Here is a 576,716-nt window from a genome sequence, read left to right as displayed (position 1 = left end):
TGCCCATACTAGCATGTGAATTACAGGGCATTTCTCAAATAGACGTCTTTTTTACACACTGTCTTATATTTGGAAGGAAAAAATGTAGAGAAAGACAACGGTCAAAAACACTTGTTTTTCTATTCTATGTTCCTCCAAGTCTCTCGATAAAAATGGTACCTCACTTGTGTGGGTAGGCCTAGCGCCTGCGACATGAAGTGCCCCAAAACACAACGTGGACACATCACATTTTCCCAAAGAGAACAGAGGTGTTTTTTACAAAGTGCCTACCTGTGGATTTTGGCCTCTAGCTCAGCCGCAACCTAGGGAAACCTACCAAACCTGTGCATGTTTGAAAACTAGAGACCTAGGGGAATCCAAGATGGGGTGACTTGTGGAGTTCTCACCAGGTTCTGTTACCCAGAATCCTTTGCAAACCTCAAAATGTGGCTAAACAAAACACTTTTTCCTCACATTTCGGTGACAGAAAGTTCTGGAATCTGAGAGAAGCCACAAATTTCCTTCCAGCCAGCATTCCCCCAAGTTTCCCGATACAAATGGTTCCTCACTTGTGAGGGTAGGCCTAGTGCCTGCAACAGGAAATGCCCCAAAACACAAAGTGGACACGTCACATTTTCTCAAAGAAAACAGAGGTGTTTTTTGCAAAGTGCCTACCTGTGGATTTTGGCCTCTAGCTCAACCGCCACTTAGGGAAGCCTGCCAAACCTGTGCATTTTTGCAAACTAGAGACCTAGGGGAATCCAAGATGGGGTGACTTCTGGGGCTCTCACCAGGTTCCATTACCCAGAATCCTTTGCAAACCTCAAAAAAGTGGGTAAAAAAACACTTTTTCCTCACATTTTGGTGACCGAAAGTTCTGGAATCTGAGAGGAGCCACAAATTTCCTTCCACCCAGCGTTCCCCCAAGTCACCCAATAAAAATTATACCTCAGTTGTGTGGGTAGGCCTAGTGCCCGCGACAGGAATTGCCCCAAAACACAAAAATGCTCCATCTTAGTTTTGGAGGATTCCCTCAATAGAATTAGGAATGTGCCCCCCTCTCCTCAGGGAGGAGGCACAAAGAGGGTGTAGCCACCCTCCAGGACAGTAGCCATTGGCTACTGCCCCCAGACCTAAAAACACCCCTAAATTTAGTATTTAGGGGCACCCCAGAACCAAGGAAATCAGAATTCTGCAAACTGAACCAAGAAGAAGGACTGCTGACCTGAAAGCCCTGCAGAGACAACGGAGACGACACCTGCTTTGGTCCCAGCCCTACCGTCCTGTCTCCTGACTCGAAAAACTGCAACAGCAACGCATCCAACAGGGACCAGAGACCTCTGAAGCCTCAGGACCAAGAAACTCCAGTGAGCAGCGGCTCTGCTCAACAAACAGCAACAATATTGCAACTTTTCTGCAACTTTCAAAGACCTCACTCTTCCCACTGTTAGCTTGAGACTTCACCCTCTGCACCCAACGCTCCCGGCTTAAGATCCAGACAACCAACACCATAGGGTGGACTCCCAGATGACTGCGACCTCGTGAGTAACCCGAGATGACCCCCCTCGACCCCCATAACAACGCATACAGAGAGAATCCAGAGGCTCCCCCTGACTGCGACTGCCTGTAACAAGGAACGTGATGCCTGGACCAAGCACCTGCAGCCCCCAGGACCAGAAGGCACAGAACCTTAGTGCAGGAGTCACCCCCAGGTGACCCTCTGCCTAGCCCAGTCGGTGGCTGGCCCGAGAAGCCCCCTTGTGCCCTGTCTGCATCGCTAGAGTGACCCCCCGCGTCCCTCCATTGTTTCCTATACAAAACCTGACGCCTGCTTTGCACACTGCACCCAGCCGCCCCCGTGCCGCTGAGGGTGTGTTTTGTGTGCCTACTTGTGTCCTCCCCGGTGCTCTACAAAACCCCCCTGGTCTGCCCCCGAGGACGCGGGTACGTACCTGCTGGCAGACTGGAACCGGAGCAGCCCTGTTCTCCATAGGCACCTATGTGTTTTGGACACCTCTTTGACCTCTGTATCTGACCGGCCGTGAGCTGCTGGTGTCGTAACTTTGGGGTTGCCTTGAACCCCCAACAGTGGGCTGCTTATGCCCAGGAACTGAGGCTTGTAAGTGTCTTACTTACCTGTCAAACTAACCATTACTTACCTCCCCCTGGAACAGTTGATTTTTGCAGTGTCCACTTTTAAAATAGCTTATTGACATTTTAACAAAAACTGTACATGTTATTGCTCTAATTCAAAGTTCCTAACTAACCTGTGTGGAGTACCTTGCATTTTATATATTTACTTCAAATCGTGAACTTGTGGTTCTAAAAAATAAATTAAGAAAATATATTTTTCTATATAAAAACTATTGGCCTGGAGTTAAGTCTTTGAAAGTGTGTTCCTCGTTTATTGCCTGTGTGTGTACAACAAATGCTTAACACTACCTTCTGATTAGCCTACTGCTCGACCACATAACCACAAAATAGAGCATTACAATTATCTAATTTTGCCACTATCTTACCTCTAAGGGGAACCCTTGGACTCTTTGCACACTATCTCTCACTTTGAGATAGTATGTACAGAGCCAACTTCCTACAATATGCTCAATATTTCTTTTACAGAGTTGCGCCGGCACTTGGTAGATAGTAAGCTGACTGATCCCAGGAAGCTTGCTGAGGAGGCGGACCTCTGGGTTAGCACCAGAGTGTCCAAAAAGGCATTCTGGGGGGGACACCCACAAAGGTGGTCTGGGTTCCCAACAGACGAAAGAGGGGGAAAAAACTTAAAGATAAGGAACTCTCAAAAGGCCCCGAAAACAATTCCCAAGGGGGGTGGTAACCATTCCTCTTCTAGATTTGGGAAGAACCCAGGGTTCTTCAACAGGAAGTTAGGGAAGTTCCACCCCAAATGCTTAACCCCCTCGGTGTCTTGGACAAGGTGGTCTCGTCCCAGCACACGGTTCCTGTGTGTCTGGGACGAGACCACCTCGTCCTGCACCGGGCCCACGAGGGAAGCACTAACGTTCCCCCTGTGGGCCTCCCACCCACACCCCCATCAGGGATAAAAGGGAAATCGGTTCCCCTTTCACCCCGACCCCCCCACCAATCCATCCTGGAAGCTTGCTTCCAGGGTGATGCGAAGAGAAATGCTTAGCATTTCTCTTCTGCTCGGGAGGACGGGGCGGGAGAGACATCGGAAGAAAGGAAAGGCTTTTCCTTTCTTCCAATGTCATTCTGAGCATTTCTGCTGAAATGCCCACTAGACACCAGAGATTTTTTTTTCTTTCTTTAATGTGCAGGGAGCGACCCCTTAGGCTAATATAATTAGGCCAATCTGCCCCCGGGGGGGGCAAAAATGCCCACTAAACACCAGGGATTTTTTTTTCTTTTTCTTTTTTCTTTTATGTGCATGGAGCGACCCCTTAGCAAGGGCCGCTCCCTGGTGGGCCAAATTGTGCTTATGTCATTTCTGCCCCCAGGGAGGGCAGAAATGCCCTCTAGACACCAGGGATTTTCTTTCTTTGTGTTTTTTAATAAAGGGAGCGGCCCCTTGGGCAAGGGTCGCTCCCTAGGGGGCCATATTATTTTAGGCCATTTCTGCACCCCCTGGAGGCAGATCGGCCTAATATAATTAGTCCGATCTGCCTTCAGGGGGGGCAGAAACCTCTAGTCACCAGGGATATATTTATATTTTTATTTATTTTATGTTTTTATGTATGGGGAGCGACCCCTTAGGCAAGGGTTGCCCCCCTGGGGAAAATTGTATTTAGGCCATTTCTACCCCCTTGGGGGCAGATCGGCCTATTTTTGTTAGGCCAATAGGCCCCCAAGGGGGGCAGAAACCAATAGACACCACTTTAAAGTGATTTTAAGTGTCTTAAGTCTTTGAAAAGCAAAGTGTCTTTCAAGCACAAAGTACCTGGTTTACCTGCAAAGTCTCCGCAAAGAACCGCAGAGGAGGGGATGTGTGGAAACAAAGGGGTGTGCATCAATTTCTTGGGCCGCACACAGCAATGCGTCGTTTAGTTTTCACGCAGGGACAGCTGTGCGTCGATTTCCGGCGCTAGGTCGTGGATCCTCTTCGGGTTGCGGTGTTTTCGGATTCCCCAGGGGCGCGGCGTCGATCTCTTGCACTGAGTTGGTGGACATTGCGATGAATGTTCTACCGCACGGCAGGCGATGCGTCGATTCCTCTCTGGAAGTCGGGCTGCCTCCTTCCAGCTCGGCTGTGCGTCGATCCGGTGGGCCGTGCGCCAAATTTCCGGTTGCTACGCTGGCGCTGCATCGATCTTCTCGATGCGAAGTTGGACTGCATCATTCCGGTTCAGCATGTGGTGACATTTTCACCACCTTGCAGGGTGTGCGTTGTTTGTGGTAGGCTGCGCATTGAATTTCACCGCACACGGAGGTCTTCTTGTGGAGATGAAGTCTTTTTGGTCCTGAGACTTCAGGGAACAGGAGACAAGCTCTATCCAAGCCTTTGGAGAGCACTTCTTCACCATAGCCAGAGAGCAGCAAAGCAGCAGGTCAACAGCAAGGCAGCAGTCCTTCACAGAAAGCAGACAGGTGAGTCCTTTGGGCAGCCAGGCAGTTCTTCTTGGCAGGATGCAGGTTGTGGTTCAAGTCTTTTCTCCAGGAAGTGTGTGCGTTGGTAGGGGCAGAGGCCCTGTTTAAATACCCAAATGTGCCTTTGAAGTGGGGGAGACTTCAAAGAGTGGCATAGAAGTGCACGAGGTCCCCTTTGTTCAATCCTGTCTGCCAGTGTCCCAGTAGGGGTGTGGCAGTCCTTTGTGTGAGGGCAGGCCACTGTCCTTTGACATGCAAGTGTGAGGCCCTCACCCTCCCAGCCCAGAAGACCCATTCAAAATGCAGATGTACGCAAGTGAGGCTGAGTATCCTGTGTTTGGGGTGTGTCTGAGTGAATGCACAAGGGAGCTCTCAACTAAACCCAGTCAGATGTGGATTGTAAGGCACAGAAAGATTTAAGTGCTGAGAAAAGCTCACTTTCTAAAAGTAGCATTTCTAAAATAGTAATATTAAATGTAACAGGATTTTATATCACCATTCTGGCCATACTTAATATGACCTTCCTACTCCTTTCAGATCAGCAGCTACCACTCAAACAATGTATGAGGGCAGCCCCAATTTAGCATATGAAGGGAGCAGGCCTCACAATAGTATAAAAATGAATTTTGGAGTTTTACACTACCAGGACATGTAAACTACATAGGTAAATGTCCTGCCTTTTGCCTACACAGCACCCTGCCCTATGAGTTACCTAGGGCATACCTTAGGGGTGTCTTATATGTAGAAAAAATGTGAGGTTTAGGCTTGGCAAGTACTTTTAAATGCCAAGTTGAATTGACAGTGAAACTGCACACACAGGCCTTGCAATGGCAGGCCTGAGACAAGGTAAAGGGGCTACTTAAGTGAATGGCACAATCAGTGCAGCAGGCCCACTAGTAGCATTTAATCTACAGGCCCTGGGCACATATAGTGCACTCTACTAGGGACTTATAAGTAAATTGGTTAGAAGTGGTTAGCAGTGGTAAAGTGTGCAGGGTCTTCAAACCAGCAAAAACAGTATCTAAAAAGTGGAGGGAGACAGGCAAAAAGTTAGGGGTGACCACCCTAAGGCTGTCAGGTCTATCAAAAGGGATTTTGAAAGAAGTGCTGAGCGGTGCATGTAATTCACCAGTAATATGTCTGCGTATGCCTTGTGGGAAAATTTGAAAAATAAATGACAGTATGGTTAAATGTTGCCCAGTGGTGCCAAATCCAGCTGTGATTAGGTTTAAAATCCCATGCGATGCTGACTGGTTCACTGTAGTGGATCTGTAACAGGCATACTTTTCTGTGCCCCTTCAGAAGGATAGCAGATTTTTTTCTGTTTCAAATTCTTAAATAGAGTTTACTGTTGGTGTAGGATTCCACAAGGGTTTTCAGAGTCACCATCCATTTTCAAACAGATCTTGAAAAAGAATTAGGGATGCCTTACCAGTTGACATTGGTGCAGTACATTGACGGTCTACTGATCACATCCAAAATGAGAGAAGGGTGCAAATATGATACAATTGCATTACGGAATTACTTGGGAGACAATGGTCATAAGGTTTCTCTGGTCAAATTGCAGCACTGGCAGAAAGAAGCAAGATATTTGGGTAATTTGGTTGAGAAGGGAATCAGGAAAATCTCCAGAGAGAGGGTTGCAACCATATTGCAGATGCCAGCCCCATCTACCCAGAAAGATGTGAGGATGTTTTTGGGAATGGTGAGCTATTGCCGCCAATGGATCTCAAATGTTTCAGTCATTTCAAAGCCCTTGCAGAAACTAGCTCACAAGGATGTTACTGATCCTCTAGTGTTAGATCAAGCATGTGTGAAAGCGTTTACAGATTTTGAAAGAGAGCTTGTGTCAAGCCCTAGTTTTGGGTATGTCTGATAACACAAAACCCTTTTTGTTGTTTTGTCATGACCGTGATGCATGTTCTTTGTCTGTTTTGACTGAAACTCATAGCAGTGTGAATCACCCAGTGGCATATTTTTCAGCCACTTTAGATCCAGTCGCAGCAGCTTTACCAGGCTGTTTGTGGGATGTTGCAGCAGTTGAGCAGACCCTCGCACAGAGTGAGAGACCTTTCCATAATGGTCCACCATTCTATTGAAGTCTTGCTCACAAGATCCAAGATGCACTATCTGACCAGCTCAAGGCTGATCAGATATGAAACAGCCATCCTAGCATCTCCTTATGTGACAATTAAGAGATGTACAGTGCTTAGCTCAACAACTTTGTTTCCAAATGAGAATATTAACATTGATAAAACGGATGATACTGAACATGACTATTTAGAAATAACGTGCACAAAACCTATCTTTGTTGATGGTTCCTGCCTGAGAGATAATATGAGCACATTGAGAGCAGGATATGCAGTGCGCACCATCTCGGGCATACTGGAAGCTTCATGGCTTCAAGGACTGATGACAATGAGAAGCACGCCTGACAAGAAAATAGGATTGTCGCCTCATGAGATCCTCATGGGAAGAGCCATGAGATTGCTAGCTGTCCCTGCAAATGTTCTTGTGAACATTACAGAAGATATGGTATTGGACTACTGCAAAAGGCCTTGCGCATGTGGCTCACTCCTTCTCTCATCAGGTGGAGGCCACCACACTGCAGCCATCTCAAGACCAAAGACTCAACCTGAGAGCAGGTGACTGGGTTGTGTTCCAAAAGCATGTGAGAAAGCTGTGTTTGGAGCCTCGTAGGAAAGGCCCCTACCAGGTGGTATTAGTCACTATCACAGCTGTGAAGTGTGCTGGACTTCCGAACTGGATTCACAACAGCCACACTTGAAAGAAACCCAATCCAACTGAGCAGAAAGAAGAGTTGTTGAGATTACAATCAACATCGGAACGCATTCCAAGATAAGAGAGAAGAGGAGGTGAACTGGAAATGGTGCTGGAGCACCCACCAACCGACTTACCCACACCTGTGATAGATGAAGTGGAAGGAGCACAGGAGGATGAGAATGAACCAACCTCAAGTGGAACAGTAGGAGAACCTGACCAGAGGAGGGTTTTCCCACAAGTAGACAGTCTTGAACAACAGACTGAAGAAATGACTGACCCCAGCGGGAAAGGAGTTGAGTTAGATCAAAGCCAAAGGGATTTTACTCTTCCTGAACCTGTTGCGGAAACATCAAAAGAAGATAACTCATGTCCAATACTGAAAAGAGCATTGACAGGAAAACCATTGAAAGGTGACAAGTGGCCAGAGTCAAGACCAAAGACAAAGAAGGTAATCTCAGTAACACCAATCCGGGAAGAAGTCGATAATACCAGAAAAGAAAATCTGAGTGATAGTGAATGAAATGGAGATCGAAAGCTGAAAAGAAAAAGAATTGCAAATCGAAGGTACTCAGGTCCTGATTGGGCATATGTAATTACCAATGAATTGCAAGAAAAATGTTGCATTTTTATTTTGATCAAGACATTCCAGATAAAAATTTTGGCACATGAAGAAAGTCGATAAACTGAACTGTTGAAAACTGTAATCTGAAAAAGTCTAAAGAAAAAGAGACTGTTGAAAATTAACAGGAAAAGACTTTGAAAACCTGATTTGACAAGCTGCAACCTGATTTGACAAGCTGCGACCTGATATTTGACAAGCTGCTAAACTGATTTCTTGACAACTTTACCGATTTTGACAATAGGATCCTGAAAGTAAGACTGAATGCTGTAAATAATTGCTGAAGAAGATTGAAGACTGTTTTTTGTTCATTTCTGCTGCATAGCTATAAATATTTTATTATTTCTACTTTCTGATTCTTTACAGACCATGGGTAACAATAGCCAACAGGGCAATATAAATAGATGCTGTAAATACATGGGTACAATACCACAGCTGTGGAGACAACTACTACACTCTCAGAAATACATAGGTTTAGGTTAGATGAGAAACATTTGCAAGTAGATGATACACAGGGAGAACTTTCTTTGAATGTTTTCTATCGCTTATTGCTTGAGCATGTTGACGCAATGGACATGAGAGAGTGTTATGTTTGTACACACATTCCAGCCTCTGTCAGGGAAAGAATAATCTATCATAGTCTGCCATTAATGTATGGCATAAGTTGTCTTTTACTAACAAGATTTTAGAACCAGAAGTGCACTTAATATTTCTACTCAAATTCTGATGTACTGTTCTTGTTTGTTCCTATAATTAGAGATCTTAATAAAATAGCTAAAGATAATAACATAGTATTAATGAAAGATTTATTTGAGCCTACATTAACATTTGGAATGGCCTATGTGCACAGGAATAACCTGACAGGCTTATTCACACCTGTAGAAAGGAGCTTCATAGCTCACACAGGAGATAGGAGAAGGGCAATAAAGACAAAGATAGAGAAGGGATTCATTCTGCAAAAACCTGGAAATGACTATGCATTTACTGACATAACTGAGCAAGGGGAAATAGTTTTAGATGCATTACATGTAGGAAAGCTTTGTATATATAGGCCACAATCTAGAGTTGATTAGATATTTGTGGGAACAAGTGAATGCAAACATGTGTTTTTGTTTCATTATAAATGGATATTTATGTTGAACGGTCAGAATCAAGCAGTGCCTGGAGTCTATTACTTCTGTGGGAAAAATGCATATTACTGTCTTCCTAGAGGATGGTATGGCACATGTTACTTAGGGATAGTCTTCCTGAAAATGCACCAACTTGAAGACATTAATAAATTACCTAAAATGGCTAAATTACATCATTAGAGACAAAATCAAGAATCAGTTTCTAGCATTGTTGGAGACATATTTGGTGCAATAATTCCCTCATTGGGAGTTGTTTTGAATTCTATTAAAATTCAAAAGTTGTCTTCTATTGTGGATAAAATGTTGACAGGTTATTAATGCGCCATTGTCTTAATAATGTCTGAGATGGCTGCGGTAAGAGCTATAACTCTTCAGAACCACCTTGCGTTAGACATCCTTTTAGCAAAGGAGGGCGGAGTTTGAAAATTGTTTAGTCTGCAACTTTGCTGTTCATATATACCAGACAACAGCAAAGCAATTAAAGGCTTTATCAACAATCTAACCAAAGATAAAGTTGATTTGAAAGAACTAACTGAACCTATTGTTTGGGAAAAAGCTGGCAAAGGAATTGATTCTGTGGGAAATTGCCTTGGCAACTGTGGAAAAGGAATCTTAATGAAGTTAATACAAGGGATTTGGATTATTATAATTTGTTTAATTGGCGTATGGGGAATACATAAATTGTATAATGTGATTCAAACAAAAAGACTGAAAAGAAACAAAGGAGAGTAGACATCAGAATGGAAATTTATTTAGGGAAAAGTCAAAGAAAAAAGAATAAACAAAAATGTTCAAGAGACAAAAGTTTGGGAAAATTGTGTAATAAAATAAATACATTTATTTGAAATGAAGGTGTGATGACATACATAGTCATCAGAGGAGGGATTGTGAGCGCTGAAATTAACATTAATAATTATTTCATGTAATTAAATATTTGATTTAACATATAAAATGTATCAACGTGAAACTTAATGGGTAACTCATAATGTACCTACTTGACTGGCCACCATCATTTACGAAGATATTCATTAATAATGTATTAACGTGTTAAGAGCTTATGTATTTTTGAAAATGCACTACTCTGTTATACTTACAGTTAAAAGTTATGAATTTCACTTGTTTAAACTAGAAGGCCTCAAGTTAGCAAGGCCTTCGCTAAAACTGAATGTCTGCCAAATACTGAAAATGCAACGTTAATAAAATGATCTCAAGTCCGCTATATAACTACTTCATTGTTTGAATCTTAAAACTTGTCCAAACTTGAACTAATAAAATGTATTTCTTTTGAGGAAATGTGTCTAACCTGAAACTTTTTCTACATCATTGTAACTATTGACTCAAAGCGTATGGGAAAGCAATGCTCTCATGGACTAACAAGGGGCCTACTGATATCGGACGGAAGAATTCTACAAATTGATTCCTACTGTATTGACAGAATGCACGCAAATGGAGAAGAACCTATTATTGACACGTGAGTGCCTATCTAGTATCTCTCTGATATGTAGTAAAATTGCAATTGAACAATCTTTCCTCACAAGATGCATCTGACCAAAGACAACGTGGGACAACTTTAACATAACCACATTTCTTGGAGTTCTCAGCTATTATCCCATTGTCTCTCTATGACAACCAGTCACTTTGACACTCTGTCACTTTGACACTTGCCAGCCTGTCTACTGATGCTGTGGTACTTTATTATTTCTGAGTTTATTTCTTACGATCCATGCAATATTGCTGCTGCTTACTTTATTGCTCAATGCATAGAGCCTGTAGCGCTTTGCTGCCTGCCTTAGATAATTAACCTGATGGTTCGGAGAACTTAGAGCCCTGATTCTGAACCGTTCCCCTTTCCCAAACACCCTTTGTCCTGATGCTGGTGCCCCCCGATGAAGGTAGCGCTGCTTGCTTATCCTTAAGGACAGGTATATAATATATCAAAAATGTATTGTTGGCTTGTCTTTTGTTTTCTAGGTAACAACTGCTGCCTTTTGATAGAACCATAGCTAGATGTTTTCCAAATTTGTGTTACTAAAACGTTTGCGTGAAGCCCAACATGCTAATGCTAATCTTGAGTTAGTGAGGTGTTTTCTCTATTTATCTGTCTTTGACAACGAATTGACAACATTAAATTGCTGATCAAATGTATGTTATTACCATTGCACAATTACTCTTGCTATTGATCTGTACTGTTGCTAGCTAAAGTCTTGTCATCACTGTTTTGATAAAATTGAGATTCTTTAGGCGTTTTGGTCAACCCGTGTTGTTTCTGTATCTTTATTATGAGGTTTTGAGACTAATTTACATGATCTTAGCATTGTTAATATAGGGAAATAAACATTTTAACTGATACTAAAAGGTGTGGTTATTCGTGGCCAAATGGGTCATGATGTATACAGTTACTGTCTCTAATGAATTTAATTGTTTATTTGGTGATATTCAAGTGATGTACAGGGGTGATGGTGTGATCGTCCTAAAGGAGTCAAAAGGTCAATCCGCCTAAGGACGCATCCCCTTACTAGTTATCATAACTAAACAGATAAGGCCAGACGCGCTCCCACCACCACAAGGAGTGTTAAATCAATTATTTAATTTGGCTTTGACCCTGGACGGTGTGCATTAGATGCCAAGTGGCACCATTTCAGAAACTGATTGTGTAATTCTCTTGTCAGTACAAATATCTTGTTCTGTTGATATAATAATATATGCTTTGTTATCTTATTCCTCTTGTGTTCTAGAGTGTCTTGGGAGTGTTGTGGTTGCAAATGTCATCTTAACAATGGTAAATGACTGTGAGTGAAGGTGTGCTTCCAAGCAAGTCTATGTGAAGTGTCAAGGTATAAAACTAGGCATGCACCAAATGGCTAGATGTACCAATTGGCTTCTCAAAGTCCTGAGCTGACTTTGCTTTGAGCTGCGAGATGGTCAATTTTTTGCCCTGCTGGCAGGTATGATACACACAGTGAAGTCTGTCCACCCAGGACAGCTTGCACACTGTACATGTTTATCACCTGCCTACTCTTTACTACTTCATGAGTGGGCGCAAAGCAATGTTAGTACTCCAAGGAGTGACACAGAGAAGGGAATGCCATTTTCCCACCTCTTTCCCTGACAGATTTTAGCATTCACAAAGACAGTTGCCTTAAAGTTCGTTGTCTACTTCTTGATAAATGTGGTGTGACAACAGCGTTAAGTTTTCTGCTTATATAAAAATCAATCAGAGACAACACTTGCCTAATTAGCATAAATGTCTGGAAGAAATTATTGTACTCTTCTTAAAAGTAGCGATATCTGGTTAAGGCAATGATAACATGCAGGAAAATAAGAATGAGTTTGATAGGGTAACATAAAAAGTAAATATCATCGGCATCATCCATACTATCTGTATTACTCAGTAAACAAAGACGCACAATGACAGACCTATAGTAGCGCTTCCAATATTAAATCCACAGTTTCTTATTCTCCCTCATTAATCCATGCTGATTACCATAACAACAACCTCCCTTTGGTATTCATTAATTCTATGCACCGTAATTATTCTTGCACATTTCTCCCTGGTCTGCCCTAAACAACATTATTTATCTAAACGGACAGGCACAAAACAGAACCCTCTACCAAATTAATTACAATTTGTTTTTTGCTTCCAAGCAATAATTGATCTTATTTTCGCAGTCTTGAATATCTAGATACACGAGCAGGCGCTATTAGAAGCTTGGTGTAAAACCAGTGGTGACTGGTGAATGTTAAAACTGATAAAATCACTGTCCCGAATTACACCGAAAGCACAATACACGCGATAGCAACTTCCCACCCCTACGGAAGTTTGGAGGGAGTTATCCCCAAGAGAATTTAATGACAGAAAATATGACAAACCATCAGAACAGGTGCAGACTGCCAATCAAAACTGAGCAACCTTCCTTTACACAGGGTAGGTGATCTGGTAACAAAACACCCCAAGCTATCGTTACAGATCGATACAGCTGGGCAAGATCTCACTGCAAGCTTCCCACACAAAAACAGGTAAATACCAGGCAGTGTCAGAGTCAGCTTCCCTCACACAAAAGATGGAAGCTAGGGTCGGACTGGCGTAAAGGGCAATCAGGCAGTGCCAGAAGGACTGGTGTGACAGGTCAGTGCATGGGCTGATTTCTTCGCTGTCTGTGGGCCTGTTTTATGGCCAGGTAGGCCGGTGTTTACTGTTGATTTCCCTCATAATAAAACAAACATGCAGCTCATACAAATGTATGCAGTATCTCATACCTTGCAAAATACCGACATATCATGTCTATACGAGTTCAAAAGTGCCTGATTTACAAATGAGGGCCTCTTTTGTAGATATCTGGTTCGCTAATGTGGCCATTTTTAGTTTGGTGCCCAGGCCTATGTTTGTGCCCCAGTCCGACCCTGGTAGAGTCAAGTCAAAAGCAGTGCAAGCTTTCCTCACAAAAACAGTTGAAGAATAAGTAGCGGCAGTGCAAGCTTTCCCTTAGATAGAACCCTCAGGGTCTGTAATAGCACAATATATGTAGTATTCACAAATAACCTGCATGATGGGGGAATAGTAGTACAACTTTCCCACTCAGTACAAAGACATAATAGCCACATGTAGAGTTATTGTCCTTTCCACAGAACAAGTGCCCCCCCTCTTAGGCAGTAGATGTGCCCTATTTCCTAGCAACAGGTAATCAATGGCAATAATTCAGTGCAAGAACTTTATTAAAAAGGTAGGCCAATCAAACTGCAAACTTCCTTCACAAAGAACAGGTAGAGCACTAGTCACAAAAATACAACTTTAATTATAAAAGCCCTGGCAGGAGCAATGAAAACTTTTCGTGCACAGGTAATACATGCTTTTCAAGAGATCCAATCAAGCAGCAGGCAGTCTCCCCCTCCACCAGACAACAACAGTACTCCGACTTGGTATAAGTACTTTCGGCTATTTTTTTTTTAATTACCTGTGTGTCACAGTTCATCATGACAACGAATCTTTAAAGAAGTGAATGCTGAGCATGGCGGAACAGAGACATGAATATAGTGGGCACTTCAACGTCTAAGGCTGATATTGAAGAAGCATGTGAATGCCCATGCTCAGTCTATTCTATGTTGCTAGCACCTGGCGCCAAAACAGGCCAGTCCTGCTCTGAGATTGGGACCTACCACTAGTACTGGAATATGTCAGGCAGCACACTAAACAGAGACATGCTGCACTTTGTTCACTTTAACTGTATTAGGTTCAACAGTGTATCTGTTTACAGTTTGTGAGCTGGTGTCCCTGATGATGTTCAGTCCCATGATCACAGGTCTGCAAGCCTGTTTCTGATCCCTAAGTGAAAGTGGCAACTTATCACGTGGTGAGGTGAGGCCAAGCTTGCTGCTCCCAACCCATCCTGAGACGCATGCATGTAGAGAGGACTCTTGGACAATCAGGTAAGTTATGTATTTAATGAGTGCAAGCTAGCAGTGTCCTCACACACCCCCAGGATCCCTCTAAATGACATTCCCCACTCCCTTCCATCACCACATTCCAGAACCTGTGGCAATCTGTTACCTAGACACAGGTATCCAGAACACCACATCTCTCCTTCATAACAACAACTACATTAACTTTGATAAATAAGCAAGTTGCTACACAGCAAAACTGTTACATATAACGTGGGAACCAAATCAGTAATGGTAGTGGTCATAATGTAACCAGCAAGGTTGTTACATGTATAATGTTAGAAGCTCATGTTAGAACCTTCATATGCCTTCTTTAATGTACAACAAATTAGAAGGAAAAGAAATAATATCAACTTATAGCTTATAGTGTTCCCACTGAATTCAGTAGTGTTGGTAACTGGTACATGGATATTGTCTCTACTACTCCCTTCACACACAGTAGGTGCACTCACATCCTGCCATGCACTTGCTATGTCATCTCACATCTATTCCATAGAATGTGGAGGGTCTCCTTGTCCCTTTTTAGCAAATTGTCAATCAAAAGCCTTACTGCATCTTGACATTCTACTAAAATGCCACATCTTTTTGCCACTCAACAAAGCAGATTTATTATAAACTTCTACCATTTGCAATGGTTCCGGAAACTTGCCACATCCTTTTCCTTGTTTTGTGGGCTAACTTTACTCTTATCCAATCACCAGGTGTTAAATACACCTCTTCGCATCATGCCTCTTGTATTAGTATGTTTTGCACAATTTCTGCATTTTCATTATGCTACTTTTCACCACTGAAGGAGACAACTTACTACAAATGTTCATGTTCTTGTAGTGCACATTATCTTTCGTAAACTTCTCTCTTCCTCTTAGAATTCTGAATGGGCTATATCAGGTTTATGTGGGTGTTATACTATATGCCCAGACTGTGCTACTCAACTCCTTCACCCAATCCTGACCAGTATAGGTGGCCGCTTGTACACTGCCTATTACCATTTGGTTAATGAAATCCACCACCCTAATCCCAGCAGGGTGGTAGAGTGGAGTTTTCTTCCCTATAATCCCATTTTTGCTCACTAATTTTTCATATTTTTCAGAGGTAAATTGCAGCCCATTATCGCTTAAAATGGACTTGGGAATATCTGCTCTTAAAAATACCTTTTCTAGAAAGGAAACTATAGCCCTCATTGCAACCCTGGTGGTCCAAAGATCATCAGGGCCGTGGTGGCGGTCTCATCGCCGACGGGCAGGTGGTGAAGACCGAAGGCCAAACCGCCACATCTCTGCTGGTATATGTACTCTACTAATGTTTATATCACACTTGGGTTTATTCTTGGAGCTTATGTTCACATCTAAAACTGTGTCTTCAATACTAAGGACACCAGTGTCACTCATGGAATCATTCTCTCCTTCCACATTATTCTCATTATCCATCACGCACTTAACAGTATTACTGTCTCCTTTGATATTCTTCTTCCTGAAAAATTTGGGGAAATGGCCAATGATGACACAATATGCACACTTAGGCCCTCATTCCAACATTGGCGGTAAAAGCCGCTTACCGCCGTGCAGAAGACCGACAACACACCGCTGCGCCATGGAATTCCGCCACAGCTATTATGACCCACATCTCGGAATCCGACAAAATTCTGACACCCACACAAGTCCGCCACACCAAAGGTCAGTGATAAACTGGCGATAACAAAACCTCCACCGTCACGCGAACAGAAATACGCCAACACTATCACGACCTACGAATCCACGCAGCGGTCTTTCAACCGCGTTATTCCATTGGCGGTACACACCACCGTGCTCAAAATACACACACTCTTACAAAACATCCCCACATTGGACAATTCAAAATACACACACCTGATACACATACACACACCACTCCCACACACCAAATACAATATAAAACACACACCCACATCACCCACAAACCCCTACGACCACAATTACAGAGAGAAGGCCAGAGAGAGACACCACCATCAACAAACTAGCATCCACAGGCACACAACACCATCACCCACATAACTTCCACGCACCTCACACTACACACCACTACATATCACCACACTTATCACCACACACACCACCCCACACATCACCTACACCACCCCATGGCACGGCAAAGACACCCCAGGTTCTCGGAGGAGGAGCTCAGGGTCATGGTGGAGGAAATCGTCCGGGTAGAGCCACAGCTATTTAGATCACAGGTGCATCACACCTCAATTGCAAGGAAGATGGAGCTATGGCGAAGAATAGTGAACAGGGTCAACGCAGTGGGACAACACCCAAGAAATCGGGAGGACATCAGGAAGAGGTGGAACGACCTACGGGGAAGGGGCGTTCCGTGGTCTCAAGACACCACCTGGCGGTTCAGCGGACTGGCGGCTGACCCTCACCTCCTCCCCCACAACTAACAACATGGGAGGAGCAGGTCTTGGCGATTCTGCATCCTGGGGACCTCGCAGTCGGTGGAGGAATGGACTCTGGTAAGTCAAATCTTAACTATTACATCCCCCACCCTACCTGCATGCTATCACATACCCCCACCCTCGCCCCCACCCCTATCACTCCAACTCCTCACAAATGTACCAATATCACAAACCACACATCCCAACACCAAGCCCTGCATGCAACAACAACGCATGGACATCCATCACCAAAGCAGGCCCACTGCACATACCCATGCACCCCCCTAAACCATCATCACACAAGCTCCCACACAGGAATGCCAGCACTGGGGTACACGGTCACCCACCCATTGCACACCATGACACACACAGATGCAATAATAATGCCTTTCCACCCCTGCAGGACCACTACCCAACGTCACCAGACAGGAGGGTCCAGACATGTCCACTCCACCCACAGAAGAGGCCCACAGTGATGACAGCACCTCTGTCCGCCTGGATCTAGATGACCAGCCCAGACCATCGTGGGCCTCAGGACAGTCGGTTCCCCTCACACAGGCACAGGCCACCACAGACCATCCCCCCTCTGGAAACACCAGCACAGCACCCACCCAGCGGGCCCATACCTCTGTCCCCAGGACACTTCAATCAGCTGTGTGTCCACCACTACAGGGAACCCAGGATAACCCACCACCCCAACAACAACAGGGACCTGGGGGCAGTGGCAGTGGGCACACAGTCCAGGGGACGGAGGCCCAGGAACACAGGGGAACTGGGAGTGCTGCTCTGCGAAAGGGGGCGGACAGGCCAAGGGAACCCACTCTCCACGAGGCCCTCTCCTCCATCATGGGAGCATACCACCACTCCCAGGAGACGATGGCAACGGTACTGGCCAAGTTTCAGGAGACCCAGCGCATGCAGGAGGAACAGTATTTGGGGTTCAGGGAGGAACTCAGAACCATCAGCTCCTGGGCACCATCGTAGGGGTGCTGAAGGAAGTACTCAACCCCAGGAGGGACACTGTGGTACTCCAAGGGGCCCCTGACACTAGCATGGACGATGAACTGCCCACCACCTCCGCCGGCGCTAGTGGACAGGACGCCCCGCCACAGAACCACCACACCAGCACCCCACCCCCTGCAGACGGAGAACCACCTTGCAAACGGTCCCTGAGATCCAGGAACAAGACAGAGCACGATGCCAAGACCCCTGCCAAGAAATGAGACCACCCTGATTGTCATCCCACTGTCCCACTTTGTCACCCTGTCCATGTTGAAACTGCCCCAGCTCCACTTCCTATGCCCATATGGGCAATGCACCTGTGAGACTAATAGACTGGACTCTGCCATGGACATTCCTCCACCTTCACCCCTGACCATTTTACTACCCCCTCCAATATTGAGCACTTAAATAAACACACTTAAAGCACAAAACAACCTGGAGTCTGTCTGTGATTTAGAAATAGTGTACCAGCAATTACAGTGACAAAATGCTCTTTCAAATGTTATGTCAACATACCTATGTCACACAGCTCTAGTCCATGAGGAAACAAAGCAGATGTCACACAGTGGGACCCACATCTGTGAAATCGTAAGGGAAAGTGAAAACTCAGTGACCATGCACTGGGTGAAATCGACAGACAGGATAGAGGTAGAAGTGTAAAGGTACATGTAGTAGGCATGAATGTATTCTCACCTGTGCTTCACTGGAAATATTGCTGGATGACTGAGTCCCTGTTCTGCATGTCCTCTTCCTCTGCTTCCTCCTCATCACTGTCCACAGGCTCCACAGCTGCCACAACACCGCCATCTGGACCATCCTCCTGCAGAAAAGGCACCTGTCATCACAAAGCCAAGTTGTGAAGCATACAGCAGGCCACGATGATCTGGCACACCTTCTTTGGTGAGTAGAATAGGGATCCACCTGTCATATGCAGACACCCGAACCTGGCCTTCAGGAGGCCGAAGGTCCGCTCGATCACCCTCCTAGTTCGCCCATGGGCCTCATTGTAGCGTTCCTCTGCCCTTGTCCTGGGATTCCTCACTGGGGTCAGTAGCCATGACAGGTTGGGGTAACCAGAGTCACCTAATAGCCACACATGGTGCCTCTGGAGTTGACCCATCACATAAGGGATGCTGCTATTCCGCAGGATGTAGGCGTCATGCACTGAGCCAGGGAACATGGCATTCACATGGGAGATGTACTGGTCTGCCAAACATACCATCTGTACATTCATGGAATGATAACTCTTCCGGTTCCTGTACACCTGTTCACTCCTGTGAGGGGGACCAAAGCCACATGTGTCCCATCAATGGCACCTATGATGTTGGGGATATGTCCAAGGGCATAGAAGTCACCTTTCACTGTAGGCAAATCCTCCACCTGAGGGAAAACGATGTAGCTCCGTATGTGTTTCAGCAGGGCAGACAACACTCTGGAAAATACGTTGGAAAACATAGGCTGGGACATCCCTGATGCCATGGCCACAGTTGTTTGAAATGACCCACTAGCAAGGAAATGTAGCACTGATAGCACCTGCACTTGAGGGGGGATTCCTGTGGGATGGCGGATTGCTGACATCAGGTCTGGCTCCAACTGGGTACACAGTTCCTGGATTGTGGCACGGTCAAACCTGTAGGTGATAATCAAATTTCTTTCCTCCATTGTCGACAGGTCCACCAGCAGTCGGTACACCGTAGGATTCTGCCATCTCCTCACATGTCCCAGCGGACGGTGCCTATGAAGGACAACAGCGAGCACAGAGTCAAACAACTCAGAGGTATGTACCCACAGTCTACATAGAACACCATTCATACACAAAATGTGGCCTGTATGTGTGTTGAGACTAGGCCTAGGTATGTGTGACGCAGTTGGTAACTAGGCCATGTGGGCCCCTGAAATGGCGGCTGCCTGACCTGTAAAGTGGGACAATGGGATGTGAGGTAACTGTGCTGGCGTTGTACACCATCGTGGTAGGCGGTCGAAGACCGCGGCGCCATGCTGCATTGGTTAACATTGGACCCTATGGGTCCAAGGAGCCAATGACGATGTACGCCGGCGGTGATGGTACGCACCGCCGCGGACGTGACCGCCGCGGACGTGACCGCCATTTTCTATCACTTCAATCACTTGATACCTGATCTTCGACAGGAGAGGACCTACACTGCAGGTGCTGCTGTGACCTCGGTCTGGAAGAGACAATGGCTCGTGTGTCTGGGGAAAGGGCACCTGCCTTCACATCGGAGGAGTTGGAGAAGCTCGTTGATGGGGTCCTCCCCCAGTACACGCTACTCTACGGACCTCCAGACCAACAGGTAAGTTCACAGGGAGCATGTTGTATGGGCTATGCCTGTTTGGAGAGGGCTTGTTGTAAGAAGGAAGGGGCAGAGTTATGCGTGTTTGAAAGACAGTGGGTGCATGTGCCACATGGCAAGGGTAGGGATGGGGGCCACTCACTTCGACGGCGCAGTTGGTAATTACTTCTCTTCATGCCCTGTACATTTCATGTAGGTCAGTGCCCACCAGAAGAAGGATATTTGGCGTGCCATCGCCAAGGACGTCCGGACCCTGGGGGTCCACCACAGACGGAGCCCCCACTGCCGGAAGAGATGGGAGGACATTCGCCACTGGAGCAAGAAGACGGCGGAGGCTCAGCTGGGGATGGCCTCCCAACGTGGGAGGGGTGCCCGTCGAACCATGACCCCCCTGATGTTCAGGATCCTGGCGGTGGCCTACCCAGAGTTGGATGGGCACTTGAGAGCATCACAGCAGACACAAGGCGGTGAGTACACTCTCATTCAGCTGACTTTGCGCGCAGTGGAGGTGTCTGGGTGGTGGAGGAGGGCTGTGGGTTTCCCTAGGCCAGGGCGAGATCCGTAGGCTAGGCCTCTCCGTAAGGCATGGCCCTGTGGCTCCCCACCCCACCTCTGTAGAGTGCCAAGTACAGCTATTGATGCACCTGTGTCATCTATGTGTGCAGATGTTGTCCATATCCTTGTAGGCCATTTCCCAGGAATTGCACTGTAGAGCCCAACAGCGCGACGTAGTGCAGGGGGCTTCTGTGTCTGTCTTGTCCGCCAACGGTAGCGGTAATCCATGCACTCAACATGTCTTTCTTCTGTTCCCTACCCCTTTTTTGTGGTCTCCCTGTTCTTGTGTGCATTAGCATCATCAGGCGGAGGAGCAGTGGCACCAGAGCACGAGGGAGCTACATCCCACATGGCCATGGAGGGCCACACTACGGACTCAGAATACACCAGTGGGACGGAGGGCGAGGGGAGCACCACGGCGGGGACAGGAGCTGAAACCAGCGACACAAACTCGTCCTCCGATGGGAGCTCCCTTGTGGTGGCGGCAACATCTGTGCCCCCCACTTCTAAAGGTACAGCCGCCACCCCCCTACCAGCACCACCCTCCCAGCAGCCCCTCAGCCTTCACCCGTGCCCGCTCACCCAGGAGGGTGGGCATCACCTTCGCCCCAGGCACCTCAGGCCCTGCCCCAGTCACCCCTGCTGCCGTCAGTGAGGAGGCCATTGACCTCCTCAGGTCACTCACTGTGGGGCAGTCTACCATTTTGAATGCCATCCAGGGTGTAGAAAGGCAGTTACAACAAGCTAATGCATTCCTGGAGGGCATTCATTCTGGTCAGGTGGCCCTTCACCGATCCTTTCAAACTCTGGCCTCAGCACTGATGGCAGCCATTGTCCCTGTGTCTAGTCTCCCCCCTCCAACTTCCTCCACCCAGACCCAATCCCCTGTTCCTCTGCCTATTCCAAGCACACCATCAGACCAGCCTGCACACACCTCACCACACAAGGGAAGCTCAGGCAAACATAAGCACCACACATCCCACAGGCACTCACGCAAGCATCACACACATACAGACACACCAACATCCACTGCCTCCACTATGTCCCCCTCCTCGTCGTCTCCCTCCTCCCTCCCAGTCTCGTCTACACTCACACCTGCATGCACTACCTCTACAGCCACTACGTCCCGCACCAGCACACCCACCACCACACCCCACTCACGTGCAGTCACCACCCCCACTACCATTTACACATCCCCTGTGTCCTCTCCCAGTGTGTCTGTGACGCCCCCTCCGAAGATACACAAACGCAGGCACACACCCACCCAACATACATCCACCTCACCACAGCCTCTAGCGCATGCACCTGCACCCAAAGCCACAAAACGTACACCTCCTACAACCACCACCTCTTCCTCCACTCCCAAACCCCCTCCAGCTACCCATCCCAGTGTGTCCAAACAACTTTTCCTGTCCACCCTTAACCTATTTCCAACCCCCCCGCCAACTCATAGGGCCTGAACTAGCACCTCAGCCACAAAGTCTCCGGGACCAGTGGTGCCTGTTGTCACAGGTATGTGGAGTGCACCAGCCACCAGGACAGCCAGCGTGTCACGGAGCCACAGCACAGCAAGTCCCCGCCTGTGAAGCACCAGAAGTTGGCCAGTGCCCGGCGGGAGAGGGGGAAGACTCCAGCCACCCAAGCCGCTCCCAGGGGTCCCGGTGGGAGTGTGGACTCAGCTGTGACTCCTCCCACGGTGGGGAAGGGCCACAAGAAACCCGGCAAGTCTGGGAGGAGCAGCATGGCGGAGAAGCTCGCCATCATACCCACTGCCCAGGAGGGCCCCTACAGCCCCATCGTCACTGCCCAGGAGGCCACCGCCAGCCCCATCGTCGCTGCCCAGGACGCCACCGCCAGCCCCATCGTCGCTGCCCAGGAGGCCACCGCCAGCCCCATCGTCGCTGCCCAGGAGGCCACCGCCAGCCCAATCGTCGCTGCCCAGGAGGGCCCCGCCAGCCACAGCCCAGATGCCCAGGAGGGCCCCACCAGCCACAGCCCAGATGTCCAGGAGGGCCCCACCAGCCACAGCCCACCTGCCCATGAGAGCCCCGCCAGCCACAGCCCACCTGCCCAGGAGAGCCCCGCCAGCCACAGCCCAGCTGACCAATGAAGGACCGCCAACCCCAGCCCAGCTGGGCAATGAAGGACCGCCAACTCAAGCACCGCTGCACAGGGCAAGCACCTCTGAACAGGTCAAGGACCGCCAACTCAAGCACTGTTGCACAGGGCAAGCACCGCTGAACAGGGCAAGGACCGCCAACTCAAGCACCGCTGCACAGGGCAAGCACCGCTGAACAGGGCAAGGACCCCCAACTCAAACACCGCTGAACAGGGCAAGCACCGCTGAACAGGGCAAGGACCGCCAACTCAAGCACCGCTAGCCCATGAGCAGCAGGGGCACTGATGCAACAGGGACCGTCACCGGGTGAGTGATGCACTTTGGGCACCAGTCCCCCTCCAGAACCAGTGGAGAGATACATCCACTAACTCAGTCCTTGGCAGGATGAAGCACTCAGGGTACCAGTCCCCCTCCAGAACCAGTGGAGAAAGACATCCACTACATCAATCCTTGTCAGGATGAAGCACTCTGAGCACCAGTCCCCCTCCAGAACCAGTGGAGAAAGACATCCACTACATCAGTACTTGGTAGGATGAAGCACTCTGGGCACCAGTCCCCCTCCAGAACCAGTGGAGAAAGACATCCACTACATCAGTACTTGGCAGGGTGAAGCACTCTGGGCACCAGTCCCCCTCCAGAACCAGTGGAGAAAGACATCCACTACCTCAGTCCTTGGCAGGGTGAAGCACTCTGGGTACCAGTCCCCCTCCAGAACCAGTGGAGAAAGACATCCACTACCTCAGTCCTTGTCAGGATGAAGCACTCTGGGCACCAGTCCCCCTCCAGAACCAGTGGAGAAAGACATCCACTACATCGGTCCTTGGCAGGATGAAGCACTCTGGGCACAAAGCCCCCTCCAGAAACCAGTGGAGAATGTTATCCACTTGAGAGACTGTGGCTTTGCTCTCCCCAGGATTGAACAGTGGTCAACCCACCCACTGTAGAGACTTGAGAGACTGTGGCTTTGCACTCCCCAGGATTGAACAGTGGGCAACCCACCCACTGTAGAGACTTGAGAGACTGTGGCTTTGCACTCCCCAGGATTGAACAGTGGGCAAACCACCCACTGTAGAGACTTGAGAGACTGTGGCTTTGCACTCCCCAGGATTGAACAGTGGGCAACCCACCCACTGTAGAGACTTGAGAGACTGTGGCTTTGCACTCCCCAGGATGCATCAATGGGCATGGAGGCCCCTCGTGGATCTGACGTCATGCACTCATCCGGCTGAGGTGCCCCCCCTTCCCTTCCCCCTGAGGTGCCTGTTGTATTACTATCTGATGCCCCTGCAGTGTTCTCTCTGTTTTGATCTGGTATCGTGTGTGGGCCTCGCCCATGCATTTTGGGCCCAGTGGTCCACGGACTATGAATGGTGCAATACCTGGACTAATAATCTTGGTGTATATTTTGTTAATAGTGTATATATGTATATTTTTGCTTACTGAATTTTGATATATTACAAAGGTTACACTCATTTCCTTTTGTCTTTGCATTCTTCCAGGCGGGGTTGGGGGTGTAACTATAATGTATAAATATGTATTAGTGTGTGTGTTGTAGTGGGTGAGGGTGGGGGTGGGGGTGTTGCGTGTGTGTGTGTGTCCATGTTTTTTGCCTCCTCCTCCCCTGTGTCGTAGGTGCAGTACTCACCGTGGTCTTCGCAGCCGGCGTTGGTGCTCCTGGTACAGGAGCAGGAAGACTATCGCAGGGAGAATTTGGAGTTCCGGGTCCATGGTGTCTTCCTTCCTCGTGGAGTGTGTAGAGGTGAGCGTTTTCCCTTCGAAATTCCTGTTTCCGCCGTGTTTTTATCCGCGGTGAATCCGCCCCGGAAAAGGTGGCGTATTGGCCTGTCATAATAGTGTGGGCAGTACATTGTCCTCCGCCTGTCTGTTGGCGGTGACAGCCGAGATGTTTGTTTGTACCGCCGTGGCGGTCTGAGTGTTAAAGTGGCTGTCTTAGTTGGCGGTTTCCGCCACGGTCGTAATTCCCAAAAATTTTCTGCTGGCCTGTTGGCAGTCTTACTGCCGCTTTAACACCGTCCACCAGGGTTGTAATGACCCCCTTAGTTTTTACCGCAGTAACATTCTTGTCCCTGCTATATGGCCTCTGTTTTCGCATCTAAAACACACAAGCCTCTTGTCATCCAACTCAGTCTTATTTTTAACTGACTTTTTCCACTGAGGACCTTTTCTTCTCATACATTCTAATTTCTTCTCTTCTTCCTTGGGATTAAACACCTTGCATACTGCTTCCCTTTCACTACCATTTTTCAAAGCAGCTTCAGCACACTTTTTAATTTCAGCTTTCTTCACAATATCAACTATTTCATTCAATGGTGAATTTCCACATACTCATAGTATTTCTTGCATACTTGCATTATTAGAGTGCATCACTAAGTGGTCTCTAATGAGATCATCATGCAGGGCCCTGACTTTACAAGTAATTACCAGTTTCTTGGGCGCAGCTACATAGTCCTGAACTGACTCAGTCTTAGCTTATTTTCTTTGAAAAATTGTGTATCTGTCAATAGCCACACAAAAAGTTGGTTTGTAATAAACATCTACATTTTCTAGGGCATCTTTAAATGCATCTGCGCTGTTCGCCTGTCTTGTTTTATTTTCATCTGACTGTAAATAGGCAAACCTTCAGGGCCAAGACTGTGTAGTAGATTTTTTTTCTTCCTAGAAGAAATAAATTAATTATAATTTTCTTCTTTTAGAGCTGAGATGTAATTAATAAAGTATTCTTTCCGGTCTGGTCATTTTAAGAAGCAATCACCAGGTCATGGAAGAAATGGCAAAATCAGAGTGAGACCACAATTTTGGGAACTCATCTCTAAATATTTGAAAGTCACTGTAGTGATGAATTGATTAGAACGGTATGACATCAGGGGCAGTGTAATGTCTGGGTAGGCTGTGACGGGGGAGTTAGAAGATTGGAATGTTAGGCATTTGAGAGGTCGGAGTTGTGTTGGTTGGGCGAGTTCATGTTTCTTTTTCTTTTACAATATAACTGGAAATAAACTATGAAAATATAATGTGAAGAAAGGTTTGATTACTTCACATGGCGACGAGCGGGATAGTTGACCGGCTGACGATCTGAAAGTGGAAGAAATCTTAAGGCGACATTCTGAAGACAACACGCTTTGGGTTGGTTGAGATTGGAAGGCAGTCGGCATTGGATTGTCCGATATTTTGCCTCCTGCTGTTTCAAAGGCAACTTTGTGTGAGCCAGCTTTTCGCACATTTACTGTTGCCGTTTGTTTATTTTGTTTGAGGGTGTGCACGTGTTGTCAAATGCTTCATTTTTTTATATGCGTTTGCTCTCGCGCTTACCCCTCATTACAGGTTGCCTGGACAACAACGACGCCGTGTGAACGCAGTGCTTCCCGCGCGTGATTTTATTTTAATAGAACACACATGCGCTAGCTCACGCGTGTCACAGGTTTCCAGGACATCATCTATGCTTTGTGAACGCACTGCTTCTTGCGTTTGATTTTTATTGGAACATTCACGCGCTGGGCCATGCGCATTTCCTGTTATTTGTGGCTTCAGTTCTAAGGGCCTGATTACAACTTTGGAGGAGGGTGTTAATCCGTCCCAAATGTGACAGATATACCACCCGCCGTATTACGAGTCCATGATATCCTATGGAACTCGTAATATGGTGGGCAGGATATCCGTCACATTTGGGACGGATTAACACCCTCCTCCAAAGTTGTAATCAGGACCTAATTCTTTAGGACATCACGTTTCAAGCTTCTGGATGAAATTATTACTCTGCATTGTCTTAAGTTTCTGGCTACATTATTAAGATTAAAAAAATAAATATATGTAAAAACTTATTCTATCTTTTACCGACACACTAAGAATATTTTTGCTTCACAGAAATACATGGCTTGCTCAGAAGTAAGTTAAGGGATTAAAGTTGCAATTATAATTTCCTCTACAGTCTGTCATCAATTGGAGATTCTTCTGGTACAGGGGCGTTACTTTCTTTGCAGTTGAACACTCCCAACCGTCCCCTGGTGAACCACTTGTACAATGGAAAGAGTGGAAGGAATATTTTTTCAATTACATTGCAAATTTAGAAGATTGCAACAGTTTACTTTCTGCTGAAAGAAATAAAAGGATTTTAATGCACTGTTTACGTCCGGAAGGACTTCATATTTACAATCAACTTCAAAAACACGACAGAGGCAATGAAGATGTAGTTCACTGTGCTATTTTGGATTTGAACGATCATTTTTCTCCTGCTGTTTGTATTGCGGTTACTCATCACACATTTTTCCAGAGGAAGCAAGATAAACATGAGGCCATAGAGACCTACGTTTCTGCTTTAAAACACTTAGCTAGCTCGTGTAGATTTGCTGGATTACACGATGAACTAGTGTGGGACCAGATTGTAATGTATACTAAAAATAAATCTATTCAACGGAGGTTGTGGATTGAGGGTGAATCCAGTTTAAAGGATATAATTGCTTTAGTGAAGAAAGCATAGTTATCTGAAAAATGTGTGAAAATTACTCTGGCACAGGATAAGAAGTCCGAAGAGATTGTTGCCAAAGTTAATGATCGGAAGCACAAGAAAGTATCCATGGATAAGTGGGATAACGACTTTACAAAAGAGAAAAATGACATTGTTGCAAAGAATCAAAAGTCTAACATGCCTGATCATTCCAGAAATGGATGTTTCTGTTGCAGAAGTGTCTATCATTCTGCAAAACTTTATGGGTGTCCAGCTAAAAATGCTAAATGTTTGGAATGTGCTATTGCAGGCCATTTTGCTAGGGTTTGCAGAAAGAAACAAATAAAAAAGGTGAACAGTAAAATGGCTTGTCTTAGGGAGGTGGAGGACGATTGTTCTGATGATAGTGATGAAGAAGTGAATGATAAGTTGAGGAGTCATAAAACTGTTGTTTTGAACTTTTCAGGACAAAATTCAACCAAAGCTTTGTGTTGGGTATCATTTGGGGGAGTTATGTTGCAGGTGGCAGCAGATTCTGGTTCCCCATACACTATTGTGTCAGAGAGCACTTGGCATAAACATTTTGTACATAGTATTGGTGGGCATTTAGAAAATCCTGATATTTCTCCGGAAAGTTACACTGGGGATAGTATATATATAATCGGTTTTAGATAACTGGTTTTCAAATTTAAGCAAAGGCAAGTAGTATGCAAATTATATGTGGCTAAGGATGATCCGTCGGACTTAGGCTGGAAAGATCAAAAGAAACTTCATATTGTACTAGATCCTAACAGTGTAGAGCAAGTCTTAGTAATGTGTGATGAAGAGGATACAAGAAAATGGGTTGTACAAGAGTTTCCTGGAGTTTTCCATGGGCGTGTAGGTCAACTGAAGGGCTTTACACATGACTCAAAGAAGGTGCCAAACCCAAAATTCATAAGGTACGGAATATTCCGTTCATCGTTAGAGATGAGGTAAAGAAAGATTTGGAAAGATTCCAAACTTCACGGATTATAGAACCAGTTGAAGCTTCTGAGTGGGTTTCACCTTTGGTTGTCGCACGTAAAGCCAATGACAAAGTGCATTTGTGTGTAGATTTGAGAGGTTTAAATGAAAATATAATTGTAGACCAGTTTCCTTTGCCTCGTATTGATGAGATGTTGTCTGCCACGAGAGATGCCAAATGGTTTTCCACTTTGGACTTGTTTTCTGCTTACCACCAGGTTAAATTGGATTATGATAGTAGACATCTAACTACGTTCTGCACACCATGGGGTTGTTTGTGTTTCAAACGTATGCCTTTTGGTTTGGTGTCTGCGGCTGCGTCTTTCAAAGGTTGAAGGTGCAGTTGTTTGGGCATTTGCCTAATGTCACATTCTTTCAGGCCGATATTTTAGTGATGGGAAGCAGTAAGAAACATCATGATAATGAATTAAGGAATGTTTTGAACATCTTACAAGAAACAGGTTTGACTGCAGAGAGCAGCAAATGCAGATTTGCACCAAGGAAGGTGACATATCTAGGACATGAAATAGATCAGGATGGCATCAGACCTAAGAAAAAGTTGGTAGAAGCTATTAAGAATGCCCCTTCTCCAACGTCTTGAGATCCTTTTTAGGATTAGCCTAGTTTTATTCAAAATGTATAGAAACATTTTCGGGTAAAACCTACCAAATTAGAATGTTACTGAAAAACAAAGTGAAATTTGAATGGTCTTTAAGCTGTCAGAAGGCTTTTCAAGAAATTAAGAATGCATTTTTAAATGCTCCAATGTTGTACGGGTACGATCCGAAAGCCTGTTATATTATCACCACGGATGCAAGTGGCAAGGGTCTTGGAAGTGTATTAACACAGGTTGACAATATGGGTAAGGAATATGTTGTTGCATTTGCATTCCATTCTTTATCTCCCATAGAGGAAAAATACTCTGTGATAGAGAGAGAATCTTTGGCATGTGTGTGGGCATTAGAACACTTTCAGAAATTTATTTGGGGGCAAAAATGCATCATACGGACTGACCATAAGCCTCTTATGAAATTGTTACCTACGGAGGGTTTATGTAGAGCATCTTCGAGAATTGCTAGACTATCTATGAGATTACAAGATTTCTTATATGAAGTGCAGTATGTTCCTGGGGTAAAAAATGTTACTGCAGACTTTCTAAGTAGAATGTCCCTACCTCATCAGGATCCGTGGAATGATTGGTGTGTAGCTGGTGTGTTTGATGAGAATACTTTAAGCTCATTGCAAGAAGAAGAATGGATCAGGGAGTATGAGAAGGATGAAGTGTTGAAAGAGGTGAAAAACAAAGTGATGTTTGGCTGGGATAAAGACAAAAAGGATAAAAGCAATGATATTTTAAGGGCATTTTGGGAAGTGAGAGATTAATTGAGTATTGAAGGAGAATGTGTGTGTAAAGGTGGGAAGATTATTCCTCCCTGTGGTATGAGAAACAAACTTATTGCTATAGGACATGAACGTCATTCAGGAATTTCTCACACAAAAAAGGGGAATTAAAGTACTTTATTGGTGGCCGACAATTGATATTGAAATTGAAAGATTTGTACGTGACTGTGTGGAGTGTGAGAATAATGACAAAGCTCAAAAGACACTTAACCCACTGATCTCTTCTTCAAGTTGTCCTAATTTACCATAGGAAGAGGTTGTTTTAGACATTATGGCCCTCATTCTGACCCTGGCGGTCGGCGGAGAGACGGCGGTCGGACCGCGAACAGACCGGCAGTATTAAAAATGGCATTCTGACCGCGGCGGTCCCCGCCGCGACCGACCGCCACTTCTCCACTCCGACCGCCACGGCGGTCATGACCGCGGGGCTGGAGTTTGCGCACTCCGGCCCGGCGGTCGTCCCAAGACCGCCAAGGGTATTATGACCCTGCCTACCGCCGCGGTTTCTTGCGGGCGGGAACCGCCGTGCGAACCATGGCGGTAAGCACTATCGGGGCCAGGGAATTCCTTCCCTGGCACTGATAGGGGTCTCCCCCACCCCCCACTACCCACCCGAGTCCTCCCCCCACACCCTCCACCCCCCTGCCACCCCCCAGAGGTGGTACGAACCCCCTCCCCACCCCCACCCCGACATGCACATACATGCACCCCGACATGCACACACCCCCAACATGCACATATACACACCCCCTACACACACATACACAACGGGGACACATACCCGCACACATACATGCAGACATGCGCACCTGCCGAACAGCACACATTACCCATAGACACAGCAGCACCCCCGCCCGCATACACGCACTCACACACCCCCTCTACACACTCACACGCACACCCCCATGCACGCCCACATCACACAACACCCCCCCACCCCCTCCCCTCACGGACGGTCAACTTACCTTGTGCGTTGGTCCTCCGGGAGGCGACGGGAGCCATGGGGAGGTGACCGCCAACAGAAGACCGCCAACAGAAGACCGCCACACAGAAATGTGGGTCGTAATTCTGTGGGCGGTGTTCTGCTGGCTTGGCGGTGGAGGTTGACCAGTCTCCACTTTCCCGCCGACCGCCAGTGTGGCTGCTGGCGGTTTTCCGGCGGAACGCTCCCAGCGGTCAGAATGCGCACAGCGGCATACCGCCGCGGTCGGCGGTCTTCACCGCGGCGGTAACTCGGCGGTCTTGCGAAAAGACCGCCAAGGTCAGAATGAGGGCCTATGGGTCCTATTACTTGGCATGATGGTACTTTAAAGTTTATTGTGATTTTAGTGGATTTGTTTTCCAGGTGGATTTAATTTTCTGTTTTACAAAAAATTGATACTAAGGCAGTAATTCAATTTTTGGAAGAAATATTTTTGAGGGAAAGATTTCCTAGGATTTTATTGATGGACAATGGTGTTCAATTTAAGTCTGAGGAAATGAAAACTTTTGCTAAAATGACTGGTATAGAACAAAGGTTACACCTTTGTATTATCCCAGGGGTAATGCTGTAGTGGAAAGAATAAATAGAATTTTCCAGGGCATCATTCAAATTGCAAAGCATTGGAATAAAGGTAATGTAGATTTTGAGATAAAGAAAATGTTATGGGCTTACAGAGTAACACCTCATGAGACAATAGGTCAAAGTCCGTTTGATATATTGCGAGGTAGAATTCCATTTTCAAAGATTAATCCTGGTTGGATGCAAAGAGGCAGACAAGTATTTTGGAGTAAGAAACATGTAAGAAAGTGTGTAAAGGGTTCACAAGAAAGGAATAAGTGGTATTTTGATGATAAATATGATACTAAGGAAGTGTGTTTGAATGTGGGAGATGGGGTAAGAGTGAAATCTGTATGGAAAGTGGTGAAAGGTGAGAGCACGTTTAGTGAACCTATAAGAATTAAGAGAGGGATGATAAATACTGTTTTATTGGATGATGGCAATGTATGTCACATGAGTCGCGTTGCTATTGCCAAGTACTGCAAACAAAATATTGTGCAGGATGATGTGCTGAAAGGTGATAATAGCAAATATTGGTGGTTAGAGTGTAATGATGATGGTAACAAAGGTTCTACAGTTGTTGAGGATTTTGATGCGATTGGTTGTCAGGAAAGCCCTCAGTCTCTTACAAATAAGGGGGATTGTGGATGTGATGTGAATGAGTATGAACAGAATAATGAGTGTGAACAGAATAAAAATGTAGCTTGTGGTCACGTGAAGAAGAGTTGTTTCGGCAGGATTGTGAGAAAACCTAAAGCATTAGAAAACTTTGTGTGTGATTAAAAAAATATATATAATAATATATTCAATATCTTGTAGCTTGTAGTAAATATATTCAATATTTCGTGAGAAAACTTAAAGCATTAGAAAACTTTGTGTGTGATTGAAAAACCCCAATATATTTAATATCTTGTAGCAAGTATATTTAATGTTTTTTTTTTTCTTTTTTCTTTTGTTTGTTTTTGTTTGTTTGTGTTTAAAAAAAAGGGAAAGGGATGTGTAGTGATGTGTTTGTTAGAACGGTATGACATCAGGGGCAGTGGAATGTCTGGGTAGGCTGTGACGGGGGAGTTAGAAGATTGGAATGTTAGGCATTTGAGAGGTCGGAGTTGTGTCGGTTGGGCGAGTACATGTATCTCTTTCTTTTACAACATAACTGGAAATAAACTACGAAAATATAATATGAAGAATGGTTTGATTACTTCAGTCACCTAGTATATATTATCACCTTAAGGTTAACACTAATGTTACTATCAATATATGTATCACACAAATAATCCTAATTATGTTGTTGCAGAATATAGGTGTGTGAATCACCATGGAACCGCACTGTGTTACATCATATGCTACAAGATAATTGTATCACTTCAATTTTAAGTATAAACGTTAGTCGCACAGCTGTCTTAATAAGGTGTGTGTATCACTATGATGTGCATCAACATCTCTGATGCTTGATTACACCTCCTGCTCATCCACTTCACTGTAACTCACCCTTGTGAAGCTGATATTTTAATTTAAGTTGTGACACACAATTACACATCCTACTCATCCACTTCACTGTAACTCATGCTTGTGAAGCCAGTATCCTAATTTATGCAGATCACAGTGACAAGCACAAGTCTTGATAACATGAGGTGCTCACTTCAGTATGTGGATATGTGTGCAGCTGCAAAGTATTCCCGTTCCAAACCGGTGTTGACGTAAGCGTGAGTCTGTAACATGCAGATGCCTGCTGTAATATGCAGATGCCTGCATGTCTTGTCTCACTTTCAGTGACATCACTGCATAGTCACAGAGTTGGTACACCCTGCCCTTGTGTTCCCCTGCAACTGCTGAGCACAAGATTGAGCACAAGCAAAATTACATAAAATGCTCATGCACACTGCTGATCCTGCATCCAACTTGTGATTCCAAGCTGGACACAGGAAACACTCAAAGTGCTCCTCCACACCACATCAGCAGCTTTGCCTGCACTCAGCACCCTGACAGCCAGCGCCTGTGAAGGCAGCTGCACAAAGAACAAACAAGTAGATATAAAATATGAAAGAAACAGTAACTAAACCAATGATACAGATATAAATAGTAACAAATACAAATATAAATAGAAACAATACAACACTACAGCCTGCAATATCACCAATCGTCACCTCGTTCTCTTCCCGTAGGCACTTCAGTTCTATAATGCATACCTAAAATAGAAGGCCTCCAGCTCATCGTCAATTTGTAGAAAGGACTCGTAGACAATCAGGTAAAGTATGTATTTATTGAGACCAAGTCAGCAGTGTCCTCACACACCACCAGGATCCTTCCAACTGACACTTCCCCCTCCCTTCCATTACCAAATTCCAGAATATGTGACATCCTGTTACATTGGCAGAGGTAACCAGGATACTCCAAGACACACTCGCACAAGTGCCTGTAAAACTGACTCACCTTTGGAGTGACCACCATGATATGCAGGGTCACAATTATTTCATTAAAAAGTGGAGGTGGAAATAAGGAAAGGCAAAGCCCTGGAACCCCATTAACCAACTGCCATTTAAAAAAAAAACAATGAAAAAACATATTTGCATTATTTAAATGAAAAAAAAAACATTAATTTCAGTGTAGAAGAAACATAATGCATAGAAAGAGCAAGACAATATCTAAATGGTAAGGGAAATCACCTGGCCCTTTCAGCTTAATTTTAGTGTTTATTAGTACTGCATATGTGACTTTGGCTCATTTTTTTAGTAAAATTTAATGTAAGCTCTGTAAACACAATCTTGATTCCCAACTCAGGCTGCTAGCCAAACCCTTGCAAGCTTAAAGTGCTGCATAAGTTATGCAAACCATCATGTCAGAACTCTGGGTAAGTTCATGTCTTTAAGCTGATCCTTAGCCCTGCTCCTTTTGATGGAGTGCAGTACAAAAACCAACAACATTCTATACCTGCCCACCACACATGTTTTTTTTTACTAGAAACTCACAATCTGAAGATCAATTTACAAAGAGTGTCTGTAACAACTGCAGATGTTCCAACAACTATGCAACATTTGTTTCAGTTGAGAGCAACAGTGACGGGCAAAGAGGTGGATGTTACTAAGGGAGTGTTAGCTGGGTGATAAATGAAAAGTACGTGAGCACCCACTGAAATGTTGGAACTCATATATTTGATGTGTCTTTCCCTCATATGTCATTTTAAGGTTGGTAGATTCAATCTTAAGTGGTGCTAAAGAAGTGTAACAGGGTGCTGGGTTATAGTAAATCTTCACATGCAAAGTAATGTTCTGCTGAAGGGCTTCTGAGAATAGTGTGAACATTTTAAAATTACCTATCCGAATTACAACTTTTTTTACAACTTGGGCACATTTTGAATGCTTGCATAGGATGATATGTACATTAGTTCTGAACTCACCTCAGATCTGAACTCACATTAGACATCAGACAGTTTAATTTACCTTGATGAATTCTCAAGCTTAGCAGATGTGTGAGGTTTTTGTCTTATAAATAAGTTTACTTTCAGACTTAGTGCCTCATTATGAGTTTGGTGGTCCATGGGCAGCCATGGCAGTGCTGGCAGTCTTACCACCGTCAGGTTGGCGGTCGGACCTCTGTATTTTGAGTCATGCAGGCCTATGGAGCAAAGACCACCGCGGTCCTGAGGCAGCATAAACAGGCCGGCAGAGCTTGTGTTGCTGCCGGACACATTATGAGGTTCCACACCGCCAAGGTGACTGTGGCTGACCAACCACCATCTCTCAGCAGGTGTAAATGGTAAGTATAAAGGGAGACACTCAACTGCAGGCAGCTTTACAAGTCCAGTGCCGCCTAGGAGCCCATCACACATCCTTCTGCTGCTGCTGATTATCGATGAAGCACAAAATCTACACAGCCAAGGTTGTGAGTGACCATAAGTACTCACACCTACCTGTATCATTATCCCCAACAATAGATCGTCGCGCCGTCAGCCATATTATATGGGGGTCACGCAACTGGCACCAAGTATACTTGTCATTGTGTCCCATGTTTGAATCAGACACAAAGAAGGGCACGTTCACAGTCACAATACACCCACTTTGGGCAGGTCACTCACACTGCAATGCAAAACTACCCAAAAACATGTCTGCTCATCTCAGGCACAGAGATAGTGAAGTGTATACAATATTGTCTCATACTACACCAACAACACACCAACATCACATCTACAAACACAACTCACACACTCACATTCCTCACATGCCATTGACTACCATCACATTCAACACACATATCTATGGATGTTGCATGGAACACAAACACCACTCCCAGTAAACGGCCTTGCAATGGACACACACATCACCCACATTGCAGCACAATAGAAGGACAATGGGATGCACAACAGACAGAGAGACAAATATACTATGCAAACAATACCTACACAATAGAGATGGGGCCATCAAGAGTACTCAGGGAAGGAGGCTGCACTGGGACACATATCACTTTACACATGCCCCAATGCCCACAACATTTGCAGAGGAACTGGCCCTACATGTATCTCAGGGACAGACAATACTAGACCCAAATTACATGCCTATCTGCAAAAAGTAGAAGTGCAAGTCAACAAAGCGCATTCAACTCCAGCAGCATAGGCCAGACATCTACATGAAGTAGCCGCAAGGTACACACAGCTAAGTGGACACATACACAGTCCAATGCAAACAAAGGTAGCACAATTTAACGCACTCCATGCCTGCACAACCACAATTTAAGCTGCCACACATTAGATTAATCCATATTCCATATCAGGAGGACAAGTCTAACATCATACATTCTCATATTGGACAACAAAAGATGAAATACTTACCATACCAAACATACACAACGCCATGACACCACCATTGCAGTGCATTGAAAAGGGTCATCACATGTCCATGATCACACTTGAACAACAGCTCTGTTTAGAAAACATTACCATGATTTCAAATGAGCCCCAACAACAAACTCCACCTATGTGACCCATACAATATCCATACAGTCAACATATAACCTTGTCTCAAGGGACACCAGCACAACAACAAACTCCACCTATGTGGCCCATACATGTGACATACCATATGCATGGATGCCATCTGAACTGTCAACAGTTGCCCACAGGAAATTCAGGGATCTCAGACAACTACAATTGGATGGCTGAAGTTGTGCAATCATAGTAACCATTTAACAAGTGGGAAACCTCATCACCCTCAAAGCTTTGGCGCATGGAGCAGACCTCATTTACCTGTTGTCATACAATAGTAGGCCAATGACAACTTCATTCCCACAGATCCCACACAAGGTCATGCACCCATGTTGGTGGCAAAAGGCCCATAGTCTCGAGAAGGTGACATGGAAATACTCATGTCACACTGGAAGCAGTTCTACAATACACACTTCACAAAGTGATATTTGTCCCATTTGAGTCATGGAGGTAGTACCAATGTTCCTCTGACAGGACAAACATGTAACATAGAAATGTACATTGTAGAAATCACATGCATTATGTCAGGGAGGGATGTCTCAAAAATCCACAACACACTGAATCAGCAAGCCACAGGGAAATCACCAATAATGTATGGCACCCCTTACAATGACATACTCTGATTGCATCAGTAGACACCATTAGTCCTTTGGATGTTGGAGAAGCCCAGAGATTTGCAAGTACTTGTTGCAGACCCTCAACATGTTGCCCAATTGGAAGCTACATCATTCTCTCCATTATGGCCATACAGACCCAGATGTCTGAGGACAGATGTGATTTCAACATAACTGCAAGTCACTCCATGATGCATGCCAACAGTCAGTTTACAAACCTTACCCATTTCACATGTGCATTGCACTTTGCTACATGATGCCACATCAATGGCATAGAAATGTCCCTCATTGCTACTGCAGTTGTACATGCCAAATGACAAATGTATGACGCATGAGGGTATGTGTCAATCAAAAAACAATGGTGACAAACTCCTGTATGTGGCACAACATGAAATGTACCGCCATTGTAAATTTCTTATTCCACACACATGCTGCCGTGCACATATATGTGGGGGAATACAGACATAATTCCATCAACACAGTTTGACCAAGCATGAAACAGCAGCTTACAAATGTTTTGCTAGTGAGAAAGGGGCACATGCTGACATGTAGGCACAAGGAATGTTGGCAAGAGTGATGGCACATAAGTGATGTCAATGGATATTCCCCACTTACCAAGATAAAGTATTGATTGGTAGCGGCACCCAAAATACAATGTATGCTATGTCACATGTATGATGGCCTTCTTCACATTACAGACTGTAGTGAGGCACCAGCACCCATCATATGCTGAAGACAAGTATCCTCTAGATGGCAGATGCCAAAACAGTGATCCATTATTTCCTTACCTTTGTTCTGTGACATTGAGGAGAAGTGAACTGTTGGATAGAATTTGGACTGACTACAACAACAATAAGTTCTTGATTGATCTCGGTACACAGCGATATGTCGTCCCTGCAAAGCAAGCTGTTTGTGGATTGTCCACAGTTGAATCCGAGGTACCTGGGCCAATAGGCAAGGCACACCAGTATACAACACATGACATGTCTAGACAAACAATCACTCATCTACAGTGTTACACATGGCTCATCCCTAATCGTTAGAGGGAGATGTCAGAACCTAACACATTCACTTGCCAATGTGTCAGGCAGGAATATGCCATGTACTCACCCTCATATGACTACTGTGCTGTCCTCAAACACCCATCAAGGTCTGGGTAGGCCAACGCCAGAATGTGGGCCATTAGTGGGGTCATAGTCCTACAGGCACCACCCCACATAGAGAGGACATCCCCAGCTGGACCTCTGCACTATTTTGAGCCCAGTGTCCTCATCTTCCTGGCGATGGCTCTCATAGTTCCTTTTTTTGATAGACGTTGATCTGCATGAATGCAAAAGAGAACTCAAAAGATTAAGATCACAAGTTTCATCACAAATGGTTGAGTCACACACATGTTAGTAACACCAAGCTACAACCTTTCTAATTGTCAACACTCCGCAAGTGTGCAACACACAAGCCAAAAAGTACAGGAACATGAATACAGATGTATGCATTTGCATCTGCAGACTAGCCCACTACCCTTTTGATGGCCTACAATGACTAAAAAAGCTTACTAACATCAGGTAGCACATGTTCTAGCAACCTGTACTGTGATGTGTGCCACTATCAAACACTATGTGGCTTCTTAAGGGTAAACTCGTTAGGCATGAATGGACCAAAACATTCGCCCTCTGTGAAAATGAGTCACTGCATGCAGTCCCTACAGGCAACTGCTAGAGTACACACTTCAACATTACATGAGTAACAATCAAGGGGCTGGCATGGAGGGTACAGAAAGTGTTTTCCTTGTGTATGTGTTAACATGTGGCCTACCAAATGCAGACTCATGCCATTTCAGGGGGGGTTCTGTGTTATCTACGTGTACCACAGAACACTCCTTTGAACATACGTGTCTATTCTACAGAGCTGGCATCCAGCAAACAAAGGCATGCATTATGTAGTTTCACCTATGTGACCAAGCTACTGAGTCACATATCATGGCCTCCCAGGAATCAACTCACTGTCTACACTCTTATTTTTGCAATACGTCTGTACAGGACAAACATAACTTGCGTGAAGGTGACAACAGAGCTGTGGGAGTAGGGGACATGTCATGAGTCTAAGACAACATTGACAGTGATGTTAAATGCACATATGGACTAGATTAATGATGTACCTCTGTATTGAACCCTAATCTAGTCAAAGGAATGAGACATTCAGGGCAGGTTTTGCCACCAAGACTCATATTGGCCACATGAGATAATCTGCTGGGGTACAGGGAGGGGACACAGTGCTACAGTTGTGTAGCCACAGTGAATCTACCACAGCCTAGACTAGGACCCATACTGGGAGATACATTTGACAGGCCCTGGTCTCTGCAGGTTAAGCTGGCTGACAGAACCCACATGACACTCCATTCACATGACTTCCATGCATGGCAGTACATAATATAGCCAACAACAATTTGTCATGTGTTTTGTGTGACAACCAGAAGAGCAGAGTGGCTCATGATATTTCTTCCACACAACAGTTTAGCAAGGGCAGATGTGGTTTGAAAGATCTGTGGCACTATACACATTGCTCACATGACTCTCAACTAACTCATACAACATGCGCACATACCTCATTCTGTCATACACATACATGCTGTCTGACACACAATCATGAAGAAAGAGATGGCAGTGGATGGCAATAATGCATCCTTATCTAGTTATGTGCCTCCAGCACAAAGAGGATCTAGGACCCCAAAAACCTCACACAACACTCAATGTGACTGAACTTAATATATGGCACTGGCCACCAATACCTGCACATTATCCATCCCATTGATGCCACACAGACTGCAACAACAGGCACACAAGAAGTCCAACTAGCACAACGTGGCACATTGTAGCCTGTGAAGAGGGAAAGGATGGTGAGGTACAGAGAAAACTGTGTAGATGAGGTACTTACCTGCTCCTCTGGTGAACCATATAGCTGTTCATACAGGGGTAGGACCTCAATCACCAGGCTCTCCAGCTGGTGAGAAGGCAGGGACTCTATCACCTGTTGGGCATGGCATGATTGCTCACAGAGGTGGCACACAGCAGCTCAGGTCATGGAGGTGTTGTTGACAGCAGTGTCAGGAGTCAAGTGAGTGAATCTGCAAAACATGGCGGTCACGTCCTCCACATACTCAGTAGTCACTAACGGCAGACAGAGCCATTGGCTCACAGCCAGCCCAGGCAACAACGTTAGCCTATGGCTGTATCCGCCACGGTTGCAACCGCCATGATGACTTCCGCCAGGGGTCGCAGGTGGTTCCTAATGTCCAAGGGAGTAGGTCAGACAGCCACCATTTCGGTGGCCTGAAATCCTGTTTTGGGCTTTAGAAACCACGCCACACCTGTAGAAAAGGATTTTTGACCTCACAAACATGCTTGCCATGTCTTTTCATATAGGTCCTACTATTCAAACACCATTGTAGCATGTTGCAGGGCACAGATGGCATTTAACAGTGGGGCACAGTACACCACCGCCAATAGTCATTTTGGCAGTCAGGATATCCAGTCTCATTTCAAGGGTAAATCTTTGAGTTTGGTCAGTATACATGTTGTGGTCACATATGCAGAAGTAAATAGGGGCCACATGTGACCCTTGTGTTATTTGCAGCTGTGATGTGTGCTGGTTGCCATGCCTATCTAATAAAAAATTCCTTGTCACATGATATCATTGACACGCATCTTTGTTGCTGTGGACACTCTGACTAATGTTACAAATCTTGTCTTGTCCGACATAGGTACCAGTGAGAGGGAGGATGTGACAACCTCCTGTCTACCATCCCCTGCCAGACCTTCAGACCATGGAGCAACACCACATAATAACATATTAGCACCTGGATAGGCAAACAATAGTAGACTTATGTCATCAGTTGGAGCCAGATCTGATGCCAGCTATTAGTTATCCAACCAGCATACCACCCATTGTGCAAGTCATGTCAGTATTGCACTTCCCAGCCACAGGGTCCTCCCAACATACATCTATCTGCTGGTATGTCCAAACCTATGTTCAGTCTGGTGTTGAAGGATGTCCTCTCAGCAATGTTGAAACACCTTGACAGCTAAATCAGGTTTCCCCGACATGAGGATTTAGCCCATGTGAAGGCTGACTTTTATGATTTTGTACCCATCCCAAATGTGTTAGGGGTCATTGATGGCACACACGTTGGCTTAGTCCCAAAGCAGGTCCAAGAATAAGTATATCACAACAGAAAGAACTTCCATTTCATCAACGTGCAAGTTGTCTGTTTGGCATATCTTTACATTTCACATGCCTGTGCCTGTTATCTGGGTTCAGTCCATGATTTGTTCACAATGCTGAAAAGCACCATACCCCTGCTGACATCACAACTGTACCCAGAGACAGCCTGGCTGATTGGCAAGTCACATCTGTCTTGTTTGTGTGTGTGCAATGTCTCGTGCTACAATCATGAAGTGAGTAACTCATTATTCTGATGAGACAACTGGATTTGAGCGGCAGAATCGCCTGCGGTGTGGGAGACTGAGTCTAACTCACCACAGGTGACACCTGTTGCCCCAATCCAGGTATTGCTCCAGCTAACTAGCTTGCCTCATCTCTACCAACTGAGCTAGGATGGTTGGGCAGCCGTGCGCATGACACAAATGATTCCTCAGGGAAATCGTGGTCACTCAGATCTCATCTGTTTCTCTCAGTTACTTTGGTCTCACATATACAATGACAACCAGAGACAGTGTATGTTTCAATAAAGTTTTAATAAAGCAACTGCATCTTAGATAATAAAGCATGTACTGCAATAACCAGGACGATAAAGCATGACAGGATTACAATTGTGACAAGGAGATTGAAGCATAGAAATAACGCTACCATATTGTCACTAGAGTCAATAGACTAATCCCAACCTAGGCTATATTAGAGCACAACATGTTAAGCTCTAGTGCTACCCTTCGGGTTTCCCTGGGGAGACATCATCCCCCATACCTGATCAAAGGTCAATATAGTCAACCAGGAAACAAAGGAATCCGAATAAATACATTCCGTATCTGTTAATAATATGTTTACATTTTACATCAATGACAATTTAAAATAATATGACTCAGCATTTTTAACATTGTGCCCAGAAAAATATGCAAACTTTTCATAATATGTTTTAGAACTCCCTTGTGGTGGAGTTGGACAATGTTCCCATTGTGTGTAATTAAAGATAGTCTTTGGGGTACTTACTCTGTGAATGAAATGGTGCCCATAATAATTATAGCAAAATATATCATCATAATCCTCTTTAGATTGGTAAACATCTTCTTTTCAAATACAGTATAAATACTGCAATTCAGTCATGATGGAATCAACTGTTTTCACATCCCAGTCATCAGAAACAACTGTGGGTATTATTACATCGTTCATTGAAAGATTAAACACATATGGTATTTGAATGACCTCTGTCGGGCCATATATATCAAATGTTACTTTAGCCCAAACAATCCCATAAGGAATTGGTGTAGCAGACAAGTTCATAAAAGACAAGTCTCTGTGGACTTGTTAGAAGAAAATTTGGGTTTTAAGACCTCATCCACCAGTTAAACTGTTGGTCTTTCAGGAAGAAAATGACCAGTTATTAATAAAAAAAGAATGTTATGACAAACCCAATCCAAAGGAGGAAAGCTAGTACAGCTAAAGAACGCCACATACAGTTCCATGGAAGAATAAAGTAATGTGTTTTAAGTCAGTTTATGTGGTCTTAACCGTTCAGATGTAGAAGAGGCAAATGAGTCCAAAAAGGTGCTGTTGACGTCGGCAAAGTATCCAGAAGCAGTTTGTGGAGAAGCTGGAGCCAGGTCTGTAGGTGGAGAACCGATGGGTGTTTCCTATGGTGGTTCAGAATAAATGACGCCATCTGTCTGTGTTGAATTTATGTTGAATTGATCTGGTATTTCTGCATTGTTTGTTGAAACAGATGTTAGTGGAACTAATGCAAGATCATTTTCCACCCTCCCCATGCTCTGAGAGGTGTCAGTGTTGCTGCTCACAACTTGTAGAGGGACTTCATGACCAGTAGTGAGAGGGATTCAGAAACTACTGGCTGTTCCTCTTGGCCTGCTGTGCAGGATCGGCCACATGGTTAACTTGACATTTTCAATAGATTAAAAGAGATTTTCTTTAGCACCAGCCAATGGTGGTAGAATGACAGTTCTGGGTCCGTGTATTCCCAAAATTGGGACTGGTGCACGAAAGGAAAGACCAAACTACGTTTTCACAGCAACATTTTCATGAACTAGATCCCCAACTTTAGGAATCCAGCCTTTGGGTGTTATTGGTGCATCCTTAATTCCTGTGGAGGCTGCACTGGCAGAAGCATTGTCGTCACAGAACTGTTGTAATTCCTGCAAGACAGTGACACGTTCATTTATGTCAAAATGTGTTTCTGCCGCCTCCACGCTAGGGCCATCAAGATCTGGAACATACATTCTAGTTCCAAACAGGCACTCGTATGAAGTATGACCCCACAGGGCCCTCCTAGGCAGATTGTTAAGTGTGCTCTGGACTCCTTACAGGTGGTTAAGCCAACTACAACCCATACCTAAGACTCTGGCTGTTAAGGACTGCTTTAAATCACGTTTCATCACTGTACGACACTATTTCCCTTGGGATGAAATGGAAATGAGTAATGGAGTTGGACCCCTAATGAAGCCATGGCATCCCTGAATGCCCTTGAGGAGAAATCAGGGCCCTGGTCTGAGTGGAAAGCTCAACCGCATATGTACCGATAGAGACTCTTAATAACAGTCAGAGCGTCAGCCGAGCATTGTGGCCACACCCGTAGAAATCTGGAGTCAACAGCGACTAAAATGGATTTGTATGCTGTATGCGGTGGTAGGGGACCACAATGGTCCAAGTACACACATTGCAATGGTTTTCTGGAAATTAGGAAGGGTGTCTGCGGTGGGCGTTTGGCGGTGGAAACCTTAATTTGTTGGCAGATGTCACAACAAACGACATACTGCTTCGCCTGTTTGTATAGACCTGGCTACCAATAACATGCTTGCATCAATAATATTGTAGCTGCCACACTAGCATGGTCAGATGCAACCCACTCATGTGCTGCTTTAATCAGCTCTGATCTTATGTCTTAGTTGGGAATTACTCGAACCCCTATTCCTGGTATTTTTACTTCAGCTTCTAGGCAGCTTCCCATTCGGTAGGAATATTTAGCAGGAAATACTTTTGGATAGGTGTGCACCTTCAGCAGTAGCTTTCAGGCAGCCCATAGGTCATTGTCCGGTTTTGCTCCTGAGCAGGTTACTGCAGCAACAGTGGGTGTAGCTACTGCTGACTTTGCGGCTTCATCAGCCAGTGTATTTCCAGCAACGTGTACTCCAACGCGCTGGTGTCCAAGTGTATGTATAACATGGACATTTAGTAGTGTTTCCTTCAGATTCGCTACTTCCCCCACAGAAGTCTGTGTTTACTGGTGTTGTCTTTAGAATCTCTGAACCCCTTCTGGCGCCAGTAATGCAGGTATTCATTGAAGGACTGGACACAGTATTACAAATCACAAACAATCAGTGTTAACTATGCAGGATCCGTATGTTCCAGTGCCATCACCAGAGCCTTTAGCTCTGCTAGTTGTGCTGTGCAATCCCCTACGGTTTGCGTGAATGTATGCTGGGGACAAAATTTATTATCCTCCATGTAGTCACTTACGACTGCGCAAGCAGCAGAGTATTGATGTTTTGTGCCTACTGCAGGTTGTGCCGAGCCATCGATGTACATGACCCTTTGATATTGATCAATGGGCTGTGTGTTTGCTGAAACTGGGTATTCTAGTTCATATTGCAAAAATTCTTGAGTTTGCAATTTTGGGTCAAAAATATAGTCCACATCAGTGGCCGTCAAAGACGTTGCCCGTTGAATCCAACGTGGATGTATTGCTTCAGCATTTGGAAAGCTGGCTTTGGTAACAGCCTCAAGGGATAGAATTGGAGAAATGACAATAATGTGTTTGCCTTGGGCTAGAGGTCTTTATTTAATGACAGCCATCTGAACAGCAGTGAAAATTTTCTCTGTGGGAGCAAAGCGTTGCTCTGCTGCTGAGTACAAATATGATTTCTATGCTATCAGGACAGTCTCACCCCCATTGAAAGTTACATAGGTGAAACCAATGGCACCAGCAATTAATCTGATGACCAGATGTTTTTTGATGTTCCTTGTGTGTAAGTGTTGTGCTGCAAGCATGTCTGTTTGCAAAGCTCTGAGAATGCGTGTCTGTTCGACTGTCCAAAATGTACTTGAAAAGTCAGGACGTATCAAGTCATATAATGGTTTTATGCGTGTTGCATAATCAGGAATGTAGGTTCTGTCAAAATTTAGGAAACCCAATAGGGAATGGAATTTTTTAATTGTATTTGAAGATTGCAACTGTGTGCATTTTTCCAAGAATTGTGGCACTAGGCTCTTTCCTTCACTTGATAGCTCATATCCCAGAAACAGGGCGCTATGGAAGGCAATTTTTGTTTTTTTGAAATTGAGTTTGTAGCCGAACTCGGCAGATCCCACAACAATGCAGGCTACCAGTCTTAAATTTTGCAGTAATTCATCATCCGTGAGATACCTATCATCTACAGACGACAATGCTTCAGGGTCAATGTCGTGCAATATTGAAGTCACACGAGTCGCAAACAGTCCTGGACTGTTCTTGTACCCCTTGGGTAAACAACAGAATTTTTTCTGGGAGCCTAGTACGCTGAAACTTGTTAAGTCTCTACTCTCAGGCGCTATATTTTGGCAGAAGAAACCATTGGAAATGTCCAGTGTTCTTTTGTATTTGTTGCGCAATATGTTGTTCATGACTGCTGTGCTATGTGAGTTTTGTATAGCATATGTGCATGTATGACTGTTTAAATGTCTGTAGTCTAAGGCTATTTTGTACGAATTTTCCAGTTTAGCTACTGAGAATAATGGATTATTCATTGGTGAGACACAGGGTTCTATTACACCCTGCTACTCTAGTTGTATGAGGATTTCCCTCATGGGTGTTTTAGCATCATGTTTTATTGGATATTGGGGTTGAGGTTGGGGTTGATTTTTAATGGGGATTACATGGTAAGGGGAATCTTTGTCCCATGCTACATGGCTGTGATATAACGTGGGTGCCTGCAACAATGCCCAATCGATGGCGTAGGATTCTGCAAGCTCCTCGGGAACAAGGGGTGAGAAAGAAGGTTTAATAACATCTTCCCTATATGGACAAGTACAGACAAATTCAGGTGGCCAATCCTGTTCGGCCAGCAAAATATCATATATGTTTACGACGCAGTCCCAAAAGATTGTGTCTAATGTGTGCTCTATGTCTCCTTCTAACTGTAGCGTTACTTTATACACCCTATCAGGCGTGGAGACCCGCATGTCTGCCATTTCTACTTGTAAGAAGTCATCAGTTGCTCTTCAAGAGAGCACTCTTCTTGAGTGGCATGTCGAACTGCAACCGCTGCCACTTTTTTCTTTAAAATTGGGGTTTTTGTTCAGGAAAGTTTCTCTTCTTTTTTATCAGAAACTTCTGTTGAGCGTTGTGATTCCTGTCTTGGTTTCACATACTCAGTTCTTCGCTCTGACCGCCCCCTCTCTCACTGTGTTTTTCCAATGAGTACTGAAAGGAATGAGATTAGCGTGTATCAGTATATTGATATCTGTCAGGCGTTTTGATATTATCTCTATTTCTGAGATTGTATCTATTCTGTGGGTTCTCCGTATGCGGAGTATCTCCCCTCCCTTTTTTCAGGAGTTTGTTATGTTTTTTATCCCAGCTTTTCTTAGAACCCTCATGTGCTTGTTTGGTAGAATCTTTATTCAATTTTCCTTGAAATTGTGGTTTTGTTGGTCTGGCCCCCAGACTATCTCGACCAATACTAGAATAGGTCTCCACGATAATCTTTGGCAGCTCACATTCTTGATCCTGCGGAGGAAGGTCCCGGTGCCGCATGCGCACTGCTAATGCGACCGCTTCCCCTTTAAGGTTACTTAATATAATTGAGGACATTGTGGCAAAGTTGCCCATTAGTTGTACCCCCAAGTCCAGGGCCTGGACAGCCCCGTATTCATCTTGAATTTGTTTCAACACTTCCGGCAAATTGGCAAGTGTCGGTGTACCGTGTGCAGTACTACAGAGCGTGGCAAATACCGTGCCCCATGTATTACAGCTGTCTATGGTGGAAACCATCCCAAATGGCAGGCACATAATTAATATTCTGTGTTTATCCTTAGGTCCCGTATGGGGAAATACTGCTTCCAGTGCGTTTATTTTTTGAGCTAGCCAAAACGCAATTTCTTCTCATTTGGCGGGTACTTTAGCCATGATCGAATGTACAGTTGCAGGGTTAATGCCTGGCGTAACTGCATGTGGTTGTGCCAGAGCAACACAAGCTGGGTTTGTGTTTAATGATTGCATTACAAACTGTAATAATCGTGTTTATATTGTAGTCTGATCAGCATATAAGTGACGGACTTCAGCTACCGTTAGGTTCGCTGCAGCAGGGTGAGGTGTATAAGTGGCCAATAAAGGCTTCATTACTTAGAGGACCTAACCTAACATGTAAAATTGTTTGGGGTGGGGTGCCATCAAGCCAATTATTATGTTCTTCATAAGATGGAGGTATTTCTAGATATGCATATGGTCTGTATTGTGCAGGTACGTTTGCAGGTGTATAATGATGAAATGTATTTGTGTTCCCATCAACTGTTGGAAATGTGACCCAAGAATAAAAAAGTTCTGTTCTATAGGCTGCATGAGCGTCAACAACAAATGTGACTGTACTCCCCTGGGCTGTTAGGCCATGTTCCAGTAGTAAGGGTGGTCTCATATTGACTGCTATTGCTGCCTGTTGCGGATTTGCCACGATAAATGATTAATTTTGTTCAGAGGCACACCAAATGGGGATTATCCTTTCAGAGTTCAAGCTGGAACAACCTACAGCTTTAGTTAGGTATTCCCTATTTAGCTGTGGAGGAAATCCTCAATACCACAAACGTCTCGGTATATAGTACTGAGGTGTCTTTGTATATAGTGACACAGAGATACTCAGGAGGACCCGAAAATTAGAGCCTGACTAAACGTTGGCGGTGCCATGTCGCGCAGGCTCACATTATTCTAATGAGACTACTGGATGTGAGTGGCAGAATCGCCTGCAGTGTCGGAGACTAAGGCCCTCTGTTAGACCTGACAGCCTTAGGGTGGTCACCCCTAACTTTTTGCCTGCCTCCCTCCACTTTTTGGACACTGTTTTTGCTGGTTTTAAGACTCTGTGCACTTTACCACTGCTAACCAGTGCTAAAGTCCATATGCTCTCTCCCTTTAAACATGGTTACTTTGGATCACACCAAATTAGACTATTTGATTTACTTATAAGCCCCTAGTAGAGTGCACTATATGTGCCCAGGGCCTGTAGATTAAATGCTACTAGTGGGCCTGCAGCACTGGTTGTGCCACCCACTTAAGTAGCCCTTCAACCTTGTCTCAGGCCTGCCATTGCAAGGCCTGTGTGTGCAGTTTCACTGTCACTTCGACTTGGCATTTAAAAGTACTTGCCAAGCCTAAGACTCCCCCTTTTTCTACATATAAGTCACCCCTAATGTGTGCCCTAGGTAACCCATAGAGCAGGGTGCTGTGTGGGTAAAAGGCAGGACATATGCCTGTGTAGTTTACATGTCCTGGTAGTGTAACACTCCTAAATTCATTTTTACACTACTGTGAGGCCTGCTCCCCTCATAGGCTAGCATTGGGGCTGCCCTCATACATTGTTGAAGTGGAAGCTGCTGATCTGAAAGGAGTAGGAAGGTCATATTTAGTATGGCCAGAATGGTAATACAAAATCCTGCTGACTGGTGAAGTTGGATATAATATTACTATTTTATAAATGCCACTTTTAGAAAGTGAGCATTTCTCTGCACTTAAACATTTCTATGCCTAACAATTCACGTCTGGCTGGGTTTAGTTGACAGCTCCTGGTGCATTCACTCAGACACACCCCAAACACAGTGTACTCAGCCTCACTTGCATACATCTGCATTTTGAATGGGTCTTCCTGGGCTGGGAGGGTGGAGGGCCTGCTCTCACACAAAGAAATTCCACACCCCCTACTGGGACCCTGGCAGACAGGATTGGACTGAAAGGGGACCTGGTGCACTTCTAAGCCACTCTTCGAAGTCTCCCCCACTTCAAAGGCACATTTGGGTATAAAACAGGGCCTCTGCCCTACCACATTAGACACTTCCTGGAGAAGAAACCTGAACCAGAACCTGCACCCTGACAAGAAGAACTGCCTGGCTGCCTAAAGGACTCACCTGATTGCTTTCTACAGAAGACTGCTGCCTTGCTGTTGCCCTGCTGTCTTGCTGCTCTCTTGCTTTGCTGCAGAAGTGCTCTCCAAGGGCTTGGATAGAGCTTGCCTCCTGTTCCCTGAAGTCTCAGTACCAAAAAGACTTCTCTCTTGCAACTGGACTCCTTGTGCGGTGAAAAATTTGACGCACAGCTTGTGCCGCAGTGAAAAATTCACCGCTCGCCGAACCGGGACGACGACGCTCGACCTCGCAAGGAAAAGAATGACTCGGCGCCTGCGGTGCGACCGGAACTTCGACGCATGGCCCACCTGGGACAACGCCGCCCGACTTCCAGAGGGGAAATCGATGCAGCACCAGCCGTGAGGGAGAAATTTCCCCGCATCACCCACCGGAATGACGCAGAGCTGGTCAACAAGCCCAGGAATCCACGCACAGACCCCGGGGCATCTGAAACCCCTGCGACCCGAAGAGTAGACCCGTCCGTGTGCCGGAAATCGGCACAACGTCTTCCCCACATGGAAAATAACGACGCAAGTCCGTGTGTGAAGGGGCGAAACCGACGCACACAACATTTTCCACGCACCTCCTCCTCTGCGGCCCTTTGCGGAGATGTTTCACTCAAACCAGGTACTTTGTGCTTGAAAGAGACTTTGTTTGCTTTTCAAAGACTTAAGACAGTTTATATCACTTTCCAGTGATATCTTTACATTTTCTTATTGCATCTTTTATCGTTTTTGACCTGCAAATATCCATATAAATATTATATATTTTTCTAAACACTGTGTGGTGTATTTTTGTGGTGCTATATTGTGTTATTGTATAATTTATTGCACAAATACTTTACACATTGCCTTCTAAGTTAAGCCTGACTGCTCAGTGCCAAGCTACCAAAGGGTGGGCACAGGATAATTTGGATTGTGTGTGACTTAACCTGACTAGAGTGAGGGTCCTTGCTTGGACAGGGGGTAACCTGACTGCCAACCAAAGACCCCATTTCTAACACCCTCATTATGAACACGACAGTGAAAACCGCTGTGTTCATGCTGGCGGTCTTCTCCATGAACATTGTTTCCACCCACCGGCCCAGAGGAATGCCTTGCCGGGACATTGACAGCGGCTCCACATGGAGCCGCCGCCAATGCTTCTGTGCGGCGGGTGCAGCTGCACCCGTCGCACAGATCACTGCCTGTAAATCGGGCAGTGACCTGCGTGATGGGGCACTGCACAGGGGCCCCTGCACTGCCCATGCCAAGTGCATGGGCAGTGCAGGGGCCCCCAGGGGTGCCCCGGTGCACCCCATCCGCCAGAGAAAGGCTGGAGGCTAAAGGATCATTATCCAAGGGGCAGCACTGCTACCCTGTCGGATAATGATGCCGTCCACGGCCAGGCTGCCTTACGGAGGTTCATTATGTGGCGGTGTGGGCCACCATGCCGGTTGGTGGGATTTCCCACCATCACCGGCATGGCGGCCCACACCGCCATGTTCATAATGACCGCCTAAGTCTGACCCACTACAGGTAACACCTGTCTCCCCAATCCAGGTTTTGCTCCAGCTAACTGGCAGTGCCTCATCTCTACCGACTGAGCTAGGATGAATGGGAATCCAAGCGCATGACACAATTGATTCCTCAGGGAAATCGTGGTGACTCAGATCTTTTCCATTTCTCTCAGTTACATTGGTCTAACATATACAATGGAAAACAGAGGCAGTGTATGTTTCAATAAGGTTTTAAAGGAGCAACTGCATCTGCATGTACTGCAATAAACAGGACGATAAAGCATGACAGGATTAAAATTGTGACAAGAAGAGTAAAGCATAGAAATAACGCTACCATATTGTCACTAGAGTCAAAAGACTAATTCCTACCTAGGCTATATTAGAGACAAGCATGTTAAGCTCAAGTTCTGCCCTTCAGGTTTCCTTGGGAACACATCATCCCCCATACCTGAGCAAAGGCCTGAAGTCTGCATAGGCAGCTGTAGCACAGCATTCAGCAATCAGCATACAGTTGTGGTCATCCGGCTGGAATCTCCCTCTAACATGTATGGGACAGGGAACTGTTTTTAAAATAAAACAGCTGATGTTCTGAGAAGCTGTCCCAACGTAACGATGTGTATATTTCTATGAATACCAGAGACAAAGTGTTACCATGTTTTACCGGCAACCTATCTCACTGTAGCTTTGAGAGAAGCACAGAGTGAACAAGAATGTCTTGTTTAAGAACGTAGTGCTGGACTAAGCAAAGATAGAGAGAAATAAAACAAGACCGCAAATGTAGATATTGTTAAAATAATTTTACAAAGCTAAATAAAATATGTCTGGGTTAAAGTGCACAGTGGCAGGCCTAGTGTGCTAAAATTACGTGCCTGGAGCTATAACTAAAATGGCTACACACCAGTTGCACACATGTCCCATTACTTAACTGGAGACTCCACAGATCCAAACTGTCCTTGGTTGTTGAAGTCACTCAGGAATCCATCTATGCAAGGAGAAGTCGACTTCAATGAGGCTCATGGAAGAACAAGGTGGGTAATGGAGCTGGTGTGTGAGCTCCTGAAGGCCAGATTTAGGTGTCTTGAACAAACTGGTGGAGTCCTCCTCTACTCACCTTGAAACATGTGTCAGATCACTGTGGCATGCTTCATGCTCCACAACATCACACTGCAGAGGAATATCCTGTACATCCCAGAGGATGGGGAGCCTGCAGTGCCACCAGGTGACAATCCTGAAATGCCAAATGAGGATTACAGTGGTAAAGAGGAAGGAGCTGACTTGTGGGAAGATCTTATCAACAGCTACTTTTTATGAGTATAATTATATCATGTGATGTAATGATTGTGACTACAATAAACTGTAGTTGTGAGAATGTGTGAAGTTGAGTGTTTTAGCAACAACTAGGGAGCTGATACTCTGGAATATTCAGTCAAAGGCTGCTGGAAGAGTTAGTCTTTGACATAACGCCACCTTGATGATGTTGCTTTGTTGTGTCAGTTTCCTTGCAATGTAATTACATTACCAGTAGCTTGTTATGTGATTTGTGTAATGTGTATGTTTTCAAGCCTATACTCCTTGTTTTGTCCTTGTACAGGTACCTCCACCATGACATCCTCATGTGGGCATTTCAGAGTTGTGAGATTGGCAGTTATCTGATGCTGTTCTGACATGCAAGGTGGGCATGGATTGTTCCAGGAAATGTAGGTTACAGATTTGGGGTGTATGAGGCCTGTGCCAAGGCAGATTGCTAGTGTTTGGGTGGAAGGTCAGAAGTGCACATTGGACTTTGTATTGTGCCCTCTGGTGGGCCGATTGCATCATGTGGGCATTAAATATGTAGTCATAAATTGCGAGTGCCTAAGCAGATGTCTTAATTTGAAATTATTAATGAATGTCTATGTATTTTGAATAATGATTTATGTAGAAAAATGAATAATGTAGAAAAATAATGTGCACGTTTGAAATTGTGACCTCGAAGAATGGCCACCAGTGTTTACAAAATGGACTAAAATATAATTAATATGTTTGAAATATTGAAAATATATTAGATTGATGTAGTAATATGTCATATTAAGGGTTACGAATTATGGTCTTGTTTATTAACTGTAGGCCTTAACTTAGCGAGTGTCTTGGCCTAGTCTTGCCAGGCCTCATGCAGAAGCTGTATTTCTTAGTGTTTAATAAAAAATGCTGACAGAGTGAACCAACTGTGAAATGCTCATTGTTTTAATAAAATGCTTAGCAGAAGCTTTTCCTGGGAACCAACAGACAGGAGATGAGGTCTCTCATTAAGTAACAAATTGTGTGTAAAATGTGTGAGATGTACTTTCCCAGGATGTGAACAATGAAGATACTGACTGGAGAAGAAGATGCAACAAATTTGATACCTGACAAACCAGATGATGAGAACATAATAAGGCGAACCAATCATCGACATGTGAACTGTGAAATATTAGAATTCATAAATTTGGTAAATGGACATCATTGGGCAGAGTAATAACATACGATTAATTGACCAATTGGAAATTGGGGGTTAGTTTGGAGAACTTTGATATAACAATGTGACAGAGAAGACTAGATTCAGATTTGAGGAGATCTTAGGCAGACTTATTCGATAAATTTGGAGAAGAGATTTGAGATTCTGACGTTGGGCTCATACTCTGTGACTGAGAGCCTGATTCTGTGCTGTTCAACAGATGACCTGAGGACTAAGCCTGACTCTGCTTGCTAAACTACACCGTGGATAGGTAGACATGACAATCCAAATTTGTGCTCTAAATTGTTTTTGCATGAAGCCCCACGTGCTGATGCTACTCTGTCTTATTTGAGGTTATTCACATGACGACAGACAATTTGCAGAGACTAATGATTGACAGACAATTTTGCTGAACTTGATGGACGTCATACCTATGCAGAATTGGGATTTACTAATGTCCTGTGTTGATGCATTTGAATATCTTTTGATTTAAGCTTTAGTTAGATCACATCTTCTGCGACTTGCTGATTAACAAGTGTTTCCAGGATTGTTTTGATTGAGTTGATGATTAAGATTCATGACTTCGTATTGTTAATATAAGGGAAATAAACTTAATAAACTTTTACTAAAAGTGTGGTTATTCATGGCTGAAATGTCATGGTGTGTGAACTTTACTGACTCCATTGATTGTTGAATTGACCAATGGTTATTGATTATTATGTGTTGATTATTGATTCTGTGCCGAAACTATGGTAAGAACACCCTATACAAATCAAAAGGTTTATCGACCTATACGTGTCCACTTGTAAGTTTACTTATTAAGGACGGACGCGCTAACAGTTATGGTAGCAGACTGATGGTTAGTTTCCATAGGGGCTTGCCATAGGTGTTCGATACAGAGTAACTGGTGTTGACAGTTGTGCTAGGAGACTGATGGACAGGTGTCCCTGGTTATGCTAATAGTTTGAAGATTGATCCGTTCGAGAATTCAGTATTATTGAGATTTGGATTTTGTTTTTGTTTTTTTCAAAATGGCATTTGTAGAGAGAATGATGTCCCCTTAAGCCCAGAAATGGTTTTCCCAGATCCTGCTAGTAGTGTTGGGTATGATCCCGGCATTCCAGTGATAGAGTGAGAGGGATAGGCTGCGCTTCCACAGCTTATGCAAATCGCAGGTGAATTGTGAAGTATGTGAGGGAATTTAGGGAGTCTGCGCACTCCAGATGAAGTTTTAGTAGGAGTCTGCGTACTCCGCAGTATGAGAGTAGGGAAGTCATCGAACTTCATATGTGTCTGGTGCTCAAAAATTGTCCACATGGTTGTTGATGTGCGGACCAAGCGTGGTCTAGGACTCCGTAGTTTATTGGAAAAGTGTATGAGACACTTGGTTATATGTTGTAATTTATCTGGTTTAGTAGGTTGATCGGATGTGGTCAACGAGTCAGTATGGGAGTTAAGGTGGGTCAGTGAAAATTTTGACTGAGATTTGATGAGTCCTATGTGCACCAGGACAGACCCATTGATCAGTTAAGAGTAAAATACGCGGGTCGAATTTTACTTGCGAATCTGGGAAACTAAGAAAGAGGAATAGCTGAATGAGCGAAAGGGCCATCAGTGAAAATCCATAAGGTTTCTGAAGAGATTGTGTTACCTTCCTGTAGTAAACCAGCAAATTATTTTTTGGTTATTGGATTTTTGATTAGTGCTTGCAATATTTGCATTAGTTTTGTGTGAATTGGAGTTTAGGAGGATGAGCCGCAAGACTTTGTCAGCTGCAGTGTGTGGGAATGTGACATCATTGGAGCAGCGCTGGGATAGATCAGTTAGTGAGAAGGGTCGCACACAGATTGGCAGCTGTCCTTGAGAGGCAATTGGTTGAGAACATGGGTGAAAAGAATGTTGAGAGTAAAAGTAATTTCCTGAATTTAATTTGAACAAACAAAAAGTAGAAAACATGAAATTTTTCAAGGCATTGAAGAGTGCCCTAAAGGGAGATACGTCTATTAGGGCAAATTTACGCCGCCAGAGAATACACCGGCTTACATTGTAATGGAGGAATGAGATGTCGTGCCATGTCTGTGTTTAAAACAGTGGTGCAGGTTGACAGAGAAAAATGGAAGTTTAGCGTTTCCTGAGAATGGGACATTCAATTTGAGAATTTTGGAGGAATTGCGGATGGCGCTAGATGAATCGAAGCCCCTTCTGAGACCAGCACAGTTTGAGCCATTAGCAGTTTCGGAGCTGGTAGCTAGACGGCAAAGGCAGATGGAATTTGAGAGGACAGTAAGGAAAGTGGAGAAGTCTTTAGCGGAGGCTAAATGGGATTGGGAGCAGAAAAAGTGGAGAACAGAGACATTGCAGGGAATTAAGATGTTTCCAGCAATTACACAGGAAGATGAGATGGGAGGAAAGAAAGTGACTAGAAAGTCTAATAAAAGTCAGTCTGAGAAGAAGGAAACAAGAAAGTCTTCTATAGTGGAGGAGGACTCAGATGATGAGGATCTTGTAACACAGATATTGAGAGACAGACCAGCACTCTATGCAGTGCACAATGGTGGTCCAAGTACTAGTGCTGATCCGACAGCCCCGGCATAGGCAATGGGGACAGTGAGTCCGGTACAGGTTACTAGCTAGACACAGGGTGTGGTGCAAGGACCTAATTTGTTGACTACTCCGGTAGTTCAGGCACAGATGGATCCTCCACCCATACAGAGAATCTATCCTGATGTGCCTGTCTTAGAGACGACTTCGAACTTAGTGGTGCCTACGGAACAGGTGGTTCCAAGACCACTGCTGGTTTCAGACTGAGTCAACTCCGATTTTGTTGCCCCAGGTACCGCCGCAGGGGATGCTGAGACTTACGCCAATGAGAGGGATACAGTCAGACTTGACACCAATTGTGAATCAGAGTATGGGATTTACTCTCCCACAGAGTATGGCTGCCAGAGCAGCCCCAGATGCAATATTGTTGCCGATCACTGTTGGTCAAGCGGTACCATTATTTGCGCAGAAGAAACCAAATATGAATGAGCAGAGAGCAATGTCTCAGAGTCTAATAAAGAGAGGATGAGATGAACAAGTTCAGGTAATCTCTTCTATGGGACAGACTTTTGGTGGAACGAGATCCTTGTTGGATCTTAGTCCACTCGTCGCACTTCCAGATGGACCTAGTGCAGGTCAGAGCCTGAAAATATTGACACCCCAGAAACCGAATGCAGTGGTACAACAGGTGCCACCGGTGAACACGAGCAACATTTCATTACAAGGACTGACAGCTCAGCAGTTGACTGAATGGTTAGATAAGCTGAATCCCCCACAGAATACTTCCAAGGGAGAAGAGCAGATCAATTGTGTCAGAGCATGGAAGTAGGTGAACTAGTTGAGGAAACAATGGGGGTGAATAGATTAGAATCCTACACAGAAGCAGAGTTGAGATACTTATGAGGGAAAATTTGTTCATGTCCCTTGGAGTAGGCGTGATATTTTATCCTTTACGAATGATTACCCAAAACTGAGGGAGAAGCCAGTAGAATGGTATCAGCAGATAGACAGGTTCATGAAGCTTGCGAAATGTTTGTGGGAAGATTTGAACACCTTAATGGAGATAGTGGTTCCAGCTGATTTGTGTGTTGAGTGCAAGAGAGCTGTAGATTGTCCAACAAGGGAACCAGAGAGGGATAAAAGTACAGGTGCACCATCTCCTGAGGTAATACATTATTACTATAAGGTAATTGAGTTCCTGAAGATGAGGATTTTGCCCAAAAACATAGACTGGCAGAGGATTGACAAGACAGGTCAGGAGGTGAAGGAGTTGATACATGCGTACTATGAGAGATTGTTGAAGACGTTCAAGGAGTGCAGTGGCAAAGAAGTGATTGAACCAAAAGACATGCTGCATTTTGTGTTCAGGTTTGTGGAAGGACTGAGACCTGAGATAGGTCAGATGATTAAGAGCCATTTGATTTGCTTCCAAGCCAAGCCGATTGATGAGATTTTGCAGTACGTGAAATACTTTAGTGACGCAATTGAGTTGAAGCAGAAAAAGTTGAAAGAGAAGGCAACGGTGATGCAGATTAAGGCAGTTAAAATAGGAGTGAAAGGAAATTGTGTGCAGCAGATATCACAGCAGCAGGGAAATGTCATGTTTCAGCCTCAGATGAGAGGTAGAGGTCATGGAAGCAATATGAATCGTGGTTCAGATTTGAATACTGCAGTGGTTCAGAATGATGTGCAGGGGATAAAGAAGCTATTGCTGTGTCCCATTTGCGGAGCCGTGGGACACTGGAAGCGGGAGTGTTCGACGATGGTGCAAGAGGCTGTTGTTCAGCAAGGTAATGACGTCAATACATTTCAAAACGTAAGGTGACCGTGATTAAGGGGTCCTAATCCAAATTTTCAGAGTAATGTGAATCAAGTAAAAAATTTCCAGCCCATGCAACAGATGCAATTGCCCCGTGCACAAGTGTCACAGTTGCAGCCGATGCAGCAGCAGGTTCCCATGGTACCTAGACAACAAATGCAGATGCCTCAAGCCCGATGGAGCAGCAACAGATGATGCTTTCTCAACAGGTCACAGGTCAGAGTCAAGGCAGAAGTAGTAACGCAGTGCACCAATTCCCATTACACAGAGAGAATTAAATGAATGGTGACTGGATGAGCGATAGTTCTGATGAGGAACCTTGTGTGCTTGCGACTTCTCTAGAAGTAGATCAGAGAGGACCCTATGTGGGAGGAAAGGTAATGGGTAATGGTTTTGGTTGACACAGGAGCTACACGCTCTACAGTAAGAAGTGTAGAAGTCCCGAATTTGCCCCTATCAGGAAGGACAGTTCAGGTTGTGGAAGTAGCAAATCAGTATTTGACAAATCCAATTACAGATCCAGTACAAGTTGAGATTGGCAATTTCCAGGGACTGCATAAGTTTGTAGTCTATGATTTGAGTCCAGTATCCCTACTGGGAATGGACTTGTTGTGTAAGACGAAGGCCCTCATTATGAACACGGCGGTAAACACCGCACCGGTGGCGGTGGCGATAACAACCGCCAACAGTTGTGCGATCTGGACTGCCAAATTATGAACCACCTGAAACACAGCCAGCCTGAAAACCACTCACAGCCAGCAGACGAGTGCCGACAATGATGGCAGAGCCCACCCACAGCCCGATGCTCATCAAATAACGAAGCACCGGACCGCCATCAGTTCAGGGGCGGGAAGCACTGCCACGCAGAGCCAAGCGGAAACTAACCAAATAAAAGTAAATACTCACCGGAGGCACGCACATTACGCCGTAGCAGAAAGGGATAGAGAGTTGTAGATCATGCCAGCCCTGCTCCTTGCCATATACCTCCACGACCGACTCCACCGGTGAAGACAATGACGGTAAGTAACGTAACCTACTAAACAAGGGAAGAAAGGGCACAGTTACACCCCCACCCACTCCACCCACCCCGCAACGCACCCACAACCCCTCACAACAGCACAAGCCATATACCCCACAGCAAGAGGCACTTACCCGACACAAGGCAAATCCCACCTGCCCAAAGTACACACATGTGCCCAACACCCCAAACAAAGAAACAATGAACCATGGATCCTGAGTGTGCCATAAACAACACTGGCCACACATGATTTTTAATTCAGCTCAATGAGCAACATAAGTGCAACATAAGGCCAATGGCCAGTCCAGAGTATTTAGTCCGATGGGCCAAATTGTCCCCAACTTGACTCCCACAAGGGCAAAGGTACTCCACCTCATAGGGGCAACAATGGAGCATCCAGGCCCCTTTAGGAATAGGGGCAGGTAGTGGTGGGGGTGGGGACTTACGACTGGGAGGGGGGGCTTGTCCTTACGTTTGGAAGGTGGAGGGGCTTGGATCTGGGCTGTGAGGCAGGTGGAGCTGACTTCGCCTGGGGTGCGGCAGATGTTCCAGGGCCAGCATGGGGTCTCTTGCTCACAGGGGAGGTAGCACAGGAATGGGAAGGGCGGACAGGGGCATGCTGTGATGTGGGAGGAGTGGACAGGGCAAGGAGGTGGGCACGTTTAGGGACGAAACAGGGTGGGCCAGTGGGTTTGAATGGGTCAAAACAGGATAGGAAAAGTTTTTTAGGGGCAATTGGGGTGACCTGGAGGAAGGCGTGGGAGTAGAGGTAGTGGTTGTGAGAATGGGTGGGCCCACTAGGGTCCGCCACTGCCATGGAGCTCCCAACGGAGAAGGTATCAGAGTCACTACCTCCAGTGGTAGTTGCCTCCCCCGTGGTACTCCCCTCGCCCTCTAACCCACTAGTCCCTTTGGCGTCGGACGACTCTGCCTCCGTGGAACCGTGGGCCGCTGCATCCCCACTCGCCGGTGCCTCAGCTCCCTCGCCAGATGATACTGATGTACATTGACAACACAAGAGAACAGGGATGGGGAAACAAAACAGGAGAGGCAATTGTAAATAGCTGAATGGAGGTACAGAAGAGGTTCACACATACACCCACCCTGCAACTTTTAGACCATGCAGCACCTGCCGCTATACATATGGCTATGCCCCTGACTAGTGGCCACCACCCTGCTCTACATCCATCCCCCACAACACTGAAGGGCCTGAAATTCTGCAGACCTGACCCTGACAACCCTACACCATATGGGGGCTATTATGGACATCAGTCAGAGTCCCTGCCACTAGACAGCATACATACCACTGCACACTCACACATCCATCAAGGAGCCATAATATGGTTTCTATACTCACCCCCTTGTGACTGCTGTGCAGCCTTCAAGAGCCCATCCAGGTCCAGGTACACCACCACAAGAATACATTGCATAAGGGGCGTCAGTGCCCGATGGGCACACCTTTCTCGTTGGGAGGACTTCCCCAGCTGGGCCTTGAAGAGCTTCCTCGCCCAGCGCCGCAGGTCCTCCCACCGCTTCCTGCAACGGTTGCTCTGCTGGTTGTAAACCCCCAGGGTCCGCAGCTCCCTGGCGATGGCCTGCCATAGTCCCCTCTTCTGATGGGCGCTGACCTATATGGGACACACAGAAGTCAGACAATGGCCATTACATTCAGCTGGCTATATATTCACTATGGGACAGGCATTTATAACAGCATAACAGCAAACACACACGCAGCATGGCAGGAACCCTGGACTATACAGTGTCAAACGTGCACACATGTTTAGAGCCATTTACCACCATTACACTCATTCATGCCCCCCAATCCTCCTACTCACCTGTACCTCTGGTTGACCGTAGATCTTGGCGTACAGGGTCAGGACCCCGTCCACGAGCTTCTCCAATTCTTCATTGGTGAAGGCTGGGGCCCTTTCCCCTGCCACACGTGACATTTCAATGACCAGAGACAGGACACAGCAGCACACTCAGTGGAGTACCTGCATGCACGAGATCCGGGAGTCAAGTGAAGTTGGGGTGACGAGTTAGCGTACGCACCACGTCGGTGTGCACCGTCACCACCAGCAGCGATTATGATATGCTAATAATCCCCATTGACAACCATGTTAACCAATGAATTGGCGCATGACGGTAAACACCGCCTTATGCTATTACGTCAACCACTATAGGTATGAGGTCACTTCCACTACAACATTTCTAGATTACAGGGGGCAGACATTTTGGCCTTAACTACGCAGTTGTTAAATACTCATCTGCCCCATGCAGGCCCTATTGTCCCCAAACAGCCATAGGCATGAACAAATATACATTTACTCACCTGAATAGTCCTGATGTATCATTGAGGACATGTTACTACAGTGTCACACCTACTATGCATTTGTGTCGTCGACAAGCATGCCAGCTGTGCTGAATAGGAAACATTGTGGGCAGATGTATGTGTGTTCCTCACATGTGTTCTATACTCCTTCTAGGTACAGACCCTTGTGGCAAGAAAGGGCCCCATCGGTGTACAGACCACTTGTTGATTTGCGGACCTTGGTGGATCATCACATCATTATCAATTACAGACTCACTTGTGCTACTATTCATGAACTATGGGCATTACTGGATCCAGCACTGAGACCGGCTAATCGAAATCAGCATGCCATCCCTACTAAAGAGTAGGTGTTCTCTGCACTCCATTTCCTGCCCACGGGTTCATTTCAAGTGACAGTTGGCATGGGTGCAGGTTTTTCACAGCCAAAGTTTAGCATTGTACTGTCCAGATTCCTCAATGCATTTGTATGACACCTGCCGTCCTGTGAGGTTTCCCCAAATTGCTGACCTCCCTGCCATAAAGTCAGACTTCTATGCCTCTGCCAACATACCCCATGTGATAGGTGCCATCGATGGAACCCACATTGCTCTCATCCCACCAAGAGTCAGTGAACAGGTGTACAGAAACAGGAAAAACTTTCACTCCATGAACATTCAATTGGTGTGTACTGCAGACCAGTACATCTCACATATGAATGCCATGTTCCCTGGATCAGTCTATGATTCTTATGAGTGGAGGAACAGTAGTGTGCCACACAACATGGAACAACTACAAGGGGACAGAGGATGGATCATAGGTAGGTGGGTCTGACACTTTTTGGCACATAGCAAACAGCCAGGCTGTCTGCCACTGAGGGTTGTCATTGACAGTCCTGTTTTGCCCCCTTTCTCAGGTGATTCTGGCTACCCCAACATGCGTTGGCTCCTGACACCAGAGAGGAATCCTAGGACAGATGCAGAGAGGAATTACAATGAGGCCCATGGACGGACTAGGAGGGTGATAGAGTGCACAATAGGCCTCCTGAAGGCTAGATTCCGTTGCCTACACATCTCTGGCGGATCCCTGGCCTAGGAGCCTGAAAAGGTGTGTAGAATAGTGGTGACCTGCTGCATGCTGCACAACGTGGCTGTGAGGAATTCTATCCCCCTCTTGAAGGAAGAGGGTGCTGTATATGCAGACCAGTTTCCTCAGAGAGGGTATGAGAGTGATGGTGATGATGAGGAGGGGGAAGATGTACATTCCAGGAACCAACTGATACAACTCTCCTTCCAGTAACTATGTGGGACTAGTCGATTAGATTGCTGTCTGTGGAGCATACTGTCAGTGTGCCTTTTCATCTACAGGGGTGTTGGATCTATAGACATTGTCACTGTGACCAGGGTTGCATAGGACATGTAACATTATGGTCGATTTATTTGACAAATCTGTTGGCACAACCACATGTTATGCATGGTGTGCAATTCCTGCTACTCAGATAAGAATAAATGATTTATAAGACAATTACATCCATACTTACATTAGTTTGCACATAGTGACAGGCAACATTGTAATTGGTGAACTGGTGTTTCATTTGGTGCAGGGATTACATCGTGCAGTTTGCAGTGATGGGAGTGGGCTACTGGTGGTTGTCCAATATGGCTACATGGTTGCAGTATTTGTTGGCAGTAGTGGTATGTCCATTTATCATTTCCAGTTTTTGGGGTTGTTTTTACACGGTGTGGATGTTGGTTCAGTGGCACATTTGGAGGGCAGTTCTTGCCAGAGTCACTTCTTTGAGGGGTCCTTGGTCTTGGATGGCATTCCTGTCCCATATCTGGGCCTGAGGGACCATTTGGGTGCCTGGTGTTGGCCTGTACGGGTTGAGATGCAGATCTCCTGCGTGTCCTGAGATGGTGGCACAAGTCCAGTTGCTGCTGCTGATGTTGTTGCCCGGCCCTGTATCTTGGCCTGTAGCTAGGGCTTCCTGGTCTGTGGGAACCTCAGGCTGTGTTGGGCCAAGGTGCAGCAGTGCACCTGCTATGGTGGCCATGGTGGCATTGTGCAGTTTCTAATGCTCCATGGCCTCTTGGTGGTGTGCTACCTGCCTCCTGTGACTCTGCTCTAGGGTGGAAACTATCTGGGCGACTCTGTCCTGGGTATGGTGGTATGCTCCCAGGACCTCAGAGATCAAGTCCTGGGCTGCAGCATCCATCCTGTGGCCTCCTCCCTGGGCCACTGATGCCCTCCCTCTGGACCTAGCCCCCTGTGCCTGTGTCCCCTGCACAGGTCTGGCGGTAGTACTTGTACTGGGGCCATCGTCTTCCTGCTTGTTGGTAGGGGGTGACCGTGGCCTCTGTCCATGTGTTCCATCAGTCTGTGGCCTGGATGCACAGGTGTGGGGATGGTTGCCTTGGGCTGATGTTGTTTGCAGGGTGGTAGGGGTGTCAGTGGTGTCCTGGGTGGGGCTGCTGGATGGTGACAGTCCAGGACTGTGTAAGGGGCCAGGGTGTTTGTCAATGTCCAGGGTTCCCTCACCAGTGTCCTGGGTGGTGCCTCTGTCTCCCTGTGAGGCACTGCCACTCCTTGTCCTGTCCGTCAGGGTGGCATGAGTGGTGGTGCCTGTTGGGGGGAATGGACATGTCTGTTACAATTGCATGTTCGGATGGGTGCACAGGTCTGGGCTGTTTTGTACAGGTTTTTCCACTTTTTGGCCATACAGGGTGCCTTTGTGAGGTTGCCATTGCATTTTGCTTAGTATGTGGAGGTGCATTGTGGGTGGTATAGTGCCTTTGTGATTCCTTGCAGGGGTAGGTGGCTGCGCACAGGGGGAGGGATGGGGGCCTGTTAGTGGGTTTGTGGGCATGCAGGGTGACTGGATGTTGTGAATGTGGGTTGGGTGGGGTAGTGGTCCTGGTGGCTGTTGGAGGGGTGGGGTGGTGCATGCATTACAGGTGTGATGGATATGGGGTAATTGTAGACGACTTACCCGAGTCCATTCCTCCAGTGAGTCCAGTGAGCCCCTTAGGGTGCAGGATAGCCACTACCTTTTCCTCCCAGTCAGTGTAGTCGGGTGATGTTGGTGGAGGTCCTCCCCCAGTCTTCTGGACTGCAATGTTGTGCTGGAATGCCATGGGCCTCACCTTCCCACTCAGGTCGTTCCATCTCTTGTGGATGTCGTCCCTTGTGCGTGAATGGTGTCCTACTGCATTGACCTTGTTCACTATTGTCTGCCATAGCTCCATCTTCCTGGCGATGGGTGTGTGCTGGACCTGTGCCCCGAATATTTGTGACTCGACTTTTAGTATCTCATCCACCATGGTCCTTAGCTCCCTTTCTGTGAAGCATGGGTGTTTGGGGTGTGCCATGGTGTGTTTTGTGTGTGGTGTGTTGTGTGGATCTAGGTGAGGGTGCTTTTGTGTGGTTGGGTATATGTATCGTGTATTGTGGCATTCAGTGTCTGCTTCTGGGGTTCTCTGTATCAGTTGTCCTAATGCAGTTGCAAAGGATTGTGGGGTATGTCTGTGAGTGTCTTAGAGTGTTGTGGATGTGTGTTAGGTGTGTGGGTTTCAGACTTGCCAATGTGTGCATTTCTTACTGTTGGGTTCACTTGCTGGCCATGGCGGTCTGTACCACCAATGGTCGTTCAGCTTCCACTGACCGCCACTGTGATTTGTGCATCATTATTTGGAGGGCGGGGTGTTTGTATATTCAGCGGTGGTGGGTGGTAGGTCCTCCATTTCTGCTGACAAGGTACTGGCGGTGACTGGTAGTTGGGATTTTTTTGGAGGGTTCAGATTTTTGCATCTTTACATGGTGGGTTTCTGTTCACCGCCAATGGAGGTCTTCTGTCCACCGTCGCCACAGCGGTCGACGGTGTTTCCCGCTGTGTTCATAATGACCCCCAAAGTATCTGATTACTTGCTCGAATGATGGAATTGAGATCCAGACAAACAGTGATGATGAGGAGAACCCAGCTCCAGAAACTGAATGTGGTACTACAAATGAGGAATACCCTTTGATTGAGTTTTTCCCGATGTTCACAGTGAGGGAGCTTCATTCTGATTTGCAGGGAACAGTGCAAGAAAATGTGTGGGATCTAGCAGGGAAAGAAGTGGGTCTGTTCAAAGGAGTGGAGCCAATTACAGTGAAGCAGAATGGAGTGTTTCTGCAGCTTCCCCAGTATAATATGGCACAGGATGTCCTGATGAAAGTGGCTCCTATAATTGCCGATTTTGTGGAGCAGAGAGTTTTGAAGGAGGTGTTGAGCAGTCCATGTAATTCCCCGATAATGGGTTTGAAGAAACCATGTGGGAAGGTTCCAATTGTTCAGGATTTGAGAAAAATAAATGACATTGTGGTAAAATGTTGTCATTGTGGTGCCCAAACCAGCAGTAATAATGTTGCAGATCCCATGTGATGCAGAATGGTTCACAGTGGTTGATATGTCAAAAGCATTATTTTCTGTGCCTCTTCATGAGGATAGTCAATTTCTCTTCAGTTTCAAATTCCTAGATCGAGTCTACTGCTAGTGTAGGCTTCCTCAAGGGTACATGGAATCACCCTCCTTGTTTAACGAGATCTTGAAAAAGAATTTGGAGTCACTGGAGTTACCTTTTCAGTTGACTCTGGTATAGTACATTGATGTTTTGTTGATTGCATCCAAGAGAAGGGAAGAGTGTAAGTATGACTCGATTGCCCTGCTGAATCACTTCAATCAATCAGTCAATCAAAAAAATGTATATAGCGCGCTACTCACCTGTGAGGGTCTCAAGGCGCTTGGTGAGTGGGGGCAGGAGGGCCACTGTTCGAACAGCCATGTTTTGAGGTTTTTTCTGAAGAGCACGAGGTCTTTGGTTTTGCAGAGGTGGGTGGGGAGGGAGTTCCAGGTTTTGGAGGCGAGGTAGGAGAAAGACCTGCCTCATGTGGTGGTGCGTTAGATGCGAGGTTGGCTGATCGGAGGTTGCGGGTGGTAATGTGAAAGTTCACTCTTTCGTTGAGGTATGTTGGGCCGGTGTTTTGGAGGGCCGACATACCTCAAAAATATTCCCAATACCTTGGGAAAATATGGTCATAAAGTGTCACCACTGAAATTGCAGTACTGTCAGAAGGTACTCAAGTACTTGGGACACCAAATTGAGAAAGGATTGAGGAAACTATCCAGAGAAAATATCCAGAGAGAGGATCTCAATGATACTGCAGATAAGCCCCCGAACCACACAGAAAGATGATAGAATGTTGCTGGGAATTGTGGGCTGTTGTCGTAAATGGATTCTGAATTTACCAGAACTTTCAAAGCCATTACAGAAGTTGACCCATAAGGATGTCACAGACGCCATAGTGCTAGATGAGGATGAGATGAAAGCATTCACTGAGCTGAGAGAGAGTTTGTGCAGAGCTCTAGCGCTGGGTATGCCTGACTACACAAAACCTTTCACATAATTTTGTCATGAGCGTGATGCATGTTCATTGTCTGTCTTGACTCAGGTCCATGGAGGTGCTCATCTCACAGTAGCATATTTTTCAGCTACTTTAGACCCAGTTGCAGCAGCCTTACCAGGTTGTTTGCGTGCAGTTGCCGCACTTGGTCAGTAGGTCTGTAAGTAGATATGAGAATGTCTGAATGGGTCTGTCAGTGGGTGTGTGAGTGTCTGAATAGGTCTGTGAGTAGGTGCATGTGCCTCTGAGTGGGTCTGTGAGTGGGTATGCGAGTGTCTGAGTGAGTCTGTGAGTGAGTGTGTGAGCCTTAGTGGGTCCGTGAGTAGGTGCATGAATGTGTGAGAGGGTGCATGAATGTCTGTGTGAACGTCTGTGAGTTAGTGAATAAGTGTCTAAGTGGGTCTGTGAGTGAGTGCATGTGTCTATCAGTGGGTCTGTGAGTGGGTACATGAGTCTCTGAGTGGGTCTGTGAGTGAATGTGTGAGTCTCTGAGTGGGTCTGTGAGTGGATGTGTGAGTCTCCAAGTGGGTCTTTGAGTTTGTGCAGGAGCCTCTGAGTGGGTCTGTGACTGGGTGTGTGAGTTTATAAGTGGGTCTGTGAATGGGTGCATAAGTGTATGAGTCTTTCACAGTATGAAGGAGTATTGATGGGATACTCCCTGACTGTAATGGTCCCTCACTCAATTGAGATTTTACTGACAAGGACAAAAACTCAATATTTGACTGGTGCTAGACTAACTACGTATGAGACCAGCATTTTGGGTGCTCCAAATGTAACACTGAAAAGATGTACAGTGCTGAACCCGGCAACTTTACTTCTAAGTGATAATACTGAAATTGAGAAAGAGGAAGATGTTGAACATGATTGTCACAAAGTAACTGAGTTGTGCACAAAACCGAGACCTGACATTAGAGATACCCGATTGGAAGAAAATGATCAAATTATTTTTATTGATGGTTCTTGTCTGAGAGACAATACAGGGACACTGAGAGCAGGTTACGCAGTGTGCACAATTACAGGTACCTTAGAAGCTTCCTGGCTTCGAGGAGTGTACTCTGCTCATATAGCGGAATAGGGTGCTCTTACTAGGGCGTGCCATGTTTCTGCTTGATTGAGAGTTACCATTTACACAGATAGTCATTATGGATTTGGAATAGTTCGGGATTTTGGTCAATTGTGGTCGCAGAGAGGTTTTCTGACCTCTACTGGATCACCTGTAAGAAATGGTGAAAGGATAAGGGAGTTGTTATATGCAATCCAACTACCTGAAGAAATTGCCGTGGTGAAAAGTAGTGCACATCTAAAGACATAGGACTAGGTGTCCTTGGAAAAAGGATATGCGGATCAAGTCATAAGGTTTTGCGCATTGAACTGTATATTGTTCAAAGACAAGTGGGAATTGTTACCTCAAGAAGACACAACATGTACAAGTTTTGCATTAAAATTAGTATATACTTTAGAAGAGTTAAAATCTTTGCAGAGTAACGTTGACAAAGAGGAGAAACGTTCCTGGAGTAAAATGAAGTGTGTAGAAAGACAAGATGAATGGTGGGTATCTGAGAAAGGTCAGTTGGTTTTACCAAATAGTCTGTTGTCTCAGATGGCGAGGTATTATCATGGTCAGGCACACATTGGAAGGGATGCCATGGTACATTTGTTCAAAATTGATTGGTTTAACCCCAAATTTAGACAAGCAGCTGAAGCAGTATACCATCGATGTGTCATTTGTCAACAATTAAATACAGGAAAAGAGACAGTGGTAAATTTGAGCCATATTGGAAGAGCAGGAGGTCCATTCAACAGAATGCAATTGGATTTCATTAAAATGCCTGTGTGTGGAGGTTTGAGATATGTGTTGGTGATTGTGTGTATCTTGGATTGAAGCTTACCCTACACCGAGAAATGACAGAGTCAAAGTGGCAAAACTGTTGCTTAGGGAACTAATACCACGTTTCGGATTTCTGATCTCTTTAGAATCAGATAGGGGAACACACTTCAATAATGAGGTGATTAAACTATTGTGTGCAGCGTTGAACACCGAGCAGAAGTTACATTGTAGTTATCACCCCAAAGCATCAGGACTAGTGGAGCAGATGAATGGTACCTTGAAGATGAGAATTGCAAAAATGTGTGCAGCTACGAATTTGAAATGGCATGATGCATTGCCTTTAGTGAAGACAGGATTGTCGCCTCATAAGATTCTCATGGGCAGAGCAATGAGGTTGCCAGCAGTTCCTGCAAATGCACTTTTCAACATTACAGATGATGGATATGGATTACTGCAAGGGTCTGGCTGATGTAGTCCGCTCTTTGTCTCAGCAGGTGGAGACCACAACACCGCCACTGATCCATGACCCAGGGCACAACTTGAGAGCTAGCGACTGGGTTGTTGTCCGAAAACATCTGTGTAAGATGTGTTTGGAGCCACGTTGGAAGGGTCCATATCAAGTGGTCCTAACAACTACAACAGCTGCGAAGTGGGCAAGGATCCTGAACAGGATTCACGTGAGTCACCCAAAGAAAGTGGCCTGTCCACTGGATCATAAAGAAGCGCTGTTGAGAGTACCAGCAACTGTGAGACAAATTACAGCACCAGAACAAGAAAGGGAGCAAGGAAGAACTGAAGCTGAACCTGAGCTTGTTGAAGATGGTTCCATCACTTCTGTGAGAGATGATAATGAAAACCTTCAGGAAGGCGTTGGGGAACCTATCTCATTTGAACCAGCAGGAGAGCCTAGTACAGAAGGAGTTCTCCCAGAAGAAGACAATTCCAAGAGACATACGGAGCAAGTGCCAGACCAAGAAGGGGAAGGAGTTGAGCTGGATCAGAGTCGAACTGATCTGACTCCTCCTGAATCTGTTGCAGGTCGTTCAAGGGAAAACACCACAGAGAAAGAAAAGGTATCAAGATCAGTCCTGAAGAAAATATCGACAGAAGGTTCACGAAAAGGAGACAAGTGGCTGAATTGGCAAGTGGAGAAAAGGTAAGAGGTGATTGTCGATCAAACAATTGAAGAAGAAGTGGATTCTACCAGAAAGGAAGAATTAAGCGAAGGAGAGTTAAAAGATCAGTCCTGAAGAAAATATCAACAGAAGGTTCACGAAAAGGAGACAAGTGGCCGAATTGGCAAGTGGAGAAAAGGGAAGAGGTGATTGTCGATCAAGCAATTATGTGTGAGATATTGTTTATAGTGTTGATTGTGGGAATGTCTGTTCTTGATGCTAAAGGAGCCAATAATACTTCTGCTTTTGAGACTACTACACTAACAGCTTTAGAGAGGTTTAAGTTAGATGAGAAATATTTGCATGATTTTACTAATGTGCAAGGAGAACTTTCTTCTAATGTTTTCTATCGCTTGCTGAGTGAGTATGTGGAGACAATGAATGCAAAGGATTGTCTTGTGTGTACGCAAATTCCTTTATCAGTCGAGGAAGGAGTTACTTACCATAGTCATCCATTAAGATACGGGATAAGTTGTAGTCTGCAACTAACAAGATTCTATGACCAGGTGTATATTCAGTATTTTTACTCCAGTCATGATGTAGTGTTTTCATTTGTTCCTATTATTAGATATTTGAGAAGAGTAGCTAAGGATAATGACATAGAATTAGTTAGAGGATTCTTTGAACCTCCACTAACGTTTGGGACTGCTGATGCTCATAAGAATAACCTCACCTGCTTGCTTATACCTTTAGAGAAGAGCTTCTTAGAACATACTGATGACAGGAGAAAGGCGCTGAAGGAGAAATTAGAAAAAGGATTTAAAAAAAAGACTTACAAGAATGATTATGCTTACACTGCAATTAGAACACAAGGGAAATTAGCTTTAGATGCATTACACGTAGGGAAGCTTTGTGTATATAGGCCGAAATCGCCCACTGATACTTTATTTGTGGGTACGAGTGAATGTAGGCATGTGTTTTTGTTTGCAGAGTAACTGGACATTTATGTTGAATGGACAGGACCCTGCTATTCTAGGATCTACTATATTTGTGGACTTAATGCTTATTACCGTCTTCCAAGAAGATGGTATGGGACATGTTATTTGGGAATAGTATTCCCAAAGATTTACCAGATGGAGGAATTGGAAAAGTTTCTGAAATTGACAGAATTACATCATAAGAGACAGAGGAGGGAGTCCTCTTCTGCGATAGGAGGAGATATATTTGGTGCAGTTATTTCTTCAGTGGGAGTCATACTGAATTCGATCAAGATTCGAAAGTTGTCTACTATTGTGGATAACATGCTGACAAATTTTTCAGGGGCAATACTCCTGATAGATACTGAATTGGCTGCGGATAGAGCTATGACTCTTCAAAATCGTCTTGCTTTAGACAGTCTTTTAGCGAAGGATGGCGGAGTCTGTAAAATGATTAACTCTAGGCATTGCTGCTCTTACATTCCTAACAATAATAAGGAGGTAAGGGATTTACTTACTAACCTGACTAATGCAAATAGTGATTTGAAGGAGCAGAAAGAACAAGATGCTTGGGAAAAGGTTGGTAAGGGGTTTGCTTCAGTAGGAAATTGGCTTAGTAGTATTTGGAATGGGGTACTATTGAAAATTATACAGGGAATATTAATTGTTATACAATGTTTATTAGGGATATGGGGATTATGTAAATTAAATTGAAGAGGTCTAAAAAGAATCAGAGGAGGGAAGAAAAGAAAAGGGAAAGAATTTATAGGGAAAATTCAAGAAGACAGAACGTTGAAGAGATGTAATTGTAAAAATTGTGGGTGGTAAATTTGGTATGATGACATATTTAGTCATTGGAGGAGGGATTGCTGAAGCAGATGTCTTAGTTTGAAATTATTAATGAATGTCTATGTAATTTGAACAATGATTTATGTAGAAAAATGAATAACGTAGAAAAATAATGTGCACGTTTGAAATTGTGACCTCGAAGAATGGCCACCATTGTGCACGAAATGTACTAAAATATAATTAATATGTTAGAAATATTGATGTAGTAATATGTCATATTAAGGGTTACGAATTATGGTCTTGCTTATTAACTGTAGGCCTTCACTTAGCGAGCGTCTTGGCCTAGTCTTGCCAGGCCTCATGCAGAAGCTGTATTTCTTAGCGTTCAATATAAAATGCTGACAGGGTGAACTAACAGTGAAATGCTCATTGTTTTAAATAAAATGCTTAGCAGAAGCTTTTCCTGGGAACCGACGGACAGGAGATGAGGTCTCTCATGAAGTAACAAATTGTGGGTTAAATGTGTGAGATGTACTTTCCCAGGACGCAAACAATGAATACACTGACTGGAGACGATGATGCAACAATTCGATATCTGACGAGCCGGATAATTAAAACATTGTAAGGCGAACCAAACATTGGCATGTGAACTGTGAAATATTAGAATTCATAGATTTGGTAAATGAACACCATTAGGAGAGTAATATCATACGACTAATTGACTAATTGGAAATTGTGGGTTAGTTTGGGGAACTTTGATATAAAAACGTGGCAGAGACCAGATTCAGATTTGAGAAGATTTTAGGCAGACTTATTTGATAAATTTGGAGAAGAAGAGATTTGAGATTCTGACATTGGGCTCATACTCTCTGACTGAGAGCCTGATGCTGCGCTGATTGACCGATGACCTGAGGACAAAGCCTGACGCTGCTTGATAACCTACACCATGGATAGGTAGATATGACAATGTGACTGAATTGTATTTTTATGCTTTCCTTTCTAGGTACCAACTGCGCTGTCTTAAATAGTTTTCTTTAGGTAGACGTTTTTCCAAATTTGTGATCTAAATTGTTTTTTGCATGAAGCCCCTCATGCTGATGCTAATCTGGGTTAATTGAGGTTATTCACATGATGACTGACAATTTGCAGAGACAAATGATTGACGGACTATTTTGCTGAACTTGATGGACATCATACCTATGCAGAATTGGGTTTTACTAATGTTCTGTGTTGATACATTTCAATGTCTTTTGATTCAAGCTTTGACTAGATCACGTCTTCTGTGACTTGCTGATTAACAAATGTTTTCAGGATTGTTTTGATTGAGTTGATGATTAAGATTCATGACTTAGTATTGTAATATAAGGGAAATAAACTTACTAAACTTTTACTAAAGGTGTGGTTATTCATGGCTGAAGAGTAATGGTGTGTGAACTTTACTGACTCCATTGATTGTTGAATTGACAAATGCTTATTGATTATTATGTGTTGATTATTGATTCTGTGCCGAAACTATGGTAAGAACACCCTATCCGAATCAAAAGGTTCATCGACCTATACGCGTCCCCTTGTAAGTTTACTTATTAAGGACGGACGAGTGAACACGGGCAAGTCATTAACCCTTAACATTGGCTAAATGCTATTCTTGTAAGACCTGCATGTTGCTGTAGATGTGTTTCATGATTGCAAGCCACAGGGCCTGTGCCACAACACTAACATATGTTTGTGTCATAACACTAGATGCATGGTCATTGGATTATGATGAGCATGTGATCAGGAACTGTTGTACTGCCATTTGTCTGTATATTAGATGACCTTGGTGTGGTATGTGATAATGCTCAAGCTGCTGACATCATCCACTTTCATATTTACCTACTCTACAGGACAATGTCTGACAAATGCCTCCCTTCTGTGGCCTAGGGGGCTGTACCCTGGAATATGTACTTTGACTCTGTATGAGCCGCAAAATCTTATGTCACAGAGGTCCAGACATGTGGACAGCCTATGTGCTTTATACTAGAATAATATGTTTGGTGTCACCAGACACTTACATGTATGTGTTTGTGTGTAATGATTGTATTCTCGAGCACAGGACATTGTGTACCTGTGACATATCTCTCCTTGCACACGTAAGTTATGCTTACTACACACACTTCACAAATGTCATCTCCCCAAGTGAGTACACTTCAAATGTGAGTTTCCAAATAGAGGTCTTTGACTGGTGGCTACTAGGCTGATGAGTAGAGTGACAGTAAAAGTGGCAAAAGCTGAGCTGTGAGCCTGCATAACAGCATTTTAGTGATTTGTTGTGACTTACCAGACTCCACTCCCCTAGGTATTCCTGTCAAGCCCTCAGGATGCAGGATGGCCAAGACCTTCTCCTCCCAGATCAAGAGATGTAATGGGGCACTGGAAGAGCCACCGCCAGTCTTCTGGGGTGTGTTTTATAGTGTCCTTTGCAGGTTTGTCCAGTGTGGCAATGTGTGTCAGCAGTGTTGTTTTCAAATTCATCCAATGTGCAGTTGTGTATTACTTTGGTGACAGTGCAGCCATTGGCTGACCACCATAGGTGTCCGTCATGGCGACTGTGTGCTTGTAATGTGGTCAGTGGTTGGTCGCAGTGCTGTCGGCGCTTGAGATCGGACCGCCTATATCCAGGCCTCCGCCCTGTTGCCAGTCTGCCTTTTTTGGTTGGTCGGTGGTCCTGCATGTGTGACTTGTAAGAGGGCAGTCTAAAAGACCGCCCACATGGCGGTCTTTTTAGGACCTCCAACATGGCAGTCTGGTGGTCCGACCGCCAAACTCGAAATAAGGGCTCTTAATCCAAATATTTAGTATCGGTCTGTGAGTTTCATTTGGTCGAAATACCTACATATCAATATACAGCATTGTTTGCACAGGTGTTTACAATCACATCGCAGGAAGAAAAAGCTCCAAAATACAAATATAAAACACAAGAGAAGAATGTCAGAAAAAAAGTAGAGAGACACTCGAGGTATGTCAGAAAACAAGAAGAGGTGTAATAAATGCAAAATACAACTCTGTCTTTTAAGAAATGTAGCCCTACAAATACAAAAATACAAACATCCCACATGAATCGTACCACTTACAAGGTTCTACCTGGTCGGGGTTCTCAGAGCCCTGTGTGTCTCCTTCATGAACAATTGAAGAGGTGAACAACAGATGAAGCCACACTGATCTCATACAAATGAAGATTTTTGAAACTACAGGAATGCACCTTCCTTTCTGAGTCATCAAAGAAAGCAATGAACGGAAGGAAGTCTTAATGTTCAAATTTGGCTTGCTTCATTTCTTGAAATGGAAACAATCCGCACTTCAGGGCTATAACTCCCACACCACGCAACGATACTACTTGGTATGTAATAAAGCTAGTTCATTACAATTAATCAGTATTTTGTGGCACATCACAATCTGTTGCTTTGGATGAATATTTTAGTTATGTGCGCAGCCTTTCCTTAGCCATCTTGTGTTTAGGTTACAGAAGGCCAACCTTATTTGAATCACTCCTGTGAAAAAACTTTCTCTCTTTTTCTGCTTTTAAAGCCTCGGTGGATTTCTAGAATTCCAATGAACTGACAGCTTAAAATAATTATGTTCTATATTTGTCATTCTGACAACATGTAAACTGTGCTTTGTTTTTAATCAGCAGACATTTTAAATTTTTTTCCAACCCCGACTCTATTGCTTCTATAATGTAATTAGACAGCATCTGTTCCAAGTCCTGCAGTTTACCATCTGCCTTTAAACTAATGCTTTCATTGTCAGGGATTTCTCTACCACCTTCACGCATGTCTTGATTTTCATTTGTTTCCTTCTGTAACATTTCCATTGATTTCTAGTATGCATTCTTAGAATGTTTTGCACATTAAAATCCTTCGTGAGTAGTAGGAAGGGATACCTTTAATCACCATATTAAAAGTGACAGTTGTCCCGCCCCGGAAATGACGTCATATCCGGTGGCTGGGACTTCCGGTGTCCCAGAAAGCCCTCCCCGGAAGTGACGTGCATGGGGGTGTCACATGGTTTGTGAACACGTGTTGTTGGCTGGTAGAGCCACCCTTTTTTTTTTTTTTTTTTTGAAATGCTGCATATAAGGAGCTGGTTAGAACCGGCTGTCAAACCGCAAACCAGGGCTGAATCAGTTTGCCAAGGCACTATGAAGAGATACAATCCGATCGCCAGAAAAGCCGTCTCCTCAGGGGCCCTGAACACTATTGGTAGATATTACCGGACCCTCGCCCCTCGTACGATGGATGAGAATGCACAACAGGGTGTCCCAGACACCCGGGATACCGATGTTACAGGTTTTCAAGAGGAACTTTGCCATCGGCTTGAAAAGCTTGACCTCAAGGATGTGTCGCCCTTGATATCCCCTATTAAGGGGTCCGGCAGTGACAGCGATGTCTCGAAAGATGGATTAAGCGGGGCATCTAACGTCGTAGACATTGAAGTTGAAGAATGTGTACCACCCCCGAATTCGCCCGTCTATGAAGACATGGGCTTCCAGGAGGACCCCGAGGCAGAGGCCTTTATTTTACAACCATCAGGTGTGAGTTCAGGCGCTGTTTCTGTCCCAATGGACCTCTGCGACTCCCAAGATTTCAGAGGAGCCGCTGAGTGTGAAGCGAATGCTGAGGTTAGTAAAGACATTTTTTATTTTATTTTTTTATGCCTGTATACTCTAATGTCATACTTTTAACTAATAATGTGTCTTGTGCTTTCTGTTTGAACCCTAGAACATAACAGAAGAAAGAGAGCCTCTAGAAGGGTCAGCTCCAAAGGTTAACACCGTAAATTTTTTCTGCTTATGCTGTTCCAGACAGTCTGAAAGTATTACAAGCCAGAACAAAGAGCCTCGTAAGAAATGTGTTTGCACCTACACTAGCCACGATCTTGAAAAGGAAGCTCCGGGCGTCCCCTGTGACACCATATGGCCGGTTAAAGGCTTTGCAGCTGCCGTTGTGAACGCGTGTGTTAAAAGGGATTATTATGACCTTTGCTACGGGCATAAAATTAATAACCCTCAACAGGAGGCTCACGAATGTCTATACGATGCATACACTGCAAGAACAATTCGTCACGTTTGTAACCGGATAGACACTTATCGGGTATATAAGCTGTTAAGGGTTGTGTATGGGCTGTCTGCTGTGAAGAAAAGTGTCCACTGTGACATGATGAAGGTCTTGGCTGCGGCTGTCCTTGAGATCCGATACGCTGCAGAGCCATGCTCAAAACTCGACCGCATGCACGGGTTGTGTCCCCCCTTTGACAAACGTATGGTAGAACGGGTTATAGAAAGACGAATGTGTGACATTTATTATAAAAACAGAAGAATGTTGTCTTTAGCCCCTCGAAAACTGTTTTAAATAAATAAAGAAAGAAATAAATAAAAAATAAATTAAAAAAAAAAAAAAAAAAAAAAAAAAAAAAAAAAAGTAGACCATAAATATGTTACTTAACGCTCCATACTTACTCACTTTTAGGAGGGGATTCCGGGTATCGAGGTGCAAGATGTCTATGAGTTACAACCGGGCTACATCTGTATCGGGAGATTGATTTTTGTGCTGGTTAAAGAAAGAATAGCTGAAATACAGCCTGTGACTCTGCGATGTCTGAACATTTCGGAACCTTCTGCCTTGTTGCAATGTAACTGCCATGAGTGTATCGCCAAGTGGTGTATCAATGGCCGGCTAAACGCATCTGTTAAATGCTGGGCCTTGGACAAAGACCACAAGCGCAAGTTAAGACTTTCACCTGAGACGGGGGTGCATGAGGCTTTGGAGAACATGACTGTAGATTATCTCACAAATAAAGGTTCTGCATTGTCCTATCTAGAACTGTATGAACTGTTGAATTATATCAGTATCCTGAGCGTTCAGAGTTATAGACGTGGGGAACGGGAAGTCATGTCTAGAGCTATTGAGAGTATAGCTATAAAAATATCAATGTTTGTGTCGCTTAGGGTTTGTAAAGGAACATGCTCTGAGTAACATGTGTATTGGATGTTGTACTATGTATACGTTTGTAAAAAAAAAAAGCCACATTGGATCCGGGTTTTGACATTTATAAGCTATGTAGCACAAAATGTCAAATACACGCTGGTTGTATACCCCAGCCGCACATGTATGTTTTTTATGTTTAATAAAATGACCTTACACAAAACAGGTGTCTTTCATTTCGGGGTGTTGATGTGAGACAGCATGACGGATGCTGATTTAAGGAAGCTTTATTACGATAAACAGGGGGTTGGAAGTTTCGGAGGCTCCGAAGCTCTATTTAGAAGGGCTCGAGCTGAAAATGAATCTGTAAAACGTGCCAGTGTGAAGACTTGGGTAGCTGGGGAAGAGGCTTATTCGCTGCACAAACCTGCCAGGAGGCGCTTTAAGAGGCGGGCCACCGTTGTTAACGCACAGCTCGATTATCAGTGGCAGGCCGACATAATCAGTCTTCAAGATCTAGCAAAACATAACGATGGCGCCATGTATATATTAACCGTCATAGACGTCTTGTCCAAATACGCATATGCAGAGGCGTTAAACGATAAAAGTGGTACCAGCGTTACAGCTGCTTTTAAAGACATCTTCGCTAGCGGACGTGTGCCCCAGAAACTACAAACAGACGCCGGAAAGGAATTTTTAAACAAACATTTCCAAAAATTATTAGACCTGCACGCTGTTCAACATTTTGTAACGCACACAGAGGTAAAGGCTGCTGTTGTAGAGCGTTTTAACCGTACTTTAAAGTCGAAGATGTGGCGATATTTCACCGCCAACAACACCTACAGATACGTGGATGTTCTAAAGGCTTTTATAGATGTTTATAACGCCACCTACCACAGGACAATCAAAATGGCCCCTGTTAAGGTAACAAGGGATAATTCGTTAATGGTGTGGAGAACGGTGTACGGTAGGCGTCTCACACAGAAGGTCAATAAACCGGATTTAAAAGAAGGGGCTCATGTCAGGGTTTCAAAGTTGAAGGGGGTCTTCACCAAAGGCTACCAACAAACATTCAGCGATGAGATATTCATAGTGGAAAGTGTGCAGCTTAAAGAAGGGGTATATATTTACAGGTTAAAGGACTACGCTGGGGAAGAGGTATCGGGTGTCTTTTACACAGAAGAGTTACAAGAGGTGCCCTACGACCCGAACAGGGTGTACAGGGTTGAAAAGGTTCTGAAAAGAAAAGGGAGCGGAGCCCGGCGACAGGCGTTGGTCAAATGGCGCGGGTGGCCCGAGAAATTTAACAGTTGGGTTCTGGCCAGCTCGTTGCACGGTGTGTGAGGTATAGCTGTAAACGCTATGATGGAGAACTCCCCTTTTTATATCACGCTGCCATCCAACGCTTCGAAGGACATGTTCCCAGACAATCAGATTTCGAGTTATACGGTGAAACTTGCAAAGCCAGTGGATTTGAAAGGCCCGTGGGAGGTGGCACTAACGGAAATACAGTACCCTAGAACTTGGAATACCTTTACAAAGGCCGATGTTAAATTTCATATAAAGCGACCTCAGGATGCACTGACCTATAACTTGTCTTTCCCGCACGGCTATTACCCTACCGTCGCAACGGTGGTCGATGCCATCAACAAGTCTATAGCCAGCACTGAAGCGTATGCTAATATATATCTGGTATTGGATCACGTTAGAAGAAAGGTGGTTCTTAAAGCCCCAGAGTTCAGTACAGTGTTTAAATGTAGTGGTAAATTACAAAGGGTTTTAGGGACCGTACAGCATCACCAAAGGCAGATGGATCCAGACCCTACATGCCCCGATATTAACGGCGGTTTTTATACACTCTACGTTTATAGCGACATTGTAGAGCCGCAGAGGGTCGGGGATAGTTATTCCCCTTTGTTGAGGTGGGTCCCGGTGCAGGGTGAAAATAACGCAATGGTTAATATACAACATCACAAACTCGACTATGTTGCAATTTCTAAAAACCATTTTGACACTATAACCATCATGGTGTACAACGATCAGTCGGAGCCGGTCGCCTTTAAATACGGGAAAGTTATTGTTAAGCTTCATTTAAGGCCACGGCGCGAAGGTGACTATTAGACAGCTGCAATGGTCACCATGAAAACCTACGGGGATCCCTCGATGTACAGGGACTATTATAGAGTTCAGGCCGGGTATGGCGGTCCCCAACCCTACTTTCAAGGGGCTCCGGTTATGTATGGGGCGGGATTGGGGGGTTTCTTCCGAAGCATGTTTAGACGTGCCATGCCCTTTTTGAGAAGAGGGTTCGAAATTGCAAAACCTCATGTTAAAGCGGCAGCTACAAACATAGCCCAGGACGTTGTGGGCAGTGTAACGTCTGCGGTAGCAGAGCGCATGAATAGACAGCCCCAAGAAGGAGCGGGGTTGCTGTATAAAGCGCATGGTTTTGTTAAAAGGAAGCGAAGGGCATCGCTGCGTAGGGGGCCGCCAAGGCCCTATAAGAAGCGCCGGACTACTTCAAAAGGCCCTCACAAAAGAAGAGTCATAAGACGGAAGAGATCAACCATGAAGAAGAGAACTCGTTCTAGTGCGAATATTTTTTAAAACATCGATCATGGCCTTCGTACACTGTGCATCGGGTGAATGCGCCAAATCTGAGTTAGATCTGTTTTCTCTCAAACCCACACAGACAAGCATTGAAAACAGTTTTTTCATGGAAGTGTCACCGATGGCCGCTCTGACACCCCTTGCACCGATAGAGTTTTATGTGTCGGGATCCACGGATATGTACCTTGATCTCAACAATACTCTCCTGCACCTCGTCTGTAAAATAACCAAAGCGAACGGTGACAACATCGAGGATGATGCTAGAGTGGCCCCTATAGCCTATCCCATCGCAACAATGTTTAATCAAGTGGACATTAACCTAGGCGATCGCCTCGTCACACAGAGTGATAACATGTATGCCTACAGGGCCTACATAGAGAGTATTCTAAATTATAGTCGTGATGCGCTGGACACACATCTTTCAGCGGGGCTCTTCTACCGAGATACCGAAGCGCATTTGGAGAACACAGCTTTGGACGGAGACAACGAGGGTTTTAAAAAAAGAGCCAGCTTCGTCGCCGGCAGTAGGCAGTTTGACCTCCTGGGGCGCGTACATTCAGACCTTTTCTTCCAAGACAAACTGTTAGTCAACGGTATTGATCTTAAGATCAAACTCAATCGTAACAAGGACTCTTTCTGTCTCATCAGCGGTGATGCAGAGCAGTATAAACTGGTTATATTGTCAGCGAGCCTGTTTGTAAAGAGAGTGAAAGTGTCCCCAAGTGTCAGACTAGCCCATGCTGAAGCTTTACAATTATCGAACGCCAAGTATGCCATTGAAAGAGTTGCTCTGAAGATATTCAGCATCCCCGCCGGAACCCGATTAACGCAGCAGCAGAATCTATTTCTGGGGCAGTTACCGAAACTCATCATCATAGGGTTTGTGGACAATACCGCTTTTAGTGGCGCCTACAACTCAAACCCTTTCAACTTCAAACACTATGATATCAACTATGCCGCTCTGGTTCACGAGGGTGCTGTGATCCCCGCAAAACCTTTCACGCCGAATTTTGGAACATCAAATTTTGTCCGGGAATATCTAGGGCTGGTCTCGATAACGGGGAAACAGCTGCGGGACTCAGGAGCAGTTGTTTCAAGGGAAGGGTATGCTGCAGGCTACACGCTGTTTGCGTTCGACCTGACGCCGGACATGGAAGATGGCGACCATTACAACCTGATCAAAAACGGAAATCTAAAAGCGGAAATACGTTTTACACAGGCACTGGCGGCCAATGTGAACATGGTTGTGTTCTCTGTATTCGACAGTGTTATTCAGATCAACCACGCCCGTCAGCTCATGTTTGACTACCATTGAAAAAGTGTAAAATAAAAATTAAATTTTTTTTTTTATTTTTTAAAAAAATATATAAAATGGACACTACTGAGATACGTGACTTCTTAAGTAGACATAAATATGCTAAGAAATACTTTCTAGGGGTATACCCTAGCGATGGACTACCTGAAAAGATAGGACCGGAAAGGCCCCGTACCCTCGTCTTTAACACCGATCCCCATTACAAGGGTGGGGCACATTGGGCGGCACTGTTTCTGGATGTGGACAAGGTTATAGTGTTTGATAGTTTAGCTGAATTCCCTAAGCATAGTATTTATACAAAGCCGATATTCAAATATGTAAAAAAAGCATCACCCACTGTTGTGTATAATAAACTGCGGGTACAGGATCCTATGGCCATCACATGTGGGGAACATTGTATATACTTTATTAGTAAAATGTCTGAAGGTATAACGTTTAGAAATGTTTTAAATCTATACTCAGATGATTTAGTAAACAACGATGATGTTGTTATGAAATATGTGAATGAAAACTACAGGACAATGTCACACGTTGTTAAAACAGACTCGGGTCTCTGTCAAAAGTGTAAGGTCTTGTAAAGCTGTTATTTGTACTTGTGAGTGTCTAAAATAAAAAACATCTTAAACAAGCTTTCATCCTAGGCATTTTTTTTTTTTTAATCCGTACTGTGTACATTTTCAAACCATTCATAAATAAAAAGATGGCATACTCCGGCTGAAAATTTAAAAGTGTTTATTACAAGCATGTTTCAACACGAACATTTACATGGTTAAACATATAAAATGAAGCACATTTTTTCGAACCGTAAAAACTTTTAACAAAAAAAAACTATACATGTGTGCAAAATTAGATCGGTAGCCATGTGTTCATTTTGAATAGTCTCTTTTTAGGCCCCATAGGAAGATCAGCACGGTCCCGAGCGGGTGTTAGTTGTGGAAAGAAAGGCGATGTCGATATAGGGGGCTCCTTGTAAAAATAGCGGGGGCAGGGTCTTTTAAACTTTCAAGCTTACGGCGATTCTCGGCATTTCCGATGATCGTGGAGGGAATGTTGAGTTCCGCAGCTGCATTTAGGAACTGTTCCCAGCCTCTAGGAGCTTCGCGTGTTGTTAGGGTTTTACCGTGTGTGAGACCCCGGACCAGATCATACATATGGGAACCAGCAACCGGCTGCCCTTTGTAAACGAATTCACCCCGGGCGTTCCAAGTGGTCAAATCTTTAGTAGTACTCATTTTACTGAGTAACATTTGCGCAGCCCCTCTATATTTCTGACTGATATTTTTTAAAAGGTCTAAGACAAAGGCATCAGTTGTGGGTGTGGGACCTATGTCATGAGCCTGCGTAGAGGGTCCAGGCGGCTGTTCAGCATCTGGGGTGTACAGCGTCAGTTTGGTTTTTTCAGAGGTGAGTTGCTTGTAGTATTGTAGAAAGTTTTGAAGGGCTCCTGAGTAAAGCCCTGCCTTGTCGTGGGGTTTTAAATCAGTCCGGTTCAAAATGGCTTTGATTTCCGCATCGAGACGATGTGTTTCGTTTTTGCGTATGTCCCAGACGTCCGTGTTAGAAGGGGACAGATGATCCACCTGTTGCCGGGGCACGAGGTACATTTTGTGGGCGTGCTCCATCAGGATCTCGACAGTAGCCCTGTGATTAGGGGTATAGCTATACCTAACAACGACCCTATAAAGCCTCCTGACTGTTTGAACAGTTTTCTTTTGGAAAGGAGTGAAGCCCTCTTATTGCTGAGCTTCTTAATAATGTGGCGTTTCTTCTTCAGAACCCGGAACTGGCGCGTTGATATAGGGACATTACCTTTTAGGGTGTTTAGGGCTATTTCTGAAATGGCGGCCACTAAATCATCCGTGGCAGCGCAGAGGATGGCTTTTCTTCTCGCGGGGCTGGCCGTGATCAACATTTTTAGAAGTCCTAAATTACGTCGTAACCGTGCCGACATTGTGGGGACCTTATATTACAAGGTTTAGAGTGTAAATGTTATAAGCAGCTTTTTACTTGTTCTTTTTATAGTTTTTGGACACTGTTTTAGGCGTGTAGGCGACTGGGAAGTCCGGGGGTATTATGCCGGATCGTAGTCTGTAGTCTTCAAAAGTGTTGGGTTTCAAATCCACCAGTAAGTAGCCGTGGGGTTTTGCTGTAGCATCGTTAAAGGCATCCATGAAAAACTGGGTGTTGCCGGGGTACATTTGTTTAGCTATAATTGAGATTTGAAGTTTGTCTCTAGGGTTTTTAAATAAGACCAGGTATGAGGCGTTGAGAGTTATGGACCGGCTGCTCTTGCCCTTGTAAAACAGGTTCTGCACTATATAGCATATGCTCAGATTGCGGTGGTGTGAATATTGCGTAAAAGCCCGCTCAAGCTCGGGGTGGTCCCCTCCTTCACGCATGAGGTCATCCACCACGACCATGTTTACAAGGTGTTTGGTAGCAAGTCATCGTCGTTGAGATTATCGGGGATACCCTCTATAAATCGAATGTGGGGAAATTTTAGGGTGAGCTCAGTGTAAAGATCCTGCCAGCATGAATAAAGCCACACGATGTTGTTAGGGGTCTGAGATAAAACACCGGGAGCGTTTTCTAACAGTTTCTTTATAAAAAAACTTTTACCGCTATTGGAGGGCCCCGCTAAAACGCAGGAGAATGGGTGCTGCAGTCTGGTGTCCATATCTGGGCGATGTTCAAACCTCTAATGGCTTTTAGTAACCGTAAGGCAGTGTTTTGTAGTCCGTTGTGAGGACCCGTTTGTCAAACACTACTCTTAAGGTTTTAAACATAGGCTGTGTTGTAATTTCCCATTTTTTCTTGGACCTGACTATGCTCGGATGGTTTACAACAATGGCTTTGCTATTTTTGTGATCGCTCGATGCAGAGTATTCGTGCACCAGGCCCTTCAGACTGTCAAAGTTTATTTTAATCGTATTGTTGACGTTTAAAGTGATACCTTTGACTTTCATGCAAACCTTGTTGCTTGAGGTCTTATAACTGTACGTCTTAGGGCCTGATGAGGTAAATTCCTGTATATACTCCCCCTTTTCGAGCTCGCTGGTCAAATCCCCTAGATAATCACCCAGCGGAGGATCTTCATCACCCTCTTTACTCACAAAGATAACAGAGTCTGTGTCATGGTACAAACACCGTTCCTGAAGCTGGTCCAACAACCTGTAAAGCTCTAACCTGGCGTGAGCGGTTGTGAAGCATGCTATAAAGATGTTTATATTGTTACACGTTGTGGGGTACTCTTTGGTGTATTTCCAGCATAGAACGGCCGTCTCGTCGTCAATAAATTCACAACTGGATACGTCATAAACAGGTGTGAATATGTACTTAAAAAGCTCATCCGGATCTGTGACGATGGATGTGTTTGACAAATTGGTCCGCTGTGCGAACTTTCCCCACAAGGAGTTGAGACAGAGCTTAGCTAACTGCCGGCGGGCGGGGTTAACCTTAATGAACGCAGGTCTCAGTTTAATACCCTCGCGCGCTTTGTAATCAGCGATATACTTTTTCTTTGAGGGCTCATCGACACACCATTCTGGATACCCCGAGGCCTCCTGCTTGTCTCTAAGAAACAAGTTTATGTACTCAGAAAAGAGCTGTGTTGTTGTATTTGGAAAGTGCCAGACTTCCAGGATTTTACCAAGCCGATACCCTTTCTCTAGGGCCGTCTGCACCTCAATGGTACACCACGTCCCTTCCAGCAGCCTCTGCTCATCACTATGCCGACATTCGCTAAGCTGTTTACTTTCAGCGCAGGTACGGCATAGGGGGAACATTAGCTTACCGTCGACTCTATAAGGGAGCACCGGAAAGTAAAGTTTCCGCGGAGGGTGAATCTGACACTTAATGATTCCAAAGTACTCTTTGAGAGGTTTAAAGTTCCTGTATACAATTGTAGGGTGGCCCACAGGGTACAACTTCACCTTGTTCACAAATGGATACAGACTAGTGAAATCGTAGTAATGTATTTTCTCACCAGGGCCAGCTACACGGTACAATTGAATGGCGTTTGTACGGCCGCCGAATAAGGCGTCACGGGGCTCCAGCGGTGAAGGTAGCTGCTGGCTCTTAATAAAAGTGCTCAGTGCGCCATCTTTCGATAGCTCAGTTACCCAATCATGTTCCCAGAGAGTTCTCAGAACAAACCCACAACTCTCAATATACTGCGCCTTTGCCAGAGTCCGGCGGTACAGATGTTCAAACGTGGTGCCCTGCAGTCTATTAAATTCATGGGGTTTGTAACACTGAGGGCAACCATGGTAAAAACACCCGTTGAACTCAAAGGCCGTTGGAACACCGTTAATTAATGCATACCCGTCTAGATAGTAGCGGCCTAGACGGTATTCGCCGCCCTGCAAAGCGTGCTGAATGAAGATGCTCTCATTCACAGAGACGTACATGAGCCACTGAATAGAAGGTGTGGAGTAACGTTTCTGCTTGCCGTTATAGAGGTCGGGTGGTATTAAGGCGATAGTTTCAGACCTTAAAAACATGTGTTTATAAATAGACATGCACATTGAAGCCAGAGTAATGTTTTGAAATGGGTCCAGGTATACAGTTATTTTTTTTTCACGCTCGCACGGATCTGTTTCAATAAACACGACCCGCTTCGTCATAGCCACCACAACATCTCTGAATAGGTTGCATGCTTTTCGCAATATCATAACGTCCGCCTGACAGTATGCTCTCAATTCAGTTTGGAAATGAAACCGTTTTTCACGGTTTTCATCGAACCACTGTAGAAAACTCTCTTTTTCAGAGGGCATCATATAATCGCAACCATAACTGTCGGGCGGAGGCATAGGCCCGAAGTAATTCTGATTAGCCCATGTGTTAAAAAAGTGTGGGAAATAACCTTTACAGCCTTCAAACCCAAAGGCTTTTGGCAGTTTGCTCAACTTCATGGGCAGAAAATTCAAGGTGTCTATGAACCTAATGTCAAAAGGCACAACCTTAAGCAGCATTAGTTTGGAACCTTGGGTTATGAGACTAACGGGAAGCTTTTCATGTATCAGGTCCCTGATAATGAAAAAAGAATCATATGCTTTGGAGTTGTGAGCCAGAAATGTATAATCCTGGTATCGGGGTTGCATAAATGTGAGGAGGAAATCATTCACGCAAGCCCGCCCTTCAAACTCCCAGCTCCCATCACCGGTTAGATGGTGGGCGTAAATATAGTTTGGTTGGTGCACCCCCGTCTCTTGCGTACACTCTATGTCAAATACGATATAGTCTTCTGTTTTTTTCTGGTAGTGACTTCTGAGCATGTAACACTCATGGGTTGTTCCGGCTATAAAAGGAGCTGTACACCTAGGGCACTGCATACCTTCACATTTGTGATCGACAGGTTTATAACGGCCGCAAGTCCCACAGTCGGCTTTAAGAACACATTGGGCGAGGCCTATGTGCGTGTTTAAGCAGTCTTGCGACCGACAAAACAGCTTGCACGTTGGACAGTTCACTTTCAGAGCATTGTCATTGACACAACCGTCCCTCTGACACATTTTACAGTGTAATTCACACTGGTGTTTGGTCCGGTTGTTGTATATGTGATCGCAATGCTCACACACATACTTGGCGCCTAGAAAACCCTTCAGGTTCAAGACACCGTAAAAGTGGTTTTCATGGTGTAGCACATACACGGTCTTGTTTTTCACACCTTCATTGGTAGTGAAGTACTTCCAAGAACCTGCATGGTATAGAACTTTAACCGTCACGGCGAAGTGATTCTCAAAAAGTCCCAGATCCCCAAAACCGACCATTTTGTCAGTCGGTATCTGAAGCGCCTCATGTGCTGCTACAGCCATCGCCATAATGACGGCGTCTGGGGTAGAGCGGTCCATCAATAAGCCTGCAATGCTTGCGGCCAGACACATGTTGGTAGCTCCGGTATTAAAATCGAGCAACCATCGTGATTTCTTGTCAATGATTTTACTGTACATAACGCTCTTTAAGGCTCTGGAAGCACCCCCCTCGCGCCCCCTAACAACGAGGGAGATGATTCTAAAGGACCCGTACGCCAGTAATTCAGCCTTGCTCTGTAAAAGTTTAGATAGGTTTTCTAAAAACGTTACAGCGTCAAACACATCCCGAGATGACCGTCGGGTGAACAGGGGACTATTGAGACCCTGTCCCTGAAAACGCATCTGAAAGAAATCATTAGGACCCACATCGTGTAACAATCGTTCGATCAGCGTTTGCACCGCCTGATGTATAGCTATGATGCCATGATCTGAGGAGTGTAGGCGATCTAGGTTAACGAACCTAAACTCCTCATAGTGTTCTGTAGCGTTAAACCGCTCTACAACACGACTATACCGTCTCACACTTTCCATAAAAACTGGTTCTGAAGCCTCAGTTTGAGAATTACTGGTTGTTGGAGAGCTCCCAGGGGTGTGGTTAGATGTAGGTGTGTTTTTAGACCTTCTGGTAACGCAGAGTCTGGCTTTCTTTAACTTTTTTATTACCAGCTTGCGTTTTCTAGAGCTACCAAGCCACTCTGGCTTCTTATGGGCCCATCTGGTTTTTGGTAAACGACCCCCGCCGATCTGAACAATGTCTGGCTTGTTTACAAATGGTGACACTGACACTACACCGACTTCGGACGGGGCTCCTCCAGACTGCTTAAGGCTGAGACGGCTCGGACCGCCACCCCCAGACGGCCTGTAAAGACCAGCAGCACCTCCTAACTCTATATTTTGAGGTCTTATGGGTGCAGGGCTTGGGGGTTGACATGACCTCTGACTATTGAGTGCTCGTAAAACTCTTAGAGCTCTACTAAGCAGGTGCTGGGGCTTCTTTTCATATTTAGACCTATGGCCCCCTGTACTGGTAAATGTAGTTCTAACATTCCCCGGGTATGTACGCTCACCTAGTCATGACGGGATGTTACCCATGGCCACAATTGTTGAAGCGCAAGTTTGGGCCATTGTGTTTCTACACCGAGCCATCAGCTGTTTTAAAGCCTTTATGCTAGCTCTGGATGCCCCTCTATTACCGTCGTTCTTACATAGTTTTAAAGTTTTTAGATGGAGTTGGCATTTTAACTGTCTGAACGAATGATGGATTTCTTTAACGTAGTTGTCTAGAACTCTAGCCCGGCTTGAAAGGTTTGTTTCAAGGCCAGTACTTGTCACACTAGAGGGGTGATTGCCAACTCCCTGAGCATCCCCAGTTATAGGACAGCGGCCGTTGTTATCACCCCCAATCACGGCTGAGGGATCAGAGCGGGACGTAAAAACAGGATTCCAGTGTGAACATCCAGGAGTTTGAGAGCCCTGATCATCGCTCGAGGGTGTTCCAAAACTCTGATTTTGCGTTCCGCTACACCCTATACTGCTGTCGGGGTATATTGATGATGATGGTGAAGACCATTGCGCACGGGCACTTGGCGCAGGACTGGTGGGGTCGTATGCCCCCGGGGGTGTATCGGGGGACATCAGACATGGGGATGCCGGGGCTTCAGAACTTTGGGTAGTACCAGCTAGAGCCTTAAGAAGCTCTATACAGTGGGAGCAGGGATCCTCTGCAGGGTGATCATTTTCCATGGAGGGGTCACATAACACAGCGGGGATAGTTGTACACCCTGGAGAGGTTAGGTCGAGGCCAGACACGCCGGTATTAGAACTCTGGACCCTAGGGGGAGCCGGTTGTACCTCAACAAAATTTTTAAAAGACAGGTCTAGAGGCCCAGATTGTTGCTCAGGGTTCTGGAACTTCTTCCTACGATTCTTTAAGGACAGCCGATTTATTTTAGGGTTGCTGCACTGTTTTGGGGACCCTCCAGAGGCTTCACAAGGTGCAATCAGTTGGGCGCTTGGCGTTGTAAGAACGATAATGTCCGGATGGTCACACCCCAAACCCTTGATAGTTGTTGCAGAAGTGCCCGCTGTACTAGGTATTCCCTTTATGATGGATGATGTGGTGTCGTTATGAGTTGTACCTGGTCCAGGAGCGACGGATGTGGAGATGTTGCAGGGCGGTTCTCGGTGCTCGGGTTGGCTCACGAGTACCGATGACTTTGTGGGGTTTTGAACAGTCCCAGTGTAGACCTTTAAAGATGACATCCGCGGCTTAGGCTGAGGGCAGGCGTCTCCGGAGCTCTGGTGTGATGATTCTAGGACGTAAAGATAGCAAAATATAGATTAGGGCTAGTTAGAGCGGCTATACCTATGGGTCGGAAAGACGTTTAGACACACGCTGCACTGTATACACCAAACTCTACATTTTCTTAAACTCACCATGGTTTTTCCGGCTTGAGGGTCCCTTCTTAATGGGCGGGCCGTCCTTAGAACCAGGGGACTTCCTTTTGCGGGGCTGCTTTTTAAGCTTTCCATCCAAATTCCGGATCGCTTCATCCACAGGGACCCCTCGGGATAAAAAACATAAAAAATAATGTTACACATACAAGATAATACATAGACTATACGAACTCACTGAGATGACCAAATATAGGTCTGATTGTAGGGCTTGTTAGGTTTTCAGAGAGGGTTACAAAAAGAACCCTAATATTTACCTGCAGTAACGTTAGCCTGTGACAAGGTGTTAGACCCCTCTTGAACATGAAGGATTTGTTGGAGAGAGGCAATCGCGCACCTGAGTTCTGCATCATAACCTATGCAAACACATGGGTGCCCATTAGAAGTAAAATAAAAAAATAACATTCCTGACAACGTCGTTCAGAACGACCAAGGTCCTGTAACTCACCTTGCTGCACGGTCTCCATTTGCACAGGGGGTTCCCCAGACTCTTGACAGTCCTGTGTACAAGAGAGACAGATTTACCTTTAAACATACCACAATTCATCTTCTACGTCCGAACCCTTCATAAAAGCACAACAAGGGTAGACCAAAAAGAAAAAAAAAAAAATTTTAAATTTTTTTTCAAAAAAATAAAAAAATAATAATAAATAAAAAAAAAAAATTATAAATAAAAAAAAAAAATTTTTTTTAAAAAAAAACATGTATCTATCAAGATTCAAATTGTTGAATCCCTATGTTCTGTAAGTATAAATACATATTGACAACTGTAAAACTTTTCTCAAAAACTATACACGGTTTAATAAACAAATTCCACATGGTGGCGCTCTTGCATAATACTACCTCTAGGACTGTCTCTATAAGACATAGACTGGAAAGTGGATCCTAGGATCCAGGCCTGGTTTTCACCTTAGCTGAACAAGGCTGTGAACCATGTGTGGGGGCGGAGCTCAGTCTAAACTCCTAGCTGAGCCAATTCCAACACCACACAGTCTTTGTTTTAAAAGAAAAAGAAAATGGCCGGATGTGGATGCAACATGTGTGAGGTCCTGGGTTTTTTCAAGGCAACAAAATCAGATCCAAAGCCATCCTGAACTACGGTGAGTGGTGTGGGGTACTTGAGGGGTCTGAAAAGCTTTTAGCAGGGATAGTTATTTTTTAATCATTATTATGTTAATTTATTTCAATATTTTTTTTTATTTATATGCTTTTAAAAAAAAAACGACCTTGTAGGCCCCTAAACCCCTGTCCACACTTGCCACACAAACACACACAGATATATATATATATATATATATAAATAAATAAATATATATATATATATATATATATATATATTTTTTTTTTTAAAAGGCTGCCACATGGCGGCCTGGGGGTCTCTGAGCCCTGTGCTCAGGGACCTCATATTTGTATTTGTATTTTTTTTTTAAATGCTGCCCTAAGGGGCCTTGGGGGCCCCAATCCCAAGGCCCCCAAAACGCTATTCATTTTTATTTCTTTTTTTTATATTTGTATGGGCCCTAGGGCCCTAGCGCGCGAGGTCAGGGCCCCACAGACCCGGGCCTCGCGCCATTACTATATTTTATTTTTATTTTTTTAAACAAGCAAATGCCGCACTCTGGCGGCAAGCGATCGGATCCCCGAGACCATGGGAACCCCACGAGGTCTTGGGGATCCGATCGGATGGTTTAATTAGAGAGAATACCGCGCTGAAACACGCCCGGCATTCTCTCTAATTAAACTTTCAACGCGGCTCTCAGAAGCCGCTGGGGTGTTCCCCAGCGGCTTCTGAGAGCCGCGTTGTTAATAAGCCCTTTTTTTAAAAAAAACTGCCGGCAGAGGTCTCCGAGGCTGTAAACGCTCGGAGACCTCGTTATCAAGTTAGGAGATCTCTTCACGGAGGCATCGCGACCTCCGAGAAGAGATCTCCTAACTTGATAACGCTGTCTCCGGGCTTTTACAGCCTCTGGAGACACGCGCTATTAACTTAACAAAGCGGCTCCCAGAGACCTGCAGGTCTCTGGGAGCCGTTTTGTTAAGTTAATAACGCCGGTCCCCAGAGCCCAGGACGGCTTTGGGGACCCGCGTTATTAACTTAACAAAGCGGCTCTCAGAGACCTGCAGGTCTCTGGGAGCCGTTTTGTTAAGTTAATAACGCCGGTCCCCAGAGCCCAGGACGGCTTTGGGGACCCGCGTTATTAACTTAACAAAGCGGCTCTCAGAGACCTGCAGGTCTCTGAGAGCCGTTTTGTTAAGTTAATAACGCCGGTCCCCAGAGCCCAGGACGGCTTTGGGGACCCGCGTTATTAACTTAACAAAGCGGCTCTCAGAGACCTGCAGGTCTCCGGGACCTGTTTTGCTAAGTTAATAACGCCGGTCCCCAGAGCCCAGGACGGGTTTGGGGACCTGCGTTATTAGCCTAGCACAGCTGCTTTCAGAGACCAGCAGGTCTCTGAAAGCAGTTGTGCTAGGTTAATAACACCGGTCCCCAGAGCACAGACCGGCTCTGGGGACCACGAGTTATTAACCTAGCAAAGCTGCTTTCAGAGACCTGCAGAGACCTGCAGGTCTCTGGGAGCAGTTTTGCTGTGTTAATTACTCGAGCCCCAGAACGCAGTATGGCTCTGGGAACCTAGTGATTAACTTAACAAAACAGCTTTCAGAGACCTAGTGGCCTCTGAGACCAGTTTTGCTAAGTTAATCACAAGGGCCCCAGAGCTCAGGCCGGCTCTGGGGGGCCCTTGCTATGAACATTTTGGCGCTGCTCTCAAAAGGCCATGCGGTCTCTTGAGAGCCACGCCGCAAAAGTTCATAACCTGGGCACCCCAGAGCTATGGTTGAACCCTTGGAGCGTAGTTATTAATTTTAGAGCTCTGCACCCCGGAACTCATTGCGCTGAGCTCTAAAATTAACAACTAGGCCACCCCCAAAAGCTCACCACTTAAACACACTATTGCGGCCATATAATACTGGCCCATACCATAAAATACACATAAAAAAATACATAAAGAGCCCCATAACATTTCCTGTACAAATTAAATACAGCCCCACCACTAATACCCTTAGCTACACAACCCCCTGAACCATGACGTACACAATAAGCCCACCAAACTGCCATCAAAATAAGTGCAACCCCCCAAAAATACAGACCCCTACATAGTCCCAGAACCAATATGTACATATTAAGCAGTCCAAATACACCCCACATCGTAAGTGCACTCGCCCTGAAATACATGCCTATACATTGCACATTAACCCACAAGTACCAATTAAACAACCCCTAGCCCCACAAAACAAGTGCAGACTTTAAAAAATACAGACAGATACACAGCCCCAGAATCAGCAAGTACACATTAAAAGAACACCATCCCACAAAATGAGTGCAGATTTTCAAAAATACTTGTCCATACACAGGTCCAGAACCAGCAGGTACAAGTTAAGCAGTACCAATACAATCCCCAAAATAATTGCACCCCCATAAAAATACAGACAAATACATAGCACAAGACCCTACTAGTACCATTTAAACAAAATCACCCCACAAAGTAATTACAGTATCTCAAAAATACACTAATAGCAGCTTTTACATTTTTTATTTTTTATTTATTTTTTAAAAGCAGGCATTTTACATCTCTATGTATAGTTAAACAGATTGGTGCTAATGTCATTGTTAAACTTTAGTAAAACACATACACACATCACACTGTTACAGACCTTAAGTAGAAGATGTTCAGCATCACCAGTCTGAGCTCTGCCCTTCATGTTTCCAGCCATTATGTCCTGATGCGTCCCTGCTTGCCACAAATGTCAGTATGTAGTTCAGAAAAAAAAGAGGCCTGTGAAGTTGGGGGGTTCTTATACTAGGATCACAGTGGTAATTATGCCTGGGCTCTGTGATTGGTGGGACCTGGAAATAGGCATCTGTTATAGGTTAGCAAAATTTGGCCTTTGTTGTGTTTCAACTTTTAATTACTGTGTCTGTTTTCTAATTTAACCCCACCTCTGTCACCCCTGGAAAGAATGTAAGCCCATCTCTGTTTTAGATTAGCCATGCCACAACAACCTCTGTTGTGTTTCAATCTTTTAATTACAGGGGCAGTTCTGGGAACCCCTGAAAGAATGTAGGCCCATCTCTGTTTTAGATTAGCCATGCCACAACAACCTCTGTTGTGTTTCAAACTTTTAATTACAGGGTCAGTTCTGGGAACCCCTGAAAGAATGTAGGCCCATCTCTGTTTTAAATCAGCCATGCCCCTCAACCTCTGTTGTGTTTCAAACTTTTAATTACCGTGTCAGTTCTGGGAACCCCTGAAAGAATGTAGGCCCATCTCTGTTTTAAATCAGCCATGCCCCTCAACCTCTGTTGTGTTTCAAACTTTTAATTACCGTGTCAGTTTCTAATTTAACCCCGCCTCTGTCACCCCTGGAAAGAATGTAGGCCCATCTCTGTTTTAAATCAGCCATGCCCCTCAACCTCTGTGGTGTTTCAAACTTTTAATTACTGGGCCAGTTCTGGGAACCCCTGAAAGAATGCAGACATGTCTCTGTTTTAGATTAGCCATGCCACAACAACCTCTGGGGTGTTTCAAACTTTTAATTACAGGGTCAGTTTTCTAATTTAAACCATCTGGGAACCCATGAAAGAATGCAGGCCCACCTCTGTTTTAGATTTACCTCTCTACATTGATAGGCTGGCTCTAACATAAGCAGCATTTGACCATTCCCACTTTATTTATTTTTTGGATTAGCCAACAGTGTGGAGGTTTGACCAGACCGCCCACTTTGCAGCCCTGTGCAGAGGCCCCCTAACTGGCACTTGGGCATGAATGTCTGACATGTCCAGACCTGTCCCTCTCAGGCTCTGAAACCACTTGCACAGCACTAAGTCATACTTTTTTTTTTTTACACAACTCATAGGCCAAAACCCAGGGGCTAGGACCCAGACACAGGGCTAACACGTGACACCACGTGTTCACAAACCACGTGACACCCCCATGCACGTCACTTCCGGGGAGGGCTTTCTGGGACACCGGAAGTCCCAGCCACCGGATATGACGTCATTTCCGGGGCGGGACAACTGTCACTTTTAATATGGTGATTAAAGGTATCCCTTCCTACTACTTTCGTGTATACTTTTTTTTACCTTTTTGCGTGGAAAGAAACAGCACACAAAGAAAAGCCATAGAAATGATAAAGCTAGTATGCTGTAACAGAGCTTTAAAGAATTGGACACTTGGTTGATTGACAAGAGTGTTTTAGATACCTGCTTTCCTTTTTGGGGCATTCCTCATTAGATTTCCCTTCCCCGTAGAAATGTGTACATAGCCTTTCCTAATTGGAGAAAGGGAAATTATGGGCTATAATCATTGAGAGGAAATGCATTTAGAGGACAAAAGAGAAATCACAGGGAATATGAGTGGGTTACCCCATTTCAGACCCCTAAATCTACCCAATAGGTAATTATGTTTAAGGTGTTTTTACTATGTCATAACCTATTTTTGAATATATGGATTAGAATATACATGTTAAGAATGCATACACTAGCAAAGGTAATAACGTTGCGGTAAAAAAAAAAAGATATTGATTGTTATAATGTAGGAGTGAGAATCGTAGCCTACACTTGTTCTTAGATCTTCTAAGAAATGTAAAACCACCTGCAGACTTTGTGACATCCCATGTGATAAGGCCACTGGCTTATTTGTGATAATGTCCTTGACAAGGGCACAAATTCTAGGTGTTTAGCTGGTCCTCCTCCTTTTATTAAGAGAGGTGCCTTAGTGTGTGTGCCTAGATACAATGGTTGCCAGGTGAGGATGATAAGGCATTCAATAGCTGGACAAAGGTGCTTGGTACCCCTGTGCTAGGTGAGAGTTGTTATTAACCTATTACTTGGCGTTGTTCCTTGGCGACGTGTTGCTAGACAAGATGACATTGCAAGGAATATATCAAAGAAAGCTTGTATGGCAACCCAGCATAAAGCCATTAGTGAATTGTTCACATTATTGTGGACAGAGGACAATTTAGATATACTGTTCCTTCTAAGAAAACACTCTGGTCCTGATTTTGAGTTTGGATAATGGATTTAGTATTGTTGCCATGTCAGAGTACTTTACTACCTCCATGGTGAGTGTAATCCCCCTACCAAATTTAGAGATGTCCGCCAGCCCAGTGGACATCACTTGCATTTACAGGAATGGCGGTTCCTGTAAATGAATTGATAGTTTGATCATCAGGCTCTGTCAATAACCAAAGTCCAAATTAGAAATGTATTTTTGAAAATGTAAACAAAACAATGACTCACCTCACTATGGGAGATTTCTCCCATGGTGTGGGTGTCAGTTTGATGTTTTCACTACCCAGTACTTCCAGATTATTTCTTGCGGCGACAGACATTGAAAACTGGCCATGTTTTCACCCACACCCAAAAGGGTGGGCAGACACATGGCCAAACCTCCGGTAGCCCTTACTCAGTCAGGCTGTTCGAGGTGTATATAGGCAGTGAAGAGGGAGTAGTGTCTTCCATCACCATGCTGAAGTTCCACACATTGCTAAACGAGGTACTCTGTTGCTGTAGCAACGGAGTACCCTCTCCGCCAAAGTGTAAATCAGTCCATCTCTTAACACCATCATATCATTATAAAATTCTGCACACAACCAAAAATAAACTTTATACTCTTACACCCTAAGAGATAGTATGGGTAACGAGTAAGGGTTGACATATACCGTTTAACATGAGTTGTGATGCACATTAAAGCTATAACATAGTAAAGTGGTTCACAAGGGCATCAATTCCTCCATAGGTGGATGATGGAACTTGTTTGTCGCATGCAACCAGACAGCATATAGTAGAGGAGCTTCAAACATTTATTACCTATCAAGATATTTATTTATTTTTCATATGTTTGGTTGACACATTAACTGTAAAAGCTGCAAAAATGCATTAGCAATCAATTGATATTTAAGGTCAAATGGGCAGCACCAACTATTTTCCTCCCACACTTTTGGACATTTCTCACATTATCGATGTTAGCTAATGATTCCTTCCTTTATTTATGTCGTTTTTCCTTGAAAGCACACCTTTTGAAAAATATTTGATTATCTCCTTTAGCTTGTTAAATATGAAAAACCGTGTCCTTTACACCCAAAAATAAATAATACAGTAATTATCTCTTTTGGCTTTTACATGTCAGTTAGGACTATACAGCTCTTTATCGCAGAGTTATTCATCAGTAAGTCTCACACAGGCATTTGGTACCCTCGGCTCTGTAAGATCGCTTCTGGGAGGCATATACTAAGCTACCTGCATGCCTTCGAAGGGGGTCAGGCTAAACTGCTTAGAAGAAACCAGAGTTAGTAAGAAAGAAATATTTCCGTATGAAAAGTGGGGTCTTTGCAAACAAATGTGGCACTCGAGTAGCGATGCTCACCAAAGGAAAATTAAATAGTCCCTTTGAAGGCATGTTTGACCTGCAGACTAAGGGCCTTATTTAGAGTTTTCCAGATCACACATGTTAGAAATGGGGTCTTTGGTTGACAGTCAGGTTACCCCCTGTTCAAGCAAGGACCCTCACTCTAGTCAGGGTAAAAGAGAATCACCCTCAGCTAACCCCTGCTTACCCCCTTGGTAGCTTGGCATAGCAGTAGGCTTAACCTCAGAGTGCTAGGTGTAAAGTATTTGTACCAACACACACAGTAACTTAATGAAAACACTACAAAATGACACAACACTGGTTTAGAAAAATAGGAAATATTTATCTAAACAAAACAGGACCAAACTGACAAAAATCCGACATACACAAGTCAAGTTATGAATTTTTAAAGATTAAACTCAAAAATAGCGCTTAGAAACAAAAATGCTTCAATGAGATGTTAACACGGCGTCGTGACGGAGTCATTCCCAACAAGCCGACACCAGCGGCGCCAGACACGGAGTCGGGTAGACCCCCAAGTACAGTAACTTTGGTGAAGAGTGAAAACAAGCCGATGCGCGAAGTCGGGGATCGCGGCGTCTGTGCGAAACGTTGAATCCGCGCACTTCGAGCGGCGTTGGTCACAACGTAGTGCAGTGACTTCCACAGAGTCACAGACTTCAGCGGGGCTGCGGCGGTCGTCGGGCCTGCGAAGAGCGTCGCGTTCCAGCGAAGTTCACGCCGTCAGGTGCAGGCGGCGTTACCAGATTCAGCAGCGGCGTCGGTCCGAAGTCGTCCGAAGTCGATTTCCTTGGATTCCACTAGCTTTCCTTTCAAGGGCCCAGGGACTGGATAGGGCACCACTTGTCGGGGCAGGAGTCTCTCCAGAGACTCCAGGTGCTGGTAGAGACAAGTCTTTGCTGTCCCTGAGACTTCAAACAACAGGAGGCAAGCTCTAAATCAAGCCCTTGGAGATTTCTTCACAAGATGGAAAGCACACAAAGTCCAGTCTTTGCCCTCTTACTCTGGCAGAAGCAGCACTGCAGGAAAGCTCCACAAAGCACAGTCACAGGCAGGGCAGCACTTCTTCCTCAACTATCAGCTCTTCTCCAGGCAGAGGTTCCTCTTGGTTCCAGAAGTGTTTCTGAAGTCTGTAGATTTGGGTGCCCTTCTTATACCCATTTTAGTCTTTGAAGTCACCTTTCTTCAAAGGGGACTCACACCTACTTGTGAAATCCTGCCTTGCCCAGGCAAGGCATCAGACACACAGCAGGGGGTTGGAGCCGGCATTGTCAGAGGCAGGCACAGTCCTTTCAGATGAGAGTGACCACTCCACCCCTCCCTCCTAGCAGAGATGGCTAATCAGGAAATGCAGGTTACACCCCAGCTCCCTTTGTGTCACTGTCTGGTGGGAGGTGAAAAACAACCCAACTGTCAAACTGACCCAGACAGGGAATCCACAAACACGGCAGAGTCACAGAATGGTTTAAGCAAGAAAATGCCCACTTTCTAAAAGTGGCATTTTCAAACGCACAATCTCAAAATCAACTTTACTAAAAGATGTATTTTTAAATTGTGAGTTCACGGACCCCAAACTCCACATGTCCATCTACTCTCTAGGGAATCTACACTTTAATCATATTTAAAGGTAGCCCCCATGTTCTCCTATGAGAGAGACAGGCCTTGCAACAGTGAAAAATGAAATTGGCAGTATTTCACTGTCAGGACATATAAACCACATTTCTATATGTCCCACCTTATCCATACACTGCTCCCTGCCCTTGGGGCTACCTAGGGCCTACCTTAGGGGTGCCTTACATGTAAGAAAAGGGAAGGTTGAGGCCTGGTAATTGGGTACACTTGCCAAGTCGAATTTACGGTGTAAAAATACACTTACAGACACTGCAGTGGCAGGTCTGAGACATGATTACAGATCTACTTATGTGGGTGGCACAACCAGTGCTGCAGGCCCACTAGTAGCATTTGATTTACAGGCCCTGGCACCTCTAGTGCACCTTACTAGGGACTTACTAGTAAATCAAATAGGCCAATCACGGATAAACCAATTACATACAATTTACACAGAGAGCATATGCACTTTAGCACTGGTTAGCAGTGGTAAAGTGCTCAGAGTTGAAAAGCCAACAGCAACAGGTCAGAAAAAAATAGGAGGCAGGAGGCAAAAAGACTGGGGATGACCCTGCATAAGCAAAAGTCCAACACGACCCCCTACCAGCCTAAAGCCTGGGGAGAACAATCAATACCTTGATGTACTTCCCTGATTGGGGCGATAGAACAAGGACCCAGGCCCACAACAGCAGGGGCATGTTCCAGTTCTACGCCTTCCTGACTCCAGTTGGATCCCTCTGTCCATACTCTCAGGGCCCACTAAGCTAACCCATGGGGAACCCTTCCCCACATCTACAGACACCATTTGTGCAGCACCTAACTTTACTTTGCTCACTGATGTATTGCAATGGGCTGATAGTACCACCAGGGCCAACACAGTGGTGTTGCCCACTCCACCTCTGGGGTGTGACTCTCGTCCCCCCCCAGGGGCAACTCTGTCCACCAGGACAGCAAGCCACAGTGGCCCCAGACTACTGTCAGGGACGAGAGCCCGACCTCAGGCCTCTCCAAGCACTGTGACTGCGGAGAGTGGGGGGCAGTAGCCCCAGGGGCCTGACACCCTTTGACCACTCTCCCTTCCACCAGGTTAGAGAAGATAACCTGACCCTGGTCCTCCCCTCTGGGGCTCTGTACCCTCCCTCCAGGAGCGGCACCCCCAGAGTAAAAAATTGTCAGGGTGCTTGTAGAAGCAGTCATGCACAATCCTTCCACCAGTGCAGGGATGTTAACCTGCAACTGATCCTCCAACCTGGGGTCTGTACCTTCAGGTTGGACCAGGGCCAGGGGTGAGGCTTCCCTCCCACTGCCCTCTCTTCTGGGGTCCTAACTACCCAACTAGGAGTGCCCCCCCCAGAAGAAAACATGGTAGGGGCACTGTTAGCAGTAGCCCCTTCCTCCATGTCAGGGGGGACACCCTGAACCTGGCTTTCCAATCCAGGGTCTGTACCCTTATATTGCTCTGGGGTCAGGGGTGAGTCTTTCTCTCACCTTCCCCTACTCTCAGGGTGCTGCACCCACCCCTCAGGGAGAGTACCCCTTGAAATCACACCAGGGGGGTTGATTGGGCAAACTGCCCCCCTCTTCAGGTCAGGGTTTATCCCCTGCACCTGATCATCCTGTCCAGGGTCTGTACCCACAGACTGGACCACTGCCTGGCAACCCAGGAATTCCTGGGGGGCATACCTACCCCCCACCAGGTCAGAGTTTACCCTCTGAACCTGGTCATCCAACCCAGGGTCACCACCCTGCGGTTGAACCACTGCCTGGCGCACCAGGACTTCCTTGGGAGCACACTTACCCCTCACCAGGTCAGAGTTTACCTCCTGAACCTGATTATTCAACCCAGAGTCACCACCCTGCGGTTGAACCACTGCCTGGCACACCAGGACTTCCAGGGGGACACACTTACCCCCCTCAAGGGACACACTGTCCCCAAGGGCCACACAAGAGTCTGGCTGGCGCAGGTCTCCTGACCTCTGCCCATCTGACAGAGTCTGGATTCCCCCCAACCCAGAAATGGTCTCACCAAGGTCATTCCTGGGGGGCTCTGCTCTCAGAGCTGACCCCTGACCCTCCAAGTTCTCCACTGGGGTCCGCAACCCCCTCTCAACCCTCTGTCTGGACTTCTGCACCCCCTCACTAGGAGTGGTACTGCCAGACACCAGAACTGGTGGGATGCTGGCTACAGCCGCCCCCCCAAGTTTTCCTGACACTGTGGGATCTCCCTCAACAGATGGCCCTATGGTACAGGCTAGGCTCCCCCCCTGGTGTTCCCTCATGGAACCCTCCAGGACCTGGGACCGGATCTCGGGCACCTTGGACCTCAGCCCATCCCCATTCCCTCTCCTCAGAGACTGGACATGGGGTCCCTCACCCATCCCACTACACTGGGACCTACCTGGGACACTACAATCCTTCCCTACCTCACCTGGTTGGGAAATACCTAGACCACTCCTCTCAGGAGCCCCCCCAAATGCCTCTTCAGACTCTCTGGTACTCACCAAGAGGTCTGCCTCCATTGTAAGCTCCCTGGGGTCAGAGAACTCACACTCCACCTGGTGTAGCTCTCGAAAATAAGGAAAAGACATATGCTCTCCAGCAATTACATCACTCAGACCCTTACATGAATTAACCAAAGTACCCTTCACCCAACCATCCAGTGACTCTGCTTTGGAAAAGCACCCAACATCACCCTCCTGAGACTGGTGAGACAGTACCTGACTGTCCCTGACACTCAACCCACACTCTTCTGGAATGTCTTCACACTCCATAACCAGGCCTTCTACCTTGGGGGAACCCCTCTCCCTGTCACTCTCACCTAGAGTCAGTAGAGTGTCCCCCCCACCAGTAGGAATATGACTCCCCATGCCAGTTCCCCAATCCACCTCAGGGAACCTGTGCATCACTGGAGCTACCTCATACCCCTGAACCTCCTGGCGTGTGTTCACTCCCTCCTTCAAGTAGGGCACCACATCTCTGGGCATGTGCACTTCTTCAGCAGTACTGGATACAAGATTTTTGCTGCCACCATCTGAACTGGACTCAGCCCTCATGGCCTCCAGCTTCAGCTCTTCACAGCTCAGCTCTTGAGCTGTAATCCTTTCTTTTTCCAGGACTAAAGCTCTCTTCTCCTCAGCCCTCTCAAGCTCTGCATCTAGCTCTTCCAGACTCCGGATTCGAGCTAGGAGCCAATCATCTCTTTCTGTTCCCTCCTCAGGGCCACTGCCCTCCTCCTCAGAGTAGTCCTCCTCCTCAGAGTAGTTATCCTCCTCAGACTCATTTGGTTGTGTTGCCTAACAACGTTTCAATTCATACTGAAACAGGGCTGACTCAAGATCCTCCCTTCTGGATTTCTTGTTCACAGCCAGTCCCCTTTCCATGCAGAATGCTTTAAGCTGCCACTTTTTATACATAAATAGGTGCCAGAAATTGACTTCCATTCTGCAAAGGCTTCACAACCAAAAACCAAAGTCCAAAAATATTAGCAATACTTCCAGGAGGACATCAGAGAACAAAAAGCAGAATCACAGGACAAGTAGTATGTGGTCACGTAGTGTGTCTGAACTCAAAACAGTAGTGTACACTTAATCACTGTATGTCAAGTACAAATACAAGTCCAAATCCCAACCGCTGATCACCAATGTTAGAAATGGGGTCTTTGGTTGACAGTCAGGTTACCCCCTGTTCAAGCAAGGACCCTCACTCTAGTCAGGGTAAAAGAGAATCACCCTCAGCTAATCCCTGCTTACCCCCTTGGTAGCTTGGCAGAGCAGTAGGCTTAACCTCAGAGTGCTAGGTGTAAAGTATTTGTACCAACACACACAGTAACTTAATGAAAACACTACAAAATGACACAACACTGGTTTAGAAGAATAGGAAATATTTATCTAAACAAAACAAGACCAAAATGACAAAAATCCGACATACACAAGTCAAGTTATGAATTTTTAAAGATTAAACAAAAAAATAGCGCTTAGAAACAAAAATGCTGCAATGAGATGTTAACACGGCGTTGTGACGGAGTCATTCCCAACAAGCCACAACCAGCGGCGCCAGACACGGAGTCGGGTAGACCCCCAAGTACAGTACCTTTGGTGAAGAGTGAAAACAAGCCGATGCGCGAAGTCGGGGATCGCGGCGTCTGTGCGAAACGTTGAATCCGCGCACTTGGAGCGGCGTTGGTCACCACGTAGTGCGGTGACTTCCACAGAGTCACGGACTTCAGCGGGGCTGCGGCGGCGTCGGGCCTGCGAAGAGCGTCGCGTTCCAGCGAAGGTCACGGCGTCGGGTGCAGGCGGCGTTACCAGATTCAGCAGCGGCGTCGGTCCGAAGTCGTCCGAAGTCGATTTCCTTGGATTCCACTACCTTTCCTTTCAAGGGCCCAGGGACTGGATAGGGCACCACTTGTCGGGGCAGGAGTCTCTCCAGAGACTCCAGGTGCTGGTAGAGACAAGTCTTTGCTGTCCCTGAGACTTCAAACAACAGGAGGCAAGCTCTAAATCAAGCCCTTGGAGATTTCTTCACAAGATGGAAGGCACACAAAGTCCAGTCTTTGCCCTCTTACTCTGGCAGAAGCAGCACTGCAGGAAAGCTCCACAAAGGACAGTCACAGGCAGGGCAGCACTTCTTCCTCAACTATCAGCTCTTCTCCAGGCAGAGGTTCCTCTTGGTTCCAGAAGTGTTTCTGAAGTCTGTAGATTTGGGTGCCCTTCTTATACCCATTTTAGTCTTTGAAGTCACCTTTCTTCAAAGGGGACTCACACCTACTTGTGAAATCCTGCCTTGCCCAGGCAAGGCATCAGACACACAGCAGGGGGTTGGAGCCGACATTGTCAGAGGCAGGCACAGTCCTTTCAGATGAGAGTGACCACTCCACCCCTCCCTCCTAGCAGAGATGGCTAATCAGGAAATGCAGGTTACACCCCAGCTCCCTTTGTGTCACTGTCTGGTGTGAGGTGAAAAACAACCCAACTGTCAAACTGACCCAGACAGGGAATCCACAAACACGGCAGAGTCACAGAATGGTTTAAGCAAGAAAATGCCCACTTTCTAAAAGTGGCATTTTCAAACGCACAATCTCAAAATCATCAACTTTACTAAAAGAGGTATTTTTAAATTGTGAGTTCACGGACCCCAAACTCCACATGGCCATCTACTCCCTAGGGGAATCTACACTTTAGTCATATTTAAAGGTAGCCCCCATGTTATCCTATGAGAGAGACAGGCCTTGCAACAGTGAAAAACGAAATTGGCAGTATTTCACTGTCAGGACATATAAACCACATTACTATATGTCCCACCTTATCCATACACTGCTCCCTGCCCTTGGGGCTACCTAGGGCCTACCTTAGGGGTGCCTTACATGTAAGAAAAGGGAAGGTTTAGGCCTGGCAAGTGGGTACACTTGCCAAGTCGAATTTACGGTGTAAAAATACACTTACAGACACTGCAGTGGCAGGTCTGAGACATGATTACAGATCTACTTATGTGGGTGGCACAACCAGTGCTGCAGGCCCACTAGTAGCATTTGATTTACAGGCCCTGGTACCTCTAGTGCACCTTACTAGGGGCTTACTAGTAAATCAAATAGGCCAATCATGGATAAACCAATTACATACAATTTACACGGAGAGCATATGCACTTTAGCACTGGTTAGCAGTGGTAAAGTGCTCAGAGTTGAAAAGCCAACAGCAACAGGTCAGAAAAAAATAGGAGGCAGGAGGCAAAAAGACTGGGGATGACCCTGCATAAGCAAAAGTCCAACAACACACATGATGGACATCCCATCCGCTATTATATCCTACGGGCGTTGTACTACAGCCGACTGGATATCCGTTACTTTGAGATGGAGTAAACTGTCCACCAAACTCTAAATCAAGCCCTATGTCTGCAACCTCCTAGTAAAGAAGAATTTCTTGCAGCCATACTGGAAAGGCTTTCAACATGTGGAAAGCATGTTGGAGAAGTTTATCCTGCCCCTTTGTTACATTCCTGTCACTTGGGACTTTCTCCAAAGAAGTGGTAGAGTCATTTCCTTGTTAAGAAATATTAAAATCATAGTTGCTGGGAAGAGCTCCTGCCTGCTGAGGAGCAGTCCAGCAGAATATCTGAAGAGCCAAATTCTAGAATGGTCCCATGCTTGGGGTGCTTGCTGAACCATTCACAGAATAAGTGGTTGGAAGATGCAGTAACAGAAAGACTGTGTCGCCCTGCTGTTGTTTGTGTGAGAACCCTAAAATTATCTACAATAGCACTTAAGTCATTAATATTTCTCTATGCGGTTCAACAATTAAATGTGCTTAAACAGGCCATTTTGCCTGAAACGTTTTTTTTTGCAGAACCGTTTGCAGTTTGCCTAAAAAGGTTAAATATTTCCAGGGTTCCATAAACCCTGGGTGAACCAAGACCATTCGTTCTTTTACAAGGTGTCTTGTTAGATGCTGACATTTCTTGTCTTGCTGGGAGATTTCCAAATCCTGCAAAAGGGGTTCATGAACACCACCCATAAAATATTCCAACGTCATCAAACCAACCCTCGCAGGATATTTTATGACATAATTTCACTTAAAATGCCAAAAATATATATCTAAAACAAAATGTAGTGTTTTAACCTGGAGCAGCCCACACATCATATCCAGCCAAGTGTTTGCTGGAACCCTCACTAGGTCACTTAAATAATAATGAACTACAGTTCTTTAACTTTCAAATGTTTCATAGATTAACAGGGTTGAATCCCTTCCAGCTTGGTGTCCTCTGTATTCTAACATACCGGGTATCAAAATGGCATTAATGAACACTCAAATATTTTTAGTAGCTGTGAGAAATTGGATTATCATTTGGCATGGGCGACTGCACAATCAAGGAATAATCACAACTCTTGTCATGGTGAAACCTCAAAGTCACTAAACTAACCCACGCTCAATTCTCTGGTAGCAACGCCACAAAGCACACAGGTTTAATTACAGCAATGTCCAAACTATTCATGCAATACCAAACAGTAACAAAGTAAAAACACCAAGCAATACAAATCGCAAACCAAATTAGAATAATAGAGCACAATGTAAATCTAGGCAACACTAAAATGACAAAAAAACAACCAGGGGGACCAGCGATATGAATGAAATAGGGTCCAGAAAAAGACAAAAAATCTGGGGTAATCCGGCAGAAAAGACAGATTTCAACAGAAGCACATTCTTGAATGCTGATCACTCCATCTATTAGTGGCCACGATAGTTCAGATTTCATATCGTGAAAGAAGTAGAGAGGAAAGCGAGCCTTTGACCAGAGATGAGGGAGGATCACATGTGAATCTTCACAGGTACCAAGATGCTGGAAATTGATTCCTTCTCCACAATGGGAGATTTCAAACTTACATGCTTGAATCAAAGTAGCAGAAGTAAGCACAATATTAGATAGAAAGCAGGTATCAGGTGCACTATCAGTGAAACAGATTATACAGCACTGCCAAAGAATCAACCACTGCATTTAGGGCTAAGAAATAGTGCTTGCTGAACGTATGTTGGGTCTTCAAGGTGAATGCCCACCTGACATTATGGAGCAGCACCCTTGTATACACTACCCCCGCAGATATTTGTTTTGTGGTGTGAGCAATCACTTTCCCTGTGAACAAACAGTTCATCTCTCGGTAGCAAATGGTGATTGAGAAAGTGATCGCTATTTCTATGCCTTGTTTTGTGTGTCAATTTCTTCTTACAAAGTGTATGAAAGAGATAAAGTGTTTCTTGAGGATCTGTTGTTTTTGATGCAATCAGTTTTTTCAAATACAAGCATCTGCAGACATCTAGAGAGTGGAGTATTAGGTCTTTTTACAAAGAGAGATTAGCAAACCACTGGTGGAACACCACCACCTTATTTAGGTGAAAAATAGATGGTACTCTTGGCAGAAATTTGGGATTTGTTTGTAATATAATTTTACTTTTTTCAAAGTGCCAGAAAGGTTCTTTGATTGTGAATATCTCAATCTCACTCACTTGCCTTGCTGACATTAAGGCTACAAGATGACTTGTTTTCCAAAATAAGAACTTTATTAAAGGTCTATGCATAGGTTGAAAGAGGTGGGGGATGACATGAATCAGCTCAGTAGAATTATTTGACCCCAAGGCACAGCTGGACAACATACTGGAGGAAATGCCCTAAAACGAAGCTTTATAAAGTTCTGAAAATTTACAAGGAGTTTGAGAAGGCAATCTATATCTGAACATGGTAGCAATGTTAATTCTAATGGATGCAATTTTGGCACCTACTTTGTCCAGGTGTACCAGGAACAGAAGTATATCAGCTTCTAGGTCTGAAGAAGCAAGCTGTCTAGCAGAAACACATATTGCTAAATTAAGCTTTCATGTGTACACCAAGCCCAGAAGCATTTCATTCTTGCTCCATAAGACATGTTAGAGAAGACAACAGTGTGTGCTAAAATGAGCCTGTGTTCTGATGAACTATCCAGATGGTTGAACTCCTTGTGATCAAAGCCAAGCTATGAGGTTCAGAGAAGGTTGCTCCTGGTAATTGGTAGGGGTGTAGCTATCTTAGTGTGGCCGGTGCAGTGGCAATGGGTTCCAATACCCGAGGGGTATTGGGCCCCTACAGCAGTCAAAGGTGCGATTTTATTTGCTTGCACCAGAGCCCATGAAAACCCTTCCTTTGTTACTAGTGCCTGACTTGGCCTTGTTGCTTCTATAATAGGGCTAAATCAATAGCAAGGGTAGTCGTAAGCAGTTAGACATTTGCAGCAGCTCTATTAACCAATGTTATGTCCACTGCACTAATCCTATTAGCATTAGAATGCAAGGTTCCCCATCCCTGACAAATAACCAGTATTTCATCTATATACTGTGGTCACCATAGTATGAAGATCATCCTCTGAAGGGATATTTGGATCTGCTCTTAATGTTTTGAAAAGTAGTTTGTAACCTGTATTAGTGAACGCCTAGTGAGAAGGGTGTATCTGCATCTGTTCTGATCTCTTGCAGGGCATCAATAACATGCTATGGTCTCTTGATCAAATGGAATTTCTGGCATCTTGGTCAGGACAGAGTATAATGCTCTATGCTTAATCCTGGCAAAGTAATAATGTGATATCCACCAATTGACAGAAGCCTGCATTGAAAAGATTAATGGTCATGTAAATTATTATAGCTTATGCATTCACTCCCTCAAGGAGGATTGCTTGACACATCATCATTCTATCCTCTTGTATCGCGTCAGAGGATGGTGAGAGTTGTCTGTCCACATTTAGTGATTGTACTGTCTTAGAATAGCCTGAGAATTCGTGCCTTTATCATGGTAGCAGTCATGGAACTCCCTCCGTTTTTCTTCAGTATCTCAATGTGTCTGCTTTTTCTTTCTGATAGTACCTGAACTAGGAGTAATAGGATTTAATGAACAGCACCGAGCTTCTACAGGGATAAAAAAATAAGACTTTTTGTTAGACCCTACATCCTTAGAGCAGTCTTCCCCCCAACTTTTGCCCACTCCCTCCACTTTTCTGACCTTGCTTTTGCTGGCTTTAGAACTCTGTGCACCTTACCACTGCTAACCAATTCTAGAGTGATTGTGCTCTCTCCCTTAAAATATAGTAACAGTGGCTTAACCCCAATTTGTATACCTAATTTACTTATAAGTCCCTAGGAAATTGCACTATGTGTGCCAAGGGGCCTGTAAATTAAATGGCCTACCTGTGGCAACCCAATATTCCCTTATTTGCTGGGTGAATTGTAATAAACAACGACAGTGCCAAGGGATTAGTTTAGAAACAGTTAATCTGAATAATCGTGTGTTAATTTGATGATGTTCAACGAATAAATCACACAGAAAGGTGTATATGTTTAGTACAGATTTGAACTTAGAAAATCAAATCGAAAGGGGTTTCAGCAAACATAAAGAAACTTCCTGCATTGACAATGTATTACCTACAGTACAGTGGAACTCGTAGTTTTATAAGACATATGCCAATATACTTAAAGCCTACTTGCTAACCGAAACACATCAATGTCCTTTGCTGTAAGAAGACAACAAGCAAGGTGGACTGTGCATCGACATATCGGTCTCAAACGGAAAAAATCCAAGAGAACACCTTGAGGACTGCACGACTTGTGTGTCAATAAAAACAAGCACCCCATTCTAGACAATAAAAAGGTTCACGAATATTGCAAATCGAATAAATTGGTACTAATGACACATATTGCACCTGAAGTTATCTGTAGTTGCTGGCACTGAATTTCTTGCTAATTATTCGTTTTGTAGTCTTATGATGGGGTGAAGGCAGTAATTGCGTTCTTGATGCAGATAATCAGCAAACTGTTTCTTTTGATACAAGTAGAACAGTCTTCATGCTGAATTTCTTCTTCTGCGAAATGCCAGACATGGTAAAATAGAAGGATGAGTGGAGACATTGAAGAAGTTCTCTATGATTGAGGCCTTCCTGAAGAACCAACTGGAGCCTTTTTCCAGCTTACCTCCGTCGAGAAGGATGTCCTCTCCATCATGCACATCCACCTGCTTTATGGGATGCCTCTTCTACACAACACTAATGTTAAGCCAGGTAAAATTCTCACCCCAGCCCTTATACTTTCCTTAACTTCAATCTTTCTCTGTTTCAGGTGAGCCTAGTTACGCTGGTCCATTTTTCATATTTTGCATAATGTGAACTGTAGTACTGATTTTAAATATGTTTCAATAGCATTACAAGTCCCGGAATTCTAAGTAAAAAACTAGGAATGACCTATCTAGTCATGCATACATCGTGATTGTTGGAAAATGGGTTATTGGTAGGGCAGGTAGGTACCTACACCTAGCAACAAGCCACAAACCTCCACAAAAGTACAGTTAGGTCTCAGTAAATTAATCCCAGCTCTACCCTTGGTAGCTTGGCATCGAGCGTCAAGGCTTAACTTAGGAGACAAAGTGTAAAGCATTCAAATATCACACAACAGTAATTAAATAAAACACAGGAAACAGTTTAAAAATCCAAAACCAATTTATAAAAATAGCTTATATTTTTATCTTTAAAATGACACAAAAACGATTAAAATCGGTTCAGGGGAACCGGAGATATGAATTTTTAAAGTATTATTATTTTCTAGCGCATAGAAACAAAAAGCGCCAATCGGGTCATCTGGTTGCACCAGGACCGGGACAAAGTCAAACTTTCAGGCCGACCGCGATGGAGCCCTGCTCGGCTACAGGTCGCGGGAGGCCTCGGTTAAAAAGTTACCTTCTGACTTAGTCTTTATTTTGAAGTTTTTCTTCACCGGGACGAACCTGCCAGTTGGATCCGACCTCCTGGAGCCCTTGTCCGGATACGCGAAGTCGGTTTCCTCGGTGGTGATTTCTACCTTCGGACTTAGTCGTTTTTTCGAGATGAAAATCCTTCGACCGGGGTAAACCTGGATCTTGATCCGACGTCCGTGGAGCCCTTCTCGGATACGATGGCTGGAAGGTCCCGGTCAACTTTTTACGTTCGGACTTAGTCTCTTTTTCGGATGTTTTTCTTGACCGGGACGAACCACGAAGTCAGGCCGGGTCGCGGTTGAGGCAAGCCGGCTAGAATTTCCGCGTCGAGTCGGTCACTTTATGGAGCTTTTTTCTAAAATTTCTCCAATCTTTTCCAAACTTCTGGGGCTTCACCCAGATGTTCTTTTAAGGTTCTTTTGGGGTCCACAGCTCACCCCAAGGGTCCAGAAGTTCTGTGATGGTCCTTGGGAAGTGCGGACTTCAACTCCCAGAGTGCACCTGGCGCAAACTCCTTTTTGGCCACTGGGCAGTGGTCAGCTGGTCACTTTTTCAGGAGTTGGTGCAGGGGACTCTGGTTAGCAATTTTTCACCTGTAGCAAACAGGGAGTCCCTCCTTGAACCAGTGGAAGCCAGGCAAAGTCCTTCTTGTGGTGAAGCCCAAGTGTGCAGCTGGTGCAGTCTTTCTGAGTGCAGGGTCCAGGTGCAGGCCAGGGGTCCAGCAGGGCAGTCCTTCTTCTCCTTTAGTTCCTTTCTTGTTGAATTCTGGAGGGGATCTGAGGCGTGGGTGCAGGTCTGCCAGTTTTATCCTTGCTCCTGGGTGAAAAGCAGGGGGGCCCTGGTCCTCCAATCAGGGACAGGGTCGTCCCCCTGTGATGACCACTTCCTGGGAAGTGTGGCAAAAATCCATCCCAGAAGGCAACAGTCTCTAAAAATCCAAAATGGATGAATCTGATTTTTAGAGGAGAGATCTGGCTGAGCCCACCCACTGGTGTGGCTAAAAATCATAAACACACCCCTCTCCTGCCCTCTCCTAATCTAATCAAGGGGGCACCTAGCTGTCTGGGGTTGCAGGATGTGGGGGTGTTGCTGGGTGCTCCAGATGTCCTTCTCTGCCTTTGAAGACCAGTTTGGCAGCCCTCCCCCTTCCTGCTTCCCCATCTGCTGAGGGGAGATTCTCTCCCCCAAGCACATTCCTTTGTGTGAAGTCAGGCCACTTCACACCTCATTAAAGTAGCCTGGCAGAAGCTGCTGCAGGCTGGCCAATCAGAGCACAGCAGCAAAAACAATGCAGAGCTGAAATTGGCAACTTTTTAGGTAAAGTCTAAACTTTTTACCTGCACTAGTTATATTAAATCCAACAACTGGAAGTTGTGGGATTTATTATAACAATCAATTTGATACCAAATTCTTGGTATGTAACATTTAAGGAGACTTTAAAATTTTAAATAAAGTCTGCCCATTCTAGCCTATGAAGGCCATTTACTTCAGTGAGGGAAAAACGAATTTGGCTGTTTTTACCTCACCAGGGCTTATAAATCTATTTTTATAAAGTCCCTGCTTATAGTTACATGGCACCCAGCCCTAGGGGCACATAGGGCACACCTTAGGGGTGACTTATATGTAAAAATAAGGTAGTTTAAGACTTTGGAAGTACCTTTAATTCCAAAGTCGAATTTGCATATAACTTTAATTTAAAAGCAGCCAGCAAGGCAGGCTTGCTTTTAAAATGACACTGGGCACCTCAGCAATGCACCTAGGTGTGCACCACCTATGCTGTGGTCCCTAAACCTACATGCCCTACCATATACTAGGGACTTATAGGTAGGTCTACTTAGCCAATTATAATTAGCCTAATTTGCATATCCATTTTACACAGAGCACAGGCCCTGGGACTGGTTAGCAGTACCCAGGGCACCATCAGAGTCAGGAAAACACCAGCATAAAGTGGAAAATGGGGGCAAAAAGTTAGGGGGCCTCTGCAATCAGCCCCAGTTTCTCACACAACCCCCCCCCAGCCCACACGCCCAGGAGACTCAGCCCAACCCTGGGAGAGTCTTCCTGGCTTGTTAGGCGAGGAAGACAGTGAAGAAAACTGGCTGTCCCTTTGCAGGGCCTACTCTGCCTTATATCCTCCTGTCAGGGTCACTCCCTCTGGGTAGTGAAGCCATCCCAACAGTAAAAGGACCCAACTCAAACTGAAACTTCCCTCTAGGGGGGTCTTCCTCCTCTCTCTCTGCCAACTTGGGTAGTGAGGTGCCCACCTCCCCTACTCCAAACTTTGCTAGGGCAACACCTAGCTTACCCAAAGAGGCCACCCAACACTTGAGCAACCCCACCATGACCAATAGGGTCAGGGGGCCTACTTTGCTATTGGCCCTGGGGTCTGCCTCCCAGGCCAAGTACAGTGCTGCCAGGAAGGCTAGCACCCAGCAGAGGCTACTGACAGCTGTCAGTACCCAGAACCACACCCTAAGCTCTCCACTGACAGGTGGCTGAGCTGCTTTAGGGGCATCTTTGGGGTCCTGGCACCCCTCTTGCTGTCTAGAGTGGGGGGCTACCACCTCCTGTGGCAGACACCCTCCTTCCACTCTCCCTTCTGTCAGTGCAGGGGCAACACCCTGCATCTGGACAGCTGCCTGACTACTCAGGACTTCCTTGGGGTCAGGGGAGGCCTCACCAGTGCCAACTCTGGGCTCCCCCCCTACTGGGGCAGAAGGCCTTTGGCTCCCTGGAACTCTCTTTAAGAGTGGCCTACCCTTCCTTTTCTTCTTTCCTTTTCTTGGGGACCCCTGTCTCCTAACTGTAGGGACTGACTCCCCAGGACTTTGGGTTGGGGGGGCGCCCTGGGCGACCACCCCATCTGTGACCAGACTCACCTCTGGGAGGTCATTGCCCAGGATACAATCTAGGGGAAGGTCAGCACTGACTACCACCCTAATCCAGTCAAGGATACCCTCCCTCTCTAGGGGCACTATGGCTACAGGTTTGGAGGTGACCTCCCCTGTGGCTATCCTGACTTTCTTTGTCTTTCTTGGGACATACATGTCTGGGGTCACTAACCGGTCACTCACTACAGTGTGACTGGCACAGGTGTCTCTCAGGCCAGTGGTAGGGATCCCATTCACTTGAATGTGGTGGAAGTGCCTACTCCCACCCTCAGGGATCACCAGCTTACCATCTGGTCCTGTCTCCCAGCACAATGCTAGGAGGACTTCATCATCTGAGGAACCCTCCTCTATGGCTACACTGGACAGCCCAGTGCTAACCACCTTCTTTGGACAGGCTGCATCTCCTCTGAAGTGACCAGTCTGCTGACAGTCAAAGCAAGCCCTACTGTCCAAGAGCTTTTTTAACCCTGGGTCTCCCTGTCTCTGCATGTCAGAGTGGGAGTGGGATTTACTCTCCTCCTTCTTAGGGTTCTGGGGTACAGAGGGAGTCTCTGTGGTGGGCTTACCACCTCCCTCCTTAGGTTTTTGGGGACCTGTCCCCCCCTTCTTGGAGTCTCCCCCCTGGGACTTGACAACCACCCTGGTTCTCAACCACTCATCAGCTGCCTCCCCTAGCTCTCTAGGGTTGGTCAGCTTAGAGTCCACTAGATGCTGGCGTAACCTTTCTTGGATACAATTGGTCAAGATGTGCTCTCTCATGATCAGATTGTATAACCCCTCATAAGTATTTACTTTGTTGCCAATAATCCAGCCCTCTAGTGCCTTTAGTGAGGTGTCCACAAAGTCAACCCAAGACTGGGTACTGACCTTCTGGGTGTCCCTGAACTTCATTCTATATTGCTCTGGGGTCAGACCAAACTTCTTGGCTAAGCACCTTTTCATACTAGGGTATGAATCTGCCTCCTCCCCCCTTAAGGTCAGAAGCCTATCCCTCCCTGAGTTGGGGACCAACTCCCACAAAAGGGAACCCCAGTATTGAGGCTTAACCCTTCTCATTTGGAGTGCCCTCTCAAAGGCCCCTAGCCACTTATCTATGTCATCCCCCTCTACATAAGCAGGAACCACCCCCTTGGGTAATCTGGGGCAAACTCCCCCACCCATGGACACCTCAGCTTCTTTATCGCTGCTTCCATCTCTTTTTTCTTTGTATGCCCACTTTTTCTTCTCTAGGGCCAGCTTCTCTGCTTCCAAAGCTATGTAGGCTAGCTGGGCTTCCAGCTCTCTTTCCCTGATGGATGGGTTCTCTCCTCCTGAAAGGACCCTCTTCCTACCACTAGCTTTGGGTCTGCCCCTAGTGACTGTATCCAGTGAGGACCGTTCCTCTTCTTCCTCACTTGGGGTCTGATGCCTTTCCTCCCCTGAGTGGTTAGAGTTAGCATCATCCTCTTTTGGTTCCTCCTCTGGAGCTTCCTCTGTCTCTACCTCTTGGGCCTCAGCCCATGCTGTCAGGGATTTAATCAGGATTTCCTTCCTGAGATTAGTGGTTGCAGGCAACCCCCTCTCAATACACAACCCCCTAAGCTGGACTACTGTCAGTGTGGGTAGGCTAGCCAGATCAAGCTCCATGGTTCCCTAGTTTTGTGTCAACAAAAACTTTTTGCAAAAATTGGAAACAAGAATTTAGAAAAATTACAAAAATTCAATAATTGAAATTAATCCAAATTAATTACAAAAAAAAAATTAAAATTAAAAACAATTTTTGCACTAGGACAATTTAAAGGATTTTCAATTTGTTTTATCTAAAACTGTAACGTGATATTGAACACAAGTACAGGATCCCGTCGCTGCTTCCAATTATGTTGGAAAATGGGTTATTGGTAGGGCAGATAGGTACCTACACCTAGCAACAAGCCACAAACCTCCACAAAAGTACAGTTAGGTCTCAGTAAATTAATCCCAGCTCTACCCTTGGTAGCTTGGCATCGAGCGTCAAGGCTTAACTTAGGAGACAAAGTGTAAAGCATTCAAATATCACACAACAGTAATTAAATAAAACACAGGAAACAGTTTAAAAATCCAAAACCAATTTATAAAAATAGCTTATATTTTTATCTTTAAAATGACACAAAAACGATTAAAATCGGTTCAGGGGAACCGGAGATATGAATTTTTAAAGTATTATTATTTTCTAGCGCATAGAAACAAAAAGCGCCAATCGGGTCATCTGGTTGCACCAGGACCGGGACAAAGTCAAACTTTCAGGCCGACCGCGATGGAGCCCTGCTCGGCTACAGGTCGCGGGAGGCCTCGGTTAAAAAGTTACCTTCTGACTTAGTCTTTATTTTGAAGTTTTTCTTCACCGGGACGAACCTGCCAGTTGGATCCGACCTCCTGGAGCCCTTGTCCGGATACGCGAAGTCGGTTTCCTCGGTGGTGATTTCTACCTTCGGACTTAGTCGTTTTTTCGAGATGAAAATCCTTCGACCGGGGTAAACCTGGATCTTGATCCGACGTCCGTGGAGCCCTTCTCGGATACGATGGCTGGAAGGTCCCGGTCAACTTTTTACGTTCGGACTTAGTCTCTTTTTCGGATGTTTTTCTTGACCGGGACGAACCACGAAGTCAGGCCGGGTCGCGGTTGAGGCAAGCCGGCTAGAATTTCCGCGTCGAGTCGGTCACTTTATGGAGCTTTTTTCTAAAATTTCTCCAATCTTTTCCAAACTTCTGGGGCTTCACCCAGATGTTCTTTTAAGGTTCTTTTGGGGTCCACAGCTCACCCCAAGGGTCCAGAAGTTCTGTGATGGTCCTTGGGAAGTGCGGACTTCAACTCCCAGAGTGCACCTGGCGCAAACTCCTTTTTGGCCACTGGGCAGTGGTCAGCTGGTCACTTTTTCAGGAGTTGGTGCAGGGGACTCTGGTTAGCAATTTTTCACCTGTAGCAAACAGGGAGTCCCTCCTTGAACCAGTGGAAGCCAGGCAAAGTCCTTCTTGTGGTGAAGCCCAAGTGTGCAGCTGGTGCAGTCTTTCTGAGTGCAGGGTCCAGGTGCAGGCCAGGGGTCCAGCAGGGCAGTCCTTCTTCTCCTTTAGTTCCTTTCTTGTTGAATTCTGGAGGGGATCTGAGGCGTGGGTGCAGGTCTGCCAGTTTTATCCTTGCTCCTGGGTGAAAAGCAGGGGGGCCCTGGTCCTCCAATCAGGGACAGGGTCGTCCCCCTGTGATGACCACTTCCTGGGAAGTGTGGCAAAAATCCATCCCAGAAGGCAACAGTCTCTAAAAATCCAAAATGGATGAATCTGATTTTTAGAGGAGAGATCTGGCTGAGCCCACCCACTGGTGTGGCTAAAAATCATAAACACACCCCTCTCCTGCCCTCTCCTAATCTAATCAAGGGGGCACCTAGCTGTCTGGGGTTGCAGGATGTGGGGGTGTTGCTGGGTGCTCCAGATGTCCTTCTCTGCCTTTGAAGACCAGTTTGGCAGCCCTCCCCCTTCCTGCTTCCCCATCTGCTGAGGGGAGATTCTCTCCCCCAAGCACATTCCTTTGTGTGAAGTCAGGCCACTTCACACCTCATTAAAGTAGCCTGGCAGAAGCTGCTGCAGGCTGGCCAATCAGAGCACAGCAGCAAAAACAATGCAGAGCTGAAATTGGCAACTTTTTAGGTAAAGTCTAAACTTTTTACCTGCACTAGTTATATTAAATCCAACAACTGGAAGTTGTGGGATTTATTATAACAATCAATTTGATACCAAATTCTTGGTATGTAACATTTAAGGAGACTTTAAAATTTTAAATAAAGTCTGCCCATTCTAGCCTATGAAGGCCATTTACTTCAGTGAGGGAAAAACGAATTTGGCTGTTTTTACCTCACCAGGGCTTATAAATCTATTTTTATAAAGTCCCTGCTTATAGTTACATGGCACCCAGCCCTAGGGGCACATAGGGCACACCTTAGGGGTGACTTGTATGTAAAAATAAGGTAGTTTAAGACTTTGGAAGTACCTTTAATTCCAAAGTCGAATTTGCATATAACTTTAATTTAAAAGCAGCCAGCAAGGCAGGCTTGCTTTTAAAATGACACTGGGCACCTCAGCAATGCACCTAGGTGTGCACCACCTATGCTGTGGTCCCTAAACCTACATGCCCTACCATATACTAGGGACTTATAGGTAGGTCTACTTAGCCAATTATAATTAGCCTAATTTGCATATCCATTTTACACAGAGCACAGGCCCTGGGACTGGTTAGCAGTACCCAGGGCACCATCAGAGTCAGGAAAACACCAGCATAAAGTGGAAAATGGGGGCAAAAAGTTAGGGGGCCTCTGCAATCAGCCCCAGTTTCTCACAGTGATAGTGTGCCAGAAATGACTCAATGTCTCTATAGCCATACCTACAAGCACTCATCTATTTCTGTAATTCACTCATGCCTGCATTGTGTGTTGCACTGCACAGTATATATACCCTTCATGAATGCCTTCTAAAACAATTGTATTAAAGCTTTAAATGCTGTTTTAATGTTACCTTTACTATTTCCCATACTGCCAAAGGGAATGTTTCAACTGGAGCAGTGGAGCGGGTTGGGACGGCAGACACAGTCTAATAGCTGCAGTTAAGGAAGTGATAGTGCTATCTAAAGTTTGTAGCTGCCCAGAGACATTCTCTCAGAGTCACCAAACCTCTCCTATAAATTCCCAGATGTCCTGAGAGCACACTCCCGGAGCATCTAAAGTTGACATAATTACCTCCTTGAATGCAGTCCCTGGCCCAGACTCAGTTGGAATGAAAGGGCATAAAAAAAGTGGTATGGTAGGTCAAGGGCAGGAATGTCCCTCAACTCTCCTTGCTTTTCCAGGCAGGCACTAGGAGGAGAGATAGATGCAGGGGGTGCAGCAGGGAGGCCTGATGGAATGGGGGCCTCAGAAAGTAAGGAAGGTCTCAGGGCAGGCCCAGATGGTGTTGGCAACTGTATCTAGGGACCCCACTTGTTGTTTTTCAATGCCAGTAGAAGAATATGGTGGTCATTACAACATTGACGGTAAAAGCCGCTTACCGCCGTGCAGAAAACCGCCAATACACCGCCGCGGCCGAGGAATTCCGCCACAGCTATTATGACACACATTTCGGAATCCGCCGAAATTCAGACACCCACACAACTCCGCCACAACAAAGGTCAGTGTTAAACTGGCGAAAACAAATCCTCCAAATCCACGCCAACAGAAACACGCCCATGTTATTACGACCCACACATCCACACAGCGGTCTTTCAACCGTGGTATTCCATTGGCGGTACACACCGCTGCGCTCAAAATACACACACATCTCCAAAACACCGCCACATTGGACAATTTAAAATACACACACCTGATACACATACAAACACCACTCCCACACACCCAACACAATATAAAACACACACCCACATCACCCACAAACCCCTATGACAAAAAATTAGAGACAAAGGCCAGAGAGACAGCACAGCATAGACAACCCCACCACACAGAGGCAAACAACACCATCACCCATTCAACATCCGCACACAAAACACCACACACCACTACACATCACCACACACATCAGCACACACACCGCCCCACACATCACACACACCACACCATGTCACACCAAAGACACCCCCGCTTTTCCGAGGAGGAGCTCAGGGTCATGGTGGAGGAAATCCTACGGGTAGAGCCACAGCTATTTGGCTCACAGGTCCAGCACACCTCCATATCCAGGAAAATGGAGCTATGGCGCAGAATCGTGGACAGGGTCAACGCTGTGGGACAGCACCCAAGAAATCGGGAGGACATCAGGAAGAGGTGGAACGACCTACGGGGGAAGGTGCGTTCAACGGTCTCCAGGGACAACATGGCGGTTCAGCGGACTGGCGGCGGACCCCCACCTCCTCCCCCACAACTAACAACATGGGAGGAGCAAGTCTTGACCATCATGCATCCAGAGGGCCTCGGAGGAGTCGGTGGAGGAATGGACACCGGTAAGTCAAATCTTAACTATCATATCCCCCACCCTACCTGCATGATATCACACACCCCCACCCTCACCCCCTCCCCTATCACTCCAACTCCTCACTAATGTACTAATAACACAAACCACACATCCCAACACCAAGCCCTGCATGACACAACTAAGCATGGACACCCAGCACTAAAGCATGCTCACTGCACATACCCAGAACACCCCCCCCAACCATCATCACACAAGCCCCCCCACAGGAATGCTTTCCCTGGTGTACACGCACACCCACCCAGTGCACACCATGACACACACACATGCAATAAACATGCTCTTATGCCCCTGCAGGATCACGAAGGACCGTCACCACACCGGAGGGTCCAGACATCTCCACTCCACCCACAGAAGAGGCCCACAGTGATGATAGCAGCTCTGCCCTACTGGATCCTGATGACCAGCCCAGACCATCCTGGGCCTCGGGACAGTCGGTTCCCCTTGCACAGGCACAGCCCAACACTGACCTTCCACCCTCTGGTAACACCAGTACAGCACCCACCCAGCGGGCCCAAACCTCCGTATCCAGGACAGGTCAATCAGCTGTGTGTCCACCACTACAGGCAGGAGAACCCACCACCCCAACAACAACAGGGACCTGGGGGCAGTGGTAGTGGGCACACGGTCCAGGGGACGGAGGCACAGGAACACAGGGGAACTGGGAGGGCTGCTGTGTGACAGGGGGCGGACAGGCCAAGGGAACCCACTCTCCACGAGGCCCTCTTCTCCATCATGGGAGCATACCACCACTCCCAGGAGACGATGGCAACGGTACTGGCCAAGTTTCAGGAGACCTAGCGCCTGCAGGAGGACCAGTATTTGGGGTTCAGTGGGGAGCTCAGGACCATGAGCTCCGCCTTGGGCACCATCGTAGGGGTGCTGAAGGACATACAGCAGACCTTGAGGGACACCGTGGCACTCCAAGGGGCCCCTGACACTAGCATGGACGATGAACTGCCCACCACCTCTGCCGGCGCTAGTGGACAGGACACCCTGCCACAGGACCACCACACCAGCACCCCACCCCCTGCAGACGGACAACCACCACGCAAGCGGTCCCTGAGATCGAGGAACAGGACAGAGCAAGATGGCAAGACCCCCGCCAGGAAATGAGACCACCCTTATTGTCCTCCCACTGTCCCACTTTGTTACCCTGTCCATACTTAAACTGCCCCAGTTCCACTTCCTATGCCCATATGGGCAGTGCACCTGTGTGACCAATAGACTGGAATCTGCCATGGACATTCCTCCACCGTCCCCCATCACCATTTTACACCCCCCCTCCATTTGTGAGCACTGAAAAATAAACTCCCTTGAACCACAAAACAATCTGGAGTCAGTCTGTGATTTGGTTAATTTGTATTATCAATGACAGTGTCAAAATGCGTTTCTAGTTGTAAAGGCAACATACCAATGTCACACATCACAAGTCCTTGAAGGATGCATGCAGATGACACACGTTGGTAACCACACCTGTGAAACCGTAATGGAAAGAAACAACTCAGTTACCAATTAATCCCATGAAATTACACACAGGATAGAGGAAGACGTGTGACAGTGAATGTAATGGTAAAAATGAAAATGTTCTCACCTGTGTGTCACTGGAAATATTGCTGTATGACTGACTCCCTGTTGTCGTTGTCTTCTTCCTCAGCTTCCTTCTCATCACTGTCCACAGGCTCTACAGTCTCCACAGCTGCCACAACACCGTCATCTGGACCATCCTCCTGCAGAAAAGGCACCTGGCGTCGCAAAGCAAGATTGTGAAGCATCGAGCAGATGATGATGATCTGACACACCTTCTTAGGTGAGTAGAATAGGGAACCACCTGTCATATGGAGGCACCTGAACCTGGCCTTCAGGTGTCCGAAGGTGCGTTTGATCACCCTCCTAGTCCGCCCATGGGCCTCATTGTAGCGTTCCTCTGCCCTGGTCCTGGGATTCCTCACTGGGGTCATTAGCCAGGACAGGTTGGGGTAACCAGAGTCCCCTAATAGCCAAACACGGTGCCTCTGGAGTTGACCCATCATATCAGGGATGCTGCTATTCCGCAGGATGTAGGTGTCATGCACTGAGCCAGGGAACATAGCATTAACCTGGGAGATGTACTGGTCGGCCAAACATACCATCTGTACATTCATAGAATGATAACTCTTCCTGTTCCTGTACACCTGTTCACTCCTGTGGGGGGGACCAGAGCTACATGGGTCCCATCAATAGCACCTATGATGTTGGGGATATGTCTAAGGGCATAGAAGTCACCTTTCACTGTTGCCAAATCTTCCACCTCAGGGAAAATGATGTATCTCCTTACGTGTTTCAACAGGGCAGACAACACTCTTGACAGCACGTTTGAAAACATAGGCTGGGACATCCCTGATGCCATGGCCACTGTTGTCTAAAATGACCCACTTGCAAGGAAATGGAGCACTGACAGCACCTGCACGTCAGGGGGGATTCCAGTGGGATGGCGAATTGGTGACATCAGGTCTGGCTCCAACTGGGTACATAGTTTCTGGATAGTGGCACGGTCAAACCTGTAGGTGACGATTAAATGTCGCTCCTCAATTGTCAATAGGTCCACCAGCAGTCGATACACCAGAGGATTCCGCCATATCCTCACATGTCCCAGCTGACGGTGTCTAGGAAGGACAACAGCGACGATCGAGTCCATTTTTTTCCAGGTATGTACCCACAGTTACACAGCAGATGACACCAAACACAAAACCCTTCCTGTATGTGTGTGCCTAGCTATGTGTGACGCAGTAGTAAAAGAAGCCATGTGGGCCCCTGAAATGGCGGCTGCCTGACCTCTAAACTGGGACAATGGGATTGTGGGGTAACTGCGTTGCCATTGCCCACCTTCGCGGTAGGTGGTCGTAGACCGCGGCGCAATGCTGCATTGGTTAACATTGGACCCTATGGGTCCCAGGAGCTAATGAACAAGTGCGCCGGCGGTGATGATACGCACCGCCGCGGACGTCACTGCTGCGGACGTCACCGCCATTTTCTATCTGTTCAATAACTAGATACCTGATCTTCGACAGGAGAGGACCTACACTGCAAGTGCTGCTGTGACCTCGGTCTGGAAACGACGATGGCTGCTGCGTCTGGGGAAAGGGCCACTGCCTTCACTGCTCAGGAGTTGGAGAAACTGGTAGACGGGGTCCTCCCCCAGTACACGCTACTCTACGGTCCTCCAGACCAACAGGTTAGTACACTGTTAGCACGTTGTATGGGTGAGGCCTGGGTGGAGAGGGCTGGTTGTAAGAGGGAAGGGGGCAGAGTTCAGGGAACATTAATGCATGTGAATGAATGTGCCACTTGGCTAGGGTAGGGAGGGGGGCCACTCACATTGACGGGGCAGTTGGTAATGACTTGGCTTCTTCCCTTGTGCATGTCATGTAGGTCAGCGCCCACCAGAGACAGGACATTTGGTGTGCCATCGCCAAGGACGTCCGGACCCTGGGGGTCCACCAGAGACGGGGCACCCACTGCCGGAAAAGTTGGGAGGACATTCGCCGCTGGAGCAAGAAGACGGCGGAGGCTCAGCTGGGGATGGCCTCCCAACGTGGGAGGGGTGCCCGTCGCCCCATGACCCCCCTGATGTTCAGGATCCTGGCGGTGGCCTACCCCGAGTTGGATGGGCGCTTGAGGGCATCACAGCAGACACAAGGGGGTGAGTACTCTCTCATTCTGCAGACTTTGCGCGCAGTGGAGGGGTCTGGGTGGGGGAGGAGGCCTGTGGGTGTACCTAGGCTAGGGCGAGTTCCGTAGGCTAGGCCCCTCCGTAATGCAGGCCATTTGGCACTCTACCCCACTGCAGTAGAGTGCCAAGTACAGGTATAGATGCCCCTGTGGCATCCATGTGTGCAGGTGTCCACCATAGCCATGTAGGCCAGATCCCCGAAATTGCATCTGCAGAGGCCAGGAGCACGGCGTAGTGCAGGGGGCTGCTGTGTCTGTATTGTCCGCCAACGGTAGCGGTATGCCATTCACTCAACCTGTCATTCTTCTGTTTCCCCCCCCCCTTTTTGTGCTCTCCCTGTTCTTTTGTGCATCAGCATCATCAGGCGGAGGTACAGAGGCACCGGGGCACGAGGGAGCTGCATCCCACAGGCCATGGAGGGCCACACCACGGACTCAGAACGCACCAGTGGGACGGAGGGCGAGGGGAGCTTCACGTCGGCCACCGGATCACCAAGCAGCAACACAGACTCGTCCACCGATGGGAGCTCCCTTATGGTGGCGGCACCATCTGTGCGCCCCACTTCAACAGGTACAGCCGCCACCTCCCCTACCAGCACCGCCCTCCCAGCAGCCCCTCAGCGTTCGCCCCGTGCCCGCTCACCCAGGAGGGTGGGCATCACCTTCGCCCCAGGCACCTCAGGCCCTGCCCCAGTCACCCCTGCTGCCCTCAGTGAGGAGGCCATTGACCTCCTCAGGTCACTCACTGTTGGGCAGTCTACCATTGTGAATCCCATCCAGGGTGTAGAGAGGGAGTTGCAACACGGTAATACACTCCTGGAGGGCATTCATTCTGGTCAGGCTGTCCTTCAGCAAACCCTGCAATCTCTGGCCTCAGCACTGATGGCAGCCATTGTCCCTGTGTCTAGCCTCCCCCCTCCAACCTCCTCCACCCAGACCCAATCCCCTGTACCCCAACCCATCCCAAACAAACCTACAGACCAGCATGCACACACATCAACACACAAGGGAAGCTCAGGCAAACATAGGCACCACACAACCCACAGGCACTCACGCAAGCATCACCCACATACAGACACAGTAACATCCACTGCCTCCACTGTGTCCCCCTCCTCATCGTCTCCCTCCTCCCTCCCAGTGTTGTCTACACTCTCACCTGCATGCACTACATCTACAGGCACTAGGACTCGCACCACAACACCCAGCACCACACCCCGCTCACCTGCAATCACCACCTCCACTCCCATTTACTCGTCCCCTGTGTCGTCTCCCAGTGTGTCTGTGACGCCCCCTCCCAAAGTGCACAAACGTGGGCACCCACACACCCAACATCCATCCACCTCACGACAGCCTCCAGTCCCTGCACCTGCACCCAAAACACCTAAAGTTACACCTCCTACAACCACCTCCTCTTCCTCCACTCCCAGACCCCCTCCAACTACCCATCCTAATGTTCGTCAGAAACTGTCCCTCTGTAAAGTTGACCTTTTTACCCCCACCCCTCCCCCCTCCAATTCATCAGTCCAGTCGTAGCGCCTCAGCCGAAAAGCCTCCAGTACCAGTGGTGCCTGTTCAAGGTGTGTGGAGTGCACCAGCCACCAGGGCAGGCAGTGTGACCCGGAGCCAAGGCACTGGCAGCCCACCCCCTGTAAAGGCTCTGAAATTGGAAAGTGGCCGACGGGACCCTGTGAAGACTCCTGGAAGCAAAACAACTCACAGGGGTCCCAGGGGGATTGCAGAGTCAGCTGTGACTCCTCCAAAGGTGGGGAAGGGCCAGAGGAAGTCTGCACAGCCTGGTGTGAGCATCACGGCGGAGAAGGGCGGCATCCTACCCGGCAGTCGGGACGCCACCGCCAGCACCGTCGTCACTGGTCCGGAGACCACCGCCAGAGTCATTGCCCAGGAGGGCCCAAGTATTGTCACTGGTCCAGAGACCACCGCCAGAGTCAGTGCCCAGGAGGGCCCAAGTATCGTCACTGGTCAGGAGACCACCGCCAGTGCCCAGGAGGGCCCAAGTATCGTCACTGGTCCGGAGACCACCGCCACCGCCAGAGTCATTGCCCAGGAGGGCCCAAGTATCGTCACTGGTCAGGAGACCACCGCCAGAGTCATTGCCCAGGAGGGCCCAAGTATCGTCACTGGTCAGGAGACCATCGCCACCGCCAGTGCCCAGGAGGGCCCAAGTATCGTCACTGGTCAGGAGACCACCGCCACAGTCAGTGCCCAGGAGGGCCCCGGCTGCCACAGCCCCACTGGGCAATGGGGGAACGTCATGCCACACACCAATGCCCAGTCCAGAGAACGTCATGCCACACACCAATGCCCAGTCCATTGAACGTCATGCCACACACCAATGCCCAGTCCAGAGAACGTCATGCCACACACCAATGCCCAGTCCAGAACCGCCATGGCAAAGCACTGCTGAACAGTCCAGAGACCGCCATGGCAAAACACCGCTGAACAGTCCAGAGACCGCCATGGCAAAGCACTGCTGAACAGTCCAGAGACCGCCATGGCAAAGCACCGCTGAACAGTCCAGAGACCGCCATGGCAAAGCACCGCTGAACAGTCCAGAACCGCCATGGCAAAGCACCGCTGAACAGGGCATGCACCGGGGACGAATGAAAAGGCCGCCACATCAAGCATCGTTATCCCATGTGCAGCTGGGACAGGGACAGGAACTGTCACGGGGAGACTAATCCAGTCTGGGCACCAGTCCCCCTCCAGAACCAGTGGAGAGATCCATCCACTCTGTCTGTCCTTCACAGGATGAAGCACTCTGGGCACCAGTCGCCCTCCAGAACCAATGGAGGCTGTTATCTACTTGAGAGACTGTGGCTTTGCACTCCCCAGGATGGTACAGTGGGCAATCCACCCACTGAAAAGACTTGTGAGACTGTGGCTTTGCACTCCCCAGGATGGTACAGTGGGCAACCAACCCACTGCCGAGACTTAGGAGACTGTGGCTTTGCACTCCCCAGGATGGTACAGTGGGCAAGCCACCCACTGTAGAGACTTGAGAGACTGTGGCTTTGCACTCCCCAGGATGGTACAGTGGGCATGGAGCCCCGTCGTGGATCTGGCTTTGCACTCATCCGGCTGAGGTGCCCCCCTTTCCCTTCCCCCTGAGGTGCCTGTAGTATTTCGATCTGATGCCCCGGCAGTGTTCTCTCCGTCTGTGGACAGGTATCTTTTGTGGGCCTCGCCCATGCATTTTTGGACTAGTGGTGCACGGACATTGATATGTGCATATCTGCACTACTTCTCGTACTGTATATACTTTTGAATGATTTTATAAGATATCTGTATATTTTCGAGACATGTATATTGATACATTACAATGTTTGAACTGATTTCATTTAGTCTTTGCATTCTTCCGGGGGGGTTGTAGGTTGTTACTGTGATTTTTGTGAATGCATTGGTGTGTGTGTTGTAATTTGCGAGGGCTTCTTGGAGGTGAGGATGGCTCAGAATTAAACGAATAGCTGACTTCCTCTTCCTATATGATATCTCCTGTTTATTGGTAGTAGGCCAGGATCTCTGCCCCAAGTGATGAGTCTCTGCCCTGACTGTGGAGTCTCCATACAACATGCAGATAAGAAAGCCTACACAATGGGCAGAGGCTCCACATGTGTCCTAAAGTTTTACAATGACAAATTGATAACAGAGAAGGGTCAGGTACCAATTATATTTGTGTAAGGTTACCCTATTTGTATGTTGTCCAATAAAAATGAGTGCCGTGTGTGAAATGAAGTGGTTGTGTGTTGACCAAAATTATTATAACAATAGAGGAGCACAAGAATGTCAAAATTGTTATCCTTGAGGAAAGAAAATGAGAGATGATGACACTATGCAAATTAAACATATGTGTATCAGAATGGTATTAATGGACAGGTTGATAGCAGTCCAACATTTTTTCACTGACAACAGAAAGCCCAACTACATAAATGCAATAACCAAACTAGCATCTCAAGCATAACAAAGATTTGATCAGTTGATAGAGTACCTGCAGGACGTCACCTTTCTTTTGTACCCCATCACAGTGACCTGGATATGGATCTTGATCAGGGTCAACATCTATATGTAAGCCCCATTGTATGGCTCTTCCACAGATGTCTGCCCTATTGTACCCTCACTGAGTTACTGTTGTTGCACATCTGTAGGGTGTAAGGAGATGTGGAGAAATAGCATACCTAGCATCACCTGAAAAAATATTATTTCGAAGGGTCATGAATTCTAATTGTAATACATTATTATGTCTACCTACATGCAGTGTATGCCAGGGTCATATTTGTCTACTGTGTTGTAGTGAATCCGGGCTCACTTGCCTGAGAGATGTCAAATTGTCATAGGAGAGCCTCTGGAAAGATCTAGTGGTCATACAATACAGTGCAACTAGTGTTTTCACATATGCTGTGATAGCCTGGGAGCAGCCTGTAGGAGAATCCAGTTCCTGCTCTCAGTTAGCAACCCTGCCCAGGATCACATCAGGTGGGTAGCGGTATCTGGAAATAACAGTTTCCCTGGACATACCGAAGATGTTAATCCTTTGCCTGTAAAACCTCTCTCCATCTCCCAAATAATTTATCCGCAAAACAAGAGGTTAACCCACATATCCTTTCAATGATATAGGGAAAGCAGGTACAGAGTTTTGCTGTGTGGGCTCCTTTTTCATGTGATCAACCTGACTGTGATCGGTTATTATTGTATGTGGCTTCTGCGGGAGGTTAGTGGTGGAGTTGAGAATAAGCATTCCTCTCATTACCATTTGTTTTGCAAATATATACATATATATATATATATATATATATATATATATATATATATATAGATATAGATATATACACTCATAATCCATTATGTATTTTATCAGTTCACCTCCTGCTGTATTTGTTGAGACTTTTGATTTTGCTTCCAGCAGATCTTCTCCCTCTCCCCCTTGCTCTCTTGTGCACTATATATTTATATATATATATATACACACACACACACACATATACATATGTGTATATATATGTGTGTATGTATGTGTGTATATATGTGTATGTGTGTGTGTATATATACACACACACACACATATCTATATAAACATATGTATACATGTGTGTGTGTGTATATATATATATATATATATATATATATATATATATATATATATAGGTTATCAGGAATTGTGGACGAGAATGCGCTCTTCTGCACTAGTTTTTACTCTCATGTGCTTCTTTGCACTTAATATGTAGCACTTTAAATGAACATTTGACACTCCTTCAGGGCACGCACTCTTGTGATAGCTGGCACTTCTACATGCTGTGGTACACTCTCATGTGCTGTTTACACCTAACATGAATCCTCAGCACATCATATGATACCTTGTTAGGGACATGTACTCTTAGATGTTTTTCTGAATGAGGACCATTTACGTCTGATATGGGACATTCGGAGGATTACTGGAGTGAGATTATTGATTTCCACTTGTATACTGTGACACAGAATTATTGGCAGTTCACTGGAAATCAGATGATCTGACACTGTGTGCTAAACAGTAGCAGAGTGGGACAGAATGATAGTCCTCAGTGTGGTGTTTAGATAAGTGTGCATCCCGCATGGGATATCAGGCAGTTAAGGGGATAGATATGACATTGGGAGTTTCACGAGATAAGAATTTGAACCATTAAGCTTATGTGAGTAATGTGATAGCGGGCATGGAAATGTGAAAACATGCAATATCTTTTATGTGAATGTGAGGGTGCTGCTCATTGTGAACTTGAAGTTACTGAAATGCAGACATTATGCATATGCCTTGAATTAGATTGTGTTCCAAGCACAAATATTTGGAAAGTGTAGCATTGGTGGACGAGGTGCCCTTGGTAATAATCGTGAGGGTTACTGCCCAGTTGTTTTTAAATTGCACTGTAGTGGGGATGGGGTGGTTCTTTTTAACCGACACTCTACATGCACAAACTCTATGGCCATATTGAAGACTACGGCCAAAACACATTTGTCTCTTCCTTTCCTGCATTTTTATATATTGTTTAAACAAAGGATCATCAAACTGAAGCTGTGCTGTTGTTACCTTCCTGTGCTTGATTCCAAGGACGTTTGCAGTGGACAAGACCTCTTCAATTTTACCTTAAATATCCAACATCCCATTTAACCATAATGATGCATTGTGGGAGTTGAAGTTTCTTTTTGCATCAAATGCATTAAAAACAACAAGTTTTACAGTTTGCTGGGATTCTTTTCCAACATGGAATTTCTGCAACATGTTTTGTTTTCTCCGACTTCTTTTACCCTTTTGATTTAGTTTTTATATTTCAAGTTGATCTTTTCAGTTTGCATGGCATTTGATTACTCTGTACTCTTTTCTCCTCAAGAGTCATGAGGGGGTTATTCTAACTTTGGAGGAGGTGTTAATCCGTCCCAAAAGTGACGGAAAAGTGACGGATTTACCACCAGCCGTATTACGAGTCCATTATATCCTATGGAACTCGTAATACGGCTGGTGGTATATCCGTCACTTTACCGTCACTTTTGGGACGGATTAACACTCCTCCAAAGTTAGAATAACCCCCATGAGTCTTGTTCTAAAGCATTTTGGCAATTATTTTTAAGCTCGTAGTGGCTTCCTGTGGCAGTTATTTATCTTGTTCTGTATTATAAGATACTACAAAAAAGTTTCTTAATCTTTAATTGAATAATTTTTTCCTTGAAAAGTTTTTTACTCCTCAAGAGTCCTGAGTCTTGTTCTAAAGCATTTCAGCAATTATTTGTTATGCTCTTAGTGGCTTCCTGTAATAGTTATTTGTCTTGTTCCTGATAGTGAGATACTACTGCAAAGTTTCTTAACTTTTTTTTGAAAATTTGTTTCTTGAAAGGTTTTTTCCTTCTCAGGTTGGGTGGGTTTAATTCCTGTTTTCTTTGATTGTTTTGGTTCAATTTTTTCCTGTATTTGTCCAGTCATTGTTTTTGAATTCTTACTCCTGGTTGTTTCTCCTGCCCTGATTATAGATGTACATGGAGTTCTTCATCTGTGTTGAGCCCAAACAGTAGTCTTGTTCGTAATTCTATCATGTATCGTGAATCCCATCTGTGGAGTATTTGTTCTCTGTTTCCCCCTCTTTCATTTTTCTTTCTTTATGTGGATGTAAACACTACCGTACTTAAGGTGCTTCATGAAATATGCAAGATGGGACATACTTTAAAGTGCAAGTGCTTGTTAAGGTCACTGCTGAAGAGCTGTCCATTAAGGGTTTCATGTCTGGTACAACTGTCTCTACTCCCACTCCCCTACTCTAGTCATTTCCATCTCAAAACTGTTTGATCGTATGCTATTACACGGAGAGTACATTGGCACCTTTCAAATTCAGAGACAGAAAAGAATGTAAGAAGCTGAAAGACAAAAGACAGAGAAATACACATACTGTAGAGAGACAAAAAACAGAGAGTTCAAAGACATTTCCCCATTGTTCTTAAGCATCTCTTCTGGCTGACATCATAAGTGCACGTAAGTACCATGTTGATTTGCATCTAAATTCAGCCCTCCTGGATGTTCAGTCCCCATTAGAATGATCCACCTGGATTCCTGCTCTTATTTGGACATTTACCAGGGAGGTGGCAGTCCAGGGGGCTTATCAAAGCCCAAGGAGGGGGCCCAATGCTCCCCCTCCTCTATGATGGCCCGGGACCTGGCCCACCCCAGGACACATTTGTAAAAAGCAGGGACAGCATTTCATTTTTTTATAAATCTCTGAAAAATCTGGGGACCCATCTATGGATTTTTCCAAAGTTTTAAAACAAAAAAATCCTTTTTAGCCCTGGCGGTGTCCCTCGGGGACCCCAGCACCAGTGCTAAGGGGTCAGGGTGGCTCTACCCTGGCCCCTTTTTGTCTTTTTTTCTGGGCTTCAGCCAATTCCAAAGATGGCTGACAACACTTCATTGCTGAAGTGTGGGCAGCCAAACAGATATCAGCATGGGGACAGTTGGATCCACAGAGGATCTGCGTCCCTATATATCTATATTTTGGTGTAATTCTGTTCAGTGGTTCGGGCTATAGGCGTGTCTAAAGGTCCTAGGGAAAAATGAATGGGGAAACTTTGTTTTGGGACCCCCCCTTTTTCCTAGCACCTGTTTGACAGATCACCCCAAAACTTTCAAGATAGAAGCTGAACTTAGCAAAGTATACTTTTGGAAAGTTTTGTGAAGATTCATCAAACAGTGTCAAAGTTATTAACAAAACAAAAAACACTTTTTCTACTGAAACTAGGTCCTAACTATAACAACCTAGTGGAGACTACCACTAGGTAATATATATATATATACAGATTGATAGAATGTCTGTGTTTTTTAATGCAAGGTAATTTAAATTATTATACATTAATCCAACCAGCACCACGCACAACCTTTGGCCATACATGATGGGGTTTAGATGTATGGCCTGTGGCCAGTCCCTGTGGCCAACTGCCTATTACTACCCCACCCTGTGCCACGCATGGCCTTCAGCGTTGCGCAGCGAGGTTTGTCAGCAGGGCCTGCAGCCAAACTGCTATAACTACTCAACTCCGTGGGCAGCCTTTGGGCATGCGTGGTGGGGGTGTGCCACAGGGCCTAGCCTGTGGCCCGGCCCTGCGGCCAAACCTCTATAACCATCTAATCTCTGTTATGCACGACTGAAGGGTCTGTCTCTCTGGGAGTATAAATAGGTGCAAGAGGGTGTCCCTGGGTGTGAGATTGTCTGTCTGTCTGTGAGAGTGGGTGTGTGAGGGTCTGAGTGGTTCTGTAAGTGGATCTGTGACAGTCTGAGTGAGTCTGTGAGTGGGTGCACATCAGTGTCTGAGTAGGTCTGTGAGTGGGTGCGTTGGTGTCAGAGTGGGGCTATGAGTGAAAAAGTGAGGGTCTGAGTGGGTCTGTGAGTAGGTATGTGAGAGTCTGAGTGGGTCTGTGAGTGGGTGTATGGGTGTATGAGTGAGTCTGTGAGTGGGTGTGTGAGGGTCTGAGTGGATCTATAACTGGATGTGTGACAGTCTGAATGGGTCTGTGAGTGGGTGCATCAGTGTCTGAGTGGATCTGTGAGTCAGTGCATAAGAGTCTGAGTGGATCTGTGAGTGTGTGTGTCAGTGTTTGAGTGGTTCTGTGAGAGGGTGCATAAGAGTCTGAGTGGCTGTGTGAGTCCCTGTGTGGGCATGTTAATGGTTGTGTGAGTATCTGAGTGGCTCTGTGAGTAGTTGCATGAGTGTCTGAGTACTACTATGAGTGAATTAATTTGTGTATAAATGAGTCTGTGAGTTTTTTTCATCACAACGTATTCACGAAGATCACACAGCTAACAAAAAAAGTTTTTAAACGCATATTATGACCCTCAAAGACCCCTATATCACACCCCTGGTGTGAGGGTACCCCCACTCTGACCCCTTATGCCCCTTGTCAATTTATTTTCAGCCCCAGGGACCATCTCCCATAACATAAAATGATGGCTACATCTTTCTGATCAGGTCACGGCCAGACAATCACAGCATTCCTGGTGGTGCGTGCATTCACAAATGCACCGCAATCACCGTGAAAATGTCACAATGAATCACTATGGAAATTAAAATGGGAAATGCATGTTCCCCACTCCCCCCTTATTTTCTCAGCCCTGGCTTGACAGATCACCCCAAAAGTTACCATGCACAACAAAAATCAACAGCACACTTTTTGGGGTAAATTTCGTGAAGATTCATAAAACTGTGTTAAAGGTATAGGCAAGTCAAAAAACACTTTTTCTATGGAAACATGATCCTAACTATAACTAGCTACTGGTAACTACCAGTAGTATATATAAATATTTCACTAGACATCAATTCTGGTATGTCAGGCCACATCTACCATAACGGGTTCAGTGCGGGTTGCAGATGCTGAATACCACCACAAGTATACAGAGAAGGTGCCAGGCCATGGATTACAGACACCATAGAACTCGCACTCCAAAGCTTATTATTTGCAGAAATAAATGTAATGGCTAATGGAAATGTGTTTCGATCTCGCAGAGACCTTCTTCTTAGCCAGCACCACCAACTACAGGAACAGCGATGGGGAGTTGCTTTGCTCTAAGTTTTGCATGTATTTTTATGGGTTGGTGGGAGCAGCAACATATCTGGTCAGAGGATAATGAATTTTGAATGGGACATATAGCACTCTGGACAAGATATATTGATGACATCTTTGTCATAAGGGATGGTCTCAGAAGCCTCTTACAAGATTTTTTGTTACACATCTCACACGATGATCTACATTTATCCTTCACACTTCAGGTACATGATAGATAGATGGATTTTCTAGATGTACATGTTGAAATCATAAAGGTAGGGTTCAGACTTCTCTCCATCATAAGGAAACAGCAGGCAGCAAAGTATTGTATGCATATAGCCATCACCTTGTTAAGCTGAAGTGGAGTATTCCCTATGGGCAACTACTCAGGGCTTGATGAATTTGCAGCAATATTGAGGCTTACAAGAAAGAGGAAGCCACAATGTTACGTAGATTCCAAGCTAGGGGCTATCCTTGTAAAGTTCTTTTGGCAGCCAATGAGAGAGTGAATACTGTTTCCAGAAAGGATCTTTTTGCCAAGAAATCTAGGGCCATGAGTGATCAAGGGAAGGTGAGACTTATTACTACCTACAATGCAGAGTCAGATAAAATCAAGAGAATAATTTCTAAGCATTGGCATCTGGTAAAATCTGATTCTGTAATTAGACATAAAGGCGGTCATTACAACATTGGCGGTAAAAGCAGCTTACCGCTGTGCAGAAGACCGCCAACACACCGCCGCAGTTGCGGTATTCCGCCACAGCTATTATGACCCACATCTCGGAACCCGCCAAAATTCAGACACCCACACAAGTCCGCCACACCAAAGGTTAGTGATAAACTGGTGAAAACAAAACCTCCACCGTCACAGCAACAGAAATACGCCTACACTATCACGACACACAAATCCATGCGGCGGTCTTTCAACCACGGTATTCCATTGGCTGTACACACCGCCGCACTCAAAATACACACACATTTACAAAACACAACCACATTGGACAATTTCAAATACACACACCTGATAAACATACACACACCACTCCCACACACCCAATACAATATAAAACACACACCCACATGACCCACAAACCCCTACGACCACAATTGAGAATGAAGTACAGAGAGAGATACCCCCAGCAAGTACAACAGCATCCTCAGGCACATAACACCATCACCCACACAACTTCCACGCACCTCACACAACACACCACTACATATCACCACACTTATCACCACACACACCACCCCACACATCACCTACACCACCCCATGGCACGGCAAAGAAACCCCAAGTTCTCGGAGGAGGAGCTCAGGGTCATGGTGGAGGAAATCGTCCGGGTAGAGCCACAGCTATTTGGATCACAGGTGCAGCCCACCTCAATTGCAAGGAAGATGGATCTATGGCAAAGAATAGTGGACAGGGTCAACGCAGTGGGACAGCCCCCAAGAAATCGGGAGGACATCAGGAAAAGGTGGAACGACCTACGGGGGAAGGTGCGTTCCGTGGTCTCAAGACACCACCTGGCGGTTCCGCGGACTGGCGGCGTACCCCCGCCTCCTCCCCCACAACTAACAACATGGGAGGAGCAGGTCCTGGCGATTCTGCATCCTGAGGGCCTCGCAGGAGTAGCTGGAGGAATGGACTCTGGTAAGTCAAATCTTAACTATTACATCCCCCACCATACCTGCATGCTATCACATACCCCCACCCTCGCCCCCACCCCTATCACTCCAACTCCTCACAAATGTACTAATATCACAAACCACACATCCCAACACCAAGCCCTGCATGCAACAACAAAGCATGGACACCCATCACCAAAGCATGCACACTGCACATAGCCATACACCCCCCTAAACCATCATCACACAAGCTCCCACACAGGAATGCCAGCACTGGGGTACACGGTCACCCACCCATTGCACACCATGACACACACAGTTGCAATAATCATGCCTTTCCAACCCTGCAGGACCCCTACCCAACGTCACCAGACAGGAGGGTCCAGACATGTCCACAGAAGAGGCGCACAGTGATGACAGCACCTCTGTCCAACTGGATCTAGATGACCAGCCCGGACCATCGGGGGCCTCGGGACAGTCGGTTCCCCTCACACAGGCACAGGCCACCACAGACCTTCCCCCCTCTGGAAACACCAGCACAGCACCCACCCAGCGGGCCCATACCTCTGTCCCCAGGACACGTCAATCAGCTGTGTGTCCACCACTACAGGGAACCCAGGATAACCCACCACCCCAACAACAACAGGGACCTGGGGGCAGTGGCAGTGGGCACACAGTCTAGGGGACGGAGGCCCAGGAACACAGGGGAACTGGGAGGGCTGCTGTGTGACAGGGGGCGGACAGGCCAAGGAAACCCACTGTCCACAAGGCCCTCTCCTCCATCATGGGAGCATACCACCACTCTCAGGAGACAATGGCAACGGTACTGGCCAAGTTTCAGGAGACCCAGCGCATGCAGGAGGAACATTATATGGGCTTCAGGGAGGAACTCAGAACCATCAGCTCCACCCTGGGCACCATCGTAGGGGTGCTGAAGGAACTATTTAACACCAGGAGGGACACTGTGGCACTCCAAGGGACCCCTGACACTAGCATGGACGATGAACTGCCCACCACCTCTGCCGGCGCTAGTGGACAGGATGCCCCGCCACAGGACCACCACACCAGCACCCCACCCCCTCTCTCAGAGGGAGAACCACCCCGCAAACGGTCCCTGAGATCCAGGAACAAGACAGAGAACGATGCCAAGACCCCACCAAGAAATGAGACCACCCTGATTGTCAGCCCACTGTCCCACTTTGTCACCCTGTCCATAATTAAACTGGCCCAGCTCCACTTCCTATGCCCATATGGGCAATGCACCTGTGAGACTAATAGACTGGACTCTGCCATGGACACTCCTCCGCCATCACCCCTCACCATTTTGCTACCCCCTCCAATATTGAGCACTAAAATAAACACACCTAAAGCACAAAATGATCTGGAGTCTGTCTGTGATTTGGAAATAGTGTATTTGCAATTACAGTGACAAAATGTTCTTGAAATAGTAATGTCAACATACCTATGTCACACAGCTCTAGTCCATGAGGAATCTAAGCAGATGACACACGTTGGGACCCACATCTGTGAAACCGTAAGGGAAAGTGACAACTCAGTGACAATACACTGGGTGAAAAAGACAGGCAGTAGAAAGGTAGTAGTGTAAAAGTACATGTAGTAGGCAGGAATGTATTCTCACCTGTGTTTCACATAAATATTGCTGGATCACTGAGTCCCTGTTCTGCATGTCTTCTTCCTCTGCTTCATCCTCATCACTGTCCACAGGCTCCACAGCTGCCACAACACCGCCATCTGGACCATCCTCCTGCAGAAAAGGCACCTGTCGTCGCAAAGCCAAGTTGTGAAGCATACAGCAGGTCTCGATGATCTGGCACACCTTCTTTGGTGAGTAGAATAGGGATCCACCTTTCATGTGGAGGCACCTGAACCTGGCCTTCAGGAGGCCGAAGGTCCGCTCGATCACCCTCCTAGTTCGCCCATGGGCCTCATTGTAGCGTTCCTCTGCCCTGGTCCTGGGATTCCTCACTGGGGTCAGTAGCCATGACAGATTGGGGTACCCAGAGTCACCTGCAAATGGCGAGGGACAACTGTTAGACACACACTAACCTGTAGGGATAACCTCAGACAACCATTCCCACTGTCTTGCTTCCAGGGGCTCACCTAATAGCCACAAACGGTGCCTCTGGAGTTGACCCATCACATAAGGGATGCTGCTATTCCGCATGATGTAGGCGTCATGCACTGAGCCAGGGAACATGGCATTCACATGGGAGATGTACTGGTCTGCCAAACATACCATCTGTACATTCATTGAATTATAACTCTTCCGGTTTCTGTACACCTGTTCACTCCTGTGGGGGGGACCAAAGCCACATGGGTCCCATCAATGGCACCTATGATGTTGGGGATATGTCCAAGGGCATAGAAGTCACCTTTTACTGTAGGCAAATCCTCCACCTGAGGGAAAACGATGTAGTTCTGCATGTGTTTCAGCAGGGCAGACAACACTACACACTACAACAATACATTGGAAAACATAGCCTGGGACATCCCTGATGCCATGGCCACAGTTGTTTGAAAAGACCCACTTGCAAGGAAATAGAGCACTGATAGCACCTGCCCTTGAGGGGGGAATCCTGTGGGATGGCAGATTGCTGACATCAGGTCTGGCTCCAACTGGGTACACAGTTCCTGGATTGTGGCACGGTCAAACTTGTAGGTGATTATCAAAAGTGTTTCCTCCATTGTCGACAGGTCCACCAGCGGTCGGTACACCGGAGGATGCCGCCATCTCCTCACATATCCCAGCGGACGGTGCCTATGAAGGACAACAGCGACCACAGAGTCAAACAACTCAGAGGTACATACCCACAGTTTACCCAGAACACCAATTATACACAAAAGGTGGCCTGTATGTGTGTTGAGACTAGGCCTAGGTATGTGTGGTGCAGTTGGAAATTAGGCCATGTGGGCCCCTGAAATGGCGGCTGCCTGACCTCTAAAGTGGGACAATGGGATGTGAGGTAACTGCGCTGGCATTGTACACCGTCACGGTAGGCGGTCGGAGACCGCGGCACAATGCTGCATTGCTTAACATTGGACCTTATGTGTCCCAGGAGCCAATGACGATGTACGCCAGCGGTGATGGTATGCACCGCCGCGGACGTGACCGCCACTGATGTGACCGCCATTTTCTATCTGTTGAATCACTCGATACCTGATCTTCGACAGGAGAGGACCTACACTTCAAGTGCTGCTGTGACCTCAGTCTGGAAGAGACAATGGCTCGTGCGTCTGGGGAAAGGGCCCCTGCCTTCACATCAGAGGAGTTGGAGAAGCTCGTTGATGGGGTCCTCCCCCAGTACACGCTACTCTACGGTCCTCCAGACAAACAGGTAAATACACAGGGAGCATGTTGTATGGGCTATGCCTGTGTGGAGAGGGCTGGATGTAAGAAGGAAGGGGGCAGAGTTCTGCATGCATGAAAGACAGTGGGTGCATGTGCCACATGGCAAGGGTAGGGATGGGGGCCACTCACTTTGACGGTGCAGTTGGTAATGACTTCTCTTCTTCCCCTGTACATTTCATGTAGGTCAGCACCCACCAGAAGAAAGATATTTGGCGTGCCATCGCCAAGGACGTCCGGACCCTGGGGGTCTACCACAGACGGAGCACCCACTGTCGGAAAAGATTGGAGGACATTCGCGGCTGGAGCAAGAAGACGGCGGAGGCTCAGCTGGGGATGGCCTCCCAACGTGGGAGGGGTGCCCGTCGAACCATGACCCCCCTGATTTTCAGGATCCTGGCGGTGGCCTACCCGGAATTGGATGGGCACTTGAGGGCATCACAGCAGACACCAGGGGGTGAGTACACTCTCATTCAGCTGACTTTGCGCGCAGTGGAGGTGTCTGGGTGGGGGAGGAGGGCTGTGGGTTTCCCTAGGCCAGGGCGAGTTCCGTAGGCTAGGCCCCTCCATAAGGCATGGCCCTGTGGCCCCCCACCCCACTTCTGTAGAGTGCCAAGTACAGCTATTCATGCCTCTGTGCCATCTATGTGTGCAGATGTCGTCCATAGCCTTGTTGGCCATTTCCCAGGAATTGCACTGTAGAGTCCAAGAGCGCGGCGTAGTGCAGGGGGCTTCTGTGTCTGTCTTGTCCGTCAACGGTAGCGGTAATCCATGCACTCAACATGTCTTTATTCTGTTCCCCCCCTTTTTGTGGTTTCCCTGTTCTTGTGTGCATTAGCATCATCAGGCGGAGGAGCAGTGGCACCGGAGCACAAGGGAGCTGCATCCCACATGGCCATGGAGGGCCACACTACGGACTCTGAATTCACCAGTGGGACGGAGGTCGAGGGGAGCTCCACGGCGGGGACAGGAGCTGACACCAGAGACACGGACTCGTCCTCTGATGGGGGCTCCCTTGTGGTGGCGGCAACATCTGTGCCCCCCGCATCTACAGGTCCAGCCACCACCCCCCTACCAGCACTGCCCTCCCAGCAGCCCCTCAGCCTTCGCCCCGTTCCCGCTCACCCAGGAGGGTGGGCATCACTTTCACCCCAGGCACCTCAGGCCCTGCCCCAGTCAGCCCTGCTGCCCTCAGTGAGGAGGCCATTGACCTCCTCAGGTCCCTCACTGTTGGGCAGTCTACCATTTTGAATGCCATCCAGGGTGTAGAAAGGCAGTTGCAACAAACAAATGGATTCCTGGAGGGCATTCATTCTGGTCAGGCAGCCCTTCACCGAGCCTTTCAAACTCTGGCCTCAGCACTGATGGCAGCCATCGTCCCTGTGTCTAGCCTCCCCCCTCCAACTTCCTCCACCCAGACCCAATCCCCTGTACCTCTGCCTATCCCAAGCACACCATCAGACCAGCCTGCACACACCTCATCACACAAGGGAAGCTCAGGCAAACATAAGCACCACACATCCCACAGGCACTCACGCAAGCATCAAACACATGCAGACACACCAACATCCCCTGCCTCCACTGTGTCCCCTCCTCCTCGTCTCCCTCCTCCCTCCCAGTGTCGTCTACACACACACCTGCATGCACTACCTCTACAGCCACTACGTCCCTCACCAGCACACCCACCAGCACACCCCGCTCACATGCAGTCACCACCCCCACTACCATTCATACGTCCCCTGTGTCCTCTCCCAGTGTGTATGTGATGCCCCCTCCCAAGATACGCAAACGCAGGCAAACACCCACCCAACAGCCATCCACCTCACAACAGGCTCCAGCACATGCATCTGCACCCAAAGTCACCAAACGTACACCGCCTACTTCCGCCACCTCTTTCTCCACTCCCAAACCCCCTCCAGCTACCCGTCCCAGTGTGTCCAAAAAACTTTTCCTGTCCAGCCTTGACCTTTTTCCCCACACCTCCCCCACCCCATCCATCTCAGAGGTCCCGAACTAGCACCTCAGCCACAACATCTCCAGGACCAGTGGTGCCTGTAGTCACAGGTATGTGGAGTGCACCGGCCACCAGGACAGCCTGTGTGGCACGGAACCACAGCGCAGCCAGTCCCCCTGTGAAGCATCAGAAGTTGGCCAGTGCCCGGCAGGAGAGGGGGAAAACTCCAGCCACCAAAGCCGCTCTCAGGGGTCCGGTGGGAGTGTGGAGTCTGCTGTGACACCTCCCAAGGTGGGGAAGGGCCACAAGAAACCCGGCAAGTCTGGGAAGAGCAGCACGGCGGAGAAGACTGCCATCATCCCAGCTGCGCAGGAGGGCCCCGCCAGCCCCAGCTCAGCTGCCCAGGAGGCCACGGCCAGCCCCAGCCCATCTGCCCAGGAGGCCACCGGCAGCCCCAGCCCAGCTGCCCAGGAGGCCACGGCCAGCCCCAGCCCATCTGCCCAGGATGACACCGCCAGCCCCAGCCCAGCTGCCCAGGAGGGCCAGCCAGCCCAGCTGCCCAGGAGGGCCCCGCCAGCCCCAGCCCAGCTGCCCAGGAGGGCCCCGCCAGCGCCAGCCCAGCTGGGCCATGAAGGACCGCCAGCACAAGACCCGCTGGGCCATGAAGGACCGCCAGCACAAGACCCGCTGGGCCATGAAGGACCGCCAGCACAGGCCCACTGGGCCATGAAGGACCGCCAGCACAAGACCCGCTGGGCCATGAAGGACCGCCAACTCAAGCACTGCTGAACAGGGCACCGCCAAATCAAGCACCGCTGAACAGGGCACCGCCAATTCAAGCACCGCTGAACAGGGCACCGCCAACTCAAGAACAGCTGAACAGGGCACCGCCAACTCAAGCACCGCTGAACAGGGCACTGACAAATCATGCACGGCTAGCCCATGAGCGGCAGGGGCACTGACGCAACTGGGACCGTCACCGGGTGAGTGATGCACTCTGGGCACCAGTCCCCCTCCGGAACCAGTGGAGACTGTCATCAACTTGAGAGACTGTGGCTTTGCACTCCCCAGGATTGAACAGTGGGCAACCTACCCACTGTAGAGACTTGAGAGACTGTGGCTTTGCACTCCCCAGGATTGAACAGTGGGCAAACCACCCACTGTAGAGACTTGAGAGACTGTGGCTTTGCACTCCCCAGGATTGAACAGTGGGCAAACCACCCACTGTAGAGACTTGAGAGACTGTGGCTTTGCACTCCCCAGGATTGAACAGTGGGCATTGAGCCCCCTCGTGGATCTGACGTCGTGCACTCATCCGGCTGAGGTGCTCCCCCTTCCCTTCCCCCTGAGGTGCCTGTTGTATTTCTATCTGATAACCCTGCAGTGTTCTCTCTGTTTTGATCTGGTATCGAGTGTGGGCCTCGCCCATGCATTTTGGGCCCAGTGGTCCACGGACTATAAATGGTGCAATACCTGGACTTGTATTATTGGGGTATATATTTGTTTATAGTGTATATATATTTTATAGTACTGTATTTTAATAGATTAAATAGATTACAATGGTTACAATCATTTCCTTTGGTCTTTTCATTCTTCCGGGGGGTTTGGTGGGTGTAACTATAATGTATAGATATGTATTAGTGTGTGTGTTGTAGGGGTGTTGCGTGTGTTGCGTGTGTGTATCCCTGTATTTTGCCTCCCCTTCCCCTGTGTCGTAGGTGCAGTACTCACCGTGGTCTTCGCCGCCGGCTTTCGTGCTCCTGGTACAGAAGCAGGAAGACTATCGCAGGTAGAATTTGGAGTTCCGGGTCCGTGGTGTCCTCGTTCCTCGTGGAGTGTGTAGAGGTGAGTGTTTTCCCTTCGGAATTCCTATTTCCCCCGTGTTTTTATCCACGGTGAATCCGCCCCGGAAAAGGTGGCGGATTGGCCTGTCATAATAGTGTGGGCGGTACATTGTCTTACGCCTGTCTGTTGGCGGTGACCGCCACGCTGTTTGTTTGTACCGCTGTGGCGGTCGGAGTGTTAAAGTGGCTGTCTTTGTTGGCGGTTTCCGCCACGGTCGTAATTGAAAATTTTTTACCGCCGGCCTGTTGGCGGTCTTACCGCCGCTTTAACACCGTCCGCCAGGGTTGTAATGACCACCAAAGTCTTGTCGTATCCTTTGATCACCTACCGCAAATCGAGGTCAGTGAGAGACCGTGAACATCCACAGTCATTTAGTCAGGCAGGAAACACCTTCTTTCAAGGCTCTGTACCAATAAACAGTAGTGGCCACATAGTATTGTGATTGTGAAGCTTTTATTCAGTTATGGCAAGCAAAAAGCCCAAAGCGTTTTGGGGACCAAATCTCCTTGGTCACGAATTAATCCAACAATCATTATTGCATACGGTACATACCCTATAGGGCTCATTGTGTTGAAACTAAACATAAACAACGGGCTTGGGTTTGAGTGTGGTTACTTCTCTCATACTACTATGTCGGCCATTTTGAAATACATCCAACTTTCATTTGTTTATTCTCTGACTCCAAAAATGTAATTGAATGTGGTGATAAACCTGCATACTCTCCCTTGACTGCTTCCTAGCTCTTTACACTGAAACAATAATGTATCTCTTTTCTGATAAGCGACTTTGGTTTTTGCTGCCTTAAGTAAGTTCTTGGTGTAGCCCCTGACCCTCAGTCTATTTACCATGTCCATCAGTGTGCACTTGAAAGCTTAATCAGTGCTGCATGTGCGCTTGGCCCTCAGGAGCACACCATACAGTATACTGTGTTTCAAGGGTAAAGAGTATGCACTACTTGCATGTAGAGTGGTCTTGCCTCTCTTGCTTTTCCTGTACAGTGGCGATTGTTTTTGAATCAATGACTTATAGCCTCATATCCAAGAAGTTTATGGTGATACTGCTGATACGACCTGTGAATGTTAGGTTAAAATTGTGAGTTTTGATCTGCCTGACAAACTAATTTGCGGAGTGCATATTTCCCTCCCACAATATGAACAAGTCATCAATATATCTCACCCACATTATTATGTGTGAAGACCATTTTTGCAAATCTGTACCATAGAGTACCTGTTTCTCCAACCAGCCTATGTGCATATAGAGGTAGCTAGGGGTGAAGAAGAGACCCATCGCTGTTCCCTTTATCTGTTGAAATAGTTCATTGTTGAACAGAAATGTGTAACAAGTAAGGCACCACTGTATCATTTTAAAGGCATCTCAGTGTGCTTGCAAAGTCTAATGGGTCTGGATCTTATGGAATGTTTATCACATTCATACTATCTGTCTGTCATATGCTGGTGTATAGTGAGCTCACATCAAGGCACATCATCAAGAAATGATCTTCCCACTGTACATCAAATACTCACCTCAAAAAGTCTGAAGTGTCCTTAATGTATGAGGGCAAGCTCCTTACCAGTGGTTGCAGAAAATAATTTACATTTTTGGACACATTCTCAAACAAACTCCCCAAGGCAGATATGAATGGAATTTCTGGCAGTCTGTCTTTGTTCATGTGTATTTTGGGAATTAAACAGAAAATGGGCAATCTGGGGTGAGTTATCGTGTTAAAAATTATATTCATCCTCATAGTGTCATGCTTCATTCTTGGCTCCTACTCCCAACCCTGGTAGGATCAATACCAGCAGGGCGGACTCAACCGTCTGTCTCCTCTGAGCAGATGGGAGTTCTTGATAAGTATTTACTGGATAAGAAGACCGGGAACATAGGTATTGTTAAAACATGTGGTGAGAACACGATAGTGATGATTCTTGTCACCTATTTAAACCAACATGTTTCTGCCCATTCTTGCAAGCCTTCTAAGGGTCTCAGACATTCATCAGGGCCAAGGATCCCTATTCACCATTTTTTTTTAAAATCTCTTGTGCACCCTACAAGGCATTGTGTAGAGAGTCAGCGAAGAGCCCTACCTTCCATAAGGTTACAGCTTCATAGGGCACCCTGAATTAGATGGCCTCTCATTTCATGTTCAATGACTGGGGAGACGCCCTTTGTTATCACACCTTCATCAAAAGGAGCACCTGCTTGACACACCTATCTCATCCCCGCATCAGGCCAGACTAGTTCCCTACTAATAAAGGAATTACCAGGGGTGAACACAAGATAGACGGTTGAGTCCGCCCGGTGGTATTGATCCTACCAGGGTGGAGAGTAGGAGCCAAGGATGAAGCATGACACTCTTAGGTGTGTGAGGTTTCTACTTCCATAAATGGGAGTGACCCTAGTGAGGCCATGTGAGCTCAGGAATTGACCTTAAGAGATGTTCAGGTATGAAGGAATTGGGAAGGTGACTTCCCTGGAGCAGTCATGTTTCTGTGTTTTAGATTGAAAATAGGGGTGTTATGACTACTCGTTTGTCGTGTTTTGAGTAAAATGTCTATATCATCTTGTGTTAAGAGTACCTTTGATAAAGTAATTACCATATTTGCTTGACTCATTCTTTCACATAACCATGTGTCATTATCACTGAGGGGTTGCCTCCTTCTCTTCCCTTACCCACCGTATCTTTGTTTCCTCCTCCTCTCTTTGCTCTCTCAGTTTGTGATTAGTTAACCGTCCAACCTGTAAAAAACAGAACTCATCTTGGACTGTTGTTCTCCATCCTCCAGTGTCATGCTACCTTTGCGGTCCAATTCAGAACCTGTGTCTGAGCTGGGATCACTCAATGGCATGTCTTGTCTTACTTTATTCACCTATCCTAAGCGTTCCCTTTTGATGGTATCAAAGCGTTTGGCAAATGTATAAATGTGACCATTTTCATAATCCCTCCTGTCCCTTTGGAATTTCTGTGCTTTCTTCATTTTACGGCCTCCTCATATTTTATCATTTGAGCTTTCTTGTACCCTTGTCTCCTACTATCTTTAATTCTTCACTCACTTGCTGAATTTTTGACATAAGGTTGCATACTTGATTAGGAGAATTTGCATTCTCCTCGAGCTCTCTGCATACAGCTCTGCCCATTCCTTTATTAAATCGGGGTGAGGGTTCTCATTGGTTGATGAAATCATTATTCTTTATCCTCTTGGGATCCTTTCCACTTCCACATATTTTTCCAATCATTGGACCTCCTGCCATTCAGGTCATTTAGGCCACGTTTTTGGTCAGTTTCTCTAGTTTGTATAATAGGCTCTGCATGGTACTGGCATCTTGTCTCATGTTACCACTTGTGGCCATTATGCCTTTCTCAGTTTCCCTGGTCTCCTTGGTGAATATATCCTCAACTGCTGTTAATCTAAACCTCTATTTCATCATCTCCCATGGTTAGTGCTAGTGATAATATGCAAACGCACTGCTCTTTGCCCTTGAGAGAAAGTTGCTACTCCTTCACCACTTTGACTCTTTCTCACTGCTGGCCCCTGCTGAGCTTTCTTTGTGCTACGCTCTAGGAAACTAAACCAGTAACATGTGAGCCCTCTGGTTCTCTGTTACCATGCTTACCGTTAGTTCTTCTCACGTTGGGCACTCCGACCTTCAAATCTTCCAGACGAACTTGCATAACCGTCAGGCTGCCAGAACACCGGGGTGCATGTTGAACACTCACACCCAAGCGTGTATATCTTCCAACTTCCACATTATGTTTAAACAAAGAAACATATGGGAAGCCGTTCATGTCAAAATTACAGCTCCCCATATAGGACACCTCCAGACATTCATAGCGTGTTGCAAAATGAATATGACGCACACTAGAATTAATGTACTATGGGGCAGATTTATGGCAAGTGGTGCTGCCATTTCCCTTCTCCCCAAAGCACCCCACTACCGCCACCATGTGTGTGCGGTATTTAAAATACAGCGCGTCATGGTGCAGGGTAGGGTGCAATAGCGTCATTTTTCCTAACGCTATCGATGTCCTCTTCAGGAGTAATGCCAAAATATTGGTGCTACTCCTGCAGAGTTCATAGGCCCCCTTCTAAAGAATGGAAGCCCCCTTTTAACACCTGCTCTTGAGCAGGCATTGAAAGTGCCGTAGAAAATGGCATAAGGAAATCTCATAGATTTCCTTTCGCCATTTTTACGGCATCCCTAACAGAATGCCCCCTTTGCATACATTAAGCCTGGTGCAGGCATAATGTAGCGCAAAGGGTTACAGGGTGACGCAATGCATGCTATGCGCCACCCTGTAAATAAGGCGCAGGGATTTCGGCCTCATTGGGCCACAATAACGTTAAAATCAATTATGTTAATGTGGCGCAAGGTTGTGCTAGGGCACTATAAATATGCCCCTATGTGTCAAAATAATTATGATACCTTGCAAAGTGAATCTGAATTAAACCAAAACAAATATGAAATCTGGCAGAGTGAACATTCTACTTAGTGATTAATATGAATACCACACACACCACATTTGATAGGAAATATACTGAAATATATATCAATCATGCTGAAATTAATATGGCCCTCAATGTAAACCATAAAGCCATCTTTGAAACAAATATAATATTTATCAAAAAGAATGGGACATTTCTTGAAATGACTGACATATGAAAAGAGGAATATGACATACATTGAAATGAACATGGCAGTTTGAAATGAATATAAGGTACTGAAATTAATATATTATATTCTGAAAAGAAAATAATGCACATTGAGAACAATATAATGTACACGGAAATGAACATTAAACTACATTGAACTGAAGATGGCATGCCTTCGAATGAGTATGACTAAAGCTGAAATTCTAATGACATTTGTTAAAATGAATATGGGACAACCTGAAATTTATATGGCACATATTCAAATGAATATGATATATGTTAAAATGGATAAGTTGCATCTTAAAATTAATATGGCAAGTGTTAATATGAATATGACATCCATTCAAATAAATATAATATTGATTGAAATGAAGATAACACATTTTAAAATGAGTAGGAATGAGCTGAAATGAATATGGCCTTCATTGAAATGATTTTGACATGTTTCAAAATGAATATGAATAATGTTAAAACAAACATAACATTTATCACAATGAATACAGCTTCCATTAAAAGTAATATGATATACATTGACATGATTATAATATGTGTTGCAATGGGTATGATTCATGTTAAAATTAAGTTGTGTTTACATGAATGAGGCATCCATTTATAGAAAGATGACACAAGCAAAGATGAATATGACATGTATTGAAACAAATATGAGTTCCACTGAAATTAATTCAACATGTCTTAAACTGAATATGACTAATGCTGAAACTAAAATGAAACTTGTCAAAATGAATGTTATGCTTTGAAATTCATATGATACATAGTAAAATAAATATTGCATATATTGAAATGAATAGGACCTATGTTGAAATGGATATGACCTATGTTAAAAATGTCATGACAATTGTTGAGTAAATATGACATCCATTGAAAAGAATGACATTCATTGCAAGGAATATGGCACATGTTAAGATGAATATGAGCCACTTTGAAATGATTATGACACTTGATGAAATTAATATGGCCCACAACAAAATTAATATGACATTCTGTAACATGAATATGACACTTTTTGAAATGAATATGAAATTGTGAGAAAAATGTAACCTTGAAATGAATTAAGCACATATTGAAATGAACACAAGCCATGTTTAAATTAATATGACCCCAGTTTAAATGAATATGGCTTGTACTGAACTTATGTTGATTTCCTTTAAAATTAATATTACACATTGAAATTAATATTACATATTCTGAGAGGGTATGATATGAACTAAAATGAATTAGCTAAAATTATTATACCATACTTTTAACAGAATATAAAACAAGAAAACAGCTTTCACCACGCATCTATTACATGCATCCATTTACAAAGCAGGTTAAGTATTTCTACATTTGTCACACAGTACTTTACCATGTAGATAAGTATTTTTGTAAATAACATGATTTGTTATGTGTGCCTAGAGGCAAAGGGAAGGTTTAGAAATGGGGTCTCTAGTTGGCAGTGGTTTACACCCTGTCCAAGTAGGGACCCTCACTCTAGTCAGGGTAAGGGAGTCACACCGCTAAGATAACCCCGCTTACCCCCTTTGTAGCTTGGCACAAGCAGTCAGGCTTATCTCAGAGGCAATTTGTAAAGGATTTGTTCACGCACACAGTAACACAGTGAAAACACCACAAAAGTACTCCACACGAGATTAGAAAATAGCTAATATTTATATGAGTAAACCAAAACCAAACTCACAAAAAATCCAAAATACACAAGCAAAGATACGGATTTGCAAAGATTAAGTGCTTCATTACGAGTTTAGCAGTCTGTGCACCACCATGGTGGTGGTGGCGGTCCGACCATCATCGGCTGGCGGTCAGACCACACTATTACACGGCATCACCAGGCAGCGTAGACCGCCACGGTGGCGAAGCAGGCCAAACAGGCCGAGGGACCCAGTGTTTCTGCCAGAAACATTATGATGTTGCCTTCAGCCGTTGTGACCAGGGTGCTCCAACCACCACATCCCAGCAGGTGGAAATGGAGAGCATAAAGAAAGCAACTCACCTGCAGGCAGCGTTACACATCCTGTGCTGCCATGGAGCCTACCACACACGTCCTGACGCAGGTGCTGCTCACCGATAGATCCTCACAGCACCCACATTGCAACACAATGGAAGGTCAATAGTATGCACGATAGTTTGTGAAACAAATGTCCAAAACTCACAATTCAAACAATACCTGACCAATAGGGATGGCGGTATCAGGAGCATTCATGGAAGGACGCTGCCCTGGGACACATTTCACTTTGTACATGCCCCTAAAACAGCAGGTGCACAGGAACTGGCCCATCAGGTATCTTCGGGACAAAAAATATTTGAACCAAATGACATGCCTATCTGCCAAATGTGTAAGTGCAAGTCAAGAAAGCACATACAACAGGAACAGCATGGGCCATACTTTTAGTTGAAGTAGTTGTAAGGTACACATATCAAAATGGACACATGGTCAGTCAAATGCAAAGAAAGCTAGCACAATTGATCACCCTCCATGTGTGGACAAACCAAACTCTGGCTCCCCCATATGAGACACATGTACAATCCTTATCAGGGGGCCAAAACTCACACCATATATGCTGACCACCCAAAACACCATGAAATACTTACCCTAGCAAATATAATCCAATGCAATAGCACCCCAATGGAATCGACGCCCACCTATCCATACAGTGAACGTCTACCCTTGTCTTGGCCCACAAAGTCAAATATTGCAAACAACAGCAAATGGATCAGCAATCAGGGTGAACACACACAACTGTAGGCATACAACACAAGATACTCAGGAACAACATAAAGGTAGAAAAATAATGGTGGAACAAGTGTGTACCAAACAAATCAACAACTTGGGTTTATTCAATTCAAATGCTGATGAGCAAAGGGCATTGGCCAGTCCATATGAGTCCATGCACATTACTGTCCCCAACCTTGACTCCAGTCACTTCCAGAGACCCTCCACAGGATGGGTATCAAGTGGGCAGGCAGGCACCACATGGTTCATCCTTGTGTGTGGTGTGGTCAAATTTAGGATGGGTTGGTTTGGTTTTAGGGGGTGATTTTTCTTTGGAGGGATGGGCCTCCTCTTGGGGGGAGGGGTGTGGGTGCTTGCAGGGGGCAGGTGTGATTGAGAGGCCTTGGATGTGGAAGGGATAGGTTGGGATGTGGGTGGGGCCTTTTGGGGTTAAGAGGGGGTTTGGAGGTAACAGGGAAAGGGGCAAGCTTGAAAAGGAAATTCTCCTTGGGAAAATGGGTAGAGTCATCAGAAGGGGTTGGGGGTTTGCAGGTCAAGGGAGTGGTGGAATTGTCTGTGGGTGTAGGTGCCTTGGGTGTTTGTGTGAGGTGTGCTTGTGCTTGGGTGGTGTCTGTTGTGTGTGTGAGTGTAGGCATTCCCATGTCTTGGAGAGCTGGGAGGTGGAGGTGCTATTGTTTTTGGTAGTGGTGGGTGTGTGTGTCTGTTGGGATGGTGTCTGTGGGTTTGGTGGATGTTGTGGATGTATCTGTGTGTTGGAGTGCTGCCTGTGGGTATCATGAATGTGGTGGATGTTTCTGTGGGTGCTGGGGTGGTGTTAGGACTCACATTCACACACACACGCTTCTTGCTGCTCCCTCACAAAATAAATCAGCATGTATGAAAAAAGATGAAACGTCATGAATGTGTTTACAACACAGCACTTCCCTGTAACTTGTGAGGAAAAAGGTCTTCCATCTGAAAGACCGAATATTACATTGCATGTTTGTTTATATTGATAAAAGCAAGTGTTGTCTCATTTGTGAGCTGTGTGTCAAGTGGTTTATGGAGACATTGAATTCCTTCATATGAATCATCAGAAGTGTTTGATGACTCATCACCAGCATGTGCCTGATGACCCATTACCAGCACAGCATCCACACCCCTCATGATTGATGACTCATCACCAGCATGTGACTGATGACTCATCACCAGCACACCAGTCTATAAACAGAACTGCCAAGGTGTTTGCTGTGCTTGGCTTCGAGTCTTCCTTCGCTTGCAGGTGTTCCCGGATCAGCTGGGGTACCGTAATTCTTTCAGGAGTCATCTTTTCAGTGCGAGGCTTCATCGGAGGTCCCCTCTCTGGAGCGGATTACTTTTGCAGTGGCTGGAGAATTTATGAGTAGTATTCCATCATCCTCAAATACTCAAAACATTCCAGGAGAAGTCAGTTTGTAAGTAATTTCCTCTCGTCTCCCTGTTTTCAGACTTCTTGAGGTTAGTGACCTTTTGCTGCATTATCAAAGACATTTCTCGATGCGGAGAAACCTGTGATACAAGACTGGTTTCCAAAGACAGCTTGAGAAGTATTTTTAAAAGCAGCATTGAAGTTAAGTGTTGTGAACTCCTGAAAGCATCGCTTGATATCTATGTGAACGTAAACGTTTCTTCTGATTGGTTTGTAGCGAGTCTATTGTGTAAAAATGAATAACAAAAGACAAATTCATAAGTTGTGAGTTTAATAGTTGAGCAATCGAGCGCTAATAATTATTGGGACTTTGCTGAAAGACTCAGTGATTGCCCCATCGAATGATAATAATTATTGTTATTTTGCTGAAAGACTCTGTGATATTTGTAGTTCTTTTGTTTTTTATATGTTTTTGGTCTTAGAATTCCTCCACCAAGCCCTGAGGCAACTTTCTTAGAAAAACAGTTACGCTCCTTCGTGAACCAGTGTTTTGTTTCTATTCCCTTCCCAAATCCCTGTTCCCTATCCCTTTTCCCCAGAGGCTATTCGCCTGTTCCCTGTTCATTTCGGATATGAGAGAATAGTGTTAAGGGGTAAGAGTTTTATTCTCTTCGCTCCAGCGGAACCTGGAATTCAGGTTAGTGGACATGGTCTTGTCAGGTGGTGTCTGCGGGTATTGTTGATGTGGGGGATGTAACTGTGGGAGTTGTGGTGGTATCTAGTGGTATGGTGTCTGAGGTGTGTGGGTCCATGGGTTGTGAGCTGTTGTCTGGGTGTAGGGTGGGTGCGGTAGATGTGTCACTGGGTGTTGTGGTGGTGTCATTGGGTATGGTGGATGTTGTGTGTGAGTCGGTGGTGGGGGTGTCTGTTGGAAAGGTGGCTGATATGGTGTCTGGGGGTGATTTTTGAGTGCCTGCATGCCGGTGAGTCATGTGGTGTTTGTGTTGATGTGTGCTGCTTGTGTGTGTTAAGGTTGGTGCATGCACACTTTGTCTGTGTGCTTGGAACAGGTATGGGAATAAGGAATTTGGATTGGGAAGAGGAAGGTGGTGGAAGGGAGGGAGGGTTAGGGGGTGGATTGCTGACATCCATCAGTGAGGAGGCCAGAACCTGAATAGATCTCTGTAGGCTAGATATGTCACTATGAATGCCTTCCAGTAAAGCATTTGTCTGCTGAAGGTGGCTTGCTAACCCCTGTATGGCATTCACAATGGCAGCCTGCCCCACATGGATACTCCTCCTCAAGAGGCCAATAGCCTTCTCACTCAGGGCAGCAGGGGTTACAGGGGATGTAGCTGAGGTGACTGGAGCAAAGAAGATGGCCATCCTCTGGGGTGAGTGGGTATGGCCAACTGGGTGGAGCGCAACAGAGAGGGTGGCAATCGAACTGGGGGTGGCGGACAAGGATAGTACAGGAGCAGGTCCTGATAAGTCCGCCACCACTAGGGAGTGGCCTCTGGAGGAAGAATCTGAAGATGATGAGGTTGATCCTGTGTCCTCTGTGGCACTCCTGTCAACCTCAATGTCACTGGGTCCCTCCGTGTCAGTGGTGTCATGACTGGAAGTACCATGGCCAGATGCTTCTCCATTTGGTTGTGCCTGACTCCTTCACCTGCCTGAATGATGCTACAAATACAAAGGGAAAAAGGGTCACCACATGTTCCTGTTCACAATTGAACAACAGCTGTGATTAGCAAACATTACCATGACATCAAGTAGGCCCCAGAAACAAACTACATCAAAGTGGCTCCTCCATGTACCATACCATATACATGCATGCCAAATGAACTGTCAGCAGCTGCCCACAGGAAAATGAGGATCTCACACAACTCCAAATGCATGGGTGAAGTTGTTCAATCACAGTAACCATTGAAGAAGTAACCATCACTTTCAATGCTTTGCTTCATGGAGCATACCTCATTTACCTGTTGTCATACACGAGAAGACCAATGACAAGCTCATTCCCACAGATACCACACAAAGTCAGGCAGACATCTATCTGTCACATACACATTAACACAACAATAAGAAATGATGCTCCAAAATTCTGGCATTTTGCTGACAGCAGTACAGTATCCTGAAGAAGATGACATGGAAACATAACAACGATGCACACTTCACCATGTGTAAATTGCCCTAATGGAGTCATGGAGGTAGTACTAATGTGCTCAGATATACTACACATATGGCATGGAAATATACACTGTAGACAAAATGTTCAAATTGTCTGGGAGATATGTCTCTAAAGTCCATAACACAATGAATCAACTAGCTCTAGGACAATCATCACTAATGTATGGCACCCCTTATAATGTTGTACTCTGATTGCATCAGTAGCAGCCATTAGTCCTTTGTATGTTGGAGAGGCCCAGGGATTTGCAAGTACTTGTAGAAGGATCTCAACATGTTGCCCGGTGGGAAGCTACATCACTGTCTCCATGCTGGTCCTGCAAACCCAGATGTCTATGGATAAATGGTTGTACCCAAACACATGTGATTCTAACATAACTGCAAGTCACGCCATGATGCATGCCAGCAGTCAGGTTACAAATCCTCCCCATTTCACATGTGCAGTGCACTTTGCCCAATGATGCCACATCAGTGGCATGGAAATGCACATTATGTGTAAAAACTCTAGTCCTACCTGTCATGTCCCTCATTTCTTCTGCAGTTGTGCATGCCAAATGACATGCAATGATGGGTGAGGGTATGTGTGAGCCAACAGTCAATGGAGACACACTCCAGTCTGTGGCACCACATTAAAATGTAGCCCCAATTCATATGTCCAATTCCGAAGACAGGCTGGCATGCAAATATCTGTGAGGGAATACAGAAATCATCCCATGAACAGAGGTCGACGATGCATGAAACAGCTGTGTACAAATTTTGTCAAAAGAGAACGTGACACATGCAAACATGTCGACACAAGGAATGTCGGCAACAGTGATGGGCAAAAAATCATGTCAATGGGCATTCCCCACTTCCCAAGGGAAAGTTTTAATCTGTAGCTGCACCCACAGAACAATGTATGCTCTGTCACATGTATGATGGCCACCTTCACATGACAGGCAGTAGTGAGTCACCAGCACTCGTCACACACTGAAGACAAGTGGCCTCTGAGGAGCAGATGCCAATTTACTACCTTGACCAGACAGATGGCTGAAGACAGTGACCCATCACTTCTTTTGGTGCTTTAACGCTGAGGAATAGTGGTCTGTTGCATTGAATTTAGACCTACTACAACAACAAACATTACTTGATTGATCACTCTACACAGCCATGTGATGTCCCTCGAGAGCAACGTTTTGGGGATTGTACTTAGTTGTGTCCAGGCCCCTGTGCTAATAGGCAAGGTACATCAGCTTGCACGAAATGACATATCTACACAAACAATTACTCATCTTGTGTGTCATCTCCAGTCGTCAGGAGGAAATGTCAGAACCTAACACATCAGCTTGGCTATGTGACAGGCCTGTACTCACCCCCTTGTGGCTACTGTGCTCCCTCAAATGCCCATCAAAGTCTGGGTATGCCACTGCCAGAATGCGGGCTATTAGGTGGGGGTCATGCTCCAACATGTGCCCCACCCATGTTGGGAGGACAGCCCCAGCTGGACTTCTGCGATCTTCCGGTAGTCTCAGGCCCTCCCACCTCTTGTGACAGTGGGCACTCTGCCGGCTTTGGACCTCCAGGGTCTGCACCTTCCGGGCAATGGCTCTCCAAAGCTACTTCATCTGATGGGCATTTACCTGTATTGATGCAAGAGACAAATCAAGCAATTACAAATACACGTTTTTGCCCAAATGGTTGGGTCACACACATGTCAGAAACACGAAGCACAAAATGAGCAATTTGTCAACATACCATAAGTGTGAAGCACACATGCCACTAAGTACAGGGACATGACTACACATTTTTGGATTTATCTGCAGACTAACCCACTTCCCTGCTCAAGACCTACAATAGCTAAGCAAGCCTACTGACATCAGGTAGCCCAAGCTCTAGCAACATGTACTGTGCGCCACAATGAAACACCACACTCCAATATGGTTTCTGAAGGATAAACTCCTTATGTCTGACTGGACAAACACACTTACACTCTGCCAACATTGACTCAATGCATACAGTCCCGACAAGCAACTACCATAGAACAGACTTCACCCTTACACTTGAGTGATAATGAAAGGGCTGGCATGGTGGGTACGGATCACTCTACACTACACACACTTGAAAATGGTATCCTCCCAGGTAAGTACACTTCAACTGAGAGTTCACAAACAAGGATATTTGGACAAGTGACCAATAGGCTGGTGTTTGGAGTTACTAAGACATGGCCTATTGTTCTTTGCAGTCAGATAACTCTCTACACTACACACACACACTATACAAATTGTATCCCCTCAGGTGGGTACACTTCAATTGAGAGTCCATAAACAGGAGTATTTGGGCAAGTGACCACTGGGCTTGTGTTTGGAGTTACTGAAACAGGGTCTATTGTGCTTTGCAGTCAGATCACTCTCTGCACTACACACACTATACAAATAGCATCCCCTAGGCGAGTACACTTCAATTGAGAACTCACAAACAAGGGCATTTGGACAAGTGACCTCTCGGCTTGCGTTTGGAGTTACTGAAACAGTGACTCCTGGCAGTTGCAGCCCGGTCACTCCATCTACTACACACACTTGACAAATTGTTTACTCCCTGGTGAGTACACTTCAACTGAGAGTTTACAAACAAGGGAATGTGGACAAGTGACCACTGGGTTGGTGTTTAGAGTTACTGAAATAGTGCCTCTTAGGAGTTGCAGTCAGGTCACTCTCTCTACTCCCCAACACCTGACAAATGTTTGGAATTACATATCTATATGCAGGCTGCATTTAGGTTTGAGCATAGGTTTACATTTTAGGACATACAATGAATCCTGGAACATGTTTATATTATTGTGAGATTTCCAGGCACCATTCAGACATATGGCATGTGGTGGGCATTGGTAGCTGTGATGTTGGATCCAACTCTACAGATTGTCAGTGTTACAACTCAGATAATTTGGGTATTGAATTTTGTTGAGGTATGTAAACAAGGCAGTGGCAACAGCTACGCTATGAGCATGCATGACATTGCAGTTTTGTGACATTATTCGCATTGTGACTTACCAGACTCCACTCCCCCAGGTATTCCTGTCAGGTCCTTTGGATGCAGAATGGCCAATACCTTCTCCTCCCAGGGAAAGAGTCTTAATGAGGCACTGGGAGAACCACTGCCAGTCTTCTTGGCCTCCAGCTGCTGCCTGGAGACCAGGGAACGGACCTTGCACCTGAAGTTGTTCCACCTCTTCCTAATGTCCTCCTTTGTGTGAAGGGTGGCGTCTATAGCATTCACTCTGTCGACTAACCTGTACCACATTTCTATTTTCCTACTGAGAGGAGTGTGCCTGACTTGGGCTCCAAATAATTGTGGCTCTACTCAAATAATTTAATCCACCATGACTCTCTACTCGTCCTCTGAAAATTTTGGTTTTTGGCCAGTGAATTGCCTGGAAATTAAAGGGGGTGACAGTGACTAACTAAGCAAGACAAGTGAATATGGAGAAAAAAAAATCTGATAGAGACAACTTTCTGCAGATTCCTTATCTTAGAATTCTCCTCCAGACGTCATACTGGATATGGAAATGTTTCCTCAGCAGTACCTCTGCACATCGGTAGAGGGCATCGAGTGACTCCGCAGCGATGTTGTCCCTGGACATGATGTCAGCGGAGTTTATGTATTTCCTCCTCTGACGCGCGGACGTCAGTTTCTTCTTTTACGCACCGCAACGCGTGTCCGGTGTAGCGAGTTCCTCAGGCCCATTTGGCCTTTCTCCTGATTTTCAGGTATTTTTTTCTTCAAACGTTACCATAAATAGTGTATATGCCTTCCGGGTTTAAACCCTGTGGATCCTGTTCCTGGCAAATGTCAGTCACATCTCCATTCGGTCTCCTTGTGGTGCCTAGGGTCTCATCACGACGCCGGTGACTGCTACGCCTGTCATCGTCTGAAGCCAAAGTCTTTAAGGGAGTGTCGTATGAAGCTCCTTGTGGCGGGGGCAGACAAGACATTTTCCCACCGGCCTCTGAGTCCGTCTTCATCTTCTTGGTCCTGGGAGCAATTCAAGAGTCATTCTCGTATGGTTCTGTTGACCTCAGAAGGTCCATCAGTGTCTCCAGTTAGGCCCTTCAGCATCACCGCCCCCATGTCCTCCTCGTGTGGAGTCTGCACCAGAGTCAACCCCTTCCCTTCTGCTGTATCTCAGCACTGGGGTGACTATGGTCCAAATGCGAGATCACTATTCATCCCTACATTCCATCTTTGGATCCTCCCCTCCCTCTGCAGTGCCTTCGGGCCCTAAGGAGGTGGTGAGTGCTTTGACAGGGTCTTCGCTGGCGGTTTCATCCTCGTGCCCGTTCAGACTCACAACTCCAACTCCGGAGTCGGATCGGTGCCGGTGCACGGCCTCGTACAACTTCCGTCTCCTCCACCTGATCCTGTTGCCCGACACCTCTTGCAGAATCGTTGGGCCAGTCGACACCACTGGATGCTCCTGTTCAGAAGTCAGATGACGCCGCTTCCGAGGAGTCTTTCCCCAGTCGAATCCGATGCCGGGAGCAGCGTCATTTGATATGAATGATGTTCCTTTGCTCGATCCACTTTCTGAGCCTCCAAGACATGCTCCAACTCCTTTTACGGGGCCCGTTCCAGGTTCTTCCTCTGATTGCTTGATTTAGCTACTGCCAGTGGCCTAGACTCCACGCCAGTGTCCAGCCTACTCTCATCGCCTGGATTGGCAACAGAGGCCAGCACTGCTTTCGCGGACGCCTTGAGATGGGTGGCTGATGTTTTGTACTTGCAACTTCCCATGGTGCAGTTTTCTAGTGATCCATCGTTAACTTTTCATTCCGATCCGTTTACCACTGAACCCAGTCTGCCTTATTGCGAGGCTCTTTCCGACATCCTTCTCGGTGTCTGGAATCATCCTGTCTCTGGTCCTTCTGCGGACCGCTCAATTTCACGCAGACATTGGCCGGCACAAAAGGATCCCTTGTGCCTTCGCTGCCACCCTACTCCTTGGGGGTTTGCCATACAAAGTACTTTGGGCATTCCTGATGTGGCGCAGATTCCTCCCACTCTGCCCCACAGGGATTCTAGTCAGCTGGATGCTGCCAGCAGGCATCTTTTAACCTCTTCTGGTGCCACTCTATGTTCCACCAACACTTCCTGTCTGTTGGCTCACTTTTCCCATACTCTCTGGGACTCAGTGAAACGTTTCTTGCTATTGTTACCTGAGGATGTTCGCACTGCCCTGACATATTTGATCAGAGATGGTCAACAGTGTGCTCAGCTTATGGTCCGCATAGTTATGGACTCTGCTGATTTGTTGGGTGGATCATGGCTGCCTCTGTTGTCATACGTCACAGGGCTTGGTTATCAGCTTCTAATTCTTCAGTTCCAGTATGGGATGCTTTCCGTGATATGACATTTGATGGCATATCTCTTTTTGGAGCGCATGCTGATTCTTCCTTGCGCCGTTTTCGAGATTCCCACTTTGGGGACTGATTTACGTCCTCTTCTCATCCCCTTGCACTACTCCATTACAACTCTCTTGGAACTGCCCAGTTCCTACAAGGTGTGGGTCCTCTTACATGCTCACCTTTTTCTGTTGCATGTTATTGCATTTCCTGCAGTTCTTACCTTCTGAGTCGCATCAGAGTCACCTCCTGTCTTCACAATTATTTTTTTATCCACATTGCACTTCCTATTGTGGTGCTTTGCATTCTTTCAATGATGCTGCTCCTATCAGCTAAGCTGTATTTCCGTGGCTTTGTCTAATGCCTCTGCTGGAGCAGGCTCCTCTGTATGGGGGTTTGATTAACACATCTGTTACAGTACATTTCGGAACCTATATAGTCAGTATATTTTCTATGTGTTCCTACTCTCAGTTTCATTTACATTCCACAGATTATCATCAGGTTAAGTAGTGGCTCTACTTCTGAGGCAGAGCCGGGTGCCCTCTTATCATCTGACAATCTCTACTGGCCAATCTTCCACCTACTCTTGGTCTTTGCATACCACTGTTAGTGGTTGTCTTTTTGTTGTGCTTTCTGTCTACTTTCGCCTCTCCTTTAGTTTACCCTAGGCAACTTGCCTGTCGTATCTTTTGGTACAGAGATTGGGGTTGACATTTGCTCTTTTGAGCTTTTGGTTGCTACTTGCTGCATGTGTCTCGTTTTTCTTACCATGGAAGACTATGTTGTTGTATTCCTCCGGGGCCATTTCTCTGGTCTTCTTCTCATTCTTTCCTCCATGGACGGGTTATTTTTCCATTTTTTCAGTGGGTTCTACTTTGTCCTTGTTTTCCTGTACTTGCAGGCTCATAATAGGCCTTGTTGCAGTTCCCCACCCTGTCTTTAATGGTGTTGTTGGTCAATTGTATCGTGCCACCCGATATTCACAATTCTTCCAGGACCACGATACTCTAGCTAAGTGGTAGTTTCTCTTGCCTCTGTTGGCACCTGCTCCCCCATGACATGGGTTCCTGGCTAGCCAATGCAGCAATATTTACAATACTCTCCACTGGAGGGTCTCTTCCTCTCTTTCCGTTTAGTGTCTTACCCACCCCTTTCAGGTCATTCCTGTGCTTGTGCTCTCACCATGCTATTGTTCACAGGTTTTCTTTCCAACAGGACGTTGTGGGTCCTTTTGCTCTTCCTCATTCTGGTCTACCCTTGCTCTTTGGTTCCTACTCCTGGCGCTCCCATTCTACCATTTGCCCCCACTTCATCAGGTTGGGTATGGTACTATTTCCAACCCTGGCTGCAGGCTTTTTAGGACTTGCTTGGTGGCCTTTTCCCTCACCTTCCTTGTTCATGGTGCTGGCGTGGGAAGTGTGCTATCTTTTGCTTCCTGTATTCCTTCTATTGCTCTTGGTTGGTTTGCTGGCGACAGGTCACTTGGTCCCCTTATGTGCATGCCTGAGGGGATTGTTTCCTTCACAGGTGTCTCTTATCTGCCTGTTCATTGCTCATGAGCACTGATTCCTTCAGTTCCTTACCATACATTCCATCCTTTAGGCTCATGGCTGGTTCTGTGTTTTTCCTCTAAATCTGGTATTTTGACACCTTTCATCCTATCTTTCTTTCTTGGCCACGGCCAACTGTTGTCCTGCATGCTTCCAGGTCCTCTTGGACATGATCTTTATCCCTCGCTCCTTCATGGAGTGGGTCTTTTCAGGTTCTTGTCTCTTACCATGTCTGCAGATTCATGTTACTTTCCTGACCTTGTCCTTCTTGAGGGTGCCATGATTGGTTTTATTTTTGGTCATGTTCCTTACAAAATGTTCTGTGGTTTTCTGCTGCACAGTTCTGTGAGTTCCTTTGGGGGCACTTGTTTTTAGCCTCTGGTTCCAATGTCAGGCTGCTTTCTTGTTTTTTATACCGGTTTTCATTGTCAGGGGCTCTTTTGTTCCCCTCCACTTCTTTTCTCACATTCATTTTTTGCACAGGAATGTCAGTTTCCTTTATCCTGTTGTTCCAATTCTGCTTTAAAGTACCTTTCTGTCATACACTGCCTTGTTTATGTCTGTACAACTTGCACTTTTACACAGGGCCCTGTTGGTCTTTTCCACTTCGTTGTCCCATTTGGGCCTGAAGCTGTTTTTCAAGCTTCTTCTGAGGCAACCATTGCCAATCTGTCTGTCCTCTTTCAATTTTCATTCTTTCTTTTCCTGATTCACTGTGTTCGATCTTCGCTTGTGTGTGTTTTTTCACATGTCGCCTCTGCTGGGCTTCTATCTCATTCTGACTAGGAGATTGTTTGTATGGCACACTTACGCTCATTATTCTACTTTGACCCTTTCACATGTTTTATATCACATGTTTATAGTTCTATCTCTGGTGGCCTTAGCCATGTTTCCCTTTCATCATCCTGCTGTTTTTTATTTGTAGTTTCCACTCCCTATGGGTGTGGTCGCTGCCTAGTGTCTAGTGGATACGTTCCCTTCCCAGTCCTGACTTTGCATATCCTCTGTGGACTTGCTGGTCGTTTTTTCATATCAGTATCTTATGTTATTCTCTCGGCCTCTCTGTCTCGAGCCTGGTTATTCCCCTGTGTTGCTGGGTTATTCTTTGCGAGACGGGTGTGATTCGTTCGCACCACTCCTCAGAGGGGGGGATTAATTGGGTATCTAATTCTAAGATAAGGAATCTGTGGCTAGTTGTCTTCGGTAACGCCTCATCTGGTAAAGACACAGACTAGCCACAGATTCTTTATCGACCCACTCATTCTCCCTGCTTGCGAACTGTGTGCTCTTCAGTCTCGCTTAGGGTGATTTGGGTGTTTTCTGGTTATTGTCCATCTCACGACTTGTCCTTTCTTTTCTGGTTGGCATATACACTATTACACTGTTTCAGTGGTTCACTGCCAGTTTCTCTGTGGCTCCGCGTTGTTCTGGGGCTTCAAGTCACCAAAGAAACTGATGTCGGCGCATCAGAGGAAGGAATATATGGACTCCGCTGACATCATGACAGGTGATGACATTGCTGAGGAGTCGCTCGATTCCCTCTACAGACACGCAGAGGTACTGCTGAGGAAAACTTTCCAGATCCAGTCTGACGCCTGGAGAAGAATTCTAAGATAAGGAATCTTCAGCTAGTCTGTGTCTATGCCAGATAAGGTGTTACCAAAGGTAATTAACTTGTTTGATGATGTGTGTCAAAGGTGTAAAATGGGATGGGGGACAAAAGGGCTGCCTTATGACAAAAAATGGATGAAATGACGTGTGGTCTGTCTTGCTGTGCTGCAGTGGACATTCAAAGGATTGTGGTCTGTGAAGCGATGTGTTTTATAGTGCCCTTTTCAGGTGTGTCCACTTGGCCAATGTGTGTCAGCTGTGTTGTTTTTTTATTCATCCAGTGTGTACTTGTCTGTTACTTTACGGAACGTGGACCGTGGTGGTTGACCGTCATTGGCTGACCGCCACGCGGGAACTGCCATGGCAACTGTGTGTCTGTAATTGGCTTAGTATTTGGCCACGTTTCTGATGGCTCTGGTGGTCAGACCACCTAAATTCAAGCCGCCACACTGCCGGCGGTCTCCTTTTTTTTCCTGATGGACAGGTTTGGGGACCACCAGCATCGCTGTCTTTTTGACCGATTGCCAAACTCATAATCAGGTCCTAAATCTTAGTATAGCGCCAAGAAACACAATAGCTCCTACTCAGGCTATCACAACGTCTTTTTGGAGTCATTCCCAACTGTCCGACTCATGAGGGAGTGTGGGCTGGTCACGGAGCGGGTACTCATCATGGAGTCGAACGGACACCAGGTACAGTACCTTGGAAAATGAGGAAATAAAGACTTTGCATTGAGTTGGGTAGGCGAGGCATCACTGGAGCCGGTGCTGCATTGGTTCCTTACTGCTACTGGGGAAGGGAGGAATTGGTTCCTTACTGCTAGGCAGGGGAGGTGAGGCATCAGCTCCTTACGGTTGCAGTGGGGGGGTGATACAACATTAGTGGCAAGCCATTGGTTCCTTTCAACAAGGTGGGGTCGATGAATCCAGCAGGTCAAGACACAAGGCGTCGACTTTACAGTGTGACGATCATACCATGGGGCCACAGGTGCTGCAGTGGAGTCAGAGTACTGTATTATGGGCGTCAGTGGCACTGCCCTTGGGACTCACACTGTAGTGGGACTTCACAGACCCTACGGTGGCATCGGGCCTGCAGCATCGGTCTCAGTTGTTGTACTCAGTGGGCACCATAGCTCAGGTCCAGGCAGCTGTGTAGAGTCGGACAGCGGAGCCAGTTCCGAAGCTGCTCTGGAGTCGATGTACATGCTTTCTTTTCGGTTGCACCAGAACTCATTCCCAGGTGCCCAGGAACTAGATTTGGCACCACTTGGCAAGTCAGGACTCTCAGCCTCTGACAAGAGAGTCCAGGAGAGACCAGGAGCTGGCAGAGGAAGTCTTTAATGTCAATAAGACTTCTTAACAGGAGGCAAGCTCAGTCCAAGCCCTTAGAATACTTTTCGAAGCAGGCTGTAGAAAGCAAAGTCCAGTTCTTTCAATCCCAAGACAGAGGCAGCAAGTAGTAGGCCAGCATAGCAAACAACAGGCAGAGTGGCAGTCCCTCCTACAGCATCCAGCTCTTCCTCTTGGTAGAATGTCCTCAGTCCAGAAGGATTCTAACTTTGTGGGGTCAGAGGTCTAGTACTTATACCAATTTCTGCCTTTGAAGTAGGCAAACTTCAAAGAGAAGTCTTTGTAGTGCACAAGACCTTGCCTTTCCTGTCTTGGCCCTGGCACACTCCAGGGAGTTGGAGACTGCTTTCTCTAAGGACAGGCATAGCCCTCTTCAGGTGCAAGTGTCAGCTCCTCCCACCACTGTAGCTCAGGAAGACCCATCAGGATATACAGGGCACACCTCAGAATCCTTTATGTGGCTGTGTAGAATGAATTCACAAACAGCCCAACTGTCTTACTGACTCAGACGTGTATTCAACAGACAGGCTGAGTCATTTCTAAAAGTGGCATTTTCAAACTTACAATTTACACTGAAAAGATATTTCAGGCAATCCACACGTTACCCTACGGGAGAGATAGGACTTGCAATAGTGAAAAACAAATTTGGCAGTATTTCATTATCAGGACATGTAAAACACAACAGTACATGTCCTATCTTTTAAATACATTGCACCCTGCCCAGGAGGCTTCCTTGGGCCTACCTTAGGGGTGACCAGTAAAAGGGATGGTTTGGGCTTGGCAAATGGGTGCACTTGCCAGGTCGAAACGGCAGTTTAAAACTGCCCACACAGACACTGCAGTGACAGGTCTAAGAAATGTTTACCGGGCCACTCATGTGGGTGGTACAATCAGTGCTGCAGGCCCACCAGTAGCATCCCATTTACAGGCCACGGGCACACATACTAGGGACTTACGGGTAAATCAAATATGACAATCATTGATAAACAAATCATCAATACAGTTTAGACAGAGAACACTTACACTTGGTCAGCAGTGGTAAAGTGCCCAGAGTCCTAAAGCCAGAAAAAACAAAATGCAGCACATAGTCAAAAACATATATTAATTTTAGTTAATTTTTTTTCATATCATATCCTTTCAGAATATGTAATATTAATTTCTGTATGTAATATTAATTTTAAAGCAAATCAACATCAGTTCAATGCAAGTCATATTCATTTAAACAGGGGTCATATTCATTTCAACATAGCTTGTGTTCATTTTGATATGTGCAGTATTCATTTCAAAGCATGCTACATTTATCTCACATTGTTTCATAGTCATTTCACAAAGTGTCATATTCATTTTAATGAATGGCATATTATTTTTGATGTGGGTCAAATTAACTGCATCAGATGTCATATTCATTTCAAAGTTGTTCATATTCATCTTAACATGTGTCATATTGCTTTTAATGAATGTCAAATTAATTTCATTGGATGTCATATTCACCTTAACACCTGACATAGGCCCTCATTACGATTTCGGTGGTCTTGAAAAAAGACCACTGAAGCCGCGGGAGCCACAATACCGCCAGTGCTGGCCTGAGGATTATGACGCAGAAGCCTTGCTGTATAGTGGAGGGGCTGGCGGTATAGCCGTGGCAAATGTGCCACCGTCAAAATACACTGCCAGTCAGTTGGCGGTGTTACCGCCAGTGTTCCGCCGGCCACCAGAGTCGTTATGTCCCACATAATCATTTTAACATGGATCACATCCATTTCAACGTAGGTTATATTCAGATAAATCTATGCAATATTTTTTTTAATGTGTATCATATTAGTTTAAAAGCATAACATACTCATTTTGACAAGTTTCATTTTAAATTCAGCATTGGTCATATTCAGGTTAAGGCATATTGAATTAATTTTAAAGGGGCTCATATTCATTTCAGTGCATTTTGTATTCATCTTAGCATGTGTCATATTCCTTTCAATGGATGTCTCATTCATATTAGCACATCATATTCATTTTAACATAAATCATACCCATTGCAGCACATACCATGATAATATCACTGTGTATCATATTAATTTAAATGCAAACTGTACTCATTTTGATAAATGTAATGTTCTTTGCACATTATATTCTATTCAGTATAGTACATTTATATTTCAATACCTTATATTAATTTCAATCCGTCATATTAATGCCAATGTATATCATATTCCTCTTGGCATATGTCACTCATTTCAAGAAATGTACCATTCTTTTTGACGAATATTGTATTTGTTTCAATGATTGCTTTATTGTTTACAGTGAGGGCCATAATTATTTCAGTATGATTGATATATATTTCAGTATATCTCTTATTCAATTCGGGGTGTGAGTTATTCGTATTAATCATGTTCACCCTGCCAGGTTTCATATTTGTTTTGATTCAAGTCAAATTCACTCTGCCAGGTATCATATTTATTTGGGCACATAGTACATTAATTCGGGTGTGTGTCATATTCATTTGCAACACGCTACGCATTTCAGGAGGTGCCCTATACAGGGAGCTGTGATTTTGAAATGAACAGCTTCCCATAGAAATGGCGCTCCAGACAGTATTGAATTCTTTAGTTGATGTTAGTACTAAGCAGAAATTTATGTTAGGCACATTTCGGCTCACTTAGCCTGTTTCACGATGCCTGTGCAATCCAAACACTCCATATTTCAATGTTCTTTTCTCCAAAACAAAACAAACAATGAACTCACTGCTTATGATAAAATGTACCACCATCTTCGTGTCTTGTTACAAACAATTTACTCAAATTTCAAAAACATGATTCACAATTGTTTTTCTATGTAGTGACAGTATACTATAGTTGCATTTTATATGAAGAACATGCACATATTTGTAAATTGGTGTAAATAATTTAGTTCCCGGCCTTTGCCTCTTTCATTCAAGACATTTGAAAGCTATTTAAATAGACCATCACGCGTTAACACCTCTTTCTTCCACTCCACCTTTTTTATGCATGTTTGTGTTTTAAGTCACAGTCCACATAGAAGCAGTCAGTGGCGATGTATGAAAACAAGAGTGATCAAGAGACAGCAGCATTTCACTTGACACTCAAATTGATCAGGAAAGTGTATTGCAATCGTCATAATCTGTACATAGAATCCAACTTAATCAAGTAATGAGTTAGCCCACTGGGGCTCAATGGTGATATAATAAATGAGGACATGAGGATTCGAGGTACAGGAGGAATAACTACTTTTAATTCTGTAATGGATTAGGGTGATGTATTGCAAACACCAGTGTCTGTAGTAAAAATCCAAATCTGTTGAGCCATGAGTTAGCACACTGGGACTTTATTTTGTGTATTTGTTCACCTGAAAATGAATAAGTAATGAAAAACACTTTTTTAAATTAATATTTTTTTTTCAATTTACTGATATTGCATACAGAACCTAATATCAGTGATCAATGAGTTATCTCACTTGGGCTCGATGTATGTATGACACACTTATTACTTGGATCCCATGAAATCTGAAAACTGCATACTAAATTATTCCTTGAGTTATTTTATACGGTATTTGGCATGATGATTTACAGCCACATTTGAATATGCTGAACGCAAGACAGTTCATTTGTAAAACAGAAGCACTAAGTTTTCAGACTGAGTGTTATAAGTAACTCATACCTGTTTCAAGATGACCGTGACTGTACAGTACTGAACACTGAATCACGTGAACGCACAAGAAATAATGTATATGTGTATATATATATATATATAAATATATGTATATATGTATATATATATATATATATATGTGTGTGTGTGTATATGTCCTCCGAAAAACACTGTCACTGCCAAACTCTTTCTCTCGATTAGTGCCCCTCTTGTGTCCGTAGCATGCACGAATCTTAATCCAAACAACTGGCTCTGCAAAAGACCTAAAGGAACACTCACAGGCTGTATCTCAAGTTGTTTCAATGTTCTTCCAGCATAATGTGGTTCGGCTACGACCTTTTTAAAATGCTGACAACATTTTACACACTTGTTTAAGATCTTTAAATAATCAGCCTTTTTAGTCAAACAGTTCACGAGGAAGACAAACTCCAATCTCCTAGATTTCCCTCTCCTTTGAGTGCCACCATCTCAGTGTTCCCCTCGTACACATCACTAACTATTGTGACTTAAGTTCTTTCTTAAATATATGTATATATATATATATATATATATATATATATATATACATATATATATCAAATTATAAAATATATATACATATATAAAAATACATATATATATTTATATGTATAAATGTATATATATGGTTCAATACTTTTAATAAAGTTAGATTTAGAAACCAATGGAAATGTTCTGAATAAAATATAGTTTAGTTATGCATTAATCAGTTTTGGACATGATGTACACATTTTATAGACGATATTGATTCATTTTTTAAGTTAGATTAGATTTTTAACTATATTTAGCTTAGTGATATTAGTATAGAAAACATATTTCCCAATCAACATTGTATGAATTTAAAAGTCATTAGATTTCAAATTATTTCATTTTAAGTTTATTTAACATAATTTCCCATGTGTATTTGTCTAATTCCCGGCCCCCACTATTTGTATGGAATTATGTTGCAGTGCAAATTTTTGGCCATGTGTGGTGCTTGACTTACTACTGTTTTTATTTTTCACGCAGCGCTAACTTTAAAAGTGCAATGGAGTTACTCTTTTGAGGGGGGTTGACATTCCTTTTTAAACCTCTCCCTGACCCTCCCTAAACACCTCCTTACGCCTCTCTATTCCCCTCCACTTTAGTAGTAAGTAGGCCTCTTTTCCCACCCACTCCTGTGTCCCTCCCACATTTACTACTCAATCTTACATTTTAGACTTGGCAGCTTTCTCGTGGTATCCCCTCAAACCTCTTTCCTTTAACCTCCACTTTTTGCTGAAATTTGTTTTTGTTGGCTCTGGGACTCTGTGCACCATATACCTAGCACCTGCAAGTTAAATGCTATTAGTAGGCCAGCAGCATTTATTGTGCCACCAACTTAAGTAGCCCCTTAAAACATGTCCCACGTCTGCCACTGCAGCCATTGCAGACTGAATGCGGTTGTAAATTGCTGATTTGATTTGGCAATATAGTCTGCTGACCTTAAACTGCCATTTTTTGCAAATATATCAACTCTAAGGCAAGCAGCCCCAGGTAGCCTGGGGCATGGTGTATTGTAATTAAAAGGCTAGACATATATTTTTACATTGTATATGTCTAGGTGCAAAAAAAACCTACATTTGTTTTTCATTAATGTAAGGCCTACCTCTTCCATAGGATAACATTGGGTTGCCTCACTACATTTAAAAAGTGCAAATTTTTGATTGGGAACAGATTTAGATTTCATGTTTGCTGTCTGAGAAGTTGTAATTTAAAAACTATTTGATGCCTGCAGCCTGTTTCTGGGTCTCATGACTGGGTATGGTTAGCAGTTGGTCTTTGTTTATTATACCCTGATAGCCACACAATACAGGGTTTAGGTGTATCTAGATGGACCACCAACTGGCAGGATGGGGAGGAGGAGCTGGGAATCGCTTCCATTGCAATTGAATAGGTTTTACCCTGCCTTCACACAAAGGACTTATCTCCTCTGCATTGTTCATGCAGCAAGCTTGCAGCCAGGGCAGGGGAGGCAGAATATTTCAAGCAGATCACAGGGAATTTTCTAAAAACTTCTACATCAAACAAGGACCCTTAGTCCCACTCTTTAGTTCACTTTTTGGACCTGCATATGAACTCTCAGTGTACTAACTGCTGCTGAGGCCTGATATGTACCTTAGAAGTCTGCTTTGCTGCACTTGGAAGGACTGCTTGCTGCCTGGCACCAGCCTTGAACCCTCAGAGGCCAGCACTACTGCTTAAGCTCTGTTTCATCACTTGAACGCAGAACTACCAGAATTATTCAAAGGGCTTGATGGCTGGCTTACTGGTCAGAGCCTCAGGGAAAGAAAAGGCTCCAACCAACCTGAACCTGCACCTGGGCCCAGTCTGAGTGAACCTTATCCCTCCAAATGGTGCCCCCACCCCAGTTCTGAACCCTTAGTGGCGGTGCTAAAGATGCAGAGATAGCCAAAATACAAAACTTGGGACTTTAAAAACTGCTCTGAGAAGCGAGCGAAGACAGGGACCAACCTGCTTGTCTATCGGCCCAAAGTGCATCGCCTGACAGGGTTACTGGCCTTGTGGACTGACTCGACTACAGCCTCCTGGCTCATCCCACTGATTTTCAACTTCCAAAAAAGTGACTATATCCAAAGAAATTTCCACCATGACTTTGTCCAGCAGCTCCCCTATGATGATGCTTCCCTCCTCAGATATTGCCTGCATCCTTGCTCCACTGAACTTTACCTTCTCAGAACATTTTTCTTCAAAATTCCTTCTAATTGCGAAGGTAAACACCAACTGGGCCCAATCTACTTTTTGTATCCGACTCACACTCCATTGCATTCGGCCATATTTTTCAACTTTGATATGGTCTGGTGTGACTAGGGGCCAGATGTACCAAAGGATTTTCCCCATTTTGAGTCTATGGGAAAATGCTTTAGTACATATGGCTCTAGATGTCTGCAGTTGATGCTTTGATCTTTAAGATGCTATATTTTACCTTAAACTTAAAAAATTCCTAACTTTGATTCTACCAATTGGACCTTTGTCATTATGATGTCAAATAATTTACTGTATTTATCTAAGTTAGTTTGGGATTTGTCTTGTTTTGTGTTTTAACTTTATTTCTGTTTGTGTGCTCCATAAATACTTTACACATTGCCTCTAAGTTAAGCCTGACTGTTTTGTGCAAAGTCACCAGATGGTCAAGCATAGGTCAATGTAGTGACTTTTGTGATTCACCCTGACAGGGATTGAGGCTCTTACTTGAAAAGGGGTGGCCCTCCATTCAAACAACAACCCAGTTTCTCACAATATACTTAAATATGTAAAGACTCTGCAGTCGGGCGGAGATCTCCACTGTGGAAAAAGGTCCCTTTGTTTTTTAGGTCACCCTATATTGTGCTAGATTTTTCTGCTCTTTTTTTTTACTCTGTGCCCTGGGACTCTGCTAACCAGGCCCCAGTGGATGTATTTTGACCCCCTAAAACATTTCAAATTTGGTTATACTCCTAATTTGCCTGCCTAATTTTCCCATAGGTCCCTAGAATATATTGTCCCAAGTGTACCCAGGGACGCGAAATGTCACTAGTTAACTGCAGCACATATTGTGCCACTACTAAAGTGACAATGTTAATTGTGACTACAGGGCCGCCATTAGAAGTCTGACTGAGGGGGCTTATACTGCAAATTTGACCTGTCAAAATAACCCTTTTTGGCAGTCCTAACCACTTCTTTTAAATATTAATTTTAGCGTTACGTAGGCCTTAAATCCTCATAAGGCAGAGTTCATGATATTTAAAAGTGAGATATGTAAAAGCTTGATGTTTAAAATGTCCTAGACAATAGTATATAAAGAAAATTCACTGTAGCAGGGGTAGCTGTTCCTTATGGAAGCAATGAGATACTCTCTTAAAGTTATTAGTAATCTCAGCCTAGAAACCAGATAAAAAGTCAAATCTTGGAAATTTTTTAAATATTTATTTCAAATTCAATTCATTGATAAAGTTGGATTTGTTACAAATATTTTACACAATGTACTTTTAAAAAGTTATCTTCAGCCTGCCTAAAGCCTACAAAAGCCCATTTGCCAGAGTTTCCAACTTTCACACATGAGCAAAATAGCTCCTTGGTTAAGTTGGAATTGGTTCCCAGAGCTTAGACAAAGACCATGGACGTGAGGAGAAGTTGACTTTCCCCTGGCAGGGTGTCCCTTTCATATGTTCAAAGGAAGCCTACGCTTTCACTTGATGATGTAGCTCACACCTGGGCCTGCATCCCTTTTGCTTGACAAGCTAGCCAGGCATCATTCCTAGTGGAAGAGGAGCTTCCCCAGAACCAGTTCTGAGTAACCACAGGGGAGCGGTTGGTCATTTCCCTGACTACTCCTCTGGGATAAGCTCTGGAACACTGCAGAAGGGAAGAAAGATTCTGTTGTGTTATATTTAGGTAGAGTGGAGCATTGTGGGATTGTTTGCAGTAGGGCATACAGATACCGCTGCAAAAGTGGGTAGGGTTACCTCTGAGAACTATTTCCCTAACGATTAGGGAGAGACCATGAGTCGTCCTCACCCACAATCTAGTGCCTGGAATAAATGTGGGACCCCTGAGTACCTTCTTCAGAACACTACAGGACCCATGGAAGACAGAAGAACGACTGCACCTGCTATTGCCTTTTCTTGGTTGACTATTTGAATTCTGCTATTGCCTTTGTAAACTACCTTCATCTTAGAAGAGTAGTGTTATTGTTCTATTGTACAAAAAGGAACCTAAATCTTCTTCCGCAAGCTTTAGACAGATATCACTATTGGATGAAATGGACAAGCTTTTTGCCAAAAGTTTGCTCTCACATTTACACCAATGGGTGGAAGAAAATAACATAATTCCCTTGAAACATGCAGGCTTTGGGAGAAATCATATAACCATTGATAATATGGTATAGTGGTCCTCCAAGAGATAACTGAGAAATATTCCCTTTCCTGAGGCATGCCTCTGTACACATCTTTCATTGATTTCTCCACAACGCTTGATAAAGTTGACCATTAAGCACTGTGAAGAAAGCTTTTACATTTGAGAGACCTGCACCACCTGTCAAAGCTTATCCTTGAACTAGACTCCAATACTTGATGTCAAATTCTTATGGGAGAGATGCAAGGATTATCTCAAAAGGTTAAGACGAAAAATGGACTAAAGCAGGGCTTCTTGTTGCCCCCCCTGTTGTTTACCCTCTAAATTTACAATCTTCCCGGTATCCTAAACAAGGCCCAGGGGGAGCCTCCTAAGGTTGGAACACTGTCTATTTGTTCCCTGCTGTATGCCAATGATGTGGCTATAATTAATTTTACCCCTGTTGGCTGGTACATCAACGCTCCGCCTTGACGAATTATGCAGCAGTCCACTTCTTGAAAATAAACATCTCCAAAAGTAAAATCTTGATTTGTTGTAAGAAGGATATGAGGACTAAGGAGAAGTACAACTGTTTTTTAGAGGAAGAGAAGTTAGAAAAGGTGGATTAGTACCTTTATATGGGTAAACATGTTTCTAGTGTGGCAGGGATGGCACCCATTAAATCTCTGTGTGAGTAAGGTCCTTTACCAGGCAAACGCCTTCAATAGATTCAATAAATCATGTGGGATGCACCATCTTGCTGACGTTCTATTGATCTTTAGGGTTAAACCCCCCTCTTTATGTTATGCGAGTGGTTTTGGATATGAGATGCTGGAGCTTTCTCAAGGGAATTGAGGGAGATAATTTCCACCAGATATGCACCTGGAATGCATTTGTAGCCATCCATACTTTTCACCTGGGGACTGAATTATGCTCTTCTTACATCTTTGCTCTGGCAGTGATGTTGAAGTGGGGAAAGTCACTCTTGGGTGGAGTGGCCGGAACCCTTTGTGCAGCTTTGAAGTCTGAATTGTTTTGTCTTCTGAATGAAGAGTATTTTCTTCAGGTCTTTCGAGGTGCCAAAAGAAAATTTTGGGCTTGATCTGAATGTAGGCTCTGTTATGTCAAAGCCTCTGCTAAAGAGTTATATAAAGACTTTTCTTTATAAAATAAGTGTGGCTAGAGACAGTGCTTTGTGGCAGTCTACCATGGGAAACCTGGTGATCCAGGATAGCACTTTGGAAAACAAACCTCAGCCTTATCTAGCTTGGACTCTTCCCCTTGGGGTCACGAAACTAAGGCATTCATTACGAGTCTGGGGGTTGCATGACTGCCAGACTCGCGGTGGTGGTTCCACCACCAACAGGCTGGTGGTGGGACCACCACATTATGTCCGTGGCGGAGCCACCACAGTCGGACCACCTTGCGGCACTCTGGCGGTGCCGGTGGGTTTTCAACCTCCAGGGCAACACTGCTTGCATCGTCACCCTGGCGATTAGGAGTCCCCATCTGCCAGCCTTTCCATGGCAGTTCACACATCCATGGAAAGGCTGGCGGAATGGGGGACTCGGGGGCTCCTGGGGGCCTCTGGACTGCCCATGCACGTGCCCAAAATCCAAATCCCATAGGAAATAAAAGGATTTAGATTTAGGCAGGCAGGATATCTGCCATTGTTGTGACAGAGTAACTCCTCCACTGAAATCTAAATCAGGCTCTACTTCTTTTAATAAGAATGTATTTGCTCTCCTGCTGCATGAGTACTGGCATTTGGGATAAAGTCCCAAAAAAGGAGAGACTATGTGAGTTCTGCCATCTTTATATTCAACATCTAAACCATATATAATTTGTATGCCCTGTGTTGCACAATGCACAATGCCACTTTTAAGGCTTTTGTTTCTCAAACATAAGAAATGCTCTGTTCTAGAGGCTTGCACATTCCTTGAGGAATGTGCAAGCCCCCATTGAAATGGCTTGTAACAAGATTTTTTTCACACATGTACTAATGAATTTGTTTGTACCATAAGTCTGGGCATGTGATGTATAAAATATGGTGTCACTTTTTGTATGGTCACTATCCTCCATGTAGTTAGTGATCTGCTATGCTTGCAATGTACGTATTTAACCTTGTAATTCTTGTATATTCTACATTGCACAATACATAACATTACCCTCTAAGGCTATTAAGGTTGAATATTTGTAAAGTACTGCATCTATTTATGGTTTTAACAATTTTATCTTTCTGTGTTTTGAAATGTGCTTTCATATTGTTGTTTCATGTGGACATCCATAGGAGTTCCAAATCATAATAATAAAGTAAATTTACAAATTAAATTTACCTGCTATTGTGACCTCTAAGGAGACCTGAGAAGCTGGACCTCCTCAAACTTGTATCCAAGACAAATAAGAGAACTACAATGGTCAGTTGTCTGACCTCTTTTTATAGTACAAGGACGCAAATGCTGCAAGAACACTTTCCTGAAAAAGGCCAAATGACCAGCCGCAATAGGACCTGCTCTGGGCCCTGTTGTTGACTTCTCTTTAAGTGAGTCCTGACCACTAAATGCTGTTCCTGAGGTGGAATTCTTGACTATTTTGAACTCTTCTTGCCCAAATTGCAAAAGCTGGGACATGGAAACTTTTAGCCAACTTTCTGTGTGAAGAACCAAAAGAGCCTGAGGTCACAACTACAGACTCAGTCATCGACGTTGAATTACAGGTCTGCCTCAACTTACTGGTTTGTCCCCCTATACAAAGACTGACTTCCAGAAATGTTTTTAGGTCTGAATGTAGAGGTTGTTGCCAGGGCTGATGCTGAGTGATGCCAAGAAACTTCTGATCGATGTTTAGGCGTTCCTGGACACATACTTCCGACTTGCAAACTTTAATCTTTTCTACCTTTGCCGACAACTGCAATAGGACCCTGCCCTTCAGTAATCCACTGTTGCTGAGCCCCACTTTGGATCCAGCTTGACGTTTACCCTGCTGATGACTCATCAATGACCACTTTTTCTCTATAAAAGATTCTAAGACTGAAAGTAACTCCTTGATCGGGACTCACCTGGTCCTTATATACAACCCGTGCTCCATCGCGGTCAGCCTTAAAACTTACATTTGTTCCGTCCCTAATCCAACCAGTTGCCTGCTGTGGTGCTTTGCACTTTTCAGTGCTATTCTCACTTTAAGCTTTACAAATGTATAACTCCGGCTCCCCCTATCAGAATTTTGCAATTTCAGTTTCATTTTGTTCATTAAAATATTCTCTATGTTTATAATTTGGACTGGGTTTTTTATTGTGTTGTGTTTCAAACTGTTTTTACTGTTGTGTTTCTTCTAACTCTGCAACACATTTTATTAAGTTGAGCCTGTCTGCTCTGTGCCATCGCTACCAGGGAATGAGCGCAGGTTTAAATTACTGAAACCTTTACTTGACCTAACAATAATATTGCTATTATTACTTGTGGTGGACTACCAACCACTTCAAATAATAACCCACTTTCTCACATCTGCACATAAAAAAACTGGAGGGGCAGAGGTGTAATTTCCACACTTATGTTTGTGAATAACATTTTGTAGTGCATTTTGTATTAATAAGCTTGTGAATCCTGACATAATATTTGAAAGAAACTGATGTCTTTTTTTCTCATCAGAAGAGACATCCTGTGTATCCTATGAAAAATTGAAACAAAACGATCGATTGAAAAGCTAATGTAAAAACATTCTCACCTCCAGCCATACAGGACATCTCATAATATGATCTTTTTCAACCAATGAAATGCCTCACACAAACAAAAAGCAGTATATTTGAGAATGTGCCTCTTTATGCATGGTCACCCCTTTTTTGTGGACTGATGATGCTGTTTTCTTAAGTCTTCCCGCTGTGTACTGCTGTCCAATTTCTAGCCATAAAACATGACAACACTGGCTAATCAGAAGTAAGGTGTACTGTTCCACTGAAGAAACGCAGGTCAAAAGGGCACTATTAAAAGTAGAAGACAGAGCCCTCACAGACTTAATGGGTTTCATGCTTCATCATAGGGTTAACTTCTCGTCAGGCTGGTGCTGTAATGTCCAACGGGCCCCTCAAGGAGGCTCATTGCCAGAAATCTTTTGTGAAAAGGTGCCATTGTTGAATGTAGGGTTGGATTCAAACCTACGAGGAGAAGTGAGAAGCTGGAGACAAAAGATTAAAATTGGCTCTAAACCCTAACACCAATTCATTAATTCCTTAGAAAAGGTCTAGGTCAAGGTTAAGAACACAGGCAGTGATCAGGGAGATAATGTTCCTGCACTCTACCAGAAAGGATAGGTAAAAGGAAGATTGATGCTACAACCCTAACTCATGGTTGGCATGTTTCACGCCTATGAAGTTCCCAACAGATTTAGCGACGTTTCTTCAGAAACTAAAATAAAGAAACTCCTTAGTTTCACTAATCAACTCATATTAAGTCAGAAATAGGTGAAAAAAACCTCACATAATGAACTTGAAACAAACACTAGTTAATGGCCTGTGGAAACAAGGGAAAATAGAAGAAATACACAAATAATATTGTTTTGTGCTACAACATACATATAATGGAATAATGCAATCATCTAAAGCAAAGTACAGTAATGATGATTGCCATACATAAAAAATTAACCGCTCCAAGGACAACATGGTTATAATACATGTCAATAAGCCTAAATGATCAAGTCCGGCCAACGGGATGGTCATAATTGGATTAAATATGAAATGTATACTGTCTGAGTACGCAACGCTACCCACAGAGGAAAGTACACCGGAAGCGCTGCTGTCATAACACAAGTACACTGTTAGCGGGTCAGTGCAGTGAGAAAGAGCGTGGTTATAGAGGTCCCGTAAGTGGGATCATCTAAGTAAAGACAGAAGCATGTAAGCGTGAACTGTCTAAGTCGGCAGCGCTGGCCCTGGGGAAAAGTTTACCGAAAGTGCCGCCAACACATCAAAAGTGCGCTGCTTGCAGGTGAACATAGGCATTATTAAAGATATCCCATAAATGGGATCAAAGGGATAATAAACAGGACAGTGTACTCACATAAGCCAATGGAGTCCAAACTCTCGGGACTGGTGACGCGGAAATGAAGGTTTTACATTTATTAGCGCTTAAACGTAGTGCTGCAATAATCGAGTGTGACTTTAATCGAACTAATAAAGATTGTACGGGGACAAAATGTGCCCTCAGAGTAGTTTGCCATCATTTATAAGTGTGCTTTATATAACGTGATGTATTAGAATTGTACTAATCTGACATAACCGTAAACGTGTGCCATGATTTGCTTGTGTGAAATGTTTTAGCTTAGCATTACTTTAGTGGAGGCTTCGGCCTAGTTGCCTTGTCTCACGGTTTAGATGCTCGTATTTTTCCACTGTGCTAATAAACGTGTATTCTTGCTTGAAGCTGTACTTTTCCAGTGAGATCGGTTCACATGCTTATCTTTAAGGTTTCGTGCCAGCATGGCATCTTTTTCTTCGCTTCAAGGTCAATCTGCAGGTGCGGACAATGGAAGCTCTGAAAGTGAGTTAATTGGTATAATATGTTGCAACTTACGTTCCCGACTCCAAGGATAATGTATGCTTAAGTAGAAGCTTGTAAACTGTTGTTTTTGATTGGACAATTTGAAGCTAACCTATGAACCCTCCAATGGAAGACCCTACTGGATTTGAACTGTTGTCTATAAAAACCAGGTGCACGAGGAGAAAGTAAGCCATTGCCGCCATTGCAGCCATTTTGTGGCTATTGCACCCATTGAGCCAATTGATGAGCGACGCCATTTTGACTGAGACCCTGATGCTTTCTCTAATCGAGAGAAAGAGACTTTGATTAATTCTTGCCCTAGAGACTTTAACTTTGATTCGTCCCTGGCATGAAGTAGTTTTGTCCTTATATCTTGCCGCTGTGAGGCAATTGCCCCGTCCACCCTATCCCTTTGCCCCGTCCCATGCTGACCGAATCTGGTACCTGCGAGACGAAGACTTCCTTGAATGCTCATTGAATTTGGTAAATATGAAAGGAAAATGTACAATTGCATTGTGTTTTCTTTTTAGGTAACCAACTGCTGATTTTTGATAAGTGCCCTAGTTAGGAGTTTTCCAAATTAATGTTGCCAAATTGTTTTGCATGAAGTCCCACATGCTGATGCTAATTCGAGGTTAGGTGAGGATTCATTTGTTGCACAATGCAATTTGAGACCTTGTTATGCTGATCAATGTTTGCAATTAGTTCATTACAGATTATTGTTTTAGTAGTTTGTGTTGCCATTATAGAAGGTATTATTATTCAAATGCTGCATAGATTGCATCTTTTCCGCAGATATGGACAGCTATTAATGTCCATCTACATTTATCATTTGGTGTTGAGACACATATATATTGTGCTAGCTTTGTTAATATAGGGAAATAAATTCACTAACTTTGCATAAACTGGTGTGGTTATTCATGGCCGAAAGGTCATGGTTCGCCGAAATGATGTCGGGATTATTTGTGAAGTGTTATGTTGTTCGTGGTATTGCTTATGTTCGATATTGATTATTTGATTTGATTCAATCGATTTCTCTCGGGTAAGGAGAGCCCCACTTGGTCAAAAGATTCGTCGACCCAAGAGCGTCCAAAATACAGGTAAATTAGTAGGTCGGAACGCTCTATCAGTAGATGGTAGCAGAGGACGGTTTAGCCCTTTGGGACCCCTACTCGAGAGGTACATGGTGTTAGATTAACTGTTACGTCCTTTGGGACCCTACTCGAGAGGTACATGGTGTTAGATTAGCGGTTTCGTCTTTGGGACCCCGCTCGAGAGGTTGAATTAGATTTTCTTGGGTAAAACAGATTGAGAGAATGATGATGCCCTAAGTCCCCCGCGACTTTCCCGGGATCTCGGAGCTTGCGAATGGAGAGAATGGAGGTGTGAAATCGGCGCTGGCGGTACTAGTGATGGTATGAGTGAAGTTAGGGTTTTGCGCTTGCACAGCTTATTGCCGCAGATTGTGTGAAAAAGGTTGCGAGGATTTTAGAGAATAGCGGAGGTGCGACTCCGAGTGTAGAAGTAGGGAAGTCGTCGAACTTCATAGAGGATAGCGGAGGTGCGACTCCGAGTGTGAGAGTAGGGAAGTCGTCGAACTTCATGTGCGTGTGGCACTTTGTGCAGGAAAAAGGTCCACGTGGTTGTTGTTGTTGAGACGGGCCCTGCGAGGTCAAGAGACTCCGGAGTATGTTGAAAAGTGTATGAGACACTTGTTTTATGTTGTGGTCTGGTCGGTTTAATAGGTTGATCGGGCGTGGTCAACGAGTCGGTACGTGTGTTAAGGGAGTGAAAGAAAACTTCGACTTCGGGCTTTGACAAATTCTAAGTGCACTAGAATAGATCATTGACAAGTTGAGAGCAGAGTCTGCGGGTCAGATTTGCTTGCGAAAGTGGGGACCGAGAAAGATGGAATAACTGCCGAGGCTAGCGAAAAATCCCTAAGGTCCTAAAGCGATTGTGTTACCCTTCCTGTAGTAAACCGACAGATCTGTTTTATTATTATTTGGTTGCTCGCGATACATGCCAAGTTGTTACGAGAGGAGCTGAGTGAAGGAGGACAAGCCGCGAGGCTTTGTCAGCCGCAGTGTGTGTGAGTGTGACGTCACTAGGAGCCGCGCTGGGATAGGTTGGTTGTAGAGACGGGTCGCGCACGGATTGGACGCAGTCCGTGGGGCTCGATTGGAAGGGGAAAGGCAAGCGAAGAGTATTCCGGGAATTAAAGTCACTTATTGATTACAAATTTTGTGAAATAAAGACGAGAAAATGAAATTTTTGAAAGCATTTAGGAGTGCGATGAAGGGAGAGTCTTACATTAAAGCGAGCGTAGGAGAGGAAACGCCACCCGAAGGTACACCAGCTTACATTGTAATGGAGGAAAGGGGGGTAGCTCCGTGCCTTTGGCTAAAGCAGTGGCACAAGCTGACAGAGAAACATGTGAGCGTAGCGTTCCCGATCCATGGGACATTCAATATAAGGATTCTAGAGAATTTGAGATTTGCGATGTACGACATGAAGGTACCTCCAAGGCCAGCACAGTTTGAGGCTCTAGCGATTTGGGAACTAATGGCTAGACAGCAACAGCAAAAGAAGTTCGAGACCAGGATAAGGAAAGTAGAAAAGACACTAGCGGACGCTAGGTGGGACAATGCACAGAAGGTGTGGAGGTCAGATGTATTGCAGGGGATAAAATTGTTTCCCGCAATTGCTAAGGAAGAAGAGGCGACAGGCAAGAAAGCTACCTGTAAGACAAACAGGAGGTGTTCAAAAGATAGAGAAGATGAGTCAGAGGATGAGGAGTTCATCACGCAATTGCTGAACGACCGTCCACCACCTTATGCAGAGAAAGAACAAGGTCCATGTACCAGTTCTGCCCCTCCGGCACCGGTACAGATTAATGAAACCCCGAATTCAGAAACGCCATCGGGATCTAAGGACCCGAGCTTACTGTTCACCCCGCAGATACCGCAGATTAGGAGAATATATCCAGATGTGCCTGTGTTGAAAGCAGCAGAAAGTTATCAGCCGCAGATCCCAAGATACTACAGCAGTGACAACGGTGCGGGAATGGTTCTAGACCCAACCGTAATGGGAGTACAGAATGGTCGCAACCCAACATTGGCACAAGCTGAATCAACCCAGCTTTTGATACCTCAAAAGCAGATGCAGGGGGGAACCGCACATGCTCAGATGACGGGGAGTCAGATGGGCATGCCGGCACTGATGACCCATAGGTGGTCATTCTGACCCTGGCGGTCTTTGACCGCCAGGGCGGAGGACCGCGGGAGCACCGCCGACAGGCCGGCGGTGCTCCAATGGGGATTCCGACCGCGGCGGTAAAGCCGCGGTCGGACCGGCACCACTGGCGGGGTCCCGCCAGTGTACCGCGGCCCCATTGAATCCTCCGCGGCGGCGCAGCTTGCTGCACCGCCGCGGGGATTCCGACCCCCCCTACCGCCATCCAGATCCCGGCGGTCGGACCGCCGAGATCCGGATGGCGGTAGGGGGGGTCGCGGGGCCCCTGGGGGCCCCTGCAGTGCCCATGCCACTGGCATGGGCATTGCAGGGGCCCCCGTAAGAGGGCCCCTACATGTATTTCACTGTCTGCAGCGCAGACAGTGAAATACGCGACGGGTGCAACTGCACCCGTCGCACAGCTTCCACTCCGCCGGCTCGATTCCGAGCCGGCTTCATCGTGGAAGCCTCTTTCCCGCTGGGCTGGCTGGCGGTCTGAAGGCGACCGCCCGCCAGCCCAGCGGGAAAGTCAGAATTACCGCCGCGGTCTTTCGACCGCGGAACGGTAACCTGACGGCGGGACTTTGGCGGGCGGCCTCCGCCGCCCGCCAAGGTCAGAATGAGGGCCATAGTGTGGGAATGAACATGCCTCAGAACTTGGGGAGTGGACAGAACCCAGATGCGATATCCCTACCCATTACTGTAGGTCCACCGGTACCTTTGTACGTTCAGCCTAACTCAGGTATGAGCGGTCAGGGATCAGTGATGCAGAGTGGGACGGAAAGGAGGTGCATAGAGAACACTCCAGAGACAACTCCAATAGTGGTTCAGCCAACTGGACCTGGATCCTTGATGGAGTTTAGCCCCATATGTGCTCAGTCAACAGTGGTGAGGTCGAGTCCCCCGCTGGTGATACCGCTATCATCACACACTGAGAAGTTGCCGCAACCATCAATGGCAGTCGATGTGAATGCTACACTGATGGGGTTGAATGCGCAACAGCTGACGCAGTGGTACAACAGCCTGAATTCCACACAAAGCCCAGCCAGTGGGAAGGGAGAAGACTACCTGAATAGGGTCAGGTTGAACATGGAAGCAGGAGAATTGGTGGAAGGGACTATGGGTGTGAATAGGTTAGAGTCCTACTCGGAAGAAGAGCTAAGGTACCTATGTCCCAGGATTACAAGGGAAGTGAATAAGGTACATAGAAGGTTGCAGGAAATAGCTGACAAGAACGGGGTTGAGATAGACAAGACAAAACATTTGAGCAGGAGCTATAGATTGGATTTTGGGACCACAGACTTTGAACACATGAGGTCGGCAGGCATGAAAACGCACCTTAGAGAGTTGCTGCAGAGTGCGCAAGTGTGGAGGTGTCTAGACAAATGGGAGAGCAGATGGGTAAAGAAAAAGGAAAAGAAGAAAGACAGTGTCCCAGAGAACAATGAGAAAAGACCACAGAGTAGTGATGCAATAGCCATGTTACCAATGAGGGAGACAGCAGGGGGAAAATTAATACATGTACCGTGACACAGAAGCGACATTCAGTCTTTTACGGATGATTTTCCCAAACTGAGAGAGAAACCGATTGAATGGTATCAGCAGACTGATAGGTTTGGGAAGCTTGCAAAATGCCTTTGGGAGGACCTTGTAGTGCTTTCCTCTTATTTAGTTTCTAAGCACTAACATAACACAACAGAAATGCACTTCTGAGGTCAAAGAAGACTTTTATTGTTATTTTATTCTTCCCCAACCACAATGTTTATGAATGAATGACGAATTAGTAGCTTTCAAGTCCGCGTTAATCAAACAAAATATATCAGTTTGCAATATACACAGCAGGTTATATTTATAAAATATTGAATGCAAAGCAAAACAAATACTTCACCGTGTAGGAACTATTCACAGCTTCATCTTTCTAAGGTCTGCAAGCTGAGGACCCCTGTCAGCCGCGAGAAAGAGAGATTCATCTACCCACACGGGATTGCTGGCAGCCTGCGCCAAGCTCCAGCACGAGGTCCGGCAGATTCAAATCTGACCCTCTGCAGCCTGTTACATTCGTTACAAAGGTGTGCCCCCTCCTCTCAGACCTGGGAAACTGAGCAAGCCTTTTGGAGACTGGCCAGGTCTCCAAGACTACTCCTGTTCCCAAGCTCAAGGGAAGAGAAACAACGCCCATGTACTCTCTCTTATCAGGTCTAGTCTACTGTGAGAGCAAAACATCTTGGTTCTCTGGTGCAAAAACACAGCTTGGAAAAATACAGCCTGGACTCCCAACTGCAATGTCCAACTCCACGTCAAAGGCAATGGGCAGCTAACCCAAATATCAAATGCAATGTCATGCCAAAGGCAATAGGCAGCCAACCCAAATATCAAATGCAATGTCTAGTGTCATGTCAAAGCCAATAGGCATCTAAGCTGAATACAAAATGCAATGTCTTATATCATGTCAAAGCCCATAGGCAGCTGAGCTGAATATAAAATGCAATGTATAATATCATGTCAAAGCCAATAGGCAGCTGAGCTGAATACAAAATGCAATGTCTAATATCATGTCAAAGTCAATAGGCAGTTAAGCTGAATATCATGTCAAAGCCAATAGGCAGTTAAGCTGAATACAAAATGCAATATATAATATCATGTCAAAGCCCATAGGCAGAATATCTAATAGCATGTCAAAGTCAATAGGCAGAATACAGAATGTAATGGCTAATGCAATGTCAAAGCCCATAGGCGGCTAAACTGAATACAGAAAGTAATGGCTAATGCCATGTCAAAGCCAATAGGCACAATACAGAATGTAATGACTAATGCAATGTCAAAGCCCATAGGCGGCTCAACTGAATACAGAAAGTAATGGCTAATGCCATGTCAAAGCCAATAGGCACAATACAGAATGTAATGACTAATGCAATGTCAAAGCCCATAGGCGGCTAAACTGAATACAGAAAGTAATGGCTAATGCCATGTCAAAGCCAATAGGCGGCTCAACTGAACAAAACATACCATGTGCTACGGGTGAACATTGAGCAACTAATATGCGCAGTGGTGAAACACAAAGTCATTGGTCAAAACAAAACTTATCAAATGGCAGGACATTCCGCCCTTTGACCAATGAATTTTTGTTTCACATATCTCATATTTCAAACAAACAAAAAAAAACATCAGCACAAACAAAAAAACATTATGATCAAAGCAATCCCTGTAAAGGAATAGAAGTGGATTAACACATTGATCTCATAACCTTTCACATCAGCTACATCTACATAGAAAAGACTGGGCAATTTATTTATTTTTTTTTTTTTTTTCTGAATGAGTCTCTAATTCAACAGTGTTAGCAATTTGATGTGGCATGAGTTCTGCTCATGTAAAGGTGCACGGTCCACCTGAAAGGTTTTCTGGAAGGTAAGCAAAACTCAGAGTTCCATACGAGAGGAAAAAAAAAAAAAAAACACAGAACTTGAACTGAAGGCGCAGTTTGCGCAAAATGGATCCATGGTGCTGGCACTTTACTCAGCCAGGTTCAGGTTGGGGGTTCGGTCCCTTCCCCGACCCCACACGCACACACCGGAAGGGGGACCACACAGCGCACTCAGGGACAGTGGCGAAACGTGGTAGGATCTGCAAAAGAAACAAGTATGACTTTTCTTGCAAATAACATTTTTCATTTAAACTGCACCCTTCCTCTTTCTTTCCCTGTTTTATAATCAGCAGGACGTTTTTGAGGCCCTTTGTTATATTCTCTGCAGGTTCTGGAGGGTCACTTAGGGCTTCAGCCCACACATCAGCACTGAGGTTTTTATCTGCTGCACCACAGCTTCCCTTTTCTTGCACTGTCAGAAGGGCTGGGGCTGACTCCTTCTTTACCAAACCTCCATTCACTGCATTTTTGCCAAGTTGGGCCATTCTGTCTCCAATTTGTATGAATAAATCAGATTCTTTTCTAGGTATCAGCATAATTTCGATTTTTCCTTGGTAATTTGCAACAATCACTTTCCCTAAAACCTGATCAATTTGCCATTTCTGATCTGGTAACGTTCCTCTCCCCAACTGCTCTGTGACTGCTTGCATGACAGATTGCTTTTGTGCATGCTGCACAGTTTTTATCAAATCTAGGGGAATGTGCATCTCTCTCATCTCTGCCCACCTGTAAGTGGCTTTTTCTCTCAGCTGCTGGGGCACCCACTTAGCCATCCCCATTAAGGCAGAATTCTGGGTGTACACTTCTCTCTCTGAATTTTTCTCATTAACATCTGCAAGGTAATTGAACCAGTTAGGTACAAGCCATGTGGCTAAAACATTATCAAAGAACCAAAAATCAGCATAAAAATGAAACATCTCACGTAGCTCTTGCTTTAAAATCTGACACACATTATACAACGCTGTTCCTTCTCCTGTGCCAGAAAACAACATTTCAGTCAATGAATCATTAGTAAAACAAACATGCTTTTTATCTTCAGTAGGCACGAATTCAAATGGTGCACACAACTTCATTGATAATTCTTTTACCTGTGGTACTCTAGCCCTGTCTTGCAAGTACCAGATCCATTGTATGATTCTAGCTAGGGGCACTATTTTCTTTCCTTGTTCTTGATTTAAATGTACATAAGTATTTCCTTCTTGCACTGCGCAGAAACCTAAATCTGCATTATTTCATTTGCCAAATCACAAGCGCGCAGCTGCATATTATTTTTCACAGTGACCATATACAAAAGTGTTAGGATTTCTCTCAAATGAGGGCTATTCTTTTTCCAAAAATCAAACAAGCTAATGAAACTCAGGGTGTCTTGCTCTAAAATCCTTCCTTTTTGCAACGGTAACTCATAAATCACATTCTGAGCTCTCTCCTCCATGTTATCAGTTAAGGAATGCACTTTGGCTGCCAAAAACCCTGGCTCACACGGAAACTCAGTGCAGCTCGGAGCTGTCTTAACCCCCTCATTACTGGAATGGGACAAGAAAGATTCTTCATTTTTATAACTTTCAGCATTATTTTGAATTATCGTATCCTGGCTAATTTGCTCACATAAATTCCTATTTTCATGTTCCAACTTCCTACATTTCTCCTGCATTTCTCTGTAAGCAGACAAAGGTATCCAGACCTTTCTGTCATCATTACTTCCAAAACACACGTTTTCTACATATATACAACGGGAATTATTTCTCAAAACAACATCAGGCATTTTAGCTACACATGCATTTTCTTCTGTAATTCCCCAAACAGAAAACAATTCACAGTTTTTCTTAGCACCATCAGGCAGTTCATCAACACATGTATTCTCAGACATGGTCTGCCGTGCTACTGTGATTCTCCAAACAGAACAATTTCTGTAATTCTCCAAACAACAAAAAACAATTACACTTTTAAAGTGTGCACTTAGAAATCTACTAACTCGTCAAACCCCTTCTTAATCACCTCTTAATGACCGACACCCCACGACCTCTGGTACCAATTGTAGTGCTTTCCTCTTATTTAGTTTCTAAGCACTAACATAACACAACAGAAATGCACTTCTGAGGTCAAAGAAGACTTTTATTGTTATTTTATTCTTCCCCAACCACAATGTTTATGAATGAATGACGAATTAGTAGCTTTCAAGTCCGCGTTAATCAAACAAAATATATCAGTTTGCAATATACACAGCAGGTTATATTTATAAAATATTGAATGCAAAGCAAAACAAATACTTCACCGTGTAGGAACTATTCACAGCTTCATCTTTCTAAGGTCTGCAAGCTGAGGACCCCTGTCAGCCGCGAGAAAGAGAGATTCATCTACCCACACGGGATTGCTGGCAGCCTGCGCCAAGCTCCAGCACGAGGTCCGGCAGATTCAAATCTGACCCTCTGCAGCCTGTTACATTCGTTACAAAGGTGTGCCCCCTCCTCTCAGACCTGGGAAACTGAGCAAGCCTTTTGGAGACTGGCCAGGTCTCCAAGACTACTCCTGTTCCCAAGCTCAAGGGAAGAGAAACAACGCCCATGTACTCTCTCTTATCAGGTCTAGTCTACTGTGAGAGCAAAACATCTTGGTTCTCTGGTGCAAAAACACAGCTTGGAAAAATACAGCCCGGACTCCCAACTGCAATGTCCAACTCCACGTCAAAGGCAATGGGCAGCTAACCCAAATATCAAATGCAATGTCATGCCAAAGGCAATAGGCAGCCAACCCAAATATCAAATGCAATGTCTAGTGTCATGTCAAAGCCAATAGGCATCTAAGCTGAATACAAAATGCAATGTCTTATATCATGTCAAAGCCCATAGGCAGCTGAGCTGAATATAAAATGCAATGTATAATATCATGTCAAAGCCAATAGGCAGCTGAGCTGAATACAAAATGCAATGTCTAATATCATGTCAAAGCCAATAGGCAGTTAAGCTGAATATCATGTCAAAGCCAATAGGCAGTTAAGCTGAATACAAAATGCAATATATAATATCATGTCAAAGCCCATAGGCAGAATATCTAATAGCATGTCAAAGTCAATAGGCAGAATACAGAATGTAATGGCTAATGCAATGTCAAAGCCCATAGGCGGCTAAACTGAATACAGAAAGTAATGGCTAATGCCATGTCAAAGCCAATAGGCACAATACAGAATGTAATGACTAATGCAATGTCAAAGCCCATAGGCGGCTCAACTGAATACAGAAAGTAATGGCTAATGCCATGTCAAAGCCAATAGGCACAATACAGAATGTAATGACTAATGCAATGTCAAAGCCCATAGGCGGCTAAACTGAATACAGAAAGTAATGGCTAATGCCATGTCAAAGCCAATAGGCGGCTCAACTGAACAAAACATACCATGTGCTACGGGTGAACATTGAGCAACTAATATGCGCAGTGGTGAAACACAAAGTCATTGGTCAAAACAAAACTTATCAAATGGCAGGACAGACCTGAACACCCTCTTTGAGATTGTGGTTCCGGCAGATTTGTGGGAAGACTGCAAAAGAGCTGTAGGTTGGCCGACAAGTGAACCAGAGAGAGACAGGGATACAGGTGCATCATCACCTATGGTAATGAGTTTGTACTATAAGGTGATTGAGCACTTGAAGACGAAGGTTGCCGCGAAGAATGTGGATTGGCAGAAGATTGATCGGACAGCCCAAGAGGCTAAAGAGTCGATTCACAGTTACTATGAGAGGTTGTTGAAGGCATTCAAGAACTACAGTGGCACGGAAACAATAGAGGCGAAGGACATGCTTCATTTTGTGTTCAGATTTGTGGAAGGGCTGAGACCAGAGATAAGTCAGATGATAAAGTCGCATTTGATTTGTTGGCAGTCGAAACCGATTGATGAGGTGTTGACGTATGCGAAATACTGTAGCGACGAAATTGAAGTGAAACAGAAAAAGTTGAAAGAGAAAGTGATGGTGAAGCAACTTAAGGCAGCTCAGACAGGTTTGCAAGGGTTGCAAGGGTTCTCACAGCAGATACCGCAGCCGCAGCCGCAGGGAAATATGGTGTTTCAGCCACAGGCGAGAGGCAGAGGAGGTTTTGGGAGTAATGGTCCGGATTTGAGCACTGTTGTGACTCCGAATGGTGTACAGGCACTGAAAAAGGTGATGCCGTGTCACGTGTGCGCGATCGTCGGACACTGGAAACGCGAGTGCCCGATGTTGGTGCAGGAAGGTGCAGGTGTTGGTCAGCAAAACAATGATGTCAATGCATTCCAGACAATGAGGGGACCGAAAATGAGAGGTCCAAACCCAAATTTTCAGACCGTAAATCAGCTGCAAGGATTACAGCCCATGCAGCCGCAGCAGATGCAGATGCCCCGTATGCAGATGACGCAAATGCAGCCAATGCAACAGCAGTTTCCCATGGTACCTAATCAGCCAATGCAAATACCCTTGGCACCAATGAATCAGCAGCAAGTGATGGTTCCTCCGCAGGTCTCGGGTCATGTGATGAGTACAAATGACACAGTGCAACAGTTCCCGTTACACAGTGAGAATGGAATAAACGATGCATGGGAAAGTGAGAGTTCAGATGAGGAGGGAAATTGTGTGCTTGCAGCATCCTTGGAAGTTGATCAGAAGGGTCCGTATGTGGAGGGAAGAGTTATGGGTCATCGTGTTTCATTCTTGGTTGACACAGGAGCCACACGTTCAACTGTTAGGAGCATTGAAGTACCAAACTTGCCCCTCTCAGGGAGAACAGTTCAGGTAGTGGGAGTAGCAAACAGACACCTGACGAACCCAATCACAGATCCAGTACCAGTTAGAATTGGTAACTATCAAGTGTCACATAATTTTGTGGTCTGTGACACAAGCCCGATCGCACTATTAGGGAGAGACCTATTGTGCAAATTGGGATGTTCGATTATGTGTTCGAACGACGGAATTAAAATTCAGACGAACAGTGATGGGGAAGAGGAGGACAGTGAAGAAGGGGGCGGGATGGAAACTGTCGATGAAGAATATCCTCTGATTAGCCTTTTCCCGATGATAACTGAAGAGGATATTCCAGCTGAGTTACGGGAAACAGTGGGAAAAGAAGTGTGGGATATGACAGGAAAGGAGGTGGGATTGGTGAAAGGAGTGGAACCAGTGAAAGTGACCGTAAAACCTAATGCAACCTTTCCCCCGACCCCACAATACCACATGGCGCAAGACACCCTCATGAAAGTCGCCCAACTAATTGACGAGTTTATGAAACAGGGAGTACTGAAAGAAGTGTTGAGCAGTCCATGTAACTCACCAGTCATGGGACTAATAAAGCCGAGTGGAAAGGTCCGACTTGTGCAGGACTTGAGAAAAATAAATGACATCGTAGTTAAATGCTGCCCTGTAGTACCGAATCCAGCTGTGATAATGTTTCAAATTCCTTGCGAGGCCGAGTGGTTCTCAGTCATCGACCTGTCACAAGCATTCTTTTCGGTGCCTCTTCATGAGGACAGCCAATTTCTCTTCTGTTTCAAATTCTTAGACAGGGTTTACAGTTGGTGTCGAATTCCTCAAGGGTTTTCTGAGTCACCGTCAATTTTCAATCAGATTCTAAAGAAAGACTTGGAAGCGTTAGAGTTGCCGTTCGGGTCAACCCTAGTACAGTACATTGATGACTTACTGATTGCATGTAAGACAGAAAGTGACTGCACAGCTGACACCATTGCCCTACTGAACCATTTGGGAAGGAATGGACACAAGGTGTCTCCTTCAAAATTGCAGTTCTGTCAGAAGAAAGTGAAATACTTGGGTCATCAAATAGAGAAAGGGTCACGGAGAATAATGAAGGAGAGAATAACAAGTGTACTTCAAATGAGTCCACCAAAGACGAGAAGGGAGGTGAGGAAGTTTTTGGGGATGGTGAGCTATTGTCGCCAGTGGATTCCCAACTTCTCGGCTCTAGCAAAGCCTTTACTGAAACTGACCCAGAAGGATGCATTGGATGCAATTGAGCTGAAAGGAGATGAGATGGATGCTTTTATTGAATTGAAGGAATGCATGTGCAGGGCTCCAGCTTTAGGTATGCCTGACTACACAAAGCCTTTCACATTGTTTTGCCATGAACGTGATGCATGTTCTTTGTCTGTCTTGACACAAGCCCATGGTGGCATAAACAGACCAGTAGCATATTTTTCAGCTACTTTGGATCCGGTCACAGCAGCACTGCCAGGATGCTTGCGCGCCGTAGCAGCAGTTGGTATCAGCCTCACTCAGAGTGAAGGAATAGTGATGGGACATCCAGTAACAGTTATGGTCCCTCACTCAGTCGAGATTCTTTTGACCCGCTCCCGAACGCAACACATGACTGGAGCAAGGCTTACCAGGTATGAAACGATAATTCTGGGCTCACCGAATGTGCAGCTGAAAAGGTGCACTACGTTGAATCCAGCAACCTTGCTTCCTGGTGAAAATGCTGAAATTGAGAACGCTGAAGACGTCGAGCACGACTGTCTTCAGGTGACTGAATTTTGCACAAAACCACGACCTGACATTAAAGATACTAAGCTTGATGAAAATGACCAAATTGTTTTTGTTGATGGGTCATGTTTAAGAGATGCATTGGGAGTATTGAAAGCAGGATATGCTGTATGTACTGTAGCAGGTGTCTTGGAAGTGTCCTGGCTTCAAGGAGTCTATTCTGCACAAGTAGCAGAGCTTGTAGCCCTTACAAGAGCATGCCAATTGTCAACATTGATGAAGGTTACCATTTACACTGATAGTCAGTACGGGTTTGGAATTGTACATGACTTTGGGCAACTATGGTCACAGAGAGGTTTCCTGACTTCTTCAGGATCCCCAGTGAAAAACGGGGAGAGAATAAGGGAATTGTTACATGCCATTCAGATGCCAGCCGAAATTGCAGTGGTAAAGTGTAGTGCTCATACAAAAGGACAGGACTATGTTTCCCTGGGAAACGCATATGCGGATCAAGTCGCAAGATTTTGTGCCTTGAACTGTATATTGCTCAAGGATGAATGGAACTCGATCAGTGAGCCAGAGCTTGAACCAGCCGAAGCATTTGCCTTGAAGGTCGTAGATACAATGGATGAACTAAAAGCATTACAGAATAGCGTCAGGGAGGATGAAAAAGTTTCCTGGATTAAGTCACAATGTGTAAAGAGACCAGATGAACTATGGGTTTCAAATGAGGGAAAATTTGTCTTACCAAATAGTCTCTTGTCGCAGCTAGCGCGGTTCTATCATGGGCAAGCTCACCTAGGGAGAGATGCCATGATAAGATTGTTCAAAACTGATTGGTTTAACTCCAGATTTCGTCAAGTTGCAGAAGCAGTCTGCCACCGTTGTGTCACTTGTCAGCAGATGAACCCAGGAAAGGAAACAGTTGTGAACATGGGCCACATTGGCAGAGCAGCAGGCCCGTTCAGTCGAATGCAAATGGACTTCATTGAGATGCCTGTGCATGGAGGTCTGAAGTATGTGTTGGTGATTGTGTGCATTTTTAGTCACTGGATTGAAGCATACCCCACACGTAGAAGTGACAGCCTCACAGTTGCTAAACTATTGTTGAGGGAGTTGATACCACGTTTCGGATTCCCGATCTCTTTAGAATCAAATAGGGGAAGTCACTTCAATAACGAGGTGATAAAGTTACTTTGCGCAGCGCTGAACATTGAGCAGAAACTGCATTGCAGCTATCGCCCCGAAGCATCAGGACTGGTGGAACAAATGAATGGTACCCTGAAATCAAGAATGGCGAAAATATGTGCATCGACAAATTTGAAATGGCCTGACGCATTGCCTTTAGTGTTAATGTCGATGAGAAACACCCCTGACAGAAAGACTGGATTGTCCCCGCACGAAATTCTCATGGGCAGGGCTATGAGACTTCCTGCAGTTCCCGCAAACGCGCTTTTGAATATTACAGATGATATGGTGTTAGACTACTGCAAAGGTCTGGCTGATGTGGTTCGCTCTTTCTCTCACCAGGTGGAAGCAACCACCTTGCCACCGATCCAAGGTCCAGGACACACACTGAAAGCAGGTGACTGGGTCGTGATAAAGAAGCATATGAGGAAGTCGTGTCTGGAACCTCGTTGGAAATGCCCTTTCCAAGTGATCCTGACAACAACTACTGCTGTGAAGTGTGCGGGAGTTCCCAACTGGATTCACGCCAGTCACACAAAGAAAGTGTTGTGTCCCACAGAAGAGGAAGTTGAAGCGCTGAAACTGCCAGTACCTGATAAAGTGCCGAGCGCTGAGGCAGAGCAAAACGGAACTAGAAGTGAACAGACAGAATTAGGAGAGAGAGAAATATTCTCTGAGGACGAAGCAACCGATTCACTTGGGGAAGACCAAGGAGAAACCTCAGACAGCGACAAAGAAGCTGAAGGTAGCAAAGAGCCTGAAGCAGCTGAAAGTGACAAAGAGCCTGACGAGAGTAGCGGTGACAACGGGCTCGAAAGAGGTGAAAAAGAAGGAGAGCCTGATCAGAGGAGGGCTTTCCCAGAAGCAGACAATACAGAAAGAGGTGGAAAGGCAGGAGAGCCTGATCAGAGGAAGGCTTTCCCAGAAGTAGACGGTACAGAAAAAGAAAAGGAAAACGTGACTGATTCCCCGGAAGAAGGGGACAAGGAAAAACACAACAAAACTGTTCAATCTTCTTCAGAAGAGAGCGCAGGTCCATCAAATGGACACAGTGCAAAGAAAAGACCGAGCATATCACCAGCAAAACTGAGAACTAGAGAAAAGTTGAATGACAGTGAAGGGCCGAAAGTGAAAGAGAAAAGAAAGGAAGTGTCTGTCGTGGTACCAACATCAAGTGAAGAAAAGGACTTGACCAAAGAGGAAAGTACCAGCGAGGCAGAATCGAAGAGAGAGGCAAAGGTAAAAAGGAAAAGAATACCAAACAGGAGGTATTCCGGTCCAGAATGGGCATATGCAGTCAATGACGATTGGGCTGACGAATTTGTCTCTCTTAGCCTCGAGAACGAAGAAGAAGAGATACCGATAGAAAAGAAAAGTTTTATAGACACTGTTGATTGAAAAGCTGGTAAATGACATTGCTTGCTATAGTCTAACGTGATACAACCAGCTGAGACATTGCTAAAGAGACATTGCTAAAACCGGATGAGACATTTGTTAACCGGATAAGACTTTGATAACCTGATTGACTCTTAAACCCGAATTGAGACTTTGCTGCTAATCGATAAGTGACTGGCCTCCTGAAGAAAACTGTGTGAACATTGCGCTTGTTCCGCTTTGTAACAAACTGCTAAATAGTTTCTTTTATAAGTGTTTTCAGCTCTCTGATTCTAAACAGATCATGACTACACAGAACGGTAGAATGAAATATTGTAAATATGTGTGTATAGGCTTGGTAGTTGCATGTGTAATAATAATAATGGCAATAGTGCTTGGAATGCGTGGAAAGGGTGAGAATGAGAAAATTGATGCTTCTACTCTTGCTCCTGTTCCTGTCACTGAACTAACTGCATTGAAAAGACTAGAATTAGATGAGAGACACTTGCATGAGAAGAAGGAGCTTTCGTATAATGTTTTCTATCGCTTACTAACAGAGTATGTTGAGACTATGGATGCGAAAGATTGTTACGTGTGTACACAGATACCGACATCGGTAACGGAAGGGGTGACTTATCACCACATGCCCCTTACATATGGGATTACATGTAGTATAGTAACTTCTAGATTTTATGATCAGACTAACATACAGTATTTTTATTCAAATTATGATGTTACTTTTGCATATGTTCCTGTAATCACGCAGCTAAGCCAGACTGCTAAAGATTGGGATGCTAAACTAATGAGGGAATTTTTCGAGCCAATGCTACCCTTTGAAACGGCTCACGCTCATAGGGAAAACCTTACCTGCTCGCTCACCGCAGTAGAAATAAGCTTTTTAGATCGCACAGATGATAGAAGGGCACAAATGAATGCGAAATTAGAAAAGGAGCTACATAAGAGAACTTCAGTAGATAATTATGCTTTTGCTGCAATAAGGACACAAGGGAAAATAGCTTTAGATGCTTGGCATGTAGGGAAATTTTTTATATATTGTGGTGAGTCTTACTATGATAATATTTTTGTGGGTGCGAGTGAATGTAAACACACGTTTATCTTTAAGGCCAAATGGACATTCATGCTGAACGGACTTGACCCTGTCATACCTGGTGTATATTACATTTGTGGGCATAATGCCTATTATCGTCTTCCAAAGGGATGGTGGGGGAGATGTTATTTGGGTATATGTTCCCAAAGGTTTATCAACTGGATGACCTATCGGTGATTCCAAAGACGCCTGGATCCCATCGTATCCAGAAAAGAGAGACCGCAGCTGCTGTGGTAGGAGATATATTTGGAGCCATGATTCCTTCATTGGGAGTTGTGTTGAATTCCATCAAAATAAGAAAGTTGTCTACTATAGTGGATAACATGTTGACAAAGTTTTCAGGTGCTATAATCCTGATGGATGCTGAACTTGCAGCAGAAAGAGCTATGACTCTTCAAAACCGGCTTGCCTTAGACATTCTTTTAGCAAAGGATGGCGGCGTTTGCAAAATGCTTGGTGCGCGCCACTGTTGCACCTATATTCCTGACAACAGTGTGAAGATTAAAACAATGCTTGCAAATCTAACAAAAGAGAGTGCAGACTTGAAGGAATTGAAAGAACCAGGAGTTTGGGAGAAGGTTGGAAAGGGAATTGCGTCAGTGGGAAGTTGGTTAGGTGGGATTTGGAATGGAATATTGCTGAAGATAATACAGGGAATTCTAATAGTGCTACTTTGCATCTTTGGAATTTGGGGAATAAAAAGGGGAATAATAATGATCATGGAAAGAATTAGGAGAAGGAAGGAAGAGAAAATGATGAAAAGAATGGCAGAAGAATACAAAGCGAGAACAAGAGGAACTAAAAGGCAAAGAGAACTGACAGAATTTTAATGGAATAAAATTTGTGGGAATGTTTTGTGTGATGACAAGTAGTCATCAGAGGAGGGATTGGTGACGCGGAAATGAAGGTTTTACATTTATTAGCGCTTAAACGTAGTGCTGCAATAATCGAGTGTGACTTTAATCAAATTAATAAAGATTGTACGGGGACAAAATGTGCCCTCAGAGTAGTTTGCCATAATTTATAAGTGTGCTTTATATAACGTGATGTATTAGAATTGTTCTAATCTGACATAACCGTAAACGTGTGCCATGATTTGCTTGTGTGAAATGTTTTAGCTTAGCATTACTTTAGTGGAGGCTTCGGCCTAGTTGCCTTGTCTCACGGTTTAGATGCTCGTATTTTTCCACTGTGCTAATAAACGTGTATTCTTGCTTGAAGCTGTAGTTTTCCAGTGAGATCGGTTCACATGCTTATCTTTAAGGTTTCGTGCCAGCATGGCATCTTTTTCTTCGCTTCAAGGTCAATCTGCAGGTGCGGACAATGGAAGCTCTGAAAGTGAGTTAATTGGTATAATATGTTGCAACTTACGTTCCCGACTCCAAGGATAATGTATGCTTAAGTAGAAGCTTGTAAACTGTTGTTTTTGATTGGACAATTTGAAGCTAACCTATGAACCCTCCAATGGAAGACCCTACTGGATTTGAACTGTTGTCTATAAAAACCAGGTGCACAAGGAGAAAGTAAGCCATTGCCGCCATTGCAGCCATTTTGTGGCTATTGCACCCATCGAGCCAATTGATGAGCGACGCCATTTTGACTGAGACCCTGATGCTTTCTCTAATCGAGAGAAAGAGACTTTGATTAATTCTTGCCCTAGAGACTTTAACTTTGATTCGTCCCTGGCATGAAGTAGTTTTGTCCTTATATCTTGCCGCTGTGAGGCAATTGCCCCGTCCACCCTATCCCTTTACCCCGTCCCATGCTGACCGAATCTGGTACCTGCGAGACGAAGACTTCCTTGAATGCTGATTGAATTTGGTAAATATGAAAGGAAAATGTACAATTGCATTGTGTTTTCTTTTTAGGTAACCAACTGCTGATTTTTGATAAGTGCCCTAGTTAGGAGTTTTCCAAATTAATGTTGCCAAATTGTTTTGCATGAAGTCCCACATGCTGATGCTAATTCGAGGTTAGGTGAGGATTCATTTGTTGCACGATGCAATTTGAGACCTTGTTATGCTGATCAATGTATGCAATTAGTTCATTACAGATTATTGTTTTAGTAGTTTGTGTTGCCATTATTGAAGGTATTATTATTCAAATGCTGCATAGATTGCATCTTTTCCGCAGATATGGACAGCTATTAATGTCCATCTACATTTATCATTTGGTGTTGAGACACATATATATTGTGCTAGCTTTGTTAATATAGGGAAATAAATTCACTAACTTTGCATAAACTGGTGTGGTTATTCATGGCCGAAAGGTCATGGTTCGCCGAAATGATGTCGGGATTAATTGTGAAGTGTTATGTTGTTCGTGGTATTGCTTATGTTCGATATTGATTATTTGATTTGATTCAATCGATTTCTCTCGGGTAAGGAGAGCCCCACTTGGTCAAAAGATTCGTCGACCCAAGAGCGTCCAAAATACAGGTAAATTAGTAGGTCGGAACGCTCTATCAGGACCTACCTAGCAGCTGCAAAACCCAGAAGTGACGGATGCGTAGAGTATCTTGGGTTTAAAGGAAATCACGGACTGTCCGGCCAATTTGAAATAGGGCAGTGGGCGGAAACAAGTTTGTCGTTAAAAAAATAAAAGGACTAATGCAAGTGTTTTCCTACTTGTGCGATGAATGGCTAGAGCCTATATCATTAGGCAAAAGAGAAAGGGGCTAAATCTTATAATAAAGAGATGCGGAGTACCTTGGGAATGTCACCACAGGAATCTAATGTAAATGTCAGCGAAAAATGAGTTGGTGACATTACAGTGGTAAGAATTCCAGATTAATACCCAAAAAATGATGAGCATAAATTATGCAACAAGATGTCATGGTGTGAGAAAGAAGACACTTTCTAGCATGGTTACCCCCACTTTTGGCCTGTTTGTGAGTGTGTTTTTACTGTCTCACTGTGATCCTGCTAGCCAGAACCCCAGTGCTCATAGTGAAAACCCTATTTGTCAGTGTGTTTTGCCTGTCTCACTAGGATCCTACTAGCCAGGATCCCAGTGCTCATAGTTTGTGGCCTATGTGTGTGTTGTCAGTAGTGCTTAACTGTATCACTGAAGTTCTGCTAACCAGAACCTCAGTATTTATGCTCTCTCTGCTTCCAAATTAGTCACTATAGTTTAGTGGCTTAATTTACCAATTCTAAATTGGCACACTGGACCTCCCTTATAAGTCCCTAGTGTACGGTACCTAGGTACCCAGGGCATTGGGGTTCCAGGTGATCCTTATGGGCTGCAGCATTTCTTTTGCCACCCATAAGGAGCTCAGACAAACCCTTTCACAGGAATGACACTGAAGCCTGTGGGAAATAGTGCACACTATTTCACAGCCATTTTCACTGCACTTAAGTAACTTATAAGTCACCTATATGTCTAACCTCCATTTACTGAAGGCTAGGTTCAAAGTTACTAAGTGTAAGGGCACCCTTGCACTAGCAAAGGTGCCCCCACGCTGACCAGGGCCAATACCATTACACTTGTGCACTACATATAGGTCAATACTTATAGGTAGCTTCACAATGATAACTCCGCATATGGCCATGTAAAGTGCCTAGGATCATGGAATTGTCCCCCATTCCAAATCTGGTATTGGGGGGCAATATCTTGCATCCGACCGCCGTACTGCCAAACCAGCTCTCTGAGGCTTGCACTGCAGCTACAGCTGCTGCCACCTCACAGACAGGGTTCTGCCCTCCCTGGGGTCTGAGCAGCTCAGTCCCATGAAGGCAGAACAAAGGATTTCCTTTGGGAGGAGGGTGTTACACCCTCTCTCTTTGGAAATAGGAGTTACAGGGTTGGGAGGGGTAGCTTCCCACAGCCTCTGGAAATGCTTTGAAGGGCACATATGGTGCCCTCCTTGCATAAGCCAGTCTACACTGGTTCATGGACCCCCAGTCCCTCCTCTGGCACAAAACTGGCCAAAGGAAAGGGGAGTGATCACTCCCCTGTCCATCGCCACCCCGGGGAGGTGCCCAGAGCTCCTCCATTGTGTCCCTGGAGTTAGCCATCTTGTTTTCCAAGGTGTGGGGACACTCTGGAGATCTCTGAGTGGCCAGTACCAGCAGATGACATCAGAGACCCTCTTGATAGGTGCAGACCTGGTTAGGTAGCCAATCTCCCTCTCCGGGCTATTTAGAGTCTTTTCAGTGGGTTCCTCTTCAGATTCAGATTGCATCTTTCCACCAGGAATCTTCTGCAACTCCTGCTTCATACGCTGACCATCGGATCAACCACAGACTGGTCCAGGAACCGCTGTAACTGCATAAAGTATCCAGCAAGGCTACTGTGACTCTGCAACATCAGCTCCAGCCAGCAACTGCAACAGTTTCCAAGGTGTGCACGCTCTGGGGACTCCCTGTCTTCACCCTGCACCAGAAAGACTGAAGAAATCTCCTGTGGAGTGATAGAGTCACTTCCCTGCTCCAGCAGGCACCTTCTAAGATGATGACCGGTTCTCTGGGACTCCTCTCCTGGTGATGAGCGTTCTCCCTGGAACACAGGTGGTGGACCCCTTCGACACAGACTGTCATAAGGTCCAGCTGTCCAAATTTGGCATAGGTAAAGCTTGCCTTCCCCATTTGCGACAGTACCCCTGTGCACCACGTCATCTCTACCTCCTGAGGCCTCTGTGCACTATTTGCAAGAATCCTTTGTGCACAGCCTGGCCCAGGTCTCCAGCACTCTATCCTGCGACACTCAACTCTCTGAGTTGTTCTCCGGCAGCGTGGGACTTTCTTTTGTAGTGCTGCAGCAACCGCAATTTGCACCTTCTTTATCCTCGTGTCCTGGGATCTCCATGGGTGCTGTCTGGTCATCTGCAGGTTCCCTCCAGTGTTGGAAGCCGCCTCTGCCTCCTCAGTCTGAGTTGATGCCCCCAGGTCCCTCCTGGGTCCAGGCAGCGCCATTTTGACGCAATCCATGACATTGCTTGAACCAAGGATTGTTGGATGAATCCAGCACTGCAACTCGCCTGCTTTAAACATCTCGACGTGGGACATCCTTTGCATCATGCAGGAACTCACAGCCATCTTCTTTAGTGCTCTTCTGCAGACTTCTTCCAACCGGAGAATCTTTTTTTGCACCATCTTCTCCTTCCTGGAATCTTCTGCGACTTCTGGACTTGGTCTCCTCTCTTTACAGGTGTTCAGGTCCAGGAATCCAGCATTTGTAGTTTGCAGTCTTGCTTGGTTCTTGCAATAACTCTAATCACAACTTGTAGTGTGTCCCGAGGAAACTTGCAGTATTTTACTCCTACTTTCCTGGGCTCTGGGGTGGGGTATTTTACTCACCTTTGTGGTATTCTTACACTCCCAGCACACCTCTACACACTACACTTGCCTAGGGGGAATTTGTAATTCGCATTCCACTTTCTTAGTATATGGTTTGTGTTATCCGTAGGCCTATTTCTTCCTATTGCATTCTATGGTATTTTCTATTATTTGCACTATTCTGTAACTATTTACTTACCTGATTTTGGTCTCTAGTGTATTTATTGTGTATAACTCACCCTCGTTATTAAATGAACTTCAGAGGGCGTGCTGAGATTTTATTTTGATAAAATCTCAGCACTCCCTCTAAAGTTCTTTTAACAACAAGGTTGAATCCGCCGAGGTAGTATCATCTTGCGTGGGTGGGGCTAGGTGGTCATATGATGAAGCATGACACTATAATGTGTGTGAGACCACCTAGTCCGTAAAGGGAACTCCCTCATAGGTCTAGCCACTCGTCACACCCATACATCCACTTTCACTACTGCAATCGCTTAACCAGCGTACATTAAACAGGCCATAGGAGCCTTGTTCTCCCCTACACCACCCCAGACACTTTGGGGGTCATTCCTACCCCGGCGGGCGGTGACTGCCAAAAGATCGTACCGCGGTCAAAAGACCGCGGCGGTCATTTTGACTTTCCCGCTGGGCTGGCGGGCGACCGCCAAAAGGCCGCCCGCCCACCCAGCGGGAAACCCCCAGCAACGATGAAGCCGGCTCCGAATGGAGCCGGCGGAGTTGCTGGTGTGCAACGGGTGCAGTTGCACCCGTCGCGATTTTCAGTGTCTGCTTTGCAGACACTGAAAATCTCAATGGGGCCCTTTTAGGGGGCCCCACGACACCTGTTCCCGCCATCCTGTTTCTGGCGGTGAAAACCGCCAGAAACAGGATGGCGGGAAGGGGGTCGGAATCCCCATGGCGGCGCTGCTTGCAGCGCCGCCGTGGAGGATTCCCTGGGGCAGGGGAAAACCGGCGGGAAACCGCCGGTTTCCCTTTTCAAACTGCGGCTTTACCGCTGCGGTCAGAATGGCGTCTGAAGCACCGCCAGCCTGTTGGCGGTGCTTCCTCCGTCCCCTGCCCTTGCGGTCCATGACCGCCAGGGTAGGAATGACCCCCTTTGTGTGTTTGCAGTCTCAAGCTTAAACGGGAGTTAGTGTAGGGTTGGGTTACTCCCGATACTCTCTCTTTGGGTAATAATTATATTGTGTATAATACTTACCTCCAGAAGGAGTATTGCCTCTAAGATATTTTTGGCCTTGTGTCACTGAGTATTGTCTTTTATTGTGTATAAGTACAGTGTAACTATAGTGGTATTGCAGGAGCTTTGCATGTCTCTTAGTTCAGCCTAAGCTGCTCTGCTACAGCTACCTCTAAGGGATAACTGGACCTGGTATAAGGTGTAAGTACCCAAGGTACCCACTACAAGCCAGGCCAGCCTCCTAAACATGGTGAGTGACAGTGGAATTTATTCCTATAAACTGTAAGCTGTGCAGCATGTCAAAAGGTGAGCAAAAATCAATGAGATGCTCTATGATGATAAAAGGCAGCCTGAGTAATACAATTATTGCAAATGAGGTGAGACAATTAGATATAATGTAACACTAAGTGCAGCAATGTCCCCACATATCAATGACGCTTCAAGGCTGGAAGTTCATCCATTGTATGTCATTGTTTAGTCCAATAATATGGGTTTTGATTTTAACCACCCAACGTTGTTCCCTCTCTAAAAGGCTTTTGGGTTTAGTGTCAGGTGATGGGGTGCCTCAAGAATCACCCACCACAGGTCATCTGGAGTATGTTTTTTTTCAATGAAGTGTACACTCAATTTGGTTATCTAATATTACTACGGTGTTCATTGATCCTGATTCTCACTCGTCTAGTGGTCATCCCTATGTAGCGTAAGTTACACAGGCATGTAATCACGTAGATGAAGTTGCGAGTGCTGAAATTAGTATGGTTATTAAGTAGCCATTTCTCTATAGGTTCAAGGTCAAGGGAATCAACTCGTCTGGTCAAAGGGCAGACGCTACAGTTGCCACAAGTATGATGACCTTGTACCGGAGGGAGTTGCCAACATGTAGTTTGTCTGGGTTCAGGACAGATCATTTTGGGGTGGGTATGAACAATCAAATCCTTGATGTTCTTGGTATGCTTACAGGCAAACAAGGGTTTGGGTATCGCTTCACCCCCACTACTGAGTATAGACCATTGTTTATTGACAATCTTTTTGGTGGTGTTGGACAGAAGGGTATATGTTGAGACCCAGGTCAAAGCGTATCACGTGGTTTAGATAGGGTGGTAAATAGGGTGTCTCTGGTTATTTCATTCCCGTTTCCGAGCAGAATTCATGATCAGTCGTGGATAATGTCAGTCATGCAATTTCCGTGTGAGGTCATCTGCTTGAATCTCAAAGGTAGAAATGGCACTGCAATTCCGACGTAGTCTCAGGAATTGGCCATAAGGGAGGTTATCCCATAATGCACTAGCACGATGGCTATCATATAAGAGCAAGCTGTTTCTGGTCAGTAGTTTTATGATAAGTACTGGTTTCTAATTTGCCCTGATGGATGGAAATTATCAGATCCAAGAATGAAATTTGGCTGTCCGAGGTAGTCGAAGTAAACTTAAGGAAAGGGTTTAAACTGTTGATCCAAGTAATAAAGGTACCTACTCTCTTTAGGTTCCCATACCATATGGTCATCAATACAGGGATGCCATAGCTTGATTGTGTCAAAAAACAGATTGGAGCTACGTAGGATAAATTGTTGTTCAAAGTGGAACATATACAAGCAAGCTAGGCTGGGATCAAAGGTACTTCCCATAGATGTCCCGCTTATTTGATGATGAGGGCTAAAAAGGCACACTGCATGATAAAGTGAATAGGAGTAGGGGACGTCCGATTGCTAGCTGTTAGCAAATCTTCAACAACCCTAATTGTGGCTTCTTGGGATATATTAGTGTAAAGGGCTTCAACATCAAGACCGATCAGGGTCTTAACGTGCTCCGTAGTATTAATGGAATTGATGAGGTTAAGAACATCTTTAGTGTCTTGCAAGAAAGTGGGAGTCTGCCTCACAATAGGTTGAAGAAAATGATCACAAAAAGTGGAAAGAGGTTCTAGGAAAGAACATATGCCCAAGACAATGGGGCGGCCCGTGGGAGCCTGAATACTCTTATGAATTTTGGGGAGGCAGTAGAAGTAAGGGACGCGAGGATGGTCGGTGTCCAGGAATTCGGCCTCTTTATGAGTTATCCATGCATTGGTCTTGGCTTCATGAATCATGGTCTGAATCGTACATTGTAGTCTCCTAGTAGCGTCCAGAGGTTTTGGGTCATAGTATGATGTGTCACTCAGAAGACGTAGGCATTCTTGTCTCTACATCTGTGAGTCCAAGATGACAATTGCTCCTCCGTTATCTGCTCGCTTGATAACTATACTATTTTCTTGAGCCAAGGCCTTGAGCGCAGCATTGTCCCTTGATGAAGAGTTCATAAAGGAATGATTGGGGCCCAATTTATTCACATCAGATAAGACTGCTTTTTCAAAGGCGAGTAGTTTGCATGACATAGCGCTGGTCGGAGGGGTAAAAGTTGAAGGATTCCGAAGTCCAGAATTCTCCCATGAAGACTTGCTGGGTCTATCCTTAAAGAAAACATGCAAACTGATCTTCCTGAAAAATTGAGACAACTCACAATTGAGGCAGAAAAAGTCCTGTTACGGGGTTGGCACAAAACCCAGCCCTTTGTTCAAGGCACGCACTTCTTCAATGGAGAGCGATCTTTGTGACAGATTGGCAACTAGATTGTCTTTGTCTGGTTCTTCCCTCAGCTCCTGGTGACCATTTGTGGTTCTTGTTTGGCCCAGTGCACATGACAACCTCTCCCTCTGTGTCTGCCTCTTCCTCTGCCTACAAAAGGCACAAATGGCATCATGGGTCGTGGTTGGAAAAAAGGGTAGTGAGTTTGCCATGGTGGAGGTTGGTGCATTTGGAACTGAGGTAAATTGTAATAGGGTTGAAGAATAGCCTCATCTGTGCTCCAACCATCCGATGAGGAGCTACTACTGTAGGTCCTTGTTTTCCTCTACGAGGGTCCAAATTCATCTGAGGACCGTGATTGGGTATTCACATCATAATCGTTCTTGATGTAAGGATATAATTTCTCTTTACTGAACTTAGTGATGTCTTTTTGGAGTTTGGTGATCTTTTGTTGGGTGAGATACTCTTTAGTCTCATTTAATTCAGTGTTGATCTCAGCAAGCTGATTGTTAAAGGCTGTCGGAGATAAAGTAGACTTTAGTGTATTTTCTGCCAGGTTTATCTCAATAGTAATGGAATCTGCTATTCTCTTAGATGTATAAATAATCAGGGCTAACCAGTCCGCAGTGCGATCCTATGCTATTTGGGCCCAGCCCTTCCTACAGACCAAGGCCCATATTTACACTTTTTTAGCACCACATTTGTGTCATTTTTTGACGCAAAAGCAGGGAAAACTTAAAAAATTTGATTATATTTTGTAAGTTTGCCCTGCTTTTGCAGCAAAAAATGATGCACATGCAGCGCTAAACAAGTATAAATATGGGCCCAAGTCTTGAAGAAAAATCAGAGATACATAGATTACAATCAGGCCATTGGGAGCTATGCTGGCGTGGAGATATTCGGTCATAATGGTACATGCAAAATCATTTTATTGAGTTCACGTTTCAATGTAGAAGGTTTGTCCCAATCCTCCTTGAGACAACCTGAGGATCCAGTCCCATCATTACCAAGAATAGATGGGGTATGTAAAATGGCAGTTACAACATCATCATCAAAGCTAAGGCCCAGGAAGTTCTTTATGATAATGTACTTCAAGAAGTCTCTAGGTAAATAACCCAGGTAAGTGTCCTACAGCTGAGCCGCTGTGCAAGTCTGTGGAAAAATAGAAGGACAGGGACAAATTTTTAATCTGGTCCAGTGCACAGCCTCCCAATGTTAAGTATAAGTAAGTAAGGTGCACTGTTCCACTGAAGAACTACAGGTCAAAAGGGCATTATTAAAAGTAGAAGGTAGAGCCCTCACACACCCAATGGGTGTCATGCTTCATGGTAGAGTCTGCTCCTCGTCGGCCTGGCGCTGCAATGTCCGACGGGCCCCTCAAGGGGGCTCTTTGCCAGAGATATTTTGTGAAGAAGTGACATTTTTTTATGTAGGGGTGGATTCAAGCCTATGAGAAGAAGTGAGACTCTGGAGACAACAGATTAACATTGGCTCTAAACCCTAACACCAATTTATTAATTCCTTATAAAGTGTCTAGGTCAAGGTTAAAAACACAGGGAGTGGTCAAGGAGATAATGTTTCTGCACGCTACCAGAAAGGATAGGGAAAAGGAAGATTGATCCTACAACCCTAAATGATGGTCGACATGTTTCACGCCTATGAAGTCCCTAACGGATCTAGAGGCGTTTCTTCAGGACTAAAAATAAAAAAAACTCCTAAGATTCACTAATGGACTCAGATTAGGTCAGAAATAGGTGAAAGAAAACTTTCATAATGAACTACAAACAAACACTAGATAATGACCTGTGGAAACAAGGGGAAAAAAGAAGAAAAACATCCACAATTAATAATGTTTTGTGCTTCAACATGCATATAGTGTACTGACACTTGTGGTTGCATGCAATCATGCTAAGAGTCTCAACAAAATTTGTCCTGACTTAGCATGATCCCACTAACTCCAAACGTGAATCACCATGAGTCACTCAAAATAATAAAACAACAGGATTTCTTACCCTCCTATATTAAGAAAAGGGCCCCTTGGGACAATGCGAGCCAGTGGAACTACTGTGGCCCTTTAATTAGATAGAACACTTGTACATGTTATAATGTATGTGGATGGAGTTTATATTAGAACATAAAGTCATAAAGGATGGTAAGTTACCTCCCTATATATGTGGTGCTTCAAACAACATCTGTCAGTCAATAGAAGCTTAAATCTAGGAGGTAAGTAACCTCATAACATCAAAAAAACATCATAGATAATACTATTGCTGTCACCAAAAATAGAGTGGACAGATGGACTGAGTGGGCAGGTCGGGGTTGAGGCGGTCAATGGCATTATGGGGTATCAAAAGGTAAATAAATTGAGTGCTAATAGTGGACCTCACAGGAAGGTGGGAAGGGAATCTGGCAGTATCCATGCTGGCGGTCTTAGACACCTGGACAGTGCTACCACCTGCACCACCCTGCCAGAAGGACGCCGCCAGACGTATTATGGCCATTAATACGGCCTGGCGGTGTCCTGCTGGTGGGGCACTGCTGGCAGTAGCAGCGCCCCTTTCTGTTCCCTGACGGACGACCTCCTCGCCAGACCAGGTAAGTTGGGCATCTGACAGGGGAGCGGGGGTGCTGTGTGTGGTGTTTGCTTATGTGTATGAATGTGTGTGTGTGTGTCTGTGAATGCGTCTGTGAGTGTTGGGGTGTGTGAGTTATTGTGTGTGTGTGTGTGTGAGTGAATGCGTGTATGAACGATGCAGTGAGTGCGTGTCTGCATGTCAGTGTGTATGCGTGTGAGTATGTGTGTGAGTATGTTAGTGTGGATGCGTGCCAGAATTTGTGTGAGTATGTGTGAGTGAATGCGTGTATAGATGTGTGTGAGTGGATGCATGTCTGGAATTGGAGGTGAATGGGTGTGTGTGGTGTGTGTGAGTGTGTGTGTGCATGTATGAAGGGAGGGGGTGGAGGGAGCTGTGACTGTAGGGAGTCAGGTGATTGCTGGGGGTTGCTGTGGCTGTAGGAGGGTGAGGGGGTCAAGTGATTGCTGGGGGAGGTGGGGGAGCTGTCTGCCGGTGACAGGGAAGTAGTACCCTGTCAACAGTAGCCCTACCGTCATGGTTGTTATGGTGGTGCTACCACTGCAGAAACCATGGTGGTAGGCCAGCTCATAATGCTGCCGGCAGTCTTCTGTGGACTGCCAGGTCGGAGATGAACATCTCCAGCCTGGCAGGTCATACCGCCATGGTGGTATGAGTGGTGATGTGGAGGGTTGGATGCGGCCAAACCGCCACACTCATAATATGGCGGTATACACCACCTGCCTGTTGGCGGTGATACCGCCACATTAACCCTGACGGTCAAAAGACTGCTAGGGTCAAAATGAGGGCCTAAGTGACTTTAAATGGACAATGATGAATAAGTGTCAGGAGCCTGTTGATCCTCAGGGTCAGCAGGATGCTCACTTCGGTCTGCCTCATGTACTGGCACTGAGTGTCATAATGACAAGTAAAGGGAAGGGGTTTTGAGATTGGAACAGCAAGAAGGGAGACCTGTAAGAGGGGAGATTGCCTGTTAGTCCTTGTCCTATTTCCCCTTATTCTCCCAGCTAGATTGAGTGGCAAGCTATTAGCCAGTTGCATTGTTTACCTGCAAATGATAAGCTCGCCTCTTGCAAGTTAGCAAGGATCAGAAGCTCTCTCAGATATCTATTTGGACAGACAAAGATTTCTTATCACATTCCATTTCATTAAGGGAATAATTTCATTAACATATTCCTAAAAAATATTCTTATGACCACATATCCATAAAGGTTGTTCCAAACTGTCACTAGAACTTCAAAGGCTATGGTTTATTACAAAATTAGAACTATGAGTTTTCATTTATTCAATCCTTTACTGTTCTCCAGCATTTCTTCCTGTAAAATTGAGATTGCACTCTTCCAAGTCTTGGTAAAGAAGTAGCCTGTTGATAAATATTAATGCCATTTGAGATAGAATTCAGTCTTTATGATGTTCTCCTTTACCTAGTGATATTTTCAATGGAACGTTGTGAAAGGAACAACTAAGTACACTTTACCTTCAGTGACTTTTCCTTCTTGGCTTTTGTGCAATTATTTCAAAGATATTAGAGAATATCAATTGTTCTTGCTAATAAATAGTATTTCTGGTTACAAGCTGGATCTTAACAACATTTTGTCCATTTTGTCCTTTTTATCTAAAAAACATACATGAATCTCACATTGCGTTCAAAATTGCTGCAAAAAAAAAAAGCTTTTATCCTTTTTAATTGGCCAAGGAAAGCAAAGTCAGAATGTTTTCTTTAAACAAACATGAGTCTAAATAGGTTTCCAAATCGCTGTGCATGAATGAGCTTCCAGTCTTGTAACTCTGTTAATGAAAACAAAGGCAAGGTATTGTCACAAGTCACCCTTGCCAGAAATGCTCAGGTTTTGACCTTGAATCACTACAACTACAAGGGCTTGCTATGAGCTGCTCCTCTTCTCTAACTGGTTCTTCCAAAATACTGAGTGTTGGAAATTGGATTATTGGTAAGGGCAGGTAGCAATAGACCACTAACTCCCACTAGGTTCAGCTAGGTCTCAATAAATTACCCCCAGCTCAACTCTTGGTAGCTTGGCAACGAGCGATAAGGATTAATTTAGGAGAGAGAGGGCCTGATTATGACTACCTCCCTGCTGGGCCCCTTACGAGTTTCCTGCTAGGTCCACCCACCGGCCGAGTGGGAAACATCCTACAGCATTGTCTGTGGTTCGTAATGAAGCCAGCGGCAATGCTGTATGTTGCAGTGTGCACCAGCAACCTCACAAACTTCCCTGTCTGCAAAGCAGACAGTGAACATTGTGACCGTACTGGCCAGGGGGGAACTGCACTGCCCATGCTTAGTGCATGGGCAGAGCAGGGGGCTCTGGGACTCCCTGCATCTGTTTGCCGCCAGCCTTTTCATGTCGGTGTTACTGCCAAGAAATCGCTAGCAGAGAACAAAGTCGGAATCCCCAAGGCAGATTGAGACCGCCATGACTGCCAGACCACTGGGCCAACTAATCCTGGCAGTGCTGGTGGTCTGACCGCAGCGCAAATGCCGTAGTCATAAAATGACATTTGGACCGCCGCATTGGCAGTGGTTCACACACCATTGTGAGTCTGGTGGTCAAGAGACTGCTAGACTGGTAATGATCGCCAAAGTGTGTAAAGCATTCAAGTACCACATAAACGTAATAAATTAAAACACAGGAAACAGTTTAAAAATCCGAAACCAATTCATAAAAATAGGATATATTTTTATCTTTAATTTGACACCAAAATGGATAAGTGGAACCGGAGATATGAATTTTTAAAGAATGAATGGTTTTTAGCGCATAGAAACTAAAAGCCCCAATCTGGTCATCTGGTCGCACCTCGGCCGGGACAAAGTCAAAGTTTAAGGCTGACTGCAAAGGAGCCCTGCTTGGCTACAGCAAGCAGGAGGGCTCTGTCAAAAGTTTACCTTCGTACTTAGTCTTTTTCTTGAAGATTTTCTTCAGTGGGACGAAGTCACCAATCTTCCCTGGAGCCCTCTTCGGATATGCATTGCAGGAGACCTCGGTGAAGAACTCTACGTTTGAACTTAGACAACTTTTCAGGATGAAAATCTTCATCCGGGTCAAAGCTGAATCTTGATCCGACGTCCCTGGAGCCCTCTTCGAATAGTCTGTGCAGAAAGTCCCAGTAAACTTTTTACCTTCGGACTTAGTCACTTTTTTGGAGATTTTTCTCTCCAAAGTCAGACAACCCTCCACAGCAAGCCGATTTCGAGTTGATGTCATCGGATTGCCTTTCCAGGAATCCCAGGTGAAATCCTAAAAGTCTGGGGCTCCGGAACTTTTCAGCCAGACAAACCTGCAAGACAGGCTGGGTCGCGGTCGACGTAAGTCGGCTTGACTCTCGATGAAAGGTTGGTCCCTTTATGGAGCTTTTTTCCAAAAGTTCCCCAAACGTCTGGATCTTCTTCCAGAAGGTCTTTGAAGGTCCTTTAGGAGTCCACAGCTCACCCCAGGTTCCAGAAGCTCTGAGTTGCTCCTTGAGGGTTAGGACTCCCACTCCCAGAATGTACCTGGCTCAAACTCCAAAATGAACACTGGACAGTGGTCAGCTGGTCAGTTTCTTCAGGATTTGATGCAGGGGACTCTGATTAGCTATTTTTCACCTGTAGCACACAGGGAGTCCCTTCTTGAACCAGTTGACACCAAGTAAAGTCCTTTTTGTGGTGACACCCAAGTGTGCAGCTGGTGCAGTCCTTCAGAGTGCAGTGTCCAGGTGCAGGTCAGGGATCCAACAGGACAGTCCTTCTTCTTCTGATTTTCTTCCTTGTAGGGATCTGAGGTGTGGATGCAGCTCTGCCATATCTATTCTTGCTCCTGAGGTAGAAAGCAGGGGGGGCGACTGTCCAATCACAGGCAGGCCACTTTCTCCTTGGATGATTTGAGAAGTGTGGCAAAAATGAATCCCAGGGAGCAACATTCTTCAAAAATCCAACGTAGCTGAAACTGACTTTTGGAGATTAGGTTTGGCAGATCCCACCCACTGGTGTGACTAAAACACACCCCTCTAATCTAATCAAGAGGGCACCTAATTGTCTGGGGTTGCAGGGAATGGGTGGGGTCTTGAGCTGCCCCAATGTCCTTTTCACCTTTAAAGACTAGTTTGGCTGCTCTCCCCCATCTTCTTTCACCATCTGCTGAGGCAGATTTCCTCCCGCAGGCACATCCTCTGTGTTCAGCCCAGGCCACTTCACACCTCATTAAGGCAGCCTGGCCAGGCTGCGAGAGGCTGGCCAATCAGAGAAGGGCACCACAGAGCTGAAGTTGGCAACTTTCAGGTAGAGTTTTAATTCTCTTTACCTGAACTAGTTATATTACATTCAACAATGGCAAGTTGTGAGATTTATTTTAACAATTAATTTGATATCAAGCCCAAAATATCTGGTTCTTATGGGGACTTTCTTAATTAAAAGAAAGTTTCCCCATTTTACCCTATGGAGGCCATTCACTACAGTGAGGGAAAACAAACCTGGCTATTTTACCTTACCAGGGCTTATAAAACAGGTCCCTGCTTATAGTTACACGGCACCCAACCCTAGAGGCACTTTGGGCATACCTTGGAGGTGACTTATATGTAAAAATAAGGCAGTTTAAGGCTTTGGAAGTATGTTTAATTCCAAAGTTGATTTTGCATATAACTTTTGTTTAAAAGCAGCCAACAAGGCAGGCCTGTCTTTAAAATGACACTAAGCACCTCAGCAGTGCACCTACGGGTGCACTATCTATGCTGGGTCCCTAAACCTACATGCCCTACCATATACTAGGGACTTATAGGTAGGTTGATGCTGCCAAATATAATTATCCTAATTTGCTGGCGGGCGGCCTTCTGGCGGTCGCCCGCCGGCCCAGCAGGAAAGCCAGAATGGCCGCTGCGGTCTTTTGACCGCGGTGCGGTCATTCGGCGGTTCCCGCTTGGCGACCGCCGCCCGCCAATGTAGGAATGACCGCCTAAGTACTTTTTAGTGTTCAGGGATGGTAGTATATAGGGGTAGTAAGGGTTTCTAGGGCTCTGGGGTGAGTAGTGTAAAACGGTAGAAAGGGGATTTTATGGTTCAGGAGTGGGTACTGTAGGGGGCAGTACGAAGCTTCCAGTATTCAGACCTGGGTGTTTTATATGGTAGTAAGGAGATTTTCGTTTTTAGGGATGCGTAGTGTATTTAGGTAGTAAGGATGTTTTAGGGTATAGGGATGGGTAGTTTACAGGGCTAGTAAGAGCTATTTATGATTCAAGGATGGGTGGCGTACAGGGGTAGTAAGGAGGATTTTGGGGTTAAGGACTTTTTAGGGAAGTGCCTAGAGACAGTAAGAGAGTTGTAGGCATCAGAGATTTGTTGGTATATATGGGTAGTAAGGGTTTTTAGGATTGAGAGAGGTGTAAATTAAAATTGTTACACACATTTGGATAAAGAAATTCATTATAAAAAATAGTGCAGTTAATTATGTTTGATGTTAATTAAATTTCAATTTAATTTAATCATTTTATAAAGAGTGTTTTTAGATTGGGGGGTCATGGTGGACGCAACCTAAACGAGCACCATCTCTTTGCCCATGTAATCCTCTACCATTTGTGTCATCGGCCCAGTGATCATTACAATTTAATATCTGGGCATGCTGTTGCACCCCTGGCCTTCCGGTTGAACCCCTTGCAGGCTGCCAACAACAAGGAAAGATCTGCGCCGCAGCTGAGCCAACCATGAGGTGGGTGCGGCCTTCCCTTCTCTCACCTGGAGCTATGACTGAGGTGCCACCCGGGGGTTCTCGTAGGAGAAGGTCTTACTACCTATTGCTTCACCCCCACTACTGAGTATAGACCATTGTTTATTGACAATCTTTTTGGTGGTGTTGGACAGAAGGGTATATGTTGAGACCCAGGTCAAAGCGTATCACGTGGTTTAGATAGGGTGGTAAATAGGGTGTCTCTGGTTATTTCATTCCCGTTTCCGAGCAGAATTCATGATCAGTCGTGGATAATGTCAGTCATGCAATTTCCGTGTGAGGTCATCTGCTTGAATCTCAAAGGTAGAAATGGCACTGCAATTCCGACGTAGTCTCAGGAATTGGCCATAAGGGAGGTTATCCCATAATGCACTAGCACGATGGCTATCATATAAGAGCAAGCTGTTTCTGGTCAGTAGTTTTATGATAAGTACTGGTTTCTAATTTGCCCTGATGGATGGAAATTATCAGATCCAAGAATGAAATTTGGCTGTCCGAGGTAGTCGAAGTAAACTTAAGGAAAGGGTTTAAACTGTTGATCCAAGTAATAAAGGTACCTACTCTCTTTAGGTTCCCATACCATATGGTCATCAATACAGGGATGCCATAGCTTGATTGTGTCAAAAAACAGATTGGAGCTACGTAGGATAAATTGTTGTTCAAAGTGGAACATATACAAGCAAGCTAGGCTGGGATCAAAGGTACTTCCCATAGATGTCCCGCTTATTTGATGATGAGGGCTAAAAAGGCACACTGCATGATAAAGTGAATAGGAGTAGGGGACGTCCGATTGCTAGCTGTTAGCAAATCTTCAACAACCCTAATTGTGGCTTCTTGGGATATATTAGTGTAAAGGGCTTCAACATCAAGACCGATCAGGGTCTTAACGTGCTCCGTAGTATTAATGGAATTGATGAGGTTAAGAACATCTTTAGTGTCTTGCAAGAAAGTGGGAGTCTGCCTCACAATAGGTTGAAGAAAATGATCACAAAAAGTGGAAAGAGGTTCTAGGAAAGAACATATGCCCAAGACAATGGGGCGGCCCGTGGGAGGCTGAATACTCTTATGAATTTTGGGGAGGCAGTAGAAGTAAGGGACGCGAGGATGGTCGGTGTCCAGGAATTCGGCCTCTTTATGAGTTATCCATGCATTGGTCTTGGCTTCATGAATCATGGTCTGAATCGTACATTGTAGTCTCCTAGTAGCGTCCAGAGGTTTTGGGTCATAGTATGATGTGTCACTCAGAAGACGTAGGCATTCTTGTCTCTACATCTGTGAGTCCAAGATGACAATTGCTCCTCCGTTATCTGCTCGCTTGATAACTATACTATTTTCTTGAGCCAAGGCCTTGAGCGCAGCATTGTCCCTTGATGAAGAGTTCATAAAGGAATGATTGGGGCCCAATTTATTCACATCAGATAAGACTGCTTTTTCAAAGGCGAGTAGTTTGCATGACATAGCGCTGGTCGGAGGGGTAAAAGTTGAAGGATTCCGAAGTCCAGAATTCTCCCATGAAGACTTGCTGGGTCTATCCTTAAAGAAAACATGCAAACTGATCTTCCTGAAAAATTGAGACAACTCACAATTGAGGCAGAAAAAGTCCTGTTACGGGGTTGGCACAAAACCCAGCCCTTTGTTCAAGGCACGCACTTCTTCAATGGAGAGCGATCTTTGTGACAGATTGGCAACTAGATTGTCTTTGTCTGGTTCTTCCCTCAGCTCCTGGTGACCATTTGTGGTTCTTGTTTGGCCCAGTGCACATGACAACCTCTCCCTCTGTGTCTGCCTCTTCCTCTGCCTACAAAAGGCACAAATGGCATCATGGGTCGTGGTTGGAAAAAAGGGTAGTGAGTTTGCCATGGTGGAGGTTGGTGCATTTGGAACTGAGGTAAATTGTAATAGGGTTGAAGAATAGCCTCATCTGTGCTCCAACCATCCGATGAGGAGCTACTACTGTAGGTCCTTGTTTTCCTCTACGAGGGTCCAAATTCATCTGAGGACCGTGATTGGGTATTCACATCATAATCGTTCTTGATGTAAGGATATAATTTCTCTTTACTGAACTTAGTGATGTCTTTTTGGAGTTTGGTGATCTTTTGTTGGGTGAGATACTCTTTAGTCTCATTTAATTCAGTGTTGATCTCAGCAAGCCGATTGTTAAAGGCTGTCGGAGATAAAGTAGACTTTAGTGTATTTTCTGCCAGGTTTATCTCAATAGTAATGGAATCTGCTATTCTCTTAGATGTATAAATAATCAGGGCTAACCAGTCCGCAGTGCGATCCTATGCTATTTGGGCCCAGCCCTTCCTACAGACCAAGGCCCATATTTACACTTTTTTAGCACCACATTTGTGTCATTTTTTGACGCAAAAGCAGGGAAAACTTAAAAAATTTGATTATATTTTGTAAGTTTGCCCTGCTTTTGCAGCAAAAAATGATGCACATGCAGCGCTAAACAAGTATAAATATGGGCCCAAGTCTTGAAGAAAAATCAGAGATACATAGATTACAATCAGGCCATTGGGAGCTATGCTGGCGTGGAGATATTCGGTCATAATGGTACATGCAAAATCATTTTATTGAGTTCACGTTTCAATGTAGAAGGTTTGTCCCAATCCTCCTTGAGACAACCTGAGGATCCAGTCCCATCATTACCAAGAATAGATGGGGTATGTAAAATGGCAGTTACAACATCATCATCAAAGCTAAGGCCCAGGAAGTTCTTTATGATAATGTACTTCAAGAAGTCTCTAGGTAAATAACCCAGGTAAGTGTCCTACAGCTGAGCCGCTGTGCAAGTCTGTGGAAAAATAGAAGGACAGGGACACATTTTTAATCTGGTCCAGTGCACAGCCTCCCAAAGTTAAGTATAAGTAAGTAAGGCGCACTGTTCCACTGAAGAACTACAGGTCAAAAGGGCATTATTAAAAGTAGAAGGTAGAGCCCTCACACACCCAATGGGTGTCATGCTTCATGGTAGAGTCTGCTCCTCGTCGGCCTGGCGCTGCAATGTCCGACGGGCCCCTCAAGGGGGCTCTTTGCCAGAGATATTTTGTGAAGAAGTGACATTTTTTTATGTAGGGGTGGATTCAAGCCTATGAGAAGAAGTGAGACTCTGGAGACAACAGATTAACATTGGCTCTAAACCCTAACACCAATTTATTAATTCCTTATAAAGTGTCTAGGTCAAGGTTAAAAACACAGGGAGTGGTCAAGGAGATAATGTTTCTGCACGCTACCAGAAAGGATAGGGAAAAGGAAGATTGATCCTACAACCCTAAATGATGGTCGACATGTTTCACGCCTATGAAGTCCCTAACGGATCTAGAGGCGTTTCTTCAGGACTAAAAATAAAAAAAACTCCTAAGATTTACTAATGGACTCAGATTAGGTCAGAAATAGGTGAAAGAAAACTTTCATAATGAACTACAAACAAACACTAGATAATGACCTGTGGAAACAAGGGGAAAAAAGAAGAAAAACATCCACAATTAATAATGTTTTGTGCTTCAACATGCATATAGTGTACTGACACTTGTGGCTGCATGCAATCATGCTAAGAGTCTCAACAAAATTTGTCCTGACTTAGCATGATCCCACTAACTCCAAACGTGAATCACCATGAGTCACTCAAAATAATAAAACAACAGGATTTCTTACCCTCCTATATTAAGAAAAGGGCCCCTTGGGACAATGCGAGCCAGTGGAACTACTGTGGCCCTTTAATTAGATAGAACACTTGTACATGTTATAATGTATGTGGATGGAGTTTATATTAGAACATAAAGTCATAAAGGATGGTAAGTTACCTCTCTATATATGTGGTGCTTCAAACAACATCTGTCAGTCAATAGAAGCTTAAATCTAGGAGGTAAGTAACCTCATAACATCAAAAAAACATCATAGATAATACTATTGCTGTCACCAAAAATAGAGTGGACAGATGGACTGAGTGGGCAGGTCGGGGTTGAGGCGGTCAATGGCATTATGGGGTATCAAAAGGTAAATAAACTGAGTGCTAATAGTGGACCTCACAGGAAGGTGGGAAGGGAATCTGGCAGTATCCATGCTGGCGGTCTTAGACACCTGGACAGTGCTACCACCTGCACCACCCTGCCAGAAGGACGCCGCCAGACGTATTATGGCCATTAATACGGCCTGGCGGTGTCCTGCTGGTGGGGCACTGCTGGCAGTAGCAGCGCCCCTTTCTGTTCCCTGACGGACGACCTCCTCGCCACACCAGGTAAGTTGGGCATCTGACAGGGGAGCGGGGGTGCTGTGTGTGGTGTTTGCTTATGTGTATGAATGTGTGTGTGTGTGTCTGTGAATGCGTCTGTGAGTGTTGGGGTGTGTGAGTTATTGTGTGTGTGTGTGTGTGAGTGAATGCGTGTATGAACGATGCAGTGAGTGCGTGTCTGCATGTCAGTGTGTATGCGTGTGAGTATGTGTGTGAGTATGTTAGTGTGGATGCGTGCCAGAATTTGTGTGAGTATTTGTGAGTGAATGCGTGTATAGATGTGTGTGAGTGGATGCATGTCTGGAATTGGAGGTGAATGGGTGTGTGTGGTGTGTGTGAGTGTGTGTGTGCATGTATGAAGGGAGGGGGTGGAGGGAGCTGTGACTGTAGGGAGTCAGGTGATTGCTGGGGGTTGCTGTGGCTGTAGGAGGGTGAGGGGGTCAAGTGATTGCTGGGGGAGGTGGGGGAGCTGTCTGCCGGTGACAGGGAAGGAGTACCCTGTCAACAGTAGCCCTACCGTCATGGTTGTTATGGTGGTGCTACCACTGCAGAAACCATGGTGGTAGGCCAGCTCATAATGCTGCCGGCAGTCTTCTATGGACTGCCAGGTCGGAGATGAACATCTCCAGCCTGGCAGGTCATACCGCCATGGTGGTATGAGTGGTGATGTGGAGGGTTGGATGCGGCCAAACCGCCACACTCATAATATGGCGGTATACACCACCTGCCTGTTGGCGGTGATACCGCCACATTAACCCTGACGGTCAAAAGACTGCTAGGGTCAAAATGAGGGCCTAAGTGACTTTAAATGGACAATGATGAATAAGTGTCAGGAGCCTGTTGATCCTCAGGGTCAGCAGGATGCTCACTTCGGTCTGCCTCATGTACTGGCACTGAGTGTCATAATGACAAGTCAAGGGAAGGGGTTTTGAGATTGGAACAGCAAGAAGGGAGACCTGTAAGAGGGGAGATTGCCTGTTAGTCCTTGTCCTATTTCCCCTTATTCTCCCAGCTAGATTGAGTGGCAAGCTATTAGCCAGTTGCATTGTTTACCTGCAAATGATAAGCTCGCCTCTTGCAAGTTAGCAAGGATCAGAAGCTCTCTCAGATATCTATTTGGACAGACAAAGATTTCTTATCACATTCCATTTCATTAAGGGAATAATTTCATTAACATATTCCTAAAAAATATTCTTATGACCACATATCCATAAAGGTTGTTCCAAACTGTCACTAGAACTTCAAAGGCTATGGTTTATTACAAAATGAGAACTATGAGTTTTCATTTATTCAATCCTTTACTGTTCTCCAGCATTTCTTCCTGTAAAATTGAGATTGCACTCTTCCAAGTCTTGGTAAAGAAGTAGCCTGTTGATAAATATTAATGCCATTTGAGATAGAATTCAGTCTTTATGATGTTCTCCTTTACCTAGTGATATTTTCAATGGAACGTTGTGAAAGGAACAACTAAGTACACTTTACCTTCAGTGACTTTTCCTTCTTGGCTTTTGTGCAATTATTTCAAAGATATTAGAGAATATCAATTGTTCTTGCTAATAAATAGTATTTCTGGTTACAAGCTGGATCTTAACAACATTTTGTCCTTTTTATCTAAAAAACATACATGAATCTCACATTGCGTTCAAAATTGCTGCAAAAAAAAAAAGCTTTTATCCTTTTTAATTGGCCAAGGAAAGCAAAGTCAGAATGTTTTCTTTAAACAAACATGAGTCTAAATAGGTTTCCAAATCGCTGTGCATGAATGAGCTTCCAGTCTTGTAACTCTGTTAATGAAAACAAAGGCAAGGTATTGTCACAAGTCACCCTTGCCAGAAATGCTCAGGTTTTGACCTTGAATCACTACAACTACAAGGGCTTGCTATGAGCTGCTCCTCTTCTCTAACTGGTTCTTCCAAAATACTGAGTGTTGGAAAGTGGATTATTGGTAAGGGCAGGTAGCAATAGACCACTAACTCCCACTAGGTTCAGCTAGGTCTCAATAAATTACCCCCAGCTCAACTCTTGGTAGCTTGGCAACGAGCGATAAGGATTAATTTAGGAGAGAGAGGGCCTGATTATGACTACCTCCCTGCTGGGCCCCTTACGAGTTTCCTGCTAGGTCCACCCACCGGCCGAGTGGGAAACATCCTACAGCATTGTCTGTGGTTCGTAATGAAGCCAGCGGCAATGCTGTATGTTGCAGTGTGCACCAGCAACCTCACAAACTTCCCTGTCTGCAAAGCAGACAGTGAACATTGTGACCGTACTGGCCAGGGGGGAACTGCACTGCCCATGCTTAGTGCATGGGCAGAGCAGGGGGCTCTGGGACTCCCTGCATCTGTTTGCCGCCAGCCTTTTCATGTCGGTGTTACTGCCAAGAAATCGCTAGCAGAGAACAAAGTCGGAATCCCCAAGGCAGATTGAGACCGCCATGACTGCCAGACCACTGGGCCAACTAATCCTGGCAGTGCTGGTGGTCTGACCGTGGCGCAAATGCCGTAGTCATAAAATGAAATTTGGACCGCCGCATTGGCAGTGGTTCACACACCATTGTGAGTCTGGTGGTCAAGAGACTGCTAGACTGGTAATGATCGCCAAAGTGTGTAAAGCATTCAAGTACCACATAAACGTAATAAATTAAAACACAGGAAACAGTTTAAAAATCCGAAACCAATTCATTAAAATAGGATATATTTTTATCTTTAATTTGACACCAAAATGGATAAGTGGAACCGGAGATATGAATTTTTAAAGAATGAATGGTTTTTAGCGCATAGAAACTAAAAGCCCCAATCTGGTCATCTGGTCGCACCTCGGCCGGGACAAAGTCAAAGTTTAAGGCTGACTGCAAAGGAGCCCTGCTTGGCTACAGCAAGCAGGAGGGCTCTGTCAAAAGTTTACCTTCGTACTTAGTCTTTTTCTTGAAGATTTTCTTCAGCGGGACGAAGTCACCAATCTTCCCTGGAGCCCTCTTCGGATATGCATTGCAGGAGACCTCGGTGAAGAACTCTACGTTTGAACTTAGACAACTTTTCAGGATGAAAATCTTCATCCGGGTCAAAGCTGAATCTTGATCCGACGTCCCTGGAGCCCTCTTCGAATAGTCTGTGCAGAAAGTCCCAGTAAACTTTTTACCTTCGGACTTAGTCACTTTTTTGGAGATTTTTCTCTCCAAAGTCAGACAACCCTCCACAGCAAGCCGATTTCGAGTTGATGTCATCGGATTGCCTTTCCAGGAATCCCAGGTGAAATCCTAAAAGTCTGGGGCTCCGGAACTTTTCAGCCAGACAAACCTGCAAGACAGGCTGGGTCGCGGTCGACGTAAGTCGGCTTGACTCTCGATGAAAGGTTGGTCCCTTTATGGAGCTTTTTTCCAAAAGTTCCCCAAACGTCTGGATCTTCTTCCAGAAGGTCTTTGAAGGTCCTTTAGGAGTCCACAGCTCACCCCAGGTTCCAGAAGCTCTGAGTTGCTCCTTGAGGGTTAGGACTCCCACTCCCAGAATGTACCTGGCTCAAACTGCAAAATGAACACTGGACAGTGGTCAGCTGGTCAGTTTCTTCAGGATTTGATGCAGGGGACTCTGATTAGCTATTTTTCACCTGTAGCACACAGGGAGTCCCTTCTTGAACCAGTTGACACCAAGTAAAGTCCTTTTTGTGGTGACACCCAAGTGTGCAGCTGGTGCAGTCCTTCAGAGTGCAGTGTCCAGGTGCAGGTCAGGGATCCAACAGGACAGTCCTTCTTCTTCTGATTTTCTTCCTTGTAGGGATCTGAGGTGTGGATGCAGCTCTGCCATATCTATTCTTGCTCCTGAGGTAGAAAGCAGGGGGGGCGACTGTCCAATCACAGGCAGGCCACTTTCTCCTTGGATGATTTGAGAAGTGTGGCAAAAATGAATCCCAGGGAGCAACATTCTTCAAAAATCCAACGTAGCTGAAACTGACTTTTGGAGATTAGGTTTGGCAGATCCCACCCACTGGTGTGACTAAAACACACCCCTCTAATCTAATCAAGAGGGCACCTAATTGTCTGGGGTTGCAGGGAATGGGTGGGGTCTTGAGCTGCCCCAATGTCCTTTTCACCTTTAAAGACTAGTTTGGCTGCTCTCCCCCATCTTCTTTCACCATCTGCTGAGGCAGATTTCCTCCCGCAGGCACATCCTCTGTGTTCAGCCCAGGCCACTTCACACCTCATTAAGGCAGCCTGGCCAGGCTGCGAGAGGCTGGCCAATCAGAGAAGGGCACCACAGAGCTGAAGTTGGCAACTTTCAGGTAGAGTTTTAATTCTCTTTACCTGAACTAGTTATATTACATTCAACAATGGCAAGTTGTGAGATTTATTTTAACAATTAATTTGATATCAAGCCCAAAATATCTGGTTCTTATGGGGACTTTCTTAATTAAAAGAAAGTTTCCCCATTTTACCCTATGGAGGCCATTCACTACAGTGAGGGAAAACAAACCTGGCTATTTTACCTCACCAGGGCTTATAAAACAGGTCCCTGCTTATAGTTACACGGCACCCAACCCTAGAGGCACTTTGGGCATACCTTGGAGGTGACTTATATGTAAAAATAAGGCAGTTTAAGGCTTTGGAAGTATGTTTAATTCCAAAGTTGATTTTGCATATAACTTTTGTTTAAAAGCAGCCAACAAGGCAGGCCTGTCTTTAAAATGACACTAAGCACCTCAGCAGTGCACCTACGGGTGCACTATCTATGCTGGGTCCCTAAACCTACATGCCCTACCATATACTAGGGACTTATAGGTAGGTTGATGCTGCCAAATATAATTATCCTAATTTGCCGGCGGGCGGCCTTCTGGCGGTCGCCCGCCGGCCCAGCAGGAAAGCCAGAATGGCCGCTGCGGTCTTTTGACCGCAGTGCGGTCATTCGGCGGTTCCCGCTTGGCGACCGCCGCCCGCCAATGTAGGAATGACCGCCTAAGTACTTTTTAGTGTTCAGGGATGGTAGTATATAGGGGTAGTAAGGGTTTCTAGGGCTCTGGGGTGAGTAGTGTAAAACGGTAGAAAGGGGATTTTATGGTTCAGGAGTGGGTACTGTAGGGGGCAGTACGAAGCTTCCAGTATTCAGACCTGGGTGTTTTATATGGTAGTAAGGAGATTTTCGTTTTTAGGGATGCGTAGTGTATTTAGGTAGTAAGGATGTTTTAGGGTATAGGGATGGGTAGTTTACAGGGCTAGTAAGAGCTATTTATGATTCAAGGATGGGTGGCGTACAGGGGTAGTAAGGAGGATTTTGGGGTTAAGGACTTTTTAGGGAAGTGCCTAGAGACAGTAAGAGAGTTGTAGGCATCAGAGATTTGTTGGTATATATGGGTAGTAAGGGTTTTTAGGATTGAGAGAGGTGTAAATTAAAATTGTTACACACATTTGGATAAAGAAATTCATTATAAAAAATAGTGCAGTTAATTATGTTTGATGTTAATTAAATTTCAATTTAATTTAATCATTTTATAAAGAGTGTTTTTAGATTGGGGGGTCATGGTGGACGCAACCTAAATGAGCACCATCTCTTTGCCCATGTAATCCTCTACCATTTGTGTCATCGGCCCAGTGATCATTACAATTTAATATCTGGGCATGCTGTTGCACCCCTGGCCTTCCGGTTGAACCCCTTGCAGGCTGCCAACAACAAGGAAAGATCTGCGCCGCAGCTGAGCCAACCATGAGGTGGGTGCGGCCTTCCCTTCTCTCACCTGGAGCTATGACTGAGGTGCCACCCGGGGGTTCTCGTAGGAGAAGGTCTTACTACCACACTGCCCCGGTACTGCCTGAACTACAACTCTTGCTGCACCGCCTTGGCGCATAACACCCTCATGGTTGGAGCCGCTCACAGCAGCCTCTTGCTCTCCCCAGCTGGAGCCGATGAATGTAGACCGCAAGATTACCCACCACCAGGCGGAGGTGAGACTTACATTGCGGGGGCTCCCTGGACCTGGGGACCCCTTCTAATTGGCCAGACACCTCACTGCACCATCTGGTCCATGTGGTGCCACTGGCTGTTCCCCTTCATCAACCCTGCCTGGAGTCACTGATGGTCTGTGTGTGAGCTGGGTCCCGAGGACCTGTTTGCAGCAGGAGGCCGAACACACTGAATTGGGTGATCCTGGGCAGTGGAGCTGGTGCCTGAGATCGTGGGATGTGCTCTCATTGGTGAGCTTACAGATTGTTGTGGGAACTTTCCTGTAACTGCCCCTCCTTGGCTTCCATATTACACCATGCATGTGGCAAACATCTAGGTGGAGCCTTTATTTGAACTGATTTCACACTGCTGCAGGGACTGGGGCCTCTGAGGAGATTTATTGTGGGCACTGTGGGAGCCGGCTGGGGCCCCGCCCTGGGTCAATTATGCATCTCTGCTCGAGGCGCTAAAGGTCTGCACTTGAAGCACCTAACTCTCCAATGAGGTCCATAAATATATAATCTCTAGCAACTTCCATCACAGACGGGGCATGCTCTTGCTCTGGTCTCCTTAATGGGCCTATAATCCTCATGATACCAATTAAGGTCCACTGCCTTACTGACAGTCGCTGCAACGTACATCTATCCAGATATTGCCCAACCTGAACCTGCTAGTGCTGGCCCTGGGCCTGGCTCCTGGACTGCAGTGGGGGCTGTGGGAGAAATTTCTAGAAAGATACAACTTGACTCTGAGACCCACGGTTTCCCGCCCTGCTGGGCAAGCCCCCTGGAGACCACACCCTTACAACTCGAGGGTCAGTGAGTGGCTGTGACACCCCTCCTTGGTTGCAGACCCCACTCCTTGCTGCCGTTAATATCTAGGGAGGACTCCTAGGAGGACTACCTTCCTCAGTTTGCATTTGACCGTTCAGGGGGTTCCCCTCAAGCAGCCTCAATGGGCCATATACACACCGCTCTGCCCCAGCGCCATCCTCAGCAGCAACGCCCCCTGCTGCACCGGATACCCAGGTGCCAGGAACATCCAGATCACCTTCCATGTCTGATAAATTGCACCAAGTGTTACCTGCTATTGAACACAGTATGGGGACTAGGTTAGGGACACCGATCAGTGAATTTGGGGCCTTATTTGATAGAAAATGACAGTGCACGGCGCTGCACCAAATTTGGCAGCATCGTGCACCATCATTTTCAAAATGCAGGGATGCGCCACATTTACTAGAATGCAGCGCACCCCTGTGTTTCCCCCTAAGCCGGTGCTAAATTTGCTGCTGTGCGCCAATGCAGCCACCCTTGTACCATAGTGCAAAGATGGCTGCGTTGAGGGGGCGATTGTTTTTGTGCAGGAAGGGAAACCTTCCTGCACAAAAACAATCTTAAATAGCGCTTTGCTTAGTCTGCAGCACACAGAGAAAGAGCAAAATACGAGGAAAAATGAAAGCATTTCTCTGTGTTGTGCCACTCCAATGCCACCCCTGGGGTGCTGTTAGATTTTGGCGCTCCCTCAGTTTATGAAGACTCATAAATCTGAGGCAGAGTCAAAATGCACACCCCAAAATTGCCACAGCAGCATCCATTGCACGCCCCTTCCACGCAAAGTGCTGTGTGTGAAGGAACTGTATTTTCAAGGTTAAGGTCACCTTGTAAATACACTGTAGAGCATTGCACCACCAGAGCATCACGAAAAGTGATGCTCCAGTAGCGATAAGGCCTTTTAAATCTGGCCCTAAGTTTCCTGCTGGACGACCACAGCAAATTAGTAGATAAGGTCTCAGACGATGAAAAGACTCTTTCTACTATGCAACCCCAGCTTGCCGAACATGAAAAGAGTGATTCAAGACCTGTGCACCAAGGTGAAGTAGCTTGAGAGCAGGGTGGAGGATGAGGAGGGGTGTTCTCGACATAACAACATCAGGATCCTGAGTTTCCTGGAGGAAGTTGATGGCCATGAGCCCATCTCACATTTAGAGTATTGGTTCATGTCCTTTTCTCCACCTGGTGACCTCACTCCATTCGATGCCCTTGAAAGGGTGCAGAGTCCCGGGTCGCTGACCCCTCGTGGGCCGGCTACCAGGCCTCATACTTACCGAGCTGTCCACTAATTGCGGTATGCTCCAGCAGTTGTTCCTCTCTTGGTCTTTTCCCTAGTCCTGCATTACTTACCCCTTCTCCGCCCCAGATCAGTGAGTTCAAAACCCAAGACACCACTTATTCGGCTTATGAACAAAGTGCCCTGACATTCGTCAGGCCAGGGGTTCCCTTCCAGGAACACAGTGTCATGACAGACAAGGGGGGGGTAGATATGTTCTGTTAGAGGGTTGGTTGGATGGTTGACCTATACTTATTGGAAGGATTTATGTACCCAGTGTGGAACAAAGTCATTTCTGGGAGACAATCTCTGCAACCCTGGACCTTAGGACACAGGCTCCTTGGATCCTTATAGAGGATTTTGTGTCCTGGACATCATCCTGGATAGATCACATTCTCCTCTGCAATGCTCCACCTCTGTCACCTAAGATGCTAGACTCTACAGTTGGGCACAGCATTGGTCAATAATGAATGTCTGGTGGGCACTACATCATAATACCAGGCTCTAGTCATTTCACTCCAATCCACATATTTTGTCTGTTTGCCTAGACCACTTTCTCTGTTCGAGCTCCATTGTCCTTATGGTGCAGCATTAAGACTAACTGGGCCGCCTAATTTCAGACCATGATGCCCATGCCATGGACCTCAATGGCTACCCCCTCTCCCACCAACGTTGCTATGGGTCTCCCTAGAGACACACTGGAAGACTCAGCCTTCTTCCTCTCAAGAGACACCAATAGGCAACACTTTATCAGGAACCATAGCACTGGCTCCACTAGAACTATGGAGTGGGATGCATTCAAGTTGTCAATAGAGGAGTTTGCAAGCAGTAAATTGTTGGTGTGCATAGAACCTTGAAACAGGAAATTAACACAACTGAAACGTACCTTGCCAACCTAGGCCACAGTGCAGATGGTGACATTATGGTGGCTCCTGGTTATTTGGCAGCAAAATCAGACTATGCACCACTGCTTGAACACCTAAGGCACTTCAGTTTTGCAGCGTACATGACTAGTTTCCACAGTGAATGGGATAAGGCCGGATGTTTGCTTGCCTGGCTTGTCCAGCAGGAAACAGCCGATGCTCCTATCATGGAGATTTGTACACGTTCAGGAGCCCTTGTTCATACGTAGAATGAGTTACAATGGGAATTTCACTCTTATCATTTAGCAATTCATCAACTCTACCCTGAGGTCTCCCCAGCTGCCATGCCGACATTCTTAGCAGACATTCCACTCCTGTGCACACCTTTGGTGACTGCGAATGCCCTAGATGCCCTGATCACTGCTCAGGAGGTGACAAAAGCTATCAAGTATCTGGCACATAATAAGGCCCTGAGTCTCGACGGCCTACCCTTAAAATACTACTCAACATTATCTACCATAACACCCTGTTTGGTGGCTCCATATGAGGCCACTCTTGAATCCGGAGAATTGCCCCACTCCATGCGGGAGTCCTTACTTGTCTCCATTCTGTCTTCCAACCCAACAGGGACTCCACATAGTTGAATTATTTTTGGCCCATTACCATCCTACGGGCAAATTATAAAATTTGATGTGAAAATTCTTGCCACCAGATATTCCCAGGTCATCCCATCACTCGTGGTTATGGACCAAATAGGTTTGTCCTAGGGTGCAGCACCTCACAGAATATTCGGCACCTCTTCCATATACAAGATCAAGCTAAACATCACATTCCGAGAGCAGTCTCTCTTATATTGGACCTGGAAAAGACGTTCAATATGCTTTCATGGGACTATACTTTTCTAGTGCACAAAAATATGGGCATTGGGAACGTTTGCTTGCGTACACCCGACTAGTCTATTGGAACCCAGTTTCAGATACCATTCCTGTATGCCGAGGGACCCAGCAGGGTTGCCCACTTTCTCCCTGGATATTCACTTTAGTGATGGAGCCTTTGGCTGTAAGACTCCAAAGTGAGGGTCATTCCTGTGGTATTCTTCTGAAGACCGCATACACAGCATCTCAATATACGCAAATGACCTGCTCTTTTACCTCCGTAACGTGGAGACCGACCTTACTCTGCTCCATGCTGTCTTGTCCAACTTTTCAACTATCTCTGGACAGCATGGGAATTGTTCCAAATCTGCAATCTATCCACCTTACACTAACAGACCCGTACACAACATCTTTCTTGGCACGACACAACTTGCCTGGTGCCCAGAGGCAATCCGCTACCTCTGGATTCAATTGTACGAATCTCCCACAGACCTGTATGAGGGAAACCTCCATAAAGCACTTGCAGGCATTTGATAGAAAATGACATTCTGGCAATCTCTTCCACTTGCACCATTTGACAAGATAGTTTTAGCCAAGTTGATTGTGTTACCTTGATTGCTTTACTATTTCGCAAGTCTCCCCCTTGGTCCCCCTTGCACATTTTTTACATAATTTGAATATTTTCTTTCCACACTTATTTGGGGATCAAGGTGCCGTTGTAAAGCACTTGAAAAATTACAATTCCCAGTGGGCCGTGGTGGTCTCGGTATTCCTTCCTTTGAAGGATTTCCAAGCAACCCAATTCCAGTGGTTCTCTCAATGGACAGCAGGACGCTATCTGGGTGGGACTTGTGATTCCCAGGGAGTCCTTTCAATTGCGACACTGCGTAACATTCTACTTCTAGGGGTGTTGCCCTCATCGTGCTGGTTCCTCCAGCTCTCAATAGCACGCATGTGTATGCACCGAATCTTTTGCTTTTAACACTGTAAGCTAGCATACGCGCCAAATCTGCCCCTTGCTGGCCTTTCCCAATTCCCGGGCTTTTTCACACCAAATGACATGGCAGCTTGGACAACATGCTAGCAACTGACAACTAGCGACCTTTACTCGCAAAGGCAGGTTTCTTTCTTTCGATCAACCTACTACCAAATATAATTTACCCACTTGCAAATTTCTAACATATGGACAGCTCTACAGTGCCTATCGCACCCTTTGGGAAGCAAAAGACTTAGAACCCCCATCTCCCTCTCTTATACATTATCCTTGCGATGGGTGCAGGTCAACATCTCATTACCTAGCTTTATAAAGCTATCTGCACCTTAGAAGATGTCCCTCTTACCACAGTATGGTGCATCTGGGAGGAAGACTTTGGGAGGGTCATGCATGATAAGGAATAGGAACAAGCGTTATTCCACCCCCCCCCCCCAAACAGGTTTCCCAGAACTCATGTTTCAATAATATTTAGTTTAATATCCGCCATAGAGCCTACCTACACCCGCACAATTGAACCGATATTACCCGAATGCACGCATCATCTGTCCACATTGTCACAACCCTGAAGCAGATCTTAAACATATCTTCTGGCCCTGCTATGTGATACAGGGATTCTGGGACTTTTGAACGTGGGAAGCCAGCGCTCTAAGCATCTACGGCGCAGACGGCAGCATAAGGTATGAACACGATTCGCAGATCTAGCTCTCCTCCTTGCAAAGCGCACACATACATTACACTGTCACCCTCCAACCTCATCGCTGGTGGCAGCCTGGCAGGATGCCCTCCGCATGTGAGGTGCACCTGAGGAGGAGGCCCTCCATGGTGAAGAGGCTTGTGGCCTCCGAAATCACCCTATCTCCCTGCAATGGGCCATCGTATTAGCCGTCTTTCAGCAGTAAACAACACTTTACCGCATTGAAGTGAACCGCACATCCTACACAGCTACTATAATCCCACTACATACACTTTTCTTTCATGTCCCGTCCTCATCTACTCGCCCCCTTACCTCTTTATGTCCCTCCCCTACTCCCTCCACACCCCATTCTTGCACTTCTTGTGCGTCACTCTACATAACACGCATCTTCGCAACAACCACCGCCTCCTTTATTATATTATTCAAGGCCCAGGGCCTCTCTCATAATTACGGTACATCAGATCAATGCCATACCAAGCTCACTGCCTACCCCTTCCTCCCCACTTTGTTTTTACTAATGTGCAGAATCCATCTCTGTGTCACATTAAGCAACAGCATTGTCTTATGAGTAGTACCTTATTTCTGCTAGAACGTCTTGTCTTATTTGCATATCAAAGTGAACGGAACCTTGTAGCATGCAATTGCGATATATTTTGTGATTTATGCAACAACTGCACTTCTCTCTCTATTTTTTTTTGTAAAACCCCAATAAAAATATGTTTAAAAAAAATGAAGTGTTAATAGATTAATTCAGAAAGTAACTATTAACATTATTTTTAAATAAGACTCATTTTAGTTGAATATACTTTATATTAACTAACAATCTTGTGATGGGTATATTTTGACTATAGGCTGATGGTCCATTGCCAATGGTTCCTATTCTATTTTGGGCGAAATTTTCCTAAGGTTAGGACATCTTCTGAATTGTTCCAGGGCCCTCTGCAGTGTTATATAGATGGATTCGCAGGGGGTTTTCAGTTACCTCCAGACCTTTGGTATCTTTAGTACATTCCATGCCTCAAGATGTTCCAGTAGTAGGTCAATGTTTTTTTAATTTGAATCCATTGGTAACTTCCCGCCATTTAATTTATCACAGGCTCTATAACACAAAGAGCCCAGAGGTGTAACAGGTATTTGGGCCTACTTTTTTTTAGCCCGCGGGAAATTTTGGTATTAAAGAAGGAGCCGAAGAAACTTGTACTACCCTTTAGCATCACGTGGCCTCGTGTATTTTAGGAAATGCCTGTGCCCATGGGCCCTCACATCATAACAGATGAGGGCACAAAGACAAATAAGCTATTAGAAGATGCCGTGATTGTGAACCACATATCAGATGGCACAGGGTCAATGCACCCGCAGAGGGTGCCCCTTGTGGTGGATATAGAGGTGCCCCAGGCACATCACAAGGATCACATTGGAGGCAGGTGCAGTGGCTCTTGTTCTCACCTGTGGGGGATTCCATTCCCCCCTTTTAAGAGCTGCCAATCCATCAGCATTGAAAGGTGGACCAACAGTTTAAAAATGCTGATCCATCTTTCAATGCCGAGCATTGTCAGCGCAGGCAGGAGTTCAGACCTGCACTGGGGCAGCAATCCTTTTTCTTTCAATGATCAAGCGCACTGTCTCCGTGATCACTGAGTGCACTCAATGACGGGTGTACTGTGAGGTAGATGGAAAAGTGCACCTGACCCGTAAATCAGTGCTTGGTGCACCACAAGGTCTAGTAAGAGGATTGTTGGGACTGGGCGGTTTGAGCCAATGGTGGGAACTATTTGCTAATAAAGAGTTGAAATTGACTGTGATGTACAGACACATTTACCATGTCAAAAAGGTAGAAAATAAGTAAAATTAAACGAATGTGAGACTAAGGGCCTGATTTATTATTTGTGGATGGTCTGTTGTCCAGCAGGGCAAATTAAATTGCCCTAGTGACGTGCCACCTGCCAAATTTATGAAATGTCTGCTGCCCCAGCAGACATTTAAAGCATTGGCAGGAACCGCCATACATCCAAATTAAAAAAATGTAACCTAAAAGAAAAAACCCAAAGCAGGATTTTCCTTTTGCAAAAAAAAATAAAATGCCCCTCTTGCAATGGGAGTTTCCTCTCATAGTGAGAGGTGCATTTCAGCACTTTTCAGTGTCCCTTACTGTCAGGATTTTCCTGACAGTGATGGGCACTGAAAAAAACTGTTATATATCTGTCCATCTGAATTACGTTGGAAGACTCTGACAGCCCTTACTCTATTTGGCCCTCCGGGAAATGTCACCAACGCGGACATGGAGTAATTTATGCTGTCATCAACTATAGTCCTCCTGAATTCAAATCAGGCAGGCAGACCATAGTCTTGGTGGAGAGGGACCTCCACCGCCACTGCAACAGAGATCCCTCTTCCTCAAGATATAAAATAGGCCCATAGTTTTCACTTACTGACTCTAGTGAAGCCTGGCAGTTTAGCACTTTAGTCTCTATGCAAGGCTTCCCATTGTACAGTGTCCCAATGTGGCAGTAAGGCTCCACGTGTCTTCAGGCGAATCCACATGGTCAATGTGGTGAGCGGAGTCTAAAAACAAAGTCAGAGGGGACTCAAAGATATTCATGGTGTTGTAAATGTGCTGTTATAAAAAGATAACTCAACTAAGACTTTCATCAATGCCTGTCACTAAAGCAATCTTTTAGTCAACATTCACAACTTTTTGAAGAAGGTATCAAACCGGTTTAATAGCCCTTTGTGACTAGTTTCTCCAAAGCTGACAGAAAGGGCTGGCTTTTGATATAATTTTCTATAACTTTAAAAAAAATGCTATATAAGATATAAAGATTAAATTTGAATAACAGAAGAGTTAAGTTAATTCATGAAGATAACCGAACAGTGTTAAGAAACTACAGCCAAATTTGCGAGACTACAGTTTTGCTCCAATGAAATGACAGATGAAAGTAGAAGTACATTTTGGACATATTCTAAAACACTATATATCATATTAATACATTTACAACTATATAAATATTTTGAGTGCCACCTGAAGTCATTGTTGGCATTAATCATTTGGGGGCATATTTATACTCCGTTTGCGCCGAATTTGCGTTGTTTTTTTCGACGCAAATTCGGCGCAAAACTAACGCCATATTTATACTTTGGCGTTAGACGCGTCTAGCGCCAAATTATGAGGAAAGAGCGTCATTTTTTGGCTTGAACGCCTTCCTTGCGTTAATGAGATGCAAGGTAGGCGTTCCCGTCTAAAAAAATGACTGCGACGCAAATGCGTCGTATTTATACTCCCGGGCAAAAATCACGCCCGGGAGTGGGCGGGGCAAAAAACCCCGCATTTGCGCCGGATTTTAGCGCCTGGGTCAGGGCAGGCGTTAAGGGACCTGTGGGCTCAAAATGAGCCCATAGCTGCCCTCCCATGCCCCCAGGGACCCCCCCTGCCACCCTTGCCCACCCCAGGAGGACACCCAAGGATGGAGGGACCCATCCCAGGGACATTCAGGTAAGTTCAGGTAAGTATAATTTTTTATTTTTTTTATATTTTTTTTTGGCATAGGGGGGCCTGATTTGTGCCCCCCTACATGCCTCAATGCCCAATGGCCATGCCCAGGGGACATAAGTCCCCTGGGCATGGCCATTGGGCAAGGGGGCATGACTCCTGTCTTTACTAAGACAGGAGTCATGTAAATGGCGTCTGGGCGTCGTTAAAAATGGCGCAAATCGGGTGGAGGCGATTTTTGGGCGTCAACCTGACTTGCACCATTTTAAGACGCCCTAACGCCATTTTCCCCAACGCCGGCGCTGCCTGGTGTACGTGGTTTTTTTCCACGCACACCAGGCAGCGCCGGTCTGCTAGCGCCGGCTAACGCCATTCAATAAATACGGCGCCCGCATGGTGCTTCCAAATGGCGTTAGACGGCGCAATTTTTTTTGACGCAAAACTGCGTTGGCGCAGTTTTGCATCAAAAAGTATAAATATGGCCCTTAGTTACCTAGGCGTTATTAATCTGGGGTACACTTTTGAAGGTCCATATCAATAAAACAACACATATGTAACACTGTATGTGAGGTAAATGTTCTCTCTAAACATCTCAGGGATCAGCATGGCCCCCCATTTCTCTCACCACGAGCGAAGGCTTCCACTTTTTTGACATTACATTTTGCTGGTACTGCTTTTCTCCAATGTCAATCTCGGTAGCCAAGTAGGCATGGAGCATCCCAGCCTTCACCACCTCAAGCCTGCAAAATCAAGAGCGTCTTATCCCGCTGCTGTCAGTGAGTTTGAGTGCAACCAAGTGGAAGCTTAGAGCAAGGATCAGGGAAACTGCACCAGTCTTGCACCCATGGATGCCCTGACCATGCACACGTTAGCACTTCCACAGCAGGTCCAATCTTCCTTCGGGCTTCAGCCTCAGGGTAGTCCTTCTTCTAAGTCTCCACAGATTCAGGAGTGTCCTGATGAGAGGTTCTGAGGGTACCACTTTTACGTCCAGTGCCAGCCTGTGTGTGAGGGACACTTTCTTTGTCTAACCCTAAACTGGTTCTAGTCAGTTCTTCCCTTTTCCCTGGACTAGTATTCTTGTTCAGGGAGGACCTGGCTTGGCAATTTTGGCTAGACTGGGCATGGTGGGCAAAAGAACAATGAGTTGGAATGCTACTGTGAGTGACTGCTAATGGTTAGACAAATTGCAAGCATCCCCCCATCACCTTTAGTAAGTTTGATGTACCCCACTATGTGGCACAGGTATGCCCAGACGTGGCTCCTGTGCCCACTGTGCCACTGGAACCAAGCTATACCTTACTGAAGAGCCCAATCAGAGAGAAATTGGTTTTGGGTTGCTTTTATTCTGGTTCAAAGAGGACAGGGCCTGGCAATGCGTGCCAGACTGTTCCTATTGGAGCAGGGTCAAGACTGATTTGCATATGGCTTGTTCTAAACTGAAGTGTTGTGAGGGACAAAAGAACAATGCAATGGAATGTTATCCCAAGCTGTTAGAAATGGGGTCTCTGGTAAGCAGTCACTTTGCGCTCTGTCCAAGCAGGGACCCTCACTCTAGTCAGGGCAATGGAGATATACACTTAGATAACCCCTGCTCACCCCTTTGGTAGCTTGGCACAAATAGTCAAGCTCATCCCAAAGGCATTGTGTAAAGTATTTGTATCAACACACACAGTAGTACAGTGAAAACCGTACAAAATGGACACCACACAAGTTTAGAAAAATAGGCAATATTTATCCAAATCAAACAAGACCAAAACGACAAAAATCTAACATACACAAGTCAAGTTATGAATTTTCAAAATAACAGAATCTTTCTCAATAGAAAACAATGGAAAATTTGTTACACAAAGGACCTGGTTTGCGACAAAAATAAAGCCACAGGGGCGAGCGTGCGTTGAAAAAGTCAGCGATGCGTCGTTTTCTCACTCGCAAGTGAGGCCGTACGTCATTTTCTGGACAGGGCACCTAGGGTCCGCACAGGTTCACAATGATTTTGATGCCCAGCGATGACGCATGAGAAATCGGGCAGCACGGTGATTGAAAACCATGCTGCATGGGGTTTGCTCTGTTTTCAGCAGCCACAAGTGGGTGTTGCATTATTTCTCCAGCTGTGATGCAGGTGATGCATCGATTTCCTAGCCACAATGCAAGTGGTGCATCAATTTCAGCCACAAGGCAGATGGTGGATCGTTTTTACAGTCATGTCGCAAGTGGTGCATCAAAATTTTCCCTGCACAGCTTCCTGTGGGGGGATTTCAGTCCTTGTTCTATCACCTTCACCTTTCAAGGGCCCAGGGACCGGAGAGGGCACTGCTTGGCATGGCAGGTGTCTCATCAAAGAGTCTAAATGGTGGCAGAGGAAGTCTTTGATGGCCCTGAGACTTCAAAAGAGGAGGGAAGCTCAATCCAACTCCTTGGAGATTCTTCACAAGCAGGAATATACCACAAAGTCCAGTCTTTGTCCTCTTTCAGGCAGAAGCAGCAACTGCAGGCCAACCCAGCAAAGCACAGTCACATGAAAAGGAGCAGTACTCCTCTCCCAACTCTTTAGCTCTTCTCCTTGGCAGAAGAAGGAGAAGAAGAGGTTCCTCTTGATTCCAGAAGTAATCTGAAAATCTGGGGTTTGGGTCCACTACTTATACCGCTTTCTGCCTTTGAAGTAGGCAAACTTTCAAGGAAAGTCTCTGTTGTTCACAAGATCCTGCGTTGCCCAGGCCTGGCTCCAGGCTCATTGTGTGAGGACAGACACAGCCCATTCAGGTGTAAGTGACCAGTCCTCGCTCCAATCTAGCCCAGATGGCCCATCAGGATATGCAGGCTACACTTCAGCCTCCTTTGTGTCACTGTCTAGAGGGGATTCACAAACAGCCCAACTGTCCGTCTGACCCAGTCAGGGAATACACAAGCAGGCAGACTCACAGAATGGTTTAAGCAAGAAAATGCCCACTTTCTAAAAGTGGCCTTTTCAAACTGACAATTTAAAAACCAACTTTACCAAAAGATGTACTTTTAAATTGTGAGTTCAGAGACACCAAACTCCACATTTCTATCTGCTCCAAAGGGAAACTACACTTAAAAGATATTTAAAGGCTGTTCTCATGTTAACCTATGAGAGAGATAGCCTTGCAATAGAGAAAAAATAAATGTAGCAGTATTTCATGTAAAACACGTCAGTACATGTCACACCTTCAACATACACTGCGCCCTGCCCATGGGGCTACCTAGGGCTTACCTTTGGATTGCCTTACATGTATAAAAAGGGAAGGTTTGGGCCTGGCAAGTGGGTACACTTGTCAGGTACACTTGGCAGGTTAAAACTGCACACACAGACACTGCAATGGCAGGTCTGTGTCATGTTTACAGGGCTACTCATGTGGGTGGTGGCTCAACCAGTGCTGCAGGCCACCTAGTAGCATTTGATTTATATGCCCTTTGCTCCTCTAGTACACTTTACTAAGGACTTACTAGTAAATTAAATGCACCAATCATGGAAAAGCCAATTACACATACATTTTACACAAGAAACACTTGCACTTTAGCACTGGTCAGCAGTGGTAAAGTGCCCAGAGTAGCAAAAACAGCACAAACAGAGTCCAGCAATTGCCAATGGTTAGATAAACTGAAATCATTCCTCTCATCACCTTTTGTGTTTTTATGTACCATCCTAAGTGGAACGGGTATGTCCAGACATAGGTCATATGCTTTATGTTCCAATAGAACCAAGCTACACCCAACTGAAGAGCCCTTATCAGGGCAAAACTGGTCTCAGGTTGCTTGTGTTCTGGTTCGGGGATGACCCAGCCTGGCAGTTCGGGCTGGACTGTTCCTATTGTAGTAGGGTCAAGGCTGATTTGCATATAGCTGAGCCCAAACTGAGGTGGCATAGTGGGCAAAAGAATGATGGGTGGGAATGCTGCCCAGAGCAATTGACAGATGTCATATTTATTGCAAGCAATCCTCCCATCCACTTTTGTGTGGTTAATGTGAAAAAGTCTCATATTGCATCTGCTGAACATGAGACAATGCTACACTGTCTCTTTGATTCTCAATATGCATTTTCCCATCCTCCTGGCTGAACCGTGTTCGATGTCTACTCACCCTACTGTTGCCCTCCAGCCTGGGCACTGGAGGGCCTGTGAAGGTCACTCATAATGACACGACATTAAGTAGTTAACAGCAGTTCGCAAAGGGGGTGTGACGAGACCCATCATGATGAACAAACCGTGTTTCATTGCTCCGTGCAATTGTAAATGCGCATATATGTCTGACAACCCATGTGACACTAACAGCTCTAGGAATGCTGTGCATAAAGGTATCATTAATAAAATATGATTTAGCAAGTCTATGGAGGCTACTGCTAAAAGCGGGCTGGCTGTGTTTTTCTAATTTCTCCAAAGAAAGAGCTGCTCTAAACAAAAACGTAATCTTTCTATCCAGTTGTACTTATCGTCATAGATAATTAATAACACTCGTTGCCTTTAGTCCTAAAAAGATGCCTTCGAATAATAAAAGCGTAACCATTTTATGAGAACGGAGAGCTGCTGCTGTCATAAAAATATACTCCAGGGTTCGTAGGGTTCGCACCGCTGCTGTGTAAACGTCAGCAGCTCTGTCTTCTGTGGGGATTTTCTCATGTCTAATAGTTACATAAGAGCCAGCGGATCATTAGTCAGACGGGAGCAGAGAGGGTGCCACGGGCTTTTTTCAGAAGACATTTGCATCGCGCGCGTGAGATGGCATACTTTGATCTCCCAACAGGAAGGAAGCGCGCTACGCGCGAGACCCTTGCTATCGCGCGAGGGGTTCTCAAGCTTTGGCACAAAAAGGTGCACCAACCGTGACGCGGCTGCAGATATTTTCCGACTGTTAAATTATATTTAACTTGAGCGGGGGAAAAGTAAGCTTTAATATGGTGTAATTTTCAAACTTCCTAAGAATTATTTGTGCATGTGTTAAAAGGCCTGTGACACTCTGTTCATGTTATGTTTTGAAAACTGGGGCAAGGGCTTTCTTCTAGTGCCACTTACATAGCATTAACCGAATCGATTATTTTACAGGTGGTGCAAGGAATGTTCAAAAACAGAGTTATAAAAACTAAAAGATTGCATATTTTCCCCACAGGCCTAGAAATTGAAAACTAAGATCAAGCACAGAGGTGTGTATTTACAGTAGAGGAGTCCACTTGCAAATAAGCATCCTTTTTTCTGCATATTCCTGAAAACAGACTGCATTAAAGAGAGTAAGAGTACAAGAGAGCGACAGAAAACAGAGAAAAAACGAGATGTTAAGGGAGAGGGAGTCGAGAAGAAAGAGTGAGTGAAAGTTTGTACGTAAAGCCGTAGTGTTATTGTAGGTGTCAGTTGCATAAATTAAAACATAAAACAAAAGAGATGTTCCACTCGCAACGGGAAAGAACACCTTTATAGACTATCAAGTCACAACTTCCCCTTAGCAAATCAATGCTACTCTCATAAACAACTGAAACCACTCACTGAATCCTGGCACAATTATTCAGCACACTATTACTCACCCAGTGCAAACAAAAGTTAGTACCACATAAGTATCAGATTGTGAAGAGATGTAATACCACATATGTCAAAACACATCCAGTTTTTTGATAGATAGACAGTGACAAAGTGTTAATCAACTAGCTGTCAGCTAATGGGTTTTACAACCAATTTCGGCATTAGTTAAAAACAAAATATGGCGCAAACAATACAAGCAGTTTAAAAAAAAAAAACAAGTGGTTAAAAACATAAAGGGAGAAACACATAAAACAACATACATAGGTCTTTATTCTCTACTAATCTGTTTGGACGATAATTAGAGATACATGATGTCCCCAAGTAATAATCATCTATTGCATCCTAAAGTTAATCAGATTTAGTACAAAATGTACGTTTACGTGTTTCGGTGGAGTGCATAGATATTAACCACCTTCTTCAGGACAAAAGTCCAAATAATATCTCCCACGCATGTACATAAAAACATTGAAGAATCTTTTTATTCTTTAGCGTGCCTACTCAGGATCCATATCATGATGTCAGAATCCAGACAGGATGAAATATATCACAATGTTTTATCATTTAAAAGTTTGGGGTATAAGGAAGGTCACTATTTATCTATTTAATCTGTTTTGAATTCAGACTTCTATATCATCATCCCTATTTATCAGGCCTTAATCCTCTTTTGGTATTTAAAACCATTCCTACGACCATTTTGATGAATCAATCAGATAAAAGGTTGTTTATTCTCCCAAATGGTGGTAGGAATGGATAAATAGTTAACATATCTACTCAAGGTAGATGGTTCCTGTCCTTAGCTCTCAAGGCTGCAATGCAAAGCAGTGTATTCATGCACAATGTCGCTGCATGACAGGACCGTATTTCTAAATCACAATCTAGTTTACAATATACAAGATTAATTATGCAGAAGACCTATGGGACATTCCCCAAACCATGTTAATCAAAATATGTGTTTTATGTGTTTGTGATGCGTTTGCTCTTTATTGTAGCTTAGATACCTGGGGTGAGCTCTTCACTCCTTTCACAGGTAAAGTTAATAGGGAGTACCTAAAGCTCAAGGCTAAAATCTTCCTAGGCCATATACCAAGCACTCACAGCAGTCTTACACAGATCTCATGTGCTATGCACACTAGCGTTCGGTTGCATAGCACAGAAAGGTACAATGCTGCCCGCATTTCAGCTTTTCTTCCAAGGTCTGATAGGAATTTAATTGTTTGCCACATTAGCACGGAACCCTGATACCTCAACGAAGCACTCCTTTGTGTTCATCTTGGAGGCTTAACTCTTCCCACCAAAGCCAACATGCTGATCATTTAGGTGTCTATTTGCATTTGGCCTCTTCTCTGTCCACAAAGCATGTATGCTCTTTGTAATCTGACCGATAGTTGTAACTGTGTAAAGCATCATTTTTTTAAAACTGTGTAACCTGAGCGACAGTCCACTGTGTTAGTTTTGACATTGACACAGTGAGACCGTGAGCTTGTTGGTCTGTGTAAACAGTTTGGCTGTTTAAAACCAGAACGTTTAATTTAGTGCACAGTGTGGAATGTTTTTTGTCTAAAACATCATGGTATTGGTTTTCATTGTAAGCATCGTCAGGTAATTCCTTTCACAGTTTTTACTTATTAACCGTACTTTGTTGAACAACACTAGCAGCTCAATCTTTTGTATGGGGTGCTCTAGGCAATATCCCATTTTCACCATGACATTATGGCCCTCATTCTGACCCTGGCGGTCTTTGACCGCCAGGGCGGAGGACCGCGGGAGCACCGCCGACAAGCCGGCGGTGCTTCATTGGGGATTCCGACCGCGGCGGTAAAGCCGCGGTCGGACCGGCACCACTGGCGGGGTCCCGCCAGTGTACCGCGGCCCCATTGAATCCTCCGCGGCGGCGCAGCTTGCTGCACCGCCGCGGGGATTCTGACCCCCCCTACCGCCATCCAGATCCCGGCGGTCGGACCGCCGAGATCCGGATGGCGGTAGGGGGGGTCGCGGGGCCCCTGGGGGCCCCTGCAGTGCCCATGCCACTGGCATGGGCATTGCAGGGGCCCCCGTAAGAGGGCCCCTACATGTATTTCACTGTCTGCTGCGCAGACAGTGAAATACGCGACGGGTGCAACTGCACCCGTCGCACAGCTTCCACTCCGCCGGCTCGATTCCGAGCCGGCTTCATCGTGGAAGCCTCTTTCCCGCTGGGCTGGCTGGCGGTCTGAACGAGACCGCCCGCCAGCCCAGCGGGAAAGTCAGAATTACCGCCGCGGTCTTTCGACCGCGGAACGGTAACCTGACGGCGGGACTTTGGCGGGCGGCCTCCGCCGCCCGCCAAGGTCAGAATGAGGGCCTATATCTGCAAGCATGTAGTAAGGAGGGTATACTTTCAATGCAACTTCAGCCTCAAATCAGCAAACGTCACAATTGAAAAAAAACATTGAAGCATAGAAAAGCACTGCTAAATTAAGACGCCTAAATCAACTGACTGACCAGTAGCTATCTTCATGAATCAACTATTGCAACCATAGAGGTGTTATGTTACCATGTTTCCTTTGTCAACCAAAGAAGAGAGGGTAAATCTGTCTGATTTCCGTAACCCCTCCCGCTCTACTTGTAGAACAAGATACCCTCACATCTCACTGAACTCAGGGCCAGATTTATCATAGTGTATAGCACTGTATAATGTAAATATGACACATTCTTGCCCCTTCCCTCTCATGCAGCTCAGTGCTGTAAGGTGGCTTGCTGCGTTGCACTGCATGAAGTATGATGGCCTCAGTGATACCATTTGGCGATTGGTGCAGCAGCCATCCCGTTCTAGCACATTGCCACTTGCCTTTGGCAATTATAAACCCTACAACAATAAATCTGCTGGTTGTCTTTTGGATGAGGGAAAACGTCTAGAAGGCACACCTCAACCATGGAGTCAGTATTCTTGTCCATGGCTATATTTACCAGGTGGGTGATCTGATGCCAATATACTTGTGTTGTGGGCAATCACATGTCATGTGAAGAAAATTTGCATCAGCAACCTTGCGTCAAGGGCAAGCTTCCCCAGCCTTAAGGATGTATTTATTAATGCGCTGAGAGGTGATGTCAGTCCTATGTAAATAATTCAAATGTCATAGCTTGAATCTGGCACTCCATAAAACTTGGGGCGCATTAGAGAGTATTTGTTCCTAGCTGATATCATCCAAGCCCTGCCAACGTACCCTTCCCACTAGCTTGGCACAAAGCAGGCACGATTAACTTAGGAGGCAATGTGTAAAGCCTTTGTGTGTCACTTAAAACAGTAATATAGTGAAACCACCACACAAAAATACTCTACACTATGTTAGAAACATAGAGCTTAATTTAATGAACAAAACAAGACCATAACAACAAAAATCCAATAAGTAGAAGTTTAGATATGAATCAAAGAACATCTGCAAATATACAACCTGATTATGACCTTGGAGGTTCTGGTCAGCGCAGTGATGGTGATGCATGGATTTTTGTAGAAACAGCTGAGGAATCCACTTCCAAGGGCCCAAGACTGGATTGGCACCATTTGGCAGGGCAGGACTCATAGTTGGAAGCTGTAGCAGGGCTGAGTGAAGACTTTGATATCCCTGAAACTTCAGAACAGAGGTAAGCCCTTAGAGTCACTTTGGTTCTGGAGATGTACAGATGGTGGTCCAGTCCTTCTCACTCCCAGGCAAGGAGGGCATCAGGCAGCAGGGCAGGCACACACAGAGCAGGAGTCCAGCACAGTCCAGCAGAGTGACAGTCCCTTCAACAGCACACAGTCCTTCCTGGCAGAATGTCCTCAGAATCAGAAGTGTACTGATTTGGTAGGGTCAGATGTCTAGTTCTAATACCCAGTAGTGCCTTTGAAGTGAGGGAAACTTCACAGAGAAGCCTTTGAAGTGCACAAAGTCCCTGCCCTTCCTGCCCTGGCTGCAACTCCTTGTGAGGGCTCAGGACACAGCCCATTCAGGTGTAAGCATCAGCTCCTCCTTCACATCCTGCCCAGGATGGGCTATCAACATGCAGAGGGCTACTCAGTCATACCTAAGCTCCCTTTGTGTGTGGCTGTCTGGAAGGAATGCACAAGAGCCCAGGTGCCCCGGTAAAAAGTGTATTCAGAGACAGGAAAAGAGCACTAAATGATATAAAATAAGAAAATGCCAACTTTCTGACGGTTATGGTTTATTTCAGTTAAGGCACTTCATTAGATGAAGAGATTGGCACACGTTGTTTTGTTTTGTCTTGTTTCAGGTATCCGTGTGTTCTGAGTCCTAAAAGGGACCCTGAAGCAACTTGGGCTCAAAACGTGTCGACAATAAAGAGCACAATCCAGAGAGCACAAGTGAAGTTGCTTTTGGCAAAATGGGAATAAATAAATAATGCTGAAGGAATTCATTATGCTTGCGATCTGCCATATGTATGATCTAGATTGTTCTGCTGCTGGGCTACACTCTTCAGTTAGGACGTTTTCAAGATTTTTTAACTATTCAGGCTCCTTTTCCATATAGACTTTTCCAGAACCAATTGCATTACTGTTTGTCATTGTATAATTGTGATTATTGTGAAACAAAAATGCTTTTGTGGTCCAAATTCATCTGAATAGTGTTAAAAACATTGCACAATGTTTGTTCGTTCTTTTTGGTATGATAATTTGATGTAAATATTTGATTGTATTTGAATGATATTTCCTAATTAAATGATGGCTGCGCTAATTCATTTTTTTCCCACTGATGTGTTCTCCAAAGCAAATTGGTGTGTAAGTAGTGTCAGCATTGGCATATTTTTTCTTGTTAAACTTTCGAAAAAGTGTAATTTCCAGAATTACAATTTAAAATCTGAATTCACCATAAGTTGTGATTTTAAATTGTGACTCCAGAGACACCAAACATAGGGGCAACATCGCTTCCCGATTGGAAATTACTCGTATAAAATGTGATAAGGTAATCCCAAGAGGTAGGCTTTTCAGTAGTGAAAAACAAATGTAAGAGTTTTTTACTACCTGGGGATGTAAAGCTTAAAAGTACATGTCCAATTTTTTAAATACACTGCACCCTGCCTTGGAGGCTGTCTAGAACCTACCTTAGACGTGTCTGGTGAAGCCCTCCCTCAAAGGGGTCACCCGTTCTGGGAATTCCCACCTCTTCAAAGGTGTAAAGACCCTTCTAGTGGCTCATACCCAGCAGACTATGCTACCCTTGATAGGGAGCCCAGGGGCAAATATGATTAGAATGTTGGCTCTTTGTACGCATCTGCACTAAAGTGGTCAATAACTGGTAGTCCCCATACTTGAAACAGTAATGCAGTAAAAACACCACACAAATATACTCTACCCTAGGTTAGAAACATAGAGATTAATTAAATAAACACAACAAGACCAAAACAACAAAATGGCAATAAGTAGAAGTACAGATATGAATTATTAAAGAATATCTGCAAATATAGGGCCTGATTATGACCTTGGCGGATGGGATACTCCATCACAAACGTGACAGATATCCCATCTGCCATATCACAAGTTCCATTACACCGTACTGAACTTGTAAAACGGCGGGCTGGACATCAGTCACGTTTGTGATGGAGTATCCCATCCGCTAAGGTCGTAATCAGTCCCATAGTTCTTAGAAGCATAAAGCACCAACCGTGCTATCTGATCAAGCTAGACCAAGTTAAATCTGAAAACTCAAGTAGACCACGATGGAGCGATAAAGGGACCAACCTTGTCCTGCTGAGAAAGTTCCTTTGGGATGGAGCATGTATCAACGTCGAAGTCCTGATGTGAGGAGCAGAGTAGGCAATGTGCAGGCTATGCGTCGGTTCTGATCTGCACAGTCAGGGATGCATTGTTGGCAAACCCTTGGTGTTAAGGTGATGTATCAACATCAAGCCAAACAGTCTGTGATGTGAAGGCAATGTGTCGGGCTGAGGGCGATACGTTGAGTCTAAGCCAGCCTGCTGGCGTTGCAATGTCCTTGTCATCAGCAGCAATGCATCGGTGTCAGACGGGTAATGCGCCAGTTCTGGTCAGCACAGTAATGGTGATTCGTGGACTTTTTTAGAAACAGCTGAGGAACCCACTTCCCAGGGCCCAAGACTATACTTGCACCATTTGGCAGGTCAGGACTCATAGTTGGAAGCTGTAGCTCCCTGAAACTTCAGAACAGGGGAAGCCCTTGGAGTCACTTTGGTTCTGGGGATGTAGAGATGGTGGTCGAGTCCTTCTCACTCCCAGGCAAGGAGGACATCAGGGTGGGCACATCCAGAGCAGGGGTCCAGCATAGTCCAGCAGAGTGACAGTCTCTTCAGCAGCACAACAGTCCTTCTTCCTAGCAGAATGTCCTCAAATCCAGAAGTGTACTGATTTGGTAGGTTCAGATGTCTAGTTCTTATACCCAGTAGTGCCTTCGAAGTGAGGGAGACTTCACAGAGAGGCCTTTGAAGTGCACAAAGTCCCTGCCCTTCCTGCCATGGCTCCAGACACACTACAGGAGGTTATGCAACTCCTTGTGAGGGCTCACGACATAGCCCATTCAGGTGTGAGCGTCAGCTCCTCCCTCACATCCTGCTCAGGATGGGTCATCAACATGCAGAGGGCTACACAGTCATATCTAAGCTCCCTTTGTGTGTGGCTGTCTGGAGGGAATGCACAAGAGCCAAGATGTCCCCCACTCATAAGTGTATTCAGAGGCAGGAAAAAGGCACTAGATGATATAAAGTAAGAAAATGCCAACTTTCTGAAAGTTTGTGGTTTTACATTTCAGTTAAGGCACTGCATTAGATGAAGATATTGGTACACGTTGTTTAGTTTTTTCTTGTTTTGGGTATCTGTGTGTTCTGAGTCCTGAGAAAAACCCTGAAGCAGCTTGGGCTCAAAACATGTCAACAGTAAAGAGCACAATCCAGAGACCACAAGTGAAGTTGCTTTTGGAAAAGAGGGAATAAATAAATAATGTCAGAGGAATACATTATGCTTGCGATCTGCCATATGTATGATCTATATCAGTGGTTCCTAACCTTTTGACTTCTGTGGACCCCCACTTTATCATTACTGGAACCCGAGGACCCCCACTGAATTATTATTGGAATCCGGGGAACCCGATTGAGTCATTACTGAAAGCTGGTGACCTAATCTGTTAATATTATTGAATTTTCTAAGCAGTTGCGGACCCCCTGAGGAGGCTTTGTGGACCCCCAGGGGTCCACGGACCACAGGTTGGGAACCACTGATCTAGATTGTTCTGCCTCTGGGCTACACTCTTCAGTTAGGACGTTGTTAGAAATTGGGTTTCTGGTTGGCTAGGATATGCACCTAAACCAAGCAGAACCCACCCACTCTAGTCAGGGCAAGGGAGTTACACGTCCAAGATTACCACTGCTCACCCCCTTGGTAGCTTGGCATGAGCAGTGAGGCCTAACCCAGAGACAATGTGTAAAGCGTTTGCACAACACACACAACACACGTGACGCAATATGTACACCACAAAGTAAACACAACACTGAGCTATGTAAAAATAAACTGTATTGCACAAAACATAATTAGACCAAACATTACACGTCAGTGATACCCTGCTACCTTAGCAGTTGTCAGTATGTTACACAAGTTACTAATACCCTGTAAGAATAAGCAGTTGTCACAACAGAACATGTAAGTACTGAGGATTCTGCAACATAAACAGTAGTCAGGAATTACAAAAATGAAATATATGTACTTGTCATGAACACCTCATAAATATCCATAAAAGGAACATTATAAAATCATATGGCAAGTTACCAACACATATAAGCCTGTCAGGCCCATAAAAGGTGCATCAGCCTATATATGTTACACCCTATAAAAACAGGAACTCAAAACAATTCCAGCCAGTCCCTAGAAAGGAGTATGGTCCCTAAGAAGAGTATCTGCTTTTGATGAGGTGGGCACTTCCAGTGCCAAGATGTCAACAAAGGGGGTTCCCGGTGCTCCTCAGCGTGAAACGGAGGCTACATGTTTTACTGGTGGAGAGGGGGGGTCTGCACCCTCTCCTATGGCCTTGCAAAGGGCCACTCCTGGGGACCGCGATCTCTGGGGGCGCCCTCTGGGGCCTCAACTAGCCCTCCACGAAGGGGTGGGCCACAACCCAGCAAATGCCTTAGACCACTGATGGGGGCCTCTCCCGACTCCCATGGGGTCGAGGAGAGGCGAAACACAGAAAAGGATTGGAGCAGTCTGCTCATCTGGCAGCAACCGGGGAAGGGGTAAGGTTACCCTTGCCTTCCCCGAGTTCTGCTTTCAGGGGTGTCCTGGGATCCAGAGGAGACCTCTGATGAGGTCTCTCTCCCGCCTGTGGCCACTGTCTTCCACTCGCCCACACCTGATTTGGTGCACAAGTGTGTTGTGTCTCGACCCGGCTGCAGCAGTGATCCGGCCCTGAATTAGGGAACCTTGCCCCGGGAGCACCAATAGGAGCACGCTTGCTCTGGTTTCCTTTTCCTTGTGCCCCAGAGGTACTGGGGAGCGTGCAAAACTTGCGCTTCCTCTAATTTAGACGCCCTGGCTGCAGCAGTGAAATCCACAGTGGTACAGCGCTTACAAGCGCTGAGGCATTCAGGGAAAACCCAGGTTACGGCGGTGACTGTTTCAAAACCACAAGGCGCTTTTCAAAGCGCGGGGAGCTATTGACAGGCCCCGCGTCGCGGCAGTGATTTCTTGGAGGCAAGATGCAGTTTTTAAAGCGCAGAAGAACATTCCTTCAGCCCGGGTTGCAGCAGTGATTCCCAGCACGGCAATGCGCTTAGAAGCACCAGGGCACCACGAAGCACTCTCTAGGCACTTTCAATATCTGCAACAGCACTCCTCGTGATGGGGATAATTGCAGGGGTCAGGGGCCATGGCACCCTGCCCCTGGAGACAAGCGAGAAAAGAAGCACAGCAGCAGCAGTCCAGGTAAGTCCTGGTAAGTCTATTTAGCAGCGTTCCGTGTCCAGTTTCAGGGAAGTCTCTTCAATCCTCAAGAGTGTCCAAATTGTGGGGAAATTTCCCCTGTACTTATACTCAGTTTACAGTCTCTTTTACAATGAGGAAGAAAGGGGGTTTCAACCAGTTACATCTGGTTCTGGGAGTGCCCCTTCTCTCCTCCAGCACAGGTTCCAAACATCAGTGGGGGGTAAATTACCCTATTGTGCGAGGCCAGGGCACAGCCTTTACAAATACAGGTGTGCCCCACCTCTCCCTGCTCTCAGCCCAGGAAGACCATGTATATGAATATGTAGACGCACCTCTGTGACACCTCCACCCTCCATATGTACTGGCTGTCTGAAAAATATGCAAAAAGCCCAACTGTCAGTCTGCCCAGATGTGGATTGGAGTCAAGCTGCAAAACACTAGAGTCAGAGTCATAAGCACAGAGAAATGCTCACTTTCTAGAAGTGGCATTTCTGTAATAGTAATAAAAAAATACACCTACACCAGTAAGCAGCATTTCTTACCACCATTACAACCATACCAAACATGCCTACGCTACCCCTCATAAATCAGACAATACCCCTTACACATAAGGCAGGACATTTCTTTTGCAATCCTATGAGAAGGCAGCACTCACAGCAGTGAGACACCAAGTTTGTCACCACCAGGACAGACCACGCAACCTGGCACATGTCCTGCCTTCTACATACATGGCACCCTGCCCAAAGGGCTACCTAGAGCGTACCTTAGGGGTGACTTACATGTGGTAAAAGGGGAGTTCTGGGCCTGGCAAGTAAATTTAGATATCAGGTCCCTGTGGCATAAAACTGCACGCACATGCCCTGCGCTATCAGGCATGAGACAGGTTTGAAAAGCTACTTCAGTGGGTGGCGCAAGCAGCGCTGCAGCCCCACTAGTAGCATTTAATTTACAGGCCCTTGGTATAGGGCTACTACTTTACAAGGGACTTATAGGTAAAGTAAATATGCCAATTAGGTATAAGCCAATCATACCAATTTTACAAGGGAGGGCACATGCACTTTAGCATTGATTAGCAGTGAAAAAGTGCTCAGAGTCATAACGTCAGCCAACAAAGGTCAGAAAAACAAGGAGGAAAAAGGATTTTTTAACTATTCAGACTCTTTTCCATATAGACTTTTCCAGAACCAATTGTATTATTGTTTATCATTGTATAATTGTGATTATTGTGAAAGAAAAATGCTTTTGTGGTCCAAATTCATCTGATTAGTGTTAAAAACATTGCACAATGTTTATTTGTTCTTTAGGGTATGATAATTTGATGTATATATTTGATTGTATTTGAATGATATTTCCTAATTAAATGGTGGCTGCGGTAATTCATTTTTTCCCACCCATGTGTTCTCCAAAGCGAATTAGTGTGTAAGTAGTGTCAGCATTGGCATATTTGATCTTGTTTAACTTTCGAAAAGTGGCATTTCCAGAATTACAATTTAAAATCTGAATTCACCATAAGTTGTGATTTTTAATTGTGATTCCAGAGACACCAAACATAGGGGCCACATCTCTTCCCGATTGGAAATTACACTTATAAAATTTGATAAGGTAATCCCAAGAGGTAGGCTTTGTATTAGTGAAAAACAAATGTAAGAGTTTTTCACTACCTGGAAATGTAAAGCTTAGACGTACATGTTTTGTTTTTTGACAATCAAATTTTTCTTGATTTGTATCCATAACAACAGATCGCAAAGAAGGGCACAGTTCATTAACACAATGAAACATTCATTTACAGACTCTTGGGCGAGCAAGATCACCCGGCAGGCAGGCCCGATTATATATTCAGGGGTGAGCGGTGCCCAACCAAACATCCCAAATCTTATGGTATTTACTATCACATCCCCTTGCCTGATAGACAGAGTGTTCCATTTGAGCACACAAATCCATCCCCCTTCTCCATTGTTGTAGCGAGGGGGGACTCGCAGACGCCGAACACCTAGCAATGTCCCTTTTGGCAATAAGTATAGCCGTGCCCACTAGTGTGCGAGTCATCCGGGTACTCCCCACATCCTCCATCACCCCCAGTAGAGCCACCTTGGGGGAGGCCGCCAGATCGAGGTTTAATAAAGTGGACAGTTCACCTAGGACATTTGGCCAGCACCGTTGGATCCTGGGGCATGACCAAACCATATGAAAGAAGTCCATCAGTCAATGAGAGCATCTACCACACCGGGGGACTGGTTTGAGTCTGGCACGGAACAGTCAGGCTGGCATCAGATAAGCACAGTGCAAAAAAGACATCTGGACATTTTCAAGCCTTGCGGATATCGCAAGAGTACCTGGCGCCATCAGCGCATCCCACCAGGGGGCGATCCAGTTCTCCCAGTGGGCCTCCAAGGACAGGAGGGTCGGAGAGGCATTCAACACCAGGGCACGGTAGATCTGTGACAACCCCCCCACCCACAGCCCCCATCATTGTCCTTGCCCCCATAGGAATGAAGTCAGGGATCTGGGTGCCATTTCTAATGTAGGCATGTAGTGCATGTCAGAGCTGGAGGAATTTATGGAATTGTGTCTGATTCAGGGTATATGTCTCCTTGAGTCGCTGGAAGGACATAATGTGTGTACCCTCCCAGACATCTCCCACTACCGTGATGCCTATGTCATCCCAATGCCTAAAGCCCTCAAGAGTAGCAACCTCATGCATCCACGGTCCCCGCCAGAGCGGGGTGTGCTGGGAGACCCTACCCCACCACCCCGTCAGCTTTTGGGCTGCGCGCCATCCATGTAGAACCTGGCTGGTGATTTCAGGCGAATCCCTGGGGATAGGTGAGTTATACAGCAGAACCATGAGTCGTGGGAATCCCATCTATGACAGTTCCAATCGATAGGCTGGGTCATCTCACCCCCGGTGAGCCATTCTTTAATAGTGGGTATCTGTACTGCCAGGTAGTAAAGGTATATGTCCAACATAGCCAGCCCAGCGTTGAACACGCTGTGCTGACATGAGTCCCAAGAGAGGTGGCGCCGGTTCCCCCGCCACACAGAGGAATGGGCTGGGGAGATTCTGGAGGATATATAGAAAACGGGGTAGGATCAACAGTTTACACAGTGCAATGCATCCCATAACATTAAGCGGCAGATTATGCCATCGTCCCAGATCCGCTTTCATTTTTCGCAAGAGCGGGTTGAGTTTAAAGGCCCAGGTCATGTCGGGATCAATTGCGATTTTAATACCAAGGTATGTGAAGCTTAATCGCTGGATAGGAATGGTCGTCTGCCAGTCAACCAATGCTCAGGATTCAGATAACGGAACCAGCAGAGACTTCCTAGCATTCATTTTGAGGCCAGACGCCTCGCCAGAGATATGTATCAGTTGACGGCACCGAGGGCTGCCTACTTCCGGGTGCGACAGGTAGAGCAATAGGTCATCTGCATATAATGCAATGCGATCCTCCCCTCCCGCCCTCCACCATCACCCCTCCAAGAGGGCATCATGACAGATCATCTGAGCGAGGGCTTCTGTGTGAGGGCGAAGAGAAGGGGGACAGGGGGCACCCATGTCTAGTACCCCTCTCAGTCTGTATGACCTACGACAGCCTCCCGTTCACGAGGACACAGGTCGATGGCGCTTGATATAATAAGTGAACCATGCGCTGAAAAGGGGATCCCAGGTCTGCCCTCCAGAAAACCAAATCCAGGTAACTCCAATCCACATATCAAATGCTTTTTCAAAATCAATTAGGAGGAGGGCCAGGGGGGCGTGCAGTGCATGTCTATGCGCAAGGGCAACATGAAGCCTCCGTAAGCAGTGTCTAGTACTGCGGGTGGGCATGAAGCCACACTGATCCGAGTGGATCAAGTGCCACAGCACCGGCCGCAGGTGACCGGCTAATATATTGTCATAAATCTTGAGCTCAATGTTGATTAAGGATATCAGGCGATAGTCCACACCGTGCCTGGAGGACGGCCTAGATTTAGGCAACACAACAATTGTGGTCCAGGCCAGTTCAGCAGGAAAGGCGCCCCCCTCCAGGGCCTCCGCATAGAGGCCGTGAAGCTGGGGCACCAGGAGGTCGCGGAACCTGGAGTAGTATTCTGCCGGATAGCCATCTGGGCCCGGGGTCTTTCCGGAGTGAAGATTCACAATGGCCTACCCTATTTCTTCTAGGATTATGGGGTCATCAAGGCCTTTGCTAACCAAAGCTGAAAGGGCTGGCATGTTTATCTCATTCAGTAGCGGCATCTGTTGTTCAACAAGAGGTCTAGGTGCTGCCTTGTATAGTGCAGCATAATAGTGGGCGAAGGTCTCAGCTATGTCTTGAGGAATTGTGTGGTTCTGCCCAGACTCATCCATTATCTCGGGGATCATTCGCTCTTTAAGGGGGACGGTGGCCAACCAATATAGGACCCTATTGTTTTTATGCCCCCAACCGACTCTAGCCTGTGTTGCCTGCCAGATCTGTTTTGCCTCCTGCAGGGAGTGGGCTCGAATTTCTTGCCTCACTAGCTCCAGGACCCGTCTATGTTCCTCCCCCCTGGGATCCAGTGCCTTGCGTTCCAGGAGGAGTGCCCGGGCTTCGAGGGATATCATATGGGCTTGTGTCTCTTTCTCCTTACGTCGTAGGAGACTTTTCACATAAACGCGGACTGTGTCCTTTCCGCTACCCAGAGAGTGATACGAGATTGGACCTAGCCAGCATTTTCTCTAAAGTAGAGTTTAATCTTTTTATGGAGGTCCGCAGAGTAAGTCTCTTCTTGGAGAAACCAAGCGTTGATATGCCACACAGGCGTGCCGTGTTGCTCCGGGTGGCCAATAACCATTGAGATCAGTGCGTGGTCGGAGAGAGACCCCGAGCATGTATCTGGATCTGAGTGACTAGGGGAAGGTCAGTCGCCTGTGTGAGGATCATGTCTATACGAGCCTGGGTATGGTGCATCGCCGAAGTGTGTGAGTATTGCCAGTGGCAGGGGTGCCACACTCACCAGGCATCGGTAAGTCCCGTACTCATTATCCATTGAGTCAGAGCTCGCGAGGGTCTACAGTGGACATCAGACAAGAGGCCAGTAATGTCCATAGTCGGGTCCAGGACCGCGTTCATGTCACCGCCCAATGCTGTGAATCAATAGGCATTTGGCAGAGGAGGGCAATGAGGGCGTCAAAGAACCCCTCAAGCCCATTGGGTGGGCACATATGCTAAGTAGGTTTATGTTGCATCCATCCAACCTTCTTGTTAGGACCATGTATCTCACCTGCGGGACCTCCCAGGTCCTCTGCACTGTCAAGGGGTAGCCCAGGTGGAGTAGTATTGCCACACCCGAGCCCCCAGCATGTACCCAGAGTGGTAAGCCCAGTCAAAGCCATAGTGGGTCAAGAACGGGCATGTGGACCCCAATAAGTGTGTCTCCTGTAGAAGTAGGATAGAAGGTCGGAGGCGCTGTGCACAGCGCAGCACTGCTGTCCATTTAACCTTATCGAGGAGACCATTAACGTTCCAGGAGACTATTGTTGTGTGTGTCATGTGATGTCTTGAAACGGGGCATCCTCCAGTATCTCTTGGAACACTGGAGGGTCAAAAACCTGGAGCCGGACACGGCGCAGTGGGCAGTGGACCCTGCATTCACCCGGTCTCTGTGTTTTCTGTGTGCGTCCCTTCATATGCAGTCTCCAAGGGCTGAGAACTAGAAACAAACAACAACATAATAATACCCTTGTGCAGTGATAAGTACCTCCCAACTCCCCCTCCTTATACATCTCCTCCCCAACTGAAGAAGCATCTGTCGCCCCCAGAAAACCCCAACAAGTCAACGAGAAGGTAGGGTAACCCCTGTAGTGGTGTGGAGTGGTGGACCCCTCCAGTGCTTCGGATTTCAGCTACACTCCATTAGTAAGCCATATCGAGCCAATTGTCGCCCCAGGGGCCTCAAATGAGGGGGTTCTGGCTCAGTCTTTCCCCCTCCTCCAGAGCAGAGAGCCTCGACGGGATCGAGTCCCAGGAGTTCTCTCTCCTCTGAGGCAGCAACACCGAGGGGGTGTCTGCTCCACGGACCCAGGAGGCCCTCTGGGACCTACGCATCAGGCGACGGGAGCCAGTCCGAGGGTGCCCCGAGCGGCCGGGACCCCCAGAGACCCCCCCAGGCACTGTGTCCAGCGATCCCTCAGGATGAGAAGGGGGACCCCCGATGCCCCTCCAAAGCGGCCGTTCCTCCGTCACCCATTCCCAGGCTGCCTCTGGTGTGTCAAAGAAGTGCGCCCTACTGGCATGCAGGACTTTGAGGCGGGCCGGGAAGAGGAGCATGTACTTCAGATTGAGCACTCGCAGCTTCTGTTTAACCTGTTCATAGGTGTGCCGCTTTGCCTGGACCTCTCGAGAGTAGTCAGGGAAGATCAGGATCCTCGAGTTTGGGTAGCGAATGTCCTGTTGAGCACATGCCTCCCGGAGCACGGTTTCCCGATCCCTAAAGTTAAGGAGGCAGTGATCAACGCTCTGGGTGCCTCCCCAGGAGGGGGCTTTGCAGAAAGAGCTCTATGGGCACGCTCAACAGCGAACCAGGCAGACAACTTGTCCGAGGGCACCCATGTCTTAACCCATTTCTCTACGAACTCCATGGGGTCGGAACCTTCAACGGCCTCTGGGAACCCCACAAAGCGCAGGTTATTCTGTTGCGAGCGGTTTTCTGCGTCCTCCGCTCGCTGTTGTAGTTCATGTGTGTGGGTGAGAAGCCAAGAAACCTTCTTTTTAAGATCCCGGACCTCATCTTCCACTGTCGACACACGGGTTTCAGCCTCAGTGAGTAGCGCTGAGGTGTTCTGAAGATCTTGGCGCAACAGCACCATGTCGATTCTGACCCCTACAATTTTAATTTCCACCACCTCCTAGGAGGACTGTATGACGTGCAGGAACTTGTCGGTGTCCCCTTCGAACTGTTCAGCCAGGGCGGGAGCCCCCACACCCCCACCCTCGCCTGCCCCAGCCAGAGTGGTGAACTTGTCAATGCGAGGTTGGTAGGAGGAAGGTTTGGCCTGCCTGTCCTTCCCCATAATTCCACCGGTCAGTCTCACAGACATATTGACACACATCTAGCTCCACTGCATTCCCGGGCCAAGGGGGCAGCCTGGCCAGACCGCCCCCCCCTTCAGAGTGGGCCCTCCTCTCCTCCGCAGGCCAAAGCGTGGGCTCAGAAGCTGCAAGTCTGTGGACTGTCTCTGGGTCCCAGTGGGTGACGGTCCTCTGGGTTCAGGGCACCGCCAGGAGGGAGCAGGCATGGGGTGCTTCACACAGTCTCTCTTGCGGCCAGACAGCCGCGGGGTCTCCAGCGCCGAATGCACTTCTGGCACCGGCCACTCACCAGCTCACTGTCCTTCCAGTGTCTAGAGCGGGCTCGCCAGAATCTCCAGGGGCATCGCCGCCCCAGCCGCCGATCCGCAGCCCATCACCGTCCCGCCAGACAGCCATGGCCGACTGGGCCACTGGTGGTCCACTCCTCTGCTGTGCCACGGCTTCTCACGCAGGCCATGACCCGGCTGCCGTCTGCCACAGCGGGCGCCTGCCTCCCAGGTCCCTACCTCCCTGTTCCACTGGTCTAGGCCACCCGAGGTCCGCCAAGGTCCCAGGTGGCAGCCCCAGCCGGCCGGCGACACAGCCCCAGGACACACCGTGCCGCAGCCCCGGCCTTGGAGGTGACCAGGCCGCCGCGTCGATCGTGCTGGGCACCTGTCTCCTGGGTGCCCCTTTTAGCTGTCCGGGGCAGTCTCAGCAAGGCGGGGGGTATTTCCAGACTTTCGGGAACGCAGTGGCCCCGCTCTCAGCAAGTGGCCCGCTGACGCGCCAAACTCAGCAGGCGCCTACGATCTTGGGCTCCTGCCCGACAGGATCCCTGAGGTCCAGAGATCTGGGACACTGGCCCCATTTTAATCCTTGGATGCTTCCGACCACAGCCAGGCCCCAGGGGCTCAGGGAGACAACCTCGGCACGGCGTGGGTGACAGCGGATGACGGAGGGGTCCAGAGCACTCTCAAGGTGCTGCCGCCATCTTGATGCCCCAAGTCATGTCCCAATTATTTTAATACATTGCACCCTGCCCTTTAGGCTGTCTAGGACCTCCCTTAGAGGTGTCTGGTGAAGCCCTCCCTCGAAGGGGTCACCCGTTCTGGGAATTCCCATATCTTCCAAGGTTTAAAGACTGTTCTAGTGTTTCATACCCAGCAGACTATGCTAACCCTTGATAGGGAGGCCAGGGACAAATGGGATTAAAATGTTGGCTCTTTGTACGCATCTGCACGAAAGTGGTCAGTAACTGGTAGTCCCCAATCTTTGCTCTGTCTCTTCTGTTTAAACATCAGTAGACTAGCCATTAGTTCATCCAATGAGAGTATGTCACTGTAGTGCTTTCCTCTTATCTAGTTTTTAAAGCACTAACATAACACACCAGAAATGCACTTCTGAGGTCAAAGAAGACTTTTATTGTTGTTAATTCTTCCCCAACCCCAATTTTTATGTATAACGAATTAGTAGCTTTCAAGTCCGCGTTAATCAAACAAAATATATCAGTTTGCAATATACACAGCAGGTTATATTTATAAGATATTGAATGCAAAGCAAAACAAATACTTCACCGTGTGGGAACTATCTACAGCTTCATCTTTCCAAGGTCTGCAAGCTGATGACCCCTGTCAGCCGCGAGAAAGAGATTCATCTACCCACACGGGATTGCTGCCAGCTGGCACCAAGCTCCAGCACGAGGTCCGGCAGATTCGAATCTGACTCTCTGCAGCCTGTTACATTCGTTACAAAGGTGTGCCCCCTCCTCTCAGACCTGGGAAACTGAGCAAGCCTTTTGGAGACTGGCCAGGTCTCCAAGACTACTCCTGTTCCCAAGCTCAAGCGAAGAAAAAACAACACCCATGTACTCTCTCTTATCATGTCTAGTCTACTGTGAGAAAAACATCTTGGTTCTCTGGTGCAAAAACACAGCTTGGAAAAATACAGCTTGGATTCTCAACTGCAGTGTCTAACTCCACGTTAAAGGCAATAGGCAGCTAACCTAAATATCAAATGCAATGTCTAGTGTCATGTCAAAGCCAATAAGCATCTAAGCTGAATACAAAATGCAATGTCTTATATCATGTCAAAGCCCATAGGCAGCTGAGCTGAATACAAAATGCAATGTATAATATCATGTCAAAGCCAATAGGCAGCTGAGCTGATCATGTCAAAGCCAATAGGCAGCGGAGCTGAATACAAAATGTAATGTATAATATCATGTCAAAGCCAATAGGCAGTTAAGCTGAATACAAAATGCAATATATAATATCATGTCAAAGCCCATAGGCAGAATATCTAATAGCATGTCAAAGTCAATAGGCAGCTAAATTGAATACATCATGTCAAAGCCAATAGGAATGCAATGTCAAAGCCAATAGGCGGCTAGACTGGATACAGCATGTCAAAGCCAATAGGCAGAATACAGAATGTAATGGCTAATGCAATGTCAAAGCCCATAGGCGGCTAAACTGAATACAGAAAGCAATGGCTAATGCCATGTCAAAGCCCATAGGCGGCTAAACTGAACAAAACATACCATGTGCTACTGGTGAACATTGAGCAACTAATATGCGCAGTGGTGAAACACAAAGTCATTGGTCAAAACAAAATTTAACAAATGGCAGTACAGTCACTCTCTGAACAGACTCTCCACTCTATCCCACTGTTTGACCAGTGTGCTGTCCATTGTGCCTGCACTGCTACATAATGCAATTCATAGTCCAAGGCAACAAGGTCTCCCTCAGTCATCTGGAGTTTAAGTTTCACTAAAGTCACTTGTCACTTTCCATATCCCCATATGAGATACAGCAGTTTTTTTCCTGGTACCTGAAAATGACTCTTTTTATTGCCAGGTTTGTGAACTAATAGAGGAACTTCAGCAGGACCATTATTTTAGATATTTTTATCTTCCCTGAAATTGAAAGGAGTAATGAAGTCCAAAAAGTGCTCCCTGTCCTGATTGAATAAATAGCTCACCCTATGTTGCCATTGGGCAGCCCAGTTTCTAACCTACAGATCTGCACCCCTATTTATTGAAATGTTTCTTCCCACTTCTACCTTAAAAGAACTTGCCTTAAATCCTGGATGCTTAGTGAATGTACAGGAGTTGCTCCAGTTCACTGTGAGTGGGGATAACTTGCCAAAGGCTTTGAGAGCAGGACTCACTTGTGTGATGTGTGCCTGTTTGTCCACTATGAACAGCATCAAGTCATTCATATGTAGCGAAATATAATGCATTATTGTGATCGTTGATGCCTGCAAAAGTGGACCCTTTTACGAGTGAGATGGCAAATGGTTCCATCGCCATACAGAAAGAAGCAGGGATAATGGGCAGCCCTTCGTCAGCCCCCTTCCCACCTGATATGCAGCCAAAAGTAACTTGCTGTGGAGATGGTGTACAGTAGCAAACTCCACTTCAGAGACTCAGTACTCAAGCCCATTGTTTTCATGACCCTATAGAAGTAACGCCAATTTAACATTGTTAGAAATGGGGTCTTTGGTTGACAGTCTGGTTACCCCCTGTTCGAGCAAGGACCCTCACTCTAGTCAGGGTAAAAGAGATTCACCCTCAGCTAACCCTTGCTTACCTCCTTGGTAGCTTGGCAGAGCAGTAGGCTTAACTTCAGAGTGCTAGGTGTAGAGTATTTGTACCAAAACACACAGTAACTTAATGAAAACACTACAAAATGACACAACACAGCTTTAGAAAAATAGGAAATATTTATCTAAACAAAACAAAAACAAAATGACAAAAATCCACAATAGACAAGTCAAGTTATCAATTAAAAATCAAAAAGAGTCTTTAAGAAGTTTCAAACACACACTAAGGCGGTCATTCTGACCGCGGCGGCCATTCCAACTTTCCCGCTGGGCCGGCGGGTGCCCTCCAAAAGAGCGCCTGCCGGCCCAGCGGGAAAGCCCCTGCAACAATGAAGCCGGCTCCGAATGGAGCCGGCGAAGTTGCAGGGATGCGACGGGTGCAGTGGCACCCGTCGCGATTTTCACTGTCTGCTAAGCAGACAGTGAAAATCTTTGTGGGGCCCTGTTAGGGGGCCCCTGCATTGCCCATGCCAGTGGCATGGGCAGAGCAGGGGCCCCCAGGGGCCCCAGGACACCCGTTCCCGCCATCCTGTTCCTGGCGGTAAAAACCGCCAGGAACAGGATGGCGGGAAGGGGGTCGGAATCCCCATATTCCCTGGGCCAGGGGAAAACCGGCGGGAAACCTTTTCCAGGAAGCACCGCCAGCCTGTTGGCGGTGCTTCCGTGGTCCCTGGCCCTGGCGGTCATGGACCGCCAGGGTCGGAATGACCCCCTAACACTGTTAGCGTGAAAATGTACCTTGGGTGCGTCAAAAATAACCCTGCACCGGCGAGTGTGCTTCAAAAAGGGCTTGCGATGCGTTGATTCCACTCACGAGTTGGACCTTGCGTTGTTTCTCCTTTCGTCGGGGCAGGGCGCGTCATTCCTTCTCTCCGCAGGACAGCGATGCATCGATCCGGTCAGCACTCTCGGGTCCGGGCAGGCCTTGCATTGTTTTTACATGCCCAGCGGTACTTGCGTTGGAAATCCAGCTGCACGATGATTCAAAAACCACAAAGCACGGGTTTCGATCTCCGAGTCTCCGTCAGCGATGCTGTGTGTCGTTTCTCCAGCTCCATGCATCGATTCTTCGGTCGTGTTTCCAGTGAGCATCGATTTTCAGCCGGGGAGCCGGCGGTGCATCGTTTCTTCAGCTACAGATTGGAGTTGCATTGATCTTTTCCCCGCACGGTGCTGTGTGCATGGATTTCCTTCTTTTAGGCTGCCAGCTTCTCCTTTCAGGGTCCCAGGAACTGGATGGGCACCACAGGGCAGAGTAGGACTCCCTCCAGAGACTCCAGGTGCTTATAGAGAGAAGTCTTTGCTGTCCCTGAGACTTCAAACAACAGAAGGCAAGCTCTAAATCAAGCCCTTGGAGAGTTCTTCTCAAGATGGAAGGCACAAAAAGTCCAGTCTTTGCCCTCTTACTCTGGCAGAAGCAGCAACTGCAGGGTAGCTCCACAAAGCACAGTCACAGGCAGGGCAGTTCTGCTTCCTCAGCTCTTCTCCAGGCAGAGGTTCCTCTTGTTTCCAGAAGTGATCTAAAGTCTATGGTTTTGGGTGCCCTTCTTATACCCAACTTCTCCTTTGAAGTAGGCCTACTTCAAAGTAAAGTCTCTTTTGAATGTGAAATCCTGCCTTGCCCAGGCTAGGCCCCAGACACTCACCAGGTGGTTGGAAATTGCATTGTGTGAGGACAGGCACAGCCCTTTCAGGTGTAAGTGAGTACTCTTCCCCTCCCTCCTAGCACAGATGGCTCAACAGGATATGCAGGCTAATCCCCAGCTCCCTTTGTGTCACTGTCTAGTGTGAGGTGCAACCAGCTCAACTGTCAAACTGGCCCAGACAGAGAATCTACAAACAGGCAGAGTCACAGAAATGGTATAAGCAAGAAAATGCTCAAGTTCTAAAAGTGCCATTTTCAAACACACAATCTTAAAATCAACGTTACTAAAAGATGTATTTTTAAATTGTGAGCTCAGAGACCCCAGACTCCACATGTCCATCCACTCCCAAAGGGAATCTACACTTTAATCAGATTTAAAGGTATCCCCCATGTTAACCTATGAGAGGAACAGGCCTTGCCACAGTGAAAAACGAATTTAGCAATATTTCACTGTCAGAACATATAAAACACATTACTATGGGGGTTATTCTAACTTTTGGAGGAGTGTTAATCCGTCCCAAAAGTGACTGTAAAGTGACGGATATACCACCAGCCGTATTACGAGTTCCATAGGATATAATGGACTCGTAATACGGCTGGTGGTAAATCCGTCACTTTTCCGTCACTTTTGGGACGGATTAACACCTCCTCCAAAGTTAGAATAACCCCCTATATATCCTACCTCACCCATACACTGCAACCTGCCCTTGGGGCTACCTAGGGCCTACCTTACGGGTGTCTGACATGTAAGAAAAGGGAAGGTTTAGGCCTGGCAAGTGGGTACACTTGCCAAGTCGAGTTTACAGTTAAAACTGCACACACAGACATTGCAGTGGCAGGTCTGAGACATGATTACAGAGCTACTTATGTTGGTGGCACAACCAGTGCTGCAGGCCCACTATTAGCATTTGATTTACAGGCTGTGGCATCTCTAGTGCACTCTACTAGGGACTTGGTGAAACACAAAGTCATTGGTCAAAACAAAATTTAACAAATGGCAGTACATTCCGCCCTTTGACCAATGAATTTTTGTTTCACATATCTCTTGTTTCAAACAAAAACAAAAAACATCAGCACAAAAAAACATTATCAGCAAGTCACATTTGAATGATCAAAGCAATCCCTGTAAAGCAATAGAAGTGAATTAACACTTTGATCTCATAACCTTTCACATCAGATACATCTATACAGAGAAGACTGAGCAATTTGTACTCTGAATGAGTCTCTAATTCAACAGTGTTAGCAATTTGATGTGGCATGAGTTCTACTCATGTAAAGATGCACGGTCCACCTGAAAGGTTTGCTGGAAGATAAGCAAAAGTCAGAGTTCCATACGAGAGGGAAAAAAAAAAAAAAAACACAGCTTAGTTCCAGTGGAAGAATGCAATCAAACAAGTTAAACTTGAACTGAAGGCGCAGTTTGCGCAAAATGGATCCATGGTGCTGGCACTTTACTCAGCCAGGTTCAGGTTGGGGGTTCGGACCCTTCCCCGACCCCACACGCACACACCGGAAGGGGGACCACACAGCACACTCAGGGACAGTGGCGAAACGTGGTAGGATCTGCAAAAGAAACAAGTATGACTTTCCTTGCAAATAACATTTTTCATTTAAACTGCACCCTTCCTCTTCCTTTCCCTGTTTTATAATCAGCAGGACGTTTTTGAGGCCCTTTGTTATATTTTCTGCAGGTTCTGGAGGATCACTTGGGGCTTCAGCACACACATCAGCACTGAGGTTTGTATCTGCTGCACCACAGCTTCCCTTTTCTTGCACTGTCAGAAGGGCTGGGGCAGACTCATTCTTTACCAAACCTCCATTCACTGCATTTTTGTCAAGTTGGGCCATTCTGTCTCCAATTTGTATGAATGAATCAGATTCTTTTCTAGGTATCAGCATAATTTAGATTTTTCCTTGGTAATTTGCAGCAATCACTCTCCCTAAAACCTGATGAATTTGCCATTCCTGTCCTGGTAACGTTCCTCTCCCCAACTGCTCTGTGACTGCTTGCATGACAGATTGCTTTTGTGCGTGCTGCACAGTTTTTTATCAAATCTAGGGAAATGTGCATCTCTCTCATCTCTGCCCACCTGTAAGTGGCTTTTTCTCTCAGCTGTTCACATTTCTGGGGCACCCACTTAGCCATCCCCACTAAGGCAGAATTCTGGGTGTACACTTCTCTCTCTGAATTTTTCTCATTAACATCTGCAAGGTAATTGAACCAGTTAGGTACAAGCCATGTGGCTAAAACATTATCAAAGAACCAAAAATCAGCATAAAAATGACACATCTCACGTAGCTCTTGCTTTAAAATTTGACACACATTATACAACGCTGTTCCTTCTCCTGTGCCAGAAAGCAACATTTCAGTCAATGAATCATTAGTAAAACAAACATGCTTTTTATCTTCAGTAGACACGAATTAAAATGGTGCACACAACTTCATTGATAACTCTTTTACCTGTGGTACTCTAGCCCTGTCTTGCAAGTACCAGATCCATTGTATGATTCTAGCTAGGGGCACTATTTTCTTTCCTTGTTCTTGAGTTACATGTACATAAGTATTTCCTTCTTGCACTGCGCAGAAACCTAAAGTCTGCATTATTTCATTTGCCAAATCACAAGCGCGCAGCTGCATATTATTTTTCACAGTGACCATATACAAAAGTGTTAGGATTTCTCTCAAATGAGGGCTATTCTTTTTCCAAAAATCAAACAAGCTAATGAAAGTCGGCTCTTGCTCTAAAAACTTTCGTTTTACTTGTGCATTTTGCAACGGTAACTCGTAAATCACATTCTGGTCTCTCTCGTCCGTGTTATCAGTTAAGGAATGCATTTTGTCTGCCAAAAACCCTGGCTCACACGAAAACTCAGTGCAGCTCGGAGCTGTCTTAACCCCCTCATTACTGGAATGGGACAAGAAAGATTCTTCAAAAACAGCCTTTTTATAACTTTCAGTCGGGCTAATTTGCTCACGTAAATTCCTATTTTCATGTTCCAACTGCCTACATTTCTCCTGCATTTCTCTGTAAGCAGATAAAGGTATCCAAACCTTTCTGTCATCATTACTTCCAAAAGACACGTTTTCTACATATGTACAACAGGAATTATTTCTCAAAACACCATCAGGCATTTTAGCTACACATGCATTTTCTTCTGTAATTCCCCAAACAGAAAACAATTCACAGTTTTTCGTAGCACCATCAGGCAGTTTATCAACACATGTATTCCCAGACATGGTCTGCCGTGCTACTGTGATTCTCCAAAAAAAAAAAATTCTGTAATTCTCCAAACAACAAAAAAACAATTACACTTTTAAAGTGTGCACTTAGAAATCTACCAACTCGTCAACACCCTCTTAATCACCTCTTAATGACCGACCCCACTTCTGGTACCAATTGTAGTGCTTTCCTCTTATCTAGTTTTTAAAGCACTAACATAACACACCAGAAATGCACTTCTGAGGTCAAAGAAGACTTTTCTTGTTGTTAATTCTTCCCCAACCCCAATTTTTATGTATGACGAATTAGTAGCTTTCAAGTCCGCGTTAATCAAACAAAATATATCAGTTTGCAATATACACAGCAGGTTATATTTATAAGATATTGAATGCAAAGCAAAACAAATACTTCACCGTGTGGGAACTATCTACAGCTTCATCTTTCCAAGGTCTGCAAGCTGATGACCCCTGTCAGCCGCGAGAAAGAGATTCATCTACCCACACGGGATTGCTGGCAGCTGGCGCCAAGCTCCAGCACGAGGTCCGGCAGATTCGAATCTGACTCTCTGCAGCCTGTTACATTTGTTACAAAGGTGTGCCCCCTCCTCTCAGACCTGGGAAACTGAGCAAGCCTTTTGGAGACTGGCCAGGTCTCCAAGACTACTCCTGTTCCCAAGCTCAAGCGAAGAAAAAACAACACCCATGTACTCTCTCTTATCATGTCTAGTCTACTGTGAGAAAAACATCTTGGTTCTCTGGTGCAAAAACACAGCTTGGAAAAATACAGCTTGGATTCTCAACTGCAATGTCTAACTCCACGTTAAAGGCAATAGGCAGCTAACCTAAATATCAAATGCAATGTCTAGTGTCATGTCAAAGCCAATAAGCATCTAAGCTGAATACAAAATGCAATGTCTTATATCATGTCAAAGCCCATAGGCAGCTGAGCTGAATACAAAATGCAATGTATAATATCATGTCAAAGCCAATAGGCAGCTGAGCTGATCATGTCAAAGCCAATAGGCAGCGGAGCTGAATACAAAATGTAATGTATAATATCATGTCAAAGCCAATAGGCAGTTAAGCTGAATACAAAATGCAATATATAATATCATGTCAAAGCCCATAGGCAGAATATCTAATAGCATGTCAAAGTCAATAGGCAGCTAAATTGAATACATCATGTCAAAGCCAATAGGAATGCAATGTCAAAGCCAATAGGCGGCTAGACTGGATACAGCATGTCAAAGCCAATAGGCAGAATACAGAATGTAATGGCTAATGCAATGTCAAAGCCCATAGGCGGCTAAACTGAATACAGAAAGCAATGGCTAATGCCATGTCAAAGCCCATAGGCGGCTAAACTGAACAAAACATACCATGTGCTACTGGTGAACATTGAGCAACTAATATGCGCAGTGGTGAAACACAAAGTCATTGGTCAAAACAAAATTTAACAAATGGCAGTACAGTCACTCTCTGAACAGACTCTCCACTCTATCCCACTGTTTGACCAGTGTGCTGTCCATTGTGCCTGCACTGCTACATAATGCAATTCATAGTCCAAGGCAACAAGGTCTCCCTCAGTCATCTGGAGTTTAAGTTTCACTAAAGTCACTTGTCACTTTCCATATCCCCATATGAGATACAGCAGTTTTTTTCCTGGTACCTGAAAATGACTCTTTTTATTGCCAGGTTTGTGAACTAATAGAGGAACTTCAGCAGGACCATTATTTTAGATATTTTTATCTTCCCTGAAATTGAAAGGAGTAATGAAGTCCAAAAAGTGCTCCCTGTCCTGATTGAATAAATAGCTCACCCTATGTTGCCATTGGGCAGCCCAGTTTCTAACCTACAGATCTGCACCCCTATTTATTGAAATGTTTCTTCCCACTTCTACCTTAAAAGAACTTGCCTTAAATCCTGGATGCTTAGTGAATGTACAGGAGTTGCTCCAGTTCACTGTGAGTGGGGATAACTTGCCAAAGGCTTTGAGAGCAGGACTCACTTGTGTGATGTGTGCCTGTTTGTCCACTATGAACAGCATCAAGTCATTCATATGTAGCGAAATATAATGCATTATTGTGATCGTTGATGCCTGCAAAAGTGGACCCTTTTACGAGTGAGATGGCAAATGGTTCCATCGCCATACAGAAAGAAGCAGGGATAATGGGCAGCCCTTCGTCAGCCCCCTTCCCACCTGATATGCAGCCAAAAGTAACTTGCTGTGGAGATGGTGTACAGTAGCAAACTCCACTTCAGAGACTCAGTACTCAAGCCCATTGTTTTCATGACCCTATAGAAGTAACGCCAATTTAACATTGTTAGAAATGGGGTCTTTGGTTGACAGTCTGGTTACCCCCTGTTCGAGCAAGGACCCTCACTCTAGTCAGGGTAAAAGAGATTCACCCTCAGCTAACCCTTGCTTACCTCCTTGGTAGCTTGGCAGAGCAGTAGGCTTAACTTCAGAGTGCTAGGTGTAGAGTATTTGTACCAAAACACACAGTAACTTAATGAAAACACTACAAAATGACACAACACAGCTTTAGAAAAATAGGAAATATTTATCTAAACAAAACAAAAACAAAATGACAAAAATCCACAATAGACAAGTCAAGTTATCAATTAAAAATCAAAAAGAGTCTTTAAGAAGTTTCAAACACACACTAAGGCGGTCATTCTGACCGCGGCGGCCATTCCAACTTTCCCGCTGGGCCGGCGGGCGCCCTCCAAAAGAGCGCCTGCCGGCCCAGCGGGAAAGCCCCTGCAACAATGAAGCCGGCTCCGAATGGAGCCGGCGAAGTTGCAGGGGTGCGACGGGTGCAGTGGCACCCGTCGCGATTTTCACTGTCTGCTAAGCAGACAGTGAAAATCTTTGTGGGGCCCTGTTAGGGGGCCCCTGCATTGCCCATGCCAGTGGCATGGGCAGAGCAGGGGCCCCCAGGGGCCCCACGACACCCGTTCCCGCCATCCTGTTCCTGGCGGTAAAAACCGCCAGGAACAGGATGGCGGGAAGGGGGTCGGAATCCCCATATTCCCTGGGCCAGGGGAAAACCGGCGGGAAACCGCCGGTTCCCCTTTTCTGACCGCGGCTTTACCGCCGCGGTCAGAATAGCCCAGGAAGCACCGCCAGCCTGTTGGCGGTGCTTCCGTGGTCCCTGGCCCTGGCAGTCATGGACCGCCAGGGTCGGAATGACCCCCTAACACTGTTAGCGTGAAAATGTACCTTGGGTGCATCAAAAATAACCCTGCACCGGCGAGTGTGCTTCAAAAAGGGCTTGCGATGCGTTGATTCCACTCACGAGCTGGACCTTGCGTTGTTTCTCCTTTCGTCGGGGCAGGGCGCGTCATTCCTTCTCTCCGCAGGACAGCGATGCATCGATCCGGTCAGCACTCTCGGGTCCGGGCAGGCCTTGCATTGTTTTTACATGCCCAGCGGTACTTGCGTTGGAAATCCAGCTGCACGATGATTCAAAAACCACAAAGCACGGGTTTCGATCTCCGAGTCTCCGTCAGCGATGCTGTGTGTCGTTTCTCCAGCTCCATGCATCGATTCTTCGGTCGTGTTTCCAGTGAGCATCGATTTTCAGCCGCGGAGCCGGCGGTGCATCGTTTCTTCAGCTACAGATTGGAGTTGCATTGATCTTTTCCCCGCACGGTGCTGTGTGCATGGATTTCCTTCTTTTAGGCTGCCAGCTTCTCCTTTCAGGGTCCCAGGAACTGGATGGGCACCACAGGGCAGAGTAGGAGTCCCTCCAGAGACTCAAGGTGCTTATAGAGAGAAGTCTTTGCTGTCCCTGAGACTTCAAACAACAGAAGGCAAGCTCTAAATCAAGCCCTTGGAGAGTTCTTCTCAAGATGGAAGGCACAAAAAGTCCAGTCTTTGCCCTCTTACTCTGGCAGAAGCAGCAACTGCAGGGTAGCTCCACAAAGCACAGTCACAGGCAGGGCAGTTCTGCTTCCTCAGCTCTTCTCCAGGCAGAGGTTCCTCTTGTTTCCAGAAGTGATCTAAAGTCTATGGTTTTGGGTGCCCTTCTTATACCCAACTTCTCCTTTGAAGTAGGCCTACTTCAAAGTAAAGTCTCTTTTGAATGTGAAATCCTGCCTTGCCCAGGCTAGGCCCCAGACACTCACCAGGTGGTTGGAAATTGCATTGTGTGAGGACAGGCACAGCCCTTTCAGGTGTAAGTGAGTACTCTTCCCCTCCCTCCTAGCACAGATGGCTCAACAGGATATGCAGGCTAATCCCCAGCTCCCTTTGTGTCACTGTCTAGTGTGAGGTGCAACCAGCTCAACTGTCAAACTGGCCCAGACAGAGAATCTACAAACAGGCAGAGTCACAGAAATGGTATAAGCAAGAAAATGCTCAAGTTCTAAAAGTGCCATTTTCAAACACACAATCTTAAAATCAACGTTACTAAAAGATGTATTTTTAAATTGTGAGCTCAGAGACCCCAGACTCCACATGTCCATCCACTCCCAAAGGGAATCTACACTTTAATCAGATGTAAAGGTATCCCCCATGTTAACCTATGAGAGGAACAGGCCTTGCCACAGTGAAAAACGAATTTAGCAATATTTCACTGTCAGAACATATAAAACACATTACTATGGGAGTTATTCTAACTTTGGAGGAGTGTTAATCTGTCCCAAAAGTGACTGTAAAGTGACGGATATACCACCAGCCGTATTACGAGTTCCATAGGATATAATGGACTCGTAATATGGCTGGTGGTAAATCCGTCACTTTTCCGTCACTTTTGGGACGGATTAACACCTCCTCCAAAGTTAGAATAACCCCCTATATGTCCTACCTCACCCATACACTGCAACCTGCCCTTTGGGCTACCTAGGGCCTACCTTATGGGTGTCTGACATGTACGAAAAGGGAAGGTTTAGGCCTGGCAAGTGGGTACACTTGCCAAGTCGAGTTTACAGTTAAAACTGCACACACAGACATTGCAGTGGCAGGTCTGAGACATGATTACAGAGCTACTTATGTTGGTGGCACAACCAGTGCTGCAGGCCCACTATTAGCATTTGATTTACAGGCTGTGGCATCTCTAGTGCACTCTACTAGGGACTTACTGGCAAATCAAATATGCCAATCATGGATAAGCCAATTGCATACACATTTTGTAAGAGAGCACTTGCACTGTAGCACTGGTTAGCAGTGGTAAAGTGCCCAGCGTAACAAAAACAGTAAAATCAGAGTCCAGCACACATCAACAACCTGGGTAACAGAGGCAAAAAGTTAAGGGAGACCACGCCAAGGATGAAAAGTCTAACAAACATGTTGAAGGTTTTTTCAATATCAACATCAATAGCAACAATGGCTGTTGCTGGGGGGGTGTTATTTGAAGTACTCAGAGTCTGTAAAAGGCATCTAATATTCATAGATGTATTTCATCCAGGGATAAACTCACATTAATGTGAATGGATTATGTGAGCCAGGATACTATAAATGCTCAGTTTGCTAGGGTTCTGCTGAGTATTTTATAGCCTGTGCCAATCATAGACAGCTAGAGTTAGGAGGCCAGTTCCAAGAGGTTTCTCTCTAAATGGAGTGCCACCACTATCGCTTCAAACGGGAGGGCGAGGTTTTTCCTATTGCTTGGCTACTTTAAACATCTTCAAGGATGAGGTCAAGATATCTGCATAAAGTAAATAAAACTCTGCTGAGAGTCCATCCGTCCCTGGGGTTTTTCCCCGGCCATGTCTTTCACAACCTTTCGCAGTTCCAGCACTGAGAGATCATCACCCTGTAGGGTAATGTTGCTATAAGAGGCCTGAGCCTATTATCATATTCTTCAATCAATTTGTTTTTTTTTGGCTGGGAAGAAGTTGAGGAGTTGGCAAATATAAGATCACCATGAAAATGTAGGCGTTTGACACAGAGGAAGGTCTACATTGTTCTGGAGAGCATGCACCCCTGTCTTGAATTCACTGTAGTGCGCAATACCTTTTTGAATTCTGTCTTATCACAAAACAATGATCATTTGTGTGAACTGGAGGTACATTTTGTGACAAGGCTATAGAAAATGACCTGGCTCTGGGGTCAGAAGGGTACCCCATGTGCACCCTCCTCTGATGAATGCAATGACTTTCATCTCACCAGGCTGTAGAGGACTGACAGTGATGACAGAGATATGATTTCAGTAGCATGACAGGACTCTTTAGCTTTACCTTGCGAGGGAGAATGGCGTTCTGGTTTGTTTTCTGTTTTTAAGTTGGTCTGTCGGCCATCTGCAAACCAGAACTTCGCTCTTTCATGTACAGCATTGATGTTGCAAGGGAAAGGAGGCAGAGGGCTACTTAGTCCTGTAAACTTAAAAAGTTTCCCATTGCCCTTTGCTGTGTCATTGTTCACTGGAGGGGCTACCCCCTCCAGTTAACAGGTAGTTAAGTGGATCTTCCTTCCTTGCCTTTATGCCTTTGTTGTGGGTTTCTCCAGATAGGACTGGAAGTAAACTCCCAGCTCCATCTCACAATCCTGTGACACCCAAAGACACAGTCTGAGACTGGATCAGTCTTAGACAAATGGCAGGCATGCTTGAAACCTGTCTCAGAGGGTGAACATTAGAATTTATAAACAGCGTATGTAACTTTGGTGTAAAGATGGGACAAAAACGTCCAGTAAATGTGAAATATGTTTTTTCCTGAATCTGGGGCCACCATACCAGTGGTGGCGGAGAAGATCATTAAGCTCCAGGGATTGTAAACTACCACAAACTCTGTTTTCCAGTTTCATGACCAGTAACCTGGTGAAATTAAACAAGTCTGAAATCAATCAATCAATCAATCAAAAAAATTTGTATAGCGCGCTACTCACCCGGAGGGTCTCAAGGCGCTGGGGGGGAAGGGGGGACCGCTACTGCTCAAACAGCCAGGTCTTGAGTTGCTTCCTGAAGGAGAGGTGGTCGTGGGTCAGACGGAGGTGGATGGGGAGGGAGTTCCAAGTCTTGGCTGCCAGGTAGGAGAAGGATCTTCCTCCCATGGTGGCTTTTCTAATGCGTGGCACGGCGGCGAGGGCGTGGCTGGTCGATCGTAGCTGGCGGGTGGGAGTGTAGAAGGTCAGGCGGTTGTTGAGGTACCTGGGGCCCAGGTCGTGGAGGGCCTTGTGTGCGTGGGTGAGGAGGCGGAACGTGATTCTCTTGCTGACGGGGAGCCAGTGCAAGTCTCTCAGGTGTCCGGAGATGTGGCTGTGTCGGGGGATGTCAAGGATGAGGCGTGCGGAGGCGTTCTGGATGCGTTGGAGTCTTTTCTGTAGTTTGACCGTGGTTCCGGTGTAGAGGGTGTTACCGTAGTCCAGTCGGCTGGTGACGAGTGCCTGGGTGACCGTCTTCCTGGTTTCGGTGGGGATCCATCGGAAGATCTTTCGAAGCATGCGTAAGATGTTGAAGCATGATGAAGAGACGGTGTTGACTTGTCTGGTCATCGAGAGGGAGGAGTCCAGGATGAAGCCCAGGTTGCGTGCGTGGTCCGTTGGTTTGGGTGCGCTGCCCAGGGCAGGGGGCCACCAGGAGTCGTCCCAGGCAGATGGTGATGATCCAAGGATGAGGACTTCCGTCTTGTCTGAGTTTAGTTTCAGGCGGCTGTTCATCATCCACTCTGCTACGTCTTTCATCCCTTCGTGCAGGTTGGTTCTGGCGGTGGCTGGGTCGTTGGTGAGGGAGAGGATCAGCTGAGTGTCGTCGGCGTAGGAGATGATGTTGAGGTTGTGATGGCGTGCGATGGCTGCGAGGGGGCTCATGTAGACGTTGAAGAGGGTGGGGCTGAGTGTAGATCCTTGTGGTACGCCGCAGATGACTTCGGTGGCCTCGGATCTGAACGGGGGGAGGCGGACTCTCTGGGTTCTTCCGGGGAGGAACGAGATGATCCACTCTAGAGCCTTCTCTTGAATTCCGATGTTGCTGAGGCGCTGCACTAGGGTGCGGTGGCAGACCGTGTCGAACGCTGCGGAGAGGTCCAGGAGGATGAGGGCCGCTGTTCCCCCATTGTCGAGCAGGGCTCGGATGTTGTCAGTGGCTGCGATGAGGGCGGTCTCGGTGCTGTGGTTGGCTCGGAAGCCGGACTGTGAGTGGTCGAGGGATCCATTAGTCTCGAGGAAGGCGGCCAGCTGTCTGTTGACGGTCTTCTCGATGACTTTGGCAGGAAACGGGAGGAGCGAGATGGGGCGGTAGTTCTTGAGGTCGGTGGGGTCTGCTGATGGTTTCTTCAGGAGGGCGCTGAGTTCGGCATGCTTCCAGCTCTCCGGGTAGGTGGCGGTGTTGAAGGAGCAATTGATGATGTCCCGGAGATGGGGTGCGATGACGGAGTCGGCCTTGTTGAAGACGTGGTGGGGGCATGGGTCGGTTGGTGATCCGAAATGGATAGTGTTCATCGTATGGATGGTGTCTTCGGTGCTGACCGGGGTCCAGGCGCGGAGGGTGGTGTTGGGGGGCGTCTGTTTGGTGGTTGGGTGCGTGGTCTGTGCGCCGAAGCTGTTGTGTATGTCGGCGATCTTGCGGTGAAAGAACGAGGCGAGTGAGTCGCAGAGGTCTTGTGAGGGGGTGATGTCGTTGTTTCCGGCGCTGGGGTTGGAGAGCTCTTTGACGATGCTGAAGAGTTCCTTGCTGTTGTGTGCGTTGTTGTCTAGTCGTTCTTTGAATGCTGTCTTCTTGGTGGTGTGGATCAGCTGGTGGTGTTTACGGGATGCGTACTTGAGGGCGGTCATTTTGTCTGTAGTCGGGTTTTTTCGCCAGGCTCTCTCGAGGGTGCGGCAGTTCTTCTTGGAGTTCTTGAGGTCGTTGTTGAACCAGGAGGCTTTCTTGCTGTTGGGCCTGATGGGATGGGTTTTCAGAGGTGCGAGGTTGTCAGCGCAGTTGGTGATCCACTGTGTAAGGTTGTTGGCTGCTTGGTTGGGGTCCGCTGAGCTGGCGGGAGGGTTCTGGCTCAGTGATGTGGAGAGCTGGTCGGCGGTGATCTTGTTCCAGCTCCTGCGTGGAGCCTGTTGTGGGTGGTGGTGAGTCGTGGTTTTTCTGAAGCTGAAGTGGACGCAGCTGTGGTCTGTCCAGTGGAGTCCGGTGGAGTGGCTGAAGGAGATGTACTTGCTGGAGGAGAAGACTGGGTCAAGCGTGCGTCCGGCGTAGTGGGTGGGGGTGTTCACCAGTTGCTTGAGTCCGAGGTTGCCGAGTATGTCCAGCAGGGTGGTGGTGTTGTTGTCGTTGTTGTTCTCCAGGTGGAAGTTGAGGTCCCCTAGGAGGATGTAGTCGGCGGAGGAGAGGGCGTGAGGGCTGATGAAGTCTGCGATGTCTTCGCTGAATTGTGTGCGGGGTCCTGGGGGTCTATAGATGAGGGTGCCTCTGAGTGTGGTCTTGGGGTCGGTGTGAATCTGGAAGTGGAGATGTTCGGCAGCTGTGAGGGTGTCGTCGGAGTTGGTCGTGATGCGGATGGTGTTCTTGTGGACAATGGCAATGCCTCCTCCTGTCTGGTTGATGCGGTCCCTCCGGGTGATCTTGTATCCGTCCGGGATGGCGATGGCGATGTCGGGCGCTGAGGAGGCGTTCATCCAGGTTTCTGTGAGGAAGGCGACGTCTGGAGATGTGGTGTCGAGCAGGTTCCAGAGTTCCACGGCGTGTCTGTGGATGGAGCGGGTGTTAAGCAGGATGCACTTCAGGTGGTTGCTGTTGGTGCTTGGTTTGGCGGGCGCGGTGTGGGTCTGGATGCAGGAGAACTTGCAGGATTGGCAGGTGAAGGGTCCGTGGGTGCGTCTTGGGGTGGCACGGCAGCACCCGGGGATCCGGCCGGTGTTGAGTGCGATGAGGGTGGCGGCTTCGTAGGTCCAGCGTGTAGGCTTGCAGCGGTGGGGGCCAGGGGGTCTGGCGCTGGGCGCGGTCCAGGCGCGGACGTGCGCAGACGGGCTTGCCTTTCCATATGAGGGGAAGAGGGAGGGAGGAGCAGCTGGGAGGTGGGAGCGGGGCGGCCAATGGGGAACAAGGGGGCGGAGCTACCGGAGTGTAGCGGCGGGAAACGAACGGGCGGCGATGGGGTGACGCGACGAGGCTGGAAGAGAGAAGAACACGGTAAGGGCAAACAAGGTAAAAACAATACAATACAGTGGAACAATACCAGGGGCACAGGCACTCGGGGTACAGAAGAAAGAGCGGACACAGGCACTCGGGCACAACGAAGAGGGCGCTGGCGCTAGGTCACTGGAGGCGGGAAGGCAGTCAGGGCACAGGAGCACAGGGCACAGGAGCGAGAGCGGTCACGCTGGAGGCTGTGAGGCGGTGAGGGGAGTGACCTGCCTGAGAACCTGAAAGGAAGGGCTGCCTAGACCTTGCATCGATAGAGAGCTGACTGACTAATTAGGAAGGGTTTTAGGGGGGAGAATGCTGTTCTGCAGGAAAGGAACCCCAAAGGAACAAAGGTGAGATAAACGTATTGAATTGATGCAACCGCTATGACATGACAAGAGATCTGGACCACTGTGTTAAGGGCAAGGTCTACAGTGTAGGCAACTGCATGAACATCTGAGTATAAGTGTGTTGTTGAACTCGAGAGGGTGTGAGTTCCACTGCAAAAATTGAGCATCCAAAAGCAATTGGGTATATAGAAAAATTGAACTGCATGCTGAGGTTGTGCTTTGAATAAAAGTACAAAGTGTCAAGAGAAGATTGACACCAACGTAGGAGACTGCACCAGCCAAAGGTATTCAGTGCTGAGGTGAGCACCTTACTTATTTTGGTGGTGAAGTTTGTGACTGGGCCCAAGGAAGTAACAAAGCATCAAGATCTACAACACCAAGAACACAGTGGCCTTGGTATAACCTCCTCTCAATTGGTTCTGATGCTCCTTACCTAAGTCATCAAGCACTGGCGTCCTCATTGTGAAGTGCAACCACATCGGCTGGAGAAAGAACCTAGTAATGTCTGTTTCATGGACCATGTGAGATACATACGACTTGAAGCAGCACAACCCCAGCTAATCAGCGACATCCAAACATGGAGCCTAATTCTGAAACGACTGGGTGTGGACATGAAGTTACAATGTGTCCAGGTGGGGAAACCAATCTACCAGGAAGACACAGGCACACCAATAATGTCCAGAGCCCGCCTGAACCACATGTGTACAGACTACCATACAGCCCCCTAGAGAAACTCCGTAACAGATCATTGTTGTCTTGAATAGAGAATACAAGCAGGAACTTGCGCACTAGAACAATTGTTTAGCCATCCCAAAATTCACAATAATTACCCCCTGCTGTATTTCTTTGTGTGCCAAAGTCAATGGCTTTTGCTTCTAAAGTTAAAGGTTTAGTTGTACATTTATTTATTGATTGCTGTTGAATGGCCTATTTAATTTTGGGTCCCTAGCCCCATCCCAGCTCTTTGAGTACCCATTGGTCTACTTGCCTCAGCTCCTTGAGGCTGAGGTGCTAAAGGGTGTACACTGTGCTTAGTTTTGGGTTCAATAGTGCGTGCCAGCCGCAGGCCCCAAAATATCTCTGGTAAAAGGCTTAGTGCCACAATCTGAGCCCAGAAACCCCTGTCTGCCCTTGGACTCCTGAAAAAGTTCCCACACTGACATTCCACAGCACCAGTCCTTTGCTAGCAGAACCCTGTTGGTAAAAAAAATCCTTCATTCTCCGCGGTGCCATTTGTCAAGTAGCAAACTGTGGCCATAAGGGCTCACAGTTGAACGTATTATTAAAGCCATGACAAAACCAAAACGTATCTGTGGTTACTTGAGTTCCCACTCAGAGTGGACTTAGAGTAGCAGTTGGGGCTGGGCTGCCCATTTATTTGCAGCGCCATGGCTGATTTATACATAGTCAGGCTTTATAATGGTATGGACAACGCTAGAAAATGGAATAGAATGGACCAAGAAAATTACCAGATCAATTCATTTCCAACCACATCCCTTCTGCTTGAAATGGTTGCCTACATTTTGCATGCCGATGGCAAAGCTCTAGAGAAGCTTTGAAAAATGGGTTCAGGTCAAGAGCAGTCTATATATGATTTTATAACCCAAAATATCTCTACTATAGAACTAAAGCCCAATTTCGAAAAGCTTAAAAATGTACTGCTTCTAAAACCAAGCAGAGGGATGCAAGATGTGTGCAAATGGTATGCCACTTGACTTTTTAGCACTGCTGCATGGGCTACCAAATGTATGTCTTGAAGAGATACGTGTACACTGCCAGGTTCTGGGCAAACATTTTCTCGGACAGTGGGAGGGTAGTGCATGCGTCCACGCTTACCAACGCCGGTGAATAATCCAGTGCTCAAGCTGCAGGTAGATTCTGCTGGATCAAAGTAGTGGAACACAGGGGTTTATCTATTAGACAAGTGGTTTTTAACCTGTGTTCAGAGGACCCTTGGGGGTCCACGAAGCCTACGCACGGGGTTCGAGGCTACTTGAAAAATTAAAGAATATTAACAGATTGATAAAGTGCATATAAACAAAGACGCAAAATACGCAATTCAAAACTGTAAAACCTTTTGTAAATGTGGAGGGCATAGAAATTGGAGGCTAAAATGTGGTTTGCATCCTCAGATTGGGTTGTGGGAGCGGTGCAAGCGCATCAAACTGATTCTAGAATAGAATATGAGTGGCTTCAATTGGATTTAAAAAAGCTCCATCCTTCTTGTTGAAATTAAAATGTAGATTTGTTTTTATTTGCTGGTGAAGCAAATAAAAAAATTCATAATTTGTGTGTTTTTTGATAATGCGTGTTTCTGTATTTTTATATATTGTTTTGAGGTTCAAACTATAGATAATTCATAGGCATGGGTCCGGCTTCCAATAATTACTCAGTGCGGGGCCCCAGATTCCAATAGTGATTCAGTGGGTGTTCCCTGGTTCCAGTAATAATTAATTGGGGGGCCACAGACGTCAAAAGGTTAAGAAGCAATGTATTAGACAATGTAGGTCCAGAGCACAGATATTTCTTATGGATAAATAAAAATAGCAAGCGGCATATAGACACCATGGGCTTTAATAACACACTATAATATGCAGTGGGAATGGTCTATGTAGTGATTGATTCGCTGTTCAAAAATCCTTATGGCAGTCACTGGCTCCAATCTGTAACTTGTCAGCTGGGATTGCCATTGGCAGTCTTGTGCAGGAGTAAAACGTTCCAGTTACAGTATGGCGCGCTAGAAAGGCGAGCGTGGTTCTAGCAACACAAGAAGCGTGGATTACGTCATCGCCCAGGCAACCTCTCCCACCCCCCCTCCCTCCCCAGTTGTCCTTCCTGCTGCCCTTATAATGAAGACCATGAAACGGGTGTGCTTGGAAGCGGACGCTCGCTGAAGCTGGCAGAGGATGGGAAGTGGGTGTGTAAGGTGGGGTGGGGGATTTCGCTCTCTTTTGTTACTACGCTTCTTAAACCTGAGTGAGCCTCAAATCCACAGCGCCAACATCAGAGAAATGAATTATTCATCCAGATGGAAGTTTCTATATACATAAACTGGGGGCGGGGGCAGGGGGCAGGCATGACGCAGGTTTGGCGAGGAAAGGAGTCCTTTTTTAATAAGAGAGTGAGCGGTCCCCTGCTACTCCCCTCCCCCTTCTGCCCTTTAAATACAACCCGCGCTCCTTCTGCAGCCTCAGAAACAGCATCTGCCGCAGCTGAGATAGAGTCCTCTCCCCTCCCTGTAACCTGTTGACCGAGCCTGAACCCGGGGCGCAGACCTCGCAGTCAGAGCAGAGGGACAGGACCCTCCCCTCTGGACACCCGGAGGTCGATGGCGAGCCCGACGCTGCTGCTCAGCCTCCTGCTGGCCTCTCTGGCAGGTAAGGGTGGGGTTCTGATACACTTCTCCAGGTATCTGTGAGGCTGCTGGACTGTAGTCTACTACACTGAAGGGGTGGCGTGGGCTACTGGGGCAGGAGTCCTTAACCACGATGTGGTGTCTTGGGAATGGGGTGGCGTTCAGCACGGGGGACTGTACTCATTGGTACCTCGCAGTGCTCAAGGTGTGGACGCAGCCCGGGAAAGCAGTCCTCGCCCACATTGCAGCCACTGCTGTGGGGATAAACGTTTCGACAACTCGCACAGATGTATGTTAGACATGATGTTGTGCGAGGATACAGTTGGTGCACGCGGAACAGTATCCATTGTTCATACGGTGGTCCCTGACTCACTTATCCAACATTGATCACTTCGGTTAGTGGAAAAGAAGCCACAATACCGTCCCTGGAGTAAGGATGAAACCTTCCGAAAAGCAGGACGGTGGTGCTTTGGCCCCGCTTTCAGCACCACAGGTCGAGCAGTGATACGGTTACTGGTGTGGGACTGCGAGAAACAACCACAGGTGGCAACATTTTGGAAAACACCACCCGTAGCTTTGTGTTGACTAGCTCAGATTCCGTCAAATCCAGGAACACGCATTCTGTTCAAGGTCGGAGTCATGAAAACTTACACGGACACAACCTTCCTCTTGTGGTGTAGTTCCTGCTGCAATGACTAAGTTTGTTACGCTTTGGACAGCAGCCCCTAGCGACATATAGCATTGTCAAATGGTGCCAGCTTCAAAGTCTCGCAGAGAAGTCTGGTGTTGGTGCACTGGCGTTATCTCCCTAGCTTTAGCACCTAGAACAACCGTCCTATTTCACGCGGTGTAGCTCATGGTGCACAGACCCAAGCTTCAGCACCGCCGTCAGAAGCCCCCTTAACTGCTTTGTAGTCCATGGCGCACTATCTCTACAATTCGTGCCTTCGATAGCAGATCTCTTACCCACAGTGACCCCTTTGTGCATGTGTATGTGTGTGACCATTTTTCAGCACCTCGGACTGGAGATTTGTTTGCCACATTAAGGTCCCCTGTGAGAGAATGCGAAGGTTCAGCACCTCGGACAGCACATATGGTCCGGCTCATATTAAAAGCATCCTCTCCTTCCCAGCCTCAGAAAATAACCTGTGGGAAAGGTTAGTGTTAAACTCCTGCAACAGCCACTGTCTGTAGGGCTCTGTTTCTTGACCGGTCATCGAGCACCGCCTTCTTCTGATGCACAATGCCCTGCGCTTGGGTACACTGCTCTTACTAACTAACGCCTGTATCACTGCTTCTCCGGTATCCCCTCTTAACTACTGAGACAATGCGGCAACGCCTTTCTTTATTCCAAACTGCCACCCACAAATGAGCCCCTGTCCTTCCCCGCCACTGTCACTGCAGGCTGCTTCTTCGTATTGATAAACACCTTGCATGAAACCTCCATGCGTGCCAGGGCAATCCCTTAATGACCCCGCATAGTAATGTGCTTACAGTGTGCACGGTGTAGATTATGTGCGCATGACTGGAGCCCTGCGAAGAACGGTGCGTGCCATTATTACAAGATAAAAGACTACGTTGGGCAGACACCCGTGTTTTGACAGGAAGACGAGCGATCATGTAGTAAACATATTCTCCAAGTTTCATTTACCAGAGAACAAGGATGTAAAATAAAACAAAGTGTACTCATAAGGCATGCAAACCGCACACCGTGCTGATGAAAAGCTGTCATTCGTCATGGCGCATTTTTAATTTTGTGTTAAATTCAGTGAACCATCGTACATGGAAGTGTGCAAATGCTCACACGCGAACCCTAGGGGAACACGTTGGACACAGGGAACGCAGTGAAACGCGGAATTTTCTGAAACCGCCCAAGGTTTCTCCTGTGCCTTTACAAAAAATAGTATTATTGTTTACGATGACATTAGCTGCGGGAAAGTGAAGAGCTACTGCATACAGCTTTATAACTCCGCCAGGTAGTTACTTGCAACCCCCGGAGAAACATGACAACGCTGTGATTCACGAGAAGACAGAGGGCAGGGTTCTGCTGCAGTCACCAAGAGTGAATGTTCAGAACTGAACCGGGAAGCTGGCTTGGGACAGGGACAGGTTGGCTGTGGTCTGCACGTTTGTTTGTTTTCTGCCTTTTAAATGCAAATGTACGTGCGGAATTCATGTTTTCTAACACAGAGACAATACAATCCATAGACCGTGTGACTTCTCTCGCTTTTGAAAAACGCCTAGAAAATGTATGTGGGATGGTCATTCAGCATTGAAGGCTCACACTGTATTGAACGTTTCGTTTAATGAACCCGAGATCCAATTTCTCAGATCCTCAAGGTAAACATGCATTGGCAAAGCCAATAGGTTTGGCCTTGCAAGCATGCATTATTTAATCAGCTTTGCTTTCAAAGCATATGCACTATGTTAAAAAAAAACATAGTAACATAACATAATTTGTCGCCCAGCTGCTCAGATTCGCCAGTCATGGCACTGAAATGCCCTCCTTTTCCGATGGCTTTGCACACTAAATGCTGCCTCAAAGTGCATGACAGTCAATGGATGAACTGGGCTAACGCACTGCCCATGTTGTATGCTGTGGTGGGTGGAAGCAAAATGTATCTCACGCTTAGACCAGTGGACGCAGAGAGCTGGCTGAAAGCCCATTCGTGTATGTATGAAGACGGTTCGACAAAATTAGAACTCACAATTCACAATTATTTGAATATTCCTAAAATGATATTATCACCAACATCATTAATTGGAGCTGATTTATTCACAAATAACTCTGCCCCACTTTTTAGAGGTGGTTTAGGAAGACCTTAGAGTAAAAGAAAAGTCCAATAGACAATGTCACACCTTCGTTTGTACTGTATCGCCCTACCACACAAGCGAATTTCAAACACATCTTCATTGTTTTGTAGAGCTTTAATTATTTTGCAGATTTGAGTCATTTTTGGCACAGTTACAGCAGGTATGGACATTATTACACGGTTGAATAAAAGTGAAACATATGGCGCAACAGATCTCTGCAGTTCATACTGTAAACCACCTATTTAACCCTTATCAGAGGGAGGTAACAACCTCCGTCCACCAAGGCTCGACCAATTTGCTCCCTGACACAATTAAAAAGGCAATGGCAGAAGCATAGATACAGCCAATTACATGACAGAATCCCCATCTCTACCAGAGGCCAATACAATAATCCCCATTTAGGAAGCACGTGAAGTACTCTCACTCAAGGTTCTCAGGGCCTGGTGGGAAAGAAGGAAGAAATGTGCTGGTGGTGCTACTCGCCACCTCTGGCCTGGTGGTAGGATTTGTCTTCACACGCCGAGGGAATCTTAGAGGATTCAACCTCGACCTACAGCACATGAATTGCAGGCTTCAGGAGATCGGATTCACTGACATCCATGGAAAGAAAGACATCTCCTTTCACCTCCACATTCCAAAAACATTATCTTAATTCGTGGGGTATCTAGGGACTTCCCTTTTGTTGGTAGGTACGTGCACAGCCTAGGGAAAGAAAAACTCTTGATATCATGGTGACTTTTCCCAATTCAGAGCTGTGCATGTACAGCAAGGTAGGGGAAATCTTTGGGAATCCTCCTGTTCTAGGGGGTCTCCGCCACAAACGGACTCTGTGACAGCAGAGTAGGCAGATGGGATAGGAGCATTATTGTCTCGGCAGTGCCTGCAGGCGATATTGCATAGTCTCCCTCCATTTCATCCCAGTAGTTGAAGCCAGTTACCACCGCCGGATGTGGTTGGAAAATGGTGGTGGCTAAGATTGGGCCAGGTACGGAGGTGGTGCATGCACTGCGGTCTAAATGAGTTCCTGTGTTTCCACTTAGTAGGGTTACATTTCTTCAGGAGCTTAACTTAATAATACTTTTGCACATCCTATTCAACTTATGTGAGAGAAAAGTATTATTTGCAGTAGGAATTTAAAAATCCTGAATCACAGGATTAGGATTTGTAGGTTTACCATTGGTGACAACTTGAAAGTGTGGTGAATTTTTCGTTGTTATAGGTGTACTCTGAGGTGCGGAAGCCTGGGTGCTCTCAGGAAAGGGGAAACGTGTGGCCATTTGGCATGGTGTGAATAACAAAATGTCAAAACTTGGTAGATATTTACCAAAAAATGCTTATGTCATTTTCCACTCTGTAACCACACTTATTTCACTTCTACAAAATGTAGGAGTGAGTGTTATACCCTGCTATGCCCAAGTATTTCTACTCTTACCCATATTCTAGTGGTTTATCTTGCCCATGCCGTAGAGCACCTACTGTTTGCTTGTACCCTGGGTCCTCTATCCCCTGCCTATACCTTAATACCTATACTCCTTCACACACCATAGTCCCAATACCCTAGTACATCGACTCCAACCAGTATCCTATTACCTCTACCCATGCCCACATCCAAATACTTCTACCCCTACGCGTACCTGGGTAAATCTCCCTAATTCTACCATTTGTAACCTCACCCCTACTTTTACCCTAACACCCCTTGCTCCTTCAAACTTCATTCCCCCTGTCTCCTTTTCTTTTTACCTTTTTTCTTGTATCGTTTTGTCATCAACTGTGTGCCCACATTTTTGTTCAATGTCTTCATATTTTATTAAGGAGAATGATTTTCCTTATTTGAAAATTCCACATAATGGTGTTTCCTAGAAAGGACAATGTTTGATTCCTTTACACGTCCTTTTGTCTCAAGAATGAAGTAACAAAAAGCATTAACCTAAATGCATAGTATGTAGCAGAACACCCCAGTTAGAGTTGCAAAAAGCGATTCTTACTTGATTGGTATTTCGGAGAAAGCATACCTACAACAGGAACTGTTTAAGATGCTTCTAGATTTTTGCAATCCAGTAAATCTAAAATAAATCACAAAGTGTGTTTTGGCAGGCTTTATATTACAAAATGGCATATTTGTTTTTCCTAACTTACCTCTACCTTTTACCAACAATTAGCTTAAAATGTCTCTTAAATTTCTAAGCTGGCTTTATATAATGGTCTATTAATACTAAAAAAAGTTGGAGGTATACACACTAGTCACACCCTCAAACCTTACACATCACATACGTACAGGTAGCTTGTGTCTAGTTATTTGGGAATATAACTTGATATGAAATAGTTAATTGGATACCACCCTTTGAATCAGAAGCTATTTGTCTTCTTTCATAAAATGCAGGGTACCAGAATACCACAATCAAAATATGATCTGGCATGCATATTGTTTCCTAAATATCATTTTCAAAAGTGTTGCTCCATTTCAGTTACTAATAGAAAACCTACAACCAACTTCATGATAGTTTTTTTAATAGTTTTTAGGACACAATATTTTTATCAAACAGTTTCTTAGCTAGTGATACTGACTTACAACCCAATCTGGGCGTTATTATTGACGCCAATTTGTGGTTGGTTCATTGGGTGTCTGCAGCTGTTAAATAGTTTTTGTTCATCTAAGTAACCTGCAGCATATCATCCCTTACCTTATCCTCCAACAAAGGTAAATCGCTATTGCAGAATTGTTTTTGTCACTCCTTGAATATCTTAGTGGCTCGCCCTGTGTCTGTTCTATATCTGCTAAAGTGCATGCAGAGTTAAAAAAAAATGCATGAGTCACCAACTGCTGCAAGCGAGCTGCCACGACCACATAACTCCAACATTTAAGTTCTAGTAGTTGATGCTCCCAAAACACAGTAGTTTAAATCCTTAAAATAACATACCAGGCTTTTACTGTGACTGGATCACAATCCCTGCAAAACCACAATGGCACAATATCTGCCATGTAGAGCCTTGAGGTCAGTAGAAGCACTATTCCTTTCCATCCCAGCTTGCAGGAGAGTCCACACCAGAGGCATATTCTTTCCCCCTCCTTATACACATTTATGGTCCATCTTTTGTTAAATGCTTCAAAGCGGCATGCCGTACGCAGTTGGCTTGCTTTTTAACATCCCATTAGCCCAGTTAAGGTCGTCTGCTGTGTCCAGTGTTCCTGTAATGCCGGTATCTCCTTTATGTTTAGCATCAGAATGTCAGTCTGTGGGGACAATGCACTTTATGTATGCATAACATAACATAGCATAGCATAGCATAGCATAACATAACATAACATAACATAACATAACATAACATAACATATAATAACATAACATAACATAACATACTGCTGCACCAGGGCTTGTAAGGGAGGACAAGTGAGCCTCGCATCATTGACAAGAGATGGATAACTACTCTCTTATCAAAACTCTCCAGTGTGTTCCTAAAGGAGCACTTGTGTAATTAGATAGCTTATAATATAATTTCTCAACCTACACAGCTATTACATTTTATCTTCCCCGGGAGACTCATAGAAAACATTGTTTACACAACAAACTTGCCTACCTCGGTTGATTTTGAGTGTAATCTAACATAAGTATTCACTGGAAGGGTTATGCAGCCCATCGCAATTGAGAGACGCCATTTTGATTAGAGTTGTCAGGAGTAGATAACCGCGTTAGTCAGCAAGCCAGTATATTATAGGATAACATTTCTTATTTCTGCATTGTATTTGTTCCACCATGAACGGCATCCCATCAGCAACACCTTGTCATACCTAGTCATCATTATATATACCCCCCTTCATTTGCTAATGCTGGATGTGCATGTTATTGCGCCATTTTGGACATACACATTTGTTTATCCTTAGCAGCAGAATCAACTAGGTGAAAGATTTGCAAATCCAGTGGAATAGGGTGTTCATTGGAAATTTAGAATTAAATGAGCAGTTCTCAGTGGTTACTCTCTTTGGCGCTTTTTCAAAATTTGTAACCCCATTGTACTGCCACTCCCTGATTCATTGAGGAAGTTAATTGATTCTTAGCTCAGTAAATATTTGTCTTAGTTTGCGGTGAAGAGTTTTTCCAGAAAGGCCCTGTGTCTGATTTAATTGGAAATCGATAGTAGAATTTGTACCCCCTAGCTACTCATTATGACCATCAGTACTCATCTATTTCAATTTGGGTTTTAAGTTTGTAATTGTCGTTTTCCATTCCATTAATCTTCTTGTCAAAAAGAAATGAAGAAACCTTTATTTTCTTACTGCTTACAGTCAGTAGTCTTGGCGTTTTATGACAAAAAGGAAATCCCAACTTTACGCTTTCTTTGCAGTGAGGATTTACTGATGAAAAATGAGTCTTGTGCAGAGAATCCTATCACGTTTTTGCAACTCATGTCTCCGGTTAAGACTGTCATTTTATATATTACTATCTATTGCTGTTTTTTTGACACTTCTCAATTTTCATACTCCCCCTGGAGTAAGATATGGAAAGCAGTCTGTCGCATTCCACTGCCTTTTCGTATGGTTATCTCTATATACTCTAATCATACACTGATACAACTGAATGCGAGGGGGAGCGGGAATGAAATCACCCACCTTTCACCTCCTCATACCCGGATGGATAAAAACGTTGACTCATTGTTCCACCTTAAATCCCTCAGCAGACTCCTGGTTGCCGATTAAGTGTTGAGGGAAGAGCAAGGAGTGGGAATTGTCGGTGGTGAATTGGATGTGAGAGTGATACTTACAGTCTGTCCATGAGTCTTTAGATCCTTGAGACCAAAGGAAGGAAAGGCAGTGTCAGGGGCAGAAGGGGGCGAGCCGGGGGTAGCAAAGGCAACCCATGACTCTCCGGAGTCGCAGTGCCTGAGTGAGACTGACTTTTGGCGTCAGTGCTCTGTATACATCACAAGTGAGCCTCGTTGTGTGTTTGGGTAAATGTCTCTGCTGATGAAGGGAACTATGTCGGGTACTTCTGCAGAATCTTCTGGGCATTGTAATAGGTGATCATGTACTCTATAGTTATAATCAAGGTCCTTCAATTACTGTACTCCAAACCCTATCATAAAAGTGAACAAAGTATGGAAGGACGAATTTTAGGGAAAGTTGTCATGAATACGATGAGAGGCTGTTTCCAACAGTAACTAAGTCGTAATGTTCTATTTCCTAGCAACAGGTTCGCTTCTAGTTGGGTTGAATACAGCCTGCAGCAAGGGGCCAAATAAAAATATTGTATTAGGTTCAGCTAAGTGCTTTAGGGAGGTCTCACAGACAATGCATGATGCTCTGGTAGTGTGTTTTATTGGTTATGGAAAACCCATGGAATAGCAGACAAGTTTTGAGGGAGAAGTATGGAGGTAGTTTTCTTTTTCTGTTCTTGCTCTGACTTTGGCATTTCGAATGTACAACTACCTGCCATGCCTCAAAGGAAAATGAGATACATCAGTGGCTCTTCCAATGCTTGTTACGCGCACAGCCCTGGGTAGCTAGTTAAAAGGCCACTTGCCAAAATGCTAATTTCTGTTTTGTAGTTATTCATTTGTATTTATATAAATAGACCATGAATCCTATTCATATGTTAGAACATGCAAATTATATGATTATACAGACAGCAGGTACAATTATTGTGGTGCCATATGTATGAGAATCCACGAATGGGAGGTGAGCAATACAGAACATGAGCTAAACATAACAGCCCAGGGCACTCATAGTGCAGTTGACACTGCTGCAGGCGGACATGGTGGCCACTATAAATGTTTTCCTTCTTAGAGCCAGACAACGTGATTCTTGGGGGCTATTTGAAGGTGTGCATGGGGGAATCTTCACTTATGGCAAGAACATTTGATCCTAGCAATACAAGCAGCAAATCAACTTTTTAATAGGGTGATTATTTAGCCAAAACAGTACAAACGGCAGTGTTCTGTGTTTCTATGAAAATACGATGTGTTATCTAGCAGAACACCGATGTTCTCCCAGGCTAGGTGAGCAGTCAAAGCGAAAGTTGGCACTGAGACCGGGGCCTCCAAATAAGACCTTTTGATAGATGTCTGCCTAAAATAGTTTTTGACCAGATAGCTGGAAGAACCTCCAGCATTTCAAATTTCGCCACTACTTTTGAGACAAACCAATGGCATTCTTAAAATATTAATACTGTTATAGTCTTCGATATGGCTGAAAAAGGAAATCCTAGTTCTGAATAGCAATTTCTTAGAGAGAGAAGGCACCCCAGTACCGCATGGCACTCTTACATTACTAAATATTTGGTCACCCCCTGGGGTTTGAAGAATTGTCTTGAGCACCTACAAGAGGCAGTAGCTGACAAATTCCTTATGATATTAGGGAAGTCGAGAGGGATAGTGAATAGAACACCTTCCATTTAAGAAACAATTTAACAAAGAAAGCCCCTTTTATGCGTACAAGTACTAGAACATTTTTTAGACTTGACTACTGATTGGTGTCCGCCTTTAGTTTAGGTGTAGGCGTGGTTCCTGTTCAAAATAGGATAACAAAGGAGAACCTTTCATGAGCAACCTTAGATTACACTGATATGCTCATTCAGTTGACCAGGCTTACCACCATTGGTGTGCTCTTGTGACAGAAAGTGAGGGGGTATGAGGCATTTGAAATCGAGGACTATCTTTGTTCAAGTTCTGAGTGTCGTAGGAGGTCAAGATAATGTCACTATCCTCTAGATTTCCACCCATATTTTGCTCAGTTGTTGGAAGTGTGCTAGTGTAATGCCCCCTGGAGTGCAGTTTGTGAATGGGTAACGTCCTCCCTAAACACCTCCCTGACCCTTCCTTAACCCCTATGTCCTCCTTTCTATTCCTCTCCCCTTTAGTAGCAAGTATTCCCTATTTATTAACCAATCTCCTTTTCCCTCCCACAATTACTACTGAAACGTATAACTACATGTGAGACTATGCGATTGTGGTGGAGATCTCTTCACATGAAAATATCGGTGAGGCAGAGAAGAAAGCTCAGAAAGTAGCTTTGTGAATAGCATTTTGTAGTATGTTCGATATAACTACTACATTGGTAAAAATACAAAATGAACTAAAAAATACAGCTTGTAAACATGCTCTTAAAGTTCTATGGTCTAGCTTTGAGATGTACAGTAGAAACATTCTTTTTAAATTAATAGTATGAGAGGATTTTTTTTAAAGAATATAGGGTACCATTAAAAAAGAGTAATGAATGTGTATTAATCACATGTTTAAGATTACCCTTGAGATAAAGGTTTACTTTAGGCTGTATATTCTGAGGCAACGATCGGAAGGCACGCTGCTCGGTTCCATTTATTTTAGACGTAGGCACACCATTAACGCAAATACAATGGGTGAAAAAAAAACATTTTAATGTAATGTTATGTTTTGCCGTTTTTGGCGCTGAATATCTGAAATCATTTTATAGTGGCATGGCTTTAATAATTTTAGGACTGTACGCATGTGGTGCAAAAGTCGGCTAACGTTTTTGAAGATGTGCAATTAAAATAACGACTTGCTCAACTTAAGGTAGAAAATGAAAGTGCTGACTAGCAGAAAATGCTAACGCTACGAGATCTCTTAAGAAGCAGACGCTTTACAAAAAACGACACTGGACTAATGTGCGACCGTGAAAAAGAAACAATAGGGAGAAAACAGAGACCCATTGGTCAGAAGAGTGCTGAGCAAGAGCCTTAGGAGTCACCAGGAAAACGTGTCACTTACATGCTAAGAGATTCAGATGCACAATGTGTAGGAGAATAATGTGGACTCGTCAGATCCTTCCACCAAGGGATCTAGTACGGATGAAACATGAGAACAAACGATATTGTGAGATGTACCACGATCCAGTGCAGCATTGATAGACGGGCTAAGGGGTCTGGGAAGAGATTACAAGAGTGCATAGAACTGCAACAGTTATCAACAATAGGCTGCAGAGGAGGAGGTGGTTAAACCTGACCTGTCAGAGTGCCAGAGACAAAGGACCTGATTCACAAAGGTAAACTCACACTTTGGTGTGCATTTACTAATTTTTGGTATTCACAAGCTACCAGTTTAGATTTAGTAATAGGAATTCTACAACTACACAGACTCTGCACTCATGGTGGAGAGACTGCAGGTAGCAGAGACTCAGCCTGTCCTATCCCTTTATGTGGGGAGTTCTCTTCCCCAACTGCAGAGTCTCCACAGTCGCAAAATAATTAAAAGTAAAATTAAACTTGTAGTTGGTGAATTCTAATGAAAAAAGTAAACTCACATAAAAGTGTAAGATCAGGCCTAAAGGGAATAAGTAAGGAAGTGCTTAATCAAGGGTGAAGTATAGTTCAGTGTGGATTGTTTATAGCCACTTTATGTAAGTACAAGGTGGTGGGAGCTGTGGGAACTCAAGAGGGGAACACAATGTGGCTTAAAAGCAATCTTACCAGGAGATAGCACTTAGCAATGTTCACTGGAAAATTGCTGAAAATAATATCAATTAAATTGTAGTTGGTCATCAAAGCTGAGAAGATGGCATAGAAACATGATATATGGAAACGAATAGGCAAGAGGGAAAAAAGACTAATATATTGTATATTGTGGAAGGTTATTAGGCTCAGGGACAGAATAAAAAGATATGCACTATTTGCAGAACAAAATACATTACAAATGATGCACATTTTGTGTCATCACTGCTTTTCCTGGGTTCATCTTTATTCACTCTGTATGGGATTCACAAGGAGTTTAGGGGGGTTACTTATACTTTTCATAAAGACCCATCAGATGAAGGAGGCTATTATCTGGAGTACCTAAAAAGGGTAAAATGTGATTCTGAAGGAAGCGGAAAGGCAAAAACTTCATAAAATTGAGTGAATACCCATGCCCCCTTCTGTTGAAAGAACTTCTAGATGAAAACCAAATGCTACTGTTATGGGCAACTGAGTCTCCCTTCCTGAAGGGTGATATTTTAATGATATGATAGTACTGAAGACAATAAAAACCTTACTAGACTGGCTTCATTCTTCAGGCTGTGAGACACTGATTTCAGGAGAAATTTCAGCAAAGGGCAAATGGCACACTGTGTATACTGAACATACTCCTTAGACTCACCACTGTTTCAGCATTCTCACTATTCGATTAAATTCTACTAGAAGCTTACATGCTTACAGTGGTCAAAGTGAAAGACTGAATGTCACTCAGACTATCCTCACAGCTATTTGCAATGAAGAACATAGGACTGGGAATACAGCGACTATGGAGATTAAATGAGTTCCATTTAAAGAACCGAGACCTTACCAAAGCCTTACAAATTCAGGTAAGGTATATTTGAGGCATAAATAAACAATCAATGACAGTGTAGAAGTGATGCAAGAAGTTTACCAGGGAGCATTAAGGGCGGAAAATGGTATGTGTCATGAAACAAGGTGATAGAAGAGAATATAGAAGTAAGTTGTAGAAAGTGTTAGACTTTTCATCCTCGGCATGGTCTCCCTTAACTTTTTGCCTCTGTTCCCCAGGTTGTTGATGTGTGCTGGACTCTGATTTTACTGTTTTTGTTACTCTGGGCACTTTACCACTGCTAACCAGTGCTAAAGTGCAAGTGCTCCTGCTTAAAATGTGTACGTAATTGGTTCTCCATGATTATTTGTTTTACTGTTAAGTTCCTAGTAAAGTGCACTAGAGGTGCCCAGGGCCTGTAAATCAAATGTTACTAGTGGGCCTGCTGCACTGGTTGTGCCACCCACACAAGTAACCCTGTAATCATGTCTCAGACCTGCCGCTGCAGTGTCTGTAAGTGTATTTTTACACTGTAAATTCGACTTGGCAAGTGTACCCACTTACCAGGCCTAAACCTTCCCTTTTCTTACATGTAAGGCACCCCTAAGGTAGGCCCTAGGTAGCCCCAAGGGCAGGGTGCAGTGTATGGATAAGGTAGGACATATAGTAATGTGGTTTATATGTCCTGACAGTGAAATACTGCCAATTTCGTTTTTCACTGTTGCAAGGCCTGTCTCTCTCATAGGATAATATGGGGTCTACCTTTAAATATGATTAAAGTGTAGATTCCCCTAGAGAGTAGATGGACATGTGGAGTTTGGGGTCCCTGAACTCACAATTAAAAAATACATCTTTTAGTAAAGTTGATTTTAAGATTGTGCGTTTGAAAATGCCACTTTTAGAAAGTGAGCATTTTCTTGCTTAAACCATTCTGTGGCTCTGCCTTGTTTGTGGATTCCCTGTCTGGGTCAGTTTGACAGTTGGGTTGTTTTTCACCTCGCACTAGACAGTGACACAAAGGGAGCTGGGGTGTAACCTGCATTTCCTGATTAGCCATCTCTGCTAGGAGGGAGGGGTGGAGTGGTCACTCTCATCTGAAAGGACTGTGGCTGCCTCTGACAATGCCGGCTCCAACCCCCTGCTGTGTGTCTGATGCCTTGCCTGGGCAAGGCAGGTTTTCACAAGTAGGTGTGAGTCTCCTTTGAAGAAAGGTGACTTCAAAGACTAAAATGGGTATAAGAAGGGCACCCAAATCTACAGACTTTAGAAACACTTCTGGAACCAAGAGGAACCTCTGCCTGGAGAAGAGCTGATAGCTGAGGAAGAAGTGCTGCCCTGCCTGTGACTGTGCTTTGTGGAGCTTTCCTGCAGTGCTGCTTCTGCCAGAGTAAGAGGGCAAAGACTGGACTTTGTGTGCCTTCCATCTTGTAAAGAAATCTCCAAGGGCTTGAGTTAGAGCTTGCCTCCTGTTGTTTGAAGTCTCAGGGACAGCAAAGACTTCTCTCTGCCAGCAACTGGAGTCTCTTGAGAGAGTCCTGCCCAGACAAGTGGTGCCCTATCCAGTCCCTGGGCCCTTGAAAGGAAAGCTGGTGGAATCCAAGGAAATCGACTTTGGACGACTTCGGACCGACGCCGCTGCTGAATCCGGTAACGCCGCCTGCTCCTGACGCCGTGACCTTCGCTGGAACGCAACGCTCTTCACAGGCCCGACGCCGCAGCAGCCCCGCTGAAGTCCGCGACTCCGTGGAAGTCACTGCACCACGTCGTGACCGACGCCGCTTGCAGTGCGTGGATTCAACGTTTTGCACAGATACCACGATCCCCGACTTCGCGCATCGGCTTGTTTTCACTCTTCACCAAAGGTACTGTACTTTGGGGTCTACACGACTTCGGCTTGTTAGGAAAGACTCCGTCACAACGCCGCGTTAACATCTCATCGAAGCATTTTTGTTTCTAAGCGCTATTTTTTAGTTTAATCTTTAAAAATTCATAACTTGACTTGTGTATGTGGGATTTTTGTCGTTTTGGTCTTGTTTTGTTTAGATAAATATTTCCTATTTTTCTAAACCGGTGTTGTGTCATTTTGTAGTGTTTTCATTAAGTTACTGTGTGTGTTGGTACAAATACTTTACACCTAGCACTCTGAGGTTAAGCCTACTGCTCTGCCAAGCTACCAAGGGGGTAAGCAGGGGTTAGCTGAGGGTGATTCTCTTTTACCCTGACTAGAGTGAGGGTCCTTGCTTGAACAGGGGGTAAACTGACTGTCAACCAAAGATCTCATTTCTAACATTGGTGATCAGCGGTTGGGATTTGGACTTGTATTTGTACTTGACATACAGTAATTAAGTGTACACTACTGTTTGAGTTCAGACCACTACGTGACCACATACTGCTTGTCTTGAGAGTTTAGCTTTTTCTCTTTTAGTGGATTTTTCCCTATGTCCACTTTGTTTTTTTTCGCATATCCTTGATTGACTTTGAACTTCATTTGGGAACTTGTTTCTGCATTTGGGACTTTGCACTCTTTTTACCTTTCATCATGTCTCTACTTGGAGATGCATCAGTTGGAGCTGACTTTGACCTTGAGAAATTGGAGAGTTATACCAAAGCTCAGTTGAAGCAGTTCTGTAAAAGTTTTGACTGTCCCATTAAGAGCTCATCCAGGAAGGAGGAGCTGCAAAAGGCGCTGAGGGCCTGGGTGACAGCCAAGAGCACTGAAGGGCACACAGAGGATGAGGGAGATGAGGAGGATGAGGAAGAGTGTTCAGTACACAATGGTATTGTGGGTGGGCCTGTTATGTCCAGGGAGAAGGTCTCCAGGGCAGGTAGCAGTGTCTCATCCAAGGGTCTGACACCTGAGGAGTTGCAGGACAGACAGGCAGAGAGGGCATACCAATTGGAGCTGCAGAAGCTCAATCTGGAGAAAGAAAGAGATGAGAGAAGAGCAGTCCTTGAGGAAAGGAAGATGCAGCTGGCTCATGAGCTTAACTTAAAGGAGTTAGATCAGAGGAGCCAGTCCAGTAGGGATGGTGGCAGCAATCCTACAGTGCAGCCGGAGAGAAGGGTACACATCCCAAAAGACCTTGTGAGGGATTATAAGAGGGAGGATGATATCTACTTGTGGTTCAAGGGTTATGAGTCAGCTCTCCACATGAACCTGGTCCCTGAAGCTCATTGGGGGGCAGCCCTGTGGAAGCATTTTGAGGCAGAGGGGAGGGACACACTGACGGCCTTAGGGGATGCTCAGAGTCTCACCTAACCCTGTCATGAAGGAGGCCTTACTCACCAGGTATGGTCTTACCCCTGAGCAGTACAAGGAATCCCAAACATGGTTGGAATGTGTTGTTTCTTTTTGCAGGTCACTGGATGGTTGGGTGAAGGGCAGTAAGGTAAACACGTATGAGGGGCTTTACAATTTAATTGCTTGGGAGCACTTGTACAGTGTATGTTTTCCAGAGCTGCGCCAGCACCTCATTGACAGCAAGCTGACTGACCCCAGGAAGCTTGCACAGGAAGCGGACCGCTAGGAGAGCACCAGGGTCCAAAAGAGGTATGGGGGAAACCACGCCAAGGGTGGGCAGGGTCCCTCTCAGAAGAAAGGGGGGGGTAAGGGCAAACAGGGGGAGTTCTCTAAAGGGCCCCAAACTGACTCCCAGGATAAGGATTCCCAACTCCCCAGTGAAAAGAAGCCATGGTTGTCCAAAGGGAAGCCAGTGGGAGGTGGTCCCCCACGTAAGTGCTATGCATGTGACCAGGTGGGTCATGTGAGGGGGGACCCCAAATGCCCCAAAAGTACACCGGCACCCACTGGTGCACCGTCCCAGGGTTTGGCCAGTGTAGCGCTTGGGGAGGAGTTGGTTTCAGGTGGGTGGGAACCAGCAGAAATGACCCTTGTCTCACTACGGGACAGTGAGATGGTCCAGAGAAACCTAGTGCCTGATAATACAGGCAATGGGTGACCATCAATGGACAGAGGGTGAGGCTCTGAGAGACACAGGAGCCAGTGTGACTACAGTGAGGAGTCATCTGGTGTCTGAAGAGCAGATTGAACCCCGGGTACTTCACCAAGTAGTTGCGGTAGACAACTCTGAGCGCCTCTGCAGAGTGGCGCAGGTGCCCTTTGAATGGGGGGGGGTCTCAGGTTCCTGGAAAGTAGCTGTGAGTCCAACCATGCCTGTTGATTGTTTGCTAGGTAACGACCTGGAGGATTCCCCTTGGAAGGAGGTGGAACACAGGTCTCACTTGGAGATGTTGGGTCTGCCTGGGTGGGTATGCGTATCCACCCGGTCTATGGCAGCCAATCAGGGTAGTCAAGAGCCCCTGGAGCCTGAAACAGTGGCCCAGGGGACCGCCAAGAAGAGGAAGGGCAGGGGGCGTGGGAAACCGGCCCCAGAAGTTCCCACGGTCCGGGAGGAGGCAGAGCCTGAGGATGATGCCCCGAGGCCTACAAGGGAACAGGTGGCTGAACTGGGGGACGTTCCTGAGCTGTCACAGTGGCAGCAGGAAGGGGGACCCACCAGGGAAGCATTCTGCACAGCGCAGAAGGAGTGCCCTACTCTTGAGGGGCTACGGCAGCAGGCTGCAGCCCAGGCGGCTGGCGAGGCGCCAGGTACTCACCTGATTTATTGGGAGGATGGCCTCCTGTATAGTGAGCCTAAGGTTCCTGAGCCTGGGTCAGCTCGTATGCTGGTGGTACCCCAGTGCTTCAGGGCCTTCCTACTGGGTTTGGCTCATGATGTGCCTTTGGCAGGACATCTAGGGCAGGACAAGACCTATAAGAGGCTTGTCTCCCACTTTTACTGGCCCTTGATGCACAAGCAGTCAGCTGCTTATTGTAGGTCTTGTCAGACTTGTCAGGCAAGTGGCAAGAGTGGGGGGAAATGCAAAGCTCCCCTCCAACCTTTACCGGTAGTCAGTATTCCCTTTGAAAGGGTAGGAATTGACATTGTTGGGCCTCTGGATCCCAAGACAGCCACGGGCAACAGGTTCATCCTGGTCTTGGTGGACCATGCCACACGGTACCCAGAAGCCATTCCTCTAAGGACGGTCACTGCCCCGTGGTGGGACGTGCCTTAATGGGAGTTTTTACCCGCATGGGGTTCCCCAAGGAAGTGGTATCCGATAGAGGTACAAACTTCATATCCACTTATATGAAGTCTCTGTGGAAGGTGTGTGGGGTAACGTACAAGTTCACCACACCTTACCACCCCCAAAGTAATGGTCTGGTTGAGAGATTCAACCGCACCTTGAAAGGCATGATTCAGGGCCTGTCAGAGCCCTTGAGGCGTAAGTGGGACGTCCTCTTGCCATGCCTTCTGTTCGCTTACAGGGAGGTGCCTCAAAAGGGACTTGGCTTTAGCCACTTTGAGCTCATCTATGGCCACCCTGTGAGGGGACCGCTCAGTCTGGTGAAGGAGGCTTTGGAGAAAGCTCCTAGTAAACCACCCCAGGATGTATTTAGCTACATGCTGGCACTAAGAAACCAGACTGCCCGCTTCAGGAGTCTCGCTCAGGAGAACCTGGAAGCAAGCCAGGAGGATATGAAACGGTGGTACGACCAGAATGCCACTCTGGTTGAGTTTCAGCCTGGACAAAAAGTGTGGGTCATGGCACCAGTAGAGCCTAGGGCTCTCCAAGATAAGTGGACTGGGCCTTTTGAGGTGGTGGAAAGAAAGAGCGAGGTCACCTATCTGGTAGACTTGCAATCCCCCAGGAACCCTTTGAGGGTCCTACATGTCAACCGCCTCAAACCACACTTTGAGCGAACTGAGCTATCCATGCTCCTAGCGACAGGTGACGGGGTGGAGGAAGAGAGTGAGCCTCTTCCTGACCTCCTGTCTGCAGGAGAGAAAGATGGGTCTGTGGAGGGAGTGATCCTCTCCCCCTCCCTGACTGAGGAACAGCAGAGGGACTGTCGCCACATGCTGGGACAGTTCGCCTCGCTGTTTTCCCTGATCCCAGGAGTCACACACCTGTGCACACATGATGTGGACACTAGGGACAGTACACCTGTTAAACATAAGGTTTACAGGGTGACTGACAGGGTCAGGGCTTGCATTAAGGAGGAAGTCTCCAAAATGTTAACCCTAGGGGTTATTGAGCACTCCAGCAGTCCTTGGGCCAGCCCAGTGGTCTTGGTCCCAAAGGCTGCTGCTCCTGGTGCCACTCCAGAACTTAGGTTCTGTGTGGACTACCGGGGTCTCAATGCGGTCAGCAAGACTGACGCACACCCCATCCCCCGAGCTGATGAGCTCATTGATCGGTTAGGAGCTGCCAAGTACCTCAGTACGTTTGATTTAACATCTGGGTACTGGCAGATTGCCTTAACTGAGGGGGCAAAGGAGATGTCAGCATTCTCTACCCCAGATGGGCACTTCCACTTCAATGTGATGCCCTTTGGGATGAAGAACGCCCCTGCCACCTTTCAGAGGTTGGTCAACCAGGTGTTGGCAGGACTGGATGAGTTCAGTGCCGCCTACCTGGATGACATTGCTGTGTTTAGTTCCACATGGGAGGAACGCCTGCAACACCTCTGGAGAGTGTTAGAGGCCCTGCAGAAGGCAGGCCTCACTATTAAGGCAAGCAAGTGCCAAATAGGGCAGGGTTCTGTGGTGTACTTAGGACACCAGGTGGGGCGTGGCCAGGTGGCACCGCTACAGCCTAAGATTGACACGATTCTGGCTTGGGAGCCGCCCAAGACCCAGACTGAAGTGAGAGCCTTTTTAGGTCTCACAGGATATTTCCGGAGGTTTGTTAAGGGATATGGTACCATTGTTACCCCCTTAACTGAGTTGACTTCTAAGAAGCAACCCAAGAAAGTGATCTGGACAGAGGCTTGCCAGAACGCTTTTGATGCCCTGAAGGCTGCCATGTGCACAGCACCTGTGCTGCAGGCACCTGACTACTCCAAGGAGTTTGTTGTGCAAACAGACGCCTCAGAGCATGGTATTGGAGCAGTACTCTCACAGCTTAATGAAGAGGGCCTAGATCAACCCGTAGCCTTCATTAGCAGGAGGTTACTACCCAGGGAACGTAGGTGGAGTGCCATAGAACGCAAATCGTTTGCTGTGGTCTGGGCACTGAAGAAGCTAAGACCCTACTTGTTTGGGACTCACTTCCGAGTTCAGACCGACCACAGGCCCCTCAGATGGTTAATGCAGATGAGGGGTGAGAATCCAAAACTGTTGAGGTGGTCCATTTCCCTACAGGGGATGGACTTTACGGTGGAACATCGTCCTGGTACAGAGTACGCCAATGCTGATGGACTGTCCAGGTTCTTCCGCCTTAGTGATGAGAACTCCCATGAGGTTGGGTAGTTGCTCCCCACTTTTAGCTGGGGGGGACATGTGTTAGACTTTTCATCCTCGGCGTGGTCTCCCTTAACTTTTTGCCTCTGTTCCCCAGGTTGTTGATGTGTGCTGGACTCTGATTTTACTGTTTTTGTTACTCTGGGCACTTTACCACTGCTAACCAGTGCTAAAGTGCAAGTGCTCCTGTTTAAAATGTGTACGTAATTGGTTCTCCATGATTGGCATATTTGTTTTACTGTTCAGTCCCTAGTAAAGTGCACTAGAGGTGCCCAGGGCCTGTAAATCAAATGTTACTAGTGGGCCTGCAGCACTGGTTGTGCCACCCACACAAGTAACCCTGTAATCATGTCTCTGACCTTCCGCTGCAGTGTCTGTAAGTGTATTTTTACACTGTAAATTCGACTTGGCAAGTGTACCCACTTGCCAGGCCTAAACCTTCCCTTTTCTTACATGTAAGGCACCCCTAAGGTAGGCCCTAGGAAGCCCCAAGGGCAGGTTGCAGTGTATGGATGAGGTAGGACATATAGTAATGTGGTTTATATGTCCTGACAGTGAAATACTGCCAATTTCGTTTTTCACTGTTGCAAGGCCTGTCTCTCTCATAGGATAATATGGGGGCTACCTTTAAATATGATTAAAGTGTAGATTCCCCTAGAGAGTAGATGGACATGTGGAGTTTGGGGTCCCTGAACTCACAATTAAAAAATACCTCTTTTAGTAAAGTTGATTTTAAGATTGTGCATTTGAAAATGCCACTTTTATAAAAGGGAGCATTTTCTTGCTTATACCATTCTGTGACTCTGCCTTGTTTGTGGATTCCCTGTCTGGGTCAGTTTGACAGTTGGGTTGTTTTTCACCTCGCACTAGACAGTGACACAAAGGGGGCTGGGGTGTAACCTGCATTTCCTGATTAGCCATCTCTGCTAGGAGGGAGGGGTGGAGTGGTCACTCTCATCTGAAAGGACTGTGGCTGCCTCTGACAATGCCGGCTCCAACCCCTTGCTGTGTGTCTGATGCCTTGCCTGGACAAGGCAGGATTTCACAAGTAGGTGTGAGTCTCCTTTGAAGAAAGGTGACTTCAAAGACTAAAATGGGTATAAGACGGGCACCCAAATCTACAGACTTTAGAAACACTTCTGGAACCAAGAGGAACCTCTGCCTGGAGAAGAGCTGATAGCTGAGGAAGAAGTGCTGTCCTGCCTGTGACTGTGCTTTGTGGAGCTTTCCTGCAGTGCTGCTTCTGCCAGAGTAAGAGGGCAAAGACTGGACTTTGTGTGCCTTCCATCTTGTGAAGAAATCTCCAAGGGCTTGAGTTAGAGCTTGCCTCCTGTTGTTTGAAGTCTCAGGAACAGCAAAGACTTCTCTCTGCCAGCACCTGGAGTCTCTGGAGAGACTCCTGCCCCGACAAGTGGTGCCCCATCCAGTCCCTGGGCCCTTGAAAGGAAAGCTGGTGGAATCCAAGGAAATCGACTTCGGACGACTTCGGACCGACGCCGCTGCTGAATCCGGTAATGCCGCCTGCACCTGACGCCGTGACCTTCGCTGGAATGCAACGCTCTTCGCAGGCCCGATGCCGCAGCAGCCCCGCTGAAGTCCGCGACTCCGTGGAAGTCGCCGCACCACGTCGTGACCGACGCCGCTCGAAGTGCGTGGATTCAACGTTTTGCACAGACACCGCGATCCCCGACTTCGCGCATCGGCTTATTTTCACTCTTCAAGAAAGGTACTGTACTTGGGGGTCTACACGACTCCGTGTCCGGTGCCGCTGGTGTCGGCTTGTTGTGAACGACTCCGTCACGACGCCGTGTTAACATCTCATCGAAGCATTTTTGTTTCTAAGTGCTATTTTTGAGTTTAATCTTTAAAAATTCATAACTTGACTTGTGTATGTGGGATTTTTGTCGTTTTGGTCTTGTTTTGTTTAGATAAATATTTCCTATTTTTCTAAACCGGTGTTGTGTCATTTTGTAGTGTTTTCATTAAGTTACTGTGTGTGTTGGTACAAATACTTTACACCTAGCACTCTGAGGTTAAGCCTACTGCTCTGCCAAGCTACCAAGGGGGTAAGCAGGGGTTAGCTGAGGGTGATTCTCTTTTACCCTGACTAGAGTGAGGGTCCTTGCTTGGACAGGGGGTAACCTGACTGTCAACCAAAGACCCCATTTCTAACAGAAAGAAAGAGAGATTTAATAAGACTTCAGGAGAGGTCGTCGCTAACTGAAAAAATGGACATTAAAGTGATTAAACAGGCCATGAGAGGAACACTTTTTCATGGTGTTGGATGTTGTCAAATATAATTTATAGAAATCTCAATGGCCCAATTGAAGTTATTTGAGAATAGGGGCAAATTAGGGAAGGGTATGGATCAGGGAAAGAAACAAGAGCAGGGATCGAACCACATGTCCCTGGTACTCTGTCTATTGTTAGTGGCTTGTAACGCTAAAGAAAGAGTCAGAATAAATAAAAACATAAATAACTATGCAATGACTACCTTAGAAGGAGTCTTGATTTATTGATAGCCAAATGTAAATAGCTGAACAAATTGCAAGTTTCTATCAAGAGTTCTATAAATCTCGGGGCTGGGCTGGCCGGATGGAGTATATTCATGGAGTTGCTTGAGGCTAAGATTGCAAAGGCATGGGCCATTTCCATATTAAAGAAACTCTGAGCCAAACTGTTGTGGAATAAAATGGGGGATACAATGGCCATATTTGAAGAGTGTAAAAACAAACGTTTGTTGCTCAGGGAGCATTGTAATTATTCCCACAATAAATCCATAGAAGATCTGAGTTCATACAGTCCAATGACTGTAACAAACATAAAGTAAAAATTCTGGCTACGATCGTTGATAGCAGACTTCTTGGAGTGATACCCGCCATAGAAAAAATACTGACCAATACAGATTAATCCATGAAAGGTCTACTGGGATACATCTGCAAACATTACAAAACATAATTGGATGGGCACACCTCATTCAGTTACTTTTGGCTGTTGTCTCCCTGGGTAGGAGGTCCTTTAAGTCCACTGAGCCTCCGTTCATACACAGAGTCCTGTCTATAGTCAGGTTATGTGCAGCGTTTAGAAAGAGTGATTACCTACATAGCAAGTTGATGGACTATTGCCAGTATTAGTTCCATTCAAAAGAGGGATCAGACAGTACATTTGTTTTTCCAGTAGGGAGAAGGATGGGTATACTTCATCTTGTCCGTTCATCACAATAACGGACCCCTGGCAGAATTGCGGAGGATTATCAAGACATCTGTAGGTTTCAGATGTCCAAGGTGAGAAACAAGGGTCTTTCTTTATGTCGACGATTTCATTATTTATGTGACGAACTTCTAACAACTGTTTCCAGAATAATTAATATATTGAAAATATTTTGAGAAGTTGAGCAGCTCCCAGGAGGTATTATTAAACGGAACTAATCAATAATTTACCCAGTGGACAAGTGCACGATTATCTGCAGTAAACCACTACTTTAACTGATGGATAATTGAAACTTGGAGTGACCAAAAACCTCCTAGCTTGGAGTAAATATTCAGGAATTTACATACTTGGGGATTAGGGTGACACACGATAGTCCAATTCCATGAATCTGAACACGAGGCCAGTCCTAAATAGATTCAAGTCACATATAACCCACTGCGCCAAAGTCCCATTACCCATTCAGGGAAGGGCAGTATTGTATCAGACATTCACACTCAAACACTTGCATGTTCCTCAGGCCCACCTTGCTTGGGGAGATTCCAGAAAACCTATTTGGAAGATAGAGACCGAAGTATAAAGATTCCTCTAACAAACAGGTACTTCTAGAGTTTCCACACCCACCATGCATAGATTGACAAGTTGCCAAGGGATGGGCGTTGTGGATGTCTAACCGTTTCATTACAAATTTCAACTATTAAAGGTTAACTAGTGGGTATCTACACCCAAGTGTGACAAAATGTTATTCTAAACACTACATTTATGATTACAAGAGGGGAAGGATCCATGTTTTTTTATGCTGCTAGACTTATGGAATGAGTCTTCCAACCACTCAAGGAGAAGTTAAAGTGTAGTATACGTTGGCAGATAACATGGAACGGAAAAATAGCATTGTAAACTCCAGTTTTAGAAGGCACAGATGTTCCAAAATAGAATCATTTAAAAGGGCAGGCCTGCTCATCTTAACATAATACAGCACTTTAACAAAGGCTTTGGGAAAGGCAGGGGGGAAATGAGAAGATGAACTGGGGCAGATAGAAAGGGAAGCGAAGAACTAAGCCCTGAAGCTGGCTATAAGATATACACACATACTTGTGCAAATGAATTACATATACATGATGTACTACTCTGGGATACGTTTCACAAAACAGGGAGAGTGAAATAAATGCCTATGCTGTAAGAGGTATAAAGGTGCATTCTTCCACAAGCTGTAAATATGGTTCTATAATCAGGAATTCTAACTCTGTGTGGTGATATTAGACACACTCTCAAGAGCGGGGAAACTGGATGTGGAGCCAGATCTGAAACTAATACTACAATATATCTGGGAAGATTCAGGAATGAGCAGACTTATGGAATGACTCGTCCTGATGCTAATGACTGCTTAAGGGGAAAGATCTATGAAGCATGCAGGTCAAAGTGATACACAAAGGAGTGGACTGCTGTGTGGCATTTGAGAGTGTGGCGTATAAAAATAAAAACTTTACAATGAAGCTTCAAAAGATTTGTGGTATGGAATCAGAACACTAAGGCCCTCATTACGACATAGGCGGTAAATGCTGCCTACTGCCACGATGAGGGCCACCACAAGACCGTGGCTACCTACCGTCCGCCATAGTATGACCGTAGCCGGTATTCCTCTATAAGGATGGCGGGATTCCGGCTACTCTCATGGTAGCAGATGATGGTACGGTGGCGCTGCTGCCAGCAGCAGCGCCACGTCAGTACACCGCCACCGACTGTATCATGATCCATGATACGGCCTGGCGGTGTTCTGCTGGCGGACGCTACTGCTGACAGCAGCGCTGTGACCCGTCTCCTGCCGGAGGACCCCCTGCAAGCAGGTAAGTCAGGTGCTACGAAAGGGGAGGGGGTGGTGGGTGTTGTGTGTCTGTGTGTGGGGGTGTGTGTGTATGTTTCTGTGTGCGTGCATGCAGGTGTGGTGTGTTTGGAATGCATGTGTGCATGAATGGATGTGAGTGTGCATGTATGTTGTGATGTGTGAATGTATGTGTGCTTGTATGTATGTCAGTGTGTGTGGATGTGTGTGTGCATGGATGTATGCATGCGTGGGTGTATGTAGGAATGCATGTGTGTATGCGTGTGTATGTCTGTGTGTGTAGGTGTGTGTATGTCGGGGGAGTGGTCGGAAGGGGGAAGGGGAGGGTGGGAGAGGACTCTGGGGAGGGGGAGGAGCGGGGGAGACCCCTATCAGTGCCAGGGAAGGGATTCCCTGGCACTGATAGTGCCTACCGCCATGGTTTTCATGGCGGTAAAAAAGCCACGGAAACCATGGCGGTGGGTGGGGTCATATTACTGGGGGCAGCCTAGTGACGACCGCCAGGCTGGAGACTGTAGTCTCCAGCCCGGCAGTCGTTACTGCTGTGGCGGTTGGTGTGGTACATTGGCGGTTTGGCTTTTGCCAAACTGCCAATGTCATAATATGGCGGTATGTACTGCCAGCCTGTTGGCAGTACTGCCGCCACTATAACACCGACCGCCGGGGTCATAATGACCCCCTAAATGTGATTTTAGAGGGATAAGCGTTGGTGGGGTCACCCTCAAAAAGATTGAGGGTCTCTGAAGAGTCAAATCAAGTAATCCTATTTCCTATAGAAATGATTAATCAAAAATTTACAATTTCCTGGTGTAAATTCGCCTGACCTACACCATGATACACCAACAGAGTGAAAACTGAACAATATTGATGTTGGCAGATTCTACCACAGCGCATTGAGTTGAAAATGTGATGGGTTACCGCAAAATACCCAAGGAAAGATTGTATATTAAAAAACAATATTGAAGAGAGTCATGCCAATTGACACATTAAAACACAGACGGACAGAAAAACGTAACACAATTGAATCATCAGTAAAAAGGTATTAAAGAAGAGCTGAATCTGTAAAAAAAACTATTGATAATGTAGAAAATATATTTATAAAAACATGTCTGGTCTAAATATGTACAAACTACTAAACAATACGTCCAGATGTAGCTAAAACCTCATTCTAAACTCACCAATCCAGCTTATTATACTACAGTCTGAGCAGTTCTCAGACACATCATATAAGTAAACAATCACTCTTGTACATAAAAAAGGGATTCCTGCCCGACTTCTCTGAAAGTTTAAGCCCTCTGTTTTGCAGCAGGGCGAGCAAAAGAATATTACACTTTAAACTGACGGCAAGATTTTAGGAGAAGAGACAGGTAGGAGTTTTACCAAAATACTGAATGGTAGAACATATTTTAACCTTAGAGACACCTCTCAAAATACATAAACAGGGGAAATATTTGTCTTTCCAAGAACAATTCACTTTATCTAGCATCCAAAGTATTCATTAAACCAATGGAACCTGGAATGATGGGGGCAGGAATCTGACATAATATGATCTCTGTGTGCCTCTATTACCTAACATCAATAATCTGTGTGTTCCACCTGGCCTTCTCTGCAGGGTCACCCCCAAATGTTTTACTTTCCTCTTCTTATTTTCACTGATCTCGATTTTGCTGGCCTTAGGACTATTCACACTTTACCACTGCTGACTCGTGATAGAGTGCATGTGCTCACTCCTTAAAACATGGTAGAATTGGCTAATACCCAGTTGGCATATTTTAATTTACTTGTAAGTCCCTAGTAAAGTGGTACTATATGTACCCAGGGCCTGTATGTTAAATGGTACTAGTGGCCTTCAGCACTTATTGTTAAACACAGCTGGGCTGGAGAAACCTTAGTGCAAATGTGTGTTTGGCCGGCCTCAGATTGCCGGCTAAACACACATGCACACTTAGGTGCAGTCTCCCCTCTTCCCACCTCCTGTGGCCCAACCCACCCCCCACCCCCTGCACTGCTGGCTGTGCCAGAAGCAGAAAAATAAAACAATAGTAAGCTATTGTTTTATTTTTCTGCTTCTGGTTTAGCGAGTGGGGCAATGCTCCTTTGCCATAGCGAATAATTCACTCTTGAATATTTCTGAGCAATATGCACTCTTAGGCTCTATCATGTTGAGTGACTTGTCGAAACGTAGCAGGTTCATCACCAATTCTCTTCACTGGCCAAATAGTACCCGTGGGGTGTATTTGTGAAATAAATTATATCTAACTTTGCTAGATATATGAGATGTTCGTAAAATTGATTGTCAGTCCTGTTGCGGATAACTCAGAGACCACTAGGAGTATGTTCTGTGAGTGCCTCAGCTCGGTGGCCACATTAATGAAGGCACATTGTCTTAAATTGAATGATAAGACCAAGATTATATTTTTCGACAAGGCAAATTCCACCTGGTCCTCCATCTGGGAAGTGAGCAAGCTTGGCTCTCCCTCCCACCCTCAAGAATGTGGCAAAGATCTAAACATTAGGATTAACAACATCCTAACCATGAAAGAACAGATTTTCGCAGGTTGTTGGTCCTGCTATGGTACCCTGCATATGTTACGCAAAACAATGTGCCTATGCAATGTGGGAAAATTATCATGAAGGCCCGTATGACAACCCAACTACTCAGTTGGTGTGCCACTTACCCCCTTGATCCATATCTATTCCCACTCTGACAGCTCTTCATCGGTCTCTTAACTGTAAGTGAGTCAGGGTCAAACTTCTGTGCCATGTTCACAGAGCGCTCTATGCTGGTGACCCCCAATTCTTTCGCACTAGTATGGTCTGATGTAGGCCCTGACCACATTACACTTAAATATGGTAGTATATGTTCAAGTGCATTCAAAGTCTCATTACATCTGGAGTAAAGGGTGTGTGCATAACTATTATTCTTCAGTATTTACATGAGTGACTTAGAACTTTTGCTCAAGTTAGCACATTCCTTTCCCTCAGCTTTGACCTTAGAGAAATCAAGTCCTTTGCTATCTAGGTGATAAGCTAATCTGCTGCTACACGCCAATAACTCTCTAGTGTTCTTTAAATGCTTTGAAAATTAAGCAGATGGTAACTATTTGAAAATCAACTATTGAAAAAACAAGTGATTGTTTTCAGAACGAGTACAGTTAGAGTTTCTTAGTATATAGGTAATCTTTAAATAAAAAAGTCCCAAAACATAAAGATTTTGTGAGTCCATTTCGGTCATCACTTCAAGTGGGAACCCCTGGGGTATCCGAAACCAACTCAGTAAATAATCTGTATAACACAAAGCAAAGCGTTAATGTGTGTGTTGATCCTTTTTTGCTTTTCACCTCTGGCTACAACTTCTAAAAGCTTGCCAAAAGCTGTCCCATTTCTATATTATAGAGCCATAATGTGGCAACCCATTTGTAATGTCTCCATTGATAAAACTGTAGTTGGTGTGTGCCAGAAACCAATACTCATTACAAATTCTACACATATAGGAATGATAAGACTAGTGCTGGGGGTCACGTCCAGCTGGGTGTTCGCATTAACTCATTGTCAACTTTTTGTCTGTCAAACAAGGGTGTCCCAAACGTGTGTATATGGTACGAAGTTATAATTGCCATCAAACAAAAATTGAGTGAATTTTGGTTGCCTTGTCTTTGTTTAGATCATTTTTTAGATTGTACATAGGCATTCCAGAACACCTTTGATTGTATAGCTGTTATAGTTAAATATGCTGTTCTTGGGAAATCAGCTATTTCATGCTTCACGATATAGCTTAAATATGGATTTCACTTATATCGTGAAACATAAGGATTAGAACAAAGGAAAATGCAGACTTTGTTTGGTGTGTAGAAAACTATGATTCTGCATCGTAGGATCGTCATTGATAACCATTAGTCTTAGAATAATTGCCCTCCGTCTGTGTGGACTCTGTAACACTTCTTCTCAATATATTTGTCCATTTCGTATAGAGTTAGGATGCTATTGTCCTTATGACCATTTGTAGGGTGAGTAGCACCGGTCAGTTGCCTAGCTAAAAACAAGGTGTCTTTGAAATGTATAAAGCCAGTCTCCAGAAAAGACGATTTCAAGGCTGAATTTCAGAATCAGATATGCAACATTTGGAAACTTGGTCTACCATAGAGGGAAAAGTGCAGGCTGATAAGCTTACATTTGAAAGCTGTGAAAGAAGGCTTCAAGTCCCTTTATAGCTCTAGGATCTTTCACTAACTATGATGCTCTGTACTGGCAGTAGCATCTCAGAGTCAGTTCCTTTTTTTCAGGGTCGTGTGAGAAGGATCCCAGAGCTAAAAAAATATGGCTTAATCATCATAACATCAATCAAAAGACAACGTCTCAGACCCAGAGACCACAGCACCAGCTGAAAGTAGGAGAAAGCACATTGATGCAACAGGAAGAAAAATGTGCAGCACAGCGGCCACCACTTTTAAAAATGCCATTGTAACAGCTCTCCTCAGAAGGTATGAAAGAGGAATCTGGAAGCGGATGAGATCATTAACAAATGACCTCATTGGCACAGACAACGTGACTTCGAGAAGATGGTAGGAGAGGGGTCCCTGGTGGCAAGCCAGTGCTGCTGTGGATGGAGCCGAGCTTGCAGCAAAAAGAAACTTCCAAGGATTCTCCCTTCATAGGTCATCTCAGCAGAGGTGCCAACTTTTAAACTAGATGCCCAGCAAAAAGAATTGAACTTCCTCTTTTATTGTGCGGTTTTATTCAGGCAGCATGTTGAAGAGAAAATGTTTAAATTAAAGAATGACGTTGAGACCCTTATGTCCTTAGACCTATAGAACAAGAAGAGGGTTTTAAACAATACTAGAATTCCAAAGAGAAGCAATACTTCCATCCCCTAACTGGACTTTTCAACATAATCATAAGCAAAGCCATAGGTACCAGATCAACACCTTCCAGACCTTCAAACAGCTTTAGAAGACCCACCTCAGAAAATTGACAGTGGAAACCTTGCCCCTTCCCCCCACAAACCCCTATTTGTTCACCACTCCAGTGGAGCATGCAGTACCTCAACATCTGGAAAAATGGTAATCAATTACTATGTACTAGTGGATACTAAGTATTGTGAGGCATAGGAGCTCTCTACAGTTTTGGCCCAACCACCACCGGTTCCTCCAAAGCCAATACTAAAGCTCCAAATATCCATCTTGAGGAAATAAACATCTCTCCTTCTAAATAAAAATGCAATCATACTGGTGCCATCACTGCAGCAAGGGCATATATTCTATTCCAGATTATTTCTTATTCAAAAGAAAATCTCAAAGGTGGAATTCAGGACAATATTAGGTCTCTACCTAGCAAACAAGCACATCAAAAGGGAAAAGCATCAAAGGAAGTATCTAAGATTTGTGTTTCAAACCTGACATTTCCAATACACAGTACTGTCTTTCAAACCCAATTCAGCCCCACACACATCCTCCTCCTACAAATGCATGGCCATAATGCTCGCCTACGAAAGCAGGTAATATTCATCTTCCCATATCTACATGACTGGCAGATCAAAGCTCACAGTCTGACAAAGGTGTAACAGGATTTAAAAAGAACAACAATGTTGTGGACTGGATGTCCTGATCAATCTACAGAAATTAGTTACAACCCCTGTGAGGTGTCCATATTATCTATCTGCCACAATAGACATCATAGAAAGAAAAGTGTATCCTTTGGGGATGAGAGAATAATCTATTAAAAAACAAATGCCGGTGCCTAATGAACAACTGCAAACCAAAAGTTTGACAAACATAATCTCTTCTTCGTTCTATGGTGTCCTGCATCTATATTGTATCTAATGTCAGGCCACTTATGAGACCACTGCAGTACTGCCTAGAAGGCTACTACTCACAAAGTAGGACAATTGGGACTACAAGCTGCACATTATTCTTCCAGTGAAATACACCCTCACATTGTAGGGTAGATGAGGTCATCATCTGCAAGCAGTTTCTGTCCAAAAGGAAACACTATTAAGGACAGTCAGGTATCACATAGTACACCTGTCAGGTCATAGCCATAGGGCAAACAAAGAGAGCTCCTACTACATCAATTATCTGAAATTGAGTGCTTCACCTGCCTCTCAAGGCTTTCCTTTCATATCTGACAATGAGAAACATACTGATTCAGGCTGACTGTACCACAACTCCGAACTATCTAAACAAACAAGAAGGCATGAGGGTGAGACCACTTTTACTGGAAGCACATGAAATCTGGCTTTGGACATCAGCCAAGGTCTGATACTTTTTTTATTTTTATTTTTTTGTCCTCATATGCCACCAGACAGAACCGCCGCATCTTCAGGTGCCCATTGACCATCTGTTGATTTGATAGCCATGAGTTCGAGACATGTAGGCTCAGAGATGAGAAGGAGGGAGAAAACGAGCCTCTTCTCACTACATCATGTGCTGGCTTAACAGACTTAATCACAGGACAGAAAGTGGTCATGGTTACTCTCTCCATCTGACATTCGGTGCCCAACATTTGGCCACCTTCCCACTTCTTTTACAGTCCTGATCCAAACTACAGACTTTTTCCACCAAGGCCAGCCATTTGGAGAGAGTTGGCAGAGTGGGGCTAAGCCAGTTCAAGTAGCTTTCCCTCCTTGCCAGCAGAATTAAGTAAAAAGGAGGGCCTTCCACCCAGGTATTGTACCATGGATCTTCAATTTCAAGTAGGATCCGAGGGGAGCTCAGCATTAATTGACTATCAATGACTTCTGAGAGTATGCTTTGAACCCTCTCCCAAAAGTCCTTCAGAGGAGCATAAAGCAAGCAAATGAATATCATCTGCCTTTTCCTCCCCACACCCATTACAGCAGGGTGGGGGATTGCATCGAACCTTGCTCACTTTATAGGCTTTAGATATATCCTGTGCGAGGTGAAAAGATGATCTTTCCAAAGTGGGTCTGATTTCATTGTAGAGTACAGTAGGTGCAAAGAGGAGTAACAAATATCTGGATGTTCCCCTACTGGCTGGTAGCCACCCCAGAGATGGATAGGAATACTGCACCCCTCCTCATTGGCCCTCACAAGCTCCAATACCCAACACAAATCTCTTTTTTCAATGGGCTGGGATTCAGTGCCCTCTCCTCCAACTCCCAGGACCCATCAGTCCATTTTTGCCCTGAGCTCCATGAGGCCAACTGCATGTACTTATACTGTGACGGGATATTCTTCGTTCCTGCCCCTAACTGTTTCCATGCAAAAAACCCTGCACATCCCATAGCTGTCCTCATTGATTAATACCTGCTCTAATTAGTGGTGCATTTAGCTTATCCAACAAAAATGATGGAGTACTTGGGGAGTTCCAGACTGGTGCAAACCCTGAGTAACAGTCAACTGAAAAGATTTTCCTTATGCAATAAGATACTTCCAAAAATGCCCGCAACACTTTCAGCCGAACCTTCTTATAATACTTCGGATCCCCAAACTTGCACAGAAAAACATCCTGCCCGATCAAGTTCATAAGACCTGCGTATGTTCTACCTCGGCTGGAATCATCAGGGAACCCCAGTAGCATGCAGCCATTCCTAAATTGAAAGGAAATATAATACAGGTTTACCATCTTCCTTCTCAACTTCTTCCATCTCAATCATGGACACTTATAAGCCCAAATGAAGCTCCCTATCTGCTCCTGTATCTTATCCAAAGTACCCCTGGGGAAAGACAAGGGGTTATTATCAAACAAGAAAATAAATTTAGGAAGAATCATAATTTTCACTGAATTTGTCCTAATATAAAGGGTTAATGGAAGGGGTCCCCACCTTCACAGTAACATCTCAATGTCCTTTCTTACCCACTTGAGATTATACTCCAGTACTTTATCCAGCTTCTGTAGAACTGTTATACCTAAATACCTGATCTCCTTTTTGCAGTCCACCCCAGTGCTCGGAAGATTCAACACCATCACCTCTATCTTCTTATTTATAGAGCTGCCAAAGAAGGCCCCAAATTCTTCCATAATAGCCTCTATGCCCCCTACCTTCTTCTTGGGGTATTTTGTATACAAACAATATCATCCGCATAGACACCCAACTAAATCTTGTAACTCTGGAACTCAAACGGCTCAATTTCCATATTTTTCCTTGATGCCTGCACCTAAGCCTCTATATAAATGTAAAAAAGAAGCAGGGATAATGGCAGCCCTCACATGTCCCTCGCAAGATGTTAACTTTCTTGGTCAGGCTTCCATTCACTAGAATCTGTGCTGTCGATGCTGTATAACGAGCCTTAACCTCCTCCACAAACCCATTGGGAAACCCATAAACCCCCATCACTCCATATAAATAGCACCAGCGCACCCTGGCCGCGTCAATATCAACAATAGCTAGGGAATGTAAATTCGCAGTTGCCAAATCTATAGCCAATATCAACTGGTGCGTCAAATCATGTAACTGTCACCCTGGCACAAAATTCTTCTAATCTGGGTGCACTATATTGCTTATCACCCACAACAGCCTACTCGATAGGATGCCTGCATAGATTTTATAATCGAAATTGAGCAAGTAAATTTGCCTATGAGAGTCTGCTTTCCTGGGGTCTTTATTTGGTTTTAGAAGCAAACTAATTAAAGCATTGTTCCATGGTGGGGGAAATTCTGATAACCCTGCTAATAATAAATTAAACGGAACCTTCCTTATTGGAACTATTATATGATTTATTGCTACCCTCAGAAGGACATCTAGGCCTGCCACCTTTTCATTCGGGATTTATTGATTTGCAAAATTATTTTCTCTGCCATAATATCCTCCAGTATTTCTTCTTGTTTCAAGATGTATAAGGACGCTACTTGAAACCCTACCAGCCACTCTCTTAAATCTGATGTCCTAAAGGTGTCCCTCTCAGAATAAAGTTCCTCGAACGTTTTATAAAGGCAATCCGATATTAGCTCAAAGTTTTCTGACACATAACTATTATCCTCCACTATCAAACGTTCAATGTCATTTCGTCCCCTAACGTTCAATGTAATTGCGTCCCCTAGCCGTTCTCGCCTTCCAGGCTAGCAGCTTACCTGTACATTCCCCACACTCAAAATTAGCCAGCCGAGGTGTCACACTGAGAGAAATACAGATTATTGGCAACAGAAACCAGCTAGTGGACTTCCTGTGTCATTTTTTAGTGAAAAACTACAGGTGAGTTCTAGACAACAAAGTCACACAAGACAGCCTCGAAGAGTTGGTAACTCCAACTCTATAACTCTCCACAACTGCTCAAAATAAAAAATAAAATGCTGATATTTCACATCCAGAGCTCTGGACCCAGGATCACTGGGCAATATCATTTTGATCTGTTGGTCATTGGAAGTTACTCTGAACCTTTCTTCTGATCATCCTTATTCCAACTGAGCTAGTGACATTTTACAGTTCTCACAGAGTGATGTTTCTAATAGCATTAGACTGGTCAAACCAATGGTTGTACCTAGAATTTCTTCAAATGTCCATCAAACTACACAGTAAACTGCCATACAAACCAATCCTAATAATCAGTGAATCCAACTTCATCTTAATTTGACAGACGGCTCCTGAATTCAGACTGTATGGACAACTGAACTTACCACTTGCATGAATAGAAATTCTGAGAGGCAAATATCCATTCATGAGGGCTTGCTGCCTTATGAAATGGGAGATTCCATGTGGCAAAACAATAGACATGACCCAACCTCATGACAAGAGGACATTATCATACCATACCTTTTGCTGTTGGCGTAATCAAAACTGGAATTCACATCTATAAAATGATCTTGCTGCAATTGGAGCCTCAATAAAAAGCTCTAATATTCTTTTTCAAAACGTGCGTTATGAAAGAACTTCTTTTGTTCCTTTCAATCAGAACACCATCACCTCCACACAAACTAAACGTGGTTTTATTAAAAAAAAATGTTAACGATTTTTTTTTTTTTCATGCAATTCAAACAATTACAGTGCAAGACTTACGAGATCAGCCATAAAGTTCCCTCTGTGAAGAATGGCCTAAGCAGTTACAGGTGAGCAACATAACACATGTCAGGATTGGCAACCTATTATACCACGTAGCATGTCAACAGAGTAAATAAACTGAGTCTAATTACTCAATCAGTGTACAAGAATTCTAAAATAAACACAGCTGGTTCTCTCATTATCCCCAGTATACAAGATGGTCATACAGGTCAGTCCTCCACATCTGTACTGGTTTCAGATTGCGAGGTATCATCATCATTAAAGCGCTACAACAATTGTCCCCACGCCATCAAGTCTGCCGCTGCCCTGTCATCCATACGTGGCATGTGCATATGTTGTTCCTCTGCCACTGCCCACTCCAGAAGATCCCAAAGCCAATGGTCAACCAAAGGCCTCCTGGAGCTCATCCATCCTATGGCCATCCAACATTTAGCCAGCACAAGAGTCAGCTGTACAAGTTTGTGTGGAATCTTCCATCCCCTGATCTTAGTGACCACTCCCAGTAGACAGGCCAGTCCAGTAGCCTCCACAATTCTGGGGACCATTGCACTCCAAAACTGCTGCAACCCCCTTGCAAGTCTATGCCAGATGGAGAAAGGAGGCATCTTTCTCACCACGAGGACTGTACCCAGCCCCCCAAAGGGATCTAACCTGTTCAAATTGCGAAGCGTCACATAGGTACGATGCACAAAGTTAAAATGTAAGAGCTTGAACCTATTATTACATGAGACAGTATGTTCCAGTGCTAATGTCTTAACCCAGTCAGTATCTGATATTTGATCCTCCAAATCCCGCTCCCAGGATTGACGTGCTCCATAGGCTTCTTAGTCACATCCCCCATAAGCGACATATAGAATAATGTAACCTGGTGACTCCCCTCTCTCCAACGAATCAGTTCTCTCAATACCTCAGATGTCTGTGGGACAGCTAGGATGTCACACCAGACCTCCCGCACAACACTCTCCAGTTTAGCAAAATGCAAAAAGTGGCCTAGGCCCAGCCCGAATGTCTCCTGGGCCTCCTGGAATAAACAAAAGAGCTACCCCGGGTACGGGTCACCAGCTACTGTGCAGCCCCCCTACTCTCCATTGCTCCATAGACATGTGATCCTCAATTGCTTGGAATGGGGCTAAGTCCCACAGTTCCATTTCCCTATTGAATGGGGCTCGGCAGAGTACCCACCTGACCATCTGTTCCCATACTGTTGAGGTAGCACAGACCAAATATGGGACTGACAGATCCTAACTACCATCCTTTATCAGGTGCCTGGCTAGTGTAAGGCGTATCAAAATTAACGGGCACTTCTATTGAGCCTATTCACAAGGTTATATTGCTACAGCTTTCCTGGAAGACAACATTCTTAACAGACGGAACACCTGTTAAAGGGTGAGTAAGGTGCAAGCCCTTTCTGCTGTAGAACCAGGGACAGTTTTCCATGCAAATAGGGTGATAGTGAGGACACAGCCATCCTTTCTTCTCAAAGTGGTGTCACATTTTCACATTAATCAGACCAGCACATTGTCTGTCTTATTTTCCAGTTCATAAGCACCTGTAGAACACTCCACACTCCCTTTTTCATTAGAAATCATATTGGTGCTTTGACTCTACATAGACAAAATAAAAACAGAATCAGGTAATCCAGCCAATTATTCTTTAACTATGGTTCCAGTAACTGGGAAGAAGAATACTTCCTTCCATGAAGGGAAAAGCAGCCTTGACATGTATCACTGGCAGACATTTGCAAAGCAGCCATGTGAGAATCAGTGCTTACTTTCAGTAGACACTACTTCCTAGATGTATACACAAACGTTGATGCTAATGTCGGCTGAGTGACATTGAGAAACCTCTTTAGTTATCCACATTGCTTTCTCAATCAGGATCAATGCTTCAGCTAATACCTCTATCTTTTTTCCAAGAGCTACATTGTTGTATGGGCTTATAGCTCACTATTTCATTCAAACATTTATGGCTATCAATGATGGTCCTATGCTGCAGAAGAAATGGTTAGTTATTCTCACTTTCAGCCTCTGTAAAGCCTTTTACGTAGTGCGGCCATCTTGCAAACTTGGAATCTGGTTTATATATCTTTAGAAGTTGCTAAGACCCCATGTTTTGGAATAATGCATTCTTTTTTATCAGCCTCTAAGGAGACAAACGTTGTGTGGACAGCAACAGTTTATTTGGATGGGAATTTCTAAGGAAATATTAGTTTGTATATTTCAGGATGTTAGCGATTTAAAGGCAATATGATTCTTGACAATGACATTTGGTAAGTGTGGAAGGGCTATGGGGTAAAAGTAAATTACATGATCAACTGGATTAGAGGTTAGGAAGTCTTATTATTGTGATGCAACCAGCAGCTGATGTGGGTGGTAGTGAGCAAGGGGAATCAATGGGGCCAGCACCTCAGCCTAGCAAGAGCTGTCCCGTGCCCTCAAGTAAGCAGAATAATAGTGATTCAGGAACCTGAGGTGCCATAGAGGAGGGTGACAAACGAGCAGAATATAACCGGGCAGCCAGGAGTGGTTTCCAGAGTCCTCTATGTGGCCTATTTGTGCAGGAGAGTTTTTGACTTCAGACAGCAAGAGGGGGACCCATGTGCATACAAACTGGACTATCATCTCAGGCTAGAATTTTGTTTAGGTGAGCAGCAGTTTGCCAAGAGCTCCAGTCGGCACAACGGGGCTTGAGTACAGGAGTTTAAACCAACCCAGTATCTCGAGGCCAAATCCCACTGAGCTCAGGACTGCAAACAAATATGACCAGTCTATGGAACTGATGGCTTTTTCTTTATCTAAGGCTTTCCCAAGGGCTCATTGTTTGGGGCTTCTACCAAAATATGTAATATTCTTTTGCAGGGTACTATGGTCGGGCACAAAACCATTTTGGTCTGAGTTCTCCAAATACTGACATACTCATATTAGTCTATTAGCTATCACATTCCCTATTTTGTGGTCTACTTTTAACAGTGAAATTGGTCTGATAGCCACTGCAATAATTGGGCCCTTACCTTCTCTGGGGAGCTTCACGATCACCATTCCTCTAAGTGTTTAGGTAATATGCCTAAGGCCTTGTACAGCCTCAGCCATCTGTGGCAAAATGATTGTGAAACTCTAAGGGCAATCCATCAAATTTGTGAACAGCAAAATGTTCCTGGAGAAGTTCAGACAATGCTGGGGTTGGTATGGTGCACAGTCATGAAAATAGTCTCTATATATATCAATGATCTCAGTCTGTGAATATGTGACCATGATATGTCGGTCCTTCAGAGCTGTCAAAACTGTGTTCAGAGTGCAAAAGGTTTGTGAATAGTGTAACTGCCTTGTCTCCCTCTGAATAAGGTTTAGTAGTGTATATCTTATATTTACAATATTTCACTTATTCCAGGGATGTAGCATAAACTCTGCGTTGTCAGTCAAGTCTGTCTTCTACTTCTGATCCCTAATGGAGTCAGTCTCAAGCTTAAGGTCATCCTCTAGTGTTGTGTGTTCCCTTAATAGCACATCCCTTATTCTTTTGCAAGTGTTGCTGTATTTGCCCCAAATCACGGCCATGTAGAGCTCCCACTCACATACACGGCTGTCAAAAGAGCTCTCATTCTCCCTGAAGTAGTGGTTTATGACCACTGCTATGGACACGCTACAGGCTGGATCCAGTAGTGTAGGAGCCTGTAGTTGTCAAGAAGGAACCTGGCCTATGGGCCTTCCCAACTGAATTGTCATGAGTAGAGGTTTATGATCTGAAAGAAATGTACGGAGATACTCTGAATTCAAAAACTGAACTTGCTGTGTCTATGTGCTACAAGAATTTATTGATTTATTTGTGTACTTTGAGTACTGGTGAATAGGAGCAGCCCGTCGCATCAGAGTGGTTATTTCAGCATACATCGCTCATCGCTTAATGTGCCAGCCAGTCCTGCACTGCTTGTCCATTCAGTGCACTAGCAATAGCAACAGGTAAAAATGTTGATCTTTGACCACAGAGCACGTACCCATCACCCAATGAAGTGAGGCATTGTATCATCTGTAGGAACAGCACTGGTAGGACAGTTGAGGTGCAGATGCAGACCATCATTAGTTTCCATTAGACGGGTCCATTCCACAACCATATTAATTAATAAATATGTTAATAAAAACATAGCAACCACTGATTACTTGTAACAGTGAAAACTTTCCGATCCTCATTGCATGTAGTAGTACTGTTTGTTCTCATTGCAGGGCCCAGCTGCATCAATCATGTAGGCAAGCTGTTACTTAGCTTTCAGATGCAGATCTATAATCTATTAAAGTTAACCACACTGGTGGCAGGCCAAGCTCCACCTCATGCCTGATGCAACTTAGACAATTAGGCCTCCAGTAACAGGAATGACCACTAGTCCTATTCATAGAATAGTTGTTCAGTCACTGGTGTCTTCTACTCCAGTGGTCAGAATATTTTCACCCATAAGCCCAATACACAAAGAGTTGACTCAACACATGGCAGCAAGAAATGTAGCTGTGTGGCATATTATGAACTGGAGAGAGCATATCTGAGATATATCTACAAAGACATGTTTAGTTCTGCTGTTTCCCTGCAGTGGCAATCGTTCAGCACCCATGTGGCAAAGCAGCCATTCTAGTGCTATTTTGCAAATATGTCGGTGTTGTGGTCAGCATAATTGTTTGCACAAAAATGTGCTTTAAAACAATTTCATATATTTAAGGGTGCAGGAGAATGCAGCATGCAAGCAAAGAGGAAAAATGAGGAGAAATAAAAATATTACTTTTTGTTACGCCAACCTCAATGAGACACAGGATTTTGGCTCAAATTCATCCCTAACGTTCTTTTTAGATATGGAGTTGCATCAAAATCCATTGGTGGATAAATGGGAATGCCAATGCACAACCCATGGAATGCCCTTTTGCACTTCATTGATTTACTGTTGGTTACAAAATGATGACAAATTGCCATCCTGCTTTGTATGATGTATCTTAGGGATCAGAACTGGTACCTTTTTGTGCAACATATTCTTAGCCCCATTAGGTGATCTCCAGAGACAATGGGGATAAATGGACTAATCTTTCATATAATGCAGGGCAGCAAGCAAAGTTGCCAACACAGGAACTCTTGCACCACGGTGCAAGGGTTCCCGCATTATGGGCAGGATTGTTTTTGTGCAGGAAAAGGCACCTTCCTGCACAAAAAAAATCCTAAAAGCCATTGTATTATTTCTAATGTGGGATACATCATGCATAGAAAGAGGAATTAGAGAAGAGAAATAAACATATTTCATCTTGTTTCACCTCCCTGGATAAGGTGCAGCATTTTGACATATTCCCAGGTTTAGTAGCTGTAGTAAATCTGGAAATGCACCAAAATCCATGGGTGGATGCATGGCAATGCCCATTATACATCAATGGAACTCTGGCCAGTTTGAAATGTAACTCAGTGCAAGCCGCTGCATTGTGTTACATACAAAGACACAGAAGGCATTGCAAATCACTGCCTGCATGGCTTTGTAGATATTACTGAAGCCTTTGCACAAAGGCCTAAGAAACCCGGGCCTGGGCATTTTGTTATTTTTATTATGGAGCAGAGATCAACATTTTCTTTACACTGGATAAAGGTGATGAGTTCTCTGCCTTGTATGATGCGGCCAGTTCGATGGGTAAAATTGAGTTAGCCCTGGCAATACCGAAGTCATGATGGTTGGGTCAGAGTTAAGACTCGAAGACTGGAAGCATTCTAACCAAAGAATTACAAGTCGTTCATGAACAGGGCGTGCAGATTCTTGAAGACGCATTGGACTCTATCCACCTGCCTCGGCCATTTGAAGCTATATTTCAGGATGCTGCCACCTTACCTTTCACATTCTAAGCTTTGTGTCCCATTATCTTAATCCCTGATCTGGAATTCCCAGTTCATGCTTTTAAGTCAATCAACTGGAGTTTATAAATTGTAGTAACAAGCTCTTTGCTAAAGCTCTACTAGCGATGCCAATAATTTGCTTTTAATATTTTCCCTTTCTGATCGGTGCAAATAATCGACACTATTAGCACCTAGTTGAATGGTGCGTAGAGGTAAGGAGAATACAAAACTGAGTTGGCCCTGCTTGAATTCAAACTTCTGACCTGCAGGTCACAATAGATGTCAGCGATGAACCTTTAATTTACTAGCCCGTCTTGTGAGGTAAATTATTTTATATGATGAAGGTAATCTCTTTAGCTATATAATATCCATTTTCAGCGAGGCATGTTGAGTTGTTGTGAGAATTCAAGTGCAATGCAATACACCCATTACTTACACCGGCCCTCTCTCAAAAACCGCAACATGTATTTAAAAAACAAAAAAGTGTCGAGACACAGGGAGATGTTCAAAAAAGGAGCCGTCTGAGCAAATTCAGGACATCAAGTCACCCTAAGCTTGAAACAGCATAAGCTGACTGCCAGATCAAACGTGACAGCAAAAAAACACAGAAAACAGTGAGAATTGAGAGAGGGGATTGGAGTGTTAATCTGAACAGTTATATGATTTGCATTGAGTTTTTGCACTGGGGATGGGACCAAAAAGCAGTTTCTCTCAACTTAAGTTAGAACTTGCTTGAAGCACTAGTGAATGCTACCAAGGGCAGCCTCTCCACTATGGTGGAGGAGTGTCACCCCACTGCTGAAAGGCAGCAGAAAAATAAAATGATAGTAAAAGTATTTTATTATCATTTTATTTTTCCACTTAGGTAGGGCAGAGCGAGGCCAGCATCCTTTGCACCAGCAGGGAGGAGGAATGGTAGGTGCACTCTAAGTGTGCATGCTGGTTTGGCTGGCCGTCTGAGGGCGGCAACCAATATGCACACTTAGAACTCTCCACTCGGGCTGTGTTGACAGCCAGTTGGAGACCGAGCGCAGGCTCCCTCTCCCTCACTGAGTGGCATTTGAGCCCGCTCAGACCAATTCGATGCTTCTCTCATGCCGTGTAACAGCATGAGAGAAGCGTCTGGATTGGGTAGGGAGGGGAGCAAGGTAAGCACAGAAGTACTGCCTTTTCATTGTTTGAAACTCAAAGCAAAGCTTCTCCTTTACAAAAAAACATCTATAATAGTGTGAATGTATCTGTTAAGGGATAGAACGGCCTCCCTATAGTTTGTTGCAATATAATGTTATAAAAATATGAGTAAAAAGGGAGTCAGAAAGGTGCAAAATGTAATAAACTCACCATTGTTGAAAAGAAAAAGTGGAAAGAGAAGCACTGAAATTATGCAATTATATCTGAAACTGACTAAGAAGAAAAACAAGATTACATTTCATCCAAAAGCCTATTGTAAACAACATTGGTACTGCCGACCCAGGGGCACAAACATGCCTGTCCAACTGTGTTCACTTTCCAGGAAGAGCTTCATTTAGCAGTACTTTGAACAATATGACATATGTTCAGTAATATTTTAATGTTTGATTCTTACATAGAGCCACAGATTGAAGATGGGGGTGGGGGAGTTGCCTCACCACCTGTCTTTTCATAAGTTATAAAGCTTCATTAATATGAATCATACATACAGTACTATACTTTAAGTACTATATGGTAAAAATGAAGTGGACAACCAATACAAATATTTTCCTGATACATAAGAACCCTAAAAATTAAAATATCTGTGATAAATATGATTTGATTCCACACAAAATAATAAAGAAATGTAAATATTGAAACACATTTTATTTATTTTTTAAATATATTTTTGTATTTTAAATGTTATTTAGAAACTTTGAGTAACAACCATAAAGGAGGCAGTCAAAGAGAAGAAATGAAAAAGTAAAAACACATGTGAGAAGACAAAGAAAATAAATAAAGTCTCATTTTGATTAGTAAAACATTGAATTCACTGAAAATAATCCAAAAAATGTAGTAGGATTCAAACAATTTAACATGCAGTATTGTTTGTAAATTCTATCTATAACAATGACAATAATAATCATTCACATCTTTTGTTGTAAAAGAAAACATCTAAAAACTTTCAGGCATAACAAATTCATGGAGGCCACAAAAACATATTATTTCTGGCTGTGTTAAACACAGGAATAGATAGATTGGAAGCCAGGTACAGCCCTAATATGTCATGCTTAAGAGCAAGTTGTAAATATATATGATTGACTTTGATGTATAATTATGAAAAACCACATTCCACCATTCTTTAGGTGAAATATTTTCAGTATTCTTTCAGTTCGATGTAATAACTTATAAAGCAGTAGCTATTAGTAAATCAGCATATGTACATTTCATGTAACATGCTGACAAACCTTCATATACACTCCTCAGAACAATACACTATGTTAAGAAAAGTATGTAAACTTCATAAATCCCATTATATTTACCTAGGTAGGCAACCTAAGCGCTTTCACTTTAGGACAATTAAAATCCATAGTCATTGTATACCCCATCTAAAGGTCACATGACCAACAGAAATGGTTACTGATCATTTCTATCTTACGTAGTATGTTTGAGGCGAGAAGCAATATTTATCCAAGACTAACACTGTTTGTGTAGTACTAGCAGAACAGTAAGTAGCATGATGCTTTGACCCATGCCTTTAATGATGATTAACAATTGAGATATTTTACCCATATCAACTCTGCAAATGATTTTTCTCTAGTTTAGCCCTGGACTCTTAAGTAATGTATATATGGAAAACACTTTAATGTCTGCTGAAAGTGTGGGCTACAAATAGAAAAGGGCAGTGAAAAACTATCAATTGTTAAAAAAAAGGCACTGAAGCAACTGTTATGGAGGTTTTAAGATTATTATACCGATGAAGAAAAACATCAGAAAGATCATAAAGTTGTTTAGGCCTTGTAATTTAAGTATCTTTTTATCCTTAACCAACTGATTTAATAGTCATATTCCTTTAAATTTCCATTACTTCTGAAAGATGAGTTTGAGTTTTTTTACTTATATTAATATACCAGACATCACAAATTCCACTTCAGTAGGTTTCACCAGTAGGCAAGAGTACAATCTCAGGGGACAAAACCTTGGCCTTTGTGTCATATGACAATTTCCTTCAAACAAAAATTATATAAGCTAGTAATCTCCAAATCTTGACAAACATCAGTCCTCTTTTCCATATTATCACAAATAATATGCCAAATGTGCCTCAGACCAAAAGAATCATATTTAGCAAAGTCTGGAAAATTAATTCCATCTTTAGCTTTTGATCTTCTAAGGTTCTGCTGTGAAATTCTAGTCTTTTTTCCATTTCATAATGATTTAGACAATAAACCATCAATTTTCTTAAAGAACGTTTTAGGTATTCTAATAGATAAGATTGGTAGATGAAAGTTGATTAGTGAGATATTCATCATTCTAATTGTGTCCTGTCCCACACCATTACAGAAAAAGGGGGACCACTTCTCTCTCAAAGATGCAACTTAATTCTTAATTTCAATTAAACTATGTTTTTTCACTTAGGGTAATTCTGACATAACACATACCCAAATATTTAATTTTAATAATGTTCGATGTGGACCCAAAGTTTTGAAATATATCTTTATCAAAAATGTTTTAAATTGTAAAACATCTGATTTATCACCATTTACTTTGTAGCCAGAAACCCTGGGAGAGCTTTCCAGTTGTTTAAACATGATGGTAAGTTGGTATCCGGGTCAGAAAAATACTATTTGCAATAAATGTCATGTCTTTATCTGCCTGTACTTAGCCCAACATGGAAGGTTGTCTCCTCATCCTGTCTGGAAAGGGTTTCCATCAAAAAGGACAACAGAGCAGAAAAGGAACAAATTTGTTTAGTCACTCTTTTAACTGCAGAGCTTTCAACATAAAATCCCACCCTACTTAACCAAATGTTTTTTAGCATGAAGAATTATGGCTGACAATGGAACATTGTTTTTAGAGGCCTGTGACCAACATTTAAACATGTTCTAGAATTATAACTAATATAAAACTACTTCACCAACCCAGACTGCTCTTGGCCTATCTTATTAGAAAGAAAATTGTTGAAGTGCAGTGCTAATATTTTCCTATACATATTGCAGTCTAAATTAATTAAAGCTATGAGTGCATATTTGTTTTTACAGAAAGTGGGGTCTTGGTCCTTTCTAGGTATCAAGCCAAGCATAGCTCTAAAAAAATGTCCTTCATCCCTGTTAATGAAAATATAATGATCATACAGTAACAAGAATTTAAGCATGAGAATTTTGGAAAGTGGTACGAAAAGGACCAGCCTACCTGAACCACTGCATATCCTTCCACACGCCGGATCCCTCCACTCCACCCACATGGCCCTGGCCACCATCCCTCGCATCTGCAAAACCACCACCGGTGGTGCTACACTTCAGCAAAGAGCAGGAACAACCTTCCCCTGCACATCAGACAAACCCCCTTGCTCACCATCTTCAGGAAGAACCTCAAGACGTGGCTCTTCAGATGAGGCTCCTCCCCTACCCCCCAGTGCTTTGAGACCCTCACGGGTGAGTAGCCGCGCTTTACAAATACTGATTGATTGATTGAAAAGAATCAACTGAAAAATCATCCAGATCAGGCACCATATTGCTATGAAGTTTATTCAATACTGCATATCATGTTGCCATTTCCATGTCGTTTACTAGGAGTTTCAAATAAAACTTAGATTGAGTCTCTTTTTGTATAGATTGGGAAGAGTAGTACTAGCTCAAATGTTAAATTATCATAATATTTAGCAAAACAATTTGACATTTTAGAGTCTTTAAAGACTTTTCATGTCCCTTCATCAATAATACTTTTTACATAGAATTTCTCTTTTTCAGTTGTACATAATTAGCCAACAATTCTGAAGTGATTCTGTCTCCTATAATGAATGCCTTACACTAATTTCCATGAACATCAAATGCATTTCAGCAGATTTTTGTTAGGATCCATATTTTACTTTACAGTTGTTCAGGGCACACATTGCTATTAGTGGTGTAAAACGTTTAATATATAGTGGCAGATTTCCTCTCAACTTTCTTTATAATCACTATAAAATTGATTACAAGCCACCTAGCTGCTGCTTTGGAAGAGTTTCACATTATACTCATAGGTATATCTTGTACAATAATGAAATTCAAAATATTTAGTCACAAATTTCTCAAGTTCCTCAATAAAGAGTTTACCTTTCAACAAACAATTATTAAACTGCCATCTACCATGACTGAAATTAGCAAGTGAAATCTCAAGATAAACTATTCTCTGGAACATGATCTGAAACTAAAATAGCAATTTTTCCTGCATTAACCAAATAGTGAGTACGATTTGTGCTTAGAGCAATGTAGAATCTTCTCAAATAGGAATGGTAAACTGAGGACTAAACAGAGTATTTTCTAACATCAAGAATACAGATCCCGATGTATCAACTACCCCTCTCTGTAAATTGGCTGTCTTAAAAGGTTTTGCATCAGGTTATGGATTGCTATAACATTATATTGTATATTAATAAAAGGGTCCACAATTGATTACAATCGCCACCAAGTATAAACTTGTCATTTGGGTTGAGAATTATCTTGGTAAAAATAGCCTTCCAGAATTGAATATCTGTTTTATAAGGGTCATAAACATTTAAAGATGTAATGAGACTCCATCATGCTTTAAACCCAATAAAATCCATCCACCCTTTAAATCTGTTTCTTGAGATAATACCTCCAGGTCAAAAATGCATAGCAATCTCCATACTAACTTATTATTAATACCTGGAGATATGTGTCTATCAGCAACAACTCAAGTTGACTTCAATTTCTTAATTAAATCATCAGATAGGTGTGTTTTTTGCAATTACACTATTTGGCATTTCAGTCCAACTAGGTAAGAAAATATTTTCTAACCTCTTTTATAGACTAAAATAAAACCTTCACATTCCATGTAATTTTGTTGTCTAAACAGTTGCATAATACAATGTGACTAAAAGTGTAATTTAAAAATCGATTTTTAGAACCATAAAAAAGTGAACTGAACATAAAAGGAATATATGATGTGAAGTCATATATAAATAAAGTATCCACAACACATTTCATAGAAGAGGACATAAAGACCATAAAAGAAGAATGCATAAAGTCAGTTGAACATTGGGAATGGTGAGCCACCAAAGCAGGCCCTTGTCCCCATAGTATTAACATAGAAGGAAAAAGTATTTGATATAGCATCAGAGGGCAATATATAAAGAGTACAGTAAAATATAATGACATCTATTTAAAATACAATAACAAAAAACATAAAAAAAGACTTGCCCACTCCAAGACAAAAAACAAGTCTTGTCTCATTACAGAACAGCTTGTACTCCAAGATAACAAAGACACATTCAAGAACAGAAGAAAAAACAGCACTGACACCACAACTAAGATACATTTCCTGTAAAATATAAGCAAGGTAATATATACATTTATGTGAGGTACTAAAAAAACAGCAATAGACAACATTAGCCTTCTGTTCTTCCAAGGACCTTTTCGTATTCTTTGTTAAATAAATAAACTCCTGTAATTGTGCAGGACCATCAAAAGTGACTGCCTTATATTTCTACTGCCAACATCTACTTCACTTCGAAGAAACCTTGAAAAACATGAATTCAGCAAGACAAATCTGGCCTTCAAACAGCTTAAAGCTGAAGCTCAAGAAATTCAATTTTAGGTCTCGGCTACCAGCAGTTTTAGCTGTCTTTAGGCAGATCTATTGTCTCCAATACATAACATTACTTAGAGTGGACTTTGGGTCAGCCCCTTGCTCATAGGTGGATAGCGTTGTCTATCTCAATTATCTGCTCCTGACTTGAAGGTTTTCTTCACTATTCTTGTGTTTATCCCTCCGAGGACCATTACGCTCTCATAGTGGTCTAACTAGATGAGCTGCGATCTTCTATTGCTAAGTTCGATGGAACCATTGTTTGTTTTGCATGTTTCTGCAGCATTTGATTTTTAGCACTAAATGGGAGCTCACAAGCCTTCTTCTTTCCCCTCTTGTGTTTTTTTTCTCCATAGAAATCTCTCACTCAGATTCTAAGTCCAGTCTCTTTCACAATGTGGTCTCCCACAAAACTATCCGACTTCTACTGCCCATCTTTACTCAAGCTGCACACTCTTTCCCTGCCTCTTTTGTTAATGTTCTTGTGGCTCTCTCTCCTTCCACCTCTCTTTCGCCATCCACCTTCTCTCTCTCTCACCTGCCCCCAAGACTTTCATGTGATTATACCACTTTCTCTCACCGGTCTCTCTATTGCTTATTCTGCTTTCTCTCTTGCTGCCATTCTCTCCCCTGCTTCTCTCCCCTGTCGGTCACTGCTCACACTGCTCCCCCCTGTCTTGGGACAGCCAGACAAAAATATCATTTGAAACCATGGCAGCGATTTACACAACGTAGCTACATTTTGCACCCTCTGTTAGTTTCTGCCAACTCCGGAGCAAACTTGGAGGTAAGACAGTGTGCTTCAGGCTTTCTTTTTCTGGCGATGTGTCAAAGAGGGGGGTGCAAGATGTTAATATGTTTTAGTGTTGGGCTCAGATATTTTGCACTACTATGGATCCTACTCCTTTGCTAAGACATAACCTCAATTGACCAATAAATGCAGATTAGGATGAGGATTAAGATTGGCCAAACGCCTACCCAACAGTTTACTTTAGTGGAGGTTCAAGGTTGAAGCCAGGATGGGGTCTCAGTGCAGCACTTTTTTATGTCCAGAAATAATTTCAGATGTAGAGCTTACTATGCGTTTGGTAGGGTGACATGTCTTAGCTGTACAATATATTAGAGTTGCCAGTATTTACAGTGGAGTTCACAGATTGTGGAGTTGTTTTCACTGGTACAGAAGATGACCCCTGCATGGAAGTACACATTGTAGTGCTGTTTCTCCCATGAAGGCTAATGATGGAATCAGAGATTGGTGAAGACACGAAAACCATGAGGGATGTTGGCAAAAAAGCCAAAAGAGAATTCAAGAGGCACTGAATATATTTTGTGTATCCTGTCTGAGCCTTGTACCAAAAGCATATATTTTACTGAGCTGGTGCCAAGGAAAGAGTGACCACTGACATTTTCACTCTGGTACATTTCCTGCTATTACTTTTTGTGGCTCTTGAATGAAGTAGTAAATACTTTTAGATAAATGATCAAAAGATCTAATTTAGGGCTTCTCTGACAGTCAACCAGATTCATTTATCAGGCATTATAGGAGCTTGATGACTTTCTTGAAGTTAGTTAGGCATTGCTCTGAAAGTCATAAAGAATGGTTTGTGTCAAAAGTTTGGCATCATGGTACATAACAATAATTGTGTGTCTGTGTCTTTGCAGGATGATTTCCTGGCTCTAAGATACACAAGAACATATTTCTTATTATTATTATATTTATCTAGTGGTAGGAATACATAATTATGCCATAGTACATCAGTCTAAATATGAGAAACACCATTACAGTTGCATATTTGGTGGGGAAGGGTCGATCCTCATGTTATGTTGACTCAGGAGCTGTGCATTGGGGTTTGACTGGTGCATAGACTGCTGTTATGTTGGTGCTCCTCCAGCTCTTACTGATTTACTACTGCTTCTTCTCCAGCTTTCATCGGTCTATTGTGATTGTTTCACTGTTGCAAATGTGCACCACCAGCTATCTATCCTCCCTTTCCACCCTTTTATACCTCAATGGTTCCTACTCAGCCTCATTTCAGCTTGCTCTCTAGGCCTTCCCCTCTTATTCTGCCACTTCAACATGTCTCCATCTTAGATTGCCCCCTCATTCTGCCCTATTCCCATCCATCACTTTTAGACACCACCTTATGCGGCACCCCTCAATCTCCTCCCTCTCAACTTGTCAATCTCCTACCTTAGACTAATCTCAGCCTGCCTCCTCTTAGTTTAGTCAGCTTCGCTCAGTTTAAACCAGGTGTCCTCTTAGTCTGTTCTTATTTTAGTTTCTTTCTACAATCAGATATATTGTTGGGATGGGAATATCACTTGCATGGTATATAGTCATGTTCCCCTGCTCTGAGTACCTGACTGCTTGCATCTTGTATCCTGAATCTTGATTGTTGGCCCCAGCATCTTTCTAATCTAGAATGTGTGTGGAGACCAGACCTCTCCCTTGATATGAGAACGGTCCTAAACCTGTCCTGTAACCTGGAGAAGATAACCAAGTGTGCCTTCTTTGACAGGCAGGGGACTACTGTTGCTTTGGCAGATTTTGTACATAGAATGGTGGTAGCGTTTGGGTGAGGCCCTGCTTTTTGTCTTTCTCTGATTACTCTGATGACAGCCAGATGGAGAAACCTCACACCTCTTTGTGCCTCTGTTGTGAGTGCACCAGGCTGGATACTACCTTGCTTTCAGAAGCATCACTCTACAAAAAGGCTGGTGTTGTGTCCTCGCTTTTTTTCACAGAGATTCCAATTCTGGAACCTCCATGAAACAGAGATGAACAGTTGGGAAGGAGAGCTCTCCCCAGGCGGTTAAGAAGAACTTACTTCTTTAATAAAGAATAAATTATACGTACCTTGGGTCTTCGACTCCGTTTCACTGGCGACAAGTGGATGACCGAACCCTGCTGATAGGGTGAAGAGCAACCATTGTGACCAAAGCTTGCCCAGCAGCTTTTGCAGCCAAGTCTACCTGAGCCTTCTGAACCATGTTGAACGCAGCTCCGGGGAGAACAACCTCGATATTCCCACTGAGACGAGCTGTTTATATTGTTTGCGGGAGCATTAGTGACTGCATTTATTGGCGGCACATTTGTGTGCAGTTGGAGGCGCGAGCGGAAGTACACACGAGGAGAGAATTTAATGAAGAGAGCACGCTAAAGGCTCAGCATAACACTCATATCCTAGCAACTACATTGTGACTGCAGCAGAAAAGACCAGAGTGCTCATGAACTTCCTGGATTTCTAAAGAAGTCATCCAAGAAATATAATTAAAGAAGACAGCGATTTCATTTATTTGGAGCAAGTCATTAAAAAAAAAACAGTACAAATGGCAATAATTTTAAAATTTCAATGTTAGTGGACAACTGACAGTAAATTATAAAATAATATATATAAATATTCCAAAACATGAAATTGAAACGGAGGATATATCATACCATAATTTATTTTGGAAAAATGGAAGGCATACCAGCACCTTTAATGTTTTTGAACAATCCTGGTGAACACTCAACATCGTGGGAAGACTGGTATGGAGGTTTTGAAGCATACATATTGGCTATTAGAGGGGCATATTCACCAGCTCTAGGAAGTTGGCTTTACTGAAGCATTGTTTAGGTGCATAAGAAAGGAGAATTTTGAAACATCTTCCACAGGTGTCAGATGCGGAAGATTCTAATGATGAAGGAGATGAATACAACAAAGCAATGAGACAACTGTCAGAAATTTTTGAAAAAAAAGCAAAAGTTGTTGTGGAAAGCTTCAAGTTCTTTAAAAGAAAAAAACTTCCAGGAGAACGTTATGGAGCCAATTTGAGGTTTCTCGCTGCTACTTGTGATTATACTTTTGTTTCGATGAGATGTTAAGAGATCAACTCGTACTGAGTGTGAACGATAAAAAAATACAAGAAAAGCAACTTCATACGGAGAACCTGACTTTGACTAAAGATATAGAGATGGTGAAAAGAGCAGAAAACACAGAAAACACTGATGAAGGACTGAAGGAGTTGGGTATGAGAGAAAAAGAGAAAATTGAATCAGTACAAGAAGGAAACCAGAGGACAAAGAGAGATGGGATGGTTAAAACCTCAATGTATATGAAAGGAAGAGATAAGACCAGCTGGATTTGTTCTAAATGTGGACTGAAAGGTCATGTAGCGACAATTGAAATGTGTCCAGCAAATGGACAAACATGTCATAAATGCCAAACAAAGGGGCACTTTTCTCAAATGTGTAAGAGCAAATTATATGTAATTTGGAGAAAAGTTATGAATTTGGTAAATGTAATAGAGAATAATCCTGATGATGAGGGTGATTTACCAGAGGTAGTGTTGCAGATATAGCAAGTAGGAAATGTGTCCGAGGGCAGTCCATTTTGTGTGATCAAAGTGGGTGGTGAAAGCATCAAAATCATGGCAGATTCAGGCACCAGAAACATGCTTATAGGAGAGGAACAAATGTCCAGATTTCCCCGTTATGTTGTTTATTCACTTGATATTAAACTGGTAGACTGTGGGAACAAGCCCGTAGAGTTGGGTTATATCAAGGCTCAGTTGGAGTTTCAGGGACTTAAGGTGTCAGTATGTTTTGCAAAAGATGGTTCAAGTTCCTTAGGATGGCCTCAACAAAGAGGTTTTGGCATTATTTTAGACCCAAATCATCCTGAGCAAGTATTAGGAGATAAATCAGTGGTAAATTCAGCTGATGAGCGTTCTCAGTCTTCATTTATTGATTAATTTCTACAAGTTTTCTCTGATAACTTAGGTCTCTTGCAGGGTTTCACACACAAGATTGTTTAAACAAAAAATTCCAGTCCCAAAGTACAAAAACCCAAAATGGTTCCTTTGACCACAAGAGAACCACTGCAACAAGAATTGGAAGATTTGTGTAGGAAAGGAGTTATAGAAGAGATTGAAGCATCTGAATGGTTAGCCCCGGTGGTGATTGCAAAAAGAAATTATTATTAACACTGACATTCATATTGTATTTATTTTATGTATTACAGGTCATGCTCATTATAAGATGTTTTATTGTTTATTATATAATATTGTGTATTGGTTGTGAGGGGGAAGACTTTTTGTGTCCTCGCTCTGATTCATGGAGATTCCATTTCTGGAACCTCCATGAAACAGAGATTGACAGATGGGAAGGGGAGCTCTCCCCAGGCGTTTAAGAAGATCTTACTTCTTTAATATAGCCTTAGAACCCGCCGTAGCGGGCTCTACCGGCTATTAAAGGCCCGTTCCCGCGTTAAAGGCCCGAGCCGAAGGGCCTTCAACGCGGGAGCGGGCCTTTAATAGCCGGTAGCGCCCGCTACGGCGGGTTTTAAGGCTATTAGAACATTCTGCCACTCAGGGCAGAATGTTCTATTAAATAAAACAAATTCCTCACGGAGCCTGAGGGGATTAAAAACCCCTTGGGCTCCATGAGGCTCTGTTCACAGCTGTTGCTGTGAACAAAGCAAACATTGGAATGTTGGCGCTGCGGGCTTTTACCGGCCAGTAAAAGCCTGCAGCACTACATTGTTTTCAATGGAGCTGCCAACGTTCCAATGTTCTAATAAAGAATAAATTATACGTACCTTGGGTCTCCGATTCCGTTTAAGCTGCACCTGGAGATCAGCCTGGAAAAGACACCTTAAAATAGCACTATACCAAAATGGTTCTGAAGATGCACAGTGAATACACATCTCATTTCTGATTTTGCTTCTTAAAACTGGGACCTTATTACCCTACTTGTTCCTCCAACAGGCACAAAGCATACTGTGTAATAGAATGACATACAGATCCGAAGCACCTAGGACATAGTAACACAATTACAGCATATACAGTATGCACATGTGGTGCTGTTCGAAAGTATCATATCCCAGCAATGAAGGTGAAGTATTTATTGACCATACAGGAACACAATGAGAAAAGAACAAAAATAACCTCTTTGAACAGTAAGAGATCAATACTATAAATAATAGCGACGGCAGCTAAACAGTGTGTGCATTGTCCTTGGACCCCCTCCTGTGATAGGGACCCAGGATAAGTTAAGCCTGGGAGAACTGGGCGAGAGACCCTATTGTCTGGTAGGCAGGGGGGACCTAAAGAGGCGAGAGTAAGAGTGCCCTGGGAAGTGTAAAATTCAGCTCAAAAAAAGGGGTGGGTGGCTGCTCAAATCTATCCCACAGGCAGAAGTATCACATCTGCAGGTACCGCCGAATCGTCACTCCTCCACACTCACCCACCCATGCACGCACATCTACAATGTCGATGTCTACTCACAATTCAACATCTCCACACTGCCACACCTACAGATATAAAGTGCAAATCTAACCCAAAATTGTGAAGGGTTTTCTGGGCCAACAGTTCATGTAAGGCTAGACTCCCCCCCCCCCACTATTTTTCCCAAGAGAAAACCCACAGATTTGTGTTCCCTTTCAACTGACATAAACCCTTTACTGGTTGGAGCTGGAGCCCTTCTGGAGCTCCCTATGACAATGATGACTTACTAATCTCCTTGGACGTGTAATGGGAAGTACTATAGCCTGAAGACCAGCGTACACCTAAAGAGTGCTTCTTGAGCTTTGAAGATGCATGTTGCTTGTCTTCCCCAACTGGGACCAAGCTGGAATTACTGCATCTGGGCTGACCTTCTTCTTTTCTGACCAGGTTATCTGTGGGTCAAATGCATCACCGGCAAAAGTATGATTTCATAAAGAGCCCACTGACCACCAGCCTGCCCCACCCTAGAGACTAAGGGCCTGATTCTAACTTTGGAGGACGGTGTTAAACCGTCCCAAAAGTGGCGGATATACCACCTACCGTATTACGAGTCCATTATATCCTATGGAACTCGTAATACGGTAGGTGGTATATCCGCCACTTTTGGGACGGTTTAACACCGTCCTCCAAAGTTAGAATCAGGCCGTAAGTCACCAGCGGAATGAAGACCAGTGTGAGTAGTGGTTCAGGAGTACATACAGCAGAGTAGATCGTGGTAACACTGATGAAGCACGAGTGAGCAGCCTAGAACAGTTACTCTGCCTGGTAAGCTTACTCCTCTGTACTAACGGGTGACTGATTCCCATCCTCTGAGTGCCTTTGGTATCACTCCAGACCCCACCTGCCATGCTGCAGGGCCATCTTTCCTTACAAGGCAGAGGCATCTAGTATCTGTGAGTACCAGATTCAGGCCAATAGTTTCTTTCGACCATTAAAAGAGCGCAAGGTCCCGATCTCCATGCAGCCACAAATCCTATCCCTGCAGGTGTGCCGGTGAAATAGTTTTTTTCAACTGCAACTGATAGGTTTTTTTTTAACTGTCTGAATTTCCCCTTCTAGCTCTATCCTAACAATCTAACTCTCAGTATGCCAGGACCTGCAAAGCAATGGAAAATATTAATTACAAATGACAAGTTGAAAGATAGTCGCTGTTCCCAGCCCTGACTGAGAGGTCCGAGTACCCGATAGGCACTTGATGACTACCAGCCAGTGATAAGCTATTCACTACCTTTATCCCTCTGGTAGCCCCAAATGGAAACCATGAACTTCCTTAGGAATACCAGCCATGCAAAAAAGATATTTCTGATGTATCTATTTGGTCCTTTGACTGCCTGGTCGTTTGTTGTAAATTATTTATGATGTATTATTTTGCCTGCAAATTGCATTTAATATGGATAAATGTTTTTGTACTTTTATTTTTCTTAATTTTCTACGTTTTGGAGTCTTTTCCATTAGGGACAACATTTCCTCTATACATGATATCGGAATTTGAAGGCCCATAAAATAGAATTTAACTTCAGTAAAAATGTAGTTTCCTGAAAATATTCGGTTTGCAGTCAAATAACGTCGCGGAATTTCAAAATTGAGGGGTCTTTATGGGCCCTCCCTGGTGCTTCCAATTTAATTTCGTTGAACATGACATATCCATGTTGACACAGAGATTAGAAAATATATTAAACGATAACAATTGTTATAGCAACGCCGAGATTTTGCAGACAAAACATAAGGTCAGTCCCTTCAGACCATGAGGAGCCTGGCCTGTTGAGCTCAAGGCTTGCAGTTTGTTCCATTCATAGCTTACTATGTAAAAATAACATGAAAGTTAGAAAATCAATAAAAGCCCTCGGCTCACTGGAAACATTTGTAAATAACAGTATTTACGCCTAATCCCCCTTAAATAATCACAGCTTCCGCTCTTTGCTATTTGCACAGATGACTCAAGCCAAGCCTACCATGGACGGTAAATAATAGACATTCTGCACTGAGCAGTACATGCCCGACGTGCCTGGAAAAGGCTCAAGGATCTTAAAATGTAGGCAGCAATTGAAGTGCTATCTACTGACGGCATGCGGTGACTGCGGAAACATCCTCGTCTCTATTGGTTTAACAGGCTGCGCGTGCCCATGAATACTAACACCGAAATCTGTCTTCAACTGGCGCGTAAAATAAATTGATGAGCAATTATTTGCTAGGCATTTCAAAACGGATCCATATTTTACAAAGTAATACATCGAAGCCCATTGTGTGGACTTAAAATGTACTAATTACAGACCAGTAGTTTTCATCGTAGCCTCTTTAAAGGTACATATATGTAAAGGAGGTGGAGGTCATTTTTTGGAAAGGAAGCAATGTTTAGTTTTAGGGGAGAGTGTGCTAGCCTCCAAAGAAAGGCCCACTAACTTAGTTAGGACTAGAACGAGGAAGAGGGACCAGGTGGTAATTTGTAAATGAAACAAAGTTTAGTTTTAGGGGGAGTGTGCCAACCTCGAAAGAAAGGCCCACCAATTTAGGACTGAGATGACAGAAAATTGACGAGGTGATAGAGTTTTGCATTTTCGTGGACTGATAATTACATACTACACATATTATGGTTCACACGGCGTACTATTCATGGTTGTTTTTAATTTAGATTTAGTTGCTATGAATTATATGCCTGGGTGGAGAATACAAAGCAAATACAGCAGTGGTTCCCAAAGTGTGGAAAAAGTCTCCAGATGGAAATTCTCCAAAATGCCAGGTGTAGCTGAAGTGTCATCTCATAACCTTGGAATACAGATTAATTTAGACAGATGACCCTCACTGCTAATGAATGACCAGGGGAAGGCTGAACAGTGGAAAGGATTTGTAGTGCCCTCAGGATCCAGAGGTGGGAGAGCTTTTATGCAGTATGGACCACTGCCTATACAGTAAAGATTAGCATGGTGTGCTCCCACTATGACAATATCATTCTTTTGAAGCTACTGTCAAGTTGGTTCAATCACAGCCTAGCACCACTGTACTCCGAATACCACCTATCAGCCAGTGCTTAATTTGTAAATAAAAATGTGCCGGTGCTCAAAGCCCTCCTCTTAAACACGCAGCTGATGTAATTAAATGTGTGAACACGAAATACTGAGACAGCGTAATCCTGAAGCCATCTCGGGCCTCTTAAATCCATTTAAAGCCACTCCCTGCCCCTTCAACTCGCTCTTTCTGCTTTCTCCCATTGTGACGCTTTTTCGTTTTTCTCTTCCTCCGTCTTTCCCATATGTGTCGTTTGCTCGCAGCAAATGCTTGGGGTAGAAGAATAAGCGCCGGCCCTGAAAAATAAGTTCTGGTGCTCAGCACCGGAAACAACAAGCACAAATTAAGCACTGCTAACAGCACTGTATGCGTAAATAGTGCTGACAGACAAACTGCACCACACTGTGGATTGAAGGCTTGGTCAGACCACTAGTCTTTCTGTTTTTCTGGCACAGGCCAGCTGGAGGCTGCTTGCACCAAGGTATTAGCCCCAGAGTAGGCCCCATGTCAATAGGCAGTGCAAATCAGCATTATATGCTCCCTTCTTGGCTGCACCATCCATATGAAGCTGCTGCTGGGCTGGTGCAATCACATCATAGTGGCAAGTGACTCAGAACCCCCATTCTTTGCATTGCAGGGACTTGAGTGCATTAAATAAAAATGCCCACTCCATACGTACAGGCCCAAACGATGAGAGACCAGTCCCCTGCACCACATGCAGTGGGCTTGTTCACGCAAGTAGCCTTTTTGCTTCTCTGGTGCTGGCCAGCCAGAGAGAAACTATTTGTTGCAGGGTTGTGTCTAGGTATAGAATGCCCCAGGAAGAGGGTTGTCAATGATCCCACTATAGTTGCCAATGTTGTGAATGAGCTGAAAATGTAAAATTAATTCAGGGTTATTATGACCAGGAGGCCCCAAATTATGTTTGGGCATGGGTCCCAAAAATCTACAGTCCCTGCTACACTTATGCACAACAAAATGCGCTGCACCAGGGTTGGGACATGTTTTTGAACCTCACACACCTCAACTAACACAACTCATAGAGATCACTCTACATTCAACACTTTTCCAACAATAAACCTAAAAAAAAAGGGCGTCAGTGTATTAATTGCTACAGAAATACTACAACACAATACAATGTCATATCTCTGGACGCCCCAGGTATGTTAGTTAGAGGTCGGCGAGCTATTCTCCGTTAAACAATCTTTTTTTTCCACTAATATACTAGATTTATGTAACAATTTTGAAACTTTTTGTTCCTCGTGTTTGTCACTTTTATGCTTGCTGAAGAAAAATGAAGTCAACTTTGCTACTTGGTTGATGGTTAAATACATTTTTTGATCACTTCTCTACTTGCTTTAGATTTCTTTGTTAAGTGTTTTGTTCGCAAGAGCATTTTCGACTGTGTAAAAAGAAATCCCTTCATTTGCGAAATAGAATGGTAGGGCAATAACGTCCTATTTGAATATATTTCTCTATTAGCGTGACCTCGAAGTTAAGATTTGCTTCGATAACGACCAAGTTGCAGAATGTAAAATGTGAATGCCGCCCCTTGCAGTGGTAAATTATCGCGGGTGCTGAATCTCCCATTCCGTAAGGGGCAAATTCCTTGAGACTGTGGAGAAAAAACGCATTGGCGGTAAATACTTTCTGCTCGGTCACAATAACAATACTAACGGCAGTAAACTAATTGCCGCTAATAGTAAATATGTCATGACTGTTTTATGTGATTTTTAGGTCAGTGCTCCTTATTTACATTGTCAATACAGTCTTTCTGCAAGTGGTTTTACTCGTTACCACCGAAAAGTACAATCATAAAAAGATCCTGTACGTTATACCGTCATTTATCTGCACTAGCCGCACGACCAATAGCAAAATCTGTTGTGAAAATTCACTATTTACCTTACCATGAAAGCCATACTACCAGTGGTATGTCTTCTATGATCAGAGTGATAGAGACTGCTCGACAGTTGCATCCGAAGTGGGAAACTAGGAAAGAACAATGATAAACACTTTTCACACAAACGCGAAGATGGATGAACTGCACACTTGTTGGTAAGGTGCTCATTTTATTATTAATGATATGAAATTGAATAACTAAAACATCTCTGGTGATTGTACTTCGGACCTTGAGACCTGAATGTACACTTTGTTGTCAAAAAGACAGGAAAATAGTGTTGTCTGCCGGCCTTTTGGCTTTGCCAATGCTTGTTTTCTTTTGACGTGTTTTATATAAAATTATATTTTTGAGGAGCTGTCGGAACCTCCCCAATATCAAAAGTAAACGTTGACTAAAAGCAAACATATTTTTGGACCTCTCAACCCACACCTTGCCAGTGTGGTTCCTGGGACTGAAGGGAAGTATTTTGTGAATGTGCTCTTACTGAAAGCATTGGTACATGTCTCCACTGGCATGCAATGTTTGCATTACCCCTTGATAAAAACATGCAGACATTGAGCACTTAGATATCGTTGTCTCACTGACAGGGATTTAAAAGACTGTCGAATCAAAGGAGAAGCAAATCACAACTGTGGAACTGCCAATCTGCTGGCTTAGTGCCCTCCGTTTCTCCTCCTGTATTTTGGCTTCTCCTCCATATGCTTCCTTCTCTGGACCTTTCTTCTGGCCTTCACCAAAATAATCTGATTGTTATCCTGCTGAATGCAGATACATCCTGTTGCTTTATTTTTCTCAGATTACTTATGGTTACAATAGCCCTGAACACTTGAGCCCTCTCTTCAATTTCCCCATGGGGCAAGTAGGGGGAGGAGTCCTTGGTTTTGTATATTAGTATACCATTTTCCATATGTCTGACCTTACCTTATGTGATATGGTAAATACTACTGCCAGATTAAAACATCACTGACAGAAAACGGTATGATCCCATATATGAATGACAGAAAGAGGCTTGATGGGTCCTCCAACTAAAGGCAGCTGTGCTAGTTTTGAACACAACCGCACCAATCATCTGTGTAGCCACAAACAATCCCCCATCACACCATTGCCCAGCAAAACACAAAAAAAACTGGGGTTGAACTTCAAACATCACATTTAACCAGACAACAAATATTGGCCATTGTGGTTAAATTCTAAGTTTTCTAAATCCGGACCCCAACAATGTTGCCTTTCATCCTTTATAACTAGACAGTTGGTTTTAATGTTTTCATGTCAACCCCTCTCTCAAATTTATGCAAAGCGTACAGGGACTGTTAAACTCTGTGGTGAAATTTGCTGTGAAACTGAAACCATTGTAACCTCTTTCAAACCTAGATTCCCTCACAGACAAAATAAACTTTTTTGTACATCTCGAGACAAATGCTCTCTCAACTGGGTGCTAGTGTGTGTTCCCAGAGTCTTTTCCTTTTCCACATCAAAGGAACTAGCTTACTCTCGATGAGTCCACAAACAATCTACTGCACTTCTACTACTGTTAGCGCGTCAGACCTTAATAAGTAAACTTACAAGGGGACACAAATAGGTCGATGAACCCTTTGACTTGTTTAAGATTTTCTCACCATAGATCCAGTACATAAACAATAATCAATACACAATAATCAGTGATCAGTCAAAATCATTATTCAATGGAGTCAGTAATTGTCACACACCATGACTTTTCAGCCATGAATAAACACACCTTTAGTAAAGTTTAGTAAGTTTATTTCCCTTATATTAACAATGCTAAAGTCATGTAGATTAATCTCAAAATCAAATGAAACACATATAAGAGCAATACTGGTTGTCCAAAACGACGGAAGAAACGCAATCGAATTAATGCTTGAATCAAAACACATTCTAAGGCAATGGTGCAGATCAATAGCAGAGCCAGCTGAAATAAAGATATATGATACATAGAATTCAGCAAGATAGCTCGTCAACCATTTGTCCCTGCAATTCATCAGTCAAATGTGAATACCCTCAACTAACCCAAATTAGCAACAGCATGGTGGGCTTCATGCAAAACAATTTAGAACACAAATTTAGGGAACATCTAGCTAAGGAACTATCGAGACAGCGCAGTTGGTACCTAGAAAGGAAAGGCATAAAAATTCATTTCAGTCACTTTGTCATATCTACCTATCCACTCTACGGATTAGCAAACAGAATCAGTCTTCGTCCTCAGGTCATCAATCGATCAGCAAAACATCAGGCTCTCAGTCAGAGAGTACGAGCCCAATGACAGAATCTTGAGTCTCTTCTTCTTCTCAATATCGCAGTCATTCCCTAGATTTGAATAATTCTCCTCTGTCGCGTTGTTATATCAAAGTCACCTCAACTATCCCCTAATTCCCTATTGGTCAGTCAATCGTATGTTTATACACTACGCAATAATATTTCTATACCAAATCTATGAATTCTAATATTTCGCTCTTCACACAACGTTGATTGGTCCACTTTATGATGTCGTCATCATCTGATTCGTCAGGTAACAATTTTGTTGTTTCAACATCTCCATTCAGTGCCTTCATTGTTTGCATCCTGGGAAAGTACATCTCACACACATTACACACAGTTTGTTACATTGCTAGGAACATCATCTCCTGTTAGTTGGTTCTCATGCAAAGGTTCTGTTAAGCACTTTTACCAAGACAATGGACATTTCACAGATTAGTTCACTCTGACAGCAATTTTATTAACCGCTGAGGAATACAGCTTCTGCATGAGGCCTGGCAAATCTAGGCCAAGACACTCGCTAAGTTAAGGCCTACAATCAATAAACTAGAGAATACTTCATAACCATTAGTATGACATATTACTACATTAATCTAATACATTTTCAAGTATTAATCATCAATTAGTACATTTCATGGACACTGATGGCCATTCTCTCAGGTCACATTTTTCAGAACGCGTGCATTATTTTTCTAAGTTATTCATTTTTTACATAATTAAATTATTCAAAATACATTAACACTCATTAATGATTTTTAGTTAAAACACCTGCTTCAGCAATCCCTCCTCTGATGACTAAATGTGTCATCACACTAATTTCCACCCACAACTTTTACATTTCAATTTCTTCAAAATGTTATCTTCTTCTTGAATGTTCCCTATAAATTCCTTCCCTTTTATTTTCTTCCCTTCTCTGATTATTTTTAGACCTCTTCAATTAAATTTTCTTACATAAATTGCATAATCTCCATATCCCCAATAGACAACCCACAACAATTAATATCCCCTGTAATATTTTCAATAGTACCCCATTCCAAATCCTACCAAGCCAATTTCTCATTGAAGCAAACCCTTGCCAACTTTTTCCCAAACACCCAAACACCCAACATTCCTTCAAATCACTACTTGCATTAGTCAGATTAATAAGTAAGTCTCTTATCTCTTTGCTATTGTTACAAATGTATGAGCAGCAATGCCTAGAGTTAATCAATTTACAGACTCTGACATCCTTCGCTATAAGAATGTCTAAAGCAAGACGATTTTGAAGAGTCATAGCTCTATTCGCAGCTAATTCAGTATCTATCAGGTGTATGGACCCTGAAAAATTTGTCAGCAGGTTATCCACAATAGTAGGCAACTTTTGAATCTTGATCGAATTCAGGACGACTCCCACTGAAGGAATCACAACACCAAATATATCTCCCACTATCGCAGTAGACGACTCCCTCCTCTGTCTCTTATGATGTTATTCAGTCACTTTCGGATACTTCTTCAAATCCTCCATCTAGTAAATCTTTGGGAACACTATCCCCAAATAACATGTCCCATACCATCCTCTTGGAAGACGGTAATAAGCATTAAATCCACAAATATAATATATTCCCGGAATTGTAGAGTCCTGCCCATTCAACATAAATGTCCATTTACTCTGAAACAAAAACACATGCCTGTATTCACTCGTACCCACAAATAAAGTGTCTGTGTGCTATTTTGGCCTACACATACAGAGTTTCCCTACATGTAATGCATCTAAAGCTAGCATAATCATTCTTGTAAGTCCTTTTTCAAATTTTTCCTACAGCGCCTTTTTCTTGTCATCTGTATGATCCAAGAAGCTCTTCTCTAAAGGTGCAAGCAAGCATGTTAGGTTGTTCTTGTGCGTGTATGTTGTACCAAACGTCAGTGTAGGTTCAAAGAACCCTCTAACTAATACTATGTCATTATCCTTAGCTACTCTACTCAGGTGCCTTATGATAGGAACAAACAAAAACACGAGATCATGATTACAACAGAAATACTGGATATACTCCTGGTTATAGAACCTTGTTAGTAACAGACTACAACTTATGCCGTAGGTTAGTGGCAGGCTATGATCAGTGACTCCTTCCTCGACTGATGAAGGAATCTGCATACACACAAGACAATCTTTCGCACCCATCATCTCAACATACTCACCCACAAGGCGATAGAAAACATTAGAAGAAAGTTCTCCCTGTGCATTAGTATAATCATGCAAATACTTCTCATCTAACTTAAACTTTTCTGAAGCCGTTATTGTAGTAGGCTCATAAGCAGAAGTATGGTTGGCTCCCTTCATATCAAGAACAGACATACCCACAATCAATACCATAAACAAAATCCCACTCATAATTGCCAAACCAATGCTCATATATTTGCAGCGCCAAGAAGCTCCAACTTGCTTCTCAAAGTCAGCCATGATCTGTAAAGAATCAGAAAACAGAAGTAACTTAAGAAAAACTTGCAGCAAAAATCTGAATAAAAAATAGACAAATCTTCTTTCAGCAGTTCAGTTTCACTTCCAAGAATCCTTCTTCCTTGTCAAAATCAGTTAGCACCTTGTCAAAATCAGATTTCAAAAGTCAAATCAGGTTATCAATGTCTTTTCCGGTTACTTTCAACAGTCTCTTTCTAAAAAAAAAAAGAACAAATTCTCAGATTGTTTCAATAGTTCAGTTCATCAGTCTTCTTCACGTCACAATATTGACCTGGAACTTCCCTATGAAAACAAAAAGGCAAACACTCTTGCTGCCATTCGTTTGTAGTTGCATACGCCGATCAGGACCTTTGTATCTTCGACTTGCTATTCTCTTCCTCTTCAACTTTTGATCACCATTCAACTCTCCTTCACTTGGTTCTTCTTTTCTCATAGTACAGGGAGTGCAGAATTATTAGGCAAATGAGTATTTTGACCACATCATCCTCTTTATGCATGTTGTCTTACTACAAGCTGTATAGGCTCGAAAGCCTACTACCAATTAAGCATATTAGGTGATGTGCATCTCTGTAATGAGAAGGGGTGTGGTCTAATGACATCAACACCCTATATCAGGTGTGCATAAATATTAGGCAACTTCCTTTCCTTTGGCAAAATGGGTCAAAAGAAGGACTTGACAGGCTCAGAAAAGTCAAAAATAGTGAGATATCTTGCAGAGGGATGCAGCACTCTTAAAATTGCAAAGCTTCTGAAGCGTGATCATCGAACAATCAAGCGTTTCATTCAAAATAGTCAAGAGGGTCGCAAGAAGCGTGTGGAAAAACCAAGGCGCAAAATAACTGCCCATGAACTGAGAAAAGTCAAGTGTGCAGCTGCCACGATGCCACTTGCCACCAGTTTGGCCATATTTCAGAGCTGCAACATCACTGGAGTGCCCAAAAGCACAAGGTGTGCAATACTCAGAGACATGGCCAAGGTAAGAAAGGCTGAAAGACGACCACCACTGAACAAGACACACAAGCTGAAACGTCAAGACTGGGCCAAGAAATATCTCAAGACTGATTTTCTAAGGTTTTATGGACTGATGAAATGAGAGTGAGTCTTGATGGGCCAGATGGATGGGCCCGTGGCTGGATTGGTAAAGGGCAGAGAGCTCCAGTCCGACTCAGACGCCAGCAAGGTGGAGGTGGAGTACTGGTTTGGGCTGGTATCATCAAAGATGAGCTTGTGGGGCCTTTTCGGGTTGAGGATGGAGTCAAGCTCAACTCCCAGTCCTACTGCCAGTTCCTGGTAGACACCTTCTTCAAGCAGTGGTACAGGAAGAAGTCTGCATCCTTCAAGAAAAACATGATTTTCATGCAGGACAGTGCTCCATCACACGCGTCCAAGTACTCCACAGCGTGGCTGGCAAGAAAGGGTATAAAAGAAGGAAATCTGATGACATGGCCTCCTTGTTCACCTGATCTGAACCCCATTGAGAACCTGTGGTCCATCATCAAATGTGAGATTTACAAGGAGGGAAAACAGTACACCTCTCTGAACAGTGTCTGGGAGGCTGTGGTTGCTGCTGCACGCAATGTTGATGGTGAACAGATCAAAACACTGACAGAATCCATGGATGGCAGGCTTTTGAGTGTCCTTGCAAAGAAAGGTGGTTATATTGGTCACTGATTTGTTTTTGTTTTGTTTTTGAATGTCAGAAATGTATATTTGTGAATGTTGAGATGTTATATTGGTTTCACTGGTAATAATAAATAATTGAAATGGGTATATATTTGTTTTTTGTTAAGTTGCCTAATAATTATGCACAGTAATAGTCACCTGCACACACAGATATCCCCCTAACATAGCTAAAACTAAAAACAAACTAAAAACTACTTCCAAAAATATTCAGCTTTGATATTAATGAGTTTTTTGGGTTCATTGAGAACATGGTTGTTGTTCAATAATAAAATTAATCCTCAAATATACAACTTGCCTAATAATTCTGCACTCCCTGTATTTACTTCTTCCTCAATGGTTGATTTGACAACAACCTCTTTCCTTTTCTCCACTTGCAATTCCGGCCACTTATCTCCTTTCAGTGATCCCTCTGTCAACAATCTCTTTAAGATGGAACTTGAACCCTTTTCTATCTGTCTGGTGTTTTATCTTGATGGACCTGCAATCGGTTCAGGAGGAGTCGTATCACCTTGAGTTTGATCCACCTCAATTCCTTCCCCTTGTGGGTCTGGCAATTGCTCTGCTTGTCTCTCGGAATCGGCTGCTTCTGTGAGAGCCCCCTCTGGACTAGGCTCTCCTGCTGCATCAGTTGAGATAGGTTCTCCGATACCCTCCTGAAGATCTTCACCCTCGTCTTTCACAGGAGTAACTGACCCGTCCTCAACGAGCTCAGATCTAGTCTCAGTTCCTCTTTGTTCTTTTTCTGGTGCTATGATTTGTCTCACTGTTGTTGGCACTCTCAACAACGCTTCTTCATGATCCAGTGGACATGTCACTTTCTTCGTGTGACTTGTGTGAATCCAGTTCGGGATCCCAGCACACTTCACAGCTGTAGTAGTCGTTAGGACCACTTAATATGGTCCCTTCCATCGAGGCTCCAAACACGTCTTCCGCACATGCTTTCGGACAACAACCCAGTCCCACGGCTCTCAGGTTGTGCCCTGGGTCATGGATCGGTGGCAGTATGGTGGCCTCCACCTGCTGAATAAAAGAGTGGACTACATCAGCCAGACCCTTGCAGTAATCCAACACCATATAATCTGTAATGTTGACAAGTGCATTTGCTGGTACTGCATGCAATCTCATTGCTCTGCCCATGAGAATCTCATGGGGCGACAATCCTGTCTTCCTGTCAGGTGTGTTTCTCATTGACATCAACACTAAAGGCAATGATCAGGCCATTTCAAACTCATAGCTGCACACTTCTTTGCAATTCTTGACTTCAAAGTACCATTCATCTGCTCCACTAGTCCTGATGCTTCAGGGCAGTAACTACAAGGCAGCTTCTGCTCAATGTTCAATGTTGCACACAATAGTTAAATCACCTCATTATTGAAGTGACTTCCCCTATTTGATTCTAAAGAGATCGGAAATCTGAAACGCGGTATCAGTTCCCTAAGCAGCAGTTTAGCTACTGTGAGACTATCATTACTCCATGTAGGGTAAGCTTCAATCCAGTGAATAAAAATGCAAACAATCACCAGCACATATCTCAAATGTCCACACACAGGCATCTCAATAAAATCCAATTGCATTCTGCTGAATGGGCCTTCTGCTCTTCCAATATGGCTTAAATTAACCACTGTCCCTTTCCCCGCATTTAATTGCTGACAAATGACACAATGATGGCAAACTGCTTCAGCGGCTTGTCTAAACTTAGGGTTGAACAAATCAATTTTGAACAGACATCCCATGGTATCCCTCCCAGTGTGTGCCTGACCATGATAGTACCTCCCCATTTGAGACAACAGACTATTTGGCAAAACCAATTGACCCTCCTCAGAAACCCACAATTCATCTTGTCTTTGCACACATTTCATTTTACTCCATGAATGTTTCTCCTCTTTGTCAACATTACTCTGTAAAGATTTCAACTCTGCCAAAGTGTCAATCACTTTTAATGCATAACTCGTACATGTTTGTTTCTTCTTTAGGTAACAGTTCCCACTTGTCCTTGAACTATATACAATTCAATGCGCAAAATCTTGCAACTTGATCCGCATACCCATTCCACAATGACACGTAGTCCTGCGACTTTAGATGTGCACTGCATTTTACCACGGCAATTTCTTCAGGCAATTGAATTGCATATAACAGCTCCTTTATTCTCTCACCATTTCTGACTGGTGATCCAGAAGAGGTCAGAAAACTTCTCTGCGACCACAATTGACCAAAATCATGAACTATTCTGAATCCATATTGACTATCCTTGTAGATAGTGACTTTGAATCAAGCAGAAACATGGCACGGTCTAGTAAGAGCGACCAATTCCGCTACCTGAGCAGAATACACTCCTCAAAGACAGGAAGCTGCTAAGGTACCTGTAATTGTGCACACAGCATATCCTGCTCTCAATGACCCTGTGTTGTCTCTCAGGCAAGAACAATCAACAAAAATAATTTGGTCATTTTCTTCCAATCGGGTATCTCTAATGTCAGGTCTCGGTTTTGTGCACAACTCAGTTACTTTGAGACAGTCATGTTCAACATCCTCCTCCTTTTCAATTTCAGTAGTATCACTCGGAAGTAAAGTGCCGGGTTCAGCACTGTGCATCTTTTCAGTGTTACTTTTGGTGCTCCCAACATACTTGTCTCATACCTAGTTAACCTAGCACCAGTCAAGTATTGGGTTTTCGTCCTTGTCAGTAAAATCTCAATCGAGTGAGGGACCATTACAGTCAGGGGATATCCCATCACCAGCCTTCACACTGTGAATGACTCTGACCAACTGGGGCAACTGCATGCAAACAGCTTGGTAAGGCTGCTGCAACTGGGTCCAAGGTAGCTGAAAAATACGCTACTGGGCGATGAGCACCTCCATGGACATGAGTCAAGACAGACAATGAACATGCATAACGCTCATGACAAAACAATGCGAAAGGTTTTGTGTGGTCAGGCATACCCAATGCTGGAGCTCTGCACAAACTCTCTCTCAACTCAGTGAACGCTCTCATTTCACCCTGATCTAAAACTATGGGATCTGTGACTTCCTTATGAGTCAGCTTCTGCAATGGTCTTGAAATTTCTGAAAACTTCAGAATCCATTGACGACAATAGCCCACCATTCTCAGGAACATCCTGACATCTCTCTGTGTAGTCAGGGGACTTATCTTCAGTATCATGGAAATCCTCTCGTTTGGTATTTTCCTCAACCCTTTCTCAATTTGTTGACCCAAATACTTCATTACATTCTGACTGTACTGCAATTTCAGTAGAGACACTTTATGACCATATTTTCCCAAATGATTCAACAGGGCAATTGAGTCATACTTACAATCGTCCCTGGTCTTGAACGCAATCAAAAAGTCATCAATGTACTGCACCAAAATCGATTAGAAAGGCAATTCTAATGACTCCAAATTCTTTTTCAAAATCTGGTTGACCAAGGAAGGTAATTCTGTGTTCCCTTGAGGGAGCCTACACCAGCAATAGGCTCTATCCAGAAATTTGAAACAAAAGAGAAATTGACTATCCTCATGAAGAGGCACAGAAAAGAATGACTGTGACAAATCAATGACCGTAAACCATTCTGCATCACATGGAATCTGGAACATTATCACAACTGGATTGGGCACTATGGGACAACACTTGACCACAATCTCATTTATTTTTCTCCAATCCTGAACAATCCGAACCTTCCCACAGGGCTTCTTCAAATCCATTATCAGTGAATTACATGGACTGCTCAACACCTCCTTCAGAACTCCCTGTTTTACAAAATCTGCAATTATCTGAGCCACTTTCATCAGGACATCTTGTGGCATGTTGTACTGTGGAAGTTGAGGGAAAACTGCATTCAGCTTTAAGCTAACCTTAATTGGGTCCACTCCCTTGATCAAACCCACTTCTTTCCCTGTCAAATCCCACACGTTTTCTTGTACTATTCCTTGCAGATCAGAATGAAGGGCCAGATGTAGCAAGGCATTAGCGCCTCGCAAACGGCAAAAAACGCCGTTTGCGAAGCGCTAATGCCCTCAAGCGATGCAGAAACACATTTTGCGAGTCAGAACCGATTCGAAAAATGTGTTTCCGACTCGCAGATAGGAAGGGGTGTTCCCTTCCTATTTGCGACTCGCACCGCGATGTAAGTTGATTTGCCACCGCAAAAGCGGTCGCAAATCAACTCGCAGTTACCATCCACTTGAAGTGGGTGGTAACTCATTCGCAAACGGGAATGGGACCCCTTCCCCTTTGTGAATGATCACAAAATTATTTTTTCAGAGCAGGCAGTGGTCCTATGGACCACTGCCTACTCTGAAAAAAACCGAAACAAAAGGTTTCGGTATTTTTTTCTATTTGCAGCTCGTTTTCCTTTAAGGAAAACAGGCTACAAAAAGAAAACAAAAACTGCTTTATTTAAAAGCAGTCACGGACATGGTGGTCTGCTGTCTCCAGCAGGCCACCATCCCCGCGAGTGCCTAGACTCGCTATGGGGTCACAAACTGCGACCCACCTCATGAATATTTATGAGGTGGGTCTTTGCGACCCCATAGCGAGTCGCAGAAGGTTTCTGAGACAGCTTTCTGCATCGCGAATTGCAAGTTGCAATTTGAAAGTCGCTCTGACTCGCAAATTGCAAGTCGCAATTTGCCACCTACCTACATCTGGCCCGAAGCTCTTTCACTGTGAACATCAGGAAAAACTCAATCAATGGGTACACCTCATTTGTAGTTTCACACTCTGTTTCTGGAGACTGGTCCAAATCTCAATCCCATCATTTGAGCAGGTAATCAAACACTTTGTCTTACACAAGTCCCTTCCCAGCAGAGACACCAGACTTGAATTGCAGACTACAAACCTATGCAGTCCTTGAAAATTGCCAATCTCAACTTGCACTGGATCTGTGATCAGATTTGTCAGATACTGATTCGCTACCCCCACAACCTGAACTGTTCTTCCTGAAAGGGGCAAATTCGGGACTTCTGCATTTCTCACTGTAGAGCGTGTAGCTCCTGTGTCCACCAAGAATGAGACTCTGTGACCAATCACCTTCCCCCTTACATAGGGTCCCCTTATCGGGGGAAGTCGCAAGAACACATGGCTCCTCATCTGAACTGTCACCCATCCATCCACCATTTATTTCATTCTCACTGTGTAACGGGAATTGATGCACTGTGTTACTATTTCTGTCTTGTCTCTGACCTATGACCTGTCGAGAAAGCATCATCTGTTGCTGCTCCATCGGGGCTTGAGGTATCTGCATTTGCTGTCTAGGTACCATAGGAACCTGCTGCTGCATCGGCTGCAACTGTGACACTCGTGCACTAGACATTTGCATCTGCTGCATAAGCTGAAAATTCTGCACCTGATTCACATTATTCGGGAAATTTGGATTAGGACCCCTTATTCTTGGTTGTCTCACATTCTGAAATGTATTGATGTTGCTACCTTGCTGAACAACACCCTCCTGCACCATCATCGGACACTCCCGCTTCCAGTGACCACGGCTCCGCAAATGTGGCACGGCAATAACTTCTTCATTCCTTGCACATCATTCTGGACCACAACAGTATTCAAATCTGGACCACGATTCATATTGCCTCCACTACCCCTACCTCTCATCTGAGGCTAAAACATGACATTTCTCTGCTGCTGCGGCATCGGTTGCACAAAATTTTCCTGTGCTCCTGTTAAAGCTGCCTTAACCTGCATCACGATCGCCTTCTCTTTCAACTTTTTCTGTTTAAACTCAATCTCATCACTACAGTATTTTGCATACTGCAACACCTCATCAATCAGCTTTGCTTGTCAGCAAATCAGATGACTCTTAATCATCTGACCTATTTCAGGTCTCAATCCTTCCACAAATCTGAACACAAAATGCAGCATGTCCTTCGGCTCAATTGTTTCTTTGCCACTATACTCCTTGAACGCCTTCAACAATCTCTCGTAGTACGCATGTATCGACTCCTTTGCTTCCTGCACTGTCCTATCAATCCCCTGCCAATCGATAGTTTTAGGCGAAATCCTCATCTTCAGAAACTCAATCACCTTATAGTAATATTTCATTACCTCAGAAGACGGTGCACATGTATTCTTCTCTCTCTCCGGTTTGCTTGTTGGCCAATCTACAGTCCTCTTACACTCGACCCATAAGTAAGCTAGAACCACTATCTCCAGTAAGGTGTTCAAGTCCTCCCACAAACACTTCACAAGTTACACAAACACAAACCTGTCTGTCTGCTGATACCATTCTATTGGCTTCTCCCTGAATTTTGGATAATCATTCGTAAATGATAAAATGGCACTCCTACTCAAAGGAACGCGAACAAAATTTCCCCCTGGGATTTCTCTCATTGGTAAAATCTTCACCTGATCCTTGTCCTGTTGTACATTCTCAGTCACTTCTAGAGAATCTCTTTTCTTCTTGTCTCTTTTCTTTACCCATCTGCCTTCCCACTTCTCTAATGCTCCCCAACCCTGAGCACTCTGCAATAATTCTTTAAGATGTGCCTTCATTCCGGCTGACCTCATGTGTTCAAAATCTTTTACCTCAAAATCTAATCTGTAACTTCTCTTCAAATGTTTTGTTTTCTCAATTTCTATGCCATGTTTTTCTGCCAAATTTGCTAATCTCTAGTGTACCTTGCCCACCTCTCTTGTAATCCTTGGGCATAGGTATCTCAACTCTGCTTCTGTGTAGGACTCTAATGTATTCACCCCTATTGTTCCCTCAACTAATTCACCCGTTCCATGCTTAATCTGACACAGTTCAATTGCTCCTCACCTTTAGAAGCATTCTGTGCGGTATTCAGCTTGTTTAACCATTCAGTTAACTGCTGAGCTGTCAATCCCTATAACGAAATGTTACTAGCTTGGACCGGTGGCACCTGCTGCACCACTGCACTCAGAGTCTATGGTGTCAATAGTTTCAGGCTCTGACCTGCATTTGGTCCATTCACAACATCTGGAAGTGCAATAAGTGGACTGGGATCTAACAGTGATCTTGATCCATCAAAAGTTTGACCTACTGAAGAGACTACCTGAACTTATTCATTTGGTCCCCTCCTCAATGAGCTCTGAGACATTGCTCCCTGTTCGCTCATAATTGGTTTATTTTGTGCAAATACTGGTACCGCTGGACCAGCAGTTATTGGCAGCAAATTTGCATCTGTGGCTGCTCTAGTATCTGTACTCTGTGGGAGAGTAACTCTCATACTCTCATTCATTACCGGAGTCAAGTCTGACTGTGTCCCGTCATTGGTGTAAATCTTGGCATTACCTGCATCTGCACTTGGGGCAACAAAATCGGAGTCGGCTCAGTCTAGACCAGCATTGATCTCAGAATAACTTGCTCCGTAGGCACCACTAAGTTCGAAGTTGTTTCTAAATAGGCACATCAGGATAAATTCTCTGAATCTGTGGTGGCTGTATCTGTGTCTGCACTACAGGAGTAGTCAGCACATTAGGACTTCTTTGCACCATCAGGTTAGCATTAATCTGCATCGGACTCCCTGTCACCGTTGCCTTTGCTGGGGCTGTTGGATCAGCACTAGTACTCGGACCACTCTCATACACTGCATACGGTGGTGGTCGGTCTCTAAATATCTGCGTAACAAGATCTTCAGCCTGTGCGTCCACCTCTACTATGGAAAGCCTTCTAGCTTCCTTACTCTCGGACGGACTACTATTAGTTTTCCTAGTCACTTTCTTTCCTTCCATCTCATCCTCCTGTGTAATAGCTGGAAACAACTTAACTCCCTGCAAAGTCTCTGCTCTCCATCTCTTCTGTTCCCAATCCCATCTTGCTTCCGCTAAAGTCTTTTCTACTCTCCTTATTCTTTCTCAAATTTCAATTGCTGTTGCTGTCTCGCTACCAGCTCCCAAACCGCTAATGCCTCAAACTGTGCTGGTCTCGGAAGGGGCTTCGATTCATATAGTACCATCCGCAATTGCTCCAAAATTCTCAATTTGAATGTCACATTCGCGGGAAACGCTAAGCTCCCATTTTTCTCTGTCAACTTGCACCATTACTTTAACCAAAGACATGGGGAAACACCTCTCTCCTCCATTGCAATGTAAGCCGGTGTATTCTCTGGCGATGTAGGCTCTCCTACACTTGTTTTAATATACGTATCTCCCCTTAGGGCAATTCTCAACCCCTTGAAAAACGTAATGTTTTCTACTTTTGTTTATTCAAATTCAAATCAGGAAATCGCTTTTAATCCCAAAATTCCTTTCACCCACGTTCTCAACCAATTGCCTCTCCCAGACGGCTGCCAATCCGTGCGTGACCCTTGTCAGTAACCAACCTATCCCAGCGCGGCTCCAATGATGTCACACTCACACGTACTGCAGCTGACAAATTCTTTGGGCTCGTCCTCCTAAACTTCGATTCACACAAAACTAATACAAAAGATTGCAAGCACTAATCAAAAAACAAAAAACAAAAAGCAAATCTGCTGGTTTACTACAGGAAAGGTAACACAATCACTTCGGAAAACTTACGGTTTTTCACTGATGGCCCTTTCGCTCATGCAGCTATTCCTCTTTCTCGGTCTCCCAGATTTTACTCTCAACCGATCAATGGGTCTGTCCTGGTGCAGATAGGACTCGCCAAATCTCAGTCTAAATTTTCTCTCGCCCACTTTAACTCACACTCTGACTTGTTGCCCACGCCCAATCAACCTACTAAACCAAACAGATTACAACATATAAGCAAGTGTCTCATACACTTTTCAGTATACTCCGGAGTCTTAGACCACGCAGGGTCTGTACATCAACAACCACGTGTACAATTTTGAGCACAAACACCACACACATGTGAAGTTCGACGACTTCCCTATTCTCATACTGCAGAGTATGCACACTCCTACTAAAACTTCCTTTGGAGTATGCAAATTCCCTAAAACCCTCACATACGTCACAATTCACCTGCAATTTGCATAAGCTGTGCAAGTGCAACCTATCTCTCTCACTATATCACTAGAACGCCAGGAACACACCCAACACCACTAGCAGGATCCAAAATCTGGGAAAGTCATTTCTGGGCTTAAGGGAACATCATTTTCTCTACAAATGTCATCTTTGAAAAGCAAAATCCAAACCACAACAATAGTGAACTCTTAACGGATCACTCTTCAAACTATTACCATAACTAGGGGCACCTGTCCAGTCTCTTACCACAAAAGGTTCCGTTCTGGACACCTATGGCAAGCTCTTAAAGAGACAAACCATTAGTCTGCTACCATAAGTGTTAGCGCGTCAGACCTTAATAAGTAAACTCACAAGGGGATGCGAATAGGTCGATTAACTGACTCGTTTAAGATGTTCTTACCATAGCTCCAGTACATAAACAATAATCAATACACAATAATCAATAATCATTAGTCAAATGTAATAATCAATGGAGTCAGTAATTGTCATGCACCATGACTTTTCAGCCATGAATAACCACACCTTTAGTAAAGTTTAGTAAGTTTATTTCCCTTATATTAACAATGCTAAAGTCATGTAGATTAATCTCAAACTCAAATGAAACACATATAAGAACAAGACTGGTTGTCCAAAACGACGGAAGAAACACAATCTAATTAATGCTTAAATCACAACACATTCTAAGGCAACAGTGCAGATCAATAGCAGAGTCAGCTGAAATGAAGATATATGATACATAGAATTCAGCAAGATAGCTCATCAAACATTTGTCCCTGAAATTTCTCAGTCAAATGTGAATACTCTCAACTAACCCAAATTAGCATCAGCATGTTGGGCTTCATGCAAAACAATTTAGAGCACAAATTTAGGGAACATCTAGCTAAGGAACTATCAAGACAACGCAGTTGGTACCTAGAAAGGTAAGGCATAAAAATGCATTCAGTCACATTGTCATATCTACCTATCCACAGTATGGATCAGCAAACAGAATCAGTCTTCGTCCTCAGGTCATCAATTAATAAGCAAAACATTAGGCTGTCAGTCAGAGAGTATGAGCCCAATGACATAATCTCAAGTCTCTTCTTCTTCTCAGTATCGCAGTAATTCCATAGATCTGAATAATTCTATTCTGTCGCGTTGTTATATCAAAGCCACCTAAACAATCCCCTAATTCCCTATTGGTCAGTCAATCGTATGTTTATACACTACCCAATAATATTTCAATGCCAAATCTATCAATTCTAATATTTCGCTCTTCACGCGAAGTTGATTGGTCCACTTTACGATGTCGTCATCATCCGGCTCATCAGGTAACAATTGTGTTGCTTCAACATCTCCAGTCAGTGTCTTCATTGTTCACGTCCTGGGAAAGTAAAGCTCACACACATTACACACAGTTTGTCACATTGCTAGGAACATCATCTCCTGTTAGTTGGTTCTCATGGAAAGCTTCTGTTAAGCACTTTTAACAAGACAATGGACATTTCACAGTTTAGTTCACTCTGTCAGCAATTGTATTAACCGCTGAGGAATACAGCTTCTGCTTGAGGCCTGGCAAATCTAGGCCAAGACACTCCCTAAGTTAAGGCCTACAGTTAATAAACTAGAGCATACTTCATAACCTTTAATATGACATATTACTATATTAATCTAATACATTTTCAATATTTCAGAAGTATTAATCATCAATTAGTACATTTCGTGGACTCTGCTGGCCATTCTCCGAGGTAACATTTTTCAGAACGCGTGCATTATTTTTCTTTGTTATTCATTTTCTACATAATTCAATTATTCAAAATACAGAAATACTCATTAATGATTTCTAGTTAAAACACCTGCTTCAGCACTACCTACCAGACTTTGTTGACATTTTAGTGATATTTATTCACCCAGGCATTTTAATTTCATTAATGGGTTAATATAAACTACTAATAACTTTGTCAATGAGACCTTTTTGGGAGATTGGGGGTCAAAATGCCAAGCCTGAAATCATAGGCATCTATGGCAAACCTAGGACATTTAGAAAATAACATCACCTATATTTTGTGGGAATTTTGTGGCTTTACAAGATCCTCAAAGAGGCGAAAAGGCTGCTTCAGATACTACACCTTTTTAGTCTTCTTTAGGAATTCAACTAAGGACCCTCATCTTCCTTCCCCTTCTTCTTCAGGTGAGCATGACTTTATAGTCTACTACACACCCTGCACCAATGCCTCACTCCCTGATATAGTTTCTCCATCTCCCTCTTCTTTGACCCATTTGAGTGTGACCTCTTCCTGTCTGTGTCACTGCTGATATTTGCTCCTATTCAGTATGAGGCAATGCCTTTGTCACTTGCATGTGGCTGAGCTGTGACATGAACAAATAATTCCAAGGTAGGTGTAGTGCTAATATGCATTAAATACATTAAAATTGTCCCACTTGGAATGGTGAGGGCTGCACTTTTTGAACTTTGGGACGCTGCCATGAAGAAAAATCCAAAAGACCTGGACACATCTGAAAACTAAACATCTGGGTGATTCCAGGGTGGTGTGCTTCACATGCAGCTCACACCATTTTCTTACCAACAATGCCCTGTAAATTTCCAACTTTGCTGATAATCCCACATTTTTCCCATATTTTTGTGATGGAACTTTCCGGAATCTGCAGGAATCCAAAAAAATCCTACCACCCAGCATTGTCTTATCTATACTGATAAACATTCTGCAGCACTTGTCAGCCTAAACATTTTTTTTTCAAACTTTCCTTTTGGACCCGCTTTCGTTCCCCCTCAATTTTGAAATGTTTTTGGCTCTTCCCTGTCACAGGCACTTGGCCAACCTACACAAGTGAGGTATCATTTTTACCAGGAGGCTGAGGGGAACATTGGGTGGTAGGAAATTTGTCCTGGTGAGGTGATCCCACACAGAAATGTGGGAAAATTAGATTTTTTTTAAATTTGAGCTTTACTGAGGATTCTGGGTAAGAAAACTTTGGGGGATCCAGGCATGTCACACCTCCCTGGATTCCCTCTGGTGTCTAGTTTTCAGAAATGTTGGGGTTTGGTAGGTTTCCCTAGGTGCCGGCTGAGCTAGAAGCCAAAACCACAGCTTGGCACTTTGCAAAAAACAGCTCTGTCTTCTTTGGGAAAATATGATGTGTTCACATAGTGTTTTGAGGCATTTCATTTCACAGGCACTAAGCCTACCCAAACAAGTGAGGTATCATTTTTATAGGGAGACTTAGGGGAATGGTGGGTGGGAGGAAATGTGTGGCTCCTCTCAGATCCCAGAACTTTCTGTCACCGAAATTTGAGGAAAAAGTTTTTTTGTTTTGGCCAAATTTTGAGGTTTGCAAAGGGTGTTGGGTAACAGAACCTGGTGAGAACCCAACAAGTCCCCCATCCTGGATTCCTCTAGGTGTCTAGTTTTAACAAATGCACAGGTTTGGTAGTTTTCCCTAGGTGCCGGCTGAGATAGAGGCCAAAATCCACAGCTTGGCACTTTGCAAAAAACAGCTCTGTTTTCTTAGGGGAAATGTGATATGTCCATGTTGTGTTTTGGGGCATTTCCTGTCACGAGCACTAGGCCTACCGACACAAATGAGGTACCATTTTTATCGGGAGACTTGGGGGAATGCTGGGTGGAAGGAAATGTGTGGCTCCTCTCAGACTCCAGAACTTTCTGTCACCGAAAAGTGAAGAAAAAGTGTTTTTTTGGACACATTTTGAGTTTTGCAAAGGATTCTGGATAACAGGACCTGGTGAGAGACCCACAAGTCACACCATCCTCGATTCCCCTCGGTGTTTAGTTTTTTTTTTTAGAAATGCACAGGTTTGGTAGGTTTCACTAGGTGCCGGCTGAGCTAGAGGCCAAAATCCACAGTTTGGCACGTTGTAAAAAAACAGCTCTGTTTTTTTGGGGAAAAATGTGATGTGTCCATGTTATGTTTTGGGGCATTTCCTGTCACAGGCGCTAGGCCTACCCACACAAGTGAGGTACCATTTTTATCGGGAGACCTGGAGGAATGCTGGGTGGAAGGACATTTGTGGCTCCTCTCAGATTCCAGAACTTTCTGTCACCGAAATGTGAGGAAAAAGTGTTTTTTGGCCAACTTTTGAGGTTTGCAAAGGATTCTGGGTAACAGAACCTGGTGAAGCCCACAAGTCACCCCATCCTGGATTCCCCTAGGTGTCTAGTTTCCAAAAATGCACAGGTTTTGAAGGTTTTCCTATGTACGGGCTGAGCCATAGGCCAAAATCCAAAGCTAGGCACTTTCCAAAAAGCTTGTCAGTTTTCTTTGGGAAAATGTGATGTGTCCATGTTGCGTTTCCTGTAGTGGGCTTTAGGCCTACCCACACAAGTGATGTACCATTTCTATCGGGAGACTTGGGGGAACACAGAATAGAAGAATAAGTGTTATTGCCCCTTGTTTTTGTCTACATTTTTTCCTTCCAAGTGTAAGACAGTGTGTAAAAAAGACGTCTATTTGAGAAATGCCCTGTAATTCACATGCTAGTATGGGGATGCCAGAATGCAGAGATGTGCAAATAACTACTGCTTCTCAACACCTTATCTTGTGCCCATTTCAGAAATACAAAGGTTTTCTTGATACCTATTTTCCACTCTTTATATTTCACCAAATGAATTGCTGTATTCCCGTACAGAATGAAAACCCTTTGCAAGGTGCAGCTAATTTATTGGCTCTGGGTACCTAGGGTTCTTGATGAACCTACAAGCCCTATATATCCCCACAACCAGAAGAGTCCAGCACACGTAACAGTATATTGCTTTCAAGATTCTGACATCGCAGTAAAAAGTTACAAAGTAGAACGCGAAGAAATTTGGCTGTTTTTTCACCTCAATTTCAACATTTTTGTATTTCAGCTGTTATTTTCTGTAGGAAAACCTTGTAGGATCTACACAAATGACCCCTTGCTGAATTCAAAATGTTGTCTATGTTTCAGAAATGTTTAGCTTTCTGGGATCCAGCATTGGTTTTACACCCATTTGTGTCACTAACTGGAAGAAGGCTAAAAGCAAACAAATAGTAAAAATGGGGTATGTTCCAGTAAAATGCCACAATTGTGTTGAAAACTGTGGTTTTCTGATTCAAGTCTGCCTGTTCTTAAAAGCTGGGAAGCTGGTGATTCTAGCACTCCAAACCCCTTGTTGATGCCATTTTCAGGGGAAAAAACACAAGCCGCCTTCTTCAGCCCTTTTTTCCCATTTGTTTTTAAAACTGAAATTTTCCCTGTATTTTGGCTAATTTATTGGTCTTCTTCAGGGAACCCCACAAACTCTGGGTACCTCTAGAATCCCTAGGATGTTGGAAAAAAAGGACACAAATTTGGCATGGGTAGCCTATGTGGACAAAAAGTTATGAGGGCCTAAGAGCGAACTGCCCCACATAGCCAAAAAAAGGCTCGGCACAGGAGGGGGAAAAGGCCTGGCAGCGAAGGGATTAATTTATAAGCCCTGGGTAAGTGTAAAACCAATTTACTATGAATTTGTAAGTAAATTAAGTGTGCCACTCAGATGTACGCCAATTGTACCATGTTTTGAGGAGAGAGCACAACCACTTTAGCTCTGGTTAGCAGTGGTAAAGTGCACAGAGTCCTAAAGTGATAAAAAATAAATCCAGCAAAACAGGAGGAGGAAGGCAAAAGGTTTGGGGGTGAACTTGCAGAGAGGACCAGGTCCAACAGCCCATACATGTGCAGTAAGTTCCTTTGCATCAGAATAATTCTACAGGTCCTGACCAGCAGAGGTTTTGCAGTGACTATTTAAATCTGTGTAATAATATCTTACTCCTTTACAAATAAGTGATGGACGAAATGCTTGAAATAATCCTATCCACTGGTAATTACTCAAGGCTGCATCCCAGTCCATTGTTATCTTGCATACCATTCCACCTCAGTTTGGACACAAATATATGCAACTCAGCCTTGACCATCTCCAATGGGAACAGTCCAGCCCAACTGCCAACCCATGTCCTCCCTAAACCAGAAAACAAGCACCCATAACCAGTTTCACCCTTATTATGGCTCAGTTATAGCTTGATTACAGTGGCTCAGTGTGCATGGGACCCATGTCTCTCCATCCCCATCCCACTTAGGGCAACACACCGAAGAATACAAAAAAAGTGATAGATGTATTGTTTGAATTAATCTCAGCCAGTGGTAATTAGTTTGGGTTGTATCCCAGTCCATCGTTATTGTGCACACCATGCCATATCGGTTTGGACCCAGTCATATGAACATCAGCTGTGACGCTGCTCCAATGGGAACAGCCAAGCCAGACCTGTCAGGCCAGTTCCTCCCTGCTCCGGAAAACAAGCAACACAAGACTAGTCCCCCCCTTATAAGGGTTCGTCAGTCAGATACAGCTTGCAGCAGTGACTGGAATGTGCATAAATCCATCGAAGCTTGAACACGTGAAGCTAGCTTTAAAAGTATTTCACTGTCTCTACTGAAGTTGATGATCGTATTTAAATGACAACTTTGTGGTATACATAAGTCCCAGTGGGAGAAAGCTATGATTACATGTAAAAATTCACCCCAACTTCCGGGAACCATCATTCATCTCAATTGCGTCTGACCCACCAACACCTTGAATTCCAGTCGGAGGGCAGAAACTAACTGCCCTGTTTCAAATCCCTACTATGGACAAAATTATTGTGTATTGCCTTTGACTGGCGACGTGAAATGACATTGGTAGCGAGACAGTAATAGCGAATTGGGCATACATCATAGATCTTGTTGAACTCTGACCTCCCAGGAACCTTATCTCCGGTTCCACTCACGGTTTTGTGGCACCACATAGGATCCCAGCATAAATGAATAACACAGAACGTACAGCATACGGAGCACTGATGCATAGAGACAGAGGAATAAGCGGCATAATGAGGCACCCCCACACGAATTCGGGTAGTACGAGTGTCAGCCAACAGCACTATCATGCTCTTGAATCCGGAAGGAAGCACCTATTCGATTATGGCAGACTGGTTTTATCTCTGATCATGCTTTAATGTTTGACTCAATTTTAAGTAAAGAACATGGATCTTTGGGTCCAATCTTCTGCCTTATAAGTCCTTTCTTATATGTATCGGCACCCTTAGTATCATTGTACTGACTTCCCAGAAAAAATCAAGAATATTATCGCATCTGCAAAATGTATTTCTCATCAAAATTGCTATTAGGAGATACTGTGGATTGATCTGTACTTCATAAGCAGACTTGTACTTTATAAAGTTAAGCTAAATCTATATAGTATAGATATAAAAAAGGAATAGGCTCTCCTCATCAGAGCACTCTCGTTTCTCAGATCCGTGACTGCTTTTCCAGGAACTTCAGTAATGTATGCGACCTGAATATCTGTAACTTCATCTATGTACTGGTGGGCGAAGGCTGTCTCCAGCTTCAAAATGTGTTATGAGGAATATGTAGATGATCAAACAATCCCTCGGCGCACGCGGCAGTCTGCCTGCACAGGAAATCATTATAACAGGAGCTGTAGCCAGCACATGATTTGAATGGAAAAACCCATTCTGACAACAGTGCACGAAATTGTTTGAGCAACTTTTTCCATCTGTTTGATCCACCTTATTTTTGATTGCCGTAAAACTTTCCACTGCTTCCATTACCCCGATAAAACGTGTTTCTTTTCCTTGCGATTACCCATCTGTATAAAGTTAAGCTTTGGCAACTCCTGTGATATAGGAAATGTGATGTGTAAAATGCCCTCTATACTTTATATTGATGTTTATACAGTATTATGCAAAGCATCTAATCAATCAATTGTGTTTGATATTCTTCAAACTGGACTTTCTCAGCCCTGCTGCTGGTGAGTGAAATTTCCAATCCCGCGTAGAAAATGACCAGTTCATCCCACGGAGCAATGCAGGAACCACAATGTAAATAATAATTGGTTGCTGTGAGAGGTGATACAAAAGTGTTACATATACCATAAAAGTTTTTTTTAAGTTTTGCTTTTTTAATAAGTGTTACGTTTTTCGAAAGCTTTCAACCAGGCTATGGGGCCAAATCCGCTTATGTATAAGATTAGAATGCCACAACAAACCGATCATTTTGACATCAGAGAGGCAAATCAACGATCCCTCCAAAGTATTCTTGGTAACGTGGAACAAGGATGAAGCCGTGCTCTCCGGAAGTGGAATATATAGCATATTACACACTATGCATCTGCATATACATATTTGAATATGTATAATGGCGAATATGTTGAAATAAATAAGGAGAAACGCAATTGGTGTCAGTGCCCCGTTGTTTCGGTTGGAGAGACGGGAGTGATGATGTATATATATATATATATATATATATATAGAGAGAGAGAGAGAGCGAGAGATATCGACTTGTGTGTGATATATATATATGTACCTATATTTACTTGTGCACATATATATATATGTGCACACAAGCCGATGCTCAGTAACTCGGTCCTGTTCCCATGGGGGGTGGAGCGCTGTGCTGTATTAGCCACCGTGAAGACAATCAACAGTCACAAAAGTAAAGCGTTCACTCACTCAGGCAACCAGTTAATCCCGTTTATTCTTCACATAACCAGTTTCGGCCATCGCAACCACCTTGCTCACATAAACCAGTATAAACATCCATAGTTATAAACAAAGACGACGTTCCCACCATTATAGCACCCGTGCATGAATGAATATGCAAAAAAGAGAAAAGGGCAGCGCCATCTTAGTCCTGTAGATACAAAATGTCCATGTACTGAAATACATTCTTTGAACAAAATCAATTGAAAAATTCAAACTCATTCATCAACTCTCTATTAGGAAAATAATACCACAGCAGTGTTGAAGAATAATCGGAAGAACACGTACCAACGTCTTGTTTTTGTCAACCCATATCGAAATACGGTCCAGGCTGGGATGTAATTTATACCTATATATGTCAAATATCCTAAGACTCATGAACATACAATAGGTCACACTGTAACTAAATATATAAATAACATAACTCCACAAGTCTATGTATATGTGTATATTGCCACTGGAAAAAAAAAAGGTTAATGTAAAGTTAGAGTTAAGTGCATTTCTCAGTGACAACATTAATGTTTTGAACTAAAAAAACAGAAATTAGCCAGTTATAGTTTGCATCACTAACTACATCTTGAACCCCAGGCATACACTGCTTATGAACTCAGATATGGCATCACTTATGACATACTCTTTGACATCACTTATGACATCACTGATGACATCATCCAAGCTTTGCTTTCCTGCATATTGGTCTATCATTTATTGTGGCATTGGAGACCAGCCAGTAAGTGCAAAATAGATAGAGAGAATATCAGACATCATTACTGCCATCACAGATACAACTCCCTCTGGTGTAGAAAGCATGCAGTATGTGCAACATTGACCCTATACCATACAGCTTACAGCTACCATAGTTTTTTGCATATAGTCTTTATTACATTTTACCAAAGCAAACAATTCAAGTAGAGCACAGGCTTTTTACTGCAGACATTTCTTCTTAAGGAACAGCAAGCAATTCACCCAGTTCCCACCCCTTATTTTCTTGTTATTGCTCAGACATTTTTGCTGGAGTATGCCAATGGTGGCATCAACTGTCACACAATTTGATTGTAGCCATAAAAGTATAGTTCAATAACAAGGCCCCCTGTGGGGAGTTCCAGAGGGACTCAATGTTCACCAGAGGAGTTAATCATAGTAGTCCTTCCTATCCAAACAGGCAGTAAACACAGTCTGTCATTTCCCATCCCATGCAGCCTACTCTCGTCCTACACACTCAAGGCAGTCGGATTTATAGTTAGCTTATTTCACAATAACAATCAACTACAGATATACATAGGAAACCCTCATTGAGTATGGTGTGCAATCTGTATAGAACTGTTCAGAGAAAGCCAAGTTCCTGCAAATAGTGAATGTCAGTTCCAGAACAAATGACCTACTACAGACATCTCTTATGTGTAGCAAACATTTGAAACTCATTGAATGGACATTGACAAATGAAGCTGATATCAGTACATGAAGAGAGTTTAATTTATAACACACTGCTTGAAAACAGTGAAACTTTCATTAGAAACACACCACATAGTATTAAAAAGTATCTGCTAAGAACAGTGCACACTCTATGCAACAGACGTAAAAAAAACAGTATTTGCTAAAAATAACAAAGATCCGAAGGAGCTGAAAATCGTACTACCTGCATCCTTTAAACTGTTGTGAAAACCTTACAGATATGCCATCTTCCCAGGCAGAACAAGCACATGTATATACGTTGATAGCTAGTGCATACAGGCTTCTAAGTTATATAGAAATTGTCATGCTGACACAATTCTATCAAATAACTCAAGGTTTCTTACAAAAGTTAGTACCTATTACGTAGAATCTTACTCCAGTTGAAAACAGTATCTGCGAAACCCAAATGCTGTGTGAAACATAATGAACATGTCTATTGTCACCTGCACACAGAGTTAGGGACTGATTTAGATGTTGACGGATAGAAAACTCCGTCAAAACATGACGGATATCACTTCCACCATATTATGATCTCCGTACAATATAATGGGATTGCAATACAGCAGACGGGATATCCGTCACATGTGTGTATTCCCCTCCACAAAGATCTAAATCAGACCCTTAGTGTTCAGTACAAAGATTTATAATGTGTTCAATACCGTTACACACTTATGGTGAACTAGGAGTAGATGCATTTGTAAACACTTACACCAATTAGCTGGACCTAGGCTGTACAAAATTAGGTGGAAAATGTATTATGATAGATGTCCACCACTATGTATCTGTAAAACAAACCAGCACACTCATTGGATGATGTTATCAGTGATGTCATCAATTATGTTATTTAAGATGTCTCAGTGATGTCATATATGATGTCTTAGAACATGTCATGAGTGGTATCATGTGTGAGGTCATAAGCAGTGCATGGCGGTGCGCAAGTTATAGTTAGTGCTGCTAACTATAAGTGGTGAATTACTGTGTTTTTTTAGTTCAAAATGTTAATGTTGTCACTGAGAAAGTCACCTAACTATAATGTCATGAGTGGTATCATATGTGAGGTCATAAGCAGTGCATGGTGGTGTGCAAGTTATAGTTAGTGCTGCTAACTATAAGTGGTGAATTTCTGTGTTTTTTTAGTTCAAAATGTTGATGTTGTCACTGAGAAATTCACCTAACTATAATGTTACAATAACCTTTATGTTTTCAGTGAATGTGAAGGTTTTTTAAAGTAAATTATGATGGGTTTGCATAATAGTGAGTGGGAAGTGACAAATCTCTCCTTTTAGATCTCTCTCTCAGATAACAGATGTGCGCAGTAGGGTTGGGGAGTAACAGGTGTCTCTTTCAGACCTTTCTTTCAAATGAAATTAAAGGTGTCCATAGTAGGCTGGGTGGATGGACTGGCCTCTGCTTCGAGACCTTTCTCTCAGATGTGCATATTAGGGTTTTTGCAAAGAGAGCGTCTCTCCTTTAGACTTCTCTCTCAGAGAACAGGTGTGCATAGTACGGTGTGTTAATGGACTGCTTCTCCATTGAGACCTCTCTCTCAAATTGTAGGTGTGCATAGTAGTGAGTGGGAAGGGACTGGTCTCTCCTTTTAGACCTCTTTCCCAGATAATAAATGTGCATAGTAGGGTGTGGGGAATGACAGGCCTCTCCTTTCAGACCTCTCCCTCGGGTGACAGTTGTGCATAGTATAGTGTGTGAAGGGAGACTAGCCTTTCTGCTGAGATTTTTCTCTTGAATGGCAGGTGTACATAATAGATTATGTGCAGGGACTGCCTTCTCCACTACACCCCTGTTTGATGGTGGGTGTGCTTAGTAGTATGTGGGAAGAGCCTTAACTCTACTCACAACTCTTTCCAAGTCAATAGACAAAATTAGCTAGCTCTGATAAACACCATTTCAGTAAGACTCTTTCCTACAGTAACAAGTCTACATACAAGAGTGTATATATCTACTCCTTTTTATTTTTCACAATCCTGCTAGAGTATTACAAGATTGTTAATTAAAAAGAAAAATAACCTTCTACTTGTCACAATACTTAACTCTTACACACTTCCTCTCAAAAACAAGTGCTTCTATATACATTCCTACTTGTAGGTTGTTTTGAGAACTCAACTACTCATTTTTGCTATTCACAATCACCCAAGATTATTTTTACCAGAGTATTTATCTCTTAGCGACCTCTTCTCTAAATCTAAGGGCACAGGATGCCTTTCTGTTGCCCCCTTATGTAGCTTTTTTTCTTCATTTCCACAACATCTGCAATTTTTAAAAGTAATTAGTGATGGCAGCCATTTCATTTCTAAAATTCCAACAGCCAGCCGATCAGAGCACTTGCTCTTGCAAGACTCACAGGAGCCTCTCGCAAGAGCATTTAGACTCATGGGAAAAACCGGCCTCTCTACCAATCACAAGGCTCCATTTTTGAATTTGCACTCTTGCTGGAGGCTCGCAAGACTCTCACAAGCACAACTGCCAAAATATACAATTATTTTGTAACCTTCATTTCTCAGAATCCACTAAACAGGTTTATCCTACGCCACAAAAACCACTGTCTGTGGACCAAGATCTCACTTCCTGCTGAATTTGGTGTAATTCTTTTAGCATTTTTTTGCTATAGCCCTGCCTAAAGACTTCCATGGAAAATGCATGAGGATTTTGTGTTTTTCGGACTCCCCCCACTTTTTCTTAAACCCCGCTTCACAGATCACCTCAAAACCTGCCATGCACAAACTAGTCAAGAAGTAGCTTTTTGTGATGTGGTGTAAATCCGGTCAGCATTTTTTAAGAAATTAAGGTACAAAAATATTTGTAAAGCTGGAAGGTTGGGTTTGAGGGACTCTTGTGACAGTCCCTTGAACCCAACGTAAAAAAATAAAAATCCCACCGCACACGGACTTTGGCTGTGGTTGGCTGTTGTCAACACTGCTGCAGTCAGCCAACCCCACATTGTGCATGGGGTCACCCCCACAAGTGCTCGGGGGGGCAGTGTATGCCTAGCCTGCCCCCCACTTCTTTGTTTGTAAGCAAACTCAGGATAGGGGACTAAGGGCCTCATTTATAAGGAACTGGCGCTTCTGCTCCATACACCAGTATCCTTGTGCCACCCTGCACCCCCCTAACAACACCATGGTAGTGCTCTATTTATAATACAGTGCACCATGGTGCTCGTTAGGACAACTGCGTCAAGATTTTTGATGCAGCTGTGGCACTTTGATGGACTAGCATCAAAGATGTTTACGCTAGTTCAGGAAAGCTCGGGGAGGCCCACTGAAAAGAGCCTTGAATCAGTTTAACACCTGCCCTGGCCAGGCATTAACAAATGATGCTAGAATGGTGCAGTGAAATCTTATAGATTTCACTGTGCCATTTTTTTGGGGCCTCCCTGAGGGTCAACACCTCCCTTGCATATATTATACCTGGCAAAGGTTTTATGTGGCACAAGGATTTACAAACTGGTGCAATGGTGACATTGCAGCAGTTTGTCAATACCACGTGGGGTGGGGGACTGTTTTGCTCCGCATTAGTATAAAACAATAACGCTGCGGCTGCGCAAGGGGCTTGTAAATGAGCCCCTAAGTCTCCAAGTCACATAATTTGGATAGCGTGGCAAATCACTTGTGAGGGTCACAAGCGGCTGGACTTGCTATTCAAACAATCAATCAGGATTTGTAAAGCGAGTTTATGATGTAGGGAACAAAAATAAAACCTACTACTTACCTAAATTAAAGGCCCTAACCCACTCAGCAAAAGTGTGCTGAAAATGACATGGCCACCTTTTGCGTTTTGTAAAGACAGCTTTTAACCAATCACATACTACCTTCTTATGGGCACCTACCACTGTATACCACAAAGTTATCTCAATATACCAGGGCACAATGTATAACTAAGTATTTTGAGACTTATAACATTAACACTACAGAAACTATTTAAATCTGCTACCAAAAAATACCATTTGCAACCCATAAGCTATGTTCCTGCATATTACATCTACATCCGTTGTATCACTTTTACACTACATCTGTTTAAAGTACCACACTCCACTCTACGCCACTTCACTCTATGCCACTCCACTCTACATACTCCACTGTATGCTAATAAACTTGTCATAAGACTCTCATCATGTGGACGAGATTGCTGATTTCGGGGGCAGCACCACTGCATGTCTCTGAGTCTTATCCCACACCGTCTGATAGCTGCCAGCCTAACATTTTCAGCTAGGTAGCAGCACCTCATCAACACCCAAAGTGAAGGTGATTTGTGGCATCCTGGCAAATGACACTCAATTAATTCTCAGGGAAGAGGTGGTGGATCAGATCGTACCCCTTTCTCTCATTTACACAAGTCTCATACAAGTGAAAGACAGACAGAAGCAGGATTTGGTTCAATACATTTTTTAAAGCAACTGCGTTCTATGTAGAAAGGCATGATTTGTGATTATTAGGACAATGAAACACAAAACTATTATTACGGTGACCAGAAAAGTGAAACAGATAAAAAGCCCAACATTCTGTCACATAAGTGAATCTAAAATCCCTATCAGCACTACTAAAAATCTACATGAGAGTCATAGCACTATTAGCCCTAATATGACCATGCTAGTCTCTACAAGGAAGCCCCATCCACCATACCTGAGCAATGTAGGGATTTTGCCTGTTGGTCTTCTGGTGGTCCTCCCAAATGGATGGAGCAATGAGGCCAAGTTCAGCCGAGCTGCAACAACAGGTTACAGCATAAGATGGCTGTCTGGCTGGAATGTTCCCCTCTAAGTTTCTGGCAGCGTGTTGTTTTATAATAAACATGTTTTTGTCCTGAGAGCTATCCTGATGTGAAAATGTTTTCTTTCTCTGTAGGGTAGACATTGTACTCTTTGTAAATAATCATATACAGCCTCTTGCAGCCTTGGACTGAGCACAGGAAGAAATGTTGCGCAAAAGCACTAATAACAAATTCCGTGTGAAAGAGCGACTGATAGAAATAATAAAACATCACCGCTAAAATTAAGCTTTTGCTAAAATAATAAAAAGGAATAAATTAAATGAACTAGGTAAAAGGGCACAGACTGCAGGCCCAGACCTAAAATTAATGTGCACATGCAAAGGGCTACAATAACCCCACAACAGCCTCCCTATTGTCATTGTAAGAGTGCAGAGGCCTATTCTAAACACTGCGCTAAAATCACTATTCCTGCACTATCATTTAAAAGTAGGCTAAATATACATAAAAGAGATAAAATGTCCATGTTGACAAGCAGGACAGACCGAAGTTGAGCTAAATTAAAATGGTCAATTTAGAATTTGATCAAAAGTGAATGCAAATTAAGGCCAAAAGTCAATATTCAGCAATAGTCATCATCCCTCAATAACATTAGTGTTGATGGAGTCCAGGAAAGATCCTAATCTGGCAAGCGATAACTGAACCAGCTAATTAGCAAAGAAAGTGAGAGAGCACTCATGTTCCACTGACTCAGCCATAGGTCCAGCCGAGGAGGCAGCATTCTGTGCAGTGTCTGATGTTATAGCACCAGGAGCAACAAGATCCTCGTAGGACAGCTCACAGGAAGCATCCCATAATAACTGCAGTCTCAATGGGCACATCTGGCAATGAACCCTCAGAGAGAACACAATCAGGCCCACATCCAGAAGGTACGCACTGCATAGCAAGACACACTTCTGGTGCATGTTCGAATGGGCACCACAAACATCGAAAGATGGGCTGCACGCAATTGAGAACCGGTCTAAATGACAATGACCAGTTTGACTCCAGTTGTTCCATGAGTGGTACTCCAAAGTACTGCGTTGTGCGTTCACGGTGCAGTTGGGCTGGTGGAAGCACCATTATTTGTCTTTGTTGTGATAGAACAGCACTTGTGAATTAAAAATAGCAACAGTAGAATACTGCCAATTAATGCTAAAGTTATTATGAATCCCCCAAAGACACTCAAAAATTCTGAATGTATGGCTGTAGGTATTATTCCAAAGACACTTTGAAAGGTGCTGGCAAAACCAGAACCAACAGCCTTAAAGAGGTTTACAATCCCAGCCATATTCAACACATTAAAGATGTGACAAATTAATTCACTGAAATGGTTTGGAAAGTTGGTATTTAAAAGGTACTATATCTCTACTGGTGACCTTGCTACTTGGAAATCATAGGTCTCACAGACGGATGTAAGCACTACGTGTTTGTGAAACAAAAGAGCCTTCCATCTACTCAGCTTGTCAAAATTTACATTAGAAGTGGCAATATGAGGCCATGCAGGGTATGCCGGTCTGTATGCCACAACAGCTTTCATCATTCAGCTTACATAACCCCTATTTGAGAGCACCTGGAATGCTGAGTGAATCGAAGGGACTGGAAAACCTTTCAGGTAACAAGTTAAGTTTGCAACTCAACTAATGCATTACATGCTCCATGCAGTGACAGCTGTTTACAAATCATTGAATGGCTCACAGAAGTCTTGCATTTGCTGCCACTAGGAATTACCTCCTTCATGCCATCATGCCATTGAAACATTTTTATGTAAATGGTAACTCCCACATCTCAAGAATGTAACTCTCTCCTAGCCACTCATGTTTGCCTACTGGACTGTGTTTTCTAGCATGAGGTAAACTGAAATGTTGAAATGGGCAGATTAATTACCCTATGTATTAACCAAAATTTTGAAATGGACAGATTAATTACTCCGTGCAAGAACCAAACTGCTGATGGTATTTTAGCCACAGTAAAAGGCAACTTTTCAAAGTTTTTCAATCTTAAGAAAGTTTCTTCTCTCTTAGCCATTATCTGTTGTTTTTGTGTCAAAATAAATGAGGCAAATAATTCATTGGAATTAACGTATTGCTAAGGCACACAACCATTTTTCAGGTCTTGTAACATCCAACTAAACTGCATAATGGACCTAAGTTGACTCTGTCCATGATGTAAAAAAGACATAGCATTTCAAATAATTGTCAATTGCACATGACACAATGTTATTTAGTGAGTAAATGCAGTTGGACAATGTCATCATACCATTATTGACAATGGCTAGAGCTTTCAGCAAGTTTTCTTGATCTGTTTGCCTTAATCGGGCAGTGGCTTTCTTTCAGGAAATCTTCCAAATTTCTTTATATAATACATATAAGAAACATTTTGTGTGTGGTTTTCTAGGACCTAACAAGAAATCTTGTAAGTCTAAAGGCCTGATTAGGAGTTGGGCAGGGTAGCCCCTACAACTCCAATACGGCGATGGTGGGCCCAGTGAAGTTTCCACTTGTTTGACTGGCGGAAATGTCTTATTACAACGCTTCTGCTTATCGGCCTGGTGGAAACAGTGCAGCGGCATTGGCCTCAGCTCCCTTAGGAAGCAAAGGACAGTTTCATCTCACACAGCACCATCAGAATGCTTACTGTTGGCAATGGCAGAAAGTGTGCATTCCGAGGGTGCTGGCAGGAGGGTCGTGGGCAGTGCGGGGGGCCCCTCTGTGACCCATTGCACTGTATTTTTGCCAGCCTTTTCATGGCGGGGACCGAGCCATGAAAAGGCTAGCAGAAAAGCAAAGTCATGATCAGCACAGGGTGCCAAACTCTGCACCACCATGGCTGACCACGACTTTGACCGCTGCCAACCCGTCGGGATCCCTGATCCTGGTGGAGGCGGCTGTCTCCTGGTGGTATGACCTTTAGGATCATAATATGGTGGTTACACCACCAGGATTATGGTGGTCTGGCCACCACCATGAGTTTCGCAGTCTGTGGACTGCCAAACTCGTAATTAGCCCCTATATCTTCTGACAGTAGACTAAGGTGTTCTTTAACAGCTGATAGTGTGAAAGATTTCAACCATTGTTGACATAGCTTGCATATGCTATCTGTGGTGATGATACCAGAGTGTTGTGATGTAACGAGGACCAGGTCTTCTTGCTCTAAAACCCCATGTGGAGTTTACAAAATGCGCATCACAACCATTTGTGTCCACTGGCTATAATAACCACCCGTTGAGACCGGAAAGTGCTGAATAAGTGGTGCGGTTCTGGACCCACCCCTTGAGTTGTTCTTCTCTGACATTTAAAATCCTAGACAACTTGTTTGTGGCACAGTTTCAATGAGAAATATAGTTTGTAACGGAAAAAGCCATGCTCTAAGTAAAGCATCCCTGCCAATCCCTAGTTCCCCACACACTTTTCCTGTCAATTGACCTTAACCTCTACTTATAGTCTTCTATAGCCAGCTGGGAAACAAAGGAATCAGTTAGCAAAATGTTCCATAATTTTGAAGGTGGCAATTAAAAATAATAAGAAACAGCCTTTTTAACATTATGCCTGGTTCAATATGTTTTTGAACTCCCCACTGGTGGGATCGGACAGTGTTTTCCCATTGTTTGTAATTATGAAAAGGTTCTTGGGGTGCTGGCTTTGTGCAGAAAATAATGTCCATAATGATGGTAACAGAACATTTCTCCATAATTGGCACTTGCTTGATAAGCATCTTCACTTTCCAATACAGTGTAATATTCACGCTCAGTAAGCTCAGAATTAACTGTTTTTACATCCCAGTCATCGGAAACATTCCCTGGTGTTATATTATCATTCATAGAAACTTTGAATACATATGGAATTTGAATCATTTCTGTAGGTCCAAAGATATTGAATGGTACTTCATCCCAAACAATCCCATCAGGTATTGGAACAGCTGAAATGTTCACTAGGGAAAAGTCTCTTCGGACCTCATGTGAAGACAGGTGAGGTTTTAAAACCTCATCCACCAGTTCAACAGCAGAGTGTTCAGGAAGATAATGACCATTTATCAGCAGAAAGGAAATGATGACAACACCAATCCAAAGAAGAAAGGCAAGCAAAGTCAAAAATATCCACAGATAGTAGCTTGGACAAATCAGAGAGTTGTTTTTAAGCCAGTTGAAAAGCTTATGTGCTCTTGATATAGGTGCTACAGAATGAGTCATTGATGTTGGCAAAATAACCAGAAGCAGTTCACGCAAAGACTGGAGCTGGAGCAGGTGAAGGAGAACTGGCAGATGTATCCCTTAGTGGTTCATTGTAAATGATTCCATCCATTTGAGTTGAATTTGAATAAAATAAATCAGCATTTTGGTCATTTCTTTTTGTTGATGTGATGATAGGAACCAATGAAAGTTCATTTTCCACCCTCCCTAAGCTCGGGGAAGTATCCTCATCATTGTTTAGTTGTTATACAGGCACATCCCTATTGACAGTGAGAGGGGTATGGGAACTGCCCAAGAGTCCTTTTGGTCTACTGTGTAGGACAGGCCACATGGTGTAACTTGGCATTGTTAATTGAAATTAAACTGTTTTCTTTAGAACCAAGCAGCAGTGGTAAAATTACATTTTTGGTACTGAGTACTCTCAGGATTGGAACATGTGCTCTATAGGCAGGACCAAATTCCTTCTTTACAGCAATTTTTTTCCTCACACTAGATCCCCAACTTTAGGAATCCATCTGGTGGATATTGTTGGCAAATCCCTAATTCCAAAGGGATTGAGGGATTTGTGCAAAAGTTGCTTCTGTCACCACCGTGCCAGAGCCATCACGATCTGGGACATACATAGGTAACCCAAACAGGACTTTGTATGGAGTACACTCTCAAAGACCTTATGGGCAGATTATTTGGTGCTATCTGGACTGCATCCAGGTGGTTAAGCATAACTATGACCCATACATTTGCTATTAAGGATTGCTTTAAGTCTCAGTTTTTCCGCTCCACTGACGTGTTTCCCTCAGGATGTTATAGAGACGAGAAATATAGTTGAACACCCATGGTCACCATTGTGTCCTTGATTGCCCTGGAGGCAAAGGCAGGGCCCTGGTCTGCATGGAATGCTGCAACTGCAAATGTCCCAATGACAACTTGTAAATCTTTAATAACAGTTCGAGCATCAGCTGACCATTGTGGCCATACCCTTAGAAATTTGGAGCATGAATCAACAACCACTAAAATATATTTGTATGCACCATCAGGTTGAAAGGGACCACAATGGTCAAGGTACACACATCAAAGAGCTTTGTTGGAAATTAGGAGAGGTGCCTGCATTGGGAGTTTGATGGTAGACCCTTTAATTTGTTGGCAGGTATCACAACAAAAGACAAAGGGGGTGATTCTAACCCCGGCGGTCGGCGGAGAGGCGGCGGTAGGACCGCGAACAGACCGGCGGTCCAAAAAATGGCATTCTGACCGAGGCGGTCACCGCCGCGATCGACCGCCACTTTCCCACTCCGACCGCCACGGCGGTCATGACCGACGGGCTGGAGTTTGCGCACTCCGGCCCGGCGGTCGACCCAAGACCGCCAACCGCATCATGACCCTGCTTACCGCCGCGGTTTTTGGCGGTCGGGAACCGCCATGCGAACCATGGCGGTAGGCACTATCGGGGCCAGGGAATTCCATCCCTGGCACTGATAGCGGTCTCCCCCACCCCCCACTACCCCCCACGAGTCCCCCCCCCACACCCTCCACCCCCTGCCACCCCCCAGAGATGTTACAAACCCCCTGCCCCCCCCACCCCGACATGCACATACACGCACCCCGACATGCATGCACCCCCAACATGCACATATGCACACCCCCTACACACACACATACACAACGGGGGCACATACCCGCACACATACATGCCAACATGCGCACCCGCCGAACTACACACATTGCCCATAGGCACAGCAGCACCCCCCGCCCGCATGCACGCACTCACACACCCCCTCTACACACCCCCATGCACGCACACATCACACAACACCCCCCCCCCTCCCCTCAAGGACGATCAACTTACCTTGCGTTGGTCCTCCGGGAGGCGACGGGAGCCATAGGGACTTGACCGCCAACAGAAGACCGCCAACAGAAGACCGCCACACAGAAATGTGGGTCGTAATTCTGTGGGCGGTGTTCTGCTGGCGTGGCGGTGGAGGTTGACCAGTCTCCACTTTCCCGCCGACCGCCAGTGTGGCTGCTGGCGGTTTTCCGGCGGAACGCTCCCAGCGGTCGGAATACGCGCCGCGGCATACCGCCGCGGTCGGCGGTCTTTACCGCGGCGGTAACTCGGCGGTCTTGCGAAAAGACCGCCAAGGTCAGAATCACCCCCAAACAGTTTGGTCTGTTTCTATAGAACAGGCCACCCGTAGCATTTTTGAAGTAATGAAATAGTCACTGCCACACTAGCATGGGCAGAAGCAACACCCTTATGTGCTGCTTTTATGAGCTCTATACTCAGGAATATTTGGCAGGGCCTTTGGTAAGGGCTTGCTGTCAGTCAAAGTCTTTAAAGCAGCCAGTATTTCATCATGCAACTTCAGATGGGAATGAGTAATTGCAGCAGCAGAAGCTATGGCGGCTGATTTGGCTGCCTCATCAGCCAAAGTGTTTCAGGCAATGTGTACTCCAACACCTTCATGACCCAATGTATGAACTGCATGGGCCCTTGGTAGCTTGTCTTTAAGATCTGCAACCTTTCCCCACAGGAATTTGTGTTTGATGGTGTTCTCTTGAATCTCTGAACCCATTTTGCAGCCAATAGTGCAGATATTCATTGAAGAATTGGACACAGTAGTATGAATCACACCCATTTAATGTAGAAAGTCAAGAATCCATGTGTTCAAGTGCCAAGATTAGGGGCATAAGCTCTGAAAGTTGTGTAATGCAGTGTGTAGGTATTTTAAGGGAGGAATTTACCATCCCTCATAACACCGCTTACAGCTGTGCATGCGGTGGAGTATTGGTGTTTGGTACCTACACCTGGTTGAGCTGAACCATCAGTGTAAATGATGATCCAGTATTTCTCTAGAAGCAAAATGTTTGTAGGCATTGGGTATTCAAGTTCATACTGAAGGACTTCTTGGGTCTCAAGTTTTGGATTGAAAACATAACCTGCATCACTGGCCATCAGAGTCATTTCCCATTCGATCCAAAGTGGATGTAATGCTTTTGCGTTCAGAATGCTAGTTTTTGTAACAGCCTCAATGGCTTGAATTAGGGTAACAACAATAATGTGTTTCCCCTGAGCTAGAGGTCTCCCTTTAATGACAGCCATCTGAACAGCAGTCAGAATTTTTTCAGTGGGAGAAAAACATTGTTCAGCAGTGGAATACAAATGTGATTTGTATGCTTTTGGTACAGTGTCACTCTCATTAGATGTTATATAGGTGAACCCGATGGCACCACAAATTACCCTGATGGCCAAGTTTGTTCTGTTGTCACATATGTGCACGTGTTCAGCTTCAAACATGTCCTGTTGCAATACTCTAAGAATGTGTGTATGTTCCAGTGTCCAATGTTTGCTTGAAAAATCTGGACGTATTAAATCATAAAGTGGTCTTATGCATCGGCATAATCTGGAATGTAGGTTCTCCCAAATTGAAAAAGCCTAGCAATGACTACAGCTCATTGATGTATTAGGAGGTTATAACAGTGTGCACTTTTCTAGAAAGTGGGGTGCCATACTCTTTCCCTAATCCGATAACTCAAATCCCAAAAAATAGGACACTGACAAAAGTAATTTTAGTTTTCTTGAAATTAAATTTATTGTCTAATTCAGAAAATCCTGCAACAATGTGGTCCATTTGTTTTAGGTGAGTTCTGAGGTCCTCATCTGTGAGGTAGAAATTATCTACATAGGACCACGCCTCAGTATCAGTATCATGCAATAATGATGCTACACAGGTTGAGAACAATCCTGGACTGTCCTTACATCCTTGAGGGAGTCAACAAAATTTCCTTTGAGAGTCAAGCGCACTGAAGGCACTCAAAACCCTACTTTCCGGCACTAGATTTTGGCAGAAAAAAACATTGGAAATATCCAGGGTTATTTTGTATTTTTTGCAATAAATTGTTAATCACTGCTGTACTGTGTGTGTTTTGTATTGCAAACTTGTGTGTGAGACTGTTAAGGTGTCTGAAATCTAAGACTATTCTATATGAATGGACCGGCTTAGTGACAGGAAACAAAAGGTTATTCATTGGTGATACACAGGGTTCTATTACTCTCTGATACTCCGGTTGTGAGAGTATTTCTCTCACTGGTGCTTTAGCCTCATCCTTAATGGGGTATTGTGGTTGGACCTATGATATTGGCCTAATTGGTATACCATGGTAGGAGGAATCTCTATTTCACCCTACGAGATTGCAGTCCAGAGCTGTAGCTTGCACCAATGCTCAATCTACGACACAGGTTTCTTTTAGAATATCTGGAACGAGGACTGAGAAAGAAGGCAAAATGACCTAGTCCCCTAATGGGAGATTACGGACAAATTCAGGTGGCCAGTCTCTTTCTGTGAGAAGGAGGTCATAACTGAGTATTATTCGTACCCAAAATATAACTTTATTTGTGCGCTGTATGTCCCTCTCAATTTGTATTTTCACGTTGTTAATCCTGTTGGGTGGGGAGATGTGGCTGTCAAGAAAGTCATTAGTTGCTGTCACATCGAGAAGCTCTTGAAGATTCTGGTGAACTACTGAGACCTCTGTCAAGCTGTCTAGCACAGTCATTGGCCGCGTCCTGTTCTTCAGCAAAGTTCTCAGTATGTGTGGCATTTTTCACTAAGGTGGCTGCAACTTTTTTTCTTTTTTAAATGGGGCTTTTGTTGTGGAAGTTTCTCTTCCTTTTTTATTGAAACTTCAGATGAGCAATGTGAATCTTTTCTTTATTTCACATACTGGTTTCAGTGTTCCAACCACTTTCCTCTCTTACTCCGTTCGGATGAGTCCTAAAAGGAATGAGATTGGCGAGTGTTACTATATTGGTATCTATCGGGAGCTTTGCAAGATTCCCTAGTTCTAAGATTGCAACAATTCTCAGAGATCTCAGAACGTGGAGATTCTCCTCTCTCCTTTTTATTATCTTTATTTTGTGTTTGCTTATCCAAGTGTTTTTTAGAACCCTCTTGTGCTTGCTTGGTAGAATCCGCATTGGATTTCCCTTGTAGTCATGGTTCTCACACTATCCCGACCTATACTAGTGTAGGTTTTGGCAATAATGCTAGGCAGCTCATATTCTTGTTCCTGTTGAGGAACATCCCAAAGTCGCTGGCATACTGCCAATGCTACTGCTTCCCTTTTTAAATTACTTAATATAATTGAGAATACTGTGGCAAAATTACCCATTAATTGCATCCCCAAGTACAGGACTGCCCCATATTCATCTTGAATCTGTTTTAACCCTTCTGGAAGACTTGCAAGTGTTGGTGTACCATATGCCGTTGTGTAGAGTGCAGCAAATACTGCATCCCATGTGGTGCAGTTGTCCATAGAGAGAACAATCCCAAATGGCAAGCACATTGCGAGTATTCTATGTTTATCTTGGGGTCCAGAGCATTTATTTTTTATGCTAGCTAAACTTGATTTTCTTCATGTTTGCACTCATAATTGAATTGACAGTCACAGACTGTATTCCTGCTGTGGCCAAATGTGGTTGTGCTGGAGCAGCCCTTGCTGGGGTGGTGTTTAAGGTCCACATTATGATTTGTATTAAAGGTCTATTTATTTCTACTAAAATATTATATAAGTGGCGTACCTCCACTACTGCCATGGTACCCCCATTAGGAAATGGTGTGTAGGCAGCCAATTCTGTCTATGTAGGACCATCATTACTTGAAGGACTTAGTCTAACATTTTGTGGAACATGGGGTGAGGCACCATCAAGCCAATTATGGTGTTTTTGAAAAGATAACAAAAATGTCTAAAAGTGCGTATAGTCTGTATTGTGCTGGTGCATTTGCTATTGTGTACTAATGAAATGTGTGTGTGTTCCCATCTGCTGTTGGAAAAGTAACCCAAAAATAAGACATTTCAGTTCTGTATGCTTTGTGAGCCTCAACTACAAATGTGACCCCCCGCCCTCAGTGGTGAGCCCTGGATTTAACAAATGTTGTGTGCGAGGTTGTCTCATATTTGCTGCAATTGCTGCCTGTTGAGGGTCCGCCATATTTAACAGCAGTCAGTTCAGAGATACAAACACCAATTTGGGGATCTCATTTTTTAAGGTTGAAGGCTGAACAACCTAGAGCCTAGAATAGGTAATACCTATTTAACTGAGGAGTATATTCCCTAATACCATGGACATATCCCTCAGCATGTAATGAGACAGAGATACTTGGAAGATCCATAAAGTTGGTGGCTAACCAATGCTGGCATACCCATGTCACAGGACTCTCATCATTGGAATGAGACTGCTGGTTTCAGGTGGCGGCACCACTGCATGTGGGGGACTGAGTCTTATCCCACACCGTCTGATAGCTGCCAGCCTAACCCTTTTGGCTAGCTAGCAGCACCTCACCAAAACCCAAAAGTAAAGGTGATTTGTGACAGCCTGACACATCATACTCCATGACTTCTCAGGGAAGTTGTGTTGGGACAGATAGTACCCCTTCCTCTCAGTTACAAACGTCTCATACATGCGAAAGAAAGACAGAAGCAGGATTTGGTTCAATACATTTTATAAAGTAGAAAGGCATGAATTGCAATTATTAGGACAATGACTCACAAAACTATTATTAGGGTGACCAGAAAAGTGAAACAGATAAAAAGACCCAACATTCTGTCACACCAGTGAATCTAAAATCCCTACCTGCACAATTAAGAATCTACATGAGCACTAATCTGCCAGTACTAGTCTCTGCAAGGAAGCCCATCCCCCATACGTGAGCAATGTAGGAGTCTTGCCTACTGATCTGCTGGCAGTCCTCCCAAGTGAATGGAGTGATGAGGCCAAGTTCAGCAGAGCTGCAACAACATGCCACAGCATAAGATGGCTGGCAGGAATGCTCCCCTCTAACGTAGTTTATGGCAGTGTGTTGTTTTATAATAAAATATGCTGTTGTTCTGAGAACTGCCCTCATGCAAGTTAATTACTCTTTCTGTGTAAGGTAGACATTGTACTCTTAGGACTGGCAATACTCTGTAAATAATCATGTACAGCCTGGGATTGAGCCCAAGGTGAAATGTGTTGAAAAGAACTAATAACAAATTCTGCTCAAAAGGGTTACTGATAAAAATAATAAAACATTACCACTAAAATAAAGCTTTTACTAAAATAATAAAAAACAATATATTAAACAAACTAGGTTAAAGGGCACAGGCAGCAGGAGCAGAGCTAAAATAAATGTTCCCATGCAAAGCACTGAAATTTTCCCACCACATACTCTAGGCCACTCTACTGTATGTCACTCTACTGTACACCACTTTACTCTACGCTAATCCACAGTACATCATTCCACTCCACCCCACTCTACTCTACTTTACTTCAATTCACACCACTCCACTATATGCTATTACACTCTACACCACTCCATTTTATAACACTCCAGTCTACGCTACTCCACTGTACACCCCTCCACTTTATGCCAATCTACTCTACTCCATCCCACTGTACACAACTTCACTTTACGCCATTCCACTCTATGTGACGCTACTATATGCTACTCCACTCTATGCTGCTCCAATGTACACCACTCTACTCTATCTACTCCACTTTATGCTATTCCACTGTATGACACTTCACTCTAAGCCGCAGTACTCTATGCTATTCCACTATATGGCACTTCACTTTGTCACTTCTCTGTACGGGACTACAGAACGTTATTCCACTCTATAGCACTCCACTATATGTTACACCACACTATGCCACTCTACAGCACTCCACTCTACACTACACCACTCTGCACTACTTCACCCCACGCTATTACGCTGTATGTCACTACACTCTACCCCACTACAGTCTAATCTAATCCATACTGTTATTCCACTTTACACCACTCCACTCGATGCTACTCCACTCTTTGCCACTCCAGTCTTCGCTAATCCATGGTACCTCACTCCGCTCTCCCCCACTCTACTCTATGCCAGTCCACTGTATACCACCCCACTCTATGCCACTCCACTCAACGGTTTTCCACCCTATGCCACTCCACTGTACTACAGTCTGCTCTATGTCACTGCACTCTATGTCATTCCAGTGTATGCCACTATACTGTACCTTACTCCACTTTATGCCACTCCACTCTACATCATTCCACTCTACTCCACTCTACTGTATACTATTTAACTCTATGCCACACTACTCTACACCCTGCACTCTACACCACTTCACTGTAGACTTTTCCTCTGTACTTCACTCTACTCTATGACTCTCCAGTCTGCAAGACTGCACTGTACTCCACTATACTCTACACCACCCCATTCTATGCCATTCCACTGTACGCAACTCCACTGACCACCCCTCTACTATATGCCATTCCACTCTATGCCACTCCATTATACACCGCTCCACTGTACACTATTTGATTGTATGCCATTCACCTCTATGCCACTCCATTCTACTCCACTCTACTGTACCCCACTCCACCTTATTCCACTCCACTGTACACTATACCAATTTACGTCACTCTATTCTATGCCACTCCAGTCTATGCCACCCTAATGTACTGCACTACATTCTATGCTATTCCATTATATGCAACTCCACTCTATGCCACTCCAATCCATGGCATTACACTCTATGCCAGTCCACTCTACTTTATGTTACTACACTGTATGCTATTATACTCTACCCCACTCCACTCTATGCTACTCCACTCTACGCCACTCTACTGTATGCTATTTACTGTATGCCACTCCACTCTATGACACTCCACTGTGCAAAACTCCACTGTACCCTATTCCACTCTGTGCCACTAAACTTTGTGCCACTCCATTGTTCCCCACCCCACTCTACACCATTCCACTGCATGGTATTCCACTGTATATAACTACACTCTGCTCCACTCAACTCTATGCTATTCGACTCTACACCACTCCACTCTACCCCACTCCACTTTACACCACTGCACTGTACACTATTCTACTGAAAGCTACTCAAGTGTACACCACTCCACGCCACTCTACACCACCCCACTCCATGCCACTCCACTCTATGCCACTCAAATATAAGCTATTCAAGTATGTACCACTCCAGTCTACACCACTCCACTTTACGCCATTCCACTCTACCATATTACACTGTATGCTATTTCAGTGAATTCTACGCTACTGAACTTCATTCCGATGGATGTCATTCCCCTATACTCCACTTTTCTCTTTGCCACTCCACTATATGCTATTCTACTTTACGCCACTCCACTCCACCCTGCTCCACTCTAAGCCACTCCACACTACACAAATTCACTGTGCATTATTACACTGTACGCCACTCCACTCGATGTCACTACAGTCAATGCCACTCCACTCTACACCACTTTACTCTATGACATTTCACTGTTCATAAATCTATTCTACTCCACTTCACCCTATGATATTCCATTCTATGCCGCTCCACTGTATGCCACTCCTTTCCACGTCACTCAACTGTATGCTTTCCACTGTCGCCACTCCACTCTAGTCTACGCTATTTCCTTATACGCAATTCCACTCTACCCAAATACACAACACTCTACAGTATTCCACTCATTGACACTGTACTTCACTCAACAACAGTCTATGGCCCTTCACTCTACCACACTCTATAGCACTCCACTGTACAACAAGGTACTTCAGTCAATGCAAGTCAACAGCACTCTACTTTACACCATTGTACTATACTCTATTTCACTCTACGACACCATATGGAACTCTTTCTATGCTGTTTCACCTCAATTTACTTCACTCTACCCTATGAGGCACTACTCCACTCTATGCTCTCCACTGTACATCACTCTGTGCCACTCAGCTCTACAACAGTTCATGCCACTCTGCTCTATCATACTATACCACACTCTTCTCCACTCCACATCACTCCACTGTACAACACTGTGATCCATTCTGTGGCACTCCACTTTTTTTCTGGCACTCTATAACATGCCAGTCCACTCCACTGTATGACACACAAATTCACCTCTACAAAACGTTATTCCAGTGTATGCTATGCCAGTCCACTGTACTCTACAACACGCTATTCCACTCTACATTACGCCACTACACTCTACTCAACTGCACAACACTTTATCTCACTCCATGACATTGTACAACACTCCACTCAACCACCCTCTGCTTCACTCTATGCAACTCAACTCTACAACACTTTACTACACTCTCTGCCACTGTATCACACTGAGCTCCATTTTATATACAACACACTGCTGCCCTGTATTACACGTTAGTCCACTGTATGCTATGCCACTCCACTCTACTCCACTCCACTCTACTCCACTCTACAACACAACACTCTACGACACTATACTATACCACCCTCTCTTCCACTCTACTGTATGACACTACACTTAATACTCCACTCCACCACAGAAAATTGTACACTTTAAAATCCATTTTTTTTTAAACAGAAAAATACATTACAATTGAATGAAAAAACAAAAGTTAAACGTTTGTTATAGTTAGGAAAACTTGATTTATTATTTCTGTACAAACCAAACTTAAACTACACAAACATTAGACATTCTAAAGTTATAGCTAAACCTTAAATGTATAATGTGCATACCATCTTTAAATTACTATATCTGTATTCTTTCTATTAAACCAAATTTAAACTATACAAAATGTAGAAATTATAAAGTTATGCTTATACTTTAACTTTAACATATTAGCAACAGCTTCAAATTATTATAACTTGTGCACCTCCATACACAGTGTATTAAACTGGGTAGTGGCAATAGAATAACTATAACTCGCCACTCTACAGTGCACTGTGTTCTCTCCAACAATTAATTTGCAATGCCATAAGTGTTGTAAATGCTTTAATTTTGGTTGTTATAAATGATATAATATGAAAGTAAATAAGCTGTGCATCAAGGTGGAAACCTGGTGTATATATAGACTGTTGCATTTAAGGTCATGTGTCAACATTTTACTGTTGAATATGAAAGATACTAAGGCCCAGAAGAGCAACCATTCCCAGGGCTTGAATGAACCAAAGCATAAATCTGAAGAACCCAATAAAACCTGTTCCACAGTCCTTTCACCAATGTACGACCTTGAAAACTCTATACTAGTATATTTAATTGATTTCACCAAAAGGAGCTTCCAACTTTAATCTTCATTGATCTCTGTTAAATAATTAATGCAAATTTGCAGTATTGACAGACATCTTTGCTGCAGTTTCTTCTCCTGAATTTCGGGCAGCTCCTCCAGACCTCCCCTGCCCAAGGCTCGCCTTTGGCCTGTCGCTGGAACCTGTGAGCCCAGACCAGCTCTATGAGCCGCACAAGCTCATCCGTAGTGAGGGCAGCAGAATCGAGCCTTTCTGTGACTCTCACCAGTGACGTAACGAAAACTGAGGTGCACCCTCACCCCCGCAAAGACCACGGAGGGCCCCACCTCCGCATTCAGTCAGGAGCTCTCAGGCCAGGGTACTGTGCTGAGGGGGCCCCGCAGTTCGCCGCCCCCCACTGCACCGCGGGGTCTGCTGGTTCCTATGTTACGCCGCTGACTCTGACTCTTCGCTGTAGAACAAAGAACCAAAAGTGTAATCTTTATTTAACTTACTGCTTTTTATAAACGTTTTTGTGTAATACAGTCCAGTAAAACCATCTTAGGCTCTGGTGACATTTATGGTTTATTATGCCTCCATAGGCCACAGATAAAATTACGTCACTGTCCTGTGACTTCGATATACATTTTAGGATACATGGCTAAAACAGTGAATAAATAAAACTGCTGTAAATACATTGGTATTCTCAGTGTAGGCTTTGTACGATCACTGCATCGACTGTCTCTGAATCCAGAGTGGAAAGTTTTACCTTGTGGAACATCTGACTGCTGATGAGCACTATCAATGCCTCGTGCCAGTTCCTTGTTGTCAAGACTACATCAAGCCCTATGCCCTGAAGTGAGTCATCGTATGAATGGAAGGAGGGAATACAGTGCAAATACTATATGCGAAGAGTGGGATACATTTTAAATCAGAAGACGCTACAGAACATTCTTTTTTTGACATTTCTAGAAGAGAAAAGTAGGCTTTTATACAACGATTCTTATTTTTATTGGCAAAGTAAACATGCCTCTATGCAGAGTATCGGGTTACATATAATCATTCATAATTTCTGCTCCTTTACACATGTTGATCACATATTTTTTATCACAGGAGACTTGTCTCATAGGAATGTGGTACTGAATTTTTGCCAATGCTCCATGTGCTCTGTCAGAAATGGTCACCGTGTGGCTTTAGAAATTGGATGGACACCCTGGAGTTTGTATCTTGTGAGTAGCTGTAAGCAAGATAATAATTTGCATTCGATTTGTACACAGACACGCTCCATTGCGCATTATGCATAATTCTCTTCATTTTTGTACCACACTTACCGCTCGAGAAAATCATTATACCCTTGTACCCCCTCCTTTTTTTCAAGCAGGTAAAAAAGGTGACACTGCAGGTCACCAAAAGGCTATACTGCAACCATTGCCTATTGTCTATAACCGTGTGCAGACGTATTTGTAAATGTAAAAGTTCAGTCGTAAACTGAGGGTGGGCTACTGTACTTTCAAGCCAAGCAACCCTTACAAAACAGTCAAAATCATATACATGCATAATGCAAACAGAGCACAGCATCGACATTTGCATAGGACGCATTGGTCTGTGCTTAGTGCAAGGTCCTTTGTTTGTTTCTGTTAGGCTTAGTCAGTGTCTCTTGGATATCTGATCCATCGTTCATGAAAAGGCACCTGTGCGTTTGTCTGGTCAGGTACCTTTTCAGCCATCCCCGTTCTTTTAATTATCTGCCATTCAGTAAACTTGCTTTGAAAAGCTTTAAAATACAACTATCAGTGATGTCGTACACACTCCTCAATACATCCGTTTGGAGCAACTAAGCCAGTGTTTATTTTTCCCCCTCTCCAGCACGACTTCCTGAAAACAAAACGAGAAATTGTTACTCTCGTCGTTTGGTGTGCGCCGTCAGAAGGCACACGGGTTGCACTCGTACACCAGTCATGAAGGCCTCAAAGATGTTCATGAAAATTCTACAGCCATGGACAATTTCATGTTGTGTTGTACTGTTCTTGCTCGCAGGGTTTAACCCTTCTCTAAAATTAGGTAGGCGTGCCTAACCTCCTCTTACACATGCTATAGTTCCTCTAAAAATGAATGCTCAAAATAGCCAAAGGCTTGCAGAATATTAAGGGTTAAACACCCCTGCCAGACTCACACTGATTTAAAAAGTGACACACTGAAGGAATTGCAATCTCCTCCACTGTAAATGTGCTGCAAATACAGCGGTCTCACAACGTAGTTCCCTGAGCAAGGAGGCGACCGGAAAATAAAAAAAAAGCATTGTCAAAGCCAATAGGTCTTGCCTATGCAAGATCTACTGGCTTTGTCAAATCTTTTTGAGCCACGTTTCACAGCAGCACGTCTGCCCTACAGCATGTCTGAAAATAAAGGGAAAAAAGTATGACGCAACCAGCAGTTTCAGGATCATAACACTTATTTTTTCTTTAAATATATCCCCGGCCTGCCAGTGCAGCCTTTGATACCGTTTAAATTGTCCATTCAAACTGGCATATTTTAAAGTACTACTTGAGTGGGTGGCACTTAATTTGCAGGCCCTGAGTACTATGTAGCACCTTAAACTAGGGAAGTTAAAGATGAGTAAATTAAATGTGCCAATCAGGTATAGGCCAATTTTACCATGTTTTAATGAGAGAGCACTAGCATAGTAGAGCAGTGGTAAAGTGCACAAAGTCCTAATGCAAAAAAAAATGGAAATCCAGAAAATAAGAGGTGTGCTTGCAAAAAGTTTGGGAGGAAGACCACACCAAGGATGACAAGTCGAACCAAGTACTTAGGGACAGGCAGGGGATAATCTATCTTCTAGACCTATACTTACCCAGGCAACTATATACTGTAATGTTCACAGGGACATCAGTGGTGAGACCACAAACACCATAAGAGGACAAAAGTCGAGAGTATTAAGAGTGGTTGCAACTACATGAATGACGAGGACTACGTGGGGACATTTCTTTTCTGTATGACACAAAGACTGTGTGTGTGTGTGAGAGAGTGAGAGAGAGGGGGAGAGAGAGAGGGAGACAGAGAGAGAAAGAGAGAGAGCTGAGCTTTGGGAAACCGCGATAAGAAAGCCTTGTTTCCGCACATCTCTCCACATGCATTTTTTCTTGCGACTGACTACACAGCTGCCATGTGGCCCAATTCCACAACTAATACCTTCATCTACATTTTTAGCGGGCATACGCAAATATAACCCGGCACAGGTCGTAGTCCAGAAAGGCAACTTTTGCAATTATATAGAGCTCCTGGAGTCACTTTACGCAAAATGTAATTTCGTATTACAGTTTGTAGTTTTTAATTGCTTGCGACAAAAAGTAATAATAGTTTTTCATTATGCGCATACATCATATTTAATTGAAAAATGTAATGGTACGCGAGGGAGAGCAGTACTGAAAGAACTTGCAGTCAAGAAGCATAAGCAAAACGTCTTAAGGGTGAGCCAAAGTCATACACTTTTCAACAACTTGCTGACATGCAGCACTGTGTGCCATGAAGGCGCACTGTGCACAGAATAAATTACACACGAACCCCCTGGCTGAATTAAATGAAGCTGAAGTTTCAGACAATCTATGGTCAGTCAGCTCCCAGTCAATAATTTAAAGATGCAGTCCAACGTGGTTACAGTCAATGTTTTAACCCATGAAGCGAAAAAGTATGCAGGTCTGGTCAGGAGAGGTGTGCGTCATCAGTCTGGTGCCAAAGTTTTGTACAAATACTATGTGTTTTTTGGGTAAATGGCAGCACAGTCTTACAACTCAGCTATTATTTTGTTTAAAACGAAGGAAAAGGCTTCACAATTCTATTTTTGGAGGGAATGTATCCAACTGTACTGTAGAAGGAGGCCCACTTGGTCACCGTTAGGGGGCTGTGAGGCAGTGATACAAAAGCATTCAGCTATATGGGAAAGAGATTGATTTCAGGAGCAGAAGTGGTCAGGCCATGCCAACAGTCATAAGTCTAAAAGTGCTTAGTGACCTGTGCAATACATGTGATCCAGCCAAAGTAGATTCATTTAAACGTGCCCTCCACAATCCGTGCTTCAGAAGATATGTTGCCAATGCTTAGATTTGTTGGTAATGGTGATTTATCAAGATTAAGACCCGCATTTCAGAAAAAAAGCTTCATGCAGCCCATTACTGCAGTGTAACCGACCGAAGACTGAGCAACTTTAAAAAAATGCAACCATTGAGGCCCCACTACCTCTCCTTCCCAGCATAGCTCCCACGTCTCTAAAATCCCTCCAACCTTTGCATCTTCCCTCTTACCTGCAATCCCTGTACAGAACTCACACAAACGCCCTCCCAATAGCTGACCCTCCCCAGTAGTGCACGCACACTCTCTCCAGAGCTGGCCTTTGACCCAAAAGTGCCTGTGACTGAAGTCACATCTATGAACTCAAGCCTCACCCTCCCAGTAGCTTCCGAACGGCAGATGAAGATTTAACTGATGTTTATAAGATGAACAAACCACATAAAACATAAAATATTGTTCAGGCCATCATTGATATACAAAGAGATACCCGTCTTAGTCAAAGCAACAATGCTCAACTTTCATTTTTTGGGGTTTTGTTAGTGAGATGCCACATATGTTCCATGGCAACCACAAGGGTCCACGTCTGAATATCATTAAGGATTACAGGTGCGGTCTGGTGTTAACAGTTAATCTAAATTTGGTAGACACTGTGTTTGCACCCAGTTTCGAATTCTAAGTCAAGAACAAATTGAACACAGACACATGCCCACCCCAAACATACACAAATCCCTTTAGGTAGTACCTGAAGCAGGGCCGGATTCCGGGCAGAGAGGACCGGTCCTCCCGTCTTTCTGGGACAGGACAGGCTCTCAAAGAGAGCTCCTAAGACATAGGGGATTTTAGAAGACCCTCGCCAAAGTACCTTAGAAATACAGGAGAGACAGCACTGGCCCTTACAAGAGCGTCCGTCAGAAAAAATGGAGGCACAGCTCAGCACTGTGGTGGAAAACAGTGCTTCCGTCTCTCATATGTACAAGCTTTCCGTATCACTTTTCAATAGTTTCCTCTTGTGAACAACTTTCCAGCGGCGGCTGCTGCAAATCTCAAGGTGAGGGGTGGCTGGGTGGGGAGGGTAGGGGACGGGGGAATAAAACATTTTTTTTTAACTTACAACTTCCCGTTGCTGCCACCTCCTGTCGCCTAGCTCCTCTTCTGTTGCCCCAGCATTCACTAGGAAACCAGCATAGGCTCCCCACCAATCCTGGCACTGCTTTCATGGTAAACCTAGCATGAGAGCAGCATCAGGATTTGTCTAAGTGGCTTGGACTGACACTCAGACACTGCCCTCGGGTCTGTGCAGTTTCTCCAGCACGGCTGTTCAACACAGCCGGGTTGGAGAAACCTGAGTGCACATGTGTGTTTGGCTGGCCCAAAACGGCTGCCAAAACACACATGAGCATTTAAGTGCACTATCTCCGCCTCCCACCTCCCGTGGCCGAGCCCCACCCCTCCCTTCACATGAGAAAAATGAAACGACAACATTTTTTTTTTAGTTCTTCAGTTCCTGGCTTAGCCAGGGGCGATGCTCCTTCGCCATTGTGAAGGAGCCGCCCCTGTCCCGTTAACTTTCTTGTGCCTGTACGTTTTAATGTGCACACTCTGCATGGCTCTCTTTTTAATGGAAGCTTTCCCCTTTTTCACTGCTGTCTTGATCAATTGTGTCTTCCTTTACAGTAGTGCCTGAAGTGCACATCCTGCTCACGTCTCTTTACACCACTCTCCTGCTGTCAGTAGTATAGTCAGTGTATCATGGGCCGTAATCCAAGAAAGAAAATGGGTATTCTGGTAACTGTTTGCACAGTAAGTTATAACGTACATCACAACTGACGTGATTCAGGCAGGAAACTTAATTTTTAAAAGCCAAAAATGGCTTTATTTTAGCAGTCTCCCCCTAAATGTATTTGTGGTTTACTGGGGAAATGAAATTAAGTCCCCCGAACAATTTTTGAAAATCCTCTTCTTTGTAGTGTTGAAGTGTTTGCATGTATGCTATAATCAGGGTTCACCGGACCCCTCTGGCCTCTGGGAACTGGTGCCATAGCACCTGCTGCACCAATGGAAGCTATGCCCCTGCCTGCTGTGTTCGGTCTGCCCCTCTCTGTACTCTCCGACCTGATCTGTACAGGATGCCCTCGTCTCTCTTTGTACTCTTTTCTTGGTGTACAGACTGGCATTGTGCCTTTACTCTGCTATTCTGATATGTCCAGTCTGATTTTTGCCTTTGTTCACACTGTTGTGCTGGTGTGTACAGCCAACTTGTATCTCTTTAGAAGGCTGCTCTGGTGTGTAAATTCTGAACCTTACTAACTTTATGCTGCTTCCTTGGTATGTACAGTCTGTTCTGGCTTTTTTGACACAACTGTCGTTACTTGTACAGTCTTGACATATGATAAATCGGAGTGGCCAGTATAGAAGATGTGGCCTAGCTGTCAGAGCTGCCAACGTAGGAACTAGGGAACCAAGTTTGAGTCTTTAGCTCATTCTAGTTCTCGTCTGAACTCACGTCTCTCTATGTTCCTTTTGGTATCCCTGCTCATTTTCTTTCTAAAGGTCTGATATACAAGGGCCTAAACCTCTAACACTTTCTCAATTGGCCTTCTATGCTGCAAATGTCGTTTTTTTGCATTTGGTTTTCAGAGTCTGACTGTTTCAAGCAGTGTGCACTTTGTTGTGCTTCACACAACATGTTGGAAAGTGGTTTATTAGAATGGGTTAGTAGGTACCCACCACTAGTAATAGGGCCACAATCACAATATAAGGTCCAGTCAATGTCTCAAATGAATCCCTTGCTCAACCCTTGGTAGCTGGCAATGAGCAGGGAGGCTTTTAACTAAGAAGACAGTTGTGCAAAGCATTAAAAAACACCAATACATTAAGTAAGACAGAACACGCAATAAAAATTCACCACCAATTTATAAAAATATGAAATATTTGTATCAGTAAAATGACACCAAAATGACAAAAATCCAGTATAGGGAACCAGAGACATGCATTTTTAAAGAATAAATAAAAAATGTGCTTTCTAGTGCTTAAAAGCCAATAGTACCAACAGGGGACATCTGGCCGCGCTTGACCGGGATGAAGACAAATTTTTAGGCCAACCGCGATGGAGCCTAACTTGAATACTTTGAGCTGGAGGCCTCAGTCAAAGTTTTAGCTTCAGACTTAGTCATTTTTCTGGAGCTTTTTCTCTCGTCGCCGGGCGAGGTTCCTTGTCAGGCCAGGTTGTGAGTAGATGACAACAGTTTGATCCAGCAAAAGGCCTCAGCCAACTCCTGGAAGTCTCATCGATGATGAAAAGCTCTGGTTCTTCAGCAAGGAGAACTTGGATTTCAAGCCGGGTCGCAATTCAACATCAGCGGCTTGGCTCTCATCGACGGGTCAGTCACCTTATGAAGCTTTTTACAAAAAATGTTTCCAGTTTTCTCCAAACCTCTGTGACTTCTTCCAGACGTTCTCCTTTGGATCTCCAAGGGTCCATAACACAAATACAAGGGTCTAGAAGCTCTGGGATGGTCCTTTATATGTTGGGACAGAATGCACATGGCAAATTCCTTCAAAAGCCAGTGGAGATTGTCCAGCTGAGTTCTCCTTGATGGAGATGGTGCAAGTGGAGCTCTTTTAACCTGTTGCTGTCAGGTAATCCATTCCTTCACTTCCTGAAGCAAGGCAAAGTTCTTAGGACTGTAGCTCTGTAGTGTGCAGCAGGTGCAGTAATTCAGAGTGCAGTCCTTTGGGGTGCAGACCAGGGTTGCAGCAGCGGAGCCATCTTCACCTTCTAGTTTCAGGCAGGGATCTGAGTTGCTGGGCAACTCTCCCATATTTATCCCGTGCCCCTGGGCAACAAGCAGGGGGGCACCACTGACCAATGGGGTGCCGGGTGACACCCAGAAGTATGACAACTTCCTCCAAAGTGTGCCATATTTTCGTCCCAAAAAGCACTTGTCTTTCATAATCCAAAATGGAGAAACTCTGTCCTAGAGGTTAAGAATTGGATAAGCCATCCCACTAGTGTGGCTAAATTTAATTAACACTCACTGTCCGGACTCTCTGTTAATCTAATTACTGGGGCTCCCATCTGGCTGGAAGTGGGGGGTAAGCCTGTGCCCTGTCCTAACTGTCATTCCCTTGTTGAAGACCAGTTTGACTATCCAGCCCACTTCCTGCCTTTTGCTCGGCAGCTTGCAGGTCTCCTCCTACCAGATATCCATTTGTCTCAATGCAGGCCACTTCACACCTCATTAAAACAACTTGGCTCAGCCAGACTGCTGAAAGGCTGGATTTAGGTAACTTTTAGAAAGAAGTCTAAAAGTATTTTCCTGTATTAGTTATAATAAATCCAACAGTAGCAAGTTGTTGGATTTTTTCAAACTATTAAGCTGATACCTTACATGACATATGTAGCGCTTTCTTATAAAAAATAAGATTTAATTATTTTAAAATAAAGCCTCACCATGTTAGGCTATGGAGCTAATGCACTACAGTGGGAAAAATGAAATTGGCATTTTTTTCCCTCACCAGGACTTATAAAACATATTTTATCATGTCCCTGTGTATAATTACAAGACATCCTACCCTTGGGGCACCTCAGGGAGACCTTAGGGTTGGCATATGTAAAAACTAAGGTCATTTAAGATCTTGGAAGTTCCAAAGTTACATTTGCATATAATTTACCATTAAAGTAGCCAGCAAAGCAGGGCTGGCTTTAAAATGACAGCAGACACAACAGTAGTGTGCACTTAAGTGCAGTAAATCTACTGGGCCTCTAAACCTACAAGCCATACCATACAATAGGGACTTACAAGCAGGTTTGTAATTGCAACTATTTAACATATACCTTTAAAACAGAGTACTGGCAGAATCAGAGTCAGAAACAACCCATATCAGTCAAAAAATGGGTGTGATCAGAGCGAAAAATATGCTTTTCTCACACAACCTTGCACCTGTCACTGTGTGTGCTACACAATGCCTTGCAACAGAGTGCACGTATTGGCTTCGTTAGTGTATATGCACCTCTTTCCCCCTGTGCTGTGTACTTCAAATCCAGATGCCTTTCTTATTTTAAGGAAAACAATAAATACTACATTCTAAAGGTTATGTGCCCAGAACAGCATACATCTGAGTCCACAAATAAGCATTAAATCAGTACTGTTTTGCTGCATGAGTTTAAGGTAAAAAGGTTATGTGAAGGCGGGGCAACAAGGATTGTGACAATGGTCGCTACCAACTCTAAAGCCAGCCCTGACCTGAAGCCATTTGCACAGGAAAACTGCTCAGTATTGGGATTAAAATCCCACATTATCCTCCTTCCAACCCAGACTACCCTGAATCTAGTGGTAAAACTGCCAAGATCAATATTGTGACCATGCAGTAACGAATTTCTCCAGAGCCCCAAACAATGAGCTAGGAATACATACATTTTACTTTGTGTACGTCTGGGTCTCTATTGTCTTCACTCCTTTCCATTGACTTTATTTCAGTAATAGGTGAGTACCAAAAATATACAAATCCGTTAGACCTACCCCGAAATCAGTGGGCCAACATGAACTGCAAGTGTATGTCATCTACACATGAATAATAAGCAATATAATAGGCATTTCTATCCTGTGAGGTGTTTTTTCTCGAACCTATACCATGAGTCCCTGGATGGCATGTTGAGCACTGGTTGTCAGTTCTGGTTATTTCTTTTCACAGAGCCTTACATCAAACCTAAAAGTTCTGATTGAAAGTTTACATTTTTTCCTTGAAGTTATTGAGGATGGACCAACTGGCCTACATTCTATCAAATTTATTATGCTGTGCTTGCTTCTGTGAGAGCTAAACAACTATATCCAAACCAGACTGACTCACTTCAGAAGCAGCAGCTCTCTAGTGAAGCTGTAAGTCCACTACCACTCTGTGAAGGCTAGGAAGCAGAGAAGAGTATACCACTGTGGACCCTGCAAGTTAGTTAACAATTGAAACGTTGAGCACAGTGAGTGTTTGTCCTGTTAATCCCATTCTAAAATGATGCTTTAGGCCCTTAGAACATTAGGAATACACATTCCAGAATGCAAAGAGAAAACATGGACTGGATAAATTACTTGGACCTGAGAAACCTGCACATATTGTTCTTATGTATGAGAGACCTATACATGATTCACATATTAGCGTGACTCTTTTGAGCTTTATGAATTCCCCTTTAATAAGGATATAAATATCTAGTCATCTGTGGACCTTACAAAATCTTGGGGAATTGCTTTGTGAGATGACTTCTGAATAGCTCATAGAGGTGCTCCCTCCGAATAAACCTACTAACTATATTAGGTATTTTCCCAAACAATTATCCACCATCATTCTCTTTAATTGATTTCTTGGATAAATCTTTTTATGAAAGACTCAACCTAAAATCCTCAGATTCAGCACCTAATTTTGTGCCTCATTTACGTTATTATGAACTATTCTTGCTTTTTAGTGACAACTAGTTTACTACTTAATATAGTCACATGCCTGCTTCCAACCCACTAATTAATTAACATTTTCATTATTTTTAGAGCATTCCTTATCTGTAAATGAGTTTTTTTTTTCTCCTAACTGAGGCTTTCTGTGCATCCCAACACCTTGCACAAAGTAGAGCCATGCATTTTGCCAAACTACCTAAAGGAAAGGATGGATGCCCTAACACAGGATTCTGCAAAGTCGGTCCTGGAGAGCTGGGTCCATGCCAGATTTTTAGCATATCCACATTTAGAAAAATGTAGATTTCTGAAACATCTTGTTTCTAAATATGGATATTGTTAGAAATGGGGTTTTTGGTTGGCAGTTAGGTTGCCCTCTGTCCAAGCAAGAACCCTCACTCTAGTCAGGGTAAGTCACACACAATCCAAAATCAGCCTGTGCTCACCCTCCGGTAGCTTGGCACGAGCAGTCAGGCTTAACTTAGAAGGCAATGTGTAAAGCATTTGTGCAATAAATCATACAACACCATAGCATAACACCACAAAAATACACCACACAGTATTTAGAAAAATATATAATATTTATCTGGGTATCTTCAGGTCAAAAACGATCAAAGTTGCAATATGAATTTGTAAAGATATCACTGAAAAGTGATATAAAGTGTCTTAAGTCTTTAGAAAGTAAACAGAGTCTCTTTCAAACACAAAGTACCTGGTTTCTGGTGGAAAATCTCCTCAGAGGGCAACAAAGGAAGAGGTGCGTGGAAAAAGGGGTGTGTGCGTCGATTTCTCCCCAGCACACACGGACTTGCGTCGTTATTTTCCACGCGAGGAAGTCGGGCGTCGTTTTCCGGCGCGCGGACACTCTCTTTCTGTGGGTCGCGGGGATTACCAGATGTCCCGGGTCTGTGCGTGGATTTTCCTGCTTGTTTTCCGGCTGCGCGTCGTTCTGCGGGGCTGCGCGTCGAAGTTTCGATCTCACGGCAGGCGTTGCGTCGATTTCTCCTGCGGAGTCGGGCGGCGTTGTCCTTGCGAGGCCGTGCGTCAAAGTTTTGAGCTCACGGCAGGCGTCACGTCGATTTCCCCTGCGGAGTCGGGCGGCGTTGTCCTTGCGAGGCCGTGCGTCAAAGTTTTGATCTCACGGCAGGCGTTGCGTCGATTTCTCCCGGGAAGTCGGGCGGCGTTGCCCTTGCGAGGCCGTGCGTCAAAGTTTCGGTCGTCCCGAAGGCGTCGCGTTGATCAGCGTCGGTGTGCAGCGTTTTTCTTGCCGCGGAACAAGCTGTGCGTCGAAAAGTTCGGCGCACGGAGCGTCCAAGAGGAAGAGTGAAGTCTTTTTGGTCCTGAGACTTCAGGGAACAGGAGGCAAGCTCTATCCAAGCCCTTGGAGAGCACTTTTACAGCCAGGCAAGAGTTCAGCAAGGCAGCAGGCCAACAGCAAGGCAGCAGTCCTTTGTAGAAAAGCAGACAGGTGAGTCCTTTGAGCAGCCAGGCAGTTCTTCTTGGCAGGATGTAGTTTCTGGTTCAGGTTTCTTCTCCAGCAAGTGTCTCATGAGGTAGGGCAGAGGCCCTGTTTTATACTAAGTTGTGCCTTTGAAGTGGGGGTGACTTCAAAGAGTCTCTAAGAAATGCACCAAGTTCCCTTTCAGCTCAATCCTGTCTGCCAGAGTCCCAGTAGGGGGTGTGGCAGTCCTTTGTGTGAGGGCAGGCCCTCCACCCTCCCAGCCCAGGAAGACCCATTCAAAATGCAGATGTATGCAAGTGAGGCTGAGTACCCTGTGTTTGGGGTGTGTCTGAGTGAATGCACAAGGAGCTGTCAACTAAACCTAGCCAGACGTGGATTGAAGGGCACAACAAGATTTTAGTGCAAAGAAATGCTCACTTTCTAAAAGTGGCATTTCTAGAATAGTAATATTAAATCCGACTTCACCAGTCAGCAGGATTTTGTATTACCATTCTGGCCATACTAAATATGACCTTCCTGCTCCTTTCAGATCAGCAGCTGCCACTTCAACAGTGTATGAGGGCAGCCCCAATGTTAGCCTATGAAAGGAGCAGGCCTCACAGTAGATTAAAAAACGAATTTAGGAGTTTCACACTACCAGGACATATAACTACACAGGTACATGTCCTGCCTTTTACCTACACAGCACCCTGCTCTAGGGGTTACCTAGGGCACACATTAGGGATGACTTATATGTAGTAAAAGGGGAGTTCTAGGCTTGGCAAGTACTTTTAAATGCCAAGTCGAAGTGGCAGTGAAACTGCACACACAGGCCTTGCAATGGCAGGCCTGAGACAGGGTTAAGGGGCTACTGAGGTGGGTGGCACAACCAGTGCTGCAGGCCCTCTACAGTAGTAGCATTTAATCTACCTGCCCTAGGCACATGTAGTGCACTCTACCAGGGACTTACAAGTAAATTAAATAGTCAATCATGGATAAACCAATCAGTAGTACAATTTACCCAGAGAGCATATGCACTTTAGCACTGGTTAGCAGTGGTAAAGTGCCCAGAGGTCAAAAGCCAACAACAACAGGTCAGAAAAAATAGGAGGAAGGAGGCAAAAAGTTTGGGGGTGTCCCTGTCAAAAAGCCAGGTCCAACATGACCCCCTACCAGCCTAAAGCCAGGGGAGAACAATCACTATCCTGATGTACTTCCCTGTTTGAGGCGACAGAACAAGGACCCAGGCCCACAACAGCAGGGGCATGCTCCAGTTCTTCGCCTTCCTGACTCCAATTGGATCACTCTGTCCATACTCTCAGGGCCCACTAAGCCAACCCATGGGGAACCTTTCTCCTTACCTGCGGATCCCATCTGTGCAGCACCTAACCTTACTTTGCTCACAGATGTATCCCAGGAGCAGGATAGTACCACCATGACCAACACAGTGGTGTTGCCCACTCTACCCCTGGGGTGTGACACTTGTCCCCTCCCCAGGGATAACTCTGTCCACCCGGACAGCAAGCCACAGTGGTTACTGACAGCTGCCAGGGATGAGAGCCAGGCCCCAGGCCTCTCAAAGCTCTCCAACCACTGTGGCTGTGGAGAGTGGGGGGCGGTAGCCCCAGGTGCTGGGCACCCTTTAACCACTCTCCCTTCCACCAGGTCAGGGATGACAGCCTGAACCTGGTCCTCCCCTCTGGGGCTTTGTACCCTCCCTCCTGGAGCGGTACCCCCAGAGTCCAACATGGTCAGGGTGCTTACAGAAGTCACCCTGTACCATTCCTCCACCAGTGCAGGGCGGTTAACCTGCAACTGGCCCTCCAACCTGGGGCCTGTACCTTCAGGTTGGACTAGGGCCCGGGGTGAGGCTTCCCTCCCCCTGCCCTCCCTTCTGGGGTCCAGCACCCTCCAACTAGGAGTGGCCTCCTCAGAAGACAACATGGTAGGGGCACTGTTATCAGTAGCCCCTCCCTCCAGGTCCGGGGGGACACCCTGAACCTGGTCTTCCAGCCCAGGGTCTGTACCCTCAGACTGGATCACTGCCTGGCAAACCAGGACTTCCTGGGAGGCACACCTACCCCCCACCAGGTCAGAGTTTAACCTCTGCACCTGACCATTCAACTCAGAGTCACCACCCTGAAGTTGAACAATTGCCTGGCACGCCAGGACTTCCTGGAGGGCACACTGACCCTCCACCAGGTCAGAGTTTAACCTCTGCACCTGACCATTCAACTCAGAGTCACCACCCTGAAGCTGAACAATTGCCTGGCACGCCAGGACTTCCTGGAGGGCACACTGACCCTCCACCAGGTCAGAGTTTAACCTCTGAACTTGGCCATTCAACTCAGAGTCACCACCCTGAAGTTGAACAATTGCCTGGCACGCCAGGACTTCCTGGAGGGCACACTGACCCTCCACCAGGTCAGAATTTAACCTCTGAACTGGGCCATTCAACTCAGAGTCACCACCCTGAAGTTGAACAATTGCCTGGCGCACCAGGACTTTCTGGGAGGCACACCTACCTCCCACCAGGTCAGAGTTTAACCTCTGAGCCTGGTTCCCCAACCCAGGGTCACCACCCTGAGGTTGGGCAACTGCCTGGCACGCCAGGACTTTCTGGGGGGCACACCTACCCCCCACTAGGTCAGAGTTTAACCTCTGAACCTGGTCATCCAACCCAGAGTCAACACCCTGAGGTTGGACAATTGCCTGGCACAGCAGGGCTTCTTGGGAGGCACACCTACCTCCCACCAGGTCAGAGTTTAACCTCTGAACCTGGGTATCCAACCCAGAGTCACCACCCTGAGGTTGAACAATTGCCTGGCACGCCAGGACTTTCTGGGGGGCACACCTACCCCCCACCAGGTCAGAGTTTAACCTCTGAACCCTGTTATCCAACCCAGAGTCAGCACTCTGAGGTTGAACAATTGCCTGGCACGCCAGGACTTTCTGGGGGGCACACCTACCCCCCACCAGGTCAGAGTTTAACCTCTGAACCTGGTCATCCAACCCAGAGTCAACACCCTGAGGTTGGACAATTGCCTGGCACAGCAGGACTTCTTGGGAGGCACATCTACCTCCCACCAGGTCAGAGTTTAACCTCTGAACCTGGGTATCCAACCCAGAGTCACCACCCTGAGGTTGAATCTTTGCCTGGCATGCCAGGACTTCCTGGGGGGCACTCTCACCCCCCACAAGGGACACACCGTCCCCAAGGGCCACACAAGAGTCTGGTTGGCGCAGGTCTCCCGACCTCTGCCCATCCGGCAGAGTCTGGGTTTCCCCCAAACCAGAAACGGTTTCACCTGGGTCATTCCTGGGGGGCTCTGCTCTCAGAGCTGTCCCCTGACTCTCAAGGTCCTCCACTGGGGTCTGCAACCCCCTCTCAACCCTATGTCTGAACTTCTGCACCCCCTCACTATGAGGGGTACTGCCAGACACCAGAACTGTTGGGATGCTGGCTACAGTCACCCCCCCAAGTTCTTCTGGCACTGCGGGGCTTCCCTCAAAAGGGTACAGGCTAGGCTTCCCTCCTGGTTGTCCCTCATGGAACCCTCTAGGACCTGGGACCTACCTGGGACACTACAATCCTTTCCCACCACACTTGGTTGGGAACCACCTAGACCACTCCCTTCAGGAGCACCCCCAAATGCCTCTTCAGACTCTCTGGTACTCACCCAGAAGTCTGCCTCCATTGTAAGCTCCCTGGGGTCAGAGAACTCACACTCCACCTGGTGTTGGCGTAGCTCTGGAAAATAAGGACCAGACATATGCTCTTCACATGTATTAACCACAGTACCCTTCACCCAACCACCCAGTAACTCAACCTTGGAAAAGCACTCTACTTCGCCCTCCTGAGACTGGTGAGACAGTATCTGTCTGTCCCTGACACTCAACCCAAACTCTTCTGGGATGTCTCTACACTCTATATCCAGGACGTCCACCAGGGGGGAACCCTTTTCTCTGTCACTCTCTGCTAGAGTCAGTAAAGTGTCCCTCCCCCCAGTAGGAATATGACTCCCTGTGCCAGTTCCCCAATCCTTCTCAGGGACCCTGTGCATAACGGGAACTACCTCATACCCTTGAACCGCCTGGGGTGTGTCAACTCCCTTCTTCAAGTTGGGCACCACATCTCTGGGCTTGTGCCCTTCTTCAGCAGTACTGGATGCAAGATTTTTGCTGCCACCATCTGAACTGGACTCAGCCCTTCCAGCCTCCAGTTTCAGCTCTTTACAGCTCAGCTCTTGAGCTGCAATCTTTTCTTCTTCCAGGGCTAAGAGAATTGCTGCCTCAGCCCTTTCAAGCTTCTCATCTAGCTCTTCTAGACACCGCTCTAGAGCTAGGAGCCATTCATCTCCCACTGGTTCTCTTTCCTCATCTGAGTAGTCTTCCTCCTCATGTGAGCAGTCTTCCTCCTCATGTGAGTAGTCCTCCTTCTCATCTGAGGGGTACTTAGTCATTTGGTTTCTTGCTGCCTCTCTCTCTGCCCATCTTTCCTCCCCCCAGACTATGTAGTGATGGAGCATCTCCGCCTTAGTAGATCTCCTTGCTACAGGAAGGCCCCATTTTCTGCAAAGCTTCCTTAGGTCAGCCTTAGTGAGGTGGTCCGTACGAACAAAGAATGAGTAGGTACACAATCCCATTTTGATAAGATCTTATCAGCAAAAACCAAAATCCAAAGTCCAAAATATCAATAGTATATCCAGGAGGACATCAGAGAACCAAGAGCCAAAAAAGATGAAAAATCAAGTTGACCTTCAACTGTGGGTAGGTAGTGAAATACTTAGCTACTGTATGTCACTGCACAAACACAAGTCCTATCCTCACCGCTGATCACCAATGTTAGAAATGGGGTTTTTGGTTGGCAGTTAGGTTGCCCTCTGTCCAAGCAAGAACCCTCACTCTAGTCAGGGTAAGTCACACACAATCCAAAATCAGCCTGTGCTCACCCTCCGGTAGCTTGGCACGAGCAGTCAGGCTTAACTTAGAAGGCAATGTGTAAAGCATTTGTGCAATAAATCATACAACACCATAGCATAACACCACAAAAATACACCGCACAGTATTTAGAAAAATATATAATATTTATCTGGGTATCTTCAGGTCAAAACGATCAAAGTTGCAATATGAATTTGTAAAGATATCACTGAAAAGTGATATAAAGTGTCTTAAGTCTTTAGAAAGTAAACAGAGTCTCTTTCAAACACAAAGTACCTGGTTTCTGGTGGAAAATCTCCTCAGAGGGCCACAAAGGAAGAGGTGCGTGGAAAAAGGGGTGTGTGCGTCGATTTCTCCCCAGCACACACGGACTTGCGTCGTTATTTTCCACGCGAGGAAGTCGGGCGTCGTTTTCCGGCGCGCGGACAGTCTCTTTCTGTGGGTCGCGGGGATTACCAGATGTCCCGGGTCTGTGCGTGGATTTTCCTGCTTGTTTTCCGGCTGCGCGTCGTCCTGCGGGGCTGCGCGTCGAAGTTTCGATCTCACGGCAGGCGTCGCGTCGATTTCTCCTGCTGAGTCGGGCGGCGTTGTCCTTGCGTCAAAGTTTTGAGATCACGGCAGGCGTCGCGTCGATTTCCCCTGCGGAGTCGGGCGGCGTTGTCCTTGCGAGGCCGTGCGTCAAAGTTTTGATCTCACGGCAGGCGTCGCGTCGATTTCTCCCGGGAAGTCGGGCGGCGTTGCCCTTGCGAGGCCGTGCGTCAAAGTTTCGGTCGTCCCGAAGGCGTCGCGTTGATCAGCGTCGGTGTGCGGCGTTTTTCTTGCCGCGGAACAAGCTGTGCGTCGAAAAGTTCGGCGCACGGAGCGTCCAAGAGGAAGAGTGAAGTCTTTTTGGTCCTGAGACTTCAGGGAACAGGAGGCAAGCTCTATCCAAGCCCTTGGAGAGCACTTTTACAGCCAGGCAAGAGTTCAGCAAGGCAGCAGGCCAACAGCAAGGCAGCAGTCCTTTGTAGAAAAGCAGACAGGTGAGTCCTTTGAGCAGCCAGGCAGTTCTTCTTGGCAGGATGTAGTTTCTGGTTCAGGTTTCTTCTCCAGCAAGTGTCTCATGAGGTAGGGCAGAGGCCCTGTTTTATACTAAGTTGTGCCTTTGAAGTGGGGGTGACTTCAAAGAGTCTCTAAGAAATGCACCAAGTTCCCTTTCAGCTCAATCCTGTCTGCCAGAGTCCCAGTAGGGGGTGTGGCAGTCCTTTGTGTGAGGGCAGGCCCTCCACCCTCCCAGCCCAGGAAGACCCATTCAAAATGCAGATGTATGCAAGTGAGGCTGAGTACCCTGTGTTTGGGGTGTGTCTGAGTGAATGCACAAGGAGCTGTCAACTAAACCTAGCCAGACGTGGATTGAAGGGCACAACAAGATTTTAGTGCAAAGAAATGCTCACTTTCTAAAAGTGGCATTTCTAGAATAGTAATATTAAATCCGACTTCACCAGTCAGCAGGATTTTGTATTACCATTCTGGCCATACTAAATATGACCTTCCTGCTCCTTTCAGATCAGCAGCTGCCACTTCAACAGTGTATGAGGGCAGCCCCAATGCTAGCCTATGAAAGGAGCAGGCCTCACAGTAGTGTAAAAAAACGAATTTAGGAGTTTCACACTACCAGGACATATAACTACACAGGTACATGTCCTGCCTTTTACCTACACAGCACCCTGCTCTAGGGGTTACCTAGGGCACACATTAGGGATGACTTATATGTAGTAAAAGGGGAGTTCTAGGCTTGGCAAGTACTTTTAAATGCCAAGTCGAAGTGGCAGTGAAACTGCACACACAGGCCTTGCAATGGCAGGCCTGAGACAGGGTTAAGGGGCTACTGAGGTGGGTGGCACAACCAGTGCTGCAGGCCCTCTAGTAGCATTTAATCTACCTGCCCTAGGCACATGTAGTGCACTCTACCAGGGACTTACAAGTAAATTAAATAGTCAATCATGGATAAACCAATCAGTAGTACAATTTACCCAGAGAGCATATGCACTTTAGCACTGGTTAGCAGTGGTAAAGTGCCCAGAGGTCAAAAGCCAACAACAACAGGTCAGAAAAAATAGGAGGAAGGAGGCAAAATGTTTGGGGATGTCCCTGTCAAAAAGCCAGGTCCAACAGATATGCTAAAAATCTGGCATGGACCCGGCTCTTCAGGACCGAATTTGCAGAACCCTGCCCTAGCATATGGCTCGTCAGTGTTTGTGAGTAGCTGAGTTTAGATAGTTTAGAGGTTCAAGTACTGTTTTTAACTTACTTTATCTTTGTATCTGGCCAGTGACTTCTTCACAACTCCACTTTTCATCTGCACTTTCATGTTGCCATTAATGCACAACATCTATGGTCACTATGGTATGTGTCCAGTAAGGCCACCATGAGGACAGAAGAAAAGGTGATTTCATTGGTACCACACACTGCAGGCACATAAAAGGAAGACCATGGCCCTCATTCTGACCTTGGCGGTCGGCGGAGAGGCGGCGGTCGGACCGCGAACAGACCGGCGGTATTAAGAATGGCATTCTGACCCTGGCGGGAACCGCCAACACAGCCCGCCAACTTAACACTCCGACCGCCACAGCGGTACAAACAAACAGCGCGGCGGTTCCCGCCAACAGCGCGGCGGCAGACAAAGTACCGCCCACCCTATTACGACCCACCAATCTGCCACCTTTTCCGGGGCGGGAGCACCGCCGATAAGAACACGGCGGAAACAGACTACGAACGGGAAAACGCTCACCTCTACGCACTCCACGCGAGATTCCGGCAGTATGGAGCCAGAGTTACAGGTCATCCCCGCACTCCTATTCCTCCTCATATACCAGGAGCACGCCCGGCGGCGCGGAAGACATCGGTGAGTACTGCACCTACGACACAGGGGAGGGAAAAGATTACCGGCACACACCCACCCACCCACACCCACTACAACACACACATCAATGCATTCCCACAGATCACTGTCACAACCCACAAACCACCCCCCTCCGAAATAATGCAAAGACCAAAAGAAGAGATCATAAACGGGCAGATATATTGAAATATGTACGCCATTAATCCCAAAAAATAAATAAACTATGTACAAAATATATACAGCTACTAAATGTAGTCCAACCACTGTCCGTGGATCACAGGGGTCCTGTGCAAAGGGGCAAGGCCCAGTCCCACGACAAGAACTCCACGGAGAGAACACTGCAGGGGCATCAGAAAGAAAATAGGACAGGCACCTCAGGGGGAAGGGAAGGGGGGGCACCTCAGCCACTTGAGTACACGACGCCAGATCCACGAGGGGACTCCATGACCACTGGGCCATCCTGGGGAGAGCAAAGCCACAGTCCATACAGTCCATACAGTGGGTGGCCTGCCCACTGGGCCATCCTGGGGAGAGCAAAGCCACAGTCCAAACAGTCCATACAGTGGGTGGCCTGCCCACTGGGCCATCCTGGGGAGAGCAAAGCCACAGTCCATACAGTCCATACAGTGGGTGGCCTGCCCACTGGGCCATCCTGGGGAGAGCAAAGCCACAGTCCAAACAGTCCATACAGTGGGTGGCCTGCCCACTGGGCCATCCTGGGGAGAGCAAAGCCACAGTCCATACAGTCCATACAGTGGGTGGCCTGCCCACTGGGCCATCCTGGGGAGAGCAAAGCCACAGTCCAAACAGTCCATACAGTGGGTGGCCTGCCCACTGGGCCATCCTGGGGAGAGCAAAGCCACAGTCCATACAGTCCATACAGTGGGTGGCCTGCCCACTGGGCCATCCTGGGGAGAGCAAAGCCACAGTCCATACAGTCCATACAGTGGGTGGCCTGCCCACTGGGCCATCCTGGGGAGAGCAAAGCCACAGTCCATACAGTCCATACAGTGGGTGGCCTGCCCACTGGGCCATCCTGGGGAGAGCAAAGCCACAGTCCATACAGTCCATACAGTGGGTGGCCTGCCCACTGGGCCATCCTGGGGAGAGCAAAGCCACAGTCCATACAGTCCATACAGTGGGTGGCCTGCCCACTGGGCCATCCTGGGGAGAGCAAAGCCACAGTCCATACAGTCCATAACAGACCCCACTGCCACTGGAGGAGGCAAGTTGGCCAGAGGACATCCTGCAGCCCTGCCCGAGATAGATCCTGCCCTGGCACGTCTGCCAAAGGGCCAGCGGTTCTTGCCCTGAAGGGCCCAGTTCTGCGGTTCTTGAGACGGCGTGGCCCAGTTCAGCGGTTCTTGAGACGGCGGGGCCCAGTTCAGCGGTTCTTGCCTTGAAGGGCCCAGTTCAGCGGTTCTTGCCTTGAAGGGCCCAGTTCAGCGGTTCTTGAGACGGCGGGGCCCAGTTCAGCGGTTCTTGCCTTGAAGGGCCCAGTTCAGCGGTTCTTGAGACGGCGGGGCCCAGTTCAGCGGTTCTTGCCTTGAAGGGCCCAGTTCAGCGGTTCTTGCCTTGAAGGGCCCAGTTCAGCGGTTCTTGAGACGGCGGGGCCCAGTTCAGCGGTTCTTGCCTTGAAGGGCCCAGTTCAGCGGTTCTTGCCTTGAAGGGCCCAGTTCAGCGGTTCTTGAGACGGCGGGGCCCAGTTCAGCGGTTCTTGCCTTGAAGGGCCCAGTTCAGCGGTTCTTGAGACGGCGGACGGTCTATGGCCAACTGCTAAATGCCTGGTGGTGCCCTCCTGGGCAGCGGGGATGGTGCTCCTTCAATGCCCACCTGGGCTGTGGGTGGTGGGGCCCTCCTGGCCAGCTGGGCTGGGTCCTCCCTGGGCAGCGGCTATGGGGCTGGTGGGCTCTCCCGGGGCAGCTGTGCCGGTTCCTCCCGGGGCAGCGGCTATGGGGGTTGTGGGCTCCTCCTGGGCAGCAGGCCTGCTGCCTGACCTCTCCAACTTGCTGCCCTTGCCCTCCTTAGTCGTCGGCCTGTGGCCCTTTCCTCCCTTTGGAGCTGTGGCTGGTGACTGTCTCTGGGTGGTGTCCGGGGGGGATGTAGAAGGCGGGCTCCTGCGGCGCCCCTTCCGCCTTCTGCTCCTCTTCCCAGGGGGTGGGCTGGCTGTCCCCTTGCTGCTGGGCGAAGATCCAGACATGCGGGCTGGCGGGCTCCAATACCCCTGCACCCTTGTCAAGGGGGCTGCAGGGCTGGTGGTGGCTGAGGTGCTCTTCTTACCCCGACGAGAAGGAGGGGGGGGCTCAGGGTCAGGAAAGAAGTTAGTAGTGGCGAGGAAGAGCTTCTTGGGACAATGGAGAGTGGTAGGTACAGTGGGAATGGGAGTGGAGGGAGAGGATGTGGTTGTAGGTGAGTCACGTTTGCTGTCTTTGGGTGCAGGTGCAGGAGGGATAGGCTGTCGTGAGGTGGATGGCTGTTGGGTGGGTGGGTGGCTGCGTTTGTGTGGTGTGGAAGAGGGGGTGACAGACACAGTGGGAGAGGACACAGGGGACGTGTAAATGGCAGTGGGGGTGGTGACTGCACGTGTGCGGACTGGAGTGGAGGGTGTGCTGGTGATGGAAACACTGGCTGATGGTGAGGTGAATGGAGGTGTGAGTGTAGACGTCACAGGGAGGGAGGAGGGAGACGAGGAGGTGGGGGTCACAGAGGTGGTAGTGACTGTTGGCATGTCTGCATCGGAATGTTGCGTGTGTGAATGTCTGCGTGATCTGTGGTGCTTATGTTTGGATGAGCTTCTCTTGGGTGTTGAGGTGTGTGCAGGCTGGTCTGATGGTGTGGGTGGGACAGGCAGAGGAACAGGAGACTGGGAGGAGGGAGTTAGTAGAGGCAGGCAGGAGACAGGGACAATGGCTGCCGTCAGTGCTGAGGCCAGAGCCTGGAACGATCGCTGATGGGCAGCCTGACCCGAATGAATGCCCTCCAGGTACGCATTGCTGCGATGAACCTCCCTCTCCACCCCCTGGATGGCATTCAAAAGGGTAGTCTGCCCAACAATGAGCGTTCGGAGGAGGTCAATGACCTCCTCACTGAGGGCAGCGGGGGTAACAGGTGCAGGGCCTGAGGTGCCTGGGGCGAAGGAGATGCCCGGCTTCCTGGCAGAGCGGGCACGGGGCGAACGCTGAGGGGCTGCTGGGAGGGCGGAGATGGTGCGCTGGGTGGCGGCTGTACCTGTAATGGCGGGGGGCACGGATGGTGCCACCCCCGCAAGGGAGCCCCCTTCCGAGGACGTGTCCGTGTCGCTGCAGGCTCCAGTCGTCCCCGTCGTGGAGCTCCCCTCGCCCTCCGTCTCACTGGTCCAGTCTGACTCTGTGGCATGGCCCTCCTGGGCCATGTGAGATGCAGCTCCCTCCTGCCCCGATGCCACTTCTCCTCCGCCTGATGATGCTGATGCACACAAGCACAGAAAGACAAACAAAAAGGGGGGGGGGAGAGAGAAATAAAGGGATATTGATTACATGGATCTCCGGTACAGTTAGCGGACATGACAGACACAGATGCCCCCTGCACTAAGTTGCGCACTTGGGGTCCGCTACGCATTCCGTGGAACATGCCCTACACGCCTAGAGTTGACAACTGCACCCATGGATGACACGGCCCAGGGATGGCTGTACTGACACACTACTGAGGGTGGTGGCTGGGGACACAGGGGCTTACGGGGGTGCCCAGCCTACAGATATCGCCCTGGCCTAGGGGGAACCACAGCCCTCCTCCCCCACCCAGACACCTCCACTGCGCAACAACAGAGTAGATAATGCTTGGACTCACCCCCTTGTGTCTGCTGTGCTGCCCTCACGCGCCCATCCAAATCAGGGTAGGCCACCGCCAGGATCCGGAACATCAGGGGGCTCAGTTGACGGCAGGCACCCCGCCTACGTTGGGAGGCCATCCCCAGCAGAGACTCGGCGGTCTTCTTGGTCCCGCGGCGGATGTCCTCCCACCTCTTGCGGCAGTGGGTGCCCCGTCGATGGTGGACCCCCAGGGCCCGGACTTCCTTGGCGATGGCACGCCAAATCCCGATCTTCTCATGGGCGCGGACCTATGTGACACGTACAGGGAGGGAGAAATACCACGTTCAAGTTACTCAGCATTTTCCTTTCCAGTGGCCCAACGCCCCCCATCCCCGCCAGGCCCCCCGCCAGGCCCCCCGCCATGCCCAACATGCCCCCCATCCCCGCCAGGCCCAACATGCCCCCCATCCCCGCCAGGCCCCCCGCCATGCCCAACATGCCCCCCATCCCCGCCAGGCCCCCCGCCAGGCCCAACATGCCCCCCATCCCCGCCAGGCCCCCCGCCAGGCCCCCCGCCATGCCCAACATGCCCCACATCCCCGCCAGGCCCCCCGCCAGGCCCAACATGCCCCCCATCCCCGCCAGGCCCCCAAGCCAGCCAGTGGCCCCAAATCCAGATAGAATTAAACTCACTTGTTGGTCTGGAGGACCGTAGAGTAGCGCATACTGGGGGAGGACCCCATCCACAAGTTTCTCCAACTCCTCTCCAGTGAAGGCAGGGGCCCTTTCCCCAGTCGCAGCAGCCATTGTCCCTTCCAGACCGAGGTCACAGCAACACTTGCAGTATAGGTCCTCTCCTGTGAATGTTCAAGTCGCAAGTGGATAAGTAGATAGAAAATGGCGGTCACGTCCGCGGCGGTGCGTACCGCGGCGGTGCGTCCCGCCACCGCCGGCGCCCTTCGCCATTGGCTCCTGAAACCCATAGGCTTCAATGTTAACCAATGCGGCTTCGCGCCGCGGTCTTCGGCCGCCGCCCGCCGCGGTGTGCCACGCCAGCGCATTGACCTCACATCCCATTGTCACACTTCACAGGTCAGGCAGCCGCCATTTCCAGGGCCCACATGGCTCAATTTCAACTGCGTCACACAGGCCTAGGCCTTGCATAGCCACTCAGACACGCCATTCACTGCATAGAGAATCGTATACTGTGCTAGCTGTGAGTACGTACCTGTGGGTTGCCTGACTGTGTGCTCCATGTTGTCCTTCCTAGGCACCGTCCGCTGGGTTGGGCGAGGAGACGGATGAATCCTCCCGTGTACCGACCGCTGGTGGACCTGTCGACAATGGAAGAACGCCACATTATCCTGACCTACCGTCTTAACCGTGCCACTATCCATGAACTGTGTGCCCGGCTGGAGCCCGACCTGATGTCCCCCATCCGCCAACCCACAGGGATTCCCCCTCTGGTGCAGGTCATGTCAGTACTCCATTTCTTGGCAAGTGGGTAATTTCAGACAACCGTGGGAATTGCTTCTGGGATGTCTCAGCCCATGTTTTCAAAGGTGTTATCCAGAGTGTTGTCTGCCCTGATGAAATCCGTGAGGAACTACATCATTTTCCCTGAGGTGGGCGAACTGGCTACAGAGAAGGGTGATTTCTACGCCCTTGGACATATTCCCAACGTAATTGGTGCCATTGATGGGACCCATGTGGCTTTGGTTCCCCCAAGAGACAGGGAGCAGGTGTACAGGAACAGAAAAAGTTACCATTCAATGAACATCCAGGTGGTGTGTTTGGCTGACCAGTACATCTCGCATGTAAATGCCAAATTCCCAGGGTCAGTGCATGACGCCTACATCCTGAGGAATAGCAGCATCCCTTACGTGATGGAACAGCTACAGAGACACCGTGTATGGCTAGTGGGGGACTCTGGGTACCCCAACCTGTCGTGGCTACTGACCCCAGTAAGGAATCCCCGGACCAGGGCAGAGGAACGGTACAATGAGGCCCATGGGCGTACTAGGAGGGTGATCGAATGCACCTTTGGCCTCCTAAAGGCCAGGTTTCGCTGCCTGCATATGACCGGTGGATCCCTAATGTACTCACCTAAGAAGGTGTGTCACATCATCGTGGCCTGCTGCATGCTTCACAACCTGGCTTTGCGCCGCCAGGTGCCTTTCCTGCAGGAGGATGGTCGAGACGGTGGTGTTGTGGCAGCGGTGGAACCTGAGGAGAGTGACGAGGAGGAAGACGACGGGGCTGAAACAGACAACAGGGACAGAATCATTTAACAGTACTTCCAATAGGACACAGGTAACATTTCAAAGATAATTTAGTAAATGTTAACTACTCTGCAGCATCTCTGCTGCCTGTCTATTTGCCCCAGTGTATGATGACTGAGTTTTGGCTTTTCCCTCCCTATTTCAGATCTGGGGTCCCCACTACGAGTCCTGTGCTTCGTTTCCCCATGGACTACAGCTTTGTGGCAGCTGTTTGTTGACTTCACCATGTACGAGGACATATTTGCACTGTCATGTCAATTACAATCTATTGAAATCACAGCCAGACTCCTGATATTTTGGTGCAAAATAGGTGTTTATTGAAGTGCTCAAAATGGGATGGGTGGTTTCAAGTGGGTGGGGGCTATGGTGAAGGAATGTCCATGGCAGAGTCCAGAGTAACAGTCACACAGGTGCATTGTCCAGAGGCCTGTGGAGAGATGGAGCATGGGCAGTTCGAGGATGGACAGGGTGACAATGTGGGACAGTGGGATGACATCAGGTGGTATCCATTGCTGGCGGGGGTCTTGACATCCTACTCTGTCTTGCGAGATCTCAGGGCCCTCTTGCGGGGTGGTTCTTCTCCTGCAGGAGGTGGGGGTCTGGTGGGCTGCTGCTGTGCGGGGGCCTCCTGTCCACTAGCGCCGGCGGAGGTGGATGGCTGTTCTTGGTCCCGGCTAGTGGCAGGGGCCCTTGGGTGTTGTTCAGTGTCCGCCCTGCTGTTTACGAGGTCCTGCAGCAGCCCTACCATGGTAACCAGGGTGGTGTTGATGGCTCGGATGTCCTCCCTGTACCCCCGATAGTGTTCCTCCTGCAGCACCTGGATCTCCTGGAACCGGGCCAGTACCGTCGCCATCGTCTCCTGGGAGCGGTTGTATGCTCCCATGATGGTGGTGAGGACCTCGTGGAGAGTGGGTTCCCTGGGCCTCTCCTCCCCCCCCTGTCGCACAGCTGCCCGCCGAGTTGCCCTGTTTCCCTGGGCCTCTGCCCCCTGGCCGGTGTGCCCACTACCACTGCCCCCAGGTCCCTGTTGTTGTTGGGGTGGTGGGTTATCCTGGGTGCCCTGTAGTGGTAGACACACCGCAGATTGACGCGCCCTGGAGACAGAGGCATGGGCCCGCTGGGTGGGAGCTGTGCTGGTGTTCCCAGAGGGGTTAGGGTCTATAGTGGCCTGTGCCTGTGTGAGGGGAACCGACTGTCCAGAGGTCCCCGATGGTCCGGGCTGGTCATCGGTGTCCAGATCGACAGAGCTGCTGTCATCGCTGACGGCCTCTTGGGTGGGGGGTGTGGATAATTCTGGCCCCTCCGCCGCGGTGTGTTGACGGTCGGGTCCTGCAGGGGTATAGAGGTATGGTTATAGTTTCAATGTGTGGCATATGGGTGTATCTGTGGGTTCCCGTGTCCCCAAGTGCTGGCATTCGTGTGTGGGGGCTTTGGTGAGGGTGGCTTGTGGGGGGGATGTGTATATGCATTGGGCATGCTTTGGTGATGGGTGTCCATGCTTAGTGGACGCATGCAGGCCTAGGTTTTGGGATGTGTGGGTTGTGATGGTGAGACATTGGCGGGGAATAGGTGTGCTGGGGGTGGGGGTGAGGATGGTGGTGGGGTGAGGATGGTGGTGGGGGTGAGGGTGGGGGTGAGGGTGGGGGTGGGGGTGAGGGTGGGGTTCGAGGATGGGGGTGAGGGTTGGGGTCTGATTTGGCATGCAGGTGGGGGGGAAGCAGTATTGAAGCTTCAACTTACCAGTATCCATTCCTCCGCCGACTCCTGCGAGGCCGTCAGGATGCAGGATGTTCAAGACTTCCTCCTCCCATGATGTGAATTGTGAGGGTTGAGGTGGGGGTCCTCCGCCAGTCTTCTGCACGGCGATGTTGTGCCTGGATACCATGGAACGCACCTTCCCCCGTAGGTCGTTCCATCGCTTCCTGATGTCTTCCCGATTTCTGGGGTGCTGTCCCACTGCGTTCACCCTGTCGACAATCCTCTGCCATAGCTCCGTCCTCCGGGCAATGCTGGTGTATTGTATCTGTGTGCCGAACAGCTGGGGCTCTACACGAACGATTTCCTCCACCATAACCCTGAGTTCTTCGTCTGTGAAGCGGGGTTGTCTTTGGGGTGCCATGGGGTGGTGTGTATGATGTGTGGGGTGGAGTATGTGTATTTAAGTGAGTTGAGTGTGGTGGTGTGTGTTGTTTTGTGTGTGGATAGTGTGTGGGTGATGGTGTTGAGTGGCTGTGGCTGTTATGTTTTGGATGCTGGTGTCTCGCTCTTGCCTTCTTTACGAATTTGTAAGCGTAGGGGTTTGTGGGTGATGTGGGTGGGTGTTTTATATTGTATTGTGTGTGTGGGAGTGGTGTGTGTATGTGTATCAGGTGTGTGGGATTCAAATCGTCCAATGTGGGTGAGTTTTGTTCGTTTGTGTGTATTCTGACCGCGCCGGTGTGTCCCGCCAATGGAATACCGCGTTTGAATGACCGCCGCGTGGATTCGTGGGTCGTAATGGGATGGGCGTATTTCTGTTGGCGTGGCGGTGGAGGTTTGGTCACCTCCACCTTTCCGCCGACCGCTGGTCTGGCGGTCTGTTGTGGCGGTCGGATTTTCGGAGGTTTGCCTTCTGCGGGTCAGAATGACCGTGGCGGGTTTCCGCGACCGCGGCGGGATTATGGAGGATTTCTGACCGGCGGTAGGCGCCTTTTACCGCCGAGGTCAGAATGACCACCCATGTGCTTTATTCATTTCTGCAACCACGATCTGGAACAATAACCCAGTATCAACCAGGACAACTCTAACCCTACTATAATTTAAGAAGGAGCTGAAGACAAACCTCTTGAAAGAACATTACATATTGATAAAGTAACAACGTATCTCTACCCTGAGAATTCAGCTTGTTCTACAGTCACTCATTCATTTAATATTTGCCCTTTACCCAGTACAGAGGTATAGAGTCTTTTGGTTAATTTCACACTATACAAATACCACATACAATGATGTGCAGGTTTAGGCATCTGGAATGATGGTTGCTGTTTTGATGGGATGAATATCTCTCTGTTGATGGGGTATGAAAGAGGTTGTGATGGGCAAAGGACTTTGTGAAGCAGCCATTTTGAGAGTCAATCTTGTAATCATGATTGGTTGAAGGACTATTAGATCCCATAGATTAGAGACTTAGGGCCACATGTATAAAATCTAGAACTGTGATTTTCTAATTGCAGTTCTTACCACATCGCAACTAGGAAATCACAATTCCTGATTATGAAAATGTCCATCCTTCAAGTAGTGATTCCTAGTGGGTCGCAAATCGATGTACCTAAAGAATATTAATAAGGTAGGTGTCAGTTTGCTGCCCATTAGGAATGCTAGGCATCACAGGGATGGTGGTCTTCTGGGGTCAGCAGACCATCATGCTTTTTAATGAAGCAATTCTTTTTTGAAATGCAGCCCGTTTTCTTTAGGGAAAGCAGAATGCATTTAAAGAAAGAAAATTAACCTTTGAAGTTTCTTTTTTAACAGCAGGCAGTGGCCCGTGGGACCACTCGCTCTTACATTTTTTCCATTCTCAAAGGGAAAGGGGTCTCATTGGGACCTCTTCCAATTTGTGAATGGGTGACGATCACAAGAAGTCGGTAAACTGCTAATGAGTTGTGACTGGCATTTGGCTACAAAACATTAATGTATCCCATTTAGGTTCAGCATTTAGAAGGGGCAACCGCAACACACCCTTTCGAGTTAACGAATCGCAAACATAAACTGCAATTTGATAGCGTGTTATTGAATTGCAATTTGTGCTTTCAACAAATGTAAAAGCATTTTTGCGGTCGGAAACTGACTAATTGGGCTGTTTCCAGCCGCAAAAATGCTTTGTACATATGGCCCTATGAGGTAATTCCTGGTTGCAGAGGTACTTAGGCCCATATTTATACTTTTTGACGCTAAACTGCGCTAACGCAGTTTAGCGTCAAAAAATTTAGCGCCGTCTAACGCCATTCTGAAGCGCCATGCGGGCGCCGTATTTATGGAATGGCGTTAGCCGGCGCTAGCAGACCGGCGCTGCCTGGTGTGCGTGGAAAAAAACCACGTAGACCAGGCAGCGCCGGCGTAGGGGGAAAATGGCGTTAGGGCGTCTTAAAATGGGGCAAGTCAGGTTGAGGCAAAAAAAGCGCCTCAACCCGATTTGCGCCATTTTTTTCGACGCCCAGACGCCATTTAAATGACTCCTGTCTTAGTAAAGACAGGAGTCATGTCCCCTTGCCCAATGGCCATGCCCAGGGGACTTATGTCCCCTGGGCATGGTCATTGGGCATAGTGGCATGTAGGGGGGCACAAATAAGGCCCCCCTATGCCACCAAAAAAAAAAAAAAAAAAAAAAAAAATTATACTTACCTGAACTTACCTGAATGTCCCTGGGGTGGGTCCCTCCATCCTTGGGTGTCCTCCTGGGGTGGGCAGGGGTGGCAGGGGGGGTCCCTGGGGGCAGGGGAGGGCACCTGTGGGCTCATTTTGAGCCCCCAGGCCCCTTAACGCCTACCCTGACCCAGGCGTTAAATAGTGGCGCAAATGCGGGGTTTTTTGACCCGCCAACTCCCGGGCGTGATTTTTGCCCGGGAGTATAAATACGACGCATTTGCGTCGCCGTCATTTTTTTAGACGGGAACGCCTTCCCTGCATCTCATTAACGCAAGGAAGGCGTTCACGCAAAAAAATGACGCTATTTGCCCATACTTTGGCGCTAGACGCGTCTAACGCCAAAGTATAAATATGGCGTTAGTTTTGCGCCGAATTTGCGTCGAAAAAAACGACGCTAATTCGGCGCAAACGGAGTATAAATACGGGCCCCAGTCCTTTTAGATAAGTGTGCCTTCCTGTGGCATTTAGAAAATATTGGCCCGAGTTGTGTGTATTGTGCTAGCTGAATTATACTGCAATTAGACCTTTCCGTCTTGGGGAAATGTGCTTCTGAAAAGGCCATTTTGGAAACAATATGGGAACTATGATTGGTTAGGAGTGTAAATTGACGTCCCCCAAAGGCATTTTCCTTTATAAGATCTTTTAGCTAGGGCATGGCAGTGATGGCAGCTCTAAATAGCAAAAGGCCACTCACAGTGGTACAATGTTCCCTTTTTAATGCTATGATTTTCTGGAACTCCCTTTGTTAGAGGTTTTGATCTCACAAGTGCTATTTGGCAACACTTTAATTGTAATTTGAAACCACCTTATCTGTTGGTTCATTGGAAATTATGCTCCTGCTGTTGTCACCTGATATTAATCATGTCTCCAATTCTAGGACTGAAACTTCCATTAATTTTAGCTCTATCCCTTCTTAAGGTTGTAGTATTGTCTTTATCATTTTTGTGATGATACCAATACTATCCCGGCATATTCATTTGATGCTTCTCCAGCTGTTGTTTGGTAAATATGCTTTGAATAATTGCTCAGCTCTATCTCCATACCCAAGGCCGGACTGGCCATACCAGGCATCGGTCATTCCCCCGGGAGGTTGGAGGGGTGGGGATCGCTTTTGTTACTGGGTGGGCGCTTTTATAGCAGTGCAGCAGTTTGAAAACCACTACAGAGTTACTTGTATATGAAATAGTTTTCCGGCAACAATAAAAGTGCCAAGATAACTCTGGTGAATAATCTACCAGTTTGAGAGAGATTGGAGTTTTGTTTTTGTGGCAGCTTTGACTCATCTAAGGTAGGGCAGCTGCAAATAATTCAATGTGCCTGCTGCAAAGAATGTGTACTATGCACACTACAGAACAGTAGAACAGTTTTTATGTGCATAGCTGAGTGGGATACTGCTTTTGTCATAGAGGCCATTTTGTTACTGTGCAGTTCATAAATTACAATCATAATCTAGCACAGTGAGCTATGAACCACCGGCAAAGAGCTGCATGCAAACTGTATGGCACAAGTTAGAAAGTTATGTTTTTTGCCCAGTCTGATTATTCTAATTTTGCTAAAAATGGTTTGTTTGATTTGTAACAAATTATTATTAGTAACGTCAATCCTAGCCACTGTGTTATGTCCTGAATACTGAGTTTATGCATCCCCAGACCAGTATGGAAGACGTGAATTCTACACCTTGTAGGCTCCTTTGTCTTATATAACATTTTCTATACACTGATTTACACATGTATGATTCAGAGAGAGAGAAAGAGAGAGAGAGTGTGTGTGTGTGCCCCTACGCTGGTAAGCGAGGCGCTTTGAAACAAATGAAATACATGTGAGGGAGATGCTATGAAGAGATGAGAGGCACTGTTAGAGGGTGATCGTGAGAGAATCTTTGAAGAACCCCAATAAAGATTGCCGTATACTGGTGCCCTGTAAGAGCATAATTTACTATACTTTAAAAACAAATACAATTGAATAAATAATGAAAAACGTGTTGTAGAATGCACTGTTTTTGCCATTTATTTCCACATTTTCTTGGGGGAGAGACCCCTAGCCTCATGTTAGTGGTCAGGCTCGCTCAATATGTACCCTATGGGGGCTGGTCTGACAGACTTTGCCAGGGCTTCTTTGAGTCCCCAATCCGGCCCTATCTATACCATTTGTGGGTGGATTTGTCCAATTGCACTAAGAAATGTCTCTTCTTTGTATCTCCTTTGTATGTCTAACCACCGGGGTGGGACTCATGGACCGTCCTCACAAGCTGCTGCTCCTGGGTGGCTCTCATTAAGCACTATGTAATTAATTCATCTACCTCTGTTTATAGAACATTGATGGTCCTTATTAACTGTTTCATATTGATTAACTCTAACTACTTCTGTGCACTTACCTTGACAGATACTTTCCATCTAATTAAGTCTCAACCACCTCTATTCACCACTTGTCGGTCGTCTTCATGTCTACGTCCTGTCTGGATAGCTTTCAGTTTCTATTCTTGGGTGAACCCTGTCAGTTGAAATGACACATGTATTTATGAAGTGCACATTGACTCATAGTAGCTTCTTGGCACTGCCTAGATTCATTAAGAGTCTTGTATTCGTGTTCTCAGCATTCAGAATTGATTGTGCCTAAAAGGAGTATTGAGACAGCTATTTATGGTAATCTGAGCAGAACTCTCAACAGTGAATACTCAAATGTGAGACTACTACTTGATATATATCACATTACCGCAGTCAGACAAGGACTTTCTTGGCTGGCATTAACCCATTGAATTAGTCCACTACACTTCTTATTGTGCTCTCCGTGAAATAGGAGCAAAATTCCTACAGCATAAAATGCACTTGCACTGGGCTGGAAGGTCCTCCATTCCAAGACCCAACTAAGGACTGAGGTTTCTGTTTTTTATGTTGTAGCAGGGATGGCGTTTGACATGTGCAAGCTAGGACCGCACCGAGTGTGCTGACCTCCAGAGTGACACCGGAGCTCCCTGCAGCAATCTCCCTATAAATGTAGGCCCAAGTTTAAGAAGGGCCTAGCGCCAACTATTACCACATAAGCGTCATTTTTTTTAACGCTAATGTGGCAATAGTGTGGTAAAAACGCAGTGCGATATTTACAAAGTGTTTGTCAACCCTTGCGCCACATTATGCCTGCGCAAAACATAATGTATGCAAGGAGGGTGTTCCCCTAATAGGGGGCCGGCAAAAATGGTGCAGTGGAATCTACGAGATTCCACTACGCCATTTTTAGCACCATTTTTAAAGCCTGAAGGAGTACACCATTATTTATAATGGCCCTCTATGTATGTATGTATGTCCCTAAACTGCACCATGGTGCGCCGTATATTAAATGCGGCGCTCACAGGTGGCATTAGAGGGGCGCAATGGGCCTCAAGAATAGTGGCGCTTCATGACATGAATCGCAATTTCTCTAAAATCTGGGCCTTAGATCCAAAGAAAAATGTGTTTAAACGCTTTTTTTCTGAAGACTACTGGCACTCTTGTCTGCTTTTATTTTTTTTTCCCCATGGTGCTCCTTAATCTTGCCCCTTTTAACTTTCTCCTACCCTGCCCGGTAGACTGCTGTTTATCCATACTAACTGAACAAAATATGCACCGAAAGTTCCATCTGAAAAAAATGTGCGCCGAAAGCTCTAAATGTTCAAGTAACTGGTGAATGTGTTATTGACCAAATCATTTGTCTCCACTCAAGACAACACTTGATGCACCCGCCAGGCATGTCTGCAGCGAGGAAATACAATCACATAATTCCCCTTGTGAACACGCTAAAGAGATTGCCAGATGAAGCACGGAGCCAGTTCCAGTTGGAATGCATCACACACAAACCTCTCCAAACAGAGTCTACAAATTATCTTAGCAAAAACAACAAGTGATGGACGGAATGCTGAGCATTGTCAAACACTCACCCCCAGTCATAGATCTGGGTTTAATCCATCGTTTTTTTGCTCACCATGCCACCCCAGCTTGGACCCAGCCATATGCAAATCAGTCTTGACCCTGTTCCTCATGGGAACAGTCCAGACCGAACTGCCAAGCCAGGTCCTCACTGGACCGGAAACAAGCATCCTGGGACCGGTTTCGGGGTTTCACCCCTCATCAGCCAGGCTAGCTTGAATCCAGTGGCATGGGAAGCACGGGACCCACGTCTGGGCATACCCTTCCCACTTAGGGCGACAAAGCAAAAACAACAAGTGATGGACGGAATGCTGAGCATTGTCAAACACTCACCCCCAGTCATAGATCTGGGTTTAATCCATCGTTTTTTTGCTCACCATGCCACCCCAGCTACAAATTATCTTAACCACATTGACCAACTAAAGGGGTAAGCAAACTCTCAGAAGTTCAAGTACTTTATTGTTAGGAACCTCAGCATTCAAGAAAGAAAACCCCATGATGCAATGATTCTCAGGAAGTGCGCCCAGTATCGGAAACATATCACCACCTTTAATCTGAGCTATACCCTCCTAGGAAATCTTCAAGAAGGAGTTAAAGATCCTACTGTCTAGAAGCTGCTTCCCCTTATAATGCACAATTCAGATCTGAATGACCCAAGTCTTAGTCTGCAAGTGCAAATATTCAACCACTGACATCGCTACACAGCTTTTACACATTAAATTACATTTCACTATAAGGTGGATGTTATTTACACAAATAGTCATATGTAAAGTGCTCTCTTAACTAATTAGGTTTGGTTCACGCTAGGCAAAAACTGCCAAATAAATAAGTAGATACAACAATCAATAAATAAACAAAGACAACTTTAGTGCAGTTGTTAAAATGTATCATTACGAAATCTCAAAGCTACAAAACCATAGCACCCCCTAAGTGCACTTCTAATTTTCTTACTCATAATATTTCGAATTACATCATCAACTCCATCTCCACTGGCATCAGCTATGATTTCATTAACGGCCTCAAATATGACATCGAAGAAACCGCAAACTATTGTATTTTTTCAACTTTGCAGACGGGGTCATATGGTAATTATTCAGTGAGGTCATTTAGATGCCTCTGGGGGTTCTGCAGTCAAGCTAAAACGTGTTTAAGGGTAACGATAACCGTAGCTGGTGAACATATCTACAGCAGCTTTTATTAACAATATGATTTCCATGAGAACATTTAGATGCTGACAGTAGTACTGCACCCGTACATATGCATCTATTGTATGTAAGCATATATGTTACTTGTGAGTTTAATTGCACCATCCTCTCTTCTCTTTAGAATGCTTGCCCCAGCAATGAAACTGCGGGATTAAAGCTTCATTTACTCCCTTTCAGGGTATCTATTATTTCACAGTGTAAATGCAGCAGCCCTTTTACTCTAAATAACCTCTGAGAGGACGTCTAGTTGCTGACAGTGATTCTGCGGGCTTTCATCACTATTTAATGTTATTAGCATATTTAGGGCCATATTTATACTCCGTTTGCGCCGAAATTGCGTCGTTTTTTTTGACGCAATTTCGACGCAAAACTAACGCCAACTAACGCCATATTTATACTATGGCGTTAGAGGCGAATAGCGCCAAAGTTCCCGGAATGTGCGTCATTTTTTAGCGTGAACCCCTTCCTTGCGTTAATGATATGCAAGGGAGGCGTTCCCGTCTAAAAAATGACTCCCAGGCCTTTACGTGGTATTTATACTCCCGGGCAAAAGAGACGCCCGGGAGTTGGCGTGGCTAAAAACGGCGCATTTGCGCCACTTTTTAACGCCTGCTCAGGGCAGGCGTTAAGGGGCCTGTGGGCTCAAAATGAGCCCACAGGTGCCCTCCCATGCCCCCAGGGACCCCCCCTGCCACCCTTGCCCACCCCAGGAGGACCCCCAAGGATGGAGGGACCCACCCCAGGGACATTCAGGTAAGTTCAGGTAAGTTTTATTTTTTATTTTTTATATTTTATTTTGGTGGCATAGGGGGGCCTTATTTGTGCCCCCCTACATGCCACTATGCCCAATGACCATGCCCAGGGGACAGAAGTCCCCTGGGCATGGCCATTGGGCAAGGGGGCATGACTCCTATCTTTCCAATGATAGGAGTCATGTTGATGGGGGATGGGCGTCGTTAAAAAATGGCGCAAGTCGGGTTAAGACGATTTTTTCGACGTAACCTGACTTGCCCCATTTTAAGACGCCCATGCGCCATTTTCCCCCTACGCCGGCGCTGTCTGGTCTACGTGGTTTCTTCCCACGCAAACCAGGCAGCGCCGGTCTGATTGCGCCGTCTAACGCCATTCCATAAATACGGCGCCCGCATGGCGCTTCAGAATGGCGTTAGACGGCGCAAAAATTTTTGACGCTAAACTGCGTTAGCGCAGTTTAGCGTCAAAAAGTATAAATATGGGCCTTAGTATTTATCACTAACATCTGCATTTTTTCTCTTAGAAGATGAAGGTCTTGAAGCTCCAGGAAATCTCTGTTCGCTGTTTGTTCAGCAGAATTACAGCTTTTCCTTTTTTTACTATTATTTTTTTACAGTGTGGTGTGCATTTGTTGATGCTTTGAGTGGAACATGTGACCAAACTGTTTTTATTTAATTAGCCACTACCTTTTTAAATCCTATAAAGGATTTTAAGGTGTGAAATGCTCTGTTGTTCACATAGACTTTGTACACACTATAGACAAAGCATTGACAAAATCAATAAGTCAGACTTTGGCAAGCTTGTACGATGATTTTTTTTATTGCCAGGATATGAAAAAAATGTAAAGAAGACGAACAAAAGAGCATGTCACTAGGCAAACGAGACAGGGATATGCTTTCAATGAAGTTTTAAAATTTCCAAAAAGTAATCATTGCAAATAATTTTAAAAGAAATGTACTGTTTGAGTCAGAATATTGTGGCCTAAATATCATTTAATAAAATATCCCTACAAAGGGTGTAAATGTTCTATCATTAACAGCAATTGAAGTGATTTTTTTTAAATAATATATTTTTAGATGATATTTAGGCAATAATACTCTGGTACTACACTAATTCCATACTGGCCATGATTTACTGTAACCTGGATACATAGATCACACACACAAGGATGACTATAAAAATTTAAAAAAGAGAGAAAGAAAAAAAAAACATTGGCAAAGTAAAGCATTGGCCTTCCAGGCCTGGCACTTAAGTGCACTTCTTTTTAGACAGACAGGCACATGTGATCAGGCGAAATGCCATCATACACTGTGCTAGAGAGCCAAAGGCTGAAGTTGGCTGACGCGTTATAACATGCAGGATGCTGTGGTGTGCATGAATGAAATGTTAATGACAGTTAAACAGCCCAGTAGATGAAGAGGACACAAATGTAATATATTTATGTGCACCTAGCAATAATCTTACAAACATATTATGAAGACTCCGTTTTCAGTGTAGGGGAAGTAGGATATACCTAAAATTCACTTCCATGTAGCAGTGCAGCAGTCAGTTTGCCTTCATTTCGCTGGACACATTTTGGTGGAATGAAATCCTTTTAAAATAATGATAAAATTATAAAATAATAACATACCCACTAAAAGGGGGCAAACACTTGATTTGTTTATTAAGGCAGCCATTCCACTTTTTGATTCACTGATAATATGTGTATATTACCTTGGTGTACACACAGTATTCACTACAGTATTCACATTAACCCCTTCGCTGCCAGGCCTTTTCCCCTCCTGTGCCGAGCCTTTTTTTGGCTATTTGGGGCAGTTCGCGCTTGGGCCCTCATAACTTTTTGTTCACATAAGCTACCCACACCAAATTTGCGTCCTTTTTTTCCAACATCCTAGGGATTCTAGAGGTACCCAGACTTTATGGGTTCCCCTGAAGGAGGCCATGAAATTAGCCAAAATACAGCAAAAATTTAGTTTTTTTCAAAAAAATTGGGAAAAAGGGCTGCAGAAGAAGGCTCATGGTTTTTCCCCTGAAAATGCATCAACAAAGGGTTTGCGGTGCTAAAATCACCACCTTACCAGCTTTTAGGAACAGGCAGACTTGAATTCGAAAACCCAATTTTTCAACACAATTTTGACATTTTACTGGGACATACCCCATTTTTACTATTCTTTGTGCTTTCAGCCTCCTTCCAGTTAGTGACAGAAATGGGTGAGAAACCAATGCTGGATCCCAGACAGCTAAACATTTCTGAAAAGTAGATAAAATTCTGAATTCAGCAAGGGGTCATTTGTGTAGATCCTACAAGTGTTTCCTACAGAAAATAACAGCTGAAATAAAAGAATATTGAAATTGAGGTGAAAAAAACAGCCATTTTTCTCCACGTTTTACTCTGTAACTTTTTACCTGCGATGTCAGATTTTTGAAAGCTATATACCGTTACGTCAGTTGGACTCTTCTGGTTGCGGGGATATATAGGGCTTGTAGGTTCATCAAGAACCCTAGGTACCAAGAGCCAATAAATGAGCTGCACCTTGCAATGGGTTTTCATTCTATACCGGGTATACAGCAATTCATTTGCTGAAATATAAAAAATGAAAAATAGGTATCAAGAAAACCTTAGTATTTCCAAAATGGCCACAAGATAAGGTGTTGAGAAGCAGTGGTTATTTGCACATCTCTGAATTCCGGGGTGCCCATACTAGCACGTGAATTACAGGGCATTTCTCAACTAGACGTCTTTTTTACACACTGTCTTACATTTGAAGGAAAAAATGTAGAGAAAGACAAGGGGCAATAACACTTTTTTGCTATTCTGTGTTCCCCCATGTCTGCCGATAAAAATGGTACCTCACTTGCGTGGGTAGGCCTAGCGCCCGCAACAGGAATTGCCCCAAGACACAACATGGACACATCACATTTTCACAAAGAAAACAGACCTGTTTTTTGCAAAGCACCTAGCTGTGGATTTTGGCCTCTAGCTCAGCCGGCACCTAGGGAGACCTAGCAAACCTGCGCAGTTTTGAAAACTAGACACCTAGGGGAATCCAAGATGGGGTGACTTGTGGGGCTCTGACCAGATTCTGTTACCGAGAATCCTTGGCAAACCTCAAAATTTGGCCAAAAAACACTTTTTCCTCTCATTTCGGTGACAGAAAGTTCTGTAATCAGAGAGGAGCCAAAAATTTCCTTCCACCCAGCGTTCCCCCATGTCTCCCGATAAAAATGGTACCTCACTTGTGGGGGTAGGCCTAGCGCCCGCGACAGGAAAAGCCCCAAAACACAACGTGGACACATCAAATTTTCACAAAGAAAACAGAGCTGTTTTTTGCAAAGCACCTAGCTGTGGATTTTGGCCTCTAGCTCAGCCTGGCACCTAGGGAATCCTAGCAAACCTGCACAGTTTTTTAAAACTGGACACCTAGGGGAATCCAAGATGGGGTAACTTGTGGGGATCTGACCAGGTTCTGTTACCCAGAATCCTTTGCAAACCTCAAAATTTGGCCGAAAAAACACCTTTTCCTCTCATTTCGGTGACAGAAAGTTCTGTCAGAGAGCAGCCACAAATTTCCTTCCACCCATCGTTCGCCCAAGTCTCCCGATAAAAATGGTACCTCACTTTTGTGGGTGGGCCTACTGCCCACGAAAGGAAATGCCCCAAAACACTATCTGGACACATTAAAATTATCAAATACAAAACTACCTGATTTTGCGGGGGGGGCACCTGCGTTTTTGGTCCTGGGCTCAGCAGCCTTCTAGGGAAACCCAGACATTTCTGAAAACTAGACACCCGAGGGAGTCCAGTGAGGTGTGACTTGCGTGGATCCCCCAATGTTTTCTTACCCAGAATCCTCAGCAAACCTCAAATTTAGCTAAAAAAAATCACATTTTTCCCACATTTCTGTGTGGGATCACCGCACTGGGACACATTTCATACCACCCAATGTTCCCCTCAGTCTCCCGGTAAAAATGATACCTCATTTGTGTAGGTGGGCCAAGTGCTTGTGAAAGGGAAGAGCCAAAAACATGTCGATAGTGAGGGGGAACTGAAAAGGACAGTAGGCTGACAAGTGTAGCAGAATTTTTATCGGTATAGATGAGAAAATGCTAGGTGGTAGGAATTTTGTGGATTCCTGCAGATTCCGGAAGGTTCCATCACAAAAACGTGGGAAAAATGTGTGATTTCCAGCAAAGTTGGAGGTTTGCAGGGGATTGTGGGTACAGAAATGGTGCGGGGTGCATGTGAAACACACCACACTGGAATCACCCAGATGTTTAGTTTTAAGATGTGTCTAGGTCTTGTGGATTTTTCTACATGGCAGCATCCCAAAGTCCATAAAGTGCAGCCCTCACCATTCCAAGTGGGACAATTTTGAGAGTAAGCCAAGCTCTCATGGCCCAAATGTAAAACTAAAACCCAAAATAATCAAAGGTCTTCTTGCTTGCTGTGGGATAAGATGTTTTAGAGTGAGGGGGAGAGCTGAAAGACTGTTACCCCCTTCAGTTGAGGTGGGGACGTAACCAGGCCCATACTGGTTGGTAGCCACCACCCCAATTTTTTATTTATTTTATTCCCTGGCATCAAGTAGACTTTCTGCCCCCCCCCCCCGGGTGTGGATCAGGGGTTATTGCCCCATCTGCCCAATGTTGGGCAGAACAGCTTTGGTCCCATTTATTTGGGGTGGGGGTTTGGCCATACCCCTACCCTCTTATTTTTGAAAAAATCACTTCCCTGGCCTCTGGTGGGCTTTCTGCCCCCCCCCCCCCCCTTGGGGGCAGATGGGCCTTCCAAAAATAGGCCCATCTGCCCCCAATGGGGGGTAGATATGGCCAACAGTAATGTGCCCCCATGGGGAGCGACCCTCACCCAAGGGGCTGCCCCCCAAAGAAAACACACGCATACACACACACCAATCTCTGGTCCCTAAGTGGTTTCTGCCCCCATGGGGACAGATTGGCCTAACAAAAATCGTCTAAATACAATTTGCCCCCCAGGGAGGTGACCCTTGACTAAGGGGTCGCTCCCCACCTCTAAAAAACAAAAAAAATAACAACAAAATGTTTTATTCCTGGTGCCTAGAGGTTTCTGCCTCACCTGGGGGCAGAAAAGGCCTAAAATAAATCCCCCCCCCCCCCCCGGGGAGCGGCCCTTGCCTAAAACAAAACAAAAAAGAAAATACCCCAAAAATGTATCCCTGGCGCCTAGAGACTTCTGCTCCCCCTGGGGGCAGAACGGCCTAATAACAATAGGCCGATCTGCCCCCAGGGGGGCAGAAATGGCCTAAAATAAATTTGCCCCCCTGCCCCCTGGGGAGCGACCCTTGGCTAAGGGGTCGCTCCCCACCTCTAAAAAACAAAAACAAAAAAAAACAAAAAAAATTATCCCTGGCTGTAAGTAGTCATACACACATCAAGTGCCTTTGAGCATTTTTGGTGTTAGAGACATATCAACGGCATTTTGTAATGAAAAGTAGATGGTTTATCCGGCTTTGGGGCATCTAGGGTAAGACTCTCACTATCATAGTTAAATTAACTCATTTACAGCATAAACAAAACCTGCATGAGAATGCATACATGCCATTCTCCCTTATTAGTAATAAAGGAAGTAGTAATTCATTCCCGCGGCCAGCCAACTACCATTTGAGGTATTGTACGGCAGCTCAAAAAAGGGCCATTACCCGTCAATCCACCTCTATAGTGGCAAGCGTTGCCTAAAATAATGGTCCTTTGACCAAATAAGCCATTGATCTACGGCTTAAAATCGAGGACCTGTCTTAGTAGATCTTATGAGTACGCACGGTGCACGTATTTACTGTGTATGCACATAGATCACAGCTGTGCATCTTTTCCGTAGAGTTGTACGTTGCATTTACAACTTTTTTCTAGGTGTAAACTATGTTTGCATAGAGGAAAATATATCTAAATCGGGCCCAATTAAATGTTGTCCTATTCTCAGAGGAATCGAAGGATAAACACTATTCGCACCCATAAAATTAATAAAACTCATAGCAAATCTTTCGGCAGAAATATTTATTTCTGTCTGAAGTATTTGGGTTTTCAGTGGTAAAGCTGTCGTTGGTAATTAAATGTAGGGTGCATTGCAGTTGTATTTCGCAGCGGAAAATCGAAATACCACAAACAGGTTTTTTTCTGCAGATTTTTTTACGTTTTGACACAAAACTGTGTATAAGATCCCGTCAACAGCTCTTGACAGAAAAGTGAAGGCAGAGAATCCGAAAACAAACTGCGTTTGAAACTCAAACCAAAGACCTCAACTTAACTGGGCACTGAACGGCAGTAAAAATAGATAGCCAGTCATACACTCCACCTCTAACCCTCATCTACTGTATACTGAACAAAAGTTAAAGTGAATTTATATTTGTATTTATGTTTTTTATTTTTTAATTTGTAAGATGTTTTTGTATTGCATTGGAAAGTGACTGGTCCTCATTTTCTTTTACAAGCTGTTCATTCAGTACCTCTGGAAAAGGGAGAACATCCGGAAGAACTGGTAAGTGCTCACATTAAAATTTCAATACATTTAGGATACCATTTCAAAACCATTGTACGGTCACTACACACCTACTAAATATGTTGCCTTTAGACATGATTCAGTTTTTAATCTTTTATGGTCAGGGAAGCATGCATACGTTTTACCTTTTCCACCAACATCCTATGACATTATGCAAGGGTGTGACAGCACTCTAGGATAGAGGCACCTCATTGAATATGGATCAGATATTGATCATTAATGTGGCCCCAGTGCATTTCTGGTCATTGCAATTCCAAAAACTTGATTTCACAGGTAAACATGTTATATTTTTGCATCTACTGACATCATTGTAACATATCGAGAAGACCCTTGACACCAGACTTTACTGCTCATTAAAGCAGCTTATTTCTTAATTAGCCGCTTTCGTGATGGTAAATGAATCCAGGTGCAACACTGGTGTCAAGTGAGTTCACAAAACATGTAACAGATGTAAGGAAATGAAAAGAAAAGAAAAATTGTAGTGAACAAATTGTGAACTTAGGCTACCAGTCTGTCCCCGGGCCACACAAAAAATCTAAACTTTAAAGACGTTGTGCAAAGTCTCCTTTGAGTGCTTCTGTACCCATTATGATTTCTGTTCAAGTTGGCCATCTGGGCCCAGTGGAAGTACAACAAATTACATTAGATATCATTGCACCCGAATTGACAAAGCTGCCTGATTACTCCAAGTAGGATGATGGGTGGGCATTTGATCCGTAGGGAGAGGTGTTAACCATGCTTAAAAGACATGATAGCTGGTACTACTAATTGGGTGAAAATGGAAGTTAGGTGCTGTAAGAAATGTAGTGCCCCATTACGAGGCTGGCGGTACAAGGGCCACCAGCCTCACAGTGATGGACGGACGGCCACAACTTTGGACGTATGACCACTAAATTACAACTCTGGCAGGCACACCCACCAGGAGACCGCTGTTCCCACTGGGAACATTGTTCTTGATGGAGTGACATTGGTCTGAGTTGTACTCAGCCAGAGGGGCACTGAACTCAGCGCCACCTAGCTGATTGTAGCTCACCTTACTGCCAGCCTTTTCATGTCGGTCATCCCATGCCCAGCCCAAATCATCTAGAAGCATAACTACATACTTTGAAGCCCTCTGTCCCCTTGACCAGAGACCAGAAATGGGTTTAGCAGCCTTCTTGCCCTTTCTCTTTCTAGGGGCTACTTGGCCTACTCTTTAGGGATCCAAGTTATCTCCTTTACCCTGAATTGCTGCTTGTGCTCTGGTAGAGGCAAACCTCCACACAGGGAGACCCAGCATTTCTGTATGAGCCTTCCTTTATACTTCTGCCCAAGTAGAAATCTCTAGATAATTTCCCAACAGAGACTCCACTGCGATAGCAGAGGACAGAACCACTGTCTTTGGGCCAGGAACCCCTCCCCATTCTAAGCTTACCAAGGCCATGGGATGTAGTTTAATTTCATTGACATCATTGGCAACTTGGTGACTGACACCAGGCAACATTTGGTCTGGGGAAACCAGTCTAGCAGCCACAATAGTGACACTGGGACCTAAATCCCCCAGAGCATCTACTCCAGCCTCATTGATCTTTGGCCATTGTCTGTACTTCTCCATGCTTGGAGGTAAGACAGCCAGGGTCTCAATATCCATCCCACCAACAGACACTAAGGTAACTTCAGTGTAACATCTAGCCCCTCCAGAGCACACTTCCATCCCCACTCCTATGCTAGCCGACTCTTGGGATTGTCCACCACCAGGGAACCTTTTAGAGCATGCTGCATCTCCCTTTTTATGACCTGCCTTGTGACAGTCATGGCACAACCCAGAAGCTTTCTTTGGGTCCCAGTTTTAACCCCAATACCCATTTCCTTTGAATTGTGAGCAGTTTTGGGGCCCACACTCCTGAGAACTCTTTTGTGGCCCTTTAGAGAACTCCCTATTTTTATCTTTATACTTGCCCACTTCTTTCATCTGCTGGGAAGCCTATGAACCCTTCCTATGGTCATCTCCACCAGGGGTCTTTTTAGGGACCCTGGATCTTAGCCATTTCTCAGCTATCTTTTCCCAGCTCTCTGGGAGGGGACAACTCAGAATCGACTAGATGCTGATGTAATTTCTCTGTGGTGCAATTAATTAGGATGTGATTTTTCATGATCAAATTGTACAACCCATTTCAAGTGTCCACCTTATGGCCTTTAATCAAGCCATATGGTGCTGTGACTGAACAGTCCACAAAGTCCACCCAGGTCTGGTTTTGACCTTTGTGGGTGTCCCTAAACTTCTGTCTGTACTCCTTAGTGGTGAGTCTAAATCCTTCTATGATAGTGTCCTTCATATGTGTGTTTAGGACTCAGCTACCTCCTCAGGAAGAGTTAGAAGTCTATCCCTGAACTTAACTGGGAATAACTCCCAAAGCAGAGAGCCCCAGTGATGAGATAGTACCTTCCTCATTCTGCAAGTCCTCTCAAAACCTGCAAACCATTTGTCAATGCCACCTCCATCACCAGATCTAGGGACAATCCCTTTGGGGATGTTTGGGTCAAAGGATTCCTCCTTCTCCCTGGTGGTACTGTTGCTGCCACCATCACTAGGCCTAAGGTCCAACTTAGCCCTCCTTTCTTCCAGGGCTAGTCTCCTCTCTTCACGTTTGAGTTTTCTCTCCACTAGGGAGATTAAGTCCAACTCTTCCTCTAGGAGTCCTACCCTCTTACCAGTGTAGGCCTACTAGATTAACTTCTGTCACGTCCCACGGGTGAAGGCGGTCTGGGGAAGGGTTGGGAACTGCAGTCCTCACATTTTTCCTCTTTGTTTTCTGGGGCAAGGGCATCTTCCTCCAACTCTATGGAACCTCCTTCTCTACCCTCCCTTCTTCATAAAGCTCAGTGCCTTCTCCAGGTCCTCCTTGTATAGCCAATGCCTCTAACTTTGCACAGAGCTCTCAGATCACTGATTCTGAGGGCTGGAAGGATAGACAAGTCAAGACTCTTGTTAGTATTCAGTGTGGTTTTTAACCTAAGAATTTGGACCTTATGAAAAATGTGGAAAAACTTTTAAAGGATGAATTCCTCACTAGGAGAATTTACGGGCTCATTATGAACCCAGCAGTTCAGACTGCCATGGCGGCAGAAAAGACCCCCACCGACTTGGCGGACTGAACCGCCATTTAATAAACACAGGGAGGGCCGCCCATGGCGCCCCCCTGCCACCACCAGGCTACCGCCAACAGGCAGCCTGACGATGGCAGATTACCTTTTCTGACAGGGCAGTGCTACAAGCAGAGCTGCCCTCAGGAAAATGAACCCTGTTTCCCCCAGCTTTTCCCTGGTGGGAAAGGCTGGTGGAAGGGGTGCTACGGAGCCCCTCTGGGGCCCATGCACTGCCCATGCATTTGGCACTTGGCATGGGCAGTGCAGGGGCCCCCGTGCAGTGCCCTGTTGCGCAGGTCACTGCCCAATTTACGGCACACTGAGGCATTGATGACAGCTCCATGTGGAGCCATCAGCAATGTCCCAGCCCTGAATTCTGCTGGGCCGGCTGGCGGAAAAACTGTTTGTAATGCAGCCGGCGGGGTCTCATGGGGTTGGCGGTCTAATGGATTGGGGGTCTACACAAAGCCCTTACAAACCAATTATTTTATTTTCTTTAAATGTGCAAAAATAACTTTTCATGCTAAAGTCAATTTAGCAGATTTCTTGTGCAAAACAAGCTTATGAAAAAGTGGTACTGTGAAACTCAAATTCAAGATCCCACTACTAAACACCAATTTAGGAAAGTAAGGTATTGTGTGGGGGTTAGACCTCACAATGTAATACTATCATGATACTCCAGAAACGGTCTTTGGATTCACCCTAGTAAATCCTTAGCTCAGTCCTGGTAGTGTGACAAAGAGCAGTCGGGTTTCACGTAGAGGAACATGTGTTAAGCATTTCACAGCAGGAGCATGGGCAATAATTGACACGACAAAAGAAATCTGACATCACTTTTTTAAAACAGAGCTTATTTTTATCTTAGTTTGGACACCAAAACAAACAGAATTGAATCACTATAACCAGAGTTATAGATTTTAGAGCAATATTAAATCACAGCAGAACTGGCATTTAAACGCTGCTTTAAAGTATGTGGGAAAAATATCACTTGTTTCAAAATGCGGTTAGAAAGTCAGTGGCATGGAAACCTTATAGGGTTAAGGTTGTGCAGTCCCTAGGACCAGATCATGACAGCCAGTGCAGTTTTACCTGGCCTGTGCCATCCGGTTTCAGATTTGTTCTGACTGTCCATGGTGCTGATCCGGACTCACATTGAAGTCAATGGCAGGGATCTACTGATGACAAATGGTCACTTGGAGGCCGTGCTGGGGGGAACCCTTGGAAGGTTACAGTGGTGAGGGCCCTGGGACTAAGCCACATCAGTCAGTTCACTTCTATTTGGTTCACGGGGTCTAGGTGCAGAGTTGCCCTGGATGTCCGTGGTGCAGAACTGGATTTGTGCTGATGCTGATTTTGCTAATTAGACAACGTCGTGACAAGAGGATGCAAAAGCTCAGGTGGGGGCTGCATTGCAGATGTGGGATGCAGGCTCCACATGGTGCCCTGCACATGCAGCATCAAGTGTGGGGGCTGGTTACCAAATTGGCAACTAACAACCCTTGGCAGCGATAAAGGGGCAGAGATCCTTTGAGAACTTCCCAGGGTCCGAGGAAGGGAGGTGACAGCCTGAAACTTGGAGGCCGGCTGGACTACGACTCCCAGAAGACACTGGATTACCTGGCTTTCGACAATCTTACGGTGGGCCAGGTGGCTGGCAAAACTTCAGATCCTGCATGTGTTTTTACCTGTAGTTTGCAGGGGACTGGTGTCACCAGTCCAGGGGAGCCTGAGAGTGCTTCTGGCTTCCACAAGTGTCCCTCTGGTCAAGAGTGATAGATTTCAGCCAAGGATGATAGTTGATCAAGCAGTTCCCACTCTGTTGCCTCAGGGATAGAGTATCCCTCTTTTGGCTTAATGCAGTGGGCAGAGTCCAGTTGGCAGTGATGCAGAGCTAACCCTGGTCCTTCTCCTAAGCTGTTCAGTCAGAATTGAGGTTCTGGTGTCAGGGGGGTCCCTTAAATCCTGGATTTAGGAGAGTTAGGGGTGTGGAAACTAACTCCCCTAGTGAGCTCCTAGGGCTAACTAGCCTTACAGCTATTTAGCCCTAGGCATCGCCCTGCCTGCTGTGAGTGCAGCAATAAACCTTAATAAACAATGCATACATTGATAAAAATATAACTACCATTTTAATGATGTGCGCACTGGTGAGCTTGAGGGTGGGCGACTCCTGCTGTGCAAACCAGTTGGCAGTAACAGGGCTCACACGAAAAGGATGAAGTGCACATGTCGGATTGGCCGGCTGTCTTGCGACGGCCAGCCTGGGATACGCACTTCTGCCCTCACCAATCCAGCAGCAGTGTTAGCTGGTTTAGCATGCTCCATCCAATGCTGCACATTCTCTCGTGCTGTTCTCAGCATGACAGAAACCGCAGGAATGGTGACGTTCACATTGGCTTCAGCAGTAGACAGCAGCCTCAGCGGTAGAGCAGCGCACGCACGAGAAAGACAATTGTGGCCAGTTGGCTGCCGGCTGAACTTTGGGGAACACAGCCTGCACGGTGCAAGGTCAGATTGAAAAGTAAAACATAAGTGAAGTTATGTGTTGTCTGTGTAAATGTGTATGCATGGTGTTGAGTGGTTTGCGTTAGTACATGTGTGTGCTGAGTGTGTGTGCTGTGTTGAATGTGTGAAGTATATCCCTGCTAGCATGTGTCTGCCGTGTTCATCTGCATCAGTGCCAGTCTTGTTTACTTGTTGTCATTATGTCTTCAAGGAATTGGGACTAAACCCCTGCCCAAATTGTATTTATTTTATTCAATTTGCCCTGGGCCCTCACTCCGACCACACTGATTGGCTGCACCTCCCGTAAGAGGCATGGGGGAGTGGCGATTGGGCAGAAATTGGACACTTTCACCATGCCCCACCACTTTGAAAAGTCACCATCCGCCACTGATTTGAAGCTGCACTTTTACCTATCTTGTGATTAGGGCTACCTGCTCGTTTATATCAAACCTACAGCATAACCCACAACTGTGTTCGAAATGGCAAAGACCCTCCCTCTGCCACCCCACTTGTATCACACTTGAATGACACACTTGAGTTTTGAATGGTTACACCTACATTTAGAGGCAGGTGTTAGCAAATCAAATTATATCTATACTGAAAGGACTCCCAACGTCTTCAAAATATTCCACCCTCGTCATAGAGAGACGCACGTGGGTAAAATGTATTCTATGAAATCTCTTTTCAATTCTCCCTATCTATAAAGGGCTGAAATGAGATTTGAGAATCTTTGACCATCCTCGGAAAGAATGCAATATGTGTTAAGTGTTAGCCACTGCATTTAGGAATGCAATCAATCATGGCTTCCTTCCAAGCCAGCAAATAGGAAAATTAATTGATGAGTGCTTTATTCGCTTCTATGTCCCTGGAGATCGAGTTTGATGAAACACCTGTTTCTAAATGTTTCTGGAGCAGCTGTATAGTTCGTGGTGTTAATTTAGCAGGAATGATTTTCGAAAATTCACACATTTCATTGCAACAAAAACACATTTTAAAAGCATGAGCCCTGAGCCATGAAACGTTTCTCAAGAAGGCACTGGTATGAACAACAATTAGGGGTGGGCAGGAGTTTCTGGCATGCCCTTTGTAACCCCACTGCTAGCCCTGAACTCAGAGTTCATTTGGGCAGATTCAGGAATTTACTGTACTTTATACAACATGCAGATTCAGGAATTTACTGTACTTTATACAACATGAGCGTCCCTCAGTAACAAATAGAAAGCAGACCCTCTATTACGTGTTGGACAAGGGCTACATGTGGTATCCCTGGGGATCAAAGGGAATGTGATGTCAGTGCTGCAACTCCTGCCATTTTGGTAACTCAATTTCCAAGGAGACTGGTACACTGGTGTTCAAAACATTGGGGCATATTTACCACCCCTTAACACCACTGGAGTGTCACTTTTTGTGAAGCCCTGGTGGCACTTTGCACTGCGTTGTATTTATAAGGCCACTTTTTGTGGCTTATCCCCACCTTGTAAATACAGCCCCTTCACATGGAGCACTTTGCGTGGAAGGGTTGTGCAATGAGTGTTGCTGTGGGCGTTCCACAGCAACACCCATTGCATTTTGACGCTGCCCCAGATTTACGAGATTTTGTAAACCTGAAGAAGTACCAAAATCTAACGCCTCCCCAGGGGTGATGTGTGCATGGCGTAACAAGGAGAAATGCTTTAGTTTCTCCTTGTTTTTTGCTCTTTCCATGTGTGCTGCATTGGTAGTACACATAGAAAAAGCTAATTGCAATTGAAGATTGTTTTGTGCAAGAAGGTATGCCTTCCTGCACAAAAACAATCTCCCCTGCAACACAGCCATTGTGCCATGGCGCAAGGGTGGCAGCATTGGCATTCGGAAGCTAATTTAGCACCAGCGCAGGGTGAAAGACAGGGATGAGCTGTATTCTAAGAAATACAGCACATCCCTGCGTTTTAAAAGTGATGCAGAGCGGCACTGCCAATTTTGGAGCACTTCTGGTAAATATGTCTCATTATATTTAATCATTATTGTGAGAATATACTTGTCGCCTATTTAGTGGAGTGATTAACATGAGCTCTTTTTATTACATATTGCAGGTAACACGTTGCATTGTGGAAGTGCTCTCAAATGCTCTGGGAAAAGCTAATGCTCCACCAATTAATCCCCAGTGTAAGGAGATTCTGAAGAAGAGTAAGTGTCAGTAAACAATAGCCAAACCTCACATTCGTAATTTGAGTTGTATTTTGTAACATTTATATTGTGTTTGTTATTTTATAGGAGACAGTAAAATATGTAATTGACTCATTTTACAACCTCATATAAATATCACTGACTTTCAAATAATGTATCCTAATAATTACCCTATAGGCTCCTCATCACGCTTATTTGTTTTTTGAGACAGAACAGACTGTGGAAGAACTGTTTTCCCATCAATATTACATTAATTCTGTATGGCTCTCATAAAGAGCATCTATCATTTATTTCAGTCTTTAAAAGCCTTCTGTGACATAACAGTTGACAAAAAAACTGGCCAACTGTTCAACTGTTGTGATGTTATAAAAACCTTCCAGGACAGGAAACAGGGCTCTCTGAGAGCTTGTCAGCGCACCTGTGCTTGACTGCTTTGACTGAAAGCAGAAAGCACAGCTGCAGGAGGGGAGGAAGGCAAGGAAGGTAGCGGGTTTAGGTTAGGGATAGTAGGTAAGATATTTATTTTTCACATTTGCACCAGGGAAGAGAGGGTGTGTTATGTATAGCTCTCCCTTTATCCCCTACCCCTGCAAAGTAGTTTAAAGCAGGGGCAGATGCTTTCGTATCCATGAATAACACAAACTTAGAGATGGTTTAAAAGTAAATAATGGGCATGTTTTCCACCTTGGGTTCTGAGTGACACCGTAGACACTCAACCTTTGCTCTAGTTGTCTATTTGATGTCACTCAGACACCCCTCGGTGAAAAACAAATCCCCGTAATTCACTACTATCTATCTATAGTTTTATATATCTATTATGTGAAAATGAGGCAGGCAGTGTCTGGTCAATGTAAGCATTTGCATTTTAGAGCTCCTCAGTGATATGTGGTAACCTACATTTACAAAATATTCAACCCTTAAAATTCAGGCAGTTGCATAGTTTAAGAAATAGAACACCAGATCACAGCTTCAAAGGTTAGGATACATTCTTCTTGAATACCTGGTTGGTGTAGAGTAAGTCAGCACATCCAAGGTTCTGTGCAAGGGGAAAGGGAGCAATAAAAGACAGGACACTAATTATGGGACCTATACCTACACCAAGGCCTGTTTCCAGCGCTGGGCCATCAATACCACACTTGGGGAAAAATAACTATTCTGTAAACAGCATTGAATCAACATGGTCTCAGAAGATTATGCATTTCACAGAAGAGGATAGATGCGCACACTGAGAGGAAGACCCAACATCCTCACCACTGACCAATATTGCCAAAAATAACTAAGTGCACCTTTTGGTCATACTAAGGGCCTCATTTACGAGGCCTTAGCAGCACACTGCGCCACCGGAGCATAATTTATTTTTTTGCTGAGGTGGTGCAGAGTGCCAACCCATATTTACAAGGCCACGCAAACCACCTTGAGTGGCTTGTCATGGCCTTGTCAATACGGACCCTTTTCAAGCATAACACTGCGTGAAAGGGGCGTTCCCACCCACCGCCCATGGAACCCAAAGGAATCTGATGCATTCCAAGATTTATAAGTCTGGGAATGCGTCAGATTCCTATGCCACCTCAGGGGTAGCATAGGAGTGACGCAACAGGGAGAAATATAGTTATTTCTCCCTGTTTTTTCCTATTTCTATGTGTGCTGCCTTTTGCAGCACACATAGAAAGAGGAACACACCTCTGGTGATTGTTTTTGTGCAGCAAGGTGTCTCTTCCTGGACGAAAACAATCTTCCCCACAACACAGGCACCCTTGCACTATGGTGAAAAAGGTGTCGTCATTGGCGCATGGCAGCAATTAGTGCACCAGTGCAGGGGTAGAGGACAGAAATGCGCCATATCTTGTAGATACGGTCCATTTCTGCCCTTTCCCAGCGGCGCAGGGCAGCTCAGCAAGGCACTGCATTGCCCTGTGCCATGGTCCATGTAAATGAGGCCCTAAATGTGTGAATTCAGGTGTGGTGTCACATACCCTGCCAAGGTGGCTTGTCAACATTGGAAGGCCAAACTTTCCAAGTTCTCATAGGCACAGAGCTGTTTATCATCAGGATGCTAAGAGTGCTCTCCTTTTTCTGCCTCACCACAACTTCTCTGACAATAGCTTGGACCACTATCTAAATATATGCTCACATGGACACACTTCTTCATTGAGAAGCATAACAGCAACATTCTCAATTGTCACCAGGCACTCTGTGGTATCTTCTAAATGTTGAAACAGCAGACAGATATGTAACAGCGAGATACCAAATACATGTGTACATTTTCAACCTAGTGTACTACAATCACCTATCATTGGTGACCATATAGTTTCCCACAGCCTCCAAATGAATTTCTAAAGTAATATTCAAGAAAGTGACTTAGCTTGTTGACAAAACAGTCAATTCTGCTGTAGTCCCATTCTAGAGCATTCTGGTCCTCCTCCGTAGGCTTATGCACCCATACATTTTCAGAGTGTAATATCTGAAAGAGTTTAACAATGAACAAGTAAAGGAGGCTTTCTAGGTAGGCTCTGTTGAAATAAGATGAAGGCATATTATGCTCTGGAGCCTCAAAGAGGCAGGATATAATACATACATGCCATCGCTACTGATTTGGGCAGTAAGCTACAGCTTTTTGGCCAGTCCTACTGCCTTACAATTTCAGCTTCTGATCCTACTGTCTTTCAGAAGCCCTGAGTAGGCCTCTGCAATTACCTGCACTTCCTTCAGTGCAACAAAAAACACAACACCTAGAAAAGGCAGCCGTGGATTAAATGCAGAAGCGTCCTTTAAAGTGAAACCAGAAGTGTCTTCGCACGAGTGACAGTGGCAGGGCTCTGGATTGTGGCTGGTGCGAGCCGTTAACAGTCTTCTTAATAGACCCCCTAGAAAGCCCCGTGGGTTGTGTGGGCAAGGGGACACAGGTGACCCTTGCCAGAGCACCGTGGGAAGCCGGGGAACTTTAGGCACTGGCCAGGGGTGAACCCAGCCAAGGCGAACGGTTCTGGCCCAGCGGGGTGGGGCAGTTTTGTGGTGACTTGGAATTGAGGCCCGGAGTTGAGCTGTCACTCAGGACAGTCGAAGGCCAGGCAACAACAAACAATTGACAAATTAATTATAGAGCTGGTGCGGGTTGAAGCGGCGTAAATGGCGGTTAAAGTCGCTTGGGCAACCAGCTCAGCAAAGGGAGGAGGCAAGTGAGTGGTTTGGGTTCCGTGTTTGATTTTTGATTGTTCGTCCTACAGAGTGATGGGGAAACTGACCGGTTGGTCGTAACGGCCTACCTAGTGCCAGTAGGATTAGTCGCAACGAGGCCTACCTAGTGCCAGGATTAGGCTATATCACAAATTGGGCCTTTTGCAAAGTGACAAAAAGATCATAAGTTGAAGGAAGATTCTGCAAAGTAAAATAAAAGGACGAGGTGGCTGAGACCAAAAGATGGCATGGGGGGGCACTGCTGTAAAAGGTTACCCCCCTCCCTCAGGAACCTTGCAGAGCCGCGCTGCGGGAAGCATCATTGTTGTTGCAGCAGAGAGTAATATAATTAAAAAATCATTAGGCAGGGAAGACTCCAGCAGCACGACGACGAGGCCTGTGGAGGAAGCAGGTGCAATGCCTTTGCCACTCTCCATAAAGGAGTTTGTAGGAACGTACTTTTAAAAGAAGCTAGGTACCCAGGGCCAATCAACATTCTCGCCCAAGCTACTGATGGAAGACCCTGGTGTCAATCGGTGGAACGTATTTAGTGACTCAATTATTTTGGAATCAGCACCGGACTCAGTTCACTTGCAAGGGAGAGAGCTGAGTATGCTGGATATATACTCTGTGGGAAAGTCCTTACCTGAGCCAAGGCAATCTTCATCTTCGCCTTTTTCCTTCTGTGATGAAAAGTTTCTTTGTGCACTGTGAGGGCTATTCCCAGGAAGAGGATGAATTAGAGGAGAAGACGGTGGGAGGGGAGAGAATAGGCTAATGGAGAATGTAGGTATAAAGATTACCACCTGACAGAGTCCTTCCTCCTCACAGACCTCCCAGGAGCTTGATATCTCTGCATCCCCCTTCGTCCATGTTGAAGGTGATGTTTTTAATGAAGAAAACTCTACAGGGAATACTAGCAGCACTGATGGTAAATTTTGAGTTGGGGAAATCACAAAAGAGGCAGTTACAGGTGATTGCAGGGACATCAACCGTCTATGCTATTTTATGATGAGTTAAACCTGTGACTAGACTGCACACAGATTTCTCAAGTAAGTACATTAACCATCAGATAGGTTAGAAGCCTTCTATTTCAGGGGTTTTGCAGTAGTTTCAGGGCCCTGTTAGAGCCTCTTGTTGCTCAGAAAGCAATAATTTCTGATATTTATTTATTTGCATGGAATTAAATGCTTGGTTTTATTCACAATAATGTATCACTCAAAGGGTCACGAATTTAAAGGTAGCATGTCACCGAAAGTACTCTGGAATTATGGAAATGTCACACATAAGCAATTTGAAAACCTGGAAGCTATGACACACTATAGATAGCAATCAGATCTGGCATGTTCACCTTATACCTAGGATTCTCACTTTATGCCAAGAATGGCCATGAGAATCTGGGACATCATATGTGATAGATGACTGTCGTATACCAGGAGGCAGAGGAGAATATCAGATGCAGAGAATACTTACCAGAAGTCATTGGTGACTTCCATTTGCTAGACCTGACCACCAGATGGCAGCAATTGTAACTAAACACCAAGGGTATGCTTCCCCAAGATGTATGTCAAAGATGCCCACCAAGATGCCCACCAAATGCCAGGAATGTCCACCAGCTTCCAGGGATGTCTACCACAATCCAAGTGACTATGAGAGGTCAAGCCATTCTATACTGTATAATGGAGATTCTCATCATATGCCAGGGATAGAAGATTTCCAAATATAAAGGTCTCACTCAGACATACGACACACACTGACACACACACACAACCACATGCACGATTACAGAGCCACTCACCTACACACACTCCTACCCTCATATAGCCGTCACCTCTGTAATACCTGGCTGTTGGCATCCCTATGCTTGGAAGGTCTGTGCATCGTAGCACAGGTTTTCGAGAGACAAGTATGCAACAAGGGCTTGTGTGGCCATGTGATGCAGAGTTACACAGTTTGCCTGAGCTCAGTAGAGAAACAGCTGCTTCTTGAGCCTAAGAATGACCACCGTACGAGCAACCAGGCCCATTTAGGGCCGACACCAAAGACTGAAAAGGCAAGGCACAGGACACAAGCGAAGGGTAATGTTGGATATGAACAGCAGTGAAGATGAGGAAGGTATAAGCATCAATGGCTGTTGCATACACAACACTGGTCAGTAGACCTATCTGTAGGCTCAACCAATGATAGTAGGAGGGCAGGGAAGAATATGGGGGCTTTGCTAGTACTGTGGATGATATATGACAGCACTAGGGCTACCCTCTTTACCTCTAGTGAACAAAAAACAATGGTGCATCTGGAAATAATTTTCATTCTACCAAAATTCAGGAGGGATGCTTACTGCAATGTTTCTTGCAAAATAATTTCTCTAAATAATGAAACCTAATAAAAAGTAATAGCGCTGTTGTGTTAATCATCAAAACATAATCAGAGACAGATGGTCAATAAAGTTCACAGTGTTAAGAGTGAATTGTGGTGCAGTGTACTTATCATTCATGCTAAATAAATGTCAGAGAAAGTTCATGTTTCAATCCTGGTTGTTCTGTGGTCATCATCAGGACAAAACAACTGCCAGAAGCATCTGAAAATGAAGTTCATACTTCCATTTTCAGATATGCTCTGAACATTGCTAAAATGAGAATCCTTTGCAGACTACTCACGTTGTGAAACCTTGTCCTCATGATTACAGGCTCCAATTTCAGATGCCAATTTGTGTGCGTTTTTGTGTGCACATGTGGGGTGCGGGGTGTAACACTTCAAACTGCTCCATAGCTGTTCTTCTGTCAGATATGAATGTGAGTGCAGCACAGCTTCCCTCTCCCTTGTCTGCTATAGAAACCACACTTGATGTTTATCAATGAATGTGGCAGTGACTATTTCTGATTGTATACTACGAACTGAAACACCTTGTGGTGTGTACATGATTTTCTGGGGTATTCATTTATAACTGTTGATAGTGTCAAAGTCAAAGAACTTGAGCATGAACTAATTGATGCAAATGCATGAGTACTAGATATATATTAGTAGTTGTGGGCCAACTCATAATGATGGCTTAAGTTAATATTTGGCACCTCACTCTTTTGAGGACCAAAAAGAGAGCTAAGTGCTGCCATTTTTTAAACTGGAGTTAGTGATCCTGACATCTGCTTGATGGGAATTGAGATAAGTCACTTGGTTTCTTCAGAAATCAAGTGACTGTAAGATCTGGGAATCTTGGTCATTTGACTACAAACCCAGTGACTTAGCCACATTGTGGAATTTCCCGATTCACAGCAGGGGTCATCATCTTTAATTCAGGAGCTCAAACTGGGCTATCTGGGAGAAAATAACATAATAAGCAAATAAGAACTTATCCCATGTATACATTCTGAGAAACCTTGGGCAGCATTCTATGGCTAGAAATTTTGCCACTCATACTAAAACATTATGAAAACAATGATTTAAAGATGAAGCACCAGCACCAGTTTATTTCACATTCATTCCTGTCCATCATCTTGTTTCATTTCCTCTGGCATGATGTGCAGTCTGAACATTGACCCCAGAATATCGATGGACAAAATTTTAAATATATTGAAAAAAATATTGACAGGTTAGTCTAAATTTTCTATACCTAATTCAATATATATGTACCTATGTGGTGCATATATTTTCAAGATAGGTAGATTTGGATTTAGGAATAGTAAATCTATGCTCCCCCATATGCACTTGTCAATATTTTGTCCCTCGATATTCTTCTTTCATGGTATTCTGAGGGTCGAAATTCAGTAGTAAAATCCTCGGACATGAAATGTCATACCATTAAAATAGGTCCTATGTGTTGGGTCATGTCCTTGTTCGGGGTTTGCTGTTATGATGCTGTGAGAAAATCTGCAGTTGGTGTACGCTCTGTTGACCCATGAATGTTGCCGGCCTGGCTCACAATTTCAAGTTATTGGAGAGCTTCTCTCATCACGTGGTATCTGGAAAAATGCAATCACATTTTTTTAATTTTAATGGCCATAGGCACCTCTCTTGAAAATGTGAAAATGTTGTTCCATCAATATTATGATGTCACTATTTCAACAGGGTCTGGTTCACACACTTCATTTTGTATTATGTTTTGTAGTACTATAGTAGTATTACTACAAAAGCCTACTACAAATTGCTATTCACAAACTGCTCTTTTGTAGTAACTTCCACTTTTGAGTAAGTTTACTATTTTTCAATATCCATAAACTGCACGTTTGTACTAATTTACACTCTAGTAGTAACTTCCACTTTTATATTACGTCCCTACCTCAATTTTCTATTATGGGATGGTGTTTCAGTGCCAGCAGTTGGCCATGTCTAGTGTTGAACTTACTACAAAAGTGTATGTTATTACAAAAGTGCAAGTTACTACCAAAGTGCAGTTTGGGAATATCGAAAAGCAAAGTGTAAGTTACCTTTGTGATTCAGGCCCACAAAGTACACACGTGGATCAATTGAGAAGCTTCTCTCTGGAACAGCCTGCTTTCAAGCTAAAATACATTTTTAAGCAATAATTTCAGACCTCACCCTTGCTTTTAAAGTGGAAGATACTTTCAAGCCCCATCCCTTCATAGATCTGTATCAGTGCTGTTTGTAAATTTTTCATGAGCTCAAATCAGAATAATTTCACATTAAAGAAAGCAGAACACATTCAGATATGATAATTCACCTCAGTTTCATCTATTGTCACCTCATTATTACATCTAGACAGATATGATAATCTTTACAAGTAAAAGACATGAAGATTGGACTAAAGATAAATAGGGGACTGAATGCATGATCTTAGTCTTTAGCTATTTTGAAATCAAGAAAAGATTACATCCCTACAATGGTAACAGGGTAATGATTAAATCAGAATCCATAAGATAGTATTGCACCAACTGAAAAGTGCATTCCCACACATAGCTATGAGACAGAGAAAGCTGAACAAGGTCATTCAAAGCTTGCACAAGATGGCTGAAGAAAAAGGAAATTAATCCCCCTGTGTTTCCCTATCTCCTTCTGTTTGTCTCCTCATTTACCACATTTTATTAATTTCAATTTAGGGAAATTGATCTTCTGCAAAATAAGCGGACTAAGACACAATTTGTTGTGTTCATCTCAATTTGATTTTCCCTGGCCCTTTTAGTGCCTTACGTAATAGATGCACATATTCCATTAAAAAAACCTGTTGCTTCTCTTTGCTAATCCTCATTAAGATTGTTAAATTTCGCACTTTGTGAGTGATTAATTTAGGAAATAAAAGTATATATAAATGTATATTTGTTATGTTATTTATCATTTTCAGTCATAACATAGAACAAACACATTGCAGTGCAGTGCCATCCACTAGAACAATATCACATATGATCAACAGTCCATCTTTGTAAGACATATACATTGGTAGTGATACCTATAAGCTTTGTTTGGACAGAGGGCCACATAATGTCCAAAAGAGACAAAACGTAGATAACACCCTGGTTAAAGTGAATAACAGCATGAGCTTGCATAAAAGTATATTCTAATCACACCTACTTAGAAATAAATTTGGGAATAGAATGGTCCAGATAGGCCAATAACAGGCTGTATTATTTGAGTATTTAAAAAGACTTCACATTATGTAGATTTCTTTTTTAAACTACAGACTAAAATAATATCTTCCATTACAGGAACAACACATCTGACTCAATTGTTAGAGAACAACTCCATTATAAATTCAAAAGGTACCTGTATAAATCAAAGTGAATGTTAGTGCAACAGAAAGAAACAACTGAAATGTGTACAAACTTGTTATTCCAAGAGCAAGGTGGCTTCAGAGTTCAGCACAGCATTTACAGAACTGCCACATAATATATATGAAAGTACATTTTTAACAAATACAAAGGACTGTGGTGGGATCAACTTAGAATCATCAGCAGAAAATGTATAATACAATGTTTTGATTAAAGATTTATCTACATAGGGGGCGTGGCTAATATGGCTACCGGAGCGGACGCCTGAATAAGGAGCTCCGCTCACGGCCTGCCAAACGACAAATATCCTGTCCCTCACCGTGGTGCCTGTTGCCTGTAGCACTGCAGGAAGACCCCCCTCTGAGCAGGGGCAACATCTAGCAATCTTCGTGCCCCGAACCCGATCCTCGGTGGATCCGTCGTGAGCACGGGAGCGGCGGCACAGCCGGAGCCTCCGCCCGTCTGATCCTGCTGCCTGGGCCGGGGGCCGCCTGGCTTCCGAGCCCCACTCGAGGCGACCCCTTTAGAAATCCTCCTGTGCGCGGCTGTGGGGCGGCCGCAACTCCTCGCGGCGGCCACCGGGGGTGCCGCCTCCGCTTGGGGAGTTCTGCGGGTGCTTTCCCGCGGCTCAGCCATGTCTCGGCCTTGAGCCCTCGGCTCCAGTTCGGGAGCGAGTGCTGACGAATTGGAGCTGCCCCCTCCTAATTTCCTGCCGGGGCAGCTCATCCAAGAATGCAGCACGCTCTCCTGCGTGCGCCGGTACCTCGGCCCCTGCCGATCGGGTGCTTCTTGCGCTGGGGCCCAGGCCGTGCCCGGGGCCTTGAGCAGTTCCTACCGGACAGGACTTCCCCCCGGAGGGCACCGAGGCCGCGAGGGAGCGTTAACTGCCGTGGAGGCAGACATAATAAAACAGCCTGGGGAAGAAGCAAAGGTAGGCGGTAAAGAAACGAGGATGAACAGTAAAGGGGAAAAAAAAAAGTAGGAAGAAAAACAAGAAAGAGACAATAACAGAAAGGGGCAAGTGAAGAAGAAGGGGAAAAAAAAAAAATAGAGGTGAAAAAAACAAAAAAACAAGGGGAGGTGAAAATCAAGACTGGAGGGAAAAAAAAAAAAAAAACAAAAAAAAAAAAAACAAAGAAGAAATAAAGGGGCCCCAAAGAGGCAATTAAAGACTTCAGACATTGCATTAAATCAATTAAGATAAACGAACGCCCACAGCAGGGAACCGGCGCGTGCACCAGCTGAACACAGGAGAAGCGCCCTGAATTGAAATGAAACGCAAATAACCGCATACAGACCCAAGTCCAAAAGCATCAAGGTGGGCAGGGCATGCTGGGCTGGCACGCACAGATCGAGCACTAGCCAACAAACCCCAGGGAGATGAATACAATATAATTCGCTCAGCTAGCGTAGCAGCGCCCGACAGCTGAGCTGGACTTTCTCCTGTCCACCCACCAAGTAATTTGCTTGTCTACACATTAAACTGATCCTCAACAGCCTCCCAGTGAAGATAATCCCCACAGTGCTCTTTGCCCCCTAGCCGCCTCTATACTGCCTTCCGCACGCTACGAGTCCTGTGGCCAACCCCACGGTGACCTCAGTCAGCCTCTCCCAAATCAAGCTTGGTGCGCGGTCCGGGGGGGGCCTCGTTAGGCCTACACCATGGTTAAACCGAAACACCCCAAACCGGGGTTACACACGGATGGCGTCTGCTCCTCACCCGCAAGTCACCCTGAACCACAAGCAACAACACTCCTCCAACTGAGTGAAACATTGCGTACACACTCTTCTCAATTTGATAAAATCATGCAAGCAATAATGGACACCAAAACCTCGCTAGAGGGCAAAATCGACGCAGCGGCCCTCGAAGTCACATTGCTCCGCGCTGACCACCGCAAACTCTCAGACAGGGTACACAACGCTGAATCCATGTTGAGAACTGTCGAGCCTGAAGTAGCTAGCATGAAGACCAAAATACTACAAATGGAGTCGGAACTAACGCAACTGCAACGCCGAGCCGAGGAAGCAGAGGGTCCCTCAAGACGTAACAACATCAGATTCCTTGGCATCCCTGAACGCACAGAATCACTTGGTCCTGAGGAATTCCTAGAGAACTGGCTGAAGGACATAATGAAAACACTACTAAAGCACTAGTGATAGAGAGAGCCCACAGAATCCCTGGCAGACCCCCGCGCCCTGGAACACCACCTCGCCCCTTGATAGCGCAGTTCCTAAATTACAGAGACAGAGACTTGGTCCTCCAACACTTCAGAACCTCGGACCCAATTACCTTGGTAAACAACAAAGTAACAGCCTACCCAGACTACACGATGGAGGTGCAATGTAAAAGAGCATCATATCTCAAGATCAAACAATTGTTACTTGAACATAGCATCACCTATTCATTCATGTTTCCAGCCCGGCTACGTATAATCAGCGACGAAAAAACGTTATTCTTCCCTCCACCCGAGGATGCATGGACATGGATACATGCTAAAGGTCTTGTCGACTTAGCCAAGGCAGATGCACCAAACGAGGAATGGACCACCTCCAGCTCCAGAAAGAAGAAAAAAACTAAAACCACGACACGCCTAACCAAATCAGCAAATGGCAGCGGACCAGGCACAAACCCTAAGAGTGGCTAGCACATTCACCAGCTCACTAACAGATACCAGGAGCGAAGCAGACCCCAATGACGTCTGCTCGCCAGGAAGCGTGACTAGTCTACCTGCCTCCCCCCTTCTGATAGGCCCCGAGCTCACCCCACGACTAGCAGACGAACTTTGAGCATTTGGGGCGGGTGCCCCTTACACACCTCTCGGAACCCGCTGCACCGGGGTCCGGGGTCCCCCCTTAAATGGATGCTTGCTTTCGACTCCGTATGCCTCGCGACACGGACTGCTCAGCTGCCGGCTCGGGAGACCCCGGGCTTCTGCTGCTGTGTTTCACGCTTAGCCGCAGGACCACGTTGGGAAGGAATCATCCTGGAAGCAGGCCAAAAGGGCGCCACGCTTCAATCAACCCACGCCCCTCCACACCTGAACAGTACCCGTATGGAACTGATCAACCAGGACTTCATCTTAGGCACCGGTTGTGCCACCCTGTTTGAAACCGGGCCCTTCCCGGAATTTCCTTTTTTGTTAGCATTTTTTCCTATCATCTCTTCTTTAACCTGGGGTCTTTCCCCCTCTCCCGGGGTCATTGCGGCCTCGCGGTGGGGGCCGGGGCGCTCGGGTGGGACGGGCGCCTTGCGGCGGGGCGGGGGTAGCATTTGCAACTGGAGTGCGATTTCTTGGTCCGAATGGTTGGGAGCTCAATTATATCCCCTAACACGACACATAAAGAACAGATATACAATATCATAACCTGGAATGTGAAAGGCATGGCGGGAATAACCAAACACAACAGGATACACGCTTTTCTAAAACGCCACCATATTCACATAGCCATTCTACAAGCAACACACATCACACCAGAGGACGGGTCGCGCCTGGAGAAGAGATGGGCGGGACGGGTTTATAGCTCGGTGCTTCTTCCTTTGCCAGAGGGGTATTGATTTGGATAGCTCCAGGGGTTCCCTACACAGTACATCGCAACACAACAGACAACGAGGGCAGGTTCATACAATTAGTTGGCCTGCTCGACGGGGAAACACTAGCGATCAATGGAATATACGTCCTGAATGTCAGACAGGGTGACTTCATGCAAAAAACAATCCCACGATTATCAAATGACCTAATTGTACCCAGCACATGGGGCGGGGACATGAACTGCGTACCACAAATAGACTTAGACAGATCACACCCGCCGGTGGTGGCCGCTCCGGTAACGAAAAATTCACAGATGCTGCAAGCATGGATATCAGATTGCCGCCTTGTAGATATATGGAGACATTTACACCCTCATGACAGGGAATACTCTTATCACTCCCCAGTACATTTACTACACACCCGGATTGACCTAATACTCACTTCGCAAGACCTTACACATCGAACCGTGGGCGCGAAATACATTGCCAGGGTAATTTCAGACCACTGTCCTCTCATGGTTAACATTAGATGGGGCAGACCGCGTGCCAGCATCCCAACCTGGCGCCTTCAGCCCCAGTTACTACGGGATCCCCCGTTCAGAGGGGAAATAGCTACGCACATCTCCTCTTACTTTACCCAAAACGCTGGGACATCGAGCTCCAGGGCGAACGAATGGGATGCACACAAGGTAGTCATTAGGGGGATATGCATATCGATGACAGTGGGAGTATGACAAACCTTGACACGGGAGCTCTGCAAATTGGAGGTAGAGGTCCACACCCTGGAGTGCAAATACGCGCAGGACCTAGCCACATACGCGGAGCTCTCCAAGGCACGGTCGCAATGGGATGAAGCAGATGGACAGCTCAGGCGATTCGATTATCGATATTACCTGGCCCGTACACACGCGGAAGGGGACAAATCAGGTAAACTCCTAGCATGGCTACTACGTAACGAGCACCGGAGCTCCCCCATAGGTGCCATCCGTCTCGACACAGGATTAATAGTAAACACTCAAACAGAAATAAACAGGGCCTTTAGAGAATATTACTGCACACTATACAAGGCTCCTCCCCCCCCGCTGAACAACTACACAAGTTTACCAGCTGCATTAATTTAAACTGCCTGACCAGTTCACAAGTGGCGGAACTAGATAGACCGATAGATTTAGCTGAAATTCAACGGGGCCTTGCAACAACTGTCATACGGCAAAGCACCTGGCAGTGACGGTATTCCCGTTGAATATTACCGCACATTCTCGGCCCAAATCTCAATCCCATACCTAACAATGCTAACCGAGGCCCTAAACTGTGGCCAATTACCCAATACCTGTCGCGAGGCACTGATAGCAGTTCTGCCTGAGAAAGGCCGTGACCCACTAGATGTACGCTCGTACAGACCATTGTCGCTGTTGAATACAGACTGCAAGTTACTGGGTAAAGTATTAGCCAACCGTCTGCTGCCTTGGATCTCGGATCTGATTCACCAAGACCAGGCCGGCTTTATACCTGGCCGCAGCACCTTCGGTAATATATGGAATTTGTTACGACTAATAGCAAGCTCCCCAGAGAGTGACTATCTCCAGGTGGCCGTTTCACTCGACATAGAAAAAGCGTTCGACACGCTAGGGTGGCCATTCCTGATAGAAACACTTGGCCGCATGGGCTTCGGACGCACATATATTGACTGGATAGGGGTACTCTATGCTAGCCCAACGCCAGGGTCAAGACAGGCGACATCATTTCTGACCCATTCAACATAGAAAGAGGCACCAGGCAGGGTTGCCCACTGTCACCCTTATTATTCGCCTTAGCTATTGAACCCCTGGCCGCTCGACTCCGGACCCTGGCCCCGGTATGGGGTGTTAGTGACAGGCTCACCTACCGGATAGTGTCCCTGTATGTAGACGATGCTCTAATTTTTCTTCGGAATCACACAGAGTCCCTGCCCGACCTGCTGAGATTACTGCAGCAATTCGGTTCGGTGGCTGGGCTTAAGGTGAACTGGTCTAAATCATGCATATTCCCTATGCGCCCGTTCCCAGAAGCACTCCGATTGCCATCTCACCCGGATGGTCTGAAATGGTCTCACACCACTTTTAAATACCTGGGAATAAATGTGTACCACGACATCCGGGATCTCAGAGACGGAAACCTCGGACAAGCGATCAGATCCATCAGGGGCTCTCTGCCCTTCTGGTGCTCCCTCCCACTCTCGCCCATAGGCAGAGTAGCCATAGCAAAGATGCTAATACTGCCACGCCTCTTGTACTTCTTCATGGCCCTTCCATTGGTACTACCCGCTTCCTTTTTCACACCCTTGAACAGTTTACTGACAGACCAAATTTGGGGCAGTGGACGGCGACGAGTCGCGTTAAACAAAATTCAACACCACTTACATTAGGGGGACTAGGTGCTCCCAGATTCTAATTATATTATGCAGCTTCTCAGCTGCACTGGATATGTAACTGGCTCGGAAACCCCACCTGCGCTGAAACACAGACAATTTTTTCGGACCTCAGCAATACAGAGATACTACATTACCTTATGATTCGCGATTGCCCTAAAAATTCACAGAACACTCTGCTGAACACAGCGCGCGGGGTCTGGGGTCGATATGCACTAGCGGGAGACAAAAACACGCAGTATTCCCCTAAGATCCCACTGTTGGCCATCCCGGAATTTGCTAAAATAGCAACCAAGGTTGGCCTTCATACATGGCTCACTAAAGGCATACATGTAGTCGGCGACTTATATAATGCAGGACAGTCCCTAACATATGACTCACTTGCCGTCAAATATAACCTGGGACGTGGCAGTTTCATAGCGTACGGAGCAGTAATTCAAGTGATACGGTATTGCTGGAAATGCGGGAACACTGAACCCACGGTGTCCCCCATACTCCACGACCTGCTAGATAACATAAACACCCCAATAAAAGTATCAAGAATATACAGAATCTTAACCGCCCAAATCGAACATAGTCAGGAACGCGCTAAATGCAAATGGGCTAACGAGTTATCGGAACCACTCACGCAAAACGCATGGACCCAGGCCATGGACATGATTTACACAGTATCACGTAACCCTTGCTTCCGTTACACCCAGTTCAATTATTTACACCAATCATACCTATCGCCTCATTGTATGGCGCAAATGTTCCCCCACTCGCTCCAGTCGTGCCCCAGGTGCGGCACTATAGAGGCCACTTTTTTTCACATGACATGGGACTGCCCCCCAATCCGCGATGCAAGGAACGAAGTAATAAATACACTAGCCGAATGGACAGACCTCTCATTGACCCCCACCCCCAAATTATGTTTACTGGGAATAGGCATGAACCTCAAAAAACAGAAACAAACCAACAGATGCATAGCCCTGGCACTGGTGTTGTTTAGACGCCTTATAGCCATGTACTGGAAGGCTTCCGGCGCCCCGAGTGTAGACCAATGGGGAGCCGAGGTGCTGCGCTGGGCCAGGGCTGAGGCGCAAGCGTTGTGGCTCCTCTCTGAGAGGGGGATCCCGGTCAAGGGCTTGGCCACCTGGGACTCCGTGTTGACCATAGAAAAGAAAGATGACAAGCGACCCCCCTGAACATAGCGTCCATCGGGCCACGCTAGGCGCTTATAAAGCTGCACGTAGCACACACCCACCCTCGGATAAATTGATAAACAAGACAAATCATAAACCTACATAAACACCAGAGATTTGGCCACTAGAGGGCGCACACCTACTTCGCACAAACTAGTGGGGGTCGCTGGAGCAGAGCTAACCCATGCAGCGCCGCACTGTGTCGCATTGCTTGCCTCGCCCAAGTCCACTCCCCGGGGCCCTCTTTCCCGCCGCGGACCCGCCCCCATCAGCTTCCTTCTCCCTGTGGACTGTCTTCTCAACGTCATTCCGATTCACACCAGTGCCAGGGGTTGGTTCCGCTCGTGCTGGGCGCAGGGGGGGGCGCTCGGGCTCAGGGGCGGTTCGCCTCGCCCCTGTGCCCCTCCCTCTATATGGGGGTCCCCCTGCTCGGCCCCCCCACATCCCCCTCACGCGCCCGGATCGGCCCCCTACCTCTCTTCTCACACTCTCTTGGCTATTTAGTTATATTATATATATATTATTTTTTTTCTCTATATTCTCTCTCTCTCCTCTTACTTCTATTTGATTTTCTTTTGATGTCTCGTTTAATGCATGATTTGCTCTATTTGTGCCCCAATGATACACCGCCCCCCCTTTCCCGCTCCCCACAGGCGCGCGGGCTCCCTCGCAGCTGCCCGCGTGCCGGGGGCGCAGACATCACAGGGGAATGGTAATGCAGCAAACAAAGAAATTTGTATCACCTCCCACTTTTGGGCACGATGGCAATTGCAATTGTTTGTATTCTTATTGCGTTGTTTGTTGGTTGAGATTACAATAAATATATTTTTTAAAAAAAAACATTTATCTACAAAAAAATAAACATTAAACAAAGATATACAGATTTAGGGCCTGATATAGATCCTAGTGGAGGGAATATTCTTTCACAAACGTGAAAGTTATCCAGTCCATCGTATTACGATCCCCATAGGCTATAATGGGATCATAATACGGCGGATGGGATATTCGTCACATTTGTGATGAAATCACCCCCTCCGCCAGGATCTAAATCATGCCCTTAGTCTTAAAAATGCTGGTAGGATCGTACATTAAACAGATAGAGATCACTTAAAGGGGATTATGAGTGGACTGCATCTAAGCTGTGTACAGTAAAATTATGAGACAGTGAGGAAATGCAGAATATCAAAGATCATAAAGGAGACCTTCTCCATATACAGTTTAAACATCTACAACTTCCCCACCACCCTGCAATTAAGAAATTAACTGAAGACACACCACTTCACAGAACACTCTCAACACATCCATTAAGTACCCCCAGTCTTTCTGCCACACTGTGAACATTCATAAATGTTCTTGGGTCACGCCCCAGTTAAGTTTCCACTATATAAGTGTGCTTGCACACATGCATATGAACACCATCTACCAGAAGCAGATTAGGAAGGATTATGAAAAGAGCCTGGACTGCAAGTAGTGAAGCAATCATAATGTTGAATCATGGAGCAGATTGTTAAATTAAATGAAGAAAAGATTGGCAAGATGGAAAACCAGTAAGACTCAAAACATGCACAAAGAGGCCAGTCCTTAATTGGAACCAGCAGTTGCAAAGGACCTACCTGCACTCACTTAAGGGGACCGTCATATGTTTTTCCTCATCAGAGTAAAAAAGAGAAAAACACAAGAGGAGGAAAGATGCATTTGAAATGCAATGGGGCTCGCATTTTCTCAAGTTAGAGCTATTAGCGTTGTGAACGCCTAACCGGACTTTTCTTGCCACACAAATTGAATGAAAAGTAGTACAATTTCACATAAGTGAGCCGATTCAAAGCGTCACGGCATCAACGTGAAGCAGCGCACAAAAAGCAAAAGAAGTTTGCTTGCAGTCAAATGTATTGGCAAAAGTGCAATTAGCCATGTAACAGGAGAGATGTCCAAGGCAGTAACTAAACCGCCCCAAAGAGGGACAAAGGTAAAGCATTTACCAATGAAAAAATAAAGGATTTTTGAAGGGCAAACCCATGAAGGAGTGACAGTGATGGGCATGTGGTGGGCGTTGTTAAAAGCCCTGATACGTAACAACACATCGGAAAAGCAGCGCTTGCACGCTGCTAATCTCAACCTAAAAAGGAGGAAAATAAAGATGCAAAAACAGTGACATCACAAAGAAGGAAAGCAGGGATGAAAAATAACTTGTAAAATTGAGATCAAGGTACAGAGAATGTCTGGTGGTGGACGAAAAAGGCTTGAGGTGGCAAAAAACTACTCAGCCTCGGTAATCTGCACCCCTGACATTCGATAAATCAGGTTCCAGACTTCTGGGCAAACCTTAGAACACCTGCACTTATGTTATTATTATTATTTATCTTTTTTTTTCTTTTTTTTTTTTCTTTTTTTACAAATTAAGCTATGACAAAAGCCTTTTAGTTTGGAACTCCCCTATGGGAAAAACGCTCAGTACTTCAATGGCCACAATTTAAGGTGATCTTAAAGATAGGTGAAATAATCTGGTATTTGTGGGAGCATTCACACTACAAATCCTTAGGCATCTTTAATACAATACTGTTTTCATGAGAGCCTTAGCAGTAGTGCTTGTAAATCCTTATCACAACAAATAAAGAAGGATAACTGCGTAATGTAGCTTCTTTTATAAAACAAAATGGTGGTCAGTCCAGCTGTATACAATAAATAGGCCTCCCAGTGTAAGCACATTTATGTTTTTAAATAGTTATGTTTGTTTTTTCCATATTAATGTTTGATTCTTAGATCTGTGTTTATCCAAATTTATTTTGAACTTTGTGAAAAAGCAAAGCCGCCACTCAGGAGAAGCACTAAAGAGAACACCTGCTTCCCTTTTCTTCACCCTATTTAAAAAAAGCAGTCAGGAAAATATATGGGTATATAGCTGTATTTATATGTAAAACTCAGTAAAAATGGAAAACAGGGAATCCTAAATATAACCTAGAAACGTGTCACACATTTTAAGACTTTACATGATTTTTTTATAATAACATTGACAGCAGGTTTGAGGGGGCTAGCTAGGAAAGAGTTCTTGAATTGAGAGCAAAATTTGATTTACACTCTTAATACATGCCAGAGGCTAAATGAATGCTTGGAAACACATCCATTGATTACAAAATGAGTAGAGGAAGGTTGGAGAATATGGGAAAAGAGGTGATTAATTGTACTTATATATATCACCTTGAAGCAGGAAGCAATCACAAAAGCGCTAGCCAATGAGAAAGAAGGACATCTTTAAAGGTCAGGAGAAGAGATCTTTGGACTTGTGGATAATAGTAACTGAGCCAGGATGAGGAGAGGTGTGAGAAAGGGCCCCTTTTGACATGGTTCACCCCCACCTTTTGCCTGGTAATTGATGTGGTTTCAAAGTTGTTAGTGCCCAGTGCCCCTGCTAACCAGGTTCCCTGGGCCAGATCTCTTTCCCACAACTGTTGTGATACACTGCCACAATTAGAAAAACCTTTCGGTGCCCTATAAGTCCCTAGTAAATGGTACTAAGGTACCCAGGGCATCACATACTAAGGGTACCCCCTGAGTGCAGCAGCACAGATTGTACCACCCTCAGGGACCATGCAACTGCACCCAGCACTGCCAATCCAGGGTGTGTGTCATGATACAGTCTTAAAATGCACTAGGCTGCATGTGCCCCTACTGTGTCCCTCCCAAACCTGGGAGATGGTAAGTGAACAGAGCAGCCATTTTATATGCATGTGCTGGACAATGGAAAGTGATAGTTTCACAGCTATATGATGGCCACTCTGCACCCTAGGTTGTTTGGTATCAAACAGCTCAGAAGGATAAATCCAAACTCGTACCAGTTTTGGATTTATTGCAGAATGTACCCATGGGCAACCTTAGAGGTGCCCCCTGCAAAAGCTAACTACCCTGGCATGGTTGCTGACAGGTCGCAACCAGCCTGTCACCATCAGACAGGAATTTGGAACACTGGGGTGAGAGCGTGTGCTCTCTGGGTCCAGAGAACAAAGCCCTACCTGGGCCGAGGTCTGACACCTTTGCACCCAGGAATTTGCACAGCCTGCCTATGAGCTTCAAATGGTTTACCACCCTTGAAACATGACCCGCAGTCCTGCTGCTAGCAGCAGATGGCTGCCCCCATTGCAAACCCCTAATTTTGGTGGGAGCAATTGTGGGAAAATGCACAAAGTGCAGGATGAATGTCTACCCCCAACCTGCACCACCCCTAAGGTGTTGCATGCGAGGTGACCTCTCCATTTAATTTTCCTCCCTCTTGCATGGTAGTAATTAGCCTGTCAGGGACAGGAAAGTGACCTCTGCCCACTGAAAGTGGCCACAAAGTGGTTGTAGCCACCCTAATGTAGATAACCCATTGGTCACTACTAGGTACTCCCCTAAATGCCCACTAAATGCAGTATTTAGTGGGCGCACCTAGACCTGCAGATCAGATTCCAAGGAAACAAGAAGACCAGCAATAAAGAAGACTCAAGACTTGAAAACTGCATTCCTGCTCCACAAAGAAAAAGGTGCCAAACCCTGCCTGCTACACCAAAGACTCGACAATTGTAGCTGAGAAGATGCTCAAACATAGGACATACTCTTCAAATCCCCAGAGGACCTCCACTGTTCTGAAAATCACTGAAGATATCCCTACAGAGTGAAGGCATCACTCTTTTGCAAAAAAGTCTCAGAGACAAGTGAAGTCCAGTTCACTGACCGGCTGCTAACCAAGGAACCGGATGCCACAGTCAGAAGAAATTTCATTCTCTGGGCCAGGAGGACAAACCCTGTAAGTATGCTTTGGTGGCACTGCATCCTCCAGTGGCTGAACCATGCAATAGCCCTGGATGTTGGTCACTCAATGTCAGACACCCAGAACAAAAGCCTGCACTGGACTCCAAAAGGACCAGGAGGAAGCCCCAGTCGAGGGACTTCAGCAAACATCAGAAACACCACCAGAGTGGGCCTGCTGACCTGCAAGAAACCCTAAAAGTGATCTCGCTCCTGCTTCCAAGGGCACCTTTGCGCACAGCTCTTTCTCAACTTTCTTTTTTGCGCCCAGCCTCCCTGGGTCCTCCATTGGAGAACAAGCTGTGCTCTAAGGCTCCCCCACTGCTTGCAACCTCTACAATCCAAGGAGACCCACCAAACTCACCTTGAAGTCCACCTGTGCATTGCTTTTCCAAGTGGTCCCCGGCTGTGGCCCTGTGCCACCCCCAAGGACTTTTCAGCAGCTCATGCCGCCAAAACTGGGAATTGCCTGAACTCTTCCAGTTGACCTCAAGACTTCTTGATGACCTCGACCTAAATGCAAACGAGGACATCAGTGAATACATTGCCTGATTATATATATAAATTGTAAATTTTTCTCCCATTGATTCCTATGGTGCAGAGTTACGAGAAGAACCACTCACCTTGAGCTGGGACTCAGGACACCTTGGGAACTGAGATCATTATCGAACTGGAATAGCAAAACTGTAATTTACGTAATCAAGTATCCCTATGAACAGAGATATATTGGGATGACAACTCGCAAGTTAGAACATGTATCTATGAGAATAGGAGTAAGATCCATTGCAAACATGATTCTACCAAACTTAGAGCCATTACATTATGAAGAATCATAGTGCTGATGCCATGGAATGGTTCATGATTGAGAAACTGTAACAAACCAGACAGGCTATGACCCAAATCCTGTTATGGTATGAACAAAGGTGGGTGTGGGGATTGCACACCGACAGAGATGGCCTGAATGATGAGATCACATGGTCCTATTAGAAAAATAGGGCAAGTGTGTTGTGTAGCACCTCTCCAGTATGGACTATCCTACAAATAAAAGACTGGTGTGGGGTTTGATCGCTATTTTTTTATACAACACAATGGTCATTTGTCCCTTCTTTTACAGTACCCTAACAAACAGGTAGGGCACTTGGGAGGAGAGGGGTTTGTTCAGAAAAACATGCATCTACAACCCCCTCTCTTCTTCTCTCTCTCTCTCTCTCTCTCTCGGCTCCCCATCTTGTTGCAAAGAGTAACTGGCATGAAGAACTGAAGCTGCTCTCTATATCAGGACAGTCTCCATGAGTTAAATATATAAAGTAATCACAACTAACAGAGAAGGAGCCGTTTTCCCCATTGGGACTCTTTTATATGTGGGAAGCAGAGATGTTTATATATTTTAAGAAAATCTTTTTGTGAAGCATCATCTTGAATATCTTACAGTACCTCCCCAGACATGTACTCTATATAAGTAAAGTCTCCTTGAGCTAAATATATAAAGTAATCACAACTAACATAAGAAGAAGCCTTTACCCCGTTGGGACTAATTTATAAATGGGAAGGAGAGATGTTTATATATTTTTTTTTAAAATTACATTATGAAGCAACATCTTTGATATCTTACAATAGCTCCCCAGACATGTACATCTGTTTTTACATGTACAAGCATCAACTCACCTTATCCTCTTCGTTTTTTATTAAGATCTGCCTTACAACAAGCGGACGTAGGAGGACTGCATTAGGGGATTGTAATATTCAGATACAGACTCCCGGCCTACATTTTCCAGGATTCCTCGGCTGCGTCTATGACGTTGCTAGACGTGCCCCATGGTGATGCGGCACCTTCGTGGACGCAGCACCGCTGGCAATGTTAAATTGATCCTGGATACCCTCAACCAGCGGACAAGCAGCTGGGAGAGGTGGATTCGTAGGTGCGAGTGAGCGATGCACCCTTTGATGAAGTCAGTGAGGGGGCCATGGCAATTGAGAAACAGGCCGGGGGGAGCCTCATGGGTTTGTACGCCTCATTTTACCTTGTGTGCACAGCATTCCATAACGCAGTTTACGGGGGCAATAGGGCAATAGAGACACAAGGAAGGGGGGCGACTGTTTCCATGCACGCATTTTGGATCACAAGGGATATGCTTTCTTCCAAGGGACCACCTTAGGAGATGCCCTCCTTCATATTTTATAACGATTATTTTAAATGAGGTTGGGTGATTAAGATGAACCACTAGGGTAGTCCGATTGGAGAGCACGCTACCCTGTTCCCTGCATGCATATTGAGGCCAAGTTAACCCTGAAAGCAGTCCTGACTAATTAACTCACTTTCTTTCTGTAGGCACAATTGGCTGTAAGAGATATTTAGGGGGTCATTATGATCCTGGCGGAAGGCGGAGAAGCGGCGGTAAGACCGCCAACAGGCTGGCAGTCTTTTTTTTGGTATTATGACCATGGCGGTTACCGCCATGGTCATCCGCTGGTTCTCCGTTCCGCCCACCAGGGCGGAGACGACCGCCGGGCTGGAGACGACCGCCGGGCTGGAGACCTGGGTCTTCAGCCCGGCGGCCGTCACTATACCACCGGCGGTATTTTGACCCAGCTGACCGCCAAGGATTTCATGCGGTTTGAAACCGCCATGAAATCCATGGCCGTAAGCACTTTGTTACTATCACCACTTTACCACTGCTAACCAGTGCTAAAGTGCAAGTGCTCCTTTACAAAATGTGTATGTAATTGGTTTATCCCTGATTGGCATATTTGGTTTACTAGTAAGTCCATAGTAAAGTGCACTAGAGGTGCCAGGGCCTGTAAGTCAAATGCTACTGGTGGGGCTGCAGCACTGGTTGTGCCACACACATAAGTAGCTCTGTAGTCATGTCTCAGACCTGCCACCACAGTGTGTGTGTGTGTGTGTGCAGTTTTAACTGTAAATTCGACTTGGCAAGTGTACCCACTTGCCAGGCTAAACCTTCCCTTTTCTTACATGTCAGACATCCCTAAGGTAGGCCCTAGGTAGTCCCAAGGGCAGGGTGCAGTGTATGGTTAAGGTAGGACATATAGTAATGTGCTTTATATGTCCTGACAGTGAAATATTGCTAAATTCATTTTTCACTGTTGCAAGGCCTGTCCCTCTCATAGGTTAACATCGGGGCTACCTTTAAATCTGGTTAAAATGTAGATTCCCTTTGGGAGTGGATGGACATGTGGAGTTTGGGGTCTCTGAGCTCACAATTTAAAAATACATCTTTTAGTGAAGTTGATTTTAAGATTGTGTGTTTGAAAATGCCACTTTTAGAAAGTGGGCATTTTCTTGCTTATACCATTTCTGTGACTCTGCCTGTTTGTGGATTCCCTGTCTGGGTCAGTTTGACAGTCGGGCTGGTTGCACCTCACACTGGACAGTGGCACAAAGGGAGCTGGGGTGTAGCCTGCATATCCTGATGAGCCATCTGTGCTAGGAGGGAGGGCAGGAGTGGTCACTTACACCTGAAAGGGCTGTGCCTGTCCTCACACAATGCCGTCTCTGACCCCCTGGTGAGTGTCTGGGGCCTGGCCTGGGAAAGGCAGGATTTCACATTCAAAAGAGACTTTACTTTGAAGTAGGCCTACTTCAAAGGAGAACTTGGGTATAAGAAGGGCACCCAAAACCACAGACTTTAGAACACTTCTGGAAACAAGAGGAACCTCTGCCTGGAGAAGAGCTGAAGAGCTGAGGAAGAAAAGCAGCCCTGCCTGTGACTGTGCGTTGTGGAGCTATCCTGCAGTTGCTGCTTCTGCCAGAGTAAGAGGGCAAAGACTGGACTTTGTGTGCCTTCCATCTTGTGAAGAAGTCTCCAAGGGCTTGATTTAGAGCTTGCCTCCTGTTGTTGGAACTCTCAGGGACAGCAAAGACTTCTCTCTACCAGCACCTGGAGTCTCTGGAGAGACTCCTGCCCTGACAAGTGGTGCCCTATCCAGCCCCTGGGCCCTTGAAAGGAAAGCTGGTGAAAATCCAAGGAAATCGACTTCGGATGACTTCGGACCGACGCCGCTGCTGAATCCGGTGACGCCGTCTGCACCCAACTCCGTGATCTTCGCTGGAACGTGACGACCTTCGCAGGCCCAACATCGCTGCATCCCCGCTGAAGTCCGGGACTCCGTGGAAGTCGCCGCACCACGTCGTGACCGACACTGCTCAGAGTGCGCAGATTCAACGTTTCGCCCCGACACCGCGATCCCCGACTTTGCGCATCGGCTCATTTTAATTTCTTTACCAAGGTACTGTACCTGAGGGTCTACGCGACTCCGTGTCCGGCGCCGCTGGTGTCGGATTGTTGGGAACGGCTCCGTCACGATGCCGTGTTAACACCTCATCGAAGCATTTTGTGTTTCTAAGCACTATATTTGAGTTTAATCTTTACAAATTCATAACTTGACTTGTGTATGTTGGATTTTTGTCATTTTGGTCTTGTTTTGTTTAGATAAATATCTTCTATTTTTCTAAACTGGTGTTGTGTCATTTTGTAGTGTTTTCATAAAGTTACTGTGTGTGTTGGTACAAATACTTACACCTAGTACTCTGAAGTTAAGCCTACTGCTCTGCCAAGCTACCAAGGGGACAAGCAGGGGTTAGCTGAGGGTGTTTCTCTTTTACCCTGACTTGAGTGAGGGTCCTTGCTTGAACAGGGGGTAACATGACTGTCAACCAAAGACCCAATTTCTAACAGCACCCACCTTAACTTAGTACTCCTCTACACCTTTGGTGTGAATTAGTTACTCTCAGAAACAAGACATTTTCTAAACTTTGAAAAATCATAACTTAAAAAGTACTTACCCGATTTACATGATTTTGGTCTTAAAAATGTTATAAATATCTGGAGTATTTTTGTAAATTGATATCCAGTTATTCCCTTGCTTGTGCGTCTTGCTTTATTGATACTGTGAGTACAACAAATCCTTTGCACTTCTCCAAGAACTAACTGATCAACCCAGCTACCATAAAAATTAGAGCATTAGGTGGACTAGTTTTCACCTCTGTAAACCAACGTGTGGTTGCCCAGACTCTCTGCACCGTGTGCCTGGTTTTGCATGCTACATAAAGAGCCAGGCTCCTACAATAGGCTTTTATGCAGAAATTATTTTTTACATCAAGACTGAGTTAGCTTGTGCAGATGGTGTAATGCTAGAAAATCTGGTGCCAGAAAGTATTTTTTTTACAGCAATAGGCTGAGATAGCTTGTGCAGATGGTGTAATGAGGGGAAATCTAAACAAAAATAAGGTGGAAAGTGAAGCTAGTTTATACAGCAGAAAAAGTTCAACAAAGCTTTAGGACATAATGGCCAACTATAAAATAAAAGAAAGTTTATTAATTCGTGAGGAAGGCCAGCGAAAGGGGTCCTGAGCGGAGAGGTGCTCTAGTTAGTAAACTACGAAATCTGGAAGCTGTTCTTTATTAATCCTGTCTAACGTTTAGATTTTGTTATAGAATATGTTTATATGCTATAATTAAAAACAAATCTACATAATGTGAAACATGTTTAAGTACCCAAAAATCTCTGGTTGGAACTGCAATGATTTAGATAGCTTTTGGATGTCGATCTCTTGTGTGATCTTTTGCGATCAGATAATTCTTAATTTGTACGGATAATTATTTTGTTATCCATATGTGTTAAAAATATATATATTTTTTTATTAATCACAGAAGCAAGTGTGCCTGAAAATATTACTTCTATTAAATAGTAATTTACATGCTTTGGTGCGTATGGGTGGTAAACAGGAGGAAAACGAAAAAAATAGGGAAATGCTGATTGATTCTCTAAAGTCTTGACCAAGCGCTTTTTGATTACCCTGCAGAGAATGTCTAATCCTGTCATCAGCACTTGAGCGAAAAGTTTGTCGTCAAATTCCTTTATCTCCCCGTGCTCCGAATTCTGCAGAGGTGTAATATAACTGTGTAGAATAACATATGTACAATGCAAGTATTTAAAATATATCTTGATGCACACACGAAATTATAATTTAACACCCTCTTGAATTGCAATGCTCGATTGCTCCACACCTATGTTTGTGGTTTATACAAAACCAATGTATACAGGCAACAATATCTGCTGACACATGCCAAGTGGTTTGTTAATAATTTAGGGCCAATGAAAAGTAAGATACCACTGAAGGCAAAGGAAAGGAAAGACAACACCGCAGTGGATCTTTGTAGGAAAGAACGCTTCTCAACTCACAAGCCCTGTCACTTCTTTCTACATTCATTTCACATTTTTGTCTGACTTTTCACTGCAGAGCAGGTAGCATAGAGTATGTGTCTGGCATCACATAGAGGTGAGAGACATAGAGATATTGTTATGTTTGTGCTAGAAAAAGACAGAATAAAGGGAGAAATATTTCCAGAATCGTTACACAGTTTTTTCTTTAAATGTCTAGGACAAGGTCTGTCCTGTGAAAAAATGGAAACGAAAATAGAAAGATGGACCTATGCGTTGATAGGTGAAAACATCACAGCATGGGAAGCAGGGGCTGAAAAGCTCATAAAAGACCTAAGGAGAGAGTTCTGATCTGAAGCTATTTTTATTAATAAAATAGGAATGCCTGGGGTACCTCAAAAGTTATCTCTGCGTTTTTTTTGAGATATCCAATGAAGAAAGTGACAAAAGCTGGAAACCCCAGGTGTACAGTAATTGGAACTAAACTCAAGACAATTTACGGTCTAACTTGACAGCTCAGCTGCCACCAGACAATTATATGAGTATCTCTAGAGAGGGGCTTTGGCTCCGCCCACATGTTTGGAACAAGGAATACATGTTTAGATGGGGCAGACGTTGTGTGCTTCCACAAAACAGTGCTTGCCCCCCACAGGGCTATGATCATGTTGTTTATTCATCCATCTGCCTGAGCGTGACATTTTAGGGGAACACGTGACATTGTAATGCTGTAAAAGTGTATTAGAAAACGAGATAATGTATTCTGTTTTGTCATTCTGTAGCAGTGGGACAGATGGGTGAAGGGCAGCCTTAAGGAAAGTATTGCTGTCCCAGCACCTTCCCATTCCATCACTAACTTTAGATTTCATAGGGCAGTTTTGTGTTTGAGAGCAGTATAGGATATCCTGGCTATTCTAATCTACATAGATGTTTCGATCTGACTTTCCAGTGCAACTGTCACCTGAATTTATGTGATCAGCAACAAGGAACTTTCAGAGTACTACTGGGAAAGGGGTTTAGGCTTCCTCCACATATTGAGTCCCCTGAGTGCAGGATTTGATTGAGTTGAATTTATGTGTTTTCCTTAAAAAGATTGTTTATATTGCACTTTTGCCTGTTGGTAAAGCTTATACTCGATACAGGGCTTAGGTGGTTATGATGGCAAGCCAATGATCATGGCTAAATGTTATGATGAAATGTTATGATGAAGGCACTAGGCCTGAGCTATTTATTGTGAAAAGCATATTTTAAAGTCAATGGGCATTTAAGTGTTGATAGTTCTTACTCAATATTAAAGCCTACTGATAGGCAGGGCCACTGGAATGACGCAATTCTGTGGCCACAGCATTTTCTGCATAATTATGAATTAGCAGCATTTGCCACATATTCCACCATCTCTTGCATAATCTGCAGATTTAACCAAAACCATGTTTGTAGCTCAAATTGATGAGATGTTACTAAAAATGCAGCAATGGGTGTTGCTGTGCAATGGAAAGCCCTTTGCAAATGCTTACTAGTTATTTTTAAATTCCTTACTGCTGTGTTTGGGTGCTAATCCTGAACTAATAAGGTGAACGTGTTTGTCCAGACAGTGTTAACAAATTTAAAGATGACAAAATAATGAAGGAATATTATAAAACAATTGCCTCATTATGATACATAATTTGCATTTTGTTGCCACATGATTTTGTCAAACTTGCCACATAATTTAGTACTCCCCAGTTGAATAATTCCAGTGGCCCTGCACATAGATATTTTGTTCCATGAAATCTCACGGATTACAAAAGTAGGCAATGGTGTTGGTTACCCCTATGACAACCCTTAGCTTTAGAGGTTTGCTTTAGGGAAGACAGCATTTTGCTTAGCAAATTGTAATGTTGTCTTTCTTTCTAATTTTATGACTATATATGGTTGCCTTGTGGAAATGCTTTGCTCAAAACAGTAGGCCTGAATTGGCTATGGTAACAAGATATAGGTCTCACTGATAAACTGGCAAACATTGTTTCCGATGCCACAGGTACAGTCAACTTATTATGAAATGTTAGGTCAAAAGCAGCTGGTCTAGCTTATTGTGAAAATCATTTGTTAAAGCTAGTATGCCTTTAACAGTTGTTTTTGTTAGAAATTGAGTCTTTAGTAGGCCGAGGTATGCTTCTTGTCCAAGTAGCGAACACAGTGCTAGTCAGTGTAAGTCAGATATACCTAAATTAACCTGTGCTCACCCTCTGGCTGCTTAGCACTGAGCAGTTAGGCTTAACTTAAGAGGCAATGTGTACAGTATTTGTGCAACACTTGAATTACAGTAACACATTGAAAACACCACAAAAGACTCCACACCAGTTGCGCAACCTAGAGAATATGTATATGAGTAGGATAATACCAAAATGACAAAAATCCAATTGGTAGAACTTGAGATATGACTTTTTAAAGAATAAACTGCAACATAGTGTTTAGAAATCAATAGCACTTAAAAGTTAGTGAGGTCGTGCGACACTGGGGAAAAACCAGAGTTCAGGCTGACCGTGATTAAGGGTGGGCCAACTACAGGACTCACGCGGGGCCTGCTGAAAAGTACCTTCGATGGAGAGTCCCACTGACGTTCAGGAGGCGATGAGAAGGCGATGCATTGGTTTCAATCCTTACAGCTAGGAGATGCCTCGTTGTCGAGCTGAGCAGTCGTCAATGCAATGTCCTTGAGATGCAGTGTCAAACCTTCTGCGATGAAGGCGATGTGTCGTAATCGAGCCACGCAGCCGGTGATGTGAAGGTGATGCACTGGGCCTGGTGGTGATGTGTCGATGTGAAGTCCTCATTCTCAGTGGCAGTGGTGATACGTCGGCAACGAGGAGGGATGTGGCAGATCCAATTGGTGCAACATTGGCGATGTGACGATCTTTATAGAAAAAAAGCTGCAAAGCCCACGTTCAAGGCCCAGGACTGGATTGACACCTGTTGAGAGGGCCGGACTCACATTTGGTTGAGTCCAGCAGCTGAAACAAGGTGAAAAGAAGCCTTTGATGGCCCTGAGACTTCAAAACAGAAGTCAAGCCAACAAGCCCTTGGAGTTACTTAGGTTATTGGAGGATGCAGAGAGGCAAGTTCAGTCCTTCTCTCTCCCAGGCACGAGGCAGCAGGCAGCAGACCAACACAGCAAAAAAGTTCAGCAGAGTGGCAGTCTCTCCTGGCCGCACAGCAGACCTTCTTCCTGGCAGAATGTCCTCAGATACAGAAGTGTACTGATGGAGTTGGGGTTGGGGTCCAGTACATACACCCAGTTGTGCCTTTTGAAGTGGGGCAGACTTTAAAGAGAGGCCTTTGAAGTACACAAGGTCCCTGCCCTTCCTTCCCTGGCTCCAGACACTCTGCAGGTGGTTATGCAGCTCTTTGTGTGGGGACAAGATAGGAAAGAGGATAATCTTTATTGTGTGATTGATAAAACCATTGCAATATGATACAAAACACAATAAATACCTAAGAAAAGACACATATACATAAACCAGGCATAATTCCTAGTCTATAGCTTGGACGAAGTCGGCTACAGGTATGCTTATTTAGGTAGCTTAACTACCAGGATTCTTGTAACTAAGGCATGGCAAATAGATCTGGCCAACTACCAAGCGTGTTATAATCGGTAAAACCATAAAGACATGAGCAACAAATAAAATACGGTTGATCTTGTTGAAATTCCAGCCAAATAAAAGAGATGAATTAAAACTGTGTCCAAGGACAATTTGGGTGCAAAGGATATTGTCAAAGAAAATGCAAGTACAACAATCAAGGCGTCTGAGGCCCTATCCTGCTGATAAGCTGTTGAACACATAATAAGGCAGAGCAAAAACTTTGTTAGTGCTACAGGTAGTGAATGGTAGGACAGCAGGAATTAAGTGGCGACACCCAAGGGCATGGTAGACAGTGTACATTAGTAACAAATTGGTTTTCCAAACTGATGTGGTCTATGAATCCTTAAGGAGCCATATGCAGAGAGGATAAAATGCACAGAATATTGTCAAAGAAAGAAAGCCAGTATAGCAATATGAGCATCGAAGGGCTCAATCCTGCAAATTAACCATCATGTACATAACAGGGCAGGGACATTGGTAAAATTACAAGTACTGACCGGTAAGGCAGTAGAAATTAGGAAAAAATACCCAAAGACTTGGTGCGTAGAGGGCACTGGTGTCAGGGGTGACATTCGACCTAAATAGAAGGCAATATATTGTCTAATCACCCTGTTGACCTTCCACCTCCTAGGACTAAACCCATCTTTTTCTTAAATCTCTGAAGAAATTTCACCAATGTGGAGCTAAGCCTAATGTCAGATGGCTGGAAATAGTCCATCACTGCCTCCCTAAAAAGACCTAATACCACATGCATTCCATAATCTCTGAATAAGCTCACATCAGTCCCTCATAAGAGTGGGGCACAAGCAGATTACATGAACAATGTATTCTTGACCCTGGGCACATAACCAGCAAGACTCCTGCACCCCCAGTCTTTTCCATGCTGGCAGTTGGTTTAAAATAGGCAATAAAACAACCTATATTTCTGAACCTTCGAACAGTCACTGAAGGATTCAATTAGATAACTCTGTGGTTTCAACCTCTTGTAACTGTGGAGCATCATCCAGCCATGGTGTCGCCGAGACAGGAAGTCTTTGTCCACAAGTCGCAAGAGCAGATGTGAGCTTGTTTTCATCAAGTCTTTAAACTTCTGATGGCCTATAAGAAGATCCCAAGCACTTGTTAAAATAAGGGTGCTCAGGGCCTGCAGCAAGTGGGCCCTGGCTGGGAAGCAAGTGTTTGTTTCCAGCTCAGACCAAAGAATGTCACCTAGTGCGCCTCCCTTAGCCATCTTTAGTTTATGGCAACATATCGCAAATGCTGCCATTCGTGCAATTGACTGCTTGACAGTACCAAACTCTAGCCAAATCTGGCTGGGAATGAGTAAGACGGTAGCTGAAAGATTTGGCTATAGACTTTAAGTAGCATTTTATCCAAGATGTTACTATCACGTCCTCTTAAAGCTTTGTTTCCATTATTTAAGTGTAGAAGGAGCATTGCTTGGGCGACTTTCAGAATTGGTGTAAGTAGGGGGATTTCAGTTTTGTTTATAAGGACCTCAACCCATAGGGCAGGGTATTACCCTTCTTTCTGATTTCTTCAAATTGGTCCCCGTACCTCCTGTTCTCACTGAAATAAACACCAAGGTACTTGAAGCATTTAGTTAACCTATCTTTTCTTTTCTGGGAAAATGTGGGTTTGTGTAGTTTAGAGCATCAGATTTCGAGGATCTTGGGCTTCTTCTTAATTACTAACCCATTCCTAGCTGAATAAGGTGAAGTAACATCAAGAAGGCGCTGTAAGCCAACCTTGGTTCTATTGATCAGGACTAAATTGTCCGCAGACAGCAGGCTTGACAGATGGAAGCCCCCCAAACTTGGGCGGATGAGAATTCACTGCATTTAGTGTTGGAGTAAGATCAGATAAGAACAGGTTGAATAATGTTGGAGTGAGAACCGGCCCTGCTTGAGGCCTTGTGTGGTGTTGATTGGCATGGAATGCTAGAGCCATCTCCAATTATGATTCTGACCCATGTTCCTTTATGTAGTAGTTCCAAAGCCCTTAGTAAACCACCTGGGATATTGAGGGCAGCCAGTTTATTCCAGAACTTCCACCAGTCAACCTTGTAAGTATACAGGTTGTTTGTTGAGCTTCGCTTGGTCGATTAGCAGAGAAAGTGCCATGATGTTAACTGAAGTTTCTACATGGTTAGTCAATCCAGTTTGGTTTGGCAGAATGATCTAGTTAGCCTCCGACTACTGTTGTAACTTGTCCAATATGACTCCTGGAAAGTATTTAGCCTTGTTATCAATGAAAGCTATCAAACAGTAGTTCCCAATGGCCAGTTTCTCTCCACCCTTGAAAATTGGAGCAAGGATCGAGCCGCGCCATGAGGGCGGGTACAGTTTTGCTGCAAGATGTTAGAAAAGAGAGGTGTCAAGTGTCCAGCCAGAATGATGGGTGTTCCTTGTCGATAGCAGGAGGGATTTCACCCGGACCAGGCGTCCCATCTCTGTCACCCTTAGCTATCTGTTTCTGGACTAGGCTTGTGGGAACAGTGCCCCAAGATGAGTTACAATCACTCCTCCCAAGCTGGGCTGATGGGAGAAATAGACTCCAAGTCATCACCCTCAGCATGAGGCTGGGTCCATTACGCCGATGAGTTGAATTGGTCAAATAAAATGTAGTACCGGGTTGACTCAGAAATGTTGGACAAGGCCACATTTGGGAGAGGTCTCCCAACCCCATTTACGGTCTACCAAAAATTGAAAGAATTATTTTACCTGAAGTTGTGCAGTAGTTTTGACCAAATGGTATTCCATCTCTCCCTTTGGAAGTTCATTTTCTCCTTTTTTAGGTATTTCCTCGCCTCCCTTAGGTTATGCAGTATTACAGGGTCCATTGGTGATTTTTTAATGGCTCTCCACAATGAATTTATCCTCCTTTTGCCATCCTTATCGAGCGGGTTGTCATTTGTACTTTAGTCCTTTTTTAGCTAGGACGGGCTTGGCATGCTGGCTTGCTAATTCTCCTGTAAAGCTTTCCCAGCCAGACAGATAATTTTTTAGCTGATGTGCTAATGGATCCCATTAGTATTTTTGGCTCCTGAGGCAAGTGCCAGCAGGGAGTCAAATTTTGGTTGTATACCCTTTGGGCCCTAGATGAACAGCACGTGCAAAGTCACCCATGGTAATATCAAAAGTTAGCTACGGTGGACGGTGGTCACTGACCGGGCTCTCCCCGAAACCAAAGGAAGAGATATTATTAAGCAGTGGGAGGCTGATTGATTAGAGATTCCCCAGATAAATTTAAGTATGAAAGACCAGGTGGTTTGGCGGGGAGTATGCAACTGTTTAACGCTCTGAGGCCAAGATGTTCACGGTTACCTTGTAAGACTCGTCCTCTCTTGTGTCCTTTATGCCACCCCGGCGTATGTTGATGAGGGATCATACAATAGCTATCTTGCACCTCTGTGATCTTATTGGCTGCTAGTGCACTCATTAGCCACATGATGAAATCACCTGAGACAATAAGATCACTGCTGGGCCTCTCCATCCTCAGGCTTGTTATGATGTCGATTAGCTTGTCATAGGTCTCTGTCCTTGCTCTAACATTTAGAAGGATTTAGACGTTTACCAGAATAATTTTCTTAGTTTTGTTATTAGGTTTGTTGACGGACAGGTCAACTACCTGCAGTCCATCATCATTACTGTCTCGGGTCCTGGACTCAATTGTGCAGGAGGCGCTTACATAAATAGCAAGACCACCCTTACAGCGCCCGTGTCTATGTTGTTTGGATGCAGGGAAAAACTGATTTATGAAACTCTCCAGCTGGTGAGCCTTCTGTGACCAAGTCTCTTGAAGGAGCCCAATTTGGAAGAAACAGAGGTATTGGAGCGTTTCAGTATATTCCAACCTAATTGCTAATCTGTTGATGTTCCATGAGCATACCTTTAACACTCATTCCAAGTGAGCAATTGTCTTGATATTTTGTCTTCTTACTAGTCTAGTCGAGTTTAAAGTTCTCGACAGCCAACCCCTATTATCCTGCTCTGAGGGCTCAGGAACAATCTTTTCATGGGGCCTGGCAAAATAGTGACTTGAGGGGGCAGGGGGTTTACTGAGGGCATTTCTTAAGACAGAGTAGACGGTTCTTGATCGAGTCGTTGATCAAAACTCTTCCCTTAGGCACTCAAGGGTTCATTGATGAGGTAATTCTGAACTCACACTGCCTAAAGGTCTTTGCATTTTCCAGGACCTTCTAGGCCAGTTCAGTAGATCTCCAAGTTACTTTAGCTGTCTCATTAGTCTGACTGGGACCTGGGTTGATAAATTCAGTAGGGTCTTGCGATGAGACCTCTCCAAGCGAACCCAGGGATTCTACAAGCTTGATGATGTTACCCGAGCTTAAGATGTCAAAAGGGCCCTTATACGTGTATTCTGGGTAAAGGAATGTGCAAGCTGTGATGGCTAAAGGTTGCAAACCATCCAGAGGGGTGGGGCAAGTCTCTGGAGGTGTTTAGACTCTCCCGCTCAGGGAAGAGAGAGCAGCAATGTCCCCTAAAGCTGAAGGGGATGAAACCTGCCTGTTGATGGTTCCACCTTCAGGTCCAGGGCATGCTCTTGTTGCAGCGCTCATTGTTAGGAGTTACACCTGCAGTATGGGTTTTGAGCACCCATCTGTGCCGGTGCTCTTTTTATCAAGTTGTTTAGGTTTGAGATCTTTTCATCAATTCCTGCCACATACATAGCTAAGGTGTTCAGAAGGCTGATATAACCATTTTATTACCCTGGAAGTTCATAGCCTCTATTGAGCTCTGCAGTGATGCGCAGAACAGCCCATGGGGCCCTTGGGATTCCTTAGTGCCTCTTGTAATGGGGCTGGAATTATTCAGTACTTCCTTGCCATATGAAGCCATCATGTTCCCCCATTCTTTAGTGTGGAGATATGATAGATCTTTCAAAAGAGCTCCTAAGTTGTCCTCGATGTAGGCAGAATGATTTGGGCCATTGTCCTGGCCTGTTTTTCCTTCCCTAGGACCCAGTTCCCCAAGAAGTAATGACGCTCCCTCTGAGCATTTGAGTGCTGTTGGGCTAAGACCATTAGCTCCGGCTCACAAAGTCACGATCACAGGAAGGTTGCACCTTCTTTCTTCTTCCTCTTTTTCAGTGATTAGGTGTGATAGGTCTACCCGACCCAGCGACGAGCCAAGTGGGGGCTGCATTGAGTATAGAATTAGAGTCAGTCTCCATAACTGTTGTCACTGATGTATCTGGTTTCACATGCTGCTAGGGGCAAAACGAAATACTCAACCAGAGCTAGCAGCCAGCCCCTCATCCCCACTCTGGGGAGCTAAGGTGCCATTTTTGTAGATGAAGTCCTTACTGAGTTTGAGACTCTTAAGTGTCTTGCAGCTTTTTGGGCTCACTTCCTGCCCAGAAGAGGACAAAGTATTAGTACGGACAATCACAGTGGAGCTTAAAGGGGTAGGAAGCCCATTGATGTTGGTGTTACTGGAGAAAATGACAGTCCCAGAGTTTTTTAGGAAATTGAACTTAGATGTGATTTTGGGCTTAAAGATATTTAAATTTGCCCCTCCAGAGTGGCTATTTGCAGCCACAAGCAGTGTTACTGCAAGCTATTGTGCTATTGTGGGTGTTGTGGGGGACAGCAGTAGAATTTGGTCTGATGGAGTTAATTTTATTGAGAGGTCTGCCCTGTTTATTCTCCTCTTTTACGTCGCCACTGGTCCCCGCGAGCTGCCAGAACACATGTTTAAATTGTGACAACTTGTGACAAAATGACTAAAAGGACTAGTCTTGACTAGGCTCCTTGGCTGCAATAAGCTTAACGTTATCCGAAATTGATAGTCAGTATTGTTGTGTTGCCGAGTATGCTCTGTTGATCCATCTAAAATGGAAAGGGCTACATGAGGTTACAGGCTGCAGGAGAGGTGCAAGCCACACAAGACTAACCCCGGCCGCTTTCGCGCCTACCCCTTGCAGACACCAACCACCAAGGGTCTCTTGCACGAACATCCGCTGTAGACCATTAAGCTAATACATTGTTGGGCTACTGACTACTAGATTCCTGGATGACCTCAAAGAGTTTAGACAAATAAGCAAGCAGAGTGAGCACATAGACTGGACAGATAGTCTAGAAATTGCAGCTATTGTAACTTAATGTAGCGTCACTTTTATCCATCCAAAGGGACTGATGATAGCTTTTTCAACTCTCCACTGTCAAAGTGCTATTGAGTGCTGTTGAATGCGCCGCCTCACCCCTCCCTCCCTTAAGAAGTCAGTGTCTTTGAAGATAGGCCACAGCAATATGGAGGAGGGCATAAGCACACACCATCTCTCTGGAGAAGTAATATGATGTGAAGTATTATATGGAGTACTCACAGCACTCCCTGACGTTTACAGCCCAAATGTCCCTGGGTTTCTGAGTTGCTTCTGGATTTCCTGCTTCACTCCACCATGGGAGAGTGTATGGCGGTGTGGAATGATGCAGTACAATGTAGCAGTATGGGAGAGATGGGATCGGGTGCTGTACCCCCGCAGCTTCCTCTGACCACGCCACTGCAGCGCCTCACACGTAACTCACACTCACCGGCACAACTTTGCCTGATACTGGCACATCCGACACAACTCGCACAACGTGCTGCTGCTCAACAGATAATTCGGCAGCAGGTCAGTGCTCAGGGGCCTATTAGAGATCTTCTCAGTGCCCAATTCAAGTTTCAAACCTCACATGACTGTGATGTCCGGTGTCCAGAGTCCAACCGGTTTGGCCAATCCAGGACTGCGAGCTCTGGCATGCGGCACCCTTCGCCGCTCTATCCTACACTGACCTGCAAGCATCCTATTGATGAAACCCAAGTCCCTGCATCTGCATCCATGTCTCTGCATCTGTGTGAAGACAGGCACAGCAAGTGTCTGCTCCTCCCTGCCATTTAGCTCAGGAAGGCCCATCAGCCTGTTGATGCACGAATGTCGCATTCCAGCTCCCTTTGTGTGTGACTGTCTAGAGAGAATGGACAAAGCCCAGCTGTCACCCACTCCAGAGACAGGCAGAGGCACAGAATGATTGAGGTTAAGAAAATGCCAACTTTTTAATAGTACCATTTTCAGACTAAAAATTAAAAATTTGACTTTGAGTTGTGCTCTTAAGTTGAGAGTCCAGAGACACCAAATTCCAACTTTTCATTTGTTTGCCAATTGGAAGTTATACTTAAAAAATGTATCAAGGTAATCTGAAAGTTAACTCATGAGAGAGATAGTTCTTGTAGTAGTGAAAAACAAAGTAATAGCTTTTCACTACCAGAACATGATAGACTTAAAAGTACAGGCCCCACGTTTTAATTACACTGCATCCTGCCCTTGGGGCTATCTAGGATCTGCCTTAGGGGTGATGTACATAAAGTAAAATGAAAGGCTTTGGCCTGACAAGTAGGTGAACTTGCCAGGTCAAAAGGACAGTTTAAAACTGCACTCACAGGCTCTGCAGTGTCAGGCCTGAGACATGTTTAAAGGGCTACTGTAGTAGGTGGCTCAATTGCTGGTGGAGCCCACCAGTAGCATTTAATTTACAGGCCCTGTGTGCATATAGTGCATTTACTAGGGGCTTACAAGTAAATTAATTATGGCAATTGTGAATAATCCAATGTTACCATGTTTAGAGTTCAGAGCACCTGCACTTTAGCACTGGTTAGCAGTGGTACAGTACACAGACTCCTAAAGCCAGCAAACATTAATTCAGGAAAAGTTGGAGGGAAAAGACAAAAAAGTCCAGGAATGGCCCTGCAGAAAGGGCCAAGTCCAACACAACCCACTCCAGTCTAAAACCAGGGTATCTTAATCAATACCTTGATAGACTTTCCTGCTCAGGGTGATAGAACATGGACAATGGTCTGCTACTACAGGGGCACTTGCCAGTTCTACACCTCTCTGAATCCAGTTGGATCCCTCGGTCCATACTCTTCTGAGCCACTGAATTGCCTCACAGGGAACCTCTCTCCTCATCTGTGGGCCCCACCTGTCCAGCGTCTACTTTTAATTTGTTCACAGATGCACCCCGGTAGGCAGACAGTACCACCATGGCTAACAAAGGGATGTGTCCCAGTTCACCACTTAGCTGGGTAAACTCTGTCCACAAGGACAACAACCAACAGAGGCCACTGACAGCTGTCAGTGTCGACAACCAGACCGCAGGTCATTCAGGAATATCTGACCTTTGTGGTTTCTCAAAGTGAGGGGCAGTAACCCCAGATGTGTTGCACCCTTTTTCCACTCAACCTCTCACAAGTTCTGGGGTGGTATCCTGAAACTGGGCACCCAGCCTACGGTCTGTACCCTGAAGCTGAGCAGGACACAAGGGTGGACTCTCCCGAACCCTGTTCCTTCATCTGGAGCCCTGCCCCCTCTTCTTGGGAGTGGTAACCCCTGAAAACTAAGCTGCTAGGATGCTTCTGGTAGCCACCCCAACCAGCCCTCCTGACACCATAGGCAACTAATTCCCCAGAAGGCAATCTATGGGTGTTGGACCTGGCCCTGTTCACAGGGACATCCCCAATATTTTTGCCTCCTTCCTCCTAATTTTTATGACCTGTTTTTGTTGGCTTTAGGACTCTGGGCAATTTACTACTGCTAACCAGTGCTAAAGTGCATATGCACTCTGTGTAAATTGTGTTGGTGATTGGTTTATCGCTGACAGGCATATTTGATTTACTAGTAGGTCACTAGTAAAGTGCACTAGAGGTGCCCAGGGCCTGTAAATCAAATGTCACTAGTGGGCCTGCAGCACTGATCGTGCCACCCACATGAATAGCCCTGCAAACAGGTCTCAGACCTGCCACTGCAGTATCTGTGTGTGCAGTCTTGCACTGCCAATTCAACCTCGCTAGTGTAGCCACTTGCCAGACCCAAACCTTAAACTTTTTATACATGTAAGACACTCCTCAGTTAGGCCCTAGGTATCCCCATAGACAGGGTGCAGTGTATGTTAAAGGTGGGACATGTACTGATGTGTTTTACATGTCCTAACACTGAAATTCTGCTAAATTCATTCTTCGCTGTTGCAAGGCCTATCTCTCTCATAGGTTAACATGGGGGCTGCCTTTAAATATTATTAACGTGCAGATTCCCTTTGAAAGCAGATAGAAATATGGAGTTTGGTGCCTCTGAACTTGCAATTTAAAAATATGTCTGTTAGTGAAGTTGGTTTTTAAATTGTTAGTAAATGCCACTTTTAGAAAGCAGGCATTTTGTTGCTTAAACCATTCTGTGACTCTGCCTGTTTGTGGTTTCCTATCTGGGTCAGACTGACAGTTGGGCTGTTTGTGAATCCCCTCTAGCCAGTGAGAAAAAGGGAGCTGGGGTGTAGCCTGCATATCCTAAAGATCCATTTGTGCTAGAGTGGAGGAAGGAGTGGTCACTTACACCTGAGTGGGCTGTGCCTACCCTCACACAATACAGTCTCCAACCCCTTGTGTGCGTCTGGTGCCTGGCCTGGGCATGGCAGGATCATGTAAACAACAGAGATTTTTCTTTGAAATTGTGTTCAAAGGCATGAAGGGGTATAAGTTGTGGACCCAAAACCCCAGACATTAGATTTCTTCAAGATCACTTCTGGATTCTAGAGGAACCTCTGCCAAGATGAAGAGCTGAAGAGATGAGGAGAAGTGCTGCCCATACCTGTGACTGTGCTTTGGTGGGCTGTCCTGCAGTTGCTGCTTCTGCCTGTGAAAGGGAACAAATACTGGACTTTGTTGTGCATTCCTGCTTGAGAAGAATCTCCAAGGGCTTGAACTGAGCTTGCCTCCTGTTTTGAAGTCTCAGGGCCATCAATGACTTCCTCTGCCAGCACCTGGACTCTCTGCTGAGGCTCCTGTACTTCCAAGTGGTGCTCTATCCAGTCCCCGGGACCTTGAAAGGTGAAGTTGGCAGAACAAGAGCTGAAACTCCACGCACAGAACGCCGTGTGGAGAAATTGTTGATGCATCATCTGCAACGCGGTTGATAAACGAAGCTCCGCCGGCTTTGCGGCTGAAATCAGCACTCCACCTACATCGTGGCTGGGATATTGATGCATCACGGCTGGAGAAATGATGCACAACACCAGCTTGCATCTGCTGATAACAACGCAAACCCCATGCAGTGCGGTTTTCCAACACTGTGCAACCAGATTTTTCACACATCGTCCCTAGGCCTCAAAGTCATCCCGACTCTGCGTAGATCTGAGGTGCCTTGTTTTGGAAATTGAGGAATCACTCTCTTGTGAAGGAGAAAAGCAACACATCGCCAACCCGACCGAAGAAGAAATGACACACGGCCTCCCTTGTTAGGAAGCAATCAACGCATTGCTGACTTTTCCGACGTGCGCTCGCCCGTGCAGCTTTATTTTTTGACGCAATCCAGGTACTTTGTGCAAAGTCATCGAATCCATTATTTTCTATAGAGGAATACTCTTATTTTTTTTTTAATTCATATTTGAACTTGTGTATGTTGGATTTTTGTTGTTTTGGTCTTGTTTGATTTAGATAAATATTGCCTATTTTTCTAAACTGCTGTGGTGTCCATTTGGTAGTGTTTCCCTATATTACTCTGTGTGTTGGTACAAATACTTTACACATTGCTTCTGAGTTAAGCCTGCCTGCTCGTGCCAAGCTACCAAGGGGGGTGAGTGGGGGTTAACCAGGTGTGTTTCTCCTTTGCCCTGACTAGAGTGAGGGTCCTCGTTTGGACAGGGGGTAACCTGACTGCCAACAAAAGACCCTATTTCTAACAATGGGCATCTGGGTATTAAGTGTGACCCTCCTCTGGCTTACCTCACCCACCCCAGGGATACCAGGGCCTCAGGGTGGAAGACGTTCTGCTAATGGACTGGTTTCACCCCTACACATCTTGCTGGTATACTGCTCTGGGGAAACTAGCCTTTCCACTATTATGACATGGCTATCCCTGGTGTCCCTCAGAGCAGTGCCTGGTACCCCATTCACTGTCACCTGGTGGAAGTGATGACTCCCACCCTCAGGGATCACCAACTCACTTTCTGAATCCACTTCTCAACCGAGGGAGATCTTGGTATGTTCTATGACCTGCACCTGGGGACTACTTACCACTAAGGCCACATTGGCTACTCCTTTATGGTTCCTACAAGTGGGTGGTTTCTTTGGACATAGACCTCTTGCTTGTGTCTTAGCTGAGAACAATCAAAGCAGCAGGGTTGGGAGTGGTGCACCCCGGGCCACCGCCCACCAGAACATCCCTCCATCTTCTCAGAAAAGGACATAGGAACCCTTTCCATCCCCCTTACCCTGGGACTTGCCTGAGTTTCCTTTGACCTCCCCTTTACTCTGCTGGGCTGACCCTGACCTACACTTTTCAGGGTCACTCCCAGGTATCTTCTTGTGGACCCTAGTGCTGACCCAGCGGTCTGACTCCTTTGCAAGCTCTCTGTGGTTAGTGAGCTTACTGTCAACAAGGTGTTGGCACATATCTGTAAAAAAAGACTGAACAGGTGCTCTGTTGCAAACTTAATGTACAGCCCCTGGTAATCCTTTACCTCACTGCCCTTCACCCAACGATCCAGTTCCTTGCAAAAGGAAACTACACAATCTACCCAGGTCTGTTGGGATAGCTTCTGACTGACCCTGAACTTTTGCCTGTACTTCTCTGGGGTCAGACCAAACCTCCTGATTAGGGCATCCTTCAAGGGGGGATACTGCATCCTGTCCCTCCCTAAGACAATAGAGTGTCCCTCCCCTCAGTAGGAATGTGCCTCCACAGCCTAGATCCCCAATCCTTCTCAGGTACTCAACATCTGTAGAGCAATCTTGAAGGCCTCAAACCATCTGTCTATGTCATCTCCCACCTCATACCTGGGGTATGTGGACCCTCCTGTCAGAAGGCACTGAAGAATTGCTGCCACCATCTTGGCTTGACTCAGCCCTCCTGGTTTTGCTGTCCAGCTCTCTCAGGTTAAACTCTTGAGCCACCATGATTTTCTTTTCCTCCATGGTCAGCTTAGCCGACTCCAGCTTTAACTTCCTCCTCTCCCTCCTATCTGCCAGCTCCTCTGGTGACAGGCTTCTAGATGAAATGTTGCTCACTCGCTGGAAGGAATCACTGCTCTTTGCAAAATATCCTCCTCCTGGCCCACAGGCAGTCCCATGTTCTCCACTGAATCCTGGCCCAGCTCCTCATCATCCTTTATTTCCACATTGCCCTACTCAGGGGTCTCATGTGCTGCATCCCTAGCTTATACCCAGTCCCTCAGCGCCTTTTTCAGCGCCACATTCGTGATATAGCCTTTTTTAGATACCTCAAATGCCTTGCAAAAATCCTTGAACTGGGTCATGTATGTTTCTCCAGCTTTGCCAACTCAACATCCAGGTTTGCAGGTGTAGTTGTGGGACCACCAATCAGACACATGATTTATAGAAAAGTAAAAATGCCAATCAGGGAGAATTGAAAAATTAAAAATGCCAATCAGATAGAGTAGACAATTGCCAATGGGGATCAGAGACAATGGATTCTAGTTGACCCAGATGTGGGTTGTAGTGTATACCAAATTACTGTAAGGTACTACACAAACACAAGTCGTATCCTCACCGCTGATTACCAATGTTAAAGATTGTGTCTCTAGCTTACAGAAATAAGCACCCTGTTCAAGTAGGAGCCACAAACTTAGTCAGGGTAAGTCAGATGCACTCCCTAAATTAGCCTGTGCTCATCCACACTCCACCCATGTAACGCCTCCTTGGGGCAGAGTAATGCAAGTCAGCGTCTTGTGCTGCCTTGCAGTACGCCACATTTGTCTACATTTGGTGACCTTGCCGGGCTTGATATATCCCATTCTAAGTTTTGCCTCACCCTTGTGCCCTCTTGCATGGCGAACAGGTGATGCAAACCCATGATAAATATAGGCCAATATGTTTTTAAGAACAAATTGTTATTACACAGTGCTAAAACCAAAAAGTAGGTAATTTGTGACAAGGAATCTCACAGAATAGCTTAGCCCGTAAGGGCTTTCGTGTTGGTGACCCAACCAAAGAAACTCTGGGGATAGACAATTTGTACATTGCTCATTAATATTAGGCTCTAATTTATATTGTTTTGAGAACTGCATTTTGTGTATATTTGTAATTTTATTATGGTTTACCTAATTGTTTCTCTTGAGGGTCTGAGATGGCAATGGTGACAAGACAAGGTAACAGCTAGAAGTATGATTGGTCCACTAGGAAAAAATATTTCCAATGCCATAGATTTGATCTGTTAATTATGAAAAGTTATAATAACACAGTAGCCGAAATGTATAGGTTAAAGTCAATAGGTATTTAAGAGTGGATTGTTATTTCTCTACAATAAAGCAAAGAGATAGGTATTTTTAAAGGCAATGTCACAAATTACAGTTGTAGAGATGGAATATTTGCGGTTGGTTACGACCTCTGACAAACCCCAGAGGGAGAAGATTTGCACTGTAATAATTATTGCTAGAATCTCTTCTTATCTTAGTTGTCTGCAGGATCTTGTAACAAAGACAATCATTAAATATTGTGTACATGTAAATATATATGTATAAATATAGGTGAGTGTCCAGTAGAAGGCATCAGCCGAAACTCTGACACTTTGTTTGGGAGAAGCACATTAAATAGCAATAAAAGTGAAATATTGAAATTAACATCTGCTCAGCGGCCAGTCCTTAAATAAATAGTGCTGTAGATCTAAGTGGGTAGTGTAGCTGAACGATGAGTTAAATCTCATCAATGTCAATGTCAAGAATATATATATTTATATATCTATGTATATGTATATATATATATATATATATATATAGAGAGAGAGAGAGAGTGATAGAGTGCCATCTTTCTTGGGAATATGGGAAAGTTTGTTGGATATATATATATATATATATATATATAGATATATAGATATAAATATATGTATATACACACACTTAAAAACCAAAGGTTACAGGGACATTGTAGTTAGGTTTTTAAATGTACCAAGCCATAGAAATTAATCAGTTATACTTAGAGTTATCTCAATTAATTATAACTCGTGCCCTAAGACACCTATAACTCGTGCCCCCGCCATGCACTGCATTTGGCTTACTTTCATGCACTGGGGAGGTGGTGGACCCCGGGGCTGCGGTGAAGGGTGCAGCGGCCCCCTGCATTAGTTTTCATTAGTGTCCCGGGGAGGTGGCGGTCCCCGGGGATGCAGGGGGCACAGCCTGCCCCTGCCCCCGCATCAAAATGGCTATGCCTCAGGACTTGGCTCACCTGGGGGCCACAGAATTATCAAGCACAGGAGCCACACACTTTTTCTGTTTTAAATTTATGGTGGATCCACAGATCCGCCGCAAGTTCCGCTGAAAATGTTTAATTAAATGTTTTTTTTGCCCTGGGACACCAGCACCAGAGCTAAGAAGTAAGGGTGTCCCTACCCTGGCCCCTTCTCTTTTTTTACATATTTTCTGGGACTGAGATGAAGCTGAGTCCCAACATGGCTGGCAACAATTCCTTGTTGGAGTGTTGGAGCCAATCAGATTTCAGCACAAGATTGTGAGGATTGACAAAGCCTTCACATCCCTAGATATACAAATGTAGATTTTCTTTATTATCTCAAAAACTACTGAATGGATTTACACCAAATAACAAAAAGGCCTCTTTCTGGACCAAGACCTACCTTTCTGACAAATGTGGTGTAATTACATCCAGTGATTCAAGCACTATCGCTGTTCAAAAAACCGCTATGGAAAAATGCATGGGAAAAAAGCATTCTGGGCCCCCCCCTTTTTTCTAAGCCCCTTCTTGATGGATCACCCCAAAACTTTCCAGATAGCTGCTGAAGTGAGCATTGTATATATTTTTTTAATTTCATGAAAATTCATCAAACAGAGCCAAAGTTATTAGCAAAACAAAAAACAAGTTTTTCTATAGAAACGAGGTCCTAACTACAACTACCTAGTGGCAACCGCCACTAGGAAATATATATATAAATATATATATATTGTTAGAAATGTCGTCTCTAGTTGGCAGAGGTATGCATCTTGTCCAAGTATGGACCGCAATCCTAGTCAGGGTAATTCCCAAAACAACCTAAATTATACTGTGCTCACCCTCCGGTAACTTGGCACAGAGCAGGCAGGCTTGACTTAGAAGGCAACATGTAAAGTATTTGTGCGATAACTCATATACTAACACAATGAAAACACCACAAAAAGTACTCCACACCAGTTTAGAAAAATAGATATTTATTTATCTGAATAAAGTAGGACCAAAAGGGCAAAATTCCAATATGCACAGGTCAAGATATCACGTTTAAGTAAGTATTAATCCATAGGAATCAATGGAAGTATCTCTTTAGCACAAAGTACCTGGAATGCGTAAAAAAAAAAAAAAAAGCTGCAGAGGAGGTGAGGTATCGGAAAGTAAAGCAATGCATCAATTTTTCCAGCATGGCGGAGGTGATGCTTCGATTATTTCCTCATAGGAAGGGTGATGCATCAATTTCTAGTCACGCAGCCTCAGCTCCTTACTGTGGTGTGGGGTTGATGACAAATTGACGCCCAGCGGGATGCGTGGAAAATCCAGATGCACTTTGATTATGGAACTCCAGTGTACAGGCAATGCGTTGATTCTGTATGCACTGCTGCGATTTCAGCCGTGAGACAGGATCTGCATTGATTCTGCAGTTGCTGCATCGATTTTTCCAGCACAGTGAATTTTCTCCCTTAGGTGAAGTCTTTGACGGCCCTGAGACTTCTTAACAGGAGGTAAGCTGACAAGCCCTTGGAGATCACTTGTAAAAAGGCAAAGTCCTTCCAGCAGAGTCAGGGAGCAGCAGGCAGCAGGGCAGCAAGCAGGAGAGCAGTTTTCCAGAAAAGCAGTTCAGATGCTCCTGACAGAGTCCAGTTGTAGGTATAGAAGTGTCTGATTTTAGGGGGGGTCACAGACCCAGTATATATACCCAAATGTGCCTTTGAAGTGGAGGAGACTTCAAAGAGTGGTTTTGAAGTGCACCAGTTGCCCTTTCAACCCAGTCGTGTCTGCCAAGAGATCTGTGGGGGGTTATCAATCCTTTGTGTGGGTTCAGGCCACTAGCTTTTGAAGTGTTAGTGAGAGCCCCTCCACCCTTCCTGCCCAGGAAGACACATCAGTATGCAGATGAATGCAGAAGCAGCTGAGTTTCCTGTGTTTGGGGGCTGTCTGGGTGGAATACACAAGGGGAGCTGTCAACCAGAAGTGGATTGGAGACAGACTGTAAGGCACAGAGAGCAGCAAGTCCAGAGAAATGCCTACTTTCTAAAAGTGGCATTTCTGAAATAGTAAAGTTAAACCCAACTTCACCAGTAAGCAGGATTTCTAACTACCATTCCAACCATACCAAACATGAAAATGACACTCCTTTCGTATCAGAAATTACCACTTAGAAGTTTGTAAGGGAATTCCCAAAGCTGGTATATGAGAGGAGCAGGTTTCACAATAGTGAAAAACGACTTTGGGTGTTTTTCACCACCAAGACATGTACAACCAAAAAGTACATGTCCTGTGTTTTACTTTCAGGAAATATACCTACCCTATGGGCTACCTAGGGCCTACCTTAGGGGTGACTTGTATGTAGTAAAAGGGGAGTTTGAAGCTTAGCATGTAGTTTTAAATGCCAAGTCGAAGTAGCAGTGAAACTGCACACACAGGCCTTGCAATGGCAGGCATGAGACAGGGTTAAGGGGCTACTTATTTGGGTGGCACAATCAGTGCTGCAGGCCCACTAGCAGCATTTAATCTACAGGCCCTGGGCAACTCTAGTGCACTCTACTAGGGACGTACAGGTAAATTAAATATGCCAATTGGGTAGAGGCCAATGTTAACATGTTTAGGGCAGAGAGCAAAAACACTTTCGCACTGGTCAGCAGTGGTAAAGTGTGAGTCCTAAAACCATCAAAAATGAGATCAGAAAATGGAGGGAGGCAGGCGAAGGGACCACCCTAAGGCTGTTAGGTATAACATATATATGTCTATATATACACATACACATATATACACACATTTATAAATACCGATATTGCATTTTAGCACAAAATGTTGCCCCCAAATTCACCCTAACGACACAGGCACTATAAACAGCAGGTCAGCTGACTACAACACCTGTATAGCAGTAGTTCATGTTAGTGTGGGACCATGACGTGCCAGTTGTCACCTTAGAATCCAATGAGACATTTGTCAAGATTCTGTGACGTAATTTTTATAAGGCGGCCAAAAGTAGAGGTTATTGGTAACAGCGTTGCTCACGTTCACACATGAAGGGAGTGAAAGAAGAAGAGTCACCCAATAAGGAAGCCCTGACAAGGTAAAAAATAAATAAACAGTCATAAAGAACAGATACTCAAGAGGCAAATCATCACTCAAAATAAAAAGGTTTGCAAGACATAGAGATAAAAACATTTATACTAAAGGGATGTGTAGTAAAGTTCATTATGTTCCTAACACACAATTGCTGTTACGGATACTGACTGTAAAATATGCTCATGTAGAATATACAAGGATAAGTTCTAAGGTGCTGATAACTTCGATCATTTTGCCAAAGATAACATCAAGCCAATACTCACAGTGGGAGAGAAACAACACCAAGGTTGTGAGGTGTGCCCAAATATATCCTGGCGACCAAACAGGAAAATAAAAGGCAGTTACAGCAAAGGTGGAGAATTCAAACAATAGCCACACTAGACGAGAGGATAGAGAGGTGTGATTCTCAAAAAGAAAAAAGGGAAAATTAGGTAGCACACATCAGAAATTTAAAAAAACACATGGCAGAAATTAAAAATACAAATCACACTAGGGAAATGGGAGCTAGATAGCAGGGAGGGGTGGTGCGTTCAATGGAAACTAAAAGAAGCACTGAAATGCAGTCATGGACTGTGAAAAGGGCAACTCCTGAAACTAGCGTAAATGCAGCAAATCGGGACATACATACGTGACACTCTTGTTGGTGTAAAAGGTCATTTATTAGAACAGGATTTAACACAACAATACTTCCAAACATTAACTGTATATCTTTTAAAGCAAACTTTAACTTTTAGACTCCCTCTCCTTCATTTTCTCCACAAATGTCTCCCTTCAATTTTCCTGCCGTATATGCTCCCCTATTCCGCCCATGCCTTCCTTGCCTGTAGCCTACCCCTCCCTGCTCGGATGCTTCACCTCCTTGTTTTCCCCCTGGAAGGGTGGACAAACCCGCACCTGGCTCTCCACCCTCCCCCATCTCCTGCTACCTCTTCACAAATCACCTGTCCTAAATGACTGTTGACCCCAAACCTACCTGACCTATCTAACCTACCTGAATAAAAACTTTTCTCCCCCTGTCTTCCTGAGCTGGGTGGGTGGTCATTAACTAAATCCTTCCCTCTCCTAAATCAGCGCACAAAGAGGCCCGACCCCACCCTCCACCCCCCTTATAAACCTACTCTAACCCCCACCCCCACTTACCCCTATCCAATCAGGCGCCTAGTGCGCCACTTCCCCCGTCCCGAATCCCCCCGCGGAGAGACTAGACTGCGTCTCTCTCTCCGCGGGTCCCTTCATCGGGACATACATACGTGACACTCTTGTTGGTGTAAAAGGTCATTTATTAGAACAGGATTTAACACAACAATACTTCCAAACATTAACTGTATATCTTTTAAAGCAAACTTTAACTTTTAGACTCCCTCTCCTTCATTTTCTCCACAAATGTCTCCCTTCAATTTTCCTGCCGTATATGCTCCCCTATTCCGCCCATGCCTTCCTTGCCTGTAGCCTACCCCTCCCTGCTCGGATGCTTCACCTCCTTGTTTTCCCCCTGGAAGGGTGGACAAACCCGCACCTGGCTCTCCACCCTCCCCCATCTCCTGCCACCCAGGGAAACCCGTGAGGCGTTTCGCTGCCCCACCCCTTTCATTTTCGGGTACACAAGTTCGTACCCCATATGCTTTCCAGCATTAGTCTCAGTTCTGTGATATAGAAAGCGTTACCTATCTGTGACAGATGCACCCCGTCATCACGGAATAAAGCTTGCTCTTGCTCTTTTATGTCCCCGTGCCTTAAAACCTTGATCCCTTGAGCCCAACAAAACACTCTCATGGCTCTGTTCAATTTCTTTCTAGCCCGCTCAATGGCTCCATGGTTGATCGCCCCTCTCCAAGCCCTTCTTGGCACAAATTCTGTCCAAACCAAACTTGTCCCGCATAGCTTCCGTTTCAGGAGCTCCAGATCCCTCTGCATCAATTGTATCAGAGTGAGCCCTGATAGCTTCACTAAGTCATTCTCTCCCAAGTGAATCAATAAAAGATCTGGGCATCCCCATTGCGGCAAGTTACCCGTGATAAAAGGGAGCAGGCTCCCCCACCTCATACCACTCTTGCCCCACCAACGCACTTCATGGCTTCTGCTGGGCAGTCCCAACGATCTGCCGTAAATTTGCTTCTCCGCAAATTTCGCCGCCCAATGGACGAACGAATGGCCGACCAACCACGTCGTCATCTTTTCCTTCTCTGGCCCGGCCACACAGCCTGCAAAGAAAAAACATTGTAACCTCTGCCTTGATAAACGCACTGCCACGCGCCCCCCCCCCCCCATTGTTCTGCCTTTATCAAGGCCTGACATAACGCTCACAGCATCTAGACTTCCATCTCCCTATGGATTTGATCTTAGCCCAATCCCAACTGATATGTGCTGCCTCCGTCGCTGCGCCAATTCTGAATGAGTGCGTTCCATAATCTCCTGCGCGCCGCCCTATCCTTATAAGAGTCATCCTCATCACTTGCAGCAACTGGTAACTAGTTAACTTTTTCCCCGACGCATGCATAAAAACCCCTGATTCGCCTGCTCCTGGCCACCTCGCCTTGAAACTGACCCATTCCTTTACCGGGCAAGCCTCCTCAACGCCCCCTTTCTCTAGCCATATCCATTTTCCCTTACCCAGCTGATCCGTCTTGGACCGTCTTAACCATATCCCCAACCTTTCTTTGTGTATGCACACCTCTTTTCTCCTTACCCCGATCTCTTTACCTACTCCCAACAACTCTGAAACTCTAAACGCCCCAAAAAACATCCACAGCATGCATAAACGAAATAAACCCACCTCATCTGTATCCCTACAACAACTTGGTAACACCTGTGTCATCTCAAATAGCATTTCAAATGTAATGGGCTCTCTTGCTGGTCTATCCCCACTTGCTCTAACCCTGCTCCATCCCTTCAGCATTTTTCCCAATAAATCACTATGCGCTGGGTCATAACCGAAAAACAGCTTTCCGTAAAAAGACACTCCAGCCAGCTTTCCACCAATTGTCGCCGGAGATAAACCCTCCCTGATCAAAAACAGCACGAAACGTCTGGTCCGTGCCTCCAGTACCGGCAAGCTTTGTTCCCAAAAATTGCCCCAAAACTGTTCGAAAGATTGAAACTCCAACCATGCCAATCTGTAATTACGCCGCGTGGATACTGCTAATGACATCTCCACCAGCCCTGTGATCGTCATGCCCCCCATTCCCAGATGTCTGCCGGGACCACAGTCTTGTTCTGATCTGCTCCTGGGGCCAATTCGCGGAAACGCTGCCACTGTGAACGAGATAGGGAGTCTGCAATCTCGTTGTAAATCCCTGGTATATGTGTAGCTTTAAATATGACATTCAAAGATAAGCATAAAACCATAAACTGCCGCAACAAGCGCAAAACTCTGATGTCCTTTGCTCTCTGTCTATTCACCAACTCCACCACCGCCATGTTGTCTATTTGAAAATTCACTGTCCTATTGGCTAATTCCTGTCCCCACACTGCTAGTGCCACTAAAAGGGGAAAAAACTCCAAGAACGCTATGCTTCTCCCTTGCTGCCTCCAGGATGTTGGCCAAGGCTCCGCACACCACCTCCCATCCCAGTATAGACCAAAACCTGACGCTCCTGCCGCGTCCGAGAAAATTTGTACTTGCCATATTGTGTCTGACTCGCCAAAGGACATCGGTACTCCGTTGAACCTTCTCAGAAAAATCTCCCATATTCTAATGTCTTCTCGTAATGTCAATGACACTCGTATCTTGTGGTGCGGAAGTACGGCACCTGACATGGAAAGTCCTAAACGCCTGCAAAAAGTCCTGCCTCCCCTAACTACCCTGCAAGCAAAATTGAGGTAACCTAACAGCTTTTGCGCTGTCCGCAACTCCATCTTGCGCATAATGCGCACCACTGCTAAGAATTCCAGTATCTCCCTCACTTTTGTCGCTGGCAACCTAGCGACCAACATCCTCGTGTCTAGCTCAATGCCTAGAAAGGTTAGGATCGTCGCGGGGCCTTCTGTTTTCTCTGGGGCCAGAGGCACACCTGCCTGTCGTGCAAGCTTCTGAAACGTGTCCAGGGCCCGCCCACAAACCCCATCTGCCGCCGGTCCTACGAATAAAAAGTCATCCAAGTAATGTGTCACCCACCTATGCCCGCTTGTCTTCACAAAAACCCACTGCAAAAAGGTGCTGAATGTCTCAAACAGTGCGCATGAGATCGAGCAACCCATGGGCAAAACTCTATCCACGTAGATGTTGCCATCCAGCTGCATGCCCAAGAGGTCAAAATCGGCTGGATGGATAGGAAGCAATCTAAAGGCTGATTGAATATCACATTTTGCCATTTCCGCCATCCTCCCGCACTTTAAAACCAGCCTTATCGCATCGTCAACTGACGAGTAAACTACCTTAGAGTCCTCTTGGGCAATGAAATCGTTCACTGACGTCCCTTCGGGCCATGACAGATGGTGAATCAAACGAAATTCTCCCTGCGCTTTCTTGGGTACCACTCCCAATGGTGATATCATTAGCGCGTCACTTGGCCACCTGTCAAATGGGCCTGCTATTCTGCCTAAACCTACCTCCTTTGCTATTTTGTCGCGCACAATCTGCGGGTGTTCTTTGGCTGACCGCAAATTGTCAGCCCATCTCCTTTGCCGTGGGCCTTGGTAACCTAATCTAAAACCCTCTCTAAAGCCCCATTCCAATAGTCGTGCCTTATCCCTGTCTGGATATAGGTGCAACCATGGCCGCAGAAATTCCGACCTAACTGGTGTAGGCCCCTTTTGGCGCAGGAGCGCCATGTGCCCCTCTCCCTCTAGAGGCCCTCCACTGTTCCGCTGGGCTGGATAATGAGAAACATTGTTTGACTGGGTGACGACCCCCGCACTTGAAGCAGTCATGCTTGAACTTACATTGTGCTCTAGAACAAAAACCTTTGTTAAAGTTCCAGCAAGCCCCCGCGGTTGCCCCCGCTGTCTTAGTTGAATTGCCCGCCCCCCCATGGGCGGGTCGCGCTTGAAAGGGCTTGTATGTCACTGGCAATCCGCTCGCTGTGTGAGTGGATGCCGCCGTCTGTGCCGATGCCATCCATTGCATCCACAGTTCGGAGTCTACATCACCCCATGGTTTCTCCGGGTTAACACTTACCCGGGCCCTGAACTCTTCATCGTAACTGAGCCAAGCGAAACCCCGAAAATGCATTCGAGCCTTCCTAATTATATCCATGTATTTAAAAAGGGCGATAGCCCTGTCTGGATATTTTTCACAGTATATGCTTGCGAATATCAAGAAGGCTGACGTCCAGTTATCCATTGTTATGGGTACCCGGGGCCTGCGTGCCAACTCCCATTCTTCCTCCTTGGACCCTTCTTTCGCCTGTATGTCCCTATGTAATAGTTTAAACACGTCTACGTATTCGTGCTTCCATATCTTACTCTTTGTCTTTTCAGCCACATGTGACCCCAGTGGCATGGCTAAACCCATGTACGGCAACCTCTTCTTGTGACTTCCCCCCTCCTTATCTTCTACCACTTTTTCCCCTTTATCCTCCTTCCCTGCCGTGGAGGTATCTATCGTGGCGGGACCCTCTTTCTCTTTGTTCTCGCCTTCCTTTTGCTTAACGCCATTACCTGCTATCTCCAACACTGACCCGTCACCTACTCCGATGGACCTACTCGTGCTAGCCTCCCTTATTGTCCCCCCCCCTTCGCCCCACACTGACCACCATTTCTTACCTCCAGCGGTGTCCCCCAGGTTCTTTGGCACTCCTTTCCAGCTCCTGCCACGCTGCATGACTTGTCTACTCCCAGTGGGCCCTTCCGAAGGAGCTGTAGCCTGTAAAACAGAGCACGAAGAAGAGGTTGCGCCGCTCTTGCGCCCTCGCCCGCCACCCTTTTTCGCGGCGCTCACCTCCCAATCGCGTATTTCTCCATCCTCCCATTCGTCCCCTTCCTCCTCATAATCCAATTCCAACTCATCATCTCTTTCCAACTGGCCTCTGTGTTGGCCCACATCTCTCACATTGGTTGATGTACTCTCATTTGCATCCCTGCCCGCATAAGGCGGGTCATCGCGACGGCGTCCTTGGTCCCTCGGTGTGGAGAGGGCCGCCATAGACTCCTCCAGTGCTTCATGCCAACGTGTTTGGGCCGTCTTGCGCCCAGTCGGCGTGAACCGCCTCTTGCCAACCTCTGGTGTTGACATTGTTGCCCTGTTGTCCCCATGACCGTCTGCGTCACTGGGTCTCCCTGCGCTGACCAACCCTTCGGCCGCTCCAGCCTCTTGCCCTTGTTCTCCTCTTACCTGTGGTACCCATACCCAGGTTCCGCCCTCCTGCCCTGGCTGTTGCATCCTTGATTGCCCTCTGGCCTCTCTGTTTTTGGGAGTTGTCTCACTGTGGGCGCTCGCCTCTTCCCTGTCTTTGCACAGCTGTGCCCACCTGGCCTCCGTCTCTAAAACTACCCTGCGCTGCTCCTTGATTCTAGCCTCTAAGTCCCAGGTATCTGCCTGTTCCCAGTTCCCTTGTGTGTGCGAACTCCGGCTCGTCCCTTCCCTTGGTTCCTGTGGTGTCCTGACTTTCCCCCCCCTGGCCTGGCGGGGCGCCGTCTTGGCCCTCCCCGTTCCCCCCCTGTTTTTCCCGGCGTACTTGCCTCTTTTCTTCAGTGGTGCCCCAAACCAACCTGTGTTGGGGGCTTCCCCTCTGTGATATGACAAATCTAGGGGGGCGCAAACCCCGCTGGTCCCCGCTATGTGCTGTTCTTCTTCCTTGCCTAGTCCTTCAACCCCGGCCCCACTTGTCGCCTGTCCTCCCGGGCCTGTGGGGTCGAAACCCGCCTGTGCGCTGTCTGTGCCCATTGCCTGGGAGGCTTGTGTCTCCTCGCCGAACATCAGCGGGCTCTGAGCCCCATGCAGTAATTTAGCTGCAGTGCCTTGACCGGGGGGGATGGGCCCTTCATCCTTCTCCCCGTCTGACTCCTGTGACTCACAGGCCGCTACTGCGGCCGCGACCCTGCCGGATGCCGCCCTTGTGGGGCGTGCCATGCCGACCCAAGCCTGATCCAGGACCCCTGGCCTAAGCAGATCTGCCCTGCCTGCTTCACCCAGAACGCGTAGCGCGGCCCTCACCGCTTCTGCGTCATGACCTGAGGCCATACCGACAGCCGGCACAGTCAGGTGCTGCTCCGGTGTAAACCTGTTCTCTTGGCTTTGCGTGCGTATATTATTACTTATTTATTTATTTTTTATTTTATTGTTTCTTTTTTTGTTTTTTTTTTTTGGGGGGGCCTGTCCTGCCCTGGCTCTGGAGTTCGGAGTTACCCCAATGCCCTGCCTGTTTGTGGGGTGGCCAGAGTTCAAGGCCGAAAATCTATTATATATATCTTTATTATTATATTTTTTTTTTTTTTTTTTTTTTTTTACACCGGGGGCCCTTCGCCGGCCTGTGCGCACTGCCGCGTGCTCTGGGTGCCCCCCGCGGGGGTGTGGTGACGCCGCTTGCCCCCTGGGCCAGCCGTATCCAGGCCTCAATATGCGGCCTCTCGGTGTGGCCCGCGGGCCCGCCTCCTGCTGTCGCGCGACGCTCTTCGCTTGCCTGCGGGGCCGGCTCCTTCGAACCGCGGCGTTGTCCTTAAAGGGATTCCCCCGCCTCCCGGCCCTGTGCGCCTGGAAAAAGGGGAAACACCCCCGCGGCCTCTCGTTGCGGCCCCTGGGCCGCCTCCTGCTGCCGCGAGCGCTTTCCGCGCGTTGTGGTTACTCCCGTGCCCGTGGGGCCGCCCCCCCCTTACTCCGATGCCCCCCTGTCCCTGCCGACCGTGTCCCGGTGTTTAGCAGCCGCGTAACTCACGCAGCTGAAAATTGCCTAGCTGGCCTAAAACTACGGACTCCTTACCTCCTCATTAACTAAATCCTTCCCTCTCCTAAATCAGCGCACAAAGAGGCCCGACCCCACCCTCCACCCCCCTTATAAACCTACTCTAACCCCCACCCCCACTTACCCCTATCCCATCAGGCGCCTAGTGCGCCACTTCCCCCGTCCCGAATCCCCCCGCGGAGAGACTAGACTGCGTCTCTCTCTCCGCGGGTCCCTTCATAAGACAATACTAAAATCGAAGAGGCGAATGAAAACTTCAGAGAAGTAGAGACTCGGGAAATACGAAGACACTACAAGACAGTGGTGCTTTAAGAAACAATGATACACTGCTCAACAGTGACGTTTTAGGATTTTCTATAGCACTAGAATCAAGAATTTCCGGAAACATAAGGTCACAGAAGGAACACTGCATTACTAATCAGCACTCGATTAAAGTAAATGCAGACTTTAAAAGAGTTCGCCAATGATCGCATACATCAGACTGGACTCCGGGTCTGCTATTTTATCTATTGATGAGCAGCTTATTGAAATACATACGTTAGGTGGCACTTTTAGAATGGCATCCTGATTAGTGAATACACTGATAAAGAACATTACAAAAAAGATTCTTCATCATATTTTGCGTCCTAAAAGTGATGAACTTTCAATGATGGCATCCACGTGACAGATTACGGCGAGCAATGGCAGGTATCTAGTAAGCACCTGGTCCACCAGAAATGTCATAGGCCAAAAAGGGCTGACTGACAGCAAAGAGGAAGGCAGGAACAGGCCCAACACAAAGGTCAGCTGAAGTCACTTTTGGGTCCCGTTAAGTATTCGGCACTTTATAATGAAGACAATTGTTATAAGGGATTGATTAACGGTGGCATATCATTGGTATGTAAATATATATGGTGGTTGTTGGTCTTTGAGGCCCTGAATGAAAGTGTGCACCAACCTTGCATAATTTTAATATTCCTGAAAAACATTACTTTCTGTTGATGTTAGTGTTTAGAGTTAGAGTTGCATTCTCAGACAAATACACTATGGAGAAGAGATGATGGTAGCATTCTACTAAAGGCCACAAAAGCAAGCAAAAAAGAGGAGATTCTGGTGAGTCTGTGGCATATTTACAAAAGGCTGCATAAAATAAATAATCCTTTGAATAAGAAGCAGAACTGACGATTGAGTTCCAGTTCCCCATTCACCTCGTGACCTGACAGAATCTTGGCATGTTATTGGTCGCATTTGATTGCCTTGCTACTAGCAGACCTAAGTGTATAGAAGTCTTTAAGTAGTGCTCGGACCTGTGAAGCCCTGGATCAGAAAGTGATACAATAGTCAGTCAATAAAAGTAGTAAGGCCTGGCCTTTCAAAATTGCCAGCATTCGAGTACTGATGTAGGGTACCTCGCAAATGTCAACTGTTTTTAAACTTAACTTTCTAATTAAAGTACTTGACTTTTCTAGAAACGCAAAATAAACAAAGGACTAATATTGAAAAAAAAAATGAAAAACAGAAAAATAAAACATCTAAAAATAATAGTTTCTGACAGCCTATTTTAAGAATACTATAAACGTGCAATAATACATAAGTAACGTGAATCGCAGATTGAATCACAGCAAGAATCATGCTAAAGACAGCTAAACTTTAGTAGCCTTTACTTATGCAAATAATACCTTAAGTGATCACATCTTAAAGCACAACACAAGGGGCAGGTTGACAACAGAGACTCTTGGTGCACAGCTTAACTAGCCCTGGAGGGAACCAAGATGGGGGGGGACGTTAGCAGTCATCTTAGCTTCATTCTGGCTTCTGCTTCTGGCACAATGAGTGCTCAGAGTAGCACAAACACTCAAATTGTGGATGGGTCAGTGAATGCAGTCAATTATTCCTCAAGCATGCATGGTGTGTGTGTGTGTGTGAGGTCAGATGTCTGTTTGCATGTGTGTGTTTTTGTCCCTGTTTGAGTGGGCATATATGTCCACCTGCAGTGCAGATGCATATGGTCACTGTTTCAGATGCAATACAACACGTTACTCTCAACACAGCTAAACCTTATTAGAACATTGGAATGTTGGTAGCGCCATTAAAAACAATGGAGTGCTCTTGGCTTCTAATGGCTGGAAGAAGCCCCGAGCTCCAACATTCCAATGTTTTTGTTCACAGCTGTTACTGTGAACGAAGGACTCATGGAGCAGAGATTTCAAAATCCCCTCGGACTCCCTGAGGTCTTTGTTTTATTTATTAGAACATACTACCCTCTAATGGTGGAATGTTCTAATAGCCTTATAGCCCTTCGTATCTGGGCTATACTGGCATAAAGTCCCACTCCCTTGTTAAACACTGGAGCAGGCCTTTAATGGCCGGTATAGCCCACTACGGCAGACTATAAGGCTATATTAGAACATTGGATTAAACCAATGGTTAAACCGCCATGAAAATGCTGACAGAGAACGAGATTGTAATCCGTAGGGCTAACTACGATCTCCGCCAGGCCGTCGGGATCATGGATCCTGGCATTGCTGGCAGAACCCTGGTGGTCTGACCGCCAGGGTCTTTATGTGGCGATCTGACAGCCACAGCAGAGATGGTCATGTCCGCCACCACGTGGCTGCCAGTCTGAAGAACACCAGCATCATAATGAGGCCCATAATGTCTAACCTATGTTAGCAGTCTAACCTGGGGAATTCATGTTGCCTATGAAATTGGGGAATTGTATAACTTTTCATTCAACCATGCCTACCCTTTTCTGTAGATTCTCAGAAATAAAATATAAACATAATCTTTTTGAAGGGACAGGATAGAAAAATTTTCAAGTTGTTAAAGGTACTACTTAAGTAAAGATGTAACATACATTTTGAAATTATAATGTCCCATTGTATACCCAGATTATTTGTTCGATCTTCCTGTAAATCTTATGGATTTTCATCCAGTGTAGTAAATGGATAGCACGATTCTACGGCAGATGTTTTCTTTTGATACCATGTTTCCAAATACATTTTTGTAGAGTGTAATACTCCAGGACCGTTGGGATGGTTGCACTTGCTTTACATCCCGTGAAAGTACAGAAATATGCATGCCAATTCAGAGCTGCTTGTAAACCCTCTGGCTACTTCACACATTCGTTTTCAAATTGCATTATAAAATGCACCAGTTGGTCCCATGTTTTTAAAAAATGTCCCGGGTAAGAACTTACTTTCGGGAAGTGAAGCTTTCTTGCTAGACTCACTCAGCTGCAGCAATTATGGGTTGCTAATTAATGGTAGTCCGATTCGAAGTTCACAACCTGTCACTGCAAAACACTTGTAAGATGACCTAGAGAGTGGTGTTTCCTTTGTATCCATTTCATTTTCCTGTGGGTCCAAGAGTGTTAGCCACAGGTATCCATGATAATGGCATGTACAAAGGTTAAGAAATTGCAGCTATTATAGCTCTCTGAAGGTGTGGAATTTGGGATTGTATTGAGAGCTTCTGCTAACTATAGATTGATATGTTAGTTGGAGCATATCTTATTTTCTCTTGCTATATTAACAGAAGGAAATAATAATTTATGGTGTCAAGATACACGTTCGGCTGGGGAAGCAAAGCAAAATATTCATCTCAGTTATGTCTGATCAAAAATCTGTTGAACCTTTTGGGCCTTGCATGGTTGGTTAATGCATATTAATGCATATTAATGCATATTATTAATTTTGTTAGTGATTAAATACATTTGAGAAGCAAGCCATGATGAAGATATTTGAAGGGTGGAGCCAGTTGTTCATGAAACAAACAGAATAGAATGTTTAGCCAAAATACAGTGACAATTTAGTTTTTTCCAAAAAAAATGGGAAAAAAGGGCTGCCGAAGAAGGCTTGTGGTTTTTTCCCTGAAAATGCCATCAACAAAGGGTTTCTGGTGCTGAAATCACTAGCTTCCCACCTTTCAGGAACGGGCAGACTTGAATCAGAAAACCACATTTTTCAACACAAATTTGGCATTTTACTGGGACATACCCCATTTTTACTATATTTGGTGCTTTCAGCCTCCTTCCAGTTAGTGACAGGAATGGGTGTGAAACCAATGCTGGATCCCGGAATGCTAAACATTTCTGAAAACTAGACAAAATTCTGAATTCAGCAAGGGGTAATTTGTGTAGATCCTACAAGGTTTTCCTACAGAAAATAACAGCTGAAATAAAAAAATATTGAAATTGAGCTGAAAACAACAGCCGTTTTTCCTTATGTTTTACTCTGTAACTTTTTCCTGCGATGTCAGATTTCTGAAAGCAATATACCGTTTTGTCTGCTGGACTCTTCTGGTTGCGGCGATATAAAGGGCTTGTAGGTTCATCAAGAACCCTAGGTACCCACAGCCAATAAATGAGCTGCACCCTGCAGTTGGTTTTCATTCTATACTGGGTATACAGCAATTCATTTGCTGAAATATGAAGAGTGAAAAAGAGGTATCAAGAAAACCTTTGCATTTCCAAAATGGGATCAAGATAAGGTTTTGAGGAGCAGTGGTTATTTGCACATCGCTGAATTCCGAGGTGCCCATACTAGCATGTGAATTGCAGGGCATTTCTCAAATAGACGTCTTTTTTACACACTCTTTTATATTTGGAAGGAAAAAATGTAGAGAAAGATAAGGGGCAATAACACTTGTTTTACTATTCTATGTTCCCCCAAGTCTCCCGATAAAAATGATACCTCACTTGTGTGGGTAGGCCTAGTGCCCGCGACAGGAAATGCCCCAAAGCGCAACGTGGACACACACAAATTTGTGGAAGAAAACAGAGGTGTTTTTTGCGAAGTGCCTACCTGTAGATTTTGGCCTCTAGCTCAGCCGGCACCTAGGGAAACCTACCGATTCTGTGCATTTCTGAAAACTAGAGACCTAGGGGATTCCAAGGAGGGGTGAGTTGCGGGGTTCGGACCAGGTTCTGTTACCCATAATCCTTTGCAAACCTCAAAAAGTGGCTAAAAAAACAGGTTTTCCTCACATTTCGGTGACAGAAAGTTCTGGAATCTGAGAGGAGCCTCAAATTTCCTTCCACGCAGCGTTCCCCCAAGTCTCCTGATAAAAATGATACCTCACTTGTGTGGGTAGGCCTAGCGCCCGCGTCAGGAAACGCCCCAAAGCGCAACGTGGACACATACACATTTTTGGAAGAAAACAGAGGTGTTTTTTGCGAAGTGCCTACCTGTAGATTTTGGCCTCTAGCTCAGCCGGCACCTAGGGAAACCTACCAAACCTGTGCATTTCTGAAAACTAGAGACCTTGGGGAATCCAAGGAGGGGTGACTTGCGGGGCTCGGACCAGGTTCTGTTACCCAGAATCCTTTGCAAACCTCAAAAAGTGGCTAAAAAAACAAGTTTTCCTCACATTTCGGTGACAGAAAGTTCTGGAATCTGAGAGGAGCCACAAACTTCCTTCCACCCAGCGTTCCCCCAAGTCTCCCGATAAAAATGATACCTCACTTGTGTGGGTAGGCCTAGCGCCCGCGACAGGAAACACCCCAAAGCGCAACGTGGACACATACAAATTTTTGGAAGAAAACAGAGGTGTTTTTTGCGAATTGCCTACCTGTAGATTTTGGCCTCTAGCTCAGCCGGCACCTAGGGAAACTTACCAAACCTGTGCATTTCTGAAAACTAGAGACCTAGGGGAATCCAAGGAGGGGTGACTTGCGGGGCTCGGACCAGGTTCTGTTACCCAGAATCCTTTGCAAACCTCAAAAAGTGGCTAAAAAAACAAGTTTTCCTCACATTTCGGTGACAGAAAGTTCTGGAATCTGAGAGGAGCCACAAATTTCCTTCCACCCAGCGTTCCCCCAAGTCTCCCGATAAAAATGATACCACACTTGTGTGGGTAGGCCTAGCGCCCGCGACAGGAAACGCCCCAAAGCGCAACGTGGACACATACAAATTTTTGGAAGAAAACAGAGGTGTTTTTTGCGAAGTGCCTACCTGTAGATTTTGGCCTCTAGCTCAGCCGGCACCTAGGGAAACCTACCAAACCTGTGCATTTCTGAAAACTAGAGACATAGGGGATTCCAAGGAGGGGTGACTTGCGGGGCTCGGACCAGGTTCTGTTACCCAGAATCCTTTGCAAACCTCAAAACGTGGCTAAAAAAACAAGTTTTCCTCACATTTTGATGACAGAAAGTTCTGGAATCTGAGAGGAGCCACAAATTTCCTTTCACCCAGCGTTCCCCCAAGTCTCCCGATAAAAATGATACCTCACTTGTGTGGGTAGGCCTAGCGCCCGCGACAGGAAACGCCCCAAAGCGCAACGTGGACACATACACATTTTTGGAAGAAAACAGAGGTGTTTTTTGCGAAGTGCCTACCTGTAGATTTTGGCCTCTAGCTCAGCCAGCACCTAGGGAAACCTACCAAACCTGTGCATTTCTGAAAACTAGAGACCTAGGGGATTCCAAGGAGGGGTGACTTGCGGGGCTCGGACCAGGTTCTGTTACCCAGAATCCTTTGCAAACCTCAAAAAGAGGCTAAAAAAACAAGTTTTCCTCACATTTCGGTGACAGAAAGTTCTGGAATCTGAGAGGAGCTACAAACTTCCTTCCACCCAGCGTTCCCCCAAGTCTCCCGATAAAAATGATACCTCACTTGTGTGGGTAGGCCTAGCGCCCGCGACAGGAAACACCCCAAAGCGCAACGTGGACACATACAAATTTTTGGAAGAAAACAGAGGTGTTTTTTGCGAAGTGCCTACCTGTAGATTTTGGCCTCTAGCTCAGCCGGCACCTAGGGAAACCTACCAAACCTGTGCATTTCTGAAAACTAGAGACCTAGGGGATTCCAAGGAGGGGTGACTTGCGGGGCTCGGACCAGGTTCTGTTACCCAGAATCCTTTGCAAACCTCAAAAAGTGGCTAAAAAAACAAGTTTTCCTCACATTTCGGTGACAGAAAGTTCTGGAATCTGAGAGGAGCCACAAATTTCCTTCCACCCAGCGTTCCCCAAAGTCTCCCGATAAAAATGATACCTCACTTGTGTGGGTAGGCCTAGCGCCCGCGACAGGAAACGCCCCAAAGCGCAACGTGGACACACACAAATTTGTGGAAGAAAACAGAGGTGTTTTTGCGAACTGCCTACCTGTAGATTTTGCCCTCTAGCTCAGCCGGCACCTAGGGAAACCTACCAAACCTGTGCATTTCTGAAAACTAGAGACCTAGGGGATTCCAAGGAGGGGTGACTTGTGGGGCTCGGACCAGGTTCTGTTACCCAGAATCCTTTGCAAACCTCAAAACGTGGCTAAAAAAACAAGTTTTCCTCACATTTTGGTGACAGAAAGTTCTGGAATCTGAGAGGAGCCACAAATTTCCTTCCACCCAGCGTTCCCCCAAGTCTCCCGATAAAAATGATACCTCACTTGTGTGGGTAGGCCTAGCGCCCGCGACAGGAAACGCCCCAAAGCGCAACGTGGACACATACAAATTTTTGGAAGAAAACAGAGGTGTTTTTTGCGAAGTGCCTACCTGTAGATTTTGGCCTCTAGCTCAGCCGGCACCTAGGGAAACCTACCAGACCTGTGCATTTCTGAAAACTAGAGACCGAGGGGATTCCAAGGAGGGGTGACTTGCGGGACTCGGACTAGGTTCTGTTACCCAGAATCCTTTGCAAACCTCAAAAAGAGGCTAAAAAAACAAGTTTTCCTCACATTTCGGTGACAGAAAGTTCTGGAATCTGAGAGGAGCCACAAACTTCCTTCCACCCAGCGTTCCCCCAAGTCTCCCGATAAAAATGATACCTCACTTGTGTAGGTAGGCCTAGCGCCCGCGACAGGAAACGCCCCAAAGCGCAACGTGGACACATACAAATTTTTGGAAGAAAACAGAGGTGTTTTTTGCGAAGTGCCTACCTGTAGATTTTGGCCTCTAGCTCAGCCGGCACCTAGGGAAACCTACCAAACCTGTGCATTTCTGAAAACTAGAGACCTAGGGGATTCCAAGGAGGGGTGACTTGCGGGGCTCGGACCAGGTTCTGTTACCCAGAATCCTTTGTAAACCTCAAAAAGAGGCTAAAAAAACAAGTTTTCCTCACATTTCGGTGACAGAAAGTTCTGGAATCTGAGAGGAGCTACAAACTTCCTTCCACCCAGCGTTCCCCCAAGTCTCCCGATAAAAATGATACCTCACTTGTGTGGGTAGGCCTAGCGCCCGCGACAGGAAACACCCCAAAGCGCAACGTGGACACATACAAATTTTTGGAAGAAAACAGAGGTGTTTTTTGCGAAGTGCCTACCTGTAGATTTTGGCCTCTAGCTCAGCCGGCACCTAGGGAAACCTACCAAACCTGTGCATTTCTGAAAACTAGAGACCTAGGGGATTCCAAGGAGGGGTGACTTGCGGGGCTCGGACCAGGTTCTGTTACCCAGAATCCTTTGCAAACCTCAAAAAGTGGCTAAAAAAACAAGTTTTCCTCACATTTCGGTGACAGAAAGTTCTGGAATCTGAGAGGAGCCACAAATTTCCTTCCACCCAGCGTTCCCCCAAGTCTCCCGATAAAAATGATACCTCACTTGTGTGGGTAGGCCTAGCGCCCGCGACAGGAAACGCCCCAAAGCGCAACGTGGACACACACAAATTTGTGGAAGAAAACAGAGGTGTTTTTGCGAACTGCCTACCTGTAGATTTTGCCCTCTAGCTCAGCCGGCACCTAGGGAAACCTACCAAACCTGTGCATTTCTGAAAACTAGAGACCTAGGGGATTCCAAGGAGGGGTGACTTGCGGGGCTCGGACCAGGTTCTGTTACCCAGAATCCTTTGCAAACCTCAAAAAGAGGCTAAAAAAACAAGTTTTCCTCACATTTCGGTGACAGAAAGTTCTGGAATCTGAGAGGAGCCACAAACTTCCTTCCACCCAGCGTTCCCCCAAGTCTCCCGATAAAAATGATACCTCACTTGTGTGGGTAGGCCTAGCGCCCGCGACAGGAAACGCCCCAAAGCGCAACGTGGACACATACAAATTTTTGGAAGAAAACAGAGGTGTTTTTTGCAAAGTGCCTACCTGTAGATTTTGTCCTCTAGCTCAGCCGGCACCTAGGGAAACCTTCCAAACCTGTGCATTTCTGAAAACTAGAGACCTAGGGGATTCCAAGGAGGGGTGACTTGCGGGGCTCGGACCAGGTTCTGTTACCCAGAATCCTTTGCAAACCTCAAAAAGAGGCTAAAAAAACAAGTTTTTCTCACATTTCGGTGACAGAAAGTTCTGGAATCTGAGAGGAGCCACAAACTTCCTTCCACTCAGCGTTCCCCCAAGTCTCCCGATAAAAATGATACCTCACTTGTGTGGGTAGGCCTAGCGCCCGCGACAGGAAACGCCCCAAAGCGCAACGTGGACACATACAAATTTTTGGAAGAAAACAGAGGAGTTTTTTGCGAAGTGCCTACCTGTAGATTTTGGCCTCTAGCTCAGCCGGCACCTAGGGAAACCTACCAAACCTGTGCATTTCTGAAAACTAGAGATCTAGGGGATTCCAAGGAGGGGTGACTTGCGGGGCTCGGACCAGGTTCTGTTACCCAGAATCCTTTGCAAACCTCAAAAAGTGGCTAAAAAAACAAGTTTTCCTCACATTTCGGTGACAGAAAGTTCTGGAATCTGAGAGGAGACACAAATTTCCTTCCACCCAGCGTTCCCCCAAGTCTCCCGATAAAAATGATACCTCACTTGTGCGGGTAGGCCTAGCGCCTGCGACAGGAAACGCCCCAAAGCGCAACGTGGACACACACAAATTTGTGGAAGAAAACAGAGGTGTTTTTTGCGAAGTGCCTACCTGTAGATTTTGGCCTCTAGCTCAGCCGGCACCTAGGGAAACCTACCAAACCTGTGCATTTCTGAAAACTAGAGACCTAGGGGATTCCAAGGAGGGGTGACTTGCGGGGCTCGGACCAGGTTCTGTTACCCAGAATCCTTTGCAAACCTCAAAAAGTGGCTAAAAAAACAAGTTTTCCTCACATTTCGGTGACAGAAAGTTCTGGAATCTGAGAGGAGCCACAAATTTCCTTCCACCCAGCGTTCCCCCAAGTCTCCCGATAAAAATGATACCTCACTTGTGTGGGTAGGCCTAGCGCCCGCGACAGGAATGGATCACACAAGGGTCAATGGTAGTCATTGCTTGAGGTCTACTGTTAACCCTGGAGTGATTCATTCCTGAAGCATGCACTAGGCGCAGGCACACAAGCGGGGTTGTGTTTTTATCAGGACAAGTGGGGAAACACTGGGTGGTAGGAATTTTGAGGATCCCTGCAGATCCCTGGACTTCTGCTCATTGAAATGCAAGGAAATGTGTTTTTTAAGCACATAATGTAATTTCAAGGGGATTCTGGGTGAAGGAAAACTGGTGAGAGCCATGCAAGTCCTGCACCCTTGGACTCCCCTGGTACTAGTTTGTTACAGTTAACCCACCACTCACACTGGTTGGTTTTAGCACCACCAGAAATTATGGTTTCAAAGCATGATTACTTATCAAAGTATCTGAATATTGAAACCAAGCCTTCTGAAGGTGGGCCATAAAGCCGCGTCCAGGCACCAACCTCTTTATGGTCCATTCACACGCCATTCACGCACAACAAACAACCCTTTCATATCGCCAGCCACGGGCCCAATCCAATCAATCACTCCACTCACATTAACTTACCGCTGCCAGACAAGGGCCCATCACATTCACACGCCACAGAACGGAATAAGTTTGACTACATTTTACCACCTGTCAAGTAACTGCCTCCTTCTTCCTTAACATTAAAAAAAATGCATGCGTAACAAACCTTTACTAATGACTCCTGTGACAGCCACCTGAGGCTCAGGAAGACATGTTTTTGATGCGCCTTTAACGCACTCTCTGCGCTAAATCCAACTCCTTCCAGTTTGTGGATGCAAGTTGGGGGTGTCCGAGTATGCCGTACAAAGCGATTCCTCGAACTGAGTGTGCATATCTACCTTTGAAACTAAGGGAGACATGCCGGGGATTTCTCATGCTGTTACCTAAAGAGAAGGTCATAGGCTACCTGCCTCCTTCTTCCTTAACATTACCAAATGCATGCGTAACAAACCTTTACTAATGACTCCTGTGACAGCCACCGGAGGCTCAGGAAGACATGTTTTTCATGCGCCTTTAACGCACTCTCTGTGCTAAATCCAACTCCTTCCAGTTTGTGGATGCAAGTTGGGGGTGTCCGAGTATGCCGTACAAAGCGATTCCTCGAACTGAGTGAGCATATCTACCTTTGAAACTAAGGGAGACATGCTGGGGATTTCTCATGATGTTCCCTAAAGAGAAGGTCATAGGCTATGGAAAAGGGTAGTGTTTGGTACATAGGGGAGTCCATGAGAACGTAGCATATGTCCCAGCCAACATTATGTGCAGTGATGTGACTATAATGCACTTATACAGCAAACTGAACATCTACTAAGTTCTGATGGAGGATGAACATGAAAAGCAGGTCAAACACTGACCTATACAAGTCATTCTCCTTCAGTGCTGGGATGGCACCAATGGGTTTGAATCCATAGGTGTAGATGATGTACATCTGTACTACCTTTACTATCTGCCTTCTACCTGTGCAATAACCCTGTGAAGGCACTCCTACCATAAGCTTTCCTTACCCATCCATGTCTCTGTTCTCATCAGAGTCCTGGCTAATCCTGTATAATAGCCAAGTGAACCTATACTAGTTTGTGGAAGCAAGTTGGGGGCTTCCAAGTATGCCCTACAAAGTGATTCCTCGAACTGAGAGAGCATATCTACTGTTGAAAGTAAGGTAGACATGCAGGTGAAGAAAGGGTACTCCATGGCAATGTGGCATATGTTCTGTCCACTAGTATATGCAGTAGGGAGAAGAAAATGCATGTTAATTGAACAGAACACCGACCACGCCAAAAGGAAGTCCATGATGAAGTAAAATTCTGTGGCTCCTTGCCTAACGAAGCAGTGGCCCATGGACGTTCGGTATCCATGCACTGCCACTGAAAGGATTACCCAACAGCAGCTCAACCTCAGTCGATTTCCCAGAACTTTGCTTTAGTATGATACAACGTAAAGCAAGTAGGGATACAGAGGCCTGGTTGTGATGGACACTGGGGACAGTAATACCGACTCTCCTGCCGCTTTCCATGCTTTGAGCACACTTTACAGCGACGACATGGACGATCCTTTTTGGGTGTTTTAGGTATGCGATCAGCAAAGTGTCGCTCCTGCAGCCTTGCCACATCCTCCAGAACATATGAGGTGGAGGCTGCTGCTTCTTCTGTAACAGCAGTGAGGCTTTCAATTACAGACAACTGGAAGTCAAGGAAAGTCATGAGTCTTCCTGTTGTTGTCTGACGGTAAACAACATACGCATTATATGTTGCCATCTGAATCAGGTGGGTAAACAGTTTCTTGTACCAAGTGCGAGTTTTACGACACGCATTGTATGGTTGAAGAACCTGGTCGTTCTTGTCCACTCCACCCATGTACTTATTGTAATCGAGTATACAGATGGGCTTGTGGACTTCGGCCATCTGACCCCAAACCGTGATGGGAGAAGTGCTCTCATCATGAATTGTAGTGAGCACGTATACATCACGTCTATCTAGGAACTTGACTGCAAGCAGTTCGTTAGAACGCAATGCAGCACTCTGTGATTTCTGGAGCTTCTTGCAAACAAGCTCCCGCGGGAATCCTTTGCGGTTACAACGAACTGTACCGCAGGCCACAGTGCCAGCTTTGTAGAGCTCACTGAACAGCTCTACTCCTGTATAGAAATTGTCCACATAAAGGTTATAACCTTTGTGAAGAAGTGGCTGGACAAGTTCCCATACAATCTTACCTGTGACCCCTAACACAGGAGGGCAACCTACAGGGTTTAGGGTAGAATCCTTCCCTGTATACACTCTCAGGCTGTACACATAGCCAGTAGAGCTCTCACACAGCATGTACAGCTTTATGCCATAGCGAGCTCTTTTGCTCGCAATGTACTGTCTGAAAAGCAGCCGTCCTTTGTACAGGATCAAGGACTCATCGACTGCTATATTCTTTCCAGGAGTATATATCTCTGGAAACCTGGCAGACAAATGTTCCACGACAGGCCGAATTTTGAACAACCTGTCATGATCTGGATGGTCCCGGGGCAATGCAGCAGAATTGTCATTGAAATGCAGCATGCGCTGCAGTAGCAAAAAACGATCTCTGCTCATGTATGGTGCGAAGATGGGAGTTACCCAAACCGTGCAAGTCGTCCAGTAGGACTGCAAGGTGGGTTTCTGTACTAACCCCATTTTGAGCGTAAGGCCCAAAAATATCTTCAACTCCGCCAGCGAAGTGGGAGTCCACTGGCGTGCCCTAGAACGGGGCCCTAGAGTGCCTCCGCGCTCCCTCAGAAATTGGTCTGCATGCAAATTTGTTTGCTGCACAACTTTCTGAAGAAAGTCAACATCCAAAAACAGATAGATGTAGTCGACTGGCAAAAAGTTAGCTGTATCGACTTTACATCCAGCGTCACCAGTAAAAGGTGGAATTTGGGGCTGAACCAAACAGGGGGGCTGCCAAGAGAGCACTCTCTCTGTGCTTGCGGTAGCAAGCACGTGCTCTCTGGGTTCGGCTAACCCAATGTGGTCCCGCTGCCCTGAATGTGCTTGCGAAGGGACAGCACGGATGTCGTCATTGTCTCCTTCAGACTCACTGGAAGAGGTGTCGTCAGATGGGACTCCGCCGACTGAAAAATCACTCCCAAAATCTGCCCCATTGTCCTCTCCCTCAGATGCTGTCTCAGTGTCTGCTGTCTCATTCTCTGAGCCTACATCAGAACTGTCCTCCATAACCCGAGCTAGGGCTTGATCAGCAGTCATCCAACGAGACGCCATCTCTGCAACTGGCTAAACTGTCCCTCTAAATTACTAGCCTACGTAGAAGGCAGATAGTCACAAAATTGCGTGTGCGTATGTTTGTTGTGTACAACAGGAAATGTCGTCACCTTACCTTCGCTTCTTCTCCAATTCTGCAGATTTTCTGAAAACACTGAAAAAAAAAAAAAAAGAATATATTACTTCACCTTACCACACACCCTGTGCAACAGTCATTTTTGGTGCTCTGCCTCCCATTACCTCCTCTTCTAATTCCCTCAGTACTACCCAGCAAAAGTGCCACTCATATCTCCATAGTCCCCCTGGCATTACATTTGTTTTAAAGCGCAGGTAACGCTTGCCTTTACTAATCCACTCAGCTACTTTATGGCAACTGCCACTACAGAAAAGACATGCATGCATATATATATATATATATATATATATATATATATATATATATATATTGTGTGAACAAGATTCTCACCCCACTACACGAGGTTCAAATTGACATCTTTTATTGCAGGCAACAGCCACGTACGCGTTTCGACTCTCAAGGATTCTTGATCACAGTAAATGAGTCCCTCTTTTCTTTCATTGTTTATACTTGCGATAAAACATGTCAATTTGAACCTCGTGGAGTGCGGTGAGATTCTTGTTCACAAAATATTTTCGAGGTTGCTCTCCTCCATCACTGAGCATCGGCAGTGGAGTGCACTGCGCAACAGTCTTTTTAACCAATTTGTGTTGCATATATATATATATATATATATATGTTTAGAAACAAAGTGGTTGAAGGGTTGCTGGGCGGCACACTCCACTGCCGGTGCCCAGTGACAGAGAAGACCAATCTAGAAATTATCTAATGCCGAAAAATGTCACCGCACTCCACGAAGTACAAATAAAAGTGTATTTTATTGCAGTCAATATCCACCAACGTGTTTCAACTCACCAAGGAGTCTTGATCACGGTCCTTGTGGAGTGCGGTGAAATTGTTCACCATTATAAAACAACACACACAAGAATAACAAGCATTTACAATGTAATGGGTCTCGCATCTGCTCGAGTTAGAGCTATTAGCGTTATAAACTCCTAACCCAACTTTTCTTGCCACATAAATTGATAATTGAAAGTTAAACTCTTTCACATAAGAGAGCCAATTCACAGCGCCACGGCCACCATGAGCATCATGTGAAGAGTTACACAAAAGGAAAAGAAGTTCGCTCGCAGTTAAACATAACTGCAAAAGTGCACTTAGCCTTGTACCAGGGGCGATGGCCAAGGCGGTAACAAAACCTCCCCAAGGAGGGACAAAGGTAAATCATTTTCCAATGTCATCAAAGGATTTTTGAAGGGCAAGCCCACGAACGAGTGGTAGTGATGGGCGTGAGGTGGGCGTTGTTAGAAGCCCAGATACACACCAACAAGTCAGAAAAGCAGCACATGGATGGTGCAATGCTAGTCCTGAAAAAAAAATATATATACAGGTTGAAGAAGGCGGTCACGCCGAAACGCGTTCCTGCTCGGTTATAATAAACCTTTCTAACCTTCGTGGAGTGCTGGAGCCTTAATGTTTATTTAAGGAAGTGTATTTTATGTGTATACATATATACACATATATATGAGAGAGAGAGAGAGAGAGAGAAAGAAAACACGACACTCATGTCACAAACCTTTTTTTTATACATGTGTGCTTGCCCTTGCCAAAGCACACATGTATAAAAAAAAATTGGCCCCATTGATGGTCACCCTAAGGGCTGACCAACAATTTTTTTTTTCTTTTTTACCCTGGGGGGGCGATTGGCCCCCCCAGGCAAAACTACATGTTTTTTTTTCCCCCCCTGGGGTCGGCCCGTGTTCCAAGGGCCGACCCCGCCATTTTTTTTTTGTTTCGTTTTTTTTTTTTATTGTGGGGGGCGCGATCGCCCCCCAAAACTGTGTAAATTATTAATTATTGCCCCCGGGGGGGGGGGCGGCCCGTTTACGAGGGGGCCGACCCCCCCAAAGAAGGTGCCTAGGGGCGTTTCCTGGCCGTGGATCGCAGCCGCGCTGTGATCCACGGCCAGGAAACGGTGCCAGGGAGGCATCTATGGAAAGGGGAGAGCCTCCCCTTTCCATCGATGCCTCCCTGGCATCTGGGGAGGCCGTTTTGGCCTTTTTTCCCCCACCGGAGAAAGAGAGAACGCTTACCTGCTTCTCTCCTTCTCCGTGGGGAAAAACTGCACATGGACGCTGCAATGCTTGTCCTGAAAAAAAATATATATATATATATATATGTCTATATATATATATATCTATATATATTTATATATATATATGTGTATACATATATACACATATATATGAGAGAGAGAGAAAGAAAACAAGACACTGAAGTCACAAATCTTTTTTTTTTTCATACATGTGTGCTTGCCCTTGGAAAAGCACACATGTATAAAAAAAAAATGGCCCCATTGATGGTCACCCTAAGTGCTGACCACCAACTTTTTTTTTTTTCTTTCTTTTTTTAACCTGGGGGGGCGATCGGCCCCCCCAGGCAAAACTTCACGTTTGTTTTTGCCCCCTGGGGTCGGCCCGTGTTCCAAGGGCCGACCCCGCCATTTTTTTTTTTTTCCCCGTTTTTTTTTTTTTATTGTGGGGGGCGCGATCGCCCCCCAAAACTGTGTAATATATTATATATTGCCCCCGGGGGGGGGCGGCCCGTTTACGAGGGGGCCGACCCCCCCAAAGAAGATCCCTGGTGCCTAGGGGCGTTTCCTGGCCGTGGATCGCAGCCACGCTGCGATCCACGGCCAGGAAACGGTGCCAGGGAGGCATCGATGGAAAGGGGAGAGCCTCCCCTTTCCATCGATGCCTCCCTGGCATCTGGGGAGGCCGTTTTGGCCTTTTTTTCCCCACCGGAAAAGGAGAGAACGCTTACCTGCTTCTCTCCTTCTCCGGTGGGGAAAAACTGTGACGTCAGCGCGCCTCGCGGCGCGCTGATGTCATAAGGGGGCGGGAGGGGGGTGGGATGGAGACGCGGAAGCTCTTCCGCGTCTCCTACCGTAAAAAAATAAAAATAAAAAATCCTCCGGTGCATCGCACCGGAGGATTTTTAACCCCCTCCCTGGTGTCGGCCACTGGTCGTGACCCGCACCAGGGAGGGTGTGTGGGCGTCGGCCAGTGGCCGACGCCCGCACCAAAGGGGTTAAATACAGTGCATTCTTGCATTGTGAAAATGATAGAGCTCGGCGCAGTGTCGCGCTCTGTCATTTTCCCATAAATTTGGGCCCTGCTATTGTCTTTGACCATTGCACAGATTCCCTTCCGATGTTCCCTTTCGTTGGAAATGTGTCAATAATATGGATATTTCTGTTCTTTGTATTTGATAGGTTGATAGGTTTTTTGTTGTATTTACATTAACATTGCACTGTTTATGCACACTTTCCATGGAATTTGAAAATTAAGATTAAAATTGTGGCATTCTATTTTAGGTGGACATCAAGAGAAAGTTGAAAAGAAAAGTGATGGGGGAGATGTGCAGTACGAAGAGAGGCATCTGACAGCCCCAAGTGATGCTGAGGTACAGCAGCACATGAACGAGGAACAGCATCATCAAAATGAAGAGGCTGCAAAGAGTTATTTGGAAGACAATGAAGAGAAAAGACATGAGGAGGAGGAAGAGCGGCAGGGAGAAGGGGACAAACGGCACAGCTTGGATAAAGATTTTTCCAATGAAGAAGATAATCATAATACAGGCAATTATCAACCATCCAAGAAAAGGAGTGAGGGGACGAATGAAAATGGCAACGATAAAGTACACTACAACAGTGAAGAAAAGAAACACCTTGAAGAAGTCTCAGAAAAAATACAGCCTGAACATTCTGATAAGAGACCCCATTCTGCAGGAAGAAGTATGGAAGCATTTTCTAATGAAGAGGGGGATGATAAAAGATCTGCCCCGTACAACAAACATTCTGATGAATGGATGCAGAGCAGTGAAAAGAGAAGTCGTGGAAGTGAGGAAGAAAGCAGTGAAGTTCACTCTCAGCAGATAAAAAGACACGACTCACGCCTGTCAAAAGAGTATGAGGAGTCCGATGAAAGCAAAGACATGGAAAAGCGATACTACAAGCAAAGACCTTACCACAGGAACCCAAGACATCATAAATCTACAGAGGACAAAAGGATCAGCCATTTAGAGAAACGATACAGAGGGGAGGAGTCTGAAGAATCAGATGATGAGGACGCGCATTACAACAATAAAAAAGGATACAGTGCTCAAAACTATGATGAATGGACTTACGGAAACAATCATCACCCTCGCAATCAGGAGAAAAGAAATTCCTATGAAAGTCAAAGTTCTGAAGAAGTAGACAAAAAAAGACACCAAAGCATTGGTAGTGAAGAAGAGTGGGAGAAGAGAAGCGAAGAGAGAGATGAAGAGAAGGGGTACAGCATTGGAGAGAATGAAGAAAAGAGGCATCACTATGAAAAAAAGAGACAACCTTATTGGGATCTACAGCCTGAATATGAAGAGAAAGGACAACACATCAGAGAGAACCAGAAAAAGACGTATAATTACTATGCTAAATCCAGTCCTGAAATGAAAAAGCGTTACCAAGAAAGCACAGAAGATGATGAGTCTGACAGGCAATACAGTAAGGAGAATAAAGAAGAAAAGAAGCACTATTTTGTTGAAGAAAACATGGCTGAAGAAAAAAGATATTACCCAGTCAAGGAGGCTGAAGAGCAAGGCATAGAAAAAAGGTACCACAGTGAAGAGAAGAAAAGCAATGTTGAAGAAAGTGAAGAGGAAATGAAAAGCCAAGACAGGGTAAGATTTAAACCCTACTACAATGAAGACATAGACAAAAGAGCCGTACGTCAGTTTAACCCATACAATAAATACCTATGGTGGAACAACAGACGCTTTGAAAAAAGGAGAAACTTGGGAAGCCAAATTACAGACAGTGAAGATGCAAATAAGCACAAGATGTTCTTGCCAGAATATAATGATTACGATCTGTGGGAAAAAAGGCAACTTATGCAGGACATGAATCCTGACTACACTGAGAAAACAAACCCTTCTATAATTCACAAATTCGACAATAAAAGACAGTATAATAAAATGGAAGAGCTCGCTCAGCTTTTGAATTACAAGAAAAAATCGGTTGAATTACCCGATTTATACAACTCCGAGGAAGGATTTAAGAAACGACATATGATGCAGACAAAAAAGCGAAATTTGATTCAGAGACCGCTAACAGAGGAAGAGGTAAATTTGTAGTTTTTCTTCCTTCAGATCATGTCGTTTCACTTGGTTAGAAAAATTGAGAATAAACAATATGCATTTTCGTTCATAATCTGTATAAGCCTCTCACTCAGGGTTTTAACATTTCACCTGAAAAGGAATGCTATGAGGTTCCAGATATTTACTTCTGGATATAGATAGCCAGGAACAGCAAAGCTAATGTTTGGAAAATACAAAACAGGAATATGAAATACTTAAAATAATGGGCCATAAATTAATGTTTATCACTAACCTGGGTTATGGGAGGATTTCTCTCCGCAATACCCTGAGATAAATAAAACAAGCCGGTACCAGTTGGCGTTCTCTCTGTATAAAAGGATAGAACATTTTACATAAAAAAAAAAACAGCGTTCCTTCGTGGTTTTACGTTTGAATATTAATTGTGTTAAACAGTGTTCGGATATAAAATCTTTATTATAAGTTATTTTTTATAAATACGTAATTATTCTGTATTTCAACACAAAACTAACGTTAAATAATTGTGCTGTACGGCAAAGTGAAACAGACAAAGGGGTAATTGTTTTCATCATAGTTATATAAAATATAATGCCATAAACATTGAAAAAACAAGGCAGCGAAGTTGAAAAATGCAGCTTGCTATAAAATTACCATCAGAACTAATATAGACAATAAATACACAACACATTGAAACGAGGTGTCTGTTGCAGAGTATCTGATGGGACAGTCATTTGAGACACAACGGAGGGCCCTACTTAGAGTTTGCCAAATGTGGGTGAACTGTCAAAAGTCAGTAGTTTGTCTGACCTCTGATATTATAATCCATCTGCTTTACTTATAGTTTGCAACCAGGCGGATGAACCACCGCCATCCACCCAGCACCTGCACCGCTCACCACCACCTTCAGGTGACTGTTTTGTAGTTGAAAAATGACAGATCGTCTGTCGAAAAAATAATTCATCCTCAGTATTTAGAGTCTGTCATCCGCTGGTAGATTCATGGAGGAAAATACTCCACACCTGCTGTGGAGGGAAAAAGTACAAATAGGCAATCTCTGTCTACAGTCACTCCACACAGACAACGTGTCCCTGAGAGCCCTTGAAATATATGAGGGCGAGGTTCTGAACCAACATTGCTGCAGCTTTACAAATAAAAGGTAAATTCACAACCGCATTAGTACTATGATTTAAAAAAGAATATTGACATATATTAACTCTGTAAGGTGCCCAAATAACGTATGTGGGACAAGGCAAACCATGCACCAAACCTTTATGAATGTTAACATATCACACGTATACCCACATTGGCAATCAAAGGTGCAAAAGTAAGAAATTTAGATTTTTCTACACAGAGAAACATGAACACACACACAAAATATCAATTTTTCCCAAAAACATTGTTACCTAGGAAACTCTTAAATAACTCTTAACTGTCACACCATACAGCATAAACTGTTTGGTGGGATCTCCATCTCTGCCTCTCCTATATTTTCAACACCGAGATCTCTGTCACAGTGGCAGAGAAACTGCACACGTAGAGGGAGTCCTTATGGATTTGTGGGGCACAATGCAAAATACGATTCGGGCAACATGTGTGGAACAATTTTGAATGTATTATTCCTTTTCAGCTTTTTCAAGCCTCGTGATGCTAAACAATATTTTAATATCTTCAACTTTAAAATACAAATAATTGTTATTAATTGTGCACAGAGTTATTAACAGAAAATACTAGCTATCAAATAGACCAAGATGATGGTTTTTTAAAATGAGTGCTTGAAACTGATGCTGAATAGCAAAAAAATGTATAGGCTTACACCTAAGTGTCGTGTAGGAGTGTATATACACATTTGTGAATAGGTCTCCATGTCTGGATATCCACGACATAAAAAACCTGACTAGGACGTTCCTTACAATTAAATATGTAAAATATAAACCGCATTCCTCCAGACAACAAAACCTTTAAAAAAATGATATCTCAGTTATAACAGAAAATATATTTATCTGGTTTGTTTTCTTAATAAATATGAAATATAAGCTTTTTTATTTGCGTTTGGGGGACATTATTAATTTTCACCGCCAGTGGGTGGGTGTTACTGTGACCTAGTGGTGCTGTGGCAGACGGAACTCTGGATTAAGTGTGATTGCTGGCAGCACCAGGAGAGGCTTCTCCAAGCTGTTACCCAGCAGTTATTTTCCTTGACTTTAAATAGGGTATGGAAATCACTGGGTTGACAGGTGGGAGAAACCTTGTGTTAACGATGTTCCTCCCTTTCCGCCAAACAGCCTCCTATCAGTTCATTATGAATCGTAATTAATTTCTATCAGTGGATGTTAGCTATTGATATTGTCCAGACCTAAGGACAACAAATGCTAGTACAGTACGAAACATATGTCTGCTGAATCCAGTAGAACAACTCAATTGTCAAGACTAATAGGTGATCTTGACAATTGTGTTGTTCTGCTGAAGTCAGCTCGTGTTTTAAAACCATGTACTGAACATTAACAATAAATATAGACCCTCACTTTTGTTTTTAAATCATCCATGCATACATCAAATTTATACAATATCTAACTATGTGATGGTTGAGACTTTCCCTTGTGCTGCTGCATTCTGGCATAGATCTGCTCCAGCAAGTTGGCATATGCCACCTCCAATAGGCAATGTATTGTGAATATTATTGATTACCACACCTTTTTCTTCCGTTAGTCAGGCCTCCCCAGCTGATGTAATGCTCTCAGTCTGATCTACCTGTGGAGGTCCTGCCAGCATTTCCTAACGTGAGAGCTGCGGTGCTGGCAGACCACTGGTTGTGCCTATTGCCCACCAAATCATTTTCTTGGTGTGAGCCAGGTGTGAGCATGATTTATACTGTGGATCATAAAAACAGGAAAAACATATTACTTAAGTGTACATTGAATGAAGAACTTATAATGCTTAGTAATTACATTGATGTAAAAAAATTATACATTTTAAATAATAGAAAATCAAACAAAAATTTATACTGCCACTTGTTTCTATATCAAACAAGGTTATGGGGCTAGACTGTGGTCCAGCTTGTTGTAATTATATTTCTAACTTGTGTTTTTTTTAAAATACAAATAAAAACATTTTTCAGAAAATGAAAGGAAATGTTTGATGGCTCGTCTGCTGTATTAGAAGTGTCATTTTGTTTTTTAAAGAGCACCCTTTCAAAATAATTTGTGTTTCATTCACACTTTCTAGATTGTGGTGATTTTCAGTTTATTCACCAGCAAACTAAAACATCCACTGGAGCCCTGACAGCATGCACGGCATCAGTGACATTAACTCAGAAGGTTTACCATTTTAAGGTTTCATATTTTTAATTTAAATTTCACATACTTTGTACTACCTAGGCAAATATGATGCTTCAAAACATAAAAATACCTTATATTTAATTATTTTTATTTACAATTTAATCAAGCAAGTTATTAAAATATCAATTTAATTTAATGGGCAGGCATATTTAACTTGTATGCACAGCAGGGGACCCATCAGGGCATACAAACTTCTGAAGGCATATTGATGTTTGACAAGCAGGAGGAGTTACTGAATAGACATGTAAATGTGGACCGCCTGTTGACCATTAAAGAGAACCGATGGATTTGGCTTGCAGATATAGTTAAAAAGGGTTTGAATCAACAGGTGGAATGGCAGATACTAGCAACATCGTAGATAGACTATCTTGAACTGAACAGTTATTGTGATGTATTCCACATAGAGAGTTATGGTTCTTAACCGCCTTTCATGGTTCTGTGCCTGCAATTGCAGACACTGAATCGATATCTAGCAGCTCTATTAGAGAGCGTCTGGTCCCTTTTAGGGTTTCCTATTGTGTCCTTTTCTTTCTTATGGTTGGTATGAGGGCAGTGAGTCCCTTTATCTGTACTTTCATTTCTGACATTTATTTGTATTGGTTGTTGTGGTTGATTGCTAATAATGCCCTGACACTAATTGGTTGGGTCTTTTCTATCTGTTCTGTGGATAAGCTAGACTCTGGGGCTACCTACAGCAGGGTTGTGAAAGTAGATTTAGTGTTGGAGAGTATTTAGATGGTCCATTATTAATTTTAAATATGGCCGCCACAGTTACTGCATTGTTCATGTGACATGTGATTACCTGAATGCTCTGTATTAGGGAGACAGACAGCGTGTGGATCTTACCAACATGGACTGAGCTGATGGCCCTGATGGATGTTTTATTTATTAACTTACTGAGGTCAACAACAGTATACTTACCGTAATTACAACAGTTTCCAAACTCAGGGTATTAGTTAGGCATTTTTATCCATTAAAGATGGCTGCCATAGTCACTGGAATGGTCACATGACCTTTCACTTCCTTATTTAAACTCACCAGGAAGGCCAGCAATGTTTGATTCTGACTCGCATGTGTTGAGCGGATGATAGGTAAGATTCAACACAACTGAGTCCTGATGTTGGCTGACGGACCTCTGACTGCCACTACAGGCTGAAACGTCAACATTACCTTCTCATTTGGCAAGCTGAATTCAAAATCCATGATGTTGCTTGAACTGGGACGGAAAACCAGGCAATTATTGTGCAGAACTGTGTCATGAGGAGGATCCCTTCCTGGATCTGCAGTTGAGATTCAATCTTATGATCTACCGGTGTTATATACAGTGTTGTTGTTTATGAAATGGACATTCGTTGGAATTGTTGTACATGTTTTCGAACTTCCTGAATCCTATTGAGTAATATATTGGATTTTAACAGTACGGAGTTGTCTTATTCATTAATTGAAGACTGTATAATGTGTACGCATACTATATCTAAATAATTCCTCTAGGAGCATTTTTAAGTGAGACTTTTAGAAAGTGAGCCTTTCTCTGCACTTAAATCCTTCTGTGTCTCACAATCCACGTCTGGCTAGGTTACTTGACAGCTCCTTTGTGCATTTCATTCAGACAACCGCAAACACAGGATGCTTAGCCTCACCTACACACATCTGCATACTGAATGGGTCTTCGTGGGCTGGGAGGGTGGAGGGTCTGAAACTTACATGTCAAAGGACAGTGGCCTGCCCTCATGCAATGGACTGCCAAACCCCCTACCGGGACTCTGGAAGACAGGATGGAACTGAAAGGGGACCTTGTGCACTTCTAAGCCACTCTCTGATGTCTCCCCCACTTCAAAGGCACATTTGGGTATTTAAACATGGCCTCTGACCCTACCAACTCAGACACTTATGGACAAGATACCACTGGCGAAGAAACTCTGAACCAGAACCTGCAACCTGCCAAGAGGAACTGCCTAGCTGCCCAAACGACTCACCTGAATGCTTTTCTGCAAAGGACTGCTGCCCTGCTGTTGCCCTGCTGCCTTGTTGCCCTCTGGCTCTGCTGCAAAGTGCTCTCCAAGGGCTTGGATAGAGCTTGCCTCCTGTTCCTTGAAGTCTCAGGACCGAAAAGACTTCCTCCTGCAAAGAACTCCTTGTGCGGCGAAAATACAATGTACAGCCTGCAACGCGGTAAGAAAATCACCACACGCGAACCGGAATGATGCAGCCCGGCTCCCTGAGAGGAGATCGACGCAGCGCCAGCGTTGCGAGCGGAACTTCAACGCACGGCCACTAGATCGAAGCATAGGAATGACGCAGCCCGACTTCCTACGAGAAGAATCGACACAGTGCCTGCCGTGCAACAGAATTTTCCATGCATCGTCCACCGGATCTACGCATCTCCTATGACTTCGTCCTGCATGCCCAGGATTTCCCTGCATTGTCCCCCGGGCATCCAAAAATCCCGCAACCTGAAGAGAATCCAAGTCAGCACGCCAGAAATAAATGCAAAGACTTCCCTGCGTGGAACATTATTGACGCATCGTCTATGTGCACCCGGAGAAACCGACGCACACCTGCCTGTTTTCCACGCATCTCCTCCTCTGCGGTCCCTTGCAGAGAATTTGAATGCAAACCAGGTACTTTGTGTGTGCAAGAGACTCTTGTTGCTTTTTAAAGACTAAAGACTCTTTTTATCATTCTCTAAGGTGATATTTTAACGTGTACTTATTAAATTTCGATCATTTTGACCTGCATTTAACTAGATACGTACTATATATTTTTCTAAACACTTTGTGGTGTATTTTTGTGGTGTTAAACTGTGTTATTGCATAAGTCATTGCACAAATACTTTATACATTGCCTTCTAAGTTAATCCTGACTGCTCAGTGCCAATCTACCAGAGGGTGGGCACAGGATACTTTGGATTGTGTGTGACTTACCCTCAATAGAGTGAGAGTCCTAGCTTGGACAGGGGGTAACCTGACTGGCAAAGACCCCATTTCTAACAGTTATGTATATTGTCATTGTTACAATACACATTACTCTTTCATGTTTATAAACATTGCTACATTATTTATAACATTTCTATAAAAGTTTAAATAACTCAATTATTGCTACGTGCATAGACTTTATTAATAGTACTGGGTATATACCTACTTTAAAAAAACACTTTTGGATAATTTTGACGGTACAGGCCCTTGAATGCATATTTTGGTCAGGATTCTCAAATATAATGTGGATGATGATGCCTACACCATATTATTTGTTTAATACTTTATTATGCACTGGTAGTCCTGTGAACAGTACATCCACAATAGTTATAATAGGGTAACCTTTTAAACAGTTTCATTATTAAAATTTTAAAAATATTACAGAACTGAAGACATTGTGATGCTTTGGTTGTATGCATCTTCAAGGTGGATGTGGAAATTCCAATCATTAATATAGTAGGCTTGTGTAGCAGGTTGTTCAGTGGTGTGTTTTAAAAAAATATATATTTATAATTTCATACAATCATTTATTTTGAAGTTCTCATATCATGGGCATTGATTTGCACTGCAGAGTGTCTGACAATAAGCAACGTGTGCCCTAATTGTGCTTTATGTTGATTGGGGAATCATAATAAGTGTGACCCAGGCTAGAACAAGATGGACATGTTTTTGACGGGATTGTGATAAGTATGCTGTGGTTACATGTGATGTATTAATTGATGTAATATTGTTACAAATGTGAAATATATTTGTTTTTGGTAAACATGTGTTTGTGCACTTGTTAACATCTGCTATTGTATAATTCCTTAGTTATTGTTGAGTGGCAGATGGTTTCTCTTCTGTGTGATGTAATGTGACCTGCTCCATACACTTAACTTCCTATATTGTTTCCGGGCCTGATTTTGAGTTCTAAGTGAATGCATTATGGGTGTTGTAATGTTATTTTGCTTTACATTGAAGTAGTTACATTAACATAAAAAGAGCTTTATAGGTAAACAGTTCAAGAATAGGGCCACTAGAGGTTTGGCAACAGACATGAGGGCCCCCAGATCACAGCATGCATTCAGTCAATTACCCTTGTGGAAAACACTCCTCCATAATTACAAATCTATCCCTGACTGGTAGAGATATATGTGGTTTAAGATGAGGTACTGCCACAGCATGACTTCAGAGGATGCTGCATTATCAATGAGCAGTCACTATGTTCAATGTGGCCACTTATAACCTTTTTTTTAACAAAAGCTAAATACAAAAACAGTTCTCTATACATTTGTAACGCCATTTAAAAGCCCCAACACACTTGGAGTGTTCTCCCAGCCCATGAAGATAATTTTTAAATTGTCATGTTTGGGTCTTAAAGACTACACCTGGCAGTAAAAAACATGAAAAAATACTTTGAAACATATGCATTCAGTATGTAGAATAGTCAAAGGCACAAGCTGGACCAGGTCATGGGTTAAAGTTTGCAACTGTAGAAACAAAGGAGGCTTCATCAGCAGAAACATGCCAGTTTGTCAAAGTCTTAATTGTGCCTGGGGCTCAATATTTACCGGGTACTATGCCTTGCTTGAGACAGAGTATCTTGTTTGAAAAAACTCTAAAGAAAGGACTGTGGGCAAAATGTACACAGGTAATAGTTCATTATCAAATAGTGAATGTTTGCGATTCAGTATTTGGTAACCACAAATACAATATACAAATGTGTCTTTGACACATTTTGTGATTCCCACTGCATCACAGCTCGACCTACCTCATGAATATTAATGAGGTTTTTCTCATTTTGAGACCCATTGGGGACCGCTAAAGTCACAGGGATTATGCCAGCTGGAGTCAGCAGACCACCACGTCTGTGATTGCATTGCAATAAATTAATATTTTTTTTCAATGCAGCCTTTTTAACTTAAAGGAAAATGGTGCATTAAAAAAAAAAAAAAAGTTTTCTTTTCATTTTTCAAGAGTTGGCGTTGGTCCATGGGACAATTGCCTACTCTTAAAATATGATTTACCAACGTTCACAAAGGGGAGGAGATCCTCATGATTTTCTCATGAAAATCAGAACTAAAGCAAGGACAACTTTTTTATAGATTCTCAAATATCGTCTTCACCCATGCTGTATAAAACATACTTCCAACGGCAGCAGCAGCCTGTCAATAGATTCCCCAGTGTTCATTTGTAATTTTAAAACAGAGTTCTAATGAAAAAACTGGAGCCTTATATTCATATTCTATTTTCATAATAAATGTGACCCATCCCTGAATGCATTTACTAATTTACATATTTGCAGCTGTGACCATTCACGCTGCACCACCAAACTGTTGCCATCTGCAAACCATATGCAGAATCTTCATGCAAACATGTTCTATTTTAATGTAATCCTAGAATAAAATATAAAAAAATGTATGGCCTGATTACGAATAAAGTGGTCCTGGGACTGCCATTTCTGTGGTGGCAGTCCAACCGCCAGATTACAATGATGGCGGCTGGACTGCCAAGACCACCACAACCACCAGGATCTCTGATCCTGATGCAGGGGTAAGGAAAGCTGTAGTCACTCGCAGCAGTGCTGATGTTGGCACCTCTCTGTTCATCATGACCTGCCTTTCTGCTGAGCTTTTCATGGCGTGGATTCCATACTGAAAAGCTCAGTAGAAATACAGGGAAGGGGCCCAAGGGTGATTTTGCCCACTCAGCAGTGTGGCTGGGGTCACATGTTGTGCGCCCCTATGCCTGTACTTTCAGTGCACACAGTGCCATGCAGATCATTCTGCATGGCAATAGGGCACCCGAATTGTATCTGGAGCTGCCTTCAGTGGCATGTGCTTCAGGCTCATTTTCTGAGCCGAAGCATGCTGCCGCAGTGACACTGCTGTAGACAGTATCACTAGCCCGGCAGTAGTGTTGTAATACAGTGTTGGGGAGGCCACTGGCTTGGCGGCATTCTTCCAACTGCCGTATTGGCAGTCCGGAGGTTGGACCGCCGAGGCCGTAATCACAGCCTAAGACAGTTGGGGTTGCACCTACTAAATCGATCATGCATACTTTTTATGACGTTAAAAAAATTTCAGTAAAGGTTCCTTTGTCTTTATTAATTCCACAGGTAATTAGTTCACAATTATCTGTATTAAAACTTGTTTCATTTTAATTCATTCACATTTTACATAGCCACAATCAAACAAATAGTTTAATTCCAAATTTTGCAGCTATTGTTACTGGACTAAAAACTCTAAAATTGGAAGCATTTCGTATTGAATTTCATATAGATCGAAATAAATAGCATAGAGGGAATAATGTGGCTTAAGTCCAGCTATTTTTGAGGGGCATGTGGGTTTTAGTCATTTATTTCATAATATATTTTAAAGAATTAAAATGGTTATGGGATATTCCCTGCCCAAATCTGGCATCCCCTTTTCACATCTGTTTCCTGAGACTTTCCTTCCTCGCCGTTGCATCTCCCTATATGAATGTGTACTGACTTCAACATATTTCGGTGAAAAATACAGGAAAACAATAAAGGCACATTTAAAATTATATATTGATTTACAGTATAAAAATGTCTCTCTTTATGCCTTTCAAAGGACTACATTGAAATGTAATTAATGAAACATATTTTAAACACATAACATTGTAAATCAGAAAACCATTTTAAAACATAATTGAAATCGATCTTGTTCTGTATTATTTTCAAAGAAGTGGACCATTTTAAGTATGCAGTACAAACACATGAAAAGGAATGCTCTCTGACTATTTTAGTCAATCAACCTGTAACAGCAGAGATGAGAACTATTTTCATGTACACATTTAGGCCCTCATTTTTTTAAAGACCGCCGAGGTACCACCGTGCTGAAGACCGCCAGTGCAGGCGGTTTTCCGCGCAGCATATTATGACTGCTGGCAGCCCTCCATCCTTTTTTGGATGGAGAGCCGTAGCAGCCATGCTGGCGGTCGGCGGGGAAGTGAAGACTGCTCCACCTCCACCGCCCTGTCATCAGAACATCGCCCACCGAATCACATCCCATGATTCGGTGTGGCGGTGTTCTGCTGACGGGGAGCTGGCGGCGGAGCAGCCCCCATGGATATGGATCCCTTCCCCTCCCGGAGGATCAACGGACAAGGTAAGTTGATCGTCCGTTAGGGGAGCGGGGTGGGGGGATGTTGTGTGTTGTGTGCGTGCAAGGGGGTGTGCGTGTGAGTATGTAGAGAAGGTGTGTGAGTGCGTGTATGCATGCGGGGGTGTTGTGTGTATGGGAAATGTGTGCAGGTCGGTCTGTGTGCATGTCTGTATGTGTGCGGATATGTTTTGTTGTAGTGCATGCGTGCGTGTAGGGGTGTGTGTATGTGCATGTTGCGGGTGGGGGTGGGGATGGAGGTCCTGCCACCTTTGGGGGGTTGTAGGGGGGTGGGTGGGTGGGGTGAGGACTCAGGGTGGAGGAGGGGGGTGGTGGAGACCCCTACAAGTGCCAGGGAAGGAACTGATAGTGCCTACCGCCATGGATTTCGTGGCGGTTCCAAACCACCCAAAATCCATGGCGGTATGCAGGGTCCTGATACTGCCGGTGGTCTGGTGACGGCCACTGGGCTGGAGACTGAAGTCTCCAGCCCAGCGGTCATCACCACCCTGGCAGTCGGAGTGGAGAAGTGGCAAATGACCATGGCGGTAACCGCCATGGTCATAATTCCATTTTTTTCTCGCCGCCCTGTTGGTGGTTTTTGCCGCCACTTCTCCCCTGTCCGCCAGGGTCGTAATGAGGGCCTTAGTCTTCAACACAAGAAAGCTGTTGACTCCTGCAGCATGTCTCCAAGTGCAGGCCCATTCTGTGAGGTTAGGGGAACAATCTATTTATTTAGGAGAACGCCATGGTCTTCATAGCTATTAAGAGAAAAAGGTGTAATGATTGTGGATTGATACTGTAATGACACTTGTCTTAGATATTATCTATACATCTCTTGGGTAGATATTGATTGGCTATTAGCCAATCAAAACACAGCATTCTGGTACTTCACAGCTGTCTGTTTTACAATAACTGACAGATCACGTTCTGGGCACTCAGTCAATTTAAGAAATACTGTTGAGACTTCTGCGTATTTTTACATTGCTTGCGAGGTTTGTAGAACCTTGATAATTATACCTTTTTCTGGCATTGCAATTATTTTCTGAGATGATGGGTGTATTTAATGCCAAATCTCTTATTTGCTTAATATTCTTTATTTCATTCTCTTTATTGTGTATAAATACACTTTGTGAGTCTTATTGGGACAATAATTTGCACAGTATGTCTTAATGGATAAGTGATTTGTGGTTTACTGTAATCCATGGGTGTTGTGGGCTGCTTCTGGATTGGCCTTAGAGTAAATCAACAGTCCAATCTTAACCTCAGGTTTTACTAAAAAAACAACCATCGTTAAACTTCTATACTGTCGAATTGTTGTGGTGTATTGCTTTTTTTCTATAGTGGCCATATCAGTTAGATCATTCAGCTATATCTCAACCTTTGGTTTATTATGTGTTTTCAATGGCATAGGTTGGATTTTATTGCCCACAATGAATGGTCGAGGAATTAAGCAACATTAGAAGCCCTAGCTCTTCGAATAACAGACCAGGGACTACAACCATGCCCAAGCACCAAAATATCTTCAAATTTAACTAGTGCGCTATTCAAATCTACATAACATAACATTTGCCCCTTTCTATGTATTGAAAGAATTGGTAAGAACTAGATGCTGTGACGTTCTCTCTTGTTTTCTTCTTGTTAGCCCCAGGAAAGTATGACTCCTCCCAGAGGCTAGTGTGCCACTCTGCACATAGTATGTACATCAAAGATGTCAAGCATCTCTAAGGAGGGTCACAGTTAGGATGAAAAAGCCATATATGGCAGAAAAAATGGTTCCAATCCATGAAGTAGTAGAGATGCTGATGTTTGGGGGTCATCAGCAAGGCTGCCATCAATAAGAGATGCGAGGAACATGCGCCGTGGAAAACATTGCACATTGGTGGTTCCGAAGGTGATGTGCTGTTGCCTTTGTTCCGACCCACACAGTAGTGGTGCTGCACCAGTTGTGCTCTATGCAACAGCAGTGGTGCATCGATTTTTCACATACAGCAGAGGATGCAGTGGTTCTGATGGAGCAAGCACCTTAGGCCCACTTCCAAGGGTCCAGGACTGGGTTGCCATCAATTTGCAGGGAGACTTACAGATGGCAGAGTCCAGGTGCAGAGTCTTTTATATCCCTGAGACTTCATATCTGGAGGCCAGCCAGCTAACCCTTGGAGTCAATCTGGGTTTTGGGTTGGAGAGATGCAAGCCCAGTCCTTCTCACTCCCAGGCAAGAGCGCAGCAGGCAGCAGGTCAGCACAGTAAAGCAGGAGTCCAGCTGAGTAGCCGTCAAGCAAAGTGGAAGTTATTCAGCAGCACAGCAGCCCTTCTTCCTGGCAGAGTAGCCACTGGTCCAGATGTGTACTGAAGTGGTGGTGTCAGAGGTACTGTACTTATACCCAGTTAGACCTTTGAAGTTTGGGAGACCTCAAAGAAATGCCTTTGAAGTGCACAGAGTCACTGTCCTTCCTGCCGTGGCTCCAGACTCACTACAGGGGTTCATGCAGTGCTTTGTGGTCAGGACACAGCCTATTCATGGGAAAGTGCGGCTGTGTCCAGCTACTCTCTACTATCTTGCTCAGGATGGCAGATCAAGGTCCAGCAGGTAACAACTTAGCTCCCATTGTGTGTGGCTGTCTAGGAGGAATACACAAAGCTCAGCTGTCACCGCACCCCAGACATGTGAGCAGAGACATGCAGCAAGCACCATATAGCTAAAAGAAGAAAATGCCAACTTTGTAAAAATGGCATTTTCTGAATAGCAATTTAAAATCTGACTTCACCATAAATTGTGATTTTAAATTGTGATTCCAAGGACACCAAACTTGGAAAAGCGATCTCTTCTCAATTAGAAGTTATACTTGTAAAAGAGTGTGAGGCAGCTCCAATGTTATCCTATGGGAAAGATAGGCCTTGCAGCAGAGACATTTTTGTTAATAGTTTTCCACTACCAGGACATGTAAAATGTAAAAGTTCATGTCCATCTTTTTAAATACACTGCACCCTACCCTTTGGGCTGCCTAAGAGCTGCTTTAAGTATCCTAAGGAAAGGAAAAAAGAAGTCTGCAAAAATAGGAGGTCTAAAAGCAAAAACTTAGGAGAAACAACACTAAGGATGCCAGGTCTAGCTTATGACTCCCTAGCTAAAAGTGGGGAGAACTACTCAACCCTTTGGGAGTTCTCTTCACTAAGATGGAAGAACCTAGAATAACCAATAGCACTGGTATGGTCTGTTCCAGGACAGTGTTCCACAGTAAAGTCCATTCCCTGTAAGGAGGTAGACCACCTCAACAGTTTGACATTCTCACCCATCATCTGAAATTAACCATCTCAGCGGCCTGCGATCTGTCCGAACCTGTGTGTGAGCACAAAACAGGTCTGTAGCATCTTCTTCAGTACCCAGACCACAGCAAAGGCTTACCTCTCTATTGCACTCTATCTATCTTCCCTGAGAAGTAGCCTCCTGCTGATGAAGGCTACAGATTGATCCAGTACCTTGTTGTTTAGCTGTGACAGCACTGTCTCTATGCCACAATTTGAGGTGTCTGTCTGCGCAATTAACTTGTGGGAGAAGTCAGGAGCCTTGAGCATGAGTGCTGTGCACATTGCCTCCTTCAAGGTGCCAAAAGCTTTCTGCCACGCACCTGTTCAGATCACACAACATCTCTGTTTATTGAAAGTCATTTGATGAGAAGGGGGCATCAATGGTGCCTTACTGTTGACAAATCTTCTGTAATAGCCAGTGAGGCCTAAGAAGGCCCTCACCTTTGTGTGGGTCTGGGGGAGGGAGGGGGGCGGGGTTCAAGCCAGGATGGTTTCAGTTTGGGCCAGGATGGGCTGAACCTTGCCTCCTCCCACTTGGTGATCCAAGAATACCACTGACCTTTGCCTTATATGGCACTTACTGGCCTTGATAGTCAGGCCTTTTCTCAGCAGAGCATAAGCACGTCTTTGAAATGGCACATGTGGTCCTACCAGCTAGAATTGAAGACTTCAAAGTCATTTAGACAGGCAGCACTGAAGTTTTCCATCCCAGCCAGGAGCCAGGGCCAACCACTGGAAGGGCCCGAGGGGGGGTTCTTCAATCCAAAGGAAACTACCCAGAACTGGAAGTGCCTTTTTGAGGTACAGAACAGAGACCTCTCTTTATCCCCCTCAATCACAGCAGTCTACCAGTACCCCCACGTTAAGTCAAACTTGCTGAGGAACTTGGAAGCTCCTAACTGAGCTATAGCTCATCAGCTCTGGGGATGGGATGAGCATCAGTCTTAGTGACTGTATTGAGCCCACTGTTTTACACAGAACCTAAGGTCGGGTGAGACACCTGGAGGGCCAGCCTTGGGGACCAACAACACTGGGCTGGACCAAGGACTATTTCAGGACTCGATTAACACCTAATGCTAGCATCTTGTAGACCTCCTCCTTAATGCTGTATATCACCATGTCAGACAACCTGTAAATGTTATCCTTCAAAGGCATGCTGTCCCCAGTATCAATATCATGGGTACACCATGTAGTGAGCCCTGGGGTAAGGGAAAATAAAGAGGCAAACTACCTCAGCAACTGGCGGCAGTCCCTCTGTTGGTCTAGGATCAGGGTAGGGAAGTGTCAAGCTTTGGCTTTGGCTTACTGTCCAGACCAGAGTGGGATGGGGTGCCGCCTCGGTTCTTGCAGGTCCGTCTCTGGCCGAGGTAGGGGCGACCCTTTCCGGTAGCCTCGGTGCTGTTGACAGTGTACGCCAATACAGTCTGTGCCCTCCAGAAGGAGTCCCTGAGAAAAAAACCCAGAGGGAAAAGACCTCCAGATGGGAACTCCCTGGAAGAAAGGAAGACACAAGGAAAAATCTGAATCTTAAACCAGAACAAGCGCAGGGAAAACAGGAAAAAACTGGAGAAAAACTGGACATCAACGAGAAAACCAGCAGGAGCGTAATCACCACAGAGCAGTGTTGCAACGCAAGGAGAAAATAAATCAAGGCCCTTATATACCCCTAAACAGGAAGTGATGAACAGGAAAAGGAAAGACAGAAGTTATACTTTTCCATCTTGGATTGGGAGAAAAAAATAGAACCAGATAGGAAAAATGCCATAGGAAGAAGGGAAACAGGTGCATGCAGGGAACCAGAGAAGGGAAAGGCATGATGGGATAGCAGAAAAATGGCTTCCCACAAGAAGAGAAGAACAAAAAAGAGAAAGAGAAAGCCCAAGAGGAAACCCCAGGTAAGTGAGAGGCTGAGGAGGGGGCCCGAGGGCCTTCACATATTTTCAGCACGCCGCGCGAAATGCACGGTGAGAACCGAAGCCCACGTCTGGGCTCCCATCCTCGTCACAGTGGCGAGGATGACGCGAGGCTGGAAAAAGGGGGTGCGATGGGCCCCGTGGCCTGCAAAATGGATCGCAGCCCACACCGTGACCCGACCAGACCAGGACGAGCAGCGCAACAGTAGGTCCCCCCGAGTCCCCAGGTTTGTGAGGAAAAAGTCAGAAAAAATGATTGACCAAGAGAGGGGCATGCACCGAAGTGTCATCCTCCCAGGAGCATTCACTCATAGGATAGCCTTTCCAATGGATGAGATATTGAAGGCGTCCATGGAAATACCGGGAGTCACAAATCTCCTGGACCTCGTATTCCAGCACGTTGTCCACCAATTGAGGAGGAGGATAGGAGAATTGTCTGTGAAAAGGATCAGGTACATATGGTTTAAGCTGAGAAACATGGAATACTGGATGTATTCTCCACGTCCGGGGTAGACGGAGACAGAGACAGGATTGATTTTTTGAAGAACCAGAAAAGGACCATAGTATCGGGGTCTAAACTTATTTTGGTTTAACTGTAAGGGTAGGAACTTGGAGGAAAGCCAGACCTTATCATTAATTTGATATGACAGAGCCTCACAACATCTCTTGTCAGCCATTCTTTTCTTTGTATCTTGGCGGCTTGAAGATTAGACTGTATGACACATTGTATGGTACGTAGTCTTCGAACAAACGTTGTGATGGCAGGAAGTGTAACTGATTCTCTGAGTATACTAGGAAAGGCTTTAGGGTGGTACCATATGAACAATAAAAAGGGGAAGCCTTTGAAGCACTATGTAATGCATTACTATATGAAAATTCGGCAAGGGGTAAATACATGGACCAGTAATTTTGCGTAGCATTACAAAAACTTTGTAGATACTGTTCAAGTCCTTGACTTAACTGTTCATTTTGACCATTACTCTGAGGATGAAAACCAAAGGAAAGAGCCATGTCAATCTTGACTGTTTTACAGAATTGTCTCCAAAACTGTGAGATAAATTGAGAACCACGGTCTGAGAAGATGACTTGTGGGAGTCCATAAAGCCGGAAGATTTCTTGAATGAAGATTTTACTCAGTTCTTTGGCTGTGGGTAACTTTTGTAATGCGGTAAAATGTGCCATCTTAGTGAATGAATCTATTGTCACCATTATTACTCGATTCTCCGTTGAGCAAGGCAGAGAACACATGAAGTTGTAGATACTGTGTGCCATGGAGTCGGTGGAACTGGTAAGGGATGGAGCAATCCCGCTGGTTTATTATGGGATATCTTTGCTTGAGCAGAGATAGGGCAAGAAGTCACATAGCTTTCAGTATCAGCCTTAAGAGTAGGGCACCAAAAGGAGCGCAGAAGGAAACCTTGGGTGGTCTTGATTCCGCAATGACCTGCAATTGGGGAGCCGTGGCACATTCGTAGAGCTTCAGTTTGGACTGTTTTAGTTGGCAAGAACAAGGCTTTCTTATGAAAATAGTATTCCTTATCCTTACGTAATAGTGGACATAATTTATTCATTTCAGTCTCAGTTAGAATGGAATACTCAGAGTGAACCTTGTCAAGAAAGGATTGCACAACTCCAATGATCTTATCAGGCTCAATCAGGTTTTGTGTGGTAGAATCATTACACTCCGGATAGCGTTGTGATAGTGCATCAGCCAGGATGTTTTGGGATCCAGGGATATACATGATGTAAAAGTCGTATTGGCTAAAGAAAAAAACCATCAAGCTTGACGACTATTTTGACATTGAAAGTTTCTTAGACACTGCAATTTCCGATGATCGTTTCTAGCCTCAAAAGGTTCTTTAGATCCCATGAGAAATTTTCTTCATTCTGTACAAGCCGTTTTTAGGGCGAGCAATTCTCATTTTAACAGTGAGTAATTACGTTCATAGTCAGAGTATGTGGGAGAGGTAAAATAGGGGATGTTCTAGCCCATCATCGCTTTGTCTTTGTAGCCAGGGGGCCTCTATGGCTCTTTCTGAGGCATCAGTGACAACAATTAATTGTTTGGTGGTATCTGGATGCCATAAGATAGGAGCTTGAGTGAAAGCGTGCTTTAGTGTTTGAAAGGCTGTTTCCACTTCTTTGGTCCAATGAAAACCTGTTCGTAGATTTTCTTTTTAAGGGTGTGAGTTATATGACTGGTCTGCTGGGAGAATTCGGCTATGAATTGACGGTAGAAATTGGCCAGTCCTAAAAAACACTGGGTTTCTTTGAGGGAGGACGGAGATGGCCAATCCTGAATGGCTTGAACTTTGTCTGAATCCATAGCGATTCCTGCTTGGTTGATATGGTACCCCAAGTACCTTACTTCAGTCTGATCAAATTCACACTTTTCTGGCTTGCAGAAAAGATGGTGTTGTCTAAGCCTTTTTAAGACTTGGAGCACATGTTTAGTGTGTTGTTCAGGATGAGTGGAGAAGATAAGAATAGCATCTAAATAGACAACCACTGTTTGGTAGGTCAGGAAAGATGCCGTCCATAAATCTCTGAAATATAAAGGGAGCATTGGTAAGTCCGAAGGGCATCACCCGATATTCAAAATGGTGAAAAGGGGTTCTGAAGGTTGTCTTCCATTCATCACCCTATTTTATCCTTAAAAGATGATAGGCTCCCCTAAGATCTAATTTGGTAAATCTCTTGGCTCCTCGGACTGCTTCTAGAATATCCTTGATGAGGGGCAACGGGTAGCGATCTTTTGTGGTAATTTTATTTAATCCTCGAAAGTCTATGCAGGGGCGCAAGTCTTTCATCTTCTTGGGCACGAAAAAGAGGGGGGGGGGCCTGCGGGAGAAGAAGAAGGCACAATCAGACCGCTCTGTATATTCTCTTCCAGGTATTCTTTGAGGATCTTCTTCTCAGGCTCAGTAAGAGAATAGGTTCTCCCAAAGGGGACTACTGCATTAGATTCTATAGGAATGGCACAATCATATTCTCTATGAGGTGGAAGTATAGGTTTATCAGGTTTTTGAAAAACGTCAGCATACTCCAGATAATGACAGGGCACTTCTTGAAGGAGGTTGATGGAACAGTTTATTTTATTTGACACCATTTTCTTCGGGGACCAAAATGTTCCTGCTGAGTAACAATGTTGTTGGTAGAATTGGGAGGGTAGAGATATGGTCCTGGTTTCCCAGTTGATGTAACGGTTGTGCCAGGTGAGCCATGGAATACCTAGAATCATATTGTGATTCGGTGAAGAGATCAAATCAAAAGAAACATATTCCTGATGCTTTCCGAATTGTAAACATAAGGTAGGTGTGATATTAGTAACAGGACCAGAAGCTAAAAGGGAACCATCTACTGTATGGACTTGTTCTGGTATATCCTTAGATACCCGAGCGATCTTCCTTTCCAGAGCCCATGTTTCATCTAAGTAGATTCCACTGGCTCCACAATTCAACAAGGTTAAAGCTTTTTCTTCACGGCCATCCGATAATAGAAGGGAGATAGGTAGAAGGAACAGCGCTGTTGTTTCTTCCCGGCAAGAACAGATGGAAGGTATTTCAAAATATCCCGTCCTCCCCCTTCTCACAGAGGATGGGAATTGGCGTTTCCCAAGGATCTCGTCGGGCGAATAGGACAAGCATGAATTAGATGACCAGAAGCACCACAATAAAGACAAGGCCCTCATTATAACACTGGCGGTAAAGGCCACCTACCACCGTGCTGACGGCCTCCAACATACCATGACAGCAGCGGTATTCTGCCACGGGTATTATGACCCACACTGATAATTCCGCCACTATACAGACACCCAGACAAGTCTGCCAGCCCAAAAAAATGTGATAAACTGGCGATAGCAAAACCCACACCGTTACGGCAACAGGAATACGTCCACAGTATCACAAATCACAGCAGCGGTCTTTTAATCGCGGTAAACCATTGGCACATTGGCGCCGGGCTCAAAATACACACACACTAACAAAACTACACTACATTGGACAATTCAAACTATACACACCTGACACACATACACACACCACACCCACACACCCAATCAAATATAAAACACACACCCACATTACCCACAACCCTTTACAGCGAAAAAAAAAGATAGCAAGCAGAGAGAGACAAGCCAGGAGCACCCACTCAATCAGAGGCATAGAACACCATCACCCATGCACCATTCACGCACATTACAGCATACACCACAACACATCACCCCACACATCCTCACACATATCACTCACACCACATGCATGGCACCCCAGAGACACCCCAGGTTTTCTGAGGAGGAGCTAAGGGTCATGGTGGAGGAAATCATCCGGGTAGGGACACAGCTATTCGGATCACAGGTGCAGCAGAAGTCCATTGCAAGGAAAATGGAGCTATGGCGGAGGATCGTGGACAGGGTCAACGCTGTGGGGCAGCATCCAAGAAGCGGGGATGACACCAGGAAGAGGTGGAATGACCTACGGGGGGAAGGTGTGTTTCGTGGTTGCAAGACACCAGATAGCTGTACAGAGGCCTGCCGGTGGACCCCCACCTCCTCCCCCACAACTAACAACATGGGAGGAGCAAGTCTTGGAATTAATGCATCCTGAGGGACTCGCAGGAGTAGCAGGAGGACTGGACTCTGGTAAGTCAAATCTTAACTACTTTATCCCCCCCCCACCCTACCTGCATGCCATCACAAACTCATACCCCTACCCTCACCCCCATCACTCCACCATTTCACATATACCCCACCATCAAAACCCACCAATCCCAATACCAAGCCCTGCATGCAACAACAATGCATGGACACCCATCACAGACCTGCATGGACACCCATCACCCCAGCATGCCCAGTAGAAGGACTCACCCAGCCCACAAAATCACCAATCACACAAGGCCAAGCTGACAGGGAAATCACAATCATAAAGGGAAACACACTCAGGCACAATATGGCCCACGCAGATACATTAACAATGCATTTGCATTCCCAACAGGACCCATACTCAACGTCACCGGAGAGGAGGTGCCAGCTACATCCAGTCCCCCCACAGAAGAGGCCCACTGTGACAACAGCAGCTCTGCACACCTGGATCACGATGACCAACCTGGCCCATCAGTGACCACTGGACAGTCGGGTACCCAGCCACAGTCCCAACCCACAACAGAACCTCCCCCCTCAGGAAACACCAGCACAACACCCACCCAGCGGGCCCATGCCACTGTCCCCAGGACACGTTAATCAGCAGTGTGTCCACCACTACAGGGACCCCCAGGCAACCCCACAAACCCAGGACGATCAGGGACCTGGGGTCAGTGGCAGTGGGCACACGGTTCAGGGGACAGAGACACAGAACAACAGGCAAGCTGGGAGGACTGCTGTGCGACAGGGGGAGGACAGGCCCAGGGAACCCACTCTCCACAAGGCACTCTCCAACATCCTGGGAGCATACCACCATGCCCAGGAGACGCTTGACCAGCTACTGGCCAAGGTACAGGAGACCCAGCGGCTGCAGGAGGGACCATCCTGGTCACCATTGCAGGGGTGCTGGCTGACATGGGCAAGACCATGAGGGAGGCAGTGGCACAACAACGGGCACCTGACACTAGCCAAACCAAGGAACAGCCATCCACCTCCACTGGCGCTGGTGGACAGGAGTACCGCCACTGGAACAACAGGCCACCAGCACCCCACCCCCTGCAGAAGGAGAACCACCCTGCAAACAGTCCCTGCGATCAGGCAGAAGCCAGAGAACATTGCCAAGACCCCTGCCAAGAAATAGGACTCTCCTGACGGTCACCCTTCTGTCCCACTCTGTTACCCTGTCCACCTTGAACTGCCATTGCTCCCCTTCCTATGCCCCCTTGGACAATGCACCTGTGATACCAAGAGACTGGACTCTACCATGGACTTTCCTCCACCATCACCCCAGCCCCTTGCACATACCCCTATACTTATGAGCACTGTTAGAAATGGGGTTTCTGGTTGGCTAGGGTATGCACCTCAGCCAGGCAGAACTAACCCACTCTAGTCAGGGCTAGGGAGTTACACATCCGAGATAACCCCTGCTCACCCCCTTGGTAGCTTGGCACGAGCAGTCAGGCTTAACCTGGAGGCAATCTGTAAAGCGTTTGCACAACACACACAACACATGTGACGCAAAATGTACACCACAAAGTAAACACAACACTGAGCTATGTAAAAATAATCTGTATTGCACAAAACATAATTAGACCAACGTTACATGTAAGTAATACCTGCTACCTTAGCAGTTGTCAGAATGTTACACAAGTTACGGCCATCCGATAATAGAAGGAAGAATATGCAGTTATCACATTAGAACACGTAAGTACTCAGGATTCTGCAACATAAGCAGTAGTCAGGAATTATAGTAAAAGATATATGCACTTGTCATGAACAATTCCTAAATACCCATAAAAGGAACATTTGAGAATATACCACAAGTCATATAAATACATATCAGCTAGACCTGCCCATAAAAGGAACCTTAGCACATATATGTAGAAACCGTAAACAGGTAGGAAATGGAAAACATCCACAAGTCTGTATTAGGCTCCTAGAGCCTAGATTTCCTAAAGAGTACCTGTTTTCTGGTTGAAGAGGCACTTCCAGTGCCTAGTAGTTGAGCATGGGGGCCCCCGGTGCTCCTATGCGCAAAAAACGGGGGCCACGCGGTGCTCTTTGGGGGAGGGGTGATCAGCACCCTCTTTCTTGTGTTTAGAACGGGCCCCTCTGGGGACCCGTGATCCTGGTGGGGCCACCTGAGCCTCTCATGTCCCTCTTCCGAAAGGGGGGGGGCAAAAGCCACAAGGACTGAGTGGTGGGGGCGATCGTGCCCCTAGTGCAAAGACCGGGGCAAGGGAACTCCCTTCCCTCCCCGCGTCCTGCTCCGAGGGAGGCAGGCGCCCTTGTCCACAGCGCGGCTGCCAGACAGGAGAGAGGGAGGAGCAGGGGCCTCCGATAAGGCTTCCTACCTGCTCTCTGATGCGGTCGCACCCGATCCGGTGCGCGTGCCGCTACTAAGCCCGACCTGGGCTGTTCCGTGGGGCAGGCACCAAGGGTGGTGCCTGCCTGTGCCCCGGGGGCGCATCAAAAAGCGCGCTTCGCCCCGGGGGCACGGTTGGAGCGTACTCGCTCCAGTCTTGGTATTTTTGGGTGCCCCGGGGGCACGAAGAACAGTGCTATCCTCGCGCTGGTTGCAAATACGACCCCTGGGTCACGGCGGTGATCTGTTCGTCAGAGGAGCGCTTATTAAAGCGCAGGGGCTCCAAATAAAGCACTTCACACAGCACTAGGTCAAATCAGAAGCCTGGGCTGCGGCGGTGATTTTTCTTTAGCAACAAAAAGAGCGCCCTTTGGATAGCGCTGTGGGCAAAGTCTGTAGAAGGGTTGGCAGAGGTGAGGGGCCACAGCACCCGGCACCTGGGAGCAACCAAAACAAGAAGGAGCACAGGGCTGGTGGGCCCAGCTACATGCCAGCACAAGGGGTGCAGATGGTGGCAGTTCCTCCTAGTGACCAGGCAGGTCACATGTCAGCACAACAGCAGCAGTCCAAGGTGGTTTCCTGGTCGGTCCATTCATCAGTGTTCTGTGTCCAGTTTCAAGTTCCAAGAATGTTCAAATTGTGGGGAAAATTCCCCTGTACTTATAGTCGGTTCTTACAGTGTTTTACAATGGTAGGGAGAGGAGGTTCCAGCCAGTTACAACTGGTTCTGGGAGTACCCCCTCTCTCCTTTCAGCACAGGCTCCAAATATCAGTTAACGACCCTATTGTGTGAGGCCAGGGCACAGTCTTTACAAATGCAGGTGTGCCCCGCCTCTGCCTTCTCTCAGCCCAGGAAGGCTTTACAATATGTAGATGCACCTCTGTGTCACCTCCACCCTCCCTGTGTTCAGGCTGTCTGAGAAGTATGCACAAAGCCCCAACTGTCAGTCTGCCCAGACATTGAATGGAGACAAGCTGCAAAACACCAAAGTTATAAGCACAGATAAATACGCACTTTCTAGAAGTAGCATTTCTGTGATAGTAATAAAAAATATACCTACACCAGTAAGCAGCATTTCTCACCACTTTACAACCATACTAAACATGCCTACGCTACCCCTCATAAATCAGACAATACCCCTTACACATAAGGCAGGGCATCTCCAATGCAATCCTATGAGGAGGCAGCACTCACAGCAGTGAGACACCAAGTTAGGCTGTTTGTCACTACCAGGACAGGCCATGCAACATGGCACATGTCCTGCCTTCTACATGCATGGCACCCTGCCCAAAGGGCTAGCTAGGGCGTACCTTAGGGGTGACTTACATGTAGTAAAAGGGGAGTTCTGGGCCTGGCAAGTAAATTTATATTCCAGGTCCCTGTGGCAGGAAACTGCGCTAGCAGGCCTTAGATAGGTTTGACAGGCTACTTCAGTGGGTGGCGCAAGCAGCGCGGCAGGCCCATTAGTAGCATTTAATTTACAAGCCCTGGGTATAGGGATACCACTTTACAAGGGACTTATAGGTAAATTAAGTATGCCAATCAGGTATAATCCAATCATACCAAATTTGTAAGAGAGAGCACATGCACTTTAGCACTGGTTAGCAGTGAGAAAGTGCTCAGAGTCAAAACGTCAGCCAACAAAGGTCAGAAAAATAAGGAGGCAAAAAGCAAAAAGTCTGGGGAATGACCCTGTAAAAGGGCCAGGTCCAACAAGCACCTAAATAAACACCCTTGAAAGAAATACCAATCTGGAGTCAGTCTAATGATTCACAAATGTATTAGTACAACATTATCAAAGCATTGCAACGCAAATGTACAGTGAAATATACTACAGGATGAACTTTGGTGGGCAGCAGTACATATAGCAGGAGCCAGAATGGGTCACAGAGATCTGAAAATAGAGATTCCAAAGGGCACAGTCAGTGGCCATAGACATAGGGAAAGAGGCTGCCTTGTACAATGTCATCAGATAACTGAAATATAAAGTGGAGTTACAGTGTCTTACCTGTGTGTCACTGGAAGTACTGCTGTATTATATTTGTTCTGTTGTCCACATCTTCTTCCTCTACCTCCTCTTCCTCACTGTCCACAGGCTCCACCGCTGCCACAAGACCATCTCCAGGCACATCCTCCTGCAGAAAAGGCACCTGGCATCTCAAGGCCAGGTTGTGCAACATGCAACATGCAACGATGCTCTGGCACACCTTCTTTGGTGAGTAGTACAGGGATCCACCTGTCAGATGGAGGCACCGGAACCTTGCCCTCCAGGAGGCCGAAGGTCCTTTCAATGATCCTCCTTGTACGCCCATGTGTCTCATTGTAAGGTTCCTCTGCCCATGTCCTGGCATTCCTCACTGGGAGGAAACATCCTGAACAACTAGGTCTAAACCACTACTTGCCTGAACCACTTCTGCTAAACAACTAAAATGTCTCTACAACTAAGTACTGAACAACTACTGTCTAAACAACAATTGTGCCTGAATAACAATTGCCTGAACAACTAATTGTAAGGTAAGGTTTTCTTTTTGGTTTTTATGGTTTATTAGTTGTTTAGAATGTATATATATATATATATATATATATATATATATATATATATATATTAGTTGTTCAGGAAATTGTTATTCAGGCACAATTGTTGTTTAGACAGTAGTTGTTCAGTACTTAGTTGTAGATACTTTTTAGTTGTTTAGCAGTAGTGGTTTAGGCTATAGTTGTTTAGGACCTAGTTGTTCTGTCACATATTCCTCACTGGGGTCAGTAGCCATGAGAGGTTGGGGTAACCAGAGTCACCTGCAAATATCGAGGGAAAACTGTTCGACACACACCTACCCTTAGGGACAATCCCATGCCAAGACAACAACATATACTGGGTGCCTCTGGGGTTGGCCCATCACATGTGGGATGCTGCTATTCCTCACTATAAAGGCATCATGCACAGAGCCATGATATTTGGCATTCAAATAGGAGATGTACTGGTCCGCCAAACACATCTGCACATTCATCGAGTGATAGCTTTTTCTATTCCTGTAAACCTGTTCATTTCTCTGTGGGGGGGACAAATGCCACATGTGTACCATCAGTGGCACCAATGATGTTGGGGATATGTCCCAGGGCATAAAACTCAGCCTTCACTGTGGCCAAATCCTCCACCTGGGGGAACACGATGCAGCTGCACATGTGTTTCAGCAGGGCAACACTCTGGTCAACACGTTAGAGAGCATTGGCTGAGGCATCCCTGATGCCATGGCCACTGTTGTTTGGAAGGAACCACTTACCAGGAAATGGAGCACTGACAGGATCTGCACTAGAGGGGGATTCCTGTGGGCTGGCAGATAGCTGACATCAGGACTGGCTCCAATTGGGCACATAGTTCTTGTATTGTGGCACGATCAAGTCTGTATGTTAGGATAATGTGTCTGTCCTCCATAGTCACAAGGTCCACCAGGGGTCTGTACGCCCCTGATAGATGCCGCCATCTCATATTCTGCCGCAGCGGTTGAAGCCTATGAAAGAGAACAGTGAGCAGAGGGTCATATTCCCACATCTATTGCACTAATGTTGATTTATTTATTTTACAGAAACAGTATGTGAACTCGAGAGTCAGTTAATGTGCCAATGTCTGCTGTGACGCAGTTAGGTGCCATGCCCTGTGCCCCCCTGAAATGGTGGCAGCCTGACCTGTGAGAAGGGACAAGTGGAAATTAGGTAATTGCGCTGGCGTTGTGCGCCGTCGCGGTAGGCGGTTGATAACCGCTGCGCAACTTTGCATTGGTTATTATTGGGCCCTATGGGTTCCAGGAGCCAATGGCGATGTACGCCGGCGGTGAAGGTATGCACCGCCGCAGACGTGACCGCCATTTTCTATCTATTCACTCACTTGCTACCTGATCTTCAACAGGAGAGGACCTACACTGCAAGTGCTGCTTTGACCTGTAACAAAACAAACTCCAGGAGATGGAGGGGATCCAAAGGCACTAACTTCCTGTATGAATTGCCTAGTTCATTAAGTTCGTGTGGGAACTTTGCCAGGTAAATTGACAAAGGAAAGTGGTAAAGTCCCACTGAATAAAGTCTGTATTTAAAGTCCAAATATCATAAATGCAGTAAGTTCAGGTGGACAAGATTACAAAAGGCGTCGTAATTGATCCAAGTTGATTGGTTTATTTTGTGTGGAGAAAACAAATGATTTCCAAAACAAATTGACCACGTGTATCCTCTGTCTCTTCCCCCCCCTTTTTGTTTTGTCACCCTGTCCTTGTATGCATTAGCATCATCTGGCAGAGGAGCAGAGTCACCGGCAACGGAGGGAGCTGCATCCCACATGGCCCTGGAGGCCGAATCCACCGAGGGTGAGGGTACCAGTGGGACGGAGGGCGATGGGAGCACCGCAACAGGGACAGGAGGGGAGACCACAGACAGCGACTCCTCCTCCGATGGAAGCTCCCTGGCAGTGGCGGACACCTCTGTGCCCACCCCAACAACAGGTACAGCCGCCACCCCCCCACCAACACCGCCCTCCCAGCAGCCCCTCAGCGTGTTTCCCAGGCCAGCACCTCAGCCACCAAGTCGGAGTCCACTGTGGTACCTGCAACTCCCAGAGGATCAAAGGGGTGCACCCGTCAGGCCAGGCAGTGTGCCATCGACCTCTGCAAAGGACCAAACCATTCCACCACCTGCCAAGGTGAAGAAGGGGCAAGCATGCAGCAAGGCCAAGGAGCATGACCCACCCAGTAAGGCCTCCTCCAAAACTCCAGCTGCCAGAGCCAAGGTCCCAGCAGCATCTGCCAAGGTGAGGAAGGGGCAGAAAAGCCAAGGCAAGGCACTTCAGGCCTCGGAGGCTCCAGGTGAGGGCCTGGTGCCCACCATCAGAACCGACAGCCCCGCCACCTGTACCGCGGATAGCACCGCCACAAGCCCCACCACAAGCACCACCACCTGCACCGCCACCTGCCCTGCTGCTGCCACCACTACTGTCAGCAGCAGCATCCCCAGTGGGCAGCCGTCCGAGGCTGCAGGAGACGGGCTGGTGCCTCCCTCCACCACTGGCAGCACCAGCACCTGCAGCACAGCCAGCACCGCCAGCATCCCCGCCTCAAGCACCGCCACCAGCACCGCTGACAGTAGGACCACTACCAGCAGCAGCAGCCCCAGTGTGCGTCCGTCCGAGGCTGCAGGAGACGGCCTGGAGCCTCCCACCACCACTGGAAGCACCCCCACCAGCACCGGCACTACCACCAGTTTGCAGCCTTAGTCGCCTCAGGATGGAGTGTGGCCCTGCCTCCATGGAGTATCATGCTACCTCGTCCATGCAAAACTTGTGCCACAGACACCCAGGTGAGGGAATGTGAACTGCCACACCCCAAGTGCTGCATCACTGGGCACAAAGCCCCCTCCAGAACCAGTGGAGAAATACATCCACTCACCCTATCCTCTGCAGGATGAAGCACACTGGGCCCAAAGCCCCCTCCAGAACTAGTGGAGACATGCATCCACTCACCCTATCCTCGGCAGGATGAAGCGCACTGGGCACAGAGCCCCCTCCAGAACCAGTGGAGAAGCCATCCACTTGAGAGACTTCAGACTGTGGCTTTGCACTCCCCAGGACCAAGCAGTGGGCAAACCACCCACTTGAGAGACTGTGGCTTTGCACTCCCCAGGACCTAGCAGTGGGCATGGAGCCCCCTCGAGGAGCAGTGGCATTATTCCATCTTCCGGCTGAGGTGCTCCCCCTTCCCCTTGAGGTGCCTGTGTGTTTTTGACCTGATGCCCCTGCAGTGTTCTCTCCGTATTGAGGCAGGAGTCAAGTGTGGGGTTCGCCCATGATTTTTGGCCCAGTGGGCCACTGACATTTGCAAAGGACAATGTACGGCCTTCTGTACATATTGTACATTTTTGTATATACTGTTTTTCTATTCGTTATGTATATCTGCATATTTTAAAAATATCACTTATTTCACTCAATTCCTTTTGTCCTTGCAGTCTTCCAGGGGGTAACGGGTGTAAATGTATTGTTGTTACATGTGTTTGTGTGTATGGTGTTGTGGGTGAGGGTGGGGGTGGGGGTGTTGCATGTTGCGTGCCACTCTCTTTTTCCTCCCTCCCCGTGTGCTAGGTGCAGTATTCACCATGGTCATCGCCGCCGCCTTTGATATTCCTCGTGTATGAGGAGGTAGACCAGCATCGGCAGGACCTGCAGCTCGGGCTCAATGGTGTCCTGGTTCTTCGTTGAGTGTCAAGCGGTGAGTGGTTTCCCTTCCAAAGACTGTTTTCACCCTGCTTTTGATGGCGTTGGTACCGTCCCGGAAAAGCTGGCGGATTGGTGGGTTGTAATGGGGTGGGCGGTACATTGTCTTCCGCCTGTCTGTTGGCGGTGACCGCCGCTGTGTTGGTTGCTACCGCCATGGTGGTCTGAGTGTTAAAGTGGCTGTCTGTGTTGGCGGTTTCTGCCGTGGTCATAACCCCATTTTTTTACCGCCGACCTGTTGGCGGTATTACCGCCGCTTTAACAGCGACCACCAGGTTTGTAATGAGGGGCATCGTCCCTTCCTGCGTCTGGTTTCACGTTCACTAGCTGATAAAGGTCCACGAGCCATGTCAATTTGCATTGGTTCTTCCTCCAAAGTTCCTTTAGTTTCAGGACGTGTTTCTTCATAACAATGAGGTGGTGCATGTGTACTTGCAGAGGATGGCATACGACTCTTCTTCTTTTCCATTCTGCGTTCGTGAAGACAATATTCTATGGCAAGAGTTAAGTCCATCAGACTCTGAAGATTCTCTACTCTTGCAGAATGTACTAATTCATCTTTGATCTCCTCATTAAGTCCCCTTCGATAAAGAGTGACAAGAGTACGTTCCACCCAAGAGGTTTCTGCTGCCAGTTGTCTAAATCGTGTGATGTATTGTAAGATGTTGGATGTCGCATACGGCTTCTTCTGCAGAAGTTTCAAGTCCAGGATGTTCAAACATTTGCTTGAAGGCAGCAATGAAGGTGGGGAAATTAGACAGTCTGGAATCGTTGGAGGTTACCAGAGGAGTTGCCCAGGCTAGAGCTGGACCGTCGAGGGGTCCTCCATGATGCTAGACCACGACCAGAGTTTTTGGCGTTGCAATCTGTCAAACTTTGGCTTTAGCTTACCATCCAGACCAGAGGGGGATGGGGTGCGGCCTCGGTTCTTGCAGGTCCGGCTCTGGCTGAGGTAGGGGTGACCCTTTCCGGTTGCCACAGTGCTGTTGACAGTATACGCCAATACAGTCCGTGCCCTCCAGAAGGAGTCCCTGAAGAAAAACCCTGTAGGGAAAAAAACTCCAGATGGGAACTCCCTGGAAGAAAGGAAGACATCAGGAAAAAGCAGAATCTTAAACCAGGACAAGCGCAGGGAAAACCAGCAGGAGAGTAATCACCACAGAGCAGTGTTTCCACGCAAGGCGAAAATAAATCAAGGCCCTATACACCCCTGAACAAGAAGTGATGAACAGGAAAAGGAAAAACAGCCATCTTGGATTGGGAAAAAGTAATAGAACCAGATAGGAAAAATGCAATAGGAAGAAGGGAAACAGGTGCATGCAGGGAACCAGAGAATGGAAAGGCATAATGGGATAGCAGAAAAATGGCTTCCCACAAGAAGAGAAGAACGAAAAAGAGAAAGGGAAAGCCCAAGAGGAAACCCCAGGTAAGTAAGAGGCAGAGGAGTGGGGCCCGAGGGCCTTCACGTATTTTCAGCACACCGTGAGAAATGCGCATTGAGAACCGAAGCCCACGTCTGGGCTACTGTCCTCGTCACAGTGGCGTGAGGTCAGAAAAAGGGGGCGCAGCAGGCCCACAGCCCGCAAAATGGATTGCAGCCCCTGCCACGACCCGACCAGACCGCGCCGCCGGGATTTGTGGCACAACAGTAAAAGAATGACATCCTCCACTGACCCTCCCTGCTCTTTTGAAGAAAGGAGGTCAGGGAGAGGTTCACTCTCCTCTTCCATGCCATCATCAGTGACTAGGAGCGTGGTTAGCTCAGACCTCTCGAAGTGGGGTTTCAGGTGATTGACATGAAGGACCCTCAAGGGGTTCCTTGGAGCCTTGAGGTCCACCACATAGGTGACATCTTTCTTACGCTCCTTCACCTCATAAGGCCCAGACCAAGACCACTGGTATTGAAGGGCCCTGATCTCCAAGGGCTCCATCACCAACACTTTTTGACCAGGCTGAAATCCAAGTAGAGTGGCATTCTGGTCATATAACTGTTTTATGTCCTCAGTGCTGGATTCCAGATTCTCCTAGGCCTTTTTCCAGAAGCCTGCTCTCTGGTTGCAGAATCCCAGCATTTAGCTGACCACATCCTGGGAGGGCAACAGGCTTGCTCCCAGACCTCCTTCACCAAACTGAGAGGTAGGTGCAGTCACCATTTTCAGAGGGATAGCCAGAGGGTACCAGTTGGCATGGTCCACCAAGACCAGGATGAACCTGTTGCCCATGGCCGTCTAGGGGTCCTGAGGCCCAAAAATGTTGATGCCCACAACAGGGCAAAGGGGGTGCCAACAACAGGAAAGTGTTGCTGGGAAGCCTTACACTTCACTCCTGACTTGCCACAGGTCTGGCAGGTAGGATAAGACCTGCAGAACACATCTGAGGTCTTCCTTATTTGAAGCCAATAAAAGTGAGTACCAAGCCTGACAAAGGCCTTGTTCTGACCCAAATGGCCTCCCAGGGTTACATCATGAGCCAGCTCCAGTAGAAGGGCCATGTAGCACTGGGAACCACCAAAACACGGGTTGCACCAGATTCAGGTACATTAGGCTTGCTATACAGGAGACCATTCTCCCAGTAAATCAGGTGGTCACCAGAGATGTTGCCAGCTGCCTGAGCCTCGGCCTGCTGTCATAGGCCACAAGAGTATGGCCTTCCCTCTGCACTCTGCAGAACTCCTCCCAGGTGGGACTCCCTTCCTTCTGCCAGTTGGTCAGCTCAGGTAGGTTCCCCAGTTTGGCCACATCTTCCCTGTAGGCTCTTGGGTTTCTCTTTCAGGGACAGACCCCTCCCACACTGTGGGAGTTTCAGGAACAGGTTTCCCATACCCCATGCACTTGCATTTCTTCACAGGCTCCTGGGCCATCTCCTGGGCCATTCTTTCAGGCTTCAGGTGCTTCTGACTACCCTTTCGGGGTAGTCACACCCACTCAGACAACCCCAACATCTGTAAGTGGGATCTGAGCTTCACCTCTTTCCAGGTGGTTTGCTCCAGGTCATTGCCAAGTAGACAATCCACAAGCATGGATGGACTTGCAACTAACCTCAAGGAGCCTGGAAGCCCCCTCCATTCTAAGAGAACCTGTGTCACTGGATGGTGATTCTCACGGCTGTCAGCTGCAACAACTCAGTGAATACATTAGGGACTACATGCTCTGAGGTCAACAGGTGGCTTCTGACGGTTGGCATGCTGTCTCCAGCATCTCTCAGAGCCTCCACCCTTTGCTATTAATGGTGACCCACTGCCTAGACTTGTTAATGTTGCTACAGATGAGGGTCTTCTATACCATCACTCTGTCACCCAGGGACACTAGAGTAACCTCTACCCTGTTCCCAACGCTATCTGGGACAATCTGCCCCCCAAGTGCTACACTAGCCAGCCCGAGTGACTGCCCACTGGTGGGGAGGCTGTGCCTGCTTGGGATACTTGGCATCCCCCTTGAAGTACCCTTCCTGTTGACACTCATAACACTTAGGGGGAGTTTTCCTTGAAGACTTACTGTCAGGGACAATTGTTTCTTCTTCCCATTTGGGGGATGGGAGTGCTGATCCAAGGAACTAGATTGGGGCCCTTTAGAGAACAACTAGCTTTTATTTTATAAACCCTCCTTCTTCTGATGGGTCCCTGCCCACCCTTGTGGTGACCTCCCCGGCTACCTTTTTCTGCACTCTGGTGCTCATTCAGCAGTTCGCCTCCTTAGCAAGCACGCTGGGGTCAGAGAGCTTACTGTCAATCAAGTGGTGCACAGATTTGCAAAACAAAGACTCAGCATGTGCTCTTTTGCAATCAAATTCTACAGCCCCTGGAAATCCTTTACTTCACTGCCCTTCACTCAGCCATCCAGTGCCTTGCAAAAGGAATCAACATAATCCATCTACGCCTGTTGAGCTAGCTTCTGATTGTCTATAAACTTCTGCTTAAACTCTTCTGGGGTCAGACCATAATTTCTGATAAGGGCCTCCTTCATGGGGGATATCTCATTCTGTCCCCCCTTCTCCAGGGCCAGTAGGGTGTCCCTCTCCTGGCTAGGATTATGCCTCCACAGATTACCCCCGCAATCCCACTCAGGTATCTTGTGCATTTGTAGGGCAATCTCATAAGCCTCAAACCACCTGTCAATGTCATCTCCCACAACAATGTCAGGCACTAGACATTTAGGAATATGGGCAGTCTTGTCTCCAGAGGTCACTGTAGAAAACTGCCACCACCACTGCTACACTCTGCCTGCCTGGCCTTGATGTCCAGCCCCTTAAAGTTCCTCGCATGAGCAAAACGCTCCAAGGTAATTTTCCCCTCCTTGACCAGTTTCCTTTCCTATATGGCCCGCCTCTTTTTCTTCATTTTGAGCTTGGCCATCTCCAGCTTCTACTCCATCTCCATCTGTATAACACTGCATTGCACTGAACAAACACAATTCCTATCCTCACCACTGATTACCAAAGTGAGACATTGGGCTGGTTGGTTGACTGGGGTGTGAGCTCTGGTCAAGCAACAACCACAATTCTTGTCAGGATAAGTGTCAGAAATTGTGTCTCCAGTTTGCAGAGGTACTCACCCTGTCCAAATAGGGGTCACAATCCTAGTCAGGGTAAGTCAGATACACACCCTAAATTAACCTGCGCTCTCCCTCTGGTAGCTTTGCGCAGAGCAGTTAGGCTTAACTTAAGAGGCAATGTGTAAGGTATATGTGCAACACACACATACAAATCCAATGAAAACACCACAACAAGGACACCACACAGGTTTAAAAAAATTGAGACAATAGAGTTGAATGAGACAAAAATGGCAAAAATCCCGTCAGTAGAATAGGAGTTATTCACTTTTCAAGCCATCAAATGCAGTGCTTTCAGCTGGACTTGTCTTAGAGTCTTTACAGTAATTTGGATAATGTGTTAAAATATTGCTTTCCCAGAAGTCGATGTACTTCTTGTAAGTCAATCGTGATGCCATCAGGTAGTACCATATTTAGGAATAAAGTGTATGCTTTCCAAGGGTGACGAGAACCATGCAACAATGTTGGGACCAAGTTAAGCAAATAAGCACACAAATAAACACTTTTGACACCCAGGTGAATAGAGTCACCAATACCTGCATTTGGCTCATCAAGATGTTAAAGAAAGTTCTCCTATTTATCCCTCAGGAACTCAGAGCAACGGTAGTGCTGGCTCTTATTGTGTCTAGGCAAGACTTCTGTAATGCCCTCTACCTTAATATTAATCAAGTATTTCTGAACAAGCTACAACTCATTCAGAATCAGGGTGTGCGGTTAGTACTTGGGTTAGCCAAGTTTGCATCGGCCAAGGAGGGCATGAAGGAGTTACACTGGCTGCCAAATAAGAAGCGCATAATTTTCAAGGCACTCTGTATGGCTCACAAGGCCCTCCACCCTCAAGGCTCCCGATACTTACATGCAACAATTAAGTGGTATACTCGTAGCCGCCCGTTAAGATCATCTGATCTTAAGCTTGCACGTTCTTCAATGACAAATAAAGCTAAATGGGGGGATAGAGCATTTTCAACAGTCGCTACAAGACTACGGAATTCTTTTCCACTTATATTCAGAGATATTCCTCTTTTGCTGCCTTTCCGTAAGCAAGTAAAAACTTGGTTATTCTGACTTTAGACTTCTGGATTAGCAGCAGCCTATTATTACCGGCATAGCACTTTGATACCTCTGGTCGAAATGCACTCGGTAAGTTCCCAAATACAAATACTGTGATAATGGGCAGGAACAATGCAGAACCTGGTTAGATGCAGTCACTGCCCCTAAGAGTGGAGTTGGGTTCAAGTGCGGCTCACAGGGTAGGCAAGGTGCAGTCACGTACCGTGCTTGGTAGTTGCCTGGGCAACTGGGTGTGGCACCTCTGTCAGCAGTGCCCATGGAAATCGGCAAAGGTGCACCCAGTGTGTTGGAGTTAATCACATCAATCAGAAGGCCTCATTATGTGCAGACTGCAACAAAGGTCCAGACTCGCAAGGAAGACCTTGGAGGGAACTATTCACTTCTCCCAAAGCGGAGCTGGGATGGCAATCATGCGCTGCATTCTGGCTCCAGCCAGTTAGTCAGGAGGCAAGCCAATCAAACCCCTGAAGTCACTATAGGGTAGTTCCTAGCTCCTTTTCTCATAGCAGAGGTCAGCAGGAATCAGGGCAGTGCAGCAAAGAAAGGCAGCAGATCCTGGGAACAGTTAGGCACAGCCAGGTGGAAATCCTTTCAGCACAGCAACCTTTATTCCAGCAGAGGGGGGGGAATGAATTCAACGTATCCTTTTGAAGTGCACAGGTCCTGCTTTCAATCCAGTCCTAGCTCCAGACTATCAGTAGGGGTTAATCAGCCTATTGTGTGGGGATAGGCACCTCCCTCTTGAAGTGTAGGTGTGAGCTACCCTCCAGTCCAGGAAGACCCATCAGTATACAGATGAATGGAGATGCAGTTGAGTGTCCTGTGGTTTGGGTGTCTAGAGGGAATGCACAAATGAAGCTGTCACCCTAACCAGACGTGAATTGGGGACAGGCTGTCAGGCACACAGAGCAGTGAGAGCAGAGCAATGCCCCTTTTTAAAAGTGGCATTTATAAATATAATAAATTAAATTTTACCTGGAAAGAGGATTTATCATTACTATTCGATTGATATGAAACATGATGTAACTACTTCTTTCTGATTGGGAATTACAGCTTAAAAGTATATTAAGGAATTCCCAATGCTGGTCTAATGAGGGGAGCAGGCTTCACAGTAATTAAAAACGGCCTTGGGAGTTTTTTCATTACCAAAACATGTAAATCGTAATAGTACATGTCCTGCCCTTTACTTACATAGCACCCTGCTCTATGGGCTACCCATCAATTTTGCAACCACGGCAGAGGATGCATCAGTTCTGTTGGAACAAGCCCTGAGGCCTACTTCCAAGGGTCCATGACTGGGATGGCACCACTTCACAGGGAAGACTCACAGATGGCAGAGTCCAGGTGCAGAAGCAGGGTAGTTAGAAATGTTTTATGTCCCTGAGATTTCAGATTAAGTGGCAAGCCAACTAGCCCTTGAAGTCACTTTGGGTTCTGGGTTGGAGAGATGCAGGTTCAGTCCTTCTCTCTCCTAGGCAAGAGGGCAGCAGGTCAGCACTATAAAACAGGTGTCCAGCTGGATTGCAGTCCTTCAGAGGCACAGCAGTCCTTCCTGGCAGACTATCCACAGGTCCAGAAGGGTGCTGAAGTGGTGGTGTCAGAGGTCCAGTACTTATGCCCAGTTGGGTCTTTGAAGTGGGGGAGATTTCAAAGACATGCCTTGGAAGTGCACAGAGTCCATGGCCGCCCTGACCTGGCTCCAGACTCACTACAGGGGGTTATGCAGCCCTTGATTTGTGGACAGGGCACAGCCTATTTAGGTGTAAGTGAGTCTGTGCCCGGCTCCTCACTCCCATCCTGTCCAGGATCGCCCATCAAGGCCCATCAGGTCACACCTAAGCTCCCATTGTGTGTGCTGTCTAGGAGGAATACACAAAACCCAGCTGTCACCCCACTCCAGGCACGAAGAGACAGGCAGCAGGACCACATGGCTCAAGTAATAAAATGCCAACTTTCTGAAAGTGGTATTTTAAGAATTGCTATTTAAAATCCAACTTCACCATACGTTGTGATTTTAAATTACGATCCCAGAGACATCGAACTTGGAAATGCGATCCCTTCCCAATTGGAAGTTATACCTATAAAAGGTTATAAGGCAACTCCAATGTTATCCTATGGAAGAGATAGGCCTTGCAGTAGTGCAAAACGAAGTTAAGGTTTTTTCACTACCTGGACATGTAAAACTTAAAAGTATATGTCCAACTTTTTAAATACACTCCACCATGCCCTTGGGAAGGCCTACGGCCTACCTTACGGGTGACTTATTGTGTATTAAAAAGAAAGGTGTGGGCCTGGCAAAAAAGAGGTAGTTTGCCAGGTCGTCATGGCAGACCAGAACTGCACACATAGGTTCTGCAGTGGCAGGCCTGAGTCATGTTTAAAGGACTGCTTAAGTGGGTGGCACAATCAGTGCTGCAGGCCCACTGGTAGCACTTAATTTACTAGCCCTGGGCCCATTAAATGCACTTTAGTAGGGGCTTATAAGTAAATAAATATGCCAATTTGAGATAAGCCAATATTACCATATTTCAGGGAAAGAGCACAAGCATTTTGGCACTGGTCAGCACTGGTAAAGTGCACAGAATCCTAAGGCCAGCAAAAACAAAGTCAGAAAAAACAAGAGGTCTGAAGGTAAAAAGTTAGGGGAACCACTCTAACGATGCCAGATATAACAGTAATAGATTTAGGCCTTTTTCTTCAGGGCAATGGCACTTAATTGGGATAGCTGGTTTGAGAAGAAAAGCCTTCTGTGTAACACCATTCATCTCATTCTCCCTGGTGCCTTGTGTTTCCTTCAGAGATTATGAACTTCTAAAGCTGGCATGATTGCTGCAGCACCACAGCTGACTAGCCAGAGCAATAATAAATTATTCACCTCTTGTTGAAGTGAGATGATCAAAGACAAACAACCACATCATCCACAAACATAAGGTCAAGTGAGCAGGCCGCTGTATCTGGTGAGTTTCACTCCTATTTGTAACAGAAATGCATTGTGGTGTACAAATACTACTAAGGCAGTTTCCAGAAGCAACCTTACAAGAAATCATTGTACAAATCAGGAACTTTTCCCAGTGCCACATCATAAGCAGTAAAGTAGCTTGTTTCTTGCTTCATCCTCAGCAGGTATCCTCATCAGGCAAGTCCCAACCCTTCATGTGATCTGAGGTACAATATTTATTAAAGCCTGTTTATTGTTGTAGCAAACAAAGATTAGTATCATAGCACCCAAAATCTTGCAATGCAGAATATTTTCCCAATTTAATTTCTCCAGATGAATTCTCATAGTCAAGGCTAGTGGAGTAAATATTGAGGCCTATTGTGAGGCTGACATTGCTCTACCTCCAATTCAATCCTATAGGCCTATGGGTCATGGTCAACATATGTCTAGCTGAACAAAATGTCAAATGGGACCCATTAAAAAAGAGGACTCTACCCTCTACCTAACATCATAATTTGTAGACGACGTAATTGAGCTCAGTTAGGTAGTAGACCCTTAAGCCTCCTTATTCCATGGACTCCTTTAGTGTGAGAGGTTAATAGGCAGGGAGTTCATACCATGAAGAAAGCTGCGTGCCCCATATGGGCAGTATGCCTTCGGCTGAAACATGTAAGTAACATTAACTGTGGATGTAGAAACTATTATGTTTCAAAAGACACAGTCGAGTTTTTAAATAATTTCCAGAGAAATCTTTTATTATGAGCATTCAACTTTTTTAATTTGGTTGAGCTGTTCAGGTGGTATTCACCTACCTGGATGAGAGGAGGCATTTATGATGAAGCATACTGCCAAGTTTTACTTCTAATATCTTTATTATAATAAATTAACTTCAAGTAATACATCGACATCCACTGGATAGGTCCGTCGCACTTTACATTTTCCTCCTCGTCTCTTGCTCATCTCCAACCGTCTCCCATGGAATCCCTTGGTCATAGGATTCCAACTCCATCTCACTTCCCCCAAGAACCATATGACATCATAGTGTACATGAAGCCATAACACATCTTACCCCTTACAATTCACAAATATAACAAAATAACATTGCAAAATAACTATAATACAACATATATACATATCAGAAATGATAAGATGATTAATTCAACATTGTATCAATTAAGAAAAGAAATATATAAAAACAAAAAAACAATTAAACAAATTCTAATCATGTACGCAAGCAAAATATGACTTTCCCAATTTATTTCACAAAGTCTGATAGATGCTTCGGATAAATTCTGTTCCTTACACTCCTCCTTAAATTCTCACTCATCTCTGAATTAGATAGCGTGTTACTCAATTCCTTCCCGTTAGAACACTTGGCTAAGCGAGACATACTCCACACTTCACCATCCTCAAGTACCACTACATTTTTCCTTATTTCCATAATTCTCTTAGGCCCTACAAATTTAGAAACATCTTTATGGCACCAGACTGGTTTTTTAATAAACACCTAATCCCCTTCAGACCAATACCCTTGTTTTACACACTTCCTTTCATCAAACCTCTTCTTGTACCTATTTTGATTCTCAACTACTCTGGCACGAACAGATTTAAAAATAGTTGACTCTTTCAGATTTTTCAATCCAGAATGTAACCAAGAAGGATTCAATTTGGAACCCGCCAATCTACCCTTCAAAATGCGGAAAGGAGACATTCCTGTGATAACATTAGGTGTGTTTCTATGAGCCCATAACTTCTCTCTCAGAACAACTTTCAAAGGCATCCTATGTTCAAGGGCCACTTGGGCACTCGCTCTCACTAATTGATTCATCTTCTCCACTAATCCATTGGCTTGAGGGGCATATAATGCAGTTCGATGATGAGAAATTGCCAAATCATTAAGGAAATTCCTCATTTCCAAAGAAGTGAATTGCACACCATTATCCGTAATAACAACTTTGGGAATACCCTCACATGCAAATACTTCAGTTAAAAACTCAATTACATTTTTTGTGGTGATGGAACTCACACAACTAGCAGTAACCCATTTAGAGGTGTAATCGACGAGAACAATTACAAATCTCTCACCAGGCGGTAATAACTCAAAAGGTCCAACCAAGTCTAAACCTAATTTGACCCATGGCTCATCTGGAACAGATATAGGAGACAAAGGAGCAGTTCGCACTACTTTAGATTTGTCATTACTGTCACATTGGAAACAATCCCTTACTACAGCTTCAACTTGCTTGTCCAATCCCGGCCACCAATATCGTTCCCTAATACTAGATTTTGTAAGGTTCCTACCCAAATGTCCATCATGGGCCAAATTGATCAATTTTTTATGCAATCCTACAGGTGGGACTAATCTATCTCCTCTATACAGATTACCCTCTATGATACTAAGTCCATCCTTAACACTCCAGAACGCTCCAACATCAATTAAACATTCATTCAAACACGGCCACCCATGCACCACATAGTTCATTACTGTACCACGGACAACATCCTTATCACATTCTTCACTCCATTCTCCTGCATCAAGAGCAGTCTCTTTAACCCACAATATTGGAGGGTGCTCAATCATGCCTGGATCCAATACCGATAATCTAGAAAGAAAATCCGCAGGAATATTTTTCTTCCCCGGATAATACTCCAATGAAAAATTGAAATCCCACAAACCTTCAACCCAACGTTTAATCCTAGGTGTGGTGTTCTCATTATTTCTACATGCAAACAATTGTACCAAAGGTCTATGGTCACTTCTGAGAGTAAATGGTAAACCCCACAAATAAAACTTGAAGTGGTTTATTGCCCAAGTGCAAGCCAGTGCTTCACGCTCTATTACAGAATATCGTTCCTCTGCTCCCTTAAGAGAACGCGAAGCAAACGCTACCACTCTCTCCTCACCATCAACCAATTGAGAGAGTACGCCACCCAGACCCTTTAGACTGGCATCAGTAGACAAAATGGTCTTGCGTTTGACATCAAAATGACCCAAAGTGGGCATTTTACCAATGTCATCTTTCACTGATTTAAATGCTTCATCACATTCTGGGGACCACTCAAAACGCACTCCTTTTTTTAAAATTACTCTTAAAGGTTGAATCACACTTGCAAAATTTCTAACAAACTTCGAGTAGTATTCAGCAAGACCAAGGAATGACCTTACTTGGTCCTTATCAGTAGGTGTTGGTGCAGACAGAATTGATCTGGCCAATTCCAATTTGGGTTTTATGCCATCCCCAGAAATAGTGTGACCAAGAAATGAGACAGCATTTACTCTGAACGTGCACTTTTCCCTCTTCAATGTCAAACCATTATTTTTTAGTCTCTCAAGAACAGATCTTAAAACCACATCATGCTTTGCAGAGTCTTCACCATACACCAAAATATCATCTTGAAAAAACAAGATTGAATCAAGACCTTTAAGTACTTCTCTCATAACCCTCTGGAAACAAGCCGCAGCTGAGGCTAGCCCAAACGGCATCCTGAGAAATCTGAACGCACCCAAAGGAGTAACAAAAGAGGTAAGGTGTCTTGACTCTTCATGAAGCATGACTTGATGATATGCTGCTGATAAGTCCATAACACTGAACACTTTGGCATTAGTCAGCATAGTCAAAGTCTCACTAATATTTGGTAATGGTTGACGATCTACCCATATAGACTGATTAAGACCCCTGAGGTCAACACATAACCTTATTTTTTCTCCATTGTCTTTGGGGACCAAAACTATAGGGGCCAACCATTCAGAAGCTTCAATTTCCTCTATGACCTCTAATCTCAACAATCTATTAAGTTCCTCTTGCAATGGTTGTAACATCAAATGAGGAACCTTCCTTACTTTATACACAATTGGCTTAGCACCTGCTTTCAAAATAATCTTATGTTTAAAATTCCTTAGTAAACCTAATTTGTCATTGAAAACTTCAGGAAACTCACTGACAAATCCTGCATCATCACTCACACTGGAAACAGAAAGAACTTGGTCAGGGGCGTTTGGATTTAAAATTATTCCCAAATCTCTCTGATGACGCCACCCCAAAAGATTGTTGCCACGCTTGGCTACATAAATCTTACCCACAGTCTCTCTCCCTTAAAATTTAATTGACATTATGGAGTAGCCAAATAAATCAATTGTTTGTCCCCCATAACCAACAGGAGAAATATCGGGTGGAATCAATTTGATGTTATCATTTCCAAAAATTATTTCCCAATTATTATCACCAATCAGTGTAAACGGGGATCCCGAATCAGCAAGCACTGCAACAGTTTTCTCCCCAATGTCAATATCACATTTCGGCATGACCAGTTTATCCTCTGCACACCCATTAGATTGCAAATCTCCAGTGTACGTATTATTAATACACAATACAATTTGTTGACTATCAGTAGGTTCTCCCACCATATTTATCCTAGAACTTCTGCAAACTTTCGCTAAGTGTCCTTTCTTCCCACATTTCCTACAATTAACATTTCTTGCAAAACACTTGGGATTGTTTGCCAAATGACCAACATTACCACACTTAAAACATCTGAACTTAGAGTCTTTCTGTACATCATTGCTAGCTTTCATTTTCTCTGTAACTCTATGTACTAACTTATTCCCACAAACATCATCAAAAGTTGAAACTGTAGCTGACATAGCCGTGTATCCAGAGTCTATATGAGAACCTGTAGTCAGACTCACATCTTTTATCTCCTTGACCCAAAGAATGGCATGTTCAATGCTTTCAGCAATTATAATTGCTTCTTTTAAAGTAGGATTCTTAGCCAATTACTTTTCTTGAACTCTGGGATTGTTTTTACAACGCACCAATTGGTCCCGTATCAGAGATTCAGTTAAATTCGCAAAATCACATGTCTGAGCTAATGTTTTAAGTGACGCAATATAATTAGCAACCCTCTGATCCTTTGCTTGAGATCTCTTGAAAAATTTGTGCCTTTCCATAACAACATTGATGCGCCCATCAAAATGCTTCTTAAGCATCATGAGAGACATCTCATAGATATCTCTTGGTTCACCTTCAGCAGTGCCAATGTTTATAAGATCAAGACTATCATAAATATTACGTCCCTCAATTCCCAAATTGTGCAGTAAAATTCCTTGTTTCCTTGCCGGTGAGAACTTTTCACCACCAATACCAATCAAATATGAGTCAAATAAGTTTATCCATTTCTTCCATGGCAAAATTGGTTCACCACGTTCTGATAAAAATTGGGGAGGTTGGGACATACTGAGGGGAGAATGATGAGACATAATGGGAAAAAATGTGTACTGAAATGAAGAAAACTAACTATATAAAATATTAATTAAACTATAGTTATTATATATTATAACATTGTCTCATGTCCTTGCTATGTTCTACAATTCCAGTAAAAGTCAGCGCTCTAGTCGTATTAATTCGTCCTCGCAAGGTCAGCACTCTAGCTGTCTTGTTTTTTTTTTTGTTTTTTTTTTTTCCCACTTCCTGTGAGCAAAATCCGGTGAGCAGTTCCAAAGTTATTCACAAGGAGGAAGCCAAATAATCCTCACCAGGTAATTTCCATTAGAATTACATAAAAAGAATATCCTAATAACCTATCCCGTTTGTAGAGTGTAAGCAAGTACTGAAAATGAACTCCAGAAAACGTACACCGAAATCACACACCCTAAGAGCAGAGCGCGCACACAATAACAATGTTAAATTGCGCAATGCCTCGTACAATGGTTCCTCCTTCCTCGATTCTCACTCGAAATTTGCGCAATGATTCTTCCGATGCTTCCTCATTTCGCATGTTCCGCGAAAACACAATTCTTTTTCCATGTAACCGGCATGCGAATTGAAATAAGTGTTAGTTTCACAACTTCGTTCAATGTTCGTTTCACAACGTCGTACCCTTACACAGCGCTCAACACTCCTGCCGTATATGTGCCAAAACCACAATGCGTGGATTCAAATGTGGATGTTGCGTCCGTCCCTCGTCGCCAAATGCCAAGTTTTACTTCAAATATCTTTATTATAATAAATTAACTTCAAGTATTACCTCGACATCCACAGGATAGGTCCGTCGCACTTTACATTTTCCTCCTCGTCTCTTGCTCATCTCCAACCGTCTCCCATGGAATCCCTTGGTCATAGGATTCCAACTCCATCTCACTTCCCCCAAGAACCATATGACATCATAGTGTACATGAAGCCATAACACATACCACCATATGAGAGGTGAGGTATCTCCTCTCATATCTTTGATATACACCTGTGGGGCATGATGGTAATCCTTAAACAAAGGACTGACTGACTTTCGGGGTACTGAACTTTTGTGGTATAAATTGATTGTGATTGGGAAAGCGAGTGTTGACCAATTACATTTGTTCTTCCTGTGTTTGAAAGAGTAAATCAGGGAACGCCCAAACAAGAGGAGGACAGGATTCCTCTGCTTTTATATGCATATGAGGTTCGATTAATATTATCTTAAACTGTAGGGGTTTAAAGTTTCACAAAAAATAATTTGATAATGACAGGATTTAGCTAAGCATGAGATGGTACGTAGCTTCGACTCTCTGGGCATTAGTCTACATCATGGTCTGCCATAGGCTTAACAAACGTGTCGTGGAGTGGATACTTTGAGTCAATGCAGGGGTGGGGTTAATGTGCAAGAACAAGTTAGGTGGTGAACTCATAAAGTTCCACCACCCGGTTTATGCAGCAATAGCAATGTTCGCTACTGTGTATAGGGCATATAATTGGGGGTAGGTTAAAACCAACCACTGGTGCAGTAAGCTACAACAGGTACTTTAAAGTATAAGGGGGACCTTTTTTCTAGCAGAGTAGTAGAGTTAAATTCTACTTATATATTAACACACCAGATCTGAGCCATGTATGGTATGTCGGTTTAGGATTTGCACCCTTCAGTTACAAGTTTATAAAGAAGACTGGGATGCATAGGGAAATGCAGGGGGGGACTGTGAAAACGAATGGTCTTGAAAATCTGGTCCATATTTTTGTAATCATTATGCTCATAAACAATTGGTCAACGCAGAAAAATACTGTTGCCATTCTTTAGATGTTATGAAACTAAAAATGATAGGAATGCAATGGTTCTTTGTTATAGGCCAGGTGCAGCACTTATCTTTTGTACTGTCGCTCTTTATATATGGGCTACCTGACTGCAAACAAAAGGCACATTTTTTTGGCTAGGCATTTCATGCCAAAGTGGTTCTTAATAGTAGGTGGTGTTCCTTTTCTGTGATATTGGCTTGGATGTAATGAAAACTATGGACCTTATTACAAGTATGGTGGTTTCTGGACCGCCGTACCCACAGTGGTGGTTCGACCACTGAAACCTTGGAGGTCTGACTGCCAGATTATAATGCTGGCTGTCGAACTGCCACAAGACCACTGACACCACCAGGAGCATGGATCCAAATGGTTTGGCAGCAGTGCAAGACATGGTCAAGCACAGCAGTGCTGATGTCTGACCGCTGTGCTGATCATAACTCTTTTCATGGTTTTTATGGCCGGGTCCTCCCCATGGAAAGGCTGGCAGAAAAGCACAGCTGGGCCCATACACTGCCTATCCCCATGTCATGGGCAGCACAGAGACCCCGTGTCAGCACGTGTTCTTATTTAATGGCATTCTTGTGTTCCAATATCCATGTTCAGAGTTTGCGAACAGTTGTTCTTTATGTAATCATATTCACCAGAAAAATAGTGTAAATTCTCAACACATTTGGTAATCAGACTACTAGATCAGACCCCCTTCAAGATTATACTGACACAGAAACTGAGGTGCTTAAAACAACATTTTCTGTGCTGGACAAAGAGGCTTCTGCTATATACGCATTCTGTGTCTTTCGAGATGGCAGATTGACGATCCATCAATGCCATTGTTTGGATGTGTGCACTACTACTGTGGGTTTCCTTAGTGAGTGTTTTAAAAAAAGAATTAAAAGTATGATTTAGGATTCTCTCTGCAGGTGCTGCAGAGTAATAAAGTAGACATATGAAAAAGAGGAAGATTTGTACCTATATGTAATTATTTCCATATCTCTCCTCAAGAAATTCTAGATATCTTATAACCTTTCTATAGAGTTCGGCATAGGGGACTGTTTTTGAGGTCTCGCTATAGAAAGCTTTAGCTGTCTATTGCAGACAGCGTTGCATATGATACTGCATAGTAAGTTTTGCTCTTGACTAGATGTATTTCTGGTCTATCTTACTTCCCTATTCATTATTGGTTGATTTTCCTCCTTATTATTAAGTTTGTCCTCGCCATGAAGCATTTCTTTTTTTCCTTACGTTTGGTTAGCCAAGTAGCATTCTTCCTCCCCTTGTGTCATAGAAATACTTTTCTTTAATAGTGGTCTTATTAAACAAAATGTAGTAGTAGAAAAATCAGTATTGCACAGTGAATTGTCGAAGATTGGAAATATTTCACAGCTGCCTGTGAAATACAAATTGAATCATTATAATGACAGCCCCCAAACCACGGGACTTTAACATGGTCAGGCATACTTGGAGTATGGAGAATGAAGGTCAGTATTATGCGGCAAGGTTATTTAAAACACATGGAACTTTCTCTTTCAGTATTATTTTTATCTATTTGAGATAGAATCAACATCTTTAGTGGAATCTGCACATTTTGCAAATTATGGCAAATGCAGTCAATCAATAATTATTCACTGTTTAAATCCACTTACTGATACCATTGCCATTGTTTTACTACCAATTTATTCATGAATGTAAGCAAACCCTAAACATTCCAGTTCAAGTAAAAGCACACAAATTCAATGAAAGAAATAAAAGTTAAAGAGTAGTTATAGTTAGGAAATCTCATTTTAATATTTCTATACAAACCAAACTGAAACTACACCATCATTAGAAATTCTCTGCACTATTCCACTCACTTCTCTCAATATCATGCCATTTGACTCTACCTCTCTCCACTCTACACCAATTCACTCTACACTACTCCACTCTACGCTATGCCACTCCATTCTACGTCAATCAATTCTGCACCACTCCACTCTGCATCACTCGACTCAACCCTACAGTATGTCACTCCATTTTACACTATTCCACTCTGCCACTCAACTCTATTCTATTACACTCTACTCCCCTCCACTCAATGCCACTCCACTCTACAATATTCCACTCTATCCCACTCCACTCCATTTCCCTCTACAAACCACTCCACTCTACATTATTCCACTATATGCCACTCCACTCTATTATTCCACTGTACAACACTCGACTCTTCCCCACTCCACTCTGTCACCACACTCTACTGCACTCCACTATATGCCACTTCACTCTACACCACTCCACTCTACAGCATTCTACTCTATGCCAGTTCACACTACACCACTCTACTCTATGCCACTCCACCCTAAGACACTTGACTCTACCCCACTGCACTCACCGTCACATCACTTCACATCACTCCACTCATTACCACTTCACTGTACGTCACTCAATTCTGGGCTATTCCATTCCACACCACCCTACTGTATGCTACTCAACTCCACACCACTCTACTGTACCCCACTTCACTCTACACCACTTCACCCTATGCCACTTCACTCTATGCCACACTACTCTACAACACTCTACTGTACCACACTCCAAGGCACTGCATAAAAAGAAAAACAATGATGGATTTTGTTTGTGTTATATTATAAACAAAAAAGAGAACATACAATTTCAATGAAAAATGTCTAAAGCTAATGTATAGTGAGGAAAACGTAATCTATTATTTCTATAGAAACCAAAGTGAAACTACACAATTATTAGAAGTTTAAAAGTAATAGTTATACTTTAAATTTAAAATTTACGTACCACGTTCAAAACACTATAACTTAATCTATTCTTTCTATACAAAGAAAACAAACTACACAAACATTAGAAATTCTAAAGTTATACAGTAGTAATACCTTAGAATTATAATTTACACACCACCTTCAAATTACTATAACTCATGAACCTCTGCACAAAGTGCTGTCAGCTCATTAGGCAGACTACACTAACTATAAATTGTGCCTTCTCCATGCACGGCTCATACACTTTCATATTACATCACTTATACTACATTAAATCATAGCATTCATAGCAATGCTCATGATATCTCAAATGACATCATATATGTGAAGAGTGCATGGAAGAGGGGCAAGTTGAAATGAATGTAGTCTGGCTAGCAGCTTGACAGCACTGTGTGTGGAGGTGAGTGAGTAATGGTACGTTTTGGGTGGGCACAAATTATAACTTCATTTTATAATTATAACTTTTGAATTTCTAATGGTTTAGTAATTTAAGTTTGTTTGTATAGAAATAATAAAATACGGTTTTCTAACTGAAACTAATCTTTAACCTTTGGTTTTTCATTAAGTTTGCATGCTTTTTTTGTCAAAAAATGTTTTGTAATCATATAGGTGGTCATTACAACCCTGGCAGACGGTGTTAAATCGGCGGTAAGACCGCCAATAGGCCGGCGATAAAAATTTAGCAATTACGACCGTGGCGGAAACCGCCAACAAAGACAGCCACTTTAACACTCCGACCGCCACAGCGGTACAAACAAACAGCTCGGCGGCCACCGCCAACAGACAGGGGGAGGACAATGTACCGCCCACACTATTATGACAGGCCAATACGCCACCTTTTCCGGGGCGGATTCACCGCAGATAAAAACACGGCGGAAACAGGCATTTCGAATGAAAAACGCTCACCTCTACCCACTCCATGAGGAAGGAGGACACCATGGAGCCGAAACTCCATATTTTTCCTGCGATAGTCTTCCTGCTCCTGTACCAGGAGCACCAATGGCGGCGGCGAAGACCGCGGTGAGTACAGCACCTACGACACAGGGGAGGGGGAGGCAAAAAACAGGGACACACACATGTAACACCCCCACCCATACCCACTACAACACACACACCAATGCATATCTATACATCACAGTTACACCCCCAGGCCCCCCGGAAGAATGCAAAGACAAAAGGAAATGAGTGTAACCATTGTAATATCTCAAAATTCAGAAAGCAAAAATATACATAGATACACTATTAACAAAATATACACCACGATTAGTAGTCCAGGTATTGCACCATTCATAGTCCGTGGCCCACACTAGATACCAGATCAAAACAGAGAGAATACTGCTGGGGCATCAGATAGAAATACAACAAGCACCTCAGGGGGAAGGGAAGGGGGGGCACCTCAGCCCGATGAGTGCACGACGCCAGATCCACAAAGGGGCTCCATGACCACTGTTCCATCCTGGGGAGTGCAAAGCCATAGTCTCTCAAGTCTCCCAAGTGGGTGGTTTGCCCACTGTTCAATCCTGGGGAGTGCAAAGCCACAGTCTCTTAAGTCTCTACAGTGGGTGGTGTTCCCACTGTTCAATCCTGGGGAGTGCAAAGCCTCAGTCTCTCAAGTCTCTACAGTGGGTGGTTTGCCCACTCTTCAATCCTGGAGAGTGCAAAGCCACAGTCTCTCAAGTCTCTACAGTGGGTGGTTTGCCCACTGCATAATCCTGGGGAGTGCAAAGCCACAGTCTCTCAAGTCTCCCAAGTGGGTGGTTTTCCCACTGTTCAATCCTGGGGAGTGCAAAGCCACAGTCTCTCAAGTCTCTACAGTGGGTGGTTTGCCCACTGCATAATCCTGGGGAGTGCAAAGCCACAGTCTCTCAAGTCTCCCAAGTGGGTGGTTTGCCCACTGTTCAAACCTGGGGAGTGCAAAGTCACAGTCTCTCAAGTCTCTACAGTGGGTGGTTTGCCCACTGTTCAATCCTGGGGAGTGCAAAGCCACAGTCTCTCAAGTGGATGACAGTCTCCACTGGTTCTGGAGGGGGACTGGTGCCCACACTGCTTCATCCTGTGCAGGACAGAGGTAGTGGATGCATGTCTCCACTGGTTCTGGAGGGGGACTGGTGCCCAGAGTGCTTCATCCAGCCAAGGACTGAGGTAGTGGATGGATGTCTCCACTGGTTCTGGAGGGAGACTGGTGCCCAGAGTGCTTCATCCTGTGCAGGACAGAGGTAGTGGATGCATGTCTCCACTGGTTATGGAGGGGGACTGGTGCCCAGAGTGCTTCATCCTGTGCAGGACAGAGGTAGTGGATGCATGTCTCCACTGGTTTTGGAGGGGACTGGTGCCCAGAGTGCATCACTCACCCTGTGACGGTCCCTGTTGCGTCAGTGCCCCTGCCGCTCATGGGCTAGCAGTGCTTGACTTGGCGGTCCTTGCCCTGTTCAGCGGTGCTTGACTTGGCGGTCCTTGCCCTGTTCAGAGGTGCTTGACTTGGCTGTCCTTGCCCTGTTCAGCGGTGCTTGACTTGGCGGTCCTTGCCCTGTTCAGCGGTGCTTGACTTGGCGGTCCTTGCCCTGTTCAGCGGTGCTTGCCCTGTTCAGCGGTGCCTGACTTGGCGGTCCTTGCCCTGTTCAGCGGTGCTTGACTTGGCGGTCCTTGCCCTGTTCAGCAGTCCTTGCCCTGTTCAGCGGTGCTTGACTTGGTGGTCCTTCATTGCCCAGCTGGGCTGGGGCTGGCGGTCCTTCATTGGGCAGCTGGGCTGTGGCTGGTGGGGCCCTCCTGGGTAGCTGGGCGGTGGCTGGCGGGGCCCTCCTGGGCAGCTGGGCTGTGGCTGGCGGGGCCCTCCTGGGCCGCGACGATGGGGCTGGCGGGGCCCTCCTGGACAGCAACGATGGGGCTTGCGGGGCACTCCTGGGCAGCGACGATGGGGCTGGCGGGGCCCTCCTGGGCAGCGACGATGGGGCTGGCGGGCCCTCCTGGCCAGCGACTATGGGGCTGGCGGGGCCCTCCTGGCCAGCGACGATGGAGCTGGCGAGGCCCTCCTGGCCAGCGGGGATGATGGCGGTCCTCTCCGCCGTGCTGCTCCTCCCAGACTTTATGGGTTTCTTCTGCCCCTTCCCCACCTTGGGAGGAGTCACAGCTGAGTCCACACTCCCCCCGGGACCCCTGTGAGCGGCTTGGGTGGATAGAGTCTTCCCCCTCTCCTGCCGGGCACTGGCCATCTTCTGGTGCTTCACAGGGGGGGACTGGCTTTGCTCTGGCTCCGTGCCACACTGGCTGTCCTGGTGGCCGGTGCACTCCACATACCTGTGACAACAGGTACCACTGGTCCCGTTGATTTTGTGGCTGAGGTGCTAGATCGGGACCTATGAGTTGGACGGGGTGGTGGGAAATAGGTTAAGGGTGGACAGAAAAAGTTGTTTGGAGACACTGGGACGGGTAGCTGGAGGGGGTTTGGGAGTGGAGGAAGAGGTGGTGGTTGTAGGAGGTGTAAGTTTCGTGGCTTTGGGTGCAGGTGCATGTGCCGGAGGCTGTTGTGAGGTGGATGGCTGTTGGGTGGGTGTGTGCCTGCGTTTGTGTATCTTGGGAGGGGGCGTCACAGACACACTGGTGGAGAACACAGGGGACGTGTAAATGGTAGTGAGCCTCCGCCATCCCCAGCTGAGCCTCCGCCGTCTTTTTGCTCCAGCGGTGAATGTCCTCACATCTTTTCCGGCAGTGGGTGCTCCGTCTGTGGTGGACCCCCAGGGTCCGGACGTCCTTGGCGATGGCACGCCAAATATCCTTCTTCTGGTGGGCGCTGACATACATGAAATGTACAGGGGAAGAAGAGAAGTCATTACCCACTGCACCGTCAAAGTGAGTGGCCCCCATCCCTACCCTTGCCATGTGGCACATGCACCCATGTCTTTCATGCACTCAGCACTCTGCCCCCTTCCTTCTTACAACCAGCCCTCTCCACACAGGCATAGCCCATACAGCATGCTCACTGTGTACTTACCTGTTGGTCTGGAGGACCGTAGAGTAGCGTGTACTGGGGGAGGACCCCATCAACCAGCTTCTCCAACTCCTCCGATGTGAAGGCAGGGGCCCTATCCCCAGACGCACGAACCATTGTCTCTTCCAGACCGAGGTCGCAGCAGCACTTGCAGTGTAGGTCCTCTCCTGTCGAAGATCAGGTATTGAGTGATTCAACAGATAGAAAATGGCGGTCACGTCCGCGGCGGTCACGTCTGCGGCGGTGCATACCATCACCGCCAGCGTACATCGTCATTGGCTCCTGGGGCCCATAGGGTCCAATGTTCACCAATGCAGCATTACGCCGCGGTCTTCGACCGCCTACCACGACGGTGTACAACGCCAACGCAGTTACCTCATATCCCATTGTCCCACTTTACAGGTCAGGCAGCTGCCATTTCAGAGGCCCACATGGCTCTATTTTTAATTGCAGGACAATAATTATAAGGGGATTCACTGAATTAATAAGCGTAGCTCAAGCAGGGAAATAACCAATGTAGAGAAAACTACTATGAGAGCTACTCAAATAGCCATGAAGATACTATCATCTTCACATACCAACACTATGGTTTGGAATGATATTAACAATGTATTACTGACCAGTTATATGCTCATGATATCAGGCTACTGTACTTAGGTACTCAATCACGGATAAAGTAGTCCTATTGCATAATTGGTATGAACTTATTGTTATAAATACAAATACTTTATTGTTCAATAGTAATACAATCAAAAAGAATATTCATTAAATCAAAGAAATAGGAAAGACATACGAAGCACCTAAATCAAGCATACCACATGCACACTGAGCTATACAAATGCATAAACGAATCTTATTTACAGGTGAAACAACACATCAAAAAACTAATCCGAATAACATAATAGAGCTAAAACAATTTAGAATAATACGAATATAAAGATATAAATGGTTCTAATATATTCACATTAATGGTCTGATGCACAAAAAAGGAAACAATGCTGACATAGTTCTATCCAAATGGTACCGTAGGGACCGAAGGCCTACGCGCGTTTCGGTATTTTAGGATATTGTGGACAACCTTCCTCTGGGCCGTTCCCAGTGGTACTATTGTGTGATGCTCTAGTCTTAGCAGCCAAATCTTTTGGTCAGATAGATTATAAGTTTGTAGTGTTCTTTTTGATGATGTAGTCAAAGAATCTAATAGAAAAATTGTATAGCAATTTGTATAAGTCATCGTGCTAGTTGACTAGCAGTCACCTATCTATATTTGACATATATGTATCCCTACCGAAGGTGACATGTTATCTTATCAAGAATACGTGCCCAAAGGATCAAAGTGGACTTTGAATAATATTGTTAGTAATAAAATATGAAATATGGAAAATTAAAAACTGAAGTCAATTAATTGAAAGGCATAGTGGTAACACATATAACATTGATTGCTGTGGTACATGCCAAGTGCAACTAAGGACTCCGATGGTTAGTATGTCATCATTGGTGGATGTCTTGTGTTACTCTACCAACATGCCTTAGTTCCCTTTTGGTGAGTACATGCAGCTTAGTACGTGTAGAATAATAAAGGTGATAAATTTTGGTAAAGACAGACCTTGCTTGAAGAGTCTTGTCTAACGTTTTTGTAGGGCAATAGTTCTACCGGCCGTTTCTGCTTCACTGCATAACATGATGTTACCCACTATTGTGCAGAAGGATGAACTAAATAAATAACACGAGCCACATAATAAATAAGTAAATAGGTAAATAATTATGATATGTTGACAAAATAATAAATATATATTGTTGCTATTATTTATATGGGTTAAAATTCACCTAAACATTGGCTGGTATCAACTGCTGAATTTAGCTCCATATACCTAGGCCTTGCCTCAACACTCATACAGGGCAAATTTCAGATTAGGATTCGTGTTCTGTGTAAGCTGTGGGTACATACATCTGAGTTCTTTGACTCTGTGCTCGCTGTTGTCCTTCATAGGCACCGTCCGCTGGGACATGTGAGGAGATGGCGGAATCCTCCGGTGTACCGACCGCTGGTGGACCTGTCGACAATGGAGGAAAGAAATTTGATAATCACCTACAGGTTTGACCGTGCCACAATCCAGGAACTGTGTACCCAGTTGGAGCCAAACCTGATGTCAGCAATCCGCCATCCCACAGGACTCCCCCCTCAAGTGCAGGTGCTATCAGTGCTCCATTTCCTTGCAAGTGGGTCATTTCAAACAACAGTGGCCATGGCATCAGGGATGTCCCAGCCTATGTTTTCCAACGTATTGTCCAGAGTGTTGTCTGCCCTTCTGAAACACATGCGGAGCTACATCGTTTTCCCTCAGGGGGAGGATTTGCCTACAGTGAAAGGTGACTTCTATGCCCTTGGACATATCCCCAACATCATAGGTGCCATTGATGGGACACATGTGGCATTGGTACCCCCCGCAGGAGTGAACAGGTGTACAGGAACCGGAAGAGTTATCATTCGATGAATGTACAGATGGTATGTTTACCAAACCAGTACATCTCCCATGTGAATGCCATGTTCCCTGGCTCAGTGCATGATGCTTACATCATGCGGAATAGCAGCATCCCTTATGTGATGGGTCAACTCCAAAGGCACCGTGTGTGGCTATTAGGTGACTCTGGTTACCCCAACCTGTCATGGCTACTGACCCCAGTGAGGAATCCCAGGACAAGGGCAGAGGAACGCTACAATGATGCCCATGGGCGAACTAGGAGGGTGATCGAGCGAACCTTCGGCCTCCTGAAGGCAAGGTTCCGGTGCCTCCATATGACAGGTGGATCCCTATTCTACTCACCAAAGAAGGTGTGCCAGATCATCGTGGCCTGCTGTATGCTTCACAACTTGGCTTTGCGACGACAGGTGCCTTTTCTGCAGGAGGATGGTCCAGATGGGGGTGTTGTGGCAGCTGTGGAGCCTGTGGACAGTGATGAGGAGGAAGCAGAGGAAGAAGACATGGACAACAGGAACGCAGTCATCCAGCAATATTTCCAGTGAAACACAGGTGAGATTACATTCCTGCCTACTACATGTACTTTTACACTTCTACCTCTATCCTGTCTGTCGACTTCACCCAGTGTATGGTTACTGAGTTGTCACTTTCTCTTACGGTTTCACAGGTGTGGGTCCCAACGTGTGTCATCTGCTTAGATTCCTCATGGACTAGAGCTGTGTGACATAGGTATGTTGACATTACTATTTCAAGAACATTTTGTCACTGTAATTGCAAATACACTATTTCCAAATCACAGACAGACTCCAGATCTTTTGGTGCTTTTGGTGTGTTTATTTAAATACAAAATATTGGAGGGGGAAGTTAAATGGTGAGGAGTGATGGCGGAGGACTGTCCATGGCAGAGTCCAGTCTATTAGTCTCATAGGTGCATTGCCCATATGGGCATAGGAAGTGGAGCTGGGGCAGTTTAATTATGGACAGGGTGACAAAGTGGGACAGTGGGATGACAATCAGGGTGGTCTCATTTCTTGGCGGGGGCCTTGGCATCGTGGTCTGTCTTGTTCCTGCATCTCAGGGACCGTTTGCGGGGTGGTTCTCCGTCTGCAGGGGGTGGGTTGCTGGTGTGGTGGTCCTGTGGCGGGGCGTCCTGTCCACTAGCGCCGGCGGAGGTGGTGGGCAGTTCATCGTCCATGCTAGTGTCAGGGGCCCCTTGTAGTGCCACAGTGTCCCTCCTAGTGTTGAGTATTTCCTTCAGCACCCCTACGATGGTGCCCAGGGCGGAGCTGATGGTTCTGAGTTCCTCCCTGAACCCCATTTACTTTTCCTCCTGCATGCGCTGGGTCTCCTGAAACTTGGCCAGGACTGTTGCCATCGTCTCCTGGGAGCGGTGGTATGCTCCCATGATGGAGGAGAGGGCCTCGTGGAGAGTGGGTTCCCTTGGTCTGTCCGCCCCCTGTCGCACAGCAGCCCTCCCAGTTCCCCTGTGTTCCTGGGCCTCTGTCCCCTGGACCCTGTGCCCACTGCCACTGCCCCCAGGTCCCTGTTGTTGTTGGGGTGGTGGGTTATCCTGGGTTCCCTGTAGTGGTGGACACACAGCTGATTGACGTGTCCTGGGGACAGAGGTATGGGCCCGCTGGGTGGGTGCTGTGCTGGTGTAAACAGAGGGGGGAAGGTCTGTGGTGGCCTGTGCCTCTATGAGGGGAACCGACTGTCCCGAGGCCCACGATGGTCCGGGCTGGTCATCTAGATCCAGGTGGACAGAGGTGCTGTCATCACTGTGGGCCTCTTCTGTGGGTGGGGTGGAGATGTCTGGACCCTCCTGTCTGGTGACGTTGGGTAGTGGTCCTGCAGGGGTGGAAAAGTATGATTATTGCATCTGTGTGTGTCATGGTGTGCAATGGGTGGGTGAGTGTGTACCCCAGTGCTGTCATTCCTGTGTGGGGGCTTGTGTGTTGATGGTTTAGGGGGGTGTATGGGTATGTGCAGTGGGCATGCTTTAGTGATGGGTGTCCATGTGTTGGTGTTGCATGCAGGGCTTGGTGTTGGGATGTGTGGTTTGTGATATTGGTACATTTGTGAGGAGTTGGAGTGATAGGGGTTGGGGGCGAGGGTGGGGGTATGTGATAGCATGCAGGTAGGGTGGAGGATGAAATAGTTAAGATTTAACTTACCAGAGTTCATTCCTCCACTGACTCCTGCGAGGCCCTCAGGATGCAGAATCGCCAAGACCTGCTCCTCCCATGTTGTTAGTTGTGGATGTGTTTGTGAACTTTGTGGGTACCACAATAGTATTGAGATACTACAGCTGTATTTTCACATTTATAAAACATCATTTAATTGGCAATTGGCAGTTGTAGGAATCAGGAGACATGTACCCCTTATCCAGTTTCCATTAATTTTCTTCCAAGAAGAAGGTTGTGGTGCTTGGGAAAGCAAACATTGGGCCTAATTCTGAGTCTGACGGGCGGCGGAGGCCGCCCGCCAGACTTCCCCCCTCCGAAATACCGCTCCGCGGTCGAAAGACCGCGGAGGGTATTCCGAGTTTTCCCCTGGGCTGGCGGGCGGTCTTCGCAAGACCGCCCGCCAGCCCAGGGGAAAACTCCCTTCCCACGATGACGCCGGCTCGTAATAGAGCCGGCGGAGTGGGAAGGTGCGACGGGTGCAGTTGCACCCGTCGCGTATTTCAGTGTCTGCTTTGCAGACACTGAAATACTTTTAGGGGCCCTCTTACGGGGGCCCCTGCCGTGCCCATGCCATAGGCATGGGCACGGCAGGGGCCCCCAGGGGCCCCGTGACTCCCCCTCCCGCCATCCGGTTCCCGGCGGGAGAACCGCCAGGAACTGGATGGCGGGAGGGGGAGTCGGAATCCTCCATGGCGCTCCGCAGCCATGGAGGATTCCTACGAGCGGCGGAAAGTCAGCGGGAGACCGCTGGCTTTCCGCGTCTGACCGCGGCTAAACCGCCGCGGTCAGAATGCTCGTAGGAGCACCGCCAGCCTGTTGGCGGTGCTCCCGTGGTCGGTGGCCCTGGCGGCCACCGACCGCCAGGGTCGGAATGACCCGCATTGTGTCTTCTGAAGCCACCTTGCAATTGTTCAAAACCTGCAATCGCTGAAGAAAAAGATCTTTGAATTTTGCTGCAGGAGGACAAAGAGGTCCAGCCGAGGAAGAAGGTGAAGGAGTCAAATTTGTAGCTTTTTTTCTTACTGCCTTCTGGAGGGAAAAAGGTCAACACTGAACTGGTAACCTGCAACCTCTGCAATAAAGTGATTTCCCATTGGAACGTGAAGCATTACTCAGAACCACAGAAATGATTAAACATCTGCAGGCAATGCATTCAATCAGGTTGGAGTGTGCCGAAAGAAGTCCCCAGAAGGAGATTAAAGAGGCCGAAGCAGAAGGATCAGCTGCTGGCACTTCTTCGGCTACTGTGACACCATCAGCTTTTTCTGCATCAATAGACCTCCATCACCACCCACTGCGTCTGTCCTCCCAGTAGCACTTTAGACTTCTTCAGCTACATCTGCCCCTCCACCACCAGCTGGTGTATCTGTCCCGCATCAGTGCCTGCTACTGGTACTGTGGTTCCAGTCCAATTGTTGAGGCAGAATAGGAAAATTATCAAGCAGTATGGCACTACTGCAATGTACTTTCTCCTCTGCCACACCATGATTGTTGCAGTAGAGAGGGAAATGATGACAATTTGGGAGCTGTTCATGGCTCATCAGTGTCCTCCCAACACCCTTATTTTTTTATTGATTTTACTCCTGTCTCCAGTTGAGATAATTGTTTTGTTTGGTCATGTTGACCATGTGAAAACAAAAAAGTTCCAGAAAAAAATCATAAAAAAGAAAAGAAAAAAGTTATTTTAGTAACTAATCAAAAGTCTCAAAAGAGAAAGAGCTTGTAGCGATATTAACCTTATGTTTTTCAGGTATTAGAAATACAATATTGTAATTAATATAGAGGTAAATGGTAAGTGTAAGCTAAGTTAAACATGAGCATTATGGTAGATTCATAATAAATGATAAGTTAATAATAGACTCCTACTACAGTGATATTGGATTGTACTTAGAGTGGAGTGCAGTGTCATAGAATGGAGTGGCAAAGAGTGAAGTGGAGTGTGCCTGAGTGGAGTGTTGTACAGTGAAGTGGAGTAGAGTGGAGTATCATTGAATGGAGTGTTGTCCAGTGGAATGTTGTTGAGTGGAGTGTTGTCGACTGGAGTGTTGTTGAATATAGTGTCATATAGGGCCTGATTCTAACTTTGGAGGACGGTGTTAAACCGTCCCAAAAGTGGCGGATATACCACCTACCGTATTACGAGTCCATTATATCCTATGGAACTCGTAATACGGTAGGTGGTATATCCGCCACTTTTGGGACGGTTTAACACCGTCCTCCAAAGTTAGAATCAGGCCCATAGTGCCATAGACTGAAGTACAATGTTGTAGAGTGGAGTGGCATGTAGTGGAGTAAAGTGGAATGACGCACTGTGTCGTGGTGTACAGTGAAGTGGCATAGGCTGGAGTGGCATAGAGTGAAGTTGTGTGTCATACAGTAGGGTGGACTGGTGTGTCATAAAGTGGTGTGCCGCAGAGTGTCCTAGAGTCGAGAGGCATTGAGTGGATTGGTGTACACTGAAGTGGCATGTCATAGAGCCGGGTGGAGTGTACTAGAGTGGGGTTGAGTGTTGTAGAGTGAAGTGGCACGTCATGCAGTGGATGGTGTGTCGTAGAGTGGTGTACAGTGGAGTGGCATACAGTGGAGTGGCATAGACTGGAGTGCCATAATATAGAGTAGAGTGGAGTGGCACACAGTGAAGAGGTTTGTCATAGAGTACAGTGGAGTAGTGTGTTGTAGAGTAGTGAATAGTGGTGTATCACACAGCAGAGTGGAGGGGGAATGTCATAGAGTGGATAGGTGTGTCATAGAGTAGTGTGGTCTATCACAGATTGAAGTGTTAAGTCGCAGAGTGGAGTGGTGTAGAGTGGAGTGTTGTAGAATGGAGTGGCATGTCATACAACAGAATGGAATGGTGTGTCAAAGAGTGGCATGTCATAGAAGGTCAGAGTGGTGAGGCATAGAGTGGGGTGGCATAGAGTAGGGTGGCATGTTCTACAGCTGAGTGGAGTGTAAAAGTGGAGTGGAATCTTGTACAGTGGAGTGGCATGTTGTACAGTGTTGAAAAGTGGAGTAGAGTGGTATAGAGTGGAGTAGAGTGGTTTAGAGTGAAGGGGAATAGAGTGGGGCAGAGTGTTATAGGGTGAAGTGGCATACACTGGAGTGGTGTGCTGTAGAGTCGAGTGGAGTGGTGTGCTGTAGTGTGTCATTCACTGGAGTGGAGTGGCATAGACTGGAGGAGCATAGAATGGACCAGAGTGTTTTAGAGTAGAGGGGCATTCAGGGGAGAGGCATAGACTGGAGTGACATGAGGTCCAGTGGGATAGTGTGTCATAGAGTGGAGTAGCATGTTATAGAGGGGAGTGGCATGGAGTGACATAGAGTGGTGTGGCATATACACTGGAGTAGTGTATAGTGGAGTTGCATGTTGTAGATAGATTTGAGTAGTGTAAAGTAGTGTAGCATGTCATAGATTAGAGGGGATGGAGGAGAGTGGTGTATTGTGTCACAGAGTAGATTGGAGTGGTACAGAGTGGAGTGGCATAGAATGTTTTGGCATATCGTAGAGTGGGATCGCATAGAGTGGAGTGGTGTGCTGTAGAATGGAGTGGAGTGGCATGCCATAGAGTGGTGTGTTGTGGAGTGTCTTTGAGTGGAGCAGCTTAGAGGGGAGTGGCATAGAGTGAAGTGATGTACCATACACTGGAGGAGCAGAGATTGTTGTGGAGTGGAGTATTGTATAGTGGAGTGGTGTGTCATAGAGTGGAGTGGCATGTCATAGAATGAAGGGGCATGTCAGGGAGCAGGATTTTTAGCTGCAGGTGAGAGCAATGCCAGCCCCCACAAGAGGCAGGGGGTGGCTGGGACTGCAGGGTCATTGGGGGTCCTGCTGCACCCCCCACCAATGCTGTAGTGGGTGCCCTGGGTGAGTACTAGGATAACCACCCTTTATTGGCTGGGACCTGGAGGGTGGGGCCCCAAGGACCAATTTCGGCCCAAGGAGGGGGGTTGGGTGCCCCACTCCCATTTCATAGAGAGTCTGGATACTGGAAGATGGGTCCCCAGGTCCAAAATCAGCCCTGGAAGGGGGGCTGCGTGCCCACGCTGCATTCTTAATTTGGCTGTGACCAGGAAAATTGAGTCTCCAGGCCGAGAAATCTGCTCTGGGAGGGGGTGCTACTGTCCCCCTCCCCATTTAGAACATGGCCAGGTCTTAGATCTGAAATTTGTCTGTGTGCCGCCCTCACCCATAACTCAAGCTAGGGGCCCCTGGGAGTCAAATATGGCCCAAGGAGGGAGGCCTATGTAGCCCCCTCCCCTAAAAAAATATGGTAGGGTCTGGGGTCCCCAGGGACAGAATTGGACCAAGGAAGGGGCTATGTGCCGCCCTCCCAGGTTGGCTGCCTTTTGGGGGGTTGGCCACATATTTCATAACTTATTACATCTTCTACATCATTGATAAAACCGCTGCAACATTTGCTGTAAAATTATTAATGAGAAAACTGGGGAGGGCGGGGGCGCAAGTTATAGTTACCTTACAGCACGAGTTATAGTTTCTTCAGATAAGTAGAAGTATAGCTGCTGAATTTCCATATTTTTTTGTGTGCAAAATGTGAACCTAATTATAACATCCTTTTAGCACTTGGTTTCTACACATATATATATATATATGTATATATATATATATACATATATATATATATATACATATATATATATATGTTTGGGTGATTTTAGTGCTTTTATTTCACAAAGTGAAGTGTTACAAAGAATGGTTGAACAAACACAGGGGAGGCAGCCAGTTATTAAAAGTTATTGTGAAAGTATCATTGCCTGTCTGTGTGCCTTTCCATAGTGATTAAAAAAACTAAGAAGAAGCATACTCCTGAAGCCCTGTGGAAGATGAGGACAACAACAAAAGAGGTGGAAAGGAAGGTTTATTCTAGGTACTGTATGTGCAGGGAATGACTGACATGTTTATCTAAGGGTTAACTGGCTGGGTGAATTCTGTTTGGATTTATACACAATTTCAACATGCTGGGCCACCTTTGTCACTTGGATGCATAATGGGTTTAGGACAAAGGTCATGAATTGGATGGGGTGTGTGCAACTTGGGTAAAGTTAGAGTAAATTGAGTCAAGAAGTTAAAAGTCTTTTCCTTACATGGGTGCATGAAGGGGTTACAATAATGGGGCTACTGTGGCAGAAGAAGAAGGGGTGAGGAAAGTCCATGTTTTGGTACATGTTGGCTTGTATGGATGACATAATGATGGTCCTGAGTAAAGGACATATCAGATACAACAGGCTTTGAGTCATAATCAGGTGGTTTGAGGGAATGATCAAGCCATATGGGTCTATGATGTGAACAGGATGGCGAGTGCCGGATTGAAGATGAGGCTAGATCAATAAAATTCTCAAGCAAAGTGGGATCGACAAAGTGCTCAGTTGAGGTAAGATAATAGCAAAATGAATACACAAATAATCACCAGACTCAGCACACTCAAGGTAACAACAAAGGAAAGAGGCATTCATCCACATGTCTGCATATTCGCATCTCGAGTGGGCACTCCTGACTCACAGTAGGCAATCATTTCCCTTTCCTAATAGGATGGCCACCACCCTTATTGTAACTGTCTCTAAACACATCTTGGCATCACAGCAACAATCGCAACAGGCCCTTCTAGGTAGAGTCACTCTACTGACAGATACATTCCCTTCCCATTGACGCCGCCCATCAAATCCAAAAATTGCACCATTCACTGTGAGCAAGAATAATCCCAATGGACTCTTCAGTTGCCAGCTGCACTTAGGTTCTGATTACTCATGAACTTTGTCCAGCTAAAGTCCATCACCTTATCTGCGCTCCTTCTTTCCTCTTGTCTTCTCTCCTACCATCTAATTTCCTCTCATCCTCTCCATCCTCATTCCTTTTCCATCTCTGGTCCCTCTTTCTTTTTTCTACTCAACTGCGATCCTCTGTTTTTCATCATCTAATTTATTTGATTATCTTCTCTCCAATGAACTTGCCCTTCATTATCTCTCACTCTGCCAAACTCGGAATGAGGCCCTCATTCACTTGTTCTATCCCTCATTCTGTCACTTGGTCTTCTTCCCAACTTTCCTCTTCCCCACACCTTTCTTCTCATTCTCTCCTTGACTCTCCTCAAACCCTGTAGTTCTGACCAGGCCTCATATTGACATAAAATATTTCCTTTCTCTCTGTATCCTCTTCTCCACTTCTTATTCCTCAATTCCCTCCCTTCCTCTTTATCACCTGACTATTCTAATACTTACTTCACATTCCTTTACTGTCTCCCCCTTCTCTCCTCTGTTCTCATCTCCAAATCGTTTTCCTCCTTTCATCTTTCCATACTTTTGCTCCGCTTCTCCAAAACTCTTTACTCCTTTCCACAGCCTCCACTATTCTATTCCACTTTTTGTACATTTTCAAAGTACACAACACTATATCACACATACCACACATTACAAACTCTTCATATCTCCTCACCAGATCATTTAACTTATAATGGCAACATAACAGACACCACTTCCTTCATATGCCACACTATCCAGGCCATCAACCATCACCACTCCATTTTATGTGGCACAATAATATGGTCTATCACTCCGCACACACACTTTACCATAAAGCACATGAAACATATATTTCCATTCCTAAGCACCCTGATTTGTGTGCTGCAAACATGTGGAAGGATGTGTGTGACTCTCCTTGCAATGGCCCATAGCACAAAGCACTGCCTTTCATTGCATTGGGTAGGCCTTACTTGGGTGGAACATGGGCATTCCCACGCATTCTACCTGTGCATTTTTATGCAAACCGAGATTTACAGAGTCTTCTGAACCTGGATGTACACCACAATGGTGCCCATGTCTACCAGAGAGTAACAAGGAGAAATATTTTTTTTTCTCCTGGTTTCTTCCTCTTTCCTCGTGTGCTGTATTGTGGAGCACATATGGAAAGAGGAATATGCCTCTAAGGATTTAAGAAACTCTCCCTTCCTGCACAAAAACAATCCGGTGCGTAATGATTGGGCACTAGATAGCACACAGTGTGCCAACACAAGGAGAGAGCAGAAATGCTTCACATTTTTGTAACTATGGAGCATTTCTGCTCTCCCTTTCTCTAAACGCATCACAGCAAGTTCTCTTGCTGTGCGGCATTGTGTGTAATAATAGTGCGCCCCTATATACATATCCAAAAGGGACTCTCAGGAAAAATCAGGAAAGGTAGTAGACAAAGTCAGCAGGCTGATAAAACGATGAGAGAGTTGGCAGTAGACAATTTTCTGTCAGACTTTCCACCGCCCAGAGAGGTGCCCCTTTTCCTGCAGAATTCAGCATCAAGGATGGCAATGCCCAGCTTGTGTCCCGGCTGTCTAGCAACTAAGGGCACCCTGTATGTGTAAATTTATACATGACACAAGCTGTGTCCCAGACCACAACAAACTATAGACCAGGGTTCATTGCCTATTGGTGGCAGTGACACTGGTTAAAGGCACTTACTTTCATCTAAGGTCTGATGGAAGGGAGCGGATCACAAAGGTGTACGAGTTGCTCAGAAGGGAGCAATCAACAGAAGTTTGGGTATGGAAAGTCCATGTGGACCATGGCTGACAGTATTACTGGCTTCGCACTTGTTGAGTGACATGAAAACAACAACTAAGAAATCACTACAGGGCCACCATGTAGAGCAAGCAGAGGGCTCAGAAGGATAGCAGGATGGGTGTAAACATACAGTTGATCACTGAATATCCATAGCACAAGTTAGACAGACAAAATTCTTACATGGGCGATAGTAGCTTTACAATTAGCAAACAATCGTTGGCAAAGCCAATAGGCCAGGCACTGTCTGCTAAACCTTTGGTTTTGCCAACACTTGTTTTTTTGTCATGGTTTTTGTAAAATGTTTTGAAAAAGACTGTCCTGCGCACATATCTGGCCACCTGGAAATGATTTTTGTATGACAATTATTCAAAACACATTCAGAGATGGATGCCACATCGTGCCTATGTACATAAATATGTATGCACGGGTAGCAATTGAACGGTTGTCATTAAAGTACAAAATTATTGCAAGATAGGTGCATATTTGTGCATATGTCTGTGCGTGCACCAGTATAGGCAGTTATATCACATTACCATGCATGTGTTTACAATGCATGCCTTTACGACACATCAATGACAACACAATGCATTCACCACGCGTTATCTTTAACCTGCAAACCTTTACCATGCATCCACCTTTATCATGCATGCCTTTACAAAGCAAGATAAGTATTTATAAGGTTAGCGAAACACACCCACATACTGTATATATGTATTTATATCTATCTATATATACATATATATATATATATATATATATATATATATATATATACACACTCACCTATTTTTTTTTTACCTGTTCTGTGCCGGGGATGTAATGGTTACGTCCGCCGGCACAGTGCTCCTGTGCCGAGCACGTAACCATTACGTCCTGGCACCTGAGCTCGGAGGAGTGGGCTTCCCCCCCAGGGCAGGGATGGAAGGGGAAGCCCTTCTTCCCCTTCCACCCCGACCCCCCCCAGTGAGGTCTGATGACATCAGCGCGCGTTCAGAAGCCACCTCCCATCGCTCTGGAAGCTTTGCATTTTTCAACCGATCATGTGAAGGGGGTCTAAGAGGCTTCAAAGGGAAGGAAAGGAATTTCCTTCCCTTTGAAGTCTCTCAGAGCATTTCAGCAGCCAGATGATAAAGCGATCTGGCTGCTGAAATGCTCACTAGACACCAGGGATTATTTCCAATAAGGAAATTGGCATAAGGGGAGCGAGCCTTTGGGCAAGGGTCACTCCCCGGGGGGGCAATTTTTTTCAAGGTCGTTCCTGCCCCCACTGGGGGCAGATAGGCCTATTGTTATTAGGTGCCAGGGATCATTTATTTTCTTTTTTTTGCGTTTTTTTCAGAGGTGGGGAGCGACCCCTTAGGCAAGGGTCACTCCCCAAGGGGGCAAATTATATTTAGGCCATTTCTGCCCCCCTTGGGGGCAGATCGGCCTATTTGTATTAGGCCAATCTGCATCCAAGGAGCGCAGAAACAACTAGACACCAGGGAGGTTTTTTTAAGGCAAATTTCACACAAGGGTCGCTCCCCGGAGGGGGAGGAAATTTATTTTAGGCCATTTATGCCCCCCTTGGTGGCAGAAACCATTAGGCACCAGGGATTTTTTTTTTTTTTTTTTTTTTACAGATGGGGAGCGATCCCTTAGGCAAGGGTCGTTACCATGGGGGCAAACTGTATTTAGGCCATTTCTGCCCCACTTGGGGGCAGATCAGCCTATTTTTATTAGGCCAATCTGCCCCCACTAGCCACCAGGGATTTTTTTTATATTTGCGCATAAGGGGAGAAGGCCCCTTGGGCTAGGGCCGCTCCCCAGGGGGGCAAAATATTTTTAGGCCTTTTGAGCCCCCGCCAGGGGACAGATTGGCCTATTATAATTAGGTCGATCTGCCCCCAGGGGGGGCAGAAACCCCTAGACACCAGAGATATGTTTTCATTTATGTTTACGTTTCTTATTTATATATGGGGAGCAACCCCTTAGGCAACAGTCGCTCCCCTGGGGGGTAAATTGTATTTAGACCATTTCAGCCCCCCTTGTAGGCCGATTTTTCTTAGGCCAATCTGCCCCCAAGGGGGGCAGATACCACTCAACACCAGGGATCTTTATTTTTTGCGGCAATTTCACGCAAAGGGAGCGGTCCCTTAGGCAAGGGTTGTTCCCCTTGGGGGGCAAATTTATTTTAGGCCATTTCTGCACACCTTGGGAGCAGATCAGCCTATTTTTATTTGGCCGATCTGCCCCCAAGGGGGGCAGAAACCTCTAGGCACTCGGGATTTGCCCTCTAAACCTCCAACTTTGCTGGAAATCACACATTTTCCCCACATTTTTGTGATGGAACCTTCCAGAATCTGCAGGAATCCACAAAATGCCTACCACCCAGCAATGTTTCATCTATACCGATAAAAATTCTGCTGCACTTGTAAGCCTACAAATGTTTTTTTTCAAACTGCCCTTTTGGATCCGCTTTGATTCCCCCTCAATTTCAATATGTTTTTGGCTCTTCCCTGTCACAAGCACTTGGCCCACCTACACGTTGGGTAATAGGAAATTTGTCCCAGTGCAGTGATCCCACACAGAAATGTGGGAAAAATGTGATTTTTTTAGCTAAATTTGAGGTTTGCTGAGGATTCTGGGTAAGAAAACATTGGGGGATCCATGCAAGTCACACCTCCCTGGACTCCCTCGGGTGTCTAGTTTTCAGAAATGTCTGGGTTTTGTAGGTTTCCCTAGATGGTTGCTGAGCCCAGGACCAAAAACACAGGTGTCCCCCACCGCAAAAACAGGTAGTTTTGTATTTGATAATTTTGATGTGTCCAGATAGTGTTTTGGGGCATTTCCTGTTGCGGGCAGTAGGCCTAACCACAAAAGTGAGGTACCATTTTTATCGGGAGACTTGGGAGAATACTGGGTGGAAGGAATTTTGTGGCTCCTCTCAGATTCCAGAACTTTCTGTCACCAAAATGAGAGGAAAATGTGTTTTCTTACCAAATGTTGAGGTTTGCAAAGGATTCTGGGTAACAAAACCTGGTTAGAGCCCCACAAGTCACCCCATCTTGGATTCCCCTAGGTGTCTAGTTTTCAAAAATGTGCAGGTTTGGTAGGTTTCCCTAGGTGCCGGCTGAGCTAGAGGTCAAAATCCACAGCTAGGCACTTTGCAAAAAACTGCTGTTTTCTTTGGGAAAATGTGATGTGTGCACCTTGTGTTTTTGGGAATTTCCTGTTGCGGGCCCCAAGCCTACCTACACAAGTGAGGTACCATTTGTATCGGGAGACTTGGGGGAATGCTGGGTGGAAGGAAATTTGTGGCTCCTCTCAGATTCCAGAACTTTCTGTCACTGAAATGTGATGAAAAAGTGTTTTTTGCCCAAAGTTTGAGGTTTGCAAAGGATCCTGGATAACAGAACCTGGTGAGAGCCTCACAAGTCACCCCATCTTGGATTCCCCTAGGTGCCTAGTTTTAAAAAAAAGCACAGGTTTGGTAGCTTTTCCTAGGTGCCAGCTGTGCTAGAGGCCAAAATCCACAGCTAGGCACTTTTAAAAAAACAGCTCTGTTTTCTTAGGGAAAATGTGATGTGTCCACCTTGTGTTTTGGAACAGTTCCTGTTGCGGGTGCTAGCCCTACCTACACAACTGAGGTACCATTTTTATTGGGAGACTTGGGGTAACTCTGGGTGGAAGGAAATTTGTGGCTCCTCTCAGATTCCAGAACTTTCTGTCACTGAAATGTGAGGAAAAGGTGTATTTTTGCCCTAATTGTGAGGTTTGCAAAGGATTCTGGGTAACAGAACCTGGTGAGAGCCCCACTAGTCACTCCATCTCGGATTCCCCTAGGTGTTTAGTTTTAAAAAATGCACAGGTTTGGTAGGTTTCCCTTGGTGCCGGCTGAACTAGAGGCCAAAATCTACAGCTAGGCACTTTGCAAAAACCACGTCAGATTTCAATGTAAAAATGTGATGTGTCCATGTTGCATTTCCTGTCGCGAGCATTAGGCCTACCCACGCAAGTGAGGTACCATTTTTATCGGGATACTTGGGGGAACACAGAGTAGCAAAACAAGTGTTATTAGCATATTACACCCATACATTTTGCTCTCTTCATAAGTAGGCTGCCTTTCACCATGTCAATGGGCACTGCTGTTTGTGGATGGTCCAATACCAATCTCCAAAAGAAACATTTTAGTCACCAGCATACATTATTTTTAACAAATTCAGCACCAGGTTGCGGTGAAGGTGTTACCCACATGTGACAGATTCACTTGGCAGCTATGTTTTGGAATTGTAAAATGTAGTCTAGTCAGTTTTGAAATTGTGTTTCAGGAGAAACATCAAATGTAAACCCCTCACATACTGAAAGAGTTTTGTGTGTTATACTTCCTTCCCTGGTTGAAGCAGGCAAACCCCAAAGTGAGTGGATGGAGGAGTAAAACATGAAGCTTGTGATGGCAGATAAACTTGAAGGTTGCAATTGGATGGATTTCTTGCAGGGCCCTCTGTTAGTGCGTGTATGCTAATTGTTAATGTATGGATTGGTGGCACCACAAACAAAGGGAACAACTCCAATCATAGTGCCCTCAAATCATGGTGCCCTCAGTGAACAAAAGCTCTGCATACTCCCCTAGTCTGCTAGCTGTACCTTCTATCTTTCTACAGGAGAGCACCAGGCATCTGTTCAGGTGAAGGAACCTGAGCTCTGCACTGCCTAAGGGTACAGGCTTTGTGCACTGGCTGGAGCTACAGGAGCCCTTTAAGAGTGCTGCAGCAGGGGTATGTGCCTGCATACTTTTTCCTACAAGCATGGGTCCACTCACAGGTCTCCTAGTGGTATCAATAGAATCCTGGAGACATGACTTATGCTGTTGATGCTCACCATAACAAGAATAAATGTATTTTTTATATGGCTTTGTGTTCTTCACTAATATGGCTGCCAACACTACTTCTAATGATGAGTTTCCGTCGCAGCAAGCACACATTTAAATCTGTGCATCTTTGTCTTGCCTTCCTTCATTTGGAGAGAAAGATACAGTGACTAAGTGCAAGTGTGGCTTAGGTGTAAGTGTGTATTTCTATACGAAAAGTAATCTAAAGCTAACAAAACGGGAATTGGCTGTATAGTTGTAATTTACAACAAAGCCTAATTTCTTGCACAGCAATGTTTAGCCATTTTAAAGAAGTGTTGCAAGGCAAAAAACTGAAAACATATTAATCAGTTATTTGACTTTAGATGACAGAAAATACCACATTTAAAAGATACGGATTGCTACAATGGAGATTATTGAGAGGTCATTACATCTTCGAGTAAAAATGTTTATATTACATACTTTGGTGCTTTTACTGCACAAAAGTAGACATATTAAACTCACATATTATTAAGGAACCATGACATATGGAAAATATTTCATGGTTACTTGAAAAATGCAGATTTTGTTGCCACTGTGCAACGGTTTAACATTGTTCAGACTACCACAATTATGCAGTTTGGAGGACCAAGATTATCGAAATTATGCAACAAAAAATGCAAATAATGTAGTACCGTGGCTGTATTATTATTTTCATTTGTTTGAGCTGGAAACAACAATTTTGGTGAAGCCTGCATATTTTGGAAGTTATGTGGCAAATTCAGTAAATCCAAAAGTAAGCTGTAAACTCTGGAGCCACAGAGGCACATAAATCGACTGATCTCCCCATTGCCTATAGTTTTATCAATAACTTATTTGTGACAGGTAAACAAAACCTTATATTTTTAATTCCAATCAATGCTCATTGTTATCTGCACTTTGAATAAAACAGCTTGTAATATCAAAAATACATAACGGGTACCTTGCCATTGCCATCTCAGACTTCTGGTGACATTTACAAACTACGACGCCAAAGATATCACCAGAACCCCTCATTGGTAATATTAGACCAGATTGCACAGTTTTCCCTTATGCACGCTATGTATGTACTTAACTTTAAACCATTGTGTATATGCAAGTAGGTAAACCCCAAACTTAAACAAGAGACACTTCATTTAGGTGCTACCATATATAAACATAAATGCCAAAATAATTAGCATTTGGGGTACTCACTACACAGCATTAGCAATGCAATCTAGTGGCTATTTTGAAACATCAATGGAACATGAGTTTTTCACAATGAGTGGTGAAATTGAATGTTTGAAGCTTTTCTGAAAATTCTAGTACATCAACCAAGGAAAGAGATGTGGTCCAGTGGCTAGGCTAGCAATCTAAGGACCTTGATTTGAATGCAGCTTGCCACTAACTGAAAATTGTGCAGTTCTGCAATATCACTTAGTCACAATGTGTCTACAATTTCAATGTGTGAGATACTAGTGTAAATGTATGTAACAAAAAGATATAAGCCACCACTCGATGAAGACAATCTTGCATCATTTTCCATCACCTCCCATAATGGGCAACACCCTGTTGCTCTCACGCAAGGTCCATGCTATGAAAATACCAACATGTGCATGCTTTTACATTGTGAACAGGTATCTCGCTTATTATTCTGTGTATACCGCTTCCTTTCGAGCTGTTGATGAGTCATCTCATTTTGTGACAGCCAGACAGAAGCTCCCACAATGTTCTTTATCTGGTTTATTCCTCGCACCTCAAGTCTACTTCTCAACGTCTGTAGGAGCACTTTTTTGGGCACATTGGGTGATTCCCTCTCACACATTTTCTTGCTCCCTGGAAGCATGTTATCATTATGCAGTTCATGCTACTCAATCAGAAAAGAAACATTTCCAGTGAGTCTTCAATGCTTTCATTTCTGACATCCACAGAACTCACTTGGTACCAAGCATCTTGCCAACATCTGAAGATCCCAGGTCTGGTGGACACACTGAGCTCCAAAAATGCTCGGTATCTCAGGAAAATGCATTGGTGAAGACAAAAGATCTGGCTTTAATGTGCTACTGCAGGAAAGAGTAGGCATGGACATGTGCCTTTTCCATGTGTTAGCTCAAAGATCTGGATCTATTGGCCTTCCAAAGGTGTATTCTAATACTGACTCGGCCACAAATGTGCAAAGTGGTAGCCCCACCAAAAATGTTTAGTACTAGCCCCCCTCAGAAGTTCGGGCCTCGCTGTACTCCTGGTTTCCTGTGTAGGTGACTATGTTTAAATGTTTCTTATTCAGTTAAAAAACATTACTAGATTGGCAGCAAGTTTAGATTTACTATTGAAAGCAACCACTATGCAGACAATAAGCTACATCAAAAAGTATCCTTCTGTATCCATGTTTGCATCTTCCCTCCACTAGGCTACTCGAGGGGTTCTCCTATGAGAATATTGCGTTCAGGCCATCTCAGCTGCTTGCTGTGTTGTTATTGGTGCATGCCATTGGGAATTGAAACACTTTCCTTATTTAAAGCTACATTACACAGCACTCTTTTCCTATCGTCTAAAAAGGATATCTGTTTTTTCGTGTGCTCTAGGAAAAGGAGCTCCAGAATCTGGCCGCAATGGATTTGGAATTGCAGAAAATAGCAGAGAAGCTCAATGACAACCGACGAGGGTGAACGCTGTACTGCCACATCACCAGTACCCCAAGGATGTTTCTAACACAGCTTTCGATACTTCAGATACCGAAACGTATTGCTATTATCACTGCCGCTAAAATGTCTTGTTTTCTTAGACACAACCTTTATTGTCCAGTACGTGTAGTGCTTTATACCGTAATAGTTACTTTGTGCTACGCAATTGGCGTGAAATAAAAGAGCACAGAAACGAAGGCTGACAGTAAATACGCTTGCAAGAAATGGTTGTTTTATTCTTCAGAAATGTCTGTCTCTTGAGTTTTAAGTATTAAAAATGTGATCAGTCTCGAAACAATGCTTTAGTCCTGGCTACCGTCTCAATTATTTACGGTGTCAGTGTACCCATTGAATATAAAGAGTCTACAATGTTTATATAATTCTTCTGCTCTGCTGTGACAAAAAATAATGATGATGAACCTTCCTGGTGTATCGTATGAAGTGTAAATCAATTAACCACCCTAGAAATTAGTTTGCATCAGAATTTACTCACCAAAATGCACAGACAGCAGAAATAATTCACACACCCCTCGTCCCACAATGACATCTCATGGTTCACTGTTTGTTCCTACTTCATTCCTTCAGCAGCCTCCATTTTGGTGCTGCGGTACAGGGCAATATGTGAAGAAGTGGAACGGCAGAAAGTAATAGTGTAGCTAGGCCTCTATCTATGTATCTTTAATTCCACCTACTGCTTTCATTGCCCATGAAACCGAGAACAGCAGAAGCAGTGTCAGGGGTGGCAGAGAAGAAATCAGGGGTAGAAGATGCTACCTTTGACTAATAGCAATTGATATCCAGGCTAGTACTCAGTTTAATCAATGGGCAACTGATTTGCTTTTTAGGTTACCTACTTTAAGAGGAAAAATTGAACTCTAGTGTTCTGGAACAAAAGTACTACGGAAACAGATCAGAACCAGACTTGAGAACCAAAACAACCCTGGCAAAAAATGTTCAAACCAGCCCTGCTCCCTACGGCTTCTCTCTCTCTCTCTCTCTCTCTTTCGCTCTCTTTTAATCCATCTATTCTCTCCATCCTTTCCTCTCTCCTCTCCCTCTCTGATTGCTTTCGCTCTACCTTCCGCCTCCCTATCTTGCCCTCTCACTTTAATTCCATGCCTTCTGGAATTAATCTCAGGGTGCTGGGGAAAGTGACAGAAGCATCAGAGGAGGCCCCAGATTTAGAAAACCAGCATCCAAGGGCCCCAGCCCACTGGGGAAATGCAAGTGATATTAAAGACCTGTCCATCGCTGAAAGAGATGGTTCCATCATGGGACAGTTGATGGGTGATCATCTTTATAGACAGCAGCATATAGGAAACAAACTTAACTTTCTATAGCGATAACCTCAAACCTCATATTTTCATTGGTGATGATTAGTGAATATGCAAGAATGTACCAAGTCAAGCAGAGTGAACCGAACGGCAGGAATGCTGGTGCTTCTGTGACAAAGTGAAGGAGCCCTAGTCATAGTGACGGACCACCACATCCGACCGTTGAGTATGCAACAAAGGTGGTCGAAAAAAAGAAAGGAAAAGAGGAACTGTTCTGCATGTTTGTAATTATCTTTTACTGTAGGGTGGTGAAGAACTGCTAGGAGCTCACAGGTAGCCCTAAGCACCCCGCTGCTTAGGTGTATGAAATCGTACGTACGTGATAGTCATGTGTGAACTGAGAGCCTGATTCACAAAGGTTAACTTAAACATTTGTGCAAAATTGCTTTTTTCAACAGTCACAAAAAATTACAATTAAAATGCAGTTTTGTGAATACTGAAAAAACTGAAACTTACACAAATGTGTATGTTTACCATTGTGAATCAGGCCCTGTACGACATGGCAGGCTTGCAAGGTTGTTACCACAGCATCTACCAGAGACCTCACTTAGCAGACCACGTGATGAAGGAGGCTGTGCATCTGTGGACTCCTTCATAGCATGGCTCTGTGGTAACACTTTGTCCATGGTCGGACTGAGGAACCAAAACCAACCCTGGCAAAAATATTCAAACTAATGTGCTCCCTTTGTCTCCTTGCACAAGCTCTCTCTCTCTCCTTTCATCTATCCATTCTTTCTCTCCCCTACTCTCCTTTCTTTTCTCCCTCTCTAATCAGTTTCCCTCTACTTTCTCCCACTCTCCCTCCATGTTTGCTGCAATTAACTTTGGAAAGTGACAGAGGCACCAGGAATAACCCTGGGCTTTCAAAACCGGCCTACAAGAACTCCAGATCATCAGGGAAATTCCCAGTTCAATAAAAGACCTGTTCGGCTTTGAGCATGACACATTGGACATCTCACATCATACATTCCAACATTTCACAACAGAAACGTTGGACATTTTTAAAATAAATCGTTGGTGTTTGTTCTCTGCATTGACGTCAATGGAAGTAGAAGCATTTTCAGGAGGTAGATATTTTGGGGTAAGGTGCAAATTCAATACCCACAAGTCGATAGTGTTGAAACAAAATACTTTTTTATTAGAAGAGTGGAACCAAGACGCGACTCACAAGATCGAAATCACCTCTCCAACTGTCAAAGTTGGAGAGCCGAGTCTAGCCTCGAATCCTAACACCATCACAATAAAATTAGCGCGTGACACAGGATCACGCGCTTTAAATTACAGCCCACATCTCCCCTCCTTAAACAAAATATAACAAAAAATGCATTTATGATAAAATTGTATAAACACAGAAAAACAATATCTATTAATGAAATATGTACTTCCAAGTCAATACACTGAAAATCATGAGTAAGATAATTTGTATACACCTTAATATATTTCACCAAGAATAGTGATAGTAGAATATAGACAGGTACTATCGAGAGAACTCTGTAATTACATTAACATTCATACCCAGTAAGATACTTTGGTTTAACAAACATTCTACCTTGTCTGTTGATAACAACTTTTACTTAATGATTCAGCACCTTCATCCGCTACCAATGAATTATTATCCCTTAAATCATTTGACTCTACATCCTTGTTCTGACTCGTGTATTGATCTGCAATATGTTCACTTTTATCTTGGTTTCTCATGTCTTTTGATCTATCATTTGGTCTTAACTAATTCTATCTATTAGTGTTTTTAATCACATGAATTCATAACAATGTACTTGTACCACACAGGTTTCTCTCCATAACTTATCTTTGGAATTCACTTAATGGTAACAGATTTCTTTTTGCCCACCACCTTCCATCAATTAATTTCACTACTGTGCATGACATTTTCTCAACTTTAAAAGGACCTTGAAAATTGAAGTCTGTTTTAGATTTCTTGCTTCTCATATTCTTTAACATGACCCATGAACCCCCTTTGATATTAAATTCACTGATATTACATGAATTATTGTGCTGAATTTTCATCTTATCCTTGGCCCATTTAACATTTTCTCTCACTTTACTGGTATCAGTTCTACTATGATGACTACCAATACTTCTCTCAGTCAACCATCCTGGATCCAATCTAGACCTGGCGGCCCTTCTTCTTAATAACTCGAAAGGTGAAACTCCTGTCACTGAGTGCAGTGTATTGTAATATATCCATATTTTTCTCTTAAATACTCTGCATCGTTTATACCACACGTAAGGGCAGTTTGAATTTCCTCTGTGAGAATTCTATTAGTTCTTTCCACAGCACCATTGGTTTGTGCACTATATAGAGCTACTGTAAAATGCCTTACATTTCAACTTTTTAGGAATGTTTCCATTTTGTCAAAGACACCAACTGCACCCCGTTTTCCATGACTAATTCTGCTGGTTAACCCTCAATAGCAAACAGTCTAGATAAATAATGCATAGCTGTGTCGGTACACACCTCTTCAACAAATTCATAATAAATCCATTTGGAATAATAGTGCAACAATCATATATTTAAGATTCAGATCTTCCACATTAGTTGGACCTACAAAGTCTTTAGCAATTTTTTCCCAGGCTTTTTTTTAAAAAAGGTACTGGGATCATAGGGTTAGCTCTCATTTTCCAGTGTTTATTAAATAATATGCACTCTTTGCACATTTCCATCATAAAATCAATTTCTTTATCCATTGTTGGCCACCAAAACGTTTGTCTTAATATCTTTTTGTAGAGGTAGCCCCTAAATGACCAGCCTCAGCTAAAGAAATTATTCTTGCTCTCAACACTACAAGAGGTACAAACTTGTCACCTCTTAACAATACTCCA

The 576,716-nt window shown here is 45.2% G+C and overlaps 1 protein-coding gene across 2 annotated transcripts; it reads left to right on the top strand.

Annotated features, from left to right (window-relative positions):
• Positions 1–272,533: 272,533 nt before the first annotated feature.
• On the top strand, positions 272,534–572,846 carry CHGB (chromogranin B). 2 transcript variants are annotated; one of them, XM_069234159.1, is made up of 5 exons: positions 272,534–272,925; positions 418,905–418,951; positions 426,673–426,766; positions 499,772–501,555; positions 572,443–572,846. In XM_069234159.1, the coding sequence occupies exons 1-5, from the start codon at positions 272,877–272,879 to the stop codon at positions 572,524–572,526; spliced, it is 2,058 nt and encodes a 685-aa protein (XP_069090260.1). In that variant the 5' UTR covers positions 272,534–272,876; the 3' UTR covers positions 572,527–572,846. The 2 variants fall into 2 exon arrangements, with proteins under 2 accessions (XP_069090260.1, XP_069090261.1); XM_069234160.1 differs by lacking the exon at positions 418,905–418,951 and having other exon boundaries at positions 272,739–272,925.
• The last annotated feature ends 3,870 nt before the right edge of the window (positions 572,847–576,716 follow it).

This window comes from Pleurodeles waltl, chromosome 5 (assembly GCF_031143425.1).
Source record: "Pleurodeles waltl isolate 20211129_DDA chromosome 5, aPleWal1.hap1.20221129, whole genome shotgun sequence".
Taxonomy (NCBI): domain Eukaryota; kingdom Metazoa; phylum Chordata; class Amphibia; order Caudata; family Salamandridae; genus Pleurodeles; species Pleurodeles waltl.
Note: the sequence above shows the minus strand (reverse complement) of the source record. Positions and strands in the feature narration are given on the sequence as shown.

Bases quoted from the DNA above. Each gene is read 5' to 3' on its own strand.
- CHGB (XM_069234159.1), top strand. From the start codon at position 272,877: ATGGCGAGCCCGACGCTGCTGCTCAGCCTCCTGCTGGCCTCTCTGGCA. The intron at 272,926-418,904 runs GTAAGGGTGGGG...TTCTTTTACAAG, and splicing joins CCTGCTGGCCTCTCTGGCAG to CTGTTCATTCAGTACCTCTG. The intron at 501,556-572,442 runs GTAAATTTGTAG...CGTGTGCTCTAG, and splicing joins GACCGCTAACAGAGGAAGAG to GAAAAGGAGCTCCAGAATCT.